The sequence below is a fragment of the Plecotus auritus genome (assembly GCF_963455305.1).
Source record: "Plecotus auritus genome assembly, chromosome: 8".
In the NCBI taxonomy this organism is placed as follows: domain Eukaryota; kingdom Metazoa; phylum Chordata; class Mammalia; order Chiroptera; family Vespertilionidae; genus Plecotus; species Plecotus auritus.
The window spans coordinates 51,497,021-52,070,198 of record NC_137782.1 but is presented as its reverse complement, the minus strand read 5'-3'; the positions used below and the strand labels follow the sequence as shown (position 1 = coordinate 52,070,198).

Genomic DNA, 573,178 nt, shown 5'->3' with positions numbered 1-573,178 from the left:
GCTGACCACTGGCCCCATTTACAGACTGTAGCCCCCGACCCTGCACCTTGTGGACCTCGTGTTGGAAATACTGTTGGTCTTCTCTGTCTCACATGAACCAGCTTCCCAGAGGACTGTCTCCTCTTTCCTTCTTCAGGTCTGCCCTTAAGTGGAACCTGGATAGTTTAGTAACAGGACAATTAGTATTTCTCAACTTGTGGACTTGGTGGTAGGCTGTCTGTACCTTTGCTTGGTGATCAGATCTGTGACCTGGCCTCGTCTTGGTAATGTCCATACTTTATTACGTCAGGCTACATGCATGTCATGCTCTTTGAAAACTGCTAAGGCCACGAAAGAAGCTAATTTCATCCCAGTAAGGGACAGTGACCAATGGACTAGACCAGTGGTCGGCAAACTCATTAGTCAACAGAGCAGCAAACTGCGGAGCCGCAGTTTGCCAACCACTGGACTAGACTGTAAATGGTTCTAGCCCAGGCTGAGCTCTCTGCTCTACACTGACAGCAAAACCGTCTTAGGCCGGCCCTCACCTGCACCTTGCCTTCCTCGGTCTTTGCCCTGCTCCAGGTGGATGGGAACAGGCTTGGGAGGCACTGAGTTTCATACCAGTGAAGACCTGGGCTGGTCTCTGAGGTCCACAGTTCTTAAACCTCCTTTGGCCGGGTTCATTGTTGCCTTAGGGGACCCAGAACATCTGTGATTTCTCTGCAACTCCCAGAGGGGTCAGCATTTGCTGCCCTGATTGTGCTCAAGGCAGCAGCAAATGGGACCATTAGGTGGAGGCCTCCCTCATTTCCTACCTTCTGTGGCTGACATGGGAGACTGGGCACAGCTTGGTGGTGCTGTTTTCCACAGCCCAACAGTTCAGTCGGTGCTTGCTTCTGTTTATTGTATCATTAAGTCGCAGTAAGCACATCTACATGTAAGGTACTATGGAGGTAAAGGACAAAACTTTGCCCTTTGGAGCTTGGAGTAAATAGGCATGTGGATAAAAAGATAACAGGAGCATGTTAAGTGGCCAAAGAGGCAGAGCCCTGCTAATAGTCTCCTTGCTCTTGCCTAGGAACCTCCCAGGCATTTTCTGACAGTTTCTTATCACTTCTTATCACGGTGGCATCCGATAATATATGTAAACTGTGAAGTGCTTACTATTTAAAGGTCCCCAAAGCCAAGGCATCTCCAGAGTGAATATGAGCCAGGGCATCTCCACCTGCTGGGAGAGGGGAAGGAAGAGGTTGGAGCAGAAGCTTTCAGAAGCTCTGAGAAGGTTTGTAGCCATGCTAGTAGACTCAGCCCCTAATTGAAGACCCTAGAAGTTGTTTGGTGTCACATCAACCACGTGTGTCCACAGAATAGTGACTTTGAAGAGGGCACTAGGATCAGTCTGGGAGCCAGGACTCCCAACCTGTCTGAGGTCCACAGTTCTTCAAGCCCCTGGTTTCTCTCAATTGCTTTTGTCACAGCACCACCTGCTGGTGAGCTTAGACTGTGGGTGGAAATGGCCTTAATGGTTGTTCCTTCTTCAATCTCTAGGTTTCCAGAAGAAACATTTATGTTACTTACTTTCCTAGACACATGAAAGCAAATCGAGCACTATTAAGGAGGTAGAAAATTCTAATTAAACTATTGTTTTTTGCACCTTTGGAAGTCTGCTTTGTAAGGCGGGACAATGGATGCGCACTGTTTTCCCATGGGAAATTGACATGCAGACATGTAAAAAGGTGTAACCGGCATCATAACATTGACCTGGAAGTCAGTATCCCCAACATTCATCCAATTCCCCATGCCCCATGGTGAAAAATCCATAAAAATCCATAATGTGCTGGCACTGCCCAGTGAACATTTCCCATTTGGTCATGTGACTACCATGCAGACACTCATAGGAGGCATTGTGAATTATCCCCAACCATCAGGAGATAGAATTCTTGTGAGGTGTGGGGGTTGTGGTATCTACCTTACCTACCTCCCAAGTGATAAACCAGGTCATGCCTTTGAGGTAATTTGTGGATAGAAGAGCCTTAATTAAGTGGAAGTATTTTTGTCATTGTTGTAAATGAAGCATTAAGGATGGCTAGAGAGAAAATAATTGGGAACACTACAAAAGTACCTTTTTAAATTAAAAACTCTTAGAGAAATAGCTATTGAATTGTTATGATGGTAGAGAAAATAGGTTTTTCTCATTTCTTGCCATTGAGTTTCATTTTTCTTTCAATTCAGCCCCAACAAAGTTTTTGTGCAAATAAATCTCTGCAAACTTTGTTCTATTTTGCTATTGTCATTCATTTGAAAGATGACTTTAAAGTGTTTTTTTTTTAAATATATTTTATTGATTTTTTACAGAGAGGAAGGGAGAAGGATAGAGAGTGAGAAACATCGATGAGAGAGAAACATCAATCAGCTGCCTCCTGCACACCCCCCACTGGGTATATACCTGCAACCAAGGTACATGCCCTTGACCCGAATCGAACCTGGGACCCCTCAGTCCACAGGCTGACGCTCTATCCACTTAGCCAAACCAGTTAGGGCAACTTTAAAGTTTTTTTATTCCCCACTACCAAAATACCAAAATTGCATCCAAGGCCTTAATTTGGAAAGCCCATTGCCTGATCACTAAATGAAAGGTCCTGAGGGTGACTGGGAGGGGGAAGAACCCTACATAATGTCCCCTGCCTTCTAGAAGACTAAGGTTGAACCCTTGACAGGAGGAGATGGGCAATGGATCCCTGAGACTGCCTTCTGTCTTCTGGGCTGTGTCATAAAGTAGGAAATAATGCCATTCCCCTGCCCTGAATTGAAGTGCCCAAAACAAGTACTGCTTTTGTGGACTCCAGTTCATTAGTGCCTTCATTTTATTCCAGACTAGAAACACAATATTCTATCCTGTTCAAAGGGGGAACAGTAGAACACTTGGAGAATTTTCTCCCATCTGCTTATGACTACAACCCCTCCCATTATCACACCTCTCTTTCTCTAAAGACGTGGCAGTAAAATGTTTCAAACTGAAAATTCAAGTACTTTCTACTCATTATGATTTCTTAGGTCTTATTCCAATGGACTTGTACTTTCCCCTAATTACTAATCTTACCTTTTGAAAGAACATTGAAATAGCAACTAAGGTAAATTTTCCAAATGTTATACCTCCAGATGTTGACTTTTCTTGAGCTCACTTGGAGGTCATTTGCTTTTCTGAGTCTAAGAAAACTGTTCCACAATTAGCATGTGGAGGTTCTTAAATCAGTAGAAATTGCCCTGCAAGCCAGGGATAGATCATGCACATGAAATATTTTGTTTTATGATCTATAATACATTTTAAGAACTGCTTAAATATTCGTTTTCCTAGAACATGTCAGTGGGTTAAAAAAGAGCTCATTGGAATCTGTGTCATGTTCCTGCTTCCCTAAGCACAACCAGCCATACATTTTCCTCAGGAGCAGTGACACTGAAACCACTGTCTCTCACAGGTAAACCCATTAGGATGTTTTTTTCCTAGAAACTTTATTAGGCATGTATTACAGTGCTGCCTGCATATCATTTGCATATAATTTTTATGTCAACATTCTGTGATGACTCCACTCTTCAAACACTCTTTAGGATATTACTTGAATTGCATTGTATTGGGGTTTGTCCTATTCTTTCTCCATCACTCTAAGGGATGAGCTGGTGTGTGTCGGGAAAAGGGGCAATGGGCAGGAATGTGAACCTACCAGTGTTACCAGAGCACTCTGCCTTTGCTGCCCCCTTAATCTAGTCTGAGCATCAGAGAGTGGAAATGACCGAGAGGTCACCGAGTGCCTGCTTCTAGATGAATCCAAGCTGTGTCACTCTGCTGAGTGGTTTTTTGTTTCTTCCTCCTGGAGCTCCAAAAATAGAGGCTCCTTGACTTCCTTCATAAACTGCCCAGCACCTGCATGAACAAGCTGAGTATCCACTCTCTGCAGAAGTGCTGGGGTGGGCAGAGTGCAGTGAGATGAAAAAAACCATATGACAATCCACCACAGAGACGCATATAACTAAGAATGTAGGGGGCTGGGGGAGGGCTCAGGGCATAGACTTGCACCCAGTCTGAGATGGCCAATGGGCCAACCCCAAGTTCAGAATTCTCTAACTCCCAGCCCTGAGTGTGGTCATTGAGAATTAGTGTTGTGTGAAGTTCTTCCTGTCACCCAGTGGCCTTCAAACTTGTCTGTCTATGACTTCCTGAGGGACAACACTGGCTTCCCACCTCCAGTGAAGACTGGCTTTCCACCGCCCATGTTGACCACTCCCCAATGCCTCCTGATCACCTCCCGTCCAGGACTCCTGCAAGCCTGACTCTGGCAGAACCTGTCATCTGTCACCAAGTCCTGTCAGTTCTGCTTCCTGAACCTTCCCAATGGAGGAGAGAAACAATGAATAAACATTTTTTAAATGAACATGATTATTTCAGGAAATAGAAGGAAGATTATGGGATCAAGAGTGATATTTAAGAAGACAGACCCTAGAGGAAGAGAATCTCAAGCAGAGGACCTGCAAGGGCACAGCCCCCCGTGGGAGGGGACATCCCTCCTCTTTCCCCTGGTTCTGAACCAATGAGGAAATAAGACAGAGATTAGCAGTAGGGGCCAAAAGGTCACCTTTATTACTTAAAGCTCACAGTGGAGAATGGTAAGTGGGCTTCCGATTATTGAACCCCATCATCAGCCAAACTCGCCCTGCAGCAAGCGCCTGAGGTAGACCTCCTTGCTCTGGAGCAGAGAGCACTCCCTGGAGGTGCAGCTGAAAACGGGTTTCTGAGAGAAAGGGAAGGTGCAAGGCTATGCAAGTGTATCCTTTCTCTCCCAGGAGAGGTTCCAGGGGCGGATCCACAGCTGGAAGGAGGGTCATCCTGCTGCAAGCTTGGCCAGCTCAGGGAGGTCTGTGTGGTAAGAGCTCAGTGGCCCCCGACAAGAGGGTGTGAGATGATGCCACAGATGTAGACCAAGGCCAGCTGGCACAGGCTGGGGCAAGGCAGGTGCTTACTAAATGGTTTTTCATGTTTCCTCTCCCCTCTGAGTCCCCTAGCCCCTGAACACACAGCTCTGTGGCTCTCACCATGACATCTGTGTCCTGTTCATTCATTTGGGGGGTGAGGGGTGGGGCTGATTGTAATCACACAATAAATGCACCATAAATGTCTACCCAACAATGTACGCAAACACCAATCCAGCCCGATTTCAAATATTTGGAAACCCTGTCTCCATAAGTCCTCTCACGCTTGTCAAACTTTGTGTCCAGGGTTTTTATACGGGGTTTATGACTGTGACAGAGGTTGGAGGAATTGTCTGTACCTGAGTTAGGACTGGCTAGGTGACTTTTGAGCAGCATATGGACTCCTGTGTTTAATGTACAGGTAGTCACTCTTCCCCAAGCTCCTGAGACTCAGGACTGTCAGCAGGGGTGGGAAGTGGTTCTTACTGGGTAGGATTATCATTGACACCTTCCAAGAGACTAACCACAGATTGGCCATACCCTGCGTCAGTCATTGTCAACTCACCCTATGAGGTGTGTGCATCTTCCACTTCCTGACCTGGACAAGGGAAAAAGGTTTTTAAGACAGGATTGAAACCAAGGCTTCCTCAGGGAGTCTTTTGACATGTGAATTCATTTCTTTATTTCCTTCCCCTCTTTCCATTTTGCAGTGGTTTTCCCAGCGAGATTATGACAAGAAATTTAAGCCAGCCATGTGCTAACTGATGTGAAGTTCTCTCTGACAGAGTAATAACCAGAGCTATTCATTTTCAAATGTCTCATATTCAACAAAATATCATTTTCCTCCCTGGAGTGATTAATAGGACTTGTTTTAATTCAGTTATTGGCAGTGGCTGAAAGACAGCAAGGAGAACTATGGTGTCATATGTCTGCAGAAATGACCTTCCCTCGCTGTTTGAGTCTTGCTGTTAGAACGCCATACAACATGGGAACAGGTAGGAGACTGAGTCATTTCCAGTTGTTGTTTAGGTAGACTAAAAATTGGTTGCATATTCACAATTTCCTATGGCTCAACTTAATAAATGTAGTTATTTGGAGCTGTGGAAAATGTCCTATTAAGCTAGCCCATCTTGTGCTCCAAGATATACTAATGACTGTGAATGACTTTGACTGTGGTTAGGCATTTCATGTATCTCTCTTTCAAATCATGTATGAGCCCTGGCTGGCATGGCTCAGTGTTTGAGCATCAACCTATGTATGAATCAGGAGGTCACAGTTCGATTCCCAGTCAAGGCATATGCCTGGATGCGATCTCAATCCTCAAGATCCTCAGTGTGACGCATGCAGGAGGCAGCTGATCAATGATTCTTTCTCATCATTGACGTTTCTCTCTCTCTCTCTCTCTCCCTCTCTCTCCCTCTCTGAAATATATATATATATATATTTAGGGTATGGGCCCCAGGACAGGCCATCATTTCATGGATTCCATGATAAATGAGTATCAAGTAAATGTGGGGTAGAAAGAGACTTTCCTCTACCTTCAAAGTGCCTTTGGCTGGTCTCATCATTACATCTGCAGGAGATTGATTGACAAGAGACTATAGCCAAATTCAATTACATACGATGATAGCAGGTGTTTAGTAAATAAAAGTTTGCCCTGCCATAGAGTTAAGTCCAAAACGGATATCTCTGATGATTCTTATTATAGGTAAGACCCCTAATTCAAGTTCTTCTAGGTAGTTGTGTGGGGGTTGGGGGTGGTTTCTTTTGAGCCCACGAGGTCTCTGTTGCCTTTAACTCAAAATCATCTGCATAGCACAAGGTACATCTTGGGTGACTCATTCTGAACCTCCCCAGAAATATCCAACAAGTGGAAAATGGGATCCAGATAAGTAGCTGATTTATGCTTTTACTGAATCTGTGCCATTGTCTCCACAGTGGCCAGGCCCCGGGAGCTCACTGCTTTCATCTCATTCTTCACGGAGCCAAAGACAAATTGGAACAGGCACCCTACAGGGGTTTTCTCTGCCAGGAGGACTCTTCTCAGCAAATGAAATGGATGTGTCCTGATGGAATGAATTTCCATGAAGACCTGCTGCAGGACCCCAGGGGAAGGTGAGTGGACAACGCTGGTGCCACCACACACAGCCTCACGCGGAGGCCCGTGCTGGCCCCTGCTGGCCCGGAGAAGTGGAGAATGCTGTGGTCTCCTGGGGTTCTGTGTTCAGCCCACAGGACACACCACAGGAGCCACAGGGTGTGGAAGGAGAACATCAGACTTCCCTTTACTTTTGTCTGCATTCTGAAAATTCTAAGAGTTACCATTTATACATGCACTGCTTTAAGTGAGTGTAAGACGCGGCCCTTAATGCTTCCTCTAGCAGTGAGTCCCTTAATCTTGACAAAGCATGGAGCTGAAGACTTATCATACTGATTGACACAAGAAAAAGCTGAGGCTCAGAGGTTTCCAATGATCAGCCCAAGGTCACTGCCAGGAGTGTCAGAGCAGGGATTTGAGCCCAGACGGGTGGCTCCAGGTCCCTTATCACCCTTTATTAATCATTCTGTGATGAGAATCTTCACATGTGGAATACGTGTGTAATGCGTTAATTCACACACCACACGCACACACACACACTGCAGATTCCAGCTTTTTTTTTTTTTCACTGAGGATAGAGGTTTGAGACCTTGGGACAGAGCCCTCCCTGAGAACAGGAACAGGTCAGTGCCAGCCCCCTGCCCGCCGCGGGTCCCTTGAGCCCTAGGACTTAGTGACCCTGGGTAGGTTATAGATCTCATGCTTCAGCACAGCCCCATGGTAGTAGATAAACCCCCTGATTAATCCTCACTCAAACAGAGTTTGAGTTTAGGGTGAATTGGCATCTAACTGCCTGTTTCACCAGCACAGGGTGCTGCAGGGATTGTCAGCACTTCAGAGAGCTTGGGACCTTTTCATTCTAGATGGATGCAATTTCCAAAATTGAGCTTAAAAGAAAGAAAGAAGGCTTTGGGATTTTGTGGCTGTTGTTTTGGCGTCTGTGTATCTAGTGCTGGTGACAGGATTGTGGTCTCGCTGCCCCTGTGAAGTCCAGAGAAGGGGAGGCTCCCAGGACCGCAAGTGTGTAGGGGTTGGTCTGTAGTTGGAGAGGAGCCTGGGTGTCACAAGCAGATTACAGCACCCTGCAGAGGCCTCATGGCTTTGGAGGAAAGACCTGTCGAGTACCATGCAATTTGTGGATAGGGAGCTGCTTTGTTTTTTTTTTTTACAGAATGAGTTAAATCTAACTCTGAGGTAAGGCTCCAGCACGAGCCATTTGGGGAACGGCCTGGCATGTTCCCTGACCTTCTGTGGAGGGAACGGGGGATTGCAGCCAGACCTTCCGAGGTAGGGGGCAGCTTTGCCAAAAAGTTGAGACCCACTTAGGTTATTACTCTTCTATAATCTACTGATTGTTTAATCCTGAGAAAGATTTAAAATGGTGGTAAGAGGGAAGTATTCATCTTTAAGGGTATGGGCCCATCCTTGTTTACACATTATTTTCTCATTTCAAGATTTTGATTTTTTTTAATTTTCAGGTTTTTTAATTTTTACTTTTTATTTTTTAACCACAAATAGACCTTACATTTATTTTTTTAACAGTGGACTAGTGAGAGTAAGATTGAATTATTCTATGTAACACAGCTTTGTTGTATCTTGTTATATTAAATGTTAATACAACCTCCTCCCCGCTGCAATCAACACACTGTTGTCCATGTCCATGAGTTCTCTTTTTTTCTTTTTTTTGCTGAATCCCCCCCCACCCCAGCCCCCACCAGAGCTGTCTGCCTTCTCTCTATGAATCTGTTTCTATTTTGCTTGGTAGTTCAGTTTGTTCATTAAATTCCACATAGATCAATGGAACAGAATACAGAGCCCAGAAATAAATCCATGCCTTTCTAATAAAGTAATATTTGACAAAGGAGGCAAAACATACAATGGACTAAGATAGTCTATTCAATAAATGGTGTTGGGAAAATTGGACAGACATGTGCAAAAAAATGAAACTAGACCACCTTCTTATACTGCACACAACAATGAACTCAAAATGGATTAGAGTCTTAAATGTTAGACTGGAAACCGTAAAATCCTAGAAGTAAACATTGGCAGCAAAATCTAGGGCATTTCTTGTAGCAATATTTTTTCTGATGTATTTCCTCAGGCAAGTAAAACAAAATAAAAAATAAACAAATGGGACTACATTGAACTAAAGAGTTTTTGCACAGCAAAGGAAACCATCAACAAAATGAAAAGACAACCCATTGAATGGGAGAACATATTTGCCAATGATCTATCAGATAAGGGGTTAATATCCAAAATTTATAAATAACTTATAAAACTCAACACCAAAAAAACAAACAACCCAATTTAAAAAAAGGACAAAAGACCTGAATAGACACTTCTCCAAAGAGGACATACGGTGGCCAATAGGCATATGAAAAGATGCTCAATGTCACTAATCATCAGAGAAATGCAAATTAAAACCACAATGAGATACTACCTGAGACCTATCAGAATAGCTATCCTATCTAATAAAAGAGTAATATGCAAATTGACCATACCTCCACTACACCCATAAGCCACGCCCACAAGCCAATCAGGAGCAAGTATGCAAATTAACCCAACCAAGATGGCTGTGGCCACGGAGCTGCAGCAAGCAGGAGGCTTGGGTTTTCCCGGCAATGGAGGAAGCCAAGCTTCCCTGCCGCCCTGGCTGGCCCAGGCCTACTCTCAAGGCTACAAAGTTTCAGTTATAGAAGATAAATAAATCCCAACAAAAATGGTGGCAGCCACAGAGTTGGAGAGAGCAAGAGGCTTGAGTTGCCCCTGGCAATGGAGGAAGCCAAGCTCCCGCAGCCCTGGCCTGCCTTGGCCTCCGCTACAAAGTTTCAATTATAGAAGATAAATAAATCCCAACAAAAATGGCTGTGGCCACAGAGTGAGCAGGAGGCTTGGCTCTGCTCAAGGCTACAAAGTTTCAGTTATAGGAGATAAATAAATCCCAGATACCAGGGCCTCTGCTTGGGTCGCCGGGGGGCATGGCCGGCCTGCAAACCACCACAGGCCTTTTGCCCAGGCCACCCCACACCCCAAGGGAACCCCCACCCTGATCTGGGACAACCTTCAGGGCAAACCAGCTGGCCCCCACCCGTGCACCAGGCCTCTATCCTATCTAATAAAAGAGTAATATGCAAACTGACCATCACTCCAACACACAATATGGCTTCCCCCATGTGGCCAAAGATGGCTGCCCCCATGTGGACACAAGATGGCCACCATAAGATGGCCAGCAGGGGAGGGCAGTTGGGAGGGACCAGGCATGCAAGGGAAGGCAGTTGGGGGTGATCAAGCCTGCAGGGGAGGGCAGTTAGGGGTGACCAGGACGGCAGAGGAGGGAAGTTGGGGGTGACCGGGCCTGCAGGGAAGGAGGTAGTTGGGGGGACCCAGGCCTGCAGGGGAGAGCAGTGGGGGGGGGGGACCAGGCCTGCAGGGGAGGGCAGTTAGGGGTGACCAGGCCTGCAGGGGAGGGCAGTTAGGGGTGACCAGGCCTGCAGGGGAGGGCAGTTAGGGGCAATCAGGCTGTCAGGGGAGTGGTTAGGGGGTGATCAGGCTGGCAGGCAGAAGCGATTAGGGGCAATCAGGAAGGCAAGCAGGCAAGCAGTTGGGAGCCAGCAGTCCTGGATTGTGAGAGGGATGTCTGACTGCCCGTTTAGGCCCGATCCTACTGGACATCCCTTGAGGGGTCCCAGATTGGAGAGGGTGCAGGCTGGGCTGAGGGACACCACCCCCCCCGTGCACGAATTTCATGCACCAGGCCCCTAGTCATCAATAAATCAACAAACAACAAGTGTTGGTGAGGATGTGGAGTAAAGGGAATCATTCCAAGATTTTAAATGGGCACATCTCATTTGGTAAGCTCCTGAAGCTTAGTGATACTGTATCTCAGGGGCTAGCCCTGTGCCTGGCACATGATAAGCTTCCAACCTATTTTTTAGATTATATAATGCATCAACTTTGTAAGCACCACAATCCTGTTGGCTTTTTAATTGGTACCATTCTTACTTAGCACTAGACATGACTGACCATCTTCACAAAGGTGCTAGACCTGGAAGAAAGCCTCCTCTTGCTCCGGAAGCCACGGACACATCCTAAAATAGACTCAGTATTGTTTTTCTGACTATAAAATAATGCACACACAAAAGCTGGAAAACAGAAACTTTAATGAAGCAAAAAGATGACCCATGATCTCATTGACACATTAACAGTCCCTTCCAGTCTTTTTTCTAAGCACCATTTTTAATACATAATTGGGATTATGCTATATTCAATATCATTTACCCCATTATGTTTTGAGCATCTTTCCTGGTTACTGAAAATTCTTAGTAAACATTTTTTAAAAGATGGTAATATTCTGTCAGGGGAATGTACCATAATGTGATAAAATAGATTGGTATGGTTTCTAGCTGTTTTCTATTGCAAATAACACTGCAGTGAAATTCTTTGCTACCATTGATTACATAATTGCAAGCATTAATTTAATCAATACAGTGATTAAAACTTATGAACAGTTGGAGCAAGAGGTAGGGAGCTAAGCGATGGGGGAGGGTGTGGCCTTGTTTCCCAGATGTGGAGCAGAAGCAGCCAGTACCCTAGCTGGTTTGGCTCAGTGGACAGAGCGTCAGCCTGCGGACTGAAAGGTCCTGGGTTCGATTCCAGGCAAGGGCACCTGCCTGGGTTGTGGGCTCGATCCCCAGTGGGGGGCATTCAGGAGGCAGCCAACCAATGATTCTCTCCCATCACTGATGTTGCTATCTTTCTCTCTCTCTTCCTTCCTCTCTGAAATCAATTTAAAAAAAAAAAAAAAAGGAAGCAGCCGGTAACAATGGTAAAGGGCCACCAGTGGGCCATGTTACCTGAGGGAGAGTGGCAGGGTCAAAGACTCAGCCACAACAGGGAAAAGTACCCTAAGTTGTTATGTTTTTTTTTTTTTTTTCTTTCTGGAAAAAGAAAAGAAGTTCAGTAAAGAAAACATTCCAATAGCGCTTTGGGCTGATTCTTAAACAGTTAAACATCTCAACTTTGAGAAAGGAAATCAAGATTTTATTTTTCCTCTCTGTGAAATATTCCTTTAAGTGGCTAGCAGTTGACAGCAGATTTCAACGGCATGTGTTTTGAATTCCTAGAGACTGAAATCCAGCACCTGTGAGTTCCTGGTCAGATTTTACATGTCAAGACTAGTTCCAGATGTGTGGTGCTTTGCAAACAAACCCAGGACACTTGGCGTTCACCAGCCTGGCATATCTTGTCCCGCAAGGACTTCACAAGCTAGTGGAGGAGAAAGTCATTGAAAAAAGAATAGGAGCAGGAGTTCTGGAGCAGACAGCCCTGAGTTCAGATCCTGTCTCTACCTCTGATCAGTGGGGTGACCTTGGCAATTTAATAGCCCAGTGCTTTAGTTACTTGGTCTGAAAAGGGGGGTTCAGAGTACACAGTCATAAGATTCCACAAGAGGATTTGGTGACGTCAGGCACTAGCTCATGAGAAGGGCGTAACTTCAAGGGTCTCGAATGCACAGCAAAGAGCAGCCACCAGGTCAGGAGAAAAGACGGTGTCACAGAGGGGCGCTTTCTGCAGTGGCCTCAGGGGATGCTTGGCCCATGGAAAAGTGGGGTGACAGCCTCCCCGCCAGGGGAACCGTGGCTTCACCTATGTCATGTTGGAGCACCAGCAAGAAGTTCAAGTTCTCTGAGCTCTGGTACTCCCTGCTTCTGCTGCAGCGTTCTCTATTTGTCCAAATCTTCTTAGATCAAGTGTTCTCTTACCTCTTTGAAATTAATGTTCTAGAAATGCATCTTCTAGAAATCATGGATCATTAGAGCATAACCAGCTTTTTCTTTTTAAAAAAATATATTTTTATTGATTTCAGAGAAGAAGGAAGAGGGAGAGAGTGAGATAGAAACAACAACAATGAGAGAGAATCATTGATTGGCTGCCTCCTGCACACCCCACACTGGGGATCAAGCCCACAATCCGGGCATTTGCCCTGACTGGGAATTGAACTATGACCTCCTGGTTTACAGGTCCACGCTCAACCACTGAGCCATGCCAGCCCAGCAAAACCAGCCTTTTCTATGCAAACAGAATGGTGTTGAATTTGGTATTGCTGTGTGAGTCGTCTGATATAAACAGGCACGCTGTTGGTGGGTTTTAGTGTCTCTCATCTACTTTAAGTACCATCTCTACTGTGACAGCCTGCTGTCTGCTGTGTATCTATATGTAGGTATTTGTTATGTGTCACAAACTCATCCCATCCACAGCAGAACTTGTGGTTTCCTACCCGAATGAATCCTAATCTCTCAGTCTTTCTCATGACAAAATGTCACAAGGGTCCCTCCAAATGCTCCAGCCAAAATGCCAGGAGTCATCCTTGATCCCTCTTCCCCTCACCACTCCACACAGCCAGTTCATCAACTGTTCTGTCCCCTTCATCCCAAACACATGCCCCAACCATCACTTAGTCCATCTCCCCTGCTTGTCCAGGTGGCCATTATCCTTCAGTTGGGCTTCTGGCGAGGTTCCACTGTGGTACCACCATCAACTTCCCATCAAAACCGTTATTTCAAAATGTAGAGGACCCCGTCAGGCCCTGGGAGAAGTCTCCCATGGGAGCTCCTTAGGGTGCATCTCCAGTTTGGTCTGACCCAAAGCCTCTCCACTCCCACCCTCATGCACACCCTCTAGTCCAGACTTCTCAACCTCAGCACCAGTGACATTTTGGTCCAGAGAATTCTTTCTTATGGGCAGCTGTTCTCTACATTGTAGGACGTGTGGAGTCATCTCTAACCATACCCGCTAGCTGCCACTAGCACCCTCCCACGCCTGTGGTAACAAAAGTGTCTCCAGACATTGCCCAGTATCCCCCAGGGGGCGAACTCACCACTATTGAGACTCACTAGTCCCATCACACTGGCTTTCTTCCCGCAGAGCAAGCCCCGTGCATCCCGATTTGGACCCGTGGCAGCAGTTGTTGCCCTGCCCAATGCTCTTTCTTAGGCGATGTCTTGTCTGCCTCCTTCTCTATTCTGTCTCTGCTCAGATGTCCCCTCCTCAGAAGGGTCTTCTTGACCACCCAAACTAAGATGGCCCTTCAAAGTCCCCGGGACTACATCCCTACAGTTTAATTTCTTCATGTCCTTTATCAGTATCTGAAATGATCTGATTTATTTCTCTGTTCACCATTCCCTCATTAGGTTTCAGCTTTATCAGAGTAGAAACCTGTCTGTCTTCATGAAGTGTTCCTGATATGACCAACAGGACCAGGCCTACAGCAGGCATGTGACCAAAGCAAGTGTCAAATGATACATAAATGACGTCCTGCTCCTTTACTGAGAGTTTTTTGAAGGTCGAGGAGCAGTGGCAGGAGAGAATTATAGTCACTTGGGACAATTCCAGGATGTAACTGAGAAAGTGTGTGGAGATGGTGTTTGGCAGCATCTTCCAGAATCAGCTTTCTCAGTGTGGGGAACTGAGTGCCGGGGTTCCAGGTGAGTGATCCCACAGATCCAGTCCTCTTGCTGAAGAGGCTCGACACAGTCTTCCTGGCTCTGACAGAGGTCACTTTGGGACAACCCCAGCATAGAAGGTCAAGGACAGTCCGGTCTCAGAGAGGTTACTGACTTAAAGGGAACCTTGACTGTTATGTCTGGGGTAGGAAGCTACTCCAGGAAAGGGAAGGCACCCTGCTGGGAGCCAAGGTGTGGGAGGCAGGGGTTGGGCACACCTCTCCACCCTAAGCAGCATGGCGCCCAACCCCATCCTCCTGACCCCGTGGTCACACAGGATGCATTTCCAGGGGCCTCCAGCCAACCTCTTGACTCTCTTCTCATTGCCAAGTACAGGGGCCAGTCTGTCTCTTCTGACCTCTCTGAAGCTGCTGATTCAGTGAATCACTTTCTATCCTCATTGTCTTCTTCACTCTTGGCAGGCTTCCTTTAAGAAGAAACAAAACTCCTTTGCAAGATTAATATTGACCACAAAGGATACGTTTCTCCACTTTTTTTTTAACATTTCATTTTTCAATTTCAATTGATTCACATGGTTGCGACTACAATACATTACAATTAAACATTAGAGGCAGGAGCTGGGGGCCAAAGGCAATACTGATGGGCTGTCTGTCGAATATTGAAGTTTTCAACATAAAAATGAATCATTTTATTTCCTATAGACATGCAACTGTTCAAAACAGCACACTCCTGGCTTGCAAAGGCATCATTTAGCACATGCCCCTAGGACTTGAGTTAACATCCAGGAGTCTGAGCCTTTTGTACCCAGCGGGGAACTCAAGCAAGAGTCTGTGGGTCTCTCTCCAATGGCATCTGTGCACAAGGCTGGGAAATCGGGTGTCTGCACTCATGGGAATATGCTATTTTATGGCTCTGTGGTAAGATAATGTTGAGGAATGCTCTGACTCCAGCTACCTTCCTACCTGGATAGATCTTGGTGACAATGCTCAAGAAATAAATCAGAAAAAGAATTAAAGAATTACTGTTTGAAGGGGAAATTCCATAGTACTCAACCAAAGGCTTATTAAACTGTCTCTCACACTCACGCTTTCCTAGGGCTGCCATAGCAAAGTACCACCAACCGGCTTGAAACAGAATTTATTCTCTCATAGTTCTGGAGCCTAAAAGTCTGAAATCAGGCGTGGGCAGGGCCACACTCTCTGTGAAAATTATGAAGGGAGAATCTCTCCTGCCTCTTCTAGCTTCTGCGGCTCCTGGCAAGTCTTGGCATTCCTTGCAGCCACATCACTCCAATCTCTGCCTCTGTTGTCACATGGCATGATCCCTGTGTGTCTGTTTCTGTGAGTCCAAATATCCCTCTTTTTATAAGGACACCTGCCCTATTGGATTTAGGGCCCATCTAATTCACTATGATCTCATCTTAATTACTTACCTCTGCAATGACCCTACTTCCATGTAAGATCACATTCTGAAGTACTGAGGGTTAGGACTTGAGCATATGAATTTGGTGGGCCATGCATTAGGCGAGTCTATTGTGCAGCTGGGGTAGACAATCCTAGCTGTTGAAGGCCAAGAGGAGAAAATGGAGAGTTCTTTTTCCACCTCTGGGTGAGGAAGGGCCCAAGTTCCCTGTTTGACACTAAACTGAAAACCAGAGCACTCGCGACTCACTGAACAAGTTCCGTCAGGTTTGTTCACCTCTGGAAGCTCCTGTGGAGAGAGGATGTCCTGGCACAGCCACATGTCACTGGGCCAGCTGGCTTGGAGGCGAGGCCACGTTACTGGTGACCAGGTCACTGGGCTCAGAGTGTCTGTCAGAGCCACAGGCAGGAAGGACAGCAGCCTGAGTGGCCCAGCCACGTCACCAGCAGGAGGACAGATTGGCCCCGGGGCAGGGTCCAGAGGTGCCCCTGGCAGGACATCACAAAGATGCCTTGGGAGGGCCCTTGGGGGTGACGTAGAGGTGAAGGCAGAGGGTGGGGTGAGCAGTCTAACAGGAGCCTTTCTCCAAGCTCAGCCCGGTGGGTGGCTGACCCCCACGGATCCCCACGAAGAGAGATCCTCTATTCATCTCCTGCTCAGAGGTAAGAAGGTGGAGGATCCTGCCAGCACTCCTCAATCCTAGGCCTGGCTCCTACTTCCAGGGCAAACATTCACCTCTCAGCCTCAGGGTGGGAAGGTGCTATGTCCCCTCCAAGGCCTCTATATCCCAGTGCCTCCAAGAAGCACCGAGGCCCCTCATCACGGTCTCCTCGCCCGCCACTTCCTTTCTGTCTGCACTCTTTCCTTTAGGCATGATTTTGTGTTCCCTTAAGTTAAATGTCAGCTCTCTGCAATGGCAGGGCCGGCCTGAATGTAGAGATGGACATTAGGAATACACTGGTGTGCTTATTCACGCTAGTTCCTCTCACCACGTTGGACGTCCAGGATGCCTGACAATAGAGGTGCTAACACTTATGCAGCGCTCTGAGGTTTACCAAGGGCTGTCACACTTATCGTCTCACCACGTCATTCAGTTCTGAAAACGGACAGACGGAGATCTGGACCTGAGCCCTCTCTGCACCACTGGCTACCCGAGGGGCTCATCTCTGATCCTCTCACCAGGAGAGACGTCTGGTGCTCAAGGACCTAATTCCTCTCAGTGGAATTCAAGTCCAAGCTGCCCTGGTATGAACGGAGACTGAGGACTAGCATTGGAGCCAGCCTGCCTCATCAGAGTCCCGGTCTGTGGCCTTGCCTTGCCCCTTGGTAGCACCGGCGTCACCTGGGAGCCATGCCAGCTCTGAGGGCCTGTGACCTGAGCAGTCCTACGGGTCCCTGTGCTCAGGACTCTGTACTTAGAAGGTCACCCGCCAGTTCAATGCTCTGCTCTTGTCATCTCAGAATACTTAATAATGTTTAAACAAGGGGCCTTGCATTTTCATTTTGTAAATTTGTAGCTGGTCATGCCTGGGGACATCTTTAAAATGCAGAATCTCAAGCCCTGCTCTGCACCCTCTAAACCAGAACCTGCATTTTAACAAGATCCCCAGTCGTTCCACAACCCGTGAGAGTGTGAGAAGCCCTCTCTATACCCCTTCAGAGTCATTTGCCTAGAAGTTAGTACCAAAGATGTTATTGAGGGGAGATAAAGTATTTTGAAAAATGCATGTAGGACAATAACAATGTTGGCAACCTACAGATTCTTTGTTTAATAGTCTTGAACTTAGCATCTTGGAATGAACAATACTGTCCCGTCGTTTCGGAAGGCTCACACCCAGCAGAGATCTTGTCAGGAATGCCAGCAGTGAGCAGGAACCCAGCCCTGTTCCAGTCCAATTCCTTCATTTGGGTATGGAGCCAAACATTCCTAGTCCACGTCCGGGCCAGAACAATAGGGGAATTCCTTAGCGGGAGGGGTGTCCATCTGTGGGCTCAGTGGATAGCACTCGCAGGTTTACTGGGGTGCTAATTCTTCTGGAGCATGGGTAAGCCACGTGCCTATGCATTCTGGAAGTGACTGCGAACACCCACATGGTCCCACCATGCTGAGGGGCACGGCTCTCCCACCAGGGGCTCTCAGCAAGAGTGATGTCCTCAGTGGCTGCTCATGGATCTTTGCAGGGAGGAAGGGCACACAGAGTCAGAAAAAGCTCCAACCAGCACTCACCCAACCAAGCATCACTGATAGAAGAGATGTCTGTGGTCAGTATATTTTGGACGTGAGATCTTTGGGCGGAGGTATCTCTTGGGGGAACAGTCCCACATAAATTAAGGCAACGAATGAATGCCCCGGCTACAGGCACAACTGTGCCCTGCCACTTGCCATTCATCAGTTCAGCGGGACTCACCCCTCATCTCAGATCTCCACACTCTGCTGTGTCATACTCTTGGACAGCTCACCCTGAACACCATCATCTGGCCATGGAAACGAAAGAGAAATTATACCCTTTTGGGATGGGTGCCCTCTCCACCCACCCACAGCAGGATTAGCACAGATTATTCCTCTGGAATTCCCATAGAAAATGATAAATATTCCTGCAAAGAAACGCTAGTGCATAAGATTAGGTACCAAAAAAGTGAACTCACTGAGATTCACTTTATTTTAAATCTTAGAATTAAACCTTAAGTAGAATGGAGGTCGCTGGGGCCTGGCGGAGAGGAACGGGGAGTTCGTTTTTAGTGGGGACAGGGTTTCAGTTGGGGAAGATGCAAAAAGTTCTGGAGATGAAGCTGATGGGTGCATAACAGTGATAATGTACTTAATGCCACTGAACTGGACCCATACAAATAGTTAAAATGCTAAGTTTTATGTCAGTGTTGATCCCCTGTAGTTAACTTGTAGTGTGAGCCTTAAAAATAAACGAAGGAAAATGAATGATGTGAAGTATGTAAAAGTTCTCTTGAAAAATGATCACGAGTAGTAAGACTTTTAAAAGTAACACATGCCCCTAGCTGGTTTGGGTCAGTGGCTGGAGCATTGGCCTGCTGATCAAAGGGTACCAGGTTTGATTCTGGTCAAGGGCACACATATCTTGGTTGCAGGCTCCTTCCTGGCCCCGGTCCTGGTCGGGCTTGTGCAGGAGGCAACCAATCAAAATGTTTCTCTCACATCGATGTTTCTCTCTGTCTTTCCCTCTCTCTTCCACTCTCCCTAAAAATTAACGGAAAACTATCCTCGGGTGAGGATTAACAACAACAAAAAAAGTAACACATGCAATGTTCCTTACACACCAGAATTTGTGAACCCAAGTGCCCCTTAGCTAGTGACAGGAGAGCTGACTTCCTGCAGGTTGGTGTGGTTTCTGGAAAGTTTCTAACGTTGAATAGTATCCTGCAGTTGTCCACTCGGGTTATAAGGTTGTAGAGGAGGCTTCCTCCTCCCTCGAGGGCCCTTCCCCTCCTTTAATCCTCAATTCCACATCACGATGAGGAGCCTGGCACCAGGGAAGGTCGCAACTGTTGATGGTTGGCCCCAGGGATGTCCCCTTACTCTTTGCTGCCAGGAAGTTCTCTGCTCTGTGGTAAAACCCTTCAGGTTGGAATTTCTCTCTGGTCAAATGATGATCCAGTCTCTTGGCAAAAAACAGGGATGGAAATAAAGTTCCCATGGCTCTAATGAGAAAAGAACGAGAGAGGCCTGGCTCGGCCACTGCAGGCATGAAGATGAGTGGGAGTGTCAGGAGGCAGCAAACTCGGCAGGAACCCATCGGACTGTGTGGTTGATGAGGGAACTGACGCAGACTTAGTGGCATAAATAATGACGTGGTTTGCATGGTCTATGGTTGGTGTTGGTCAGACCACACCGTGAGTACCACGTTCAAGTCTAGGATCCAGTTCTCTCGGGGCTCCATCACACCTGTGTTGTGGCGAGAGCTCAGGTCCAGAAGGGGCTAGGAGCCATGGCAGGGGAGGGAGGCGCTGTTCCAGGTCTGGCTGAGACTTGGAACTGAATGGCCAGGCCACATGAAGGCAGGCCTAGATCCGATTTGGTAAGCTCCAGGTGGCAGAATGCAGTGGGGGAGGCAGTGATCATTTCCCATGTTGGATCAGAGGGAGCTGTCAAGTAAGGGGTCCCAGGTGGTGGATGGCTGTCCCAGGAAGTGTCTGCACACAGGGTGGATGGCCACGATAGCGCCTTTAGGAGAATGAGAGGCCATCACTTCCTAAATTCTAGCTTCTCTCTGTGTAGGATGATGCCTCTGACTGCACACACATTTTCTAGTAAAATAATGCTTTATTCGTTTTTAGCATGGGGAACTTTGAGGTTGTGACAAGTTTAAGAAAATCTTTTTTCATGAATAATAAAAACAGCAAGAGTAGAAGCACCTAGGAAAATGGAGAAATAGGGTTCTGACAATTTGTCATGAGGCCACTAGGGGGCAGGGGAAGACAGCTATTTGGAGCCACTAAGACCCATGGCAATTCCAAACTGTTTCCCCCAGCACAAAACGCTCGAGTCAAAAAAGAAAATGTGTAGCACAAACCAACAATGGCTTTCAGGTGAGAATAGAAAGTATAAGAGGGTGATGGTCTTCAAAGAGATAACGGTTGAGATTTTTTTTTTTTAGTTAATAGAAGACATGATTCTTCAGATTCAAAGTGTAGGGTATACCGAGCAATGCAAATTAAAATAGAAGCACACCAAGACAAATGAAAATAGGGCTGCAGACCACCAGAGAGGGGAAGGGGATTAAACACCTCTGGATGAAGAAATTAGAGATTAAAACAACAACAGACAAACAGGTTACCTGCAAAACAATAGCAGCTGATCCACAGAAGCCTTCTCAGTCTCAACAAGAGAAAACAGAAGACAGTGCTCATGCCGACAGAGAAGAATTTCTGATGTTGACTTCAGACCTACCTAAACTGTCATTCAAGGACGAGGCAAAGTAAAGGCAGCTTCAGTCAAGTGACTAGGAAGAGCTTACCCCTGGCTGACCCTTCGTGGAAGAAATATTTAAACATATATCAGAGGGGGAAAAGAAGTTGAACCTAAAGGGAATGAGTGGGGTCCAGGAAGACCGCTTTCCCTGTCCATCTTCTCTATTCTGAGTCCCCTCTCTGCTGCCCCTCACCTCCCACCTCACAGTCAGGAGGGACCAGTGAGGAGGACGCCCACAGACAGTGATGGTGGGAGGACATAATGGGTCCTTCCATTCCAACACAGTCCAATATTGCATGAATCTCTGTCCACCCACACAGGTGTCCTGAATGCCTCTGGCTGGGCTTCCCTATCAGATCACCACTCTGCGACAGGAGATGGCAGCCAGAGGGACACCAAAGCTCATCAGGGGCTCCCCAAACTGTACACCATAGCTCAGGCTATAGTAGTGGCCACACACCCTGGCCAGCATGGTTCAGTGGATAGAGTGTCAGCCAGTGCACTGAAGGGTGGTGGGTTTGATTCCCTGTCAAGGCCATGTACCTGGGTTGCAGACTCAATCCCCAGCCCTAGTCGGGGCATATGGGGGAGGCAACCAATCAATATGTCTCTTTCACATCAATATTTCTCCCTCTCTCTCTCCCCCACACTTCACTCCCTTCTACTGTCTCTAAAAATCAATGGGGAAAAATCTTCGGGTGAGGATTAACAGCAACAAAATAAAGAGGTGGCCACGCTTTGCAATTTTGTGAGGGAAGCTCCCAGGTGTCCAGTAACTGTTCCCTTGCAACAGCGTCTGTTGGTCTTTGCTTGGGATCTCTCTGACAAAGAATCCAGGTAGAGCAGTTGAGTTGGGAAATGATCGTAGGAGATGCTGGCAGGGACATGGGTGGCATCAAGCTAGCTACCACCGTGGGAAGCCGAAGTTTCTCTCTGTCTGGAAAACTCCGGAAGAGTGTAGAAGACACATCTCAGAGTTACCCTGCCCAAGGGACCAGGGAGCTGGGGTGTCTGCATACCAATCCTGTCCACTGTTGTCGGGGGAGGTGCTCAAGTCCCTGGCACCTTGGCCTGCTGTCCACATGGCAAAGGGGCTTCAGGTCAAGAGAATGTCCTCAGGCCATGGAATGAGGTGCTGGCAGTGGGCATCCGAGCCTGTCAGCTGAGGGGGAAGACAAGGTGTGGGTAGGGCTCGGTCAGCACCTGCTGTAGCACCTTCATTCAATGCCTTTGGGAGAATGCATTTTTTGGGGGGGGAGGGGTGGTGAAAATTGAAAGACCCCAACAAACTGAGGACCATGACTGGCTGCCTTCCTCAGAGGTCAAAGGTCCCTTTGAACTTCCTGTGACTCATTGGCATTTTCTAAATGAACCCGGCCTCCAGCTCCCAGTTCTCTCGAAAACATTGGGAGGGGTTGTGGGCAGCCTAGAGTCTTTCGCTGTCGTCAAGGTATAGAACCTAAGCACACCCAGGTGTGCGGTTCGTCCACTGGCTTTGCTGGTGGCTTTGCTGGCAGATCGCCTGGCAGGTAGACCTGTGCTTGGAACACCGGCTGAAGGAGCAGGTCGCCCAGGATGCTTGACCTCTGGCTGAGTTCTGATACAGAAGAGGATGCACTTGTGGAGGACTGGTATTTACCAGGTTTGAGTACTATCCAAAGAACTAGAGAGGAGCTGGAAGCACCCCTCTGGCACTCCTAAAATACGTGGGATAAAAAGCTTTCTGGAGGGACAGGAAGAACGCCAGGGCATGACACACTGCAATTTAGCCTTGGCGGTCCCCTCGTGGGTGATCTGCCCCATCCCACTGAATGGCTTTAATGACCTCATTCTTTCTTTTCTTTTGTTCATTTCTATGGTGTACAACTTTATTTTAGGTGCCTGGCATTTTAAAAGGTCTCTAACAGCTCGAGCACTCATTATTTGCAAGGGGTTCAGTTAGGTGCTTCATCTGTAAGATAACAATGCTACCCTCTCTCCTCCCCCCCCCCCTTTTTATTTTCTCTTTCTAGGAGCTCTATATAATTAGAAAGACTTAGGCCTTTTTGTCATATGGATAGCAAAAACACTTTTTTTCCATTTGTCACTTTTAAAAACTTAGCATATGGTGGTTGTTTTTCCTTTCCATGCAAAAGGTTTTAAAAATATATTCATCTTTTATGCCTCTGGATTTTGAGTCATGGGCTCAAAAGTGTGGGAATAGGGACACGGTTGAGGAGAGAGTAGATCCTAGGCCTGGAGGAGCCCAGTTGCCGTGGGACCCTACGGCCTGCCCCCCAGCCGCAGGTGAGCGTGGCAGCTCCTTAGGTTAATGGCAGCATGGCTGCCTTTTCCTTTTTAGCCCCATTTCATGGGCACAGGAGCGCCAGCAGTGTCTTACAGATCCATTTAGAGAGAGCAGAGGGCACAGAATGAGGAGCGAGCTATGTCAGCAGAACGAGGTACAGGCAGGCCTCTGCATGTCTCCCCACTTTCCCCCGGTGGGTGCCGTGGGCGGCCCCACTAAGTGAGAGATGTGCTTAGATTAGGTGTGGGGCCAGAGGGGCACTCTTCCGGTGTGTTCAGACTGCACTGATGACGGCCACCCCGGCATTTATAACCACATCCAGCAGAGGCTGAGATGCTCCGACATGGCTGCCTGAGGAAGGGCCTGCGGGCAGCTGGGTTCTCACGCATCTTTGCCGTTTCCCCTCCCCCCTTCGCCCCCCTCTCCCGCCATGATGCAACATTCCAGTAGAGTCCTGGGCTGTAATTAACATGCAAAAGGGGTTCTAAGAGTTCAGCAAGGTTGAATGCTAATGTAGAGCCTCCCTCTGGGGTAGCTCTCTCAGCCCTGGAGTGTGAACAAGGAAACCCCCACCCCCAGCACTTAGGGTTCCAGGCTCTGCTCCAAGCACTTGTCCCGTGTCACCTCACTTACCTCCCAACCACCTGCCAGGTAGACACTGCTGTTACCCCTTCTCACAGCTGGAAAGCAGACAGAGTTTAACAAACTTGCCTGAGACCGCCCCGTTGTAAGTGGTAGAGTGGGGATTTGAACCTAGGGCACCTGCTCCTAACCAGTACACAGAGAGGCCTCAAACCTAAACCTAGGGAAGATAAAATATGATTTAAAGGGAAGATAGGAAAAACAGTTACAAAGAAATAGACTTGGCCCAGCGGGCAAGGCTCAGTGGTTGAGCGTCAACTTATGAACCAGGAGGACATGGTTTGATTCCTGGTCAGGGCACATGCCCAGGTTGCTGGCTCCATCCCCAATGTGGGTTGTGCAGGAGGCAACTGATCAATGATTCTCTCATCACTGATTTTTCTATCTCTCTCTCCCTATCTCTTCTTCTCTGAAGTCAATAAAAATACATCTTTAAAAAAAAAGACACAGGAGCGGGACCCCAGAGTGCCCGACTCAGCACCTCAACTTCCTCACTCTATGATCTGGGGCAAATCATTTTATTTTTATTAATTTATTTTTATTGTGATAAAATATACATAACCCTTTTTTTTCTATTTTAAACCGTACCATTCAGCGGCATTCATTATGTTATGCAACCACCGTCCATCTCCAGAACTTTCCCATCATCCCAAACAGAAACTCCAAACCCCTCGGACAGCATCTCCTCCCTTGCTCCCCGCCCCTTTCTGTCTGTATGGATTCGACTACCCTGCACGTCCTGGATGAGCCGAATCCAGCAGCATTTGTCCTTTGGTGTCCGGCTGACTTCATGCAGCGTAATGTCTTCAAGGTGCCCCCGTGTGGAGCAGGAAGGAGAAGCACACTCCCCTGTTTACGGTTCAGTAATGTTCCATTGTTCGCCTCAGCCACGTCCTGCTCCTCACGCACCTGGTGATGGACTTTTGGCCACGGTGACATTGGCTCTCCCTGGTGCTCAAGGAGACCCTCCCTGCTTTCCACATCATCTCATAACTTGTATTCCCTGGACATGCTTTTGAAATACAGAATTTCACAGCTTTATAGTTCGGGGGCCCTTTCAGCCAGTCAGCCCCAGCAGACACACACTGAGTTTAACATTAGTTCTTCCGAGTCTCCAGGCCCCCTACCCCAAACCCCAAAACTTGGTTTGCTCAGCTGCCCTAACACAACATCGCAGACTGGGTGACTTCAAAAATGGAACGTGACTCTTACGTTCCTAGAGGCTGGAGATCGGGGTCACAGCCAGTGCCTCCCGAGGCCTCTCCCCTTGGCCAGCAGCGGCGTCTTCTCTCTGTGCCCCACATGGTCTCCCTCTTGGCCTGTGTCCTGATCTCTTCTTATGAGGACCTTAGTCAGATTAGATTAAGGCCCATCCCAATCACTTCATTTTAACTTGACCAACTCTTTAAAGACCTTATTTCCAAATGTAGTCCTAGTCTGAGGTACCGGGGTTATGACTTCAAATATAGATTTGGGCGGAGCACAGTTCAGCTCATAGCAATGCAACCAGAGAGCACGTGTCTCCTCCTACCTGGGAGTATAAGCTTTCACTCCAAGTCAGAGCCATGTCCTTGACCTCTCGTGAAGGTGACTGCCCCTGGGCCTGTTCAGCTCAGTGTCTCCTAGTAAGGGGGGGATACTCTGTAGCCGCGTGGTCATGTGTAAAAGATGGTGTGTGTCTGCTTTGGCTGACTGGCTGAAAGGGCTCACCGAACTATAAAGCTGTGAAATTCTGTATTTCAAAAGCATGTCCAGGGAATACAAGTTATGAGATGATGTGGAAAGGGGTGGAGGGCCAAGAGATGGGGTGACGGGAACGGAAGCCGGACCTCAGTCCCGAACTCTGCTCATCCTGAAGTGGAAGGCCCTCACCTTAGTCCTGCTAACGAAGCTGTTGCCTCGTGTGAGAGTGACGAGCCTCCCTCCACACGATCACGTGGACCACAAAGCGTGGCTCTCTTCCTCTCCTGGAAGCATAAATTAAGTCTGTTTTGCACTCATCTGCTCGCCAGGTCTTGGCAGCCTTCTCTGGACCTTGGGGCTCTTTGAGTACTTACAGTCTTTGTTCAAATAAGCAGCCTCCCGATGGCTGGCCCAGATGTGAGGCCCACATCTGGAAACTATCCCTGGTCTTGGCCCAGGCGTTCAGGCTCAGGAGATGTGTGTGCGTCAGGTACAGCCACACCCTGCTTGGCCATCCCCACACAAGGCCCCGTGCAGGGCAGAGGTCTCGGGGGCTGATGGCCTGGCTAGGAGACAGTGTGTGTGTGAGATCCTAACAGCGGCACATCTGTGTCCCTTCCTACGGTTCTTCCTTGGGTTTCTTGGCAGGGCCCCTGTGCCAGGCCTGCCTCGAGCATCCAGCCGAGCGTGTCACTGCGTCTCACCGATGCCTCCGCTTGGCTCAGCACTCGGGTGGAAATGGTTGTCCAAGCCTGGGACTGGGTCTCCAAGTTTGGGGTTTATACCTGAGGTTTACGGTGCAGATATGAGGGTGGATTATTTCTACATCACCTAATGCCTAACTCAGGGGGGGCTCCTATTCTTAGAGAAAACGCTGTGCTGCAAATGCCGCATGACCCATTTGGACCAGTGGCGTCTACCAAGGACAGGAAAGATCTGCTCGCACCCCAAGGAGCAGTGAGCACCACTGAGAGGTCTGTGCGCATGAAGGAAGGTGACGTTTCTGGTACATCCAGAGTTTGAGCAAATGCTCATATCAGGCTCTTGTGCCCAGTGGCGGGCCGCTATCAACTGATTTGAGGTCTGACTGATCCTTCGAGCCACGAAGGATCCTCACTGATGTGCTTACCTGGCCTGACCTATTGTTTTCTAATTCCTTGAATGCATTTTAAAAATTTCTTCAGTGGATCGGAGGGAACACTTTGTAACCTATATGAATATCTATCTGCGGTGCCTTACACCCGAAACTATTATGAAATAATAAAACTTAAAAAATAATTTCTTGAGTGGAAAAATTTAAAAATACAAATAAAACAAAACAAAAAAGTTATTTCTCAAAACTCAGTATCAGAGGTAGCCACTGTTAATGCTTTGGTATATAGACCGCTGAACCTTCTCTCATGTGTACATGTAAATATTTTCTAAATAGTGAAAAGCCATCATTCTTCATACCGTTCTATCACCTGCTTGTCATCCAATATCTCATAACATTTCCAGGTCAGAAACGGACATTCCCCCCAGTGGCCTCAGGAGCGGGGCTGCTGCTCGGGAGAGACCAAAGGTCGGAGGTGCTTCTGGTTGTCACGTGCGAGGCCTGGGACAGGCTGGGTGGGAGCATGTAAGTGACATTTAAAGGCCAGGGACCAGGAAGTTAGGTGTTCTACAATGTTTAGTCTAACTCAGATTTTGAATGTCCTGATGGATATTCATGGAAGTGAAAAAGAAAAAAACCTGTTTAGAATGATTTTAGCCCAAAACCCAACTCAGCTTTACACATAAACACAAAGCTTTTTGGCATGGTTTTAGTATACACTGAGTTTTATAACAATGCAACTAATGAGTTTTGTTTTGTTTACACTCTCGACTATGAATTGTCGGCTCAACCATTTGGAAAATCTCCTCAGCCACAGCACAGCCGCTCCCAGCCACCTGGATGGTCTGCGCCGGAGCCTTGGCGCTCACAGCACATACGTGGGAACGTGTTTGTTTCCAAATGTCAGAGACAGAAAGTGTCTACAGACCTTTACTGAAACACTGTCTTACTTGTATTAAGTCCAAATTTACTTAAAAGTAGATTCAAGCATCTGGCTTCTTCAGTATATCCTCAAAGGTAGTTGTGCCTACAAATACGCAAATTGAAACTTATCTCTCAGCTTTATACACCTCTTCTAAGCCCTGCTCTCCACCTTTGGGGCTGGGAACCTCCAAGTTACAGCTTCCAGATTCCTTCCCGTTTGACTTCCCTGAGGGTGTGCCAATGGGAGGCACTGGGGAGGTTGGAAGAGGTCAGGGAGACACCATTTCCTGCTGGCTTTGGGTTATGTTGGGTGCAAAGCGTGAGGTGTGCACAGTGCATGGTGTGCAGCACTGTGTGAGGTGTGCACAGTGCATGGTGTGCACAGTGCGAGGTGTGCACAGTGCATGGTGTGCACAGTGTGAGGTGTGCAGCACTGTGTGAGGTGTGCACAGTGCATGGCGTGCACGGTGCGAGGTGTGCACAGTGTGAGGTGTGCACAGTGCGAGGTGTGCACAGTATGAGGTGTGCACGGTGCGAGGCGTGCACGGTGCGAGGCGTGCACGGTGCGAGGTGTGCACGGTGCGAGGCGTGCACGGTGCGAGGCGTGCACAGTGCATGGTGTGCACAATATGAGGTGTGCACAGTATGAGGTGTGCATGGTGCGAGGTGTGCACGGTGCGAGGCGTGCACAGTGCGTGGTGTGCACAGTGTGAGGCGTGCACAGTGCGAGGCGTGCACAGTTCGTGGCGTGCACAGTGCGAGGGGTGCACAGTGCGAGGGGTGCACAGTGTGAGGCGTGCACAGTGCGAGGCGTGCACAGTTCGTGGTGTGCACAGTGCGAGGCGTGCACAGTGCATGGTGTGCACAGTGTGAGGTGTGAGTGGAGGTATCGGCAGAAGCCTGGCCATTAGAGGTTGTTGCTTCCCTGTAGTTACTAATTCAGCCCTTCCCAGACCTTTTTAACCAATTCCTGAGATTAACTTACCTTTGTTTGAAATACCTAAGTGGTTTGTTTTCCTGATTGGGAAGGAATGGATTTTTAAAAATGCTAGAATTTTGTTCTATTAGACTTGTTTATGTAGTCAGAGCATTATATCCTTTAAAAAATATGTATTTGGAGGGTCAAAATGTACAAATGTCTGGTTATAAAATATATGTCATGGGAATGTAATGTACAGCAAGGTGACTATCCTATATAATAAAGAGGTAATATGAAAATTGACCATCACTCCAACACACAAGATGGCTGCCCCATGTGGTCAAAGATGGCCACCCCCATGTGGACACAAGATGGATGCCACAAGATGGCCTGCAAGGGAGGGCAGTTGGGGGCAATCAGGCCTGCAGGGGAGGGCAGTTGGAGGTGACTGGGCCTGCAGGGGAGGACAGTTGGGGGGAACCCAGGCCTTCAGGGGAGGGCAGTTGGGGTGACCGGGCCAGCAGGGGAGGAGAGTTAGGGGCAATTGGGCCATCAGAGGAGCAGTTAGGCATCAATCAGGCTGGCAGGGGAGTGGTTAGGGGCAATCAGGCAGGCAGGCAGGTGAGCGGTTGGGAGCAAGCAGTCCTAGATTGTGAGAGGGATGTCCGACTGCTCTGTGGGATCGGGCCTAAAGGGGCAGTCAGACATCCCTTGAGGGGTCCCAGATTGGAGATGGTGCAGGCTGGGCTGAGGGACACACACACCCCCATGCATGAATTTCGTGCACCATGCCTCTAGTAGTTAATAATGCAGTAAGTTCCCACTTAACAGCATCTATAGGTTCATGGGACTTCAGTGAAACAAAGTATAATGAAGTCAGTTTTCCCACAAGCTAATTGATATAAACAAGAGGTAAATGTCTATGGCATCTCATCGATGATATGGACAGTGGTTGGCAAACTCATTAGTCAACAGAGCCAAATATCAACAGTACAATGATTGAAATTTCTTTTGAGAGCCAAATTTTTTAAACTTAAACTTCTTCTAATGCCACTTCTTCAAAATACTCGCCCAGGCCGTGGTATTTTGTGGAAGAGCCACACTCAAGGGGCCAAAGAGCCACATGTGGCTCGTGAGCCGCAGTTTGCCGACCACGGACTAGCACAATGGTATCGAAGGAAAGTACTTTATTCAAGGATCTGCTGTATAGTATCAGATATTTGAAAGTTGCTAAGGGAGTAGATCTTTAAAGTTATCACGGAGGAGACAAAATGGCAGCAGAATAGACGGACGTGTCCTGAGCCTTGTCCCAGAGCAGATAGAGGGAGCAGCTGAAACGAGTGGAATCCAGCCTGAATTGGCGAAGGAGGCGCAGCTGGTGAGATAGTTTGCAGCTGGGAAGGGCAGAGATCCCCCGATAAAGGTAAAGTCAAAGATCTAGGTAGTAGAATCTGCTGGACCTCTGAGCCCAGGTCAGGGAGAAACTACACAGGGCCAAGCTGTGTCCCTGAGGACAGGCAAAGCGTCTGACTGAAAAATAAATAAATAAATAAATAACAAAGTTATCATCACAAGAAAAATATTTTTGTAACTATGTGTGGTGATAGCTGTTAGCTAGACTTATTGTAGTGATCATCTTCAATATATACAAATATCAGGTCATTATGTTGTACACCTGAAACTAATTTAATGTTATGTGTCAACTATGCCTCAATTTTAAAAATTATGCACTTGGGTGTATATATTATCTATAAATGTAACTTTGGGATAAAAAGGGGGTTAGTACAAAATACTTATTATTATAAAGAAGTGGTGTTGTGCATGATAGAGTTGAAAACAACTCATCTATGTAATCATTGTAGTGACCGTATCTTTCCCACATTCCCCTATTGTTTGACATTGAGAATTATTTCAGGCTTTTCATGATGACAATGCCATTCAATGAATATCTTGGTACTTGGAGTTTCTAGTGCACTTAAAAATGTCTAAGGGCAACTTTTTCTAATAAAACTCAGTTCTGTTACGGTCTCATCTCCTTCCTGGATGTGGGTTTTCATAAGAAAGACCAACAGAAATTGCACTGGCAGAATACGCCATGGCAGCTCTGAGGGCCAGGGTGCGGGTGGCAGCTGGGTGCGGTGGGAGGGACTGTGCAAGGGGTTGAGGAGGGGCAGGAAGGCCACGCACACCCGCTGTCCCTGCTCCCTGGTCCAGGCCATCTCAGCCCCCACCTCCAAGGCTGGAGTGCCGCCCAGTGCTCTGAGCAGACAGCAGGAGGCACAGCCCCACCAGCTGCGTTCGACTTCCCTGGAAAATCCCCGAGACACAGGAAAATGTGCAATGGTCAGAGTGTGCAGAAGCTGCGGCTAGGAGTAAACACAGAACCTCAACTCAAGCTCTGCTCAAGATCCTCACCTTGAAGGCAAAGAGACCTCTGAGCAAGGAGCCATAGCTTTGCTTTCAGGCTTAGGATTCAGAAGGAAGCTACTGTTTTTTAAAGGGCTTAGCACAAGTTTCTACATAGAGATATAAACTGTCTAGTTTTCATAGCAAGCCAGAGGAGATGATTATCAGTTAACTCTTCATCTTCCCACCATAGTTCATGACTCCACCTGAATAAGACATCTCGTGCAATCCTCGGATTCCCCTTTCATTCACCCACCAGAGCCTGACACTCATCAAATCCAACCGATTAGTCAGCCAGGAGTTTATGGAAGCTGTCACTTCTATCCACCCAGATGTCGCCATGACCTCTAACTCATCCCAGGGGTGACATCAACACTTTAGTTTACTTTCTTCAGTTCTTCCCTTTCAGTTCTTCAGATTCCAGCCAGAATAAGCTTTCTTGGAATCAAATGCGACCACACGAACAACAGCAAACCTTCAGGCCTCCCTAATTTTGTTTTATTTTATTTTTTTAATATATTTTATTGATTTTTTACAGAGAGGAAGGGAGAGGGATAGAGAGTTAGAAACATCGATGAGAGAGAAACATCGATCAGCTGTCTCCTGCACACCTCCTACTGGGGATATGCCCGCAACCAAGGTACATGCCCTTGACCGGAATCGAACCTGGGACATCTCAGTCTTCAGGCCGACGACACTCTATCCACTGAGCCAAACCAGTCAGGGCCCTTCCTAATTTTAAGATGAAGTCCAAAGTCCTTAAGTCTCAACTGGTCTTCATCTCTATTTTCTATCAAGTTTCTTCATTTGCCCCTCTTCCCTCCCCATTCCCCGCCCACCAATAGGTAAATGATTCCACTTGATTGATAGTAATGGTAACATCTAATTTGTGGGGGAAAGATTAGGATTAAATAATAGACATCATAGCACACAGTAGGATAGGGCATAACTGGAGTTGAAGCTTTCTAAGGTTCTCAACAGGAGCATAACGTGATTAAGTTTTCTTAAGCAAGTATGCCAGCACTAGAAAAGCCACTGAACAAAAAAAAAGGGGATATTGCACATAATTTCCAAATAAGTGGGGGGGGGGGAGAAATGAAATTACCAAAAAACAGAAAAGAAAAGAAAACATTTTAAAGAGAGAAAGAATAATAACAACAAAAAAGAAAATAGCAGAAAAAATAAAAAGCATATATTACGATGGTGGATAAAGATCCAAATATATCAGTAATTATTATAAATGTAAAAGGACTAAACTCTTCAAAGAAAGGACAAAGATTGTCAGACGGGATAAAATATAAGGCCCAAATATATGCTGTTTAAAAGGGATACTTTTTTTTTTTTTAAAAGAATCATTGCCATTTCTTTCTTTTTTAAAATATATTTTTTATTGATTTCAGAGAGGAAGGGAGAGGGAAAGAGAGATAGAAACATCAATGATGAGAGAGAATCATTGATCGGCTGCCTCCTGTATGCCCCCTACTGGGGATCGAGTCCGCAACCCGGACATGGCCCCTTGACCGAAATTGAACCCAAGACCCTTTAGTCTGCAGGCTGATGCTCTATCCGCTGAGCCAAACTGACTAGGGCATAAAAAAGATACTTCTTAAACATAAGAATACAATAAGATTAAAAGTCAAAGGATGTAAAAATTATATGCTAAGGAAATACTAACAGAGAAATCAAGTAGGAATATTAACATTAGCCTAAGTAAACTTTAAGATAAAAAGCATTACTAAAGATAAAGGTCATGACTTAATGAATTATAAAAGGTCTAATTTTCCAGAAATACATAATGGTTCTAAATTTGAATACAACTAATAGAACCTCCAACATACATAAAACGAAAATTGACAGCTCCACAGGAGAAACTGCCAAATTCACCACATCCCTGAGAAATTTTAATGTACCTATTTTGGTAACTATTTCAAAAGATTGATATTATATAGACCATAATCTTCAATCATAATTCAATTAAATTATAAATAAAAGAGATAACTAAAAAACCCCATGCATTTGGAAACATATATAAAACATTTAAAATTTATTCACATATTAAAACAAAATCACAATCAAAATGAGAAAATATTCAAAACTAAGTAGTTACTAAAAATTATGTAGCAAAATTTGTCAGCTAAAGAGGTAGAGAACAATTTTAGATTTAGGTGTTTATATTAGAAAAGAAGAAAAATCTAAAACTTCATAAGCCAACTTAAGAATTATAAAATAAATAGCATAGGTCCAAAGAAAGAAGAAAAGTAATCAAAGAAAAAGCAGAAACTAGTGAAACAGAAAATAAATGTTAAAGAGGATCGATAAAGCCAAAAGGTTTTGTTTTGCTTTGCTTTGCTTTGGGGGAAAAAATCTAGCAATATTAACTAAGAAAAAAAAAAGAAATAAATTAAAAAAACACAAATAAACAGCAATAGGAACTTAAAAGGGGATTATAACTACAGCTGCTGCAGAGGTTCAACAGATAACCAGAGGATGTAAGCAAGTGAGTGGTCATGTTGCTAATCAGTGACTTTGGATAAGTTCTCCCATGAAATGCTTAAATTAACTGATCTCAAATATCCCATTAAGCAGTGATTCTCACAAATTAATAGTGATTTCATTAAAATGAAGATTCTGACTCAGTAGGTCTGGGTGACACCCCCTAAGTGCTGTAGATGTGCTGGTCCAAATTTGAGCAGCCAAGGCCTGAAGACATTGTCATCCCATACGCTGATGTCACTTCTTTTTAGACAGAGTCTATCCTGCACTCTGAGCTCTTTTTTTTTAGCAATCACTCTCCAACTCCCCGATCCTTCCTGTGCCACCCAGATACAGTGAAGCTAAGATTCAACCAAGTCAAAACCTGAAATAATCCTTAAAGAAGCAGAAAAAAACCCCATAAAAACAACTACAAGTTGCAACTAAAAGGACATCAATTCTAAAAGAGAACATCCACAATTAAACTCCCCCTTTTTCCCCTGTTGTCTGTTTTTTGTTTTGTTCTGTTTAGATGAACCAATTTCCTCTATATTATTGGAAATGGGTGAAAAGTGCTATGTAGGTATAATGTCTACCAATAATTTACCATATGATGACATACAATTGTATAATGCATTCATTGACAATAAACAGTATAAAAATTTCTCTTTTAACTATGTAAGTGGAATTTCAGTTTGTTTTTCTGCAATGTTTTAGAGGCTTATCTTGGTTATCCCAATATCATTCGTGGTTGAATCAAAAGTCAGTTTGATGTGCACTGTGGGAGAAAAAAGTCTCCTTTGTAATGCCTTCTAAAGCATGAACTTTAACTTCAAATTCCCTTTGTGTAAGTCAAGGAGAAACTGATTAAGTCATTTTGCTTGAGTACACAAAATGAGATTTTTTTTTTAAACTTACAGTTTCTAACAATAATACGGGTTGTCAGTTTTAATATTTAAGCTCACATCTGGAGGGGAAAGATATTTATGCATATATATATATATACACACACACAACCTGGCAAATGTTAGTATGTATAACCTGTCCCCAAATACCTGGAACCAAGTAGAAATGAAAGAAAGAAAGAAAGAAAGAAAGAAAGAAAGAAAGAAAGAAAGAAAGAAAGAAAGAAAGAAAGAAAGAAAGAAAGAAAGGAAGAAAGAAAAGAAAAGAAAAGAAAGAGGGAGGGAGGGAGGGAGGGAGGGAGGGAGAGAGGAAGGAAAGAAGGAAGTTGTTCTGACTATCCCAGAAAGTGTGTAAGCTTTTCACTAAAGTGTAAAAAGCTTTTTACTGGTGTGACTGCCGCCCTGGGCATCCCTCCTTTTGTTGTTGCTTGTCAGGGCTGGGGGAGCAGGAGGAGACCTTGGATAGAGGTCAGGACCTCACTGTAACATTACAAGCAATGGGTATCATTTATGCCTTCTTCAGCTCAGTTCTAATTAGTGGCACCTCAACATAAAACTTGACCTAGACCCAAGTAGGCCATTTACCCAAGGTAAGCAGGTTATGCATGATTCTAAGACACCAAGTACTGGATAACCTGAGTGAGAGACCCATGGCTTAGACCACAAAGCCCTAGCCACTGACAGCACAGTGTTGTGGAGGCCTCCTGGTTGTTCATGGGACTATAGCACAGACCTTGGTGATCAAAGCCTGGCTACACACAGGGTAAGTGGGAAACCGTTTTCCATGGAAAAAGGGAATGAGACAAATCATTTCTCAAGACTGTGTTTTCAAAACCTTAGCACAGGTTTCAGACCCCTCAATAAGCTTTATCAAGGAAATCTAGTAGAATATTGGATAACACAGATATGTGCTTAAACATATCTGGTTTAAGAATAGTGGCCCAGCCGAAACCGGTTTGGCTCAGTGGATAGAGCGTCGGCCTGCGGACTGGAGGGTCCCGGGTTCGATTCCGGTCAAGGGCATGTACCTTGGTTGCGGGCACATCCCCAGTGGGAGGTGTGCAGGAGGCAGCTGATCGATGTTTCTCTCTCATCGATGTTTCTGGCTCTCTATCCCTCTCCCTTCCTCTCTGTAAAATATCAATAAAATATGTTTAAAAAAAAAAAAAAAAAAAAGAATAGTGGCCCAGAAAAATGGCATGTGAAAGTGTCCCCTCATGAACCTCCTGTCTCTCTGGGAGGTAGGGTTGCTCCCACCCTTTTACCAGTGAGCACCCTGAGGCCCAGATAAGTTAGGTGACAGACCACGGCCCAAGGATTGGTCAACCCCTCCATTCTCCGTGGGTCCTTCAAACTCCAGAGCTTATGACCTTTCTGCTCCACTATGCTGCCCATCTTGCACTAGTAACACAGCGACTCAGAGATGGATTTGTCCCTGATGATTGCCAGTTATCTCTGAATAAATGTCACAAAATCATACATTTAATGAACTGCTCTGGTTGACCACACCTAGGGAATAAGTCTGTTTTCACCCAGAGGTAGGTCTTTATGTGTTTAACAATCTTGTCACTGGAGCCTTTTAGACATAATCATTTGTGACTCTTTCCAAGGCCCATGAGAGGGAAGAACCTATCTTTCTTGTTCACAGCTAAATCCCATGGGCAGACAATTTCTGACACATAGTTTGTGCTCAACAGATATCTGTGATTAATTGTTTAATAAACCTGCTGGAAGTATTCATTAGTGAGTGAATAAACAGGAGTTTAGGGAAGGGCCAGAAAGGTCAGCTATGAGGTCATACAAAGGATTGGACTATGACATAAGCCTAATTCTTGGATTGCTTATTTTGAATATTTTATATAACATAGACATAATAGAATATTCATATTTAAAATTAAAATGTATAGTCCCTGGATTATTTTCCTTGGGATGTTTTAATAATGTATCACAAACTGAGTGACTTAAAGCAACAAAAATTCTTATCTCACAGTTCTTAAGGTTAGGCGTTCAAGGTCAAGGTCTTGCAGGGTGGTTTCTTCTGAGGAGCCATCAACAAATCCCATCCTTGTACACAGAGCTTCCAATCAGCTTTTTCAGGGCTCTTAATACTGAACAACCAAGGATCCTCAGACACACAAGGAGAACCCCTAACACGAAGAAGCCCAGAGTAAAGAGCTGCAAAAAGGAAACTGGAGGAAGTGGAACTAATCAGGGATGAGAGAAATTGTTTAAATAACCCCAAATAATATCATAGAAGCAAGAAAACTTTGCAGCTTTAAAGTGCTATAAAGTGGTAAGAATTAGGAATTAAGAATAATTTAAAACACACACAACAGTCAAAATTTTTAAAAAATTAACATGGGGATTAATAAAGTTGAAGAAATTAATACAAATGATAAAAAGATGGAAAATATGAAAGAAAAGAAAGACATGGAAAGTTATTCTTAAAGGTCCAACATCTGACTAATAGGAGTTTTAGGAGAGAGAACAGAGAAAATGGACAGAAAAAAAATCATTGAGCCTTTTCTAGGACTCCACATTGAAACAGTGAACCCAAATAGCCAGCACAACAACAGGAAATTATCCACACTGCTGTGGGCAACAGACATAATGGAATTTATCCCTAGAAGTTTTCCAAGGAGATGAAAAAAGCATGTCATCCGACTGCTCAGCATTGGATGCAGAAGATGGGGAAGCAGTGTCTTCTAAATCCTGAGAAAAATGAATTCAACCTAGAACTTCGCTCTCTACTAAGCTCACTCCAATGTGAGGCAAAATCGATTTCAGACATGCTAGCACTCAGAACCTCTACTTTCCATTCATTGTCAGAGGAGGAGAGTGGAGTTTATGCTCTGGAAAGATGAAGGCATAAACCAAGGAAGAGGGAGAACTTGGGATCCTGGAAAGAGTGATGTTCCAGGAAATGGGTGAAGAGATGTTTCAGAGAGACAGAAGAGTAGGGGGCTGACCTCGAGCAGGAGGACAGAGGTCCCAGGGAGAGAATGTTTTGGAAAAAAGGGGGAATACCTAGAATAGAGAAGGCAGGTCACTGAGGCAAGAAAAAAGACAGATGCATGGCAGAACTGATGGAGCATTTGAAACAAAATAAGTCATACTCACATAGTCATACTTATATGATTTAATTTAAAATAGTGATCCATCATAACAGATACTACTAGTAGATACCATTGAAAACGGATAAATCAGGAACTAGCCGGACAAGCACATCACACAGCGATGTGAAGGCTATTGCTAGAAGCAATAGCTCAGAGTTCAAAGTGATTACCTCCAGGTATTAGAACTCAAGTGTAGGGGAGGGGGCAAGGACTGCTTGATTTATTACCAGCCTTTGGGCACTATTTGATTTTTAACTCTATGTATCTATGACTTTGATAAAAAATTAAAACTAAAGGAAAACAACCACACTGTGGTAAATGCTACAGGCGTGGTGTGGAGCAGAAGATGCTCTGAGTCTTGAGTGGTATATCAGATGGAAACCTTCCTGGAAGAGGTTTGTTACACTTATGGAAGGCCAGACTTGAACCCACCTGTTTCATTCATTTGTTCACTCATCTGCCACCCTCCACACACTCTTCTAAGTCTTGGATCAGTAGTAGTGAATAAAGGGACCTGAAGAGTTCATGCCAGTGTAGTGCAGAGTATAAGTGAACTACTACACTCATGTGTTCTCTTATATCCCACATAGCATGTTAAATAATGCTGTATTGATATGGCCAATCAATCCTGCTTAAGTGAGTTAATGAATGGATGAACAATATAACCTGTAGAATCCACAGCCATGTGAATAGACAAGTAGTCATGAGGACAAAGAGCATTTTTTTGGATTTAAAGTATAAAGTAATTTCTCCTCTCATCAAATGGCAACAAGTATAAAGAAAATTTAGAAATCCAACATCCCAGACAGAAGATTCCTGGATCGTCTCTTAGCTCAGTAGCTGCATAGCCTTGGTTTCAACTTTATTTCTCAATATTACAAAAGTCTCATTTGTAAAATGGGACTAGTGATAATACCTCATCACAATGTCATAGGAACCAATAGAGCTTTGTAAACTGTAGAGCTGTATAAACAACTTACTTTATCCCGGGGATTCTGAATAGACTTAAATTACCTTTAGAATGAATGGGAACTTAAAACCTTGGAGTTTATGAGATCCTTCTTCTCACTTGATATAAGAGGAAACTGAGGCCCGGAGTGGGACAGTGGGTTACCCATGGTCACATAGCCAGGCAGTGCAGTGTTAAGTCAGGCACTCATGTTTCCTGAGTTTGTTGCTCCTTATTGTCCCTATTGGGTTCAGAGGTTTCAATTCAGAGTCTTTGGAAGTCTGTACTGTAAAAGTGAAATTCTGTCATTTAAAAAAAAGTGAAAAAAGAACTAATCAAGCATGAAAGAATTCAAGATTTTGCATATCAGAAAGTCCTAAGGCCCTAAAGAGCAAGGATAGCTCTTGAATCCAACAGAATGTTCTGTCTTATTATGTGATGTGTCCATCTCTTATTTTTTAAGAGCAGAGCTGATGGCCACTGTGTCTGCTTGATGAATTAATATAGCATTGTAAGCCTGCTACTCTGCTTTCAAGAGACTATGAACGTGGGTATATAATACCATGCTGCCTTCTTATTACATCTTATAAAGGCTTTGGAAATCCCATTGAAAGTCGTGAGTGAATTTCTATTATAGTAGAAAGTATAGCTCTTATTCATTGTGTGCTTCTTTTATGCAAGGCATTGGGCTAAATCTTACACAATAGCTCACTCAATCCCTTGAACAACCATTTTTAAAAAGGGAAGGCTAAGGCTCAAAAAGGTTAGGTGACCTTCCCAAGCCAGAGAGTAAATAAGTTGCAAGGGTGAGATTTGAATCCAGGTAATGTCGTTCTAAGGATCCTGTGTTTATCCTTAGACCATGTGGCAGAGGAGAAAGCTTTTGCTAATGCACATGACTTAGAGTTTGATAATGTAGCTGGAAGAATAACTAAGGGCGTCGGGATATTGATGGTTTAAAATCTACTAAGGGCAGACATGACTTTACTTAAAAAGGTGCTGGTTATACTTTACCTCCAATTAGATGACAGCATACATCTTTAAGAGAAAATCCTCAGTTAACAAGAAAAATGTATATTAAACAGAGTCTTGGGGTAAAGATAGAGAAGGACCTGAGAGGTTCGTTCACCGTTCTCCATGGAAAACCTGGTCATGGCTGCTGTGTTACTTGCAGGAATAATGTGCAAAGCATCCAAAGATTTAAAATCCCACCAGGATTAGGAATGGTGGCTCAAATCTCCACTGGCTCCCTTGAAACCACATGACAGAAACCCACAATCTAAAAAAAACAAAACCAAACCACAATCTAAGTGTGCCTGCTAGCTTAGAGCCTTCGCAGTGAGCTTACCAGAGCCCCACCCCTCCCCAATGTTTCTCTATATTTTAATTTTATATTTACAGTTATATTTAATATAAATTTATATACTATATAATATGTAACATATGTTCTGTATAACTCATATATACTATTCCTATTATTTTATATTTATTTTCTTATGTAGATACCTAGGAGGCACTTGGGAACCACAGCAATCTGCTTGTAGAGAATCCAGTTGGAATTGACAAAGACCATAAACCCAGGTAGCCTGTTCTCAGGGTATTTAGAAACAAAGGCCATCATCAGAGGCCCACCCTAGGTGACTTAAAAAAACTTGGATCCTTTATTCAAGTCACTTAAATAAATGATCACGTGCTTACCACAAGGGCTGGGAACTGTGCCAGGCACAGCGAGCCATTCAGAGATGCTTTGGCTCCGAGTTTCTTATAGTGGATTCAAGGGAAAGAAATTTCCGTGATGGCTCTTTCCAATGTGTTTTCTTGAACCTGCCTAAACTGGTTGTAGGTAGTAGCTGAGACCCTGGAGTTGGGGCCGCAAGCTGGAATCTATGAAACTCCAAGGGCCAGAAGATACACCAGGGCCCTGTAGGTTTTCTATAGTAGGCATGTTCAGAATTCCCTATTTTCATTTTGTTGCTAACTTTTAAAAATCTTTTTTTTTCTTTTTTGATTAAGGTATTATATATGTGTCCTTATCGCCCTATTGCCGCCCCCACTCATGCTCTCACCCCCCCCCACACACACACACTCATGCCCTTACCCCCCTGGTGTCTGTGTCCATTGGTTAGACTTATATGCATGCATACAAGTCCTTTGGTTGATCTCTCCCACCTCCCCCACCTCCCCTACCTACATCAAACCTACCCACGAGGTTTGATGGTATGATCGATGCTTCTCTGTCTCTGGATCTGTTTTTGTTCATCAGTTTATGTTATTCATTATATTCCACAAATGAGTGAGATCATGTGATATTTATCTTTCTCTGACTGGCTTATTTCACTTAGCATAATTCTCTCCATCTCCATCCATGTTGTTGCAAATAGTAAGAATTCCTTCTTTTTTACCGCAGTGTAGTATTCCATTGTGTAGATGTACCACAGTTTTTTAATCCACTCATCTGCAGATGGGCACTTAGGCTGTTTCCAAATGTTAGTTATGGTGAATTGTGCCACTATGAACATAGGGGTGCATATATCCTTTCAGATTAGTGTTTCAATGGAAGTGAATTCCGGGTCATCTAATAAGCACTTTAAAGCTAAATCCACTCCATGAGTGAGGTGCCTGCATCCATATTTATAATCTTCTTTTGTCACTGAGGAGTATGTAATCGTCCTGAGCTGTTGAGACAAGAACAGTGGGGTCTGGTAAAGGGGTTCTCACCAGGTGAAGCCCGGTGACAGCACCCAGTGACATTGCCCATGATGACTGTCTCAGTCAGTGAGTCATTCTGTGGCCCGGGAATATGGGCATGCCAACATGAAAGCAAAACAGTGCACCCCAAACCCTGCCAAACAACAGCAGCCATTTAGCTTTAGCAAACAATGCCAGCAGTTGTGCTAAAATTTTATTTATGTTGGTTTTATGGTTTATTTTTAATTTGTCAATTTGTTTTTATAATTCAATGTATAAGGACTATAAATATAAATATGGGTTAAATATGGAGTTTTGTATTTGTAAGTAAAATTACTATAGAAATAAGTTAAGCCAGCAATGGGGATCCGCACAACATTTTTCCTTTAAAAGGGTTTCAAACTTACACACACCCAGGTAGCAGAAAAGGGGGTGTTTCATCAACCCCGTGGCTCATTCGCAGAAGCACAGGGAAGGAGAGAGGAAAACTGTCCTGTGTGATGTCAAGAGGCCTGATTTTCCTGGGGCAATGATTTCAAAATTATTGCTGTAACTTATATAATAACTAGTGGCCCAGTGCACAAAATTCATGCACATTAAAAGGGAATTAATTAGAGGAAATATTTTAATATTGCCATTTGCCCTTTCTCTATAATAGAAGTGTCAGAGATGAAAGAAAATTAGTAAAATATATATGAATATCTCCCTCCTGTCAGAGTCTGGGTTGCACCGCGAGACCTGGAGTCAGGTCCCCACCCACCACCCACACGCGCTTCAAAAACGCAAGAGACCCAGACCTGGCCGGCCCAACCCCTGTCAAGCCCCTCCAGGTGGGGGGTGCAGCCTCAGGTCCCCCAGCCTGGCGCCGGGGCAGGGGGCACAGCCTGAGATCCCCGTCAAGCCCCGCTGGGTGCAGGGGCAGCCTGAGGTCCTCCGCCCCAGCGCTAGGGTGGGGGGCGCGGCCTGAGGTCTCCAGGCCAGGTGCCGGGGTGGGGGGCGCAGCCTGAGAACCCCCTCAAGCCCTGCTGGTTGGGGGGCATGGCCTGAGGTCCCCCGTCAAGCCCCATGGGGCGGGGGGCGCGGCCTGAGGTCCCTCACCCTGGCCAGGTGCCATGCAGCCTCAGGTCTCTGCTGTTCAGTTGTGATGTTACGGCGTCCTGGCTAATTTGCATACTCCTCTATTATATAGATAGATGAAAACAAAACTGGATACCCCCTCATACATTTTTTTAGTTGACATTTAAATTTTTCATTGTCAGTCACAATAGTCACATAAGATACATGTTACAATGTGCTGTAAATACTGACATTTAAAAAACAGTTACAGAATTCTTTGAAATACATATAATGAAGTCTAAATACCACGAGAGTTAGAAATGACCATTATTCACTTAAAAGATGGGAACCACTCTTGTTGAACTCTCAGAACATTTAAATCATTCCTTTTTTTTTTTTGAACACCCATTTCCATTCCACTTTTCCCACAGAATTGTATCCTAACGTTATATCTTTATGCTCGAAAATAGTAACTATCACCACCCTGCCTCCTGCCACATATTTGTGCATAGAAATTTAAAAAACAAACTTTGGCTTATAAACAATGGAGATTTGTTTCTCACAGAAATTCAAATTTTAAACTGTTTATATTTTCAGTGACCATAAGACACTAAGCATTCCTTTTTTATCCAGACTGAGTTATTGCTACAATTATTACTTGTTTGCAACTGATAAAAACAACATACATATATTGCAAATGTTGACATATAGTGATTGCACATACAAGTAAAATGTCATTTGGAATGCCTCTCTTGAAGAGATGGATTCATCGTAGGTGAACGGTGCTGATTGCTAGAGGAACAAGGCCTCTGCTTCAATTCTCTTCCTAGTTCTCATTCACATGTGTGTAAGCTCCACAAGCTCTGGTCCCAGAAATAAACAGCAGGCATTTGTTACAGTAATGGCACTCAGTTCTTTGAACTCCTTCCAAGGGATATTTCAAAAATCACATACTAATCCATCTTCAAAAATTATTTTTATTAATCTGTCAGCTGACTAACAATTAGGTCCTCCTTCAATTATATTAAAAGCCAAAAAAAAAAAAAAAAAGGGAACCGTCAGCTTTACAAAAAGATTTGTTATTCAGTCACCAGAATCATTTAGTTTTCTAATTTGGGGGAAAATATAACCAAACAAACTCTAAGATTTAGCAAATTGTAATTAAGTACATAAAATCTATCCCTTAGGCATTTTATATTGCCCTATATTGCCAGTAAGATTTAGGAAATTCTAGTAACTGTTCATTTCAATATGCCTTCCTAATAGAATGTTTTTGATAAAATGCTTTCACCTTATCAAGGGCTTTCAGTCTATTTTATCCAAGACATCAGAGCAACCATTTAGCACATCTAATGTCTGGAAAATGAACTGACAAAGGCAGTCCTCAGATTTGTCCAATCAATTGGCATTCTGTTAGGAAAAATCCACCTTCTTTCTTCAATTCAAATGAACACGTTGAGATGTGTCTCCAGGCGGACAGCTCACTTCACAGGGAGCAATGGGAGGAAGCCGCCAGGTCTCTGCGCCTCCCACCACGACCCCCACCACACCCCCACCCTGCCCCCGCCCAAGTTCCCTCCTCTAGCCAGAGCTCTGTCAGCAGTTAGAGAATAAAAGAGGGAGATGTTTAAAATAGTTGGAACAGCAAACTTGGCTAACAACCCCAGCTCTGAAGCTATGCTCCCTGTTAAAGAAATATGTGGAGACAACTAGTGTGGGATGCCTGATGAAATACGAGTGTGTCTGATCAGCCTTGGCTTGACACTCCAGTTTACATTCTGGGGCACCCTTGGACGCTCCCTTTTCTTCTGTAAATGACAGAGGGTGAGTAGTGCCAGGGCAGAGCAGTGCCAGCCAATTTCCAGAGGAAGTTAGGGACCTGGGAATATGTTTGTGTTTGCTGAGGTCTGAAATGTCTAGTGCTGCAGGGATTTCCAGGGATGGTAGGAAGACTTGGGTGAACAGAAGTACATCCCCAGGCCCCTAACTTTCTTGGGAGTCTTTCCCATACTGATCTGCCTACCAGAGTTCCTGACATCATCCAGAAAATTAGACAGTGGCCCATCTATCATCCTACTATGCTCCTGTCACCCTACTATGCTCCTGGATGAGGCCCAGGCTCTGGCCCTGCATCCTCTCCAACCACACATCGGGGCTAGGAACAATCAGGTTAGTGGTGCCTTTGAAGATCAGACTTAGAATGCACCGAGGATCGCAAGTTGGAGCCAAATGATTTTAAGTAGCTTCTGATCTGAAAGACAATGCATCTTCTGAAATAGTACTGCAAATTTTGTTCAGCCTTAAAAAAGATCAAAATAATTACTGGTCGCCCTGACCGGTTTGGTTAGTGGATAGAGCGTCGGCCTGCAGACTCAAGGGTCCCAGGTTCGATTCCAGTCAAAGGCATGTGCCCTGGTTGCGGGCACATCCCCAGTAGGGAGTGTGCAGGAGGCAGCTGATCAATGTTTCTCTCTCATCGATGTTTCTAACTCTCTTTCCCTCTCCCTTCTTCTCTGTAAAAAATCAATAAAATATATTTTAAAAAAAATAAATAATTACTGGTTGAGGATCTAATTCAAATTGTGGGGGAATCTCTTTGCTAGATTCACAGTCAGTGGTTTTGTAACTAGACAGGAAAATTCATTAATCAAGAAAAGTGAGCCCCAATGAAGTAACATTGGCTCAGTTCCCCTCCAGTCATCTTTAAAAACAGAAACAAGGAGAAGAAGGACCCACACACACACATATCTCCTAGAGGGAAGGTTAGGGCACTTCCCCTAGAAAGGCTTTGCCTGAGGTTTATTTCCGAGGCAATAAGAAGGCCCAGAAATTGTCCAGGAGTCAGCAAAGGCGACCAGGTTGTCTTGAAGTGCTTGGAGGTGGAGCTGCAGGAGGCATGGGGAATCTGTAGGAGGCAGAAAAAAAGAACGTGCTTGTCAAGTTTCCATGTCTCAGCGCTTCTGAAATAGGTGGAAATTACAGCTCAGTGCCTTCACCATGGGAACATCTGGAATAGAAGTACTTCTGTGCACATTAAGAGGACTATTTATAGTTTTCTACGAATGTTAGGGAAGGCAATTATGTAAAGTACTACTGTATTATTAGGTATTTGAAAAATCCCAGGCTTGCGATCACTATTGCAAAGCTCTAAAAGCAATTCAGACTTCCACAGATCTGTTCACGCCGGGTCAGAAAGTCCTGTTCTATTTGCAGCGACACCAGCAGACTCCAGCTAAAGTCTCTGCTGACACTGATGAATGATGTCACCGGCGTGTCCACCCTGCGGAAGCCCTGTTGGTGCTGGTTCCACACCCATGCGGAGCCAGAGGGAAATATAATCGCTCGCTTCTGGGATTATTTGGAGCACCCCCAAGCATATCCATGAGGGCTTGTATGAGGAGCTTGCCTCCGCGGGGAAGAGTCCAGCAATGGGGCTTGACCTTCACACATCGCCCTGATGCTGAAGACCTTCTGAGGGCTGTCGGGAACTTTCTGATCTTCCACGTCTGTGTTTCCTAAACCCCGGCAGGATTACCATCATGTGAGATTGTCATCTTGGGCTTCAAGGCATATCCGTGTGTTTGCCACAGCCTGCGAGCCGGGGACAGCAATACTAAAGGCATTTGTGAGAAGCCACCACGGCTTGGCTTTTTCATTGCTTCACTGGCTTTTGGGCAAACTTTTGTCATAGCATCTTCTCATGTCTCCCAAGAACTGATGGGAGGAAAGTCAGACGGGAGGTCTGCATCTGGGCCCAGTGGGGTCGCACTGCCCTTAACACTTGGTGGCTCTTCTCAGCACCTGGAGACCGGGGTTCTGGGACTGGCAGGCGCTTTCCTGCCTGGACCCCTGTCTCATCTAAAAGATTATCAGGCACATGAATGATTGGTCTAGAGTTATTCCATGCTTCACTGCAGTAGTGAGATCTGTGTGTGTGTTATGTAAATTACATTTAGTTCTTCCTAAGATAGGACGTGTATGTGAGTTAGAAAAGAAGAAATTAAATTTCCAAAGTAAAATAGTAGAGCCGTGAGAAGAGAAAAGGGCAGAGGAGAAAGGTAAGGTTGTCTTGATCCCGTTGATTTAACAATGAAATAGAAAGATGTAGGCGGGGAAGGATTACAGAGCTGAGCTTTCAGGGCATCGGTCATCAGAGTGGCAATGACACCCTGGCTGCCGATGCTGCGGAAGGACGCTAGAAACTGGACAGTCCGACCCGCAGCCTGGAGCTGGCTTACAATGCTGTCTCCTCAGAATGTTATTCAGTTTCGTCCTGAACCACCCCGTCCCCTCCTGGATATGAGGTTTCACTGACTGGCATGGTTTGTGGAATTCTTGTCTTGGTCCAGAAAGAGGAACAAAACCGCAAAGGCCAAAAGTAATTCCATCTTATGTAAATGAAAGCCACCAATTCTTAAATGGCTCTTCTTCATTTCAATGCACAACTTCATAAATACGAGACTATTACCCTCCCCAATTCTATTTCTTTGTTTTCAAAGTTGAAGGTTAAGTGACCAATCGGTTATTATTCTTTTTGCACATCAGAAATATGATTTAAAACATTTAAAATACAGTTACATCCTAAATGGCAATCAAAGGCCTTAGAGAGACAGTGTTTGACGTTCACTACGTCATAATGAAACTGAGTGCTCGGTTTCTAGTCTGGCCCTTGGGGGAATTGACATGAAGCCGGGATGATTTCACGGGGTCAAATCCTGAGGATCCAGCGTCCAGTCAGATGGTGTCTTTCACCAGTCCCTTGAATGGATAACGCCTCCTCATACCAGAAACACAAGTCCTGACTCTGCCTCCCAAACCTGGAGCCTGGACGTCCCCTTTTGGACATGTGAACAGAAGGTGACGAGAACAGACAGGAAATAGGGAGGCTTGTTGATCGCCGCATCATGAAGTCGTCTCCAAATGAGGAGACCGTTCCCCAGGAACATGTCACCCCATGGGTCCCACTTAATAGTAAATTATTGCTTTATGTATTGAACTGTACCCTAGAGACCTAAAGAAATGACCGAAAACTGCCTGGTTTAGAAAGTGGTTTACACACAGGGCTGCCATCTGTCTCAGTAAATCTGAAGTTGACTCAACAAGCCACTCCAGAGGTAGAACAAAGCATGGTGATTCCCATTGGAGAGTTACTCCTCTCCACTCCATTCAGTTTCCCTCAGCGGGTGCTGAGGGGGCTAAAATCGGGCCTCTTCAATTCATTCTGTCACATGAAGACAACTTTCTCATGTGGTATAAGAAAATGGGAAACTGTTAAAAAAAATCAACCTCCTCCTCCCCCCTGCCCCGCCCTCCCGTCTCCTCTGTCCCCCTCCCTAACCACAATCCGGAGACTCTGAGACCTGTGAATTCTCTACAAAGGACGGGAAGCGTCTTTGCCCACAAATGACAGAACCAAGCACAGCCGACTTTCAACATGACCATTCAACGTTTCCCTTTTCCCATCTTGTCCTTTGGTTCTGCAACTTGATTCATCATTGAAAGATGAATCTCAAGTTCGAGTACTAGGACAGTTTAATACCCTGAAAATGAACGTGATAGCTAAAGCAGGTTTTAAATAAGGTCTGTCTTCTGTGACTTCTTGGCTGAGTTCACCAAATTCTTTTCAAGTATAATATTTATTGAGGGCATTTCCCAAAATGCTGAAGTTGCTGCTGCCAGAAGCTGGAAATATAGTCACTTAAAAGCAGTTTTATTTATACAGCCTGAGAATATCTATGTAACTATTATTGATGGAATGCTCAGCCCATTTCCTATCAGCAGAGCATGTCCCCCAAATAAGAAGGGTCAATCAGAAGCCATGTGGACTGGAATATCCATGACATGTGGCATGACTGGTCTGGGTTTAGGAAAAGATGCTGGGAGGCTGGGCACAGCTGCCCAAACAGAGAACAACTCCTCTATCTAATCAATCATGATAAACTCCGATCAAACCCCAGATCATCAGACAATTACTGCTCTTCCTGAAAATCATTGTGTGTGTGTGAAATATTTTTTTATTGATTTCAGAGAGGAAATGAGAGGGAGAGAGAGATAGAAACATCAATGATGAGAGAGAATCATCGATTGGCTGCCTCCTGCATGCCCGCTACAAGGGATCGAGCTCGCAACTCCTGGCATGTGCCCTTGACCAGAATCAAACCCGAGACCCTTCAGTCTACAGGCTGACTCTCTATCCACTGAGCAAAACCAGCTAGGGCACATTGTGTGTTTTTTAAGTCTGAAATTTCAGCAAGGAAAGGATGCTAGTCATTTAAAAGTATATTTTAAAAATCTTCTTTCCTCCCCACCCCCAATTCTTTCTAATACAAAGATGAAACCCCAGCAAGACCGAGATGGTGAGGTAGGAGCCCTCAGCCTCTGTCCTGTGCAAAAATAATCAGTAGGACAGCTCCCCAAGGACAAGGACAAGTCTGGGGGAGCTCAGGGCTCCACTTCAGAAACTTCAGCAACACAACGCTGAGAGTAACCACACAAGATGGGAGGGAGAACAGCTTCCTGGTGCCTGTGTCATCCATCCCCAGGGGCCGCCAGTGCTCTGAGCTAGAGGAAACTCCCCACTGGAAAGAGTCCCCTCGCTGGAGCAGGGGAGTGGGTGAGGGACCAGCCTCCCCCGCCATCCAAGAAACTGCGTATATGTTCTGCTTCAGTTTCACGCCACCCGGGAACCAGCTGAGCTGACGGCAAGCATCAAGGGGACCCACAGCTTTTGTCACCGAAGAAACCATGTGTGCATAGTTGTGGAGGACCCTCTGCAGATGCCACCTGTTTTGGTCCCACAGGTGTTTGCATTTGCAGATACCTGAGTCCCTCTCTGTCCCCTTCCCACCTTGCCCTGCCTGAGCTTGGGATCAGCACCAGCAGCCGGCCCAGGCCTCTGTACTGCATGAGTTCAAGACACCAGCCTCGACCCAGCGGTTGGCCCCCATCACAGTGCGCACCGTTAGGGCTAGCCCCTCTAGCTGTGCACTGCCCCCCACCATCCCGGCCCCATCACTGGCCTCCACTGCCCTGCACACACTGTGCGAAGACCCTGTAGCCACAGGATGGCACCAGAGTCCCCACAACTTCTTGGGGACCCAGATCTGTCCCTGTCTCCTGTCACTGGCCTGCACCACTGACTCACCAGCAGCTAGCCACCCCCTCTCCCCCACTGTGCATTTGCATGTCCCTAGTCCAACCCCTGTCACTGGCATCCACCATCATGCACCGTGGGGAAGACCCTGCAGCCACAGGCATACATGCCAACAGGCAGTGTCCCCGCAGCTGTTGGTAGGCCAGCTCGGGCCTGTGTTCTGTCATTAGTCTGCATGGCTGGACCCTTCAGCGGTGTACCTGCACCATGCTGGCCTGGCTGCCAGCACCAGCCTCCACTGCTGTGCACACACCTGTGGCAACCACAGGAGGGCACGCTGACAGTCAGGGCCCTCACAGCTGCCATTGTGCCCACAGCTGGCCCTGGCCCTAGCCCCCACCACCACATGTGTGTCTGAGACCAGCCCCTGCCAGTGCACAGACACCTGCAGCTGGCCCTGCAGCCCAGTGTGTGCACGCCAACCACTTTGGCTACCACAGCTCCTGCCCTGGTCCCTAGCCACTGGACCTAGAAGCACTGCTGAGGATACCCTGCCCAGCCAGTCTTTCCTGCTGGCAGATTTGAGGGTCCTGGATGCCTAGCATAGAGTAAGCGCTTAACTTGCCCTTGGAGATGGCTCAAGGGCCACAAAACAGCCTGGGGGATGTTATCAAGAAGGGCGCCCAACGTGAAACTTATGGTCCCTGGTTCCCCTCAAGGCTTTTGCTCCTCTGAGAACCTGGTGCATAAGGTAAAAGGCTTTTCAGGGGCACCCACGTTGTCACAGGGTTCTCAAAGAAGGGGAGACACAAAATCAGAGTTTTCTGCCATTTCAGTGGCAGCAAAGATCTGTAGAGCCATTTCCAGCCCCAGAAATCACACCAGGGACAAGGGACAAGGGTCAAGTTGGGGTGATTGAGGAGTCACAACGAATTCTTCTCAAGCCCTGGGGCTGTGCCAGGTGATTTGCCCTGCTCCGGGAATGCCAAGGCAAGTGAAACTCTGTGCCAGCCACAGCTGGCTTTGGGGCAGAGGCTGCCCATTCCTCAGCTGGGGGAGTGACATTTGTTACTGTGATTTCCCAAATCTGCACAGCCTGGGCCAGGTGACCAGTGATCACCCCAGAAAGGACAGAGGCCACATTTGCTGCTTCCTGTCATTAGTAACCTGTCTCTGTTTGGAATTTGGCTTAAAAACTCACAGCCTGTGAAGCTTGGGTTTTCCTGTTTGCAAGGTATTGTTGGGTTTGGTTATGGTCTTGGTCTTGTTAGAAGGAATTCCAGATTCTATAAAAGGGAACTAATATCAGTGCACAGGTGTTGAAACACCCCAGCAATGGAGAAGGCTTGACTCTTATGGTGGAATTAAAAAGTCACAAAGCTGCTGTTCATGAAGATTGTTTTGTAAGACACAGTGGGTTTGCATGGCACCCAGAGGCAATTAGAAAACATAGTTTGTTCACTGTGCAGTTTATTAACTTTATTTTTTAAAATAAAGCGATCAAACTTGGCATCAAGACAGCCTAACATTGCCTGCTTTCTGATAAGATGCAATGAGTTCTACAGCATTCTGCCCAAAAAGGTTAATCTGAAGCTAATCACCAGACAATCTAGGATGTGGGAGAGTTGACAAGACCATTGGTGTGGACTTAGAAAAAGGCAGGGGACTTCTAAGTTAATAAGAGAAACAGGAAGCCATAGGCAGTGTCTGATGAAAAATTTTAAAACTACAAATGCCATTTAAAGTCTCTTGTGGAATTCGAGTTATGAACCCTACATTAGATATTATTAATGCTAATTTGCTTTAGTGTGATAATGGTGTTGTGGTTGAGTCAGAGGATGTCCTTGGTGGTATATGCTTGCCCAATATTAGGGTGAGTGTCATGATGTCTGAAACTTACTTTCAAATGGTTCAGCAAAGGAATCTTATATGGAATGAAAAGAATATGCTGTCCAGCGATGAGGTAAAGCAGGCTGCAGTTTTCTTATAGCATGAATTATATTCCAAGGAACTCACCTGGGCTGGGTCCTCACCTTTGGTCCTGGCCATAGAGATGAAGAATGCTTGATGGTTTGATTCATACCTGGGCATGAATTTAATGTTGCAATGCTAACAAACCAGCTAAGCAACTTTAGGTGCCAGAAGTGAATGAGCCCTCCTTGGAAATTAGAATCCTAATTGTATCTTTATGGACAAATATGCTGCTCAGTCTTGTAATTTCTCAGTCTCTAAACCGAGAGTTGGTCTTGTCTCAGAAGATGAAGACAGGTTTAGGCTGGTCAGAGTCAAGACCAATATTGGAGATGTTTGAAAATGGCCCCTGTGACTACTTCCATTTGAAAAATGTCAAGTATCTTTTTACTATTTTGAGGTGAAATCCTTCAAATTGAAGCAGGAGGAAACAATTATGTTCAGAATGGCTCTCGATTTCTCTTATGTACCGGGCAAGTTTTGGATGCTGGAGCCCAGATTATCTTTCAGGACCTATTTAATGAAAATATTCTATAATTTAATGGAATCTCAAATCTCATCCTTCAGAATCTGATGGTTAACGGTCTCTCATCTGATTGTCCCACCAGCATCTAAAGCCCTCCTATGGGTTGACCTGACCCTCCTCTTCCCTGAGTAACATTATCAATTTCTTCAAATTCAAAATGTTGACTTTTCTAGCCCGTTGTCCTCTGAATCCAGGCTCCCTCCCTCACTCCCTTCTACCTTCAAATTCTCTTCCATTATATCTGAGCCCTCCCAGGGAAGAGACCATGTTTTATGACTCTGAACAGTATTGGGCACAGAATACGTGATTTGTGCATTAAGTTGGTTGAAAAACAAGACTGTTGGGGAAGAAGAGTAAATGGATCTGGAAGGAAAGAGAGGAAATTTATCAATAATAAGGAGGCAGGAGAGATCTATGAGGTGGTTTGATATATTGAGACTAGAGGCCCAGTGCACAAAATCTGTGCACTCGGTGGGTGCCTCAGCCCAGCCTGCACCCTCTTGCAGTCCGGGAGCCCTCGGGGGATGTCTGTCTGCTGCGGAGGCGGGAGAGGTTCCTGCCACTGCAGCTGCACTCGCCAGCTGTGAGCCTGGCTTCTGGCTGAGCCGCGCTCCCCCTGTGGGAGCGCACTGACCACCGGGGGCAGCTCCTACATTGAGCGTCTGCCCTCAGGTGGTCAGTGTGCTTCATAGTGACTGTTCGGTCAATTTGCATATTAGCCTTTTATTATAAAGGATATTAATTAGTGTTTATCATCACTGTGACTTTTCTTCATCCTATTCCAAGTAGGAGCCAGCATGGCAGCTGGGAGAGTAGCAATTCCTTCAAGGCAGCCCCTTCCCAGCTTGTGTTCTTCTTGAGGGGTTGGAAGTGAGAAGCACAAGTAGAAGCTGTGAGGGAAAGAAGACAAATACCCCTGGTTTGGGAAGGGCAGAGGTTGTTGGACTGCCCAAGTTGTGGAATATTGGTCAGGACTCCTCATTGCAACTATAGAACCTAATTGAAACAGGCTGACAAGAGCTTAATGGCTCACATAATTGTGGAGCTAGCTTCAGGCATGGCCAATTGCATAGAAGGACTTGGTCTTTTTTGATCTCTTGTGGCTCCATTGCCCACTGAGCTGGCTTCATTCTCAGTCATCTCTGTGTAAGATGATCCCACTAAGTACGGAGTCTAGCAGAGCAAGATAAAGCGCAGCAGGCAGAACTCCCAGAGAGGAATCTCAGGCACTGACTTTTATTGTTTCGGATTGGCTTCACACTTAGTCAGGAGCTCAGTCAATCGCATATTCTGGTGGGGAGGGGTGCTTTCTCAAAAAGAAATTGAAGTGCTGTTTCTGGAAGAAGGAGAAATATATTGGGCAGGCAAAAACATAAGATCCCCACTTCCATACTCAGGACTTGCTATGCCTCTGAGGAAAGAGGGGTTGGAGCAGCCTATATGGACTTATGCTACTGTGAGTCTCCACCTAGGACCTGGCCAAAACATGTAACCTAACCTAGAACACCGGCTCTCTGAAGGTCACGGATGAGCATTAACATAAAATGATATTTTGCAGTTGTTAAAGATGCGAGGTCTTCTGTTCAGATAATCTCACACATCTAATTGCTGGCTGACAGGTATTTCTTATTAAAATACTACAGTCTTATTGTTGCTCTTTCTTAACTATTTTTTTTTTTTTTTTTTTAGTTTTTAAGAGATACCTTTTTTTGTAGAGCGTTTTCCTACAGACTTGGGCTGTTTTCATGAACTTCAGTTTTCTAGAGCCCTACATCTCTCCTTTTAGGATGGTGGTCTGAGGTCGCCAGAGGCAAGGTGAGCCACGGAACAGGTCACATGATTAACTGTCTGAGAGGAGGACCCAAGCCTGCTTGGACCTTGACTTTGGTCGTGGTCTTCTGTTTTCCTTTGATATGGACCTGCTGATAACTTTTGCATGCTGAATTGTGTGTGGCAGTCAACATCAAGGGCACTGGTGCCATGTAAAATGATAATGGCTAAATTTGATAAGACCAGCCATAATTTATAGCTGCTTTAACCTCTCTGTTGCTGAGGCAACCAGTATTCTGAATTCAGACTTGGGCTATTTTAGTTAAGTTTAAAAATGTATTACCTTACAACCACTCAGCCCATCGCTTTGCTCTTATCCTACTCCTCTGAGTCACACTGACCCCCTAAGAGTCGCCTCTAACTCTAAATTAACTGAGACCTGTGGCTTGGGTGCATGTGAAGAGCTGTTACAAATGCACTGTGACTCATATGCCCAGAGTAACCTGCTCGGTCTCATATGCTCAGAGTGATTTTGCTGAATCCTCCAAAGAGAATGGACCTAGGACACTCCACATTGATCTTTCGAGGAGCTGGCCTTTATTGTAGGATTGAAATTCACTGCAGGACAGTGCAGCTTAGTTCACAATAACTAGGCTGGCCCATGGTTAATTCAGTAACATGGGAGGGTGGCCAGTGCAAAGGGTTAGTGAAGACAACAAGCACACAAACAAACCTACCTCCTAAAGCCATCCTCGGGATAGGTTTTGGCTTCGTCCCCTCCCTCATGGCTTATGGAAACACTAAATCCTTTTGCTCTTTCGTCTTCTTCGTTAACTGTCCCTGCTTTGCCAGCACCTTTTTGCTAGACAACTGTGCTCACTTCTGATCTTCCTGCCTCTACCTCATCCTGGTGTGCCATTCATTCAGCCAATGTATATTCATCTTGTCCTCCAGGCTGGGGACACTGCATAGCTCACAGACCCATAGAAGACAAAGATGAACAAGCAAATAGTTGCAATGCAATTAGAACATAAGTTCCAGGGACAGGGACCATGTTGGTTGCGTTCTTTGTGCCTAGTATTTGTTCGAGTAAGTAAATCAGCAATATTTGAAAGTTATAACTAAACACATGTTCCAAGAGTTAGGGAATTCTTCAGAAGACAGGGACTGACTGAGTTGGCAAGGAAAGGGATTTGCCTGGCTGGGCCAAGTAGAGGGTAGGTGAAACTCTCTAGGAGGTGACATTGTGCCTGCAGGCTCACCTTCTCCAAAGTCTTTCCCAGCTGCTCCAGTCCTCAGGGACTCTTCCCTTCTGAACTGGGCACTTGAAAATATGTTGACACTTCATATTCTTAAGGGCATTGGTTTTTTACATGGATGTTTCATGTGTCCCTAATTCAACTACAGTGTCTTTGAGAGACTACAGTTTATTTCCTACATGCATAGGTCAGATGTTCATAACTATAGTCACTTTTTAAAATATATTTTATTGATTTTTTACAGAGAGGAAGGGAGAGGGATAGAGAGTTAGAAACATCGATGAGAGAGAAACATCGATTAGCTGCCTCTTGCACACACCCTACTGGGGATGTGCCTGCAACCAAGGTACATGCCCTTGACCAGAATCGAACCTGGGACCCTTCAGTCCGTAGGCCAACGCTCTATCCATTGAGCCAAACCGGTTAGGGCCGTGGTCGGCAAACAGTGGCTCACGAGCCACATGCGGCTCTTTGGCCCCTTGAGTGTGGCTCTTCCACAAAATACCACGGCCTGGGCGAGTCTGTTTTGAAGAAGTGGTGTTAGAAGTTTAAGTTTAAAAAATTTGGCTCTCAAAAGAAATTTCAATCGTTGTACTGTTGATATTTGGCTCTGTTGACTAATGAGTTTGCCGACCACTGGGTTAGGGCTATAGTCACTTTTAAATAGGACATATTCTACTTTGGGAACACCTTTCTGTGCATTTTATTTACTCATGGCACATAAGAGATGCTTCCCTTCAAGTCAGCTTCTCTGGACCTGTAACTGTTAATTTATAAACCTTTAGTTACTTGCTTGAGTCTGGGAAAAGGTCAGAAAGAAATTTCAAAGAGCCAAGTGTAACTATCAGTTGTGATTTAATCAGAAATGCAAATAAAGTATCTTTGGGGAAATTAAAGGAAAACCATAATTTGATTTACTTACCACTTTGATTTCAGAACTACATTGGCCCCATAAAAAAAATGTAAATAAGTTTAAATACTGGTGAATATATTACTTGTCAGTTATAGCAATAATTCATTCCAGATCCCATGAGTCTGGCATTGAAACCACTTTTGAGAATTTAACTGTCAGAAGGCTTTGTTCTAAGCATTTGTGGGTGCTCACATTTTTTTAACTGTTCTAAAAGAATTTGTTTTGGTTTGATTCTGGAATGTAATTAATTAAAGACTCAGATAACTTCATTACATGATGTTTAAAATCCAATTTAAAGGGATTTTAAAAAGTAGTCAGAAGTTGAAAGATAAGGTTTGAATCTTAAACCTTAATACTTGTCATGCCTCTATTTATAGAAGAGAGATTTTCTGTTTTTTTTTTTTGTTGTTTTTTTTTTTTCTTTCTTCATTCATCTCAGCTCAAGTAAAGTCAGTTATAGCACAAATGCAATACTGGCATCCGGTGGCTTGGCCTGTGAATGACAGGTGTGTGTCACAACTGTGGTCTAGGGGTGCTCAGAGTCAATGCAACACAGAGACACAGAACCATTGGGAGAACATGGCAATGTGAGCAGAAAATGCAACCACTAGTTATATTTTTAAGACCTAAAATCATTATCAGTGAATCTGCATGTCCTTTTAATGAAGTGCATGTATCCTTTACAATTGAATTGAACATAAAGTTGCAGAAAGTTATTTTTGTGGGATCCAATGTGGGGTTTCCCCTCTGTATTTTTATACAGAGACAATGTCATTATTTCCCTCATAATCCTAATATATAAAAACCCAGGGTCCATAACGACTGAAGGCTTGACCAATCAGAAGTCAGTCCTGCACTCAATGCTGGGTTGCCATGGCAATCCAGCACTGACTGCCGAGGGGCCTGGGGATCAGGCTCAGAGAGAGGCCTGCAGAGAGAAGCAGGGTCTGATCCGTAGCCTCTGTGGGAGCTGTTGGTCAGCCCTTGCCTCTCTCTTTCTCTCTGGGCCTCCATTGGGGCTGTTGATCAGCCCCGCTGCTCTGATCAGGCCCGGAGATGCTGACTGGCATAGAAACCGACCAATCAGAACCAAATCTGGGTGAACTGTGAGGAGCCAATGGCTGCCTAGGAGGCAGAGCTTTTGACGCTGACTGGCATAGAAACCAACCAAACAGAACCTAATCTGGGTGAACTGCGAAGGCAGAACCTAAGGGGGGGGGGGCTGAGGAGAGGTTTTAAGGGCAACAGCTGTTTGGTGTAAGGTATAAGAAAGCGGTTCAATTTTTTAATGATGGGGGGGTGTTCCTCAGCCCAGCCTGCACACTCTCCAATCTGGGACCCCTCAAGGGATGTCTGACTGCCCATTTAGGCCCAGTCCCACTGGCTCCCAACCACTCACCTGCCTGCCTGCCTGATTGCCTCTAACCGCTTCTGCCTGCCAGCCTGATCACCCCTTAACCACTCCCCAGCCAGCCTGACCGACGCCTAACTGCTCCCCTGCTGGCCTGGTCACCCCTAACTGCCCTCCCTGCCAGCCTGGTCACCCATAACTGTCCTCCCCTGCTGGCCCAGTCACCTCTAACTGCCCTCCTTTGCCAGCCTGGTTGCCCCAAACTGCCCTCCCCTGCCAGCCAGCTTGCCAGCAACTGCCTTCCCCTGCAGGCCTGGTCACCCCTAACTATCCTCCTCTGCAGGCCTGGTTGCCCCCAACTGCCCTCCCCTGCAGGTCTGGTCACCCCCAACTGCCCTCCCTTTCAGGCCTGGTCCCTCCCAACTGCCCTCCCCTGCTTGCCTGATTGCCCACAACTGCCCTCTTGTGGTGGCCATCTTGTGTTCACATGGGGGCAGCCATCTTTGACCACATGGGGGTGGCCATCTTGTGTGTTGAGGGATGGTCAATTTGCATATTTCCTCTTTATTAGATAGGATGTTATATAAATAGAATTATGCTGTTAAAATTCTATTAATTTTTGCACTCAAGAGGCAGTTAGACTCTCATAAATATTCACCTTGAGTGAAAAAATTTAATGACTAAGAATACCATAATTCTATTTATATAATTAAAAAAACACAATAGCTTTTTTTTTTATTGATTTTTTACAGAGAGCAAGGGAGAGGGATAGAGAGTTAGAAACATCAATGAGAGAGAAACATCGATCAGCTGCCTCCTGCACACCCCCTACTGGGGACGTGCCCGCAACCAAGGTACAAGCCCTTGACCGGAATCAAACCTGGGACCTTTCAGTCCGCAGGCTGACGCTCTATCCACTGAGCCAAACCGGTTTCGGCCACAATAGCTTTATTAATCAAAAGAATGTCACAGTGCACTTAGGCACAATTTCATAAGTGCTCAAATTGCTGCCTTCACTTTTTACACATTCCCATAGTCTACTTGCTATGCTGTTCTGTTTTGAGCTCACACAAATGTAAACCTGCTTTTGCTCATCCCTGTATGCATTTGAATTTCTACTTTTGAAAATTACCTGTTTTCATTTTTTTCCCTTTTCTATCAGGGTGCATCCATTCTTTTATTTGTTTATTGATTGATTTATGTTCTTTCTCCATTAAATATAAATTCCTTGATAAAACAAATATATATTTATTAAATTATTTGTTATAGATCCTACAAATATCTAAAATCCCAAAAAATTCTGTGGATATTTTGTTTGGAATTTAGTTAAATTTATAGATAATTTAAGCAGAATTGATATTTGTATGCTTTTGAGTCTTCGTACCCATTAGTCAGATCTTCTTTTATGCTCTTTAATAAGGTTTTATAATTTTTCCATAAAGCTCTTAAATGTTTTATGTGATGTATAGTTCTTAGGTTCTTTACAGATTTTGCTGCTATTGTGAACGGGCTAAATTTTTTCAATTTTATTTCCTAAATTGTTGATTTTGACATATAAGCAAAGATACATTGAGTTTTATATGTTGAGTTTATAATCAGCAACCTTGATGAATCCTGTTTATGTCGCTGCATTTTCTATGCCTAGAAAATTTTTTCATTTTCTTTCCAAACCTCACACATTTTTTCTTTCTCTCCATTTCTTTCTTTTTAATGCATTTGCTAGCATTTCCTGTGTAATGTTGAAATTGTGGCCACAATAATTGCCTCCTTGCTTTGTTCTTGCTTTTAATGGGAATATTCCAGAAGGAAGTGATATGATTGCTCCAGGTTTTTGCTAAAAATCCTTCATCTGATTTAAGTAAAAATCCTTCATTTATAAGTGAGATTATACTATAGGTTTTTTTTCTCTTATACAGTCCTTATTTCATGTTTGTATCAAGCCTGTAGTAGCTTTATAAACTAAGAGGCCTACTGTCCTTTTCTATTGTCTGTAAGTTCATAGAAGATAGAGATGATCTTTCCCTTGAAGGTTTGGTAAAATTCACTGCTAAAATCATCTAAGACTAATGTCTTTTCTGGGAGATGTTGACATTTGATTGTCAAATCAATTTTTTTAGGTATAAAATTGTTTTATTCAGCTTTTCTATATCTTCTTCAGTTTCAGAAAGTTCTAATTTTTTCAATAAAAGTAGAAATTTCATCTATATTTCAAAATTTATTGACATAAAATCATACAGCAGTTCCCTTATGATTGATTTTATTCATTTATATTGCATCTGGGATACAGCGTAATTTTCTGTTGCTAATGTACTTCATTCATTCTGATTGTTGAATAATATTCTTGTGTATGGATAGCCACAGTTTATTTATTCAATTATCAGTTGATGGATACTTGGGCTGTTTCCATTTTTTGCTATTATGAGCAATGATGCTATGAACATAAGCGTACAAGTTTTTATAGACATATGTTTTCATTTTGGGGGGCATGTACTAAGGGGTGTAGCTTCTAGTTAAACACTAAAAAGGGAGGAAATTGTTACACACTAGCAACATACAGGGAAATACTGGTGGAGATCTCAGTCTGGTTTTCTGCAGCTGGTCATGAGATTAAGGGTGGTTGAATAACTACCCAAACTACCCCACATTTCCCTTGTCTCGGTTGAGAATTTTTGCTTGATCAAGTGACCCAAACTTTTAGTCTCGAGGAGTGTGAATCCTTGGTGATTCTGCCCATGTGGAGTTGATGTAGTCCTTTGTAACCTTGACCCTGGGGCAGGCAGTACAAACAGATACCCTCAAGGGTAAGCCCCAGCTGTTCTAGGTAAGTCCACTGTTCTGGCTCCCATGGAGTAGTAGTTTCCTAGCTCTCCTGACAGTCAGCACCAACCCTCCAGCCATCACTGTGACCTCCCTTTTTCTTATTCCCTTCATGGCCTCAGGACATTGGAATGCCAAGTAGCAGTTTTAATTTCAGTTCAGGGCAATTGGTGATGAGTTCACTGGTGGGAAAGCAAGAGAATCTATGAGTATTGTTACTCCTGTGTGTGATGGTGTTGGGAAAAAATGGACATGCTCTTTCTAGCATCAAATGAGTCTTCTAATAATTCCACTCCTATATACATGCCCCAAAGAATGGAAAACAGGTGTTAAGATAAACACACACACACACACACACAAATACACACACATATGTACACACATGTTCATAGCTGCACTATTCACAATAGTCAAAATGTGGAAACAGCCCCAATTTCTATCATTGGGTGAATGGGTAAATAAATGAGGTATGGACATATAATGGAATATTATCTATACTAATCTATACTAATAAAAGGGTAATATGCTAATTAGACCAGACATCCTTCCGACAAAGCCATGGTGGTGGGGGCAGGGGAGAGCAGTTAGTGGTGATCAGGCTAGCAGGGGAGAGCAGTAAGGGGTGATCAGGCCAGCAGGGGAGGGCAGTTAGGGGCCATCAGGCTGACAGGGGAGGGAAGTTAGGGGTGATCAGGCAGCAGGCAGAGTGGTTAGGGGCAATCAGGCAAGCAGGCAGGTGAGAGGTTAGGAGCCAGCGGTCCCGGATTGCGAGAGGGATGTCTGACTGCTGGTTTGGGCCCGATCCCCCTGCAGGGTCCTGGATTGGAGAGGGTGCAGGCCGGGCTGAGGGACCCCACCCCTGAATTTCGTGCACCAGTTCTCTAGTTCAGCTATAAAAAGAAATGAAGTATTGATACTGTTGCAATGTGGATGAACCTCAAACATATTATGCTAAGTGAAAGAAGCCAGACACAAAAGGTTATTTGTTGTATGCCATTGATATGACATATCCAGAATAGGTAAGTCCACAGAAACAGAAATCAGATTTGTGGCTGCCATGGGGAGAGGACAGGAAGGATTAAGGAGCAACTGCTTAATGGCTATGGGTTTTCTTTTGGGGTAATGAAAATGTTGTGCAAATAGGCAGAGTTAGTTGCACAACATTATGAATGTACTAAATGCCAATGAATTATTCACTAAAATGGTTAATTTTCTGTTATGTGAATGTCACCTCAATAAAAACAAACAAATGAAACCTTCTAGGGTCTTCCATTCATTTGTTGCACATTTAAGAGATGGATTGACTTAGCACTCCTCTTTGATGTCATAGAAACCCATTTGAGAGAGCTACGTTTTTACTGAGAAATTAACAAAACCATTTTCTCATGTAAGTCTGATGCCCTAGAAGACATCTATACCTGTGCAGAATCACTTCACGCAGTGAATGATTTAAAGCAAAAGTAACAAACTGTGGATGGTTACTATTGGTCCATTTGAAGAGATTAAGCCCCATAGGTGGGAGTAGGCCCCCAGGAGAGCACAGGTGCCCTTTCCTTTATGAGACCCCCTTAAGGACCATAATACAGACCAATTAGGTAGAAGCAAAGCCAGACGGGCCTCAATTTGTCAGAAGCCTCGCTCTGTTTCCCCACATGGTTGGGGTCTGCTCAAATCCCATGCCCGGTTTGGCCCAGCACATTTTTCTCAGCATTTACATCCCAAGGGGAGTTTTAAGGGACATTTAATCCTCATGTTTCTGGTTCATTTTCCCTTAACTCATCAAAACCAGGTTCTGAAAGGTTGCTTTGATCTCTAACAGGACTTGTTCACGAGAGACATGAGGCCATTACTCTCGGAACAGAAAGCTGTGCTCTGCCAAGAGCTTGGGGACTTCACAGCGTGACGTTCGAGCTTCAGTCGAGGCTCGCCGACCTTTGAGACCCAGCTGGGTCCTAAACTTGGCTCAGGGAGGCCTCCCGCCCTCCAGCCTAATAAAGCCCATTAATTAACTGTCAGGCCAGCTGGGTAACAAGTGAACTTTTAGTGGCCGTGCCATTTTCTTGGTTCCAGGCCAGAAACGATAGGTATAAAACTTACACCATTAGTGAGACATTTCAGAGGGAAATTGGTATATGCATAATGAAGAGCTGCTTTCCAAAGAACATGTGCATTGCAGGACACGTAGTTTTTAAGAATTAAAATGTCAATCAATCTGTTCACAGACACTTTCTTTGGGTTCTTCCAAGTTCCATATACACTTGAGGGTGAATTACTATTAAGCGCATATTGGATTCTCTATTCTATTGCTCTAATGTTTATGGAGTTCAGTGCCCAAGGTGTAAGGTAGAGGAATGGTTTCTCTAAATATAGATAAGATTTACTTTAAAAGAAAATGTTCTCAGAGTCTCTATTATCAAATTATGACAAAAATTCTTACTTAAATGGACTTGAACTATCCTCTGGTGAGATAATGTTGTAAAAGGTATTAGACTGGGGTCATAGTTTAAGTTCTTCAATTTGCCAGGAATAGAAACCAACTCATGCCAGGTTGAAAGAAGAGAGGATTTTGTTGGAAAGCTATGGAGGCACATTGCAGCATTAAAGGATGAGCTGGATACAAGCCTTAGGATGGCCAGGAGCCAGTGCCCGGCAGCTCCGGGCCTTAGTGGCTAAGCTCCTAGTGTTCTCATTTTCAGACTGAACTAAGAACGAAAGGCAGAAATGTCATAGAGGATGAGGCCTTGGACAGGATTCTGTGAAATGTGGAGAGGACAGGCTAGGTAATCCCAGCGATTGTTCCGCCCACCCCCCTCAATGAGGTAGTTCAATATTTAAAACGACCAGAAAAAAACCTGAGAATCTGAGCTGAAAGTGTCCTTTGATGTCACCTCTTCTCCTTTAGCCTTGACCCTTGGGCATTCAGCACTTGTTTGAACACTTCCCAGGGTAGGACACTTACTACTTTAAGGACAACGTATTCCATAATGAAATATACAAAGGTCTTATGTTGAAGTGAAATCTGACTTCCACCCTTTGGTTCACTTTCTAGACTTTGGGCACGCAGAGCAAGTTTTACACAATGTACAGGCGATAATCCTTTATATGTTGAAAACAAATCGATGCTCCACCCTCTAAGAGTTTCCTCTTATTCTACGAAACAGTTGGAGCCATGAACATAATGGAATTTTCTGTCCTATCCAACCTTGTCCACACATTATTTAGTCTCAAGTGGCCCTCCTAGAAAGGAATGCATACTCCAGACATGAACTTCTGGACAATAAGCTTCTAGTAATGTGACTTTGGATTGTATCAGCATGACTGTGTTGTCAGATTTACGTGTGCTATGGCCACATGTAAATGAAATGGTTGCTGAGCCAACTCTCCCCTTGACGCTTGTGCCCTTGATTCTTTCAGTATAAATGCGGATGGGATAGGGTTCAAGTCAAAAAGGAACAATGAGAAGTCATTGTTTAGATTATTTGGATTTTTGACCCTGCCTTCCATTATATTAACTCTTCCCACCACCAATTGATAGGTATGAATTTTATCTTTACATTAAGTCATTGATTAAAAAAAAAAAAGTTGTGCTGACCAGGACCAGATCCACAGCTTTGATCTGGCCTAGAAATATCTACACAAATGGGCACTGAACAGTAGTCTTTAAGTAAAGTTCTTCAACCAACTGGGAATCAGCCCAAGTGCAGGGTTTTTCTGAATGTGTCTGGTAGGGGAATGGTTTCTCTAAATATAGGTAAGATTTACTTTAAAAGAAAATGTTCTCAGAGTCTCTATTATTGTGCCAAGTGAATCATGAAGGGCATGGAACCCTCTGTTCTGTGTGTCTGAGTGTGGAATTCCATAAAACGCTTTTGGGAAATACTGCTGGCTTCATTTTATTATCATGCAGTGTGCAAGCTTCCTGTTGTTTCTACTGAGATTCAAATGAGAGGCTTGATCAAGGGCTCCACTATAATCAAGATGCACTCTGCCCACAGCATGCCTCTGTTCTTGCCATTGGTTAGCTCTGTCAAACGAGGAAATGAGGAGAGCGAGTTAAGAGCTGAGCCAAAGGGGTGAAGAGTAAAGAAGGTGTGTGTTGACTGGGAGCCTTCAGAGACATGACACCCCAGATCTTGAAGTGGCCAAAATTTTAGGTAAATGAGAGACAAAGATAGAATCAAAGGTTGAGCCAATTTACCAGCTAAGATCCAGGAGAGCCCAAGCATTGAGGTCAGGACAGATAGTTGGTGTCGTGAGTCAAAGTCCTGTGGCATCTGGCTTCACCTTTTAGCATCAAGGTCCTGCCCAAGTAGACAGTGGTCCTGTTCCTGACAGTGGAGAGTTAAGAAGATTGTTTCTTTCTCTCTGCTACCTCTACTACTGTGATGCCGCCCAGCAGGGTCTAGCCCAGCCGTGGGCAAACTACGGCCCGCGGGCCGGATCCGGCTATTCTATCCGGTTCTCTTGCTCTCCCCTCCGCTCCTTTACTTTGAATTTATATTAGTTCACACAAACACTCCATCCATGCTTTTGTTCCGGCCCTCTGGTCCAGTTTAAGAACCCATTGTGGCCCTCGAGTCAAAAAGTTTGCCCACCCCTGGTCTAGCCTTTCTTTGTTCTTCTAAAGGAGAGACGGAAACATAAAGTCTTTTCTGTTGTCTTTGGGATATCCCACAAGCCTTGATTTCTTTTGGGCTTTAGACCTTCCTAACGTTCTTCTTCCCCTTCCTCCCTTCCTTTCCTAGTCATCCTTAGTTCTTTGTCCCACTTTTCATCTTTAATACATTTCTATAGTTTAGTCTTTTATAAGTTCTATATACTCACTAACACCAACATCTGCTCTTGGACCGTTTGCTTTAATTAAATAGCATTATCCTAAAGCTGGATTTATTGGTACATTCGCTGTATTCCTGAGAAAATAAATTTTCAGTAAATAGAATTATATTTTTAACACCCCTGGGAAGCTTGAAATTTACAGGGCCTTCCAAAGGGTCTTTTTCTGTAAAGTTGAAAAACGCTTTTGGAAGTTCCATAATCTCTGATTTGCCAATTTTGTAAGTCTGTACATTTCGTTTTCTTAAATCAGGGTTCATCTAAATCAATAAACACTGCTTTCTAAAGTTTATCAAGTAGCAAAGGATCCGGTCAGTTGACCAGAAGTAATTGATGTGATTTCATGATGGTGTTCAGCTTTATGATTTAAGGCTCACACTTAGTAAATTAAATGAGATCATTTTATAACTACTCACAGTACCAGGCTTACTCAGTGTGTGATGTACACGATGGAATAATGAATCAACATTGGCCCAGATGGTTCCTTCTGTTGTTGCCCTTCATGTCACTTATTCACTTACCAAACATTATTGCCTAGAATATTCTGGAAACTTGGAATACAAATGCCCCTGGCTTAATTCACACCAGACAATTATGTAGAGTAATTCACTGCCAGGCACCCAACCCTAAATCCAGGGGGATAGTAAGAAGGAGAATAGGTAACCTTCTATTAGAATCTGCTCCCATCGTGCCTGACACTAACCTAAGCGCTTCACACGTATTGATTCATCCAGTCCTTCCAACATCCCCATTATGTAGATTCTGTTGTCATTTCTATTGTATAAAGGAGGCCACTGAAGCACAGAGAGGCTGTTTTACCCAAGGTTGCACAGCATGGAAATGGCAGGGCTGGGGCTACCCAGGCAGTGTGACCCTGGAGCTCATGCCTTGGTGGTCACAGGACTGGAGTGGAAGCTGGTGGAAGCCTCTTGGCTCTGACGCTGCCCAAGTGAAGATATTGTTATTAGTGCCGCAAATCGCCAGCATCAGAGACACCAGATGCTCTCACTCACGCGGATGCTCTTGATTTACCCAGCAATAACGTAATCAAATGATTTATACACATCCTCTCCTGTTGGAGCAAGTCCATAGCAACCTAGTTCTGCTCTGTTAAGATCTTAAAAATCCAAATGACCTGCAGAGGAATTAGACTTCGCCTGGGATGTGGGGTGATGGCTCACTCGGGTCAGAGGGAACTGCACAGCCCCTGCTCGGAATTCTCCCCCCACTCCCACTGTTCACTCCACTATCTCCCACATCCCCATAAATCTGAGTGCCTGGTGTTGTGTCTGGATAATGAATTAGAGATGGGTATTGATGGATGAGGCCGTATGAGACAAGACCTGTAAAAAAGTGATTCATTAACCCAGGCAACCTTTTATAGCTAAAAATATCAAAGCTGGGGGTTATCTTTCCCAAACACAGGCCTAACCATGTGTCTTCTCTGCTGAAAACATTAAAGGCCCCTTGTTCCCACAGGGAGAATCCTCAACGCTGTGCTCAAGGCCCTCCAAGCATTGACCCCAGCAGGCCCTGCATGTACACATTCCAGAAAACTCCCGACACCCTCCTGCCTGGCCCTCCTTCCCTGCCCAGTGCTCCTGCTGGGGTTCCCGCTCAGCAGGCCCAGCTCAGATGTGCCGCCCAGGGAGCCCTCTCCCAGACAGAGGCTGGGCGGAGAGCAGCAGGCCCACACAGGCCACAGCTCGGGAGTCCTTGGATCCAGAACATTAGGAACAGGTGAGGGGAGCTCTGAGGGGAAGAGCCAGCTCCCTGAGGCCTTGGCCCTGGGGGGCACCTGGAGGAGGAGCCAGTGCCCCACTGTTATCTCCCAGCTCTGTGGAGCCACAGTCACATCATAGGGATGTCTCCAAACTCTGCAGAGTGGGGAAGGAAACCCCAGATCCTGCTCAAAAAATGGAGGAAGGCTCCCTGGTCCTGGAACCAAATCTGCAGAAACAGCTGGATTTAAGGCTCACACTTAGTAAATTAAATGAGATCATGGGACTGGAGAGGCAGAGGCCGACAACCCAAACTGCAGGGAACCTCTCCACCTTGGAGGAACAGAGGAACAGGGCAGGGTCGGCCTCCCCACTGACATGTCTCTGACTCCTGGTGTGGCCACCCACAGCAACAGCCCTCTGAACCATCCTTAGGAACACAGGAGATGACGGTGAATTGAAGAGGGCTGCTCCAGATCCCGGGAGGAGGGCAGCCACAGGTGGGACTTTGCTGTCTCCCCTTCCTGGGCTGGTTCTTCTCCTGGTCCCTCCTGATCTTTCAGGGTCTACCCCAGGCTCCATCTCCAGCATGAAGCATTTTCTCCTCCGGTTTCCAGCACCACCCCCTTCTCTGAATTTCTACAGCCTAAGTTACCTGTGGTATAGAATTACGTGCTTAAAGAAATTGTTGTGTGGGGTTTTTCCCCCCTCTTCTCACTACATTGGAAACTACTTGAGCCATAAGGGTTATATCTCATACTTTGTTTTATCCCCAACAATACTTAGCACAGAGTCAGTGCCCAACACATATCTGTGGTTGGTAAAAGCAAGGCAAAGGAGTTCTCTCTCTCTCTCTCTCTCTCTCTCTCTCTCTCTCTCTCTCTCTCTCTCTCTCTCTCTCCCTCTGTTCCTCCCTCCTATCCTTTCCTGCATCTCAGTAGGAGGAGCACTGACCCAGCCTGGAGTGAGCCCTTTTGGTGGCTTGTCCAGGAAAGCCCCGCTGGGGACATGCTTTGCAGGATGGCAGCAGTTTACAGATGGAGAGCAAAATCAGGCTGTGGGCTTTTAGAGGAGGCAAAATTATCATTTGCATGTCTCTGCGGAGTGAGAACTCTGTAATTTAGGATTTGCCTAATTGCTATTTAGAGTTTCAGGGACAGTTTCTCCTCAGGCAGTCCTGTGTCCTGGGAGAGGGGCACCATGAATGGCTCTGATGCTCCACGCAGCTGTGGCTCAAAGGTGAGACGACTCAGACAGGGAGCAGGTCAGTCCTGAGTTCGGCTTGTGTCTGGAGTCCTGATTGGTGCAGCAGTTGGACAGGAGCAGCGCTGGCACTGTCAGTGGTCAAGGGCACATGTCTGCAGGCAGCATCTTTGGTCTGTGGCTGCTCCAATTTCAGCTCTGAGCAGCTGGTGGCCAGAAGTGAGGGGACGCCCCAGGCAGGCACACCCGTGTTCTCTCTGCAGCTGGGTTCTCCTTGCACATGCGTGGGAGGCTGCAGCCTGGCTGTTTCTCACTCACACTGTGGATGTTTTACAAAGTTACCTACTTCCTTGGAAAATTATTATTTTTAAAAAATATTTATTGTTGAAAGTATTACATATGTCTCCCCCACTCCCCGCATTGACCTTTTCTAGCCAACCCCTGACTCCCCCACACTCAGCCCCCCTACTTCCCACCCCTGCCCCAGGACTTCATCATCCTATTGTCTGGGTCCATGGGTTATGCATATATGCATACAATTCTTTGGTTGATTTCTTCCCATCTACCCACCCTCCCCTGCCTTCCTTCAAGATTCTGCAGTCTATTCCATGCTTCTATGTCTCTGGATCTATTTTGTTCATCAGTTTATTTTGTTCATTAGATTCCACATATGAGTGAGATCATGTACTTGTCTTTCTCAGACTGGCTTATTTTGGAAAAATTATTTTTGAGTTTCCCTACATAGTAGTGAGAATGACAGGCAGCTCCCTTGAGAACCCGGGAAGGAATGGGGTGCTGCAGGCTCCCCTCTTCCTAGGACCCCCACATAGATTCAAATCAATCCTGTGCTGTCTCCCTCCATCTGAGTTTGGGGTGTCACCAGCAATCAACTTTTTTTAAAAGAAGGCACATCAAAAGAACAGAAGTTGTGGTCATCTTTATTAATCATGGGCAAACACCTTGACACATGTAAAACAAAAGCACTTTCCGTTCAGCTGTTTACAACTGGCAGCTCTTTGTGGTTGTAAGTTCAGGCCACAAATGTGAAAGTCACAGGGAGCAATGTTTCCAGGTGGGGCAGGAGCCGAGCTAAGAACATGATGTTCTCCAGCTGTCCTATCTCCAGGGCCATCGCTGGATCCAGATCCCTTCACAGCCAGCCAAACATTCTACTACGCAGATCAGCCTGGCTGAAATGAAAGTCCTGGAAGTTCTGAAAGGGGCAAAAGCACATCAGACTTGGCTGCATAACAGCACAAGGTTACACATAGAACAGTGTGTGTGTGTGTGTGTGTGTGTGTGTGTGTAGGTAGGCACTGTTGACAGGAAAGGCACTATGTTGGCAACCAGCTAGCTCACTATTGCAAAATCACGATAACAGTTACTATGTCTTGGTTGTCTTCTAAGAGCCAAATAGTTTGCATACAGAGCCTGAGTTTAATCTTCAAAGCAACTCTATCAAGTGCTACTACCCCACTTTTATAGATGAAGAAACTGAGACTCAGCTAATGTATTAGTTTGCAGGGAATGCCATAATGGCTTAAAATAGCAGAAACTTATTCTCTCACAGTCCTGGAGGCTAGTGTTCAAATTCAAGGTGATGGCAGCCCATGATCCCTCTGAGAATCTGGAGGGATCCTTCCTTGCCTCTTCCTGCTCATCAGGCGGCTGTCCACCCTTGGGGACCTTTAGTTTACAGCTCCATCAGCCCCATCTCTGCTTCTGTCCTCCCATGGCATTCTCCCTTCTCTGTGTCTTGGTGTCTGACCTCCTCCTTTGTTTATAAGAGCACCAGTTACATTGGATTAAGGTCCCACCCTACTCTAGTAAGACCTTTTCTCAACATAACTAATTACATCTCAATGATCTTTTTTCCAAATAAGGTCACATTCTGATGTACTGAGGGTTAGATCTTTAGCATATCTTTTGGGGGAACAAAATTCATTCCATAACACATAAGCAAAGTTTCTTGCCTAAAGGTAACACTGCTTGCAGGTACAGAAAAAATTTGAAGCCAGTATTGACTCCCAAACTCTTTTTTCCCCTGTATACAACTTTATGTAATTGCATTAATTGATGTGTGTGAGTTACTCAGATTCATTTTAGCTTTGTATTTTTAGCCACACCCCCATTTGACTTTCATTTCAGCCAGGCTGATCTGCATAGTAGAAGATTTGGCTGGATGGTCCCTGAGGGTCAGGGCTGGGAGCTGAGTCAGACTGAGGGATTGTGTCTCTATCAGGGGTCCAGTCAAGAATCATACTAAGTATTTCTAACAGAGAGAATTTAATACAGGAATTTGGTTATAGAAGTGTTGGAAGGACTAAAGGAACAAGATAAAAAGGTAAGGGGGTGGGGAGAGAAACTATCATAAGAACAAAAAAAGAGAAACTATGGTAGGAAATTATGCTAGACAATATGGCAGCCTAGGTCTTCGGAGAAACATTCCTTATATAACTTTACAAATGTTTGGCTAAGGTAAAGAAAAAGAAAGGGAAATCATTAAAGCCTTGAAATGATGAGAGAGAAGACCAAAGCCACCAGTCAACTCACAGGCATTCTCCATCGGTGGCCTAGACCTTGGGCTCTAAGGAGCCATGTCCCTGGAGGCAGTGGAGAGCCTATGGCCACATAGGCCAGGATGTCAGACCACAGCTACCTATCCAGAGGCAGCCTGCTAATGAGTGCCACTTTTGAACTAGAAAAACACACCAGACAGGAGCAGTAAGAACACTTGCTTATCTAAATCTTGGCTCTGGGTATAGTGAAAAACAAAAACCGAAGTCCCCATGAAAAGACTCCCCAAAATGTCTCCCATAAAAGTTCCTAACCACAAGTCTATACTCATGTGGTCTGTGGCCAGGATTTATAGTTCTCAAGAGGCCCCCCAAATCCTAAACCCATAATTTTGTAAGAAGGTTCCAGGTTGGTAGTGTCCCAGGTGGCAGGCAGGAGCAAACAGGAAACCACTATGAGGGAACACACTTCAAACCCAGATGTACCACAGGTAAAGTTCTAGGGAACATGAAGTCCCAACAGAAATCAGCAAACACACTAGGAAACAAGTCACCATAAGTGAGAGTCAACAGAAACCACAACCACAGAATAAGAGTCACAAAGACAGCAGGCGATACAGTGATTAGAGACCAAATGTGAAATTGGTGTGCTTAATGTGTTTAAGTAAATAAATATGCATTAAAATATAAAAAAGAAACAAAAGACCATCAACAATGACTAGGACTTGTCTAAGAGATTTCAAGTGTAACGGGAAAGCAGAAGTTGCCTTCAGACCCTTAGTGTTCAGAGAAACCAGAGTTTCTAGAAGGGGCTGAGTTAAAGACCAGTTTTTGGGGGGTTTTTGGGTCTGCTTCTTTGGAGAGCATAAGCAGGTAACACTACCCTATTACGAGGTATCCCCAGATGTATATGATTGGAGAGATGCTGAAAAGACAGAACATATGGGTAACGCAGAGAGAGTTGGGGAGGGGGGAGGGGGAGAGAAAACACTCCAAAATAGGGAAGGAAGCTTAGTGTGTCTTATGTGGGCAATATGGCAGCCTCCTCCAAGAGAGAGAAGTAGATCGTAATCCTTGCTCCCTGGTAGTGCCTGGTGTTGCAGAAGGACTTCTGAAGAGATGGCTTGTGGGGTACCTGATGAGGCTCAGTCTTGGACCATGGGGCTCCCAGACTTGCCAGAGATCCCTGCTCAAGCTTGACTCCAAAGCAATAGGGTTACCTGCCTTCAGGAGATCACCTTGGCTCTGGGACCTGACAGCAGTGTTGGCCATGATAAACTGGAGTCTTGGTTCCCCTCCCTTCCCAGGCAAGGACCTCTGCACTCTTCTGTCCTAGGGAAAGGGGGAACTCCACTTGCCAATCAAGAATGAAATTAAATCTTCTGCCAGCCCAGTGGAAGGCAGGTTTAGAGTCTTATTTAATTTGATTTAAATAAAATAAAGATACGTTACTTATGACATATCTGAGTGTGTGGAATGAGTGTCATATACACTACACAAGTAATTGCTATATCTCAAGGGAATTTAAAGAAGGATTTCCCCCATTTATACCAGGGGAGAAATGTGGTACTTTTCTGCCCTCCCCAAGAACTAATATTTTTTCTTGGCTCTTTCCATGCAGAAATAGGGTGTGCTTGCCCCATAGAAAGGAAATTCTAGATCTTCTATAAGTTGGCTGCTAGAGGGCCCAGCCTTCCCTTGTTTCTGGTATTTAGGGAATTGTAAAGTTGATGGGAGGAAAAGGAATAGGAAGGAAATTAATAAGATGATAAGAAGATAAAAATATCAACTGATGTGCAAATTGTAGGCTACCTGGGAACACTGCTTCCTCCACCCACCCTGGGAGTAACTCTTCCACAGGAAGCTGGAAGAGAGAGTCTGAATATTCCATTTCATGTTTAAAAACAAAAGTAGAACACAAGTAGCCTCATTTCTTTAATGTTCAATTAATTCTTGGGATATTTGAGCCAATGTCAGTGGCTTTGCTTTACCATTGTTAAGGAATCAATGGAAGAAGTAATTTAATCCAATGCAATCTTGTTTTGGCAGGATCCGTAGTTGTACCTATTCTTTTTTATCCTTCCTGACTCTTATTGCTTGAGAGACCTCTTTACTTATATGTGTTAGGAGGAAACTTTCTACCCACAAGAAAATGGGCTGCTTGCTTGGGAAAGGAAAGTTCCAGAAAACCAAAATTAAGGTGTGTGGTTTTTTTTAGCATTCCTAGGCAGGATTTTCACATTCCTATTATAAGCCTGTTTTTCTTGATGTGAAAGAGTATTAAGAGCTAACAACAACAAAGAGAAAACATAACCATTTAAAATGGAATATGTTGCCCATATATCTCTTCTTCCAATAGTTGACAAGTAGAAAAGTTGGTAAATCAGCCCCAAATTCCATGCAGCTTCTTTAACCAGTTGTTCTCTTTTGAACAGGAGAGTGAGATATAGCAAGAAGCTCTTGGCTTATGTTCAATGCCAGTGACTTATACTAAAATTTACTTTGGACATTTCAGTGATGTCTTGTGGAGCCTGAACCAAACCATAAAAAAATAAATGTTTAGCAGTATTTCCCACAAGGGGCACTAATGTACTGAAAACCAGGCATCCTTGGCAGGCAGTATGAAGTCAGACAGAGCTTCTGCCGTTAGCCCACAGTTTCAATTAATAAACCTCCTAGAGCATCATAGCTACAACCTTGGTGGTTTCCATCTCCCACCTACACTAATAAATTGATGTATTGGAAATGAACTGTGAACACAATTTTAAATTTAAATATTGTGTCACCCAGAGCGAATGTGCTTTCAGTCATGATATTAGCTCAAATGAAGGACATACTGAATTGAAGATCTGGCTATGTTGGCAGAGGCCTTTAGCCTAATCAAGAAATTTATGGGCAGACAAATCTGCTAGGGAGCCAGACATCTCCTCTAAATCGAGACATCACAAGTCATTTAGCAGCTGATCTACAGTGTCCCTGAGCTTCCTCGAGGTCAATTAGAGGACCTTATCCATTTAGTTCAGCTTTATGACTTTAACAAATGACTTGCTGGTTTTTTTGTTTTGTTTTTCTTTCTTTCTTTCTTGGTTACCAGAACTAATAAAAACTTCATGGAGATTTAAAGACACCTAATGAAATCATGAGGGTTGGATTTCATGCCTACCTGTTCTAGATCTTGTTTGGAAATACCACACGCCCAGCTTGAAAACAGAATGGAAAGCAGTCAAGGAATGGGCATATTGTTATGTAGCCTATACAGATCAAGGAGACTTTGAAAGATATGAAGAATAACATCAGAGAACGGCCAGTGCCTGCCACTCAACATGGAGCCAGTCACTCGTGGGTGTGATAACTTTCCTGGCTTCTGCCTCTAAAAACATTCAGTGAAAGTTGGTGACTTGGCTGGTGTTTCAGACAAAGAAATGAGGGCATGGATTGAAAACAGACAGGGCTTTAAGGCCTTAAGAATGGCAGCTTTATGTCAAAATTCCAACAAAAATAGTTACCAGAGATTTTTTTTTTTAAGGCAGCAGAAGAGCCTAGATCTAAAATTCAGTGTATTCCCTCTCAACTAAAGCTTTAACAACAAACAGTTCTATCGCTCAGCTTCTGTTATTCTTGGCAATTCATATCTCAGGTGGCATCAGAGGTGGCCATACATATATATATGAAGTCAGCTTATAATTAATTTCTGTTAGAATTACAAATTTAACTGCATAGGGGTTAAATATTCCCAGGAGACAGGCACTACCACCAACATGTGGATAATGGTATTGACACATATGAGACATAAGTGCTGACTTCCTTAATAAACAAAGAGCTCTTAAAGGTGAATAAAAACATAAGTCACCCAATGGAATGATGGGATCTCACATATATGACAAATATTTTCATCTGGTGTGACATTTCCTCTTTGATTTTATTACTTTTGTGATTTTCACAGGCTTGGTGTTTTATGTGGTCACATCTGTACTTTTTTTTTCTCTCTTTCTGTCACCTTTATGCTTAGTAAGGCATCCTTCATTCTGAAATGCATCTATTTGACTTTGGATTGGGGATGGCATTAATTTCTGATCCATCTGTAAAATTGGTGTGTGGTTAAAGAATAAAAATAGACTCATTTTCCTAAATAATTAGGAATAATTGTTCCAGCTTCGTTTATTGAGCTCTCCTTTCTTTTCCCACAGATGTGAAGTGTAACCTTTATCATGTATTAAGCACTTTTGTGTGCTAAAAATAAAGTGTGATTTCGGTGTGTGTGAGTGCATGAATGTCTCAGAGGTGTGTGCAGGGTGGTGTTTGCTACACGTGCGTGTCCTTCCTTTTCCCTCTGCCCTCCCCCCTTCCTCCCCAGAGACTGAGAACAGAGGGAAGGAAGCCAGGCAACATTAAACAGCTCTGCTGCTCTGGATAATGTCTGTGCAGGAAAAAAATGCGGGCTGAGGTTTTATGATTTAAAAACGATTACCCTGTGTCCAGCACCCTGCAGGGGACAGTCCCTGCCATGTCCTGGGCGCTCACTCCATGCCGGGCACTGTTCTGAGCATTTCCACTGATAAGATCACTGCATCCTTATGACCACCCACAATGTGGGTGCTGTTATCATCACCCGGATTTCAGAGATGAGGAAACGAACACCCAGAGACATCATGTCACTTCCCCCAAAGTCATTTAGAAGGACAACAACCTACACCAGCCAATCAACAAAGGTGCTGGGATAATTACCTTCCTCCACACAGTTCCCTACAGCAAAGACATCAAGTGTTAACAGACACATGGAGAAAGGTCCCGCAGGTGGGACTTGTCTGGTGGAAATGGTCCTGGGATAGAAAGTGATGGAGCCAGGTGATTATCTCATTCTGAGAAACGTGGGCCACTTTCGGTTTCCAGGTACTCATCCACTCCTGTTGTTTTCACATCCACGCTTCTTCTTCCCAGGAAAGCTAAGAAGGTCTTTTCCACTGTCTCTCCGACTCAGGAGGGCAGCATGGAACACTCAACACAAGATCATTTGGTAGCTCAGAGAATTCTGAGTCTAAACCTTTGGAAATTAGTGGTCTCTGGGTGCTTTCATTATTTATAATCAACTAGAGGCTCAGTGCGCAAAATCATGTGGCCCTGCCCACACGCGTGCACCTCATTGCGACCCCCTTGCCGCCCCACCCACCCGCTGGCCACCAGCCTCGGGCCTAAACCGGCTGTTGGACATCCCTCTCACAATCTAGGACAGGGGTCCTCAAACTTTTTAAACAGGGGGCCAGTTCACTGTTTCTCAGACCATTGGAGGGCCGGACTATAGTTTAAAAAAAAAACTATGAACAAATTCCTATGTGCACTGCGGGCCCGGGATGAGTCGGCTGCTAAGCAGGACAGGCAGCGGCACCCGGCGGGCCGGATAAATGTCCTCGGTGGGCCGCATGTGGCCCGTGGGCTATAGTTTGAGGATGCCTGATCTAGGACCACTGGCTCCTAACTGCTCACCTGCCTGCCTGCCTGCCTGATCATCCCTAACTGCCCCCCCCTACTGGCCTGGTCACCCCCAACTGGCCTCCCTGCTGGCCTGGTCACCCCCAACTGCCCCCCCCCACCAGCCTGGTCGCCCCTTACTGCCCCCAATGCCAGCCAGGTCGCCCCCAACTGCCCCCCCCCCCCCCCCCGCTGTCCTGGTGACCCCTCACTGCCCCTGCCCTGTGGGCCTGGTCACCCACACAGCCTGCTGCTCCGTCATTTGGTTGGCCCACACTAACCCCCCTGCCGTCCTAGTCACCCCACGCAGCCTGTTCAGTCATCCGTTTGGTTGCGATGTTAGCTTAGGCTTTTATATATATAGATTGTTGAGTTAACAGACTTTATTGAGTGTCTCAATGGGCCACTAAGGTGACAGGCACCGGGACGCATGGTAAGGCTGGGATGTGGCTCCCTGGCCAAGGAAGCATGGTGACTCGAGGGGTCTCTACCTTGGGGACCCACTTCTTCCTCTGAAATGGGGCTCTGTTCACATGGATTCAAGAGAACCAAGCATAGCTCTGGATCGGGCCTCAGGAGTCCTGGATCCCCACACCCTCTTTGTAACCCACCTCTTCATAACCACACCCTATTTTCGTGCTCTTCTCTAGAAGCAGGGATAGCAGCCTGGCTCTGCATTCTCTGAAGACTGTCGTGAGCATCGCACGTAGGTGAGCATTTCTTGCCATGTGCAAGTTGCTATATAATGGCAAAGTTTTACTCCTGGCAACCAGAAATATGTTTAGTTGATTTGTTTTTGTGTTTTGGTTGGTATGTGCATCTATGTTCTGTTGTTGTTGTTGTTGTTGTTTTACCACCTTTGTTTGATCAGCAACTGGTTTGGCTGATCCGGACCTGATTGGCCTGTTGGCTCCATGTCAGTCTCTGGTCTGACCCTTGCCATCACTTCAAACTCCCTGAAGAGAAATGAGCTGCCTCCTTTTTTTTCTTTTTCTTTCTTTCTTTTTTTTTTTTTTTTTGTCAGTTCAAACCACATCCTGCCCATTTCCACTTTCCAAAAGACAGCTCGTGACACCGGTGGTTTTAAGATGCGGCAGGCTTCGGGCGAAGCAACATGAGAGGCCTTTTTCACAGAAGTGAAAATAATTCACCCAGCGGTCAGCATGTCAGGTCCCCAACTTGATCCGACCCCTGATTTCGGGAGTGAATTGCTACTCAGCCTTCTCTCACTCTCTACTCATACTGCTTTCTAGATAAAAACGAAGCAGGAGGCATGGGTGATGGAGGTGCCACCGTGAAAGGGCTGCGTGGCGAAGTCAGGACTGCAGTAGCTGGAAAGGACTTCAGCGATGCTCTAATCACTTTGAAGCCTGGAATGGTAGCTGGGTCTGGCGGTTCCTGGCTCAAGTTCAATCTAAGGAGACCAGGGGCATCCATAGCTGCAGTTCAAGGACCAGTGGTGTCACTGGACTGGTGAATTTGTCCTGGTGGTGAATGGGGTCCTGGTGACTGAGGGGCACATGTCCCAGCTGGACACTGTTTGCCAAGAGCAAGAATGGAACTGACTCAGAGTTAAGCCCATCCTCGAGACGCCAAATGAAATGTTTTGAAATCATTTGATGCTTGAAGAAGAAAAGAATAAGGAGGAGGAGAAACAGCATTACTATTAATGATGAAAATATTAGAACTCTGAAATTTGTAAACTGATGGTTTGGAATCATTTTTTATCTTTCAGAACATGATGGCAGACACCACAATCTTTCCAATGCTCACAGGAAACTGGGCAAACTAAGGGAAGATCCAGGGCCTGAGGCAGGGCTGAGAGGGAGCCAGACCCAGCAGAAGGGCTCAGGGCCAGACTGCATGGCCGGTGTCCCCAGCGCGTGTGGCCCACAGCCCGCCAAGGCCCAGTGCATGCTCGGGACCTGCCCTGGTGCCTCCTTCCCGGAGGGCCTGGCTGCTCCGACCCCAGGACTCAAAGACATCTCCCCAGAGACTTCTGACCCCGGACAATGTTTCCACCAGGGTGAGGCTCTCCTTATCATTCAAGGGTCCCAGGTGGCCTGTAAACGGTTAACTTACTAACTTGGCTTTGATTCTCTCTGGGAAGCCAAGACCGAATGCCACCCTCACTCCACACATGTGGCCTCCCGTTGTGCAGTCTCTCAGGGAGCAGAGCTGGGCGGGGAAGGCGTCCCTGGTGAGCAAAGAGCCAGCACCTGGAAGGGGCCGACCCCAGACCTGCCCCAGCGCGAGTCGGAGCTAACTGTGGGCCCTGTGTGGGGACAGTTCCCCTTTGTCAGTTTAACGGACGAGAAGGCCCAGATAAGAGGTGCCGCACTGGGCTCACAGGTTGCACAATCAACCACTTTGCCAACAGGGGAGAGAGGGACCTTTTTCCACCCCTCTGGTCAAAAACGACTTTCCTTCAGGGCTGTTCTCTCCACATCTCCCCTCCAGCCCCTATTTTCAGTTTTCGAGTTGGTCTTAGCTGGGTGTGGGGTTTTGGGGGGTGGGGAGAGTGGAGGGAGATAGATATTCCTTTCCCTCCTTCCAGCTCCGGCCTGGTATCTGCCTCGCCTCCTGCTCCTTTTCCCGCCTCAAGATGCACCCGGGGCTGCTGTGCACTGTGGCCTGGGGCTGGGCGCCTGCGGGGACAAGACCTCAGGTCCCACGTGGGATGAGCTGAGGAGCTGAGCCGTGTGGCAAACAGTGACTTTGGTGCTGCGGCATGGCCAGCAGAATCACACGAAGCCTTCTGCTTGCCCAAGAAGGACATTCTCTCTGGCAGCTGCGTCCCCAAACTCACACCCAGCAGCTCGCCAGCCAGTCGGGTCCTCATGCTGCCGCGGAGAGCAAGTCGCCTTCCCTTTGATGAACTGGGCCAGCGCCCCCCGCTCCCACGCCATCTGCACAGACTCCCAGGCGATGGCTGCTCATTTGCTGCATCCCCATCACAGCCGTCTGTCTGAGCAGGTGCAAGACTTCAAGACAGAAAACGTGCGGTTTTACCTGATTATTAGCTAGTTCAGCCACGCACTCTTAGGCAACATGGGAACCTCTGGTGCTTCAGTCTTGCCGTGGAGGAACTGTATGTCCCATGGACCATCCACAGCAGGGGGGCTTTTAAAACTCAAAGGCAGGATACGTCACAGCTGCGATTGCACTGATAGGCCCTAATGCTCAAGGAAAAAGTAAAAGACTAGGAGAGGCAAACAACCCACAAAAGAGTGAGACCCAGAGAGAAAGCAGGAGAGGGAAGACGGGTGAGGGGAGTATGGGAAGTGCCACCCACAGTTTGCACAAACTTCAGCCCCAGGCTTGTTGGATCCGATGCTGCAGCAGCCCGTGTTGCAATGCAGCCAGACCCTGAGGCCAGGAGAGCCAGACTGCCAGGCACAGCGCCCCCACCGAAACCACTCCTCCTCTGGGTCCCTGCCTGGGGTGTTGCTGGCGTTGCCCCGGGACTGTGGAGAGGAATGACCAGCTCAGATGTCCCTTTGTTCCTTGATATCGGCTCCTCTGGGCTCAGGTGTGAGGGACCTACAGCCCGGCTCCCTGCCAGTAGGGCAAGGGGGACCTTGGGGCCCAAGTCCATGGTCATCTCACCTGTTCCCAGACATCAAGGGGAGGAGGCTCAGTGAAGCTCCAAGTTTCTAACAAAATGGGCTTAGACAGATCCAAGGATATTGAAGCTCCAAAGGGAATAAAGTCTGTGATGACCACACAAGGCTTTAAATCAAGCCCCATGGGGATATGCAGGTGTGAAGTAAACACTGCATTCAGACTGTCCCACTTCTCACCCAGGGGACACAGGCGAGCCAGCCAGCGACCCTGACTGCCTGGTTCTGTCTCCCCCCTCGGCTATAGGCTGTCTCCATGGATCTGATTCCTGTTCTGGGCTGGGCCTGGAGCTGGGGGGAGGGGGAGGGAAGGTCACCCTCTTCCCACGGGCTCATGTTTTACCATCGCTGAATTTGAACAGATGTGGTCAAGAATGGTGGGTCCCCAGGCTGATCCCTTCCCCCTTGTCTGTGCCTCCCCCTCGCCCCCCCCGCTCTGCCACCCATATCTAATCCTCAACCCCCACAACCCCACAGTGGATATCCTCTGGCTTCCTGTCCCCCTCCTGTGGGACCACCAGATGCTCACCAATAATTCGAAGCTATGTTTTGTGACAGAGACAATAAGTGTCGGCAGTTTACCTGCTGTGGATGATTCCAAAACTAAAGAGAACGGAAAGGTCAAGGGAGAGTGTTGATAAGGGAGAGTTCACTGCGAACCTGTGAAAGGATTCCTGGAAACCCACTCTTCACCTGGGATGGGGACAGAACCCATGCCTTCCTTAGTCTGAGTTCCTTTGTCCTCCTGGTGTCTTTTCCTTGTTGGGGTTTCTGGCTCCTCGTGGGGCACTGGGCCTCCTCTGCTTCTCGGTCTCTCATCCTCACTCCGGATGCACAGGGCACCGACAGGCACTTGCCCATCTGTGCCCACCTGGGAGGGACGGCCTCTTGTCATCGTGATGTGGGCAAGTACATGAACATCTGCAGGGGAAAAAGATCCTCCTGGGGTATGGTCGGTGGGAGGCAAAGTCTCCACATTTTAAATGAGCTCGTCCGTAATGAAGAGGCGCTGACAGATAGATAAAGAAACCCCTACCTTTTTCACCCGCATTCCTACTTAGACTGTGCCAAGTTGTCTGCACCTAGATAAAGGTGGGAAGGAGGATGGTGTCACAGATTGGAATGGGACTGGGTGGGAGACTGTGGGAGACTGTGTGTGTGTGTGTGTGTGTGTGTGTGTGTGTGTTTCTGTAGGTGTGTCTGTGTGTGCATGTGTGTATGTAGGTGTGTGCATGCATGTGTGTTTCTGTATGTGCATGTGTATGTGTGTATGAATATTCAAGGAAGAGGGGAACAGTTAAACATGATTGGCGAGGGTGGAGTAAAGTATTTCAGAAGCCCTTGGTTAGTGGTCAGGTGGAGCCAGAAGAGAAGAGAGGGGGACAAGGTCCTATTGCCGAGGTGTGGAGGGCTGAGCACAAGAAAGAAACCAGAAAACCTCTGTCTTGACTAGAACCTGGTTCAAGATGCACCTTTTGGATTCCTTAGGACCCCCATTGTGTTAGACAAGTCCTGGAAATTGGAGAAAAAAATCCTTTTGAGGGAAAAGAGAGAGAAGAATCAGGAGCTTCTCTGAGTTGGGACAAACCCAGGCCCACATCAGCACAAACAGGTGACAGCTTCTGGAGTCTGCCAGCCAGGGAAGAATGGTCTCTCCACTTCCCTTGGCGGGAGGTCCAGGGGACCCTGCAGTGATGGAAATCTTCTACTGGTCACTCCCTTTCGATATCAGCTGGGAAGCATTTTCTACTGAAACAACATGGTAAAAAGTCAGAAGACACCTGAGGTCAAGACTGGCAAAGCCAAGGAGAGTGCCTGGATTGGTGCCACCAGGAGCAGAAACCCAGTTTTCAGAAGGGAGAGCCCTGGGAGGTGAGAAATGACTTCGAGCTGTGAGCCCACGGCCTTGTCGCCCATCTCCCGAGTGTGTTCTGTGGGACGTTAGTCGGTGTCCTTCATGTAAAGGAAGCTCTCCCTTTACTAGTTGAGTTTCTGGAGCGCTGGGTTCGCCATTGTGGGACTTCTCACAGCCTTTGCAATGGGAATGTGACTCTACAAAAGGGAGATGTAACCTCTGGTCTTCCTCAAATGTATTTGACAATGGGACCCCATTTCTGCAAAGTGCCTCCTGAAGCTGGTGTTCCCCAGAACACTCTTGGGGAAACACTGCGGTGCCAGTCACTGGAAATGTGGCTAACGTGCTAACTTAGAAACTTGAGTGTAGAGCCAAGGCTGTCGTTTCACTAATCTATGAAGTTTTCTTAATCTTGCTTTGTCCCCTAGAAGCCAAGACCCCTCCCCGCTCTACCTTCCCCCTCCTGCGCCCTCCCCCCCCTGCCCCGTCTCCCCTTCCCTGGAGAGGAGCCTTAGAACAATGCATGTGCTGGTCTTGACCGGCCTGCCGGCAGGAGTGGGCCCACCTTGACGATGGCTCTCCTCTAGCTCTCCTGAGAGCAGGAGGGAGCTCAGCCCACTTGGCAATCCTGTGCCAGGCTTGGGAAGCACTCTCCCCAGCCCTCCACCACACCTGCACAGGTACACCTGGAACCCACTCTGTCTGAATAACACTCTGCCTCGGGGAAGAGCGCCAGCAGGGTCTTTAGAACAGCCGAGGGTCATGGCCAGATCATAGTAACAATAATATGACTTTGTTGCTATAGAAGAGAATTCAGAATAAGGAGGATCTTGGACGCCATCCAGATGGTATTAGTTACAAAGGAACCAGAAGCAATGCCTTAGAGGGAAGGGCTTCTCTGAGGAGGTCCTGAGCCCGAGGCACTGCAAGATGGTGAGACTTTGGGGAGTATTTAGGAAGAAGACTGGTCTGTCAGCATAGTTACTGGATGCACAGCCCCCGGTGGTGTGTCCCCCTGGGAGACAGACAATTTGGCAGGCTGGGAATCTAGAGACCAGAACATCTAACCCCAGTCCAGCCACCTATGGGCTGGCTGACCCCAGGGCAAATCACTTTGTGTGGTTTCCTCATTTGGAAAGAAAAAAATAAAAGAGATAAAATCTGATCTACCTCTCAGAGGTTTGGGTGGTTTCTGTTTTGCTTTTTTGTGAAGAGCAACTAATAAAAATGATACCAAACCCCTCTGAAAATAAATACAGTCTCCATGCATTTCTAGCAATAATAGCATGGACTCAAATTGGGATCGTGGCTCAATTTACCACGATAAAATCACTGGTAAATTTCTAAAAAGTCCTACTTTTTCCATAGAAAATGGTTTTCTGTTAGGAGAAAATTAACGGACACTCCAAGTCATTCATTGGGGGGCTTATGTATTTCTTTTCCCCAGTGGAATAGTGTCTCTCTCCGACTTTCCATTTTGGTCATATTTCAGAAATGGCTGAACTTCAGATTCTGAACTCTCACTTACTGAGAGTGAATTGAGAAAAATAATGAGATTAACAGATAAGTAAACAAACATTTTGATTGAGGCTGGAACTGTAGCTGTACTTGGGCTACAGTATGGAATTACATGTTTCCATATTCTTTGTTGGTCTGCATGAAACCCAAACCCAGAAGGTTATATTAAACATAATCACCTCACTCCTCGGGGCCCTAGAAAGAGTTTTAAATGTGGCAACTTAAAGGTGTGTGATTGTGTTGACCACAATGGCACAAATTAGTGTTTTTGTTGCTTTTGTTTCTTTCAGAAAAAAAATATTAGTTCTTGGGGAGGGCAGAAAAGTACCACATTTCAGACCCCCTCCCTGACAAAGGGAAAATACCTTGATGGACCTCACTGATCCCTTAGGAAAGGTAGGGTAGATGGAAGGAAGTCTAATGCAGGTTTCATGTCGTGAGAACCTGAAGTCTAGCCCTCAGGGGTGCTTCTAAGAGGAAACTTTACTTCATTCCATATTTTTTGTCTAGTTAGTACATATTTCCTATCTTAAAAGCTTCTGATTGATTGGCGGCTGGGAGCCAGCTCTCTTATCTAACTGGACCAGGTTCCTGTGTTCTCTCCAAAAACCCAGAACATCCAGGAACATGCAGAGGTCACTCTGTTCCTTCTCAGCTGACGTCATGTTGTTGAGGTCCTTTCTCCTTTGGATTCTAGGTGGCATGTGCTTCACTGAGGCCTGCAGCGCCCCTTGCTCACCGACAGAGGTGCTGAGAGCTCACTGTCAGCCAAGGAGCAACCTTCCATCGGAGGCTAATGGTAGACTTTGGTCACAAGGCCCACGCAGTGCAAGAACTTCAACCTCCACTGCTTCTAATTTTCCTGACATTAGGAGGGACCCTGCAGAGCTGCCTTGTCCAATACATATCCACTAGCCACATGGCTATTTACATTTAAATGAAATCAAGTTAAATAAAATTTAAAATTTAGTTCCTCGGTCCCACCAGTCACATTTCAGATACTGAAGGTGCTGAACAGTGGCAGTAGAGAACATTTCTGTCACCCAGAGAGCCCATTGGACTGTGCTGCCTCAGAGATTAGGCCCTCGTTTAAATTCACTGACTTTTAAAAAACTGAGACCCAAAAAGGTTAAATGACTTTTCCAAGGATTTTCCAGGATTTGTGAGAATATATTTCTTGGCCATTTTGGAATCCTGGAGGATGCCCTTTATTTGAATCTTAATTGTTTTAAAATAAAATTTTTATATTAAATATATGTTTGATTTTTGTAAGTGAAATCAAATAATATAGAGATGGTCTTGTAGTATAAAAACACTGATCCTTTTTGGAGATGCTCAACACTGTATAATCCATTATGTCTAAATATTTTCCTATTTTCAGTGACGTGTGAATTTCACAAGGAAGTGGAAATCTGGGTTACTTTTGGAGACCGAGACATAGTGCTGTATTGATTCTCTATCCTGGGTTGTGCTGGCAACATTGTGATGCTACTAAAGGCTCCAGGAACACTAGAATCAATGACACGAGAAGGCCAACAGGTCACCTGTGCCCCAGAGTCGCAGGACCGGTCATTGTAACATCCACAATCAGTCAATATCATTGGTCAGACCTGGGTGAAAGGACCAGGCTTACTACAGTCTGTGTGTCCCGAATATTCTTTAGAGACACTTAGCCCACTTAGAGCCAAGATAGACAATAAATGTTTCCTCCCTCAACCAGTTTCTCATGCCAGATCTCACAGGGCCAGAAGTCACAGAGGTCGGGAGGCTGAAGCCTTGCTCAATTGCAGAAATCAAATATGAAGAGCCAGAAAGCATTAACGATGGGGAATTCACAACTCAGGACTCTTGAAAAAGGTCCCCTCACTGTATGGCGCCAGGTAGGTACTTAACGTATCGGGGTGGGGAGAATAGTTTGTAAAGTATATAATTGTTTAACCACTGTGCTGTGCACCTGAAACGAATACAAAATAATATTGAATGTGAACTTTAACTGGAAAGTAAAATTTTTTAAATCTATACTGTCCAATAACTTACCAAATAAAAAATATATACTAATAAAAATAAAGAGCCCTGGCCAGGTGGTTCAGTTGGTTGGAGTGTCATCCCACACACCAAAGATGCGAGTACCCTACGTTGGGCTGCCAGTTGTGAGTGTCCCCCCCACGTCCCACGTGGTTCAGGGTTCAGGTTCAGGTTTGGGGCTCTGGAGGAGGCCGCACACAAATGAAAGAGACTAGACATGAAAGTATAAATTTGGGGATATTGGTGGCCAGGCAGGAGCCCAACTCATGGGGAAGGACTTCACCCCGCTCTGGCCTTGCTATCCCTTTTATTAAGACTATGGGATACACCCATAGCCTTTAGGCAGGCAAATCCAATAATAGCTCCATGATAGCCCATCAGCAAGGATTTACATAAAACTAAAAGGTGGAAGTTGCTTTAGCTACCATTGTCGCAACTAAACAGTGGGTGGTTGGCTCTGACCTTTCAGAGCTTCAAGGTTGACCAGCCTTCCGGGTTCCTTGTCCACACCTCTCTGCTAGTGAAGACAATGGGCAGCTTCCAACACAAAGGTTGTGGGTTTGATTCCCAGTCAGGGCACATACCTAGGTTTCATGTTCAGTCCCTGGTTGGGGCACATATGGGAGGCAACTGATCAAAGTTTCTCTCCTACATTCATGTTTCTCTCTCTCTCTCTCTCTCTCTCTCTCTCATCCCTCCCCCTAAAAATTAATAAAACATATTCTCAGGAGAGGATTACATTTAGAAAAGAGAGAGAGAGAGAGAGAGAGAGAGAGAAAGCTCCCCCCAGAGAAAGGGCCCAGAAATGTCATCTGAGAGCCGCCTTTCCTGCTAAGCTTCCTTGTATACAATTTGTCTTCATAGAGATCAAAGGAAATTCTGGGTAATTATTTTAAGTTATTAATTAAATGAAATTGATCTGCAATTATTCCAATGCTTAACTGAACCATGATATAGAAAGAAGATAACAGAAAGAATCCGGGCTCACCATGATCTTTATTAATCTCCTTGTTATAATGAATACCTCTCCTTATGTTCTTCTGAGCATGTGCAAAAAGGATATAAAAGAAAGCAATGGAGCATCTCCTCTTGGTACAGTGGGTTGTGTTTCTCTGACTCTGGGGCCTTGACTTGTGAAGAAGACACTATGAAAGGCCCATGTCCCCATGGATGTGATTTCATTGAACAGACACTGAGAATTGGGGCAGAAGTTCTGGCCAGTGCTTCAAGTGAATTCCATGATTAAAACGTGTATTCCAGAATAATAAGCCAACTTGTAAGGACCCAAAAGACAAGAGAGCAAGGTGAGGAAGACCAGATGAGGCATGGGGTATACATCAAATAGGTCGGGCCAAGTAAGGGCCAGAGCCCAGAAGAGAATTAGCAAACTCAACAGTAGTATTCTGCTCTCTTTTGTAATTCTGTCCTGTATGGCTGAGCAAGGGCTCACTGAGTTTTCCAGGAAGTGCTGAGGTGGGGCAGAAGGTGAGGCCTTGGTGGCAGTGCTAAGAGTATCTTCCTCCTCTCCAGGTGAGACCTTCTGCCACCTGGACTCTGAAGATGTGATGTGCTGTGCTGTGCCCAAAATGGGCCCTCTAGTCTATAACACCCTGACCATCCAGGTGCTGGTGTACTTCCATTTCTTGGAAATAATAATTGGTTAAACCAGATTTTTTCCTAACCCTTGACCTATTTTAAGAAGGAAATGGAGGAAGGAAGAGCTGTAAGGAAGGCCTTTTCCTTGTAGGCTTTGAGGACAGAACTAGGAAAGAATTTTAAGTGGTCCAGAGAGGGAGTGTGGTGGTGCATAGAAGACAGACAGGAAGCAAGATGAATGAAACCAAGGAAAACTGCTGAGCTGTGGCTGTGGAAGTGAAGGCTGAGTTTTAAAGAACTTGTCCCCACAGACGATGGTCTCTAGAGTTCCGGATCAGGATGTGAGGATGGCCAGGAGCTGATGGCACTGGCTGATGGCAGTGAGGACCAGTGTGCCTGGAGAAGAGCAGGGCTACAGGTTCTGCTTTACACACCGGACACTGTGCTGAGTTTGGCCTCGTGGGCAATTCTGGTGAACTCAGAAAGGGAAGTCTGAGATAGTTAGAAAACTCAAACCTCAGCTCCAGGACGATGAGCTATGAGGCTTTGTGAAAATAAATTTCTCTGAACCTCAGTTTTTTTAATCTATTGTGGCAAGTTGAATATGGTCCCCCGAAGATGTCCATGTCCTAATCGCTGGAACCGAACCGGTGAATGTGTCACCTTAAATGGTAAAATGGGCTTTTCAGATTGATTAAGTTAATGATCTTGAGATAGGAAACTATCCTGGATTGTCTCGGTGGGCTCCATGTCATCCCAAAGTTCTTATGAGAGAGATACAGGCGTGAGAGTGAGAATGAGAGAGGGGATGTGATGATGGAAGCCAAGACTGTAGTGGCGATAGGAAGACAACCAGGGAACATGGGCAGCTACAGGGGTCCTCAAACTTTTTAAACAGGGGGCCAGTTCACTGTCCCTCAGACCGTTGGAGGGCCAGACTATAGTTAAAAAAAAAAAAAAAAAAACTATGAACAAATTCCTATGCGCACTGCGGGCCCGGGACAAGTCGGCTGCTAAGCAGGACAGGCAGCGGCACCTGGCGGGCCGGATGAATGTCCTCGGTGGGCCGCATGTGGCCCGCGGGCCGTAGTTTGAGGACCCCTGCTAGAAGCTGCCACTGGTTTTAGGCCAGTGGGACTTATGAAAATTCAACAATAATGATACCCACCTGATAGGGCTTCTGTGACAGGTTAAATAAGATAAGTCTACAGCACATAACACAGTGTCAGCCAGGTAAGTGGTAGGTGGTCTTATCATGTGTTTTTAAAAATTGTATTATTAGTTCCCGGATTGGATCCCAAGTCTAACTTAAAGCCCACCCATTACTCTGCACTAAAGCCAAATTGGGGTGGTTGGAAATGGATGCAGCTCTTCTAAAGACACTCTGGTGAAGTATTTTAGAATTATCGGAACCCAAGAAGATGCTCCCAAATCCTTCATCTCAGAAAGCTTTGGGGAACCCCCGAAGTCCTGCATTCCAGCTCCTCACAGCTGTGTTCTCGGGGGCGTTCACAGGATTGCAGGCGCACTTAAGGCACACTCTCAGGTAATGTAGCAGTGAAGGCTGGAAAATGTCAGCAGGCTATGTGGCTGTGAAGTGGGTGAGAAAGACACAGAGGATGTCGTTAACAAATGGCTGGCGGCTGCCAGGGTGTTGCATAACTCTGGTGACTTCACTTGATAACTTCCTGATCACTCATGTGGATCCCTTCTAGGTTCCTGCCATCCTCACTGGCTCTGTTTTGCGCCTGAGAAACTGACTATACAAATGAACAAAGGCCAGACCATACGTAAAAATTGAACTCTGAACTGTAATCCACAGCAACCAGCTCAGGAAACCAATCCATTATCCACAATAACTAGCCCAGGAAATCAGCCTGCTCTTTATAAACCAGACCTTCAGAAGGCAGACCTCTATCTCTAGTAACAATTTAGGAAACCAAACAAGAACCACTGAAACAATCAGCCAGGGCTGGCCAGGATTCTATTAATAACTGACAGCTTCCCTGATCTTTGTCCCCACTTCCAACTTAGGATCAACCAGAGAAATATGCTCCCCAACCCATCACCTAGAATGCCTCATTTCTAGTTGGCCCTCCTATGGCTTCCCCAGTCCAATAGCCCCGAATCGGGGCACATCTGATGCCTTCCTTTTTTTTCTTTGCAAAGCTTTTCCTCTCTTCTGCCTGCCTTTGAGTCTCAGCCAAACGTAAGTGATGGTGCTGACTCCCTGCTATAAAAAGCAAGCTCTGAATAAACAGCCTTTGCTTGTTCTTATTTGGTTGGTATTCATTCATTTCCACACACCACACGTGGCCAGAGTGGATTTTTTAAAAAATATTTTTTATTGATTTTTTTTTTTTTTTATAGAGAGGAAGGGAGAGGAATAGAGAGTTAGAAACATCGAAGAGAGAGAAACATCGATCAGCTGCCTCCTGCACCCTCCCCACTGGGGATGTGCCCACAACCAAGGTACATGCCCTTGACTGGAATCGAACATGGGACCTTTTAGTCCGCAGGCCAACGCTCTATCCACTGAGCCAAACCGGTTAGGACTGAGTTCTGTTCGAACTTGAATTAGTTCTGGTACCACTGGGTAGAACATAAAGTAAGTAATTAGTGAAGGCAAATGGGAAAAGCCCAAAATAGGAATTGCGTCTTTAACTAACACTTGGGAGAGGACAATTTAGAAATGAAGACAACATATTTCCCTAATCCCCTGCACACAGATCTCATTTTACAGAAAACAATGAGAAGGTAAGTTTTAAGTGGTGTCACAGGGAATGTTAGAAGCTACCGTTGCTAATCGAAAAGCTATCAGGGCAAGGAAATATCCAGGTGGTTATGGGGTAGAGATATTGCAGAAACTCTCTGTGGACATCTCAAATTGTCGGTCTCTGAAAATAAGGTCCACGTGCAATGCTCTCTGCAGTGTCATTGTCAAGCTTGCTACTAAGTTTATAACTATGTATTATCAAGACAGATTCTCATGATATGTACCTGGCTCCAAGAACCACAGTTGATTATTATTCTGGAGGATCACCCCCACCCACTCTGTATACAAAAAAATAAAAAGTCAAGGTTTGGTAATGGTTAAGAAAATTGTTGACATTGTGGGTAATTATAGGAATTTGCTTCTTTAATTCAGTTTTTTAATTTAAATCCTTACTTTGTGTTTGTAGATATTGTGGGTTATTATTTTCTGTGGCTGCACAGCTTTTAATGGGTTGGAACAATAAATAATGTGATTTTGCCCTAGCCAGTTTGGCTCAGTGGGTAGAGCATTGGTGTGGACAGAAGGGTCCCAGGTTCGATTCCTGTCAAGGGCACATACCTCAGTTGCAGGCTTCTCCCCGACCTGGGCTCTGGTTGGGGTGTGTGCAGGAGGCAACCAATCGATGTGTCTCTCTCACATCAATATTTCTCTCTGTCTTTCCCTCTCTCTTCCACTCTCTCTAAAAATCAATGGAAAAATATCCTCAAGTTATTAAAACAAAAACAACCCCCCCACACACACACAAATAAATAAATAATAAATAAATATTGTGATTCTCCATTTTATTTTTTAATTTTTTTAATTTTTGTGATTCCCCATTTTATATGGCACTATAACATCTTCACACTCACCATTTTGATGTCCTAACACCCCTATCCCAGGAGGCTGGTGGGATAGACAGTGTACCCATTTAGCTGGTGAGAAACCTAAGCTCATCCTTTTAGCAAGCTGTGATTTGAATCCCGATCTTTTCTTAAAATTGAGAGGGAGGGAGGGAGGGAGGAAGATTGAGAGGGAGGAAGGGAGGAAGGGAGGGAGGGAGGGAGGGGGAGAGACATGAATTTGTTGTTCCATTTATTTATGCATTCATTGGTTGCTTCTTGTATGTGCCTGGACCAGGGATTGAACCAGAAACCTTGGTGTATGGGGACGATGTTCTAACCAACTGAGCTACTTGGTCAGGACATGAACCCAGATCTTTTGATATCAAGTATTCAACACACATTAACAGGGTTCCCAATACTTTCATTGAACACAATACAATTGTGTTTCCCCTTTCAAATGACAGCCAACGTTTCAAAAGTAAGAACTCTTTTGGGTAAGTCTGAATAAGAGGAGTTGAGGGAGAAGGAGGGAAAGATGTTTTGCAGCCTTAGCAAGTTAATTAGTGTGTGTGTGGCGGAGGGGGAGGTTTGAGGGGGGGCACGAGGGCAGGCAGAGGAAGTCATTTATTTTACAGACATGTTGTTTGTGTGTGAGCTGTGAAATATCGAGACACAGAGTCTAGAGCTGAGCAACCAACCAACATGGTAGCCACCAGCCACCAGCCACACGTGGCCATTGGGCGTTTGAAATGTGGTTCATTTGAACTGAAATATGCTCCACTTGTCAATTCCGCACTGATTTAAAAGACTTCCTATAAAAAAAAAGAATGGAAACTACCTCAATAATTTTATATAGATTAAATAAAATATATTATTAAAATGAATTTCATGTATTATTTTTAATTTTTAATATGTGACTCACATTTGGTGCTCACATTTTATTTCTATTGGACAGGGCTGGTCCAGAGGTTCCCCCTTTGGATGAAACAGTCACTGGGGAGGTGAAGGGAAGTGAGGCCAGGAGACTATCATTGCCTCAAACAGGACAGAGACTCTGCTCTCAGAAGGCTGGTCCACCCTGCCCTTGGGAATGGGGCCCTTATTTGCAAGACATTCAAGAAGCAGCAAGAGTCCCACGTGGCCTTTTCAATGGAAATATTTTTAAGTTCTGAAGCCTAGTTTCTTTCCTAAACTCCCCCCAGGCAAAGTGGATTATTGCTTCCTGGAAATCGAAGCAGGGGACTTGAAAGTGTTTCATATTAAAAACAGAAAAGCTCAAGGAGGAGGAAAATAATTATGTTTCTAAAAGCTTTTTAGAACAAATGCTTGCTTGTGAGAAATAATTTTCCTATAAATATTTTATTCCTCCTTCTCTTTCTTCTGTCCCCCAGCTGAGGATTTCCACATGGACACAGGAGATGATGTCCCCCTTGGGAGAGAAGATCAAAGCCCCCCCCGGCCCACTTGCTGCTGAGTTTGACTCATAGTCTTTGCAGTATCTGCTTCCACCCGCCTGCAGGGCTATGAGATGAAGTGGGCTCAGAACTTTGGAAAAACAGACAAAGAACACAGAGAAAAATTCAGAGCTACATCGCATCTGAGTCAGTTGTTTCAAACAAAAAGGTTCAAGGCTTGGCTAGAGAGAGAAACGCTTATGGTTTGTCTGTGGGATCCTGCCCATTCTGGAAGGCGTTTAGTAGTGTAAGTGCTCAATTACTCCTGATTGATGCTAAAGATAACTAAAGCAAACAAACAGCCCATTAATTGGTGTTTCCCAACCAAAGTCCAGTGTGCCCAATGCTTTGAAAGGCCAAAACTCAAAACGCCAGGGTTTGGTGTAAGGAAAGGTTTACTGATGGAGAAGGTGCCAACCAAGACGATGAGAGACCTGGTGATGCTTCAGATCCATCTTGCTTGCTGGACCAGGCCAAGGGATTTTTAAGGGGCTGGGGGAACAGGTATGCAGAAGTGGGATGAGTTTTAATTGGAGGACCTTGGAACTTGATCATTTATGTAACAGGGCATCAACACCAGATCTTCCTGGACAAAGAACCTTTGGTTTCTGAAAGGGTTCTGGTGTTGCAGTTCCGGTTCTGTCCTGGTTTGGTTCCACATGTGTGTGGGGTTGGGGAGAATGAGGCTTTGGTTCCAGGTGCAGCTGGCCTAAGTTCTCTTCTCTGCGCATGCGCCGGCTGCATGACTTGCAGTATTGGTTTGTTGTCTCTGAAGAGCAACTCACTATCTCATTAAAAAGGATAGGACTATTTTGAGCTGGTTCTGCAGGCGCAATGGGACTTGAAAAATATTTAAAGAACAGAAAACAGGGAAGGCACTAGAATAAGAGTTCCAGAGGCTAAAGACGGGGCCTGAATAATTCCTAACACCTAGAAGCCAGCTCTTTACCTGTCCTCAGAATGAAGCTCAGCAAATATTCAACCTATAAAGAGCTCTGAGTGGGAATGATGTGCCCAAGGTGTTTAACTTGGAAAACTGAGGAAATGGTGGTACCACTGATAGAAAAGGGGAAGCTAGGGAAAGACCTAATGTTAGGAGTAGATCATAACTTAGATTTGGTCGATGTGTTGAAATGATAGTAAATATCCTATTGCCCATGGACAGCAGGTAGCTGAAAAGAGGACTCAAGATTATCTTTGATGATCAGCAGCATCAAGTCTGCTCTTAACTAAGAAGCCATAATCACATTTGGTATAACCCCTTTAAAAGGATGTTGATACATAGGGTGTATACAAATGGAGGAACTAGGATGATGTAGGGCTGAGCATTGTGGCCCGGACATTCAGCTTCAAGGAGCAAAGCTTACAGAAATATATTTTTGCTGTCTTTGCATGCAAGGGCCTGACCTGCAGCAGGGGTAGACTTGTTCTGTGCTGGGAGACCATCTTCATGGGTCACCCATGTTTCTGGTCATGTTGCAATCAAGGCACTGACTGCTCTTGGTTCCAGACTGTCTTTCCAAGCATGATATATAGCAAACAGCTTTGGGAGGCAGAGGTACGGTCTCCCTCCAGAGCGAAACACAGATTTGCTTACAGCCTTGGAAGGCACACATGGTATCTTCTTTTACAGAAAATGGCAGACGTGCTTACTGCTCATTATAAAAGACTAGTGGCCCGGTGCATGAAATTCGTGCACATTAAAAGGGGATTAATTAGAGGAAATAATTTAATATTGCTGTTTGCCTTTTTTCTATAATAGAAGTGTCAGAGATGAAAGAAAATTAGTAAAATGTATATGAAAACCTTCCTCCTGTCAGAGTCTGGGGAGCACCACGGGACCCAGAGTCAAGTCCCTGCCCACCCACATGCGCCTCAAAACTGCATGAGACCCAGACCCTGCTGGCCCCTGCCCACATTGGGCTAGATCCAGACTTGGCCAGTCGCACCCATGTCAAGCCCTGCCGGACAGGGGGGTGCAGCCTCAGGTCCTCTGGCCTGGTGCTGGGGCGGGGGGCGCGGCCTGAGCTCCCCTGACCCAGCACTGGGGGTGCACCTTGAGGTCTTCTGTCAAGCCCTGCTGGGTGGGGGGCATGACCTGAGGTCCCCTGTCAAGCCCAACCAGGCAGGGGGGGCACAGCCTCAGGTCCCCTGGCCTAATGCTGGGTCAGGGGGCATGGCCTGAGGTCCCCTGTCAAGCCCCGCTGGGCAGGGGGTGGGGTCTGAGGTCCCCCAGCCTGGTGCCAGGGTGGGGGGTGCGACCTGAAGTCCCCTGTCAAGCCCCACCTGGTGGGGGACATGGCCTGAGGTCCCCCAGCCTGGCACTGGGGTAGGGGGAGCAGCTTGAGGTCCCCTAGCCCAGCATCAGGACAGGAAGCACACCTTGAGGTCCCCCGTCAAGCCCCGCTGGGTGGGGGGCATGGCCTCAGGTCCCCTGGCCTGGCGCTGGGGCGGGGGGCATGGCCTGAGGTCCCCCAGCCTGATGCCAGGACAGGGGGCATGGCCTGAGGGCCCCTGTCAAGCCCTTAGGGGGCAGGGGAGGGCGTAGCCTCAAGACCCTGCTGGTTGCTCGTTAAGGCTCCTTATGGGAACTTGGCTTCAGCTGTGGGTGAAGCCATCTTTGTGATGGAGTGATGGTCAATTAGCATATTCCCTCTTTATTAGATAGGATTCTAGTTTTCTAAGCTCTTGAACTCAGTTCTCTCCTATATCACAACCCACTTTGTGGGCAGATGTCAGCAGATCCTCTTCATGTGGGAACTGGGGCTTGGGGATCTGGCTCCAAAAATGCTGATAATCTGGCTGCTGCCATTGCTGTGAGTCTTTGTCTCTGACCCAGGAATCTCATGTTTTCAACCAGCTTCCATAAAATGATGGCAGGCTGACTTATCTCAGGCCCTTCAAAGGTTTTGAAAGTCACCCTCAGGGATTTTTATTCTGGATCTAAGGAACTGTAGGAGACCCTGAAGGGAGTCTATAATTAAAGCCAAGTCAAGGAGAGTTCTTCTCTAGGGGATGGGAAAAGAGAGAAGAAAAAAACGGGCCTCATTGCTTTTGGGCATGCCTTTCATATGGATGTGGGCTCACATATTTCAGCAGCATATATTAAGGATGGTATAGGAGCACGCGACCCAAAACACACAGACAGACCAATGACAAGTAGGATAAGGTGGGCAATGGGCTGCAGGTTTTTTTGTTTTTTGTTTTTTATAATACAAAACCAAAAGAAAAAAAAGGAATTTTAACATAAATTTTGCAACAAAAATAATACATTTAAAATTTATTAGTCTCATGGTTTTTTATTATTTTAATTTTTTGTTAAATCCTCACTGTAAGATATTCTCTCCATTGATTTTGTAGAGAGAGTTGAACAGTGGGGGAGAGGGAGAGAGGAAAGAGAGACACATCAATGTGAGAGAGCCACATCAATTGGTTGCCTCCCACATGCACCCCAACGGGGCATGAACCTGCAACCTAGATACGTGCCCCTGATCAGAATCAAACCCACTACCCTTTGGTTCGCCAGCCGACACTCTAACCATTGAGCAATGCCAGCCAGTACAATCTCTTGTGTTGTTGTTTTTTTAATAACAAAATAAGCCTATGCATTTAAATGAATTTGTGTGGCCCCAAGGCTTTACTTATTTACTCTTTTGGTCCTGGAATGAGTAATTATTACAATTATTATTACTCAATTCCCTGCTTCCTCAATGCTGACAGAAAGATTTAGTGCAATACAAAAGTGCTGCTAGGTCTTTGGGGAAAGAGTGTATCTTCTGCCCCTCCTATCGCCCCCCACCTCTCCAGCCTTCACCTAGGACCTTCTAGTAAAGTAAAGTCCAGAGGCGTGCTGAGAGGGGCATACAGGGCAGGAGTCTTCTGAAAAGTTGCCCCTAAAAAAAGATTACGTTGACATTTGAGATTAAAATTTAAGTGTAAATAGTGGCAAAGGATTTAATTTCCAATGCATTGTTAGTAGTATGAAAGAAAAAATTGTCCCAAAACTGTCGGTGGCAGGAATTTATTTTTATGATGCAATTTATAGTCCCTTCCATGAAGTAATTATGATTCTGATAAAATGCCTGAGTAATTTCCGGATAGACTTTAAGGGGATTAAGAAATCCTAAGAAGTTAGAACTCATCCATCAATCAGACTTCGGCTATTCTTTGGTTGTGGCACCATTTCTTTTTTCTTTAGAGATCTGTTCCAAGAGAGAATCCCTGAATTGCCAGTTTGAAACAAAATTTTTATATGTACTAATAACAACTTTATCTGAGAAAGTATTTTAACAATTGACACTTTAAAATAAATTTGCTACAACACTTTTAATTATAGATGATGGAATCTAAATACCATAATGACTTTATATTCAGCATCATATACATGAAAACTGTAGGAATAAAAGTTTATTTTTTGACACCTAAAAGTTTCAATTTTCCTTTTTTGCCCCTCAAATTCATATTTCTACCCTCCATTTTATCCTAATATGATATTTCTTACAACTGAAATCTTAAAATTAAACTCGCATAATTTTCTAAAACAAAAGTAAGTCTATAAATTTTTGTGACCATAAGGCTTTACTTTTTTTTCTGGATTGAGTAATTACAATTTTTGTTATTACTTAATTGATAAATGTACAAATATATTACACATTTTGATAAATAATTATTAAATATAAATTTTAAATGTTATTGGAAATACACCTCTTAATTAAATAAATAGGGCTGGTTTATTCCAACTCCCCAAGAAGGACATGTGTCCATAAATAGAAATGACCTATTACTAGGGAGAGCTAGGTTCACCATCAAGTCTATTCTTGTTTTTTTGTGTTTTTTTTTTTAAATGTTGTTCACATAAGTACATGGGAGTCGAAGGAGTTTGTTATAGTAATATTACTCAACTCGGACTTCTGAGTTACATTCTGAAATCACATTTAAAATAACATATCGGCCAGCTGTCATGACTAGGTACTCTTTCAACTTTGTTGAAAGCAAGGAATGGGAAAAATGGTTTGCAACAGCATTAGTTCCTCCTCCTACGGATTCAAATCAGACCTTTTGGTAACTGGAGGGTTTTAATACTCAAGGGCAATGCCCAGGAATGTGAAGGTAAATTGGCTCAGTGGGGGGGAAAGGGAGAGGGGGGACTTACAAAAAAAATCTCTGTCTTATAGGTTTTGCTCATATCCTTAGTGTAAATACTTCTATAACCACAGAACCAGTCTAAACTGGCCTCCTCTTATCTATCTATATATAAAAGCCTAATATGCAAATTGTCCCTTTGGGAGTTCAGCCGGGAGATCGGGAGTTCAATCGCTTGCTATGATGTGCGCTAACCACCAGGGGATGGTGTGGAATGAAGGAAGGCTCTGGCCAGCGGCCGACAGCTGTGGAAGGAAGACCCTGGCCAGCAGCTGGAAGGCCCGATCGGCCCTAATTGCCGGCCAGGCCTAGGGACCCTGTCTGTGCATGAATTTCATGCACCGGGCCTCTAGTTTCTAATAAGATACTAAGTTGTTTTTCAGAGATAACAGAACAAGGCTGAAAATCTTGAAGTTGGACAGTAGACATGTGCAATAAGGAAAATTCACCCTAGAATAACTTTTCATCGTCAAGGGCTCAAAATCCACCAGGGATGCATACTAACCACCCCCAAACTCAAATGTACGAAGTATGAAAAGCCATGATTCCCTAGCATCTGCGCATTAGGCCCCCAAGCCTGCAGTGCATGTGCACTAGGCTCTTGTTGAGAGCTCCTTTAAACACCTGATTATCCCTTGGAAAGGCTGTGCCTCAAGGCTCCCTGTGCAGCCTTTTGAAGACCACTGATTGCTCTGTGAGCTTCGTTCGCCAGATCTTGGCTCAGATCCTGCCTCCTGTAACTTGTAATGTATGAGATTGTGGGCATATTGTTTAACTTCTATAAATCTCTGTTTCCTCCTACAAAATAGGAGAAGCCTATGCGTACCTTCCAAGGAAGTAAGAATGGTGGCGGTATGTATATTGTGTTGGCATCTAGCAGATGTTCCACACATGGATGTTACTATCAGAGTCCTCTCTTATTTTCCTGTTAATCCTCACCTGAGGATATATTTTCTTTCTCTTTTTTAAATATATTTTTATTGATTTCAAAGAGGAAGGAAGAGGGAGCGAGATAGAAACAGTGAGAGAGAATCATTGATCGGCTGCCTCCTGCACGCCCCCTAGTGAGGATCAAGCCCGCAACCTGGGCATGTGCCCTTGACCGGAATCAAACCCAGGACCCTTCAGTCTGCACTCACTGATAGGGCTGAGGATGTTTTGTTCCACTGATTTTCATAGAAAGTGGAAGGGAGGGGGAGTAGGAGGGGAGAAAAGAAAGAGAAAGAAACATCTATGTGAGAGAAACTCATCAATTGGTTGCCTCTCTCATGAGTTCTAACCAGGCAGAGATAACCTGCAGCCCAGGTATATGTCCTTGATGGGGAACCTGAGATCCTTTGGTGTGTGGCCAATGTTCCAACCACTGAGCCACACCGGCCAGGGCCAGAGTCTTAATAGAGTTGAAAGGAATATACTTGAGGGTTGATGCTTGGGGTATACATGCAAGGGGGAAACATAGGGTTGGTTTTGGTGTGTTTTTTTTCCCTCTCCAAAGCAAATGACTGCTTTGGTTATCTTAAAAATGCTCACTTCAAAACAGAACTTTCAGCTTGTTTCTCTCCCTTTTATACAATCTTTTATCTTATGGATTGCAGGTAAAGGCTGGGATCGCCACTTGGTATGGACAAACACACACAAGAACAATGGCTCTCTTTGGGAGGAGAACCCAAGTCTAGTCCATCTTGGATCTAACTAACCAGGAGGTTTAGTAACCAGGAAACAGAAGGGCCTCCTTCTAAGGTGGTTTCACCTGTAAGGCAATCCATAACCAGGTCCCCCGGGGCTTCATTAGCATGAAGTTTCTGGTGGTTCTACTGGCTTGTTAAGGAGCTTTTTAAAGTCTTGTTTAATGACGATGAATGGCAGAGCAAAGTCTCGTCACCACATTATAAACAATTCTAGGGCACAACCAATATCTCACACTGTACTTTATTTTTCTTCACAATATTAACTGGACAGACAAGGAAAGTTTAATAGCAAGGTGGCTTTTTCTGATAACACAAAAAAGGCCCTTTTATTAATGCTGGTTAACTAGAGACTTACTCTAGCTTAACCATCTAAAATATGCTTAACATGTTTGTGTGTGTGTGTGTGTGTGTGTGTGTGTGTGTGTGTGTGTGTGTGTGAACTGTTACAGGATAGCAGCCACCCCTAAAAAGTATTCAGCTTAAAAGCAGTCATGGAAGATCAAAGTGGAATTTTGATAACAAAAGTTTTCAATACAAAAACAGTTTTTATACACTTATTTTATTTCAGACAAAAATAATCTCAAAACAAAAGCAAAGCTTGGTTTAAAACTTAAGAAGACAGTACATTAAACACAATCACCAACACTTCCCCGAAAGAAATTTGATTGGCTATCACTCCTTCAAATGGTACCCCAAAGGGAAAAACATAATAAAATGAGCTAGCTTGGAAGGCCCACTGCAGATTCCCCAAAAGGCTTAGGTATATGGCATTACTAAGTATCTACATCACAGTCATATTTGGTAACACACCCAGGATCTTTTGATGAAGGCTTTCTGTCTTACACAGGTGTTTTTGTTTGCTAGGCTTACATTGGTACCCAAAACAAACTCACCATCAATAGGAAATTGGCTTTAAGTTATTTTTCTGGGGTAGCATGATGAATCGGTGTAATACCATTCATACTCTATCTGGTTTTCTTCGTGTCCAGTGGGATGCATATTTCATGGTTGTCCAAGGTCTGTCCTATGAGCACAGACATGGAACAGATATGATTTTTTGGGTTAAGGACAAGGGACCTGTATTACCACTTATTCAATCGAGTTTCACATTTTTTGTTTTGTTTTTATTTTCTTTCTATATTGTGCATAATAAATACTTAGAAACAGATGTTCCTACCAATCAGAAGGTTTTCATTAAATATCCTATTGTTTAAAACTGCAAATTTATTGTTTAAGTAGCCATCAGACATACCCAGGCTTGAAATATATGCCATTGCTGGCAAATGTTTGAAAGAGTTTTGGTCCTTATGCATTGCTGTACAGAGCTGGATTTTGAGTTGTTCTGATGTCTCTAGAATCTAGACATTATCACAGAACTTTAAAATGTTTCTTGCTTGTTTTGTAAGGTCCTTCATGGAGATATGACATTGACCCCTAGCAAAAGGTCACACTTGTTTCCATTTCATACCTCACAATCCTGGCTCTTCTGAAACCTCCACACCCTGATCCAATCTTGGGAATGTTGTGCTCTTTTGAAAATTCCTCCCTCCCACCCCTGCAACAAATGTCCTTTGTCCCATAATTTAAAAAAAAAAAAAATCTCTGGAAGATCCAAATTGAATAACAATAAAGTTCTGGTTGGAACCTTCATAAGCCTGACAATGTAGAATTGTATTTTTTAAAAAGTGTGCAACCACATTTGTCTGGGAAGCAAAAGACACCACAGAATAAGATCAGAATAGAATTTCAACTGACTCCCTAATTTCCTTAGCATGGCTTGTATTTCAAGCCCTTCCTGTTTCTTTCTGATAGAGCAGGTGTACATTACGAACTATTAGTGATAAGAAAGGATAAAAACAACCACTGCCTTAGAAGTACAATTGAAATGAGAATTTAAGTTCCCATTTGTAAAGTAGTCATTTTAGCATACGTTTAATTACATGTTAGACTACTTGCAATTCTGTTCCATCGTAGAGCCTTACTATGAAAGCCAGTCATGTGTTGGGACTGCCTTATTTATGTTTCATCCTCTTGATTTATACTCGCTTCCTAATTTCCCACCCTAGGCCAGGACTAGATCTTTCCATGATGAGCAATAAATATGTACTAATGTAATGAAAGTCATATCTGAATATGCAGAGATAAGGGGGCTGGGGCAGAATATGTTTTTGTTTGTTTGTGTGAATATTGAAATGTGACTTCCTTAATTCGAAATGTGACTTTAACCCAAATCTTAAAACATACAAGATTTTTCAGCCACTGTACAAACTCAGATGAACTGTCTGCTATAGTACATGTCGACTGTGTTGATCTCTCTTCCCGAGTGCCTGTGCACTGGGGGCTTGGGAGGACCGCAGAGGTTCTTCAGAGACTTTCTCCCGTGGTTCTGTTTAGAACCCTTGCCCCCCCCACTGGGAAAGTGCATGTGTTCTAGCTAACCTCGACCCTGGCCAACAGATGCACCATGCATTCGGGTGTGAATCTCTTCTCAACAAGAAATAAGTAGGAATGGTCCTCTGGTTGAATGATCACAAAATAACTGAGACGATAAAAAAAGGAGAAGAAAAAATGACTAGTTGAAGCTTTTATATACATTCATTGCTTCTAACATGTTTTTAACAACAAGAAAAATGCAACATAACTACTCTTAGAGTGAGTGCAGCCACAATACTGTACAGTTCTGGGGGCAGGCAGCTGGGCACGTTCACCATCAAAACCAGATAACAAAACCCCACAGCAAAGGAAACCAGCCAGAGGCCAACCCCTGGGAGTTTTTTTTTTTTTTTTTTTAATATATATATACATTTTTTTGAATATTCTGCAAATCCCAGTTTGAACAATAACAAAAACAACAATAAAAGACAAACAGACTCTATATTAAAAACATCCATGTTCTTCATTGTTACTCTAAAGCAGCTTGGAGGCTGTCGCCACTTGGAGTGTACTGCAAACTGACTCCATTAAGATGATCTTGGCAGGATAGCAGCACAGGATTTGATATTCCATATTTATCACTTTTGACAATGTAAACCTTTCATAAAATAATATTTCTCTTAAAAATTAGAATCATTCAAAGGTCTGATCGTCCTGTTCCCTGAGGCCCGCCAGGGAGGTCTGGCTTCATACCATGGGGTTTCCTGCTTTCTTGGTGTGGGGCATGGGGCATAGTGCCACTGCATGTCAGGAAAAACCTGAAGGACAGCCAGGGAAAGGGCCCTGTGGAAGGAGGGCTCTGGGTGAGTCTATGTGGAAACAGGCCATGGAAAGCAATTCTCGAAAGGTCAAACCATCAGAGCCAGAATTTAATCCCCTGGTCACTTCCCATCTAGATTTTCAACTGAATGAACCTCATGGGTTTAACCAAACATGTATGCAAGCCTAAATAATGTGAGTTAAATTCTGATTTGTTCAGGGACAAGCAAACCCTCAAGGAACAAGGGCAAAGGGACAACAGGTATGTTCCTTGCAATAAACAATTATGTTGTCATGGAAGTGCACATAACTCCGTGGCCGGCATGCTCCAGGGTTTCTCCCGTAGCTGAGACCCGGGGCTTAGCTCATCTTCTCAGAAATGCTTTTAAACAATTAAGAGACAAGAATCTCAAATGGAAAAATGATCATTTTTTGCTAACAAAGAATGTAAAGGCCATAACTAAATACAATTTTTAAAAATGCTGAGATGCATGGTTTTTTTTTTAAAAAGCAGCTTTCGAAATATTAACCACAGCATTAAACATTGAACATAGTACATTCCAAAGTTAATACAGATAAATGGTATATAATGCAATAATGCCACAGTTATTCCACGTGTGTCTCAGGCTCTCTAAACTTGAAAACATATTTCCTAGTTTATCAGCTGAAGATCACTTCTTTCACTACTTCTCTAGAGCTGTCCACCACTATTTTTTTTTTCCTTTTTAATGCCCAGGATGTACAGATAAACTCCACATTCCACACCTGGAACTTTTTTTCCCCTCTGTCAGGTTTTCAAATAAAACCAAACTACAATGACAAGATAATGTTTTACATCAAAACTCCACAGACATGGGTCAATTAATCCATGACACTTCATCCCAACACTTCCTTCAGGATTTATGACCCTCCCCTAAGTCATGTAAAGCCTTGCTCTAAACTGCTCAGACGGGTGGGTGGCCGCACAGCCAACACGCATGCATGCGCAGCGGCCACACTGCACGCGGGCTGCACGCACGTGCCTCCTTTCTTTGCTGTTCCATTCCGGTGGTGGCGCTCCTGCCTTCACCACCTCCCTCTGCTAGGAAAGGCAGAGTGCCTCTGTTTCCTTCCCTGCACAGTGACAAACATCTTAGGAGCGCTGGTTCCCAGGCTCCAGGCTCCACACTCGACATGGAAAAGGGCCTCCAGCCTGGAGGGCCTGGTGTACCAGGCCCCAGCCTGCTCTTCGTTCCTGACAGTGGAATTCTGACTCCTCAGCTTCCAGACGCGGGGAGACCACAGGCCTCTGTTTGAAATCCATGGAGCAGGCCAGCGAGTGCCCAGGCTCGGTTCCAGGACCAGGCCTCCCAACTGGGACCAAGTGGGACTTCCAACTGCGGCCTCTTGCAGAAAAGCAGGCACTTGTGGCGGCCTGATGCTTCTGTAACTGCAGCCTTCCTGATGCCGAAGGAGTCACTGAGACGTTCACTTCCTCGCATTCCCAAGGATTCTGTTTCACACTCAGAGCCAGTTTTTGAAGAGGGAGCGTATCCAAAATATAAGAATATACACATCAGGGCTTAAGGTACTGGATGATTTTGTAGAAATTGCTAAAATCCTCGGCACAATTGGTATCTTAAAAAAATACTTTCCTATGGGTTAAGGGCATTTTTCCTACCACTGTCCTTCGGTGTGGAAATCTTGGCAGATACCAAGTCCATCTGAAGTTCCCAAATTTTTTTTTTTTTTTCTGCCAACCAGGCATGTACCATGTGAGCCATATGCAAAGTGTAGGTTCTTCTGGCCGGAAAAGAATGCACTTCCCTCCAAGCACCTCCCTCTATGAATATCACAGCCCCCGGGGGCAAATCAATGCAAGGAAAATGAACACCTTCTTCCAAACCTCCAGCAGCCAGCACGCTGGCTTCTGGAACAGTCATATTCTCCATCAGTTTGCCCTTCAGATGGTGAGTCAGCCCAGCTACTAACATGGAAAGCGAATCTGTTTATAGGCACAGGAGATCCAGGTGGAGCCACACCGGTGGAGCTTGGCAATGACGGGTAGTAGGCTTTCCAAGGACAGGATGCTCCATGGGACTGTCCTAAATAAATAAATCTTTTTTCCATAATGTAAAAAATAAATGGTATTTCCCTTTGGCAGTAAATAGCTGATTCGACGTGGAGCCTAAAAGCTGTTTTTGTTGTTTGTTGTTTGCTTGTGTTTAAGAGACCACAGCTCCGTTTCATGGTACATCCCAACAATGCATATATTTCTACTGCTTTCATGAACCTTTTGCATATTTGTTTGGGGCAGGCCTGTTGCCTTCACTTGTGACCCAGATAGGCACCCAGGGTGATGCAAGCTCCCACCAGGGCCAGGCTGAGCAGTGCCTTCAGAGATAGCCAGGAGAAATCGAACAGAGGCCGCATGTTGGGGCCGTACAGTTCCACAAAGGCGTCCTGCAGGGGAGAGAGGAGGGAAGAAAAAGAGAGGGTATTAGAGACAGAGAGCGGACCCACTCCTTTCACTTTCGTTCAAGAAATATTTATTGAGACCCTATTTATGTGTCAGGCACCCTAGAGAAACAGCAGTGAATGACATAGGTTGAAAGTTCCTGCCTCACAAAGCTTTTATCTAGTCAAGTGGGATGGATAATAAACAAAATAAATGTATGATATACGTGTGTTAGAGACTGGTAAGGGCGAAGGGGAAAAATAAAACAGAAAAGGCGGTTGGAAATCTGGGAGGCTTTGCAATTTTCATGAGCATGGCCATTCATAGGAATAATAAAAACCCCACGACTACAACAATACTCCTTTATTGAATGTTTGCTATATGCCAGGCACTTGTAATGAATGCCTATCATGCATTACTTTATTTATTCTACATGCCAAACTTATGGAATCGTTTTGTTTATTCCTGTTCTGTAGGGGGAAAAACACTGAGAATCACAGAGGTTAAAGGATTTGTCTAGTCAACAGTAGGGCCAGGATTTGAACCCAGATCCAAACCAGTACCCTTCATTCTGCTGATGCCCTAACAACAGCTCTGTGAGTGCTTGGTCTGCCCAGGAGGCTGATGTGGTGGACACTGCAGGGTGGCCTCTGCTGGTTGCAGGCCTAGCCTCTGAGGTCAAGGACAGGGTGCTACCTGGGAAAGGAAGCCATCCTAGGGTTTCTACTGGGAGTGGGGGTGGGAGGCGGGGGCGCGGCCAGACTGGATGACCACAACTTCACATTTAACTCAAGTTGTGAACTTTACAAGCATGTGGTCATTTATGGTCAGATTGTGTCAATGGACACACAGGTCCCTGGGCAAAGATGGCTCCTGGTTTCCCTTTGTACCGCTGCTTACAAGCCAGGCCTGCAGTGTTTGTAGCAAAGGTCTCTGGGTTGTCTTAGCTTGTTCCTTAGATTTGTTGGGGAAGATTAGGTTCCACATTTGGACCCAATTATTATTTGGACTACTCTGTAAATCTATCTAAATATATAAATCAGTAAATGAAATGCTTTTTTACATGGTGTGATTTATTTAGGCATTTCAACAACCCGGAATCGGAGCACATGATTTCATTATGGAAGACAGTAACATGCGGAAACTTCTGACATTGCTGCGCAGAGGAGGTTCTGACAACCTTCACAGTGTTTTTGTCTGTTTGGGGCAAATACTGCAGTAAAGGGACCAGGTATCATCTTTGTCTCCCAGTGCTGTGCATGGTCGTGTACATGTAGGTGCTTAATAAATGTTCAATGAATGATTCAAGTTTTCTTAATCCATTCACTGGTTTGAATTCTCTTTAACCTAATACAAGCATGTCAAACTCCAGTGCTAACATGGGCCAAATAAACGAGGCAGGCAGCCTGCGGGTGGCAGTTTGACATGCTTGGCCTTATTACGTCATCCAGATGTTTACTCTGCCTGTTTGAAAGTGTGCCTTCTAAATACAACCACCTCTGGGAATTTTGAAGTAGTCTTGGAGGTGAGAGTTTAAGACATTAGGGGAACTTCCCCCATTATTAAATAAAGATTTACACAATTATTTTTCACGACTGCCTAGTATTCCATATATATGTACATGCTGTGCTTTCTTGAGCCAATTCTTTATTTGGGTTGTTTTAAACATTTACTAAACAATATTATGCTACATCTCTTACATGAATTTTTGTGTATTTGTTCAGATGTGGGGGTTTTGTGTGTGTGTGTGTAATGTGTGTGTATTTAGACAAATTCCTAGCAGGTGAACACACTTGACTAGCCATCAAAACTGTTTACTGAACCACACCAACCGGGAGATCACGGGTCAATTCCTGGTCAGGGCACATGCCAGGTTCCATGCTCAATCCCCAGGAGGCAGTGGATCAATGATTCTCTCTTATTGTTGATGTTTCTCTATCTCCCTTCCCCTTCCTCTCTCTCTAAAATCAATAAAAATATTTTTTTTAATTGCTTACATTGCTGCGCAGAGGAGGTTCTGATTCTCTTATTGTTGATGTTTTTAATTGCTTACTTAAGTCACAAAAGGTTTCTGCGGAGTCATCCCCACCCTCTCACTAGTTGCCCTGGGACCAGTAACACCTTTTACAAAAGGCAGACAAGGGGTTAGGGCAGCGCTTCTCATTGGTCTTGAGGGTGGTCTTGCCCCACAGGAGACGTTTGGCAATATCTGGAAACATTTTTGGTAGTCATGGTTTGGGGTGAGGTCATCTGTGGGTAGAGGCCAGGGATACTGCTCAACATCCCATGATGCACAGGGTGGCCTGTGAAGAAAGGTTTTAAAGAACCTTTGTGATCATGGACCACAGAAGACCCAATGGTCTATCTAGTGTGTCAACAGCACAAGATCAGTTGGTGAGCCAGCAAGTGGGAGATCTGGACCTCAGATGTACTAGATTAACTTGTACCAGGAGAGGGCGCAAGGGTTTTCTTATTTTTTAATCTATTGTTAAAATGTTCCAAAATTGAGCCTTAGCAGAGCCAGGCTCTAACACAGTGGTGGGGAATGTCCCGCCCAAGGGCCATATAAGGCCCCAGAAATCATTTGGTCTGGCCCTGCCAAGGCATTAGATGGAGAGTTCAGTAAAAGTTTGCCCAAATATAGCAGGCTAATTTTTAAGTTGATAATTTTGTATGGCCCATGAATGATGTTATAAATATCCAAATGGCCCTTGGCAGGAAAAAGGTTCCCCATCCCTGCTCTAACAGATAATGAAATAGGTGTTTAGTGCTCTTAGCACAAAGCTGAGGTAAAAATCATGATTGCTTGTCAAGAAACATACCTTCCCTATATATAATCAGGGATAAATGGGGCAGAAAGGGGTCAGGACATATTTACAGGCAGGAGAAACTGCCCCTTGCAAAGTGCAGCCTCAGGTCCCACAGACACAGCCGGGAACATCTCTGATCCCTCCCTAAGGGGTGGGCAGTCTGGAGCCCCCAACAGTCCAGCCAAAGGACGCCCTCTGAGCACTGACAGTAGGAAAGAATGTCTGTGGCTGGACTCCACATTTCTTTAGTTACCAATGGAGTTGTCTGTGGCTGACTATGAAACAGACTAAGACTCTGGCTGTCTGACCTTTTTGGACAAGAAGCCATCCTGGGAAAGTGGAGGAAGCAGGGACACATGGGCTGGTATTCCCTCCTCATCTGCCTGGTGCACAGTCCCAGGGGGCAGAAGAAATGCATGTCTAACTACCCCTTCCTCTCCTGGGCTGGAACAACCTCCTCTCCTGACACTGTGCTCCTAATGGGCCATTGCTGATGTGCATTACAAAGAAAATGCACATCTGGGGGGATGAGCTAACATAGGATCTCTTGACCCAAAGAACAAGAGCAGAGGTGCTGACGCAGCCCCCAGGGGTCTGGGAACAGCTCTGGACTTAGAAAGTCTGGGTGAAATCCCAGCTTTGACATTTTATTGCTCATGACCTTGAACAAATTACCCAATCCTGAGCCTCATTTACTTCACCCATAAAATTGGTTATTGTGAAGATTAACGTAGGTGATTCAAAGACATTTGTCAATGTGGCCCAGAACGTGAACTAGTGGCAACATTAACTTGTTCTCTAGTCTGCTCCCTTGCAAACCTGCCCCTCCCTCCAGAGCAGTGGTTCTCAACCTTCCTAACGCCGCGGCCCTTTAATACAGTTCCTCATGTTGTGGTGACCCCCAACCATAAAATTATTTTCGTTGCTACTTCATAACTGTAATTTTGCTACTGTTATGAATCGTAATGTAAATATCTGTGTTTTCCGATGGTCTGTCGCGACCCACAGGTTGAGAACTGCTGCTGTAGAGCCTAACCATCAGAAAACACGGATATTTACATTACGATTCATTAACAGTAGCAAAATTACAGATATGAAGTAGCAATGAAAATAATTTTATGGTTGGGGGTCACCACAACATGAGGAACTGTATTAAAGGACCGCGGCGTTAGAAAGGTTGAGAACCACTGCTCCAGAGGGTCCACTGAGGGGAGGGAAGGGAAGGGCAGGTTTTCACAGTGCACTTCACAAGCTCCCTCTAAAGATGCCTGGTGATGCCTGTAGAAATTGTGAATTAAAATGCACACGTGATGTGTTCCGGTGGAAGACAGGAAGTGAAATTACAATGCCCATCTGTACTTCTTCATCAATTGGTAAGTCAGGTTGCGGGCTGAGGGGCGTCATTAACCCCTCGAGGTTGATCGGGCCTCTGAACTTTGCCCATCTATGTTCCAAAGTGCCAAGCGGACCCTGTGGGCTCAGGACTAAAGGTCCTAAAAGCTCCTTTCCTACAGTCTTCTTGCCTTTCCAAACATCCTGATTAGGGCGATTTCCGAAGTCTGTTTGAACAGTCTGTCATTATTTGTTTAAGTCTGAAAGCTGTATTAAATAAACACATGCTCATTTTATGTATTAGAAGCAACAAAGTGGGAAAAAGAAAACCTGGGCTGTTGTCATGTGACTCAGACCAAACCCTAGTCTATGTATTTGGAGGCACTGCCAGCCTGGCTCATGCCAGGACTGGCAAGGGCTCTGCCCGATTTCAGGGGTGCAAAGAGCAGGTCCCAAGGGGGGTCCTTTATCCTTTTGCTGGCCCCTCACATCACAGAGGAGACAGGCGGTGCCCCAGCTCTGGTCACTCTTTTACAGGCAGCTTCTCCACAAACCCCAAATTCAGAGGTCGCAGATGGTCTGAGTCTGAATTCCACCCTGGGCCGGCATCAATGGGACAGGAAGGCCCCACTCCCACCCCCAAACCGGTGCTGCAGGGCGGAAAGTGAGCCAGGGGTGTGTGGACCAAAACAGACCAGGCTCAGACTCCTAAGCTGGGGGGAGGGAGTCAACAGCAAAAGTGTCCTGTCTCTCCTGCAATGGGACCAGGCCTAGGACCACTGTCATCCCCTTCTCTCCCTCTCTAACCCCCCGTTCTCGCTACCCCTACATGCATACCTCCCTGGAGCCAGCCCACCCTCCAATATCTTCCTTTTCCTCTTAAGAATCCTTCTAAAAAGTTTCACTTAAACCTGATTCCAAATGAAATGAGATTGAAAGACAAACGAATCAGATGAGCAACACCGAGTTCTGCTGAAACCAATGGGGTGGAGGTGAAGGTGGGGGCCAGGTACTCTTACACAACTTCTCCTCCCTGAGGAAAGGTCAACGGAGAGACCTTTATGTATTTGGCAATGAGTATCAAAACTTTAAAAATATTGTCCTTTTGTTAGTAATTCCCCTTCTGGTTATTTATCTTGAAAAAAAGTAATTAATAAAATGCTCTGATTGTTTATAATAGTTAAAACCTGAAAACGACTTAAATGTCTGAAAACATGACTGGGTAAAGAACTTATGGCACATCCATAGGATGGAATATGGTTCAGCCATTGGAACGTGTACCCTAGATTCACTGACAAGGAAAGATGCTCCCAACTTAAGATTGAGTGACACAGGTAACAGCTAAACTAGTGTCTGCAAGTTCAAGCCCTGGTGTGGGTTCTCAGCTCTTCTTAGACGGTGGAGAAATTTAATATGGCTCAGTTGGCTATAAACACCTGAGACATTCAGCTTCATCCCACAGTCTTTGAGCTGACTGTGGATACAAGCATTATATGATCATGGAGAGCCCAAGGGGGAGAAAGCCATCTTGACCTAAAGAGCTTATGATGCAGAGAGAGATGCTGCCTCTGTGTGCACCTCTGAACTAACCAAAACCCAGGTGTGCTGCCATTTTGTATCCTGCCCAGAGCACACCTGTCGGTGGTAAGAGGGAAGTAAAAAGAAAATCAGATGGTGCCAACAGGAAATCAAACACTGCTATCAAGTGCCCTGGGTATTTTCCATTTCTCATGGCTTTATCATTTTGTCTCCATGGGAATCACCTCTCTCATGACAATCTGAGAATTAGGGAAAGAAAAAAAAGGGCAAAGATGTGCCATAGTCACACAAAACTTTGGCTGCAAGGACCCTCCAAGTAAGTTCAGATCTCCCAGATTGGTGTAATAATGCCCAAGAAAGATATTAGCTCTTTTTAAATAGGTGAGGCAAATGAAATCTAGACAGGTCAAGTATGTTACTTACAGTGGGTACTGATACTGATAAGCTGATGTGAGGTGGAGGGGAAGAGGAGAGGCCTCCTGTGCTTACTGGGTTAGAACATCTACAAGTAGTGGGTTCTTTTCTCTCCCCGGTGCCTCCTCCTTGCTTCCCTCAACGTGCTTCCTCCCATCCTGACCTTCCTCTGTGCCCCAGCCCTGACCCCATTCCACAGCAGCCTCCTCTGGCCTTCAAGTGTTGCCGAAAGAAGTCACCCAACCATGCAGACCAATTCGGCTCTGAATTCATGGCCTCCAAACTCAGTGAGTTCTTGAAACCACTTAACATACCCTTACCCTTGCTTGGATGCTTTCTCGGCTCCTTTTCATGATTATTACAAACAGCCACCACTTTTCTCACATGTTCTCCTCGCTGTTTAGCATCTGCTGTCACCTCTTTCTTCTCTGAGAAACTCGGGGTCATTGGATGGGAATTATTGCAGCTTCCTATTCTGGAGCACCCATCAGTTTACATCACTATCTGTCCTTCCCTGACCCTTTGTACCCTGCACCCACAGCCCACTGTCTCCCATTGCTTCTGGAACCTTCCTCCATCAATTGTCCCTGCTTTCAACGGCAATTTCAACCTCACCCTTCCTTTGGTCTCTTTTTTCCTGGGCATACAAACATTCAGATTTTCTCAGTAGAGAACACACGCTTCTGAGTTAATCCTTGAAGGACAAGGGAGTTGGGGGTATTTATCCACTGACGAAAAGAAAAGTAAATTCAGATTTCCTCAGAATGACTGTGCTGATGCTGTGTCCCATCCTGACCGTTATCTTCTTTCTCTTTGCCGTTTTGGACAAGTTGCTAACCCACCTTCTCAGCTGCCTTCCCACCTTCATTTTAATCTACCCAGTCTGGCTTCTTCCTCCATTGTGCCTTTGAAACCACCACCCAGAGACCAGACATACCCTCCGCATGGTTATATTCACTGGGTGCTTTACACTCTGGACCCTAAGCACTCTAGGAGAGTTTCCCCTGTCTCCATGGGCACCTCCTCCTCTGCCTGTTCTGATAGGTGCTCCATCTCCCGGGCTTGTCTGGACAGTCTTCTCTTCCTTTGGACAATCTCCTTCACTCTCGTGGTCTTAGATACCATCCCATGATGGTGCCTCTCACATCTTTATATGCAACCCCACTTGATCCTCTGACTACCAGATTCCAATCCCAGTCACTTTCTAAGAGGTGCCACTGGAAGTTACCATGCAGCCTGTCCAAAATTGGAGTTACCATCGCCTCCTCCAGCAAGTCATCTCCCTCCCTATCTTCGAAGTGTCCATGCTGTTAAGTAAACCTATACCCTGAGAGACTTCTAGATATTTTCCTCTTTCTTATCCCTCCCCCACCATTCATTCAATGGGAAATTCCATCATCTTGGGTGGGGCTCCTCCCGAAGCAGACCCCAAGACAAAGACTTGAATGTAATCAGGTTATTTGGGAGATGATGCCAGGAACCACTAGTAGGGGGTCTGGAAGGAAAGCAGCCATGAATTACCTTACCTAGCAAGTTGCTGCTGCTGGTAACTGGAACTTAATCCTGCTGAGAAACCTGGGGGCCAGTGCAGAAAATGCACCTTTTGTTATTCCAATAAGGGGCCAGAGAGCTAGGGTATTTACACACCAACTCCTTGCACTCGTTGGCTGTGGTTTGCTCCTATGGAGGCATCAATACCCCAGCAGTTATGGCCTGTCATGAGCACAGGCAAAGTGGGCTCTAGAGGCCAGAGAAAGCCCTTGGGGAAAGAGATGCAGAGGCTGTACCTCCTGTAGCTAGAGGTTAGCTAGATAGCACTGAAGTGAAGGGCAAGGGGACTGGACAGGGCAGTGTATGCACCACTGATTTCTCCATCCCCATTACCTTCTCTCCCCAGCATTTCTACTATGATTCCCCATCTGAACTCTCTGCCTCCAGTCTGTGGCCTGCCGTTCAATACCCTCTCCATAGAGCAATCAGAGTTATCCAGTCAGAATCAAAGCTGTCACTTCCATGTGTCAGTCCAAATTCTTTACTGTGCCATCCATGGATCCCAGTGCTCTGGCCTCAGCCTAGCTCGCCTGCTTGACCTCTGTCACCTGTAAATTGACTTCCGTTCACTCAGGGATTCAGTACAATCATTTTACGCAGGCAACTTTCTCCAAGCCCCCAGGTTGAATTAAATAGTCCTGGGCTGCTCCCTGTTCACTGTATTATCTGAAGAGCATCTGTTCACAAGTCTGTCCTTTCCCGATTAGCACCTGGAGGTGCAGGAGCCACATTTTGTTTATCCTTGGATCCCTGGAGCATGTGTCTGTCACATATTAGGCACTCAGCAAATGTCTGTGGATATGAAATAAACTGATACCTTTTACTATAGAACAGGTTTTCCAAACATATCTTACTAGATAATAATTTTTAAAGGGAGGTGTTCATAGGACAAATAAGTGGTGACAGGCTTAAAGAAAATGCAATGCTTTTTTTTTTTTGCAAAAGACTCTAGTCTCCCCATGAGAGGCTGATGCTCAGCCAATGCTAATGGTCAGCATCAAATTTAATTGGTCAGTGTCTGTGCCTTATTGGTTGCTACATAATTTGAATAACACCCTAGTTGAATGCCTGTGAGTCTCAAAAGGCATTTTCCAAATCCTTGGGCCATCTACCCCTCTGTCAGCGAGATTCCTGCTGGGTTTTAAAGACACCCTTGGAAAATGCTGCCTGGAGGTAAAATGCACATAGGACAGGGGAGGTGATGGAGGTCCCGAGCTGCTTCTGGATGTCCTTGGGAACACAGAGATCCCATGTAACTAGTCCTGCATGCTACTCAGGGGTGTGAGGCCTATTCCCAATGCTGTCTGTGCCGGCTCCAGCCCCCAGAGCCGAAGGACAGACACCTGCCAGGTGAGAGGGGAGAAAGAGAAAGAAGGAAGTGAGGGAAGGAGGGAAGCGAGGCACACACACTTCAGAGGAGAGGAGAGTTCCTCCTGAATCCCGGAAAGCTGCAATTCCCCAGACACTAACATGCCTGGGATTAAAAGAGGAAGCCAGCAGCCCCGCTGCTGTGAGTGGTGGCCAGCAGAGCACACGCGAGGAAGTGAGGACTCTTTCTGCCTGAATAAAGCAGCTGGTGAGGAAGTGACTCCATTTCCCGCTTATCATTGGCTGGGCAGGATTTCCTCTGCAGCCGCTTTGTGCTGAATGAGTCCTGAGGACTCCTGCAGATCAGAGCCGCTGTGGCATTGGCAAGCTTCTGTCCCCTGCTCTTCCTCTCACCCGCCTCCCTTACAACCAAAATATTGACTCCAGGTTTGGGGAAAAGGAAAGGAGAAAACAACAAGCCTCGAGCATGTAACCGAAGGACACCCAGCTGCCAGCCTGCAGAAGTGCGGTGACTAGGCCACCAGGCTCGCAAGGCCACCCGGAAGAAGCCATCTCCAGAGAATGGGGCTGGGTCTTGGCGCAGGCAGTTGGGCTAGTTGAATCACCGGCTAACGACATGAAATGAAACCTAATCTAAGTGTCATCTGGATGTAACCAGAAACCTGCTAGAGAAATGGCAGGAGATGAAAAACCCAAACAAAACAAAAAACAAAACTTGCCCGCCTACCGCAGTTAAGTCCAGGGACATTTGGGTGCATTTTGTGATGCAAATTGAGCCGAGGATGCAAATTAGGCTGGGGCCCTCAGGAACTAGGGAGGGCCCCAAATGAGAAGCCTAGATGGTTCCTTCTTTCCCTGAGCAGGGCACAATCTGAAAATAATTTGCAAAAGAGTCTGATGCTCTGGGGACTCTGAAGCCAAGGAGCTGGGTCAAAGGCCGCTTGCTGGAAGAGAGTTGAGCCCGCTCCCAGGTAGGATCACGGAGATTCTGTTAATCTAACTGCCTTCCAGTCCAGGGTAGGAGGTGCTCTCTGGAGGGAAAACCAGAGACAAATTCCCTGCTCTACTAGCCACGCAAATACTGCAGGGAGAAGGTACTCAGCCACCTGTGGGCTTAGTTCCCTCTTGCCAGGAGGTGCCAACAACCTAGTACTTCAAAGACTATAGGTGAAGCCCTGGCTCGGTGGCTCAGTTAGTTGGAGTCATGGGTTTGATTCCAGGTCAGGGCACATACTCAGGTGGTGTGTTCAATCCCCAGTTAGGGTGCATACAAAAGGCAAACTATCAATGTTTCTCTCCTTCTCCCTTCCTCTCTCTCTAAAATCAATACATGCTCTGGTGAGGATTAAAAAAAAAAGACCAAAGGTGAAAATGGGTGACAATGTATCTATAGCAAAATGTGCTAAAAATATGTTAACACTTGTGCTATTTGATTCATCGTGTTCATCTAATAGACCAAAGCAGGAGAGACTAAATGCCATATCTACACTAAACCTTGAAATCTCATCTTTCGGTCGCGTCTTCATTCAGGAACCAAACACGTTAATAAGGAGCTGAGGAAGCTTAAATCCAAATAAGACCCAGGCCCTGCCCTCTAAGAATTGCTGGGCAATATTATCCTGCATTCACAGCAGCTTTCTCAATACATTCAGAGCACTGTGTGTATGTGTGTATGTGTGTGTGTGGGGGGGGGTGCATTTATCCTGCAGGGCTCTGTGGAGGAGAGAAAAGACCCAGGCACTTGACCTCATTTTAAGGGTGCCTTCTGCTGGATCTCAGCACAGAGGCCTCAGTAACCTGGCTTGAGCGTTTGGCTTTAAAAGAAAGTTTCTCCATTTTCCTTCCTCCCCTTCCTCATTCCACTCCTCCTTTTGGCTAGAAGCCTCTGAGTGTCCTGCAGTTGCTGGCACTTGGCCTTTCCTTGCTCCGGGCTTACGTTGTTTTCACTCTTTTTGGGAAAATACCACTTTATGATATTGTGTTGGCATGAAAGTATGTGGAGTAAAGAAAGTATAATTATTACATCTCAATAATAAAATGACAAGTAGCCCAATTAAAATACAGGCAAAGATTTGAATGGACATTTAACCCAAAAAAGACACACAAATGGCCAATAAGCTCAAGAAAAGACGCTCAACATCATTAGTCATTAGGGAGACACAAACCCAAAACATGATGAGATATTACTTCACACCCACTAGCATGGCTATCATGTAAAAATGGACAATAACAAGTGTTGGCAAGGAGGAAGAGAAACTGGAGACCCCACACTCAGCTGGAGGGAATGGAAAATGGTGCAGCTATTGTGGAAAACAGTGGTGGTTTCTCAAAAATTTGAAGTTACCATACAATCCAGCAATTCCACTTCTAGATATACAACCAAGGTAACTGAAAATATATGTTCACACAAAAACTTGTACACAAACATTCACATCAGCAAAAAGTGGAAACTACTTAAATGTCATCAACTAATGAAGAGATAAACAAAACGTGGTGTATCCATACAATGGAATGTTAGTCAGCCATAAAAAGGAATGAAAAAAAAAAAAAAAAGGAATGAAGAACTCAGACCACCTGGACAAACCTTGAAAACATCATGTTCAGTGAGGGAAGCCATTGTATGATGCCATTATATGTAATTTCCAAAATAAGCAAATCCATAGGAAAGAAGTGGTTTAGTAGTTGTCAGGGGTTTGGGAGAGAGGAAAATAGAGAGTGATTTTTTAAAAGTTCTGGAAATAGATAATGATGATAATTGTAAAACCTTGTGAAATATTAAAAACCAATCACTTTAAATGGAATTTTATGGTATATCAGTTATTTTAAAAAACCAAACACAAATAACCCAATTATATTTCCCACATTACATGAAGAAGGGAACTTTGACAGCACATGGCATTCAACAGAAGGACTCACAGGTTCTGTAATTGTTGCTCACCTGTGTGGGAGACGGCTCCTTTGGTTAGAAAGTTTGTACAATTCTTATGCTCCTTTTAATGAATTTTTTAAAATGTAGGAGGAGGCATGGTGGGTGAACACTGTTCTGGATGAGAAGTTAGGAAGGCTGGGTGCCAATCTGGGCAACCAACTCACTTTATCTCCCAGGCCTTCAAGTTCCTTCATCTGAATGCTTTATAGGAAGCTCATTCCAAGGATCCTCTCTCCAATCTGCCATTCTGAGCTCCCACTGATAATGACCTTACTCTCCATCTTTTCTCCTGCATCTCTTAGGATGTGATTTGTGATATGCAGATGCATGCCAGAGACTGTCACCCCAACTACTACAAATGATTGACTGGTCTCTGTGTGGTCTGCCTCTGCCTCCTCTGGCCTCTAAGATCCTCCTGTCCCTCAAATCCACATGTGGTCTCCGTGCCTCCTGCTGTGCACTTCATCCTCCAGGCCTCAGAGAGGCTGTCCTCTCTGTAGCAATGTGGCCACGCTCCCGTGCCCTCTGACACACCTGTGTGCTTCCCATCTCCTTGTTTTTATGACCACAATCCAGGCATTTGTCCCACAGAGTGCTCTGCCCCTCACGCCAGTGATAATCAGAGCTGGTGACGTCAGTGTGGCTCGGCACAGCTTCGGGAGCAGGTGGGACGCTCTGCTTCTCCTCAGAATCAGACAGGACTCCACGTCTGGAGTGGGCACCGAATTCCTTAGGCAGATGCGGGTTTGGATTTTATCCACTGACTGTTCTTTCTTGGTTCTGGAGCCACAGGTGTAGCTCCCCTCCCTGCGCCCTCCCTGCCAGTGTCCGCACCTGCCTTAGTGTATATGAGCATGACCTTCATTCCTGCGCACCTCCCTGTAGGTCGCTGCTGGGGCCAAGCATGCATGCAGCGCTCCACTGTGCCTGCCACGTGGGCTGTGATGGCACGGCCACGGTGCTTACCCCTCTCCCTGCCGCTGCAAGAGTTAATTCATGAAGATATGCCAAAAATGGGAAATGAAAGCAGATGCTTGCTAAGTTCTGCGGCTTGGCCTAATCACTGTCATCAGGAGGGGCAGAGGGTCTTTCATTTATTAAACGTGGAGGGCCGGAGTTGGGGGCCAAATGTCTGATTCTCACTTGTTTAAATCAGCAAGTGTTGACTGAGGTGGGTAGTGGTGGTGGGGGGAATACAAAGAACCCGCATTTCCTAATAGGAACCTGCTGAAAGTGGCCTCAGACCTGGAGTGGGGGACATCAGAGTGACAAGAGCCAAGCAGAGGGAGTTTGGGATAGCAGCACCTCGCGGGCACCGCCAGCCTCCAGCCATGCCTGCTCTGACACTTGCGTTAGGACGGGCTGAGAAATCAGCACAGATGTCTTTTCTGGAAGCTCGGAATCGTGCTGGCCCCAGGGCCCTTGCCTTGATGACAGGCCTTGATGACAGGCTCAGACATCTGCCCACCACCAGATTTGCCCCCTGATGGTGCTGGTCGGGGCATTCTCAGTGTTCAGTAAATAAGCCACAAACGCTGTTTAAAACTCCCAGGCTGCTAATACCATGCTCAAAAGCATCCCAAGATATAACAAGCTTTACCCTGTTCCCAGCTCCCCAATTCTGCAGCCCAGAAGTCATTGTGTGCCCGTCAACATGACCAAGGTGATCCCCCAGGCTGCCCCAAACATGGACCGACCCTCCCAAAGAGAAGGGCAAGTGTGCGGGTTGCACTGCGGGGACCAGGGCTGAGCACTATGGGGAGTTCGCTCAGTGGGCTCCAGATGGGCGTCCTAAGAAAAATCTGCTTTCACTTTGTAGTTTATGATTTAGCTCAGTTCACCTGGAAAGACTCAACATGAATAGAAACAGATGCATGTCAAGGCGCACCACTTGGCTCTCTGACAACCCTCTTCCTTCCACAGGAGATGGTCTTCCTGTGTCCAGGAGGAGAGCAGACCGCTCCAGCACAAGGGAAATGCAGTCTCTGTCAAGGGCAGCAGCTGTGGGGGCCCAGCAAGGTCAGCACCATGGCTCTGGATTCAGGATCGTGAACACATGGATGCAGGTGTGAGGTGTGGCCTCTCGTCTGAATGGAGATGTACTGTGAAGGACTTGTGGCAGTGTGTGCTCTTGACTGCCAGAACAATACAGGACTACGCACACAAACGCACACAGAGAGAAAGACACACAGAGATGGAGATCCTGAAAGCATTCATGGATGAGCCTCAGGGAATGAGGAGACAGACAGTGAGACAGAGACAGGGAGAGAGACTCATAGAGACACAGAGAAAGGGAGAGAAGGAGAAAGAGAGAGGAAGACAGACAGAGAGGCATGGAGAGACTCACAGAGACAGAGAGATACAGAAAGAGCTAGAGAAACAGAGACAGAGAGACACAGAAATAGATGGAGAGACAGACACACAGAGAAACAGAGATGCTGAAAGCATTCATAGATGAGCCTCAAGTGAATGAGGGGCTGAAACATCTTCCAGCAGCACAGCCTCCAGGAGGCCAGTTGACAGCTGGCTGACCCGGTACAAGGACACTCCCTTACAGTGAAGCGAGCCTGCTCTGGACATCGAACATCAACAAGGTTAGAGAAAGACATGTGTGCTCTGAGCAAGGCCTGCCAGAGTGGCCGGCAGTGGGCACTTACAAGGAGAGAAGCTGTGCCCCCAGGAGCTTGACTTCCAAGGCAACTGCTCAGACACATTTGCGGAGCCTGTGCGCTCTGCCTGCAGAAAGTCCTCGATTATTTGCCGGCTGGTCCCCAATGGGATCTGAACCACCCTCTGGGGCCTTACTATACTGACTACCCTCATGCAAGGAGCAGGGCCCAAACTTCATAGGTGGACCCAGCAGATCCACGTCAGTGCCCTCACCTCTACGATTGGTCTTACAGCTCCTGCCATCACTGACACCTTAGAGAGGGTCAGCTCACATTGAATTCATGAGGCAAACATGTACTGCACCTGTTCTGTGCACAGCGCTGCACTCAGCACTCAGGGGAAACGCAGGTGACCACGGTGTCTGTATGACAGCAAGCTTCTTGTACTCAACCACAGTGCCTCACCCAGATCAAGGACTCAACAAACACTCCTCTAGTGGGACAACTCAGAGATGCGTTGTCTCATGGAAATATCGTTCACCCCTAAGGTCATAAGAAGAAGCTCCAGTTTGAGCTGGTGAAGCCTTCAGGATGGACTTGGGGTCTAGCAAATTGTTGTTTCCACTGTGGGAACTCCTTGGTCACCTACATGAATCATGGATCCATGTGTAACATGCTTTTCATAATAAAATTGGTGCAAATTTTGGAGGGCTTTTGCTAGCACCGCCTTTTATGTGTGTGTCCATGGTTGCTCTTGCTTTGATCCCTCCTTTGGACATGTCTGAATCAAGCCATCCAACCACGGTTAAATCACTTATCAAAGTACTTATTTAGTACCTACTTCTGGGATGAGGAGAGAGAACTAACTGTTGTGCCAGATCCCACATTCTAAACGTCATTATACAAGAAACTGGGGTCAGAGAGGTTCCATAGCTTGCCCAACGTCACACAGCTCACAGGGGCAAAGCTGAGATCTGACTCTAGAATGTGAGCTCCTAGGCATGCACTTTTTCAATTATACTTCACTTCTCCCGTTGGAGACAGGTCTAGGCCTTGGAGAGACAAGCAATGAATGAGAGGTTAAAGAGGAAGTCCTGAGAGTGACAGGGAAGGCCCAGTATAAATGCATGGAGAGTCTTGAAAATGGACTGGAGGGGACAGAAGGTTAGAAGTGGCTGAACCTGAAGGGCTTTGCATGGATACAGAAAAGTGGGGATGGTGTTTTAGAGCGTGGAATCAAGTGGGGGTTGGGGCCCTTTTGTGATGGGTCCTGTGTATGCAGGCCGAGCGAGCAGGATCACAGAGAAAGCACCAGTCACAAGAACCTCCCACCCCCTCTACACACCCAGGGCACCTGGGACCCTCAGCCTGTGGTTTGGTCGTGCTGAGCGACACTGCACTGGCCACCTCAAGAGTATTTAAAAATGCCACGTGGACAGAGACATGAACAATTCCTTGCAAGGGCAGCTTCCCAGGGAATTCCGGGATGTCAAGGAGAACAAAATTCCCTGTTGTCCACAAAAACAAGCCAACCTGAGGTCTCTTCAGAATATTAAAACAGGCGAACCAAGAACCTCTCCAGGGGCAATTGGATTTCGACCCATCCAATGGCTCCACTCAATGGTTCCTGATGAATCAAAAGCAACTGTGGCCCTGGCCGGAACAGAAGCAGCTCTCCCACCGCAGGCAGAGCCATTCACACTCCCCACCCGGCTCTTAGTCTGGCCAGCATCCCACGGGCCTCCTCCCGTAGGCACCAGTGGCTCCGTCTCAGGACTAGTGACAGTTTTCTCTGCTGACTTAAATTTGGAAAATTTTCATCACTTAACAAAGCTGGGGGCCTTTCAATTCCTAGGAACCTGCCCACAGAGCATTTTACAAGAAACCATCTGCTCGCTGGGTATTTAATCCTTTAATGTTCTTTGTTTCTGGAAGGCTGCAAGTGTGTGGGGGCAAGTTCTTACTGCATTACAGGCCAAACAAGTCAGGAACATTCTCCTTAAACAGTTCAGAAGTTGCAGCTGAGAGAGAATGGGTTCAGGGCAGTGCCTCCAAAACGTGGCATCAAAGACAAAGGAAGGCAGTCACCCCTTCCATCCTGCCCGGTAGGTTTACGGGGCAGTGGGGTGCAGGGGGCGGATAGAGAAGACTGGACATGAGCCAGTCCTCAGGGACCTCCCTGGTGTCCCGACCCCACTGTAACGCACACAGATGCCTCTCTTATATCCCAAATCCCTTTCCCCCTGAAATTCCTTTTCTGTTTTTCTCTCTTGTCTTTTTCTTTGCTTCCCTGTTTTCTCCTCGTCTTGCATTTTATCTGCTGAAGTTTATTCTTCAGCTCTGGTTTTGTTCTTGGTCTCCCTCTGCTTGCCCTGTTCCAGGGCAGGCTGCTCCGAGTTTTCTGGAAGATGGTGATGCCCGCCCTCTGTGATGGCTCAGTGAACAACCGAGGCCTCCGCAGTCACAGGAAGAGCTTGGCCACAGCTGTGTGGGGACCTTCCGGGAACCACATCCTGGTGACAGGACCCTGGACGTGGACGGTGATGGGAGAATCTGGGCTGGTTCTGAAACCTGCAGGAGCAGGTGCGAGGTCAGAAAGCTTGAGGTCTGCCACGGGCTCGCTCTACAAGCCTCTACTAACCCTTGCAGGTGAAACACCCCTGACACAGTGATGGGGCAAGTGGACAGGGGTGTGTGTCCGACAAATGAGCAGCTGAAAATGTATAAACATCATGTTCCTGAGGTGAGTTTTCACCTCTGCCAAGACCTTGAAGTTCTTAAGTTTTACAACTTTATGTGCCTTTCATTTCTGCCTAAGCCTGAAACATCATTTACATGTCTTCAGAGGCAATCCTGAACCTCTAAAACAACCCGAAAAACTGCAAAAACAATATTAGGGTTATCCCACATGCCCCTGGAGGGTTTTTGAGAGCTATCTGACCTTGGGCATAAATTCATGATTGATGGGGTACAGATTTGAATAGCTAAGTTTTACTAAATTGGTACATCAGTTGGAAAGGGTAATTTTATAAAGGGTAATTTTAAAGGTTAAAATATTATAATTTCACTGCCATCATATCTAAAAGAGCTTTCAATAAGAAAGTAAGAGTTCCGCCCTAACTGGTTTGGCTCGGTGGATAGAGCGTCGGCCTGCAGACTAAAGGGTCCCAGGTTCGATTCCGGTCAAGGGCATGTACCTGGGTTGCGGGCACATCCCCGGTGGGGCGCGTGCAGGAGGCAGCTGATCGATGTCTCTCTCTCATCGATGTTTCTGGCTTTCTATCCCTCTCTCTTCCTCTCTGTAAAAAATCAATAAAATATATTTAAAAAAAAAAAAAAAAAGAAAGTAAGAGTTCCAAGTTTTAATGTTTGACAATGGAACAGACCCTCTCCAAGCAGGAGTTGGAGCAGAGCTGTGCCCGGGCTCAGAGCTCATCACGCCATCCCCGACTGACACCTGTGTTCGTCTGTCTGTTCTGCTGTCCTTGTCACATCAGTGGCCAGACTGTGGCATCTAGGTGCCGACTACTCCTGCCTCAAGGGCGTCACCTCTCCAGGTTCCAAGAGCCTCATTTGTAACAAGAGGAGAAGGCCCACGTGTCCTCTGAAGGCTCTTTCTGGTTCTAAGGTTACCTAACTTGTAGATCCTGGGACTTTGTTTTTATGTTTGTGCATGAAAAGCAGGAAGGATGAAAAGGGTTAAGAAATTGGGAGTCTGGAAGAAACCTGCCACCAGGGCATTTGGGTTCTCACTGAAAGCCCCAGAGTTGTCATTCCTGCTATTCTGGGTGCAAACGGAGGTTTGAACACTAGAGCTGGTTTTATAAGCAGGAACCTGGAAGTAACTGCCTTAATAGGGAAGGCAGGAATGTGCTTGGTAGTCTAGACATCAAAAGAAAAGTGCCCAAACCTTCAAGGCACCGGAGAAGAGAACCTCAGGCAGGCTTCCGAAAGTCCTAACTATCCGTGCTTAGGAATCCACGCAACAGCCAGTTTGGACGGCAGTTCAAATAGAATAAAAGACATATTTCAATGATTTTTATGAAAAATTAAGATGATTTCATGAAAAATTAAGAGGTACCTTCCTTGGATGTGTCCTACTTATCACTCATAATCATTATTAGTGGTAAGTTTCAATGATAAGTTAATACACCAATTAAAGGAATTTTATGGTTTTCAGATAATAGAATCACATGTTACTCGGAATCACCATGTTATTCCTTTTTGGCGCCTCCAGCACTTCTTGGACCCCCTCGAACTCAAACTTTCCATCCTTAAGTCTTTTCCCAGAGTATTTTCTTCTCTCTCCCCCTCTCCCCCCACCCTCTCTGGAAATTACAGAGAAAATCCGTTCAGTCATTTTCAGGTTATCAGACTGTGAAAAATTTGTTTTTCGAGCTTCAGAAGATTGTTGAACTCTCTTTTTCTTTTTTCATTTCAGATAACTCAAAACTGGTCTGGATCCATGACATCAACCTTGGCATGTACAAAGAATCAGGAATGAGGACTTTGCCTTGTTTGGAACCAAAAGAGAAGAATATCCTCTCTCTCTCTCTCTCTTACATTTTTATTAAGACAGTATTTTTTTTCCTTTTAGCTGGATGATGTATACTTTGAACATTCTAGGAAAAAAAGTGCCAGTGATATGCAAGTCATAATAAAAGAAAATCAAAAGAAATGCAATTACAAGGAACAAGAAACTTCATCATTTTTAGTATGAAATGCCCAGAGGAAAATCTAATTTTAAAAATTACCAGCACCATATAAATGAGAGTTCATGAAGAGATTTGTTATTCTAAAAAAATTAACTCAATCTTTCATCTTTCTGGCTCCTGGGCTTTTATCCTTATTTTTAAAAGCCAAAAATGATCATTTGATGCTGGGTAAGGAGTAAACCTCACACTAATGCAGTATAATACTAGGAAGTGGCAATGGACCCTCCTGGTCTCTGGTCTGCTGCCTGGAAAGCAGTAGGACACCAAAAGAGATGCTAAATAAAGAGCAAACCATATTGAGGATGAAACAAGAGTCTTCTCTTTCCCCTGATTATAAAGGTACTTTTGTCAATGAAAGCAAATATTCACATGGCATACTATAGTTGATACAGAGCTTCTGTATTTATCAACTGGTTTGACCCTCACAACAACAGGTAAGTTATGGCTGCTGTCATCCCTACTTTACAGGTGACCAACAATAGGTAACTATTCCAAGCACAGATGGTTAATGGATGGCAGAACCAGGATTCAAACCCAGAACTCTGACATCAAATATCTTGCCTTTCCCTACTATCACACAGCTCCCAGCTAAAAGGGAATCACAGAGTCAGGGTGCTCTAAGATTGAAGATAGTGGTGACTTGCCTATTTCTAACAGCTCTGTCTCTTAGAAGAAGTTTAAACTATAAGAAAAAAAATAGGCTCATCTTATATCGTAAATGTTAGGCTGACATTAGGGGTTTTGACTTGTTTCTGACTGAGTCACTGTTCTAACCCAGAGAGATTTCACTCAACCACCCTCAGCCCATATTAAAAGAAACTGGAATCATTCATATGTTTTGTTTAGAGTGAGAGTCCAAATAATAATGCAATAACACAGCCTCCCTGTAAAAGCCTTTTCTTGATGGAATCTCCTATTTTCCTTTAAAGCGTGAAAAACAACACTGTTATTATAGTGGCCTGGCAGTGGGTGAGGGTGAGGAAGAGATACGATGCCACTAATAATATTGATTTCTAACTGTTTATCTAGTTTTGTTTGGAATCAAACACAATGCTAAACTATATCCTGCTCTCCACAGAAAAGGTTCTCCTGACCTAAAGCTGACAGATTTGGGGAGAGAGCCTTCCTTTGTCCAGATGTGATTCCCACCCGCCCCCCCTCCCCCCGACCCCGTGCCCTGTCACTTTGCTAGTGTTAGCCTGAAAATGAAAGACATGGTGATCTGGTAGAAAGATTGCAAAGATTTCTCTCTCCATCCTTCAGCATCACCTTTGCAGGAGTAGATTCTGCAGAAAGCACTCTGCCTTCCCCTTCAGCAACAGTGGTGAGCCCAGTAGGGCCCAAAGAAAACCAGGAAAACCACTTTTTTGTCTATTGGGCATTGAAATACTTTTTCTTCTTTTATTGCTATGTATACTACTCTTTTTTCCCTTCTCTTACCCCTGTTAATTTGCAATTCCCCCACTTTGTCTTGGCATTTGTTTTTGTTTCCATAATGCTTCTCTGTACCCCACAGCTGGACACAAACTCTAGAACAAGACTCTGCGCAGCCTTCTAGTGAGCTGTTTCAGTCTGATACTCCAGCCGTTGGAGGAGGGTAAAGACGAAAATTTAGGTCGGGATTCCTCAAAATGCTGATGCTTAGCAAACACATTTTGGAGATCTGGCAGTAGAAGTTCTGGGAATGTTGATTACAACATAAAACCTGACGCTCAGGAAAGAATTATCTGGGTTTGGAGTGTAGGGACGGACTTTCCTCCTCCCTAGGTGACTCCTGCCCTATTTCTCTAGTTTGATAGGAACGCTCCTCAGAGGATGAAGCTGAATCTCCACTGAGAAGCCAACTAGGGCCTCTTTTCATCCTGACTCCACAGAGCATCCTTTTAAGCTTCAACAAATGACTTGGTAAGTCATCTTGGTTTCCTCTTCTGTAATGCAATTAGGGGCACTCCCACTTCTCTTTCATCTCTCTAATTGTTCAGAGGGAATTTTCCCCTTCTAGTGCTTTTTCTATAAATTAGCCTTATAGGCTGGTCAGATTAATCTGTGCAGATTTCCCCCCAAAATTCCCTTCCCCGAACTTTCCCCTGTAGCCCATCTCCCTCCCACCATACATTCTGCCCCCTAACTGAGGTATCCTCCATCTGCATTATTTACTGGGCATCATTTATGTGACAAGCATGACCTCACCTCCAAGGGTGGACTCCAGAAAATTGCAATCATTCCTCTGCCTCTAGTTGGAGGCAAGTCTGTGGGAAGGCAGGAGGGGGCAACACAAGAGGGAACAGCCTAAGTGGCAGAACGTGTGACACGTACACGTGGGCCACAAGAGTTCTGAGACGCACAAGACAGAACAGGTCAGTTCGTGTAGGCGAGGAGGCCATAGTGGGTGTGGGGTTGGGGTAGAGGGTGACAGCCCAGGCTGGGAGTGGAGGAGGAGATGTGTGCACGGGGCATGCCTGTCCGAGTGGGTTTCAAAACAAAAATCTCATGGAAAGATAATTGAAATGAAAGTCAGAGCTTATTAAATTTCTGTAGGCCCAACCCAACTTCTCATCGTTCCCAGTCATGTGGATACATGCTAATTTCCTTGGCAGCCTTAGATAAAGCTCTTAATGTGATTTGAGTCCCTTAGAGATTAGCACTATTATAAATATAAATGTTCAAACATAAGCAAGTTGAAACCAAATGCCCGTCAAACACTGGCTTTCTGTTATGTGAAGGTTTTCAGTGGTGCATTGAACCCTTGAATAAACGAGCTAGAAAACAGAGTTAAATGGGCCCGTCGGCTAATTCTCAAGGCCAGGCTCCTTCTGGGGAAGTAACAAGCTTAGTAGCTGCTCTCTATGTATATAATCTGCAGCAGCTGGCAGGACAGCTTTGGATGACAATCTGAGAAATACTAAATCAGAACTTCAAGTAGGGGCTCGGGTAGGATGTACTGAGACCCTGATCCAAACAGACAGCCTTTGCTCAATAGCCAACCTGCAAAACATTCCCCTCATGTTCTAGCTGCTCCATATTGCTCAAGAGTCACTAACAAATAGTTATAAATAGACATCAAGGAGTTTGTTTATATAACTAAGAGAAAACGGTGTTCAGAAACATGCATTTGACACCAAACCGATGTAAATGCTTTGGGAGCAGAAATGGGGCGCTTGTACTGAGCCTGGGGTTTTTATGTGGTCATTATTCACAAGCAGTGGCAACACCTTGTGTACCTGATGTTAGGTACTTGAAATTTTAAAGACATATCTCTTTCAAGAAAATTCTCAAGTAGAAGATTCTTTTCATTACTTTGTAAACACTTTCCCCAAAGTTGATCCAAATGCCTGGGATGTCACCGTCAAGTGAAGGCAGAGGGATTGTGATGACCGAATCTATTCTTTAACCTTCTACCATTCATACAAAGGGCTTTTGCAAACTAACCAAGCAATCAATTACAGATTGCTACTCCTAAATGTTCTCACTACTAAAGAGTACTTCCTTGAGTGAGAACAATACGTTAGTATGTCCTACCTATTTGACATTGGCTCCTTCAGCAGAGAATACAAGAGCTATCACACCCATGTAACTTCAGCTCAGATTTCAGATGGTATCCAACTCGCTTGCATGAAAATCCATGGCCTCCCTTCTCTCTCTCACCTGAGAAAACACCTCACTCAGCCTCTGATTGTGCACATCCACTTCCCACCCTCCAAGAGCAAGGGCACAGACTTAGAATGAGGCAGAACTGGACTTGAATCTTGATTCTGCAAATTACGAGGTGTGTCAATGAGTTGGGTGAGTTAGTTACCTGTTTTCTTTCTTTACCTGGAATGCTTAAATCCAACTCATGTTAGATGATTTTTTAAACTCAGCCAATTTCTTGATTCATAAAACATGGAAAATAAGACTATTCTTGAGTTGTCATCAGAATAAGTGACTTCTGTGTGTAGCACAGGGACTGACATTTAGTAATTGTGATTCCCTTTCATTCGTCTCTCAACTTCCCATTTAACTGTCAGAGATCTCAATTTCCCTTTCCTGGGGACCGTTTTATTACAAGGAGTGATAGGAAATGCACATATGAAAACAGTAGTGTGAAAACTTTTAAGCTGGTGAAGCTCTTTTTGCAGGGTTTGCATGTTTTAATTTTAGAATCCGATTTCTTAACATCATTAGTCAAGGTAAGTTCTAAAAAAAAATAATAATTCAAACTAGACTTGATACCTTTGAGCTATCAGCTGCAAACCTAGAAGAAGAATTCTGAAATTAGTAGAAGCCATTTCTTTAAGACCTCAATGCAGAAAGGCCAGCCTGATCCTCATAAGGAAGGGCTTTCCAATCGAACAGGAAGAATATCTGAGCCTGTGCTAAGCCATTAGGTCCCCACCTGGAATGCTCTGTGCAGAGATGGCTATTTCAAAAGCCAATGGCAGGTCCAGAGAAAGACAGACAGCTGATAGAGAGGGGAGAGGACCTTCTGTAAGACAATGATATTTAAAACTCAGGTGTAGCCCTGGAAAGAGGAAGCCTGAAGGTGGATCCTGGGGATATTCATAAACTCTCAAAGGTACAGAAAGGATAACAATCATGTATTCATCACCTACTTAAACCTTCCAACTCTGAGCCATTCCTATCAATCCCGGGTAGGTAGTTTAAGGTCAAAGATAATGCAATACTATTCCACCAAGAGAGACAGATTTATGGAAATGGCTGTCCCCCAAGCTGTAGAGATCTCACACCCTTCCTTGAATGCAGCTACAATCTTGCTAAGGTCCTTTAGGTTGATGCTTCTTAAATCTCTTATGAGCCTTAAACCCCAGTTTGGAACCAAATATACCCATATATACATCAGGTACTTCAAAGCCCAATATACTCTAAAGGGAACTCATTAAACTTTCATCGAACCTGCCTCTAAGAGCCCAGTCTCAGGCAGAAACACAGAAAAGTGATCTTCCATGTCTCCCTTATCCCTCCCCACCATCATTGTCATCTCTATCATATGGATGGCTCCTTTTTCCAGCCACTAATGCCAGCTTCCATAGCCCCACCGCATTGCTCCTGACCTTCCTCACGGTGTTCCCTCCAGCCTGCCCTCCACATTGCTGCTAGGGGGTTCCTCTTAAAACAGAAAGCCATCCTGTCCTTCTATCTGCTCCAATACCCTGACTGGCTCCCCATCATCCATAGGGGGAACTGACTCCAACCTCACCTCTCCCCCTGCCCACCTCATACCTTCAACTCCATGTAACTGGCAGCATCAGCCCCAAACCTTATACATCCAGCTGACCCCTACTCACAGCACACTCTCATGCCTCTGAAGACTCTGCTCACACATCACTCCTCCTTGAAGATTTTCTTGACCAATGCCCATCACCTCCTCAGCACACCCACTTCTTATCCTGCCCCATCCCTGCTCACTACTGAACTCTCTGCTACTTGTCTGTCTCCTCCTCAAGGGCAGCACCTGAGTGTTACTCATCTCTGTCTTCCCAGGTTCTCAGATTGCCTGGCAGCTGGTAAAAGCTGTGTGTTTGCAAAATGAATAAATAAGTGAATAAAATTAAAAGTATTCAAAGAGCATAATCTTTAAATATGGTGCTATGCTCAAGGAAGATGGGATCATTACACATTGGTTGAAGAGTCTTGGGAAAGTCTGGACTGGGGCAGCAACAGGGTGTGTGGAAGAGTCTAGAAAGGAGTTTGAGTTTCAAGTTTACTGCTTCATAGCTTTAAGACTTTGGCCGAGACATCTAATGCCTCTGAGTCTTAGTTTACTCGTCTATAAAGATGAAAGAATGATAGCAATGGCTGCAAAGGCTGGGATGAGAATGCCGAGATGGTGCCCCTCGGAGAGGGTGCAGGGGGCAGGCAGCAGATGGCAATGTCCTCTCCATCAATCAGCAGACCTGAGCTGGACACAGACTCTGAAAGGCACTGCACTGGGCGTGGGGGAAACAGCAGGCCAGAGCATAGCTCATGCCTCAAGGGATGGACAATATCCTCACTTGAAAGGTTGAGAAACATCCAGCAAGTCAATAATATTAGATGAGTCAGAGGCCGAACTCGACCCATAACCAGGTCAACGTGGAACGTGGGGTGCACTGAGTGGGGAAGGCTCTTTGGGGGTCTGTGAGTGTGGGGAGAGAGACTGGTATAAGAGGAGGGTCTCTGAGAAGTCAGCCTGCTGAGGGAGGGGGCGTGGAGACAGGGCGCTAGGTGAGGGGGTGGTTCAGAGCTTGGCTGCATTGCTTTTAGACTCGTCTGCTGCTCTCTGCTGCCCCCTATTGGTGTGGAGAGGGTAGAGCAGATCGTGGCTGGAGATGAGAGAGGGAAGGGCCACAGGTGAGGAAGGGACAGAGAAATGAAGCAATGGGGGCAGGTGGTGGAGGTGGGGAAGACTGCTTGTCACATTGTCCCCCAAGCACCCATTTCTCTTTGCAGGTCTGAGGCTCATCCTCTGTCTCCTAGGACTCAAGTGAGGACCACTGGTGTGACCAAGGTGAGATGTAAGACCAGAAATCATTTTAGCTCTGAATAATGCCCAGTAATAGTCATAAGATTTGTTGAGAAGAAAAAAAGGGAGGGGCAAAGAGTGAAGGGAGCAAGAGTTGACACAAAGCTTCGTTCAGCAGCAAGTGGCAGTGGATTGCCCCTTGGAAGTGGGGGTGGAGAGACGGCAAATAACTTCCCATTCGCATCAGCCCAGTGCTTTCCATTTACAAAATGTGACTAGGCTGTAGGACTTTTATCAGTTAATATTTTGGGCCTGATAATTCTTTGTTGGGGAAGGCCATAGAAGGATGTTCAGCAGCATCCGTGGCCTCTATCCACTAGCAGATGTCTCCAGACGTTGCCAACTGTCCCCTGAGAGGCAAACTCGCCCCTCTCTGAGAAGCCCTGCCTGGGAATATTGGGAGGCCCAACCGAAATGCCCACAGGTGTATTTCCCCATCTTGTCCTTACCTGAACACTGCAAGAATGCTGCGTCTACCTGCCCGTCCACTTGACATTCACAGGAATGCAAACAGAGGCTTCTTTTGGAGGCCCGGGAATTGCAGGCCCCTCTCAGCTCTATAACTGCAAACCAGTGTGGACTCTGTGACCCCCAAGGGGCCTCTACGCCCAGAGTCCCTATTTCGTGGGGGTACAGAGGTCCAGGTAGAAGCATTTGCCTAAGGGGAAGCTCTGTGGTTGGAGGTGTACACCTTGGAGACTCTCCTCTCCCACTCCTCTCCCCAGTTTCTCCTCCATCTTCCCCACCCCCCAGCTGGTGCTCAGCAAGAAAGCACCAAGGCTACTCATGTGAACAGGAATCTGGGGCCACTGTCCTTTCAAATTTAGACAGCAAGTCCTAGAGCTAAGTAAGAAAGCCTTTGCACAAATAAACAGCAAGTCCTAGAGCTAAGTAAGAAAGCCTTTGCACAAATAAACAATCAATAAACAATAATTGTGGGTCTGACACTTTTATTTTTTCCTGAAAAATTAAGTACCCAAATGGGGTTAGGTTCCCAAGCTGAGCATCTGTCCAGAAAAACCAGAATGCACGAAACTGAAGGAATCAGGTCCAAGTCCCTTTCTTTTTTACGTGATGAAACGGAGTCCTGGCTAAGCGAAATGAGAGCCAGCATGGAAGGAGGGCATAGAAGGATGTTTAGCAGCATCTCTGGCCTCTATCCAGCAGGACCAGGCATTCCATGATGCCTTGTTCCAAGCAAAGTTCCCACGGCTCCCTTCCACCGAGACAGACTTTAGGAACACGCCCCCGGGAGGGCAGCCCTGGAGGGCATCCATAGAGTGTCACCACGCATGCCTGCACCTCAAGTGATAGCTTATTTCACAGAAACCCTTCGCCTGGAACTGTTTCCTAAAAACCACCCAAGAGGGAACAGGACAGAGTCCTCTAAAGGGGCACCTAGCCTGGCTCTGTGGCATTGTTTTCAGTGAAAATGAGTATCAGCTGTTTTCAGCATTAACCTTAAACTCCAGCTGGCTTTATCTTCTCTCACGTATTACAACTGTAACGCTGTGCACACTGTAAAGGTCACACCTGTGTTTATACACCATGTGCTATCATAATACCGTGAAGAGAACACTATGTGGTCTCTATCAGAAGGTCAAAGAACGATGGGGAGAGGCAGGCTTGACTCCTAACGGGCCAGGCTGGTGGCAAGGCGATGACCGTGCTTTGCTTCCAGGCCCACAGGCACTGTTTATTGACAGAGAAGCAAACAGGCACCTGTCCGGTTTCAGGATGACTAGGGAGTTTCCAACGTGGACATGAAAAAACTTTTACACTGTACCCAATCATTCTTTTTTTTTTTTTTTTAAAGCCAAAATTAGAAAGAAAACAAACATATTCAGGGCACAATGTGGCAAGAAAAGAAACTCAAAAGTCAAGACATTTCATAAGAAAGGCTCTGACTGGGTCTGAACCCACCTGGCCTAGAATTTGGGGTTCCTTTGTCTGAGGCGGGAAACAGGCTGCAAAGCCCAGAGGCCTGGGAGAAAGGCAGTCCCAGGTAGAGGTCCCTGATGTTTCCCATGCTGCAGGGATTCACGGGGAGGATGTTGGGGAGTATTTTTCTAGACTAACCGAGTGGTGCCTTGAGGTGCAATTAATAAGTAACTGCCAAGAGTAGCTTGCAGTGAAGGCATTTAGCCCACTGCCTCCCTCTGCCATCGACAAAATAACCTGATACCTGGTTATTTTACCTGGCCTCAGAGTGACCTGACCCCAGAAGGGACTTCACTAATTAGCACAGTCCCCCATCGCCCAGCCTCTGGACTGGCTGTCACACACTCTCCCACATTCCAACCACCATTCTACACTGGGCCCTCGGAGTCCCCCAGGCAGCCGGCCAGCCAGTCCCAAGACCAGCAAGATCCACCTTCCTCCAGGCAGCCCTTCTACCTGCTGGACCCGCACTGCCCTGTCCACCTGGGGCACATTGGACACAATCCTGTCCCAGCATCAGCATCCAAAGCTCATGTCCATCTCTCATGAGGCATTCCTGAAGCTGTGTGGGGGAAAAAGCTTTTTGCTTTAAAATAATCCTGCATTACACCGACTTAAAACAGGTTGGTCGGCTTCAATTTAGCCAGGCTGTAACTGGAACTGATCATGGACATTAACATGCAAAATGCCAATAAACATTTATAGAGCTGTCTGTCCACCCACCATTCAGGCAGGGGCGAGTCACTAGGTCATGGGAGAGTCTCCAGTTTATCTTTTATAAGTTAATTATTTAAAATCACGAGGATATAGATTTAGGCTCAGGTTATCTACTTTTTACAAAAATTGCTATATTGAGCACTTTTAACCTAGACAGTGTGAATCAAGTCATCCTCCATCCCACCCTCTCTAGCTCCACGCCCGAAAGAGAGCGGGGCGCATGCTTAAGGCCACCAGAGGTGTGGCTGGACAGAGAGATTTTCACCCAAATCACAAAAACACAACTGAAAAGAACTATTCTTAAGACGACTCATGTACCATAAAAGGGGAATTTCCAGAAGCCTCTGCTATTAGCAATTCACCCTACCATTCCCTTCCTCTCTAGTTTCAAGATGAGATGATGAAATAAAAGAGTGACTTGTCACCAAAAAAAACACAAAACTCTATACAAACATGGAAACTGACACAGTATAATTTGTGGGAATTTCCACACCTGTTCTTCTGATTTGCCACGAGGAGGAGGGAAGACAGAGAGAGAACAAGCAATGGTACCTTTGCCCCCGTCCACCCACATTCAGACACAATCATGAATTCATTTTCTTCCTTTAAAATAATTATCACTACTTATGAAGCACATGTTTTATTTTTCTCCTTGGGCAAAAATAATTTTTTCCAAAGTAAAAGTTCTGAAATGGGCTTTTTAGAAGCAAAGCTAGCTGGGAATTTTCTCAGTACTAGTGTAAGTATGGATGTTTCTCTTTTCACTTTCCATTTTTACATATGCCTTGAGGGCCAACATGCACTAGCTAATTTCAATAGAATGTTCCAGACTGAGGGGCAGCACTCCATCTCAGGGGATGAGTGGACATTTATTGGGCATTCACTTTTTACAGGCCTAGATATTAGGTTCTGCGGGGGAGTTGTGTTCAGGAAATAGAAGACAAAATCCAATTGAATAGGGAAATGACCCAAACAAAAATGGACATAAAGATGCAAAGAAAAAAACACACCTACAAAAACACAGACGCGTGCATATAACCAGCTGTCATTTCTATAAACGGGGCTGAATCTGCCCACCTTGCAAAGATTTCCCCGTGTGGTGGGGACTGCCACATGCATTTCTTAGTTTCTGCTGGCCAACTCAAAAGTTTCTAAATCCTTTTTACTGGGGCCATTTACAGCACGTGTACTCTTTATTTTTGCCAAACTTCAGCCACTTCATTGTTTTAAAAAATTCTCATGAAGGTAACATTGACATACTGCAAAATGAACATGTTTCCTGGGTATAGTTGGATGGATATTTACCAAAGCATATACCCCTGGAGCCCACACCCCCATCAAGATAGGGGGCATTTTCACCCTCCCAGAAAGATTGCTCGAAGCCACTTTGTTATTAAATTATTGGCATCTGAACGGCTTTGAGTGGAGATTATCAAAGCCAAATGTGTGGGCAAAGAGCCTAATCATCAATCATCCACTACAAACACAGGTAGTGAAGGCTGTGGAGACAGGGCCCGCGCCTGCACAGACGTGTCTGCAGGGATGGGCGCTTTAATTACATGCCAAGGGCCTTTTCAGGGACCGGCACATGGGCCCCTCTCGGCAGCCCTGCTGGCACTTGACCATGGAACTGAGACCAATGGGTTTATTTTCTGGTTTTGTGCTTTAGGCATCAGGCAGGGTTTAGAAAGAGGGAAGTTGGTCTGGATAGTCAAATCTACCATATTCTCAAAGGAGCTAATGTTCTCCCATGAGGAGGGTACAACCACAGCTCAGAGCACCGCTTTCCAAATTCTGTTGCAACATCGAAAGAGGAGTTCACATGACCAGGCAAATTAGAAATTTTCTTAACATTTCCTGTTTCCCAAATTTCAGAGGAGACCTTCAGGGAATGTCTGGCCCACAGTCGCACATTAAGGTTGAAGGACAATGTCTCCACTTTGGCAAAATGTTGCCCCAGAGGCCTGTCAAAGGTGGGAGGGGCAGGGCTGGGAGGAAGACCAAGGCCAAATGCACTTCCTTTGGGGCTAGGGGTGGGGACACCCCTGGTCCAGTGAACAGAAATTCTGGCAAAGGGATCAAGAACGGAAGACCAGATGGATCAGGAGCCGGCACCTCTACACTTTTGGGTGCGAGTTTCTTATGAAAAATTAAGCTACTTCATGGACGTTTGAATTGTGTGTCTTTAAAGCAAAAACAGAATAAAAAGCTAAAGTCCCAAAATATTGTGCAGGAAGTAGTATTTTTAAAAAAACATCACTTTTCCAAAATGGTACCCTGAGGTAATCCTTTCTTAAGTCTCCCAGCAATCAAAACAATGTGGTTGCAAAAGTTTACAACTTTAAAACCTTTCAAAGGTCACTTCCCTGCCTCACACCCTCTCAAATTAAGAGCATAACGGATATTTTGAGTCACATGTATTGTTCTTTGTTCATTTGCATTTGGTAAAATCCCTCCTTTGGACCAATTTGGTAAGCGGTGCCTTGGGCTTCTTTGTGACTGTCCTCTTGTCTGTTATATATATGTTTCTTCTGTCAAAATAATTTAGACTCCCAGTGGATAAAATGAAGGTGCAGACTTTGCCATTTATACTTTCTTTTTGTTCAGGTGGTTTCTCCATCTTGCTCGGGATGGCATCTCTTTTCCTTCATGAGGAACTATGCCCTTCAAGGCTCAGCTGAAGTTCAAGCTCCATGAGGCTCTTAGACCTCTCTCCTTTCCGCCCCCCTTCCTGACCTTTGGTTGCACTGGCATACTTCTTCATATTTCAGGCTCAGATGGGTTGGTCTGCACCGCTACTGCCATTGGAGGCCTTAATCAAGAGTTCTAGTGCCAAACTGAGACTGTAAGAGAAATTGGTTAGATGGAAGATTTATCCCAAGCACCCAGTGCCCTAGGGCAGGGGTTCCCATTGACAGAGATTCTCACCTCCAAATACAAAGCACAGCCAAGAACTCGCAGGTCCGGGTCCCCTTCTTCCCACCACATACACCCTGCTCGCCAGCTGTCACGGGAGGCCTGAGTGCTTTATGAGGCTGCCTGCGCACTCCCCCGGCTCCATGTGTAAGCCAATGGTGCTGGCTTTTAGAGCATATTTCTTTCGCTATGAGTAATTTAAAAGTGACTCATGCTCAGCTTCCCCAGCCGGTACATGTGACCCACAGTGCTGGTTGAGTGTATCTATAGATGTGTAAACCAAAGCAGTTCTTAGAACACAGATTTCCCCCCTCCCACGTGCTGTTTACCTCCTTTACTTCACAAGGACTGAACCATGATACGGATGAGCTGCTGGGGACTGCCTGCTCCTTACTCTGCTGCTGGGCTCACTAGAGGAAACAAACATCATCCGACAAGAGAAAATAAGAGAGACCTGAGGAGGAATGAGACAGGCAAATGACCTAATACATTTATTTTGTATTAGTAGATTATCAAGAAGTTCTAAGAAAAAGCCTTAAAAATATAACACAATGAGCATCCATATAAACAAAAACAATTCCAAGTTTTATCTCTTTCTGTCTCAGTAGAAACTTAGACCCAAAAAGTAAAGAACACACTCACACATATCACACAAACCACTATTTCTTCATTTCTAAGACAGAAGAACATTCCTGGGATCTGCTATGGTTTGACTTGCTAATTCACATATATGAACATGTTTTTTATTTCTCCAACCGTCTTTATTCCTCCATCACTGGACAATGGACACAGCCAGCAAGGACACCATCAGTGCAGGAAGGACACAGTTGGGTGACAGCTGCCGAGCCTTCTAGATAGCGTTTCCTACCTCATCCTCACTTCCTTTTTTCTATTCAACCAAATCTAAAAACTCTCTTGCGTTTTTAGTGAAGACCTCCATACTCTCACCTGTCTCACTTTATTTCCTAGCACTGTCTATGCTAACTGTGCAATTTATCCTTGGCTACGGCTGGTGTCTTCACTGCCCCTCCAATAAGCTGAGTCACTCCCACCCCAGAGTTTCACCCATTTCCTCCGAATCTCCTCCCACCAGACTCTCATCACTCTCCATCTCTTCAACCTCATGGCATCTTTTTGCCTTCACCACCTGAGTCTTATCTCAGTCCTCCAACTCAGCTCATGCCACCTGAAGACCTTCCATGAGGTCTTACCTGACCATTCAAGTGGTCTTAACATCCATGTCTCCTAAACTTCTCTTACACTTCATTATGTCTGTTCTCTAGTTTTATTTTGCTATTTGGCATGTGATAGTCAGATTTCATCAGTTTACTCCTGTATATCCTCACAGTACCTAGCCCCACAACAATGGGTGAATCGAGCTTGCAGAGGAAAAAAAAAATTGTTTTTGCCAAAAAGTGTAATATGCAAGGTCTTTCTAACTTTTAGCCCTCTGTTAAATCAGATTGCATGTCAGCTGAAAGATAAATTTTACTATTCATCCTAGTTGGAGGCTATGTGGAGAGGAATAAATGCATTGAATATTCAACAAAATGACAAATGCAGGAATAAATGTATTGAACATTCAACAAAATGACAAACACAGGCAATAGCAGGCATTTACATAGCACTGTATACAAGCATTGATGTAAGCATTTAACAAACATCAATTTATTTGAACTTCATACTGACCCAACGGAGGAGATACTATTATTACCCCCACTCCACACAGGGGGAGACAGCAGAGCAGGTACTAATAATTAGTCCAAAGTCACATAGCTAGAGAATGGCCAAGCTGCACTCAAATTCAAGCCAATGTGGCTCCAGTCTGTGCTCTTAGGTGCTATATTCCTGTCAACAGGTGTGATTTTAACTATCTGCATTCTACATGGATACCTTGTCAGTTATGTAGAGTTATTAGAACCATCATCACTCAAGTGCAATGTAAAGAGAACTGATAGATGTCATCTTTCAGGGAAATTTTAAAAAGGAGCATGGCTGTGTGGGAGCAAAATAAATAGCATCTTTTTTGAAGTGTAGGGGATAAAAGCTGCCAGTTCATCCTTAGGACCCTGCAGAATGGCACTGCCCATGCTCCACAGAAATACCAGGTTTGAACCTTGGGGCAACCTTGAGGTTGGATCCCCTTCAGCCCAATGTTACTACACACCCAAATCCTTAATTTCTGAATTTAAAGAAACCCAATAGAACCCAAATCATAGCTGCACTTAGATTTGTTGACTATCTTTTAGATATGATCTTGCAGGCCCACACACGGCATGCTTGAGAATTCCAGATTAAGTACAAGAAGAAAAACCTCATCCTGGTGGTCAAATCATGACAGGAAATGATGCCACCAGCAATTATTCATCTATTAGCAGTCACTTAAGTACCATAAGGCTTTTAAGGGAAAAGACTGCGAGGCAGTGGTTGGAAACGAAGCCCCAATATTAATGTAGTCAAGCTATTCAGCTGGATTCAATAAAATAAAAAGCCCTGCCCAGACCAGTGTCTGTAGTAGAAGATGCTAAGAGCTGTTTTTAAAAATCTGGTTTTATTGAATCCAGGCTTTATACACAGCATTCCTTCTTCCTGAATGGCTGAAAAACCATCCCAAGCCTTTTAAACCAGTGGAGAGGAAATGGACTTAAGCTGTGTCAAGAAAGCACAGTTATATTTAAGGGAGACAACTTCATAATGTTCAAAGTGATCAAAACCTAGGTAGCCCCTTGAATGTATTCTGTTGCAACATTGTCAAGCTTTTCTTGACAATATATTGGGAAATTCTCTTTTATCAATTCAGTTCAGACTCAAGACCATTACTGAAAGCCGAGGCCAGGCCCTGTGCAGGCTCCACAAGCCCCTGAGCACACCCAGATGAACAAATTGCAACCTCCTCCCCGTACCCGCCCCCCCCCCCCCTCCCGCCGCTCGTGAGGAATTTACACCCCTGGGAGGAAGCAGGAGCTCGGGGCTGGTGAGCAATGAGAGAAATGTTGTGGTTTGGATGAACATCATTTGGTTTAACTGTCTGTCTGTGAGTCTATCCCTCTCTGTTCATGTCTCTGGCTCTATCTGCATTGTTTTGGGACTACTTTGTCCCCAGGCCCCAAGCCTCAGACCTCCCTGGCTAGAAAGCCCACAAGCAACTTCTGTGTTTATCCCTCCAACCACATCCTAAGCAAACTGCTGCTCCTGTCCCACCACCCTGCCCAGCAGCTCAATTCAACTGGTCAGGAAAGCTGGGGGACCACTCTGCCCCTAATCTCCCTCATACTACTTCAGTTGCTTCTGAAAAGAAGCCACTGAGGAACTGACGCCTTGGGTGATGGCATCAGGCTGAGGCCGCACAGTAGAATAAGACAGGATTCCTGCCTTATGGAGCTCACTTCAGCCAGGGAGACCATCAGCTAACAAATTCTAATGCAACATGGTAAGATGCTACAATGGAAGTATGTGGAAAATGCTATGGCCACACAATGAAAAGTGGCATCTGTTTGCAATAGGTTTTAGAGGACTCCTCTGGCAAATGATTCTATAATAAATGTTCCTCATATGTCTCATTGCTAGGGGTTTAGCTGTCTCTCAGTCATCTATTCATATTCTCTCTAACATCTATCCATCTATCTATATCTATCTATCTATCTATCTATCTATCTATCTATCCATCCATCCATCATCTACCTATCATCTATCTATCATCATCTCATCTGTCTATTTAGAACATTTTAAACCACATAACTTTCTAAGGCAGGTTCCTCTTCTTGCTGCAGGGACAGCATAGCCACCAAAGATCGTTCTGCCAAAGTGAAAGCTGACAAAGGGGGTTTGAGTTGCTTCTTTAGAGGTCTTTAAAAACAGGATTGTTCTCATTGGCTGGGATGGTTGGGTGGTCCTGCCCGAAAGCAGTGAGGCTGACTAGAGGACTTTTCTTTTTTTTTTTTTTTTTTTTTTTTTTAAATATATTTTATTGATATTTCACAGAGAGGAAGGGAGAGGGATAGAGAGCTAGAAACATTGATGAGAGAGAAACATCGATCAGCTGCCTCCTGCACACCCCCTACTGGGGATGTGCCCGCAACCAAGGTACATGCCCTTGACCGGAATCGAACCTAGGACCCTTGAGTCCCCAGGCCGACGCTCTATCCACGGAGCCAAACCGGTTTCGGCTGACTAGAGGACTTTTCAAGGGCTCCCATAGATCCTCGTTTCACTAATCGCCAAGAACCGGTAAGTCCCCTTGGACCATGAACAACTGCTACCTTTTGAATACTGGGACCGGCTGCCCAGACCAAAAGCTGGAGTGAGGAATGGTAGCCTTGAAGGGCGCATTTCCATAATCTTAGAGGTCACCGTTGCAGCTGGCTACAGTTCTAATAGAGACTGCCAACTCTGCATGGAGAGTCACAGCAGGGTTATAATCATCCATAGCTGACATCAAGAGCCAAAAATCCATGCGATGCTTGAAGTTAGCATTTGTTATGTAGCTTGCATTTTCTAATGCCCTAAAGCTTCTGATCTGTTTCCAGCTGGAAGAAAGTGCAGACTGCTCTGTTCATTGGTAAATCTGGCCTCTGTAGCACAGAATTCCAAAGGTCCCCTCATCTTCTATTAGGTATAACGTCCTCCCAAATGTCAGGGTTTTTTAGGTAATCTGTGTGTCCATGGGAAAAGGAAAGGTAAGCCGAGGGTGATATCTAGAAACATTGTTAACTGATGGTTAGTGCCCTTGCTCTACTGGAATCCAAACTAAAGTGCCATCCACCCTCAACAGCTAAACATCAATGCCACCACGGCCTACAGACAGAATCCATGGTCATGAGTCTTTATCTTGGGTCTTAACTGTCTTTGAAAAGAGCTGCTGATTGGCCTAATCACATTGAATCCAGAGCTGATTCTCACTTTCTTGGAGAAGCTCCCGTCGCTGATGCTGCAAGTCTGACCAGGGCTCCACAGGTCTGCAGGCACAGGAGGCCCCCAATATGATCTGCTGCCTTTCATTCCATAACTGTTTCCATAGAGGACTTCTTTGGGGCTGTCAGAAGCAACCAGGCTTTGTTTTCTAAATGCATTTTGAGAGGTAGATACAGTGACCATCAACAAGGTAATTTCAATCCTATTTGGGGGATCAGAGATGATCTGTTCATAATCTTTTACATTTTTCTATGTTTTCTTTGCAATTATAACAACTAAACTAATAAAGTCAATAGCCGTATTATGGTTATAATCAGTGATCAGTACTGAAAAGGAAGCCTGATATGATGACTAAAAGCATCCTGGCTCAGCCAATTACCACTGCCTAATCTTGAGCAAGGTGCTAATTGTCTCTGTGCCGCAGTTTCTTCATCTACAAAGTGGGGATAATGACAGTACCTATCTCATTAGGTTTAAATGAGTTAGTATATGGAACATGCTTAAAGCAGTGCCAGACATGCTCTGTTAGCTACTACCATTATTATTAGGAATGAATAAATCGTGGAGCTAATTAACACCAAGCAGAAGAGGCAGCATCTAGGAAGATGGGTTCTCAACGGGATACAATAACACAGCAAAGAGCGTGGTGCATAGTACCTACACATATTACCAGCAATGAATACCTTGGGCACCTGGACCCCACTTTTATTTGTAACAAATTATATTTGAATTATTTATTTAGATGACCTTAACTTAACCTTGCAGAGTTCCACTTTGCATTTTGCTTCCTCTCTGCTATCGTTGGTATTTGGAGATGCGGAGTTGTGCTCCCATACTTGACCAGTAAGTTGGGTCCCATTGTGGAGTTCTTTCCTCTCCTTCACTGTCCTGAAGTCTTCAGATCTTGGAGCCCTCTGTACCTTTTGAAATCTTCATTTCCAATACTTCTATTTTGCACATCAGGAAACATAGGTACAATGATAACGAGCTAATCACGGAAGGTCACTGTGCTCCCATGGATGCCTGTCTCACATGTTGCTGTTGGAAGGGGCTGGGCATCAGTACAAAGAGAAATGTACCATTCCAGTGCCTTCTTCCAAAAAATTACCATCAGAGAGGACAACCCTTTCATTAGGAATTCTTGGTAGATAGACTCTTGTTGAGAACCTCAGAAAAGGATTAATTTATCCTTGAGATAATGTTAATAAAATTATATTATAAACTGAATTTCTGTAAAATATTCTCACTGTTAAAATAATGTCTTCTGTTTTGAATTCAAAGTGAACTTTTTTGTATAAATTTTAAAACCATGTTTTGCCTAGGTATTCAAAGCCACATGAGATATGTGTTGACCACTCTGCCCATGGTTAGAATTTACTGTATACTTTCCATGTTTCAGCCCCATGCCAGCTTAATGGGTTAATAAAAGAGACCACCTTAATTTCAAAGCTCTGGCCTTTTAACCTTTTAGGAAATGAAAGGATTTAAAGAGCCTGCTGATAGATTGCACAGTGTCTACTTTGCATTTCTACAAGCAGGGTGTGAATGAGCCTGATTCACTGCCAGGGTTAGGAAGGTTAAGAGATCCTGATAAATTCAGATCAAGTGTAATGAAAATGCTTAGCAACTGGGGGCCCAGCAGGGTTCAAAAGGCTTGCAAGAGAAAAGCACTTATAATCATGAGATGAGAAGGGATGTTAATGACAACAACCAACAGACTGATAACGTCATTTATTCTTGTACCAGTATAGTTAAGTGCATTCACAAAGAGCTATGCAATGCAATGGGTAAGATGAGATTGGAAAACCTTTTGGAAGAAAATGAGTCCAATACACATGCTTCAACTTATAGGAGATCAACAAAATAAATACAATGAATAGAATAGAGATTTTAACTCTAACCTATAGTTGGGATAACACATATAGGCACTGAGTATTCCAACTGACCCCCATAAGGCAGAGCACTGGGCCCATTCGTGTCTATGTAGTTAAAGCTCAATAAATGAATGAACAATTTCTAAAGATAGATGAGGCACCTCCCTGGGTAATTACTTTATTCGTCCTTTCATTCATTTACTCACACAGTGAATTCTGTTAATAACTCATGAATATTAACCCACGTTCATCTGGTAGTTGAACAGGAGCAATACAGACATTAAAGATGGTGAGATAAATCTTGCATTTTTTTAAAAACATTATTGAGTTATTTTTAGAGAGAGTGAGGAAAGGAGAGAGAGAGATTTGTTGTTCCACTTATTTATGCATTCATTGGTTGTTTCTTGTATGTGCCCTAAGCAGGGATTAACGCAGCAACCTTGGTGTATAAGTATGATGCTCTAACCAACTAAGCTACTAGGCCACGGCTTGCTTTTTAATAAAAAAAATAATTATTTTCTCATGTTGGATATTTGAAGTGTCAAGGATCATGCCTTAAGAGTAGAGATCAAATGGGAAGCAATGAGTTTTAAACCATCAATTGCATCTGAAAATTTAAAAAAACCTCCTATGAGGTCATGAAGGCAGAAAGGTCTAGTTTTATAGTGCATGAATGACTTTTTTTATTTTTTTCGGAGAGTCACCTCTTTATGGTGACTTGAGATAATGGGAACGAAGCATTCATTCCTCTTCTAGCTCATCTTTTTCTTCATTTGCACCATTACCTGCATTTCCACTGGCTCTGCATAGGATGTCTATAAATAGTTAATTAAAAACTTGGGTGGGGGGAGGTTCAAATTGCTTCTCAAAAGAAAAGTTTAATTACAATATAAAAGTTGTGATTAGTTGTTCTCTGTTTTATTCCTGAAAGAAACTGGCACATGAAGAAAAAATTCTGTTTCAGTGTATATCTTCCTGGCTCACTGTTAAAATACGCAAACACCAAAAATATCGGCTCTACCTCAACAGTTTAGGTGTTATTTGTTTAAACATGTTTGTTTTCTTAGTTAAGTTAAAAATATTTTCCCCTGGTGTTTCGAAAGGGACATATAAAAATAAAAATAAATGACATGTTTAAAAAGTTATATTCATCAGACCTGGACCAGAACACAGAAAATGAATAGAGGAATGAATTTCAGGACCTGTGTAGTACTTTTCCTGTTTCAGTTGCTCTAAATAAATGTGGAAAAACAAATTGAAATAATAAAGTACATCGCCACCCAGTACAAGTGAGAAATGAAAAAGTAGTCTTTGTATCAAGTTAAGCTTAGAAATGAATTAATATATGCCCATGTAATAATTTTTCCTGTTATTATATAGCAAACCCTGTTACTATGAACTATAGTACCCCCTTCTAAAAATTTATGGTCTGCCATTTCACCTGAGATGTCATGTTGAACCACAAATCAAAGTTAAGGGGGATCTTGACATTCGATATAAGTCTACCATACTTTGCCAAAACGCAACTTCCTCAAATTATAATCTTCATTTAAAAGGTCGACATGAGTCACCTTGTAAGGTTCAGATACAGTTCATTCCCTGGATCCTGGGGGAGCCAAACTAAGACCACTCATGAAAAAGTACTGGATAGAAATGTTTGAACCTAAACGTTGCAGTAACTCTCCTATCTTGAGCCTCAAAAGATAGATACAGGCTCCGTATGGGAGGCAACCAATCAATGTGTCTCTCTCACACCGATGTTTCTCTCTGTCTCTCCCTCTCCCTTTCACTCTTTCTAAAAATCAATGGAAAAATATCCTTAGGTGAGGATTACCAAAAACACACACAAAACAGACAAAAAAGATTTAGGCTCCAATTCAAAGATTGTTAATTTATCAACTAATAAGAAAAATGTATGTAGGGAATATATTGTTAGCTAGACGTGGAAGTGGTAACCACCCAAATGCCATAGTCCAATGGTTGGCAAACTGTGGCTCGCGAGCCACATGCGGCTCTTTGGCCCCTTGAGTGTGGCTCTTCCACAAAATACCACGGCCTGGGCGAGTCTATTTTGAAGTGGCGTTAGAAGTTTAAATTTAAAAAATTTGGCTCTCAAAAGAAATTTCAGTCGTACTATTGATATTTGGCTCTGTTGACTAATGAGTTTGCCGACCACTGCCATAGCCGAACTACCTAAGGGTATTTTGTATTGTCTAAAAACTCTTTTAAATAAATTATTTCCAGGAGCCATACTCAAAACATTGAACAAGCAGCCTGGTGTATACCCAGTCCAATCAGAACAGACTGCAGCCAGCTCTAAACACTGGTAGATTTGTGCGGGGCATCCAGGTGAACTCCAGCCCTGGTTAGTTCATTTGAGGTCCCTGTTGGTGCTAAACCTGTTTTACCAATGGGTTTAAGAAGAAACTTAAAGATGAAGAAACCCAAGTTCAGAGAAGTTAAGAGGTGGCTGGTCCAGGGTAGAGATGAGATTCAAATTCAGGTCTGAGCCCTGCTCCAGCCTCCTGCCACTACACAAGTGACCAAAAATGTTCTCCGGGAGCCTACGTTGCCTGGAGCCCCATGCCACATGGCACAGTGAAGCTACTGGGACCACTCAGGAGACAATCTGTTCAGACACATTTTTAGAGCCTGCGGGACAGGTAACCTCCACTCTTGAGCTTTCTGTGAGACTTGCACCTCTCAGATGGATGTTGAGTCAGAAGCACCAGCTCCACTGGAATCCCCGAAGCCTGAGACGGGGAGGCACTCACACCAGAGATCTGACTTGGGATAACGCAGAGGAAATTGACTTGGGGAGACAGGCAGGTGAGTGGAAGTTGTGAATGGCATTTTCAAACAAAGGTAAATCTAAAAGTGATCTCAGCTCCACCTACCGCCTCTGTCACTCAGCTCTGTCCTTTCCCAGACGAGTGTTTCAGTTTGCTCTGGTCAGCAGTCTGCATGGCCCACGGATAGGATAGTACTTTATCATACCAGAGGTGGGACTGGAAACGAGTGTTTTGAGAACTTGTGACGAAATCACCTGCAGACTAATCAGTATTCTCCATAATATTGAAACCCGGCCTGAAAACCATCTGTGTCTTGTCCTCTCTCCACATGTTTCTGACACTGGAGACCCAGTGGGCGTGAAGAGGGAGGCCCAGGAGGCCAGTGTGGGTGGTAGGGCACGGAGAGGACCAGGGTTCTAAAACCTTCCTGCCGTTGGCTCATGATAGGATGTTTGTCTGTCTAGTGGTACCTAGAGCAAAAGTGCTTGCTTGGGAAATGTTTGTTGACCAAATGAGTGAGTGGGAATAATGAATGAACGAGTTAGAGAATGAGTGAGTGAGAATGTGGGTAAGTGGCCAAGAGCAGCAATAACTCAGATTTTAGTCCATTCCTGGAACCCCTCGGGAAGAATGCAGCAAGCATGCCTTTCCTAAGGGCAAGGCCAAACATCCAGCCAGACCTTGTCATCTCTCATCCAATTCACTGGACTGAGATGCTTCTCCACAAAATGAAGACCTGGACAGAGAATACTTACAAACAAAACCGGACCCAGGGCCTCTGACTGTAGGTACAGTCCCCTCCATGATAATACGTCAGAGGGTCCCCCCGCATTTCTCTGAATGTCCACCCTGGGCCTCCCATTCTCATGCTGTCTGCTCAGCCTGAGGGCCCTTTCTTCCCTGTCACTGCTTTCCTAGAAAGCCCATCCAGGAGGCCAGACAACTTCACATCGCCCAAGGGGCCCTCCTCCCACACTCATCCTCCTCCACCTCTCCTGGTGTCAGTTGGCTGCCTTGGACTGGACTCTCTGCTTATGTTTTAAATTGGATCATGAATCCTCCAGTTGGATATTTGATGATGAATAATTAAGACATTACAAAAAGTTAGATTTTTCCCTTTAAGTATTTCAGCTTTTACATTTTCAGGGACCTGCAGGAAACAGAGCCCAGAACCCTTGGGTAAGAAGTGAGGGTGGGCTCTCAGAGAGGCCGAAAGAGCAAGGTCACAGGACGGGTCTGGGAAGTCGAGCTTCCACACCGACCTGCCCGCAGACTGATGATTCACCAGGGAAAGGCTGGGTGTGGGTTCCCCCAGTACATTCTCTACCTCCAGTACACTCACTCCTCCAAAGAAAGCGCCACGAAGCCAGCCTGCACAGGTGTGTAGCATCTGCACACCTCTCAGAAATTTTGGCCTCCAGTCACTTCCCTAAGCTCACAGTCCTGATGTGCTGTAGGTACCGGAATAGAATTGGGGCCTCTGGGGGGCCTCTGGGGTTCTATTCTGAGCAACACGGGCCTCATGATAAACCAACACAAGATGAGGGCCACGAGAGAGCTTGGTGGCATTAACTCCCACAAGTCACAGTCTATGCTACCTGGCTTAAAATGGCACTGAATAGCAGATTCTGCCAATGCTCATTCTCAGGAGAACACCCACCACCTGGACATGGCCAGCCGCTCAGTAGGAAAAAAATGTTCCAAGGTTCCAAGAGACGAAAAGGCGGAGACTGTTGTTTAGAAATGTAAATGGGCCCTAAACTAGAAGCCGAGATGGAAATGCATGGGGAGGGAGGGAAGGACACTCTGTAATCGGGCCTCCGGGTTGTTGTCCTCTCTGACGCATGAGGCGAATACGAACGGTTTATAGATGTGGGTGAAGGTTCTCAGAGTGAGAATGTCCATTCCATCAGAGATTAACATGCAATTTGGGAACACAATTACCTGCCTGGGACCCTGGGAAAGTAAAACTTCCTGGTGTGTCTGCCAGGAAGAGCGATTGTAAGACAAGGGCTGAGAATCTCACAAACAAGATTTTAGAATTTTATCCAAACAGCTGCAGTTCACCTTCAAGGAGCCCGGACTCGCTTGGGTTGGATGGATGTTGCAACACCAAGTTAGAGGTCTCCCCAGGCTGGTGCCAAGAGCTGGCCCCACGGGACAAAGAGAGAACAGTTGCTCTCTTAATGGGAGCAGAAAACAAAACTCCCTCCCCCCCACCAACCTCCCTGCTTTATTGTGAAATTGTCACTGTGCCTTTGAGGAGAGATTAAAATCCGAGCCATGTCCAATTTAAAGGGCAGGTTCCCAGGCACAGAAGGGAGAGGGGTTCGAGGAGGGGAAAAAGTCAGAGGCAGCACATTTATGGAGGATTTGAGGATCACAAAAAGTCATGGGACTTGACTCAATTAAAAATAATGGAAATCACAAGCCCACAATTTAAAAAATCATAGTAAAATAAAGCGGCGAGGACAGTCTAGCTTGCTCTCTGCTCCCATGCTCAAGCCTGCCTGGGAACCTGGGAGCAGTTTCCTGAGCACAGCATGGGTGCCGAGCGAGCAGCTGTTTTTACGCACTTTCCTGCCCTGACACACAAAGATTCTGCAGTGGAGAGTGAGAATGAATGGTCCACCCACCGCTGAACACTTCCTGAGAGCCGGAGGTGCTCAGCAAAGTGGCTGGAGTGGGGGACAGAAAAAGTATAGCATTCTCAAGGCATGGGCAGAAAAGGTGAGAGAGCCGGGAAGAGGCTGTAAGAAAGCTGTCTGGTTGGCAGCTTTGCCTGACTCTCAACATAGAGGATCCCTCCCACCCCTTCAATCCCCCGGCTTTCCAGAAGGATTTCCAGGGCCCCTGAGTCTCTCATCTGGTTCCAAATCTTTGGAAGTGACCGTGCCTGCTCTACATAGGAACCCTTCATGTGTTCTTTCCCGGGGCCACTTGTAAAGATGAGGGAAGATGGGTGATACCAAAGCAGTTCTAATCTTGTGGGTTTGTGTCCCAGAGAGCCACATGCTGGGGCCCCCAACTTGACTTTAGAGGAGGAGCACATCCTAGCAAGGGGACTGATCGTTACCTGGTCTGGATAGTACCATCTCTGGATGACACTGACATTGAAGAAATACTCCTTACTTGCTCAAGTCAAGAGATTTTTCAAGTCAGCTCATCCTCCTAAGATGAAGATAATAGAATACCTGTAACTCATAGGTTAGGGTCCCTGTGAAGATGAAACAAGTAGACATACACAGTGCTTCAAGCAGAACCTGGCACCTAGTAGATGCTCAATAGCCTCTAAGGCCAGTGTTTTCCGTTCATTCATTTAGCTTTTTGTTTCCTCAGTGAAATGTCTGTATTTTGACACAAGTCAATAAGGTACTTTGATAGGTCTTGCATATCCCCCTTCATTCCTGAAAGAACTCCAGGGTCCCCAGCTAAATGAGCTTATGGCAATCTATGCTAGTCATTTATCAATTAAGCACAATGTTTCACATGATTAAAAAAAAATATTTCTGCAACATTCCTTCCTTCCTTCCCCTTCATCTCCTTTCCAAATCTTCTAAAGACTCCTGGCAGATATTCCATTAACTACTGACAGGTTATGGAAAATGAGTTTCAGTAAAATGAAGATAGATGTCATGTATAAAGTTGCTTTTCTGAATCAAACACCAGCACCCTGGCCAAATCGTGCAGAGCAGAGGAGAAGAAAAAGAAAGGAAGGAAGGAAGGAAGGAAGGAAGGAAGGAAGGAAGGAAGGAAGGAAGGAAGGAAAGAAGGGAGAGAGGGAGGGAGGGAGGGAGGGAGGGAGGGAGGGAGGGAGGGAGGGAGGGAGGGAAGGAAAAAAGAAAAGCCTGCCACAAAACAGAGCCCTTGGTGTTGCTAGGAATTCTTACCCTGCAGCAAAACCTGCAGCAGGAATGCCCTCTCCCCTTGGTAATGAGCCACTTGTCAGGTCCCTTGCGCTTGGGGCTCCTGGGCAGCATTTACTCCCCTGGAAAGAGGGGTGGAGGCGGGCTGTCTGCCCTCCCCGGAGTCCAGGCTTCGTCTCCATGGTGTTTTCCACTTTCCCAGACCAACCAGAGCAACGTGAAGGATTTGCTGCCAGCCATTTGAGTGGCTAGGATAGGGTGAGAACTCTCCTTCCCAGATGCTACATGGGAGAGTAGGTAGGCCACCCATCTATACCTCATAGACCCCCACCACCACTTCTAGCAATGGGGCTGCAGCATCCAAGCTCCACACCTCTGAGCTCCTGGGTCCTTGGAGTAGGGCCCCAGTAGCTGCTCCTGTGGGCAGACACATCCTTTTTCCTATTGTAGTTACAGCAAAAACAATAAGCAGTAAATCCACCAAGGGTCCCTGTAGGCCCCCACAGACCGACGTTCTCACACTACCCATGGAAACTTGTCAATGCACAGACCCCGTGATTCATTGTAGTCCAAGGGGCTTCTCACACTTTACAAATAAATATTAACACTGAGAGGGTGCTTTGTTTCACTTTGACTCCCAGAGCGGGTGATCGAAATGAAACGCTCTCAGGGAGATCACGGATAAAAAGGGTGTGAAATAACTCATTTCTGCCACTGCAGTCAAAACCGAAAAAGTTTTCGCCTTGTTGGCTGGTGGTTACTAATTTGGAGGATGCCAGTTTTAGAGTTGAGCTCAGTTTGACTTGTAAATGAAAGGTGTAACCTCGCCAAAATTACCCCTCTCTGAGCCTGCCTACCCCAACACACCTCACACACTCCTCTCTTCTATGTTGGGGTGGGGTAGAAGTTCAATGAAATCATTAGAAAGTTCAGGAAACCAGGAGGTGAAAGGCAAGCAACTGAGCTTGGTGAAAATACAGATGCCGGGCCCTTCCAGGAGCCCGGGCCTCGGTCCTTTTTATGTGCCTTCCTAAGCTAACATTTCAGAACCACTGCCTTTCAGGCGAGTGGAGAGAAAGAATGGATGGGAAATGTTGGTCAGGTTTGCAGAATGCCTGGCTCAGGCCCAACTTCACCATCATTCCATCAAATCTATATCCCCACCTGCAGATGGGATTGAACCTTCCTGTTTCGTGGATGAGGACCCAGAAGCTCAGAGAGGTTCAAGGGAACTCTAGGTCTGGGGGTGCGCAGCTGCTAAGCAGTTTGTGTGAGGGAAAGACCAGATGCAAAATACCACAAGTGGATTCAGCTCTCCTGTGATTCCTCACGCTCACATCCCGGGGCTGGGCTGTGGCCCTTCTGCAGGGGAACACCATGCACGTGCTGGGCAGCTTGTCCTTTCTTCTCTTCTTCCCGATCATTCTCTCCTCCCGTCTTGCTTTGCCCTGACCCTCTCTCTTTTCTCATAGACCAGTTACTCTCAGTCTTACCAACATGGTGACTCCCTCAGGGAGTCCTGGGCCCCACCCATAGAGAGTCTGATGGAACTTGTTTAGTATGGAGCCTGGGCATCCGGACTTTTAAATATTCCTGGGGGGTTCTAACATGCAACTCAGACTGAACCAACCAGACACAGCCTGCAGAACCTGGAAACCCACCTGGACATGCTCGGGTTGAAGAGAAGGCTGACCACTGGGAGAGCCTCCAGTGACGCTCCAGCCACATTGGCTGAGAAGAAACCCGAGCACATGATGTGGAGAATCCAGCATTCAAAAGGGCAAAGGGTGCCTTGGCTGGTCTCCAAAGAGGGACTCTGGGAAAACACATGTTGGTCCCTTGGGACCAGGGGACGTCCAAGGACAGGTGACAGAAGAGCCTCCCTACAGAGAAATAGCCTGAAACAAGGAGTGGCTGTGCAAACTCGGCTCCCCATGAGATCAACCCCACAAGGTAGACCATAAACCAGGCTTCGTCAGCCCCTTCTGCAAACCAGCTCCCAGTCTACCCCTCACACAAACACCCTGTGTAGGACAGAACTTTCCACAGCCCTGCTCTGCACAGTCTCCTTAAGGAAGGCAGCAGCACGCTTCACATGTCAGCCTATAACACACCTCCTGTTCCTTCCTTGGGTGCTAGCCTGAGGACAAGAACAAGGCATGGCCAAGGGTTCCATGTATAATGCAGACTGCAGCCCACACAGGATGAGCAGAATGGACACAGAAGTCGTGGTACCCCTGCAGAAAGCATGTGTTGTATACGCAGCACGTGGCACGAAGCTGGAGTACACAGGTCAACAATGAATGAGCAAAAGCACGTAATATTGAAAGTGGGGCTTCAACCCACTGCTTGCCACAAGCAGGAAATGCTGGGGAAGGATAACAAACACGACTTTCCTCAAGGAGTCAGATCTGCTGGCAGAGCAAGCTACAGCACCTCCCGAGTGCAGGCCCCAGGGAGGCTGGAAACAGCCCTCTGGACAGCCCTCTCCTTGGCTGTGGGCCAGGATCGAGGAAGAGAAGAAGAGAAGAGATGGGGTGTCTGCTCCTCCAGCTCCCAGGTGAGCTGAATGGGGCTCCTATAGGAGCTGGTGTTGTGGGGCACGCCCTATGTCCCAAGAGGCTGCACGTTAGCTGAGCCATAGCCACAAGGGGCGTGGGGCTCAGAGATGGTCAGGGACAGAGGCTTCCCTCGCTTGGCTGGGACAGCTGCTCCTCATGAGAGACAGCTGCGGAGGGGGGCCCCACACTTGGCTGCCAGCTCAGCTGTCTGTGGGGACCTGGGAGAGCTGAAGCAGCTTCTAAATGAGAGGCGTCTCAAAGACATCAAGAATTAAAGCTACCCTGAGAAAGGTGACTAAAGACAAGGGGTGGCATTAGAATGGCTACAGGTATGGCAGGAGTTAGGAAGGGGACGTCATGACATCACCCTCTACATGGCTGTGGGGGCCTGAAAAATGTGTCTGAGAACTCGGTATGGACATCTGTAATCACGCAGTTGGAGCAGTAAACATGAGCTTGGAAAGGATCCCTTTGCTCTCTTCTCCTTTCTATCTCTGTGTACATTCAGCCTTGTAATTTATTTTAGCAAAAATAACTGCACTCTTTGCCTGTTGCTGGACTTTGAGCTTCTTCTGAAGGCAGCTGCCCTGGAGCCCCAACGCTCCACTCCACATTGTACACCGCCTGCAATGTGCCCCCACCCCACCAGCACACACTGTCTCCAGGTCCACACAGGTGCAGACACGTGGTGGCCAGGGCAGAAAAGAAAGAAGCATCTTAAAGCAACAATGGATCCAATCCTCCAATGTTTAACCACAACCTGACAGATCCAATCCTACAATGTTTAACCACAATCTGAACAGAGACTTGTCAGTTGTAATCAGTGAGCTGGGGAGGTCAACACTGGCATTGCCTACACCAACCGTGGCTCACTAACCGAAACAATCTTAGGAGCGAGTGTGTGACGCCATCATGGTGCCATTACTTGACATCAACCCAGTCTCTTAACTTCCTTTGTTCAGATTCTGTGTTCACCAAACTTCATCTGAAGCCCACCTGGTTTCCCCGAAAAAAATCAGAGAGAGCAAGGGCTAGGGCAGGAAAGCACACGTCTCGTTGCAAATGAATACCCTGGCATTCTGGTTTGAACACCTGTCTAGTGCACTGTCAATGAGAGTCAGCCCCTATGAAATGGATCTGTCCTTGGGGGTGGACAAAGCAAATCTCTGAGGTTCCATGACGAGATCCAGACCCTGGATTGGGGTGAAGTCAATAAGTCCCTTGGGGGTCATGATTAGTCATTCCCTAGTGGCAGCCCAACTGAAAGTCTTCCATGGCCACTTACTGCATTTCTACACTTCTTCATGAATGAACTCTATGGTTCAGAAATGGGCTGAGTTTGACAGGGCGTGGGTGCTGTGCATGACTGTCACGGTGTTAGGAACAGGGGGCACTTCTGTTCACTTCTTAGCTACAGGGCAAGCTTCACTGTTGACATGAAATTTTGTTTTTTGGGGGTGTTTTTGGTTGTTTTTGTAGTTATTATTGTTAATCCTCACTGGAGGATATTTTTTCTATTGCTTTTAGAGAGAGTGTAAGGGAGGAGGGGAAGAGAGACAAAGAAGCATTCATGTGAGAGAAACACATCAATTGGTTGCCTCCCATATGCTCCCCAATCAGGGTGGGGAACCTGCAACTCAGGTACGTGTTCTTGACCAGAATGGAACCCAAGACCCTTTGGTTCATGGGCTGACACTAATCACTGAGCCACGCCGGCCAGGGTGGGTTGTTGACTTCAATTTAGATCTGTTGAATCCTTCAGCCATGCCTGATTTTGATATAATCAGACTGAAAGCCAGTCAAAGGTTGACCAGAAGGTGTAAGACACCTGCTCGCAAAGAACACAGGACTTGGGGAGATGTAATATATATAAGAAATGTTCGGATATATTCAACATCACAAATAAAAATATACCCCAGACTCATAAAGGAGTGAGCCAGAATTGAGTGGAGTTCATCTGGAAAGGCCCTCTGAAAGAATTTCTAAGGAAAAGCAGCTTAGTGTCACGATAAAAGGTTGGGTTTTGAAGTCAAAGAGACTTGGGTTCCAAGGCTTGACTGTGATCTCACAAGGTACAGGCAAGACTAAGCAGGGTGGGATCAAGGTGCCTAACACGTGGGAGGTGGCCAAGAAGGGTCATGAGAAAGTATTCACGCAGAAGGGAAAAGGATGAGGATGAGGTAAGGTATGAAGAGACTTTATACTCTCTCTGCATCAGGCACTATCTAAACGCTTTATTGTATTAACTCATTTTGCTTTCACAACAACCCTGGGAAGTAGGTACTATTATTTACCCCACTGACTGGTAAGTAAAACAAGGCACAGGGAGGTTAAGTAACTTGCCCAAGGACAACACAGAGCTGGGACTTGAATCCAGGCAACCTGCACCCTGAGTTTGGAATGTTAAGCAATTTACTGCCTTTTCCCATTATGTACACCACACCGCCTTATCTTTGAACCACATTTATGAGCAGACAAAATTGTCAAAGCAGCCTGGGTTTTTAGGATGAATATGTAAAATATTATAAATCTCTTGCATGTCGGGGAGTGGTCATTTGGTACAGTTTCTGCTGATCACTCAGTCATCTATTCAAGACAGTGATGTGTATCAACTATTTTTGTCTCAGTTAACTTACAGCACCATGTAAACATGGACTCAACTGGAGTGCTGGACAATAAATTATCACCAGCCGAGTGCAAAATAGCTCTTGATTTCTCTCTGCCTGAGCATGCTATCTATTTATACTTTGCTTACTTCTGTGGAGTTCAAAGTGCTTTACACACATTTCATCAGTGCTCCACTTCTGTTGATTTATTGCCTTTATTATACCCATGTGACGAGTGTACCCTACCACCATGCTTGATATTTACTACAGGATCCTCAGTTCTCAACTACCATTTTTTATCTAAGTGATTTACTGACTGCCCTTAATTTATAATTAGTGCAAATTCGTTGACATTTAAAGGATAGCATTTTACTGCTTCTTTTAGATAAATTCATTTTGCATCTGATATGACCATTTTTGTCCCTGAATATTAACCATACATAAATTTTTATCCTTTCTTTCCAATGCCATTAATGGCTACCCTTGAACCAAAATAGATGTCATTTTACTTTATTTTTTCCTTAACCAATGACCAGTACAGTGTCAAAACCCTCCAACTTCTTTTTTTTTTAAATGTATCCTTATTGTTTAAAGGATTACAGATGTACCCTTTTTTTCCCCATTGACCCCCTCCACTCCACTCCTGCCACCTCCCCAGGTCTTCACCTCACTATTGTCTGTGTATTAAAACTATAAGTATAATTGCCTTGTTTTACTCAGTTGACTTTCTGAAGTTCATCATACGTATTTTTTTCAGGTTGATTCGTGCACTGGTACACATGAATTTCCAAATTTGTTTTTTGCCTTTTCATATTCATCGGCAAAAAATAAACTTAGATGATGAAGTAGAGTAAGGAAAGGAACTCCATGGCAAGGCTTCCTTGACTGGCTGGAGGATAGATGACAGTCCAAACTAAGGCGCACACAAGCTGGAGACTAGCTTATGCAAGGCCACGAGTTGATAGGGCATACTATTTAGAAGCAAGCCTTCATGATGCATGCATACAGAGAAAGAAGAGTTGTTATTTGATATTTCATCAGTGACAAATAAAAATAGCCCAATGCCTAGCCTCAGGCTGGGTGTTCTGTTTTCTTTTGTCCTCCCCTCACTTGAATATCCATCTTCGTTATTGAAAACAGAAACCCCAGCCTTCCCCAGCCTTTAGCATTTTTCCCTGTTTTTGCAAAAAAGATAATAGACCAACAGTCCCCTTTCAGACACTGGCAGTTATCATTTCATTCTACACAAGTCCTTAAAGTTTCACCTTGCCCAGGTGTGTCATCGGCCAGTGTGGATGCAGGAAGATGGGATAGGTATGGCCAGATATGGGAGGTCAGGGAGTCATAAAACCCACGGTATCAGTCATGGTGATGGAGGAGTGTCTAAAACAAAGTCACTTATTTGAGGAATGTTTTTGTGCCCTAGTCATGCTGATGTGATGAAGGTCAAGGACCAATCTGTAGTAAAATATCCTCATTCAAGAGAGAGGGTCAGACACGAGGAGACTCAGAGCTGTGCAGATGCCCGGAGGTTTCTTTTACCCCTGGGCTTCTGCATATTCGATTCTCTCTCCCTAAGTAACTGGGCGCCTCTATTACTTGCCTTCAGGACTCAGTTTCGTTATCATTTCCTCCAAAAAGCCTTTCCTCGTGCTGGGTGGGATGCCTATTTTGTGGCCATAGCTCTATAGGCCCACCCTACGTATCTTACTGGGCTGAAAATCCAGGATCGCCTTCAGATAAAAGACCAGGTCGCAGGAAAGAGTTGAATGAAGACTGGGTGAAGGATGGCAGGAGAGCCAGATGGGATCTGGGCGTGGAAGGGCCTTCCTATGACTGGCACTGTTACTCCTCCCTGGCCACCCTGGGTGTACCCTACAGAACTGTGGTAACCTCTTAAATCGAAACCAGGCCAAGCCTAAAATGAGTTCAGTTAATAAAAATTACATTACTTGAATGTTTTCAAAAGCAGATTTTGCCCTTTTATTTTTCTTTGTTCTTTATTTCAAGAACATAAACAATGCTATAGCATTCTCATCTGAAATCAGGCCCAACCCTGAAGGCTGGAGCAGTTTTGGAGTGGCATACGCCACTTGGCCCTGCTAACACAGGGCTGGCGTTCACACTGTGGAAATGTCAGCAGAACCAAATGGGCTTGGGAAGTTTCCATTAGCTGCATAAGTCTGTGTTCAAAGTTCAGACAGATGTGAAGCACAGGACAAAAAATAACATTGGTGAGTGGAATGTGCTAGAAAGCAGGAATAATAGCAAACAATTAAAGCATGTTTTCTGTTATAGCTCTTTTCAAAATTCTCTGTTGCAACAGCAGAACAGACTCTCTGAGAATTCATTCCACCAGCACCGTATCTCAGGCAAGGACATATGGAAACAGCACGGTCTCTGGAGTTAGACCAGTTTGGGTGCTGGCTCCCAAACCTCCTGGCTCTATGACTTTGGCAAGTTACTTAAGTTGGAAGAGCCTCCATTTCCTCATCATCTTTTCAGGATTTGTGAGATTTAGAGAAAATACAAGTGCTTAGCACATAGTGGGGGGATTGAATAAGTCATGGCTAGTGTGGTCACCATCATCTTCAACACTGTTGGAGAAATGGTAAAAGCATCAATTTGGAAATTATGAATGCCCCTAAGTTGGACAGAAGTGTAATTGCATATGTCAGGGGTGGGGATTGTCTGGCCCAAGGGCCATATAAGGTCCTCAAAATCATTTAGTCTAGCCCTGCCAAGGCAACTGCAGGCCAGACTCGAAATTCAATAAATCTAGGAGCCTTTTTTCCCCCCATAGCAACATAAATTTATATTAAGTGAATTATATTAAGTGAATGATGTTATATATATCCAAATGATCCTTGACAGAAAAAAGGTTCCCACCCCTGGTACAGGTGATGTGCATACAGGTCTGAATAAGCAAATTAGATTGCAACTAGAAAATACTTAACAAACATAAAAAGAGCAGACTTTTAAGTAATTTTAATAATACCCATTTTACTATAAAAATATGTTTATATCAACTAATCTTATTTTGTCACAATTATTAATTTTAATTTATAGTACTTATAATTATTAAATTATATTAACAAAACAGTATATTGTATATCCTTCCAGAAAATGCTATGCATATACATGCATACATATGTGTAATTAATTTTTTTTTTTCATCTATGAGACTTCAACTTTTTGACTACAGTAATCTCAGGTGTCTTCCTAAGTGAGTGCATATATATGTTGTGTTCTTTATCAAATGCATTTTATTTCATAGTGTCAATTTACCATTATTTAGCTTGTCCCCTACATAGCTATTTCTCCCCTCCCCTAGGCTGTTTGTTGTGTGGTTTTGTTTTGTTTTGTTTTTTTGCTTTTACTGCAAAAATAAAATAAATAATGCTACAATGGATGTCCTTACATATATGTAGGGACCCTCCATCCCCCGAAATGAAACTGCCATGTCAAAGGGTATGTAAACTTTCAAAATTAAGGTCAAATTATCTTCCAAAATTTTTATTAGAATATATCCTCCTCTTTTTCATACTTGTTTCTCCTAATTCTCTTTCTAGACTTGTCCCAGAGAAGAAGGTATAATAGTAACTGATTTAAATATTTACCCTTAATTTATGATCATTTCTCATAGTTCTCATCTGCAGATGCTTCTCATAAAAATATAAACAATGCTGGGGGTAAGAAAGTTCCTGCCTGTCCCCACATCAGTATACGGAGTTCCTCCAGCCAAAAGGGAGACATAGGAAGAGCTCCCCAACCCCACAAAGGAAAAAGCAACAATAAACCACACCAATCAGAGATAAACTCATTGAATTGACTTTGCATGTACTCAAGATTTCTCTCTGTTAGGCTCAGCACTAGATACTTTACAGACCTTATCTCACTTCAGGGTCTGTGTATTTGTGAGTATTTATAAGCCCAATAAAAGCCTCACAGATTGCCTGATGAGACCTGGGAAAATAAGAACTGGCCTTCACCTCTGATGAACAGTGGAGATGATATCAACCCCTCCCCCTCCCCCATCTTCCCTCCCCCCCCTCCCCCACCTCCCCACCCCCCGCCCCCCGCCCCGGGGCCAGGAAATCAAGTGCAGCTTTCGACCAGCAGTTACAGGCCAGCCTTCTATTCGCCCCCAATCCCTACTAACGGCCACTTCCGAGATAACTGATGTTCTTCTTAATGACCCCAGCTTGGTGAGGTCCTTGAATATCTTCTGAATCATTAAAAGAGACATACATGTGTCTGGTATAGATTTGGTGTTTGGTATGTTTTGTTATACTTGAATTCGATGGAAATAGGTCAGAGAGAGCAGTGTGTTGGTACCTCTAGACCTCTAGGTTAAACATAATGTTGAATTAATGGGAACCCCTCACTCTTCTTCTAGCTAACTGAAGAATTTACTGTACTTAAGATAAAGTGGCATTTACTATATTACTCACCCCTGATCTCACCATCAAAAGTTCTTACTCTGTACTTCCCTCCTACTGTCAAACTGAGCAAAAGAACGGATACCTCCCTACCCCCCCCCAAAAAAAAAAACGCCAAAAAACCCAAAACAGCTAGTTCCCATCATCCCCCCTTGTCAGAATTCAACGTAACTGTTAAACCACCCTTAATAAAGATGCCCAGTTAACAGCTACATCACTGAATTAGAAGTAATTGGCCTGGACTGCAAACCTTGGCCAAATGACTCTATGCCACAGTATAGTCTCTGTGATTTGCTGATATAGAGGTAGCCCCTAATTTATATTTTAAAATTTTTTCTAAAACTTTTTCAACTTGATCTACATTTCCTCCCCAAATTAATAAGGTTACACCCCCAAGTACAAAGTCATGTTCCCTAAAGTATCAGAAGCCGGACACCAACAGTGCTGTGGGACTTAAGCTTCCACCTACCGGAGTCCATGTCTCACCTGGAGATGGAAGAGCCACAACCACTGCCTGACCCCTGCAAGGGAGTAAGGCCCCATTGCAGCTCCCCCCACCCCCAACCTCTAAAAGGCCGAGCCCTGGAAGCCATGGGCTGCCTCAGCAAATGAAGCCACTTCCAGAATCTTTACTTTAGTCTCTATAAATCCCCTTGCTCTGTCTATGACAGGCCTGTCTTGACTGAATTCCACTTCTTAGCCAGAAAAATTTTCGTAAAGTTCCAGTGTATTCAGGAACAGGTCATCTCTGTTCAATAGTGTCAATCACCTACTCAAATGAAAAAGTGCATTTTGTGTGTGTGTGAAACACATCAGACTTGAAATGCCAGAGGCAGGGTCCTGTGGAATTACTCACTGTGAGTCTCTGTGCAGACAAGCTGCTCAGTGAAGAAGTGAAACTGACCTTGCAGTTCAGGATACGCCCTGATGGTTTCTGAGGCACCAAGAGGGGATTCCGAAGTCGATGTCAGAGAGTAGGAAGGCTTTAGCACACTGATACTCTCTGGAATATGGCTTTGTACTACAGGGTGGAACCTTATTAATTTGGGTAGAAAATGTACATTGAGTATCAAAAAATCTAAATCTTTTGCAAAACTTTTAGAAAACATTTTAAAGTATAAATTGGACTAAAGTATAAATTAGAGAATCACAGAGCACATACTGTGGCATGAAACCATTCAGGCAAGCTTTACATTTGTGTTTGCAAAGTTTAAAAGAGCAGTGCATTTGGGTCCCCTTAGGACAGGCTGTGGTATGTGATGAATTAATCACTGACCAATCGGAGACTTGAAAGGCAAAAAGGAGTGGCCTTGGGATAATTAGGAGGAGTGCAATCCAAGCAGAGGTCACAGGTAGCACAAGGCCCCAAGAGGGGACAAGCTTGCTATGTTGGAGGATCAGGAATTCAGCCCACGTGGCCTGTGAGCAATGGGCATGTGGTAAGAGAGGAGGCTTGAACTGTGAGGGAATCAGGCAGTGGAAGACTACATCAGACCGAGGCATTTGGATATTATCTGAAGAGTGACGGGAAGTATTGGGGTGATGAGGCAAACTGAACACAACCCCTCTGCAGAGTCCAAACTAGAGAGATGACCAAAGTGAGTGGGGAGAAGGGACAGCTGAAGTGTACCTATCTCCTGATGCCCTTCACTTAATCAGTGGGCTCTGGGAAGTGCAGATGGCAGCTGGGTTCCTAGAATAACATCAGGTGTGACACCACTGTATCATACATGCCATTACATCAGAAAGACCAAAGTCAGCAAAAGACCTTCTCCCTTGACCCTGCCCCAGGTCCCAGACTTAATCCAGCATCTTGCTCCTCCCCAGAAATACTGCCCCAGTCTACTCTCTGTGCTTAGATGTGCCACAGGGTTTGGGGCCCCCAGCACTGGCAGATTCCATACTTTTCCTATTAACCACTTTTGGGGACAAAAATACAGGGAACTATCTCTGAAATTCTTAATGCACTTCCTCAAAGAAACAGGGTTAATCAATTCTGCAGCCATACTTGGGCATGTTTCATGATATGAAGAGGAAAACTCCTGAATATCAGCACCCCAAGGCAAAAGTGATACTCAACCATTAAAGACCTATTTTTAGCAAAGTTAACCACTAAGTGCCAAGCCGAATGAAAGGTCATGTGTTATCTGAGAAGCACGTGTTACTGTGGTCATCAAACAGCTAATCTGAGTGAAGGGTTCCATGGAAGATGCTTGTTATGAAAGTAGAGCATCCTATAGTGATTACTTCTCTTCAGAAAGTTAAATAAATTGGCATAAATGGCAAAGGGAACATAGACTGAATAACTAAATTTTAAGTGGCATTTCAGAGTCGAATGAAATGACATTACCTGCTATTTATTATTAACATTGGCAAAAATGTACCCTAAGGTTTCTCAGCTTATTTTTCCATGGTAGTGGTGACCACACATCAAATACATGGTACATCAAGTACATGGTTCAACAGAAGTGATAGCATCTAGCACGGTATTGAAAAGACCTATGTATTCCTTACTAGCATGACCTTGAGCAAGATACATTCTTTTTTAAAAAATGAATATATTGGAGTGACATTGGCTAATAAAATTAGACAGGTTTCAGGTGTACAATTCTATAATACATCACTTGTTTATTGTATTATGCGTTTACTACCCCAAGTCTAGTCTCCTTCCATCACCATTTATCCCTCCTTAAATCCTCTTCTACCTCCTCCCTTCCCCCTTTCCCTCTGATATCCATCATGCTGTTGTCTGTGTCTATGAATTTGCTTGTATTTTGCTTTAATCCCTTCACCTTTTTCACCCAGCCCCACAAACCACCTCCCTTTGGGCAGCTATCAGTCTGCTCTCTATCCATAAGTCTGTTTCTATTTCGCTTGTTAGTTTATTTTGTTCATTAGATTATGCATACGAGTGAAATCATATGGTACTTGTCTTTCTTTGACTGACTTATTTCACTTAGCATAATGCTCTCCAGGTCCATCCATGCTGTCTCAAAGGATACGATTTCCTTCTTTTTTTTTTTTTTTTACAGCTGAATAGTACTCCATTGTGTAAGAACAAGATATATTCCTAAACCTTGTTTCTTCACCTGTAAAAGATAAAGATCATCATATTCATCTTTCATAGGGTTGTTGTGATAATTAAATAAGATGATATACTCAACACAGCACATGGCAAAGTTGCAGACATCCAATAAACATCAGTTCACTTTCCTTTAACTTTCTACTTCTTACAGTACCCCATATTTTTAGCAAACTAAGAGTTTTCATTTTTTTTTTGTACAAATTTTAACACCATCCAATGGCATATAAGCAAAAGGGCTGATTATAGTAGGTGCTCAATAAATAGTCACTGAATGGATGAATGGGAGGCTACAGTGACATAAGGTTGAATTTGAAGGTGAATTATCTCGAGAACTGAATTGTCTGATATGTTTTTGATGGAAGAAATATATTCTGAGAGTGCATTCAGATAACCAACTTGCAACTGCAGCCAACTTACAAAATAAATTATCAAAATCCTATGTACAGTGGTTCAACTATATATATGATACTTCCACCTCAAATAACGCATTAATGAGAACATTCTGGTCCCAAGTGTTCTAGGATCAGCAGGAAATCAATGATCCCCATGAAAGTAGGAACCAGCATATATAAGATGTGTCTTGAACTCACTTCAACCTAGCTGAGGGTCAGCCTGCACGGGCACCTCTCCAGTCCTCACCTCTCCAGGGCTTGGGCTGCCTCAACATCCGAGCAGTTGGGAATTAATCAGACAGACCCCAGAACAGAAGAAAAGAGGCTAGGGCAAAGAAACCCATCTCAGTCAAAAAACTGAGGATCAGGAAATGGCTCTGCCACCAAGAAGCTGTGTAGTTTGGGGCAAGTCATTTAATGTATGGTCAAGTAGGCCTTGGTTTCATTGTGCTCAAATGTCCAACAATAGTGTATTTTATCTCTACAAGTTGAAAAATCCCATGCGTGGACCATGGTGGCCCCATGGCCTTGCTGTTAAAGGACATGTATAGAAACCACAGATGATAACAGGGGGAGTAAATAAGAAAGAAAAAGTCACTCCTTCACCCTTTTTTTCAAGAACTACTGCTCACGATAGTTCACATCTGGCATGCCCCAATGGTAATCATTTGCAAGGTTCAAAAACCTTGAACCTTGAAAGTGGAATAAGGAGCTTTATCTTCAAAAGGAAAATTAAAGGCCTGGAGCAGACCACTGGGGACCTTTTTATTACACCTGGATAATGGCAGGTATTACTACTCTATCCAGCAGTATGTTTTTATGAATAGGCTAACACATACCCTTAGGCTATAAAATCATGCTTTAGGATATAACATGTTGATTCAGAAACAAAATAAAATACTGTTTGCATGGTAGGTTTTTAATGAAAAGTCTAAAAATGCATCTATTTAACAAACCTCTTATTTTTATGGAGCCGGCCTAAAAAAAAAAAGCCTGCTTTTAAAAAGAAAAAAAAAATCTAACTATGGTGGTCTCACACCTAAAAGTGGTACAAGAATCCTTTGTCAGACCATGTGTCTTAATTTTGGGTATGGAAAATGTGGTCACCGTAATTATAAGCCAGAGAAAGTAAAGAGTTTTAAAAATTCTGTGCAGGAGGGGAGTAATAATTCGTTAGCATTCAATAAAACTGTAATTTAACCAGCTTTTAGGTATGTAATAATCAACATTAAAATTATAGCACTTGACAATTTTCTGTTTTACCTTATGGCTATTTTTCAAAGTGTCTTAGTTTCTCAACAAGACTTAGGCTCCTTGAGAACAAATGCAGTGTTTCCCATGTCCCCATACCTTCTACTCAACCCAATATATAGTATGTTTTTTGTGTTCAATGAACCACAAAGAATGTTTCAGGAAAATCAGGCGAGAAATAATTCAGGGTAAGAGGAAATCAATGTGTAACTTGTCTCAAAGCTCTTCTCTGAGGCTTAAAGACATTTCATATACATACTTTCAAAGGTTCAGGTATGGAAAAAGTTCATTGGTGAGGGTTCTGAAATGGGATTGAGCCCAGAAAAGACTCAATACTAATTAACTATTGATAAAGGAGGTAGGGGAACGTTTCATTGGAACTTTGTCATCTGGTTACGAAAACCGGTCTCATGATCGAAAGGCATAGGGAGGGTCTACACCGTGATCCGGCTCTCTCTACAGGGTTTTGGGGGCCTTGAAATGAAAAGATCAAAGCCCAATGTGGAAAATTAATAAGAGCTGAGCATTGCATGCAGTTAATATGCTTAGTTAACTCGGGCAGCAAGAAAGAACTAAGGGGCCTTATCACATGGGATAAGGTACCAACGCAGTTCCAGAAGGCTGGGCGGAGACTGCCGAGTCTCCTACCCTTGGAAGCATTATAGCAATGGATTCCTCTAGGCTAGGATTTACTCCGTTTCTTGGATTTCTTAAATTGCACATTGCAACCTTCTTTTCCTCTTAACCATTAACATTATACATGTAATTATGCATATAAATCCCAATTTTAGCATATAAACTCCATCTCTCAGCCTATACCTCACAACCAGAAGTGGCAAAAAACAATTATTTGTATCTTTCCATTTCTTGGAACAGAAAATAGGATGATTATAAATACAGGTGAGAAAAAGTTTCCTGAAATAGGTCAGGTAATTATGGCTTAGTGGCACGTGGCTGCCAAACGCCTTCAGGTTGAAAGTGATTTTACAGTGTCTTGGGTTCGAAGGGCTGGGCTTCTTCTAGGGAGGCTGCAGTGGCCAAGGGCATGGCAGGTGACTCCAACCTGGGCTCAAGCCCCACCCTGTCCCTTCAGCGCTGTGCCACTATCAACTGATCATTCACTCTTTCTGAGCTTCGGCTTCCTCCCCTGGGGATGAGGAAAGGGTTTGTACCTGCCAGTGGTTTTCAGGACTGAGACAGTGAGTGCAAGGCAAGCACTCAGCCTGGTGTCTGGCATGTGGTGAGGGCTCTCTACCTAGAGGCTATTTCTGTCACCATGGTCTGCTGCTGTCTGTCCTGCTGGGCCGGTACAGGATGCAATGGCCTGCCCACCTGTGCCTGCGTTTTCTGTGACATTTCCGGGGGAGGGAGCTGCCTGGGAGGAATAGTGACTGGGAGGTGAGGGTCAGCTGCCAGGAGAAGGGAGAAGGAAGGGGGAGAAGGGAGGAGAGCTTTCATAAGATAATGTCATATTCAACCTCTCATCCCCATCCTTCTCCAATCATCACCAAATATTTTAATTTCAAATAAAAACCATAATCAGCAGATATGGAGAGGTGAAATGTGCAGTTGGAGAGAGGCAGTCTCCTGTTGGCCAGTGCGGGCAGGGGGTAAAAATGAAGTACAAACAGGCAAAAGACTCCAGTTAAATTGGCCTGTCTTCTTCGGTCTGCTGTGGGATTTTCTCCTCAGAAAACTTCTGTTTTTCAATATTGGGCCAAAAGTGGATTTTATTTGAGCTCTTCAGGTTATTCGGTCTTTATTTGGTAAGAAAGCAGTTATGTTTGCTTTAACAACAAAGCAAAGTAGTTTCAGGTTAAGGAAAGGAGAGCTGAGATGCTAAAGGAAGAAGGCTCAACTTGGCAATGATGTGTACCTGCACCGCGCCAACCCATGCACAGACACAGACACCGAAGATTCGCCCATACACACACACAAAGACACACTGATAGACAAAGACACACACAGATACATGCACAGACACACACAGGTAGATACACAGTTACAGATGCACACACACAGACACACTCAGACACACATGCACATACACATAGACACAGGCACACATGGGTAGACCCATACACACACAGGCACACACACATAGACACAGACACACATGTATACACACACATCCTATCCAGGTTTGGCCCACCTATCCTATGATGTGGGTGGCAGAGTCTTACCTTCCCTCCCCTTTTTATCCAGAAAATCCAGACATTTCCAACCACACACGGGGTAAATATGATAGTAGAACCAAAACCAAAACAATAACACCATCAAAAAGATAAGAAGCATCTTTTCAAGCAAACAGGTCTCCAATGACATTTTTCAAGGACCAATTCAAAACCTTCACTACTCCAGAGCACACATCTCACTGTCTCGGCCATGCTCCCGTGTTGTTTGTTTGGGTTTATTTTCACCTCTGCTATGCAGGGCCTCGCAGATGTGACACGGTGATTTAATTCTGCACAGACCTCGCCTCCCTCTCAGTTCTTAGAATGTAGGTAGATACCACTACCGGTATTCTTAGAGCTACACAGCCTCCCACACCCAATATAGCGAAGAGAACCCACATTTCATTGGAATCCCTACTTTTAGTTATTTGCAGTTTTTTCTTTACAACACAGGAAACCAAATATGAGGCACTGCTGTAGATACTGATAAATGGGCTTCTAAAATGTTCTCTGTGGCTGGCCAAACAAAAACTGATTCCTATCCAAAAAGGGACATCATGGTTTCCCCCGTACACCTTGCAGAGGAGAGTAAGAGTCTAGACAGTGTTGTCAGGTGTCAGAACTTACACAGGACAACAGATGCAGTTAAAGGCACCTGTGAAAGGACTCGCAGGTTTCTTCCTACCATCCCAGGTGGCAAGACAGTCAAGAACCAAAGAGGAGAAAGACCTGACAGTGGGCCACGTGATGGATGGAAAATTAAGCTGTGAAGGGAGGGGTGGCATTCACACCAAGGGGCTGCACCTGCTGAGTCCTGAGCCCCCTCAGCAGGGTGTTCAGAGTAAGTTAGGCACCTGTCACGTGCAGTGGGTGGTGAGCAGGCAGTGCTTTGGGGCAGCAAGGAAAGGTGCAGACCTCCTCCTCAGTGATGTCTGCTCTGATATCCAAGTCACAGAGGGAAGGGAAGCCTCTCGGACTCGGGCTGACTTTCCCAACCAGGCTATCTGCACCTTGACCTTGAGTGTATAACAAATAAGAAAAGTCCTTTTTTTTTTCATCTAAGGCTGACACTTAACACTTTCCACAAGATGGCCAAAGTGTCTTGAAGCCCAGATTCCTGAAAGTCTTTCAAAAGATACTAACCATAATTCATCCTTATAAATCCCGCTTTCCCCTCCACCCCAACACAGGGTAGCTGGGTGATCTCCTGAGATTTATAGGAAAGAAAGTGGGTGATTCTGTGTGACTTCTCTAAATGAGCGGGTTTTGAAATAAGCTTCTTTCAAAAGGAAGTTCATTATTCATTCATTCACTTAATGTTGGCAGCACAATTCTATGGCAAAGAACTTGACTAAGATTTCGAAGACCTGATTCTGTCGCTAACCAGGAAAACAACCTGAAGCCACTTACCTAACTTCCCTAACCTTCCTGTGTCTCAGTTTACTGATCTCTAAAATGGTCAGGTCTGGATAAGATGGTTTCTCAGGTTTCAGCCTTAGCACTTTGGGACAACAAGTTTATGTGGATTTTACTCTATGAAAGACACCACGCTCAATGCCACGAAGAAGCAAAACATGCAAAGACATGGATGCGACCTCATCCTGTTTACAGTGTCACTGCTTGGGTGTGTTTCCAAATGTCCATCATAGGTTATGTTGACTAGGCATCAAATTTCTGACTTTCTTTAAACGTATGCCTCTCTTTGATGTTGAGAGATTTTCAGTCAAATGGGCCCACTCTGATCTGCACAGGCGGGGCCCAGCATCCCCACATTCACCTGGCTCCCCATTTCCTCCGCAGCCTGGATTTCCTGGCACCAACACCACCAGGAGCTCTCTCTCCAAGGGCTACATGGGCCTGAGCTGCCAGGTTGGGGGATTCTAGAAGGCGGGGTGATTCCTGAGCCTTGCTCCCCAAAGTGGATCCTCCCTCCTCCCTCAAGAACAAGCGTCCTGGCCAGCAGTCTGCAGCTCGGAGATGAGAAACTTGTTTTAAAATCTGTGCATGTCGGCCCTGTCACCATGCGGGCTCAGGCAAACAGGCTGCCCTTGGGCAGAACAGCTTTGCTAATCAATCATGCTTCAGGGAAGCGGGTGGTGTGTCCGCGGGCCCACCTTGCCGTGACCAAGCCCGTATGACAACGTCTGAGTGTGAATGAAAAAACAACAGTCTGCCTTCCATGTCCACTGCAGGAGGGCCAAGACACGGTTTTATTTAAAAATAAATCCTCTTTCCCGGGCACTGAAAGCAAGCCTAGGACATCAAGAGAATCCCTCTTTCAAGATTTACTAGTGACTGAGATCAGGAAACAGAGCTCTCAACTTGAACAGTGATGTTGCACAAAGAACAAGATAAAACTTGAGGGATGTGCTGCAAGTATTCAGAAATAAATGAACTATTTCTAATGGTTAAAAAAGAGCCTCCTGAGAAAATATCACACGGGATTGTGCTGTCTGAATGTGGCAACTAGCAAGTAGAGCAAATTAATGTCATTTGAAGCTAAGATGTAAGACACAAGTCCCTACTAATGAAATGCAGTTATGGAAAGAGGTCAAGTTTGTTGTCACAGGCTGGGTGCGCATCCTGGCTCTAACCTGCTGGTTGGGGAAAATTATGAAACTTCTCTAAGTCTTAAAAAAATACACACACACACACACACACACACACACACACACTTCATATATATAAATAAAGTGGGGCCAATATACCTTCAATGTATAGAACTGTTGTGAGAATTAAGTGACACACTATACATAAACTGTTTCTATGCTGTAAAAATGATAGAAATGTAAAGATTTCTATTGTAGACATATTTATTCAAATGCATGTCACTTTATTCAAAATGATTTGATTTCTAATATTTTGTCTTTTGGGTTATTTTAGGGATAAGTTTCTAATGAAATCAATTTAGATGCATTTCTTATCTAAACTATTTACACATTTTCAAAGCTCCTACAAAAGTGACAGAAGAACACAAGCTTAAAATAACCAGAGAAGTGGCACCACAGAAATAGACGAGATAGATCATTTTGAAAGTATTTACCCTTTGCCCCAGCAGCACACTTCTGGTCACTTATCCTTCTTATAAGTGAACTGACTACTGAACAAGGTTGTCCATTGGGGCATTATCTGTAATATCAAAAGATTGGAAATAACCAGGTAGCCATCAACAGGGTGGTTAATGTGTAGAAGATAGTTTTGTAGTGACCTCTGGTGAATGGCTCCTCCCACAATTCACTCCCTCATGAAGGTCCTTCCCACACTGATGCTGAGCCTAGCTCTGTGACCCAATTTAGTTATGAAACATTAGCCAAGCAGAAGCTCCACTGCCCTTCAGGATTGGGGCATAATCCCTGTCTGCTTCTGGAATCCAGTCACCATGTGAGGAAACTTGGGCTAGTCTCCTGGAGCTACAAATTCCAGCTGGCAGCCAGAATCTACGACTGACAAGTGAATGATGCCATGGTGGGCCACCTAGCCCCAGCCAAGCTGCCAAATGGCCTCATTCATGAGCAAATCCATGCAAAACGACTCAGCTGACCCTGTCCAAAGAGCTCACCCCAGGCGTGTGAATAAATAAAATCACTGTTGTTTAAGACGCTAAGTTATGAAGCAGTTTGTTGTGCAGCAATAGATAAACATGGTATCCTACCTCTGAAGAAAGGAAAAGGATTCACTCTATGTACTCCCATGCTAAGGTCTCCAAGATAAAATGTCAAATTAATAGGCTAAGTGAAGAGCAAGACCAGTAGTATACTGCCTTTTGTTTAAAAAACAACAACAAAAAAACATATAACATATATATTTTTTGTGTGAAGAAACACTGGATATACTCAGAAAATTAACATACATAGTTACTTGTTTCAGTGGACAATGGGGTAGTGAATTGGGTAGATGGGGACACAGGTGGAAGAGAGAGTTATCAATATATATCTTTCTAAATTGTTTCAGTATATGAACCATTTGAATATATTATCTATTCAGAAATAATAATTTATTTAAAAGTGAAAAACCAGGCTAAGCCAAGATAGAAATGACAAAGCTTGAATAAGTTGAATTTCACATTGATTATTATCATCCTACCATGATGCCATCCTTCCTAATTGTCTTCCTTTGAACCCGAATAACCCTTCCTTTGCAATACGTATGGTTATTTGCACACACCTTTTACTTTCTCTGATAGATTGTAAGTGCTCTGCAAGCAGAGACCACATCTCATGCATTTTTTTGTGCCTTCTGCAACTGATAAGCATAGTGCAGGTACAGTAAGTGCTCAGTAAAGAAGTGGTTGTTGAGTCAAAGAAATAAATAACATTCTGTCACCACTAAATGTCTCCATTGTTAATGCTGGTGAGTTATATGAAATTTTCAATAGCCTAACTTCTTCCATCTGTTCACACACTCCACATACCATCTTTGAGGGAAATGGTAAGCATTTAGTATGAATTAGGTCTTGCATCTCTCACATATATACTTAGATCTGCTGGGCACAGCACATACAAAAGCTAAATTTGAATGCCACGAAAGGGGGAAAAAGCTAAGCAAACCCCCATTTAGAAAGACAACAACACCCATTTGACTAGAGGAAGTCTAGAAAAAGAAAGATCTTTTATTATTTCTCATAAGTAACAAATTTCACTTCTGTAGTTGAGTAACCAACAGCCTGTAAACTCTGCAAAGCAAGCTGGGGATCCAGATAAGTGGGGCTGTGGGAATGGAGAGCTGGAGGCTCCCTGTCCGACCCTCAGGGCCCTGGAGAACTCAGCACTCAGGCCATGGTGTAGTTTTTCTGTTGTGACTTCAGCATTTCTACGAAAGAGGAGACCACAGCTTTCTCTGTAACCCATTTCGGGTTTTGACAATTCTCGCTGGAAATCATCACTTACTTTGAACCTGTACCCTTCTCACTGTGCCCTACCCGCTTCCCCTTCTATAATAGTTCACTGTCTCCAAGTCTGATCCCTGAGGAAGCGTAACCTCTTCGAGGAGGAAGTCTGAGTCACCTCTCCCTCCCTCCAGGATGTGCTGGGCCAGTGTGCAGAGCCATCCCAACCCTTGTGCATCCTGGACTGAGCCACCGGGCAGCATCACAGTCTTGGCACTCTGTCGGGGCTCCATGAACACAACACCATGGGCGATGACGAGGTAGGAAGTAAAGTACTTATTATTAAAGGACATGTATGAATAAGGGTTGAAACTAAGGGTGTGGACACAATTGTCTCGACAGAGGCAGGGCATCTCCCCCCTATAAGCTCCCACCATCTTAGTCAAATCATTCCTATTCCTTACCTTCCCAGATTTCATTTCACAGTTTGTTTTATCTGCTGCACTATTCTCTGCAATGCTGCTCTCCTACCCCCCAATAGCTATGGCAGTGGAGCCTCTGTCATTGCTGAGGTTCTGCAAGGGAAAGAAAGGTAGGAGGAAAGCTTGGGTTGACAATGTAAAATCTAGGCACGCTTTTGCAACACAGATCAACAAGCATTGGCTATAGGCCTTCTATGTGCAGAGCTGGTTAGATGCTGTCTAACTTGGAAGATAAAAGAGTAAGACATCACCTGTGCCGCTTAGCAAGGGGGACATCCATAAGATGGGATTTAAAGAAGAGAATGTTGGCCTGGATCTGCAGAGCTCACTGGAAGGGTAAGGCAGGTGTGCAGCCATCAGGACCAGGTAGAATGGAGACTGTGCGAGTGGTGGAGGAGGGAGCCCATGAGCAGGTGAAGGAAGCCTGAATGCTGATTCCTGGACACAGAGAAGAAAGGGGAAGATGACCCAGGAGAAAAGGAAAATGGCACCACTCCTGTCAGAGGTAGAGAGCACTCACTGGGAGCCGGTTGGCTCACTCACGGGACATGTTGAATGTTGGAGAACACGAGAGAAAATTGAGTACTAAACAGATAAGAAAATAGGACTTGGGATATAGTTTTATCATCGAATCCATGAAGAAACATAGCCTTTTTGAAGAAGCAAGGGCATAGAGGAGAAGAGGACAAAGGAATGGCTCCGGTCCCTCCTCTCAGATGGCCCTCTCAGCTCTGAGGGCTCAGCATGACAGTGGAGGAGGGAGAGGCGGTGATGTCAGCATGGGAGGAGGCAGGGTCCCCTAAAGGGCAGGGCCTGTCCCATTCATCTTTGTATAAATCAATGCAACTGAGCACCCAGCAGGTGCTACATAAATGCTTTCTGATTAAGTGTTTGTAGGTGACATGGAAATGCAGTCCTCAGAGAAGTGGGGAGAAAACAGCGGCAGAACCACACCTCACACATCAAAGGAGAATTCAGATGATGAGGGGCTAATGCTGTGGGGAGAATGACAAGATCTGGAAGCCAAGGGTCACAGTGAGGGCTCCAGCCGTGGGGTCACCAGAGTGCTGGGCGGGTGACCAGTCACAGGAGCTCTGCCTAGACATAGTGTCTGCACACACCACCAGGGTGATGTTGCCCTATTTAGTGTGAAATAAATCCCCAGGATTTATCACATTTTCAATTTAATTTCAAATGTGAGATCTGGAAACTTCGAATACCAGTCTGAAAGGAAACTTGAAATATTCAACCTTGCACAAACTTCATTGACACTGTTTGGTTATTCTAATCTCGACTTTGGAAAAAGGAGAAACTGATATGGGAATTACCTTAAAAAAAGATTCGAAGACACTGACAGTTTATTTCACATGGAGCAAAGGTACTCGATTAGAGGGATTCTCCACAAGGAGAACTGAAGATCTAAGTCAATATCCCCACCGGCTCCTGGTCCCGCCACCGGGCCATTATGCCTTCTGCTCTGCCGCCAGGCATCCGCCAGGCAATTCTGCCTTATTTGTGCAAGTTGAGAGGCCACCTGTCATGGAATAGACTCACGCATTAAACAAAGTGAGCAGTTCTTGTTTCTCTGCTCCCCATATGATTTTTTTTTTTTTTAACACAAAGCACTCACTTTCACCTTGAGCAGGTTTACAAAATGCTGACTCGGAAGAACCGGTGCAAACAAGGCTATCTTTTGTTTATGAAGATTGTTAACAGCCCACTCCTCGAAGGACCCCCTCTTTTCCCCCAAGACTGGTGAATTAATCCACCCACACTTTTCTGCTCATTTCCCTGGCTATTCGGAGCTGAAGTGGAGAAAAATGGTTTTACAAGGGGACAATGTATATTTGTGCTAAAAACAGGCACCATGCAACTCCAGAGAAGGAGCCAAAAACAAATACCAGGTGCAGGAAACAGCGTGAGCAAAGGCAAAGTCGAGGAGAAGGAAAGCATGCCATTTCGGAGGACTCTGTCTCGGGGTGAGGAGGGTACAGGGTAGAGAACTCGGACTGAAGACTTGCAGCCAAGAAGGCTGGGGAGAGGGGAAGGTCTTTGTGGAGTATGTGAATGGAAGGGCTTGGGCAGGCCGGCCTCTTCCTGAGAACTGGGACCAGGGAATACAAAGGTTGCAGAGAGAGGACAGCAGCCCGCAGGAGGCCCCAGCAGCAGGGCACGGCCAGCCCCATCGGCTTGCACAGAGTGTCGCGGGAATGGACCCACAGTGGAGCTAAAACTCCAGATAACCTCCATAAGTCCCTGTTCTGCCTGGGGGCCCACAGTGATGTTTGGTCTCGGAATTAGTGTCAGTTCAGTCCAGTAATCCCTGAAAGGTCTGTTTCCCTCTTCCCCAGTGTACATCACCCTGGTGAAAGGCTGGGAGAAAGATTAACAGCATGAATGTCAACAGTGTAACAGGGTCCTCCCTCAAGGGGACCTGGCCTTCCCCCTCATTCAAGGTGTTTTGGATCTGTAAATTGACTCAGGTCTGGGAATTGATGAGGGACCCATGACTTTCTGTCTTTATGATCCAAGTTAGGCTTATGTTCACTTGGTTTAGAACTCTTCTAATTATTCAGATCAAGTAAGAATTTAGTAGACTGATCATCTATTTCAGTTGCCCATCTATTTCATCAGGAGCACAGAATTTGAGTAGAAGAAAATGTGGTATTTGTGTTTGGATATAAAAAAAAAGTAAGCCTGGGCAGGTAGCTCAGTTGGTTAGAGCATTGTCCCCATATGCCAAGGTTGCAGATTCAATTCCCAGTCAGAGCACATACAAGAATCAACCAATGAGAGCATAAATAAGTGAAACAACAAATCAGTGTGTAATCTCTCTCTCTATCTCTCTCAAATCAATTTTAAAAAACTTTTTTTAAAAAAAGAAGAAAAATGAGAAGATGGAACCCAACATGACTGAGATGTGGGAACCAGGATGAGGTGTCCACATTACCAGATTCTAGGAGGGCTTGGTTTGGGGGAGGAAGAGGCAGAGCCAAGTTCAACCTGGTGGTGGATTATCACATGGATGTGACTGCAGGGGGTTGGGAATATGCGATGGAAATAGGAGAGCTCTCAGGTATGGAGTTGAGGGTTTTGGAACAACCTGCATACAAGTAAAAAAGGTTTAGAGGAAGTCGATGAGGTTCCCCAGGAGAGAGAAAAGAGATAGATGAGCATTAGGCTTGTGTGGGAACAGATGTCTGGACTGACCCCAGTGGGAACAGAAAGAAAAGCTGGTGTGTTGGACAGAGATGGGCTGGTTGGCAAGATCAGAGGCAGAATCAGGCTTGTGTAATAGAAGCGAGAAGGCCTAGTGTTTAAAGAGAGACGTTGCCCCCAGGTTCCAACTGCTTCAGAAGAGGAAAACAGCATGGCTCTGGAGGTCCTCGGAAATTGGTGTGTAATCCCCTATAAAACAGCTGTTTTATTAGACGACAGAAACAGAAGGCCCCTGGCGGGGTAGGGGAGGGAGGGGCGTGAAGAAGCGGGTTAGAGAGAGATCACCAGCTTTTAAGAAGCTTAAAAACATGAGGAGGAGACATGAAGGCCGTCCAAAGGGGCAGCAGAATTAAAGGCAATTTCCCCCCAGGATTTCAGAGCCTTATGTACACTTGTGGGAGTGAAGGTTCTAGATCTAGAAGGCTGGGGACCCCTGGAAGGACCTGGATTACTCCAACAAGAGGACAAGAGGGAGAGGTGGTTCATGGAGGCCTTAGCAGGGGAAGGCTTCAGGCCCAAGGAAGAATAATCTTTTATTCCTTACAAAATAGTCACTGTAAGATTAGCACCGAGTCTTTATTATTTTTATCGCTGGCTTAAAATTTCATTCCCATGTCATGCATTCCAAGTATGTCTGCTTAAAACTTCCTTAATTTATAACATCCTCATCAGCAATGAGTTTCCAGCCACAATTCTATGAGCAAATATATTCATTTAAATGTCTATTGCTCTTTTGTGAATGAATTACGAAGAAACTGAACTCCTAATGAAAAGACACAGGATTACAAGATAATTATTTTATCTGGGTTTCAGTTCAGTCATATGTCTCCGAATGAGCTTATCTTGCCCATAAGGCTTCTATTTTCCTTTCAGTTCATTCCCCCACCCCCGCGCGCGCGCGCGCGCGCGCGCACACACACACACACACACACACGCACCCCGTGCCATTCATACAGTGGGTCAAGTTTTTTATTTTCTTGCCATTCACTTCTTCAGGACTCCGCTAAAGAAATCCATGGCTTCCCACAAATCTTTGAAGATTTGGCCCCTCCTGTCACTGCTCAGAGCCCACAGGCTCCATCTTACCCATGATCTCATTGTTTCTGACCCAGTTCCCAATCTCCAGCCCTCTCTTGACTTCATTCACCTGGCCCCAAATATCAAGTTTTACGTTCAAACGTTGCTCTGTTCTCCCTGTGTCCCTTCGTCATTTTGTGGCCTCTTTCTTCGAGTCTTTCCCAAAGCTTTTTAGAAAACTGCCTCTCGAGAGTGACTGCTCTTGTTTTCTTTTGACTCAAACCTGCATCTTGACTCATGCCCACAGGAATCTCTGTGTGGCATCCTTTATTTCCAGTTTTAAGCCATCTCTGTTTTTTAAGTGGTCACTGTTAACCTTTAACTAAACTTCCCTTTGATGGAGCACTGCAGTTTTAAGTAACCCCTACTTTCTACATTTTATTTTAGGGCGTCTGGCCTCACTTGAGTCCTTCAGACATGTACAGTGAAATAGGAACTTCACAGCGTGGCTTCTGGCCTTGTTCTCACTTAGTTGTCATCTCTGTCTTTACATAGCTAATGGCCCACTCAACAGAGCCTGCTATGCCAAGGCCCTCTGACAGCGGCACCAGGGGAAGCTCTCCGATCACGAAAATCAGGGGATGCATCTCCTGTGACTATCCTGTCCTCACCACAAGTTTTATCCCAATGCAATCAGGTTTTACCAAAAATGTAATCTGTTTGCTTTGATGGTGATGGGGCGGGGGGCGGGGGGGGTGTAATGAATACGCTGGTAGAATATGGCATTTCTAGTTGCTCTCTACTGTTAGGGACAACTCCTAAGTGGCCCTAAAAGTAGTGCACTTAATAGTTTTGAAAATTCTGAGTTATTCCAAAAGAAAGGAAGAAATGAAGGAAGGTGAGATGTTTGGAATGGCCACATGAAGTAGGGTGTCCCATTTTGGGGATCAGAAAGCCCAGGCTAGACAATGACTCTCCTGGTAATAAGTGGCCATGAGCCACACCTGGGACCCAGGTACGTATCTGGATTCCAAAGTTTATCAAATGTATGTCATTACATTATGTGAAAAAGTATGGAAAGGAATTGTAGGAAGGGGCTGTGAGAGAGAAACAACATATGGAAATTTCAAATCTGTTAAGATTCATGTCCCCTCATTTATACATTGCTCTTGAGTAGGACTAAGCTGTCAGATTCTTACAAGCCGTGAAAAGAAAAAGCAGGTAAACAGATCCATGCTGACTGTATATGTTACTTTCCCTCCCCAAACTGTAAAGGTTGGTTTCAGATTCTTAAATAAAAATATGTCAAAACAGTAAAACAGGCCAATCTCTCACTCTTACAGCGAGTCACAGCGGCTAGGGGTGCTTTCCTTGGCAAATATTCAAATATCACACGCCAGCATCACATGTTTAATACTATTTTAGTCAATATGACTTGTGTTAAAGTCACCTGAATCGGGCGATTGTTTGATGTTATTATCACCAACAGGTCCTCACACAACACCCCTCACTGCCAATGAACTCACGAGAACGGCTTTAGTTTAGGAAACTAGTGTTTTCTTAGAAAAGGAAAAAAAAAATAAAAGCAGTTCTCAGTAAAAGGTAAACCACAGAGCTACTGCGTTCAGACAAGTTGTACATATTAAACCACATACAAACTGTATCAAACAATGTTTAGGCTCTGCCTGATCCACAAATACGTGTCAGTTCAGAATTCAAGGAGTTAAGGCCAGGATCCTACCCATGACTTTCCCTGACATTGAGGATATATTGAAAAATTATGAAACTATATTCCAAATGACCTCACTTGCTCTCCATACAGATCTGACAACCTATAATAACCCAGAAGTTCTTTCCTTGGTGGACAGCACAGCCAGCATTCCTTCGGAGAGCAGGCCGTCAGAGCTCTCAGAGATGCAATCCATTTCCATTTCCAAGTACAGGGAAGCCTCAGGCTCTCGGGGACTCAAGGTCCCAACATGATGTCAGATAAAAAAATTAGAGGGGGGCCCGGGAGAAGCATGCCTGTCCAGTGGAGAGCCTATCAACAGGAAAGTTAGGGATGAAAATAGCTAAGCCAGCCCAGCCGGCGTTGCTCAGTGGTTGAGCGTTGACCTAGGAACCAGGAGGTCACGGTTCAATTCCCGGTCAGGGCATATGCCCAGGTTGTGGGCTCAATCCCCAGTGTGGGGCATGCAGGAGGCAGCCAATCAATGATTCTCTCTCATCGTTTATGTTTCTATCTCTCTCTCCCTTTCCCTTCTTCTCTGAAATCAATAAAAAAAATATTTTTTAAAAAATAGCTAAGATAGGCCAACAACCTTGAGATTGTATACATTATAGCATGGGAGATGGGCTTGCTGGCCCCACAATGCAATCTCAATGGCTCCAAAGGCAAGCAAGCCTCTCTGTGGAAAGCTGAGTAATATGGAGAAATGAAAGGGAGGGGCAGAAGGGACAAAGAAGAGAGAAAGCGAGGACAACAAGCGGTGGCAGATATTAGCAGCCAGGATGCAGGCAGAAAGCCCCAGAGGGCCCTGAGACTTAGGGAACAGGACTGTGCTGCCATCTCAGAGGAGAGGGGGTGAAACAAACACCCCTGCATCAGGAGATGGTGTGCAAGATCCAACCCTTCCTCCTGTTTCTGAACTTTGAACTCCACATCAACAGGTATTTTAAAAGCATCTAAAGTATAAACCATGCTCATGGGAACTCTCAGTCAGATCTCAGCTTGACATCCATCCATCTGCGTAGTTTCAAGGTTGACTCAAATGTTCAGAGATTGTGTGTGATGTGTTTTACTGAGTTCTGACAAAAACTGTAAAGAAGCAAATTAAAGCCAAAAGGGAAATTTCTAGCTGCCACGCTAACCAAATAATGTCAGGTAAAAAAAAAATCATCCTAAAAATAAAATAACACTTCAGGCCAAGGGTTCATTTCTATAAATACTACTTCCCCAGAACCCAACTCTAGCAAAGCATGATCTCCTCTTAATGAATTATCATATATACTATATACTAGTATATATGTATATATTTATGTGTGTGTGTGTATATATATATATATACACATACATATAAATACACACACACACACACACACACATATATATACACACACACACACATATGTATGTGTGTGTGTGTGTGTGTGTATAACCATGATGGTCTAATTATGGCCCCATATCTCTTTTGAAGTTTGGGGTTTTCAAAGGGACCTGCTCCCATGCTCCCCTAAAATTTAGAACCACTGGTCCTTGGCTGTGACAATGCCACAGCCACAAAGCAGGACACCAAGAAAGGTTCTTTTATACACTGCTGGTAAGTACAGAAATTGCTGCCCCCACAATCTGGAAATATCTATTCAAATTTAAAAATATCACCATTGATCAAGCCATCTCATGCCCATATGAGCACAGGGATATTCACTATTGTTTATAGTAAAATCATGTACTAAACTATGCTAGTCAACCAAGAAATAGTACACAGGCATGAAAAGGAAAATGCAGGAATTTCAACAATGAATCACCAAGTGAGAAAAAAGGAAGATGCAGATAGGGATCTATGGTCTAATTGTTTTATAAAACAATGACAAAACACATTTATGTGAATAGCTGTATCTATGTCTATGTATCTAAATGTTTGATACAATTATTTGAACGTGTATTAAGCATGGAAGGGTATACAAGGTTGATAACACTGGCATCATGGGGAGAGGGATTAGGGTGGAGGGAAAGAAGGGAGCAGGAGGAAAGAAATAAGTGAAAATGAAAGAACATGTCAACCATAAAAACCACATGGACACTATGATCTCACTTATCGGAAATTATGTGTGTTTACTTAGGCACATGTATATAAACAGATGATGACAGGATGGTCTACAAAATGTCAATGGTTTTTATTTCAGGGTGTTGAGATGTTTTTAAACATAATTTTCACTTTATTCCTGATATGTATTTTTAAAATATTTACAACCACATGTATTATTTCTATAATTAAAAAAAAATTCATTGAGGGGGAAAAGATGAAAAGCCCTATGCAAGGCATTCCAGGTCCCAGAGAGAAAGCAAGCAGAGAGACTGGACTTGTAAAGCCAGGCTGGGACCAGAGTGGGGAGATTCTCAGTGCCCAGCAGGGACAGGCAGGGATGGACAGGGACAGGCAGACAACTTGCAGGCTGTGTATCAACTCATTAACAACAGGTTGGGCTTTTTTTTCTGGTGGTGAATTATGAATGATTTCTTCTTCTTTCCTTTTTTTGTGCCTTTTTATTGAATTTATTGGAGTTAACAAAATTATACAGGTTTCTGGTGCACAATTCTACAACACATCACCTGTACACTGTATTGTGTGTTCACCACCCTAAGTCAAGTCTTCGTCCATCACCATTTGTCCCCCCTAACCCTCCTCCACTTTACACTACCCCCCTCTTCTATTTTATTTTCTCTATTTTCTAGATATTATGCAAAAAATTACCTTGTTTTTGTAATCAGAACAACAGTATTGTTTTAAAAATTATGCTATGAAGGCTCCTAAGTGGGAGGGGGTAGTCATCAAGGTGGCATTTTAGGAGATTAAAAACCATTTATGAAGCAATGGTGTCAATGGGAGTTGATAATGGCCCTAAACAATGAGGGCCTGGTAGAAATGGAAGGAATGGGTGGACCTCAGGTGTTTGCTAACTAAAGGGATGAGTGAGTGAAACATTGCTGAAGAAGAGTTGCTAACTCTCAGTGGCCCTTGTAAGGTTTATAAATTTCAAAGTCAGTTGATTTGACCCCAAGATTACAGAGAGCTGTACTTGTTTTAGAATCTGGCCCATTTTCACTATCGAACCTCAAAATGCAGCCACCTCTGGGAAGCCATATTCGGGAAAGCTGCAGCACTGGAGGAGAAAGACAAAAGCAGGGGAAACCACTGAAGATGAAGAGAAATTATGTGATAAGATGAGGTAAAAAGCTTCCCTACACACAAAAAGGACATACATCCTTGACTAGCATTGAATCTCACACACACACACACACACGTACACACACACACACACACACACACGTACACACACACACACACACACACACACACACACTGGGATTTTGCAGATCAAAGAAAAACATTCCCAGGTAACTTCTGGCTTGCATTCATTTTCTACTGCAGCCAACAGAGCAAGCTTATGATCAGTGTAGAGCAAGCTTATGATCAGTGTTAGGAGAAATTAAACGTTTCTATTTAATTGTGGTTTGCCTTTTTCTGAAAGCTGTCACATTCTGAGAACTCCCCTTCATTAGAAGTATTCAGGAAGAGGATGGGTGGCTCTGAGTTGAAGGAGGGGGCCATAGAGGCTTCCAAAGACCTTCCCGGCTTCAAGAGTCTCTGATTCAAGATGGGACGGGATGCTAACTGCCAGATTTTACGCCTCCCCCCTCTCAGAGGCTCCAACAGAGGTAGTTTACTAAATAAGCTGTGTTTATGTGTTCTGGCATTCCTGGAGCAGATGTAATGCAACTGAAGGCAAACAATTTTAGTAATGCAATTCATGCATTGCCATCTAAACACCGCGTAATCACGAAACTGAGATGTTTACCCAATAATCAAAGACTTAGCAAAGCAAGCAAAAGGCATTTTGTAAGACAAAGTACTGGCCAGTACCTCCAACAAAAGGATTTATTGAGTGTTTTCCTGAAATGGCTCCTCAGAAAAAGTCATCATGACTTGGTTTCTTAATCACACAAAGGTCAGAAAAACTTCAGGAGGAACTGTGTTGGAAACAGGGTTCTCCTGATGAAGTTTCAGGATATGCTTGTCAGAAAATAAGCAACACCCTCCTCCAGATGCCCCGCTTTGCCTCTCATGACATTTCTCCACATGCAAATCTACATCCAAGGTCATCGGCATCCCTCTTGTTCCCTATGTGCTGGCTTCTGCCCTCTTTCCTTCTCCATTGCTAGGCCCCCTGACTCAGTATGGCCTCTTCATCGCCCAATTCTGTCTTCCTCCAAGCTTGGCTCAAAACTCTCCTCTGTTTGACACCAACAAATTCTGGCCTTACATTCTTTCTGGGTCCTCTCCTGACTTGTGCACATGATTAACATGAAATAATTAGCAAGTATGTTGACAGAAATAGCCCCAGTGAATGACTTCCACCTGATCCCCTAAAACCCTAACGATCTCCCCCGTCATGGCACAGTGTGTTCAGAGCAAAAGCTGCTCGCTCCCTTTCTTTTCTTCCTTCTTTCAATTTAGTGTTTATTGAACACCAACTTTATATTTATTTTTTAAATAAATCTTTATTGTTCAGATCATTACAATTGTTCCTCTTCCCCCTACCCCCATAGCTCCCCTCCACTCGGTTCCCTCCCCACCCTCTGCCCTTACCTCCCCCCCCCCCCTGCACTGTCCTCATCCATAGTTGTACGCTTTTTGTCCAGTCTCTTCCCGCACCCCCTACACCCCTTCCCCTGCCCCCGAGAACTGTCAGTCCACTCCCTTTCTATGACCCTGATTCTATTATATTCACCAGTTTATTCTGTTCATCAGATTTTTTATTCACTTGATTTTTAGATTCACTTGTTGATAGACATGTATTTGTTGTTCATACTTTTTATCTTTACCTTTTTCTTCTTCTTCCTCTTCTTAAAGAATACCTTTCAGCATTTCATATAATACTGGTTTGGTGGTGATGAACTCCTTCAGCTTTTTCTTATCTGTGAAGCTCTTTATCTGACCTTCGATTCTAAATGATAGCTTTGCTGGGTAGAGTAATCTTGGTTGTAGGTTCTTGCTATTCATCACTATGAATATTTCTTGCCACTCCTGTCTGGCCTGCATAGTTTCTGTTGAGAAATCAGCTGACAATCGTATGGGTGCTCCCTTGTAGGTAATTAACTGTTTTTCTCTTGCTGCTTTTAATATTCTCTCTTTGTCTTTTGCTCTTGGCATTTTAATTATGATGTGTCTTGGTGTGGTCCTCTTTGGATTCCTTTTGTTTGGGGTTCTGTGTGCTTCCTGGACTTGTAAGTCTATTTCTTTCACCAGGTGGGGGAAGTTTTCAGTCATTATTTCTTCAAATAGGTTTTCAGTATCTTGCTCTCTCTCTTCTTCTGGCACCCCCATAATTTGGATGTTGGTACGCTTGAGGTTGTCCCAGAGGCTCCTTACACTATCTTCAAATTTTTGGATTCTTTTTGCTTTTTGCTTTTCCGGTTGAGTGTTTTTTGCTTCTTTGTATTTCAAATCTTTGACTTGATTCTTGCGTTCTTCTAGTCTGCTGCTGGGTCTCTGTATAATATTTTTTATTTCAGTCAGTGTATGTTTAATTTCTAGTTGGTCCTTTTTCATATCCTTGACGGTCTTGCTAAATTTATCGGCCTTTTCTAGGAAATTCTTGAAAAACCTTATAACCGCGGTTTTGAACTCTATATCCAGTCATTTGCTTTCCTCCATTTATTTCATTTGTGATCTTTTTCTTTGTCTCCGCATTTTTGCTGCTTCCCTGAGTTGGTAGAGTAGCTTTGTGTGGTAGGTGTCCTTTAGGGCACAGTGGCTCAGCCTCCCCAGTTACCTGAGGTAGACACTCTTGGTGCACCCCTTTGTGAACTGTGTGCTCAGCCTTGTTGTAGTTAAGTCTTGATTGTTGTTGGTATCACTGGGAGGAATTGAACTACAGGCCAATTGACTGTGAGGATCAGCTATGTCTACACTGTGAGAACTTCTGTGCTGGAGACAGCCTTATGAGACAAGACTTGCAAAACTGCAAAAGCCTCTGTGCTCAGCTTGGATGAAGCGGAGTTTCAGGGCGGAGCAGACAGCCTTGGCTTCCCGTCAGCCCTGCCCTATGAGGCCCCTGGGTTTCAGTGTCCCGCGGTAATCGCTGCAAGCACCTCTGAAAGAAAGCCACCCTCGAGTTTTGCCCACTGACAGACAGTCCAGTTTCTCCTCGAATGAGTCTGGGTTCCCAATAACTGCCCGGAGCTGGAGTTCAGCGCAGTCGGGAGCTTCCGTCTCCCTCCCGCTTTAGAAAGCCAGCCACACCCTCAGCCATCCCGTGCATAAGCAGTCAGTCCTCTCTGCGTGCGCGCGCCTCTGGACCTCTGCCTTCCGCAGCTCCTGAGTCTCAGTGTGCTTTCTCTTTTCCTGACAGTCCAGATTCCCCCCGAATGAGTCTGGTTTCCCAGAGTCTCACCCGGGACTGGAGTTCAGCGCAGTCGGGAGCTTCCGTCTCCCTTCCGCTTTAGAAAGCCAGCTGCGCACTGAGCTCCTGTGCATTCAGCCGCCTGGCCTCTGTGCGCGCGCGTGTCTGTACCTCAGCCTTTTGCAGCTCCTCTGAGTCTCAATGTGCTTTCCTCTTTCCTTCTAGTTGTAGAATTTCCACTCAGCCAGCTTTCCTGTGGTTCTGGATGGTGTCCATTTTGTCTTTTAGTTGTAGTTTTGATATTGTTGTGCGAGGCAGCAGTTTAGGTGTTTACCTATGTCGCCATCTTGGTTTTCCCTTCTGAACACCAACTTTAGGCAAAACACTGTTCAAGGTTTTTCTCCTCACATTTTTCACTCAATTGCTTCACACACCTCCCTAGATATCAAGAGTGGCCCTTGTGATAAGATGAGGTAGAAAACTTTCCTGCCCGTTGAATTCTGCTCCTCTCCTGCTTTCTAGGTTATTTTTGCAGTGTCACCATTTACTCAGCTTCTTGGTGTCATGCTTGGTTCTTCCCTCCTCCTCAACCCTTCCTCCAAGCAACTGCCAATACTGCATCTCATGTCCAGCTCCTCCTTTTTATCCCTCTGTCTTCATATCCTCTTTACAGTTGGCCTCTGCTGTGAGAGTATCTTCTAACACGTGAGTTGGTTGATATCACTGTACACACCCAAAACTTCATGTGATCCCTGTTGTCTACACAATATAACTCGAGTTCCCTAGTTTGACATTAAAAGACTTCCTCCTTTCCCATCCATCACCTATTGAAGCTTATCTTCCATTCCAAACACACAGGACTTCTGGTTCCCCAAACACACCAAGCATCTGTTAGAGGTTTTGTTTGAGCAGGTTCCCACTGTATGTAGGGGCCTCCCCCGACCTCTGTCCTAGAGTGAAATCCTACTTTTCGAAGCTTGCTCAAATGCCAGCGAACTCCCCCTCCCTGTCAAAACTGATTGTTCTTTCTTCTTCATTTGTCAGATTTTGTTGTTTACAGCTCTGACGCTGCCTCTAGATCATAAAATCCTGGAGGGTAGAGATCCTATCTGCTTCTCTTTGCACTCTAACATCATGCCCCAACCACGGTAGTACTCTCTAAGCATAAGCTGAAATGAAGTTTACTAGCACTGGTAAGTGAATTTACTAGCAACCATCGTCTTCCAACAAACATTTATATGTCTAATAGGTACAGACCACTCTGCTAGGAGCTGCAGAAGGAAGCCAGCTCGTGAGCTGTGTGCTTAGATGCATCCTTTTAAAGACCTACCTCACCTGACTATGCTAAGCCACCAAGCACAGCATTATATGAAGACATCCAGTCTCGTGGATCAGCAATCATTCCCAGATCTTCCCTCTGTCACTGGACATCCTAGCAGCAAGATCCCTGTTTCAGAAAGCACCAAGAAAAGAAGGCCCAGGCTCTGGAAATGAGGGCTGTGCTTTCCTTCCAGAACAGAGCGGGGTTGATGTGGAAAATAAAGGCGTTCGCCTCTTAGCAGTACGAAGTCTCAACCTCATAATTTACTTTAACTTCAGTTATCATGAGCATTTAAAACCATGAGAGTAGCCGAGGAAATTCGAATGTCTGGGAAAACGAAACGTTTGATTGCTGGTAAATAAAAACTTTTGGAAGAGATAGTAACTTTTTTTTTGTTTAAAGGTTGGTATTTGGATAACAGCTGTGCAAATTTTTCTGAAGAGCTCAAGGTGATGTATGACATAAGGTGACCACATGTCCTGGCTTGTCATGGGAGAGCCCCAGTTTACACCTGTTGTCCTGGCCACATTATTAATAGTGCCCTCTTCACTCTCATAACTGCCCCGGTTTGAGTGATAAATTACATGACCACTCTATCCATGTGTAGTGTCCGACTCCACTGCCCATCCATGCGAGGGAAGACCCTGTGCTCAAATCCACCAGGGAGCCAGGGCTGAGAAACGCAGCAGAATCCAGGCTTCCTGACACCAAGCACAGGCTCTATCTCAAAGAACATATTTCCTCTAAGTTGTTTCCTCATCAATTAATCAAGAAAAACACTTTGGGAAATGGTCTAGATGGCATCAGCATGGTTTCTGCAAACTGGCACTTACAGCGTAGCCGGGGAGCTAAACCACTTACACATTCAATCATTAAACAGGGTCAGCTATAGTCATAATACAAGGCCAGTTACGTGGTTAAGTGACCATTTCAAAAGGAGTTAGAGAAGGAGAAAAGCCTTTATGGGCTCAGGCTTCAGGGAAGCTTTCTGGAAAATGATGGAACCTCAACTGAGCCTTAAAGGAAGAAAAAGAAAGAAATAAGAGGGAAAGGTATTTTTCTTTGAAAAAATGAAAGCAGAAAACAAAGAACACTGGGATAGGAATAAACACCACTTAAGTGATTCTACAAGCATTATTGCTTTATATGCCAGAAGATAAAAACAAGACAGAATAAACACAAATGGTCTGTGTGGCTTTCCCCAAATCTCGCAGGGACTGAAGGCACAACAGTCAGCAGGTTGAGGTGTTTACAACCAGACAGGTGCCAGCTGCCAGGTGACAGCGCTCGACCCTGTGACGTGGTGAGAAAAAAGGGGCCATGTTTTGAGCTCTAACCCAGATTTTCACTAATGGGCCACGTGTCTGTAGGCAAGTGGCTTCATCAGTGTTGAGCCTCAGTTTCCTTATATACAACGCTGGGTGAAGTGATCTCTGAGAACCTTTCATCTCTGGCAATCCCCAACCCTTTACAGTCACGTCCAGGTTTGGTTTAGCATGTTCTTGGCTTAGCTCAGTAGTGGATGTGAGTGTTCATCTCCAGCAAAATGGCAAACATGGGGCTGATCCTATGAGTCTCTTCACTACAAAGATGTGAAATGCTTAAGACAACTCACAGAGCTAAGCTAGGAAGGGAAGGAGAGAGGCATGGGCCTCAGGAGGAAAGATAAAACTGAAGGCAGAGCTTTGACCAAATGTTGATTCCATGGTACCCGAGGGAGTTCAGACCTACAAAAATGCCCCTGGGGATCTGAGGGTGGTGATTAAATTCTAATGCCCTGAACAGACATGCATGAGGGGGGGGGGGGGGAGAGGGCGTAACTGAACCCTTTTCATAAATCTCAAAGCCTTAAAAAGTCACCCTACCCTTGAAAAGAGGACTAAAAATACTCTGCCCGCTGGCTCAGAGATGAAGAGCAGCAAATTGCCTTATATCCAAAGCTCAGGATACAAAATCTAAACAACAGCCACATTCAGCTATAGGATCAGAATTTACATTATTTGTGTATTTGGGTGTGGGAGTTCCATGACAAGAAGTGAACAAAAACAATTCTAGGATAATTGAAACTCCTTAGATTCCCAGATACAACAAATATGTGGCCACTATGTAGAAATAATTTCACAAGTCAGGACTCACAAGATTCCCATAGAAAATAAATATCTGTGAAGATGAACTTGCCAAAACACACACTGTGTGCAAGCACATGCACATGCACATACACACAGGGGAATAAAGTACCAGGGGAGACAGTGGCAAGGGGCATTTTTAAAAATTAAAATCCTAAGAACTGAAAAGATAAAAAAGAAAAGTAGATTTGAACAAGAACAAAATAAAACTCCTGAAATTAGCACAGTGGAAAAGTGAGACAACAGAGTAACACAAATATAGAACTGGAAAAACAGATTTGAGGAAATCAACCAAAATGTAACATAAGAGTTCCAAGTAAAAATGAAGGCTTGAATACCTCATATCTAACATTGGTCTTTCCTGGAACTAGGACAAGTGACCACTTAAAAAAAAAAATTAAGGAGGAAAAGGAGAACAGGTGAAGAGATAATAGTAATAAGATTTAGGAGCCAGAAAATAGGTGGACAAGTAGTAACAGAACTAACAGACCAAAGGAAGCTGAATCCCAAATTGGGATTAAGAAAGTTAGGAACCAACCAGCAGATGCTCCACAGGTGCAGGGACAGACAACACTAGTTACCTATACGGAGAGAGGTGGAGTGACTAAAATACGGAGAATGAAAGCTGATCAAGAACCAGTTATATCCCTAGACCCCATGTCTCCTCCACAACTTCACCCCACTGGGCAGCAGCTTCTATCCCAACTGGCAAAACCAGAGGTTTGGTCTCTGGAGACAGGGTTCTTGGATTGGGAGATGTCATACACCAAACAAAATAGAAAATTGCATACTGAATGCTGACCCCTCCAGTCTTATTCCTCACCTCAGCTCTCAGCACTGAAACACACAGACCTTCACCCTCCAGGGGTGAGTTTGGATGAGTGTTCCCTGGAGAATCTCCAGTTCCCCAGTGGGAGACTTTAGGGGTTGACATGAGGAGTTCCCCAACAAATGGCATGAACATATTATTCTACAGCAATGCTCGAAGTCGACAAGCCCCTCACACATCCTCAGTGCTTTCAATAAGCTTATTAGTTCTTCACTCTTAAATATGAGCAGACAGCCAAAGATTAGTAGACATGCAAGGAAGGTCTCTACAGGAAAGACAGGGCTCAAAACAAAGAAAAAGGCAGCATGAGGAAACAGAGATCACAAAGGGAGAAGAAAATTTCAAGAGAATAAAATTTATTTTTCAGAAAGTGAAGAAAATGTCACACACATGAAAACAGAACAGAATGCTTTGTAAAACAAAAGAAAACTATTTATAGATAAAAAGAGGAAAATTAAAATAATAACAAAGGAAAACTCAATAGACAGGTTGGAAATTAAAGTTGAAGAAATTGCCTGAAAAGACAGCAAAAGAATAAAGAGGTGGAAAACAGGAGAGAAAATCTAAGGAAATTAGAGCGCTGGTCTAGAAATAACAACACCCAAATAATAGGAGATCTGGGAAGAAAAACTGGCACTAACAGAGAAAAGCAAATATTGGCCGATTGAAAGGACATAACGATTGCTCAGTACTATAGATGAAAACGAACACACGGAAAAATTGCCATGAAATTTAGAATCCTGGGAAAAAGAAAAGGTTCTCCAAGTTCCAGGGAGCAAGAAAGAAAGAAAAAAGGTTAGGTACAAAACATCAAGAAGAATTTTTAGCCTTCTAACAGCAATGCTGGAAGATAGCATAAAATAGAGCAATGTCTTCAAACTTCTGAAGAAAATTGTTTTTGACCTAGATTCTCTTCGTGCAAGGCATCAAGTGAGAAGGGAGGATAAAGACCTCTACAGATACTCAGTGTGCATGCATTTCTCATGGATCCATTTTTCCTAGGCTACTGCAAGCTGAGAGCCACAAAAAATGAGTGAGTGACAAAAAGAGGGAATTGTATGTGATCCCACACAGGACTAGAGCAGAGGGATGGTGTGGTGAAGTGAACTGACAACTGGGCCCTAGGCACACAGACCAGTCCTTCCAGGTGGGACAAGCCTGGCTGGTGTGGCTCAGTAGCTGAGCGTTGACCTATGAACCAGGAGATCACGGTTAGATTCCCGATCAGGGCACATGCCCGGGTTGCAAGCTCAATCCCCAAGGCGGGTGTGCAGGAGGCAGCCAATCAATGATTCTCTCTCATCACTGATGTTTCTCTCTCTCTCCCTCTCCCTTCCTCTCTGAAATCAATAAAAATATTTTTTAAAATAGAGAAGGATATAGTGAAGGCCACCACTGCCTCAGGTTTTCACTCTGATAGACTGTTGGAACTGTACTCCCTCAAACAGTGGAGTAAATCAAGAAAGGAGATCCAACTCAGAAGAAAGGCAAAGGAAAGTTCTAGAAATTCCAACATGACAGGTGTGCACCAGGCCTAGAGAAAAGTCCAGATAAAAAGGAAATGGAAGTCACCAGGAGGGATATCACCAAGAAGAGTGGTTGAACGAACAGGTTACAGATGCCATCAGCCTTGTGGAAAGAGCACCGTGAGTCTATAAAAGACACAGGGGAATCTGTAGGAAGTCCAAAGAACACTAAGGAAATGAGAAACAAGACTGATATTAACTTCATAAAATTAAAAAGTTCAGCTGTTCATACAATTTACATAGGGAAAATACTAACAACTGATGTAACCAAAAATTGCAATAAAATTATATTGGGCGAAAGGGGGAGTGGAAGCAGTGGTATAGTTATGTAAGAAAGCTGAATCTTTATCTATTTTAATAGGAAGTTAAGACATCATGAATAAAATTGATAAAACAAAAGATAATAGCATGCACATTATTTAGAAATGTGGAGATGTATATATGCCAAAAGAAAAAGCTAAACTATAAAAAATGATTTCTTTGGGAAGCGGGACTGAGGAAGTAGGGTGGGTAGAATTTGTTCCCACAGAAACTAAGAAACCAGCACACAAGTAAATATGTACAAGGATGTTTTTGTCTGCAGTGTTTGTAGAGACACAAAACTGAAAATAACCTAAATGTTCACTAATATGGCTGAATAAATTATAGTACAGCCATACCATGGAATTTACTTAGCTAGTTTTTTAAAAATGAGTTAAACTGACATCTACTTATCTTGAAGGATATCCTTAATGTACTATTAAAAGAGAAAGACAAGTTGTAAAGTAATGCATATGGTATGTTTGAATTTTTTTGCAAACAATAAGACACTGTTATTTAACTAATATGAATACACATGTACATGTATTTATATAAACTTGGAGAAACATTTTGCATATGAGATGCTAACATTGTTCACCTTAGAGGGTTACGAATGAAAAGGATAAGGGAAATCAAGAAAAAAAAATAGACCACAGAAAAATAGAGACATGGGTGATTACAAAGGTTAAGAGATATGAAGAAGAGAATCACAAGATCTACTATACATATAACAGAGGACTGAGGAAGACAAAATAAAGAGAGCCAGGGAGAGATAATATTCAGAGTCTACAACTGAGAATTTTTCAGAATTGATGAATACTGGGAATCCTCAGATTCAAGAGGCATACTGAATCCCAAACAAGATTGTGGTGAAACTACAGATCATCAAAGACAAAAATAAAGATAAAAAAAATATTTAAAGTAATTAGAGAGAAAAATCATATATACCTCTAAATGAATGACAGACTGACACTAACAATACCTCATAATAGGCATCAGAAGGCAATGAAATAAAACTTTCAAATTCCCAGGAAAAAAATATCTAGGTAAAATTCTATACCTAGAAAATGATTACTCAACACTGAGGGTGAATTAAAGATATTTTCAGAGGGAGACAGAGAGAAATCATTTAAGACCCCCAAATCCTTGATGAAATAACTCCTCAAGGATGCACTTCTGTAAGAAGGAATCTGAACTAAGAAGGGAGGAGCAGAACCCAAGAAGCCACATCATAGCATTTATTGAGGGCTTACCCTGTACTTGACTGCACAGCAGCACCATTCTAAGTGATTTACAACTAAAATGGGATTCAATAAAATAGGTGCAATTTTATTTGCATTGTGGTTGAGAGTATGAAATCAAGAACCAAAGGAAGGCAGTTTGGTTCTTGATTTCATACTCTCAACCACAATGCAAATAAAATTGCATCTATTTTGAAACACTTAAAAAAGTAGATTTGTTAAAAAAATTGTATGGGAATAAAAAAGAAACAAAATGATAGATGATAAAATATTCAATAGTGTTAGCTCAAGAGAGAAAAGCTAGGTTAAAGTGTTCTAAGCAGTCTGCATTATTTTGTTTGGGTAGCAAACAGAGAACAGATAAACTTAATTTTGGACTTTGTTATTCAAATATAATTTTTAAGAATTAAGGGTAACAGCTACAATAACAGAACAAAACATACATTGCAAAGCAAGTGGAAAACATTAATAGATTTTTAAACAGTATGACTATATTTGTTGTGCCTGGGAGGCAAGGTGAGGGAGAAACCTTAGCAGGAAGAAGGTGGAGGAAAGTCTGGAGTCCCTGAAAAGAGGCAAGAAGGTCCTGTAGAACCCATCACAGAATGAGAGACAGTTCTCAATACATCATTCCCTTTAATTCTCCCCTGGGATTCTTGAGCTTCTCAAGGTTCTTCAGGATGATGTCATACAACACAGCACAAGTGTTGCAGATATACATGGCCATTGGCAAAGGTCCTGGAACCTCTGCCTCACCCAGCTTGCACACCAGCTTTTGATAATTGTGCACATGGGGCTACTTGGCCACATAGCCCCGCTCAGGGGAATCCTTGGAGATTTGAGTGTGGAAGCCTTCCAGCTTGGTGTGAAGGGTGGTCTTCAGCTCAAACATTCACCTGGAGAATCCCTCCAAGATTGTTCCCATCCTCAATACAAGGTAGCTGGAACTGCAGCCATGTGGTGACCACGGTGACCACTCAATGACATCGCTGGTCCTAGCTGCAGGTGCTGCCAGAGGACCATGATCTCCTTGCCATTCAGTGGGCCACCAGGAGAACCTGTGCCTTCATTTTTCCCTTTGTCTTTTCATCCTCGTTTTCATTTTTCTATTTCTTCCGCTCCTCCTTCTCTTTCTCCTGGGGTGGGTCAGGCACCAGGACTTCAGGTTGCTCAGGTTGGCTTCATTGAGATCTAGCTCCTTTAAAAGCATCCAACTCAGAAAACTTGGGGAAATAGCTCCCAACCAGGTTCTCTGTCTTTTACACAGCTCTTTACCAAACACATTCACTTGGGCTTTTGGGTTTCAGGCTGGACCCTGAGTGTGGCCATGGCCAGGGGGCCTGGTGCCACAGAAGCAAAGAGTGGGCACCAGGAAGGGTAAGTGAAATCAGCAGGAAAACTCAAGTAATCTAACAGAACACAGAATAGGAAGAAAAATATAAGTGCAGAGAAAGAATGGCACATATAAAACATTTGGATTCCTAGTGAATTCCAAACATAGACTAATCATAATAAATGTAAATGGCTTAAACTAATCTGTTAAAAGAAGTCCTCAGATTGAATTTTGTACAATTCCTGGTGCTTAAAAGAAAGAAGCCTAAAACATGTCACAACAAGGATACACATAAAATAGTGTATTCAAATAATGTGTCCCTATAAGTAATAAATGTTCAATAAATATTTGTTTTAACTGAATGAATAAATGAGTCTAGTAAAATGGACTTTACAGCCAAAAGTATTTGGGGGGATAAAAAGGATCATTGCTTAATGAGAAAAAGATACATTCACCAGGAATCATTCTGTATTTCTACCAATAAAGTGTCATATATATATACTTAATTATATGAAAGTAACAAATTCAAAAACTAATGAGATTTTAATACACATCTCTAAGAAATCAATAGACCAAGCTAAGAAAATAAGACAAAAAATAGATTTAAATAATGCATATTACAAACTTCATCTAATTGATATAAAAAGAGAATCCTCTACCCAATAAATAAAGAATACACATGAAATGTTTATAGAAATTGATCAGGTTCTAAGCCACAGAGCAAGTCTCAACAATTTCCAAAGAACTACTAACATTCAGACCACATTCATCGACCAAAAGACAATATAAGTTGAAATCGATAAGAAAGCTACAAACCTGGTATATTTTGAAATTTCAACAGCACACTAAGATGTTAATATGAAATCAAAATGAAAGTAACAAAGCATTTAGAACTGAACAATAATTAAAACCCTAGATTTCAGTAGAAGGAATGTTTAGCATTAAATACAATATCTGAAAACAAGAAAAATGTTAAATTAAGAAGATAAAGAGCAATAAAGTAAACTCAAAAACAACAGAAAAAATCTTTTCCCACAAATAGGTAATAAAGTTAACAACAAATCAGTAAGATAAAAACAAAGAACATAAAATAGGAACAAAATAAAGGTTGAGTCTTTCAAAAGACTAATAAATTAAGTAGATATTCAACAAGAATGAGAAGGAGAAATAAAAGAAAGCACAAATAAACACCATTAGGCATGAAAAGGGACCGTAACTATGAATATAGTAAAGGGTTTTGTTTTTTTTTAAGTATGAGTATTCTCTACTTTAAAGCAATAAATCTAAAAACAGATATGGAAAATCTCCTAGAAAAATGTTACCGAAATTGACACACAAAAATAGAAAAAAGATACAAAAACTCCTGAATGTATTTTAATAAATTCAGTCTAAAGCTAGATTCTAGCAATATGGTCATGCACTGCACAATGATGTTTTGGTCAATGGCAGACCACATACTATAATGGAGCTGAAAAATTCCTATTGCCTAGTGACATCGTAACCATAGTAAAAGTCATAGCACAACACATTACTCACGTGTTTGTAGTGATGTAAGTATAAACAAACCTACTGCCCTGTTAGTTGTGTAAAGGTACAGTGTACACAATTATGAATAGTACATAACACTTGATATATTAATAAATGACTATGTTACTTGTTTATGTATTTACAACACTATACTATTTAATCAATATTTTAGAATATATTCTTCCTACTTATAAAAAAAAGATTTTACTGGAAAACAGTATGCCATGTTACACCAGCAGGAGCCTCATACTTCTCATGTTTACCTCATCTCTTCATTACATCATTTTCTCTAGTGCTTGATTTATCTCATGTTGGGTTTTTTTTGTTAATTCTCACCCAAGGATATCTTTTCCATTTTTTTTTAAAAATATATTTTATTGATATTTTACAGAGAGGAAGGGAGAGGGATAGAGAGCTAGAAACATCGATGAGAGAGAAACATCGATCAGCTGCCTCCTGCACACCTCCCACTGGGGATGTGCCTGCAACCAAGGTACATGCCCTTGACCGGAATCGAACCCGGGACCCTTCAGTCCGCAAGCCGACGCTCTATCCATTGAGCCAAACCGGTTTCGGCATCTTTTCCATTTTTTAGAGAGAGTGGAAGGGAGCCAGGGGAAGAATGAGAGAGAGAGAGAGAGAGAGAGAGAGAGAGAGAGAGAGAGAGAGGAGAAACATCAATTGGTTGCTTCCTGCATGCCCCGGACTGGGGCGGGGTTCGCACTTGCAACCCAGGTATGTGCCCTTCACGGGGAATAAAACCCATGACTCTTTGGTGCACTGGCTGGTGCTCTAATCACTGAGCAACACTGGCCAGGGCTCTCATGATTTTTTGTACAGTGACATGCTAATAGGTTTGTAGCACAGAAACAATAGGCTAGACCAGTGGTCGGCAAACTCATTAGTCAACAGAGCCAAATATCAACAGTACAACAATTGAAATTTCTTTTGAGAGCCAAATTTTTTAAACTTAAACTTCTTCTAACGCCACTTCTTCAAAATAGACTCACCCAGGCCATGGTATTTTGTGGAAGAGCCACACTCAAAGGGCCAAAGAGCCACATGTGGCTCGCGAGCCACCGTTTGCCGACCACGGGGCTAGACCACTGGTCCGCAAACTCATTAGTCAACAGAGCGGCAAACGGCAGCTCGCGAGCCACGGTTTGCCGACCACTGGGCTAGACCATAGAGCCTAGGTGAGTAGTAGGCCACATGTGTGCAAAGAACATGTGCACATTGTAGCATTGTCCGTAATGTCAAAAAGTTAGAAGACAACTTCACTGTCTTTCACTTGATAGAATACTACATAGCACAGAACTTGAATGAAGCAGTGTACAGATACATCTTACATATAAAATGTAGAACACAAACCCAATGACATTATGAAGATGATGTTTTAAAACATTTCCAAATATAGCACATATTATCTGTGGATACTATGAAATCCATGCATGGTAAGAACAAGCATCAAATTTAAACTGATCCTATGAAGCTTGGAGATGGGGCAATGGACCTGGGGTGCAAAGATCTGAAGCAAACATGGCATGAAGACATGACAAGGTGATGGTAGGACACACATGGGCTTGCTACCTTATTCCCTATATTTCCTTGAAATATTTCATGATTTAAAAAAATCACTGCATTTTGCACATTTTTAAGATGTCAGTGGATACTACCCTTTGTTTTTCAGAGCCCCCGAGGCAGGTAGGGCAAGAGTTATTATTATCACTTGACGGATGGAAGTGAGGAAGGTGCAGGCACTTGAGCACATGGTTTATTGTCCAAGGGCTTAAGGCCTCATCATGGGATTGTGATGCTCACCCCACTCATTCAGTAATTTTTGTAACAGGAAATGGGATCTTGATGCAACTTAGGGTAGGCGGGGGTGGAGGGGTGGAGACAACCTCTTCCCTTCTGGAGCAAACCACAGCCGAGGAAGAGCAATGACATAACTGGATAAAAAGGGAAGAAGCCAGGCTGCCCCGGTCATCTGACCGCTTCTCAATGAAGCTGTCACTTACTCGCCGAGAAGCTGACTATTCACTGTGCACCTGCTGAGGAGGAAGAAGTGGCCGGAGGAAGTGAGAAAAGTGACCTCACTTCCAGCATCATTTCGCCTTCAGAACACAGCCTTCTATGAAGGAGGGACAGGCTGCTGGGGGCGTGGGATCTGCGATCCAGCCTGCGGGTCGGTCCCTCACACACTCTGGTGTTTAGGTCTTTTTATTGAAATCTGAGGAGGCGGACAACAATCTCAAGGCCACTGAAATTCTAGGATCTATTTCCTTTTTGTTTTTTGTTTTTTTTTCAGGTTTCTTTTCTCTTTTAAAACTCAAAAGAGGCGCATCAGCATTTAATATTGACATGTGGTTTGAGGTTCAGCCCCTGGACATGTCACAGCTACATTCTTTCCCCTGGTGATATACACAAAATGCCTAGTCCTTGCACCTGGTACCTGGACATTGAAATAAATGCTACTCCTCTGCCCAACTCCCCAGCACTGTTCCCACTCTTGGAGTCCGCTGACTGTTAGCCACCAAGGTCAAAGTGATTGTAGATTTAACTAAGCATGTACCATGCTCCATCCCACCCTGGGAGTAATACACAGTGCGGGGAGCTGGGGCGGTCCTGATCAATAACATATCCCCCAAAACAGCACTCCATGCATAGTGTAGGCTGCAAATAAGGACCTCCTGCCTGTCGGAATTGCCAAATAATAGGGTGGGTAACCAAGGGAGGCTCTGGAATCTGCTCTAGAGATCTTTAAAAGCCTTATACAAGCTCTCATATCTGAGATGATTTTTTGCAATCCCTAGTACAGACAGACAGACCTGGTGCCTATCCTCCAGGCATCGGTCCTGCCTCTAGCGTTCCTCCACTCTTCTTCTTATTATACTATATGCCTCCTGCACATTTTCTTCCCCTTACTGCGGCCCCACAGGCTTGTTTTCACCCGATTCCTGCCTCCTTACACCTTTCCTGTTGTTCTATGAAAAGCTGGTCAAAGGTCAGAGTTGCCCAATTACCCACACATAGTTTGCTGGTAGCATCAGATACCCAGGCAAAACACGCCCCTGTTCCTATTCCAGCCTCAACTCCAAAGCTGGATGGAAATGCAGAAAATTAGCTGTTGCTAACAATCCGTTGTAAATGAAAATATGATCCCAGTAATTGATTTTAAATAGATTTTTTAAAGAATCCTTGGCCGTATTTCATCAAGAATACAGAGTTTCAAAAGCGTTCGTTCCAGGGATGGATTCGTCCCCGCCCGCCGCCCCCCCTCCCACCCCCATTCTTCTGGCTTAAACCCCAAATGGCCAGGATCCGAGTCTGAATAAACAGTGTGGGTGGTGACTGTTCCGTGAGGCCCAGCAGAGGATGCAATCACTTTCTTCCTCGGTTCAGCATTAAATCATGTGAAACTCGCCTGATTACTCCACGTACGTTTTCTCCGGTCATGGAGGGCAACAGAACATGTACTCTCTCTCTGCTTCTCAGGGAGGAACAAAATGAATTCTCCTAACTGCGAATGTTTAATTATGTATAAAGTTCATTGACCTCACAGGCGGTTGTCAGATGATCCAGTGGAGGCCTGTGAAAGGCATCCCAGGAATGCAGTGATGTGGGCAGAAATGGAGTGGATTCCTGCCACTGAACGCTTCCAACAGGATGGAACCGCAGGGTCCAGAGCCTCCAGTGCAAACACACAGCATAGTCGCTCACTTCATCGCACCTGAGGGTTCTCAGGCCTTCCAAAGGGATCCTCGTAAATGAGAAACTTGGGAAAAGTCCTGTGGGGATGGGGCCTGGTGGCAGGGCGCAGTGTGGAATTCTGTCTGCTGGTGACTGCCCGGCTGCTGCAAATGGACACATTCACAATGTCCTTTCCCCATGTTAGGGGTGATGCTCTCTCACTTCCCTGCTACTGGCATGAAAAGACAAGGATGAAGCAAGCTCATTCATAAATACACGTGGGGCTGGAAGGAGACAGCGGAGGTTGTGTTTATGGAGACAGTTTTGATGTAATACAGCACACACGTGTATGCAGGGACTCCACCTATTTGTCAGTAAAAAAGTGTATTCTTCATGCACGAGGGCTGGGTTTTCCTCTTCGGGCAGAGGGAGGGAAGGGGACGAGCAAGGTGAGCTTCCAGAACACGTCTCCCTTATGGAGTCTCTCTATGGGGCAGCCCCAGAGGATGGTGAAAGCACAGCAGTAAGGAAGCATTTGAAAACAGGCTGATTTGGGCTTCTTCCTAACAGGAGGCCAGAGCCCCAGGGCACACAGTCCTCACTTCCAGGCCTCTCCTACTCAGAAGGCGAAACTGTGAAATATTTGGGCTTTGTGCTTCCTAAGATATGAAAATGACCTGTGGGGGAGGGTCCAATCTTATTTTCTTTTGATAGCTTTCTCACCAAACACATGCACTTTATCAGTCAAAATATTACACTTTCAGTGGGTAAAACATCACAAGGCCATTTTCTAAAACCAAACTAAGCTGCGTTGGCTCCGGCATGTTATCATTAGGAAGATAGGGAAGGGGCGGCTGGAATTTGGCCAACACTTTTGATCCTCTGATGGGAGCAGAATGAAAAGAGTCTCACTTGTTTCATTTTAGACAAACCTGAAAATCTGAAGGGTCTTTACCAAAACCAGCCACCTAGACTTTCAATGCACAGTATCTGCCTGCATTCAATCCTTGTTACTTCAAGGAATATTTAGAAAACACAAATAATGAAGTAGGCGCTATGGGCGATACAGAAATCCAAAGGGCATGAACCCTGCCCTCCAGCAGGTCATGAACAACTAGGCGGACATGAATCCCAACTGGAGGATTCCAGAAGGCTTCCTGCATGGACTCGCCCCAGGGGGAGGTGACATTTGACCTGAACCTTCACTAAAAGCTCCATGCATACTGTACACTGCAGCATTCTGGACAGGAAAGAGCTAGAACTGTCACTGAGCCGTGCTTCTTCGTGGCTGGGGTGCTATGTCCAGATTCCTTTTTTGAGACCTCAACCATTGTCAACATAAGAAACATCCAAACGTGTGTAAGAGTTTATTTGAGCCAAACTGATGATATATATGCCGAGGAGCAAGATCTCAAATGCTCCTGAGAATAACAATTTTGCAGTTTCTTTTATGCATTTTAAATTAAGGAGGGAATGTAAGAAGATTACATGAAAGTGGAAGAGAAAAGCAAAGCAGGAATTAGATTACAGGATAGTTGGCAAGATTATGTATTCTTTTGAGGGTGGTCATGCTTTAGAAGGAGGGGTTTGAAAAAGAGGCATTTAAAATGTATGAACCTAGATGTACAGAAACAATGGACAGAACTTGCTTGAGGTAAGGATATACCTTTTACTAAAAAAGTTACACCATGACCTACCCAATTTGGAATTTATGATCTGATCAACCCTGTGAAGTTACTTTCCTTCAAACACTTTTTTCCCATCCACAATATTTAATATCACTCTGTTCAGTGAACAGTCGGTAAAAAGAAAAGGAATTCCCTGTCTTTCCCACCCTGAAGTAGGAAGGCTTCCTTCAAACCTTTAAAATTTCTCTAGAAATATGATTATCCCCATAGTTACAGGGGAAATAAGCTTCCAGATAAAGAAATTTGGATGCTAAGTAATATCCTCAATCACTTCCACCCTTTGGGTACTACAATTTATAAAATTCCGCGAAGGAAATGACTCTCATTTCTCATGAAGTTCCCACCGGGAAATCACCGTGAGCCACAGTTATGAAAGTGATATCCTTTTGCTTAACCCAAATCCTCCCCTTTGTCAAGGGCCTTTGCCATCTCTGCACAACAAGTCAGTTCTTTCTCGTCTGGAATACGTGTTGCAGGCCAGGTGGCAATGTGAGCACACGACTTGTCTCTGTTACATTCTAAGTTCTTGGACACTAGGGACTTCTTTATTCAACTTGATATCCCCCAGAGTGCCATTAAAAGAATAAATAAATGAGTGAGTAAATAAATATTATGGGGATATCTATGACAAAAGATCAGAAACTTCTGAGTAAAGATCTGGATAGTAAATATTTTAAGGTATACAGTCTTTATCATAAATTCCTCAACTCTGCTGTTGTAATCGGAAAACAGCCACAGACAATCCATAAACAAATGGGCATGGCTGTATTGCAATAAAACTTTACTTACAAATATAAGTGACAAGGCAGATTTGGTCCACAGGCCATAGTTCTCTGACCCCTGATCTATGGTGCTTATTTTTGCCATAAATCTCAGTATATTCTCTAAATTTTCATATGGCACCTGTGCTTTTCAATAATTAGATAAAGTGCAGAGTATGTAAACATTCAAGAGTTTTTTTGGAACTCCACATGAATGAATTCACTAACATACACACACACAACAGGAAAACACCTACAGAAATTAGCTATTACTGTAAGTGTATATCACAGTCACTTATTTTGTACATCATATTCCTTTAAATGGAACAATTCTTATCCTCAAAAATGAGGATAGTTGTTTTGCCATTTACATCATCATTATTAAATAAACTTGATACAAGATCTCAGAGCTATTGGGGGAAGAAAGGGTTTTGGGCTGGGGCCCTTTCCTGGAAAGAGGGAATGAACACCCCACTCCCACCACACACATGCTGTCTACCAGATCATTTGGTCTCTGACTTTACTGCTAAGTTCTTTCCAAAGGTTATTAATGCAGAGCAGGGTACTCCTTTCTCTTGATGACCCTTTGGAAAACATCCAGCTACAGAAAACACAACAGAATCTCAAAAGCCCAGCAAACACACAGAGAAGTAAAGGGCAGCTACAAGAATTTGATGAAAACAAGATGTCCCAGCCTGTCACCCTGGGCTGATTAAAGAGTGCCCCACCCATCATTACTAGTCCCCTCACTATCAGACTACCTTTTGTTTAAACTATAGTTTTTTTAAAAGGGGTTAGATTTGAATTGTGGTGAAAACACAAAGGATGCAAAGTCCTAAGGTTAATTGCTTGATTTGGGAAAATTTAACTTGTCCTTTCAGGTATGAGGAAATGCACAGCAATCGATACACAGATGAGCTAGTCTTAGGTAAAGATCTTCAAACTGTGTCAGTTGTCCCCAGGGAGTCATGCAAGAGTTCTAGAGATTTCTTGTAAAAAAGGTAAAAAATGAACTTTGAGCATTTCCAATTTGGCAACTTCTCCTCAACACCGTGACGAGGTACAAAAAAACAAGAAGGCTTCTGTGCCTTAAGAAAACAAGAAACCATTGAAGGTACCATTGGGTAATCAAAAGGCAAGAGTTCAGATCTACCACATTCAACTTACAGGACTTGAGGCATATCATCAGACTTTATTGTAACCTGTCCTCATTTTTAACACAGGGCTAGCATACACACATTGTGGAGAAATCTGGAAATCAGAGTACATACAATGGCCCAATTTATTTCTACAAATGTTCAGAGCCCATCATGTGTCAGCGCTGGACAGTGGGACATGGAGATGCCACAGATTCTGAGCACTAAGAGCATGTGATCATCAGGGACAGCTCCTCCCTCCCCCTCCCCTCCCCCGCCAAACACTCTAGTGCCCAACTGTCCTCAGTCCCTCTCTTCTGTTTATTGAATTTTCTCCCCTTTGCCTTGTCACAATCCCTTATCATCAGTCACTCCTCATTGCAACATTCCCTCCTCCTCATTGTTCAGAACAGCCCTAGCAAACAGGCACCATGTACATGAAGCGATGATTGACACCAATTTAATTCATATTTGATAAACTTCCAAATGGCTTAAAACACGTGGCAATAGAGCATAAGAATCTTACTGAAATCTTGGGTTGGGGTAAGACATATAAAAATAAAGACAGGAGTTAAAAAGAGGAATAGACAATGAAAGGAAAAGTATAAAGCTAGAGAGTAAAATTTCCAGAAAGGCTGTCCACTTCCTCCACCTCAGTCTTCAGGCAACATGAATTGGATCATTTACGAGCTTCAAGGGAAAAATCACTGTGAAGTACACATGTGTCAGCATCCCCCTGGGAAGTCTAGGTGAGGAGGTATCAAGAAACAGCATATCCGTGGAGAATACCTGATCTCTATTTTCTTTAGCCTTGTACCTACAGGATACAAACCTGAAAAATGACTCACGAGAAAAAATAATGCACAAATCAAGAGACTTATTCAACACATTTTAAGTTGAATCTATCTTGACAAAGATGCCCTGCATCACTTCTGAGACTTCATGAGACCATTATCTGCTCCTTCTTTCTGGTTTCCAGCTTCTTTAATACCAAAAACTGCTACTCAAAATACATAATCTTTGAAGAGTCCGCCTTAAGATTTCCAGAGGTTTTGTGGAGCAAAGTTAATGGGCTCATCTGAACCCATGTGTCTGGAACAATACCAACAAAATGCCTTTTAAATCAGCCATTCTAAAGTTAGCGTCTACGGAATGCTACTTCAGCATCAAGGAACGGGACCCTCTGCGCTTATTTCATCAGTCCCTGGCAGCATTCTGGGCACAACGAACAGAAAATCGCGAGGAAAGAAAACTTTCAGAGCCTGCTTTGGGCCCCTTCGCATTCCTTTTTTAAGCATTACAAGACCAATCCTGGGCCCCAGATGCAGCTTTTGGATGTCAGATGCCGCAGGCAGATGTTTTTCCTTAAACCCGCTGTCTCTCTCAATCTGTTTATAGCTGTTTCCCTTTTACTTGCACCTCAAGTTCTTCCTGCTCACTGCACGTCCTAAAGGTTTCTTCCCTCCACATGCGCAGGGGCATTTTTCTATCATTTGTTCTCCTTTCTATAAGGCATGCATGCACCCACTCATCGTGTAACCTGTCCACCCATCACTGAGGTGTTTTCTTCCTCGGCTATCTTCAAGAAGTATTGTAGTAGAAGTCCCTTATAGATTAAGTCCCCAGCCCTAGCCAGTTTGGCTCAGTGGATAGAGGGTCGACCTGTGGACTGAAGGGTCCCAGGTTCGATTCAGGTCAAGGCACATGCCCGGGTTGCAGGCTTGATCCCCAGTAGGGGGCGTGCAGGAGGCAGCCAATCAATGATTCCCTCTCATCACTGATGTTTCTATCTCTCTCTCTCCCTCTCTCTCTTTCTCTCTGAAATCAATAAAAATATATTTTTAGATTAAGTCCCCAAAGGTAGTGGCAACAGAAAGTGTTTGGTTTTTCTAAGAAGGAAATACTGAGGTCACATGACTTGTATTAGCCTCTTAAATCAACTGGGTATCAATTGTTGGGTTCCCATGATGAGGTCGGAGCTCTTTATTCACACCTGCATGTCTTTGTTCTGGGCTTGGGGGTGCTCCTCAAACAAGTCGGACTAAGGATCTTCATTGTAAGTCAATTACACACTCCATGGCAGCCAAACCAAGCAGTAGATGTAAGACACTTATCCAACTGCACTATGGAATCAAACAGAATATGATCTAGATGAGAAACAGGATGACAGGGGTGGCTATTTCTCATCCACAAAGGTGCCAGGGGACTGAGGAGTTTCCTGGTGGTGATGAAATAGTTCTGTATCCTGGTGGCAGATTTTGCTCATCAAAAATCATTCCCAAAATCATCTCTCATGGCTTCTCCTTATCTTATAGATCTGGGAGCAAAGCAACATCTCCTGCGACACTCTGGTTGCAATTCCTATGCCCCCTCCCCTGTTAGCAGACATCACCCTCTGGTCTTTCACCACCTTACTTCCTGGCTTACTTATTTATCATCTGTGTCTCTGCATTCAAATATGAGCTCCATGAGCAGCTTGTCCCTGCTTACCAGTGTGTCCCCAACACTGAGGACAGTGCAGTATTTGTTCACTGGATGACTGAAGAGATGAGTGAAACATGTCCAAAGCAATGGCCTGTTTTCAGACTAGGCAATTCTCAAACACATAGATCACTATGAAATGATGCAGATCATTATGAAATGACAAGTGTATCAAGATCATCTTATGTTTGGCTAAGGGAACACACATGACAAAAATTTGAGTGGTGTCTTAAATGCTAACAAGAGTTATGAGAATCCCAATGAAAAGGGAATTCTTATTGAATTTTCTGAGGTAGAAAGACCAGCAGGTAAGTGGATAGCTGGGAAGATAGGAACAAACGTAGACATCCAAATACACATACCCATTTCCTCATCTCCAAAGATGTAATGGGATCTTGGTAGTACTTCCTGTACTCTAGTAAGTCATCCTGCAATGAATGGGAGTCCTCTATGAGGACAGAGGCAGAAAAGCATCAGGGAGACAGGGAGGGCAGACACAGGTAAGCAGAGAGAAGAAAGAGCCCCTGTGTGACACTGACAGGGTCTGGAATGATGTCATCACCTTCACCATGCGGTTTCACAAGGGCTGTGAGAGGTCAGAGTGAGGGCTGCCCTTTCCACCAAGTCACCAGACTAGACCTCGCCTCCAGGCTGCTGAGACCTGACAGTCCTCTGACCTATTCTTGAACCCATTGCTTCATGGTACCATAGACCCCCAGAAGGTCAGGTCTGGAAGTGTTCTTAGAAATAATCCTACAGTAAAGGTCAGCCCTGAAATGGGGTCTGTCTTCCCTGAAACAAGTCACATCACCTTTCAAAACAGGCGAGGTTTCGGACAACCCACCAGACATCAGAAGGAAATTCTTAGCGGGCTGTGCTTTCAGATGTGGTGAAATGTTTTAAATAAATGGCTAACCTTACATGTATCTGCTTTAGGGAGGGGGGGAAAAACTCCCCCAAAAGACCTCTTAAAATCCCGGGAATAAGAACAAGGATGCCAGTGACCCCCTGACTCTGAAAGTATACTTGGAGCCAAGCAGCCTGAAGTGAGTCTTCTGATACCAAAGTCAGCCGTGTTCCCTGACTCCCCTTCATTTCACGCTTCTCTTAAAAGAAAACAGGCCGGACTATTTCAGTAAATAACAAAAGGTCAGAGAAATGCTACTCACAACATGAGCAAAATAACGGCACAACCTGCCAAGACGTTTCCTAAGGCCTAACAGACGGAAAAAGCCAGCGGTGCAACAGTGCACAGATCTGACTGATGAGGAGAAAGGTTCGTCCCCATAATATCTGCCCTAAGCAAAACCTGCTCATATTTCATCAATAAGAAATTCAAATATAGATTCCACCAGCAGGTTCAACCAGCACTTCACTATCACGCCCCTCATAAAGAAGCAGGGTGCCTACGTGTGTGGTTTGTTGTTTTAGGCTCCTCTCCTTAGGTTATATTTTGACTGTAGAGCTGAGTGTCAGAGGGGTGGAGAAACAATGATGTCCTCAGAGCTCAAGCTCAGTCAATTTTGTAAAATCTCCTCCTGGATGAAAGGTCCAGCTCATTTCACTCCAACCACCTGACGGTGGGCCCTGCATGTGTGTGTCACCTTCAGAATTTCTCTGAGGTGAACAGGATGCAAATAGCATGGTAAGAGCTTGAGCGAGAAGAAGAGAAAAAACAAAACAAAACAAAACAAAAAAACACATCCAGGGCAGAAACCAGCTCTCTTCACCATAGGATACTGCCCCAGCTGATGCTGCTGGATGTTATCTCCCTGGGCATCCCTGTTCTTAGCCGCACAGACAATGCCCCACACGAAGCCTCGTGGGCAGACTTGTTGCAATGACTGCTCTTATTCATCTCTGGCTTGACGGGGCCTTACAAGTAGTCGGCGCCCAGCACCTTCAGTGGGTTGATTCAATGGCATCCATATTGTACCACATTCCTGGTTTAAAACTAAGGGGCAGCATTTTTGCAAATTAACTCCCAGGAAATACTAGCCTGGCAAGATGTTACTTGGGTGCAACATAATTCTGATTCCATGATGAAATGCACTCGGGAAATGCTTCATACAATTACTAGATCCCCCCACTTCGGAATCGTAATGCATATGACTGTAGGAGAGATTCCGAGGCTTGCAGGAAAGAAAGCTGTTGAAGTTAGCATTTCCCAAGTGATTTCAGAAACCTTTTATCAATGAATACCTATCAGCATCCTAAGGAACTAGTGTTTGGTAGAGGACACAGTTAGAAAAGCTACCTTAGAGTAATTGCATATACATGGCTAATCATATGTACTCTGTCCTTTTAAGTCCAATTCATTCTTTCTTCATGCTATGTCTTTGTGGTCGGTACTGCCCACATAATACCCTATTATTAGTTTCTTATTCTTTAACTTATTGCTTCGTAATATCACAGACTCCCAGAATATCAGATCTGGAAGTGCTCTTAGAGATAATGACAAGGTAAAGGTCAACCCTGAATTTAACAGAATTGTTAACCAAAGCCCCCTCGATGAAGGGACTGGCCTAGGATGTCACAATACAATATATTTGGCTCCCTAATGGCAAGAGTGTTTTTCAAGCTCCTATGCTCTGTCTCCCCACCCACACTGTAGATAGGGGTTACAGCAGTGGGTCCCCAGTGATCAAGAGAAGGGACAGGATGAGAAGAGAAGCCACTTGAACGCCCACTGATGGCCATGCACTTGCACCCCCATCCTCTCACTTAATTCTTACACAACTCCGTGGGTTGGTATTTGAAAGATGAGGAAGCTCAAGGCCACACAGTAAGCAAGTAGCCAGGATTTGAGCCAAGAATAGTTTGACTCCAAAACATACTCCTGCTAGTATATGAAACTCCTTCCACAAAGAGGCACTCAATAAAAGCACGTTGAATTACATATTAAACCAGGAATTTGCATATCTGAAATTAGAGGCAGAGACTCTTGCAGCTAAGGCTGCAAGGACACACATAAAGCGAGCCTTTGTTCTCTATCAAAATCTTCTATTATCTGTGAATATAAAGAAGATAGGGCATTTTTTAATTCACTGGTAATGAAGTGAAAGTTTTTAATTAATGAAAGTTGAATCGAGTTAATCAAGTAATGAGAACAAAATTCTGGTGTTATTGAATATCACAAATAATATGATCATTTAATGTTAGAATTTATTGACTTCTTTCAAGTGTCAAATCACTTGGTTATGGTTCACGAAATCTGTGATGGGCACAAGTCCAGTTAATATGATGATGGTGGTGAGTGGTATATTTTCATTTTATATACAAAAAACATATACTATCTAAAATTGCTGTGGTCCTAATAGAAAAAGGAAATTTTCTCCAGATTTAATCAACTTATGAACCCTGAGAGTGTTCTTTTTCATATTCATCTCATATTTATTTAAATTCAAATTTAAAAATTCAAACCCCTTTATTTTAATTTTTTTAAATAAATCTTTATTCAGATTATTACAATTGTTTCTCCTTTTTCCCCCCATAGCTCCCCTCCACCCAGTTCCCACCCCACCTTCTGCCCTTACCTCCCCCACACTGTCCTCATCCATAGGTGTATGATTTTTGTCCAGTCACTTCATGAACCCCCCCATACCCCTTTCCCCCTGAGAATTATCAGTCCACTCCCTTTCTATGCCCCTGATTCTATTATATTCACCAGATTATTCTGTTCCTCAGGTTTTTAATTCACTTGATTTTTAGGTTCACTTGTTGATAGATATGTATTTGTTGTTCATAATTTTTATCTTTACTTTTTTCTTCTTCCTCTTCTTTAAGAATACCTTTCAGCATTTCATATAATACTGGTTTGGTGGTGATGAACTCCTTCAGCTTTTTCTTATCTGTGAAGCTCTTTATCTGCCCTTCAATTCTGAATGATAGCTTTGCTGGGTAGAGTAATCTTGGTTGTAGGTTCTTGCTATTCATCACATTGAAAATTTCTTGCCACTCCCGTCTGGCCTGCATAGTTTCTGTTGAGAAATCAGCTGACAGTCATATGGGTGCTCCCTTGTAGGTAATTAACTGTTTTTCTCTTGCTGCTTTTAATATTCTCTCTCTGTCTTTTGCTTTTGGCATTTTAATTATGATGTGTCTTGGTGTGGTCCTCTTTGGATTCCTTTTGTTTGGGGTTCTGTGCGCTTCCTGGACTTGTAAGTCTATTTCTTTCACCAGGTGGGGGAAGTTTTCAGTCATTATTTCTTCAAATAGGTTTTCAGTATCTTGCTCTCTCTCTTCTTCTGGCACCCCCATAATTCTGATGTTGGTATGCTTGAAGTTGTCCCAGAGTCTTCTTACACTATCTTCAACTTTTTGGATTTTTTTTTTGCTTTTTGCTTTTTCGGTTGAGTGTTTTTTGCTTCTTTGTATTTCAACTCTTTGACTTGATTTTTGTGTTCCTCTTGTCTGTTTTTGGTTCTCTGTATAATAGTTTTTATTTCAGTCAGTGTATGTTTAATTTCTAGTTGGTCCTTTTTCATATCTTCGAGGGTCTCGTTATATTTATCGGCCTTTTCTAGGATATTCTTAAAAAGCCTTATAACCGTGGTTTTGAATTCTATATCCAGTCGTTTGTTTTCCTCCATTTCTTTCGTTTGTGATCTGATTCTTTGACGCTGCATTTTCACTGCTTCCCTGAGTTGGTAAGGTAGATTTGTGTGCTAGGTTTCCAATATGGCCCAGTGGGTCTGCCTCCCCAGTTAACCTGAGGTGGACAATCTTGGTGCACCCCTTTGTGGACTGTGTGTACAGCCTTGTTGTAATTAAGTCTTGATTGTTGTTGGTATCACTGGGAAGAATTGACCTCCAGGCCAGTTGGCTGTAAGGATCAGCTGTGTCTATGCTGGGAGAAGTTCTGTGCTGGAGACAGCCTTATAGGATTAGACTTGCCAAATTGCAATAGCCTCTGTGCTTAGCTTGGATGGGGTGGAGTCTCAGTCTTGGCTTCCTGTCAGCTTTACCCTTGCGCGCACATGCGCGCCTTCAGACCTCCACCTTCCCTGGCTCCTGAGTCTCCACCCGAGAGTCCAGACTCCCCCCATAAGAGCGTGGGTCCCCAGGGGCTCGCCTGGAACCGGGGTTCAGTGCAGTCAGAACTGGGGCCCAGTGCAGTCAGGAACCTCCGACTCCCTTCCACTAGGGAAAGCCTGTGGCAACCTTCGCAGCCTTTGTGTGCACTGGCACGCACGCGCTTTCAGTCCTCTGCCTTCCCCGGCTCCCGAGTCTCCGCCCGAGAGTCCAGACTCCCCCCATAAGAGCGTGGGTCCCCAGGGGCTCGCCCGGAACTGGGGTTCAGTGCAGTCAGAACTGGGGTTCAGTGCGGTCGGGAGCTTCCTTCCCCCTTCCGCCAGAGAAAGTCAGCCAGGCTCTCAGCTGCCCTTCCTCTCTTTGCGCACAAAGACCCTTTGCCATACCTCCAGTTCTCTGTGAGCTTTTCTCTTTCCTTCTAGTTGTAGAATTTCCACTCAGCCAGCTTTCCTGTGGTTCTGGATGGTGTCCGTTCTGTCTTTTAGTTGTAGTTTTGAAATTGTTGTGCGAGGCAGCAGTTTAGGTGCTTACCTATGCCGCCATCTTGGTTTCTCCTTTATTTTAATTTTTGATGTATTTTGAACATTAGTTAAGTGATTTATTCTACTTACTGGTAGATTAACTGTCTTTTGAAGAATTTCTGAAGCAACATGTGGTCCACACATCCAAGTAAAATATTAAAATATCAAAAATGACAAACAATAAACCAACAACAAGTAATAGTAGTCACAACTCCATGAGTAATCAATTTTTTTTAAAAAAAACTGGTTTGGGAAGATTTATAGTACTCTTTAAAATAATTAATGTGCAATGCAGCTTGGATACCATAGACTTTCAATATTGGCAGAAGGGGATTTTTAACCTTAGTATTTAAAAGTCAACCATGATTATGTAACCTTAAGAGAAAGAATGACCAAGGATGCCATTCTAAATTTGAATGTCACATTATATTTGAATGTCATTTTTCAGTCAGTGTTAGGTAGTGAATTTTAGCAATATTTTTACATCGGGAAATTAAAAACAAAAACAAGTTACAAGGGTAAATTTATGTCTCTATCAACATTTTTTTTCCTGAAATCGGAATAATGCCAATTTTCCTAATACTTCAAAAAAATCAATAACATCTTTGTTCACTAAGATTATTAGATACAATGACGTGAAAGTTCACGAGGAAACAGAGCTTATTAAACCTTGATCATCAGTGTCATGGTTTATCAACAGAAAATTTACTTTCAAGTGAACTGACAACTGCTACTTGACAGGCTCACTTGCTTCATGAACATCCCCAAATCCCTTTATTCGCTCCCTTTCTGCATATGTCCTCATGTCTTAGTGGAGGAGCTCCTATAAGAAATAGCATTTGCTGTGTGGCTCAATGTTTAAGCATCGACCTATGAACCAGGAGGTTATGGTTCAATTCCTGGTAGGGGCATATGTCCGGGTTGCAGGCTTGATCCCCAGTGTGGGGCATGCAGGAGGCAGCCAGTTGGTGATTCTCTCTCATCATTGATGTTTCTATCTCTCTCTCCCTTTCTCTCTGAAATAAAAGAATATTTTAAAAAATTATAAAAAAAAGAAATAGTCTTTCAATTCCTCCCATATCCAAGTAAACTGACAGGGTCAGCTCTGCACAGGTTCTGTGGAGAAAAAGCCATCAAATCTATACCTGGGATAGAATAAGAAGCAGCAGAAATTAATAAGGAAACAGAAAAGGCAAGTAATTAGCTTCCTAGCACCTGCTACTCCAGATCTGATTTTTCAAAGTGAATGTACAGACAACAGATACCACCTCCATAAACAAAAACCTATTTTAACAGTGAATGGAACGATTCCTGCAATGAACAGTCTGAATTTCCTCCTCGTTTTCCAAAATAATAACTGCCGCTTACAGAGTCTGTAGTGCATGCCAGGTACTGTTCTACGAACTTGGTTCATGTTAACTCATGACAACACTTATGAGGAAGGTGCTTTGTAATATGCACCTTGCAGATGAGCAAGAGGAAGCATCGAGAACCAGGGAGGAAAGGGCAGAGATGACGTCTGAATCCAGAACGCCTGGTTTGGGTCCATGCTGCTAAGACCTGACACTCTACTGACCGATTAGGAAGTTCATTGGGTTTACTATTCTGACACGTTTAGATAAGAGGCATGGTCAAGGCAGTTAATAGCAGATTCCCATATAAGAAAATATTTCAATACTCAGAAAAGGGTTAAAATAGTCTGTGATTCTGCCACTGGAGCGCAGAACCAGAGAGACCTCCCCAGGAGCTGTCTGTGGGCTATTTCAAAACATCAGTGGCCAGGGTGAACCCCTCCTTCAGCACATGATCCATTTACAGTGTCAACTGGGGAAGAAAACCATTTGAGGTGGACATTAGAGCCCTCTACGATTCTTTCTTTCACATTCCAGATACGAATAATTTAATTGCTAGAGTTAAAGACTTGTCTGTGTTTTAGGAAAATGAGATTTTTATTTGGGATTCCCCAGTATATTAGAAAGATGATTCTTAGTATAATTGTGGGCAAGAAGGAAATAATATACATATTTGTGGCTATGAGCAGCTAACCAGAAAAAAAAAAAAAAAAAAAAAGGAAAGAAACTGTCTGGACTTGCACAGCTCCAAAAACGACTGGATGTTTGCTTTTTTTCCACACGAGTAAGCACTTCTTTCTTATCGGGGAGGATTCGTTTCCCACCTGTGTCTTTGACGTTCATGAAATGCATATAAAGTGACTGTTTATTTTCCACCCACGGAAAGCTGAAGTTATTCTTTCTCTGGGCTTTAGTTTTAGGACTCACAATTTGTTTGGCAAGCTTCGGCGTGAGAGAAAGCTTCCTTTTATGTACAGCAGACTCCCGACGACTTAGAATGTTTGTTTGGGAGTTAAAGGGATGCCTGGTGTTTTTCTGTTTTATAACAATTACCATGTACAACATGACCGGACAAAAACCAAAATGTGCTCCAACTGAATTCCATCTTCCTCATGAGTACTCCTCCCCATGGGCACCATGATCATCGACGCCTGATTTTTTTTTTTTTAAGTTCAACGTGATTGCTTATATTATCAATTAATACATATATTCCAAATATGGGTTCTGGAAAACATGCCATCTGTGGCAGTCTGAACCTTTGAGTTGTGCTGTCCTTATACTTCACACTGAGTGTTAGATTTCAACTCAAGTGAAGATTGGATCTTCAAGAGGACTGCCACAGGCACCATCCTGATGGCACAGGAGTGGCACATTCCCTGTATCAGCGCAAAAACCACTGGATGGGAACAAAGACAGCAAGGCAAGAGGCCTTCCGAAGGTCAAGGGGAACCAGGACAGAGATGAATGGAGAAGGGGCAGGATGCCAAGCTAAAGAACACGGGCCCTGCCTGGAAGTGCGTAGACCTAAGGAGCCTAGGGCTGCAAGTCTGATTCCTTGGAAGAGCACCTAGAAGAATCAAGCACTGGCAAGGTCTGGTCTGATCCCCTGCATTCAGCAGTCAAGATCATTTTCCCCATTTTACTGATAACACAGCTGAGGTCCAAGAGAGCTAAATGATGCAGAGCTAGAGCAGTATAAGGCCAGTGCCTTTTCCAGCTCCAGAAATGAGAGCCGGGGCTTTTCTGGGTCTCGTGTTATGAATCACCAATGAAACGGGAGGGCACTGTGGACAGCTCCATCCAGAGCATTACTTCTTATAACCAGAGCAAACTCTGCAGTGCTGCGGGTTCAGAGCCCCTTCCTCCTCCACCGAAACTGGGCTGTGCCCAGGAGCAGGACAGACACCTACCTCCATGGCTTGGAGCACAGAGACCTCGAGGGATACAACTCTCTGTGCTTCTATAGGAAAGCCAGGTTTGATTCATTGGACCATTCAGTTCTTCAAAACCTGACGTGGCCTACTATGAATCCTGAAAGTCGAGAAGGTGGATCCAGATAGAGGCCACTTACTAGCCAGGATAGGTGCCGTCTCTAAGAAACTGGGCTTCCTTTTCTCACTTTGCAACTCACTTGCTGAGTAAACTTGGGCTACTCGCTTCTTAGCCTTGGATTCCCCCTGCATAAAAAAGCGGGAAAACAAAGTCTAACGATCTTTCAGGGGTAGTATGAAGATGGCCCAATTGATGTTTTAAACCGCATGGTCCTAGGACAGCACGTGTGCTCTACAGGATCTTCCATTAAAAATGTCTGTGGTTGGACACACACACCAATATTTCTTACCAAGAAAAGAAAAAGGGCAAGGAATTAATTCTGTTTTTGTTTGGGGGTAATTTCACAAAATGTCATATTAAAACATTAACATTCTGAAGCCTAAATTCCATTGAATGTAGCAAAGGAACATAATAAAACTTGATAACGGCAATATCCCAATCTGCAAGTTCCTTAATGAGATGAATAAATTAACCAGATGGTTAATTAATCAAGTATATTTGATGGGACAAATACAGTCACTCATCTCATTCTGTTTTAAATTTAGTTTGAGAATACTGTAAAAAAATGCTGCCATCCTGCATCTGTTGAATGCTAAGTTTGCCAGTTTTTACCGTACCTCAGTTACAGAATATATATGGGCAGTTACTGTTTTGTGATCACATTATTTAACTTTAAGATATCAAGACAGGGTTAAGTGGTGACTTAATCAAAGGCTACATATGCAAAGATGATAAATCTTAAATTTCTCTCCTGCCCAATACCCCGAATTTGTGAACTGGCTAGTTAGCCTGGAGTAGAGGTACACAGTTGGGGGACAGGGTCTATTATAGCTAGGGGCCACAAAAAAAGGTGATAAACCTTTCTACCACACACAGGGCCTGCCCTCTGGTCTTGAGCATCTTCCATCCCAAGCTTTAATGAATCCACTTAACCAGCCACAAGATAAGTGGCATAATTAACCATTGTGCTCAACATCCATTAAAACCAAGCACATGTCCACTGGACAGGGCTGACCCAGGACAACCTTCCTTCAGACTATTTTCACCAGTCTACCCAAAATGGGAAAAGTTAGAGAAAATAAGTGAAGTTTTTTTAAGATGAAATTCATTCAATTTTAAAATATATAGTGTAATTTTTATTCTGAGGTTATGTCCTTCCTAGTTTTTGGTGTTCAATGTTCTTTTTTTAAAATATATTTTTATTGTTGATAGTATTACAGATATCTCCCATTTCCTCCTATTCACCCCTCTCTTCCTCAATGTTCTTTATTTTACCAGTGAAAGTAAGTAGTAGGTAATTTCTGAATATCCCAATGTGGCAAAGTAAGAAGTTAGCATCTCTATGTTGGCCCTTAAATTAAAAGAAAAAACAAACAAAAGTTTGATGATCACTGCCTTAGAATAAGTCACCTGCTGTTAACTACTCATAAAGAACAGAGACCCAAGTGGGTATTTTTTCATGTGATCGAATATTTAATCCTAGTAAGACACAAAGCTCCATTTCAATATGTAATGCAAAAGGATTTCAAAAGCTGTACTAAAAAAAGGGATTTCCAAACTGAACTAAAAAAAGTGTGCTGCCATCTAAAGTCAAACACTAAACGTACTATACAAACATACATTACACTGTCCTTCCTCATATGGTACAAAACATTTTAATTAAAACCCACAGGGCATACAAAGGCAATATAATCCAGCAGACATCACCATAATAATAAAGAATGAAAACACTGTTGACGGGTTTGCCACCTGTAGATACCCTCTATGGAAGCTGTAGACAAATATCGGTTCTGCATCTGAGGACAGATGGCAGAGGATTTAAACATGCAACCAACCCAAAGGAACCCAGGTGTTATCAATCTTGGAACTAGTTGACAGACGCTAGGAGGTGGGAAAGGGAGGGAGTCCGAAGAGCTCATGTTTTCATTTTTTCAATAAGTAATTAAGTGATGCTCTCTATGGTTAATAGAATAAGAAATGAAGCTGCAAAAATTTGTTTGAAATGTAAACAATGTCCTTTAAGGGGAAGGGCTAGGAAAGGTGACACATACCATGGAGAGCAGCAGCTCAGGGAAGAGATGGGGCTGAATAATGGAGAGAAACCTCATCTATTCTAGAAGGAACTCAACAAAGCCAAATGCTTCTGAACTGGGAAAGAGTGGGGTGATGGGTTGAGTTGCATCCCCCCAAAAGATATATCCACGTCCCAACCCTGGTACCTGTGAATTCAACCTTTATGGATAAATAGGGTCATTGGGGTGGGCTCTCATCCAATAAATGGTGTCCTCATAAGAGGAGGAAAACACCATGTGACAATAGACACAGAGAGAGAACAGTTTGTGGCAACAGAGACAGAGACTGGAGAGCCACAGCTATGAGCCAAGAACTAAGGATGGACGGCCACCACCAGAAGTGGAAGAGACCAGACAGGGCCCTTCCCCGGAGCCTTTGCAGGCAGTGTGGCCCTGCCCACACCTGGATTTGGGACTTCCAGGCTCCAGGACTGTGGGAAAATACATTTCTACTGCTTTTAGCCCCCTAGTTTGCAGACACTAGTATGAATGGTATACATATATTATTTAAAGATAGGAAGGCAATCACCAAAAGAACTTTAAAAAAGAGTGGGAGGGTGCAAAGGATATTGTCTGTGGAAAGTGGGTCTGAGGGAGGAGTGGAGAATACGGAGGCCATTATATTTTATTAATAAATGCCTTCCGGACTCTTTGATTTTTAAACCACACAGGTATTCCTTTGATCTTAAAAATGTGTAGATAAAATATCGCTGGGATGTCCCGGTCAGCTTTCTCCATGTCCTCCTGGCCTGGTCCCTACCCTCCAGTGGACACTCCCTGGACAAGGTCCCCAGCTGTCTTCAGGGAGGGCTGGAGCCGAGCAGGGAGGGAGGGAGCCAGGAGGCAGTGTCTGAATGTGCTCACACGCCTGCTGTGCACATCTCGAAATCAAACACAAAGTATTTTGGGACTTTCTGTGGGTTTGTATCATCGATGATGGTAATTTTCCCTATTGACTAGGGTGATAAAGAATCAACTATAATGAAAACAGAGAGAACATCAGAGAGCTTGTCACTAGCTTCCTTTGTAGATTATCATGCAAAACAATGCCTGACAAAGATTTCAGTGATGAGGTTATGCACTATCAGGAAAACCTCACAATGGGCCTTCGTCACAAATGTTTGCTCATCAAATTGTATTTAACCCACAAAAGCAATGTTCAGTGCTCCCCCGTGGCCTGGATCTTCGATCTGTGCTGTGGGTTGTGAGTGTCCCGGCCCTAAGAAGTCCCATGCCCTTTGCTCACTCTGAGAAGAAAGCTCACATTGAACCCAGTAGCCTGTACTGTTGTGACAAGCTATGTTGTCACCTCCCCCATGAACAAGCCTATTGATGACTGTGGGACCTAGAGCGAGAGCACCAGCCCCCTTTGCAGAAAGAGCAGGAGGCGTGTCAGTGTTCCTAGCACACCCTGGAGAGAGGAAGAGGACGCAGAGGACAAACACACTGTGTGGGCACGGGGCCTCTGCACAGGTCTATGTGCACGCGGCTACCTGAGGGCAGCTGGAGAGCACCTTGCCATTTGTTGGCTGGAAACAATGAGATGTCTAACAGCTATCACATGGATGAACATGTGGGAGGCGGAACAAAGGGGCGGTGTTTTATCAGGAGCAACATCCTAATTGCAGTTAATACACTGCCCAAGGGGAAACAGTTTGCTTTCACCGTCAGCCCAGCCTTCGGTTTCCGTGGGTAACATCTCCCAGCCACCCAGGGGGGTACCTTCCCTATCCACTAGGCTATCACACATCCACACTCAGCAAGTCTTCCCTTCTGGGTTGCAGATGCCAAGATGAGCCAGGATGGGCTTTCCATGAGAAAACAAGTCACAACCCACAAAGCCACTGCACATGTGCATCAGTATTGGACACAATGCATAGAATGGCTCCGTTTTCATAATGTGACCTCTCATAGAGCTCTCCCTCTAGCCCCGCAAAGGGAAGGGGCTATGTATACACCTAGAACTGATACCTTCAAGTGCACACATCTGCTTACAAATTGTTTCGGGTACTGTTCTCCATAGTTGGTCTCTTCTCCTTTCTTGCTTTAAATCATCACCTCTCAACACACCATGATGAAGATCAAACCCTTAGACTCAGATGTTCCAAAAACCTGATCTATTAGATGTGCTTTGATCACATCTGGCTACTTCTCATCTGCTTTGCTCTTGGTCACATTAATGCTGCCGTAAACACATTCTATCATTCAGGTTATGCTGTAAGCCTAACCAGTCTTTGCTAGTACATAACAATGGACTATCTCACTTTCCTCATTCCGCACATACACACGCATGCACGCACATGCACACACACAGCCATGTATCATCTGAGGACACAGGCTGAGTTCCCTAGCAACATCACTGAAAGCAGGCCAATACCCTGTCGATTTCCAAGTCCTGGGTTTATGATGTAAATTAAGAGGCACATGATGACGGCTTCACAAACTCATTTTACCAAGAAGAGATTTTAGTAGCTACTATTCTGTGGAACTTTCTGACATGACAGGGCACATCTGTATGGAGCAGCCCCGTTCCTGAGCCGGGCTCACCTTGGCCAGCAGGGGTAGATGATGGCATAGACCCCCAAAGGGACATCCAGATCAGGACGGTCGCTCAATCCTTAAGAATGAACATGAAACAGCTCCTTAGAGGTCAGATTTAGAACTAATGAGGCTCCATCCACATTATGTAACAAACTCGCTAGGGAAAAGGTGGCTATTTCTAATTGATTTTAAAGGGGGGTGGGAGAGGGGAAAGCCTGGACCAAGTGTCCCCATCTCTTCCCATTCTCCTGGCAGAAGAAGATGAGGATTGACCAAGTGGGAAGAATATGAGGAACAATAACTGTATAAACAAGAAGAAATAAAATGAAAAAGAAAAATAAACATGAGCTGGATCGGGGGGGGGGGGGGAAAAGGCAAAACAAGCAGAAATGATCTTTTGATAAGAACGGTATTACATAATACGGTGCCTACAACATGTAAAGTCACTTTGCCCGACAAGTCGCTTTTCTACAAAGAATGAAGAGAGCAGAATGAACGCAAAAATCAATTAAGGTCCAGAGAAGGGCTCCAGCTCCCTCGAGGGGCTTCTTATCCAAACACTGACTTCCTAATGCAGGTACTGTCGGGCTGTCTACTGGAGGGTATTTTTTATTATCACTTGAGCTTGTCTGTTCGGAGAGTCCATTTCCCGTTTTAGTGCGCAAGAAAAGGTTAAGTAGGAGAAGCAGAACGTTCATCCACTTAGGAAATGATCCAATGCACCCCAGCGCCAAAGGCTCGCAGGCCTCCTGTGGCGCATCGGCTTCCAAGGAGCTCTCCTGGCTGCACCCAGCACCCAACAGTGCCCCTCCCTCCAAGGGAGACCACAGCACCCCCATTCCAGTCACTCCCATCAGGGACAAGGCAGACACAGAGCAAACCAGCACAGAGCTTGGCCCACAGGAAGCACGAAATACATTTTCACTAAAGAAACTAGGAGCAAGAAACGGATGTCTGACCCAAAAGGATTGTTGAACGCCAGAGCGCACATGCTCCTGGTATGAGCCACGCAGGGCAGCCCGGCCTCACGCAGGACAACTCAACATGCATATGTCCAATGAATGAGACAAAGGGAGAGCTTTGAAACTTATGCAGAAATATAAAGATACTTGGGGAGGAATTTTTATAATATGGGGTTTGCCTAAAGATGAGAGCATATATACTAATTTTGAAAAAGTACACATACTCTGTACAAGCACAACATAAAGGAGGATGATCCGAGGAGCCTGAAGGTGAAGGGTGTTTTACCAATTAGGATGTGCAAATGGGGTGGGTGGTGAAAATAAAACACTGGAGGTAGGGAACTCACGCCAGGGTCACAGCTCAGTGTCCTGTTCAGAGTAAGTACGGGTTTTTGTTTTTTGTTTTTTACCAAATTTGGCCTTCTTAGACCTCCAGGGCAGCCCTTCTGCATTTCCAGGAAGGAGGTGGATAAGTGGCTATTTTGGTCTGTCTGCCCATCTGGTCTCTTTGTAGCTGGCTAGCTCAGGCACTCAGCTCACCGTCAGGCCAGCCAGTTAAGTGCCTTTGCTGACCATTTGGCCATCCCACCATGACATGGGACACTCAGTAGAGACAGCAGATGCCCAACAAGAAAGTCCCAGGGGGTGGGTACCCGCTCCTCCCCCTTCACAGTGCAATTCCAGACTGTGGGTCAGCAGCATCCTTGACACTGAGGAAGGGAAAAGCACATCAGAACCTGACCGTATTGTCCCCAAATAAAGAACTCACATCAACAGGGAGTATAAAAATGTTATTTAGAACTTCTGTTCTCAGATGTATAATACAAAGGAGAGCTTGTTGTGCCAGGGAACAAAGTGATCCAATATTCACAAAGCAGGAATTCTCCCACTGCACATTTTGTTTCCAAAACACTTAGGAATACAGCAAGATTTCAAGTTGGGGTAAAGAAGCTCCTTTTGGAAGCGAGAGAGGAGATAAGTGAAATCTTTCACAGACGGGATGAAATTCTTCCAAGAAAGCTGTTCGCCTGCCGTGAATGTCAGCATTTAGGGGCACCCCAGTGTGGATGGTGAGAGGCTCTGGCCCCGGTTACGTGGCATGGGTATGGGTGAGAGGGGAAAGAGGGCTGAGAGTTTTTAAAGCTACAGAATATTCTGGCAACATATCATGGGAATGCAGGAACCTCAAGCATTTTTTTTTAAATTAACCTCTTAGGCCTAGGGTTCCAGGCAGACCAGGTAGTTTTGCTTCCCCTGGGATTGCTGCCAGAAAGGAACAAGCAGTGCTTCTTTATTACATATTTTAGAAACCTGTTTTGTTACCTGCAGGCGAGTCAGGTGGTAAGGAGATTTCTTTTATCAAGCTGGGGGCTGGGGGAGCAGGCCGGCTGGGGAGCGACCTTTCTCTCCTGAACGTTCACTGCACAATAGAGCTCAGAGCCAAAACCCCAACCAGAAAGAAAACTCGGGGGAATCCATATGTTCCTCTTATTTTGATGTTATTAGTGTTACTTTCCCACTGCAAACAGTCACCCTCTCCCCTCGGCTGGAGTTAGTTCCTGGAAGGTGATGCAATTTGGCCAAGGAGCCTGGGCTTTGAAACCAGGTTCACCACCTCGACCCCAGCTCCTCCATCACTATGGGACCGACGTCAGGTTACTCAACTTCTCTTCAACTCAACTCCCTTACGCATAAAACTGGAATAAAGATGCCCCTCTGATAGGATTGCTGCAAATATCAAATGTAAAAATGGAAGTCAGGAGCTCAGCACGCAGTGGGCCCTGCCTCTGAGTGCAGGGACTGTGACTGACTCATCTTTGTGTCCCCTATACCACATGTCCCTCAGTAGGGCTCCTGTTAAATTGAACAAAATAGTTAGATGTATTATTTCCCCTGTTCTTTTCTCTCATAATCTGTCCTTTGCCCTTGCCCTTAAACTCACTGACTGCACACGCTTCAGACCAGCTGTGATTGACATTTGATCCACTCCACTGTAAAGTCAGACACTTGTGCTCCAAGCATTATTTTATTGATGGCAAGGCTAGTGGCAAAATTGAATAGAAGACAATCTGACTGCTTCGAAGCATCTCCTACCACTGGAATGTCAAGGGGCCACTGATAGCACTGAAGATACAAAGGAAATACTGAAAGAGGCAGACAAGGATTAAAGGGAGTGAGAGATGAGAGTCAGGAAATTCAAGCCAAACTCCCAAATCTGACACCAAACTACTGGTATCTTTGAACAGCCTGCATATTATTAAACATTCTTAAGGAATGTATTAATACAAGTAAACATCTATGACATCTATGACAAGTAAAATTGTGTCAATGTTAACAGAAGCTGACATCATGGAAATTTTCAAGGTGATTATCTACTAAAAATTGTATTATCCCCCTTTGTATGTGGTCGATGGGAATGGAGATCTAGTCAAGTGACTTATGGCTCTTACCATCAATACCTACACCCCATGCCTCTCACTTCTCCCACTCGTCTGGCCACAGTATTTACAACACCTGCCGCGTGGACTATAGTACTCTGTTTCAGGTCCCCTCAGATGGGAATGAGAACCAGGAAAGGCATCATCCCACAGAGATTCAGCAACAAGAGATGAGGTGACAGAGGAAGAATGTCCATAGAGTAGAAGGCATGGAGGCAAGGGGACCCTACAGGGCAGGTGGCTGCACGGCAGTCAAAAGGAAGAATACAAACTCTCATGGATTACTCAGGAAAAGAAATAAAACTTCAAGGTCCTGCAAAGTACCAGGGTCCTTGAGGGGCTGGAGGAACGGATGCGTGACAAGTAAGGACTCTGGAGAAGCATGTGGCCCTCCAGGTGGCTCCAGCCAAAACTCCAGGCTTCTCCCTCTCAAATCCACATTATCAGTGAAGCAATCAAAATGACCAGTCATGTGCTTCCAGAAGAGCCCGTGCTAAGGTGGGAGAAGGCTGGGAGGGGCCGAGCATGATGGCAAGAGGAATGCAAATGAAAGAGAAGAATAGACTTCTGTCCTCATGCAACTATTATTGCATATATAGAGGAATAACAAAACAATAAAGGCAGCCATAGGTAATTAAACACAAGACACTTCCCTATGGTGTACCATTTAATCTTCCTAGTAACCCTAGGATAGAGATACTAATAACCCATTTAAACATTTCATCCAAGATTACAGAACTCAATAGAGATGAAGCCAGGGCTAAAAGTGAAGTCGGTCTGACTCCAGAATCTGTTTTCCAAGCTCTTCCACTCTACAGATCCTCTCTGAAACAACTTCACACCCACACACATGTACACGGAGGAGGATTTTATAATCTAGGCATAAGGGCAGGCCCATCGCATTATGACTCAAACCCCACAGGCTGTAAAGGAATAAAACTGATAAATGTGATTACATGAAAATAAAAATATTCTGCTGGGGGGGGGAACCATAAACAAAGATAAATGACAAAGAAGAGAAATATTTGGAACATAAATCATAGACAAAAGGCTCATTTCATTAATACATAAGGAATGCCTATAAATCAATAAGATCCAACAAAGCCAAATGGACTGGTCAGCTAATATAAAAGAGAAATCAAAAGAGTTCACAAACACATTAAAAGATACTAAACTTGACTCACATAAGAGTCAGACTAAATGTATTAGGATTGGTGAACATCAAAACATTTTCTTGTAATGCACTGGTGAGGGTATGAGAACAGAGGCGCTCTCATAAATTACTAATGAGAGAATAAATGGATACATCCGCTCTGAAGACAATCTGGCACTATCCATCACAATTATAAATGTACTTAGCCTCTGACCCCAAATTCCAATTCCAGAATTTTATCCTGCAGATAAAACTCATATGTGTGCAAAATGATGACTGTAGGAAGCCAATCTTTGTAGCAATGTTTGTACTAGAAAAAGTTGCAGAATAATTTAAATACCCAACAAAAGGAGAACAATTAAATAAATTATGGCATCTCCCTGGAATGGCCTATTATTTAGCCACAAAAGGGAAGAGGAAGCTCTTCATGTATTGATATGAAACAAGCCCCAAGGAATACTTCTAAGCAAACAAAGCAAATTAAAAATGGCAAGCAGAATATATTACCACAAATGTAAGAACTAATGGTACAGTGTTTACTTATATATTTATATGTAGCCCCAGGAAAGATATACAAGAGACTGGCAGCAACAGTAGCTTCCAGAGAAAAATGGGGGAGATGCAAGATTGGGAGAAAAACTTCCTAACCTTGGTCTTTTGAATCTAAATACTATATGTGTATGTTACCTACTCAAAAAATGAATTACATATTTTATATGTGTATATTTATAAATATATATGTATATGAGTATACATAATTTATTTTTAATAGACTACATATACACACATAGAAAACATCTGCATAGATATATGCCACATACAAATTATATATTACACATATACCCATTCAAATTGCATATATACACACACATATACTAGTATATGTATAGATATAAGCCCCAGACAACAAGATGCCAAACAGTGGCCAAAGCTTCTCTGGCCCAGCCTTGCAGCCAGTGGGTCAGCAAGAGAAGCTACAAAAGAGCATCCAGGGCCGCCCCCCACCCCGAAACCAGCCCGGCCGAGGGGTTAGAACATAGATTCCAGAGGGAGCTCCCCTACTCACAGTGGTGTGACCTTGGGCAAGTACAGCACCACTCAAACAAGGTCTCAGTTTCCTCATCTCTAAAATGGGGATAACCCTTCCCTCCTGCTGAGGTTTTGGAGAGCAATGAATGAATATATATAAAGCCCTGAGACTAGCGCCTGGCACTCTGTAAAAGTATGCGTGTATTTGTTAAATTAAGTTTACTTGGTTGGTCAGGGATGATGTCTCTGAAAAGTACCATCTAAACTGTGATCAGAAAGATCAGCAAGGAAAAGGGAAGCAGAATGGGCCACTTAGAAGGAATAGGAAAAGCACTGAAGCCCCCAAGGAAACAGGTGTAGATTATGAGGATGGGCCTACTGGCTAAAGGAGCAAGCATGAGCCAGTAGGGACAGCTTCTCTGTGGGAGGACGGCTGCAAATGGAGCATTTCAGGCAGGGGGATCCCATGGTTGGACAGCCTTTCCTAGAGAGAGTAATCTGGCTACTGTTACGAATACAGTCGGGGAGAGGCAAAAACTGGGTGGCAGAGAGGCCACCTGGGGATTGTTACAGCAACTCAAGAAGAAATGATGAGGCTGTGAACTAAGAAGAGGCAGTAAGTACAAGAGGAGGGAATTGATTGACAACACCGAGGTGGAATACGTGGGGCTTGTTGACCGGGAAGGAGTGGGGTCAGGGGGGCGATGGAACCAGGGATAATTCCCATAGATATGACTCGGCCAATTTGGAGGACTGTGATGCAACTCAATGAAATAAGGAGTTCAGACAAAGGAACTGGTTGGGGAGGAGGTAAGATGGCAGGTTAAGTCCTATATTTATTGAGGTTCAAGTGTGTCATAGGTAATCCTCAGTTAGCTATAGGTGTCGGAACTTCAGATGAAGGACTGGCGTTGGAAATACAGCTTTGGGAGGTACCGGACCATTTTTAACACTTAAGAGCTCTGGACTATGGCTAAGACAGCTGCCACAAAATGGCAATGGTTACTTTGGTCCAAGAGACTTCTGAGAAGGTACATTACCTGTGATGCAGATAAGACTCACGCCCCCTTTCTCCTTCTCTATCTCCCTTCTTACTTCTGCTTCTCTCTCTTTTTCTTTCTTCCCCCGTCTTTCCTCCTTCCTAAACACATAATAATAGTTCTCATAAAAGGAAGTTTCCTTAAATGCTTCACATAAAGCAATCCATTTATGAACAGTACCGGCTTATTAGTGGTGATGCCTTTATTTTTCCCCCCAATATTCCTGCTGTGAACCCTGAGGGCTAACTGGGCTCAAATGAAAAAAACAACAACAAGCAAACAGACAAACAGAATACAAAAAAAAACAGAGCCTAGCAGCCATTTCTGCACAGGAGCCTCTCACACAAACTGCACTTCCACAGAAATGTGCTAACCTGCTGGCCTCCGCACTGAACTGCCTGTCTGTACTGTGTTTCTGCCATCTGAGCCTGTCCTTATAAAGGAGTCCTGGAGTCCTATTTCAACCAATAGGACTGAGGCATTCCCCATCCTAGTAGAGCTGTGCAGCTTCGACCAATCAGAGCAGCTCTATTCTGCCGAATTCAGGGACCAGGGGCAGGGACTTCTGTCTACACAAGCTAGCTTCTATCAGGCTTTGGGTGCATTTCCCACAGAGAACTGAAGGTTGTGTTTCCCTTGCAGAGCAGAGCTACCCATTGAGCTGTTTTCCCCGTACTCCAAATTGGAGATTTGAACTGGTGCAAATGACCATCAATTGACATTGCTCTCCTTTTGTTTGCCTCTTCACACATAGCAGAAGTCACAGAAAGTTGTCCTTGCCCTGTAGATGCATGCCTACAACACAGGGAGAATCCCTGAAGACCTTATTTTCCCTTATACCTGTCTTAACAGGCACACTATCTAGGCTTTTCTTAGAAAGGGCAGCCTTTGGTTCTCTCCAGCTGTGGGTGTTCAGCAAAATCATCCTCCCCCCTAACAGTCCACCTACTCAGGGTTTTGCCAAGCGACCTTAGAGCTGACTTCTCAAAGAGCATGCATTTTTCTAGTTTAAAAAAAATCATGTTTAAGCAAGATTTCTGGAACAATTCAGCCAGGTGAATGAAGTCTGGGGCCAGGATTCAAGAGTGCCAGTTCTGTTACTCACAGAGATGATCCTAACCTCTCACTTTTGGCTTCCTTACCTGTAAAACTTGGATTTGCTGCTGGGTCACCTCCAGTCTCCTCCTGGCTCTAAAGTTTTATGAGTCCAGATTTGAGGGAAGACTGAAATTGGTTTCATGACAGGAATATTTCAACAATTCAAAACTGCCATTAAACATTCAAGGTAACTTGAAATTTTTTTTAAATCCTCACCCAATGATTTCTTTTTTAGAGAGAGTGAATGGGAAGTAGGAAGAGGGGAAAGAAAGAGAACCATCAATGAGAAAGAGATACATCGATTGGTTGCCTCCTGCACGAACCCTGGTCTGGGGCCGGGGATTGAGCCTGCAACCAAGATACATGACCTTAACCAGGAACTGAACCCAAGACCCTTCAGTCCATGGACCAACACTCTAACCACTGAGCAAACTGGCCAGAGTGAGGCAACTTCATTTTTGAAGACTGCTTGACTTCCTAACTGGGCAATAGAAATATTCCCATTTATTATTCACAAAGTTTGTGCAACAGCCATTATATTTATCCCAAAGGGAAACCCCTACTATGATAACACAGCAGGTGCTCAGTTTTGAAATGTCATACTTGCCAAAGAAGCCATCTCTTTTCATGGCCTGGAGAATCCACGGCTGGGACCCGTAGGAGGGTAAATGGTTTTCACACCATGGAATTATTATTCCGTCTGTAACCGTGTAAACGATTGGCTTACCTTTTTAAAATAGAAAATAGAAAGTTCAGTCTACCAAGAAATGGACAATGTCTTTTCCTATTTGTAGATATTTATGTGACTTGTGAGAGAGCAAAGAAGAAGCATGGACCAGCAGACCTAACGCTAATAACAATCCTGACTTCCCTCTCTCAGAGGTCACGGGAGCAGCTAGATGAATTCAGTTATGATAGCAAGGCAACTGCCATCACAGTCAGGGGGGATTTTCACCCAAAGCTCAGCACAAAGGAAAATATCAAAGAGGAGATAGCCATTTTTTATCTTTAAAAAAGAAAAGCATTTTTTTTCATCATGTCTTTCAAAATGTGATTTCCCTAGAATCTGGGTACTTTTAGTAAAAAGCAACATATGTCAGAGCTTAATTGACTTAAAATATTGTATCTTAAAAGACATTGTGTAATGTACCCTCACAAACCGAAGCCAGATTAGATTAGTTTGAAATACATTATTCTTAAAATTTTCCGTTGAAATTTGATTTCAGCAATATGCTTTTGGTAATTACATAAAGAAGAATATTAGGTATCTTCCCACAGTTATAGCATATGTACTGTTAATAACACAGCAACATGGAAATTAGATATCTAATTTACTAGACACCAGATATCATTTACTGGTGTTTTGAGGGGGTGGAGGGGGGAAGTGGAGAAATAGGCTTCTACATTTGAAATATATATGTAGCCTGACTGTTGTGGCTAACAAATTTCACTTTAAATTGTTCATTATAAGAGAAAGGACAAATTAAACCAGAAACCAAGATAGCTTTTTCACCTGTTATTTTCACAAATGCGCAAAAAAATAAAAATAAAAATAGGCTGCTGACTATTCACGCTGCTGGGGGGCTGTAACTTCTAAAGGGCAGTTTGACAGAATCAGGCACAATAACAGGCATGCTCACTCTGGGTGGCAGCAATTCCGTTTCTAGGATTTCTTTCCTGTAGACGCACAAAATAATGTAATACAAAGCTATTCCCTGCATCATTGTCTATCCCAGAAAAATGAGAAACAGCCTAAATACCTATTAATAAGGGACTAGTTAATCAGCCATAGTACTTTGATCCAATGTAGCTTTACCAAAGAAAGAGAAAGCTGGCTCCTAACATTGACGTGCACTGAATTCCAAAATGTATTTAAGTGAGAAGCACATGTGCAGAACATGTTTGCCTCCCTCTGTATAAAAAGGCGGAAATGAATATATACACATATATAGTTTGAATTTTGAGTCCTGTGAACATGTTACCTATTCAGAAATAAATTAACAAGTATAAATAATAACAAATTGCTCACTGCAAAGCAATAAATACACACTCCTATGTATTTCTGCTTAACAAGAACGGAAGGAACACATATTTTAAACACCAAAACATTGAGGCCAAGACTGATTTTTAAAAGAGCTATATGATTAAAGCTATAAAGAATAAAAATGAGGTGCTCTTTCTCTTTCCATTCCTATAAAATAATAAATGACATGTAACAGTTTGGAGGAAAACTAATTAAAGGGACATAAATCATCATTAACCCCTTCCCCAGATGAATGACAGAGAGACACATGTCCTAATTAACACTGAGTAACATTGTGTTAAGAGCAGTTTGCAATGGAAATGAACAGATGGCAAACAAGCATATGAGGTATTGGGGTGTCAGAAAGAAAACTTGATCTGACACTGAAAACTGCAGCCCCAGAAGAAATCATACCTGAATGAAAAGTGCTCTAAAAATAGGGATGCGATCCCCTATCCCACTTTCTCTAGTTTTTAGGCCCATCCGGTTTTGCTGCTGTGCTCGGTCCCCACGAGACAAGTGATATTCCACTTTCACATACGAAAACACTCCCACATACTGACCAACCAGCCACCTTTTTACAACAGAAAGATTTCCTATCCCCAGGCCATGAATGGCTCAGTTATTTCAAACCAATCTAGCATTGCAGTTCAACAAAAGGTTTTGGACATCATCGTGGTGTTTGATGTAATGAGATCTGACCTGGAGGTTTATGCTTTAACAACCTTCTCTTTTCTTCCCTTTGAAACAGATTTATGACAGGAGGCAGAGAAAGGGACAAAGATCTCAGGGTTGAGGAAACCCTCCTGGGACCCACAGAGCAGAGACCCAGGGGGTGGTGCTTCTGACTTCTTGTTGCTCAAGTGCAGAGGAAGGCAGCATCTCCTCCTGACTTCAAGTTCAACCCATTTTTATCGACTTTTCTCTAGGAAACAAGGTTGCCAGGAGCTGAGGCAGTTTCATTAGCTGAACATTCAGCAAAGAACCAGTGACTGACCCCACACGTGGGAGACTTCAGCACAGCTAACAGATACTCCTTCTCTCAGTCCCCACTGACTCAGGCTGGGAGACAGCACATTTCAGACAGGATGCCCTCCCAAAGGCGTGATGCAACCCTGCGAAAAAAAATCAGTTCATGATCTGGTGTCTGCCAACTCAGGACAGAGACCAGTGGCTAAAACTGTTGCTACAGAAGGTACATTGAATTTACACATAGTTAACATCAACCAACACTTCATAGTCTTGTGTCTTTGGTTGTTTTACATATGTATCGTGTTTTAAATGCACATTCTGCAGTGAACAACAGCTGGATAAAAAAAAAAAACATACATGCTGGAGAAAACCTCAGATACAGTTCTTGCTCTCCTTGCAAAAAGCAGAAACGTTTTTGGTTCGATTGATTTTGGAACTCCAAATAACAACTCAAAGGGGAAAAAAAGGCAGATAGTGGGATAATCAGATTATCCTTAGCTATATCAATGACATTTAAGGCTAAGACTTATAAATACAAACAATTTGTGCAATCTAAATTTTTGTACTTAAACTGACACCTTAATTCAAGTGTTTGAGAGGAATATACATATTATGTATTTATACAGGTACACAACAGATTTATGTATACATTTTATACAAAGCAGACAGTTTCCACTGAACTATTATTTGAAGTACTGGGATCCAAACTCAGTTCCATTCTCTGAGACAACAGACTCCTCTGGTTTGAGGGTATTTTTAAATATAAAAACGAATTACTCCATCTCACTGCCTATAAATTCAATTTCTATTTCTGAGGCTGCTTCTGTTATACATCTCTTGGTAGCTCCTTTGCCTGATGGCTTGTTTACAACCTAGTCTCAAATCACAGGAAAGACTGGGATCAAATAAAAATAAGCTTCCTAACCTTTCAGGAGGGTTTGGTAATGCACCAACATTTCCATAATGCTATATATAGATAAAAGATCAAGTCCATTTTCCATAAAAGGATAGTCCTTTTTACCTGGCAAATTTTATGGACAAAAAGCAGAGAGTATAAATTGAATGCATGAGGAATACAGCTAATGCCAGTGCCAGAACGCTTCCTCTCGTTTAGGTTTTTCTTTTTTTTTAATTTCTTTATTGATTAAAGTGTTACATATGTGTCCTTATTCCCCCATTACCCTCCCCGCTATTCCCTCCACTCATGCTTGTTTAGGTTTTTCCACAAAACCAACCAACCAATGCACATGGAGGATGCATCATGCAATCTTTGCAGACCGGAGCCCCGGTTTTGCATCAAGTTAACCTACTAAGAACTTCCAAGGCCATTCTCATTGACCACAGAGTACAGGTACAATGTGCAACAAACACTCTCCCTTCTAAATCCTACCAATTCCTTAAAAAGAGAGTCCTTCACAAAGAGGTCAAGGAAAGCAAATGAACAACTAGTTTATGCCTACCAGCAGCGGTGGTGAAGGTCAAAAGCAAACCAAAGTAAATTGACAATGATAAAGAATTAAAACAGGGAGAAACCAAGATGGCAGCATAGGTGAACACCTAAACTGCTGCCTCGCACAACAATTTCAAAACTACAGCTAAAAGACAGAACAGACATCATTCAGAACCACAGGAAAGCTGGCTGAGTGGAAATTCTACAACTGGAAGGAAAGAGAGGGGCACACGAAGACTCAGAGGAGCTTCAAAAGGCTGAGGTACGGAGACATGCGCGCGGAGAGGCGGGCGGCTGAGTGCTTGGCTAGCTTTCTCTAGCAGGAGAGAGACAGAAGCTCCCAACTGCACTGAACCCCAGTTCTGACTGCACTGAACCCCAGTTCCAGGTGAGACCCTGGGGACCCAGACTCATATGGGGGGAGTCTGGACTGTCGGGAAAAGAGAGGAGCGCATGGAAACTCAGGGGAGCCGCGAAAGGCACAGTTCTGGAGGTGCGCGCGCAAGTGCGCGAAGAGAGGACTGACTGCTGAGTGTGCCGCTGGCTTTCTCTAGCAGGAGGAAGATGGAAGCTCCCTACTGCGCTGAACTCCAGTTCCAGGAGAGACTCTGGGAATCCAGATTCATTGGGGGAGAAACTGGACTGTCTGGCAGCGTGCGAAACTCAAGGGCGGCTTTCTCTCGAGGTGCTTGCAGTGATTACCGAGGGACACTGAAACCCAGGGGCCTCATAGGGCAGGGATGACGGGAAGCCAAGGCTGTCTGCTCAGCCCTGAGACTCCACCCCATCCAAGCTAAACACAGGCTTTTGCAATTTTGCAAGTCTGATCCTATAAGGCTGTCTCCAGCACCGAACTTCTCCCAGCATAGACACAGCTGATCCTCACAGCCAACTGGTCTGGAGGTCAATTCCTCCCAGTGATACCAACAACAATCAAGACTTAACTACAACAAGGCTGTACACACAGCCCACAAAGGGGTGCACCAAGAGTGTCCACCTCAGGTAACTGGGGAGGCTGAGTCACTGGGCCATATAGGGCACCTAGCACACAAAGCTACTCTACCAACTCAGGGAAGCAGCGAAAATGCAGAGACAAAGAAACAGATCACAAACGAAAGAAATGGAGGAAAGCAAACGACTGGATATAGAGTTCAAAACCACGGTTATAAGGTTTTTCAAGAATTTTCTAGAAAAGGCTGATAAATTTAGCAAGACCCTTGAGGATATGAAAAAGGACCAAATAGAAATTAAACATACACTGACTGAAATAAAAAATATTATACAGAGATCTAATAGCAGACTAGACGACCGCAAGAATCAAGTCAAAGATTTGAAATACAAAGAAGCAAAAAACACTCAACCGGAAAAGCAAAAGGAAAAAAGAATCCAAAAATATGAAGATAGTGTAAGGAGTCTCTGGGACAACTTCAAGCGTACCAACATCAGAATTATGGGGGTGCCAGAAGAGAGAGAACAAGATACTGAAAACCTATTTGAAGAAATAATGACTGAAAACTTCCCCCACCTGGTGAAAGAAATAGACTTACAAGTCCAGGAAGCGCACAGAACCCCAAACAAAAGGAATCCAAAGAGGACCACACCAAGACACATCATAATTAAAATGCCAAGAGCAAAAGACAAAGAGAGAATATTAAAAGCAGCAAGAGAAAAACAGTTAATTACCTACAAGGGAGTACCCATACGACTGTCAGCTGATTTCTCAACAGAAACTATGCAGGCCAGACGGGAGTGGCAAGAAGTATTCAATGTGATGAATAGCAAGAACCTACAACCAAGATTACTCTACCCAGCAAAGCTATCATTCAGAATTGAAGGGCAGATAAAGAGCTTCACAGATAAGAAAAAGCTAAAGGAGTTCATCACCACCAAACCAGTATTATATGAAATGCTGAAAGGTATTCTTAAAGAAGAGGAAGAAGAAAAAAGTAAAGAGAAAAATTATGAACAACAAATACATATCTATCAACAAGTGAACCTAAAAATCAAGTGAATTAAAAACCTGAGGAACAGAATAATCTGGTGAATATAATAGAATCAGGGGCATAGAAAGGGAGTGGACTGATAATTCTCAGGGGAAAGGCGTATGGGGGGTTCATGAAGAGACTGGACAAAAATCATACACCTATGGATGAGGACAGTGGGGGGGAGGTAAGGACAGAAGGTGGGGTGGGAACTGGGTGGAGGGGAGCTATGGGGGGAAAAAGAAGAAACAATTGTAATAATCTGAATAAAGATTTATTAAAATTAAAAAAAAAAAAGAATCAAGTCAAAGATTTGAAATACAAAGAAGCAAAAAACACTCAACCGGAAAAGCAAAAAGAAAAAAGAATCCAAAAATATGAAGATAGTGTAAGGAGCCTCTGGGACAACTTCAAGCGTACCAACATCAGAATTATGGGGGTGCCAGAAGAGAGAGAGCAAGATACTGAAAACCTATTTGAAGAAATAATGACTGAAAACTTCCCCCACCTGGTGAAAGAAATAGACTTACAAGTCCAGGAAGCGCACAGAACCCCAAACAAAAGGAATCCAAAGAGGACCACACCAAGACACATCATAATTAAAATGCCAAGAGCAAAAGACAAAGAGAGAATATTAAAAGCAGCAAGAGAAAAACAGTTAATTACCTACAAGGGAGCACCCATACGATTGTCAGCTGATTTCTCAACAGAAACTATGCAGGCCAGACGGGATTGGCAAGAAATATTCAAAGTGATGAATAGCAAGAACCTACAACCAAGATTACTCTACCCAGCAAAGCTATCATTCAGAATTGAAGGTCAGATAAAGAGCTTCACAGATAAGAAAAAAGCTAAAGGAGTTCATCAACATCAAACCAGTATTATATGAAATGCTGAAAGGTACTCTTTAAGAAGAGGAAGAAGAAGAAAAAGGTAAAGATAAAAATTATGAACAACAAATACATATCTATCAACAAGTGAATCTAAAAATCAAGTGAATAGCCCTAACCGGTTTGGCTCAGTGGATAGAGCGTCAGCCTGCGGACTGAAGGGTCCCAGGTTCGATTCCGGTCAAGGGCATGTACCTGGGTTGCGGGCACATCCCCAGTAGGGGGCGTGCAGGAGGCAGCTGATCGATGTCTCTCTCTCATCGATGTTTCTAACTCTCTATCCCTCTCTCTTCCTCTCTGTAAAAAATCAATAAAATATATTTAAAAAAAAAAAAAAAAAAAAAAAAAAAAATAAAAATCAAGTGAATAAAAAATCTGATGAACAGAATAAACTGGTGAATATAATAGAATCAGGGGCATAGAAAGGGGGTGGACTGACAATTCTCGGGGGGGAAGGGGTGTGGGGGGTGCAGGAAGAGACTGGACAAAAAGCGTACACCTATGGATGAGGACAGTGCAGGGGAGGTAAGGGCAGAGGGTGGGGTGGGAACCGGGTGGAGGGGAGCTATGGGTGAAAAAAGAGGAACAATTGTAATAATCTGAACAATAAAGATTTATTAAATTTTTTTAAAAAAGAATTAAAACAGCCTTTGGTTATAAAAATTAAAAAGTCCTTCAGGTCTTTTCTGTTCTCTCAGTGTCAGGTATGTGAGCCTATCTGAAAAAATCCAGGAAGTCCCTCCGCAGAAATCTGCCCTTAGATTCTTAGCTCAGCCACCAATTAGCTGTTCAACCTCTGGAAGTCTCTCTCACTCTCTCTCTCTCTCTCTCTCTCTCTCTCTCTCTCTCTCTCTCTCTCTCTCGACCTTCTTTTTCTTATCTATGCAATGAGGGAGTTGAACAAGGTGACTCTGAGCTTCCTTTCAGCTCTAACTGTCCATGGTTTATGATCAAAGGCTGTGGCCACCCTCTCTAACTGACTCCCCCGAAGCTCTGCCTGACTCATCTCTCCTAAGCTCTGTCTACACTGTGTTTTCGGGACCCAGCAGGCGATGGTATTGAACAAAGATGAGCTCTTTTATAGACCTTCCTGGTAAGATGCTTTCTGTTTCTCGGTTTTATAAGCATCTCACATCAAATGAATAGTAAGAAGATAAAAGGATGAACTAAGATTATTGAGATGATAATCAAAAATCTCTTTTCTCAAAAAGAAAGAAAATTTGCCAGGAGGAACAAGCCTCCTCACAATTTTGGAGACTCTCTGGAGTTCTTTTTTTCAAGAAGGGATCTAGAGAAAGCCATTTGCATACTTTATTCCCTCTGTCCCCATTCCTGAAGCGCTGATTCTTATTTTCTCATCTCCCTCAAGATCAGGTAAGATGAAAAGGTATGTCCTCTGCCTTTGATTTGGCCAAATTTGGATCATTCCTTCATGCCTAGAATTCCATAGCCTGGTTTCTAAGATCCTGATCTACCTTGATCAAGGCCCATCTACCATGGGAGCTGAACTTTTGTAAAGGTACTTGAAATAACACTTCCCCACACTGGATATCCACAAAGGTCAATATTTGAATTCCTCCCACCCTTATTTTTGAAGCAATAAAGTTTTCTTCAACCTGCCGCACAACAGCAAAGGCACTGTGCGGGGAGCCTTCCACAAGCCCCACCTTCCTCCAAAGGAAGAGCCTTTCAGGCACTTGGCTGAATCCAGGTATTTGTCAACCTGTTTAATGAACCTAAATAAAAGCTTAATTTTTCAAACAGAAAATTTAAGTCCGCCTATGCCCTAGATGTAAAGAATACAGTCCTGCTATTATTACATTCTAGGATGCAAACCTTTGTTCATCAACACACTTAAGAACAGATAGATTCTGCCTTCGTAATTCCATGTGTGGTCCCTAGGGAAGCATTTATTTGGCTACTATAGTATACACATTCACTACTTCACTCCAATATCCTGTTATGTCCAGAAATCTGGAAACAGTTTTTGATGGCCAAAATTTGGGTGAACTGCAGACCACTGAGTTATTGAGACTATGCTAAATAATGTTATATGTCATTAAAACACACACAACATTGCCCAGCTGGTGCGGCTAAGTGGTTGAGCATCAACACATGAACCAAGAGGTTGCTGGTTTGATTCCCAGTCAGGGCACATGTCCGGGTTGAGGGCTCAATCCCCAGTAGGCAGAGGCATTCAATTGATGAGTTACGCTCTCATCAATGTTTCTATCTCTCTATCCCTCTCCCTTCCTCCTTCTCTAAAAATCAATTAAAATATTTTTAAAAAACACAAAACACATAAACAAGAAAAACACACACACATCAATAATACCTTTCACTCCTGCCACACCTGCTCCCAGGCACAACAGGTTACAAGTGACATTGCCCATATTATCCGCTCCTGGACAACCTTGAACCCCTCGGGAGCCATGGGAAGGCAGAGAACTTGGGCCTGTCTTTCCATTCTGGTGCAAAGCGTGATCTAGCCCCAATCCTTCTCTTAAGCAAACTCTGAGAGCGGCAGTAGTTCCACCACTAAAGTAGTTTCGTTGTTGTTGGAAAATAAAGGACTTGCTTAAGTAGTTTCAAGTGTAAACAGCCCAGCTCCAGTAGTGTGCCCACTCCATTATGTGGCGTTTTTCTTCTTTATTGTTTGCAGTTTCCAGTTTAGGCTTTATCCAATTATCTATCTATTGTCTGGCAGGCCTGCGCGGGGCATTGGAGTTACAGAAAATGCTCCTGTGATCGCAGGCCCAAAGCAAACCCCGGAGCAGATGGCGCCATATCCACAAGGGGTGGGTGTGCGCCAGAGGCTGGCTCCGAGGGAGAGGCTGCCTGGCAAAACAACCTGGTGTGAAGTTCAACTACAAAGCTACTTCTGACCACTTTGCTTGGATCTGTTGTTTACTGTAGGAAGGGGAGTAAGAACAGATTAGGGGTGAGTATAAGGGTGGGGGAGTGACGCTGTTGAAACCTGTCTGGGTGACAGCCTGCACCTGCTCTTGTAAACGGTTTGGGGTGCAAAGGGCACCATGGGGGTGCCACGCTGCAGTGGACAGCATGGTTCTGCTGAGATGCTCACAGAGGCCCTCCGAGGGGTGACTGGACAGCTCTGGGGCAGACAGGCTACTGGGCAGGACTGTCAGCTCAGCACCTCTGCAGCTCTCTCTGGGGAACAGTCCTGTCTGAGAGACACAAAAACCTCGGTCCCATTTCATTCCAATCATCACTGTCCACTGGCTTCCCATCGCACACAAAACAAAATCCAGACTCTCTGCAGGAGTCCACGGGACCCCACTGACGTTCTCGATGGGAACAGGACTGCCCCGGGGCATTGGGGAAAACCTCGAGGACCATAAATCATGAGATAACTGGGGGGTCATTAGTGGCATTTAGAGGGTGGACAACCTGAAATGCATGGGATGGTCCAGCATAACTGAGAAATGTCCCAGGTCCCCCATGACTATCCAAAGCCCACTGGACGCTCCTTCAGGTGAAAAATTTTACACCATTTACAGGTCAACACAAAGCATTTCCTCTGTGATTGTCATAAACTCCAAATTCCTAGGAACTCAGTAGGGAATGATGAACTTTGCTTGGTGTAGAACACTGCTAAGTAGTCACCCTTCAGAACTGTCACATCACTAAAGGTGCCACTGATTGTCATCAAGTTGCCAATATAACACATCCACAGCCATCTGCCTTCTTTGTGGCCATGTCTTCAGCGATCGTACCTGGGGATGCAAAACATGACCATATCGCTATGACTGCCAGGATCAACACTGGTATGTTCACATACTCACTTTATTATAACTGGCTCTATTTTTGTAGTATTTTTTTTTACAGGACAGTTAAGGCATTATAGCGATGATTTGTAATGATGTGGGTAGGTAGGTTGTATTTTCTACAGATTTTGTTGCAGGAGAGTAAAAGGTATGTTTCCCCTCCCTCTCGGCTAGCCTGTGAAACAGCCCAGCTCCTGCTCCTATCTCTCAGACTCCACATGGCCACCTCTTCCTTCCCTTTCACTGTCCCCTTTCCCTCTTTTATCTTTCTATAGCATTTACCATCCCGACATTACATTTTTAAATTAATTTTCTTAAATGTACTGGAGTGACATTGGTTAATAAGATTATATCAGTTTCAATTGGACAATTCTATAATACAGCATCTGTATATTGCATTGTGTGCCCACAATCCAAAGTCAAGTCTCTTTCCGTCACCGCCCCCCATCCCACTTTACCCATTTCTACCTCCCCCCACCGCCCTTCCCCTCTGGTAGTGACCATTGTCTTCCCCAGAGTTGTCTACTAGTATGTTTATAAGTTTTTTGTTTGTTTTCTCAACATTAAATTTTATATTTAATTGTTTATTGACTTTCTCTGCTACTAGAGTTAAGCTCTATGAGACCAAGGAATTGTCTGTCTTGTTCCCTAGCACCAGGAAGTATGCCCAACACATAAAAGGCACTATTAACATTTGCTGACAAACAGACAAACTGAAGTTTGATCCTAAAGGGCTCAGTTTCCCTGGGAACCAACAAGTCCTCCCATAACCGCTGCTGGAAAGTGTGCCCTTTCTCCCACCCATCGTATTTCTCACACTGCCCCCTCGCCTGGTGAGAGAGCCATAAGAGGGAAAGGAGCCCGTGGAGAGGAGGAGGGTGACTGGTTTTACATACCCATCTTTTCAGGACAAGGTATTTTTGTGGAACTTGATCAACTGACCCAAAAGGGAAGCCCAAAAGGCCAACTATAGCCAGGATACACCTCAAGAAAAGAAGGGGAGGCAAAGAACTTATTCTACTGGATGTCAAGACCTCTATAGCTATAAAAAGTAAAACCAAGTGTCACAGGCACAAGTGTAGGCAAACAGACCAAAGGGATAGAATAGAGAGCCCATAATCAGACCCCACATATACAGAACCTACTTCTTGAAAGTTCTAACTGCAGGATATCAGGAAAAAGATGTTTCCCCCCAGTAAATTGGGCCGAGTTGATTGGACATCCATATGAGAAAAAATAAAACTTAACATTCATGTAAGTCAATTCCAGGTGCAATATATAAATGTCAATGTGAATGGCAAAATAATAAGACTCTCAGAAGTTAATATTCGAGAAAATCTTCATGACTTTGGGATAGGAGAGATTTTTCAAGCAGGATACCATAAGCACTAACCATAAAGGAAGAGTGATAAATAAGGCTACATTAAAATTAAGAACTTCTTGCCATTAAGAGACTGAAAAGGCATGTCACAGAGGAAGTGGAGATATCTGCAACACATATGACGAGTGAAGAGTTCAGTCCAGGAAATATAAGAATTCCTACAACTCCAAAAGGAAAAGATAGGCAATACAGTTGAAAAATGGGCAAAAAACTTGAATGGGCATGTCACAAAAGAGGATGATCATTAAATATATGAAAAGCAATAGTAATCAGTAATTGGTAATGAGAGAAATGCAAATAAAAACAAAACCCTCAATGTGATACCATTATGAACACATCGGAATGGCTAAAATAAAGAGACTGAAAAGCCTAAGTTTGGAGTTTATGCAAAATATCAAGAACTCTCATGTACACCTGGTGGGAGTGTAAATTTATCCAACCATTTTGGAAAACCAATTGGCATTATATCTAGAACAACTCCACTGCTTGGAATGAACCCAAACAGTATATACATGCAATGGAACATTAGTCAGCTTTACAAAGGAAATGTGGGCACTACAACATAGATCAACCTTGAAGGCATTATGCTAAGTGAAATAAGCCAGCCACAAATAGGATTCCACTTACATGAGGTCCCTAGAATAGTCAAATTTACAGAGACAGAAAGTAGAATGGCCGTTGCCAGGAGCTAGGGAGGGAAGCCTGGTGACTTTGTGTCTGATAGGTACAAAGTGTCTGTTTGGGAAAATGAAAAATGTTCTGGAGACAGGGGATTATGATGATTGTACAACTATGTGAATATACTTAATGTGATTAAACTGACATTTAAAATGGTTAAAATAGTAAAATTTATGTTTCTGTATGTGTATATATATAGCACATACTAGTAATTTTTAAAATGACCACAAGTTTTAAAACTACCTTCAAATAAAAGTAAATAAATGACAGCAATTATTACTGTAAGGCACACCCACAAACCAGAGAGGTTCATATTAACGCTCAGAAGAACGAAGACAGTACATCCACCATAGGTCAGCATTGTTTATCTGGCTGTTGGGAGTTGTAATTTTTTTTATCACCCTATGCAACAGTCAGTTAACCATTTCCCTAAGCTATTTCATTTTTCAACATAAATACCAACAAGAATGTCTAACAGCAAAGAGTGAACTCAAATTAGTCAATAGCAGTAATTAATGGTATCAGATTTACTATCAATATTAACCAAGTATACTATTTGTCGTTTGATGTAGTCCACAGCCCTCATTAGGTAAGATGAGCTTAATGCTGAGCAGGTAAATTAAAGATTAGAGTTGATTAAAAGTACATTAATAGTACCTGACAATTCATTTCACGTAAGACTGTTCTCCTAAGTTCTTGACATGTATAATTAAGGAAGTTAAGCTACGGGTCACTCTTTGATGAAGTTTAAGGTGAAATTCTGATTATCTTTAAGCTGAAATTCCAATCCATAAACTGCAACTAGTAGTTATTTGCCTCATTTGCCAAAGGATCAAAAGTTTATCAAAATTGCTTCCAATCTACAGAAACCCAGATAGGCATAAAACAGCTTACTGTGACCTTGGCAATGATAGGCCCAAATACCCACGTTAGCCCATGATTTAAGCAATAAGAAACTTGACTTCCTTCATTAACTTTTCCTTTTCCCTCCCAAATGGAGGTCCAATTTGTAAAGCATGTGAATGGAATGGAATCTTATTTTCAAGGTCAGCTTCAGCATACATCTAAATAACATTTCAAATGTCACTAAAGAAACACCGAGTCGGCATTATGTCCCTTCCATAATCTACTAATGACTCCCACGAAAGGCACTGAATCTTTGTAATCATCAAAAGTAAGATCATGAATGTCAAAACACAGGCCCTGGCTCACAGAAAAATGCTTAATAAATGGCAGTAAAACATACAATAACAGCAAGAGTTGAACGTGCATGGTGCATGTAATCTAAATGTATTTTAGCTGAGCAGATTTTAGAACCGTCAATGATTCCATTCCGTTTTGTAAATTACTGAGCTGCACCAATTCAAAAATTCTTCTGAAACTCAATTCCCAGGCATTTGGCTTTTGTTCCTGGGATTTCCACTGCTTTAGAGGATCCAGCTTTAATGGGCTCTTTCTGAGAAATCCTCCATTGGTTCTGAGAAGTACTTTTATTGAACGCTCTATTTAACTTCATTTTGCAATTAATGAAACTTTCAAGTCTTATTTCCCCTCCCCATTTTTTTTAATTCCAGTTCTTTTTTTCTTGCCTTTGGGTAATTAGGAGCAGAAAACTACTCCCACTAAGAACTAAAGGCAATAAATATGACAACAAAAACACCAAATGCCAAAACAAATGTAATTTGCAGAGTTCAGAAAAGCCCATCTCTCCGAATTAAAAACATTCTGTGTCACTGCTAGAGGTCTCTGGTCGCTAGCTATCAAACGGATCTCTTTCTGATTTCAGTGACATTCAACCAATAGTAGAGCTTTTCAAGTCTTTAGTCTTCCTTGACCAGAATGCTTAACCTTTTCCAGTCTGGGAGTTAGACTCCTGCCTGCGCAACTCAACCTGTTTCGTAATAAAACAAACCACCAACTTCGTTGTTTATTTTCTAAGCTTAAAAATGTTTGCGTGGCTAACTGGGTACAAATGTACTGACCTGCTCTTCTTCTTTTTAAGTTTTAAACAAATAATCCCTGGATAGGGCCAGCCAGGAATAATCTCCTGCTGGTAAGATGCACATCCCAACCCAGAAACACCACAGACAAGGGTGCCATTTACAAAGACTTGTGGTCTCTCCAAGTCACTTTTCACTGCGTGGCAAAGAAAAAAAAAAGTGTTTCAATCACTGTCACAGTCACCCAATGCACGGCCCCAGAATTTCCAGTTCAATCCTATTCCTAGGAAGTCTCAGGGCCCCTTTGGTAATGGGTCAAACCATAAGGCTTGGTTCTGAGGAAGCAAAGATGCATTCAAATGTGAGAATAAAGTGCTCCCACGGGAGTCTTTACACTTCCTAGTTCTAGGTAGATCAAGAGCTTCTAAAATAAACTTGGCCTTTGTTTCCTACTCCAATGGAAAATCTGACTCCAGGCTCTGCAGTAAGAGAAAAGAAGCCCTACTTTTCTGGGCAACCAGAATCCAGCTTTTGTCCCCGTCACCACAGCAGGACAACAAAAGGGGTACCAATGTGCCGTTGAATGCTCGGAAATGCGATGTTGGCAGCCTTGGCCAGGGAGCACCTGGGGAGCTTTAATTCCGAGTTCCACCCTCCACTCCCATATGTTCTGATTAAATTGGTCTGAGATGTGGCCTGGGCACTGGGACTTTTAAATGTTCTCTGGGTGATTTCAATGTGTGGCCGGAGTCGAGAACCCCTGTGTCATAGTCTGCTCGGCTGCTGGAACAAAATCTCATAGGCTGGATGGCTTATAAACAGCACTTTGTCACAGCTCTGAGGCCGGGGAGTCCAAGGTCAGGGAGCCACAGGTTTGATATCTGGGTTCCCAGACAGCCTTTCTCTTTGTCTTCAACCCTGGAGCTGTTATAAGGGTACTAACCCCATTCATGAGGGCTCCACCTTCATGACCTAATCACCTCCCAAAGGCCCCACCTCCTAATACCATCACATGGCTGGGATGAGGGGAGGGTGATGGTGGTGGTTAGGATTTAACGTATGAATTTTGTGGAGACATAAACAGTCTTAGCAACCAAAAAGTTGGTCAAGATGCCCCTATTCCTTTTTAAGGTAAGGGCCTCGGGGGCTGCCTGTGGGTGTGGCGCTCACTGAGGCTACGAGGGAGATGAACGAAGTCAGGATGAGCTGAGGGTACAGGTGCTCCTAGAAAGGAGCCCAAGCATCAGCCACAGGCCCCTCCCTACTGGGAAGCCTAAGAATCCCCCAAACTAAGAATTCTGCAGGGACCCAAATGTCACACTGATCACAGTCTCCCCTATTTGGGGACCCCAGAAGTAAATATCCCCAGGATCTGAGATGTCCCAAAGGTGCCCAGACTATTCACAAGGGTCATGCTCAACAGGAGGCTTTTGCCAGGAGGCCCAGGGCCAGCTGCTCCAGTGGGAGGACCAGGGGCCTGGCCACACCAGGCTCCCAACACTCAATGGAGACTTTGAACGAGTTCATTATTTTGAAATTTTAAGTCCAAGAAAGGTACCTTCACATCCATGACTCAAGAGCACAAAATTTCAGAGCAGAGATCTCTGCTTCCCTAGTAGGTGGAGCATCTTATTGTCAAGCAGCCTGGGGACATCTTGACAAAATTTTTGGTTGCAATGAATTCTGGGATGAGGGTGGGAGAAATGTGGGGTTTTTACTCAAAACCATCCGCCCCTGGCCCCAAGGCAGGCTGAGGCAGCTCCAGCTCCAGACTATGAGAATCGGGAAGGCCACAGGGCTGGCTCCACTCCAGCGAGTGCAGACACCAGGAAAGGGGGAAAAGGTATTGCTGGCAACTGGCTGCAGAGGAGCAGGGGTCGCACAAGCCAGGCTCCCACCTCGCTCTCTCAGTGCTGACCAGCCCGCTCAACTGCAGTGACACCACCCACGGGGCCCAGGAGGGCGCATGGGCAGCAGCTGGAGGGCAGAGGCCGGACTGAGGATTCTTTACAAATGGAAAAACCAAGACCACTAAGGGAACCTTTCACTCCTCCAGGAGCTGTGCACACTCTGCTTCCCTGGCAAGGAGTGAAGGTTGTAGTTCCCTGCTGAAGACCGCTGCCCTGGAGATGGCTGGTGGGAAGAGAAACGTCGGTGGGGCCCTGTCCTTGCTGTGTCCTCTCTCCAGCTGACCTCTGGAACCGAGCCCCAGGGGTGGTGGGGCCCTTGCGAGTCTCCTGACATGGCCCCTAGGATGTACGGCCTTATGTGGAGCTGTAGCTGGGCAGGGAGGTAGCACCCTCACCACAATATGGGGGAGGGGGGACACGTGCAAATACAAGACGGGGGATTGATGGTGAGGTGCTGGACAGAAGTAGTCTTTTCTTACATATTTTTTTATCGAGTTCAGAGAGGAAGGGAGAGGGAGGGAGAGAAAGAAACATCAGTGATGAGAAAGAATCACTGAACGGTTGCCTCCTACACGCTCCACATTGGGGATTGAGCCCACAACCCGGGCATGTGCCCTGCCTGGGAATTGAATTGTGACCTCCTGGCTCATAGGTTGATGTTCAACCACTGGGCCTCGCCGGCGGGCAAGATGTATTCTTGAGACTTATGTGGGCCACAAACTGAACCCACATCAGCGATGTGCTGTGGATCTTACAAAGGAACAGAGTTCTGAGCTTGGATTTTGGAAACAGACTCATCGTGCAGGGCAGGGATCAGGATGTGAAGGTGGTGAGGGTTCATGTGTATGGCAAACCTGGGGAGGGGAGAGGCTGCATCTCAGCCTAGGTTTGGAGGAAGATACTAGAAGTGCACTAACTGAACTTTATTAAGCAAGTACGTCTTTGTGGTCCCTGCCTTCTCTGGCAATGTAAATCTGACAGCACGCAAAGTATTTGACGGGTATGTGGGGTGGTGCAAGGGCGGCGGGGAGCCTGGCTTTGTCGGGGAAGGGATGCCTGTCTACTCTGGATATATCTGGACTGTGTCCTAAAAGGGTCACCTGAGGAGCTCGGACCATATGACAGCTGTTTGAGAACAGAAACCTGGAAGAGGAAAACCTGCCCCATAGCAGGCAGGCTACCTGATATAAAAGTGAGAGCACAATGTAGAAGACATGCCTGCTGTCATTACTGAGGAATTAATTTCATTTAACCAGATACTAATTGAGAACCTTTTACACAGCTCCCGGGGGATGCCAGAGACACAGATGAATAATTATGGCACAAACCTATTGTGCTTTATATAAACAGAAAGCGAATGTAAACAACGGAGAGGTTGATTCTGATGGAAGGGGAAACAGGATTCAACAGAGCAGAGTTGAACGCAGCTGGAGCCCGAGATGGGGGCAGAGGGGATAGAGAGGGGTCAGGAAGTGGACAGGACAGAGAGAGAGAGGTGAGCTTGGTGCCAGCCCAGAGGTCCCTGCATACCAAGTTAAAGAGTGAGGATTTGCTGACATCAGGCCCAGATGGACTGATCAACTCCCCCCACCCTAGCACTGACCAATTAGTAGAGGCCACGGCCCTCACTGGACTCCAACTCCTCAAGTCACCATGATTATGATTCTTCCCCTTTATAATCCATCCCCTGGAAGCCACTGGGGAGCAGGTCTTCCAGCATTAGCTCACCTGTCTCCGGGCATGGGTCACTTCCTAAAACTAACCCTTACTTTCTTTGCTGGGGGAAAAAGGTTAGGATTTGAGGCAATTTGGGAGAGAGGGGTGGAATGTGAAAGGAGAGGTTGGAGATGGCACAGAACCACGGGAAGAAGGTCACCATGTCCTTAGTCCCAAACTCTGCCAGGCCAGTGTACCTCATGAAACCTTCGTGATAACCCCATCAAGTAGAGGTTATTATTCCCACTGTGGATCTGGGCCTCCTGACCCCTTTTCAATGTGGAAACCCATTCAAAAATAACCCTCTCTAGCTCTAAGGGGGGTGAAGGAATGCAAGTCCCTAATGCAGGGTTCCTGAGGGTACCTTCCACAGCTACTCTCCTGCTAAGCCTCCTCTGCAAACACTTCTTCCCCCAATTCTTTCTTCCTAATGGTGGCTGTTCTCATCTCTCCCTCTCTTCTTTCTCTCCTACCCCAACAGTTCCAGGGCACCATTTCTCACTCACTGCAACTTACTGCTTCTCTGGTTTCCCCATCAATCATTCCAATTAGCAAGACAAAAGGTCCTCTTCAGGAACCACCCTTCTTAGAAAGTATTAGAATTCTTTAGGCTAATAATTTTATAGTCTTGCCCAGCCATATATTAACAAGGAAATGGAAGCTCAGAGAAAGTAAGGATTAGAACAGGTAGATATTATGGCACTGACAAAGAAAATGGAAGGGTTGGGAACCGGTGCTCGAAGAGAAGGAAACCAATTATAAGACATCTCTTCACCATGGATGGAGAAGAGCCAGAGGTTGCCAGGAGCTAGAAACTGTTTCTGTGTCCTGATTACAGCGGTGGTTATGTGCCAGGACTGACCGGCAGACCCTGAGCAACCGATGAATGGAGTACTCTGACACATGTTTCTGTGAAAGAGAGGGCTAAGGGACTGCTTCCCTATAGCAACCAAACAGCCCCCCTCCTTGGGCTTTTATTGTAACAAAGTTGATTTTAGCTTGAACTAAAATCAACTATTAGATACTATCAGCAGGGTAAGCATCCTTGAGAAGACACATGCTTCTACAAGGTCGGGTCTAAAGACTAAACATAGAGATTCCAGTAAAACACCCAGAGGCTCAGAACTTATTTGGAAAAGTCAAGGCAGGGGCTGCCACCTTCGGCAAGGTCCCCCTAGAGGCCCTCGGCCTTTTGGAGATTCCTTCTTACAGACTTTCCAACCAAGTCCCCTGCTTCCCCACAGTTATATTTCTAAGCATTTGTCAAAACTCACCAAATGGTAAACAGTAAGTGACTTTTACTGTATGTCAATTTAAAAATAAATTTCAAAAAAAAAATGACAGGGAGACTGCCTGTGAGAGTATAGAATAGTCAAGAAGTAAGAAGAAGTTGAGTTACAGCAGTAGTAAGATTAAAAAAAAAAAAAAAAGAAGGGGACCTAGGTGAGAGAAATTTCAGAGGTAAGATTCAGATGTGTGGGGAATATGTGTGAAGAAGGAATCACAGAAGATAGACTATGGATTTTTAGAGTTGGAAAGGCTCTTAAGAGATCATGCAGAAAAGTTCTGTCTCACAGATGAATTCAAAATGATTTCAGGGTTTGGGCTCTGTCTGGGTGGATGGTGATATCATTAACCAGACAGAACAGGCACGGAACAGCCGGCTTAGGGAGGAAGTTGATGAGTTCACTTTTGGATATTTTGAATTTGGAACATTTATGTCACCAAGATTTCTTTTTTTAGATTTCAGGAATTTGAAAACAAAATGGTTAGGTTTTGGCATGAAAAGCAGTATCTTTCCCCAAATACTGTTTCACTGCAGCTACAATAAAAAAGAACTCGTGGCTGTGGAGTCCTGCATGAAGATGGCACGTGAGAACATTCTGAGTTTGTGTACGTGTGACCAACAGTCATTGAAAATCACAAGTAAAGAAGGCTACTGATCCAGTAAAGATTTCAGGCACATGCTTCATTAATGTGTTTGCCATTAACACGACCATATGTTCATGTATCAATACACCTGAGTTTGTTCTTCCTTATCCATAACATACAGACCAAACACTGAAAACCAGTTGTTTCCCATTCTTATTGATGCCAGGATGTAATTTACTGCTGGTTTGTTTGTGCTTTTGTTTTATCACAGGTAGCAAATAACCAAAGGAAGAGGAGCATTAACTGACTACTAGTCAACCAACAGCAGCCTAGCAAAGTGTCAGTGCTACAGACAGGACTGGAATCAAGCAGACTTTTGTCACTATTTCAGAGCAATTTGCAAAATGATTTGATGTAACAGTCAGGCAGGGGAAAGAAGTACTCAACACCCGCACAGCCCCTGGGATATGTAACCAATGTTAAAAACCAGATCCTCAAAGTTACAAGCCAACTAGAAGGCATAGAGTTTTTGGCTGTAACATTCAGTCACAGAATAACAAAATATAAAGTTAAAAACATTTAAAATAACTGTTTCCTGTTTTTTCAAGAGCTGAGTAGGGTGAAGGCAAAGATGTGAGTCTTAGGTAGAAGCTAGAATTTAAGCACCTTGAAGCAAAAATCTTTGCTTCCTTCAATGATGTATCTAATGCTTAGCACTGTAGCAGGCTTTCCATGTGTAATTGTTGAATGAATGAATGAATGAATGAATGAATGAATGAATGAAGCTAGGAGAGACATGAACAAGTCAAAGTGAGAGATGGCAAAGCCACTATACTTCATGCATTCATTCATTCATTCTTCAAATATCATTGAGCACTTAAATAGTGCCAGACCGTTTTCAGGCATGGTGGTGGATATACAAATGCAGAAGACAAGGTTCTGGGCCTCAGTAAGTTTATAACTTAGGAAAGGAAGGGAAAAAAAAGGGTAGCAAACATGTGTATACCAACACAATATCAGAGAGCATGCCAGGAAGCTTGGAAGGGAGGCACATAAAAGGCGGAAAGGGTGGTAGAGATTTAGAGGTCACTGGGGTCCCACCCAACAGGGACACCTTCATCCAGGAGGTCTGAACCTTAAGGGATGAAGAATTTTGTAAGCCTTGGACAGAAGCAGAGCATTGTGATGTAAAAATAGCAGGGGGGGGGGGGCAGAGGGGATATCCCAGAGCAGAGAAGACAAGATGGGTTTAAGGAATAGTAAATCTTGCTAAGGAGTACCACTGGATGCTGAAAATTCTCAGCCTGAGAGGAACTTGAGCATCAGTCTCCTTTGTCTTACAGGGGAGGATAAGCCTTTTTTATTTTTTTATTTTTAACCAGGGAAGAATTTTAATCAAATCTGTTACAAAGCACAGGTAAACTGGAGTGAGGAGAAACTGGAGCTGGTTACTGAAATCACCTGGGCAAGAATTAGCAAGGGTGGTGGCAGCAAGATTAGGGAGGAATGGAGAAATGACAGGGCCCTTATCTCCCTGCATAGGGAGTGAACAGAAACACAGTAAAAATGCATCCTGAGTTTTGAGCAGGAGTGATCAGGAGAATGGTGGGGATGTGAAGAGACACTGTTGAGTCCAAGAAATGTTTTGGAGGAATAATAAGTTTAGTCCTGAATTAAATGTTTTGATTGTATGTTACATTTGAGCTGCCAGAAGGAAATCCAGGTGGAAAGGTAGGGTAGTATAGAAGCAGGACAGCAGTTTGTAGAAAATACCCATTTGAGAATCAGCTGCATATAGGTGATATTGAGGCTGTGAGGATGGAGAAGGAGAGAGAGTAAACAGTAAGTATTAAAGGACCCACCAAACCATTTACTCAACATATTCCCTCAGAACATGTTTTTCAAAGCAAAAGAGAATTCCTAAAACTGGTTTTTAACTTAAAGAAAACACTTCATTCATAAGAAGGGGAGATCGACTTGTTGGAATTCTACTGGAGAGAGAGAGAGCGTGCAAGAGGAGGGAATACACCCATTGCTTCAGACAGCTCTCCTCTCCCAGGCTTAACTCAAGTTTTACTCCGTGGGAATAAAATAATAGAGGACTCATATAAATACTTCTATTTGGTAGAAGGCAATGGAAACGAATAACCTAGCTCAGTTAACCTTCAGTTACCACAGCTACAAAAACAAGAAGAGATATGAGCACCGAGTAGGATGAATGTTTCTTTCTTACTCCCACCCTCATCCCGCCCGTCTCTCCTTCCCAGGTCTTTATCAACACATTTCAAACGCCTCGGAGATGTTGATAAGGCAGCACCACAGCTGCGAACTCCTCCACAGAAGAGAGAGGCGTCTCGAGACCAAACCTTCCCACCTTTGCGTGGAACCAAAGCCTGACTTCTACCCTCAGCACCCACAGCTGTTTTCCACAAAGAGAAAGAACTCTGCCGACTCAACCGCCTCTTTGAAGGTCGCTGTCCTTTTCCTGTGGCCTAATTTAGCTGCAGATTGAAAAGTGCCACAAAAGCAACAAGTGGATACGGTTTTCAAGAGTTCCTTAGTAAGATGAAGCTGATTTTCTTCTAATATCACATTCTTGGTTTCCATTCTTCTTTATTTGTTGAAAGAATCTCTAAATAATTCCCAATATGTATAATTATTATTTGGACTGGAAGTTCATGGTTGTAAAAAATTATTCTACATTTTTCAAAAAAAGTCATCACTCTTCTTATCAAAGACTCATAAGATGGTGTTGACGGGAACATGGACAGCTATTGTCACCTACAGCTAGATGCTCTTCTACAGATCATTGCTCGCATGGAAACCAAGACTCACCAGGCGTCTACAGCCCTGCACAGGTATCACTTACAGACAGTAAAACAGACAGAGCTCCCACCCTCTTGGCGTTTGCAATGTAAACCAAAGAAGCCTATCCCAACCCCTGACAGCCCTGGAAACAGCACAGTCTGCAGCACGGAGGTGAGCTAAGAACCTCTGAGTAACTCAGTTCATTGGAAACCCTTCGGTCACACTATCAAACAAGGCAGTCATGTGTATTTTCTTTTTCAACAATTTTTTTAAAATGCTGAAGGACACATTTAGATGCATCTCTTTCTCATGTAGGAAAGATAGAAGGCAACCTTACTGAGACAGACGCAGAATCTAGCTAATATCTCTTCATCCTATTATTAAGAATCCTAAACAAAGAAATGAATTTCTAAAAGAGAAGAATCCCATGGGAAGGAAGTTCGGTTAGAGCCCAAGAAGGCTGGAAGACATTTTAAATCAGTGCAGAGCTCACGGAGAGCGATGCAGTGAGAAAATGCAATGTGGGTGCATCATGAGGGTGGAAACGCAGTGTCTGGCTAAGACCTAAGGAAAGACTAGACAGGGCAATTAGAGTGGTTCCAGTGCATGTGTTCGGAGGGCGGTTTACAATGACACAGGCACCTACAAAAAGCTTATTTGGTTTTCACAAAAATGCGAGGACGCAGTACAAAACCAAAAATTAATCATGATCATGCCCAATCCCTAAAAAGATAAGACGCATCTGTCCAGGATTACTACCATAGGGGCCAGCTTGCCTGGGACCATCCCGTTTACCCTGCTGGCTCCGTGTAATAATTAGGAACGCCGCTTTTCACTCTCACAAGTATCCCAGGCTGGATGATAAATTTTATGTTCATCCTAGATACAAAAGAATGGCAAGCTAATAAACTACGGTGAACACTGAAACAAGATACAACATTTTAGAAAGGCTTTCCTTCTGAATTGTGCAATATACTTAATAACTAACCCAGACTTTCTGTATTGCACTCACATTCCCAATTCTAGGTTGGGAGTTGCCTTCCGACACTAAAGCATGGGGCTCGCCCTGAGGGGAGGGTTACTGTGTGGGCCCAGGCAGTTGCCCTGTAAACCAGCAGATGAAAAGGTCTTCGAGAGAAGGCCAACACAGACGATTTTCACCAAGCGACACTTCAGCCACAAGATAGGACACTGAGGAAAGGCTCGCAGTTCTCTTTGATTCTGTGGGTGCAACAGGTGTGTGTGTAGGTGGGCGGAGGGAACATCAGCAAAGGCTTCTGCTGCAGGAATTTTCACAGAGTGAGTGAAGCGTTCTCTAACCACACAAAGTGAATTCTCTAGTGCATGCCGTGGGAAACCAGGCCTAAAGACAGATTTTCATGACCTGCGCATCTTCCTCCTGTTGCAGGCGACAGGTAATATCACTGATAGCTCTTGCCTCACCTGGGTTGGAGGTGTGCTCTGACGGGGGAAGCCCAGAAGGTCAAGCTGGGCTCTACACCACCTGTGAACAGGACATGTGCATCGGACGACCCCAGGTCCTGGTGGACCCAGCCCTCCTTCCTGCAGGGACAAGCCAGGCTCTCAGCAACTGCTCTCCCAACTACCCACCCCATAAGAGGAAATGGGGACAGGAGGTTTAATCACATGAAATCAAAACACTTCTCCAGGGGCACTGCCCGGAATGAAATGCTCTCTGATCGACTAAACATTTTAAACCAAAACATACTCAAACCCTGAACACGAGCCATGTTTATACTTCTCTTTTTTGGGGGCTGTGAAGGGAGGGTGAGGTGCTACCCCGAATAACAATGTTCAGCCCAGGAAAACCCCCAACACACAGGCAAACACCTGCTTCAGGCACAATCCGCCCAACCTAGTGAGGTCATCACCAACAGTTCTTGATGAAATGTCCTCCCCAGGTTCAGAGAGGCGAGTGACCAGGAAGAAAATGTGCATGTGTTAAGGTGGTGTGTGTGAGAGTGGGTTGTGAAGGGAGTGTATTCCTGGGGAAGGAACAACAGGCTCAAAGGAAGGACTGCACGGGACAGCCGGACAGCAGGGGATAGCACGGCTGCATGGCATGTCTGGAGGACCCTGGATATGTGGAATAGTCATGAACGTGTGTTTGTTCACGGCCAGAGGGAGAATAAGTACATACAGAAATCACCACCTTTTCTCTAGTCCACACACCAAGGAAAATGGGATCACACTGTAGCCGGCAACTTCTAAAGTCCCATTCCAAAATTTAAAGTACTATTTCAAAATGGAAAATGCTTTGACAGGACATGCACATTTATGGATACACTTCCTCACCTGCTCCTGGTCATCTACAGGTACCAATGATGAAACAGCCCATCCTTAGATCTTTGTTAAGAACAAGCTGCCTACCAGACATCTTCACTTCTCACTTCTACACTTTTTTTTTTTTTTCAAATCTAGCATCTCCTTTCCATGTGATGCCACGATGCTATGAGTTGGCAGAGCAAAAGCCTGTCATTCTTGAAACATGAAGAAAATAATTTGGCACCTTTTTCCTGATCTCAGAGAATGCAATTAATACTCCGGCTGCCTTGGTATGTAGACCAAACCTTCTGCCACAGTGTTTTACAGTACTATTGTCTAGGGCAGCTCTGCCAACCTTTTCATTCCAACAGAAACGGTGCCAAGTTTCTCAGAGCTCATCAAGGTATAATGAAGCTGAAGAGGTGGCTGCATCCCTTCGTGAGGGAATGAATGTGTTCCTGGGTGCTTCTCTATAAAACACAAAGCTATCTCAAGATCCTGGGGGTTCTGTCTCCCCCACACCCACTCAAAGCAATAAAAATACAGACTTTACAAAGGAAAAGTAATTATAATTGTATATCACTCATCTATGGCTTTTTAATTTTTAGGAAGAATAAGGCAGAGAAAATAATCATGGACAGCAGTGATTTACGAAATCTGATCAATGTGGGGGAATTACTGCCTGCATAACATTAGATTCTCAAAATATAAAAAAGACATAATTATAACAAGGAAGTATAGGGATAAGGACAGCAGAGAGCGACAAGAAAGACCAAGTCTAAATGTGTTTAGATATTACACTACAATACCTATGTATTGGCTCAGCTGTAAGATAATCCTAGACCCAACCCCTGTCTCAACCAGGGCCATGTGAATGGTCCAGACCAATGATGGTATTTACCATGAATCTCACTGCCCCAAGTGTATTAGAAGAAAGAACAGCAGTAAGAACCAAACCCCGTGCTGTAACCGATAGCTTGGTAATACTATTCTTGCTGACTCTGTGGCCTTCAAAACTCACAGAATCACAAATTTTTTCTCATGAGAGACTACCCTAACCCAACTCCTTTGCTTGCAGATGAAGAAACTGAGGCTCAGAAGTGTGTGATGTGCACCAAACATCAAATTCCTGGGAGTGCTAGAAGAATACAAATCAAGCCCTTGACCCTAAGTGCCCAAAATACTATGCTGATCTCACCTGTCATGCCCAACTCCTATTCTTGATCTTGACAGCTTTTCTCTTCTTCCCTAGAAAAATAGCTCCCCATCCTCTGTCCGTATTGGGTTTGATATTAGGATATAATAAGAAATATATATATCTGGTTCTCATCTCTGATCTGGGCACAGAGCTGCTAAAAACCCTTGTCATTTCCTGAGTGACAGGGGTGAGAGGAGCATTTTTTGTTATATTTGGTCTTGGTTCCCAGTTTCTAACATAAGAGCTTCTAGGACTGTTGGATGCTCCAGAGTGATGGGTGTCTTTTGTATGCTAATGAGATGACTGGTGGCCTGCATTCCTAGTTAGCTTCAGGATGGGGGCTGGTCACCAGAAAGACCAAGGCATGATGAGAGGGTTGGAACTTTCGGCCCCACACCCCACCTCCCCACCTCCAGGGAGAGATGAGGGACTGGAGATCTGGTTAATCATCATTGGCCAGTGTCTTGATCAATTGTGCCTACCTTATGAAACCTCCATTAAAACCCCTGATCTATGGGTGAACAGGTCAAGGTGATGAGAAGATAATGAGTTCCACACCCCTTCTTCCAGTGCATCTCTTCCATTTTGCTATTTCTGATTTGTATCCTTTATAACAAACCAGTCATAGTAAGTAAAGTATTTTCCTGGGTCCTGTGAACCATTCTAACATGAGGAGGGGGTCATGGAAACCTGGGATTTATAGCGGGTCAGTCAGAAGTATGAGTGGCCCAGACTTCTGACTGGTTTCTAAAGTCTTGTAGGACTGAGCCCTTCACTTGTGGAATCTGACGCTAATCCCAGGTAGTGTCAAAATCGAATTAAATTACAGGACACCCCATTGATATCCAGAGAGTTGGAGAACTGGCTGTTGGTGTAACACCTCTGGTGTTAGAAGTATTGTAAATAAAATAACTCAGTGGTGACTTCCTGGATCCGATCCCTTGCTTCTTTGGTCCAGGGTACCTGCCTTATCCGTCCATCCAGTGGGGGACTAACCTCAATCTCAGGCCTTTCTGACAGGTGAGATCCACCAACCTTGCTTCATGATGCCAGGAATTTTACATGACAATAGCTGGCTCCCAACAGAAGAAACATCCTTGTCATGGCAACATGCCTACCACCCAAGCCTGACCTTGACCTGATGGTTCTAAAATTTCAACATGAGTCCAACCTTTTCATTGAAAATCAGCTACAGTTTTTGATGAATGTGTCACATTAGCCAGCTGCAGGACATGCTTGTGTCCATTTAATACATAAACACATATAAATATTTACTTCTAAAAGGGACTCTGTCCTATTATCTTTGGTACAGAAACACAAACAAATATTTCCATGTGTAATTATTAGTATATTTCTAACAGAAGTTGGACTAGAAGTCAAAACTCTGAAATTCTACTCCCGGCTCTAACTCATAGAGCAGGTGGGCAAGCTCCCTTCTAATACCTCAGCATATCACCTGCACATGTGTGGCCAGCCCTTCCCTGTCTACCTCACTGGACCAACAATGGCATCAACAAGAACCTGGAAGTGAATGACACGATGCCATGAAACTGTCTTAACTCTACCCCATCTATGCAAAAAAGAAAGGTCTTTCTACCCTCTTATTATATCTAAATATGGGAATAAAAAGGTGACCACACTGCAAAAAATGGTTAGCAGTCTAAACCAGTGCTGCCCAACAGAAATATCATGTGAGCCACAGATGTAATTTTAAATTTTCAGGTGGCCGCATTTATTTTATTTAAACCAATATATTGAAAATATCATTTCCACATGCAATTAACAAAAATTACTAATAAAATATTTGCATTCATCTTTTCATATTAAGTCTTTGAAACCTGGTGTGTATTTTACATTCCAATCACACTCCACTGGACTAGCCATATATCATGTGCCCCATAGCCACACGTGGCTACTGGCTACCATACTGGACAGTACAGATTTTAGACACAGCATACGGATGATGCATGAGCCCTTCTTCCATGCCTAGCACAGTGCCCTATAATGAGTCAATGCCCAATCGATGTGTGGGATGCTTAGGTGTTCAGAGATAGCCTTGTACCATGGAACATCTTTGGGACAAGAGGAGGAATAAAGAACTGAGAAAAACATCAGGTCTCTCTCTGTTGACCTTTTTCTGTTTTCAAAACACAGAAGTCTTGACTGGCAGGCTGCTGAAAGGCAAGCTGCTGGTCATGATGAAATTCTAAGCGTGGAGTCTGCTGATGGAATGACCATTCTTCACCAAACCGTCTTTAACCTGCCTTACTGTGGACTTGTCCTGGCCTCTACCGTGGCCACTGTCAAAAGCCCAGGGAGGCTGCTGGAAACAGATGAGCACTTGTCCCTGGGTCCCCGTACTACTGTGAAATCATCTGCATGCTGTTCAGTGAATTTGCATAAAATTGGAGCCAAAAGATCTTGGCTGGGTTTCCAGGCCCCACTCCTTCTCCTCGCTGCTATGGCCACCACTATTTATCACCATTTACGAGGGGGTAGAGCAAGACAGACCCCCAATTAGAATCAGCATAAAAATGGAATCCCTTCCCCACACTGACATGAAAATCAGAGTCCTCAGGGGCAAACTCAGATGTAATCTGGCAGCCGCATCCTTTGTTATGACAAGAGTTTATTTTATATGACTCTGACCTGTGACATGAAAACATAGCTTTGGTTGGGCTGTAATGATCCATGACGGCACACACACCTGAACGCCTTGGAGCTCGATGCTGGCCCATGGGCCACCTGGGAAACCAACTCACCACCCTTCATTCCAGAAAGCCACAGGCCTCCACCCCAAACGCAATGCTTACCCTAAAGGACCCTTCTCCTCCTAGCCAGCCAGGTATGTCGAGGGGCAGACCCAGGGTGAAGTGTATCTGCCTCTGGGTGCACACACACCTCTCTCTTCCTTTGTGATCCAGTGGTCCAATCTACAGATGGCAAGTGCACCAAGTAAAGGACACAACAGAGAAGGTGAGTGTGGAAGAAAAAACACAGAGAACACGATGTGCTACAGCTTACATTTTGTTATTTTACCTCAACTGCCTATCTCTTTCTAGGACTATTTCCCAGAGAAATTCCATTTTCATTACAAAACAGGTTTCTTATGCCAGGGTAAAGACTGCGGTGCTGTTATTATGGCCATTGTTATTCCTCCGAGGTCATCTCAGATGGTATGCCTATGTCAGATAAATGGTTTCCTAAACAGGCTTTTCTGCATCCTGCCGCTGCTCATGTCTGCCCGAGTCATTGCTTTTGGAACCTCGATCGAAGCGGCTTCCTGCAAGCTCCAGAAGAAGACACGGGCGACAGAGTATTGTGACTAAGAGCACCAAGTACCCTGTGGACGCCTGAGTTCAAATCCCAGCTCAACCACTGAAGCAGCTATAACCAGTCACATCTCCAAGCCTCATCTTCAAGACAGTAAAACCATGCCAACCTCCCAGGACTGCTGTAAGACGCAAATGCATTAATGTAGACAGAATGTTTAGACAGTATCTGGCACGGAGCGCACACCTATGAACATCTGTATGAACATCTGCTTTACCACCAGGAGAGCCTCAGTGCCCCTCGAATGCTGCCAGCACCACCCGTAACTCATGCAGAAGTATAGCAAAATGACTGTCCATGCATTCAGTCAATCGGTCAACATTTATTGGGCACCTCCTATGTGCTTGCACTGCGCTAAGCACTAAGGATCCAGTCATGATCCAATCATGTCCATATTCCTCAACTCCAGTGAACAACTTTACTGATTCTACCATTGAAACATCCTTTCCAGTCTTCACCCCAGTGGGGCAGGTGCCCAGGTGCAGCTGCTCAGCCCATTCCAAGATGGACACCTGCCCCATCTAGCTTCCTGCTGCCCTCTCAGCCAACAACAAAAACCACTACCCTGCTGGACAGCTTAACTGCTCTCCAATGCACGAAAGATTGAATCCAAGTTCCTTGAGGAGACACACAGGACCCTGGGGAGTCAGCCTCGGCTAAGCCCCCAGCTTCACCCCCCAGCTTCACCTCATTCTTTTCTACACCATATCCCCTGTATTCTGGTTGCACTGACCTTGGTATCATTCTTGTCAGACCCTTCTGTTGCACTGTTTATTTGCACGTGGCACCCTTTCCTACTCTCCATGGGGGAGCCTCCTACTTATCCTTCTCGACCCAGCCCAAGTGGCACCTCCTCTGGGAAGCCACCCTTCACTTCCACAGGAAAAACTCACTGGGTTGCAATATTTCTGTTTATGTGTGCGTGTGTCCCCAGGAGGTTGCCCTCTGCAAGGCCAGAGAACACGTCCAGGAAACCCTGCAGGCACAGGGATTGCTGAAGGAACACATGAGCACATTTTCTTGTACCAAAGTTTCAGATTGAAGCCATGAGGCAGATGTTCAGAGTTAGGGGGGTGCAGGGCAGCTCCTACGCATCCCGCAGCTGGAGAGGCCTGCTATTCTAAATATGCGAACAATGCAGCCCTGCACAGGAAGGGTCATTTAGATGCAGCAATACGGCAAAAACTCCCCCAGAAATAACAACATCCATAGTGAGCGAGTCACGTTCCTGTGAATTCCCTACTCGAAAAAGAAGTGAGGGAGGGAAAGAAATGGAACAGGTAAACAGGTGCCTTTCAAAGTCTCTTTGCCTCTGTTTTATTTCATTTTTTACACTGTGATTGCTTTGCTTCTTCTCTTTCACTATATTCTGGAATGAATCATTTCACATAAGTGGATTTTTCAGATGACTGAAGCCGAACCTTTTTAAAAATTTTAAGCATTTGGAATGGAGATATTTCTGAAACGATAACTCTGCCTCCCTGAACTCTTCAACTCTTCCTATGGAAAGTCACCCCATCTTGAAGACCCAGCAGCATCATTAGGACTAAGGAAGACGGTCCCGTGCCACAAGCCAGGGATGACCTCAAGGGCTGGTGACATCTCCATTATTACTGTCTGCCTCACAGCAGGGAGCCTCTGACAGCTGTGTTTCTTAGTTCCTGAACCAGTTTATTTTGTGTGTGTGTGTGTGTGTGTGTGTGTGTGTATAATTGTTTTTTTTTTTAACAAATTGGGTGGAAAGTTATTCAGCCTTAAAAGAAACGAAATTCTGACACATGCTACAACATGGATAACCCTTGGGTATATTATGCTCATTGAAATAAGCCAGACACAAAGGATAAATACTGTATGATTCCACTTCTATGAGGCACAGAGAGAAGTCATATTCTGAAAGACAGAAAGTAGAATAGTTGTTACCAGGGGCTGGGAGGAGGAGGGAATGGGGAGTTACTGTTTAATGGGTACAGAGCTTTCCATGAGGAGTGATCAAGAAATTCTGGAGGTAGATGGTGGTCATGGTTGCACAACTATGTGAATGTGCTTAATGCCACTGAACTATGCAATTAAAAATAGTTAACAGGTAAACTTTATGTTATGTGTATTTACCACTATATACATATATATATATATATATATATATATATATATATATATATATATATATATATATATATAAATAATCTTTTTAAAAAGCAAACCTGTTAAGAATGATGTGCAAGCTCTTATGAGTAATTGGTGTGACCTTTCGCATGTGAACTTTCCTGATATCTCTCTGCAGAGCAGGGGCTGAAATTACTTCCTGGTTCCATCACAACTGCTAAACAGAGGTCTGCTAGGTGTTCATGGACTCTGCAGCCATAAAGGCCTTTACTTCACAAATTACAATAGAGGTGACAGGCGGGTGCTCTTCGCTTCCACGTGGACATGATAAATACTCCCAGGGAGAACGGGGGCAGAGAAGGGGCATTGCTTTCTCCTCTTTGCACTGGAAACCACTGAGCCTGTTCTGGGCACGGAATCCTGGGCACAGAATCTACACCTCCCCTTCTGTCCTGAGATCAGACCCTATAACCAAGAGGTCCCATCTAAAGCCCTTCAAGAACAAAGATCCTAATTATCTGAAGTCATTAGGATTTTAAGGATTTCTAAAAATACATAAAGCAGTCTTTTAAATAGTATACTGTTGAGTTACAGAGTATAAATTAGACATTTCAGATTCTATTGGACCAACATTTTTAAAGCAGTCTGATCCATAAAAGAGAGAGGAAATGGCTGGGGGCGTGTTCAGTTCCACTAACGCAGAGCCCAGAGTTTGGGGAACCTGGTGTTGAACTCTGTCTCGCTTAATGAAAGGTTACTATTGTCCCTCTGCCTGAATAATAATTTCCCTTCCTTTTTTGCTTCCTTACGAAATACCATAAAGTTCTACTCTAAAAGTCATAACATCTTGTGCCTGGGAGAAGTGTTTAATTGATTTATTTTTATTTATACATGCTTTATTAAACAAAGCCCTTAAAATAGTTCTTTTTCTTCTGAATTTGAGTTCGTTATTCAGCACATGAACTTCAAATTCGTTAAATATTCAATCCATACCTGTATACTGGCACAGAGAGATACCTAAATTAATGAGAAAACAGAAAAAAGAAGAGAGAGGTTTCATAAGGAGCCTCGCAAGACTTTCCTATCTTGTCAGAAGTTCATGTTTAAGTTTCTTTAAGAAAGTAGTTTCCTGGCCCATGGTGAAACTCCCTGAGCCCTGCAAATCAACAGAGCAGCATCCTGTGGAAATGTTATTATGGAAACACTGCACTGTTCTAAGCCAAACTATCCAAATTAAACCGAGGGGATGGAAATAACTCTCCCCTGGTACGCCCATGTTGCTGAAGGTGGCCTTGTTTATGAGTAGAATAAAATTTACAGCCAAATATAAAAACAGATACATCATCATCTTGTGAACTTGAGTAACATGTCATTCCACTTCTGGACTCGGGGAAAAAAACACGAAGGCCATGCCTAAAATAAGAACGGCCAAGGCTGAGGATCACACCCCAGGTAAAACCGCAGACTTCCCACCTTCTGATTAAGGCAGGAGGCTTGTTACAATTGGACAGTGAGATCATTTCTCTGGAACCAGGAGTGCCCTGTGGATGTCTTCTTCCAACACACACACACACACACACACACACACACACACACACACACACTGACCCCTGGAGAGCTTCTGAACCAGGTGTCTGGTCTTGGTATGAAGCAATTTTTACTACTTATTTTTCAAAGGCTATTTATGCAGACGCTTGGAGCCAAAGAGGAGAGACAGAAACAGTGTTTCTCTCTCTTCTTTTAAACTAGGAAAGTTTTAAAAATCCATCTCCTACTCCCCAAAATAAAGATAGCTAATTGGCTTTCTAAAGAGACCCCAAAGTTATGTGCCTCAAATTGTTATATTTGATAGGTTTCTGTCTTAAATGTTTAAAAATTTCTTTAAGTTGCAGAGGACATCAGTTACCACTCTGGTTGCCTAAAAAACTTATGAGGCCAAGTTACTTGACTTTGCAGAACCTCTGTTTCCTCATCTATAATTCCACTTCCTACCTCCAAGAGAGGTTATCAGGGTTAAATAATCTCCAATCCATAAAAGTGTTACACCCAGAGTCTGGCACATATTGGGGTTCAAACATGCTAGTTTCCTTCCTTCCTCCCGACTCTCAGTGACTGTGGCCAATGACCAATGTTGTGATAAATGAAAATGGGGAAAATGACAGGATCAGTAGGGATCAGGGAAAAGTGCTCCAAACATTTTAGCCAAAAGCAGGTCTCTAATTCTATACTGTGCATGGTAACCCATTTTAAACTAATGTGCAGGCTGCATTATACTAATACATACATGAATTTTAAGGTAGAACACTATGTTTTCAGCTGTTAATTTAAAAAAGCGATTCAACCTACTCACATAGCCACATGACCTTTAGACTCTAGAAATCCTACTGATCGAGGTTTTCCCTTTTCTAAATTCAATAGGCACTTCACTAGCCAAATTTATGTTGGTTACCTAGAGAGAAGCCCAATTTTAAAAGTCAGTGAAAGCCCGGCCACTGTGGCTCAATGGTTGAACACCGACCCATGCACCAAGAGGTTGCCGGCCTGATTCCCAGTCAGGGTACATGCCTGGGTTACGGGTTTGATCCCCCATGAGGTGTGCAGGAGGAAGATGATCGATGCTTCCCCTCTCATTGATGTTTCCACCCCCTCCCTTCCTCTCTATAAAAATCAATTAAGAAATCTTTAAAATCATTGAAAATGTGGGTTGCTAGTTAGATGCCAACCATCATGTTGAAAGGGGCTGTTTTCCAGAGCTCCGGCGTCGAGTTTTAGAGACGCTCACATCCATCACACTGCTGTCCCCTAAGGAGGCATTACACGGTCAAGTCCACCGCCCACCTCAAATGCACACCCATGGGCTCTTGAGTGAATGTGTGGGGATGAAATGACAAGCAGGTGGGGGCCCCTCTGCAGTAAACATAAGACACACTTCAAAAGCTAAATCAAAGAAGGAAAACTAGCCTGAAAGAAAAGACTACATTTTAATTTTCTGAAAAATTTTAGATAAAACTTCAGGGGATGATACATTTTTTAAGATTAGATATACTCGATTCAGTTTCTATGGAGGAATCTGGTGTCCTTGTGATAACACACCCCAACAGGCAGCACAGTGTAAAGAAATAGCTACAGACTCCAGTCTGGGAATGAATACCAGCTCTTCTTGACTTACAGGCTCTCACATAGCTTTGTTAGGCAAAGTTTTCTCTTGGGGGGGGGGGGGGGCGAGGCATGGGGAAGGAGATAAACAAATAACAATAAGGGTGTGGGGAGAGGAAGGCAGAGACAAGTGGGACTATAATAGCTGCCTTGCCTAGGGTTTGTTCTGAAAATCAAATAGGCCAGTAGATATGAAATTTCTTTGGAAACTTGAAAATCCTCCATGAGGGCAAGAAACCATAGTTGCAAAATTTTCACCTGGAAGAAAATTCTATGAACTCTGCTTTTCATAATTGAATTTATTCTTCAAATACACTTTTATTAACTGGTTGTTAATGAGGATTTATTAATGTGAATTCTAACAAAATAAAGTTTTTCAACCAGACAGTGTTAATTTAAGAGAATGGGAAATAAGGATAAAACCCCCTCACATAGAACCATAATAAGGACCACATTTCATACAAAGGATTGTAGAAGAAGATTACTGACATTGAAGAAGAAATGAGCAATGTTTTGAAGCATTTGGTCAATCACTAGGTCTTCCCCAAAATCCCTCTACTCTGGTAGTAATCATTTCCCAAAGCTATCGATTTCTTGCTGTCCCCACTCCAATCCTCTAGGTCAGGCCCCAGGTCTTACTTAGCTGACCTCCTATCTGCCAGTAATCTCTCCCCAGTCTCATTAACTGGATGAAGTGGAGCCAGAATGACCTTTCTGGAGTGCAGCCCTCCATGGCAGTACATCTCCAGACCATCTTTGTGATCTGGCCTCCTCACTCAGGCCAGGCCGGCCCTCAATTCCTGCAGCTTACCACCTGCTCTCTCGCCTCTGGCCTTTGTTCTCAGGGTTCTGTCTGCTGGCCACACTCTGGTCCTCCTTCCTACTCTTCCAGGCTAATTGCAGCCCATCCTTCAACCCTCTTTCCTGGGAAGACTTCCTTGACTCTAACAAATACCTTACCGTGGTTGCATTTCTTCTCTCCCAGCTCTACCCTTGCTTGACTGTACCACCTGCTTAATGGTCCTCATGCCCCAGCTTGTAAGCCACATCTAACCTGTTTCCACTTCCCACTGACCCAGGGTCTGGCCTACAGCACACTTTAAAAAACAAAGAAAGTGTGGGATAAATGAATAACCGATCTCCTATTCTGTCTGCTTTAAATGTATGATCTAGTCCACCCAAAACAATTATTCTCCAGAAAACAGAGATGCAAGTGGGTCCTTCCTAAGAAGAAGGAGGACATCCTTTTTAATTTTATGCTGACCTAAACAGGTAAAGATGTTTGAAGGCAAAGAAGTGTCTCAACTCCTATTAAATTTCCCCAAAGTCTCCACATTTTCAAACCACTAATTTACTCATTGGTCATGCCCTTTTGATATTTTTTCCAAAAGGTATTTTCAAATTCCATTTGACATGTACTTTCATCAGTTAATTTTTAATTGAGCTAAATATTAAATGCTCACATTAACCAGACAAAGCATGTTTAGCTCCCGATCTGCAGTGACAGCCTGTGTTATTCTCACACACAGGCCAAGCATGAAATAGAAAACTAATAACCCCTTAAGTGTATTCTCAAAGTATCATTTATGGGAAAGAAAACTACATTCAAAGGAAACTTGTGCAATGGCTGTCATTTTTTTTCCCAGAGCCGCAAGCTGTTACAAAGCAGGGAAGCTCATTTTCTCACGGATACGGACAAGCTCAAAAATCCCACTGTCACTGGATGTGTTCATTAAGGAGGAATCTGGCAGCAGCACAGGGGACAGATACTTTGGAAAACAGGCCAATTATCTGGGTGTCCTTTATAATTTGAAGTTTCTGAATTCACTCCTAGATAAGCCACTTGAAGACGGCCTGGCAATGGTACCATACCGCGCAGATGGTCACTGAAGAAACGACTGGGAGGAAGGGAGGAAGGGGGAGAAGAGAAAATTTGCTTGTGGTTTCATTCATGGGACAAATCTGAAAGCTGACACATCCCTCTTTTTAAAAAGTCCCTAGAGCAGTACGGTCAAGCTTCATTACAAGTAAACAAATCATACCATCTTTCTCAAACAGATGACAAATGGTGAATAATAATGCTTTGAGTTTGCTTCATGCCAGGGAATGAGGACTCTCAAAATACAAATTCCACCAGTTGGTAAAACCACCAAGAGGCTGTGATGCTCACATCAGTGAGAACAGAGGACTTGGCCCGAAGCTCCCTGGCCAGTGGTTTTATCCATCATACCCCTGCTGGTCCTCTTGCTGGTCAATGTCTGGGGAAGTGAAATCCTAGGTTCTCTCACCTCTGGGAACACTGGGCTGTACTGACTTCCACCTCCAATTGGCTGCTTGTTTTCATAGGAACTGGAGGGCCATTTAGCCCCATGATTCTCATGCTGTAGTTCTTTTATATTTGAGCTTCAGGACCAGAGGAAAAGCCCACCTTGTTTGCACTGAGAGAACCTTGGACAAGCCCTGATTTCTTTAATAATAAGGTGATGAATAATCTCAGATGCCAAGACTTTCCCAGTCTGGACAGGGCCTGAGATATGAAACATGAAGATATGAGATATGAAGCCTGAGAGCACTGCTGCACATGTATATGGATTGTATGTATGTATTCTTTGTGTAAACAAGATATAATGTGACAATGAATAGGCTGGTGTCTAACGTTAGCATTAAGGACTAATAAAAGTTGAATGTTTAATATAAAGCAAAATCTGACTATTTCTCTTCAGGTATAAATGACATTCTTTTTCAATTCAATGATGAAGGATGAAATCGAAAGAGTTAGTAGGTATTTTTCTTTTTTTAATTTCTATTAAATATTAACAGGTCTGTGGGATGGGACATTTGGAACACACACACTATAATAAGGGGAGTGGGAAAATATCATTTGGGTTAGGATGAGTTAAAAGCCCCAAATGCCTCTAAAATAATCATTAGTAATTCATTAATTCAATAAACAATCCATGTGTGCACCGCTACCAATTATGCTAGGTACCCAGGTAAATTTAATAGGATAAATATTTTATCATATGAGGAAGTCCAGCCCTCCTCAAACGGAGGATGCTACTCAATTAAAACTCCTAGCATAAAGCTCTGCACATAGTAGGTTCTCAATAAATGGTTTTTCAGTAAAAAAAAAAAAAAAAAGTTAATGTGCATGTTATCTCAAATATTATCTGTACAACTCTTTCCATTTCCATCACTGCCCTGGTGACTAAGACCTCGGGGTTAAGTTTTGCTTCTTTTCCTTAATTAAGACTTCTTCAAATTGTTTTCTTCTTCTACTGTCACATTTATATTAATAAGTGGCTCTACCTCACTGGACTTATCATTATATGCTGGCCAGAATTCATCATGGAAATGGCTCAGAGACAGTCTTAAAATTTTAGATTCAGAAGTGCCAACTGGCATCCTTTATGAACTTCCTTTTCTCCCAAAGAGATAAAAAATCAATATCTAAAGCTGATGATATAATTTGTAATTAATTTTATTTATATCCTAATTGTAAGAAGGTAATATATGTTGCAAATAGGCATTGAATGAACAGCACTAAATACTTGTCCCATATTCTCTTAGAACATTCTAATGCAGCTGAGTGGAATGTTTGGCTACAATTCAATTTCAGAGTTAATACATAGAAATAACATTCATCATGTTATAAAGAAGAAGAAATCTTAGTATTGCTTAAGAAGAGTTGGAAAAGGTCAAGAAAAGTCAACTGGTAACATCAATCCCTTGTTCGGTGCTCCAAGTATTCACTCTCCATTCTCTTATGAAGCTTAAGAAAAGACAGTTAAAAATAGAGATATATAGAGCCCTGACCAGGTAGTTCAGCTGGTTAGAGCATCATCCCAATATGCCAAGGTTTTGATCAGGTTCAATCCCCGGTCAGGGCACATACAAGAATCAATCAATAAATGCATTAATAAATGCAACAATAAATCAATGTTCTTTCTCTCTCTCTCTCTCTCTCTCTCAAATTAATGAATTAAAAAATAGAGAAATATAGTAATTGGAACTGTCACAACAAACAGGTGTTGTTTTCAATGGTAAAATCTCTCCTGAAAATTTGAAGCTTCACTCGACACAGTGGGTCTTGGGTATTTTCAGAAGACAGAGTCAAGAGGAGAATGAAGTCAGTCATAAACGTCTGTTATTATGGTAAAGCCCAGATAGTTGGTGACCTGGATATTAACTACAAACGAAATATGGCTCTATTACTGACATTCTGAAGGCAAAACCAGAAGCATGGAAATACCATTTTTTCCAAATGAAGGGGTTTCCCCATGAAGTGTGTACTCCGCGTGCAGCCTGTCAGAGAGGTAACTTCTACAGTGAACCTTCTATAGAATCCGTCAGTCGCGCAAGCAAGCCACCCAAGTATCTCTTAGCATATTGCTACAAATGGCCACCCCAGCATGGCAGGGAGAGTCCCTTTCTCACACACTGAAGAGGGTGTTTGGGGAAGTGCCTTTAATATAGGCTATTTTAGTTGCGTTAGTAAGTCAAAACTTATCTCACATGGCAGAGATCAGAGCAAGGAAAAATTCCACCAGCAGATTCTAGCTTTTCCCTCCATAGGGATGGAATTTATGGCCTCTGGAGGGAATGCATCATCTCTGTGGACAGAAATTTTCCTTGTCTACTACTTCTAGTAAGATTGGAGTGAGGGTTAATACTAGCTTTGGTGAGACCCCTTTTTTTGCTGCCTCTTGCTGGTTTCCACGCATAATGCTCTTTCTTCAGGTGAAGCCTACCTTTCATGTGTTGGGATGTAACAAGGAACCACACCTAGGATCTCTCTGTGTGGTGGGATCATGGACAGGTAGAGGACAGTCAAGGGAGATGGGGTGAGGTCCCTATGAGAAAGCCCAAATGGCTTTGGAGAGAAAGAAATAATCCCTCAACCATCATTCTCACTGAAGGACATCTGGCTCTATGTTTTGGCGATTAAAGAGCAGAGAAATAATGTTAGCACTACAGAATTGAGCATAGATCAGAAAAAGAGGCAACCAACAAAAATACTTCTAAAAATGCAAATGGCTTTGTTGTAATTCCAAAAGTTTTACAATCTCCACTTAAAGAGAGAGGACCATGCCTGCTGGCCTTGGCTCAGTGGTTGAGCTTCAACCTATGAACGAGGAGGTCACAGACTGATTCCCAGTCAGCTCACATGCCCGGGTTGCGGGCTCGATCCCCAGTGTGGGGCATGCAGGAGGCAGCCGATCAATGATTCTCTCTCATTGTTGATATTTCTATCACTCTCTCCCTCTCCCTTCCTCTCTGAAATCAATAAAAATATTTTTTCAAAAAAATAAAGAGAGAGGACCATGAGGCCAAGAAGTTAGATGGTGAACACCTGCTCTTTAGGAGCATGTTACAGAGGACTGGGAATTTCTGCAAACAGCATTTTGGAAGAGGAGCCTCTTGATAAACAGAACAGTAGTATACCCTAAAAGCAAAACAAAACAAAAGCTTTTTTTTTCTTCTTGTAAAGGAAGAAGCTTCTTTCTGGTTCAAAATCAACTTGTATTTTTCTGCATGCAAGAACGGTTTAAGGAAGACAGTTCTTCAAATGAAGCTGTTCTAATCATCCTAATCAGAGCCTTGATTGTCTTTTACTTAAAAGAACTAATGAAATGCTTTAAGAATGGCAGACTAGTGTTTATTAAGTCTCCTTAATGTGTAAAAAAAGAGCGCTTAATGGGTAAATATTTAACAAGGGAACTCCCCCTACCTTTCAGTTATCTTAAGCTTAGGACTGTGTTATACAGAATTTCAAAATGTATCTATATTTCTCCTCCAATTTAAATCAGGCCTAATGCACACATGAACAGCCATATGGTTAGAAATTACTCTCTTAGACAAAGACTGATGTGTATCCAAAATAACATATACTTAGTTTTCTTCTTTGCCCTCTAAAGTCTAGGATCATGCCCATCCAGCTGCGTGGTAACTTAGACACCTAGCACTAGCCTGTGAGGTCGCCCAGGAGATGGGTAAAGCTTTCCTTCTTGTACCCCCAAACTAACCCAGGGCACATAGAAGACATGTGATCATATCTGGAATAACTGTCTCAGTCCCTGGCTGATTTTCATGGTCAATTCCATTTAGACATCAAATATTAATTTTGTTTGAATCAAACCAAAAGGGATAAAAGAGGAGCTTCACAGTGAAGTAAGTTCACTGAGTGGTCTCTGTATGGAGCTGGGGAAAGGGTGACCAGATTTCGAGGTTACTGCTATACCTGAATAAGGTGATATTAGATTACCTTAAAAAGGTTTAACAAAACCTTTGAACCTCAAATACAATATATCTCAGGCTGGGAAGCGGGGGGAACCTTTCTGCCTGTACTCTACAAAGACAGTGTTGTTTTTCCAGCACGAATGCACTGCTGTTGAAATCCTGCTTTGATAAACTATAGCGAAGACACCATGAGGGTCCTCAGGTGTGCTGGGTGGGAAAGACCACTCTTAATAAGACACTCACACTTTGTGAGTGGTTAATCTTTCCCCCAAAAAACTGACTAGGACTGGGAGTAGAGATAAGGAAAAACTATAAGAGTTTGGCTTGAAAATATAGCTATGGCTTTCTGTTTCCTGGTGCGCTCTGTGGCCTAATGACATTTAAGCAATCTGAAATGTACCAGTTTGATCAAGGATTGCTGAAAAGATCAATCAGCTCTCACTAGAAAGCACAGCTAAAAGTAACAGGAGGCGTCAAAGAAAGCCATGTTTTTAACGGACACAAAATAGCAACCAAGGCCCTAAAACAGAAAAGAGAACTGAGTGAACTATCAAATTGTACAAAGGTCCAGAAATATAATTACTCAAGAGCACATGACTGCAAACTCTAGGAGCAATAATGTACTTTTTTCCCCTACAAATGAGTTATTGAAAGGGGTCATGTGGTTCTTAGCAGGCAGAAAGATGCACTTTCCCAAGGAAAGTTCACCATTAAATACATCATTTAAGACTGGATCATCTTCAGGCTATTTTTAATCTTATCATTTTGCTGCCAAAATTGGCCATTAGCTGCTGATACTCAGCCTCTGGAAAACTGATGCTTTTTCATGTATTTTGTACACAGGCAGAGAATAGCATTGCTTTCCAGTTAATCAAATGTTTTGGTAGACATAGAATAGATACAGAAAAGAGAAACTGCTTGTTGACCAGCTAATAAAAAGGAAGCTACCTCTACTGGATGTGGAGAAGTAAGTTTCTGTTTTCCTAAACCACAAAGACCAAAAGGCATTTTTAAAAAAAGAAGAAGAAAAGAAAAAGAAAGGCGCGCCACCATCTCAGCAACAGAATGAAGCCAGTCTCCTGTTAAGCCATCGCATTCTTTTAGTGGTCCACATCTCACTCTCTTCGAAGACATGAATCTAAATATCACATTTCTCAGTTTGGAGGGTGCTATCAATTTTCATTCACCATCAACTTGCGGATCTCAACCCTTTTGCTTGCAAGAGCCCCTAAACCCATCTACAGAATTTAAACTGTGTTACAAGGGAATACAATAATAACTAATGCAGCTATTAAAAGAGCTAACTCTGCCTTTCATTGGAGCAGAAAAGCTATCTTACTTTAATGGGCGATGCCAATACAAACTGCAGAGCTACCATGAAAAACATCTTGGAGAAGACCGAGCTTATCATAATTTATCTCCTATCTCTTTCATTTCAACCTACTTCTCCCAAGGGTTAGATCAGTCTAGTGGACATCTGGGAAATACTCAGTATTCTAGGTAATACTATACACCTGTGAAGCCACTGGACCGGGACACTGGAGGATACAACCTAGACTGTCAATCTTCGCAAGAGGTGTCCCCAGGAATGGTAGATGATGATAGCCAGCATTTCTAACTTTACTGTGTGCACAAATACCTGTAGATCATGTGAACCCCGTATTCTGACTCCGCAGCTCTGGGGTGGGACCTGAGCTTCTGAATCTCTGCGAAGCCCATGCTGCTGGTCTGTGAATCACACTCTGACCAGCAGGGTCTCAGACATTCCTTAGAACCGCTGCTGTCGCTCTGCTCCCTCTGTCCTGCCCCTCTCTGGATGGAACACAATGCCTTATTAGATTTGGGAATAAAGCAATGTCCCACTCTGCACCCAACTTCTTCTTTAGTCTTTAATTTGAGGATTCTGGGACCATCTCTCAACCAACTCTCATTCCAAGGCCCTGCTTCCTCCAAGTTATGGAACATGGAAAGCAAACAGTTTTCTTGGCCTCAAGAGGTTCTGACTTCGAATCAGCAGCAGCAACAAAAAGCAGTGACTTCGAATCTGAAGCCCCCATTAATATATATTCAGTAGACAAGCTGATCCATTGAGTCTTGGATCCAGTGCAAGTCACAGTCAAATGTCAAAAGAATGTGCCAGCTTTCTTCTGAAACTTTATTATCGTTATTAAGAGTACTTTTCTCTGTAAGATGCAACATATTATTAGAGACGGAACCCTGACAGATACAAATTTGGAGGAAAATCTGTCTGTATGCCAGAAGCCTAAAACAAACATTTAGATTAAGAATGCACATTTGAAAGGATGGGTAAATCATCTCTACCACTTTTATTCCAATGTGTCCACTTATGGTTGCATTTCCTGACATATACTTTTTTGCCAAATTCCTTTGTTTTCCTATATCCCCTATATGTTGTTCTGAAAACTACACATTTTACCATCAACCATCTGTGCTTCTCTCTGATTTATTCTTACTATAAGAGGTTTTGTCAAAAAAAAAAATGTTATCATTTTCTATGGTATGTCGTTGTGGTTTGGCATCATAAAATATAGCCTCTACATTTATTAACCTCAGATACCTGTTGACCACAAAGATGGGCTCTACAACAAAAACTCTATTTTAACTGGAGGAAAAGTGAGCCTTCACTTAAAAAGAGCATGAGATTACTACAACTCAACAACAAAGATCAAGGTTCTATCTTAATTTTGATCATAACCATATGTCTCTGTTTCCCATCTTTTTTATTAAATTACTTGATAGATGACAGTTACCACCTTGGCTTTCTTTCGACTAGAAAGAACATTTTTAGATATTTTATTGTTAATAAAAATATGAATTAGAAAAGCTGTTAAATCAGTTTAACTTTGGCCTTAAAATGATCCTTTTGGAGTCTGAGGGTCCCTACCTCTTTGATTATGGTGGTTAACAATCAAACCACCTACTTAATCAAACAGTTAACAAAAATATTCTTTCCACCATTTGGTGAATTCTTCCAGAATTACTGAATATTTAATAATATAGAATCTAAAAAAACAATTTACAAGGAGCATTTAAACTGTAGAGATTTAAATGCAGGGATCATTTTAGTCGATTTTACTTTTAAACAATGAAAAGTGTCATCAGTATTTTGTCAACTTTGGCCAAGTAGGATCAGATGTTCATGTCAGCCATAGATTTTTCTTGGCCTTTTCTCCTTTTGGCCCCTTAATAGCATACTATGCAAACTGTAGTAAAATATGTAACATGCTTCTTGAAATCAAATCCACTGGTAATCATTTCTAGGCTTTTTGCTCCTGTTAGGTCCTATAAAACAATAACATTAGTAATTCTCCCTAGAGACTATAAAAGGAAGCACTGAATTGATTCCTTTTTCAAAGGTAATTCTTCAGATTAAAACAAAAAGTTCGAAAAAACATCAAACAAGAATTAGTCCTCTTTTTGCTTTTTCATGAATTAGTAATTTTAGATGTAAGGTGTAGCTCTCAATTGCAATTCTTCTCTTCCTCCTCCACAACCCCCCCAAAAAAATCTCACACACAAAAAGAACTTTATGGTAACATGATAGCAGCTCTATCTAACACTGTACCAGAAAAAAAAAAAAAATCTCACAGATGTTCTTCAAAACTATAGGCATCGATCACTTCGACTAAAGTCAGAGCATGAGAGAATTCAGAATCAATTCTATGCTTCATGTAAACACTGTAGACGCACGTTTGCTCAGTAGAGGAACCAAGTGATGTGGATTCTAGGTGGTGAAAACTAAAAGATACTAAAATTCCAGCAAACTTTAAAATTGTACACCAGTTATAGAAGTAGAACACAAAGTTCCAAGCCCATGCAAATTCTGTCACTGATGAGACAAAGTAAAGCATCCACAGCTGAACGTTTTTCAAGTCACTCGGTCACGCCCACTGGCCTTTTGGAAATTCAGCTTACCTCTTCACAAACACAGCTAAGCTTTCCAGGGATAGGGGCTGCATTGGTGTTCCTCTTTGGGTAGATTTTACCAAGTGAATCAGATAAGGCTTGCCCCTTGGTCCGCTGGTGCAGTCTGTTCTCCTAATTAGGTGGTTCTCAAATTTTAGTACGAAGAGGAAACCCCCAGGGGAGTCTGTATAAGATGCAGATTGCCACAGCCCAACCTGGGGTCTCCCATCTGAACAAGCTACGTAGGCCAGGTAATTGTGGTGCTGGGTATCCTTGGACCCCCAGTTTGAGGAACCCTGGAGGGATACCACTTATCCCAAGATCTTACTGGATAGGAAATGCTGGATCTTTGAACCACAACAGCTTGCAAGCAAGGGAAACACTTTGGGTAGGAAGGAATGATCACAGTAGGCTTGGCACGGCGAGTTTTGTACAAGTGAAGAGGGTGGGAAGCAACAAACCTGGTTTTATTTCACTGGCTCATCAGCCAGTCCTTGGCCCAGGAGCCCACCCACACTCCAATCACCGTGTCTCAGACCTGAGACTTCCATCCCAGACTCACATTTAACCAGACAAGACATGCACCTACCCAGCCTCCGTTATCCTGGATCCAGGTGTGCAGGTGCCGGTTCAGGTACTCTGTCATCCACAGAGCGATGTTGTCCACCAGGGGCGACATCTCCCGGTTGACGCTCTCCACACACATGACTCCACCGAACTCAAAGAAGGCCACAATCCTTCCCCAGTTCACTCCATCCCTGAAGAGCTCCTCCACCACCGTGGCAAAGCGTCCCCTCGCGGTGAAGGGCGTCAGGTGCAGCTGGCTGGACATCTCTGCGAAGTCGCGGCGGTAGCGACGGGAGAAGTCATCGCCCGCCTGGCGCAGGGTCAGGTGGACCACAGGTGGCACGGGGCTGAGCGCTGGCCCCGCGGCGGCCGCGGGGGTGGCTGGGGGTGGCGGCGAGGTCCTGGCGGGCGCTGGGGGACGCCCGGGCTGGGAGGAGAAGATGCCCGACGCCGGGGTGGCCCCTGGGGGCGCGGCGCCCGCATCTCCGGCATCCCATTCGTAGCCCCTCTGAGACAGCTTATAGTGGATGTACTTCATCACTATCTCCCGGTTATCATACCCTGTTCTCCCGGCGTGCGCCATCCTTCCCCCGAGAAAAAGCAGAGAAAAGCAGCCGGGTACCAATAGCACCTCTCGCCCCCGCCCCCGCCCCACGTCCCCGCAAGAAAAAAAGAATAGTTATAATCCAGCTATTTTATTGGATGTGCTGTGCATTCTTGGATGAGGGGGTGTCTTCAGTCACGCGGAACATTTGATTCTGGTGTTTCCCTCTTGGCATGAGGTGCAGGAAATTTTCATTTAAATTCCTTTCGGATCTTTATTTCATGAGGCACATTATTATTAATTATTGTCAATAGCAGTCTACTTCCTCCGTGATCCTGAGAGGTTAAAAAAAAAATTCGAAACACTGATAAGTCAAAATCAGGTGCATTTTTCTTACACTGGATAAAAGCAGGGCTATACACACTACAATCACACGGCTAAAAGAATGTTAATTAAACTGCAAATTAAACTTAGTCGAATACACTTAAAAGTTAAAATCTCAAATGTTTCTATTAAAAGTTACATTAAACCAATTTCCTGTGCAAAGAACTTACTTGTATTTTTTAAGGACGGCATGATCTTCTGTCAAGTTTCCTTTTTTGTGAAGACAAAACAAATGCGTAAGGCAAAGACCCCATCGATCTTCAGAACTCCCGGTGATAGCTGCTATGAAACTTCCAAATGAATCTGGAGGTGGGGGAGTGGTGTAAATGAGCAGAATTGGCAGATGGATTCTCAGACTTATCCTTCACAGAAATGTCAGTCCGTAGGAATCCCAACTGGAGATCTCAAGAGCACGAGAGGGAGAAAAAAAAAAGGCAGCGGCGGCAGATGAATTACAATTTTCAGTCCAGTATTTGCATAAGTCCTGTGATTTCCCCCCTCTCGGCAATATACACGCGCGCACACATGCGCGGGCACAGACATGGACCCCTATCCGCGGGACCGCTTCAAGCCTCCCCGGGGGAGAGACAGGGATCAGGGGCCGGTGGACGCGCCGGGTACAGGGGCAGGAATCCGCTTCTGATTAAACTCCGAACGGCAAATGCATTTTCCGAAAAGCTGCTTGATAAATGAAGGCAGGACGCGCCCGGCCCGCCGGTGCAGAGCCGAGAAGCCCGCGCTGTGTGTGGTGCGGCGAGGGGTGGGGAGAAGGAGATGGTGGGGGAGGGTTTTATTTTTTCCCTCTTTTCCTAAAAAGGATGACTGCTAAGAAGTTCTCCCCCCTGGACCCCCTCTTCCGCTGCACCCACCGGCGCACCCCGCCTCCGGGCTGCGCACCCTTTCTCCTCCTCCTGCTCCTGCGCGGCGGCGCTGGCGGCGGCCGTCTCCCCGCGCTCCAGCCGCGCGCCCGCTCGGGGTGATGACGGCCGCGCCGGCGGGGAGGGCCCGGCGCCCGGCACCTTCGCTGGCAGAGGCGGCGGCGGCGGATCGGCGGGGAAACCGAGAGCGGAGGGCGGGCGGGCGGGCCGGCGGCGCGGGCGGGCGGGCGGGGGAGGGGGCGGGGAGGACGGGGGCGGGTGGGGGGGGGGGCTGGCCTCTTACTTCATTCTCCGCTCGAACCGACTGGTTTCCTGTAGTACGTCACGGTTCATTCAAAAAAAGAAGAAAGAAAGAGCCCTCCTCTGAGCGGCCCCGCCGCCCCCTCCGTCCCGCTCCTTTTCCAGGGTTAAAGGAACCGCAGTCGGGCCGGGAGCAGCGCGCTCCTCCGTGGACACAAGGCGCGCTGGGCCGAGGCCGGGGAGGGCGCGCCTGAGACGGCCCCCGCCCGCCCTCCGGGCCCACTCCTCCCGCTCCGCCCGGCCGGTGGGTGGCGCGGCCGGCACAGGCCTCCCGCGCGGCCACGGCGCGGTGGGTGTGCGAGGGCCTCCTCTGGCCTGCGGCGCGCTCGGGGCCCGCGAGGGGCCGGGGCGCCTGGGGAATTGCACGCGGGCCGGCGGCTGGGTGAGTGGGCTGGTGCGCCAAGAAAACAAGTGCTGGGAAGGCGCGGGGGGTATCGCTGCGACCCTTCCCAGTCGTGTCGTGTGGTGTGTACACCCATCTTGTTACCAGCGCTGGTGGCCGATCTGACCTCAGCGCTGCCCTCCGGTAAAGAGAGGCGTCGCTGCACTTTCATTAGAGTCTTGTTTATTTTCAAGTTGCTTCCTAGGTATACACGCAGAACACACTCTGGAGACACCATCCATGACCAAGGCCAGACAGTTCTCAGCAGACTGGCCGAGGGGCCAGTGGAGGATATCAGGGGCTTTGAAATGGTTCCCCCTTGGGTTAGGGCTGCGCTCTGAGAACGTCTAGTGACTTTCAGGCCTACAGTCTCAACACCCGGTTGGGTGGGTTTCTAAAGGCCTCCACGGTCGCCTAGCAGCCAATCCCAGATGGCCACACCTTAAGTTAGCTCCACATGCACATACATTTTTAAATTCATCAGCATGAATAGCCCCTTGGAGAAAAGCCCAAGACGGCCATCACGTTGCACGTGCTTAACTATTTTTATCTCTAAGAGTCTGACAAATAAAGCTCCCAAGGGGGGGGAAATGTTTACTAAAAGCACACAGCAGCTTACTTATTAGGGCTCAAGTACACATATGTAGGGACACTGGATTAATGTGGCCATAGAAACATGACAAATAAGCACTGCACTTCGTATGAATTTGTTCAGACACTATCTTTATTTTGTCTTGTTCCTGGTCTAAAATCAAAGCATGTATTCTTAAGCAAAATACAAGCACAGCAAATTATGTTCCTTTCTTTTATCATTCCAATCAGCCAACATGCCGGAAAATGGGTGCCTGCTCCAGGAAAATGGGTGCCTGCTCCAAACTTCGTGTCCAGGCAAGAGGGAAGGAAGATGCTCAGCTCTGTCTTCTGATGGCTATGACAGAGTCCCCTTTAACCCATGGCAATGACAGGAAAGTGTTCCCGCCTGGAGATGAACACTGGGTATAGATGGACCTGAGACATACATTCCTACAGAACTAGTAGAAACCCACCTAATGCCACAGCATATTGGTTTGGGGATCTTCTCAGAACCTTGTAAAGCTCCAGAATTACTTAAGAGGAATTGAAAGCCTTGATGCTTCTGAGACCCTGCATGTGAGTTGAGGAAATGAGAGGACAGAGCTGGAAAAGAGATTGTACTTCTGCAAAGGGGCAGCCAGAACGAAACATAACCCCATTCCCAGAGAAAGAAAAGCTTCCTTATTCTTCCCTCCTTTGCTGCAGAGCCTCACTTTACAGATATCCTCAAACTGATTCCTTGGGTGGCATATTGACCATAACCAAGCATTCTCAGGACAGGTCTGCATGACAGTCCTTAACTGAGGATTATATTCCCTGCGACTTTGAATGGAAAGAGTGAAACCCTTCCTCCATTTGGATGCCAAGTTTCTTAAGACTCCACTTTAAAGAGTGAGGTCAAGTATTCCTCAGAAATGTGTGCATTAACTCTTTGTCTTTGGGCATTGATGAGGTGGCAGAGGGACCATTGGCCTGAGTCAGGAGTCCTGGGTTTGAATTTGAGATCTGTGTTGGAGACTTTCCAACAACCTTCCAAATGTATGCACTACGGACTTTTCATTTCCCAAGATGTCTTCCGCTTTTAGGAATCAATGGATGAGCCTTTTGCCAGCTTTGCCTGGCTGGGTTCTAGAAGGAGGGTAGCACCAGGAAGAGAAAAGAACAAGACGCAGGGAGTGGAGGCTGTATCCAGAGTCTGAAAGGCCTGTGTTTTCCTTCTTTATTCTCGTTTGCCAAACAAAAAGCTTTTTATTGCCAGTTTTCGCCACCTACTGGTTGATGTTTAACGATATCATTCAGAAAGTTCTCTTCATCCACCACCAATATAAATATTTCCAAAGTTTATGAAATTCAAAAAGAACTAGTCTAATCTGGAAATTCTATACTCATGTTTAATATAGGTAAGATGAAAGAGCTAAAATATAAAACATGACCCCAAACCATTCAGGCAAATGGAAGTAAAAATAAATCCATACACAAAACAAACTGACTAGAGAGAGTAAAATCAAGTAGTCCCCATAGTCTTCACAAAGGAAAAAATAAACTGCTTAAAAAATAACATTTCACAGACCTAGATAAACAATCTAAAACATTAATTTCCAATTTTGAATATCTTCTAAATTATTGTTTCCAGATTTATTGAAATATAGTTGGCATAGTATTTTATACATTATAAATTCTTATGCTAAATAGTGCCACACTCTTTCAGATAGTTTGCATGCTTTGTTGGCAAAAATTATGTAATAATGTTACTAATTACTAATATAAATACTAACAGTAATATTCTTCCCAATTCACCTATGCTCCAGTGTCTTCTGCTGTAAGAGTGATCACATCTGAGTTGTCTGCTCCGTGCTCTCAAACCATCCCTGTCATCATCAGGAAACACTTGCCAAATCTAAACCAACAAGCTTTGGTTTAACCTAGAAACCCACCTGGCTAATTTATAATGGGTCCTAAACCTCAAAATATGTTTGCAATAATTAAGCAACAACCTTTGAAACTAGGCAACGAACAGCAGATCAATCATTTTTTGTGCAAGTTTCATAGCAGGCAAATGATGCTTACTTTTGGTTTACAAAGGAAAGCACCGGAAATTCACTTGTGGTAATTTTTTCCTTTCAAATTAATGACTGCTTTTAAAGTGAAGTAAAAGAAGAGGAGAAACTTACACTTTGCAAATGCCTACTGCTCTCATTGGATTGAAACTGCACTAACAGAACCAAACAATATGAAACACCATGGAAGTGAGGGGGTTAACAAGTAATTTACATTCTTAATGTGCAAAAAACAAATGTTATTCTCTTTGCTAGTAGGCACAGAGCACAGCATCTCAAAGATATTAATTCCTGATGAACAAGGGTACTTACTGTGTTTGATTCCTAAGGCTGGCATGACAAAATACCACAACCTGGGGACTTAAAACAGAAATGTATTCTCCAACCATTCTGGAGGCCTAAAATCCAAAATCAAGGTGTGGGCAAGGCCATGTTGCCTCCTAAGGCTCCAGGAGAAAGGCCTGCCTTGCCTCTTCCAGCTTCTGGTGGTGGCTGGCAGACCTTGGCTTGTGGCTGCATCACTTGTCTCTGCCTCTGTGGCCACAGGGCGTTCTGCCTGTGTGTCTCTGTTTTCCCCTATTGTAAGCTCACCAGTCATAGTGGATTAGGACCCTAATAAACTCATCTTAACTTGGTTATTTCTGTAAAGACACTATATCCAAATAAGGCCATATCTGCAGGTAGTGGGGGTTAGGACATCAACTTGTTTTGAGGGCACACAACTGAACCCATAATATGCATCCAGTATGATACCTTTCCAACAAACCTGGGTTGTTTATTTTAAGGCCCAAGGACTCAGCAAACTTTGAATTTCAAGAGGAAACCATGATCTTTCTAAAGCTGAAATCTGGCCATTTCATGTTTCTGCTTAAAGTTGTTCAGAGACTACAATTTCAGCTCCTTTGCATAATGTGGCCCAAGCCCCCACCTGGGCACCCTTCCACTTTTCTTTCTTCTTGCAGCTATATTACCTTTGTGTACTTCCTGGAATATGCCAAGATCTCTCACGTCTTTTGCCTCTGCACCTCTGCTTGTCTCCCTGAAATACACCCAACCTCATGGCAAATTCATACTCATTCTTCAATTTTCATCTCCCCTGGAAGACCACCCCTGACTTCCCTGGGGAGCCTGATTTCACTTGTACCACTAGAAGAGATTTTGTACAGAGGATGGGAACTTAGAAGTCAGAAAAAAGGGACTTTAATCCTTGCTCCTTCGCTCAGTGTTTCTCAACCTTTCTAATGCCGCGACCCTTTAATATAGTTCCTCATGTTGTGGTGACCCCTAACCATAAAATTATTTTCGTTGCTACTTCATAACTGTAATTTTGCTACTGTTAATGCATCGTAATGTAAATATCTATGTTTTCCGATGGTCTTAGGCAACCCTGCTAGCGGTTCTCAACCTGTGGTTCTCAGGTTAGAATATGATTCAAATGAGTTCAACATCAAGTGCTCACAACAGTGACTGGTACTGGTTATGTTTTCAACCTTAGATATTTACATCTTAATCATAACTACTGTCCGGTCCACAATGTTAATTTCTGGCATATTTTATCCTCTAGATTATATACCATTTGAGAGCAGGGACCCTTTTTCCTCTGAGCATTCCAAGCCTAGAATAGTGTCTGGTATTCAGTATTTGTGGCATACATTTCAGAGACCCCAAGCCAAAGCAAGAATGGGGAGTGGTCCTCTTTCTCCAGGAAGACTTGTAAGAGCCCTCAGAGGGGAGGGACACTTGGTTTGTGCAGAGTTATATCCCCCTGTGCCCGGATACTGAGCTCATTGTAGCCACTCAACAAATATATGTGAATGAGAGAAAATGGAAGTTATAAAATCCGAGATTTAGAAGTGGAACAGAAGACATTTTTTTTTCTTTTTAAAGGTCCAAAAATAAAAATTATAGAAGTGATACTGTATGCTATGTATATAAATTGCTCAAATTTAAAGAAAGTGAAGTTTGCAAACCAAGATATCCAAGTAATCTCATTGTGACCCAAATTTTTCTATTAAAGGACTGAGAAAATATGAAGGCATGTTCTTTTACATATCAGTATTTTATGCCTTCAGAGTCTAGGAGATATTTCATTATTGGAATATGAAGGTTTAAAGTATGGGAAATCAATTTATCTATATATATATAAAAGCCTGAGTGCCCGGACAACCGGACGGTAGCTATGACGTGCACTGACCACCAGGGGGCAGACATTCACCACAGGAGCTGCCCCCTGGTGGTCAGTGTGCTCCTACAGCTGGAGTGCCACTCAACTGACAGATGGGCGCCAGATGCTGGGCTCACAGCTGACGAGCACAGCTGGGGTGGTGCAAGCCTCTTCCGCAGACACTCCCCCTGCACACCCAGCGGTGGCGGTGGCAGGCACAGCAGGCCGGGATGAGTGGGAGCATCACGGTGTCCAGCCCGGGCTCGGGCTCCTCCCCAGCAGCCTGCCACTTCACGTACTACTTCGTGCTGTGCAGGATTGACGAGGAGAGAGGGCTGGAGCCCAATGATCTGGCAGGTAAGGCCGGGCTGCGGCAGCGCGGAGGTGCACTGAGCCCCGCAGGCCAGGCTGAGGGACCCCACCGGTGCACGAATCCGTGCACCAGGCCTCTAGTTTTTTACATAAAACATAATTACTTAAGAAATTTGACTAAATTCCACATTTCTTACAGTTTTACTCATATATCCCATATCGGAGTTACATAAACACACAACATATTTGAAACAAGAGCTCGTTATATCAAGTACTTAAGTCTGAAAAATCACCTCCTAAAAATGATAAAAATCAAGCTTTGTCAAGTGTTTAAAATGCAAAGTTAGGAAACCTTATGGAAGAGGTTTGTGTTTTGCTTAAGTGTCTTTTTGAAAACGCAAATTTCTAGCAAAGTAAGTTTTTAAATCTGAAAATTCACCATTTATTTTTTGTTGGGATTCAGAAATACAAGGTATGAAAATTAGGTTACAGTCCTGCCGCAAAAACTTCCAAAGTAGCAAATACAAGATCTTGGATGTTTCAAAACAGCCCTGTGCACTCTTGAGTCATTAGAGTCCTGGCGGGAGGTTCAGCTGGAGAAACATCATCCCACACACTGAAGGATTGCAGGTTCGATCCCCGATTGGGGTGTGTGCGGGAAGCAACTGATCAATGTTTCTCTCTCCCCCTCAAGTCAATAAAAACATACCCTCAGTTGAGGATTTTACAAATAAAAATAGAGAAATAAAAAAAGTATTTAGAGTTGTGACATCAAAATGGCTATTATCTTCCCTACAACATATCAAATCTTCCATGACTGCACTGAACTAAAAGAGATTTAGTCTAGAAAATGGAAGGTTATAATTAGTAGGTACTTTTTAAAGCTGAGTTAGTAAGAACTAAAATAAATAAAAAAGATACAAAGTATCTTACATCAAAAAGTATGAATATCTAAGTGTCCTCTAGTGAGTAAGACAAGTTTAAAATAGAATATGATGTAATAAAATTAAATCTGTTGATGATATAGTTCAGTAAAAAAAAAAATCACTGTAGTTTCGCCTTCCTCTAGAAAAATGACATACAATTCTTTGAATCTTGAATCGAAGCAAAACTGCTACCAAAATGCTTTTGTCATCTGAATATTGGAAGCAGTCTCTCAAAGTTTCACTTTGATATATGGTTTAACAGAATCAAATAAAGATCTATAACTCAACATGAGTTTACAACTATCACTGTAAAGAGGCCATCATTAACATTTTTTTCTTCTCTTTTCAGCTATGAAAATTAAATTTAAAAGTAGAGAAAAGAACAATTTACTTCACTTTTGTTTTTGTAAAAAAAAAAAAAAAGGGGGGGGGTGCTCTCCCTCCAGGGAGCACGCCCATGCCTTTTCCTTTCTCTCCCCTCAACTCCTCACCCAGGCACCGTACCATTAGCTTCCTCACTCCCAAGCTCCAGGAGCCCTTCTTTTACCTCTATAACTTCTTTCCTAAGAGGAATTACTTTTTCTACCTCAGTAATTTACCCAATAAATATTTTCTTACAGTTTGAAAAAATAAAAAGAGTATTTTTTATGCCTTTTTCAGTTATGAAGGGCCCTTGAACACATTTTTAGAATTTCTATGGCTGAATGATATTAAACATTTAAAAATACATATACTTGTAAATACTATAATAAAACCACAGAGGCAGGCACTTCAGTACTGAAACTCACATAATGAGCTGGTGCTGGTCAGAGAGAACCAACATTTCAACAGAATTATAATTAAAGTCCTGCCAGAGATAAAACTTATCCACTTCTAGGTACAGTAGAAAGCGCTGAGTCAATGTGATCCTTTAAAAAAAAAAAAAAAAAAAAAAGGCTGTGTAAAAAAAAGTTGTACAAGAATTGAGCCAAAAAGATTTAAAAAAATAGAATTTGCTTTGTGATATTTTCATGTTTTAGGTGAAGTCAGACCTTTGCTATGATGCTGCTTAAATGTCCACAGTCCTTTCAAATCCCTTCAAGCCAGATGTGTTTCAGAATTCACAATTCTTCGCATTGTGAACAGGTAAGACAGGGAATATGCTGGATGTTATGAAATATTTGCACAGAATCTAGGGCAATCCCTTTAATCAAACCCATGGTCATTCTTTAGGCAAAATTAAGGAAGTCCATGAAGTGGTATGAATAAAAATTATAGTAATCTCACGTCGGTTCACATTAGGTTTTACTATCAAATGAATTATGGCACCAAATTGAGAAAGGTAAGAAAAGCACCTTCATTTTCAAAGCTTTTTGGATAAGGACTGTGGACCTGTGACGTCTCTGGCATCGTGATCTCCACATCTCTGCTCTCGTGCCTGAGCTTCACCGGGCTGGGACATCATCTCCCACCACTACAGGGGCTTACATAGTCCAGGCGGTGGATCACCTGCAGTCACAGTACTGTCTATGAGGACACCTTGAGAAATGAATACTGAAATAATGACTATTATTTACTTTTATTAAATGAGGTACCATCTTGGGCTAGATTTCCACATAGACCAGCAGAAGGTGTCAACATGTGAGGAACATTTATGAGAAAAGAATAAAATTGAGAAAAAAATGTAGATCTGAATGTAACTGTTTTCTTCACATTAGGAAAATCCAGCTCTTACTCCACTTCAGAGTCTGTACAATATGACTCCACAGTTTGCAAACGATGGATACTTAAGACTGGAAGATTCCTGACCCCACTGGGGCAACCAACCCCCATCAACTGCACTAAAATCATCCCAAGCAACATATCCATTAAACAGTAATTCCTTCTGTCTTCTCACATTTTGATTAATAAGACCCCATGGATTAGAGCCATTAAACATGTTACTTTTTTAAAAAATCCTCACCTGAGGACATGTTTAGAGAGAGGAAAGAGATCAAACCCACAACCCAGGCATGTGCCCTGACTGGGAATTGAACCAGCAACTTTTCGATGCACAGGGCAGGCCGACGCCCAACCAACTGAGCCACTCTGGCCAGGCAAACATCTTACTTTTTAAAAATCAAGTCAAGAGGTTTAAAATCTCAAGAGCAAAAAAAGGCTTTGCTATTATTTTTAGGTCTTTAATCTTTTTCAGAGTTTTTGTGTGTGTGTTTTTTAACAATAAAAAAGCTTTCCTCGTCAAAAGCAGTGGTCTGCTCTCACCCAAATGAGCTGGAATGTGCTCTGAAGACGCATACTGTGCGAGGAGGGAGCGTCACAACACGATGAAGGTGACTGTCCTTCATCACAGGAGCACAGTGACAGGATGAAGCAGGTCACGCTGGCTAAGACTCCTCATAGGCACTTACTGTGGACATCCACTGAATGAACAACACACCCGTGGTCTGGAAACAGCATTCACGGGGCACGAGTCTCCAGAGCTGAACCGTGCGAGTGGTGACGGCACTTCCTGAACATGTCCTTCCAAGAGAATGTCCTCAGGGTCGGCGCTGGTCCCAGAAAAAACGGGGTGGACATTTTATTTCAAAAACAAGTACCTTCAAAATCAGCTTTGTTGTCCAACTTTTTTTTTCTTAATGAGTAAAATTTAAATATGCTATCACCAGCCTTTCCTAAAAGCTACATATATACTACAAGACAAATGCCACACATTGTTTTTGTTTTCATTAATTCATGAATGAATTGAAAAAGTCAAGTCAAAAAATTTTAACAGGTCTTTTTTTTTTTTTTTTTACAAAAATATTAGAGGAGTATAAGCAAAACTGGAAAGGAAGAGATAAGCAGAATAAACTACAATGGAATGAAACTTCACTCATCATGGCTAGTGAAAAAAAATTGTAAACATTTAAGCTTCTAAGATTTTATTTCTCTTCAAAAAACATTTTAGGAAGCTGCCTTTCCCCATGAGTGAAAAATGAGAAGCGCCTGAAGCATCTGAATCTAAAGAAGACAAGAAAGCATTATTTTTCCTACTGGAAAATGCCTGTCTCCTTCCCTTCTCTTCCCTTCCCTGCCCTCTCTCATCCCCCTTGGAGTTTCACAGGATCAAAGAGCGAGAGAATCCACGAGGGTCCACCAGCAAGCAGTGCGGTGAGTCAGGGACATGATTATGCATTCAGACTCACCAGCAACGTGTAAAACTCATCTTGAATAAAATACACTAAATTAAAGAGGAAAAAAAAAAAAGCCCCAGAAACCCATAACTTGCCTTTCATGGAAGGTTTAAAAAGTCCTCACAGCATCTTACATGTCATGAAGTACATTCCTGGACTTGATCTCCATGGGAGAGAAAATAACTAGAAAAAATATAAATGGCCACCTCTGGAATCCTGATCTCCACCCAGCTCACACCTATTACTTCCCATATGGTCATCACCTCTCCACCCAGGAATCAGATGCTCTGCAATCCCAGGCCTGCATAGTATTAATCATATCATATGGAGTTGAACCTCTACCCCCTCACTTGCAGTCAGGTTGCCTAAGTCAGCTGGTCCCATCTGCCATATTCAAAAGCCATACACAAGTGTCCATGGGCCAAACACAGGGTCTCATCCAGCAGCAAGCTGCTCACATTATTTAGAAATACTCTTTTCCCAAGGTTTAGGCAGTTTTGTCTGCAGTTCCATATTTGGCTCTTTCTATCATGCAGCGACGAATTATGTTGTCGAAACTTCCAAGGTAAAACAAAGAGATCATACGGAAAAGGCCCATGGTGACCACCTGTAAGATAAAGGCAGACCCGTGAGCTCCACCAACAGTACCATACAACAGCTTGTTTCAACAGATTTTAGGACATGTCTCTAATAAATAGTTTCTGAGCCCCATCTTCTAATCTGCTGCAAAGATAAGGATAACGAACACTTTGTTAAGTGCCGGTAAAACACGGACAGAAGCTGTCTGCTCTGCATCACTGGATACGCAGGGCCTGCCAGGTAAGTAACAACAGACTATATGTCCAAGTAGCAAATTCAAATTAAACAAAGAACAAAATAGTTTTTCCCAGTAGTTTTGGGGTTCCAGTAGCTAGGGAAAATTCAGTTTAGCATCTCAGATACCCAAACTGCAATCAAGGGTTTTCAGTTGAAGATGTATGTTCTGATCAAAAGCCAGACCCTGTGCAGGTGCTGAGAACAAACACAGGCCTGCCCTCTGGAAGCTTACTCCCCAGTCGGAAAGATGGTCAGTTAGAGAAAGACAATTACTGTTTCAGGGTTAAGATGGTAAATAACCACATCTGCTAACTTTCACTTTTTATTCTAAAAGACTCACTACCATCCCCTCAAAATGGAATTCTTGAAAGGCATAAACTTGCAAAGAGAAACATTTTCAAACACACAAGGTCTCAAACAATTTGCCTCCCACACTCCTTTTTTTCAGGAAGCTACTAGAACAAGTGAACAGCCAACATGAGAGGACAACAAAGAAAGGCAAAGTCATGTGATACAAGAGGCGCGACCCCATACAAAAGAGAGGCAGAGGGGTTCCCAGGGTGACTGTAAAGTGGGGGGGAGGAGTCAGCTATGCAGACATGGGGGGCAACCAGTCCTGATGGCAGGTTCCAGAAGGAATTCCTTCCAGAAGGTGAAACTGACAGGGTATCTGATATTTCTGAGCAAAGATAAAAATTGTCATTATTAATAACACATAAAAATCATAGATTAAAAAGATCCATAACAGTTTCAGGGAAAACAAAAGGCTATACAAGAAAGGGAAATTAATTATGTATATATTACATAGGTTGGCTGTGAACAGCATTTAAAAAGCCATAAAAATGATGATCCTAATGCAGATGTAATATCACAGTCCAGGGAAAAGAAATGTATCCAGGAGTGGATTTCAGGATAAATACAGGCTAAAGCTTTGGATCTGACATCACTTGTATAGACATGGGAGGATGGACAGGACGGCCCACAGAGGACAAGCAGAATTCACGTATGGGATCCACCCAGGCATTCTCAAGTCCCTGCTCCGTGCCAGGCACAGGCTGCGAGGGAGGCAATGTCCCAAAACACAAGTGCACGAGCACATCCTCAGAGAGCTTCCTTCTAACAGAGTACCTCCGTCTGAGAGGGAATCACAACATCGTGAGTGTATTATAGAGAAGAGAAGGACGAGGAAAATCAACAGCTACGTCATCTGGACTTTTAATCTGGACGTGGTCTACTGCACCTAATTTAGTCCCTTGTTATAAACTATGCATCGGTGTGGGCAGCCCCGGCCCAGGCTGCCTTCCCACCCTCTCCTTGTCCTCCATTCACCTGCCATCATCCACGGCGTTGTTTTCCATGCTTGCTTTACACTATAGTAGCCTCACTGTACCTGTCAGTCTCTCCCAACAGACTGTAAGTCCCCTGGAGTTTACACCTGATTCTCCAGCAGCAAACGCAGTGCTGAGCACATCAAGGAGCAGTTGACTGTTTGCATCCTGAATGAACGATAGCATCTGTTCGGGTGGGGATTGTGTTGAATCCTTAACTTGCATCTCCCTAAGCTACCTATGGCCTGACTCATGTAGAAAAGGAGTTCTAGCCCAGCTGGCATGACTCAGTGGTTGAGTGTTGACCTATTCCCGGTCAGGGCACATGCCTGGGCTGCACGCTTGATCCACAACGGAGGGGGGGTGGGGGGGCGTGCAGAAGGCAGCCGATCAATGATCCTCTCATCAATGATCTCTCTCTCTCTCTCTCTCTCTCTCTCTCTCTCTCTCTCTCTCTCTCTCCCTTTCTCTCTCCCTCTCCCTTCCTCTCTAAAATCAATAAAAATATATTTAAAAAAAAAGAAAAGGAGTTCTAGACTAATACCCCAATACTGTCAGGCAAGACCATCCCTAAACTACTCTAGAGAGAGGAGAATTCCATTTTCCAAACACTTCAGATCAGAGAACCCGGATTCACTCCTCCACAGTGGAGACAGCGTTTTCTCTGTATCTGCAGAGCCCAGCACAAAAGACTTCTTCCCAGTCTAAATTCCCCCAGTTAAATCTTTAACCTATTTCCCAATGACTTATCCCTGGCAGAGGAAGGGAAAAGGCTGATACTTTAAGAAAATTTTTTCACATGCTCAGATCAAGTTGATAAGTCTTCCTTTATTTAGCCTTTACTCATTGAGATTTAATGAGAGGTGCTGTCTGTCTGTCCATCTGTCTGCTGGCAAAGGCACAGCTTACCTGCTGGAGCCCTTCGGTAATTGAAGTGACTGGAGACATTCCGCAGGTCAGGGACGAGAGCATGTACCCATCTGAGCCAACGGAACTGTTAAAATTCCCTTGCTGAACAGAAGGAAGAGAAAAGAAAGAGGCAACAGTAGTTACTAATCAACATGTCAGGAGCAGGGAAGTGTGTCCGTTTACTTTCCGTGGGATGAGAGGGTAACAAACCATGTGTTGCAGCTCAGAAACGAACGTGGCCTTGGCAGTGGGACTGAATGGCTAGATGGGAGTTTCTCAAAATGTGGGTCAGTCCATGGGCCATGGGTGTCCATGGCGGGGGGAAGGGGGTGGTTGTCCAGGACAAAATGATTGTCATAATAATACCAGAGTGTTAATGGCCTTTTCCACTGAGTGACATCTGCAAAATGCTGGCTCATTAGCAGAAACCATATTAATAGTGGTGTCTCTACACCACCACACATACTGGCCATAATAAATCCACAAAGAAAATAGAAATTTTGAAAAATCTTGTAAAATGTTGAAATGTCAGTTTTACTTCAAAATGGCCTTGATAAGGCAGGAAAATGAACTGTTTTATTAAATTCCAACCCTTGAGGAAATGTCTTCTTGATACCCTATGTAACAAAAAGGGAAGTATGTGCACAGCTGTGTGCTGCCCTGAAATATAGGGCTTAAGTCATGAAACTTGCTTTTTTCATGGAATACCATTTTTACATGAAAGAACCATTATCAGACCACCTGTGGTTATTCAAGCTCAGTCTTTGGAAGATATTTTGTGGAAAATTCATGATATGGGCAGTTTTTGTTGCCAATGTTAAAATCTGAGATTTCCATTAAACTGTCAGCTTCCTGGTATGTGAACTTTCACTACATAAGATCACCAGCGACATTAAAGGATGTAATTTCTTGGATAACGCAGGGAACCCATATTTTCCAAATGACTAATGCATGACATTCCCAAATCATGAATGGGTACAAAGCATTCAAAGTGCAGAGACCAATGGGTTTTAATGCAACAGAGAACAAAAAGTTCATTAATCGAGTTTCCAATTCCACACTGCAACTAAACTTTAAAAAAACTACTATTCATCCAGTTTGAGTGTAATATTAAAAAAGAATGTCCGCCATGATCAGAAAAACCTATAAAATGCCCCTCCATTTCTAACTTCACATGTGTGTAAGGCCAGATTTTCTTTATATCCTTCATTCAAAACCACATATGACAACAGATTGAATGTAGAGCAGCTCTGAGAACCCAGCTGTCTTCTAGGAACACAGACATTGAAGGGACTACCAAGGTGTAAAACAAAGTCTCTCGTCTCACCAAAGGTTTGTTCTGAGAAATAATTATGGATGTAAAGATGTTATATTAAAATGTAACAGGCTTATTACTGGTTATTTTAAATGAATTACTAAATAAATATTTTAAAAATTATAGTTTCCACTTCTAATATGGCAAATACAACCGATGTAAACCAAAGTTCTCTGAAGTTGTCAACCAGTTAGAGGGTAAAGTGGTTAAGAGGTGAAGAAGGTTGAACACTCTCGGACGAAATGAATCCTGCCAAGATACAAAGAGTGTTTGAGATCATTAAGATCATTAAAAACATGGAGTGTGTTTGCTCTGACTTGAGATAAGCAGGAAAAACAGAGTGCGCGGTGTTCTCTTTCTATGCCTCTGAGCACAGCAGGGCAAAGTTCTCCCAACGTCTGCATGTGTTTTAATAGAGTTTGAGATTTCCCGTATTCTGCTCAGGTCGGCCCAGACATGGCGTCCTGACACATCTCATTCCAGTGGTCCCCAAATTTCCTAAACTCAGTGTGGGTCTCAGGTTTACAGACATCCCTCATAATTGGCTGTTTTTCGGCATTAGGGTCACAGAAACGTTGTCAAAAGCCTGCAGCACATGCACTGGTCTACAAATCAGCCTGTGGTTTCTGAAGATACATTTTGTTTTAACTTCAAATAAACTTAGTAGCCCAGACGCAATTCCGCTGGGTTAACGGGGATGGCCCAGGAGCTGGCTGCACTTTCTTATTAGTGAACATTTGGGAAAAGGATTCTGGGAAGCAGGAAGGTGAAAGAAAAAGAGTCTGGCAATAAGATACCTAAAATAATCTGGAACTAACAGTGCTGTGGGAAAGAAGAAAGAAGGCAGCATGCCATGTGCAGTATAGGGAACATGTTGACACATCACAGAAGAGCCTTGTTTTCTTGTTAAAGAATCAACATTCCCAGACACCCATCCTGATCAGTCTGTCCTTAAGTTAAGATATGTAATTCATTTCCAGAAGTCTACTTATTAACATGGAATCGATAACGTGTCTCAGGGAAGAAAAGCAGAGTCCCATATTAGATGTGATGAATCTGACTGACCCAAAAGACACAATAGTTTATATTCTGAAATAGGCCTTGGGACAAATATCTTTTCAGAAGCACAGAAGCTATTAATAAAGAAAACCAGGACAACTTACTATGGCATCTTTAACAATCTGTTTGGCCACTTGCTCTGGTGTGCAAATAGACGTGGTCTCTGAAATAAGACGGGTTTCCAAAGGCTAAAGTGGAAAAATAGACACATCAATACCATTAATTTAAAAAAATCAGTCATTCTTACACAGCCCCCCTCCCCTGGTTTATAAATAATTCCAGTTTTCTACCTTTGAGTAGAATCCTATTTTGAGAATTAGGTCCATCTGGATCCTAAGTCAGTTTCTACCTGGTCATTGTGTAAAATTCAGCCAGTAGCTGAACCCAGACAAGGAGGCCCTGGCCACACTCTCTGTGGGATGTGGGGTCTCAGCTCCAATGGAGACCATCAAAGCTTGAATGAGAACAAATCACAGAAGCAAGACCAGAAACACCCCCTCCTTGAATCCTCGCTGCTGGCCAGACCGCTGACAGATGGTATTTGTGCAGAGCCTACACTGGGTACCCTGAGTGAGTTCGCTCTAATGACCTCATCTCTGTTCTCCCAGGCCAGTGGAGGGCTGGCACCTGGGCAGAGCTGAGGTCCTTAGCAGAGACAGCAGCAGCTCTGTCCAACACCGCAGCTATTTCTCAAAGGACCTGCAGAGGAGGCAAGGAGGAGACTGGAAGATAAAATATTGTGTGCTCGTTACTGGGTAAGCGCATCAGAACCCCAAATCTTAGCTTTTTGTGAAAGGTTCAGTCACCAAGGTCAAAAAGCCTTTCCTGAACCCTTAAGTGGCAATAATTTCTCTTCTCATCTTTGAACATATCTGCCTTAATATATATTATAGCTACTTGTATATTTACAACTTACTTCCTAAGTTCTTTGTGGATGGAGTCTTTCCCCACCTCACCCCTCATCCCCCTCCCCTTTTTTTTTTTTGGTCTTCTTTGTGGCATACACACACTCAAAAATTCTTTAAAGGGGAATTTCAGAAGTTTCAAAACTGAAGCCTTAAAATGCATGAAACTGTAAACTTTATTTACCATGCAGGCTTAAAAGAATTAAAATTAAAACTAAAATATATATTCTTAAAATATAAAGGCACCGCACTTCATAAAAGGACAGCACTGAATTAAGAGAAAGACCCTTTTGAAGCTGTCATCATTCTCATTCGTTCTTCCAGACCATCAGGCTGGGAAAACCACATGTGGCTAGATACATATTAGATTTAAAAGCACTATGGCACCCCCTAAAGGGCTCACGGACCATCACAGAATTTGATTTTCCCCAAGAAGTTGGCCCAATATTTATTTTAGTGGAGGGGGAGAAAAAACCAACTTACTAGTAACATCAAAATAAAGTCTTCACAGGGAAATCACCTGTCAGCGTTGGCTTCACACTAAAAGACTGCTTAGCAAATGCTGCAAATCTGCTTAGCAGACTCCCTGCTTATTCTAAAACAGACATTTGGCTTAAATTTACTTCTTTGAAATAGTCACTTTAAAAGAGGCAGAGCCGAAGAGAAATGAAAAAAGCTTCTAAATCATAAACACCTTTTAGCAAATACTAGTATACGGTCTATGGAGCATAAGTGCCCATTTTTATGCCCTGGAGATTCACAGTAATCATTAACAGAAAAGGGAAGAAAAACAAGCCAGGCCAGTTCAAGGCGATAAGTTCTGATTGATTCCTTTCTTCTCCACTTGACTCATTTGCTCAGTGACTACTATGTGTCAAGGCACAGAGGAAGCTCCTTTGAACAAAATGCAAAGATCATATTCAGCTCAGGGTATGATCCTATATATACTGAGAGTCCTATATATACTGTAAAAGCCCAGTGGTGACAAGCACCACGAAGGAATAACAAAGCCAGAGGATGCTGGCAGAGACGCAGAAGACAGAGAAGTGACCTCTGTACAGGGAAGGGAAGGAATAAAGGAGCCGGCCTTTCAAACATCCAGAGGGACAGCAAGAGCGAAGCCCGCAGGTGACGACAGGCCCGGCAAGCTCACTGAACTGAACTGAAGAGGAGGAGAAAATGCTGTGGCAGCCAGATGGCGGGGTCCAGACACTGTGGGCCTTTATTAGCATCAAGGCCTTTGGAGTCTGTTCCAGGTATAGTGGGAGCCACCGGAGCCATACTCTCCAGTACGTAGCCACTACCAACATGCAATGTTTAATGTTAACTTTGAATTAGTTAAAATTAAATAAAACTAAAAATTCAAACTTTCAATCCCACTTGCCACATTTTGGATGCTCAAGAGCCATCATGTGACTACCATATTAGAGAGTGCAATGCAGAACATTTCTGTCATTCTAGAACATTCTATCGGACTGTGTTACCTAAGAGGTGTTTGGTCTTTTGATTTTTGTGTGGTGTTTTTTGTTTTTTGTTTTTTGCACAAGAAGATTTAAAGCAGGGAAGTGACAAGACCCAACTTAAGCTTTAAAAAGGTCACTAGCGACTTCATGAAGAACAGACCCCAAAGAAGACCAGTCTGAAGGCAAAAATATCAGTGGCTGCCACTGCTAGAATGGTAGTGACATATGCAGTTAAAAAAAAAATCAGGTCAGATTCTGGATATGTTCTGACCGTGGAACCAAGAGGGAGAATCAAGCTGGCATCTCATCTCCACCTGAGCAGCCGGGTGAGCGGTGGGCGCCTGGTAATGAAATGAAAATAATGAGGGGGAATGAGAGGGAATCAAAAGGTCCGTTTGGAAGTGTTATGTCTGAGATGCCCATTAGACCTCCACAGGGACACAATGGATCAGCAATCAGGTCTTTAAGTTCAACGGAGAGAATATGGTTTTTAAAGAATATCATCTCATTAGTTAAAAATACAGGCTGTACTCTCCTTCATACAGAAAAAACCTTATTAACTCAATAAGGCTTCAAAGATTATTAGCAAAACTCATGGCTTTTGAAAATATGGCTGCATTGTCCAAGATTTGGAATGGAGGTTCCAGAAAGTTCAGAGGCCTCTCTAGCTAGCACATAAATTGAAAGGAACTCAATTTTCTGACTGATGAAAATGGCCTGCGGGCTAAAGTGTGAAAAGAAAAAAATCAGAAAAGAGGTTTCCAGCGTTAAAGACTCGCATACTTACCTTTGTTTTGTTTTCTTCTGCAAACCCAGGTGTATCTGTGTCAGGCGGGTAGGCGACGGTGACATAGACATTGTATGGCTTCACCTGCATTTCAGAAACAACCATTGTTCCTTCAATAAACAAGACACACTTTCACGTCCACCTCGCCAGCTTGCATTGGGTGCCAGGCATACATACAAAATTAATACTGCCCTGATTTTCTCAAAGGTGGCCAAGACCAACAGGAGGTTCTGCAAGAGCAGAACCACTACCCACTGAGTCAGGAAATGTTTAGAAATAAAGATAAAAAGCTCATCCTAACCTCCACTCCAGAACACAGCTGGTCCCAAGGTATGGCCATTCACCTCCTTTGTCTCTTCCCTCCCACTGCTGTCAGTGACAAACAGACAATGCTAAAAGGAGACCCCTTGGTCTCCCCACCCTCCGCCATCAGAATGCAAATCTGTTTTCCTTCATGCTGCTTTTGAAACTCTTGCTGATTTCATCAACCAAATATGTTGAGGTCATTCAGATCCCTTCCACTGTCCTTCTAAGTGATACCCAGATGCAGGTCTAGAACTACATGCACCTGAGAAGTTTGCTTCTTCAGGGCTCCCTGTGCAGCCAGCCCTACCTGGAAGGGGCTCAGAAGTCACTTCCTCCTTCACAGAACTGGCCAATAGGAATCTTCCTTCAGGTGGAATCCCTCCCCCCTTTCCCCCCAAGCCCAGCCAAGCACCACCACTGCGGACAGACTCATCCCTCATTTACACATAGAAACCCTTCCAGCTTCTCTTCATAGCTCCCTCCCCTACCTGGAATTCCACCTGCTCCTGGATGGTGTAGAACACATTCTTAGGCTTGTTGACCTGACCACCATACCTCCACACTTAAACCTCCCCAACTCATTAACATGCCCCAACAATTCCAGAAAGTTCTCCTGCTGGTCAGGTGGGATACACCCTTCCCAAAGCCCTGCTCCACCCTAATTCCTAATGACTCTAAGGTTCATACCATCAAAATCTCTGCATGACTTGTTTGCCATTGGCTCAGTGTTTGGTCCCCATGAGTTGGAAGTGGGCAGGCAGCTGGTAGTAAGGTCGGCCACTGTGTCTTAAGGATGCTGAATAAACACAACAGGTCTGCCTAAAGCAACAGCCTCCGAGAGCACCCCAGGGTCCTTCTGTTCATAGAGCCCTTTTTCTCCCTAGATGCCTCGGGGAGCACAGTTCTGAAGTCTGTGGGAGAAGCTGTAAGGGCCCAGAGAAACCTGCAGACAGAAGGCCTGGCCAGCCAGCCTGGAAAGTGCAATAGCAGAGGTGACATCTCTGTTGTTTGGGCTTCGGTGCACCTAGACCAGTGGTTGGCAAACTCATTAGTCAACAGAGCCAAATAGCAACAGTACAGAAACAACCATTGTTTCTGTACACAACGATTGAAACAACGATTGAAATTTCTTTTGAGAGCCAAATTTTTTAAACTTAAACTTCTTCTAACGTCACTTCTTCAAAATAGACTCGCCCAGGCCGTGGTATTTTGTGGAAAAGCTACCCTCAAGGGGCCAAAGAGCCGCATGTGGCTCGCGAGCCACAGTTTGCCAACCACGGACCTAGGGCATAAGAGCTCCTTCACTCAGCGCGGGCAGGGCATGTAGCTTCAAGGCCAAGCTACCTCATAAACAGCTCTGGATCTGGGCCAGGTGGTGAGGTTGATGAGCAAGCAAGTTCTCTTCCACTTGTTTTTAAGACTTTCACTTATTTTGAAAAACTCTCCCAAGGCCTTACCCTCTGCTGTGCACAGACCAGAGAACACATATGTGGGATATAAAACTGAAAGCAACAAACAAGACAAACAAACAAGCAAACAAAAATGCATAGACACAGACAACAGTGTGATGGTTACCAGAGAGAAGGGGGAAGGGTAGCAAAGGGGAAAAAGGGGTCAAACGTATGGTGATGGAAGAAGGTTGAGTTTGGGTGGGGAGCACACAATGATATAGACGATGTATCATAAACTGTACACTTGAAACCTATATAATTTTATTAATCAATGTCACCCCAATAAATTTAATAAAAAAAGAAAAACTTAAAAAAGCCAATATGTGGTCATTAGCCGCTATAAAGGCTGATGCTTATGGTTCAAATGTGGTCACTTCTGTGTTGCCCGTCTCCCCAACAGTAAGGATGGTGGCACATAAGCCAATGTAAGGCAACATTTCAAAGCAGTGTTTCTCAGACTCAAGTTCATGGCTATGCTCCCAAATAATTAAAACAGTGTTTCAAAACAGTGTTTCAAAATGTGGGAAGAGGTGAGTCAGAGGGACTGAGTAGGGTCAGAACAAGAGATGGAAAGGAGAGCCCCTACTTTTCTTTTATTTAGTCTCTGCTTTCCCTAAAAATTAACTTAAAAAAATTTATTAATGATGTATTTGTACCTGAGACTGATTTTTTAAAAAGATAAACAAAACAAACTTTCAAAGATTACTCATTGTACATAAAACATTTCTAAGGCCCGACTTTAGTTTTGGTGGAGTGGACAGGAAGACTTAAGAGTTAAACTAAAAAGGATTATCCAAAGTACATAGTGTAATGTTTGAGCAATTCTATAAGGTCTGTTTCATTCATAGAAAACACCGCCACCTTGGCCACATAGTTTCAATTTTCCAGGTTTTAAAAACACAACACCGGAAGTTTGCAGGGAAATATTTGTTTTGAGGTATGTTCTACTATGAATAAACTTCTAGATTTGGATTATTGAACTTATTTCCCCCAAAACCTATTCTTCATGGTATAGGTTTACTTCATTTTAGATTCTGTTTACATGAGGACATTTTTAATGGAATCCAAATACGGACAGAAGTCAAGCCGACTGGCAGGTGGAGGCCAGCTACTTGCAGAGTATGAATCACTCTTGTCACAAAGAGGCTGCAGGGACTCTGCACCTGCTACTGACGTTGTCCCTCTTATTCATGAACATCTCTGTTCTACTGGAAGTGAAACCAGGCCACCCACATTATACACTTTGCCCTAAATTAGTGAATCCTGAGGTGGCTCCACAAGACACCACGTAGGGATGAAAAGCCCTAATGAGCACATCTGTCATTTCCAAAATATCCCTCTGTCCAGGACTGAGGCCGCCAGCCAGATGAATCAGGCCCCTTCTGATCTGAATTATAGACACATCTTCCGCTGCTGGACAGAAGCAAAGGCGGTGCCAAAGCATGGTCTTTGTTACTATTTCGGTACAAAGTCACATGTGGCTTTGAGCAACTCCATGAACTTCTTGAAACTCAGATTTCTGATCTATATGGTAACATCATCTGCCTCACATATTTCACAAAACTGTCATAAAAGTAAAATAGTGATTCACAAAGGAACTTTTCAAAGTAAAAATTGCAAAAGAAATGCCAGTATTCTTGTTTAAAATTTCAGTCATATATGTTGTCCTCTTGGCTAATCATATTATAATGACCTATTCTTTTTTTTGTTATTATTAATCCTCACCCAAGGATATTTTTTTTCCATTGATTTTTCAGAGAAAATGGAAGGGAGGGAGAGAGAGACAGAGAAACATCAATGTGAGAGTGACACATTGATTGACTGCCTCCAACATGTGCCGCAACTGACTGGGGACCAGGCCTGCAATGAAGGTACACACCCATGACTGGAATAGAACCTTTGACCCTTCAGTCCGTGGGCCAGCACTCTATCCACTAAGCCAGTGGTCGGCAAACTCATTAGTCAACAGAGCCAAATAGCAACAGTACAACGATTGAAATTTCTTTTGAGAGCCAAATTTTTTAAACTTAAACTTCTTCTAACGCCACTTCTTCAAAATAGACTCGCCCAGGCCGTGGTATTTTGTGGAAGAGCCACACTCAAGGGGCCAAAGAGCCGCATGTGGCTCGCGAGCCGCAGTTTACCGACCACAGCACTAAGGCAAACCATCTAGGGCAACTTGCTTAATACTCTTAATCAAGAATAGGTCAGTATGGCCCTATTAAGAGTATTAAGCAAGTTGATGAAAGTGAAATTTGGGGCTGGTTCCTTTGAGAGAAGAACAGCACAGTCTATGGGTCCCTAAGTGGCACCTCAGGATTGTCACTGACCAGACAACTCACCTACCACAATGCTCATCCAATATCTAGGCAGTGTGGCTCTCTGTCACATGCCATTGAGGACTCTTGTAGGAATTTCCTAAATCGGGGATGAGCAAGCTTGGTCTGATGACCAAATCTGGCCCTTCACCTATTTTTATAAATAAAGTTTTATTGGAACACAGCAACACCCATTCATTTATGCATTGCACATGGCTGTTTTCCTGCTATCAAAGGAGACTTGAGTAGTTAGTTATGACAGATACCGCCTAATTCTCGAAGGCTAAAATTACGAAATGGCCAATTACGAAAAAACTTTCCTTCCCCTGATCTAAGTCATTAAATGGGATTCTCAAATCACACTATTACTAGGAGAGGGTTAGCCACAATGAATTCTCTTCTGGGTTTTAACATTATGATGTGTTATGTTTCTGCATATATGGCAATAGTGAAATTTTACCTTGCCTTTTTCAGTATGTGACTTAGATAGACATGTGTGTGAGTTTCTAAGCATTCCCAGGTGACAGGAATGCAGAAGTCTACTTCACATGGCTAAGGTGTGAGGCTGTCACTCATGATAAGCACTTACTCTGATACTAACCCTAGACTCACCTTCTTCCACAAAATGTGCCATTAACTGTGAAAACGAAAAGCAATCACTTTGATCAATAGTTCTTTGAGAAATTAAAATGTAAGTATTAGGCGAGCCAAGTGATTTTTTTTTTTTTTTTAGTCCAACCTTCTCATTTTGTAGATAAGTAAACTGAGACCACGTTAAATGATTTATCTAAAAGCTGAGAGCTGGCCAGCTTCAGCTCTCCCCTCAAACACATGCTGATTTTATTATCCAGTTACAAAGAACAGATCTTTTTGTCACAGAAACATCTCTAGAGAATAAAATATCTCTAACCCTGTTACACATACTCATACAGTATTAGACCAATAATACAATGAAGACATTAGAAGTACTTTGTGTATTAAATTAAGCAAGCAAAAACCTCACGACCATTTTTCTCGTCACAACTACAATCATTTTATGCAATGAAAATGTTAACTTTTTAATAGTAAAATTCAGGCATTGAGCCAATTCTCTTTCACTAATGTCAAATCTACAAATCTGTAATTCCATATAACAACATGTGTAAAGAAGCTACAAAATAAAGAGGAGCATTTGCTGAGCTGCGAGGAATAAATATAAAACCGAATACAGCATTTACCTCCATCTGCAGAGCTTCAGCCAAACCCTTGATGGCGAACTTGGACGAAGAGTAGGCAGTGAAACCATACAGTCCCACCTGTCCCGCCTGGGACGACAAAAAGACAATCCTGCCCACACGGCGCTCCTTCATGGTGGTGATTACAGCTCGGCTGGGGTATACGCTGCCCAGGTAGTTAATGCTCATCAGTTTCTGCAGGGAGCAAAGAGGCCAAGAGGAATGAGAAAGGTTGAAGACACAAGGCTGCGCTCCCAGGAATTCAATGTGCTCTCCAGATTGCAGTTCTTCAATGGAGCCCAACTGACTGGGAACTCAGTGGATTTGATGAATGAACGAATGATTAAATGACCCTGTCAATGAGCCATGATGCTCAGGATCTACTATTTGAAGTTTGTTTCAATCTGGTCTTGCCTTCTCACCATGACCACAGTTACGTCTTTGTTAAAAATGGGTTAAAACTAGTTTTCTCCTTGCAGGTAATATTTTTTGAAAAACAGTTTTAGGCGTAAGCTTCCAAATATGTCCAGCCTGTTAGTTCCAAGCTAAAGAAAGACCACAAAGAGCCTAGGACAATGGTTAACAGCATAGATTATGGTTTGAAGACTGGGCTCTTCCATTTACTATCTACTTGATGATAAGTAAGAAAGTCAAACACTCTACTTATTTCTGCAGCTGAAAGCTGGGTTAAGAACGGTATTATCTCATAGCCCTTGCAAGGATTACAAGAGGAAACACAAGTTGGGTGCTAGCACGGGCCCTGATCTACAATAACTACTCAAATGTTGGCTCTTATTTGTGATGGGTAAGATCTTACATAAGTATCAACAGTATATTTCCCTCCCCTCATCCTGGGAACTCTAAAAAACCTTACATTTTAACTTGAAAATCTAAGACTACTTGCATTAAAATGTTTTTATGTTAAAAGTCTTGTACAAATATTAAATCTATCACCATATAAAACCACTGGGGGAACTCTGAGTCAATCATGAGATGTTAACTCAATAGAATGTTAGATAACTTTTAGAAATAATGACCAGAAACACTAGGAGGAAGAATATTATTCTGTAAGTTCAGAAAAAGCCAAGGGCAGACTGGATTTACACTGACTATAAAGATTTCAAATCCTATATAATAAAAGGGTAATATGCAAATTGACCCTAATGGCAGAATGACCAGAACAACCGCTGGACCAGTCACTATGAGACGCACTGACCACCTCTTGGTCCCTTCCCCTGGCCTGCAGGCTCCGATGGATTGCCAGATGGCCACCCGCGGCGGGGGCGGGGCCGGCAAGCTGGCAGGGTCTGTGAGCGGGCGGAAACAGCCGACCTCTCAGTCCCTTCCCCCGGTCATCAGGCACCGATCACCCAATGGCTAATGGGGAACTGGGGGTGGGTGGTGGCGCAGGCGGGGCCAGCTGCGGGCAGCTGAGAAAGATGGCCCTGATTGCAGGCCACGCCTAGGGACCGTACCCACACACAAATTTTGTGTGCCAGGCCTCTAGTAGTAAATAAAAGCACATGTGCATAGGTATAAAACCAAGGAAATACACCAAAGAACTGACTTATATGCATATATGTCTAACCCATAGACACAGACAATAGTGTGGTGAAAGCCAGGGGGTTGGGGGTGACGATGAGGGGGTCGGGGTCTTTTGGGGGGAAAAGGGACATCTATAATACTTTCAACAATAAAGATAAATTAAAAGCAAACAAATAAGGAAATACAGAAAATTATATGTGATTGTGTTAGGATCTCAGATTTCCATTTTCCCCCAAATGCCTTTTTATATCATTACTAGAGGCCCGGTGCATGAAATTCGTGCGGGGGGTGGGGGGGTGGTTAACCCTCAGCCCAGCCTGCACCCTCTCCAATCTGGGACCCCAAAAGGGATGTCCGACTGCCCTCTCACAATCCAGGACTGCTGGCTCCCAACCACTCGCCTACCTGCCTGCCTGATTGCCCCTAACCACTTCTGCCTGCCAGCCTGATCACCCCCTAGTCACTCCCCTGCCAGCCTGTTCGATGCCTAACTGCTCCCCTGCTAGCCCAATTGCCCCTAACTGTCCTCCCCTGCAGGCCTGGTTCCCCCGAACTGCCCTCCCCTGCAGGCCTAGTCATCCCTAACTGCCCTCCCCTCCTGGCCTGATCGCCCCAACCACCTCTGCCTTGGCCCTGCCACCATGGCTTTGTCCGGAAAGACGTCCAGAAGGTCTCCTGGTCTAATTAGCATATTACCCTTTTATTAGTATAGATCAGATGTCCTCAAACTACAGCCCACAGGCCACATGTGGCCTGCCGAGGACATTTATCCAGCCCGGCCTGTCCTGCTTAGCAGCCAACTTGTCCTGGGCCCGCAGTGCGCATAGGAATTTGTTCATAGTGTTTTTTTTAAACTATAGTCCGGCCCTCCAACAGTCTGAGGGACAGTGAACTGGCCCCCTGTTTAAAAAGTTTGAGGACCCCTGGTATAGATGCTCAAGACTGAATGTTTTCTCCTAAGATTGAGGACAAGACAAAAATGTCTGCTCTCACCACTGTGCTGGAAGTTCCAGTCAGTGCAATAAGGGTGTCCAGAAGGCAATGTTAGAAGTAAAACTGTTGCAGATGATGGGATCTTCGATGTAAAAATTCAATGAGTACTAGAATTCCTAACTGAGTTCAGCAACATTATAAGATCAATATCCAAAAAATCAACTGTCTTTTTCTACATTAGCAATGAACACTCAGAAACTGAAATTTTAAAAAATACTATTTTTACTACATCAAAAAATATGAAATACTGAAAAGTGATGTGTAAGACCCAAACACTGAAAACTATAAAACCTTGCTGAAAGAAATTAAAGAAAACCTAAGTGGAGATATAGACCATGTCCATGGGTTAAAGACAATATTATTAAGATGTCAATTCTCCCCAAGTGGATCTATGGAGTCAATGTAATCCTAAGCAGAACCGTAAAATAACTCTCATTAATATCCACAGGTAGAGAAAACAAGACACAGCTCCCAAAACCACAAAGAGAGGCATTAAAAAGGAAAATGAAGAGAAGTATGCTGGAGGTCCCCAAGTCCACCTCCAGTTTTGTGATTCACGGGAAGACCTCACATGACTCTGCACAGAGTTGAGCTCGTAACTATGATTTATTACGGTGACGGGCACAGAGCAAAATCAGCAAGGGCAAAAGGCACCCAGGGCAGAGTTCAGAGGACACCAGGTGCAGGTCTCCAGGCGTCCACTGCCTGGAGGCACAAAGGGCATTCTCACTCTCCTTGGCAATGAGTTGTGACAACACATGCAGTAGTGTGCACAGGCATCATATGTGCGTGTGAACATCAGTAAAATTAAAACTAAAAACAAGAAGCCAAACAAAAGAAGTAACTGAGAATTTATTTTGAATAAAAATGAACTCAGCTTCAGAAAATGCACCAAAAGTGGTTCTAACCAGGCTCACTGATGATAAGCCCATATTTTTATCAGAACAAGGCAAGTCACTGAGCCCCAGATGGCAGGGGCCGAGTAGCCTTGGAAGGTGACAGTCCACTGCTGCCTCCATTCAGGGCAAGCAGGGGAGGGACTTTTGTAGGGAGACTAAGGACAGAGAGAGCCTCCTGGTGTGAGGCCCAATCACTGGAATAGAGGCCCCAGGTTTTGTGTTGACAGTCCTTCCTTTTTAGAAGGCCAGTTCTCACATCCAACACCCCTAACAGCGCTTGAATCTTTGTGCTGAATTGTCACCGCCTCCTGCTAGCCCACACTCCATGGCTGCCCAATACTCTACCCCCATCCACTTCCCAACTCACCATTTCTTCACTTAGTGACCCCAAAAGCTCCTAAAAGTTGCCCTGTACAGCGGGAGATCCTTTAAAAATGCAGATCCCACCACTGCTTGGCCTAACTTAAAACTCTTGAGACATTTGAGACTAAAACCCTCAAGGCCCCAGCAGACCTGGCCCATGCCCCACTCTGCCCATCTCTGGGGATGCTCAATCCACACAGGCCTGCCAGTCCATCCTTGGGTTTGCCAAGCTCCTCCCACCTGGGGCTCTGGCAGCTACTGGCTCTTCCCTGGTCCCTTTGTCCCCATTCTCCAGGTCTCAGACTCCAGCCCCCAGGCTGGGTCTCCGTCCACACCACCTCACAGAGCCCCTCAGCCCCTGTTCCTTTCCCCACAGCACATACCCCAGTCTGAAATCACACAGCTATCTGCTTGCTCCTGTGGGGTCTGTATCACCTCAGCAGGGCCCAGACTCTATTTTCTTGCTCAGCACACATCCCCAGTACCCAGAACAATGCTGGACGCACGAGAGGCTTTCTCTCGAGTACTTGTGAGTTGAATGAATACCAGAGAAAGGACATTAGTGTTTGTAAGCAACTACCATGGGCTAAGCGCCACGCACAGATTAGGTTACTTAGTCCTCACGGCTCTGGGAGCTGTCTATCCACTTCAGGGAGATGGCAGCTGGGACTGGAAGAGAAAGGCTGATCTGCCTAAGATCACACAGCTGGCAAATGGTCAGACTAGAAACCATCAGACCCAATACCTCAAACTGGTTCAGCCTGATGCCAAAGTCCACCTTTCTCTCTGCTGTGCCTGCTGCGGAACAGAGAGCAACAAAGTCATGTGGTGGCTGCCAGTGTGGAAAGAAGCAACAAATTGTGATTGAGTTATTTTTTAAACAAAAGAGAGGGGTGAGGGGAAGAAGAGGAAGGAAGGAAGGAAGGAAGGAAGGAAGGAAGGAAGGAAGGAAGGAAGGAAGGAAGGAAAGAAGGGAAAACAGTGTGAATGGGAGACTGAAGGTTGAGAGCAAAGTGAATTTTTTAAAAAGATTAGAATTGTACATTTTTTTCTTTCACAAGCTTCATATTACAGCATTGTTATTTTCCTTCTCTCTTCATCTCACATCTTTCTCACTGTCTGCTTGCCATGGGTACCCAATACAGGCATTCCCCTGGTAGTGTACATAGTTTCTTTTACTCTTGCTCACAGTTACATACCCCACAATACGTTCACTCAGTTATCTTCCTACTTCCATCAGACACACAAATGTAAACCATCCTGACTCCCTTTATCCCCGAGCAGGCACCCCCGCTTCCTGAGGTCCCAGCTTTACAACAGTGCCTTCATTTATTACAACCCTGCAACCTATTCTACCTCAATCCTCTCTACCCTCTACACTCTGTCAAGGGGAGTCCACTGACTGTCCCTCCATATCATCTTACACACACATACACACACACACACACACACACACACACACACACACACACCCTATTCCTATTGTGCTGGCCACCTCTGAACTCCCTTATCATTTCATGCCAAGATAACTACTACAACTATTTCCCTCAATTGATTCTTTACACTGCTATGAAATAATCTTTAAACCCCCCTTTGATTACCCACAGATAAAGGTATACTGGTCAACTATCATTACCTAGTTGATAAAGGAGCCTTAAGACTGTCCAGCCCCGGGTAAGGCACCATTCTGCTAATATTACATCTGGATTCTCCCAACTTGACTTTAAATCAGAGTGCCCGGTGCTTTCCCACAGTCCCCCGGGAGCAAGATAGCTAAACTGCTGCTCCAACAGTCTCCTTTCCTACAGCAGATGCAACTTCACTTCACTGACAAAAGCATTCAAAACCCATGACCTCGATGAAGCTCAACAGAATATTAAGAAAAGATGGCAGATGCAATGTCAACTAAAAAACCGTTTCCCATTTAAAGATTTCAGATCTGATGTCCATTTGTTTAGAGTTGAAATAAATGACAAGGAGAGGCTGCATGTCAAACCTGTTTTAAAAATGCAATCATAAATATGACACGTTATCTCTTTATTCTGATTTGAAAACAGAGTCTGCTCCTCAACTTTTTGTTTTTTCTGTTAAAAATACGGACACTTGACATGAAAATCTAGAATCTCTTGGTTTACAAAGAGTTCTATGTTACCTCAGGGATTTGTCACAGTCATCTGTGTTGGAACGAGGGTCTATTCTCATTTTACAACTGGGGAACCGAGGTTGAGAGACTTGTCTGGATCCTTAAGGCTAGACGGTCGTGGCACTGGGACCAAAAGCTTGTGTCACCTTCCTCTAGTCTCTCCAGGCTTCCAGGAAATCTGGACACACTTTATCTATTTCGTTTGTAAAGCCTTGCTCTGCTTTTAGTGTACGGGCTATCTCCACGATCAAAAAACTAATTTTTACTTACTTCGAAAGTACTAACATCAAGATCTTCAAATTTTCCTGAAACTGACATTCCTGCACAGTTTATAAGCATGTCCACTGGGCCCAGTTTCTCCTGTGCCTGGAAAAATGCATCAGAGCAGACATTAAGGAAGACAAAAGAAGAGTCATTCAGGAGCAAATCAATGCCAACAAATAAAATCTATAAAACTATTAGACCTCTTAGGAAGGTTTACCAATTTCAAACCACACAGCAAAATGGTAAGAACCAAACAAAAGGCATATGAAATAATTCCAATTAGCCCGGCCTCTTACTTGTTTTATGACATTCTCCACTTGGCTATAGTCTTGGGATACATCAACTGATATACAAAGCACCACCTGTTAGAAAGAGAAAGTAATGATTAAAGCTATGCAGGTATCTGAAAGTATTTTTAAAAGTTTTGGTGGGATTATTTTTTAGTTTTATTTATTTATTTATTTATTTATTTACTTATTTTTAATTAAAGGCAGTTCTTTCCACAAGGTAAGGAGTCCAATATTGGATGTACCAATTGCACTGTTTGAAATCTGTTGGCAATGCAATTAGCAGAGTCTAATTTTCTTGGCAGTTTTTATAGAAAGTTGTTTCGAGCAAACTCAAAATCTGTTGACAATGCAATTAGCAGAGTCTAATTTTCTTAGCAGCTTTTGTAGACAACTGTTTTGAACAAACACAAATGTTGGTCAAAGGGTACAAACTTTCAGGTATAAAATGAATAAGTTCTGTGGATCTAATGTAGAGCATGAAGGCTGTCATTATTAATATTGACCTACTCTGTATACTTGACATTTGCTAAGAGAATAGAGCTTAAGTATTCTCACCACACACAAAATAGCTATGTGAAATCATGGATGTGTTAATTGATCATGGTAATATTTCACAATGTAAACATATATTAAATCATCACATGTTGTACACCTTAAATATATATACAATTTTTATTTGTCAATTATACCTCAATGCGGCTGGAAATAGAAAAAAAAATGCTCCTCTTAAAATGCCACTCATCTGCAATGACAGAATCAGGTCATCGACCACCTGCAGCCAGGAGGGGAGGCAGGAATGGCCTGCAAGAGACGAGGGCCAACTCTGGGGGGTGCTGGAAATGTTCTGTCTCTGCATCACATGTATGTACACCTTTAAATGGGTGTGGTTTAATGCACATAAATTCTACCTCAAGTTGTTATTAAAAAGACTACATACATTAAAGAATACATAAATCACATCTCAGGTTGTTAAGATCTTAAGTTGCTAAAAAGAATAACAATAAATCTAACAAATAGGTTTAAAGGATGACTTTCCTTGGAGCAATATCAGAGCTGTGATTGCCCTGTTGGGATTGAATACTAGCTGGTGGAATAAAGAGATAAGCAAACAATATCTACTAGCAGAAGCCACCTCAGCCTGGGCTCCTGCTCAGAGGCCGAGCCACGGGACATTATGTAGGAGACGAAGGGTCAATCTGGGCCTGCAGGAGCTGAGCAGGGAGCCAAGTCACATCTGGTTCCTTCTGAGATTTGCTTGAGATCCCTGCCTCTGGAATGACTGGCCACTCAACTGATTCTCTAGGCAAGGGGGCCACTGAGCCCAGCCCCAGAGCCTACCAGGTATAAACCAGCCATGCCCGGGGGTGTGCAGCCCAGAGGAATGGCGGGAAGCGCTCAGCCTGTGCTTTACTTCGGAAAACAAGTCCATTTAGTCTTTGAAAGGGAACAGAGTGAAGGAGAAAAGGGGGAGAAAGCATATATTCTGTGCTTACTTTGATAGAAATTTATGAGACAGAAATGAAGGATACTAATAGGGACAAACAATGAGCTTTTGTTTAATTTTCCTTTTTGGGTAATGTTTCCAAAGCAGAGCTTAGGTCACTGACATAGGAATTTCTATGTTCTCAGGGAGGTAACAGAGATAAGTAGGAAGGTGTCCTTGGTTTCTCAGTCTTTCCATGAATTCTCCCGTGTTGACATTGGCCATCATGCTGAGGTGCAGACAGAGTATGTATGTGGGTGGGCACATAAGTACATCAATGATATGCACCCACGTGTAGTTGTGGGTACGAGGCGGTAGAAAGAACGTGCATGCACTGGGGAAGCCTGAGTTCCAATCCTGTCCCTTTATCAACTTCCGAGCTTCCTGGGAAGGCTGCAGTGACCTCATCTACGCAATAAGGGTGTCAGACACACAATGACCAAGATCCCTCCCAGCTCTAAGAAACCACGTGTGAAAAATGAAGCTGTGACATGGGAGGTCAAAGAGATGAATAAAAAGAGACCAATGGCTGTAGGGTTTTTAGGCAGAAAGTTTTACTTACTGCAAGGAACCCCATCCAAATGATATAAATTCCTAAGGAAAGGAAACACCCCCTTCGAAAATGTGCCCTAGCATATTTCAGACTCAAGGAATCACCCTGGACTTTATCTCTGAATCATCACACAGAAAACAATTGTTTAAAAAGGGAGTAGAAATCATGGGATTAATTTTTAAACATGCCTTTTTATGCAGTATTGGATCATTTACTATAAGTAAAACCTATACCAAAGACAAGTGAAATTTTTTAAATGTTAATAAAAATTATACATATACATATATTAAGTGGCCAGATTATTATGATCTCTGAACACATAATAATCTGGCCACTCAGTGTATATCTTACCTAATAATAGACAAACATATAAATTGACCGTACCTCCGCTACACCCATAGCCAATCAGAGAGAGTATGCAAATTAACCCAACAAAGATGACGGTTAATTTGCATACATAGGCGCCCAGCGACTGGGTCCCGGGAACATCCTGGCACCCAGGTCACTCTGAGGTAAGCCCCGTGGGGGCCCTGAGCAGCCTGGGAAGGGCCTGAGCCAGGGGGCTCCTGGGCAGGGCAAGGCTGCGATCAGAGCTGAGGGGTCAGGGACGGAGTCAGCGATCGGAGGGAGCTGGGGGGCCCCTGCCCAGGCCTAAAGCCTCAGCCAGAGGCTTTCGGCCTGGGCAGGGGCGGAGCCGGTGATCAGAGGGAGCTGGGGGTCCCCTGCCCAGGCCTAAAGCTTCAGCCAGAGGCTTTAGGCCTGGGCAGAGCCCAGCCGGCGATTGGTGTGAATTACAGAGGAAACACCTTTTCTGACTGCTCATTGGCTAAGCTTCCTGTTTGCCACTGGTAATATTCTTAGTAACTTGGGTAATAAGAATCCAAAAAGGTGATCTAGGATTTTTCCACCACACTTCTGGAGAAAAAAACGAAGGTCTGCTGCTGGAGGGCTAAGAAATGTCATATCCTGCCCTAGCCGGTTTGGCTCAGTGGATAATGCCTCCGCCTGCCCGCCGCAGGGTCTAGGTTCAATTCTGATCAAGGGCATGTACCTAGGTTGCAGGCTCCTCCCTGGCTGGGGCCCAGGTCAGGGCTCATGCAGGAGGCAACCAATCAAAGTGTTCCTCTCACTTTGATGTTTCTGTCTTTCCCTTTCTCTTCCACATTCTCTAAAAGTCAATGAAAACATATCCTCAGGTGAGGATAAAAAAAAAAAGAAAGAAATGTCATATCCTATGAAAGACACATCTTGAAAATGCCTAAAGAAAGTTGTCATTTTTTCATGGTGAAGGGACTGGAGTCCATGTTGATGAAAACACCTTGGTGGCTGTGGTGACTGGCAGTGGCAGCAGCAGCAGAATGATGGGGCTCGTGCCTTCCCCTGATCAGCCTGGTTGCCTCCCACAAAGAAAGGCCAGACTGCGGCTTAGGCCCGCTCCTCACGGGGAGCGGGCCTAAGCCGTCAGTAGGACATCCCCTGAGGGCTCCCAGTATGTGAGAGGGGGCAGGTTGGGCTGAGGGACCCTCACCCCCAGTTCACAAATTTCGTGCACTGGGCCCCTAGTCCTATATAATAAAAGGCTAATATTCAAATTGTCCCCTCCACCAGGAGTTCGACCAGCAGGCAGGCCGGCCAACCGTCCATGTCCCCTCCCCCTGGCCAGGCTGGCCGGACCCCACCCATGCACGAATTCATGCACCAGGCCTGATTCAGAGATCATAATAATCTGGCCACTCAGTGTATATAGACTCCATTTTATCTATCAAACAATTCCATAACCCAAAAATATTTTTAAATGCCCCCTCCCCCTTAAGTGTTGGTATCAAGTTGATTTAAATAAATAATTGAAAGAAAATAATTTTCCAACAAAGCATTTTGTTATTTTGATGGTTTGTCTGTGTGTGTATATGTGTTATATAGTCTATATGTTTTTGTCATAATCTGGAATTCCAGACAATTCAAGCAGTTTCACCTTTTTCACAACAGTCTAGTATTATTTTAATTAGAAAACTCTCACATCTTCCAGGAAACTATTCAGAGTTGAAGAATCCCTTTTTTCCCTTTATGCATCTGTGTTGATTCATACAGGAAAGGCATCACACAGACAGTGATTTTACCTGTTTGTCATTAATAGAGTGCTTTTCAATTTCTTTCTTTGCCTGCAGCAGCCTCTCCTGAAAGCAAGAAAGAACTATTAGTTCTGGTGATTGTCTATTCGTCTGCTTGTTTGTTTAAAAGGAGAGGAAAAGTAATTATTTGTGCAAGTACTCATTAAATTCTAGAAAACACAAAAGACAGCACCTATGTTACGCAGCGATGGGCCACCATCAACGAAAAAAATAAGCTGTAGCATACGCTAAGCTATGGCTAAGTAATAGCAAGTTGTTAAATTCATTGTATAGAAAGATAATAGAAAAATAAATGAACTTCAAAATCTCAACTGATAGTATTAATTGTTGATGGGCACCCTATCAGTTCTAATCAATGTTTTGATCTGACATTTGATATAAACAAGAACAATCATGTGAATATGCAATTAGGGTACATGTGATTCCATGTCGAGAGATCACCCAACATTTCCCTCCTCTGCTATAAAAGCAAATATAGAAAAATCACTTTCCGGATGGACGAAGTAAATTCATGCCTGGTTACTCTCACAATTACTCTTTAGACCAGCAAAGCTGTCCATGAGACAATAATTCTTCCAATATCTCATTTTGCTTGTTTCACTCATTTTCAAGAAGACAAATACCTGTCTACAGTGTCTTACTTTGCTCTAAAAGATGTAATTTAAATACGTCATTACAGCAGAAAAGCACAAAAGGAAAGGCAATCCTTTCGAAAGACACACCTGTTTTCTAAACATGAATGCGTCTATAATAAGATAATATTGTTCTGTGAATAAATATATGCACAACTCAACTTTGTGAAAATCAGAATAAAATATTACATCAGAAAATAAAGGACTTCTGGAGGCCAGAAGGCCCGTCTGCTCGTTCACCTCCAGCCACACAAGGACCACACAATGAGCTTCTGAGCACCCAAAATGCGGGCCTCCCTTGCACCCCTTTCCATCTGCCTCGAGTCAAATACGGGCAATGTTTAAACCTCACAAAATGCCTTTTTATTAAAATCGTGTTTCATTCCTGTAAGGCGCATCAATGCCAAAGCAAATTCACTGTTAGAGAAGTCAGCAGTACACATAAAAGGTAACTAATCCTGCCTTTCTTGATTTTAAAAAGAAACAATGGATGTCCAAGCCTAATTCTGTGTCACTGTTTGAACGTTTCCCCCAGAGGCCCCTATGGCCAGCCACTCCCACTGAGGCCTGCTCACCTGTGCACCCCCTACCTGAGCAGTCACGGTACTCCTGCTCTCCCTTTGCACTGGGATGCCCAGCACTGATGCCACTCGGACGTTCCCATTCCCTCTACCACCCCTTCCTGTCTTCACTCAACAGCGATGTCTGAGCACCCACTGTGAGCCAGCTATGCCGGGCACAGAACAAGAGCAGTGGACAAAACAACCCTGGTCACTTCCCCACCCCCTGGAGCAAGGGGACTCCTACTGTTTGTGTGAATAGAGTGGCACTGCTTCACAGGGCATGGAAGCAACTTTGGCAAGAACAACAGACCTTATATCAACTGAACACAGAAAAACAGGTGTTTTGCTCAATTGCTGGGGAGGAGTGAGATTCCTCAGTGGGGTATGGGTTTCACTAGAGATGTGAATCATGTCATAAGCAAATCAGAAACATCTACATATCCTATCAGTGCCACCAACGCTTCTGCCGGCACCCCCAGTGGGCAGAGGGCCCTCCAGGCTCCCTGTGGCCAGGTGTGCTGCCTAACTTCCTCTTGGCCTATCCCATGCCAAAATCAGCAGCGTCTATGGTGTTGCCTAATCGCTGCTGGCACTAAATATATATTTGTGGAGCTGGTCTGACTTTAACCAAGAAATTGCCCTGAATATGAGAAATAACCATGGTTCAGGAAGCGTACCTCAAACTGGAGATTTCCAGTGCAGGTGTCGACACCAGGACGTTGGTACAACCTCTTAGATTAATTTAAAGTTGAATGAGTTACTAATAACATACCTAGAAGACTTACCTCATTTCGTGCAACCAGAGTTATGAATGCACCTTGTTTGTAGCACTCGATAGCAATACACTTTCCAATGCCACTGGAGCCTCCTGTGACCTAAAAGTAAAAAAAAAAAAAGTCTTCTTAGCATTTGGCATTTCCCTTCTGTTGAAAGTTCATCTAAAATAATTATGATGGGCTCTAAAATCCAATAGAAGAACTAAATTTTAGCTAATCTTGCCTCTTCATCCCAGACTTCATGAGTCCAAACATGGAAGATTGTACCATCAGCAGAGCCTGCTGTCATTGTCCCCAGCGCTGAACTATAGATACAGTGCACACCTATACATTTTCCTGAGTTCACTAGAGGGAAAGTGTCCTATAAATCTAGCTAATAAATAATACATTAGTCCCAAGTGCCTATCAATAGATGAGTGGATAAAGATGTGGTACATGTATACAATGGAATATTACTCAGCCTTAAAAAAGAATGACATCTTCCCATTTGTGACAGCATGGATAGATGTAGGGGTATTATGCTAAGTGAAGTAAGTTAGAGAAAGACAAATACCATGTGAAAGAGCATTATATAAAAATAAAATAATATAAATGATATAGAGAACAAACTCATGGTTGTCAGCTGGGAGGAGGGTTGGGAGACTGGGTGAAAAAAGTTTAGGAATTGAGAAGTACAGATTGGTAATTATAAAATAGTCACAGGAATGTAAAGTACAGAATAAGGAATATAGAAAATAATATTGTAATAACTATGTATGGTGCTAGTAGGTACTAGAATTATTGGGGCATCACTTGGTAAATTATATAAATATCTAACCACTATGCTATATAGCTGAAACTAATCTATATATATAAAAGGCTAAGTGACAAATGTTACATCCCTCCGACCATACATCCCTCTAACCATAAGTCCGACCAACCAGCCGGTACATATGACACGCACTGGCAATTTAAAAATAAATGTTGACTCGTGCATGTGCGATACATATAAAGCTCTCACTGGCACCAATCTAGACAGAGTAGGAATATTTCTACCTGAACCTGTTTTTGGACATGGTCAGTTATATGTTGCTTTCTCTCAAGTTTGAAGAGTGTGTGAAGTTAAAGTTAAAGTTGTAAATACTTCATCACAAGGGAAATTAGTCAAGCATTCTGAAAGTGTTTTTACTCTTAATGTGGTATATAGGGAGATATTAGAATGAGTTTAATCAATTTATGAGTCATTGTTTTTATCAATGTTGTTTTTATAAAATGTTTTTGTTGTTTTTATATCATGCTTTTATATAATGTCTTTGTTGTTGTTATATCATGTTGTTATTTCTTCTAATTAATTTCCTTTCAATGTGCATGAATTCGTGCACCGGGCCACTAGTATAAAATAATACTAAATGTCAACTGAAATTGAAAAATAAAAATACTACTACTAATAATAAATACTAGTCGGTCTTTGAGTCCAATTCCAAGTGAATCTTATTTCCTCACTGCATACCTCCTATGTATGACCAGTTCTACAAAACATGAAAAGAATGGTCACCTGCATATGTCCTGTGACATTTTCAGTGACTGCTTATTATAAAGTAATGTATGATCTCATGGAAATCCTGAAAAGTACAGCTTTTCCTCCTCACTATTCTGCCCTCACCATCTACAGCTCAGTCACCCTGGCTGTCTTTCATTTTTATGCTCTCACTGACTGCACAACAGGACTCTGCACAGCCTATGTCCCCACCAGAGAGGCTCTCCTGCCCTCTGTTCATCTGGCTGGCACCTACTCACCCATCTCAGCTCAAACATCGCTTCCTCAGGAAAGCCTTCCCTAACTGCCCAGCATCTCCTCCACCCACTTTTCAGCACTGCATCCTTTTCTCCCTTTAGTTTATGGCACTCACAGAATCAAATAGCCATGGGTTGATTTGCGTGATTATTTAATTCACAACCATCTCTCCTATCACCACCCCATAAACTCCATTAAAAATACCAACTCTAGCCCTAACTGGTTTGGCTCAGTGGACAGAGCGTCGGCCTGCAGACTGAAGGATCCCAGGTTCGATTCCGGTCAAGGGCATGTACCTTGGTTGCGGGCACATCCCCAATAGGGGGTGTGCAGGAGGCAGCTGATCGATGTTTCTCTCATCGATGTTTCTAACTCTCTATCCCTCTCCCTTCCTCTCTATAAAAAATCAATAAAATATATATTTAAAAAAAAAATACCAACTCTATTTTTGCTCCTCACCATATTCCTAGCACTTAGCACAGTGCCTGGCATATAAGAAGGACTTGATGTATATTTAACTTAGTAAGATAAATTTTCTTCCTAGTCATTTTCCCTATGTAGATTCTATAACATGGGCCAGGGAAGTGGGGGGTGAGGGGGCGCCTCGGGCTGTCAGGTGAAGGGGAAGGGAAGTGTTGGAATGCATCTGACCTAAGAGGATATTGTATCCTACTTGAAACTAAAAGGCTTCGGGGAGAAACCAAGATGGCGGCATAGGTAAACACCTAAACTGCTGCCTCGCACAACCATTTCAAAACTACAACTAAAAGACAAAATGGACATCATCCAGAACCACAGGAAAGCTGGCTGAGTGGAAATCCTACAACTAGAAGGAAAGAGAAAAGCACATGGAGACTCAGAGGAGCTGCAAAAGGCTGAGGTACGGAGACGCGCTCGTGGAGAGGACTGGCGGCTGAGTGCGTGGCTGGCTTTCTCAAGCGGGAGGGAGACGGAAGCTCCCGACCGCGCTCAACTCCAGTTCAGGGCAAGACCCTGGGGACCCAGACTCATACGGGGGGAATCTGGACTGTCAGGAAAAGAGAAAAGCACACTGAGACTCAGGGGAGCTGCGAAAGACAGAGGTCTGGAGGCACGCACGTGCGTGATAGGACTGACTACTGAGTGCATGGCTGGCTTTCTCAAGCGGGAGAGAGACAAAAAGCTCCCAACTGCGCTGAACTCCAGTTCCGGGAGAGACTCTGGGAACCCAGACCATTCTGGGAGAAACTGGACTGTCTGGCAGCGGGCGAAACTCAAGGGTGGCTTTCTCTCAGAGGTGCTTGCAGCGATTACCAAGGGACACTGAGATCCAGAGGCCTCAGAGGGCAGGGCTGACGGGAAGCCAAGGCTGTCTGCTCTGCCCTGAGACTCCGCCCCATCCAAGCTGATCACAGAGGCTTTTGTAATTTTGCAAGTCTTGTCTCATAAGGGTATCTCCAGCACAGAAGTTCTCCCAGTGTAGACACAGCTGATCCTCACAGCCAACTGGCCTGGAGGTCAATTCCTCCCAGTGATACCAACAACAATCAAGACTTAACTACAGGGACTCTTCTCCCCCTCCCTACGTGTGAGTCTGTACTTGTTCTTCAATAAATCTCCACCTTTGCTGTAAAAAAAAAAAAAAAAAAAAAAAAAAGGACTTAACTACAACAAGGCTGTGCACACAGTCCACAAAGGGGTGCACCAAGAGTGTCTACCTCAGGTAACTGGGGAGGCTGAGCCACTGGGCCCTATAGGACACCTAGCACACAAAGCTACTCTACCAACTCAGGAAGCAGCAAAAATGCGGAGACAAAGAAACAGATCACAAATGAAAGAAATGGAGGAAAGCAAATGACTGGATATAGAGTTCAAAACAGTGGTTATAAGGTTTTTCAAGAATTTCCTAGAAAAGGCCGATAAATTTAGCAAGACCCTCGAGGATATGAAAAAGGACCAACTAGAAATTAAACATACACTGACTGAAATAAAAAATATTGTACAGAGATCTAACAGCAGACTAGAGGACCGCAAGAATCAAGTCAAAGATTTGAAATACAAAGAAGCAAAAAACACTCAACCGGAAAAGCAAACAGAAAAAAGAATCCAAAAAGTTGAAGATAGTGTAAGAAGACTCTGGGACAACTTCAAGCGTACCAACATCAGAATTATGGGGGTGCCAGAAGAAGAGAGAGATCAAGATACTGAAAACCTATTTGAAGAAATAATGACTGAAAACTTCCCCCACCTGGTGAAAGAAATAGACTTACAAGTCCAGGAAGCGCACAGAACCCCAAACAAAAGGAATCCAAAGAGGACCACACCAAGACACATCATAATTAAAATGCCAAGAGCAAAAGACAAAGAGAGAATATTAAAAGCAGCAAGAGAAAAACAGTTAGTTACCTACAAGGGAACTCCCATATGACTGTCAGCTGATTTCTCAACAGAAACTATGCAGGCCAGACAGGAGTGGCAAGAAATATTCAAAGTGATGAATAGCAAGAACCTACAACCAAGATTACTCTACCCAGAAAAGCTATCATTCAGAATTGAAGGTCAGATAAAGAGCTTCACAGATAAGAAAAAGCTAAAGGAGTTCATCACCACCAAACCAGTATTATATGAAATGCTGAAAGGTATTCTTTAAGAAGAGGAAGAAGAAGAAAAAGGTAAAGACAAAAATTATGAACAACAAATACATATCTATCAACAAGTGAATCTAAAAATCAAGTGAATAAAAAATCTGATGAACAGAATAAACTGGTGAATATAATAGAATCAGGGGCATAGAAAGAGAGTGGACTGACAATTCTCGGGGGGAAAGGGGTGTGGGGGGTGCGGGAAGAGACTTGACAAAGGTCGTACACCTATGGATGAGGACAGTGGTGGGGAGGTTAAGGGCAGAGGGTGGGGTGGGAACCGGGTGGAGGGGAGCTATGGAGGGTGGGGGAAAAGAGGAACAATTGTAATAATCTGAACAATAAAAATTTATTAAATTAAAAAAATAAATAAAACTAAAAGGCTTCACAATATTGCATTCACAGCTCTATCAAAACCATTAGTTAACCATTTCCCTATAGTCAGACAATTGGATTATTTAGAATGTTTTACTGTTAGTCCTGCTGTAATGAACATCTTTGATCCCATCCCATGGTTTTAAATCCTCATGAAGCCCCACCTACACAATGTATTCATCTTCATGTGACTCCTAGGCATCCCCTCCTTCTCTTTAGCCTCATCTTTCCACCATTGATGGGGTTTCTTTGGCAGATCATTAACCAATTACCTACAGAAGGTTACTGTAAAAACATACCTGTTGCCTAGGTGAGCAGTCACCTCTGAGGAGGTCTCTACTATGGAGCTATTTCACAGATGGTTTCCGTTTATTAATTTGCACCAGACATTCCAATTCCATAGCAATTAACAGGACCCCTACAAATGTCCCGGCTGTTTTATGATGCTCCTGCTGCCTGAATGTCCCTCCATCCAATATCCCACACACACCTACATTTCCAAATCCTGCCTACCCTGCAGGGGCCAGTTCCAATTTCACTTCCTCCAATCAGCTCTTCCTGTCACTCAGTCCCATCCTTTACCTGTCACTTCTATCTTGGGCACAGTTACTTATTACATGTCTTAGTTCCCCTGCCAGACTGTAAGTCCCTTGAGGACAAGTACCCACTCCAGTTTACCTCCCTCATTCCTAGGCACAGTGCAAAGCATAAGCAATTTCAAAATAAACACTTCCTACATTCATTTGCAGAATGGTGTATTGTGCCATTTCTATGAAAGATACAATGACAAGAACACTTGTAAGTAAAATTTCCTATTTGCATTCAATGAATGAATGAAAGTTATGAAGAAAATGTATATGCTGTAAAGTGCCATGTTGAAATTAGCTGTTGTTATTACTGCTGTGTTTTTCTAGATAGACTGTAATAAGTAAGTTAGCTGTGTGAAATTACTGCACAGCACAGACCTGTTCGACCTGATCACTTCTAAGATTTTCCCATAAGAACAAGAGTAAGACTTCAACTTTTGGGTCATGCTTCATGGGAAACTAAACCCCCAAGCAAGCCAGCTAATTCTTAAACGGTACCTAAGAATAAGCCATTTCTAGGCTATATTATTCTGAAAGTTATAAGCAAATATAAGAGATCTTCAAGATGGCCGAGAAAAATGGTAACAATTGGTAAACTGAGCCCAGATGTGGGACACTAAAGATAAGTTTAATTTCCTTCCTTTATCATTCCCTCTTACTATTCATTGGAAATTCTATTTAAATATTACTAACTTTAGTCACACCCCACCCCTTTTATTGAAGGCAAGAGGGGGGAAAGTGTTACAAGGAAAGTTGCTCCCAGCCATCTCCAAAAAAGGAAAACTTGATTTTCCAGTACACAAGTCAATTAAACAGAGTGAATTATTCATGTCACCCTCACATCACTTGTAAGGGCCTTTTAAAACTAGTCAGTGAAAATAAGAAACTCCTCTTGGTCTCTCCCAGACTTGTCTGTCACCTTCCCTACCAGCGGCCCTTAGCATCATGGGGTGGAAGGAGCAGAGTCCAGGCTAAGGGAAACTCTCAAAGACACTGACTCAAATTTTTCATCAATGCATTTGGCTTTACCTTTTTCCAAGTTATGCTCTGCAAACCTAAGTTCTGAAAGAATCCAACCTTTAAAGCCATGCGATCGTGGCAGAAGTTATCGTGCGGATGGATGTGACACCTTCAGGATTTGGCATGACTGTAAAGTTTTGCTCCTCTCTCTCTTCCTTGCTCTCTCTCAAAGAATTTACACTCACCTCCTCATCTATCTTCCACATAGGGAAGAGCACGAGTTGGAAACTGACGAATTGTTTTACAAAAGAGAACTTAAAGAAAACACCTTTTCTCATTCACGAAGCTGGTCCAGACTTAAAGCACACTACAAGAAATGACCATCCTGTCCTATCGCACACAGCTCAGTGGGGAGACTCGAGGATGTCACCTCGGGCACCAGGAGGATTTGTGCCACCAGCTTAGTCCTTACCCATAACCTCCCGCCTCAGTGTGGACCCCGGGGTGGGGAAATTCAAAGCCACCGCAAAAAGCGAGGTGCTGGGCGCAGGGAAGGTGGCATTCTCAGTTTAAAAGAAGTGCTACACCTGCAGAAAGGGAATCTTTGAAGACACGAGCTTCCGGAAAGAAACAAACCAAACCCATCCACAGCCCTTTCACTCCTAAACACCGCCAGGTGGATCGGACTCCGATGCTGGCACAGGGTCGCCCTGGAACCGCCATCAGCCGACCCCAGGCTGAGCTCCCAGAGAAACTAGCCGTGTAGACAGGGCAGAAGCGTCCCAGCACCTCCCTCCGGCCAGGGTGCCGGCCCACTGGGCTCGGCCAATTTCCCCCAAGTGAGTCACCCCCTAGATGCCTTCAGCAACTGCTCGGTCCGCCTCTTACACAGGCCAGCTCCCAGCTCCCAGCGCCTCGGCCCCTCCTGGCGGCAGGGACTCCCTTCCCCGCCTTTCCCCCCCCCGCCCTTTGCCCCCCCCCCCCCCCCCACGGTGTCCTTGACAAAGTTTCTCAGCCTCTCCGTTGACTGACTCGTCGGGAAAACTGAGGACAAAAACAACCCCATCCCAGGGATGCGCAGGGGTCACCCAGCGGCTCCGGCCCCCGGAGCACCGGGAGGAGCCAGCTGCGGCGAGGCCGGTCCCCGAGGGCCTCCGCGCGGCCGGCGCCAGGTGCACGGCGGCAGGGGACCCTCGGCTGGGAGAAGGGGCGGGCCGAGCCGGCCGAGCGGGCCGGGAGGTGGCGGCGCAGCCCCGGGAGGCCACTCACCACCACATGCGCGCCGGGCAGGGCGAGGGGCTTGGGGCTGATGAGCGGAGACAGCATGTAGAGCAGCAGCACGAACGCCACGAGGCAGGTGCCCACAAGCAGCAGCATCATCGCTCGGCCGGCCGGGTCGGGGGCGGGCGGCGCCGGGATCACGCGCGGCCGCGCTGCAGGCGCCTCTGTTTGGGTCCCGGGCGGGCGGCGGCCGAGGGGAAGAGGCGGAGCCGGCCGAGGGCGCGACCGCGGCGGGGCGGCGCCACCGGCGGAGACGCGGGAGCCGGTGCGCTGTGCCCGTGGCGTAGGCCGGCCCGCAGCCTCCTCCCGGCCCCCCGGCCCCAGTCCCCGCGGCGCCCCCTGAGCGCCTCTGCGCGGGCGTGGTGACCGCGCTGGTTTGGGTCGCGAGTGCCCCTTAGGACCGCGGAGAGCTGGTGTCCCCACCTTCCCGGTGTCGCGCCGGGGCATTGGGCCGCTCGGGGCGTGGGTTCCGCCACGTCGCCGAGTGTCGCCCAGCCCCGCGCCCCGCCTGGCAGGAGCCATCCAGGCTCGAGCTGTGGAGCCCGACCCTGCTGGCGCCTGGAAGCCCGGGATCAAGCTCTGAAATCCCGGCCTCCATTTCACAGGTTCTGTGCGTTCCTAGAAAATGGTCACAACCCATTGTCCCTTTTCAGAGGAACGGGAAGACCTGAATATGGCCTTTAAAAAAGCCACTCAGATGGTTCCATTTCGTTGAGCTGAGTTCATCTTTTTTTTTTTTTTTTTTTTTTTACCAAAGCAAGATTTAAATTAAAAAATAATAATAAATAAAAAGGTTGGGATCTAATTCACATCCCGATTTAAAGTGTAAAATAAATGTGTTTACTGTACTCAAGAGCTATGCAACCTCTACACCTCCCTCACCCCCAAAATATCCTGTGCCCATCAGCAGTCAGTGCCCATTAGGCAATCACCAGTTTTTGTCTCCATAGGATTGCTTATTTCAGATATATAAATGCAATCATACACTAGGTAGCCTGTTGTGTCCAGCTTCTTTCACTTGGCATGTTTTCAAGTTCCATCCATGTTGTAGCATGTATCAGCATTTTATCGTTTTTATCAACAAATTGTATTCCATTGTGTGGACAGACCACATTTCATTTATCCAGTCATTAATTGAGGGCATTCAGGTTGCTTCCACTTTAGGGCTTTTGGGGTTTTGTTGTTGTTGTTTTTAAATATATATTTTTATTGATTTTTAAGGAGAGAGGAAGGGAAAAGGGTAGAGAGATGGAAACATCGATGAGAGAAAGAGAAACATCATCAATAGGCCGCCTCCTCCACGCTCCCCACAGGGGATTGAGCCCGCACCAGGGCATGTGCCCAGACCTGGAATCCAACCAGTGACCTCTTCGTTCCATGCTCAACTGCTGAGCTACACTTTGGGGCTTTTGTGAATTATGCTGCTGTGAATGTTCACAACCAAGTTTTTGTGAGGACACATGTTTCCCTTTATCTGGGGTATAGACCTAAAAGTATAATTGCTGGCTCTTATGAACGGTAAAGGGGTTCTACATAAAGTAACCTCACAGGGTGATCTGATCATAAATTTCTAAATGGGCAGGTCATGGTGGGTAGGCACGTCCCAAGAACTTCTTTAGTAAAAGGCTTACTTTGCCTTAAGCAAGCCCTGTCTGTGCACCTAGGTTTACACACCTTTGAAATGATGTTTTTAGACCCCTCCTTCTAAAGCATGACCTCAAGAGAACACATAATCTTGTTAATTATGCTGTAACCCAATCCCCCACCTTGCTTTCTCCCACCTTCAGGTGATCTGCTTACTTCTTTCTTTAATTCTAAGTGCACACTGTCATTTCTTGGAAGCGTTTATCTCAGTGTGTTGCGATCTGGCTTCCAAGCTTATCCTCTGTTTGGCTCAAATAAATTTTTATAAAAATTGTCTACAGGTTTGACCATTCTCACATCGACAATCTTATAACTGTTTCACCAGAACTGCCAGACTGCCAAAGCAGCTGAACCATTTTATATTCCCAGCAACAGGGTGTGAGGATTCCAATTTCCCTATATCCTCAGCAACACTTACCATCTTTTTAATTACAGCCTTCCTAGTGGGTGTGAAGTGACATTTCATTGTGATTTTGACTTGCATAAGGCACTTATTTTTGTTTGATTGCTTGCCTTTCCTTTTTGTTGTTATTTTTAGGAATACTAAGGAGCTCAGGAGCAAAGGATCTGAGTTTTTCTTCATTATTCACTTATGCCCGGAATTAGCCAAATTACAGGGTTTGAGGGCACAGGCCCGATGACTTCTGACACCAATTGCAAGTTTGGGCAATTCCTAAACCACCTTCTGTTTTGATAAGTCTCTAGAAGGGCTCACAGAACTCACTGCGAACTGTTATATTCATGGCGATCGGTGGTTTACGACAAAGTCAGCTAAGGAAAAATGTGCATGGGGCAAAGTATGGAGGGCTCTAAATGCACAGCTTCTGTTGTCCTCCCATGGAGTCAGGATGTGTGACACTCTCAGCACCTGTGTGTGACAATATGCATCAAACTCATCTGGTGTCCAGAGATTTTTATTGAGGCTTCCTTATGTAGGAGTGATTGATTGCCCATATAGCTAAACTCAATCTCCAGGTCAAATGATATTGCATGATACAAAGCTTATGACATGATCGATCTTTCTGGCATGGCCAGCCCCCACCTTAAAATCCAGTTTAGCTAGCCCTCATCTAAACAAAGACACTTCTGTCAGGTATGACATACATCACTTCCCAGAAGCCAAAGACAAAGGCCAGACTTTCTCTTTGGGCAAGGCCAAATTCTTTACCACACAGGCCACCACCTGGTCTTTGTTCAAAGCTCTCCTACAAATAAACACATGCCTAATATCTGTAGAAGGCTCTTAACTCAATTTCCCTATGGATTTGGCCATGAATAGCAGCACTGTAATCTCACTAAGACAAAGACAATTCACCTTGAACCAGTTGTAACACTGTATTGCTGTACCAGGTAGAAAAAAAGAAAGTTGAGGTGATAGGAGAAAAGAGAAAAGTGTAGTCACAAGAACTATATAGTCATGCTAGCATCCTCCCCTACACCTTCTCCTCCAGCTCCCCACAAAAAGTGGAGGAATCTAGTGGGGACCCTCGGTTGGTCCCCCTCCTGCTGAGTATGAGTGCACATTCAGCAAGACCTGTGAGTCAGCCCTATGACCTTTACCTTCCCTTCCTCCATTCAACTGCCTGTTTCAATTCTCTATTAGACCTTTACTCTGAGGATGATATGCAACATATGACCATTACATATGCTTGCTACCTCTTTGACCACTGTTGGACTCTATGGGCTATAAAATGTGCTTCTAGGTCCGAAGTAACATAATTCAGTCTGAACTGGTACAATATCTTCTGGTTCAGGCCTTTTATAGCATTTTGAGCATTGCATCTACCCCTGGGCATGCAAAACCCAGTCCAATCTGTCTACTCAGGTCAAAATCTACCTGTAACCTTCCAGAGCTAAAAGCATCCATCTGCCGCCAACTCTGTGTCACACCTTCCCTCTGGGGAATCTTCCCCATAGTCATTGGCAGCCTCTGTCATTTAAAAAAAATATTTTTGATATCAGAGAGGAAGGGAGAGGGAGGGCGAGATAGAAACATCAATGATGATAGAGAATCATTGATTAGCTGCCTACTGCAGGCCCCACACTGGGGATCAAGCACGCAACCTAGGCATGTGCCCTGACCAGGAATTGAACCATGACCTCCTGGTTCATAGGTCGACACTCAGCCACTGAGCCATGCCAGCCAGGCAGGGTCTGTCATTTTTGTTGGCACAGAGAAGTTATTGATATTTGGTGACCCAGAGGGAACAAGAGGACTAGATTCATCCCAGCTCTGAATTGCTGTGGCCCCACATGCATTCATTTCATGACCCAGGTGGCCACCTCAAGTGAGTACACCAGAATATCCACTTGTTGGTTCTGATCGCCTTCCAATCTTTAGGAGGCTCTTCTAATGACCAGTGACAGGCCCTACTTTAATGTACCCCTTGAGTTTCCATAGTGGTTTCCATACAGCCATGCCACTTACAGGCATCCCAGTTTCCCATCACCCTTATACCTAACCATATGGCCAGGCCATTAGCTAGTGCCCAAGAGTTGTTTCAACACTCAAACATAGGGACTAACAGTATGTAATCCAGCCAACTGAGCCGGTTTGTTTTTACCTTCTTCAGAGTGGCAGCCTTCCAAATAGGGTGCTGTCCACTCATGCACCTTGAACCCTTCACCCATAAACCACACAGTTCTTCTTTTGTTTGACAAAGAACAAGGCATAGGACACGGCCCAAGTGGCCAAAGTGGCTACAGGCCCAGCAATTCCTCAGGTGGCTCCAAAATTAGCCCAGGAGTCTATCTGCTATGAACACAGTTCACCTCTTTGCATTTCCTCATAGCATGTTGCTGCAAAACCGGTTCCATTTTATTATGAAACTCTTCTGGGCACTGCCTTCCCCATTAGAGTGTTTCTCTAACATCACCAAAGATGATGTATCTCCAACTGGTTCTGTCTCTCTGGGGAACTCTGACTAATACAGGAGGGATCATGGGCTTAAATGCAAAACTATGAAACCTTTAGAAAACACATTGGATTTTAAAAGAATGAAGACTTTGGTCAGTCAGGGGGACAAAATAAAAACCAGGTCACTTATTTACAAAAGAAATCAGGCTAGTTTCAGATTTCTCCACAGTAACATTCAACATGAGAGAATCATAATCCTATATAATCTTACCTAATGAAAGAGAAACATGCAAATTAACCATCACTCGGCTATGCCCACAGCCAATCAGAGTGAGTATGCAAGTTAACCCAACAAAGATGGAGGTTAATTTGCATATGCAGATGCAGAACAGTGTGAAGCCTGCTATGAGGGGAAGGGGAGCGGTGGAGGGAGCTACTGGAGTGGTACTCCAGATAGAAATGAGGACTTGCCAGCTCTGGGCAGCCTGGGAGCAGGGACTTGCAGGCTCCCGGCGGGAGCGGGGATGTGCCTGCTCCTGGGCGGCCGGGGAGCGGGGACGTGCTGGCTCTCAGGCGGCTGGGGAGCAGGGACTTGCTGGCTCCCGGGCAGCTGCGAGTGAAGCCAGGGGCCTATTCTTGCACGAATATTGTGCAACGGGCCTCTAGTCATTATAATAAAAGGCTAATATGCAAATGGTCATCACACCGTCAGGCTGATCAGTAGGGACTGGGGCAGGGGACCTGAAGCTGCGCCACCCCCCCGCCCCGGGGCCGGGGGACCTGAGGCCATGCCCTCCACCCAGTGCCGGGCTGGGTGACCTGAGGCTGCGCCCCCCGCCCTCCGGGGCTTGATGGGGGTGGGGCTGGCCGGGTCTGGGTCTCATGCAATTTCGAGGCACGAGCGTGGGCAGGGACTTGACACTGGGTCCTGCGGCATGCCCCAGACTCTGACAGGAGGGAGGTTTTCATATGCATTTTACTGATTTTCTTTCATCTCTGACACTTCTATTATAGAGAAAGGGCAAATAGCAATATTAAAATATTTCCTCTAATTAATTCCCTTTTAATGTGCATGAATTTCATGCACCGGGCCACTAGTCTATATAATAAAGAGCTAATGTGCAAATGGTCATCACACCCTCATGCCGTCATGGCTCAGACACTCAACACTGGGGAGAGAGGAATACGGATCAGCCAGGCTGCGGCCCGGGAAAGGGACAAGCCACCTGCTCCGCGGTCCCGGGTGCCTGTGGCTGCAGCCCGAGAGAGGGACAAGCCACCTGCTCCGCGGTCCCGGGTGCCTGCGGCTGTGGCCCTGGCAAAGCCACCCACCCACGGTCCCCTGCGGCAGTGGAAGGCCCAGGCGAAGCTGGCCCGGGTCCTAGGTGCCTGCGGCTGGCCAGAGGGAGGGAATCCTGGGTCCCGGGTGTGGGGCAAGGCAGAGGCAGTTAGGGGCGATCAGGCCAGCAGGAGAGCAGTTAGGGGCGATCAGGCTGGTAGGGGAGCAGTTAGGGGTGATCAGGCAGGCAGGCAGGCAGGCAGGCGAGTGGTTAGGAGCCAGTGGTCCTGGATTGCGAGAGGGTGCAGGCCAGGCTGAGGGACCGCCCCCCACCGGTGCACGAATTTCGTAGACCGGGCCTCTAGTACATCTATAAGAGTCTCAAGGAAAGAATGGTGAGCCAAGCAGGTTTTATATCCAGCTGATCTGTATTTCACCCATTGAACATGGAATAATTAAGGAAATATTTTTCCCATGAGCCCTTGTTGAGGAAAGTATTAAGGCTGTTGTCTTAGTCCATTTGGGCTGCTGTAACAGAACACCTTAGATGGGGTGGCTTATAAACAATAGAAATTTCTCAGTTCTGGTGGCTGGAAAGTCCAAAATCAAGATACTGGCAGATGTGGAGATGTAGCAAGAAGGAAGTTTCTGAAAGCCAGAAACAGAGCTCTCAGCAGAAACTGAATCTGCTGGCACCTGGATCTTGGACTTCCAGCCTCCAGAACTGTAAGAAATGTCTGTTGTTTAAGCCACCCAGTCTATGGCATTTTGTTACAGCTAGCTGCCCTAGCTAAGATCATGCCATTAAATAATTTCAAATTTAAGTCATAAACATTACAGAATCCACACACATTACTACTTCACTAAGCCTATTTTTCATAACAAGGAGGAAGCAATGCATTGATTGACAGTCGGGCACAAACTTCCTATCAAGGTAACTACTCGTATTTCAAATAAAATGAGTACAAATATTTTGGTGTTCATTTTTTCATAATCACTCCATTATCATCCTTAGGTACCATTTGCCACATTCAGGATGGTGTTTTGTGTTACACAAAAAAGTTCAGTTAAATTAGTATTATCTCATAAATTAAGTTTAAAAAATATCCCTGGCTGATGTGGCTCAGTTGGTTGAGCACCATCCCATACACCAAGGGGTCACTGGTTCAATTCCTGGTCTGGGAACATACCCAGGTTGTGGGTTTGATCCCGTTGGGGTGCGTACGGGAGGCAAACCAATCGATGTTTCTCTCTCATATCAATGTTTCTCCATCTCTCTCTCTCTCAAATTAATGAAAAACATAGTTTAAAAAGATTAAAATAATGCAGACTTTACTTCCGCAGTTTAGCTTATAATGTAAAACTCAAAATAAAAAACAGGGTTGAAACTGGGAAAGGACAACTCTTACTTAGAGAACTTAAATTAATAAATGTAACATTTATTAATGTAAGGAATGAAACTGAAAATCACCATAGAACACCAAATAATAATTGCTGCTATAGGCAAGATTAACAGTGAGTGGGTAAAAAATTACGGAGAAACAGAATAATGCATACTCTCAGTGGATCTTCCCCCAAATAGTTATTAAATACTGTGTAATTTTAACATATACCCACAAATTCTTCATTCTCTCCCTCCAGAAGGGAAGCTTAATTTCCTTTTCCTTTCTCGAAGGCAAGACTTGGCAACTAGCTTCTGAAGGACAGTGTGTGGAAAGGAAAAATTTGATACGCTAGTAGGGCACATCACTTATATGGTGTTATTCTCCCAAATCCCCAACCTTAGTCTAATTAAGAGAAGACATCAAACAAACCTAAATTGAGGGGCATTTTTCAAAATATCTAGTTAAAACTCTTCCAGTGTCTCAAGATAAAAAATAAATACATAAAAATAAAGAAAACACCTAAAGTTCCTGAGAGGAAAGACTGAGGGAACATCACTGAGGGAAGGAGACTAGGATATATGACGACTAAATGCCATCCTGGGTTGGATCCAGAAACAGAAAAAGGACATTAGTTGAAAAACTGGTAAAATCAAAATAAAGCAGTAGTGTGGTTGATGGGATTGTGCTAACATTAATTTCTTGGTTTGATTATACATTAGGGAAAGCTTGTAAAAATTACACAGGAATGCTCTACATAACTTCCTCTTCTGCCCAGTTCTGTTCCCTCCCCTTTCTGTTCACAGGTGTTGATCTGTAGTAAACATCCTGACCCCAGACTCCCCTTTGTTGGCTCCTGGAGAATCCAACTTGTAACAACACATATTGCCCAACACATTCCCTTCTTAGGTATTATAAATTCCAGATGTAGTTTGTACTTTCCTCAAATTCTTCGCATTTTATTTACACAAAAGGTAAAATAAACCTGGTTAGATTTTAGACCCAACTACAAAAAAGCTTATTTCTGGTATAAGTCGAGAATCATTTAGGATACCCCTAATGATGACTTTGTTGCTATTTGTACTAACCAGCCCTGCCTTGCCCATCAGCAGGAGCTCTTTGCTCAAAGGCTGGAAAGTAAAATATGTGTGGCAATTAATTTGATAGATTTAGCAAAAAAGAGCCCTAGCTAAGTAAACATGACCTTATTTCTTGTAACTCCAACTGTGCTTTCATCTATAAATACTGCAGGATGAGACGAGGGTGAAGGGATTGAGGCACTTACTCAGGCACAAAGTTTAAGGAGAGGCCAAACAATTCAGTAATTAAGATAAAAAATATTTTCAAAAAATTAAAATTAATGCCAAAAAAATCCACGATGAGAAAAACATCAAAATTGTAAAAGGCTGTCATAATATGACTGAATGAATAGCAGAAGTTGGTAATGGGGTTACATCCCCACTATTACCCTCATTGTTGGATTATATTTTTTCCTAATTTAAAAAAATGACAAATATATATCACACCCATTAAGGTGGCTAATATAAAAAACAAACAAACAAAATGAAACAAAAATGAGCAATAACAAGAGTTGGTGGGTATGTGGGGAAACTGGAACCCTTGTGTTTCCTGGTAGAGATGTAAATTGGTGCCGTCACTGTGGAAAACACTTCGGTGGATCCTCAAAAGTTCAACACAGAATTACCACATGATCCAGCGGTTCTCCTAGGTGTAGACTCAAAAGAATGGAAAGCAGAAACTCAAACAGATGTAATAATTTTAAATTATGTTTTGTATCTAATCAATGTATAATATTTTCTCCTATACAGAAGACCCCAAAATAAAGAAGCGTACACAGAATACAGACAATACTAGGTTATATCAATTTACTTCACATAAGAACATGTTTCAGGCCTATGATTTCCATTTAATATCAACAAAAACAACCTGTACAGAAAATCCTAAGGCAACCATTTAGCATAATATGTAAATGTGCAAATATACTTTAAGAGACAAGTCATTCCATAGTATTTGCAAGATAGAGCTTTATAGTAATAAAGGAATCTACCTCATTTTAGCTAAACGTAATAATCCTTTGCATGTATAGCCAATGCAAATGTACAAGGCACAACTTAGTGTTGATGCTAAAGTGGGCAATACACACCCTCAGATTTTTTATTTGAAAATATTAAAATAACATAGATCATGTTTGTATTTTATTATTGAATGAGACATCAGATCATTTCTAAAGCTTCATGAAGCATCACACACTGACAACATATGTGGAGCCAGGACACACTGTTCCCTGAACTTAAAAAAGGTAAAAGATCCTTGCTACCCTATATTAAAAAATTATATATACGTATGTACACAGGCACACCAACATTCCACACTTCCCATAATCCAAATGAAGGCCATTCCTTTTAGGACTGGTTCCCATAACAGTATTTTATGACAGAATTATTTTAAAAGGACATATTTATTTACTACTGGTTTGGGTCAATCTTGCTACAAAAAGACACAATTGAAATAGAGAATTTTCTCCTTCAAGACAAAGACAATGCCTAATTTAGAAAGTCTCTTGAGAATGCACAGTGAAAGGTATTATTCAGTTAAATATAAAAGTTTGCTTGCCCCGCCAGTGTGGTTCAGTGGTTGAGCATTGACCCACGAACCTGGAAGTCATGGTTCGATTCCCAGTCAGGGCACATGCCCAAGTTGCAGGCTCAATCCCCAGTAGGCAGCGTGCAGGAGGCAGCCAATAGATGATTCTCATCATTGATATTCCTCTCTCTCTCACCCTTTCCCTTCCTCTCTCTGAAATCAATAAAAACATATTTTTTAAAAAAAGCTTGCAGATTTAAAAGAAATTATTTAAATCTACACAAAGAAAAACATCAACCTATCAAAAAAATTTAATGAGCCTTGGCTAGAACACAATTCAAAATCTTTCAAGCCCAATCAGTCTCTTTGCTGTTTTATCACCCATCCCTGAGAGTAAAGATTCTATCATTTTTAAGTTTTAATAAAGTAAATAAATTTACAATGTGAAAAAGATGTTTAAGAATTTTTATAAAATATGATCTAAGCCCCATTTCATTTTAGTAAAAAAGAAAGATAAATTTTTTACAAAGACCACCACTCATAACAATTTTAAAAATTTGTATCTCAAGCTATTGTAATCCTCTTTTTACTGGGTAATTTCTTTCTTTTTTTTTTTTTTGCCATTCATGTAGCACTCATTTCTTCAAAGCCCATCATTTTATAATTTTTGTTAATAAGAGCATTTAATTGGTAACAGAGCAAAAATACATATAAAACGTAGAGGAATGCAAAATGAGATCTATGTTTCCCTGTGGTAAAAGTGTTTTACTGGAAATAACCTGAATGCCATCCAAGAAAGGCAAAAATTCCTCCACAGAAAGAACACACGTGGTAAACATCTTCCTCATGTCTTTGGTTTAGCCTTCTTGGCCAAAATCTTCAGAAAACTTCTTTAATTTCAGCAAGTCATGTTCATTGACTGTGGGTTTTGTGCTAGACAGTGATCGTAACATATCACCCTGTGAGGGAAAGGAGAGGGGAGTATTAGCAATAGATTTAATCACTGATTTATCATCACAATTACTGACTTTCAACTAAGGTCAAACCTGAATACCATAAACTACTGACAATAAACTCTTATTCTTCTAAAGTACAGCTTTGACCATGTTATTCCTTTGCATAGAAACTTTCAATTGCTTGCCTTATCCTAATCACAACCTTTCAATAGCTACTCATTGTCCATCAGAAATAGTCAGTCCTCTAAGCCTGAGGATCAAGACCCTCAAAAACATGCCTCCATCTCTCTTCTAGCCTTAACTGTTTTTTTTTTTCCCCCTTTAACAAGAGGGGGGTTTTCCAAGTGCAACTCAAAAAAATAGTCTCAGTCACTTATACTTATGTGAAACAGAATACTATTTGATCAAAATCAATAAATCAGAATTAACTATTACTTAAAATTAAAATAAAAATGGTAAGAAAATAGGCTAATATTAGAGATTTGTTAAAAAATTAAGTCCTAGGCTATCACTTTGTGTCCTGTAAGAATGAAAATGATCAAAAGAATCAGGACTAATAAATAAATCAAGGATTGAAAGAAATAAAGGATTTATGAATAACTTCTCAGATATGCATTATGATTAACACAAATATGGGTATGTGGGTACACACACACACACACTCACACATAAATATTTATATACATGTTCACATATATCTTTATATTTATGTCTACATATCATGTAAAAGTTTCTCTCCTGGAAGTTACTATTCATTCTACCATAAAGCTCTTTGAATATCTATAATGGAAGCAAAAGATTTAAAAATCTGAGTGTTTATTGAGAAGAAAACATAAACATAACAAATTAACCTTTTCAATCATAGTAAGTTCCTTAAGAAATGATATGCCTTACAAAATCAAGCTTTATGAATTATTTTAACTCCTTCAATATAAATAGGAATGTAATTTTTTAAATAAAATTATTTCAGAATTCTTTTTAGCACTACACTATTTAAACTTTCTATAAAGCCTTGAGAAATAAAATAGAAAAACACTACTATGAATATTATGATTCCTACATTACGGTTTCTGGATATTTTACCAAATGTGAGATTCAGGGAAAATTTTTTCACCAGCTCTACTTTTTAGTTAAGGCTTGACAATAATTTATGCAATATATATGAACATTTTGGTAATAATATCTCAACTATAAGACCTATAAGGTCAGAAGCCTGTGTTTTTTTAACAAATAGCTCATTCATTGATAATTAAGATTTTTCTCAAAGCCTAAGATAACATTTTAAAGATGATTATTTCTTCTTTTAAGTTACTTTCTATAACTTTTAAAGTGAGTAGAGTATATTTAATAAACATGCCTGATTATGTTAACATTTTCTAGCTAATCTTACGTAACTGAAAATTTTTACAGTTGACAAATTACAAAGTATAATGTTTAAAATTTTTGCCAAAAATGAAACAAAATGTCAAACCATGGAAACAATTGGCTCCAAAAGTTTATCCCCAGGGACGTCCACCCACGTCATCTCAATGGCACCAGGGTCCCCAGGAGAACAGGGCATTAAGAGATCATCCACTATGTTGTTAGGATCAGCTCGGGAAGGTCCTCGAACCTGGAATAAAGAGTAATTGAGAATATTTATTTGGATAAGTTAAATAAATATTAGATTTAGGCCATTATCAGGAATTTTGAAAATATACTATTATTTCATGTTTCATTAAAACATTTACTTTTGAAAATAAATAGAATAATCCTATATAATAAAAGGCTAATATGCAAATTGACCAAACGGCAGAATGACCGGTCGCTATGATGCACTGACCACCAGGGGGCAGATGCTCAATGCAGGAGCTTCCCCCTGGTGGTCAGGGCACTCCCACAGGGGGAGCACTGCTCAGCCAGAAGCCGGGCTCATGGCTGGCGAGCACAGTGGCGGTGGTTTGAGTCTCTCCCAACTCCGCAGCAGCGCTAAGGATGTCCGACTGCTGGCTTAGGCCTGCTCCCGCTCTCCAAAGGCTCCCGGACTGCAAGAGGGCCTGGACTGCAAGAGGGCACAGGCCGGGCTGAGGCACCTCTCCCCCTGAGTGTACGAATTTCATGCACCGGGCCTCTAGTATACAATAAAAAGTGATTATCTCTGGGTGATGGGATAAATCTTGCTTGATTTTATGTTTTTCTTGATGCTTTTCTGTATTTTGAAATTTCTTACAATGATCACAGGGAGAAAATGAGTTAAGATAAAAAAAAAAACATACACATGTACACACACACACACACACACACACACACACACACACACACAGTGTTATTGCTGGTTAAGATGTTTTATTTAAAACCTTATGAAGGGCAGATAAAAATCCCTTACCTTTTTAAAGTGAGTGGCCGACTGTACTTTTCTAATAGGCTGCATAAGTGCGTCACGCACAATGACACTTATGTCTGCCCCTGAGTAACCCTCGGTTTTCTTCCCGAGCTCTCGGAAGTCTGTTTCTGTTAGACTGTTCTGAGTGGTCCCCAAGTGCAGTTTAAACATTGCAGCTCGGGCATGGGCCTCAGGCAGAGGAATATAAATTCGTTTCTCAAATCTTAAAATGAAAAACATTACATTAAGAATATTACTATGTATATTTCATTTCAATTGAAAATTAGAATATTTTCAAGAAACAAGATATTTAGATATTTTCATTTGTGCAAAGTTAAGCTGAATAAGTTAAATGGGCCCATATGTGTTAGAGTTAAACATGTATTTAGGTTAAACAAAGGTAAAATGCCCACAACACAAAACAAATAAAACCAGAATAGCCAGGGAACCAACTGGAATTGGTTAGTCTTTCTCACAAGATTTTTGGGTTATCTTGCCATAATGTTTATATGCCTGGAATTCATGACATGACATGTCCTCCAGGATTACAGTTTCCCATAGAATTATACTCTGACTGATCAAAAGATTAATATAATTAACAACATGAAACAAGAGGTGACAAAATAATTCTCTAAATTCAAAACTGGAAACGTACTCAAAATCTTTTAGAATAGACATATTTATCACACAAAATGTCCACTTTATTATAACAGGTATCCAGAACAAATAATTCTACTATATCATAATTAAACACCATGCTTTATTAACAATAATTTTGCTTGCCTTCTTAGAATTTCAGTATTTGGATATGGGAAGAAAGCAATGAGGAAAGGTTTAAGTGGTCTGTGAAGATGTTTTTTTCTTTTCTTTAGATAATGTTCTGTGGCAATAAGAAGAATCTAAAAGTTCTCTCTCTCTCTCTCTCTCTCTCTCTCTCTCTCTCTCATGCTCCTCCCTGGCCTGGGCCCTGGTTGGGGCTCGTGCAGGAGGCAACCAGTTGATGTGTTTCTCTCACATCGATGTTTCACGTCATGAATTCCTTTCCCTCTCTCTCCCACTCTTCCTAATAGTCAATGGAAAAATATCCCTGGATGAGGATTAACAACAAAAAAATAAAGATATTTAAAAAAATAACCAGCACATTTCCTTTCTTGGTACCAGGATCTAGCACCCTGGGAAACCATCAAGTGGATGGGATAAGAGTGGCAAAAAGTAAAATGGTAATTTTTACCATGTAAAAGTAAATGAATGAAACAGGGAATTACGAAGCAGTAAAAAATTGTCAGAGAGATATCTTTCCTGCAGCTCAAGTTTCATATGCAATTTAAAAATTACAGACATATTTTTTAACTGAAAATATATCTGTTATAATTCTTCAACTTGTATTATTGTCATTTTGCTAAAGTTTTATATGAAGGTTCTTCACTGGAATATCAAACTATATTTGTAAATTTTTGAAGCATCAGTGCCTTAATCAAAACTAAAGGTAAATATTAGGTATTATCTTTCCCAATGTGAAAGATTCCAGTATGTGAAAATCTCGTATCTTCAATATAGCAAACAAATAAAGCAAACAAACAGATGCCTGCCTCCCTTTCCCCAAGGTAACAGGGTTAGGGAACATTAAAAAAGATTCTGCAAACTTATCAGAATGATTCCTCACTGGACAGAATGGGAATTCTTATTCACTTGTTACCTCTGTAGTTAGATATATTTACTGTCACATCATACCTTCGCCTAATGGCAGAATCCAGAACCCAGGGTATATTTGTAGCTCCCAGAACCAAAATTCCCTCATTGTCCACACCAACACCTGCATCAAAATAGGCAATATTTTAAATAATTTGACGTTTCACTGTTCGTTAAAACTCATCTCTCTGTCCAGTTAACAATGTGATGCATTAACATCAAAGTACCTCATCCTGAGAGTCTCTCTCTGAAAAAAACTATATTGAATCAAATATCAAATTACTAAAATATGATGCAAATATCCCCAAGACTCAAATCTCCTAGACTCTGGACAAATACTATTAATATTCTTTTCAAAATATTTCTTGAGAGATTTCATTTGAAGTCTAAATATTCCTTTTACTGATACTGCTTCTGGTATAAGCGAATATATAGATCTCTTTACTATTTATACCAGCAAGTCCCACAAGATGATTACAACTGGATGAAAGACAGAATGAAACAAGGCATAATGAAACAGTCAGTTAGAATGAACAAATTCTGCTTGAATTTTACATTACTGTTATAATAATGATTGTAGAATAAATAGAAACTATTTTAGAAATCAGTGACACCACCTTGCATTTGAACTAGGAACTCCGTCTTAATTCTACGTGCAGCCTCGCTTTCATTTTCACTTCTTGAACCACACAGAGAATCGATTTCATCAATGAAGATAATGGAAGGTTTATTCTCTCTGGCAAGTTGGAATAAGTTCTTAACTAGCCTAAAAATAAATAAAAGCTTTCAGTTTCTGGAAAATAGTAGACAACACATGGCTTAATGAAAAGAGGAAAACAAAACAATATACAATATTATAGGAACTCTATAAATTAAAAAGCCTAATCATGTTTTGGTCCAGAAAACAAGAATGCTACATTTGGATAATCCACTTTACAATTTACTAAACTATACATATATGTTTATCTTTCTCCTATGAAATAAATTCCAAAGTAGGGACTGATTTGACAGAGAAAAGAATACCTATATTATGTCAATTCTCTGAATGTCTATTAATGATGTAAGAATTTATTATTTTATAGAGTGAAATAGTGACTAGCAGGTAAAGAAGAAATTTAAAAAAACAATTTCTTACTTACTTTTCACTTTCACCTAACCACTTGGAAACAAGGTGGGAGGAATGTACTGAAAAGAATGTTGAGTTGTTTGCTTCTGTGGCTACAGCTTTGGCTAAATAGGACTTTCCTGTTCCAGGTGGTCCAAATAAGAGGATTCCCCTCCAAGGTGTTCTCTTGCCTAAAATTTGTGTAAGAAATATAACATGAGAATTTCAAGACTTGATTTCAGTTACCAGAGACATCATCCATGCTGTGAGGAGGTTTTCACTTTAAAGCTATCAATAGAATAAAAAAATTTTAAAGTAAATCATAGATAAATCTTAAATATATTTTATTTGCTCTTTTTAGAGACCACTTTGTCAAAAGTGAATTTACATGAATATGATCCTTCTAACAGGAAGTTCATTTGCTTGCCCACTCATTCATTCAACCACTATGCATAGAAACCACAATGTGCAGATAGAGAACTATGAATGCCAAAGAATCTTTGCCCTCCACAGGCTCAGTCTAGTGTGGAAAAAGAGCTCAGTTAAAAGGCACTTCTGACCAAATACTGTGTGCACTGCTTGATATCAGAATATTGTCAGAGAGCCCTGGCCAAGTAGTTCACTTGGTTAGAACATTGTCCCCACACGCCAAGGCTATGGGTTCGATTCCAGGTCAGGGGATATATAAGAATCAATCAATGAATGCATAAATAAGTGGACAACAAATTGATGTCTCTTTCTCTCTCAAATCAATCAATTAAAAAAAATATTGTTGAAGAAACTATATCCACAGGGAAAAAGTAGCTGGAAATATTTTCTTTTTTTTCATTCCTTTGGAGGAATGAAATTAACACATTTGGTTGACCCCTTGTGAAATTCTGCTCAATTCCTAATCCCACCAGGAAGCACAGGTTATTATAGGTTACATACCCATATTCAAATAATTGGGCAATGATAAGGGGACGTTACCTTAAACCCTAGTTTTCCTAAAATAAAACGTAAACAAATCAACTCTTTGTATCTCAGTTTTGCTAATGAGAAATTATAATGCTGCCTAAAATAAATCAGGCTAGGCTATACCTGGAAATCAAATATCAAATATACATTGAAAAATTGCTCAGAGCAAATTGTGGATGGGTACATAGTGTCTGCAAAAAGATGATATACAGATGACCATTGGCAAAACTAAATATTGTTATGTTTATTGTTTCAAAAGCCTCAACTGTTACTTAATTCTGTTTTCCTATTTTAAATGTCTGCAATTATAAGTCAGTGTTCCTTAAATGTGGTACACATACCACTGGTGGCATTTAAAATGCTTTTAGGTGATATACAAATACTTTTTATTTAAATGATTATCTTAAAAATATTTTTAAATGTTTTTATTGATTATTTTAGAGAGAGAGAGGAAGGGAGAGGGATAGACAGAAACATCAATGAGAGGAATATCAATCAGTTGCCTCCTGCACGTCCCCTGCTGGGATCGAGCCTACAACCTGGGCATGTGCCCTATCCGAGAATCGAACCAGTGATCTCTTGGTTCATGGGTCAACACTCAACCACTGAGCCACATTGGCCAGGCTAAATGATTATCTTCTTAATGTGTATTAGACAAACACTAATTTTTCCATTTGTAGTAAACACAAAGCAGTCTTTTAAAATAAAGTTACTAAGTAAAATAAGTGAGATGATTTAAAAGTTCAAAAGTGGGCAAAACAATCTATGGTGTTCAGAGTTGAGAGTGATTATCACTGGGGAGCAAAGAGGCAGAGGGACTTCCAGATTACCGGTAGTACTTTTTGATCCGGTTGATGATTATGCAGGTGTATTTACTCTGTGATAAATTTATGAAGCTGACCACTTATGGGTTTCTGCATGTCTCTGTATATTTATGCTGTGTTTAAATAAAGATCTGATCTAAAAGTGAGCTATTTAAAGAAAAATATTTTTTACCTAATGATACACATGTATGAAAAAATTCATGAAGATGACCCATAAATGACTCATGTTTGAGAAACACTGGTCTAAGTAATATAAAATGAAGTCAACTCAACTGTACTTGTACCTTTATAGGATTATGATGCCAACTTTTATACTGTTAGTTTCATATTCCTGAAGTCAGGTTGTAAGTCATACCTCGAGCTAGGTGGACAACAGGTGGACAGGTGTTCTTTGTTCTTCATCACTGCTCTATACGACATCACTGTCCAGACCTGTTCAGTTTGAGGCCAACACCACAGATTTGCTCTCTACATAAACCAGCTTGTTTTTAAAAGAAAAAAAACCTCTGTGTCACTGTCAGATGATGGGTATAGCCAAATCACAAACATAGGCTAGCAGTCATGAAAAGGACAATGAGAAGGAATGGTCTGGCACAGACAAATCAATCACTGCTGGAGCTGTAACTTCAATTTTACCCAGGTGGCAGGTTAGCAACATTCTCCTCCGCCGCTAGGGGATACACACTTCATCTGAAAATGGTAAATAATTCTTACTTCTCTTTTTAAAAAAATGGAAATACTCCTATAAAACTAGTACATGTCCATTACAAACCATTTCAGATGAAAGTAAAAAAAAAACCCAAAACTAAAAATCATCCATCTTATTATATCACTCTGTCTACACCTACTTCTTAACACATGCATTTATTTAAACAAACATGGAATCATACTACACATATTTTATAACTTGCTTTTTGATCTTTATAATATGCGTGGACATTTTCCAACATTAATTAGATATAGATGTTCACTCTATTTGATGAGTTTGCAGCGTTCCACTGCATGCTGGCGATTTACACTGTGCCCTACTGGCTGACATTCAGATTGTTTTGCAGTATGTATATTAAACATATATGTATGTATATGAAATAAATATCTTTGTATAAAAGCATAACACTGCCTTAGAATTTATTTAAGGTAATAAATCATGACATGGTGACAAGAATTCACTATGCTCTACTTCAGTCATCAATGTGGTTTTGAAAAATCATCCAAAAAAATTATTGAAAAGCCATCTCACCCGTAAAAAGATGAGGAAATTTAATAGGCAATATCACAGCCTCCTTAAGTGCTTCTTTGGCTCCTTCAAGACCAGCAACATCACTCCATTTCACATTAGGTCGCTCCATAATAATGGCACCTACAAAAAATGATATCATCTTTAAATTAAGGAGGACTATTTCATCAAATTTAGATGACAACATGAAATAATGTTAAATAAATGTATTATAAAATTGTCTGGAAAAAATTGATGTATTAAAAACCTTTTTGAAAGAGTGTGATGAGGAACTAGTTGGGAGTAGGGAGCAGTCAGGAACCTGGAATAAGTCACTTTCCTATGACTGCTTCCTCATTGTGAAGTAAAAATACTACGTCTGCCCAAGGTACTCGGACAGGTTGGTGTTAAGAGTCAAATGACATAGTAACTATTAGAGTACTTGGAAAAGCACCAAACATTACATTACAGCACAAACTCAGGAGTATTGAAAGTGCTCATTCAATGGGGGTTGATTTACTATTTCTCCTCTTAACCAAACACCCCAAAAAGTGATCTAATACTCTCCTTTAACCACAGAAAGAAAATACACTTAACAAATTTAACTGAAGACAGACAGATAGATGGATAGATGGATAGAAGGGATGGGAAGGGGAAGGAAATAAGAGAAGGGGATAATGGAGGCAAGAGAGAAAATGTACTCTTGTAGATTTGCAATAGTACCCCGAGATTTGCTAAACAGAAGCCAAACCATTCAAAAACCATATATTCAAAAGCTATAGCAACTGTCATAAGAAAAGTCTTTTAATATAACTATTGCCAAAACTTTCTAGTTTATCTTTCATCAAAAGCTTTTCTAATTTCCAGTACTGTATATAGAAATTGCTCAACTACAAACCACTAAGCAGTTTGTTCCAAGATGATGTGTAATTGTATGACAGAACACTACCACTTACACAATCTACTGCTACCTATGAAATTGGTTTTATGGGTTATTTCTTCTCATTAGGAAATATCACCTATTATTCTAAGAGTAGTTATTCTCTGAAACTTGCCTAAATTATGAAAATCGTTAACTATAGATTAAAATTAAATAAAACCATAAACACTTTTTGCACTCTAAAAGTTCAGACTAAATATGAATTGAGAAAGCCAATTCACTTTTTCTTTTCTATGTTCCATTCAGTTTAGTAACCCTACATAAGGAAATAATTTACATCATCAGATAGGATTTGTGTTAGTTAACAAAAGTAAATTTACTTTATAAGTAAGCAAACCTCGTCAACTAAAGTTTTTTGCTATGAATATTCTAAACATGCCGTAATCAATCTTCACATTTAATCTAATACATTATTTTCTTAAAGTTTAAAGGGGACTTTGGAATGTTTAGTGATAAAAGATTACTTAAATAAAAGTAATATTAATTACTAGACACTGCTTAATGGTTTGTAAAATGAAAAAGGGGAAAGGATTATTAGAAAATAAAGGTCAGCCATACCCAGTTTGACTCAGTGGATAGAGTGTCAGCCTCTGGACCAAAGGGTCCTGGGTTTGATTCCAGTCAAGGGCATGTACCTCAGTTGCAGGTTCCTCCCAGGCCTGCACCCTGGGTCGGGGCTTGTGTAGAAGCAACTAATTGATATGTTTCTCTCCATCAATATTTCTCTCTGTCTTTCCCTCTCTCTTCCATTCTCTGTAAAAATCAATGGAAAGCCCTAGCTGGTTTGGCTCAGTGGATGGAGCGCTGGCCTGCGGACTGAAGGGTCCCTGGTTCGGTTCCGGTCAAGGGCACGTGCCTGGGTTGTGGGCTCGATCCTCAGTAGGGGCGTGCAGGAGGCAGCCGATCAATGATTCTGTCTCATCGCTGATGTTTCTATCTCTCTCTCTCTCTCTCTCCCCCTCTCCTTCCCATCTGTAATCAATAAAAATATTTTTTAAAAAAATCAATGGAAAAATATCCTCAGGTGAGGATTAAAAAATGTCAAATAATTTGACTGTTTCCAATTATATAAATTTATCCAGTCTTTCATTGTACTACTTATTATACAATTTGTTGTTTAATATTTACTGCACAGAATAGATAGAAGAAAGCTTTTTGCCTTACAACTGAAATAAGGACACTCGGCACAGGACCACTGGGTTGCTCAACCAAACTTACTGAGTGCAAAGTGTGTGTCCCCATTGCCTCAGGCAGTGGAAACTTAGTTCTGTCCTTGGACTACATCCACCATTGAAGTTCTAGGAATATAAAATGTCCTCACTAACTGTAGTGTTTTTAAGGTATTGCCCTTATAGTATCCTCCTATACCTCCCAGTGGAGTTGGCGAGACGAGACAGATATTACAAAATGAAGAGACTATTCATCATTCACGAACCAAAGTGAGCCTATATCATGGAAATCTGTCCCAGTTATGCATTCTATTTGGCAAGATTCAAATGAACAAAATACATAAAATTCAACCTGAAAAAGCATAGTTAACATATTAAAAAACAATCCAATCTCAATAACTAAAGAAGCCAGCAATTATATAGATCACTATATACAGAGCTACCACTTATTGAGTTTGTTAACTATAATAGTAAGCAGTTTTTACATTGTCAGAAATCTTTTACTAGCCCTGAAACAAAAATATTATTAATTTCTATTTTAGAGCTGGGACTCAGACTCTGAGATATTAGGGAACTTGCTCAAGATTTAAGTGGCCGACCTGGGATGGAATCCAAATCTGAGTGGAGCCAAAATTTATGCTCCTTCCATCATGCCACTATAGTCGAGGAGAATGAAAGAGTTTTCTTCTGTGTGGAAGGTAAAAAGTGGAAAGAGAGAAATATAAAGGGCAGTGCTGAAATAGAATAAAAAAGGCAGATGAGGAAACATGAGCAGGTTGGAAACATGAAATAAATCATCAATAAATAAGCTATAGCAATAACAATAAAAGCCAGGTGTAAGTACTAATTCATTCTGTTCCTGACAGGTTATTTTGATAACCTCAGATTTGGTAGTGTGTTATTAGTCTAAATGTTACCTTCCCTAACAGGGGAAAAATAAGACAAAATAAAAGAGCTAAATAAGCCCACTGTCAGGCTTTTTAACAACATTTTTACTTCACGGGAAAAAAACCCAACCCATTAGAGACCCTAAGGAGAAAATCCTATGACAACCAGCATGTGACCACTAGAAAACAAAGCCAATTCTTGAACCTATTTAAATACAAGGGGGGAAGCAATTCAAACAGACAATTCACTATTGAGTTTTTAAAAATAAGATAGTAAATTTAAAAATGAAATCTAAAGCAACCTTGAAGTTGATTCTGTAGTTTCTTTGCTTCAGGATCATCTGATTCTCCTTCCCCATCACTGTCATTCCTAATAAAAAGAATTTAATATATTCAAATGATCACTCCTTGCTATCAAAAATAAGGCAAAAATGAAGGAAAGATTAGCTTGAAATATTGTAAGTGGCAAAATGAGACATTCACATAAAAAGTTATGCTTATTTCATTACTTTTAAGAATATATTAAGCAAATTATTAAGCAGGAATATTATCCATCAATATGGAATCATGAACAGGAAAGGGGCAAAAAGACCAGAATGAAATCAGGAATTAGCTCCAAGTTCCCATGACACACCAATATATGTGCTAATTCATAAATGCATACCCCATACCTCATCCCACAAAAGATTTAAGATGAATTACAGAAGAGCTGTAAACAACAACAATGAAAACACCAGAACCAGGCAAACTATATATTAGAACAAGACATAACTAGGAGGAAAAAAAAACAATATTCATTATTTAAGGCACAAAGGTCTATAACCCTTAGTCTAGGGCAGTGGTTCTCAACCTTTCTAATGCCGCGACCCTTTAATACAGTTCCTCATGTTGTGGTGACCCCAACCATAAAATTATTTTCGTTGCTACTTCATAACTGTAATTTTGCTACTGTTATGAATCGTAATGTAAATATCTGGGTTTTCCGATGGTCTTAGGCGACCCTGCTAGACCACTATGGTTGGGGGTCACCACAACATGAGGAACTGTATTAAAGGGTCGTGGCATTAGAAAGGTTGAGAACCACTGGTCTAGGGCTTCCAAAGAATAAATGAAGCTTCTGATGAAAATGAACTGAGCCCAAGGAACAAGAAGATCAACCCAGATATTTCATAACAACGAATTTATTCTGAGGAAATAACTTAGATGAGTTCAAGGATTTGACTACAAGATTAATCATGCCCACACTGTTCACAACAGGGGAAAAAGAATAATGTATGTTCAATTAGTTATAGGGATTAGCATATGATAGAATACATTGCAATCCTGATAAAAATGTAGAAATGGTTTATTGAAAGGTTGAGTGAAAAAGTAATAAAGCAAAATATAGAACATTACGTAATTTTTCAAATATAAGATATAAAGGCAGATAAAACATCTGACAGGTTTTATTCCAAAATAGGAATGCCTTGTTTTTCACAGGATGGTGGGTCTATGAGCAAGGTAGAGACTGCAAAGTGATTCACTTGACACTCAGGCCAACCTCCTTCTACCATGCATTCTTTATTTTATTTTATTTTATTTTTTTATTGATTTTTTACAGAGAGGAAGGAAGAGTGATAGATAGTCAGAAACATCGATGAGAGAGAAACATCGATCAGCTGCCTCTTGCACACCCCCTACTGGGGATGTGCCAGCAACCAAGTTACATGCCCTTGACCGGAATCGAACCTGGGACCTTTCAGTCCGCAGGCTGACGCTCTTCCACTGAGCCAAACCGGTTTTGGCTACCATGCATTCTTGGTACAATAAAGACTAAACTGATAAACATTGCCCTTCCTAGGCTCCCTTTCAGCTAGGGCTCCACATAAGACCAAAGTTTCTCCAAGAAGGAAGCAAGCAACTGAGATGGGGTCTGCATGTAAGGGCATGCCTGTGGGTGAAAGCATTGGCTTTGCTGAGGGAGCTATACCCCATTCCCTGGCATCAGAAGTGCTTGGTGGGGGAGTTGGCAGCAGTGGGTCTCTGCCAGAACGAACCTGGTGGAGCTGGGCATTTCTTCTAGCAATATGGAACCCAAGCTGGATTCTCTGGCCCCCAGATTCTGTAAGGTAATACACTTAATAAATCCCCTTTACTTAAATTAGCCAAAGTAGGTCCTGCAGTTCAATTCAGAACTGGCATCCCTTTGCTAGGTAGCCATCTCAGCAGAGTGCATTATAGCATTAAGTAAGACCAGAAGAGCTTCAACTCTCAAGGAGGAAAGGGCATTTTTGCTGGCAAGGGAGTTTCAGGGAGAGTTGGAGGTTCAGGCTCTCAAAGTTAACTGAATTCCTCACAATAGTTTCACTTCAAGTTTGAAGACTCAGTCTTCCAATAAATGCCCTACTTTTATATAAGAAACCTGGTGAAGTTGAATGTCTGTAGGAATTCAGTAATCCACAAGATCAGTTGGCGTCTGATTTTTGTATGTCAATGCTATTAGCTGCAGAAGGTAAAATATTCTTCAGTGTCACAAAAAATCCCTGGTTCCCTGACCATGTCTTGAACAGAAAATATAAGGCTTATAATTTTCTTCAAAATCTCCCACGTAGTTTGGAGCAGCTAGTTAACTCTAGTTCTCATATTGCTCATGTCCTTCAAATTGGCCTATGGTAGTAGCCCCCAGTCTCCCAAAACACTGCCTTCAAAGATCTCCATTCCTGGTGACCACAGGGGACTGGCTAAGTAGCTTGTGCCACTGCATTCCATGAACCACGAGTATTGTATCCTCTAAAGCTAACCAGAACCTCTGCCTTCAAACCCAAATAACCCCACCCCAGAATCTCATCTTCTTAAGAGTGTGTTGTCATCTAGAACCACTTCCGGCACCAATGAACAGAATGGTCAGAGGACCTGCATAGAGTATGTTCCCACTGCTCAGCACAGAACTTGGCACAAACATACTGAATAACAAACTTTGCATCTGTTAACGATTTATCTTCCACCTGGGAAGACATTCCAAAATTGAGTTTAGATAAGTGGTTCCCAACCATTTTTTGGCCATGCCCCACCTAAGCATCTCTAAAATCCTGATGCCCACCCTGTGACATATAATTCTTATTCAAAAAGTGAATTCCTATTCACATGGAGGAAACCTAAAAGGCCATTTTAACTTGGTCTAAACAAGTTTCCAAAGAACATGGCATCCATGAAAGAGAAAAATAAAAGAACGAAAGGACAGATGAAGTACTGAGGAAGAAATCACTAAGGAATTATTTAAAAAAATAATAATATGAAGTGACATGAAAAAACAGCAAATAAAGTTTCTGTTTCATAATAGAAAACTGAAATGCATAAATATGTCACAATATATATTTATATACTGTATATGAGGTGCCTAGAACCATAAAAAATGCAAAAAAATTATTGTTAATAACTCATTCTTGAATTGTCCCTCTTAAAAATCAAATTGCCCCTCTGTGGGGCGTGTGCCCAATGTTGGGAACCACTGGTTTAGATGTTAATAAGTAATGCTGTGTTGATTTCTTCACAATGACAAAATAAAAGCAAATATAAAGCAAATTCATATAAAAAAAATTCACATAAGATATCCAAAAAATTATTCATATTATTGGAGTCATTTTTCTTTTTGTCCATGTGGATAGTACTAAGAGTCAATACTACTACTAATCAAAAATTTAATTCACAGATCATTCCTATAATTTCAAACTTCAATGTTATATAATGGCCAGAGGGTAAAGAACTGAGTACCATTCCTACAAATGTTTTTTCCTACCACTACCAAGTGGTCGTGGAGGGTCAGTTGAGGTATATTGTCCCCCAAGGGGTTGGGAAACTTCCTCTGTAAAGGACCAGACAGTAAATATTTTAGGTTTTGTGGGTCAGTTTCTGTTGCAATTATTCAATCTTGTTGGTACACCACAAAAACAGCCATAGACAATAGGTAAATGGATGGCTAAGGCTCTGCTCCAATAAAATTTTATTTACAAAAACAGTCTGCAGGTCAGATTTGGCCCATGAGCCATTGTTTGCCAACACCTAGTTTAAATGAAAGAAATTTATTTCACAAATACAATTTAATTTTCTCTTTTAATTGATACAATAAAATCTAACACTCTAGAATACACACCCCTTCTCAAAACAGATATACAATCCCAGGAAGCGCAGAGAGTCCCAAACAAGATGAACCCAAAGAGGCCCACACTAATACACACTTTAATTAAAATGCAAAAGGTTAAAGACAAACAGAGAATCTTAAAAGCAACAAGAGAAAACCAGTTAGTTACCTACAAGGGAGCTCCCATAAGACTGTCAGTAGATTTCTCAACAGAAACTTTGCAGGCCAGAAGGAGTTGCAAGAAATATCCAAAACAGTAAAAAGCAATGACCTACAACCTAGATTACTCTACCCCTAAAAGCTATCATTTAGAATAGAAAGATAAAGAGCTTTCCAGACAAGAAAAAGCTAAAGGAGTTCATCACTACCAAACCAGTATTATGTGAAATGTTTAAGATAAAAAAATATAAACAATAAAATGGCAGTAAGTAGATATCTATCAACAATCAAATCTACAAACAAAATGAACAAGCAGAACAGAAAACATAGATACAGAGAACTTTTTGTTGGTTGCCAGATGGGAGGAGGGTTAGTTGAAAAAAGATGAAGGGATTAAGAAGTACAAATTGGTTGTTACAGAATAGTCATGGGGATATAAAGTACAGCATAGGGAATATAGTCAGTAATTTGTAATAACTAGGCATGGTGCTGGATGGGTGCGGGATTTATTGGGATGATCACATATTAAATTATGTAATGTCTGGTCACAAAAAATAAATAAATAAAAGAAAAAAATGCATACCCCTTCTCATCAGCTGGACTTGGTTGCCCTTCTTTCACCGGCTTCTGTGGTTTTTTCTCTTTCTTTTTCAGGTATTCCTTTAGTTTTTCTGCTCTATCAAGATATTCTGTACACTTTGCCCTGATACTTTGCTTGGCTTTATCACCCTGTGCTTCATCTATTAAAGGAAAATGAGAGAGATTTTTCCATTAATATTCTATCCAGATATTTTTAAGCTCTTAGATATACTTTTTTTTTTGTGTTGGTTAATCTTCACCCGGGGATATTTTTTCCGTTGAATATTTTAGAGAGATGCCACACAAGAGAGTGGATGGGAGAGAAGGAGGAAGTGGGAGGGAGAGAGGGAAGAAGAGACAAAACATCGAGGTGAGATACATTGATTGGTTGCCTCCCGCATGCGCCTCAAACCTGCAACCCAGTTACATGGCCTTGACTGGCAATCAAATGTGAGACCCTTTGGTCCATGGGCCAATGCTCTAACCCAGCCGTGGGCAAACTACGGCCCGCGGGCCGGATCCGGCCCGTTCGGCTGTTCTATCCGGCCCGCGGAGCCGAAAGAGCGGAGGGTTCTCTTGCTCTCCCCTGCACTCCTTTACTTTGAATTTATATTAGTTCACACAAACACTCCATCCATGCTTTTGTTCCGGCCCTCTGGTCCAGTTTAAGAACCCATTGTGGCCCTTGAGTCAAAAAGTTTGCCCACCCCTGCTCTAACCACTGCAACACTTTTCAGGACCTTAGACATACTTTTAAACAAGGAAAATCCATTTTTCGGGAGGAAGATTATCTTTAGCTCATCCTAACCAAGGATTGTCAATCTTTATTATTCCTTCTCAGCAAGTTCAGAGGCCAACAGTAGGTTTGAGTCAGAAATAGATCTGAGCAAGGCACTAGGATATTTTAATACTAGAGGCCTGGTGCACGAAATTCATGCACGGAGGGGGGATTCCCTCAACTCAGCCTGCACCCTCTCCAATTGGGGAACCCTTGCGGGATGTCTGACTGCCATTTTAGGCCCAATCCTAAAGCCCCTTCCCAAGCCTAAAGCCCCTGGCCCTCTGATGGCTGGCTGGGAGTGACCTGGGTGCCAAGGAGGTTCCCAGGACCCAGGTATGTATGCAAATTAACCGCCATCTTTGTTGGGTTAATTTGTATACTCTGATTGGCTGTGGGCATAGCGGAGGTATGGTCAATTTACATGTTTCTCTATTATTTGGTAAGATTGGATAGTAAGAAATTATTTAATATTCTATTCTCTTCCCTTACATTTTATATAGATAGTTGAAAGCTGCTTATCTCATACAAAACCAGTAAGACAAATAGATATAAAGCAACATTAACAATTTCAATTAATGTCTACATAAGCTTTATTTCAGAGTATAAACAGTGATAGAAATCCCATATATTATGTGTGCCACCAATACAGTAATTTTACTACATATGGGCAGGCCTCTGTGAGAGCTACCTGAAAAGTAGACTTCAGCAATATACGCAGTGCATAGGATTAGCCCCACATTTTGCATGTTACAATTCATTCTTAGTTTCACTTTAATTTGACAGAAAAATCTCAAAAGTTAAATGAGAAACTCAAAAGAAAATGCTAAATTATCCAACTGCTAAAATTTTTTATTTAGAAAAAACTTAAAGTTTACCAGAAAGACGTCTTTTCTAACATCTTATTTCACCCATGTTTAGCGTTAGACTTAAGATACATGAAGGCAGGAGATTTTTCCCATTTTTCCATCACTTTGGGATCCCCATGCCTGGAACAGTGCCTAACACATGGGGAACATCCAATATTCAAAAAATACATGGGGAAAAAAAAGGTTCCCAACCTTTTTTAAAACAGTATTTTCAAAGAGATGCTTAGAAGATGAGAAGGTTCAGATTACATAAGTTGGGTACAATAAAATAAAAACTTATTTCTACTGATTATATGTTCAGGTATGCAAAGTAACAACTATAATAGTCGTGCAGATTTATTAGCTGAGTACCCAAAACCTGTCTAGATGCTAGAAAGCTAATGGGATATATTTATATTTGCAAATTGATATTATATATATTTCATATGTATTTATAAATATGCAAATTGATAGTTTAGAATTTTCTGGCATTGTATTGCAATATTCATAAATGAAACAGATTAAATAAAAATTTCTTTTGGTGTTTTTAAATAAAGAAACAAACTATGATCTTACATTTAACTACGTGGAGAAAATACTGGACAGCATGTTGATAGAGTTGAAGGGCTTCCTCATAGTTCCCAGCCTTGTCTTCCTGGGCTGCTTTGCTAGCAAGATCTATTGCTTTCTGTTTGAGGAGAAGCAAAATCATACCATCAAAATCAAACCATCAAAATCAAAGCATAAGTGTAAGTTTGAAGTAAATAATCATATGGAAAGTCGTTTTTTAAAAATACAACCTTAAAACAAATCCATGTTTTTCTAAATCACAATAACATCCTATATAATAAAACCCTAATATGCAAATTGACCGAACAGTAGAATGACCAGCCGAACGATTGGTCACTATGACGCACACTGACCACCAGGGGGCAGACGCTCAACGGAGGAGCTGTCCCCTAGTGGTCAGTGTGCTCCCACAGGGGGAGCACCACTCACCCAGAAGCCAGGCTCACAGCTGGAGAGCACAGAGAGGGTGGCGGGAGCCTCTCCTGCCTCCGCTGCAGGTGAGTGGTAAGGAGCAAGGGGCCCCAGATTGCGAGAGGGATGTCTGACTGCTGGCTTAGGCCCAAAACATTTGTAGTAACATGAAGTCTATATATATAAAAGGCTAAGCGACCATCGCATCCGAAACAACCGAATGGACGACCGAACAGGCTGTGTGGGGCGACGAGGCCGGCAGGGGGGTTAGCGAGGGACGACCAAACGACCGAGCAGCAGGCTGTGTGGGGCAACCAGGCTGGCAGGGGGGTTAGTGAGGGGCCACCAAACGACCGAGCAGCAGGCTGTGTGGGGTGACCAGGCTGACAGGGGGGTTAGTGAGGGACGACCAAACGACTGAGCAGCAGGCTGCCTGGGGCTACTAGGCCTGCAGGAGGGGCAGTTGGGGGTGACCAGACCGGTGGGGGGGGGACACTGAGGAGCGACCAGGTTGGTAGAGGGGGGGGGCAGTTGGGGGCAACCACGCCGGGAGGGGGTGCAGTAAGGGGTGACCAGGCTGGTGGGGGGGGGGGGCAGTTCGGAGCAACCACTCCAGGAGGGGGTTCAGTAAGGGGCGACCAGGCCGCGGGGGGGGGGGGCAGTTGGGAGCGACTACATCTGCGGGGGGGGGGGGGCAGTTGGGGGTGACCAGGCCAGCAGGGGGGGCAGTTAGGTGTGATCAGGCAGGCAGGCAGGCGAGCAGTTAGGAGCCAGTGGTCCCGGATTATGAGAGGGATGTCCAACTACCGGTTTAGGCCCGATCCTGCAGTCGGACATTCCCTGAGGGGTCCCGGATTGGAGAGGGTGAAGGCTGGGCTGAGGGGACCCCCCCCCACCCCTCCATGCACAAATTTTGTGCACTGGGCCTCTAGTATATTTATAATTAAAGTTTTTGGAAAGAAACAATTTTTACGCGTAGCACAAGTTCAACTATTTGAAACAACAGGTAAAAAAAAAAAAGCACAGGAAAAGGATGGGGAGGAAATTTAACAGAACTTATCTTTGATAAGACTTTAATTTTTTCATTTTCTACTTCCACATCTTCTAAAAACTTCCATAATGCACACAGACTACTTTTGAAGTACTTTTTGTTAAAAAAAATTCCCCAAAATAAATTACGTCCAACTGAATGACAATGCAAAAGCAAGTAAATGGCAGAAAAATAGAATTTTCAATAAATGGTATAAGAGTAACTGGATATCCATAAGCAAAGAGAGAACTTGAACTTCAACCTAAACCCCACACTTTGTATACAAATTAACTCAAAATGGACTATGGACTTAAATATAAAATATAAAATTATAAAATCTTAGTTCTTAGACTTGATTCCAAAAAGCACAATATATAAAAGGAAAAAACATATTTTTTCATCAAACTTAAAAAGTTTTGGTCTGTAAGAGGTTCTGTTAAAAGGACAAGCTATAGACTGGGAGAGATATTTGTAAACCGCATGCCCAGCAAAAGAGTAGTATTTGGACCCAACCAGCGTGGCTCAACGGTTGAGCACTGACCTATGAAACAGGAGGTGGAATATATAAAGAACTTGCAAAACTCAACAGTTATAAAAAGAATCTAAGGAGAAAATGGGCTAAAGACATGAAGAGACATTTCACCAAAGAGGATATACAAATATAAGCACATGAAAAGATGTTCAACATCATTAGCCATTAGGGAAATGCAAATTAAAACCACAATGAGATGTCACTACACATCTATCAGAATGGCTAAAATAAAAAACAGTGACAATATCAAATAGTGGTGAGGATACAGAAAAATTGACCACTCATATACTACAGGTAGGATGTAAAATGATACAACCACTCTGGGAAACTGGTTTGTTACAAATATAAACATGCAACTACCATATGAACCAGCAACTGCACTACTGGGCATTTATTCCAGAGAAACCAAGACCTATGTTCACGCAGAAACTTGTACATGAATGTACCAGATGTCCGTCAACGATTGCATGATAAATTGTGGTACATCCCTTCCATGGAGTATTACTCAGTGCCAAAAAGAAACTACTGATACAGAGATGGTAGGGAATGGGGGGTAGGGGGGAGTGCAGGGGGAGTTAGGTCACTGTGGTTATAAAAGGTCAGGAGGGATCCCTATGGATAGAACTATTCTATATCATGATGGTAGTGATGGATACCTGAACCTACCCCTGACAGAACCCTACACACACTCAAATACACACTAGTACAAGTGAAAGTGGGGAAATCTGAACAGGATTGGTGGAATGGATCAGTGTGCCCATCCTGGTTGTGATACTGTACTACAATTTTACAAGATGCCACCATGTGAGGCAAAGGGATAAAGAGTACACAGGATCTCTGTATTATTTCTTCACAACTGCATGTGAATTTATAATTACGTCAAAGTAAAATTTTCTTTAAGAAACTACCTTTAATTTTTAAAAATATACATACAAGTAAAAAACAAGCATGGTTTATTTAAATATCCCAACTGGATTAATTTAGGTCATAAAACTGTATGCAACAGAAATAAGAGCCTGAAGGGGGGAAAAAAATATGGTCATGATTATACCATATTAAAAGTAAGCATATAACTCAGATAAGAAAAAATTATTCAAACAACCCCCAAACCAATCACATGTATGAATATTGTATTTTCAAGCAGACTGCAGAAAAAGAATGAAAGCTGTAAATGGGAGAAGAGAGATTCATTGGGGCGTCATGCACCCGTGTTGTAGCAGCAGGGAAGAACAGAAGTCATATGCTTTCGAGTTGACAAAAGTAGAAGTTACTTGTTTCACATCTCAACTAGCCTGAACTTAAAGCTAAATTTTCGAAAGTTTGGTAAACTAGGCAAAATATAAAGGTCTCAGAGTTGTAGCATGTGGTCACCTGGTGGGTTATGTGCCTGGTCATATAAAAATGTATCAGGAAGGCTCAGTGGCTAAGCCATGTGCAGAAATAAGTTCTTTCTTATTCTGGCTGTAATTTTCTTGTCATATTATTTTTACTCACTGTGCCACTCACCACGCAGTCCCCTCATTCGAGGCCAGCCCTCTTTTAGGCACTACACTGACCTTTGTTAAAGTAAAATGCTTACAACCAGTATTTAATAATCTATCTCCAAATACAGTACCCTGACTTTAAACCAACCCTTCTCTCATGATGGACATGTATCTACACCATCCAATATAGGAACCACTGGCCACGACTTATGCGCACTTTCGGTTAGTGTGCTTGAGGAGTGAGTTTTAAATTTCCTTTAAGCAAAATTTAAACAGCCACATGTTGCTACTGTACTGATAACACATGTTAAACCTTTAATCAAGGATGATAATTTTCCCTGCTGAATGCCCCACTTCACCCTTGTTTCTGTTAGCATTTAACTGTGTCTTGCTGTGGTTTGGGAGTGCTAGTAATTCTTTTAGGATACAAACTGACCATCTTCCTAGCTTCCGCCCTGGTTAAATCCACTATCACATTTGTCAATACTAGTGCCCAGTCTCCTCGGTGGTCAGCCTGCTTCCGCACTTGCCACCCTACAGGAGCCAGTGCAGGGCACCCATAGATTCCTACTGCAAACAAGAAAACCCAAGTGCTCGAGGCCAAGTCACATACTGAAGCCCCAGATCCATTCTGAGGATGGGAGACACTTTCAGAACTTTCTCAATGTCCGCTCCACAGAGGTCTAACGATTAAGTCTAAAATTTTAGGATTCCTTGATTGGTGTACAAAATACCATGCTCACTGCGGTGGAGTGGGGAAGTGGAGCCACACGTAATGAAAAAACATCTCCTGATCTTATACACTACATTCTGGGAGCCATAGAAGAGTGCACACAAACGCATATACTCAATGAACCCACGGATTCTTCGGAGTCCAAGACTGTTCTCACGTTTCTATTCACTTGACAGCTCGAATGGAAGGGCTCTGCTGTACCAGCCTGAGGAACTAAGCGCCAACTACGGACCACCTTACTTTCAACTGGTCCAGAGCAGTGCTTTACAAACATTTCGTGCTTTCCACTCTCTCTGACACAGATTGAAGCGCCTGCTCACAGCGCTGCCCAGTTCGGTTCAAATGCGGCTGGTTTGAAGGAAAAAGTCTCAACGTAAGTCAAGAGTCTCAAAAGCCAGTGGGAGACCCCGGAAGCGAGCGGAAAGCACCGGACTCCCCGACCTGCGGCTGGACACCGCCCTCCTCCTCCCTCTTCCCCGCCCTCCGGCCCCCGCCCCGCGCCTCCAGCCCTCCAGGGGGGTGGGAAAACAGTAATACCTGGAGGTTGCTCGAGGTGGATGCCATGGCGGAGATCCGAGGCGGTTCCCTGGGGAAGAACGAGGGCACAGGACCAAGAGCGGCGACGTCGAGTTGCGCCTGGAGTAGCCCCAAACGAGAACAGGTTGGGGACTCTCGGACCCCTAGCAGCGGTCTTCCTTCTGGAATTTGTTCCGAAACCACACGGAACTCCAAGAGCCCCCTACCCTCCTCACAAAACTTCCGCAATCCGGAGCCCCTCCGGGCTCTTGTCCCACCTCTGGCCCCAGAACTTCCGCTTTCGTCATCAGATCGCGCACTACTCAGTTCTCAGTCATCCAGGTCTCTCCTTAGCCTGGGGCATCGCGAGACTAGCAGAGGCTTCCCGGGAACCTGCCGAGGTTTGACGCAAGTCAGGCTGGGCGCGGTCGCACTACGGCTCCGTCCTAGGGACCTGGCAGGGACAATTCCTTTTTCTTCTTTTCCGGAAGTCTTATAGTTAAGATGGGTTACTGACTCTGGCTCCTTTCACTCCACATCATGGAGCATGCTCTGTCTCTCTGCAGCTTTTGAGTTGGAAAATGCCGTCCTGCTCCAAGACCCACCGGTTGTGGACTTTGGTTCCCTTACCTGCCTCATTTAGTCTGTCGCCTCCTGGGTAAACTGGGGCTGACTGTAGTGCCTACCTCGGGGTTGTGAAGAATGCTAGTCCTGCTCAATACGGCGCAGAGCGCAGTGACTGGCGAGCATTAAGATCCGAGTGCGTGTTATTGCTCACACTTCACATCATCCAGCAAGCATTTTTCAAATGGCTATTGCCATGGCTCCAGAGGCCTTGAGGTCATTAGTATAGGTATGGTCACTGCCCTCAGGAACCTGCATTAAGATCATGTGTGTTTACATACCAAGTTTAATAGGTTGAGAGGTTAAGTGCTTTGTATGAGATCACATAAGTGAGGGGCTATTGTTTGCAGTCCTAATCCTCTTTTTCTTCTTTCATAGTTAAGTGTGGGGGTTCAGAACAAGTCACCCAAAGATGTGTCTCTGTGGTGTGAAGATTGAGTTAAAGGCAACTTTAGTCGCAGGCTCAAGAAAAACCTGTGCCCTTCCCTTAACTATTTGGAGGAAGCTGGATTAGCGGCCTGGCCCATAATAAGCAACTATTAGAGATAACATCTTTTGACCTATCTATAAGGCAGGGAAAACTTCTTTTTACTAAATATCTGCTGTTCTTCCCATTGAAGCGCCTCATCCCTAGCTCTGAATGTCATGTATATCCATGTTCCCTTTCTATCTCTGAACCTCGGTGCATGGGGGGTGGGGGGGGGGGGAGTTGTCTCTGATTCTCTCATGTATGCAGGGTTCCCATACGTATGTATGTATTAAATTTGGTTATTTTCTCTTGCTAATAGGCCTCATATCTATTTGGTTATTAGACCAGTCAGAAGAACCTTGAGGGCATAAGCTCAAAGGAAAGGGAATAAATGTCTAATTACTTCATTTTATTTCCCACTCACTCCCCAATTCTTTCCAATCATCTGCCATCTCCTAAGTAATTAAAGCACTCTCCTCCCCCTTAATATTTGATAATGTCAACTACCTAATTTAGAAATCTCACTTGTATAACATTCTATATTCCTTTTCTATCTCCTTCACTGTCTCCCTTTCATACTCCTCTCTACCTGCAAAATTTCCTCAAGTCTGATGTGTCTTCTCCCTTACTACTGTATCTCTCTCTGCTTACCTTATCCTCTTCCTGGTCTTCAGGTATCAACAGCATAGAAATGGCTTCTGTACCCATCCTGTCCTATGTCCTGCATTTGCTACTAATTCCAACAATCTCCAAAAACCATGGGGTTTTCCCACAAATTCCAGGCAAATTAATTATCTTCCACCCCACTTTCTCTGGTCTCTCATCAGAATGAGTTCACTAAATTTCCATCATCCAGATTCAAAGCTTAAAGCTCTCTCTTTCTTTGTCTCTACCCACCAGTGCTCCTTTTCACCCCTCCGTCCCCTTCCAAAAACATAAAATTCTGACTCCAGCCTTTAGAGTGTTAATGTGTGATAGTCACTTAATAAATATTAAACCATTTAACTGAGCTGTTTAAAATAAGTTCCTGGTTTCTTACTGACTATGAAATAAACTTGATTTTGCCTGGAGATGCAGACTCCAATTTACCTTTCTTTTTTTTTTTGTTTTGTTCTTTTTTTCTTTTTTTTTGTTAATCCTCATCTGAATATTTTTTTCATTGTTTTTGTTTTTCTTTTTTAGAGAGAGAGTGGAAGGGAGGTAGGAAGAGAGACAGAAAAAGAGAGGAGAGAGAGAAACATTGATGTGAGAGAGATATATTGATTGGTTGCCTCCCACACATGCCCCAACTAGGTCTAGGAGTCAAACCTGCAACCCAGGTACATGCTCTTGATTAGGAATTGAACCGGACCCTTTGGTCCATGGGTGATGCTCTAATCTCTGAGCCAAACAAGCCAGGGTTCCAGTTTACCTTTCAATTCAATCCCTAAACATTCACAGAACACCCTCTAGACACAAGTCTACTAGGCATTAATAAAACTATGAAAATGGCCCTGGCCAATTTGACTCAGTCGTTAGAGTGTTGGCCTGCAAACTGTAGGGTTTTGGTTCCATTCTAGTCAAGGGCAAGTACCTCGGTTGCAGGCTCGATCCCCAGTCCAGGCGTGTGTGGGAGGCAACCAGTCGATGAGTCTCTCTCACATCAATAGTTCTCTCTGTCTCTCCTCCTCCCTTCCATTCTCTCTAAAAAAGTCAATGGGAAAAAATATCCTTGGGTAAGGATTAACAAAAAACAAAACAAAAAAAACTATGGAGATTAATAAGATGCTATTTATGAGTTTACAATTTAGTGGAAGACACTGACACATACTAGTAAATAGAGAGTTCATTGAGATATTGAATACCGCCACGTGCCAGGCTGTTTTAAATGCCAAAAATGAACAAAACAATAAAAAACTCCTTTTTTATCAGCAATAGTAAGTCATACTGATATCATGCACCTCCTAACATACAATGAAAAGAATCAGTAGGCTGATAGGTGCCTCTGTGGGTTTAGTTTGCAACAGGGTCTCCTATCCAGCCCGTCCAGGACCAAATCCATCTCACTCAGACCATTTTGAAGGAAATGCATAATATGAAAGCCCTCAGAGCATGCCAGCCACTTGTTGAATCACTAGCTCTGACCTGGAACACAACCAGGAGGAAGGCGACACTCTGACAGTGCTGGTCATGTGAAGGACGTGACTCAGGCTGTTCTCAGCAGGAAACCTGTTCTCCATATGAGGTAGCATACCTTTCTGAACATGCTCAGTAATCTTGGAGGCCCAGCCCTTTCTCCCTGATTGCTGTTTGTTTATTCCTTTGAAGCCACAGAGAGCTTCTGGACTGATAAGTGGGTTCGAGAATTGACCCATCAGACATCAGCCCATGTGATGGAAGGTGTGTTAACCAAAATAGCCCCTGTCTCTGTTGATGACCTCCAGGCAAATGTGACATACATCATTAGCATGGAAGAAAAAGATGAGGACTCTGCCCTCAGCCTAACCCCATGGTCCCCCCAGACTGTGGATACCAGGAACACGATAATGCACTTACAAAAGTCAATTTTAAATACCTTCCCCCACTCCTGCTCAAACCAAGTTTTTTCTTTTTAGATGCATAGACTTACATCTGCAAACATTTTCAAAAAGGTATTGTGTCAGGAAAAAAAGTTGGTTGTAGTTTTGTGTAGAACGCATCATTTAATTACTAGCTACATGTCTAGTGAATGGCACTATAGCACATTTCTGAGTAATGAATGAGGCTAAGAATCTGGGAGAGAGGGTTGTGGGGACAGGACCTGGGAGCCCTGAGTAAAAGGTCAACCTGTCCACCTTAAGATTGGGTATCAGCTGGCAACTTTCTTATTTTGATTTATCAGTTTCCCTATCTAGTATTTAAAAACAGAATTGAAAATGATATATTTTGATGGTGAAATGAAAAACCAAAAATTGCCAAACCTAAAAAATGTTTCATGGGAATCTGCTGTTTCAATGCCCCTTAAGGTCAATCTTTTAACTAGAAAAGACATTTAATACTCCCAGTCCTACTCTATTTGTTGGACTTTGTAATCAAAGCATGAGGAATGGAATTCTGTTTTTATGGTCTAAAGTTTTACATATGTCTCCTTTTTCCCCTGATTGACTCCTTCCCCACCCCCCGCTCCCCAGCCATTCCCATCCTGGGCAAGTCCCCACCATCCAGTGTCTATGGCCATTGGTTATGCTAATATGCATGCATACAAGTCCTTTGGTTGCTCTTTAATGCCCCCCGCCCCACCACCTCCCCTGCCATTTGTCTCTGAATCTATTTTTGTTCATCAGTTTATGTTGATCATTATATCCCACATATGAGTGAGATCATATGATATTTATCTTTCTTCCATTGGCTTATTTCACTTAGCATAATGCCCTCCAGTTCCATCCATACTGTTGCAAATGGTAAACGTTCCTTCTTTTTAATAGTGGCACAGTATTCCATTGTGTAGATGTACCACAGTTTTCTAATCCACTCATCTGTTGATGGACACTTAGGCTGTTTCCAAATCTTAGCTATTGTAAATTGTGCTCCTATGAACATAGGGGTGCATATATCCTTTCTGATGGGTGTTTCTGGTTTCTTGGGATTACTGGGTCAAATGGGAGTTCCATTTTTAACTTTTTGAGGAAACTCCATAAAAATGGGACTACATCAAAATAAAAAGCTTCTGGCCCTGACTGGTTTGGCTCAGTGGATAGAGCGTTGGCCTGTGTACTGAAGGGTCCCAGATTCAGGGATTCCAGTCAAGGGCATGTACCTTGGTTGTGGGCACATCCCCAGTAGGGGGTGTGCAGGAGGCAGCTGATCGATGTTTCTGACTCTCTATCCCTCTCCCTTCCTCTCAGTAAAAAATCAATAAAATATATTTAAAAAATAAAAAGCTTCTGCATAGCAAAAGAAACCATTAGCAAAACAATAAGAAAACTCACTGCATGGGTGAACATATTTGCCAGTGCTATTTCAGATAAGGTTTTCATCTCCAAAATTTACAGAGAACTCATACAACTTAACAAAAGGAAGATAAACAACCCAATCAAAAAATGGGCAAAGGACCTAAATAGACACTTTTTGAAAGAGGACATACAGAAGGCTGAGAGACATGTGAAAACATGCTCAAAGTCACTAATCATCTGAGGGATGCAAATCAAAACAAGGAGATACCATCTCACACCTGTCAGAATGGCTATCATCAACAAATCAACAAATGACAAGTGCTGGTGAGGATGCGGAGAAAAAGGAACCCTCCTCACTGCTGGTGGGAATGCAGACTGGTGCAGCCACTGTGAAATGGAATTTTTATTTATATGTGTAAATAGATGTAAACCCTGGGACTCTAAGAAGACACAATAGAATTGATGACACACTTACACTTGAACTAATCAATACAGGCATACCTCGTTTTTATTTTTTGTTTTTTAAGTATATTTTTATTGATTTCAGAGAAGAAAGGAAAGGGAGAGATAGGAACATCAATGATGAGAGAGAATCATTGATCTGCTGCCTCCTGCATGCCCTCTACTGGGGGGAATTGAGCCCACAACCCGGGCATGTGCCCTTGGCCGGAATCGAACCCGGGACCTTTTGGTCCACAGGGCAATGCTCTAACCACTGAGCAATTGGCCAGGGTAGCATACCTCATTTTATTGTATTTCACGGTTGTCTTTTTTACAAACTGAAAACAAGACCTTCCACCTGCAAAAAAGATTACGTCTTGAGTTATTGCAACACTCCATTGCAGTGGTCTAGAACCGAACCCGCAGTATCTCTGAAGCTTGCCTGTCATGCTTTTCCATCCTGTAACCAACTGGTGCTGATTGAGCTCCTGTGAGGTAGGTAACCCCTGACTCTGAAGTTTATATGTAGCCAAATGAGAAATCAAACACATTCTCTCCAAGAACTTCTAATATAGTTGCAAAAATAAAGCAGTTACAAACAGAAAGCAGTTTTCACTGTAAACATGAATGATAAATACACTGTATGTCTTTTGAGTTAAAAACAGTTGGTGTGAAATGTTGGCAATGTGGAAAAGGTTGGGGTTGCATTCTATCTAGAAAGGAAACTTCAGATACAGTGGAGGAACTTCCATGTGTTCATGTAAAGACACTCTGTGCTACTTTGTGCATATTATTCAAATTATAATTACAAAATGGAAGTCTTGAAAGCTCAAGCGTGTATTCATAACCTTGGCCAAAGTGCACCTCTGAAGATGGAGGATCGGCTAAAAACCACATTCAATTCAATGATTTAATTTCACTGTATTAAAGCTCAAGGTTGCCAAATGATCTCATCACCAAATTGTATTCTAAGGTCATGCTGGGAGAATAGGATGTTCTATGCCAGGCCAGCTACTCCCAAGGGCAACTTCTGGCCAATTATATTTTTGAAGTTGTAAAATAAGCTGCGTTTTTCATTGGAAAATTCCATCCTCCAACCCTGATAGTCTTGGAGAGCTCCCTGGCTTACCTAACCTAGTGCAACAGAGCATTGGGCCAAACATTTATCATGTAAAAAGATGCTTAGTAATGTGTGAACGACAACTAGTAGCAGTCTCAAAAGCAATTTTGTAATAAATTTTATCAAGAGGCAACCTGAGTCTAACAAAGTCACATGGAGAAGGCAGCAAATTGTGGTGTTAAGGACAAGTGCCTTCCACGTATCATTATGATCAGGTGTGTTCACAGGCAGTTAAAACACTATAACAAGAGGTGTCATGCTTGGGGAGATTATAAATAAAGATGTGAAAAGACTGAGATGCTCAGCTTTCATTCTTCATATTTCAGGGCCTATTTTTAAAATGGTAGAACTTTGTAGAAGTAAAAGATTCAAGTTCCCTGTTAAAAAAGAAAGTATACTACCCCCATCAAGGCAAGGAATACCCCCAAAGAAAGTGGTTTTATTGTGCGAGTGAGAAATTCCAGGAAAGGGATATTATAAAAGCCCCTAAGGGGTAGATTTAGGCCAGGGGAAATATATACCTTGGAGAGAGATGGAGACATTAACTTATTTAGAAGTTGGCTCTCTTCAAAGACCCCAGACTGTAAAGCACCGTGTAATTGATCCAAGTGGACAATGTGTCAATTAACAAATCTAAATTGAGTTGACTATTATGTGAAAGGCATCTAACCTTCCAAGCTCCTTCTAAATTTCCCCGAATGAAAAAGGCCAGCATTGTGCATTCATTGTCTAACTAAGGGGTATTACAACACAAATATATTTTAGAAGTGCCAACAGGGATGTTGTAATCTTACTCTCCGTGTCTGCACGTTGTGATGCGGTGGGGAGAGCTCTCTCTGGGCTTGGAGTCTTGACGTCCCAGGTTCTAATCCTGACTCTCCCGCTCAAGAGTTTCATGAACCTTCTTACAGAGTTAAGAGAAGAGTTTAGATAAAATGCTGTGTGACTTAATCAGAAGACCCCAGTTCTATTCTCCAGCTATGCAGCTGCCATGTTTTTGACCTCAGGAAGGTCATTAGCTGCTTTTATCTTTAGTTTGTTTGTCTGGGCAGGGGATGAGCTAAGGCACCTCTGAAATCTCTTGCTGCTTTAAACCAACGCCTTGCAGAAAAGCATAATTACATTATTTGAATTTACTGTGGATGCTTAAGTACCAAACGTAGTAGATATGTATATTTCCATTTCTGTTTTTATGCCAGATTGTCGAGGCACTACTGTAGAGCAGAAAGCATTAGAGATGTTGAAATGAGACCCAAGAACAGGCACTTAACTGCTCTGAAACACTTTTATCTTTAAAACTGGACGAATAATTCCTGCTTTACAAGGTTACTGCAAAGATGAGAGATAGTGAACTATGATGTCTGGCCCATAGTGGACATTCAATAAATGGTGGAGCTTTTTATTTTTACCCCTATGAACCATTTGATGCCAAGGTGTAGCATTATTCCTCAGGGAAAATAAAAGAGACTTCATAACAATCTACAGTTTCTAAGGCATCGCCATGGCAGACACAGCATAATGCCATCTTTTGTAATGCAGATGGCGATCAGGTCTGAAATTTTAGGAAAACTTACTAATGGACTCTAGCGGGAGTCCATTACTCTACAAAGGTATTGGGTGTTACCTTTGCAATGCCTTGTACTCCGATCTTACAGTTACTCTGACACTTAATGCCTACGGTTTGCGAAGGTGGTCAGGGCAGCTCTGCAGACCCCACGTCAACTGGAGGGGCAGAAATATGGACTGGATGAAGCCGCTTCTCAGCTTGGCATTGTCTTCACCCATTCTTTTTAGGCTCCATTCTTATTTACCAATCAGTTCATAAGTTTGTCTCTGCTGTGGACATCCTTCAGAGCCTTACATAGGAAAGAAAAGTGGGTGTCTTGAACTGGATGCATGAACTTGGCTAGATCACATGTCCACAATTAATTCTAGTTACCATCTTTTCAGCACCATCCCTGGCATGTGGCATCCCCACTGCCCCCCACTTCTGCATTTTTGCCACATCTGGATACTCTTGGGTGGTTCCTCTTTCTCTCAGGCAAACCCAGACCAGCATGCAGGTTTCTGCCAGCCTCGGCCACTTCCTTCCCTTCATCGTTTGCACCAACAGGGACCGCCATAAGGGGCAAAATTAGAAACCCTTTAAATTATACACTATAATGCTTGATTTTGGAATCAACTTCGAATTAATCACTTTTTCCCATTCACTGTTCTTGGACCTGAGACTTCCTGTTGGTGTCACAAGTGAGCATCAATCTGCAGTGTGTCCAGCTTCGTGGTCCTTCTTAGAGAGTTAAGAGAGGGGCTCAGATGAAACACTGTGTGATTTAATTCGAATGCCCCAGTTCCACACTCGCCATGCGGTTGGTTTCCTTGTTTTTGGACCCCAGGAAGGTCTTTAGCTGTTCTTGCCTTTAGTTCTCTTGTCCAGAAAAGGGGATGAACTAGGTCATCTCTGAAATTTCTTGCTGCTTTAAGACAAAAAAATGCTTTGACGATTTGGCTGGTAGCTGCCTGAATAAGGCACGAGCCCTGATCTCAAAGAGTGTATAATCCTTTCCCATGCCTAGAGAGGAGCAGAGAGGAGCAGTGGTCGTCCTGGGAGACAGTGTGAGCTGAGTGTTCCAGGTGGCAGGTGCTGCAGGAAGAAGACATTGCTGTGGGCTGGGCCGGGCTGGCTACTAAGAGGAAGGACTGCTGAGGTGGCAGGAGAGAGACAGGGGGCCAGGTGAGGGGCAGGATGCTGCCCACCTTGTACTTTGTGCAGATTCTTCTGTGGAGAAGTTTCATGGACCATTCTCATTTCCCAGTCAGTTCATAAGCTTATCTCTGCTGTGGACATACTTCATAACCTTACATAGGGAAGAAAACTAGGTGTCTTGAACTGGATGCATGAACTTGGCTAGACCACATTAATTTCAGTTACGGCCAATTTCAAGGGTTACTGTGACAATGGGAACCCATGTTATTGGGAGGGAGCAGCCCCTTGAGAAATGTGCAATACCACCTCTCCATCTGTTCTGTACATATGCAGGGTGTCCCCCCAAAATGTATACACACTTTGAATAATTATTAATTCCAATGGGTTAAATCTGAAAAGAAAGAAACATCAGTTGAGCTATCAGCTGTTAAAGTGTGTATACATCTTTTTGGGACATCCTGTATATATGACAGATGGGATGGGGTCATATTTATCTTTACAGTTTATTGATTTTATAGAATAATTTATTCACAAATTAATTCACACACTTGGGTGATTAAGACCAAATGTCGTAGAGATGTATATTTCCTAATTCTTTGTTATTTCTGAAGTATTTCCATGATGGATTTAAAGACTGAAAAAAGATAATTTTAAATAAATCTTGTCAAATGTATCAACACAAATAGCACAAGATTGTGTCTGGGGTGTCTGGTGGTCTAGCTCCCAAACCCCCCTTTCTTGTTTAGGGGACCGGGTGTTTCTGTTTCCTGGGGCTGCTGTGACAAGCCTCACAAACTTGTCAAGCCCCAAAGTCTGAAGGCTGGATGTCTCCAGTTGGCATTGGCAGGCCCATGCTCCCTCTGAAGGCTCTAGGGGGGATCCTTCCTTGCCTCGCCTCACTTCTGCTGGTTGCTGTAATCCTGGCGTTCCTGGGTTTGTAGGCAGATGACTCCAGTTTCCTTCTCTGTTATCACATTGTGTTCTCATGTCTAGAGTCTCTGTGCACAATTTTCCCTGTTCTTATATGGATACCAGCCATCTTGGCTTCAGGGCCCACCCAAATCCAATACAATTTCATCTTAATTTTATTTTCATCCAGATATAATTGACACATAACATGATATTAGTTTCAGGTGTGCACATAATAATTCGCTATGTGTATATGTTGTGAAATGATCACCACAGTAAAATAATTAACATACATCACCACACACAGTTACACTTTTTTTTTCTTGTATACCTCATCTTGATTCAGTTACATTTGCAAAGACCCTATTTCCAAATAAGGTCCTATTCATGGGCACTGGCGGTTAGGACTTGGACATGTCTATTTTGGGAGGACACGATTCAACCACAGAACCCAGATTGTCCAAGTACAGGAGGGAGGCAGGACCCTCCGTGTGGAGGCTGGGGTGGGCGGGCGTCTCCCTGAGCACAGAGCATGAACTCACAGCCTCAGCTCGGGTGTTCTTGTCTGAGCTTCTGGATACTGAGAAAGTGGCCCAAAGTTTTAGGGAGAGCCTGGTTGGACCCCATAACCTGGCCCTGTGAGTGGCAGGGACATGTGGGTGGCTGAGTGGGGGAGATTTCTGCCCTCCTTTGGTTCCTGCTTGATTCCTGAACTTGATTCTCTGGCCTTCCCTTCAGTTCTATCATTGTCCTAATATCCTTTCAATTAATTCCCTTTCCTTGGTTTAAATTAGACCAAGTCAGGTTTTCCTGTTTGCAAGCAAAAACTTTGAATAATGCCAATATCAAATTAAACTAATTTGTTATACACATATTACCAGAACTTTCCAAATTGCAGCAGAACCTGGGACCATTAGCTTCAGAAGAGTAACTGCCATTAAGGATGACAGAACATTAATTATGACAGAACATTAAATATTGACTATCAAGTCACCCTTTTGTTGTAAATATCTTATCTATTTTTAATATATTTTTATTGATTTCAGAGAGGAAAGGAGAGGAAAAGAGAGATAGAAACATTAGCGTGAGAGAGAATCATTGATTGGCTGACTCCTGCACACCTCCTTCTGAGGATGGAGTCCACTATCCTGGCATGTGTCCCTGACTGGAATGGAACTTAGGACCCTTTAGTCCACAGGTCGATGCTCTATCCACTGAGCCAAACCAGCTAGGGCTGTTATAAATATTTTAAATAACAAAAGATAAGGCTCCTTTATAAATAAAGTAGTTAGTTACATCAGGAAATTTTTGAAATTTTACTCTTTAGTGTCTAAGGGCACAAAAGGGGAATTCAAATTATTATTATTATTTTTAAAACATATTTCATTGATTGTTTACAGAGAGGAAGGGAGAGGGATAGAAACATTGGTCAGCTGCTTCCTGCACACACCCTACTGGGTAAGTGCCTGCAACCAAGGTACATGCCTTGACTGAAATCGAACCTGGGACCCTTGAGTCCGCAGGCCGATGCTCTATCCACTGAGCCAAATCGGTTAGGGCTCAAATTATTTTTAAAATTTTTAATTAAATGAGTTTTAGGGGAAAAAATTAAAAGAGGAGGACTTCAAATATTATTTTTCCTTTTCAATATTTTTTGGCTAGTAAAGCAGATCCACTTGCTAATTTTAAGGTAATTATTCCACTCAATATGAAGTAATTTTCTCAGTTCATTCAATCTATCTGTTAATCAATTAACAATGTTACAAAGAATCTATATTCCACAATATGAACTATTTTTCAGTCCTAAGTGTGATAAGGACTCCCTCTCCTGGCTAATTATAGAAACTACAGTTCTTTACCAATGCAGCTGCCTCTCTGGGATTGGAAAACAAGCAGTTAATCTTTGGTCTGTCCCCCACCCCCTTGAAAATTGTCAGGGGCAGTAGTAACCTCAGGGCAGGAGCAAGAAGAGACACAGATTAGGAAACCAGCTGTGAAGTAAATATTGGCCTACAGCTTTCTAGAATAAAGCTCTTTATAGAAAAATGCTTCTCTATAGAATAATGCTGTAATAATAATAATAATAATACACCCTGGCCGAGTGGCTCAGTTCGTTGGAGCATTGTCCCATACACCAAAATGTTGTGGGTTCAATCCTGATCAATGTTTCTCTCTCTCCCTTTCTCACTCTCTAAACTTAATAATAATAGTAAAAAATAATGCAAGGCACAAGTGTGAGCCACAGATGTAATTTCAAATTCCCCAGTGCCCACATTAAAACAAATAAAACAAAACAAGCAAAATTATTTTAAGTATCTTTAACTCAATATATCCAACATATCACGTCAGCATTAAATCACAATAAAAACATTAGTGAGCTATTTTACATTCCTTTCTTGCACCAAGCCTTTGAAATCCAGGGTGTACTTTCTACTTGTATCACCTCCCAATTCGACCAGTCACATTTCAGGTGCTCGATGACCTCTCAGTGCAAGCAGGTGTTAATTAAATAGTGTGGGATTAGAGAAACTCGAACAGCGAGGACAGGAACACAAGAGACATGTCATTAGCTATTTCGTAATTTACAATTCATACCATCTCACAATGGTATAAAATCCATTTGGAAAAGGACCATTAAACATGAATAAGTTGGCTTGCAGGAGCCTAGAGGTTCATTTTTTTTGAATCATTGTTGGTGGAGCATAACTTTGTACAGGCTTTTGGAAAGTGGTTTGATGTTCGGTACCCAGAGCTTTCAAACGCTCAGACCTTCTGTACCAGAGTTACACTTATGGGAATGGTAGCAGGGAAATCTAAGCACAAGTCTGGCTTTGGATGCCAAGCTCCTGTTGGACAGTTGATAATGGCCTTTTGTCTCTCCACCCAATTCTGGCAAATCTCTGTCTGCTCTCAGAATGGCTGCAGCCCTCAGCTGAGGAGCCAAACCCAGGGCCCATGGCTTTAGCCAAAGGTGATGGGTAGCTGCTTTGTCCTGGGCCCAGGAGCTGACACACCTTGATACTGGTGGTCATACACTTGGCTGGCTTTCCTTCCCCTTCCTGTGGGGTCTGAGGCCGGGGTTGGCTGGTTAAACAAAAGACGCACACATAAAATTAAACTAATGAATGAACATGTATAATTTAACTAAATAAAGTAAGTATGTAATTAAAAGGATTAAATTTATTATTGATTTTGAAGGGCTTTGTCCTCCAGGGCATTTTAATTGGGTCTCATTAGAAGGAGTCATGAATTATGATGGAAGGGATGGCCCTTCTAACAGAGTCCACTGGCTTCTGCTCCAGAATGGAAACCTATCCCTCGAGAGATGCAGATCAAGATCCATGGATGGAGCTGCTCAATGTGGCTGTTTTATTAGGGAAAAATAGAAACAACTTAAACATTCAACAATAGGAAATTGCGTAGCAATATGACATCTCCGTAGGATGGCTAACACAGAGCTTTTTTTTTTTTTTTTTATCACTCAGCTTTTGAAGTAGGGTTTCAATGAATATTTCTCCTTCTTATTTTCAGTTTTTGGTTTTGTCAAAGAAACCCAAGAGTTTTACATGGTTTGTTATGGGAAGCATCATCCCCCCTTCCCTTTCATTTTTCCTCTTCCCAGAGGCCCCCCTCTTTTGAACCAGTCATTTTAGAATTGACTTCCAAATTCTCCAAAGAGCACAGATGTATTTCTACTTCTGAGTTTCTTAGCTTTAGTCATTATCTACTGGCTTTTCATTCTGAAAGGTGAGGACTTATCTCTTTTCTTTCCCATCCACCCCTAATGCCCAGCCTTCCCTTCACAACCCTTCTTCCACTCGGAGAATGTCCTGTGCTCCTCGGACTATGTCATTGGTCTCAGTTTACCCCATGCACTGCTCCACCTGTGACTGGTCCCCCTTTGGATTGTAATTATTCACTTACTGGTACTTGTTTCATCACTTGACCAGGAATCTTGAGGATATGGTCTATGCCTTTCTACTCTGTGTCTTGGGTGTATGATACATTCCAAACAATGTTTGAGAAAGATATAATTAAACCTGTCAAGTGGCAGTCCATAGGCTGCTGCTTTAAGAAGGGTATGGAACACCAGCGGCAATTAAAGCCACCCTGCAAGGAATTCATTAGGCAAGAGATTTCCAATTCTCCACACCTGTTACCATACCTTAACCAGCATCCCACCCACCCTCCCAAGACTTCGCTTCCATCTTGATGAAACTCTTAATTTCTCCCTCCCTATATTGGTCAACTTTGTCTCCAAGTCTGCCCAGGATGGGTGAAAACTAAAATAAAAGTTTCAAGGTCTCATGGAACTAGCCCAAGTGGAACTGGGTTTTATTTTTGTTAATCCTCACCTGAGAATATTTTTCCATTGATCTTTTAGAGAGAGTGGAAGAGAGAGGGAAAGACAGAGAGAAACATCAATGTGAGAGAAACACATTGATTGGTTGTCTCCTGCACGAGCCCTGAACAGGGCCCGGGCCGGGGAGAAGCCTTCAACCAAGTTATGTACCCTTGACTGGGATCGAACCTGGGACCCTTTGCTCTATCCACTGAGCGAAACTGGCTAGAGTTGGAACTGAGTTTTCTTATGAATAAGATATAAAATTTTGAAAGTTTTAAATTGGACATTGAAGATCAGGTAAGACACCAACAGATGGAGATGGGGTTTCTTTGCAGGAGCATGTCCCACCCAAGTGGTTGCACTTTGAGACAGAGTGGAATGGGCCACCCATGTACTTTAGCTATAAAGAACTATATTTGCAATGGAGATTAGATTATGATATTGTTAGTGATTAGATTTGATTCAGCCTTGTCTTCCAGAGAAGCTCGTATATATCTGTGAAGTTTGTGAGGTGCAAGTTTGTCTGTAGAGTATCTACCAGATTCTATTGAATGCCTACTATAGGACAGGCACCTGAGGATGGATGCAGAAAAAAGATGGATCGCCCTGGCCGGTGTGGCTCAGTTGATTGGATGTCTTCCCACTGAAAGTTTACTGGTTCAATTCCTAGTAGGGTTGTGGACTCAATCTCTGGTGGGGGGCGTGCAGAAGGCAGCCGATTGATATCTTGCTCTCACGTCAGTTTCTTTCTCTGCGTTCCTCTCTCTCTCTCTCTCAAAGTCAATAAGAGAGAGAGAGAGAGAGAGAGATGGATTGTATAGTCCAGTTGGTGAGATAACCACAATACTGAATAATAATAGTGAATAAATAGTAAAATAGATAATTATAAGTACAATAAGTAGTCTGAGGAGAATGTGCTGTGGGAATGTTTGAGACAGGAGTGGGGAGGTCGTAGCAGTCTTCCACAAGGGAGAACTGACTGAACTCACCTTCCACTGGAGAAGATTGGAAGGCGTGTGGTGTCATTGGGGGAAAAAAGATCAAATGAAATGTATGGAGATTGAACAGGCATACAAGGAAATGTTGGATGATATAAGGCAAATCAGGCATGCCATGTGACAAACTTTCAAAAATAGGACATACAAAATGTGTCTCTTTTGTTAACTGAATTTAGTATTAATATGGAGAAAGCAAACAGTCTGGTTATTTATAAGTCAACTCAGCCATGTTCAGTAATTTGGAGAGGGTGTAACTAATTTAAAACTTAGTCACACTCAGAACAAACTCAGTCATGTTCAGGGTTATCATTCTGAGCACTATTCCTTTCTCAGGAGAGATGTTAGGAGGTGATGGTTTTGCATCCCTGCCACATGAGTCCCCTGGAAGGAGGTGGTGGCAGTATGTTCTGCTGCCCCTCTCTCCCCCGTCCAGGGCCTACACGTTCTCAGATTGCCATTTCCCCTGTAGGGTTGCCCCAACCTGGTAGCCCTGGGGAGAACCTGTCTGTGGGCCTTGCTGTCTTCCTGGGTCTCCTCCAAACTTGAGGCTCAGGCCCTGACGGCTCTTGAATTTGGAAACTTATAAAGGGCTTTATCATGTGCTCTTAGTTCTCATTTCACCTCCTCCCAGATTTGCCAAGGGACAGGCAGATTGTGTGACTCCCACTTCCTTTCCATCCCAAAGGAGAGGGTCTGTTATTTCACTGGCGTGGGAATGGGGTCTAGGGGAGCCAGGTCTGCTCGACCACTCCTCCTTTCTCATTCTTTCTGCTTTACTCTTCAACATGTTTGTTCACTAATTCTGGTCATGCTGGGGCTGGTAGGAAGTGTTAATGAGAGAAATATATGGAGGGTGGGAGCCACCTGCAACATCTCACAGGACACCCTCTATATTCCCAAGAGAACAAGGATCTAAGGTGGCCCAGTGTGGATGGTGGTGGATGGGGGTGATGTGGAAATCAGGGGCGCATAACTTCATCAGGACAGAGAAGCAGGCCTGGAAGGAAATAGGATCACAGGTTTGCACCAGGAATTAGTGAAGGTAGGAATTGGAACTGAGGGGAATTGAGTCAGGGGAGTGTCATGGTAGCAGAGGGGAAGGAATTCAGAGGAGATAGACCTTAACCTACATTCTAGGAACCATTCATACCATGGTTATAAAAAAAAGCTCATATTATCTTTTTAATTTATTTGTTGTGATTGGAAACAAGATTGCTTATTTTATTTCTTAGGCACTAAAACTTATATTTTTTGACCTTGAGTAAATGCCTAGACGTTTGAAAATGCAATAAATTAAAAGCATGTGGTAGCTTATATAAATATTACTCTCCTCCCTCCTCCCAACACACCCAGGGTATCTGAGTGGGTCAAGCTGAGTGTCTTTTCAAAATGTGCTGAGTGAAGCAGCGAGGATGGCACTCTTTGGCAGTGAACTCCAAGGGGATGACAGGAAGTTAGAACAGGTCCCCAGGGAAGCAGTTTGCTCTGCTTCTGGTTTCTTCAGAAACATAGGTGTGTGATTTTCTATCACACATAAAAATCCATCCCTGAGGCAGAAGGAATGTGATGGGTTGGTGTACTCAGCATTCATTTCTCAAAGTTTCAGGAGCCCATTCCTGGGGTGACTGAGAGCCTAAAATGTGATGCTTTTTTAAAAACTGTTCCCCAAAATTCCTTCCCTGACCTTCCTCATAGTGAGTTCACTGTGTTGAGCCAAGATTTGGTAAAGACAGGGCTTGCCCCACACCCTGATGAACTGTTCTTTTTGAGTGTGTAATAGAAATACATTCATTTCTAGAAACTGGAATGCGGTGACTGTCTTGTAGGGGCCTGTTTGGGCGTTTCTCTGCTGGAACAAACCCTACTGGAACTGTGCCCAGACCTTGGGCAGAGAACCTACCCAATCACATTCACATCCTAAAGCCACATATCTTTTCTTCTGAGGAAACGAGTGAGTTCTGCTAGATGTTTTATGGCAGTAGAGGGGTAGGTTTAACAGAGGTGAGAGAGAGGAAGGAAGGCATGGACAAGAGAGGAGTAGACCCTGAATATTTGAGAATGGTTTAGTATTAGGAAAAATTTGAATTTGTATAGAAAAAATTCAGAATTATGGAATACTTGAAACATAATATATTATTTAAAAATATCTATAATAATAAAAGCATAATATGCAAATCGACCAAATAGCTGAACAGTGGAATGACCATCTGGATGACCTTCCAGATGAAGATGGGGCTGCAAGGGCAAAGGCAGCCAGGGCTCTGAGGGCTGAGCCCCTTGCACAAATTTTGTGCATCGGGCCTCTAGTCTATACTAATAAAAGGGTAATATGCTAATTAGACTGGGAGACCTTCCGGGAGACCCGTGGTCGGCAAACTGCGGCTCGCGAGCCACATGCGGGTCTTTGGCCCCTTGAGTGTGGCTCTTCCACAAAATACCACGGCCTGGGTGAGTCTATTTTGAAGAAGTGGCATTAGAAGAAGTTTAAGTTTAAAAAATTGGGCTCTCAAAAGAAATTTCAATCATTGTCCTGTTGATATTTGGCTCTGTTGACTAATGAGTTTGCTGACCACTGCAGGAGACCTTCCGGATGTCCTTCCAGACAAAGCCATGGTGGTGGGGCTGAGGCAGAGGCGGTTAGGGGCAAGCAGGCCAGCAGGGGTGCGCAGTTGGGGGCGAGCAGACTGGCAGAGGGGGGCGTGGTTGGGGGCGAGTAGGCTGGTGAGGGGGCAGTTGGGAGCAATTAGGCCAGCAGGGGGGGCAGTTGGGGGCTAGCATGCTGGCGGGGGGGGGTGCAGTTGGGGGTGAGCAGGCTGGCGGGGGGGGGGGGCATTTGGGGTATATCAGGCCAGCAGGCAGAGTGGTTAGGAGTGATCAGGCAGGCAGGTAGGTGAGCAGTTAGGAACCAGCGGTCCTGGATTGTGAGAGGGATGTCTGACTGCCAGTTTAGGCCCGATCCCCCAAGGGGTCCCAGATTGGAGAGGGTGCAGGCTGGGCTGAGGGACACGACCCTGTGCATGAATTTCGTGCACAGGGCCACTAGTTATATATAATAAACTAAAATGCTTATGGTTATTAGTCAGTTATATGGAAGGTATAACTTTTAGTCCTATATTATATATTATATAATAATATATAATAAAGGTTGAGGAAACTTGGGGGCTCAACAAGGACTGAGTCACATATGTAATCTCCTGTTGGATTGGCTGATAGGCACTTCCCCAAACCTGAATAGGATGATTATTTGCTGCTAGACAGCTCAGGGCATCTTAATCTACATGTTATTGCCTCCTGTTAGCCAAACACCTGAACAGCTGTATGCTATTCCCCAATCTGACAATGCTTCTGTAAACCCTACCCTTTGAAGTTAATGTATCCATCTTGCCTTAGGACAAATTGTATTAATAAAAAGCAAGGGTCCTGAGACAAGGAGAATCTTTAACTCCTTTAGCTGAAGCTCCTCTGACCCCCAATGCCTTTCAAAATTATCTTTCGTCTCTGGACTCTTTCTTCCTTTCTTTTTTTTATTGTTTAAAGTATTACATATAGTAGTACATATATCTCATTTTTTTTCCCCCATTGACCTTCCCCCAGCCTCGCCTACACTCTGCCTGGACTCTTTCTTAATCTATGCACAGCCTTTCTCCAGATTGCTGAACCCTTCTTAATGCTGGGACAAGAACCCCGGCATAGAGGCCCAATGCAAGAAATTCGTGCAAGAGTAGGCCTTCGCAGCCCTGGCTTCATCCGGAAGGTCGTCCGGACGGTCATTCTGCTGTTCAGCTATTTGGTCAATTTGCATATTATGCTTTTATTATTATAGATATATATAAAAAAGCTGTTATTTTGAACTTTTAAGCAAATACAAATCACAGTACTATGTATGCATGAGAATGCATTTCAAATTAATGAAGTAAAAAATCAATGGATCCCTGGCTGGCATGCTCAGTGGTTAGAGCATCAGCCCACCCACTGAAGGATTAAGGGTTTGATTCCCAATCAAGGGCATGTACCTGGCTTGCAGGTTTGATCCCTGGTCCTGCGGGGGAAGGAGGGAGGGACAACCAATCAATGTAAAGATTAGTTATCTCTGTCTTTCTCCTCCCTTCCTTCCATTCTCTCTGAAAAGCAATGGGAAAAATATCCTCGGGTGAGGATTAATAATAATAAAAAAAAATCATTGGAGATAATGGACTTATTACTGACATTAAAGTAATTATTGCTTAATCATTAAAATGAGAACTGCTCTAAGGTCTCTAAAAGGTCATTTGAAGGGTGTTACCCTTTGCAATGAACTACTTGGATTCAAAGATCTGTCAGGATATATTCTGTTGATATCAGACTGAGTTTGGTCTGGAGATGGACTTGTGCCCTGGGCCAGGACAACCAGGACACTTCCCTGGGGATTTCCTGAGTGGAGTTGGCAGGAAAGAGCCTGTGTTCTCTGGTGATGACATTAGTACATGTGGCTGAAGTGACTGGGGCCTGTGTCCCCTCTGCCTGGAGAAACCCCATCTGCAGCAGGAGGTGAGGCCAACAGGCAGCGAGAGCAGAGATGAGCTGCATGAGTAAAAGTTCTGAAGAGCTTAAATCCTAGTCCATTCCAGCCCTACCCACCACTTTGTTAAATGGGCCTGTACTGTCTGCTTTTTCATTTAGTTTTTAGGCAAATTTGCTCTTCTGTCACTTGCTGCCAAAGAACTGGCCCAATCTAATAATACTCATTGGCATTACCTCACTGGTGAAGAGAGGGGAAATGAAATATTCCAAGTGCACCAGCAGCAATGGCACAAAAGCAAAAAAAAAAAAAAAAAAAAAAAAAAGGTTTATTCAGGGAGCAGGGCATTCCCTTTGATCAGAATAGGGATTCTAGGTCAACTTGCTGAAAGACAATTTACTGCAGGATCAATTCACTGAAAAAACATTCTTCAATAAATTCAATGTATACATAGATATGTGTGTGCATATTTGTGTGTGTATATATGTATGTAATTGTGTGTGTGTATATATGTATACATGTAATTTTAATGGCTATATTAATGAATATATTCTTCTTGAATAAATATAACATATTTAGGTCTTTTCTCTCCTTGAGCTGGAGATTGGAAGAAGTTCAAAAGAGATAAGGAAAGGTGGGGAATCCCAACATATCTCTAACTCACATTCCTTCCTAATTGAATAGGTATCTGTGACTCCTACATACTCTTTCATGTTGAAATGTGATAGTTGGTTTAGGAATGTCCTCATCCTGAATACAAATTTTGGGTCAACTATCATACATTTACATCTGAATGATAGACTTGGTGGAAGTCTAGATGAGTGACCTGCAAACTTCAGACTCTTGAAGAGATATAAAAAAAAAGATAATCTTTTCTGGAGGTGGGGCTCAGATAACTCTTTTCAACCAGATTCAGGAAGCATTAGTTACACCCCCCTCTCTTGGTCTTGAATTTTAGTATACATTCTAATTATCTGGGAAAGGTGTTAAAAATGGAGATTTTGGGGGCTCCTCCCAGAAATTCTGGCCCAATAGGCATAGGGAGGGGCCCTGCCCTAGAATTCTCATTTTACAATCAACATTGGTGATTCAGTTGAAACTGATTCCTAGATCACAATTGGAGAACACACCTATCCAGTGATTCTCAACCCTGGTTGCTATGTAGAATTGCCCTAGAGCATTTAAAAAATACTGATGCCTGGGCCCCACCCCAGATCCATTACAATTAAATTTCTGGGGGTAGAGCTTGGGAACTGTCTTTGTTAACTGCTCCCAGGCAACTCTGACATGTAGCTTGAGCGAGGAGAATCCTTGGTAGACAACTGACTGTCTAGCAGCCGTGGGCAAACTACGGCCCGCGGACCGGATCCGGCCCGTTGGGCTGTTCTATCCGGCCCGCGGAGCTGAAAGAGTGGAGGGTTCTCTTGCTCTCCCCTCCGCTCCTTTACTTTGAATTTATATTAGTTCACACAAACACTCCATCCATGCTTTTGTTCTGGCCCCCTGGTCCAGTTTAAGAACCCATTGTGGCCCTTGAGTCAAAAAGTTTGCCCACCCCTAGGGCGAAGTTGGCATTTGGTTGCACACATGGGCAATAGGTTTTACTTACAATTTAAGGTGTTCATTTAAGCCTCACACCAATTCTAAGAGTTTGGTATAATTATCCCCATTTTATAGATTAAGAAACTGAGGCTCAGAAAAGTTGTACAATTAATCCGAGGTCATATATTTTATGTATGTTGGAACCAGCATTAGATTCTGGGGCCAAAGACCTAATATATCTTGCTGTCTCCTTCCACAGATAATTGTTATGGAAAAAATAAAAACAAATTGGATACAATTTTGGAATTCAAATGAACTGATGATTGGAATGCCTTTATATAAGACATATATAATATTTTTTAAGCTTAGATAGGTCATATGCATGTAATGGGATGAATGATGAACCAATCGGACACAACCTTGTCAGTTTCTGACTTACAGGAGTCTTGGTCATGAGAAAAAGAATGATGTTTCATTTTCCTCATATATACCAGTGATTCCACTTACTGTGACCGTAGAGCCCTTCCACAAAAGTTGATTAGTTCCTCTCAAACAGGGCTGTCTCTTGTTCTCTCAGTTTAATAGTTGTTTTGAATCTGAATGGACCATTAATTCACATATAAAAATGGAAAGGAAATACTTCATCTCTCATCCCTTCATTTGCAATGTTTCACGGCTGGTCTGACACAACAATAAATAAATAAATATCTCTAAAACAGATATGGTGAGATTTGGGGTATGATTCATCCTGAGACAAAATGTGGTCAATGGAGGGGCGTGACCACAGCAGTGATCTGTCTTTTCTACCTCCCTGAGAGGTCACCAGCTGCCAGACTAATGGGCGTGGCCTAGACTTTGGCAGATTTTTGCTTACTCACCAAGAGAGAGCTCCCAGCAGCCTGGGGCTGTTTGGACATTGCCATTAGCTGCCCCACCCATTCCTCTATTAATTCGTATGTTAAGGGAGGGGCTCTCTTCAACTAAATATAGGAATCCCATAGGTTTTCTGCATCCAGAAGGTTTGATTAGGTGCATTTTTCTCAACACAAAAACTTTGATTTTGAAGGTAGACTGTGAGTCTAAAAGATGGACTAATACTCTAAGTTTTAGATTTTTTAGGAGTACTCAGGAATGATAACTAGAATGCTACTGAGAAGTCTTACTGATGTATAATGTGTAATTGCAAAACAAAGCATCCCCCAAGGTATTTACACGGACCCCTTTAGTATGTCCAGTAACACAACCTGAGGGCTGAATGGCTGTTCCTGCTGCTTATTCACTCCACCCATTCCATCTTCCTGCACTGTCTCCAGCAGCCCCTTATACCACTTCCTAACTTCTCCCCAGAGCCTCTAGAGCAGTCCCCATTCTATCAAGAAGTGTTCAGAAAAGCATGATTTTCTTCTAACCTGCAGCCAGCTGACTACTAGCAGTGATGTGTCACTCTGATTTAAATAACAGCATTATTGAGATATAACTTACATGCCATAAAATTCACTCTCTTAAAGTATACAATTCAGTATATTTTTTAAAAGTGTATTCACAGAGTTGTGTTACCTTTACTTCTACCTAATTTTAGACACTTTCATTATCCCTAAAATAAACCCTGTACCTATTAACCGTCAGTCCCCCTAAACTCCCCTCTCCCTGTCCCAGGAAACCACTAATCTGTGTTCTGCCTCTACAAATTTGCTTTTTCTGGGCATTTCATATACATACAATATGTGATCCTTTGTGTCTGGCTTCTTTCACCGAGCATAATGTTTTCAAGGTTCATCCATGTTGTGGCATGTATCAGTACTATGTTTCTTTTTATGGATCAATAATATCCATTGTATGACTATACTGCATTTTTATTTATCTATTCATCAGCTAATGGACATTTGAGTTGTTTTCATTTTTTGCTATTATGAATAATGCTGCCATGGACATTCACGTACACATATGTTTTCATTTTGGAGGACATATGCTGAGGGGTAAAATTACGGGGTCATGTGTTTATCATTTTGAAGAACTGCCAGACTGTTTTCCAAAGCAGCTGTAGCATTTTACATTCCAACCAGAAATGCACAAGGGTTCTAATTTCTCTACATCTTCAATGCTTGTTATTGTCTTGTCTTTTTAAATTACTTCCCTCTTAGTGGGTGTGAAGTAGGATCTCGTGGTTTTTATTTGCATTTCCCTAGTAATGTTGATCATTTTTCCATATGTTTATTGACTGTTAGTTTACCTTCCTTGGAAAGATATCTATTCAAATCCTCAACCCATTTAAAATGGATCCTTTGCTTTTTTATTGTTGAGAGATAAGAATTCTTTATATATTCTGGATCCAAGTCCTTTTTTGATTCACACATGTTTACTCTCATTCTGTGGAGTAAATATATATATATATATATATATATATATATATATATATATATATGTCTTTTCACTTTCTTGTCTTTTGCATCATAAAAGTTTTAATTGTGATGAAGTCTAATTTATCTGTTATTTTATTGTTGTTGTTGTTTGTGTTTTGACTTCATTTCTAAGAAACCATTGTTTAATCCAAGGTTACAAAGACTGACTCCTATGCTTTCTTCTAAGAGTTTAATACTCTAATATATGGGTCAACGAGTCATCTTGAGTTAATTTTTGTATATGGTGTGAGGTAGGGGTCCCAGTTTATTCTTTTGCATGTGGATATTCAGCTTCCCCAGCACCATTTGTTAAAAATACTATTTTCCCCCCTTCCACTGAATTGTCTTAGTACCTGTATTAGCTTGGGCTGCTATAACAAATTATTGTACAGTGTGTGATTTAAGCAACAGAAATGTGTATCTCACAGTTCTGGAGGCTGGGAAATCTAAGATAAGGTGCTGATCAATTTGGTTCCTGGTAAAAGTTCTCTTCCTGACTTTTAGGCAGATGCCTTTTTGCTATGTCAGAAAGAGAGAGAGAGAGAGAGAGAGAGAGAGAGAGAGAGAGAGAGAGAGAGAGAGAGAGCTTTCACATATGAATTTGGGGGAATCACAAACATTCAGTCCATATTATTCTTCTCTTAGTCCCTCAAAATTCATGTTATTCATACATGCAAATTATATTCATTCCATCCCCATAGCTCCAAAAATCTTAACTTGTTCTAGACTCAACTCTAAAGTCCAAAGTTTCATCTAAATATCATCTAAAACAGCTCAACAGAGATGGCTCAGTGGTTGAGCATCGACCTATGAACCAGAAGGTCATGGTTGAATTCCGGTCAGGGCATATGCCTAGGCTGTGGGCTTAATCCCAGTCTTGCAGGAGGTAGCCATTCAATGGTTCTCTCACATCATTGATGTTTCTATCTCTCTCTCCCTCTCCCTTTCTCTCTGAAATCAATAAAAATATATTTAAAAATAAATAAATAAATAAATAAATAAATAAATAATCTTCTAAAGCAGATATGGTGAGATTTAAGGTATAATTCCTCCTGAGATAAAATTTATCTCCAGCTGTGTCTGTGAAATAAGATGAATTACTAGTATGTGCTTTCCAAAATATAGCAAACAAGCATAGGATAGACATTCTCATTCCAAAAGAAAGAAAAAGGAAAGAAGAAAAGGTGATGGGTTCCAAACAAACTCAAAATCTAGTAAGGTGAATTTCATCAGATTTTAAGGCTTAAACTCTAAATAACAAATAACAAAAAGTTAATATCACTGTTCTGGCGTCTGGAAGTTCAAGACCAAGGCACCTGTAGATTCAGTGTCTGGTGAGGGCCTGCTTTCTGGTTCATAAATGGCTGTCTTTTGACTGTGTCTTCACATGGTGGAAGGGGCTAGGGAGCTCTCTGGGATCTCTTTTATAAAGCAGTCATTCTATTCATGAGGGCTCCACACTCATGACCTAAGCACCTCCCAAAGTCCCCACCTCCTAATACCATCCCATTGGGCATTAGGTTTCAACATACCTATTGGGGGAGGGAGACATTTATATTCAGTCCAGAGCAACTGGTTAACTCAAAGTTCTCTGTGTGTGACATTCTGATATGTACAATGTTCTTCATCATTCTAGGACTTTCTTTCACACTTGAATATTTTCTAGTGCTAAAAATTGCTGTACATTTTGGCTATAGGTAAGATTATCCAAAGGCACCACACCCCTCAGGTTAAAATCACAGCTTACACAAAGAAGATTTTTGGGTGTTGCCAAACATGATCAGGAGAGATACTGAGAATCTTCGAGTAATCACCTACAGCTGCCTACTCCTCTCTTACACGTGCTTACAATTGATTTATGACATCATTGTTTCACATCTGTTTGACATTCTAACCTAGCACTGTAAAAGTTGAGACCTAGATTTTGTTTTACGTTTGTATTCAACTCAATATAGAATCATTTGTATTTGTCTCAGAGAATTCTGAAAAAACTTATTTCCATGTGCATAAATGATTACTGTAAGCCCGTGTTTTAGCTTTATATCATTTAAAAAATTTTCATAACACATTTAGGTATTATTTTTATCAAAATCATAATAAGTAATTACAATACAGAAGTTTTTTTTTTAATCTAGAATAGCTCTTGAAAGGCAAAAGTATTAGTTTCCCTTCTTGTCACTTGTATAATGGAGTCTTAAAAATTACAAAACTATATATGTTAATTGAAGTACATTTGGAAATATAAGAAAATGAAGAGAAAACAGAAATAGTCTATAAAGACCTTCCTAAAATTACAGTGCTTTGGTTACTGTTATCCGTATAATCACAGCCAGGTTCCAGAGCTTCCCTTCGACACTTCTGTGGGGTAAGAAGAGCAGAGATGGGAGGTTGGAGAAAGAAGCTGAATTCCTTCAGAGGTAGACTTTGAATGGAAATGACCAACCTCTGAGTTTGCCACGCTTCACTTTTGTTCATTGAAGTTCTTCAGACTCTGATCACTAGACCTTCCTGGTTTTTGCTTGCCTAGGTGGAACCACTTAATTCTTTCTAGACCAGTTATGGAGTTCTGCTTATTTGACTATTTTATATTTAAATTTTATATTATCAGGTTTGGATATTCTATATTCTCAGGTTTAAAATGTTTGATTTGATGTTCCCAATACAACTGCATTACTGGTCATAACTAAAGTTTTAAAATTCTACCTTCTCTAAAGGTGCTCAAATTGGTTGTTTTTTTCTTAACTTTTCAGACTTACAGAAAAATTACAATAAAAGGACAAATAATTCCATTGTATTCTTTACCCAAATTTTCCAAATGTTACCATTTTATCTGATTGCTCTCTCTCTTTCTCTTTATCACTTCAGAATAATTACAGACATGCTGCCTCATTATCTCTCAATATTTCAACATGCATTTCCTCAAAACAAGGACATTTTCTTATATATTCATAGTACAAATATAAACATCAGGGAATTACCACTGTTATAATACTGATATTGAATCCACATACCTCTTTTCAATTTTTTCCAGTTGTCCCAATGACTTAATAATGTTGATAGAGCTAAAGAAGAATTTTTTCCCCTCCTTCCTTCTTTCTTTCCTTCTTTCCTCCCTCCCTCCCTCCCTTCCTTCCTTCCTTCCTTCCTTCCTTCCTTCCTTCCTTCCTTTTTCCTTTTCTTCCTTCCTTCCCTCCCCCTTCTTTCTTTTCTGATTCAGGATCCGATACAGAATCACACATCCATTTAGTTAGCTGACTGAATTTTGATAAATTCACTTAATTGAAGTATAATGTACATATAATAAAATTTACACACTCTAAGTGAAGTTTTAAGCTTTAATTGTATAAGTTTTGACAAATGCATGCTCTCATGTATTCAATAAATATATGGAATATTTCCATCACCCCAAAAGGCTCCCTTTGCTTCTTCCCAGTCAATCCCCAACTCCTGGTTCCTGGCAACCCTTGATCTCTGTCATTATAGATTTGACTTACCTTTTGTGTAGTTTTGTGCAAATGAAATACTGCAATACATACACCTTTGTATCCAGCTCAGTATGTTTTGAGTTTCATGAGAGAGGGAGTGAGAGAGTCATCAATGTGAGAGAGACACATTGATTGGTTCCTGCACGATCCTTGAGTGGGGCCAAGGATCAAACCTGCAGCCTAGGAACATGCCCTTGGCTGGGAATTGAACCTGAGAACCTTCAGTTTGAGGGTAGATGCTCTAACCACTGAACAAACTGGCCAGGGCTGATTTGCTTTTGAAACCTGTAAATCATGATGTCAACTTTCATCATGCATATACAATATGATAAGCTAAGTTTGAGCACTTGTATTAATTCATTTCATTTTCGCAACAGCCCTGAGATAGGTACTACTATCATTCCTATCTTACAGATGAGAAAACCGAGGCACTGGGAGGCTAAACAATTAGCCTAAGCTCACATATCTAAGAAGTGTGAAGCTAGTCTTTAAACCCAAGCTGGACAATATGGTAATTACCAGAGGGGAAGCGGGGTGGGTGGAGGGAGGCAGAAAAAGGTATAGGGGGTCAAATACTGTATATGGTCTATCTTCAAAATTAATTCATTATATCTAGCAGCCTCCCTGACTTCTTGTATCAAGAGACTATATACTTCCTCCTCTTTTTAATTTTTAAGTTATCTCTCTTTCTTTTTAAAGTTTCATATATTTACAATATACTCTGAAATAGAGGAAATATAATAAACAGTCATTTTATCTGTAAAAATATTAGTAGATATCTCTGATTGAGGAGTATTTAAAAAATTGTAGCTCTGATATTAGAATCACACCTGAAAAATTACATTAATTTCTTAATATCATCAAAATTTAGTGTTCAAATCTCCTGGATTTTGTCATCATTATTTTTATTTACAATGTGTGTGAAGCATGATCCATATAATCGAAATAATTTGATGTCTCATAAATGTCATTGAATTTATAGGTTCTCCTTGGAACTCTTTTTGTTTCTGCAGGTTAATTGTTGAAGAAAATAGGTCATGTGACTGTAGAGTTTTCTGTATTCTGGATTTTGCTGACCAAATCTCTATGGTATAATTTAAAGTTCTCTATTCCTTATACTTCCTGAAATTTGTAATTAAATCTTGAAGCTTTATTATATTCAGGTCTGATTTTTTTTTGTTTTTTTTTGTTAGACTACACCAAAGGTGATGTTGTAAAACTTCCATCAAAAAAGTACACAATGCCTGATTGTGGCTCTTTTTGTGATAGTATCAGCCATTGATGATCATAGCCGAGATGAGTTCATTTATTAGGGGTTGTAAAATGGTGTTCTATTCCATCATTTCTTCTTTGCTTATTAGCCAGAATACATCTATACAGAGAAAACTGTTATGAACTATTTGGTCACCTGAGATTTTTATAGGAAAGAAAACAATTAATGTTGGCTTCTTTCCCTTTGACACTCATTTTCAAAACAGTAAGTTGGTTATGAGAGGAGAAGATTGCAATTATAGACTATGTTGGCTCATTTGCCAAGAATTAACTATACAAACTCTCTTAGTACAGTCTCATCTTAGGTTTTCCTGAAGAACATGCCAAGGCAAATGGAAAATTTGGCAACTTTTGCCAGACAATGAACATAAAAAGTAATGGGGCATTTTCATCTTCAAAGCATTCCAGGGCTAATTATTTCGCCCATCTCCCCAAGAAGTAGGTGTTATTAACCTCATTTCAAAGATAAGAAAATGGATACTTGAAGCAGCTATGAGAGCAACTTGCCCCAGGCTAAGAGGGTGTCACCATGTAAGATGAGAATATAATTTATGTATGGCTCAATTTTAAATTTCAAGCTGAGGAAGAGAGATACAGGGAGAGCCAGAGAAAAATAGGGTTCAAGTCCACTAACTCAACTCTAACACCATGGGTTGTGCAGTGTGCTGAAATTAGAGGATGCTCTGTGCCTCTGGGGGTTATCAATGAAGTATTTGATATTGTAATGCCTGACACGTGGTAAGTGTGAGCACATGCTTGTTGGCTGACCTAAAATAATGTGCCCCATTTTGCTACTGCAGACATCTATACAGTGTGACAAGGACAGAAAACTTTCCACTAGATGCAGACTCTTCATTTATTGAAAGCAGTTGGAAGATGATGGCCATTTTTTTCTCTAAGTTAGAACTACAGTGTGTGCGGATTACTTCCTGTGTAAAGTGGAGGTAGTATTTGTGTTCAAGTTGGAACATATTTAGTTCATGCTGACAAATCACATGCAATTGTGAACCTGATTCAAATAGGAGATGATATAGTTCTTGGGACTCAGTCTTCTCAACACCGGGGTTGGCGCTGGCATTTTCCATTGGAGAGATGTTGAAGTTAAAAATAATCCCAACACTTGGGAGCTGGAATTTACGACGTTTAGGTTCTCCACCCAGACTAACTGCCCCAACAGCCTCTAATTGCTTGGAGGTTGGCAAAGCTCGCTTCCTCAGCACAAACGCTGCTGCTGTCAGGGTGCAGCAGCTGTCAGGGTGCGAGAGTGAGTGGAGAAGCAAGTTAGCATAAGTGATTTTCAAAAGGAGGAAACCCAGAAGCCCTTTAAAACAAAACAAAACAAAACAAAAAAAACAACAACAAACACGTTAGATTTGTCTTATTATTTACCTAACAACACTCCTAACCTAACCCTATCTGGTGAGCCTCATGATGACTTGGTGATTTAGCTCCTCCTTGAAAAGAACTGCGGATCCCTTCCACATACTGTAGACTTCTAATTCAGAAATTAAAGGCTACATGTTTTAGTTTTTGGTGAGACATTGTGTAATTTGTACCCAGGTTTCTTCTTTCTATTAAATTCTCAACTCATGTGCCAATAAGCCTATTTATTGACTTTTTTTTCTTTAAGAAACTGCATACCTTTTTAGCTTTTCTCCTTCCTAACTTAGAGCTAGCTTTGCAGTTCCGGGTGTCAGCTATTTAAAGGCATGCTGTAATCTCTTGGCTAGGTAAAGAGAAAGGAGGAGGGATCTTGCTGTTCTCACACATCTTCCTCCTACTTAAAGACTTGCTCCACTTTCCTCCAGCTCCTCCTTTTCTGGCTAATGATATCTATCTCCCTGTGAAGTCATGACTAGTATCCGTAGGTAAACACTAGTTTGCTTATCAAATCCTGGAACACAAAGATGTTGGAAAAGTAGGTTGAAGACTGATATCAAAGAGGCCTATTTTTTTTTCGTAATTCCTTTTTTATTACAATATTTAAAAAACTGAGTATACAAGTTTAGGAGGTCTCAAGACCCCTAAACTTCAACTATAGGAATGTGCCATCTCAAGATAGTATATTTAAACTATAAAGAAGTTCAAATATAAAGAAAAAAGAATACATAAACATTCTATGTGTCTTTTACTACCAATTACATATCCTTCTGTACACCCTGAAAAACTTCCCTGTAAATTATAATACATAAAGCAAATTATAATACATATATTATATATATACACACATATACATAAAAAAATACATATGTGTATATTGTGTGTGTGTATAAAGTGTTGGTAGCTCCCCTTCCCCAAAGATAAGCTGTTTTCTTTAATCATCTGTATTAGTGTCAACAAATGGCTACAGATACCTATTACTTTGAGAATTGAATACATTATTGTGAATTTAAACAAGCCAAAGGGCAAGAGGAAAAAGCACTATGTGGATGACACATCTGGGGGTAAATTACCCAAACATCAAAGAGGCCTAATTTTATGCAATAGGGATGATTACATCGTCTTTGTAATACTAACAAGTGTTGGAGCTGACAATATAATTTGGTTTAGGGTGTGCAAAAATCATGGGTTTATAGCAGAAGGACTAGTGGGAGACTCCATCATAGAGAGCAGCCAGGACTGCCAACTGCCGGCTGCTCAGGAGGTGGGGCGAAGCTTGTGTCTAACCAAGTGAGTCAGGATAGTGGTTCTGCTTTGTGGTGGTGGTGAGGGGGAAGGGTCTTGGGGCTTTCCCCTCAAAATCTCCCTTGAATAGAAAACTGATCATTAATGCCAAGGGAATTATGTTTGATTCATTTGTTTTCTTCCATTCTTGAACTATATATAGGACTCCATAATTATTTGTTAACTTTAAAATTTTGTATTTCATTTATTTGTTAAGCAGTGGAAAGTGGGATGCTATTTGTACAGGCTCAGAGTTTGGAGTCTGAGTTCTGGGTGTGAGCTTGACTCCATCTCTTCTTAGCAATTCCTTACATTTCTAATGTCACTTTCCTCATTTGTGAAATTAGAATCACAATACATAACTGACTTGAAAGAGATAATCTATATATATAAAAGGCTGAGTGACTGACTGTATGTCCGTCCGACCGTCCAACTGACTGGTAAGCGTTGAGTTGCGCATGCGCAATACATATAAAGCTCGCCCAGGTGTCAATTGCACTCGTGTGTTTCGATCTGTCATTGCCAATCGTGAATTTGGTTGTTTTTGTTGACATTCTGAAGCTGAAAGAAAGCGGCAGAATATGTAGGTGCAATCATCATGCTATTGAGAAATCTTAATAGTAAATGGGGTCTTTGTAATGATACTAGATTTATTATCAAAAGATTGCAACCTGACATAATCAAAGCTGAAGTATTAACAGAATCTGCGGAAGGAGAGGTTGTTCTGATTCCAAGAATTGATTTGTCCCATCTGACACTGGCCTCCCATTTAAATTAATTCGAAGACGGTTTCCTGTGATGCCAGCATTTGCGATGATTATTAATAAATCACAAGGACAAACTCTAGACAGAGTAAGAATAGTCCTACCTGAACCCGTTTTCGGACATGGTCAGTTATATGTTACTTTCTCTCGAGTTTGAAGAGTGTGTGACGTTCAAGTTAAAGTTGTAAATACTTCATCACAAGGGAAATTAGTCAAACACTCTGAAAGTGTTTTTACTCTTAATTTGGTATCTTGGAAGCTTCTTGAAAATTTCCTCCCTTCCCAAGTGAAGCCAGTTGACTTCATATCTGAGATGTTTACATTCTTACACACTCTCTCTCATACGTCCTGTCAACACGTAGAACTGATGCTTTTTAGCGGGGGGGGGGGGGGGGGAGTCCTTCTCATATTCCACTCAATATATTTCATCATCCACATCAAACGGATAAGTTTAATCTCAGATTAACCACACAGTATGGTGTTGGATACAAGAGTAAAGAGGATTTATTACAAGCACTGCCTGGATTTAAATATGGAATCTGCTTTCCCCTTTATCAACCTAACCTGGGGGAAGCCACGAACTAGCCTGGTGCCTCTGTAGTTATTTCCCTTTCATTTATAAAATAGAATAAATCTAGAACTTCTGTAAAATGGTTATTACAAGTCATGTGGTTAAAGGTCTTACATCACTTTTAAAAATGTGCACACAAGGCGCTGGCTGGGGGCTCAAGTTTCACTGTTTGGAAACAAGGGGTTTGGACTTGGCCAAGCTTCCTTTAGAGCTGAGCTTAGGCTTCTCCTGGACTCTGAGCGCTGTAGTTGCATCATGTAGTCAGGCAGAGATCCAGGCCACCACCAAGTCAGCAAGGGACTGGTCCTGTGGAGGAGGAGGGAGGAAGGGTCAGGCCTGTTCTCGCCTGTACCTCCTCCTGGGGCGGGGATCCTTCTGGAAGGGCTCCTGTCCTCCTTGGCCTGGTTCATCTCAGTGGGGTGGAGGACCGGGCTGGTTGCTGTCTGGGTTATGACCCCAGCTTCTGCTGGGCCACTTTGAGCTCCTAGACCTCACTGAGGGACACTCTGGAATTTCTACTTCTTAACAGACATAACTTAAAAAAAAAGTTATGTTGCCCTTTATTAGCAACTAAACTAGCAGGTATAACTGACTACAACTGGAGACTTATTATGCCAAGGGTCAGTAGTGGCAGACAGCTTTTTGAAAGTAACTTGTCAAGAAACAGAACTTTCTAATAATAAGAAATAATATATGATGACTATAGAAAATTTAGAAGACACAGGGCACTACAGAAAAAAAAAATTAAAATCACCTTAATTTCACCAGCCAGAAATAACTATTGTTAAAATTATTTTATGCTTTTTCTTTACGTCTTCTAAGTATGCACACACATATGTAATTTTTAATGCCAAAAATCAAGGAACCCTTAAGTGCATTACAGTAAGAAGCCGAAGTCCCTAAATATACACATACATTTATATATTTTTTAACCTACTGGGACACAACTAATCTTGTGAGCACGACTCTTTCCTTATTGTTTGTTTAGTTGTCTTGGTGTTTTATTTTCACCTTAAGTTTGTTTCTTAGCAGAAAATTACATGTAAATTATTTTCCATAAGAGGTGAACATTTACTATAAAATTTCTTCTAGACAGATGGCTTTTTAAACACTAGAAGCTGATGAGACCAAGAGCATGACAGAATGTTAGGCTGCTGGGTTCTTGAAATGGATGTAATTAGGGTAAAGGATTATAAATCTGAGGTTTTGAAACTTTTTTTTTCCTGCCTCAGAAATGCTAAGGCATACCTTGTCTTATCTTTCCTGACTCAGTTTCTCCACATGTGAAGAAGAGATAATAGCTCTCAGTAGCTGGATAGAAGCCTTTATTGTATCATTTCTGTGAATTGCTAGACATGTGCAAGGTTCTTATCATTCCTCTGCTGTATGGGGAGATGCCATACTAGTATACATTGGAGGCACTCATACTTGTTAATGGGGTGAAAAACACTTTACTATTTGTAGGTATCTGAGGAGGGTGCTCAGTAATTTGTGACTAAAATTTATCTTCTGAGATAGAGCGAGAGAGAGAGAGAGAGAGAGAGAGAGAGAGAGAGAGAGAGAAGAGAAGAGGAGAGGAGAGGAGAGGAGAGAGGAGGAGAGGGAGAATATGAATGATTCTAAGCATGCTATAACAAAGCTCCTTTGAGTTGTTCCTGGGAGTGGCTGGGTGTGTCAAGCTATTCCTCAGCCCGAATGCTGAATAATCAAATTATAATGTTTGTAGTGTTTCAACCTTTAGGTAAGAAAAAGCCCTGACAGAAGAGTCTCCTAGGTTATTAAATATTTGGGCTGATGATTACTTTCGTTGAACTACAGGAAATTATTGTTTGATAAATTTGTATGACAGATGAATGGATAATTCATTCTTTAAGCTATATGTTTTCCCTTCAAAAGAAAACAACTACTCTTTTTAATACACAGTAATAACTTAGTTTTTGTGGCAAATAAAAAAGAAGAAACTTATATATTATTTTTGGAATTATAGAGCAAATGCTTCTTCCTACAAACAGGCATATCATTTCCAACTGGATATTTTAAAAGAAACATTTATTTCCAACAGTCAGAATGAAGTTTGCGCTTCCTTCGGTATTGCAGAATTCCTGTCGCTGGAAGTGTTTCTGTCTGGGTTAGACAAGCACTGAACAGGAGTGTGACAGAGGGAATCTAGCCATCAAAAAGGAGAATGGACAAAGCTCTCCAATTTAAGTGCAAGTCTCTTAATGTCTTTGGGTCACAGTAGCAAGCATGCAGCAGGTATTCAACAAATGATTCTAGTGACTTCGATGTGTGAATACCCTGCACTGGCCTTTTGGCCATTTTGACATTCCCTGCGGCTGTGCCTGTCTGAGGAATAGTGGAAGTGGTGATAACCACCACCATTATTAGGGAACACATGCTATGTGCTGGGCACTCACATGGATTGTCTCTTCATGTGTTTCATTTTACAGATGAGCAAGTTGAGCCTTGATAGGATCAGTACTTTGTCTAAGATTTATCAAGTGGTGAGTGGTAGAGTCAGTGTCCAAGTTTATGACTTGGCCCTCACACCCACTTTCCCCACTATAGCTGGATAGTGAGATTTTTGAGAGGAATCCGTGTCCACATCACTGACCTTCTTTCCTCCACTTGCTCCACTGATACCCAAATTCTACTGTTGGAGTTTAACTCATTGCGTTTATGACTTTGATGCTGGTTAATAATAAAATACCTAGGGCCTGGGGGGAAGGAAATCTATTAGTCAATCGTAGTTCAGCAAAATGAGTTCCTGTTATTCCTTTAGTCAACAAGCATTTATTGACTCCATACTATCTATCAAGTTGATACCAAGTGCTGGTGTTACAAAAAGAAATGAGGCTTGGTCTTTACCTTTAAGATGCATGTATTCAGATAGAGGAGAACATAAAAGACATAGATTATTTTAAAACAATGTGGTAAGTGAACAGTGGGGAATTAGGTGAGCACAGCAGAGAAGGAATTGGCTCATTTTGAGGTCCTTTCCTGAGTAGATTCGGTAGGAAGAGAGGAGGTCCCACTGCATGATGGATCTTCAAGAAGTCAGGACAACTGGCATAGACACAAAGAGCGGGCTCCACAGAGAGATTTCAGGGCAGAGCTCTGTAAACCAAATCACCATATTTTATTGGTAACTCCATCAAGCAATTTCTCTTATCAATTTGGTACTATTTATTTTGCTAAATATAATTTATTTGCTATATCCTCTTCTTTCTTTTGTGACCACCTTTTTGTTTAATAGGTTGCTAGCTCTTTGGCATCTAACAGAATGAGCTACTGTAATTTACATGGAAAGGATGGGGGTTAGGGTGCTTTTTGTGGCACAGACATATTTGAGAAGTATGAATCATTTACAACCATCACGTGTGCCTTCTCTTTCATACAATAGTTCACCTTCCGATTCCTCATGGGTTACTAGGATTGCTCTTATGTATGTATTAGGCCAAGGCAGGATTTATTGCAGCCCCTTCCTGCCTGAGCATGTAGGAGCCTTTGGAAGCTGTGCAGGCAACAGCAGCTTCAGCCTGAATAATTTCTTCAATCTTGGAGAAGCTGCCAGGAGACATGAGTAAGAGCTGAGCATGCAGAAGTGGGAGGGACGAGAGTACAGGTGGGGCGTGGCCTCAGCGGGAGTGGCCAGGGTTCAGGTGAGCTAGCCGGCTGCTCTGACCACAGAATTGCTTCCACAGCGAGGTCCTTCTGAGCCTCGCTTTCCTTCCCCCTTGCCGTGGTGTGTTTTCCAGGGTAACTGCAACTCCAGGTAAGCAAAGTGGGGGTGGCAGGGCTGGTGAGTTCCCTTTTCAGGGCAATTCTTAAAACAAAAGAGGTGTTAGAGCTGATTCTAGATAGTGAACAAAATCGACATAATGGGTTATTTTCAAGGCTAGCCAGTGGGCTTGGGGACTGTTGCCCATCATGCTCCACACAGGCAGCATCTCCAGCTCTCAGTCCTTTGGGAACCAGGAAGCCACACAGGGAGAGAAATCACTTAGCCATACAAGGTAAGAATCTGAAGAAATAACATGGCTGGGAGGATTTGGTGGTGGTGGTGGGGGGGTGGGTTGGCATGGGCCCAGCAGTGATTGATTGAAAAGGAAGTATTTCCGAGCACACTTTTAGGCCTACCTTGGAATTAAGAATGAATTTTGAAATGCTTATTTCAGAAAGGGCCTGATACTAAAAACCTGGAGAAAGTGACAACAGATTTGAATGTCTGACTCAGCTTCCTGGTTGGTTTTGTGTGCTTTAAGATTCAGACTTCAAAACTGCTCTTCTTTTTGGCATTTTTAAGCACCTGGTCAGTGTTCACTTACTTGAAACCGCCTTCTTCTAAGCAGAAAGTATTCCCCCTCCCTGTTTCTGGGTTCTAGGATACTTGAAACAAAGTTATAGATTTCAAATATGGATTCTTGGGCAACAGGTTGCCTCATTCTTTTTCAAACAGGTTGCCTCATCGTTTCTTTTTTACAGTGGCTGCTGTTTTTATGGCTTCGTTTAAGAGTATCAGATTGAAGATCAACTTAACGTGCCAGGCTGTTCCGTAGACTCAGATTCAAAGCCGAGGGGTCTTAGACGTATTTCATCTCAGTCCTTCATTCTGTAGATGAGGAGCGTGACTCACAGAGGTGACGATGTGGTGTTCTAAGTCACACAGCTTTTAAGTGGCACGATCAGTGGAATTCACGTCTTCAAACTCACAGCTTGTGGACGTTTCCATGACACCATGGGTATTCTTAACAGCCTGTCATCCCCTACATCACTCAAAAGGTTTGATAGAATTAGGTGGGTCTCAAAACTCAGTCCCCATCAGTAGGTGAAAGAATTGGCTGAGTTTCTTGATTGGGGGAGAGAGAGATGGAAGCCAGCCTGAAGAAAGTCCCAGAAAATGACTCAGGTCTACATCTTTGCTTCTTAACACCTTGAATTCTGCCTCTTCAATCCCTCTGCGTTGTGGGTTGACTTTGAGGGTTGCAACCTCAGCAATCTTGGTCACCCTGGCGTGGCCAGTCTGGCTCTAGTTTGCTGTTAGGCAGCAGTGGGATTGCTCAGTGGTCAAGATCAGGCTTCTGAAGAAACAGGAGGAGATAGGACATCTCACAATATCAGAGCAAAGCAGAGGCGTTCTTGCCATAGAAAATTAGGCCCTGACCTTATTACTAATAGCAGCTTTGTCCTTTCCTGCTAACAAAGGTCTTCCCATATATGTTTATTCCTTTCGTCACTTCCTTTAATCCTGACAGTCTCTCACACTTCAGAAGCTCCAAGGTCTCCTATTTTCTTAACCTGGTTCTGTTTTTTTCCCCCCTCCTGAAATTGGAATACGGACAGCAGAGGCTGTGTTTTTAGGCATCTGGTGATAGTTACTCTAATAGGCAAGATTCCTTAAGGCCATTGCTTAAGGACTGGCTACACCAAATACTTAAGATTATTTTTTCTCCGCATTTTTCTTCATTTGTCACCTGAAGCAGGTTAGCATGAATGACAACCACAATCACCTGACACAGTGAAAAGAATTTTAAGTAATGAGAAAGCTGTGCACCTGGCTGTGTGTGTGCATGCATGCACACGTGTATAGAGAAGATTGTGGTGGGTGGTCTGTAGGGAGGTTGAACGTTACACTGAGTGGCCAGATTATTATGATCTCTCAATGCATAATAATCTGGCCACTCAGTGTATATCCTATATAATAAAAGGCTAATATGTAAATTGTCCCCTCAACCAGGAGTTCAACCAGCAGGCAGGCCAGCCAACCGCCCATGTCCCCTCCCCCTGGCCAGGCTGGCCGGACTCCACCTATGCACGAATTCATGCATCAGGCCTCTAATATATATATGAATGTGTATATATATTGAGTGGCCAGATTATTATGCATTCAGAGATCATAATAATCTGGCCACTCAGTGTATTGTTCAGTACACAACATGACTGAGAATGAAAGGGGCATGTCAGAACAGCAAACATTAGCCAGGACTGTCCCAGGCAGTGGGATATATGGTCAACCTGTCCATAGAGCATTTATCTCATGCAAATGGTCTACCGACAAGTTTGAGGACCATTGACTTAGATGCACTAAAGACTTTGGTAATCTTTGTGCATGGGCTGTAAGTCTAGAGAAGTGAGCACGCCTGACCCTGCTCATGTTCTAGTGCACGCCCCTCCATTCATTTGGGATTGCTTGCAGTCTTTTTGGCCCACGTTTTTTTCATAGCTAATTCCCACTTGTCTTTAGGACTCACCTTTAGTGTGACTTACTTAATGGCACTATCTCTCAGGAAACCTCACTGAGATTTCTATGATAAGTGAGCTCTCTCTCTCTCTCTCTCTCTCCTAAGGGTTCCCATGACAACCTGTGCTCCCCAAGAAAATGCCCAGGACTCATTACACACATCATGGCATTAGGCTGACAGCTGCTTGAAGGCAGGACCCGTGCTGGGTTCACCTTTGATTTCTTAACACTTAACTTAGTGCCTGACATGCATTTGGTACTCAGTTAATACTTTTTAAATGAAAGCAATATAACATTAATCATTGGCAACATAAATGGCGGAAGAGAACAAGAGATTCTCCAGGGAGAAAATGAGAGAAAAAAAGTTTGTGTTGATTAAAAAAAAGAAGCAAAGTATCTTGGTATCCCTAAAGGGTAATTCAGGACATGTAGGAGTTTTGGAACTCTAAAGACTTGTGAGAGAAAAAACGTCAGCCAAGACACAGTTACCGACGGTGGGGTGTGGTATGGTTGGATGCACCAGGCTGAGTGCTGGGAGAAGTGAATGCTGGGGCTGGTTTTACCGCTCTCACTCCCTTCGTGGGTGGCCTGGAGAATCCCTTCATCTTTGTCTGCCTCACTTTTCTCATCTGTAAAAGGAAGAAATGGAGCCAGACTAGATCCATGCCAAAATCTTGTCCCACTCTAAAGGTTTATGATTTTAGGACATATTGCAAAAACCAGCAAACTTAGTGATAAATTCTTACAGCTCTTGTTCATTTGTTGCATTTGAATTATTACTTAAATTTCCATTTCACTCTTTTAAACTTCGAAGTGACAAAAACATGCAGTATTTTCTACATTGGAACTGTAACTAAAATTATCTTTGTTATACTCATTTGAAGGTTTTTATGAAGACCAAAGAAGTTATCTCTGTAAGAAAGTGATAATAAAACAAAAAAAGCCTGTGGCAATTTTAGCACTCTGAGCAGAAGTCATTAGAAATGTAAATTTACTCTGCAGGTCTTGCTCATCTCTACTCTTAGACCCATAATTTTTATAGTATTTGCTACCAAAATGGTCCACGTTGAACCTGATGCTTTTTCCTGTGTGTGTAGCACACATTGCTAAGATCTGCTTAAATGCTTTGACTGCCTTGCAGCATGGGGAGGTGGCCACTCACTGTGGCCCAATCATCCCTTGAACTACCTTAGCCTAGATCAGCTCTGCAGTGTTTTTGGGTCACTTGGGACCAATCACTGAACAACTGATCATATTTATCTGACAATATCTGATTGAGGACTTAGCTGGTGATTGTTTGCTTCTATAGCAATTCCCATGTCCAGACCTTTTTTTTTCTTTTCTTTTTTCTTTTCTTTTCTTTTCTTTTCTTTTCTTTTCTTTTCTTTTCTTTTCTTTTCTTTTCTTTCCTTTTCTCTTTTCTTTTCTTTTCTTTTCTTTTCTTTTCTTTTCTTTTCTTTTCTTTTCTTTTCTTTTCTTTCTTTCCTTTCCTTTCCTTTCCTTTCCTTTCCTTTCCTTTCCTTTCCTTTCCTTTCCTTTCTTTTCTTTTTGTTTCTTCCTTCCCCCCCCCTCCCTCGCAGTGCTTTAAATCTTTATTGTTGAAAGTATTTGTCCAGACCTTTTCTGATACCTTTGTCAAGCATCAACAACGTTGTTGTCACTGGGATCTCAGCTGCTAAGGGCTGCATAAACTTCCTCAACCTGAAGGAGAATTTTCTGACAAAGGACATAGTACACGGATGGCAGGCAGGCTTGTTGGACTCATGCACTGAGGATTCTCATGCAAAGGAAGGGACTCTGGAAGGAGGTCTGCACCCATGAGAAAGCCTCAGATGTCAGGCGTGCTCTGATTAACATTCTCCAACAGCCACTTGAATCTGTATCTTGAATTGCAACACAGGTTAACTATGTTGTGTAATTAACTGTACTAAAAGCCACCAGAAGCTTGTACTGAGACAGAACTACTGAGACTAAGTGTATCTCAAAATGTTATAGTGAATAATAGAATAAGCTTCGATGGGACAAAATGGTAACACGAACATTTCCTTACTTTTTTGGTACACTTTGAGGTGTTTGTAGTCAAACTCCCTCAGCAGAGTACTCCCAGGTCTTAAACACAGGTTTTCTACACAAAGGAAGTCAAATGTTAAAAGTAAAGTTTGTTATTGATTATGCAAAATTATTGGAATTGCTCTCCTTGAGGGTAGTGAATGCATTCTGGGAAGAACTATTTGTGTTTGTTGAAGCACAATTGGTATGTTTCAGATTATTATTAATGTGATTAGGCCTCAGTTGTTGAAGCTTTGAGAAGTTTACAGGGATCTGGTTAGAAACTTCTATATTTGGTGAAAAAACAGCTCATTCAAGCTTCTCAATTTGGTTGAGAAATAGCTCATGTTGACAAACTCAGCATTATCAATGTTAAATTTGCTCCTGGAGAAAGGACTCCCTCAAATCTTTTGTGAATTTTCTTTTTATTTCCTCATGATGGACACACTGGTCCAAATACTCTGCATGCTCCCATTTCTGTCTCATTGCCCTCTGTACACCTCATGCTGGTCCCTGTGACTGGGGGTGTGCAGAGTATTCGGCCCCTGACCCCACCCCAGAAGAAAGAATAAGGCTGTGGACCTTAAAAAAGTGTGAGCTATCCACCCTGACTTTAGATGACCTTGAGATAGGTTTGCAATGAGAACACTGATCTGAGTTTACTTAGCTGTGCTTGCCAGGGACATAAAGTAAAGGAGGAAGAAGTCTTTGGAAGTGACCAGTGGGAGGCCAGAAGTCTGAAATAAAGGTCTCAGCAGGGCCACGTTCCCACTGCAAGCCCTAGAGGAGACTATTCCTCACCTCTCTCTTGGCTTCTGGGTTGCCAGCCATCCTTGGTGTTCCTTGGCTTGTAAAAGTATCACTCCAATTTCTGCCTGTTGTCATATTGGTGTCTTCACATCATCTTCTCTCTGTGCCTGCCTGTCTCTGTCTTTCCTCCTGTTCTTTCTGATGAGGACACCAGTCATATTGGATTAGGACCTCAACTTGATTAAATCTACAAAGACCCTATTTTCAAATAAGTTCACATTCACTGGTACCCAGGGGTGGGACTCCAACATATCTTTTGGGGGAACACAAATTCAACCCATAACACCTACTAACTATTAAACTGAATCATGCAAAATTGCTGTGATTTGACTGTTTTTGATGTACAAAAATGCCAGTTTTGTATGCGTTAACCTCAATCCTAATTGAAACAATATGGATAAATAAAACCAACTGATTCTGTTCAGTGCCGTCAACTGCTCTGACCACTTGCTGAGGAAGAGGTGTGGTTACCAGGCTCCTGACAGTGGCCATTGTGGCTGAGTATGCTTGAATTTGAAGATTTCAGACAGAGCTGCTCACACTGAGGAACTCGAATGCTGGGCCATTCAGACCTTAGGGCATTTGCCCAGAACTTTCTTGCTCACTGGCTTTTTAAATTGCACTTAGTGCAAAGTTCCTTCCTCTCTTCTATCCAAGACCATTACTTTGTTTAGATGATTTTTTAAAGGATTTTTAAATTGATTTTTGGAGAGAGAGAAAGGGAGAGGGAGAGAGAGAAAAAAACCATAGATGTGACAATGAAACATTGATTGGCTTCACTCCAGAACACTACCCCCTCTCCCCCCAGGGATTGAGCCCATAGCCCAGGCATGTGCCCTGACCTAGAGTTGAACCAGCAACCATTTGGTGCATGGGACAATGCCCAAGCAACTGAGCCACACCAGCAGGGTTGTTTAGATGGCATACTTATTGGGTTGGCAGAATTCAGGTGAGAAGGCTTTAAAGACCCTTATCCTTTGTTTCAGGCCCGCGATGGATGCCCTGCAACTGGCAAACTCTGCTTTTGCAGTTGACCTGTTCAAAAAACTTTGTGAAAAGGAGCCAGCAGGCAATGTCCTCTTCTCTCCAATCTGTCTCTCCACCTCCCTGTCACTTGTTCAAGTAGGAGCCAAAGGTGACACAGCCAATGAAATTGGACAGGTAAGCCCCACACCTTGTTTCTACTTAGAGCAAGACTAGAATTATTAGAACCCACGGGCAGTGCCTAAGGAAGGATGAATGGGGCTCTGTGGTCAGAGATGCTCAGGATTGAGAGTTGTGCCACTACTAACACTCTCTTAATCTATTCTCAAATGTGAAAGAAAGCTTACTTATTTGTCCTGCAACCCTGGCACCATGTGTGATGGAGAACCTGGGGATGTTCTAGGTAATCACAAGTTTTCCACTAATGAGTGGCCTTTGGCAAGTCACCCAAAATCTTTCTACGTGTTATACTGTAAGAATCAATCAAGGTGGTGTTTATAAAATGTTCCACTGCAAAATCCCAACCAGAAATAGTAGAAATCTATATCCACGTGTTATGCACAACATTTATTTACAGCATAATCTTTATTATTTTTTTACTGAGGTATAATAGACATTCAACATTATGTTAGTTTCAGATATCAATGATGATTGATATTTGTATATATTGCAAAATGATAATCACAGTAAGTCTAGTTAACATCATACATAGTTATAGAATTTCTTTTTTTTGTGATGAGAAATTTTAAGATCTCTCTTAACTTTCAAATATGCAACACAGTATTATTAACTATTGACACCATGCTGTATATTACATCTCCATGCCCTATTTTATAACTGAAGCTTGTATCTTTTTATCCCCTTCACCCATTCCTCTCACCCCCACCCCCATTTACTTTTAGATAGTAGGCGAACACCCCTCTAATTCCATTCCATAATTATCCTTATGTTGATTATCTTAGGTTCAACAGACTCTTTCCATGAACTCATAGCATTTAAAAAGGGAACATCTTGTATCTACAAATGCCCAGAGTATGACCCATGAAGTCTTCTTTGGGTCATGATAATTGAAGAATTTACACTTGAAATTGTGTGCACTTGAAAAAGAACCTTCAACTGTGGGAAGAGGAGCTGTCTTTTCACCTGTCCTGCTCTCTCACCTCCCCCACCCCTTCCAAAATCTGTACCCTATCTCCAATTCCTCATTTTTCATCTCCCACTAGAGGGGGAACAGAAGAGACAACTTCCTGGGAGAAGGTCTGTTCCTCAGTAATAATGATAGGGTGATGTACATGCAGTCGTTCCTCCAGCAGTAGTTACCTCATTTTAAAATTTTCTGGTCCTTTTACCTGTCAGCAGGCATGAGAGTTATGCACGGCCTTGGACTAGCCAATGTGACCTTGCAATAGTGGGGCTGTGTTACTCATTGGTGCCATGTGCCCATTTAGTGACCTTACCTGAGGTGTGGCCTCCAGGCACAGTTATGAGTTAGGAGTGAGGAGAGAATCGCCTTGGGCTGACATCACGTTTTGAGGCACCGTGAGACAGAGGAGATACTGGGCTATTGATTGGGACAAAAGAAAAGTTAGGAACAAATGAAAAAAATTTAAGCTCTCCAGAAGATGACATCCTAGTTGTTAATGGCTTAGAAAGAACATTTTGAATTGATATACTTTAGGTGTTTTAAGTATAATATCTGTAATCCTCATAACAACTCAGAAAAGTAGGTATTCCTAGTCCAGTTTACAGAGGGAAGAGTGAAGCTGGGCAGAGCTGGGCTAGATTATATTTTGAGTAGATATAGGCTGGGACTCAAAGGCCAGGTTGTCTGACTTTTGCCCACCCAGGGCAGCCTACCGTTGATGGTAAATGACACATCAGCCCATTTGGCACTTGTCAGAGGAACTAAAGGGACTAGATAGAACCTGGCTAGAGACTCCTCTACCCTGGAATCTGATACCCGCCTAATGATAGTCTCTTTTGCTATAATCTTTCTCTTCTTGTCTAAATTACATGGAAATTGTAACCCAGTTTCATTCTTTTCCTTCCAAGTTTGGGGAGCCTCTGTGTGAGCATTAGAGGCATCATTTTGAAGAAAGGGTGAAATTTCACAATAGTTAAATCCAGAGAAAAATATCTTCATGGCAGAGTTTCTCAATGGGGACAATTTGGCCCTCCCCCACCTCCGGGGATATTTGGCAGTGTCTAGAGACATTTTTGGTTGTCACAAATGGTATCTAGTAGGACAGAGATACAATACCCAGATACTTAGGACAGTCCCCAAATCCCCTCACCTGGCAACAGAGAATATCCTGCCTGGAATGTCAGCAGGGCCAAGGTTGAGAAGCCTTGTTTCATGGGACAATGGAGTAGGGAGACACTGCATCCCCCACGGAGGAGGGCAGTCACCATGTCCCCTGCAGCAGCAAGACACATGCTTCATGGGTCATGGACTTTTCTTCTCTTCACAGGTCCTTCATTTTGAAAATGTCAAAGATGTGCCCTTTGGATTTCAAACAGTAACGTCAGATGTAAACAAACTTAGTTCCTTCTATTCGCTGAAACTAATCAAACGGCTCTATGTAGACAAATCTCTGAATCCATCTACAGTAAGTAGTTCGATGCTATTAACAAGATTTAAGTTTTTCCCAGGATTGGCATTGTCACAAGGTCAGACTCACAGCTTTTTTTTTTTTTTTCCTCCAGCAAAACTCACCTCTAGGATGCTTATTTATGATTAGAGGCTGATTGAAATAACTCAGTCCTAGTGGAGAGGTTGAATATAGCGGGACTCAATTATAGTCACATCTTCTAGCTCAAAATACAGAGAAGCTCACAGGCTTCTCTGGTCCCTCTCAAACACTCATATATCCTCCCCTTCCTCTTAGCTTCCTCATTTGGAGAAATGGAGAATGGAATCACTAATAATGTATCTCCATGGATGCAACACAGCTCAGGGTTCACACCTTTCTTCTTAAATTGCAGGGCACAAGGCCTCATTGTTTATGCACACAATGTTCTGATTTTCTCAAAATCAGTATGAAAAATAATAACTATGAGTCAACAGTTTTCATCAGTCACACATTGTGTTTGTTTGTTTTCCTAGGCTGGTCATGAGAGGGTCTAAACAGGTAGTTCTGGGTATTTAATCCCAGCCATTTCTTGAAGGGTACTGTGGTACCCTTAACTTTGATCCCAGAGTATGACATAATATTTTAAAAATCTGTACTTGAAACATATAGCCAACATCTTAGACTACAAAGAAGTTCATTCTCTATGTTAGTAATATAGAGTTGATTTAATTTGTGCTTGGATGGACAGAATTTTAAGCCTTCAAAAATCTAAAAGGTAGACTACCAGTTAAATATTTTACCATTTACTTTCTGCAGTAGCTGTTTGAGGACAATGGTCACTAGACATTTATTTTTGTTGTTTGAAGTCACACATACACAGCCATTTTTTTCTTTCAACATCACCCAGAGAACTGAAATAAAATATTGAGATGTGAGTTGGGACCTAAGTGGATAAATAATTTAAAAGCTCCTTAGAGAGTCCTTAAGGAGATGTTTAATACATGTTGTGGCTGGCAGTGAGGACTGTGGAGGTCATTAATCTTGCTGAGGCTCCGATGTTCTTGTGTGGTCCCCGTTCTCTCAAGTCAAGGGCAACACAATCCCAAGGTTGGGTTGCAATGAACAGAATCAATTTGGCTAAGGCTATAACTGCTCTGAAGAAATTGAAGGACCCCGTGTTAGGACATTTAATCAGCTATGTTCAGTTTGGTTGAACTTCTATTCAACGTTTTGAATTATTTCAACCAAATCAGGAATTGCAAGGAATTTTATTTTAAGACTGCTTTCCATGGCTCCTGTTTGTTGTATAGCACCTGAAAATTCACTCGTGATAGTACAAACAGGTGTGGTATCAGGAGGGCCACCTGCAGCAGAACTACCTGGGTGTTAAAAGTGCAAGCTCCTGGTCTCAGAGCACTTGAATCAAACTCAATAGGGATGGGATTTAGGATTTTGTATTTCAACAAGCATTAGAATTAGAATCACTGCTATGTTCTCTATTGCACTGTTTCAGACTTAATGTGATCTTGATAAAATGCATGCTTTGATTCTGTAGGTCTGAGATTCTGCATTCCAAGTGAGGTTGAAGCTTTGGTACTTGGACCACACTTTGAGTAGCAAGAGCCTATAGAATATTTATTCCAGTAAGAGTAAGAGTTTTCTGCTCATAAAGTTCTCTTTTCTGTACATTTCTTCTATTCTAAGACACATAAATGTATGTACATTTTAATGTTTCTGAAGTCATATTATAACTGCTACATACATTCAACATGGTGTTTCTTTTCCAACCAAAGCTGCTACTACATTGATAAATGCATTTAATAATTAATATTGTCTTAGAATTGAAGGAATGAAGCATTCAATACAAAGAAAAGTCATTGATTCTTCCATGAGGTTTCAATTTACTGAATAGTGCAGATTTTGAAAGTGTATTCATATTAGTAGACACATAAAAGTTCTTTTGTTAGAGCCTTGTAAAAATGTGATGGTTTGACCACAGACTGCAAGTACTTTGTGATTTTATGAACTGAATGCTTTTCAGGAGTTCATCAGCTCTACAAAGAGACCCTATGCAAAGGAGATGGAAACTGTTGACTTCAAAGATAAATTGGAAGAAACGAAAGGTCAGATCAACAACTCAATTAAGGATCTCACAGATGGCAAGTATTTTTATCTACTCTGCTTATGTACTTATTCTCATGAATCTTTCTGCTAAGCAAAAAGCTGAACAACTGGGGGATTCCTGAGGTGTTTTTAGTACAGAAGCTAAATTCTGGCCCATAGAGCCATTTCAACAACATAGATTTCTGGACCTTTCCTCCATCACCTTATCACTTGGTAGGAATTCCTGGTGCTTTGGTTTTATTTAGGCAAGTAGACCCCGCACCCTCCGGGAGCCTCAGCTGTGCCTCTAACAAGTCTGGCTTTGGGCAAGTCATGAGTCCAGTTTTTCACTGTGGACCTGAAGAGCTTGGACTATAACTTGATGGTCCTTGAGGACACTTTTAGCTCAAACATTCTACAGGTTTTTTAAGGAGAAAGGGATAGAGAGTCTTAAGCAATCAAATATACATATAGCAAAAGTAAAACAAAGCTAACCATAGTGGATGGAAATGTGTCCTCAGTCCCATAGCTCCCCGACCCAGTTGGCCCTCTGATAGCCACTGGCTCTTACCTGCAGCATCTATCTGGTCCTGCCTCTGGCTCAGCACTTCCCTCAATCTCTCCTTTTCCTGAATCCCCCCTCCATTAAAATTCTGTGAATCTTCCTTGATGGAAAAGAGTTATAAGTAAGATGATTTTGAGTGCAGGTCAGTGTCCACATCCCCGTTCCAGGCACACATTTATATTTACACAGGGAGGGACCTGTTGGGACACAGCACCTCATTGTGAGGGCATGAACAGTAGTGATGGGTTTTTCAGGTACCGCTGCAGTCTGGTGAGTGATAGGCTTCTGGGGCAGGGACACATGCTTCCTGTATGAATGGCCAGAGCCACCCTATGGCTATGAGGGCTCAGGAATGATAGAATCCATGCCATAGCTTCAGAGTGAGGACATGGAAAAACATTGGCCTTGTAATCTTCAAGTCCTCAGATTCAAATCTAGACACTGCCACTTACTAACTGAAGTGTTTGGATTCAGAGCCTCAGTTTACTGAACTGTAAAATGGGGTATATGTTATATAATTGAATTTTTACATGTTTTTTGTTTTGTGAGGATGAACTTAGGTAATATGTGCTAATCAATAATGTGTGGTAGCCAAGATGGTAGCCATAGATCTGGATGCACACACACAAATGTATGCATGCATATATATTTGTTATTGAAATGAAGTCCCTATACCTTTATATGTAGAGAGAAAACTGGTATAACATCAGGTTAAACACAGTTATAAGTAAAAAGCAGCTCCTATTTAAATTGTTGTGTAACGGTTTTGCTTTTAGAATTTTTAAATAATAGTATTTTCCCTCTTTGGACCATTGTCTTAAAATCTTCATAAATTTAAGGTTTTTACTGGAGAAGGTAGTTCAGTGAAAAGGCCTCTGCATTTGGAATCTGGAGCTCTAGGTTTCAGTTGAAGCCACTTCCCAGCTCCCCCACTTCTCTGGCCTTCGAGTTTCCTCAATGACACTATTACATGTCCGACAAGTCTCATAGCATTGGCAGCAATGGTGACATAATGTGCAAGTCAAAGTGAAACTGCAGGGTCCTTTATTTAAAAATGTATTAATTTTAAGATGGTGACAGCAGAGCATTAATTAGTGAAGGGACCTTCAGATGCAGGTCACAGGCCTGTGCTGTGGGCCCAGAGGTTAGGTAAATGGAAATCACTTGCAAAAAACACCAGTCCCATTCAAATAGGAGGACTTAATTTCATTAGGGGGTTATCACCACTGAACTGTTCTGCTGTTGTGACTATGGTGACTACTGTTGTGATGGAGCTTGCTGACCTTGGTGCCAACTGGCTGCCACGTGGGGAGAGGTGGGGAACTGTGGGTGCAGAGCAGAGTGCTGTCCTGGTTCTGACCTGCTTTCCAGCTGAGCAAACTAGAAAGCTACTTGGCCTCTCTGAGCCTCAGTTTTCTCAACTGTAAGATGGGGATAATGATCCTTGCCTTGTGGGATCACTGTGAGAGACATGAGCTGATACATGTGTCATCTTGGGCATGACTTTTCACCAAGTCGCTGCTTCCTGGTCTGTAAAAAGGGGAGGAATACACAATAGCGTGTATACACATGTCTAGCATGTGGCCTGGCTCAGGATGAGTGTTTGGTAGCTTGTGTCTTTCTTCTTCCTCTGCTTTGGTTCTTTTTCCTCCTTTCCCCTTCATTCTCCTCTTTAGGTGTCTTTGGTAAGTCCAGGTGTGGGGAAATGCAAAGAGAGAAAGGAGTCCTTCTGAAATGATGTGTTCTGTCTCTCAGACCCTCCCTGGTGTGGCTCTGGCAGGTGTTAAATACCCAGTGAGTGGACAGGCATGTGCATAGTAGGTGTAGTTGGGAAGAATAACCCTGTGAAATTTGTGGTTTCTACAATTGTTTGCAGGCCACTTTGAGAACATTTTATCCAACAACAATGTAAATGACCAGACCAAAATCCTTGTGGTTAATGCCGCCTACTTCATTGGAAAGTGGATGAAGAAATTTCCTGAATCGGAAACCAAAGAATGTCCTTTCCGAGTCAACAAGGTATGTGGGCAGCGTGTCAATGGGTCCCAACTATAGATTTGAAAATTACAGCCACAGAGGGACCGTAGGAGTTCACCCCAGTGAGGGAAATGAAGGCACAGGGGTGGCGTGCCTTCGCTGCTAGAAAAAGAACCATAACCCAGAGACTCTCTCTTCTCCAGAATGTTCTCAGAGTCTGAGCTGAGTGAGGGCTTATAAAACTCACAGCCCAGTGGGTAAAGTTAAATCACCCACTGGAAAATGCCTACAAATATTTGGGATGATTAGCAAGAAAGGCGAAGAAACAAAATAAATCCTAACCTCAGAGGCCTTTGAATCATCCTGAAACCTGGGTCATTTGAGGATCTTGGTCCAGGTCAATACATTCCTCTGCTCTGTTTCTCATCTGTTCATAGTGAAGTCAATGGTTATGATATTTTAATGTATGAGGTGCTTTGAGGCAGTGTTGGCTGTGAGAAACCTGTTTTGCAGGAAAGTCTCATTAATACTCCTGGGTGAATAATGAGTCCATATCCCATGTGAAAAAGAATTAATGTGAATAGGTAAAGTGCTTCTCTAGAAAGGAATTCAGAGAACTCAGACTGGAAAATTGACCTATTTCATTCAAGGACCTAGGGCCAACTGGCTGCCACGTGGGGAGAGGTGGGGAACTGTGGGTGCAGAGCAGAGTGCTGTCCTGGTTCTGACCTGCTTTCCAGCTGAGCAAACTAGAAAGCTACTTGGCCTCTCTGAGCCTCAGTTTCCTCAACTATAAGATGGGAATAATGATCCTTTCCTTGTGAGATCACTGTGAGAGACATGAGCTGACACATGTGTCATCTTGGGCATGACTTTTCACCAAGTCACTGCTTCCTCGTCTGCAAAAACACCAACCCAGGAATCTACATGATGATAATGTGATTTGGTCTCATTTAATGAGATATGACTATGTTAAGAATGCAGACTGACTCCCAGGTAGCATAATACCTGAAGGGAGTGTGTTTACTTGGTAGCTCCCATACATTCATTCTAGTTTACAAGTTTCTCCCAGCACCTTGAGTACCTAGTGTTAATCACTTTTGTTTTTGCCAAATATTATAACAGCACCTTTTTAACACTAGAACCCAGGAAGAAAAGACCTTCAAGATACAATTTATACCTAAGTTAGCTGAACTGGCATTTGGTAATTTTTCTTTGTACCCACAAAATTTTATTTTCATTCCCACCTCAAGTGGGCTTTCCAGAGTGAAATAGAATTATATACTTACTTTATTTACATCTCTCTTGAGTGCATGGACTTTGTAAAGGTAGAGATAATGCATAATTCATCTCGGTTTCTAACTCCTGGCCCAGGCCCTGGTACATTAGCAGGTGCGCAGCAAATGTCAAATGAATGACCAATCTCTATGGGTCAGTTTGAATAAACAGTCAATAGCAGACCAAACCTGATTGGCCTTTGCGGCCACCATGGGTCCCTATACAAAATCTATTTGGCATTTCCATTGGGAGGGGACAATCAAAGCTAAGAGGGCTACCTACCTCCTCAAAAAACCCAGACATCCTAGGATGGGAGCCCGGCCTTCCCTCCATTTCCTCTTCCTAACTCACCTGTACAGTGGCCCTCTCAAAGCTGCCTGCAGGGCAGGATTGACCCTGCACATAGACGCCAGGCACAAGACATTTGACCCTTTAGACTGTATTTTTCACATACAGGTTCTTGGGTCTTAAACATGGCTTTGAAATGTCATTGATCTCTCAGTGTTTCACCTAATAAAACATTAAAACAGGACTCAAAGCTGCGTGGGGACACTCCCTCCTTTATAGTCCAGAGGTCATTACTTTTCCTTTGTTTCCTTTGACTTGCTTTTGTCAGCCCCTGAACTTTCTGAGTAACTATACTGAGCTTCTCCTCATGTCTTGTGGTGTCTCCTTTAAGGACTAGACTAAATCGATGATGTCATAGTATTAAAAGTTTAGGGTAGTGTTTATTCTAACAAAGGTGGATGTGGGAACCCCTTTCATGTCCCGCGTGATTCAGGGTTCCGGTTCAGGGTTTGGGTTCTGGAGAAGGCCGCACACAAATGAAAAAAAGACTAGAAGAATATTAATTTGGGAAATGGGGGCCAGGCGGAAGCCCACCTCTAGTGGGAGGACTACACTTTGCTTTGGCCTTGCCATCCCTTTTATTCAGGTTTGGGATACACCCATTGCCCTTAGGCAGGTAATTCCAGTAACAGGCAGATTATCTTATCAGTAAGGATTTACATGATTATTTGGTGGGGAAGTTGCTTCTGCTACCATTGTCTCAATTAGATAGGAAGTGGTTGGCTCTGACCTTTCAGAGCTTCAAGGTTGATCAGCCTTCCAGGTTCCTTGTCCACATCTTTCTATTAGTGAGGCAATGATCGGTTTCCGGCAGGTGGATACACACACACACACACACACACACACACACACACACACACACATTTTTGTATTACTAACCTAAGAATAAAAAGGCCTAATTAGTTTAATTTCCCCCTCTAACAAAAAGAGAGAACAAATATTTGATGTGTTTTATGGAATTATAACAAGAACAAAATGCATATATACTAGTGTGTGTGTGCATAGATATGTGTCTATATATGTGTGTGATGTGTTTATATGTAACTGTACATATAAAAGCATAAGTCATTGTCTTTTATGGAGGAAAATAAAATATATATCTCTATATATACATGTGTGAATGAAAAAGCAAGCAGCCCAGGTTTCTTCTCCTCTTCCAGACGGACACCAAGCCAGTGCAAATGATGAGTCTGGAAGCCATGTTCTGCATGGGCAACATTGACAGTATCAACTGTAAGGTCATAGAGCTCCCCTTTCAAAACAAGCACCTCAGCATGCTCATCCTGCTGCCCAAGGACGCGGAGGATGAGTCCATGGGCCTGGAGAAGGTGAGGAAGGAGGTGGGTGGGCAGCACCAAGGTGCCCTCTGCCTTGGCAGAGCTGCATGGCCAGCTCGTGTGGGGCTGTCTGCCTTATGCCTCACCTGCTCTATCATTTCCAAGGGTTTGCGGTCCTTTCTGGGCCTTTCTCTTTAATGTTCAAACAGCCAACATTTATTTGGCACTTACAATGTGTCCAGAACTATAAATTCCCTGTGTGCACTACCTCCTTTAACTCTCACAACAGGCCTAGGAATTAGAAACTATCACCACAGCCATTCCCAGTGAGGGAATTGAGGCACAGAAGGGTAGGTAACTGGTCCATGGTAGGTAACATGATATGGTCATCAGTGGTTTGTAGAATCAGATTTGAGCCCAAGAAGTTGGAATCCATGTTCTTAACTCTAGACTAGAGTTTCTTATCATTAGCATCTTGCATCAACAGAACACATTTGTTAAACAATTGATGAGCTAATATTAATACAGGATTATTTACTAAAGTTCACAGTTTATATTAGGGTTCACTCTGTGATGTGCAGTCTATGAGATTTTTGTTGTTGTTGTTGTTCTTGTTAATCCTCACCTGAGGATATTTTTCCATTGATTTTTAGAGAGAGTGGAAGGGAGGGGGAGAGACTCAGAGAGAGAAACATCAATGTGGGAGAGACACATGATTGGTTGCCTCCCGTACATGCCCGGACCAGGGCGAGGATTGAGCTTGTAACCCTGGGACGTGCTCTTGACTGGAATCCCACATGGGATCCTTCAGTTCTCAGGCCAACACTCTATCCTCTGAGCCAAACTGGCTAAGACACATTCTACGAGTTTTGAAAAGTTCTTTTCATCCATACACACATATATGAGATTTTATTATGCTTCATATTTCATACAGGTTATCAGAGGCACAATATTGAAACATGGTAGAAGTTTTACCTGCTTGTGAAGGACATAGTTTCCCCTCTGCTGGTCAGCTGGTCCTGTGGCCCACTGTTATCCCTCACTCCCCGCCAGCTTCCTAGCTTCCCTCCACCTGGGCCTGCCCCAGCCAGGGAGAAGGAGGGAATCTTTGAGAAACCCAGGAGTCATCTGCTGTATTTTCAGTCATGCCTCAGTGACTCCTTCACTTTTTAAGGTTGATCTAACTTAGTCACATCTTATCTGTTACTTCAGCTATCATTATGCTTGCTCTACCATTTGTTCATTGAATTCTAAGTCCATCTCCATTCTTTTTTTTACTCACTAGTCTCTCTCTTTCACTCCACTTCATGCCTTCCTCTCATTTTCTCCATCAGCTATTATTCAGCTGTCTCCCACTTTACTTACTTAAAATATCCACAGAGGTTTTTTTTTTTATATGATAGAATGAAAGGAGCAAGTTAAGATGTGCTCAATGAACTTAAAAAAATTGTTTATATTGATTTTTACAGAGAGAAAGGGAGGGGGAGAGAGAAATAGAAACATCAATGATGGGAGAGAATTGTTGATTGGCCACCCCTTGCACACCCCCTACTGGTGTTGGAGCCCACAACCTGGGCATGTGCCCTGACCAAGAACTGATCCATGACCTCTTGGCTCCTGGGTCATAGCTCAACCACTGAGTTACACTGACTGGGCTCAATGAACAATTTTAAGATGAAACCATTTTATGTTTTATTTCATATCTCTCATTACAAAATATTGTAATAAAATATTTTGTTGAATCCAATATTTCCAAAATACTATCATGTCAACATGCAATTGCTATAAAGTTATTAACAAGATATTTTACACATTTTGTCTGTATTAAGTCTTGGAAATCTGCAGTGTATTTTACACATATAGCATTTCTCAGTTCTTACTGATCACATTTTAAGTGCTTTTCATAGCCACGTATTAGCCACTGTATTGGACAGTATAAATATGGAGGTTTCCTGTTAGGACAGATGAATATTTAGCTTTTATGCAGATTAAGAACATAACCTGTCATTTTTTCAGATTTATTGAGGTATAATGAAACAAAATTGTAAGATACTTAAAAACCTGTGAGCCCAGTTTAGTGTATAGCAGGATGATTTGATAAATGATAAATTGTAAAAGTTTATTAACACACCAATTACTTCATATATATATCTTTTTATCTCTTAAAAAATAACCAACTGAAATGGATGCATTCATTGCCTACTCTCTTAAAGAATGATCATAAACAGTTCAAATTTTCATTCTAAAAAGAATTTACCTTAGCTTTAATTTGAGTTATTAAATTTGATGTCAAGCAGAGTACATGATTGTTCTGGATTTCCTAGTAGTGAAATAAAAATAAGCATTTGAGAAATCCTATATAATAAAAGGCTACTATGCAAATTGTCCCCTCAACAGGGAGTTCAACCAGGGAGTTTGACCGGGGTATGGGGCCAGCCAGCCAACTGCGTGGATCCCTCCCCATCCACCAGGCCCAATCAGGGCCGATTGGGATGGGCCTGACTGGACCCCACCCGTGCATGAATTGGTGCACCAGGCCTCTAGTATTATATATGAAAACACTTCTGATTTTGTATTTGTTTCACTATTACTTATGCAACACAATCCATGCATTTGTTTCTATAAAGCTACTCTACAGCTTAAAAGAACTGCCCTCATAAATTGCAGTTTACAGGGACCACAGTTGTAGGGTGGGGTAGAGACCAATGTTAGGCGGAGGACCTTTTAAAAGAGAAGCTAGTCACACACCCAAACTGCAGTGCTGATTCCATTTTTGATGGTCCCTCTGTATTACTTCGAAACTGGACTCACATGTTTTTCATCAAGCAGGGTCTTTTACCATAGGAAGTAAAAACAATAATTTCCTCTCCTTTTTGTCCTTCAGGTTGAAAAACAACTCAACTCAGAGATGCTCTTGCAGTGGACCAATCCCAGCACCATGGCCAATACCAAAGTCAAACTATCCATTCCAAAATTTAAGGTGGAAAAGATGATTGATCCCAAGGCTAGTCTGGAAAACCTAGGGCTGAAAAGTACCTTTGATGAGAGTACATCTGATTTCTCTGGAATGTCAGAGACCAAGGGAGTGGCGCTCTCCAATGTTATTCACAGAGTGTGCTTAGAGATAAGCGAAGATGGTGGGGATTCCATAGAGGTGCCAGGATCAAGAATCCTGCAACACAAAGATGAATTCAGGGCCGACCACCCATTTATTTACATTGTCAGGCACAACAAAACTCGAAACATTGTTTTCTTTGGCAAGTTCTGTTCTCCTTAAGTGGCAAAGCCGAGGTTAAGTCCCATCTGACTTTTCTGTAAACTCTACATCCAGAGAATCCCTTTCTAAATATGATAACTTGTTAATATTGCTGGAGGAGGAATGCCTCCTTGTCCTATGTAGCCCTCACACTAATAGGCCTTTCTCTCCCAATCTTTTCTTTTATGCCCATTTTCTACCCATCAAAGACAATACTTTGAATGAAAAGAAAATGTGTATTCATTATTTGTCACACTATCTAGGGTTATGGGCAGAAATACAGTCGTTCACAAAGAAAATTCCTATAAGGAGCTTTGCATTCCTTCATTGGGATACAGAATGTTCCAGACGTTCTCACTTCCCTGAAAGGCTAAAGAAACTGTGGTTTATGGGATCTGACAAACTTTCCTATTTCCAGTGAAATGTGAGCACATAGTTAGGCTACAGTAGGTCCACAGCTCCTTATGCTAAACCCTGAGGGACAAATGTATTTTTCAGGCTCTGATTTTGGGGCGTTTAGAAAGATAGTATGTTGCACAAACTGTATGTTATGGAAGTCTATTGAAAGAGTCTGAAACAACACCCTATATAGAAGTCATTACCTTGATATTCCTGCCATAAAATGTATAATATTGACACAGAACGGATAAAGGTTTTGCTGACAAGTGGGATATGACATTAGCTCGTGAACAGGCTTTATTTTCAGAATGTTTTGAGACTTTGGAATGTTGGCTAAGGAACTGCAGACCTAGCATAGCTGACATGCAGCCCCTCAAAGGAAGGTCAGATCTAATTCATTTTCACTTTTGATAGAATGACCACCTGGTCATTTGGTTGGGGACAGACTGATGGCTGGGGCTTCTGACTCAGCAAGGTTTTGGATGTTTGACAGGGCCTTAAAAAGAGCAGGGTCCCCCACGGTAGCCAATAAAAGAGTTTTATGAGTGTTGAAGGAACTTGCCTCTTTGTCTAATGTGATAGTGGGGAAGGGAATAAAACTTACACCTTTAGAAAATATAACTAAAGCTATTGAAGTGCTCACACTGCTTTGACATACTTTTTCTAAGACTGTGGTTTTAGTTACTATAGATAGTCAGTCCCTTGCATTAATAGTAATTTTAAAAATTGATCTGGTAAGTTATCTATATTACAAGTTCACATATTAATTTACCATCAAAAGAGCACATTTACTGAAGATTTTGTGACAATACATTCTCATATCTTCCTTGTAAATAGGTTCCACTTTCTTCTTGCTCCAAAGGATCCATATAAAATTTCTTTTATGCTATTGCCAATAAAATATTATTAAACTACATGTCTTGTTTTTTTCTCCATAAAGTTAGATTTATTATTTTGAAATAGAACCATGCCATCTATTTATAAAAGCATTCCTTTACATAAATAATTTTTTGAGGGATTGACATAGAATAAAAATAATTACTGCCCCTGTTCCCCTGTCTTCCTTTCTCTCTGCCCACCAGCTTCCTCCTCCCATCCTCTTTCATCCTGGGGTCAAGACCTAGGGGAATCTAAAAGGACTTTCAGCTACATACAAGTATATCATGAAATGGAGGCCTTTGGGCCCAGCCTCAAAATATAATTTTATCAAGTAAGCTGTATATACTTAAAATGTTTTCTTATTAAGTACATTTTCCTCAATGCCATGTATATTTGCTTTAAATTACTTATAGTTTCCCTGAATCTAATATTCAACATAGTCATTTTCCTGTCCCCAAAGTTTGCCCAAATAGAATGTGTCCTCCCTTGCAATAAATGTTGAGTACCAAAAGTGACAAATGCCCCACATTCTGACAAGAAAAGACCATTTGTGCATGATGGCTGGGAGTGGCCCAAACTACTCTTGGCTCCTTCTCCCCCTTCTCTAGGCTATGAAACAGGAAGTAGTGGGGACTGAAAAGCTTAGTGAATATTTAGAGGGGAGATTAGTGTTTCTTTTTTTTAAATATATATTTTATTGATTTTTTTACAGAGAGGAAGGGAGAGGGATAGAGAGCTAGAAACTTCGATGAGAGAGAAACATCGATCAGCTGCCTCCTGCACACCCCCCACTGGGGATCTGCCCGCAACCAAGGTACATGCCCTTGACCGGAATCGAACCCGGGACCCTTCAGTCCACAGGCCGACACTCTATCCACTGAGCCAAACCGGTTTCGGCGAGATTAGTGTTTCTTTAAGTCAAGTGTTCATGGAGCATAAAGTCTCTCTTAGAACTTAAAAGCATGAAAATTTTTTAATTAACTCTTGCTTGGGATAGTCTAATCCAGTGATTTTCAACCAAGGCCAATTCTGCTCCGTAGGGGACATTTGGCAATGTCCAGGGACCTTTTTGTAACAACTAGGGGGAGGGTGCTACAGGCATCTAGTGGGTAGAAGCCAAGAATTTTGCTAAACATCCTACAATACCTGTAACAGGAATAATCACACAACACCAATAGTGGACAGTTGAGAGACCTAGGACTCTACTGACCTAAAGGACAGATGCTGGCTGGAGGGGACCCTAAAGCAGAGCAAGGAGAACAGCCTGGAGAAGGAGTGGAAGCAGGTCCCCTGCTTGCTTCACTACACTGAGATGTGGAGGCAGCCAGGCTTGGTGATTCTGAAACTCTGCCCTGGAAGGGTGTGGGGTCTCCAAGGCCTCCACAAGAACACCCCATGAAGAAGTTAATGTTTGGTGCCTCTGACACAGGATACTGGATTCCAACTGTTAAGGAAGGTCCTTACCCCTCACCTCTCCTTCCTTCCCTGGCTCCACAAGTCGGGCCCTGTGGAAGAAGGAGCAAGGTGCATAAATGACGAGGAAGCCACTTCCACTTCTGTTCCCCTGTGGGGTAGTGAGCCCAAACCAGCTGTGGTGGGTGGAGACGCTCTCAATCAAAAGGACGTTCTTCCCGACCGAGTGGCTCAGTGGTTGAGTGTCGACCTATGAACCAGGAGGTCACGGTTCAGTTCCAGGTCAGGGCACATGCTCAGGTTGTGGGCTCTATCCCTAGTAGGGGGCATGCAGGAGGTAGCCAATCAACAATTCTCCCTCATCATTGATGTTTCTATCTCTCTCTCCCCCTCCCTCTCTGAAAAAAAAATAAAGAAAAAAAAAAGAAAAAAAGAATGACATTCTGATTTAAAAGAATTCTGGGCTTTTTCACTTCTGAAAATGTCTTTGTTGATATATGAAAGTGACTGGAGGGCATTTATTTAAGGGGATTTGGTCCAGGATATGGGGAGGCAATGCAGCAGAATGGGTCTGGAAGGCCCTGGAAACAAAGACTTTAGCTGCATTTCCCTAGCACTCTGCCAGTCCAGTCTACCAACAAACTGGCTGCAAGTACATTGTCTCATTTACTTATCACAACACATATATGAGGAGGAAACCCTGACCCTTATAAGTGAGGATACTAAGACACAAAATAGCTGTAAAATCAGCTCAAGGTCATAGAGCCAATGGAAGCTGATGGCTAGGTTTGATGTCTAGCCGACTGAGCCCAGAGCTGTAGCTCTGACCTCCGTATTTGATGCCCCCATTTTCCAGCTGGCACTCTCCCTTGACAGATGGCCACTGAATGTACCTGGAAGAATTCCTCTCTCCTCTATGCCTTCTCTAGTTTGGAATTCTCAAAGATCCATCTCATTCTGGTAGTCCTTTTCTGTCAACCAAAACATCTACAGATGTAACTGCCTGATTAGGTCCATTTGTAGAGCCTCTTTTGAGGGCCAGGTGTTGTACGTGAAGGTGCTTTATGGATGTTACTCCGTTTGCTCATTTTCACAATAACCTGTTAGGGGCTAGTTCATCTATTCTTCTATTTCATGAGGAAATATGGGCTCAAAGGAGTTGATAAAGGACCAAATTGGTAAACAGCAGGATTCGGCTGCATCTCTGTCTGACCCCAAAGTCCACACTCCTTGAACTATGACTTACGGTCTTTGGATCACACATTGGGGCAGGCTCCTCTGGATGGCTTTGCTTAAAGTCTTGTATCACATGGGCCCCCTGGCTACCCATTGTTGCCAAAATAATCAGTGTGTCCCTGTCCTTCAGGAAAAAAAAATAGAAGACAAACACCTTGGCCCCGTGCTCCTCCCCAGCAGGCCATCAGGAGCAGTAGGTCCTCTTTCCTTCCCTGAGAGCCCAGGCTACCTGGCGGCCACTGGCAGATAGCAGACTTCTGCCTCAGATGGCTGGGCCCAGAAAGCACTGAGGAGGAAGTGGGATTTTGGAAGGGCCTGGAGCCTCAGTCCCATGTGGACGGACAGAGAGGGGGAAGGGAGCCCACAAGGGAGAGACGTATGCTCATTGGTTATGGAAGGAAAACAAAATGATTCACATGAGGCTCAGAGTGGTTGTGGAATCTGAAGGAAAAAGCAGGAGTTCAGATTGAAATTGTGACTGTGTGATGGGCACTGGTGTCCAAGAGGTCTGATGATGGCAGTGGCCAAGGCTGAGGTGTCAATGTCAGAGCTGCCTTGCAATGGTCCTAACAAAACTGGAGCTATAAAAATATTACCTCTATCTATCTATCTGCACACACACACACACACACACACACACACACACACACACACACACCCCTACTTCAGAATGGGATTACTGAGTCATACATGGTACAAATATTCAGTTTTGGTAGAAACTGCCAAAGAGTTTTCCAAAGTGGTTTTCCTTGATTATTATGATTAATGGTTACTATTATTTCTATTTCTCATGGATTGTTATTTATTGTTTTATCTTTTATTATTATTAAATAATAATTATTGATTTTAAAAAATAATATTATCTTAAAATAATTATTATTAATGATTGCTTTTCCAACTAGGAATCTTCTCAACCCTACTGCCAGCATGATATGTTACAAATTCAGCTTCCACAACAGGCCCATGAGGACCTGTTTGAGGCGGAGGGTACTGAGAGGAGAAACACGAAGAAACTTGCTAAGCACACATGGCTGAGTTGTGTGGTTAGGATTTAACCTCCGACTCTGATTCCAGAGCCCACACTTTTAATCTCTATGTATTTGATTACATTAAAACTTTTTACTTGGTGAATTAAACCATTTACCTACAAGGGCAGATTTACTTCTGTTTATGTTAAAAATGAAATATTAGGTTAAATACAAGACAATGAATGTAGATAAAGATAAATCTCAGCTAAATATTTATAGAATAAGCAAACTTTCGAGGAGTGTTTACTTTTCAAACATTTCTGGTTCAGCCTAATACGTTTTCTGCAATTCTGAGCTTTTCCCTCAGGGGTCATATTCAGTCAACTGTATGGCATTTGCTATTCCCAACAGATTTGTAAGGCTTCCTTTTTTTAGTTTTAGGTCTTTGAACTGGTTTCTACAACATTCTTGCCTTCCACCCACCCCACTGATGTGAAAGATTGAATAGATGGGCATTTCCCTGTTCAATGGCTTCCTCCCTGTCTCTGTCCTCCACCTGGACAATAGCAGCTGCCCCAATTTGTGAGGGCTTTCAAGTGAGGAGATCAAAGTGTCCTACTGACAGTAAACCACTCTTCTTGACCCAAGTCCCAGGACAGAAAAATTAGATGGCCTCATTCTCCGCTAGGGATAAGATACTTGTAGGCATGTCCCTTGCAATACCTGTGTAGCCTGGACAGAGCCTCCTCATTTGTCCCATAAATGGCAGTTGCCAGGGGCAGGGAGGTGGAGGAAATGGGGAGTTGTTCAATGTATATAAAGTTTCAGTTATACAAGATGAGTATGGTGTTGATATCTGCCGTACAACATTGTGCCTCTTCTTAATAAGATGGTATTGTGCACTGAAAAATTTGTTAAGAGGGTAGATCTTACGTTAAGATTTCTTACCACAGTTAAAAAAGAAATACAGCTTGGCTGGTGTGGCTCAGTGGTTGAGCATTGACCTATGTATGACCCAGGAGGTCACGGTTCAATTCCTGATCGGGGCACATACCTAGGTTGTGGGCTTGATCCCCAGTAGGGGGCGTGCAGGAGACAGCTGATCAATGATTCACTCTCAACATTGATGTTTCCATTTCTCTTTTCCTCTCCCTTCCTTTCTGAAATCAATTCATACATATATGAAGTAGATAGTCCTGGTTGGTGCTCAGTGGTTAGAGCATCTGCACCGGTCAAGGGCGTGTACCTGGGTTTCCGGTTCAATCCCCCTTCCCAGTCAGGGCTCGTGCAGAAGGCAACCAACCAACTGATGTGTCTCTCTCATGTCAATGTTTCTCAGTCTCTCTTTTCCTCCCCTCTTCCACTCTCAAGGGCATGTACTTGGCTTGCAGGTTTGATCCTTGGCCCTGGGGTGTGTGTGTATGGGGCGGGGGCAAATGAGCAAATGAGAAATAGTCACGCTTATGAAGACATAACTACCTAGGGAGTGGGCTAGTGTGCAGGGAAATCTCTGAAAGTATGCTGAGCACCTGTAACAGCTGGGACTGTTGCAGTGAGCATCATGCTTGCTGTGATGACGAGTTGAGACCTAACTTGATTCTTTGGTTTTACCCTTGCCTCCTCCTCAGTCAACTCACAGTCCAAAAGGGGTCATTCCCACACCATCTCTAGTTCTATCACTTATTATTTTTTAAAATATATTTTTATTGAGTTCAAAGAGGGAGGGAGATAGAAACATCAATGATGAGAGGGAATCATTGATTGACTGCCTCCTGCACACCCCCTAATGGGGATCAAGCCTGCAACCTGGACATGTGCCCTTGACCAGAATCGATCCCGGGACCCTTCAGTCCACAGGTTGACACTCTATCCACTGAGCCAAACTGGCTAGGACTCTATCACTTCTTAAGGAGGGCACATGGATGAAGGGAGTTTATGCCTAAGGACCAAAGCTTGGACATGATGGGAGCTGGATACTTTGCACCCTGCACCTGAATAAACAGGCATTCTTTCCTTTTTCAAGAGGCTGGTGTTGATTGCAAAGTTTGACCAAACATGAAGGCAGGTTGTGGGGCACTGGGATGACCTGTTTTCTCTGCCCTTAATTATTTTTCTCTGCTGACTTAGGGGAAAGCAGGAACTAAATGGGCAGGGTAATTAGGTCAATGGCTTTCCAGGTGGAGAACAGGTTTCCCCATCCTTGCGGAGGCACTGTTTCCAAGTTGCTGGCTAGAGTCAGCTTTTCCGAGCTGGCAAATGTGAGCCCATTCCAAGCATGATTCTCTTTGCCTTAACATTCCTCCAAGTGGGAACACAAGCACCAATAATGGAGTTTTCAATCATCTTAAGCACTTCAGGTTCAATAACGGATTATTTATTCATTAAATAAAATTATATAGGACACCCAATAGGCAAAGCTGTTTGCCTACCTAACTATTTCCTGTCTCCATTTTGTCCACAAAGTTGTCAAGACAATTTTCATTAACTGAATCTTTCATTTATTCATTAATTCATTAGATAAACATTAATTGTGTTAGACAATGGCCAAAATGTGGGGAATGAAAAACATGAATTAGACACAGAGGTCACGGTCACTCAGCAAATGAGCAGAAATGAGGTATGAGGAGGTAATCAGAGTGCATGGAGGGAGGGTCCTTAGCTCACTCGGAGGGATACTCCAGGATTTGGCCTGAATCTTAAAGGAGGGCAGGCACTAATTAATGAAGAAACAAGGAGAGCACAGTGTAGGCAAAGCAGAGGAGCTTATGTTAGGCCTCGTTGTTAGGTGGAATGTGTATGAGGGATTTGTGAGACTGGAAGCTGCTTATTTCACTTTAGTGCAATGCCCTCCAAGTCCATCCATGTCGCAAAAGGCAGGGTTTCCTTTTTTATGGCTAATAATATTCCACTGTATCCACAGCTGATTATATATATACATATATCTATATATGTATATATATATATGTATATCACATTGAGAAGGGACTGTTATGCATCACTCTGGAAAGTGTCATTTTTCATTCAGATATAATGTGACTGTTTTTCTAAATTAATTAGTTTTCAATTCTAAGTTTTTCATGCACAGAGGTCAAGCGGAGCAATAGCTATAGATGTGTTGTTCCAATAGAAGAAGAATGCCCCGAACTGTTGAGAATGTCAGCTATATATCACTGTCATGAACTGTTTCAAATGGAAAATAATTTATGTTAATTTTAATAATGGTTCCCTTTTTTTTTTGTCTGGTTCATAAAGCTTTTGGAATTTTAGTCCATCAAATGAAAAACATCTGGCATTATTATGAATTCAATAGTAAATTTAGTTAAAAGGTTCAACATTAAAGATAAAATTATTAATTTTTATAGTGATAACATAAATAGAAACTTTAGTAACTTCAGTGTTATAATAAAAATAATTTTCTTTGCTAAATAAAAACTTATGAAAAAACAATAGACTTAGAAAAGATGGTGGTATTCATAAAACTCATAATTGTGTCCAAATATATTGTGTTACTCTGCCAAAATCAAAGTTGCAGTTGCAAACATTCATACATTTTTAAATGTACACACAGAGTAACCACAGAGTGTTTGTTAGGCCATCATACTGTGGATTTTAGAAATGCTTGAATCTTCAAAGAATTATGTTGTAAACCAACTCATATCCTACATTAGTCTTAAAGTTCTGTTTTAAGGTGATAGGAGAAGATTTGACTTTGGGTGATGGACACACAGTGCAATATACAGATCTTGTAACATAGAAACCCACACCTGAAACCTATATGTTCATGTTGAACAATGTCACCCCAATCAATTTAATTAAAAAAAAAAAAAAAAAGGTTCTGCTCTTGTTTTGGGTAAACGAGTCCTTTACCGTTCAGTTACATTTTGTTCACTATCAATTGAAAGTCCCCAATCAAAGCATTTAAGGAACAGAGCACCATAAAACCTTAGCTTTTGATGCTTTTAGCTATTTACAACTATTGAAAACAAAACTCATAGACAGGAAGACATTTTAAATTGATTACTGAAAAAGAAAGGAGAAAACAGAACAAATTTAGGAATGAGAGTTGCTTAAATGTGCACAAGATTTAAACTTGAAATTCTATAACTGCGCTTTAGAATATCTCAACTTGTGGAAAGAATCTTCTGATAGAAATTGCTTTTTTAAATTGAATGCATTTATAATTCTTGACCAGAATAGAACAAATCTGAGGCATTCCCTTTTGCATAATCTAAATATGGTGAAATGTTCCAAAGTTTCATGAATAGAGAGAACTATTTAACAAGATGTGGCTTGAAGAAATGGTCTCTAAATAGAGGTAAAGAGACTATACCCGTGACACTGTTGAAACTGGATTCTTTAAGTATTGAAATACAGGAATTTTGAATCAAGAATAACGCTCATGCGGCAGAATTTACCCTCAGCTTCACCCAGTATTTCAGCACCTCTAGAGAGACTATTTTCTTAATAATTTCAACTTCATTAATCATAAAATGCAACTTTGAAGACAATTTCTGGCAGTTCTATGAAAGAATTAAAATCAATACATCATACCCGGCTGGTATGCCTCAGAGGATTGAGCTTTGTTCCATGCACCAAAAGGTCACAGGTTCAATTCCTGGCCAGGGCACATGCCAGGGTTGCTGGCTTGATCCCCAGTAGAGGGTATATAGGAGGCAGGTGATTGTTTCTCTCATGGATGTTTCTATCTCTCTCTTCCTCTTCCTTCTTCTCTAAAATAAGTAAAAACATATTTAAAGAAATAAAAAATAATAATACATTATATTGCAACATTCTTCAGAAAAATGCTAGTGACACAGATTTAGAGACCAGTACTAAAACTGTTTAAATTACCCATCTATAATTATTCTGCTCATGTCTGTTATATTTTAATTTATTTTTTATTTTATTTTATTTTTAATTTAATAAATCTTTATTGTTCAGATTATTACAATTGTTTCTCCTTTTCCCCCCCATAGCTCCCCTCCACCCGGTTACCACCCCACCCTCTGCCCTTACCTCCCTGCCACTGTCCTCATCCATAGGTGTACGATTTTTGTCCTGTCTCTTCCTGCACCCCCCATACCCCTTTCCCCCTGAGAATTATCAGTCCACTCCCTTTCTATGCCCCTGATTCTATTATATTCACCAGTTTATTCTGTTCCTCAGATTTTTAATTCACTTGATTTTTAGGTTCACGTGTTGATAGATATGTATTTGTTGTTCATAATTTTTATCTTTACTATTTTCTTCTTCCTCTTCTTAAAGAATACCTTTCAGCATTTCATATATACTGGTTTGGTGGTGATGAACTCCTTTAGCTTTTTCTTATCTGTGAAGCTCTTTATCTGACCTTCTATTCTGAATGATAACTTTGCTGGGTAGAGTAATCTTGGTTGTAGGTTCTTGCTATTCATCACTTTCAATATTTCTTGCCACTCCCGTCTGGCCTGCATAGTTTCTGTTGAGAAATCAGCTGACAATCGTATGGGTGCTCCCTTGTAGGTAATTAACTGTTTTTCTCTTGCTGCTTTTAATATTCTCTCTTTGTCTTTTGCTCTTGGCATTTTAATTATGATGCGTCTTGGTGTGGTCCTCTTTGGATTCCTTTTGTTTGGGGTTCTGTGTGCTTCCTGGACTTGTAAGTCTATTTCTTTCACCAGGTGGGGGAAGTTTTCAGTCATTATTTCTTCAAATAGGTTTTCAGTATCTTGCTCTCTCTCTTCTTCTGGCACCCCCTAATTCTGATGTTGGTATGCTTGAGGTTGTCCCAGAGGCTTCTTACACTATCTTCAAATTTTTGGATTCTTTTTCTTTTTGCTTTTCCGGTTGAGTGTTTTTTGCTTCTTTGTATTTCAAATCTTTGACTTGATTCTTGCATTCCTCTAGTCTGCTGTTGGGTCTCTGTATAATATTTTTTATTTCAGTCAGTGTATGTTTAATTTCTAGTTGGTCCTTTTTCATATCTTCGAGGGTCTTGTTATATTTATCGGCCTTTTCTAGGATATTCTTGAAAAGCCTTATAATCGTGGTTTTGAATTCTATATCCAGTTGTTTGTTTTCCTCCATTTCTTTCGTTTGTGATCTGTTTCTTTGTCTCCGCATTTTTGCTGCTTTCCTGAGTTGGTAGGGTAGCTTTGTGTGTGCTAGGTTTCCTATATGGCTCAGTGGGTCGGCCTTTCCAGTTAACCTGAGGTGGACACTCTTGGTGCACCCCTTTGTGGACTGTGTGTACAGCCTTGTTGTAGTTAAGTCTTGATTGTTGTTGGTATCACTGGGAGGAATTGACCTCCAGACCAGTTGGCTGTGAGGATCAGCTGTGTCTATGCTGGGAGAAGTTCGGTGCTGGAGACAGCCTTATAGGATCAGATTTGCAAAATTGCAAAAGCCTCTGTGCTCAGCTTGGATGGGGTGGAGTCTCAGGGCGGAGCAGACAGTCTTGGCTTCCCGTCAGCCCTGCCCTTGTGTGCGCGCCTCCAGACCTCTGCCTTCCGCGGCTCCCCTGAGTTTCCACCTGATAGTCCAGATTCCCCCTGTAAGAGCATGGGTCCCCAGGGGCTCGCCTGGAACTGGGGTTCAGTGCAGTCAGGAGCTTCCGTCTCCCTTCTGCTAGGGAAAGCCTGTGGCAACCTCTGCATTCAGTCTTCTCTGCAAGCACTTGCATGCATGCGCGCGTGCCTCCAGACCCGCTGCGGCTCCCCCGGGTCTCCCAGTCTCCGTGTGCCTTTCTCTCTACCTGACAGTCCAGACTCCCCCTGTATGAGCCTGGGTCCACAGGGTTTCTCCCAGAACTGGGGTTCAGTGCAGTTGGAACTGGGGTTCAGTGCAGTCGGGGGCTTCCTTCCCCCTCCCTCCAGAGAAAGTCAGCCAGGCACTCAGCCGCCCTTCCTCTCTATGCGCGTGTCTCCGTACCTCAGCCCTTTGCCGCTCCTCTGATTCTTTGTGAGCTTTTCTCTTTCCTTCTAGTTGTAGAATTTCCACTCAGCCAGCCTTCCTGCGGTTCTGGATGATGTCTGTTCTGTCTTTTAGTTGTAGTTTTGAAATTGTTGTGCGAGGCAGCAGTTTAGGTGCTTACCTATGCTGCTATCTTGGTTTCCTCTGTTATATTTTTAATGTTTAATCAATTCAAGGAAGTTTTTTCCTTTCTCACATTTTACTTAGTGTGCACAGATACATGCTATTTTAAAGAGAATTTTATTTTTTGAAAATAGTTTTTGTATAGGACTATTTTAAAGGTCTTTCAATGAAATAAAACCAATTTATTAATCAAGTAAAGATTTCATATAACTATATCATCCATATCTATATCTATACCCATTTATATCATCTATATCTACACATTTAATTATTTTTGGTGCCCTTTTCATTTTTTTAAAAATATATTTTATTGATATTTTACAGAGAGGAAGGGAGAGGGATAAAGAGTTAGAAACATCGATGAGAGAGAAACATCGATCAGCTGCCTCCTGCACACCTCCTACTGGGGATGTGCCCGCAACCAAGGTACGTGCCCTTGACCAGAATCGAACCTGGGACCTTTCAGTCCGCAGGCTGATGCTCTATCCACTGAGCCAAACCGGTTTTGGCTGCCCTTTTCATTTTCAAAAGTGTCCTGGTTTGGAAGATTAATTATATGGTCATACTCTTTATAAAAGACAATGTGAAAAAACGGTTTTCTCCCTGAAATTGTTAGAGAAGAAGGGGAAGAGAAGAGAAACCCATGTGATATGGTGGAATAGTTAAAACACTGTTGGGAAAAGAACTTGGTGATGTCCAATTCTCCTTCACCTCCACGTCGGCCTCAGGTGAAATGTTCTTGATCTCAACTCTGGAACCACAGAGGTTTGTTCCATGTTTGGGTTGATGCCAAGGCTGAGATAAAAACCTGCATTAAAAAATAGAATTGTGGATGGGGATTCACTGGAGGAAGATTCGGGAACCAGAGGTGTCTGGGAGTTCACAGAGGCCTTGGGAAGGTGTTGGATACCCTCAGGACAGGGAACAGGGATCTCACCAAAACCCTGAGCAAGCCCTAAAGAGCAGGGAGACCCCAGGGACACTTCAGTTACAAGTTCCTTAGGGTCTGAGTGCTTTCTATGACCTATAGTCCCCTGGGTGGGCAGTACAGCGTAATGAGGCTTGGGAGCTGACTAGCCAGGTACTAGTCTAGCTCTCTCAGTAGAGAACTGACATGACTTAGACATAGTGGGGAAATCAGACTTAGTCTTAGTGGCCTATGCTTCTTCCGTAAAATATTATCTCTGAGGTTCACCTCACCTCCAACTCAAGGTTATTATCAATCAAGAATATCGGTCTTCTCTTGTCTATTCATCTACTGTCCACTAGATGGCGCTGTTTGTCACACTACAGCAGTGGGGCTCCGGGTCCCCAACTTTTAAGACACAAAATTCAGCAGTGCCCTAGACCTCTTGACCCTGCTTTTCTGAAGACGTTGTTAAAGTGCTTTGTCCCCAGCTGCCAAGACACAACATTCTGCAACTTTCCCTCTGCCTGCCCTTTAAATATTAACATTCCTTAAAGTTCTATGCTGGGGCCCCTTCTGTGATTGATACAATTCCCTGGTTTCAGTGACTGCTAGCTCGATGTTGACCTTTCTCAAGTTTTTATGTCCCAAGTCTCCCTTCTGTGTTCCAGCTACATAGCCAACTGCCTAGTGGACACCTATATATGACACAGACACCTTAAGCTGAACTCACCTGCTCCTCTTTTCCTGTTCTCATTTTTTGTATATGGCCACACCATCCGCCCAGAGGTCCAAACTAGACTCACATAATTTTCCACAATAGTTTCCCTTCTTCACCCCACACAATATACTGATATCCCGCAAAGTCACCCACTTCTCTGTTCTACTATCCTGATCTAAACTCCATGGTCTCTTTTCTGGACAATGAAAACAGTCTCCCAAATTGCCTCCTGAGTTTTCCTCCAACCATTCTCACATTGTAGACACACATGCGCATGATATGCATACACATGTGCGTATATGTATACATATATATTCTTGTATAAAGAGATATTTATAAGGAAAGTATATATACTGAGTGGCCAGATTATTATGATCTCTGAACGCATAATAATCTGGCCACTCAGTGTATATCCTATATAATAAAAGTCTAATATGCAAATTGTCCCCTCGACCAGGAGTTTGACCAGCAGGCAGGCTGGCCAACCGCCCATATCCCCTCCCCCTGGCCAGGCTGGCCGGACCCCACCCATGCACGAATTCATGCACTGGGCCTCTAATATATACATGTATATACACTGAGTGGCCAGATTATTATGACCACCTGACGTTTGTAGGCAAATTAGCTGTACACTGCATCATATGGGATACGGAAGCCGAAGGCCTGTTCGAACACCTTTGCTGTCTGCAGTTACCAAGATAAAACGTCTCCAATTCGCACAGGAACACAAGGATTGGACAGTCAAGCATTGGAAAAAAGTCATGTGGTCTGATGAATCACGTTTCCAGTTGCATCATGCAGATGGCAGAGTGAGAATTTCATGGAAATGCATGAAAACATGCACCCCCACATGCATGAGTACAACCCTTCAAGCTGGTGGGGGCAGTGTTATGGTTTGGGGCATGTTTTCCTGGCATGATTTGGGCCCTTTAATTTGTGTGGAACAACATCTGAATAGCACAACATACCTAAGTATCGTTGCTGATCGAGCTCATCCTATCATGTTGATGGCATATCCCAATGGAGATGGCTTCTTCCAACAAGACAATGCACCATGCCATGGTGCTCGTATTGTGCAGGAGTGGTTTCAAGAACATGAGGGAGACTTTACCTTGCTTAGGTGGCCCCCACAATCACCAGATCTCAATCCAATTGAGCATTTGTGAGACGAAGTTAAAAGAGCCATCAGGCAGCTGGTTCCACAACCATCAAATCTCACAGAACTGGACAGTGCTATTCATCAGGCATGGTGTCAGATTCCTTGCATCACCTTTCAACATCTCGTGGAGTCAATGCTAAGAAGAATAGCCTCAGTATTGAAGGCAAAAGGTGGCCCAACGAAGTACTGATGGGGTGGTCATAATAATCTGGCCACTCAGTGTACATATACTTGTTTATATACTGTCTGCTCCTCACCCCATTGTAATGTCCATGAGGGCAGAGGTCCTGTCCCTTCTGTTGTGTGCGGAATCTCCAGTGCCCTCAACAGCACCTGAAGCATAGTGCTCAGTAAGTATTTGTGGAAGGGGTGAATTCACTGTTGAACTAATAATCATGGCTGGAGGAATACTGTATAGTGGTTATACTAGATATTGATTGTTTATGCTACTTAGTGGAGGTTTGGGGGTGCTCTGAGAGACATCATCAAATGTTACTTAGCACCCTCCTCACTTTGATAACAAACGTGAGATGTGTTTTCTGGGCTAATGTTATATGTGGGTGTGTTGGGCATTCATCCAGGAGTGATCCAACAGGTGAATTGAGGACTCAGAGTCTTTTTATCTTCCAAATCTTTTTTTCTGGCACTGTTCCTTGCATTCCAATAATTGTACCACTCCTCATGGCACTGCTGTTAAGTTATTTTAAAGCTTTATCTAATGAGAGAGGCAACCCATTAGCTAGAAGATACATAAGCCTGGGCTAGTTTATCGATCATTTCATTATCATTCTAATGTCTTGAAGATGCTGGTTTGAATGAGGGTGTGTGTATAATGAACTTGAATAGGCTTGGGACAGTGTGGGAAAGCTGGCATTTGGAAATTTGTCAGGATCCTTGAAAATAAGAAAGTCATTTCTAAGAATAGACGGGTCAGAGAAGAAAACCTTATATTTTGATTGGGTTGTTTCTGCTTATAAAATAATGCTTTCAGAATCTGTGGATTTATGTATTTTATCAGTTCTAGGAATTTCTCAGCTACTGTTTCTTTTCTCTCATTCATTTTCTGTATTTTCTGCTTTTGAGACTTAAAATAGACATTTAGCTTCTTATTCTATCTTTCATATCTATTAATCTTTCTATTTCCTTATATCTCTACACCTCATTCTCAGCTACTTCTTTGTATCTATCTTTTATCTAACTAATTCTTTCTTTCACGGTGTCTAATTTGTTTATCCTTCTATTCAATTTTTAATTTCAATAATTACATATTTAATCTCTAAAATTTCTGTTTGGTTCCTTTTCAAGAATGCCTGGTCATATATGATGGTCTTACTATTTGTTCATTTTTGGGACTCAAACTTAAAAAAAACACACATTTCACACATGATTATTTTATATGCTGTATATCATGATTCCAATAGCTGAAAATCTTGGGTTCTAAATCTGTTGTTTTGGTTTCTGCAGGCCTTTTTGCATGATGGCTCATTTCCTTGTATGTCTAGTGATAATTTTTAGTTGGTTGATAATAATCTGGGAGAATACTGGAGGCATTTATTCTCAAATGATTTGCATTTTCCTTTGCTGAGAGCCAGGGGGTGCTACTGATCTGTAATTGGTCCATAATCCTTTCAGAGCTTTATGTGAATGCCTAGGAATGAGATTTTCCACATTTTGAGTTTGATTAGCCTTTAAAGCTCATATTTCAGCTCACAAGTTATTTTTAAAAATAGATTCTGAAGCTGTGTTGTCCAGTATGATAGCCACCAGCCATATGCGCTTAGTGAAATTAAGCATTTTCAGGGTCCAGCTTGTAGCTAGTGGCAACTGCATTGAGCAGCAGAGATGTAGAATGTTATCATCACTGCAGACATTTCTGTTGAACAATGCTGCTCTTGAACACCACCTGTTTTTTTTATTTTTGAAATCTATTTTTATTGATTTCAGAGAGGAAGGGAGAGGGAGAGATAGAAACATTAATGATGACAGGGAATCATTGATTGGCTGCCTCTTGCACGTCCCCCACTGGGGATCGAGCCCACAACCCGGGCATGTGCCTTTGACTGGAATCGAACCCGGGACCCTTCAGTCCGCAGGCCGACGCTCTGTGCACTGAGCCAAACCAGCTAGGGCTTGAACACCACCTTTTTATCATGGGAGTCCAACAATACATTCAAAAACATGCTTTATAGAAATGAGCTGTTTCATAGAAGAAGGGACCTTCTGGCCAGAGATGTAAGACAAGGATCTCATGCATCTTCCTCTGACACCAATGCTATAAATAATGGAGAACACAGTGGGGCTTTTTAATAGGAGATGGGGTATGGTCATCCTGCTTATTAAGAAGAATTACTAAGACAGCACCAGGGCAAATATACCAGAGAGGAGGAAGATTAGAAGCAGGAAATACAGCCAGGAGGGTATTGCAGTGTTCTTGGTGAGAAATGCTGAAGACTTGAACTCAGTCAGTGAGAATGGAGATGGGGAGCAGAAAAGAACCATAATATTTAAATGAGGGTTCCCATTTTGAGGATATTTGGGATAGAAGAGAAAGAGGAAGAGGAGAGTGGAACATGAGTAAGGTTTCTGGTTGAGTCAGTAGCCAGATGGTGATGCCATTAATCAGAGAAGGCACTGCTGGAGAAGGAACAAATTTAGGGGAGAAGGTGAGCTCAGTTTGGGACATATTGTGTTCAAGGTGCTCAGCCTCGCACAGTGGTGTTCGAGGTACTCTTGGATCACCTAGAAAGACCTACAGGTCAGCCTGTGCTGAGCCAAAGGGAGCCCCAGCCACCAAGGAGTGCAGATGAGGAGGGGATTGAAAACCTACTTTGACTCTTCCCCCTGTCCTGTGATATTTAAGCCCCTTGGCACTGAGGAAAGTGGGAGACAGCTCCAGGACCCATCCTGTGATGAACACCATCATCTCTTGCTTCTAAGTATATTCATCTTGGATTTCACAGGTTCATCTTTTTTAGTATTTCTAGACCTCATGTTGCATTCTGTTACTCTGATTTACCCCCATAGTTCGGGGTGTGGACACAAGAATATTTGGTAGAGTGGCTTGCAATGGTCAGGGCAATGGGTTTTAGCAAGTAGGAGCAATGCTCTGCCCAAGAGCACCCCCATCTGCGTGAGCATCTTCTACAGGTGAGACCAGTGAGCTCCACCCATTTACCTGACATAGCTCTTTCAGCACCAGATGTGTGGGTTGGGATGGTGCCCATCTTGATGGAGCTTCTTTAGAACCTTCTCCAGGTTCAGCAAAATGCACATGAAGGAAAACTCAGTGGACACAATCCTGAGACAGTTGACATCTGTTGAGAATCTACTGTTTATCCTGTTTACCAGGTGCGTGTCAGGTGCCTCCTTCTGTGTTTATCTGCAGCACAGATAGGGACTATCAGGTAGGGACTGGTACCTTGATCCTCACTTTGCTTCTTGGACTTTTGTTAATTTAATTGCTCTTTGCTTCCTCCTCACCCCCATCCCTGCCATCTTTTCCGCTTGTCATACCAAATGACTGCCTTCCTAGCTTTGTGCCCCAGATTTCAGCACCATTTGCCACATCATCACAACCCACTGATGACAATCATAAGTCTTTTATGTCAGTGGACTGCATGGTCTGGGCAGAATCCCGAGAAAAGCTGGATGAGGGTTGTCCTGTCTTAAGTTGCTATCACGAGATGCCTTATCACTCATTCTAACAATTCTAGATGCCTCTTGTGCATGAGAATCTCCTGAGAGCCTTGTTAAAGTCAGATTCTGAGGCCCCATCTCTCTAGGTTCTGATTTATTATCTAAGGCAGGGCTCAAGAATAAGCATTTTGAAACAAGCACCTCAGGTGATTCTGAAGCAGTTTTCTAGGCTCCGACATTGAGAAGCTGTGTTAGCCCCACAGGACAGTGCATCTTCACAGACCTCTTGTGTAGGCCCTCAGCTTCCCTGCTCCCTGCCCATCTCTAAGATAGGTACTCTACACCAAGCCCACCACCAGGAGGCTGTCTCTTAGCCCCTGTGGACCTTCTGTCATCCAGACCAACGTCTTTCCAATTCAGCTCTGCTTTCAAGCTCCAGGCTCTAGCTAGCTCCTTCTCAGAGAGCAATGCTATGATAACCCTCACCTCTCAGGTGAGACCCATCCCTGCATGTGGGGGAGGGCTCAGCCTCACCTGCAGTGCAGGCTCTGGAGTGGCAGAAGCCTTCATTGTGGAGCAATCACACCAGAGTCACCAGGATGGGACAATAGGGACAGAAGGGCACTCCCTTCTAGCCCCTGAGGATGACTGGGGTTTCTCAGGCAGCATCATGGTGGGGTGGAAGGTATTTCTGGCTTAGGAAAGCAAGACTAGTGAAAGGGCCAGGTGTGTCTGGGACACAGGGAATCACTTGTGTGTGGAAGGGTGTGGAATGAGGCCACAGACCAGGGGTGGTCCTGGACAGCCACTGGCTAGTGAGGGAGGTGCTTGTGCAGATCAGCATGCTGAGCAAAAGGGGGAGACAGACTGAAATGGGGGCGGGGAGCAGTAAGACACAGAAGCGCTGTTGCAATAGTACAGAAGGAAGATGCTAAGGCTCAGACCAGTGGAAGGAAAACCAGTGTGGAGGAAATCTTTGAATTAAGTTTTGGATGTAGACAGTTGTCTTCTGGCCAGATGTCAGCTCTGTAACATGCAATTATATAGGGAAACATTTTTTCATAAGAGTAAACAACCAAGTGCTGTGTGTGTGGAGGAGGCTTGGGCTGGAAGGTGAAGTCCAAATCAGTGAAGGCACAGACAATTAAAATGTAAAATAATTTATCGTTCTGAAACTTGGGTCTTTTCATCAATGTGGGGCACACAATTAGGATACTTTTTTCTTTCTCTATATAAATTAAAGGACTTTGTTGTTAGTCAACTTACTTATTAGTTGGATGTCTTTCTTCCCTTCTTCAAACACTCCCTCCCATGATCATTTAAAAAACCTGCAGGATGTTTAATAATCATTGCTGATTACTGTACTATTGAGGGGAAAAATGAAAAAGGCAGCTAAGCCTGTAGAGGAGCCCCATTTCATCACTATGACCATTAGCCCTTTGGAAATACAGATGTCTTGGGTGCCTAATGCTGTAGGTGACCTGGGCATGGAAAACACCAGCCAGGTTACTCTGCGGGATAGGTTATCCCTGTCCACTGAAGCAAAGATCTTTGGTGACCTACGCCTGCAGCTATCACTGTGTGTGACAGGGTTTTGGGGATTGGGTGGCAGATGTCTTTGCCCCATTATTCTTCTCAGTTGTGTTGACCACACCAGCACAGGTCTTGACTCTCTTCAGTTACATTGCCATTCTGTGGCCATTGTTGGTGCTTGTCAATTTACATACGCTCACAGCCATTTTTCTAAGGGATGCCATAGGATAGTCAGGTCTGGACCTGCCCTTTCTCCCAAACTTCCATGTCTCAGCCTTTGAAGCAGAGGATGACCATTCTTTCATTGGATTTAGGGCTTGGTTTTGTTTCATATCTCCACTCAAGTTGTCAGACATCAATCCAAACAATGTTGGTGAAAATCAGAAATTGCTGGCACACTGCAGCCCTCCAAGTATGTCTTCCCTCCAAAGAATTGCCCTCAGTGCTTGGTGCTGAGTTCTATCAGTTGACATAACTAGTCAGCAAGTACTTCTCTGGCTACAGATTATGTAACCCCTGGTGCTCAGGGACTCAGGCCCACCCACCCGCAAGGATTCACAGGTGACAGGTGTGTAATTAAGTGAAGAATGTCCTCAGAAGGGCAATAATTAGAATGATATTTTTAAATGGGAGGAGTGGGTTAGAGAGAGAGTGAATGAGATGGTAAAGCCTTAATGAGGAGGTAGTTTCTGAACAACTCAGAAATTCAGATCATCCTATATAATAAAAGGGTAACATGCAAATAGACCAAACGGTAGAACAACTGAACAACCAATCAAAGTGTAGTATGCTAATGATATGCTAAGGCTGCTCAACTGCTCGCTATGATGTGCACTGACCACCAAGGGGCAGACAGTCAATTGGTCGACCAGTTGCTATGATGTGCACTGACCACTAGAGGGCAGATGCTCCAACTGGTAGGTTAGCTTGCTGCTGAGGTCAGGCCTATCGGGACTGAGCGAGATGGGCAAGACACGCCCTGGAGCCCTCCTGCAACCTTTCCCCAGCCCGATTGTGCACCAGTGGGGTCCTTCAGCCTGTCCTGCACCCTCTCGCAATCCGGGACCCCTCAGGGGATGTTGGAGAGCTGGTTTCAGCCCGATCCCGCAGGCCACTCCCCTTGGGAGGGCGCCAGACGCAGGGCTCATGGCTGGCAAGTGCTGCTGCGGCAGCACAAGCCTCTCCTGATTGGGACTGATTGTGCGCAAGCTCATGGCAGGCACATTGGGGTCAGGATGAGCGGGAGCAGCAGGTAGGAGCTGCAGGTGGCATTGGACTTCGGGTTTTGGCCTGATCCCTGCAGGCCACCCAGAGGGACCCCACCTGTGCATGAATTCGTGCACCGGGCCTCTAGTATTTAATAAACATGTACTGCTAAGAGCCTGTCACTTCCCCATACATTATTTTTGTTGTAAGAAATAGAATTCATACTTAGGTACATGCTGCATGGCAGGGAGAAACAATAATTCTTTAAAATCAATAGGGTTCCCCAAGGTACTATAACCCTAAGTTTTCCACTACAAAATTGTAGCCTAAAGAGCATACATGCTTGCCCCAATGTGTGAAGGTCTGCCAGGGTGGCAGCTGGGGTTTGCCAAACCCCAATTTTTCGGAGAGTTCTATCAGTGATTGTTGATAATAGATCCATGCACACAAAGAGTTTTTTTTTTTTTAATATATTTTATTGATATTTCACAGAGAGGAAGGGAGAGGGATAGAGAGCTAGAAACATCGATGAGAGAGAAACATCGATCAGCTGCCTCCTGCACAACTCCCACTGAGGATGTGCCCGCAACCAAGGTACATGCCCTTGACCGGAATCGAACCCGGGACCTCTCAGTCCGAAGGCCGACGCTCTATCCACTGAGCCAAACCGGTTTCGGCCACACAAAGAGTTTAAGAGTGTTTCCTTGAGGCCTTTAATTTTTTCCTGGCCTCCTCTCAAATCCTGGGATCTTTAAGCTCAAATTCCTGAAGACTTTCTTAAATTCTAGTCAACACATGGGTTAATAATTTGGGCCAACTTCACAGGAGGGAGGACAAACCTGCCAGAGATACAAGCCAAGATTGTGGTTTTCCAACTTGTTCAGGAATGGACCACCATACTGTTTGCGCAATCAAAATAAAATAATTTTGCCTAACCGGTTTGGCTCAGTGGATAGAGCGATGGCCTAGAGACCGAAGGATCCCTGTTCGATTCCAGTCAAGGGTATGTACCTTGGTTGTGAGCACCTCCCCAGTAGAGGGTGTGCAAGAGGCAGCTGATCAATGTTTCTCTCTCATCGATGTTTCTAACTCTCTATCCCTCTACCTTCCTCTCTGTAAAAATCAATAAAATATATTTTAAAAAATAAAATCAAATAATTTTGTTTGTTTTTGGACACAAAACACAGGCATTTAGTTTTGGAGGCAACACAGATTTCAGAGTTAGAAAGATATGGGTTTGATCATATTTAGAGTTCAGTGACTTTAGGCAAGTCACTAACCTGTAGCATAGGTATAATGTTCCTTATCTCCAATTGAGCATCAGGTGAGATAAACTAATAAAATACCCAGTTTAATGCCTAATTTAATATGTATTTATTACTTATGCTTTTTTCATTCTCCGACATCTTGTACCTATTTCTAATATAAATAACTTGGAACAAATGTCAAAGGTTTAAGAAATTATTTAAGTTGAAACAATTCTATCTGTGACTATTTCATTTCTGTGGCCCAGAGAAATGTTATTTAATTGTAGTTGAGCATTTTGATCCAAATGTGGCACCCAGGATATTGAGAACCTGCAGTTGGTGTGATTTAGGAATGATGCTGTTCCAGATGACATGGTTGCCATGTAATAATCTCTTAACTCCCATTGATGTAAAAGGTTATTTTCCAGATCTTGGGAATAGTATCATTGTAATTAGTACAAGTCCATCATATAGTTCTCAAGGCCAATGGGACTTTAGCACATACCTTTGCCCTTTTATTCCTTATATTTCTCTGGGTAAGACAGAAAATATCCTAAGGACTCCACCATACCTTTTATTTTTTATTTTTTTAAGTAAAATTATCTTTATTTACAGGTGACATCGTTGTCTATGTGGAAAATCCAAGGGAATCTTTATTTAAAAGGCTACTAGAACTAAGAAGGTATGTAGAAAGGTCATAGGATTGAAGGTCAATATACAAAGATCAATTGTATGCCTATATACTAGCAACAACCAACAAAAAATAGAAATACTATAAAACACAGTACTATTCAGTGCAAATCTGATAAAAACCCCAGCAAGATTTTTGCAGAAATTGACAAGCAGATTTTAAAAAAAAATCATGCCTTTTAGTTAGAGACTCAGGGGCTGCTTATTTCCAGGCTTTACTTACAAGTTTGCCAAAGCCCTGCTGCCTCTTTCACAGATTTGAAAATACTCCCCACTGATAAGTTAATGCACTCATCAAGGTGGGCTTGGGAGTGTGGGGGTGTGAGGAAAGGGAGGTGGGGGTATCTAGAGAAGGCCACATATACTGTAGGAAAGATTCCACTTGGCACAACTTTATCATTCGAACCAGCTGAGGTACCTTTCACTGCAAAAGGAATGATGAAAAGAAAAAAAAAGAAATGATAAAAAGGTTCATTTCTCTTTGGGTCCTGAATGTTGGGCGTTCATCGGTAAGAGAATGCTGATTAAGAAAAGTGGTATTACCAGGTAGAGTCCTGGGCTGTGTGTCCCAGGAGCAATGGCGATTTGGGAGGTGGAAAGGAAAAGTCTTGGATGAAGTTTGCCTCTTCTACAGTTTTTTCTTTCACCCCTCCCTGTACTAATCCTGGAGATTAGGGTTGTTTGAGATTAAAAAGATTGTCTCCACAATAAATGGAAATGATCTTAAGCCCAGTATGAAAGAATTTGCTAAAGTGTTGCTATTATGAATAACACTGTGTACCTCTAAGGGCGTGTCTGCAAATCAGGTGGTATAAGTGTTGGCTTCTAGGTGATGTTTGAAAATGAGGATGATTGAAAAAAACCAGGAAAATCACAATGGCAACAACAGCAGCAACAGTAAACCCATCACCCTTCTTGCTTGTTAGGGACCAGGTTATATTTGTAGTGTTTCCGTAAACCTTCTTGAGCCGACCTTGGGAGTAATAGAACCTCCTTATAACATAAACCTTTGGAATATAGTAAGCACTCAGTGCATGCTTATTAACTGAATGAATTAAAATCTAAATCCTCATGGTTAGGGGGGGTGAAAGGTTGCATCATGAATATGGCATTTAATGAGGTCTTTCAACCTTGACATCTTGGTTAAGTCACCGGTCAATTCAATTGTCCTCCCACTCAATTATCATGTGAACAAATATGGCAGCCTATTATGTCTCACACCAAGCCTGCCATTACAGAATGTCAGAACCGAGAGTTCCTTTTGTCCAGCCCTTAATTCTCACAGGTAATGAAACAGAGGTATAGTTTTAATCCTTTGGAAAACATGTTAATCCAGATTCCCTCGTGACTTTAATGAATAGGTGCTGATCTTCACTGCTGACCCAGAGCTGGGGTTTTAGGGATTAGTTTGCACAACTCCATCTATAATGGTGTATTTGTAACTTTGGTAGTCTCCCACGGCCCCTTTCGGTGAACCCTCCCAACTTTTGAATTTCCATGGCCAAACAAATATATCTACAAGGATAGAATTATAGAAATCTGTACAGGTCTGTGGGAAATATACACATGTGGAAGAGGGGTTTCTGATATATTTCTAGGTCTAAACTTTTATGGCCTTTTGAAATTTTGGGGCTATGCATTAGGCTTACATAAAGAGAGTACTACAGCCTGAATGAGAATGGATTGGAGTCCTCAACAATTTCTCCCCTGTATATCACCTCCAGAGAAAAAGTCTGTGGGCTGAGGTAGTGGTGGGATGCATAGGGAGAATGTTGTGTTCAGAGTTTGGAATCACATTGACACAGGTTATGGCTTCCAGTCTTGCTTGTCATGGACTGGATTCCATTTTCACTTTACTGCATATTTTAAGAACATCCCTGCTCACTAAACTCTTGAAAAAGTCTTCGCCAGTATCTTAAAATTAATATGTCTTCACCCACATTCTCAATATCCAAGTGGTGAACAATATCCAATAAAATGGCCCAATTATGCTTTATCCAGCTGTTAGCTTAAAAAAATGGGCTTACCTTAGTCACTACATCAGTTGTTTATGTACTGAACATGTTAAAATCTGTTTTTTGATGGAGATACTTTTCCAGCCCCTTGTTGATCCTCAAATAGATTTGGCCATATCTTCAGCTCATGGCTTACCACAGTTTTTTCTATTATGTGAGTTTCACCTAACAATTGATTTTGAAATTGACCTCTATGGAATCTCTAAGGAGTCTTTTATTACTTACTTACTTGATAGTATTTATATTAAAAATTAAAAATTAAAGTTAAGACTCAGGTTGATTAGAAAAATTCTAAAGACTTTCCTTTGAAATGAGATGACTAAATTTTAAATGTCTTTGTAGGCTGATGGTTTTAAGCATTTGAAGTACATTTATGCATCTTCTGACATATGTGTTTGTTTGTTTTTTCACAAAAGGAACATCAAGTTTCAAGATTATTTGCATTTATATAATGAAAACTTATTTTTAAAGATAAGCTTCCAAGTACAGCTTCAGATTTACCACTCTGCTTTCCTCTCCTCTGCTTGTGGTCAAGTTCGCTGTAGAGAACACCAGAGACTGCAACCTATCAACCATGACTGCCCATAATTTTTACATTCTTTGAGTTGTGTTTTCACACATTCAGAGCTTCTGTTTTAAGTTAAGCTTTCGCTTTAAACTTCCATGTCTTAACCATTTATCTAAATTCTGATGCAAAATTTTAAACATCAAAGCATTTTGTTTCCAAAATCTATTTGAAAAATGATGCTAAAGTTGCAAAAATTATGTTTTAAAAAATGTTTTGCTATATTTGAGAAACTCACTGTAGAAGGAAGAGATATTAAACTAAAGACCCATTGGATAGAACATAATTTTGGTGGGAAGATCAACTGATTTGTAGGAGTTTATGATTTTTGGTGTCAATAAAAGCAACTTAAAATTAATAGTAATTGATACTCTACTTTTGAAAGAGACAACTCACTGAAAAAAAAAAAAAAACTGAACAAAATCCAGAACTATCTGTGGAGACCTGTATGGTCTTATTGAAGGGAGAGGGCCTTGCTTTTGTATACTATGTCCTTCCTGTATATAGCAGAATCAATTACATAAAAGGATCGGATTTTCCAAATTAATTACTACTCACAACATTCTTTGTTCTGTGAGCCTTCATGAGCAAGCACTGAGTTAGCTAGCACATAAAAGATAGACTTGGCTGATTTTGATTCCACACTTGTGTTCTGCAGGTTAAATCTAATGGAGCATGGACAGATCTTGGAATTCACACAAGTTTTAAAAAAAATTTGGTCTCTTTTCCCCTGTGGAATAAAATAGATGTTTATAAGAAATTCAGCCAAGAAAAATCCCCAGTTAATTTGTACTCATTTGTATTTTAATATAATGTCTCTGTACATTAGTCTTCAGTACCTGCTTTTGAATCGCTTTTCCAGTGGTGGTAAGAGTTTGCAACAGTTGCTTTGTTCTTAATGGCTTCTTCTGGTACGTGGGACACTCTTAGATTTGAACAGAGCCAATGTCTCAGAAAACAACCAACTTTCTCTTAGAAAAATTCAGATAAGAGGTTGAAAGAAAAATAATCTATGCTCAATAGTGTTTTTTTCCTCATGATTTACCAGTTTTAATAATGGCTTTTGAGAATATCAACTAATAAATATAAATGGGATACTGATTAGAAAATCATTGTTTTGAAACAGTTATTGAAATAATGATCCAAGCAAGAATCATTAATGGGTGCTAAATTTGAAAATGCTTGATAAAGGCAAGAATATTTACAGTCTCAAAATATCTTTACAATGGATAAGCCTGGAGGACACCACCCCACTGTTAGTGGTGAAAAAACAGCACCAGGCATTAGCAATGATTTAGGTTGGATGTCAGTTCAGCAACCTTTGTACTTGAGTTCGGCTTGAAAGCAATGTCTCTAATTCTTAAAAAACACACCCAGCTTTATTGGGATAAAAATCACATGAGATAAAATTCACCCTTTTAAAGTTTATGATTTAGTAGTTTTTTTTAGTCTATTCACAGAGTTGTGCAACCATCATCATGATTAATTTAGAACAGTTTTTTATCACCCTTAAAAGAAACTGTACACATTATCGATCAATCCCATTCTCCCCGCCCCCTTATCCTGGCATCCACTAATCTACCCTCTGTCTCTATGAATTTATCTATTCCAGAATTTCATGTAAGTGGACTGATACAATATGTAGCCTTTTGTGACTTGCTTCTTTCATTTAGCATAATGTTTTCAAGGTTCATACATGCTGTAATATGGATAGATATTTCATCAAGAACTATCTGTGGACACCTTTAGGGACTTCATTATATGAACAGACTATATTTTGCTATCTAATTATTGGCTAATAGACATCTGGATTGCTTATACTTTTTGCCTATTAGGAATAATACCTCTACAGACATTTTTATACAAGGTTTTGTGTGGTCATGTTTTCATTTTTCTTGAGTATATTCCTAGGAGTGAAATTGCTGGTCATATGGTAACTCTATGCTTAGCATTTTGGGGAACTGCCAGACTACTTCCAAAGAAGTTGCATCAATTTATATTTCCACCTACTATGTATCAGGGTTCAATTTTTCCAACACTTGTTATTGTCTCTGATTTTGATTATAGCCATCCTAGTGGGTGTGAAGTGGTGTTTGTAATTATATAATCATTGTGATTGTGATTTGCATTTCCCTAATGACTAGCTATGTTGAATATATTTTAATGTGATCATTGACCAACTGTATCTCTTTTAGAGAACTTTCTATTGAAATCATTTTCCCTCTTTAAAATTGGGTTATTTTTTTATAGTTGAGTAGTAATATGTATTCTGAATACAAACACCTTTTCAGATAAATGATTTGGAAGTATCTTTTCCCACTTTGTGGGTTGTCTTCAATTTCTTGATGGTGTCCTTTGCTGCACAAAAGTTTTTAATTTTGATGAATTCCAAATTAGCTATTTTTTCTTTTGGTGCTGTATTTTAGTGTCATATCTAAGAAACCATTGCCTAACTCAAGGTCACAAATATTTATTTCTATGTTTTCTTATAAGAATATATTTTTTTAGCTTTTACATTTATGTCATTGATCAAATTTGTTTATTTTCATGTATGGTGATAGGCATGTCCTATGTGTAATCAAGACAGTGAGGTACTGACATCACAATAGGTAGATAGATCAATGAAATAGAATTAAGACCCCAGAATAAACTCATATTTATGGTCAATTGATTTCTGTTGAGGTATCAAGAAAATTCAATGGGAAAAGAATAATTTATTAACAAAGAGTGCTGGGACAACTGATATATTTTTTATTGTCCTTGAGGATACATTAACATTTTAGGTAGATAAACTCTGTAAGGGACAAATCTTAATGTTATCATTGCATGGGATATAGAAATGAGTTAATGTTAATGTAATAAATAAATAGGTAAAAGAAGGAGAATCAATACTCTGGGTGTAATTTTAACTAATAATAATGATCTAATTGGTACGATGGAAGCCATAGAAATTAGAGGACAAAAGTTAGAGTTCAAAGGTGAGGATTGCAAGGACTATTGAAGTATATACCTTAGATTATATATATATATATATATATATTCCTTTGATCTGTGACATTAAGATAAATTATGCTCAAAAGGACTAAAAATAAAATTTGGACTTTATAATAACCAGGGGATCCAGATGAGAGGAAAAATAACACAATATTTAAAGGAACATGAACAGCTACAAAACGGCTTGCTCATCAGCTCAGATTTTAAAACATCACATGCAACAGACAGAAGGCAGCTTATAAGAAAAATTCCAAGAAGTCTAATGTTAGAATGAAGTAGAGCTTGAAGACATGAGATAAGAATGAAGCTGAGGTGCATTCCCACAAAAAGTACAGAAAAATTATAAGGTAGTTTGTTTGCCTTTAGGAAAGAAAGCAGTGGGCCATTGAGTCACCAGTTTTCCAAGAACAAGTCAGGCCTAATATATAAAGAGGTGGGAGGATACTTTTGGAAGTGAGAGAGATATTGGTGGAATAGATTGTGGTGATGGTTCGGTGAGTGTCTACTTATCTCCATGAAACTTATTTCAATAAGTTGTTCACATAAACATGTACAGCTTGTATGTCAATCATACATCAGCATGCTGTTTTTCTTGGGAGCATGCCCATGCCTTTTCCTTCCACCATTCCTTCCCCCAGGTGCGTCATCCTCGTCTTTCTCTTTCCTAAGCCCCAAGGGCCCTTATGCTGTCTCTAAAGCTTGTTTCCTGAGCCTAGGCAACCCAGCTGGCTCACTTCTACTACTTCTATGACTTTCTAAATAAATTTTCTCTCTAAAAAAAAAAATCATACCTCAATAAAGTGGTTGGAAAACAAACAAAGAACAACAGTGACAAAAAGAATAAGTCAGTTAAAAAACAATCAGATTTCTTATCATAACCATATTTTTTGATTTATTGAGTAGAAGGTGAATGTATCTTGATATCAGAAAGGCAATTGGTCAAGTCTCTCATGAAACCATGAGAAAAACAAAGAGAAATGGCCTTCCCCATTCCCTTTGCCACCAACTGTGATTTGTTGCCTTCTTCTTTGCCACCCTAAGTTCTGTTAGTCCCCTTCTTTTCATGGTGCCAGAATTTGAAGCTGAAATATAACTGTGCACTTTAAAAATTATCTGGTCTTGAAGAAACCAGAAGGCTCAGTAAGTTTTGGTTAAGAAATTGAGACTCAATAAGTTTTATTGACTAGGTCAATGTTGTACAATAAAGAAATCTATCAGAAAATTTTCTGCAAAAATCCTGAATCTTCCCTTATGTTTGAGCATAATTCTTATTCTGAATATATATATATATATATATATATATATATATATATATATATATATATATATTGGGGTTTTATGCACAACCATATGCCCTTAAATTAATGGGATATTGCTTGTGGTTCTCACACTATCTGAAATAAGGACATTCACTGGAGACAAATAAAATTAGGCAAATCCCCTGACTTGGCACACAGTTCTTTGTTTTTTCCTCAATAGTCCTGGTAGCTGAATTAAATTTCATAGGAATTGCTTCTCCTTGAAAATTTCCCCTTTATTATTGGCCAGTGTTTAAACCATGGGCACCCACCCGGGATGACTGGGGCTACCAGTTCTCTTTGTAGGGAAAAAGAACCAAGGTTCCACACCTACCAGTCATTTTTTTCTCAATCCTAGCTTTATTTCCTCTTTAAAAGCATGGCCCTTCTCAAGGACTCCAGTCATTGTCATCAGCAGCCATCGCCAAAGCCATTCCAAAGGCCCAATCAGAGTTGATAAGGGTAGAGACAAGAACTCAAGTTCTCTTACTTCCAATGCCATTTTCCAATAAACCTAAAAATGCTCTAAAAAGGTAAAATCTATTAAAAAAGAAAAAGAAAACAAAGGATGCACAAAATGTTCATACTTCTTCAACATAGCTGAGTAAGCACTAGGAAGCACTACCTGTCACAGTGTGTTTATCACTAACATTCCCAGAAATAGGGAGAGAGGTGCTCTGGGCTGTGGGAGAATAGAGGTTTACAGGAAGAGATGTGCAAGGACCACAGAGACTCTTTTTTCTTGCCTGGCTGTGTCAAGGAGCTACTCTCTGTCCTCTCCATCTTTCCCTCCCCTCACAAGGTCCTCCTCCCTCCACTTTCCAAAAAGTCACCAGTCAAAGCCTATCATTCTGCTTAGGTATTCACACCGATGCCTGGTGTAAAGTTTTTCTAAAGTTCATTATATACCCCAAGCACACCAATACACAGATGATGGTGGAGTGATTGCTGTCCCAGGAACCCTCATGGTAGAAGGGACAACCAGCTGGGCATTAGTCAGAGGAAACTTGCCACACGGGTGACCTCCATGTGCACTGTTTTATTTTAGTCTAATTTGTATGACAGATAAAAGAACTTTCCGAGGCTTGGCTTCTAAGTTTTGCAATGGCATCTCCTACATAAGTCGTTGCTGGGTGCCAATGGAGAAACTCCATGCTGGGATGTAGAGAATTGCATCAGGATGAGAGAGCCACAGGGAAAAATACAAGAAAGGTAGGCTGCAACTTGTCCTTGGTGTTCCCATAAGAAAACTAATAGAATTAGGGGGTCACACCCTGTCCCCACCCTGTGGTGAGAGACTAGTTGAAGGATGTCCAAAACCTGACTTGAAAAAAACATAGACAGTTCAAGTTGTGCAAAGTAGTGATTTATGTTGGAGGAATTGTAAAGAATGCTGATCTTTTTCATTCCTGTTTCTTTGGAGAGAGGTTTAGTTTCCAGGTTTTAGGAGAGGAAAACTCTTAGTAAATAACAGTGGAAAGACAGGCCCTTCTATGCATTACTGGTAGGATTGCTCTGGAGTATATTTGACATGATGTAGTCAAGCATGAAAACGTTCATTCATTTTATCCATTAACTCAGCACCTAGATATCTGTGCTAAGGAGACCACCTGAGATTCAGATAAAAAGGCTGAATACAAAGATTTTTAAAATTTATTTTTATTTAAAAATATTTTTATTGATTTCAGAAAGGGAGGGAGAGGGAGAGAGAAATAGAAACATCAATGATGAGTGGGGATCATTGATTGGCTGCCCCCTAATACACCCCCTTCCTCCCCTTGGGAATCCAGTGGCAATTTACTGGCATAGCTTTGCTGTAAGGCTGCAAAATGAACAAAATGACTTTTACATATCTCAAAAATTCTCAAGGATGTGTTATTTTCCTTAACAAAATATGAAGCCTTTTCTGAAAAGAAGCCAATGTTGTTCTATGATAAGGCAAATCTTGTGAGTTTTACATGTGAATTAATTTCTCTGAAATAGCTTTGAGAGAGAGAGAGAGAAAGACAAGAGAGGGGGAAATGAGTGGGGTGGAACGACATGATAGGAAACGAGGAGATGAGAAGACAGAGATAAAGAGAAGAACCAGGGAGAAAGGGCAAGAGGGGAGAGAATTTGTTCATTTGTTAGGTTTTGTATAAGATGGCAGAAGAAAAAGTAGTAACTGGTGAGGACACTGAGTGAACTGTCCTAGAAGCCCTGGAGTTGTAGTTTTGATTGAGTCAGTAGATAATAGAGGCGTAGAGACAATAGGTTGCAATACCTGCCATCTTCTCTCTCAGCTATATTGTGTTTCGCACTTGGCTCTGACCCTACAGCACTTAATCCATTTGCTGGGAGTGGATTGGGACACACTGAAAAGAATTCCTCTTGGGTTTTGTGTATTTCACTTACAAACTATGACTCATGGGGTTTCACAGTGCTGAAAGGGTTCTGTAAGTCGTTTAGGGGGAATCAGGAACAGAGAAAGGAAATCTGGCCTTTCTAGCAGTCCTTTATAAAGGCCTCCTCTATGACCTGCTTTACAAGCAAGCTGTGGAACAGCTTCTAAAGAGAGGCTGTATCTAGTATAAAAGAGATAACCCAGACTTAGAGACAATTAATTTAAAATTTGAGTTAGTGACCATAAATATATCTCTTTCCCCCTCTCTTATGGGTTAATTTTCTGATTCATGGCCATTATTTGAAAAGCCACAGAATTTCTTGCTCAATATCTATCCTTACCAGTTTCCACAGGCTATCTAGTATATAAGACTCAGCTGTTCCCTTCTCTGCGAGATATTGAATTGACTTCATCAGAGCACAGACCTTAACTGGGGACAGTCCTCATCCGCTTTCAGGTATGTGTGGGGAGGTGGACAGGCTGCTGTTGGTGAAGGTGCCTTTGGGGGCCAGTTGTGCTGGCATGAAGCTCTCTGTGTTGCAGGTCGTTTTCTTGGGAGCTGTAATGTGATCCTCCTGATGCTCTCTAGCATCGTGACTGAACAACTGAGCTGTCTGAGTCCTATTTTTCTCATTTGTCATGTTGGGATACTAATGTGTTCCTCCCTGACTTGTTGGAGGGACTGGATGAGATAATGGGTGTGGAAGAGCCTGTTATATATTAGGCCCACCATATATGTTTATTATATCTGGATGCTGGGCAAGATCCTACTATGCTAGGTGTCATGAATGCAGGGATAATCCCACTCTTGTTCATTGTATAACCAGTGCCTGGCACACAGTAGGTACTCAATAGTCATCAAATGAATGTCTGGGCTATTATTTTACTGCAATTCTCAAGAGGCTTAGAGTTTTGTCTGGGGTTAATATCAAACAAAAAATGCATATTTTTAATTTAAGAGACTTTCTTGTAAGTGTATTTTAACATTTGTTTTATGAAAGGAGAAGTTATATGGCAAAGGCTGTATAAACTTCGTAGGCTTTAAGCATTGTTATGTTTTATCATTTGAAGCAAGAATAAGCAAACTTTTCAGTAAATATGAAAGGGATTAAGAAGTCTAAATTGCCAGTTATAAAAACATTCATGAGATGTAATGTACAGCATAGGGAATAGAGTCAATATATTGTAATAATTGTGCATGGTGTCAGATTGATACTAGACTTACTGGGATAATCACTTCGTAATTTATATAAATGTCTAATCATTATATTACACACCTGGAACTAATATAATCTGTCAACTATAATTGAAAAATAAATTAAAAATAAAAATTATTATGTTTTATTATTTAAAGCAAGGATCAGCAAACTTTCAGTAAAAGACCAGACAGTAAATATTTTTTGGCGTTGCAGTCATATAGTCTCTTCACAACTACTCAGACTCTGACATTGTAGAGTGAAAGCAGCCATAGACAGCAGTAAGTGAATGGGCATGGCTGTGTATCAATGAGACTTTATTTACAAAAACAGGCATTGGTCTAGATTTGGCCCACAGGCTATAGTTTGTGAACCCTGATTTGAAGGATGACACTTACAGAAGAAATAGGTATATGTCTATAGATTTAAGAAATGAAAAAAAGTTTATGAAGTACTAATTCCATGGAATTACAATAATAATGCTGATATTTGTATTACACATTAGAGCATGCCAACACATGTTACTACTCCTTTTTTTTTTATAGGAGCAAGTTCAAGAGGAATTTGCTCCAGGTCTCAGGCCAGTAAGATTCATACCAGGATCTGGGTCCTCTGATTGCAAGCGTACTGCTTTTTCTGCAGTGTGTTCTTGGCCACCTCCTAGCTATGCCCATCTTGGTCCCTGTGCCTCAGTCACACTGGGATAGGCAGTTGGCTTCCTTTCTAATCCTGAAGGCTTCGGTTTTGGATCTGCGAGAACTGAGGGCTTTTATGGAAAGGGTAATTGCTATCTCAAGGGTGATTGCAAGTTTTAAAACAAGTTTATTGTGCTTTAGTCTTTATTATTGTTGTTTTTTGTTATTTTAATGGCATTTTTTATTTTCTTCGGTTTCATGCATTGTTACCCAGGCTTCTAAGTTTGGAGGATAAAATGGTAAATATCAGGTCAACTGTCTCTTTTAGAAGATCAATAGATCAAAAGTCTCCCTGCGGATATTTTCCCCACAAACATTTTGTTCCCTCACTATTGTGATTTAAAACTAACTGAAAAAGAGCCTCTTAACAGTATCTCAAAAATACTGCCTTTATCATGCAGGAGAATTTTAATCACACTGTTTAGCTTCACCAGCTAGCAAAGACTTTGCATCACACTCTAGTATCCTGAATTTTCATTCCAGCAAGAAAAAAGACTAGTTGCTAACAGGCTAAATGTTTGGCTCATAACTCACTCAGGGTGAGTTGTAACATGCCTAGGAGGGGTCATCTAACTCTGCACTTGATGAAACCCTATTTTCACAGCCTGTTGACACAAAAACCTTGAAGAGCACTGTCAGGTTAGTGACCCCCAGAATTCCTTGCAACTCTAGTGTAATTCTCTGATGCTTTAAGTCTCTGATATTAGACTGACTTTTTTCAGCCCCTCAGATGAGGTGATGAGATTATGTACGCAAAGTCCCAAATGGTGCTCAACACATAGTACTCGGTGCTCCATGAATTCTCATGCCCTCTTATGGTCTATCTAGTTCCTTTAATGTTTACCTACACTTAGTGGTGATTTCATCATTACTGATTGAACAACCACACTACACGAGAGTTTTAGGCTTGTAAGGCACAGTCATGCGTTGTCATATCCTTGTTGAATTACTTGACAGGCTAAACAGATGCAATCCTAGATAAAAGATATCCAAACAAGCTTTGGATCTGCTCAGGCACCCAGAAGCCCAAGGCAATGTGACTATCACCAGCCAACAATGAACAAACATGACAGACAGAAACCCAGGAAGCCAGGGGAAAATTTATCCTGTTCTAAATGTACATAGTACCCTTTCTGAAAGGTGGTGATGCATGGTAACTGCTCGAAGTAGTTACAGATCAAGTGGAATGAAGTGTTAATTGACTCAAGTGTTAAAATTTTCCCAACCTCTTGTAAATCATAAGCAATGACCAGACTCAGCTGAAAAATGATGGCTTTTAGAATTTCGTGGAGGCGTTTAGAGAAAACAAAAAACAAACAACCACCCCATAAGCATTTTTCAAATGAAAAAGTGAGGTAAATTAACAGCAGAATTATTTTCTATGTTTACTGTTGAGAATTGAAAGACCCCCCTGGACACCCATCTACTAATTTCTGCTGGTTGATTTCTTACCTTATAAAAATGATTTTACTTGTTTCATTTCTACACTAGCTGCATAAATAGCTTATATTCTCCATATAAGTAAACATATACTAGACTATATATGAGCAACTTATATGCTCCATAAAGGCAAAACTTTACAAAGTTTTCTTGTGAATTTCCCTATGTCTAACATAATCCTATTTGTGGGGGTGGAGCTGAGATTGTATGGTTATCAGACAAGTTAGAGAAGGAAAAGGGGTAAAAAAGGGAAGCAGGCCAGAGAGGATCCTCATTTTGTCCCTAAGTCATGTCGATTGCCAACGTTTTTACTCTTCCAGTTACAACCGCTGTGCCCTATTCACTCACCCCTGTGTTTATGGTCATAAATGAATCAGGATCATAGACTATTAGAGCTAAAAGGAACATCAAAAGTTACTTGGCTCAGTTTTAAAATTTATTTTTTCTGTTGTAAAATACATTTGTTCTATGTAATTTTTATCAGAAGCCTGATAAGAAAGAAAAAGGGGAAGGAAGGAAGGAAGGTAGGAAGGGAAAGGGAAGGAGAAAGAAAGGAAGAACGAACAAAAAATGAAGACTTGCGGGTGTCTGGGTCTCTAAAAAATCCTTTCAGAAGATACACAGGTGAGCAGGTCACAGCAAGAAAGCTAAATTAGGCAAACTTTCTGGAGGTATTGGACAGAGTTGATTAGATTTCCAGCTCCTAGCAAAGCAGTTTTCTTCCAGAAATTCCCTCCCTCCTCCTCTCTGTCTCTCTTAATAATTTTAATTTTGTGATTGGTATTCAGCTATTGTAGTTAATAAATTAAATACTAATCTCTACTCACATCCCAAGCTATTGAAATGGGCTTAAAGCTAATTTTAAAAAGTTTAGAATAAAATAGAAATTCAAGTATAAGAGAACGTCCAAAACAATGTGCAAACAATCCTATGCTTCTCTATTTATCTAGCATGGGGAACTGGGTTGAAGGGTATGGCTCAATGTTATTATGAGGGCTCCATAAAGAGACCCAATTAGAAAGAGCAAAGAATATATAAATATAGTAAGTTATTTAATTTAGTTGAAAGCATAGAGTGTATTTGTTTAAAATATATATGCCATACATTGCTCCCCCCTCCCCCCAGCCTCCTTGGGCTTTAATCAATCAATAATAATTTGACTCTAACTTCCAAAATAGCAGTTGGGAAGGTGCCACTGTGGGAGGGGCCAAGTTCATATATTTCCATTCCTGACAGGGTACAGATTGAAACTTACCTGGCCAGCTGTTAGCAGCAACTCTGAAGGCAAGAAGGTAAATGTTAGCGTTGCCTAGTATTATTTTTAACAACAAACCACTGCATGGGAAAATTGTTTTAAGTAACGCAGAGTAGATTGGATTGAAACTAAAAGATATGCTGTTTTTAGTTAGGCAACTGTCTTTTAAAAATGAGTAATTTGTTTTATGATGTTTTGAAGTTATGGTAAATGTGGCAATACCTATTAGGAAACAGCCATCATCTGTCACCTCCCTCAGCCCCCCAGCACCTGGTCACATGTCAGATATGTCTGGTTGATTTATTAAAAATGAGGATGTTTGAATAATTTTTAAAAATCTTTACATACTTGGCAGATTGTATACTATGTTTTCACTAATTTCTGAAATATAAAATGGTATAATATTTAGAATATCGGTATTTTAGATAATATGAGTTTACATTTCTCTTTGGCAATCTGAGATGGAAATGCTTTGATTAAATCTTTCACAAGTATTCTTTGTTTTTAGATATTGCTTATCCTTTAGTTATTTATAATTAGGTTTGAAAATCATTTCCAGCAGAATTGTGTCTATCTGTGTAAAGCTGAAATTTTATTCTTAGCTTATTAATAGCTTTGTAAAAATGGTGGAAATTTTTAGACATGAAATATTTTTGGGATATGAAATTCACACTTAGAATAGTTTGGGCTGTTAGAAAATCTACCACGTCTAACCTTTTACATTGTTACAATAAAGGAAATCATATTTTAGTAACTAAACTATTTATAATAGAGTAGAAAATCAATCTAAAGTTGATCCCACTATGTAACATCTCTATTAATCACAGCTACCTGCAGAATGTATAGAGTCAATGTGAAATATGAATTATCACCTACTGTTTCAAATACTAGAATTCTTTATACTGAAAAAAGGGCAGATGATAGTAAATAAATCCATAAATATTAAGTATTCTTATGCACCACTGTTTATATTCTTTACTAATGGGATATAAAGATGAATAAAAATCATGGAACTTTCCCCCAAAAGAATTATGGTTTGGAAGGAAAGACAGAAATATCAAAAACAATCACCTTATAGACAGAATCATAAGGGAAATAGAAATATGAACATTTGTCTTTCATATACAGACAAATGAACGTATATATGAATATAGATGCTATGATTGCAAGATGAGAAAGCACATGGAAAAATGAAGGCAATGGACTTGTCAATATTGTGAGAGCAAAATTCAAATTTATTGTTCAGGTGGCCAACCTCATTACTGATATTTGCCATCTGTACAATAAGTTTGCATTTGAGAATCAAAATCCTTCTTCTACCTTACTAGAGTTTAAATAATAAATCAATTGGGAAGCAGTACAGGCAAAAATATAACATTTTTCTTAATATCAATGTGAGTTTTCATTTCTTTTTTTCTGAATGAAATTGTTCCTTAATGTCTTTCTGTATAGTATGGTCGGTAGGAGGTGGCATTGGGGACTGTGAATGCTTTATCTGCTCCAGATGGCAGCATGCTGTAGGAGGAGGAAGGGTGGCTTGGCAATCAGATTGAATGGACTGATTTGCACACCAGCTAACACACATCATAGTGGAATATAAAATAAAGATAGTTTCTGACTCATAGGATTGTTCAAGAATTAGAGACAATATTTGTGAAATTCCAGGCACATTGTAGGCTCAAATTAAATGGTAGCTGTTATTATAAAGGTATTTATAATTGGGTTTTATTGATTCCTTGAGTTGAATAGATTTTTGAGGGACTTTACTATTTTGAAAGATTATTTCAAATCTGTTGGAAAATAATGATTACTGGAGTCATTGTATACATGTTTTTCAGGCTGTAGCTTATTAAGAGACAGCCTCCCTCAATAATCAGCATTTAGACTTAGCCAAAGAGTGACTTCTTTGTTTGGAGGATATTTTCCAGTGTACAGTAAAGACACATGTGGCACATTTTCTTAAAAGGTACCTAATGTCTTTTTGAATTAAGTTTAATAGACTAAAAAAATCTATTAAAGTGGGAAATGTTAAAACCACTGTACTAGTATACTGTTGAATTTAAAGCAATAACTATTTTTTCTTCTTGAGAGAGTGAGAGAGGAAGGGAGAAAGAGACACACACACACGGAGAGAGAGAGAGAGAGAGAGAGAGAGAGAGAGAGAGAGAGAGAGAGAGAGAGAGAGAGAGATGGAGTTGTTGTTCCACTTATTTATGCATTCATTGCTTCTTGTATGTGCTCTGACCTGGTATTGAACCTACAACCCTGGCTTATCGAGACAATACTGTAATCAATTGAACTACCTGACCAGGGCCAAAGCAATAACTATTTCTTAATACTTGTTATGTGTCATATGTCTGATGATAAAAACTAAAATAAAGGGGCTTACATTTCCATCTTAAAAATATACAATATCCATAGGCAAAAGACAAAAGACATTTTATTTGAGGGGGATAGGTCCAAAGTGAGATCTACTAGTATGTAAAGTTGTCTTGATACTTATGGAATAGATTATTGGGATGGGGCTGGGTCAAGGGCTGTCCTAAGGGAAGTCATTCCCTTACTTTGGTTCCATTACTTATGGTTCTACATTGTCAAGAGAAACCAAATGACTTCTAAACTCTCAGCATCTTTCAACCCTCTATTACCTCTTGGACAATATCAAGGGCTGATTAAAGTGCTTCAAGTCCTATAGGTTTCATATGTAATGAATCAAAATGAGGTGAAAATGTTAGCAAAGGACATGACCCATGACAATTTTTTGGGCATATATTCTGCCATAGAAAATTCATGGACAGTCCAGACAAATGTCTTAAGCAGAACCAAGAGAAGGGGTGGATTGAAGCTTTCTTGGTTGCTAACTTGACCATGGGGACATAGCAGCCTTTGACTTGATTTTACCTGATTAAAGGAAGTTCCACCATGAAGTGGGTAGAATTTTGCCCTCCAAAAGATGTGTTTAAGTCCCAATCCCCAGTAATAGTGAATGTGATCTTATTTGGAAATAGGGTCTTTGCAGATGTGGTCAACTTAAGATGAAGTCAAACTCTTGGGTTAAGGTGGGCCTTAATCCAATGACTTATAGGAAAAGGGATATTTGGGTGTACACACAGAAGACACAGGGAAAGACATATGTGAAGATGGAGGCAGAGATGATGACTCTACAAACCAAGGCGTGCCAAGGATTGCTGGCAACCACCAGCAGCTTAGGGAGAGGCATGAAGCAGATTTTCTCTGAGAGCCTCCAGAATGAACCAATCCTGCCAACACCTTGATTATGGATATCTGTCCTCCAGAACTGAGGAAGAATAAGTTCCTGTTGTTTAAGTCACCTGGTTTGTGGTATTTTTTTTTATGGCAGCCTTAGCAAAAGAATCCATATCACTGAATACAAATAGATCTCTATCTGTATTATTATAAATATTGACATCAATATCTATAGACCAGATGATGGTGACTTTATCTTCCAGTTTTTAATAGTTTACTGAATAACTGTATATGATTATATCTTGAGTATTTAAAATGAGAACTGTCTACTTATTTTTCTCTGATAAATATTTTCTCTCTGTTTGTTTGTTTTAGGCTGTCATCGGTTTCACTATGGAATCTCTCATTGCAGCAAACTCCAAATTTTGCTTTGATCTTTTTCAAGAGATAAGCAAAAATGATGGTGCTAAGAACATTTTCTTCTGTCCTCTGAGCCTCTCAGCTGCCCTTGGCATGGTCCGTCTGGGGGCCAGAAGTGAGAGTGCACATCAGATCGACCGGGTATGGATGCAGTAACTCTAGGTCCACTCTCAATGCCAGACCCTAATCCCATTTTGGCAAGTCAAGCTGCTCACTGAACCCTGGGCTTGCTCAGAGTCTTCATTTATATCCTTGCCTTGCTTTCTCTTGAATCCCACTATTCTTGGAGGCTCAATGAATCCTCAATATCCTTTATGGTATCTCTCCAACCTTCCCAGTCTGACAGCTTTTCTGATTCACCTTCTCCTGTCTATCTGTCTGCATGTCCGTTGCTCTTTCTCTCTATAATTATTGATACCAATATTGCTAGTAATCTTTAATGTGTATGTGTTTTCTCTTTCATTCATTTTATTAAGTAAATATTTAGTAGGCACCAGTTTCATGTCCAGTGGCTAAAGATCCCAGAGTCCTTCTTGACTCTCTCTCTTTCTCACTTCACATCAAATTTGTCAGAAAATGCAGGCTTTTCTTTGGAGATCTACACAGAACCAAGTACCTCCCACCACCTCCCGGAGGTCTCTTCTAACCTGGATACAATTTCCTCAGGAATTTCCTGCTTCCACTGACAGTATTCTCCATTCAGCTTCCAGGAAGGTCTTTCGAACACCTAAGTCAGACCCGATTTCTTATCTGCTTAAAACCCCCCTTTTTAATTTCACTAATGATAGAAGCCAGAATCCTTACAATGGCCCATGAAGGTCTGGGGATCTGAATTCCAGGTAACTGGTGATACCATTTCTCCCCATCCCCCCCCCCCCCCCCCCATCTTTCTCTCTCCAGCCAGGCTGGCCTCCTCACTTCTTGGAAAGCCCAACCCTCTGCTGCCTTAGGGCCTGATGCATTCCCTTTGCTTGCCACAGATAACTGATCTATAACTTTCTTTCTCCTCCAGGACTTTGAGCAGTGTTTACCTATTTTGATCTCTCAATCTAACATTGCATCCTGGCCCCAATCCCTAAAGATTACCTCTTATGGCTTTGCCATCGGTGCATGACATTTTCATTTTCTAACATACTGCATACAGTAATTACTCACTACATGTATTGCTTTAAAAAATATATTTTTATTGATTTCAGAGAGGAAGAGAGAGGGAGAAAGAAATAGAAACATCAATGATAAGAATCATTGATTGGCTGCCTCCTGCATGCCCCTATTGGGAATCGAGCCGACAACCCGGGCCGACAACCCGGGCATGTGCCCTTGACCGGAATCTCAAACCCGGGATCCTCCAGTCTGCAGGCTGACACTCTATCCACTGACCCAAGCTTGCTAGGGCTGTATTGCTTTTTGAATGTCTTCCCCACTAGAATATAATGTCCTAGAGGGCAGACATCTTTGTCCTAGAACAACGCTTGGCTTATGGTAGCCACCCAATACTGATATGTAGAATGAATGAATGAAAGCAGCAAGAACAACTTCTCAGGTTGCTGTCCCACCTTCTTGCCCCCGCGGACCCGCGACCAGCGACCACTACCGAACAATCTGTCCCGCACTCGCGTGAATCATGTCTGCTTCCTCCAGCGGCACTGCTATGAAGAAAGTGGTTCAACAGCTCCGGCTGGAGGCTGGGCTCACCCGCGTGAAGGTTTCCCAGGCAGCTGCAGACTGGAAACAATTCTGTCTGCAGAATGCTCAACATGACCCTCTGCTGACTGGAGTACCTTCAAGTACCAATCCCTTCAGACCCCAGAAAGTTTGTTCCTTTTTGTAGTAAAATGAAATTTGAAAGTGTTCTAAACCACTTTTCTTGAACTGGTGAATATTCAAAGAGAGCTAAATCTGAAGGCTGTACAAAAAGCTTATCCTATAACATGTGCCACACTATACAAACTTCTGTTTTTGTCAGTCCTTAATACCTACCTTTCTGAATTTTCATGAATTTCTATTTCACAAGAATGATTATTTTATATATACTGGCAGCATACAAATAAAATACTTAGTATAAAAAGAAAAAAAAAAGAACAACTCCCCAAATAAACTACAGGCTCCTGAGGTTGGTCTTATACTTCCCTTGATCTGAACCCCACTACTGTCCCTAATACAAAGGAGTGAATTCTTGGATTAAGGCAGAATGAGTTTAGGGTCATACTACTTTATTCACTTACTTTGATTTGGTATTATTTCTTTAGCAAAACTTAGCTTTAGAGTGTGATTGGCATCATCCAGGTCAGGTTTCAGGTGTTTTTTCTCCAGGCACTTGGGTGTCACCTGCCAGCAAACCTGGCCTCCTAACTGTCTGCGAATGCTCTGGACAACATGTTTTCTCCTGTCCTCCCTCACTTGATTGATTTGAAACTGTAGATCAGCACCATCTAACATAGATAGAATTTGAGCCATATATGTAATTTAAAAATCTTCAGTAGCCATACTAAAAAAATAAAAGGAAATAGGTGAGACTAATCTTAATACATTTTATTTAACTCAATGCATCCGAAATATTATCATATCAACATGTAATCAATTAAAAATTTAAATGAGATATTTTACCTTCTTATTTTTTTTCATACCAAGTCTTCAAAATGCAGTGTGTGTTTTCAAAGTTAATTCAGACTGGTCAATAGCCACAGGTGACAGTCTTAGGAATACCTGATACTCTTAATTTAGTCACGGTCATTCCTACATGTCCTAAGGGAGTATGGGTAGCATTCAGTTGACCTCCCCTCCATCCCACCTCACATCCCAAATGAAAAGAAATGTCCACATTTCTTTAAACTGTTGTTGATTGTTTTGTTGGACTATGTAATCATTGTCATAGTCACATCATTAAAATGTTTCTGAAGCTCTTCAGACTTCGAGCTGTTCCTATTGTCTGAAAGGCCCCATGCCATTATCACGCAGGTACTCCACTTTGATGAACTTTCCCAGGAGAAAACCAAAGCACTGGATCCCTGTCTGAAATACAAAGAGCAGGAGGCACTGGCTGACAGCCCTCCGGAAGGGCAGAAAGGAATGACCAAACCTCTGACTCCACAGGTGAGCCACCCGTAAACTGCTGCTTCTTGTCTTTACAAACCGTTCATGCTGACTGTCCTGTGGTGCTGATGGTTGTTTATCCCCACACATTATGTCCTGGCCATCATCCACAGCTCCAATAACAGCAATAACTCCACATGACCCACAATTCCTATCTGTTTATGTGTCTTAAACATTCTTGGCTGTAAGCCACTTTCCTAAAGAGTAGAATCTAGTATTGTCTGTTCAAAGCCATTCTACTCACCTACTTTTACAGACCACAGCTCCCCAGGATGGAGCCTGGTTGAGGATGAAGGGCAGTAAGGGGAGGAGGGATTAGCTGTGGGATTTTTCCTCTTCCCCTCCCCCTTTTGCCTGTTTTATTTCCAGCTGAAATCTGTACTAACACACACAATTTTTATTGGTTGTCCCATAACCAGGAGCAGGAATTACATATCCCTCCACCTTAAAAAGCTTAAGAGGCAGGTGCAGAGAAGATTGTCTCCAGATGTATTTTTCAAGGATAATTTTCCACTGGGACTCTCTGCTCTCCTTCTTCCTCTCTTCATCTCATCTTGCTCCCCTACATGCTAACAAAGCCAATTTGCTTTGAACTGGCTATGACCACATTTTGTTTCTTTTGTTAGGTGGAGTCTTCAAAGGATGGGAATGAACTTCTCAGTTGCTACTTTGGGCAGCTTCTCTCCAAACTAGATAGGATCAAATCTGATTACACCCTGAGTATTGCTAACAGGCTTTATGGAGAGCAGGAATTTCCAATCTGTCCGGTGAGTTGGGCAAGAATGGTGTTTAGAGCTATCATGGAACTTACTATTTACAAATCACCCGCCATCCGGAACACAGATCTCGTTGACAGGTTGTGCACTGTGGACTGGTGGGATGTCCAGGACCCACCTCCTCTCCCATGGCTGCTATGGCCCTCCTCCCAGTTCTCAACTTGAGCCGTTTACGAGGCTTCTTGTGAGTGGGCTAGGGTGGATGGAAAGAGGGTCATAGGACTAATAGCCTTCAGAGCATGTGTGAGCTTGATAATGCTGTTTTTTCTTGTGACCTCTTTCTTAATCAAGGTGCCTGGTAGCTGCACTTGGTAGCTCCTTCTTCTGTTGTCCCTCCTATCCCTGTCTTCCAAGGCACTTCCCTAAAATCACCTTTGGTGCCATCATCAAGCCACCCCGCCTCCCCCCCCGACCCCCTGCCCCGAGAAATTGTACTCACTTAAGGAGCAGAGTAGGGTAGCAGAAGAATACTGTATTTGGAGTCAAAAGGCACCTGTGTTGTCTCTGTGGCTACACTGCTTTGTCCCTAGAACTAGTTTCATCTGAATCTGGGCTTCAGTTTCCTCTGTCACCACTAGAGGGAGCTATATACATGGCACTAAACATGAGGGGAGTGACCAATGGCAAATGTGCCACATAGCCTAGGGCTGGCCTAGAAAGGGAGAGGCAGCCTACTTGGACCAAAATAAGTAGTTTTTTCACAATGGAAATGAGATTCTACATGCTGTTTTATTAAAAATCTGGCTTTATTGAGATATAAATTCATATATCATATAATTACTAATAAAATGTACAAATTGATGATTTTGGCATATTACATTATTAATTTAAAAATTGTATATCTATAACAAAAAATTCCACTTTAATAATTTTAAATATACAATTCAATGGAATTAATTATATTCACAATGTTGCATAATCATCACCCTATTTCTAAAACTTCTTTTATCATTTCAAACAAAAACTTTGTAACAATTCAGCAGTTTAATTTTTTTGAAATAGAAGCATTTTACAGCTAAGTTGCTCAAGATACTTGATATTTATCTTGTGATGTCTTCACAAATGAAATGTCCAAATACAAGGCTATCTGGTAGGAAAGCCTGTGCCATTATAACTATGGACTGCCCCATAACCAAGCATTCTAGGTTTGAAACTGTCACTGCAGCAGCTGAAATGTCTGGCTTATCAAGACTGGGGGTAGACAGAGACTGACACACATCCAGTTTGAGTGCTGAGGCCCATGACTGCTTCACTTCTAACTATTAGCATAATGATATGATTTCCATTTGTTTTAATTTAACAGGCGTACTTAGATGGTGTGATTCAATTTTATCACACAACGATCGAAAGTATTGACTTCCGGAAAGACACTGAAAAGTCCAGACAAAAGATTAATTTCTGGGTTGAATCTCAATCCCAAGGTAAGAAAGACCAAACGTGTTGTAGCTGGTATTCCTTCCATTTAAAAGCAAAGAGCTCAGCCCAGCTTTTCACATTGCTCATCTGCCAGGGACCGGATGCTTACAGGTGTGGACTGGGTCCAAAGCTTCTTTTGAGTGCATCAAGCAGTTAAAATGCACAGGTACTATAGTTACTGTCGCTTCTCTACTCCCATCATAAAGGTGATGTGTCTTTCAGCCCAGTATAGGGTCAGCAGGACATTAACTCTTTCCATTTCTTTTAAAAGGTCAGTAAAAAGATTGTGAAGAGAATCTAGTTATTCATAAAGACATGGAAATAATAAAATCCTTCTTCTTATCAACTTTTCACTAGAAATATGTGTTCTGTGTGAAGGGGGATTTTCAGATAGTGATGAGTGGTAAACATTTGAGTTCAACATAGATAGCATTATTTTTTAATATGAAACTCCCTTTCCAACTTCATCCAGCTCCCAGCAAAATGGAAATTTCTGAATGGACTGTATAAACACGGGACTCTCAAAGCAGTGCCCCCGCTCCCAACCCCCATCATATTTAAATACAATCGGTCTCCCTGCCTTGCTTGCTGGCAGCCCAGTCGTCAAACCATGATCTTCAGCCATGACCCCTCTGAGCACTAATCTCCATCTACCCTCTATTCTTTATTGTCCTCCTTCTAATGTTTTCTTCAATGTAAGCCATTTCTATGGCTGTTCCAAAAGACATAAATTGTACTACTTTGGAATAGTATCAGTCATTGTGTATTGCCCATCTCTTACACCTGTGCTTAACTTGGCAGAGTACAGGGTTCTTCACTGCTGTGATGTTTGCATTAAAGCAAAACAGAAACTGCACAAAACTGGGGCTGATTGCAGTTCAATTGCTCAAATGACCTTGGTGTTGATGACCTTTCTGGTTCTCAGTAGCCACATCTGTAAAATAATGGAGTAGGAATGAGAAGACGTCTTACCTCCATAAAATTTCATAATTTGTATTTTCTTTAGTAAATGGAACCCACAATTTCACACTCTAAATAATTTCTCCTCATAGGTTCGGTTTCTTGTTTCAATATTTATAATGCTGTAAATGCTTTCATTATAATTTAGTGTTTTCTTTGATACTGTTGATCATTCTAATTTTTTGAACCTCACCAGTGTTTTTAGCACTAAATGTTCATTTGCCTATAGAATCAAAACTCATCTTCCCTCTAAAATATCCACTGATATTGGAGTTTGTCTGTCATATTAGAAATATTTGGGACCCCATTACAATACCTAGTTTACAACAAAATAATTTAGCATATTTAAAAACTATTCTTTAATTGAGCTGTAGGGAGTTTCAAATATGCAATAGCTATTTTAGTGTGTTATATTTATTTATAATTAATATACAAAGTAACATTGCCTTAATAAGAACCCTCCCAAGTGTAGAAATTTTCAGAATTGATTTACATGATGAACTAAGAACAAAAGAAAGCTAGAGAAGGTTTAAGACAGGGAGTGTGTCTTTTATTTTTTTTTAAATGTTTTTATTTATTTTAGAGAGAGGAAGGGAGAGGGAGAGAGAGAAACATCGATGTGAGAGAGAAACATCAGTTGATTGTCTCCTGCATGCCCCATACTGGAGATTGAGCCCAAAACCTGGGCATGTGCCCTGACTGGGAATCAAACTGGTGGACCTCTCCAAGAATGTGGGATGTTCAACCAACTGAGCCATACCAGTCAGGGCAGGGAATGTATCTTTTAAAAGACATCTCTGATTATAGGCTGGAGAACAGTTTAGAAGTAGACTAGAGTGGAGATGGTGAGAGGTGGATGAATTTGAGAGATATTAAGATATAGACCAGAAGGATTTTACCAAATACTTGGATAGATGATGGATTGTTTAATGAGAGTTAGAGGCATCAGGAATGACCCTTAACACTAACATGAAATTGTAATTTCTCAAAGTGAAAAGCAGAGTCTATGAGCCCAAATAAAGAAATCACCTTTCTGACATGCCATTCATGTCACCTTATAACAGATGTCAAATATTTTAATTTACTTTTTCAGGTAAAGATTTTCCTACCTGGGAATATGCCCTATCCTCTCCCTATCTCCAGTCTTCTTCACATTGGCTTAGGGCTTGGGTGCTCCTGCCTGGCCTTTCCTTGAGGGGAATAACCAAACTCCAAAATTATTTGTCTTCACTTCTTTCACAGCCCATAAAAAATTTCCCATGCCTTTAAGGTTCCATTTAGTTGCCAAGAGGAAAAACTTTAGATTAAGGTATGAATGTCTAGTTTTTCTTTAGTTACTTAACTCTCCCAGAGTATTTTAAATATATATGGTGACAAAATAATGTATTATTATGAGATTTAAGTGGAAATCTTCTTAAGGTGCTCAGGCCTAGGCATGCATTCCAGTAATGGTACTGTTGATTTGCTATTTTGAGGTAGAAAAGGATGTGTACTGAAAATGAACTATTGCCTGATAGCATGGGCTTTTCTGGTCTGCCTTAGGGCTGTGCTATTGTGGAAGGAGGTCCAGCACTGAACCAAGAATGGGAAGGTCCTGGGGACTGATCTCAGTCAGCTTCCCTGCTTTTTGGCTGTGTGGCCTCAGTCCTCATGAGCTATAGTTTATTATCCTATAGAGAAAGGATAACAATATCTACTTCTCATTGGTGATGTAGGATGGAATGAGGGAGGGCATGTGAAAGTCTCTAAAAGATAGGTTTTATATCATTGATGCGTACATTTATGTGCATTTTTGTTTATGCATAAGCATATGTATGCTGCTGTGATGAGTGCTTGAGACAGGAAGTTTATACAAGAGCCCTTTTTCTCAAGGATGTGATAATATAATCAGGCAGCAGGATCTCTACTCTGAAGGAGAAATCAGGGTGTAAGATGTCTGTTGCCAATTTCCCACCACAGTGATAGAACCAGAAAACCGCCCTCAGTTACACAGCTCTGAATTAGATGCTCCTCCCACTGCTCCCAACCTTACCTCTACTCCTTCCCCACCCAGGACTCTGAGTGGTTTAATTTTCTTGGGTTAGTTCTTGAATGAGACACTCTCTTGCCCTGGGCATGTTAAGCTGCATTAAGAAACAAATCTGTCTATGAATACTTTTGATACAATTCATATTTAAAATATTCTCTGGAATTTTTTTTTTTTTAGGTAAAATCAAGGAACTCTTCAGCAAGAATACCATTAACAATGGGACTGTCCTGGTGCTGGTGAATGCTGTTTACTTCAAGGCTAAATGGGAAAAATACTTTGAAGTTGGAAACACAGTTGATGCACCTTTCTCTTTAAGCGAGGTACTATATTAGAGCATGCGTGTAGTTTCTAATGATTCCACTCACCGTTTCCACTAAGAATGGTTTGTAGTATGTATACTCAAATCTAAAGCTTAGACCCCTGGGTTATAGCTTACATTTATAATAAGAACACATTTGCTGTTAACAAAAATCAATATGTGGAGTTTATTGGGCCTTCTCTCTCTCTCTCTCTCTCTCTCTCTCTCTCTCTCTCTCTCTCTCTCTCTCTCTCTTTCTCTGGTGTCAGACACTGCACTGAGCATTTTCCATTTATTATTTCATTTGTTCCCTAAAATCACCTTATGAAAATAGGTGATATTATTATTATTCCCACTAAGGAGCTGAGGGGAAAAACCACAAAGGTTAAGTTACGTAGCCAAATCCATGCGTTAGGATTCCCATTTGTGTTTGCCTGAAAAACCTATGTTCTAAACCACTAGGCTGTAGAATAGGAGGAAAGGGAAAAGTCAGACCCAGCCCAACACTTGTAAGCTGGATCACTGTCAAGGGCTTCATGTCCTCATCTGTAAATTGCTAGTCCTCCCACCCGCATACTGTAAGCTTATCTGAAGTTTGAGGTGTCTGGGGCTGTGCCCTTGCCTCTGATGGAAGTACATGGAACAGGTACTGTTATTTACTATGTAGGTGACTATCATTTAACCAAGGTTCCCACTGGCCCTGCAGTGGGGTCATTCAGTCCAGCTCAGACAGGGGATCGAGTGAGGCCATGAGGCTGGGGTAGCTGAGGTATAAAAGATATAGAGAGCTGTAAGGATTGTTTCTGCCGGCTAGGCTGTGAGTAGGTGCCTGGATAGATAAGCTACCAATAAATGGTTTTAGGAGCTGAATAATCCCTTAAAAACCACAGGAGGAAAACGTGTTGGCAAAGTAAGGGCCTGTGGGCAGATGACTCTTAGGTTGGGTCACTGGTGTGGCTCAGAACTTCTGGGGAAGACCCTGCTCAACTTAATGGACCCCTGTTTTCACAGAAGTTGGGGACCAGGTGAGTTTGTAAGCTTATCATGGCAGTCCTGACCTTCTACCTTGTTCATTCGCTGCAGAATGAGAAGAAGACTGTGAAGATGATGAATCAAGAGGGTATGTTTAAAATGGGCTTCATAGAGGAGGTGAATGCACAGATCCTTGAAATGCCGTATACCAAGGGCAAGCTCAGCATGTTCGTCCTCCTGCCGTCTCCCTCTGCAAATAACCTGAAGGGCCTACAGGAGGTAAAGCTTCATTTTCCTATCTCTTCAAAATGTTTTATTATGGATCTTTGGAGAGCAGCACCATCTACCATTTACCTCCTGAGGCAGGGTGGTATCTGAGCTGTCTGAGATAAGCAAATAATATATAAGAATCTGAATTCGCTGAGCTATTTATTCATTATTTGTTGTTTAGAAAAGAACAAATGCCAAACATGTAAGCTAGGGCTTTCCTCTCTAATCCCATTTTGCTCTCTGGAATCGTATTTTTCCAGATCACCGAATCTGAATGGGGAGTAACTTGAGAATTGCTACAGATAAGCTAGTGCTTCCTTTTCCCTGAACATCCTGACTGCTGGCCTCTCAGTCAGACTATTTTGCTATAGCTCAGTTAAAGACATTTTAGCTGAATCCTGCTTTGGGATGCCTGTACTTGGACAGCAGTGGGGATGCTGATACTGGAATAGGTTGTGTGTGAGGTGGGAATTAATAAAAGCTTGGGAGCTCAACTACACATCCTGTAGGGTAAAGAGATACAGAGGGAGAGAGAAACAGAGAGAAACACTGGATAGTAATTATTATAATGACCATTATTCAAAATGTATTATGTGTCTGCACTAAGTTAAGTATTTTAAATACATTATTTTGTTTAATCCTTGAGGAACTTGATGGTATTATCTCTGTTTTATAGAAGAGATTGAACTTCCAATGTCAAGGCTTGGTCATGCTCACCCAACTTAATCAACTGAGCTTTGAATACTTGTCTGTCAGACCCCAAAAAACCCTGGAACTCAAGTTGTTCTGCAACTTCTTGTCCCAAGTAGATCACAGGAAAGGATCTGGGGTGTTTATCTAAGGCGTCCCTTGAGATAAACTTTAACCGTGCAGGTATGGGACATTCAAGTAGTTGCTAGCAAAGAGGCTACTCTATGGAAGCAGGACCAAGGGGCAGGCTTAGGACCAAAAAAGACCAGAAGCTTTAATTTAAATTCTAAGCGTATGCAAATTAATTCAATTAACTGGCAGAGGAATTACACCACATGAAATATATGCAGTTGCAAATCACACAGCACTTTATTACTCACACAATTCCTGGTGCTACGGGTACAGGCTTAAATGAGATCCCGGTGGTGCTGTCTCCTCTGGGTTCCAGCAGCTGGGCTGGTCTTGTCCGGATGCAAGGGGCCGGTGTTCCTCACCTGAGAGCTTGGTCACGTCTCAATTGGGAGTTACTAGCCGTTCTTCTGTCAGCTGGCAGGAAGAGGAACGTGGAGCAGCATCACTTGCCAGACTGACAAAAGGACGTGACTTTGTGGCTGTCTTGACAGGCGAGCACTGGGCTGGTCAGGATCCCCATTTTTAAAGCCTGCACCCCATTTGCAGCAGTCCAGGTGGCTATCAATGAACTACGTCAATGCACACATGTTTATCTCAAACAGGGCGAGAGGCTACATGTGGTTATCTAGGGAGAGTACATCACTCACTCAAGAGGTTATCTTGACAAGTCACTCTGAGTTATTTACTGAAGTTCAAATCCTTATCTATGAGGTACACACGCTTCAGGGCAGTGGGGAATGTGTTCTTAATATCACACTTTAAGTTTCAAGGAAAGTTAATTTAAACATTTTAAAACCTTCTTAATATTTTTTAGGCATTTAAAAAGCATTTTTAAACATTTCTATATATTACTATGACACTTCTAAAGAGAAAAGAAATTTGCTTGGAAGAGTTTTAAATGAAATCAGAGTAGTTTGAGGTGTAGGAAAAGAACTTGAAGATTGTTACTATCGTTGAGTAGAATCAGGCCCTGAGAAGTAATTGGGGTATTCTTTGCAGGCTCATAATCTGACCCTTAATATTGTTTTCTTCATCTTGCAGCTTGAAAGGAACATCACTTATGAAAAAATAGTGGCCTGGAGCAGTCCAGAATATATGTCAGAAAAAAGAGTAGCTGTCTCCTTTCCCCAATTCACCCTGGAAGACAGCTATGATCTCAACTCTATTCTCCAAGACATGGGCATCACGGATGTCTTTGATGAAAAGAAGGCTGATCTTACTGGAATCTCTCCACATTCCAGTTTGTACTTGTCGAAAGTTGTCCATAAAACCTTTGTGGAGGTGGATGAAAATGGCACCCAGGCAGTCGGAGCCAGTGGGGCTGTGGGCAATGTAATGTCTGCACCATCCTGGGAGACCTTTAATGCTGATCACCCTTTTCTCTTTTTCATCAGACACAACAAAAACCAAACCATTTTCTTCTATGGCAGGGTCTGCTCTCCTTGAAAAGGGCACAGTGTCTAGTACCTGGAAGCTGGAAGAAAACAGCAATGTAATCTTCCCATAGCATAACGTGGGCATTTTTTGCTAATATCTAAAGCCGATGGAATTTCATCACAGTGTCATGTCCCCTTCATTCCAGCTTTTGGCCTGGCCTTGTCCTGCTCTTTTTCTCAACCTGTAGTTGATTTTCGTCTAAGTCCCTTAATATTGAAGGACCCTTGCTACCTCTCTTACCTCTCACCACCCTGAGTTTTCAAGCATATAAAAAAATTCAACCTTTGGATCTTAAGGTCAACATCATTGAGAATGATATTGACTTTAAGTTACCTACTTCCGTTTGAGGGAATCATGAAAGTTCAAATCATTAGACCACTTCTAGGAAATGACAAACTCAGAAACCACTTTAATATGGGTGACAAGAGAAAATGTTTATATGGAATGTATTTTGGATACTCAGCTCTGTTTCTATGGCAGTTAAAATTTCGGTGCAATGGGCAAGATGCATCTTCCTCTTCCATCTTCTATTGCCCAAAGATGTCCTGTAAAGGGCTTCTCACTTAGGAGGAAACAGGGGTTGGGGGTTGGATTTCAGCGAGAGATCAAAGTTGTAAAAGGATATCAACCAGCATTCATTTTGCACAGAGAATTTGTCTTGTGAATTTGACATTGACCCAGGAGAGTGGCAAGTGAATTTAAGAGAGATTAGTCTCAGTTTTCCTCATTGAGTCTCTGAGGCTATCATCATGAAGCACTGCCCTGTGTCTCTTCTGTACCCTCTTCCCTTACTCAGAGAGCATTCTTCTTAATAGCCATCATGAGGTGGGGGAGGGGAGCACTTTTCACTGTGGAAAGCTGGTTTCCTCCATCCCCCTCTCCATACTCTGCTCACATGAACTTATTTGTCCTCCCAAAGGTCTCAGGCCTGGGCCTGGGCATGATGCATGTGAAATCTCTTGTCAGGAAGGCCACTGGCTCCATATCCAGCTCCAATCTACTGAAAGCCCAATGCCTGAGTGTTTGACTACAGGACCCGGGAGCTTTGTTCTCTGATGTGTCAGTTTGAGTTATTGATCTCTGCCTTAGCTGAACGCTCTGGAATGACCCTGACATGCCTCAGTATTTTTTCTGTGAAGGTGAACTTCTGGTCTTGGTGTGACCCCACTTCCCTGCCTTGCCTTATATTCATCTTCTTCCCAGTTGCCACCGCGTTGGTTACGTGTGGTGGTAGCAGCTTTTGCAGGTGAAGGTAGGTTAACTTCACATGCTTTCATGCTGCCCCACCCACCCAAATTTTCTTCCACACTGGCAATTTCTTTGTGCTGTGAGAGTCAAGTTCCATGTTTTTCATGCAGGCTGCAGAGCTCTTGCAAGTTCTTTATCTATAATTCATATCCATGGATCAAATTTATCTCAGATAATCAAATACTTAGTGTTTCCTGTGGTTCTTTTTGGGATGATGATCTTGAGGGCTGATTCCACACTGACCTGCATCATCGCTGGACAATGAGCTGGATAATCATAACCTATACAGAGGGTTGGAATTATCTGGCATTGTTTACATTCTTACCTTCTTTGGTGAAAAAATCTTCCTATTTGTATTGTGATTTCTCAAAATTTTAATCCCAAGGGGAAAATATATCTGTTTACAAAAATGAGAAAGAGTGAGACTCTTAAATCTTTCTGTAAATCAGTAAATGCATTCTTTATGCAACTTTGATTGATTAAAATGTTTCTTCTGAATGAATAAAAGCACTTTTGTCATTAAAATATGTACAGTGTATTACCAACTGACTTTTTAGTGATATAAATCTAACTTAATTTTTTTTCATTAAAAATATAGAAATACATAATCTTTAAAACTAACAATTCACGTATTACGTAAGAAAGATATATCTTGTTCCATACAAATTCTTACAACTTTACACCATAATTACACATGGAAGCATACAAAAACAGATGAAAACTCACAATTCTGAAACCTAAGAGATAGCCCTAGCCAGTATGGCTCAGTTGGTTGAGTGTCGTTCCATGCACTAAGAGGTCAATAGTTGATTCCCAATGAGGGCACATGCCCAGGTTATGGGCTAGATCCCCAGTGGGGGTGCACAGGATGCACATCTTTCACCAATGTATTCTCTATACTTAATATTTAATTGAAATATCCTCATACTTTCTCTCTCCCTCCCACTTTCTCTCCCTCTCAAATCAATAAAAATATATTTAAAAATAAAAATAAAACCTAAGAATCAATGAACAATCAAAATGTGATAGAAATTTTTGCTGACTACAAATTAATGGGGTAGACGGAAAGGTCTAATTGAGGGGCTACCTGTGTGACAATCTATCTTGTGTTCCTACCACGACTGCCTTCCCAAATTCCGAAACACAAGAACTCGGCCAATCAAATTCTGGAATCCATCTCTCTGCTTTGCATTTGCTGCTATTTCCTAGCCTCTGTCTTTCTTAGCAGTTTTTTTTTTTTTTTTAAGTATGACTCAGAGGAAGGTGAAGACAGTCATTGGTACTTTCCCCTCTAGGCACTTTAGTCATCACAAGTAATTTATTTATTTATTTATTTATTTATTTATTTATTTATTTATTTATTTATTTATTTTTTGTGGGCTAAAGACAGAAAGAACTCTGGAGGTAATATTTGGGTTTGTATATTTCATCCACTCTCTTTGTTTGGAATGTCAGGGTCAGGCCATACATGGAGAAATGCATTCTAGCAGTCCAACAGAACTACTCCAGATGGGAGACCATGGGACTGTGGAAATTATGCTCAAAAATGACTCTGCAATCTTTTCACACCAACAAGATTGACACTCCAGTAAGGCAGGCAGAAGCAGGAGATCACACAAATCAGTAGGCTATTGCAAGAAAACCAACTGGAGCATGAAACTCCGGGGAGTGAACTCCTCCATGACTACTGCAAAGTTCCTTCCATCCAGCAATGTTGCAGGACAAGCCAGGCAACGTAGAGTTCAAACAATTGATTTATGCCAACTAGCCAACAGGTTCTCTACTACTCTTTAATTCATAGGCCCAGGACATTCTGTTTTATTTTAACCCAAGTCCTCCTTATGATTTCATACATCATCTAATGCATGCCTGTCTCCCTTTCCTACTCCTCCCCAGTTTGTCCTGGAGTTGGGATAAGCCAGAACACTTATTGCATCATCCCTGATGCTGTTTACTTCTTTTGCATGTCCAGTATTGTTTTATTACATTGTCATTAACCTGTGCAGAGGTCCTATAATTGGGGCAACAGGATGAGGAAGATGTGCAGTCGCCTCAGTGGGTTCCTTTGTTCCACAGTTGAATGCCAACTTCGTCCACATTACTCACGTTGTATTCTTGTTTTCCCCAATCCACTGTCTTATTCTTTTCTTTTACTCAATAAAACAACACTAAATTTATCCCACATACGCACACTGTTCACCAGTGTATTCTCTATACTCAATATACAGTATAATTTAAATATCCTCATACTCTAATACCCATTTCCATTCTAAATAATGTTGTCCATGATATGTATCAAACAATGTTTTAGCTACAGCTGAGTGAGAAGGATTTAAGAAGGAAGGACAGAAAGAACCCTGGAGCAGTGTTTGGATTTGTATATTTTATCTACTCTCTTTGTAAAATAAATACACAACAGTGGGGCTGACAGAAACCCACACACGCCCTTTGTTGACACACATAGTTTTTGAATACATTAATCCATATCCAAGGTTAAATAAATGGGTAAAAACTTTAGGGTTGTGAAAAAAATAGTGTCAAATAAGGAAGGGATACATAATGGTATAGAAAAAAGTGAGATTTCAGGAAAAGATTTATGGCAAGAATTAGAAGGTCAGTAAGATTTAAAATGCAACTGCAAAATTTAAATAGATTTTAGAGGCAATAAAGCAGCAAAACTGATGCACTGGAAAATTTAGTTATTGCTGAGCAGGGTGTCTTTGAGGGTCTCTCTTAAAATGTGTAGGGAATAATAGGAGGGCAATTGTAGATACAAAGAGAAAACACAAAGTAAATCCAAGAATTATGGTGTTTCTGAGAAAGGAAGCAGATTAATTGGCATGAAATCAATAATCAAAGATATAATTTAAAAAAATTTCTTAACTTGTATAGTCACCTGATTACACTGATTTCCAAGAAATATAAGCAAAAATAGACATCCTAGAAACTTTAAAAAATAAAAGATTGAAAAAATAATTCTATTAACATTTGGGCAAAAAGAGAATTTACTTAAAAGGTTAAACAATTAACCCAGCTGTGTGGCTCAGTTGGTTGTGCATCATCCCATATACCCGTGATCGGCAAACTGCGGCTCGCGAGCCACATGCGGCTCTTTGGCCCCTTGAGGGTGGCTCTTCCACAAAATACTACGGCCTGGGCGAGTCTATTTTGAAGAAGTGGCATTGGAAGAAGTTTAAAAAATTTGGCTCTCAAAAGAAATTTCAATCATAGTACTGTTGATATTTGGCTCTGTTGACTAATGAGTTTGCCGACCACTGCCATATACCAAGAGGTTGCTGGTTCAATTCCAAGTTAGGGCACTTGGTAGGGTTTCAGGCTTTATCTCCAGTGTGGGGTGTGTAGAAAGCAGCCAATCAATGATAGTCTCTCATCATTGATGTTTCTATCTCTCTCTCCCCCACTCCTTTCTTCGTTGAAATCAATAAAAATATATTTTAAAAAATAAATAAAAACATTTAAAAAAGGATAAACAATCAGATGTGTCTCTGATATTTGTGTTAAATTTCTGGAGAAAATAAAGCCTACTGTACAAGTTTGAGGGGTAAATATATGATTAAAGAATTTCATGCTGAGTCAAGTTGTAAATGCAACAGAAAGTCCTCTGCTCCATTTTTGCACTTGTGAGTGTAATGTGTTTAATCCCCAGCACTTGTGCTGTAAAAATATATATATATATGTAAAAAATATATATATATATATATATATGTAAAAAATATATATATATATGCTAAAGAGAAAAGTCACACAATTTGGGGACATCATTAAAACTCAAAATTAAGAACTTTTCTTCTTCCTTTGATGGTCAATTGAAATCATATTTTCACTGAAGAAATTGCTTTACTAACTTTTTGGAATCTTTGATTGCATTGGATTCTGCTCAAAACAAGAATTTAATTTCAGTTCCTATGATTTATATAAAATAAAATATATTTTAAAATATATATATATATATATTTTAAAATATATTTTATTGATCTTTTACAGAGAGGAAGGGAGAGGGATAGAAAGTCAGAAACATCAATGAGAGAGAAACATCGATCAGCTGCCTCCTGCACACCTCCCACTGGGGATGTGCCCGCAACCAAGGTACATGCCCTCGACCGGAATCGAACCCGGGACCTTTCAGTCCGCAGGCCAACGCTCTATCCACTGAGCCAAACTGGTCAGGGCTATATATATATATATTTTTTTACATTGGGAACAGGCAGGGGGTGAGTCTCAACATCCAGAATAAGATTGCAGCCATGGAATCTCTGAATTGGAACAATAATAATACCTAATATTTATTGAATACTTATTGTGAGCTGGTATTGATCAAAGACCTTGATGTGTGTCAGCCCATTTAATCTTCTTAATCATCCTGAACCGTTAGTTATTATTAGCCACTTTAACAGATGAGGAAACTGAGGCACAGAGAGATGAAGTCCTTTGTGTACAGTTGAACAAGGATTTGAACAGGCTTTCTGGCTGGATATTATACAGTGGATTTCTAAACACAGCTCTATCTACCCTTCCAAGTAGAAATAAAGAATACAGGAGATCATTTATATCCATTTCTTTATTTTGCACATGTGAACTTTGAGAGTCAAAGGTTCCTCAAGATCAAGTTTTAGGTGGCCAATAGAGTTGAGAGTGCCAGTGTTCTTTGTTTGAAGGTGAAAAATTCAGGTAGGAGGAGGAGTTATGAGGCAGGCAACCATCGTGGGGACAGGTTCAGTAGGAGCAGCCTGGTAGGTGTGCGTTTTCCTTTTCCTGCCTTATGCGAAGTGGTGAGTGACAGACAGAGGTCTTTGCCCCCAGGTTGGAGCAGTAGGTGTATCTGCTTGAGCCATAGAGGCACAGCGGAGCCCCAGGTGTCTCCCATTGACAAAGAGGACAGTTCCCACTTAATGGTTATAAGCTACTGGTACCCTTGCCTAGAAGCACATGGGCCCCTCCTAAATTGCCAAGGTAGGCTGTGGTAACTGCAAAACAGCCTTCATACAGGCTAATATCAAATACAGAGATAAGCATATAACCTACATTACCAAATATTTAAAGGAAACAACACTTGAAAGAAAGAAGTCAATCTCAACAGAGTTAATAAGAGACATTAAAAATCTATCATAATAAAAGTGTAATATGCAAATTAGACTGGACACCCTTCCGGACAAAGCTGGGGCTGTGAGAGGAAGCCTGGGTCCGGGTGCCAGAGGGAAGCTGGTGCTGGCAGCCGGGGGAAAGAAAGCCTACTCTTGCACGAATTTCATGCATCGGGCCTCTAGTATAAAATAAGAACAGAGAATTATTAAATATTTATTTAAAGTTCTTGGAAATAATCTTAATTTTTACAAAAAGGTCAGTAAATTGACTAAAGTGGCTGAAAAGTCAGCTGGAAGATTGAACATGGGGTTCTAGAAAACGTAGAAAAAAATAAATAGAAAGTATTTAAAAATGTTAAGAAGTATGCAAAGTAGTTTAAGAAGTTCCAACATTTACCAAGGAAGATTTCAGGAACAAAGTTCTGAGGGGTTGGAGAGGAAGTACTCAAAGATATAAGAAAAGAAAAATGTACAGAATTGAAAATATGGTCATACAGATTGAGAGGATCATTAAGAACCTACACTTCCACACAAAATTATTTATCAATGGAAAAAAGAGTGTTCTCAAAGCTTTGTGAGGAAGAGAAATATAATTCATACAATGGAATGAGGATCAGATTGTTTTTAGGCTTTTCTTTGATCCAACAAGAAGACACAGAACAATATTTGCAGTTCTGAGAGAGGAAAAGAAACTAAAACTTGTATCCATATAAACTATTACTCAAGTGTGACAGCAAAATGCATGAGCAAGGACTCTAAGTGTAGCATCTGCACATTTCAACCTGAAAGAATGCCTTAAAGTTCTACTCTAAAAGAATTTAAAAGATGAATTGAAGAAGAAAATGTGGGATATGTGTAGCAGTGATGCCTCCAAAATAAAAAAAAAGATCAAGACATGATTTAAGTTTAAATTAGAATAAATAATTTAAAAATTAAGATTCAGATGATTTCAACATGAGAGGTGGGTGATGGTGGGGTTGAGGAGTGAAGAGGGAATTAGAAATAAAACCCATTGTTATATTTCAGGGGATGCAAGGGAGAATGGAGTAACCCTTCACATTAATGGAAAATTATGTCTGGATATTTGTATTAACCTAAGGACAACCAGTTGAAGAACTGAGAGAGAATGCATAATTTAAAACATTAGGGGAAAATAATGAAAAACTCTTGCTCAATTCAAAGATATGTAAAAAAGAAGAAAAACAAACAAACAAGAAAGCATGGCATATATAAAATTTAAAACAAAATGGTGAATAAGTTGAAATATGACTAGTCCCAAGAAGTATGGATGATTTAACTTGGACAATTAAAAGACAGACTGAATTAAAAAGAAAAATTTTCAATTTGTTTTTTTATTTTTTTAAACATTTTTTAATATATATTTTATTGATTCTTTACAGAGAGGAAGAAAGAGGGATAGAAAGTTAGAAACATTGATGAGAGAGAAACATTGATCAGCTGCCTCCTGCACACCACCTACTGGGGATGTGCCCGCAACCAAGATACATGCCCTTGACGGGAATCGAACCTGGGACCCTTCAGTCTACAGGCTGACGTTCTACCCACTGAGCCAAACCAGTTAGGGCTCAATTTGTCTTTTTAAATTTATAATTTTAGATTATATTTATAGGAGACAACAACAACAATAGGAAAATTAAAATAATGATAGAGAAATTGAGGTACAAGAGAAATATTAACAGGAGGGAAGTGAGAATCACAATAATATCAGCTAAAAAATCAAGTCAAAGTCCAAAACAGAGATAGAGAAAAAGATAAATATTTCATTTTGATAAAAGATGCCATCTAAAAAGAAAAAAATAGTATCACTTAATAGCATAATTTTTAAACACAAGGAGGAAGTTGAAAAATCTACAAAAATAGTAAATAACTTTAATATATCTTTTCTAGATTCCAAAAATTCAAGCAAGAAAAAGATCATTTTGCTTTGTTATTGCTTATTAATTATCATTTTTTTTCCCTCTGGCCAAACCCCTCCAAAACACTGAAGTTATTTTTTGAGTTTTCATAAGCTGAATTGATCAATCTTTTATTGCTTCTAGATTTTAAATCAGTCTTTTCTCATGTCCAGGTTGTAAAATAATTTACCCATTTCCCTCCTATTACCTGTATGATTTCATATTTAAAATTTTAGATCTATGATCAAAATGGAATTTGTTCTGGCTTATATGTGAAATATAGTTCCAATTTTTATCTTTTTCCAAATGGTTATCCATTTGTTCAATAATACTTATTAAGATATCTCTCTGTACCTCGGAAATTTGAGATACCACATCCTCTCTATATATAAAATGCTAAGCAACCGTCAGATCATTCAACTGTCTGACTGGTAGATACAATGCGCACTGACAACCAGGGGGCAGAATCTCAATGCAGGAGCTGCTGAGCTGCAGTGACTTGGCAGCTGTAGTTCTCGGGTGACAAACCCAGAACCAGAGAGTAGGGAGCCCGATTCCTGATTCCCAGGTGTGTCACCCAAGAACTGCCCTCTCACAATACAGGACTCCTCAGGAGATGTAGGAGAACCGGTTTTGGCCCGATCCTCGCAGGCCAGGTCGAGGGACCCCACCAGTGCACCCAGCCTCTAGTTTATGATATTTATGGACCATTTATCTTTTTTCATTGGTCTGTCTACTCATATGCCAATATCGCAATGTTTTATTTATTTATTAAATATATTATTATTTATTTTAGAGAGGAAGGGAGAGGGAGAGAGAGAAAGAAACATCAATGATGAGAGAGAACATTGATATGCTGCCTCCTGTAGGCCCCCCCACTGGGATTGAGCCCTCAACCTGGGCATGTGCCCTGACTGGGAATTGAACTGTGACCTCCTGGCTCATAGGTCAAGGCTCAACCACTGAGCACGTTGGACAGTCTATTAATGAAAACTTTTAATGTTTATGTAGCCAGTAATAATAATTAATAGTAATCTTTACTATTAATGTCAACACTTTTGCATATTTCATTTAGCTCTGCAGTTCATTTAAAGTTGATATTTTGAATATGGTATGAGGCAGTAGTCAAGATTTATTTTTACTTGTATGGATATACAGTGGACTCAGCATAATGTATTGAAAACACCACTTTTTCCACTTCGCTGCAGCGACATTTCTCAAAACAGTCCTGTGTTGCCCTTGCCTGTTTGGCTCAGTGGATAGAGCATCAGCCCTTGGACTGAAGGGTCCCGCACTGAAGGGTCCCGGGTTCGATCCTGGTCAAGGGCAAGTACCTTGGTTGCAGGCACATCCCCAATAGGAGGTGTGCAGGAGGCAGCTGATCAATATTTCTCTCTCATCAATGTTTCTAACTTTCTATCCCTCTTCCTTTTGTGCTAAGAGGGACCCTCTTCTCACAATCCAATTGCCCTCAACTGTTGCCTGAGCTTTCTGTTCATGCTGAGCTTGAAGCCTCGTGGTGGCTGGTACCATGGATCTGTCTCTCACCCAGTGGGGTGAGCTGGGCCCTCCCCAGAGAAGAAACCTGGGTTCCCCAAGATATGTGATCAGTGCCGGGGGCCCCGCCAGCAGGTGAGGAGATCCCAAGGCAGGTGCTGGGCGTGGAGGCCACGGGGGCATAGGCCACCAAGGAGACAGAACTGAACCTCACATCACCCTGCTTGGCCCCGGAGGATGGCTGGTTAGCCAGAGATGGGTAAGATTCCTCAGGGAAGGAACAACCTAAGACAGGCACAGTTGTAGAGGGGCCATCAGGAGAGAACTTGAGAGTCAACAGAGGTGGGGAACAGACCCTCACCCCCCCCCAACTTTGCAGGGGCCTGAACCCTCACCTCTTCTGAGGGAGGTCTCCTGCCCCCATGGCTGCTTCGCTTCCCATGCCCAGCTCAAATCGGGACCCAGGTAACAGACAGAGACTTGGCCGACAGCAGCTGCCCTCTCACTGCAACAAGACTTGTTTGAGTTGTCTTGTACCCATGGTGTGGGGAAGTGGATTTTTGATATCTAAATCCAGCCTAGCACCGGGAATGCTCAGGGCCTACTCAAGAAGGCAAATAATCCTTCCCAATAATATTTACAGGGTAAAATACTATTGTTGATAGAGTATTAAATTTGACAGTAAAATAGTAGTCAAGTTCTCAGACTAATTTAAATTGGCTAATTGAAATAAGCAAATATTCTAGAAAAATTAATGGTACTGGACAAAAAGCTGTTCCTAAGGTGTTAACTAAAATTTTTACTGGTAGTTCATCTCATGGTAAAATTGCGTAACATGTAATGAACCTAGAGCAGTTATATTTTAGTGCAAAAAATTAAAATTTAAAAGCTATCAAGACTACATTATAAAATTTCCAAAAGCCTCCTAATATTTAAATAAAAAAGGGGGGACACTAGAAGAATATCATGTAAGGAAAAATATCCTGTAAGTAAATTACATCTAGAAAATTTTTACTTTTGAAAATTAACTTTCATTTGTAATGCTAACAGCAAGACACCCATGAAAAACACACATGGTGTCAAAACAAGCCAAAGGAAAACCCTTTGGGCAAAAAAATGAAAAAGGATCCCAAGTCAAATTTATAGAAAAGATTCCTTTATTAACTTTTGGTCGAGAATATGTTTGTATATTTTCAGAAAACAACTCCAAGACCATGTGGATTTCTGCAACAGAGAGGAATTGCTCCAGCCATGAAGACAGAAGAGAAACAGTCCAGAGATGGAAGATGCTGATGATGCCTTGCCATACTAGCAGTCAGCAGCTGTGCGTCGCTGCAGGTTGCCCAGGACCAAACCAGAGAGGGTCGGACCTGCATTACCACCATTTGTCCACCATCCAGAACTGAAATATCATCGCTGACATGTACACATAAGGAACTGTTTGACATTGAAATTGGGACTCAAAAGAACTGTTGGCCCAGAAAGAAACTCACTACAGACTGATTCATTTGCCTCTCAGCATAAACATTATTGCTTGTCCCATTTTCGGTTCTTATAAGTGTATTTCTAGTATCACATGATCTCATTCATCTAGGGGAAATAATGAACAACATAAACTGATGAACAAAAACAGACCCGGAGACAGGGAAGCATTGATCAGACTGTCAAACCTCAGGGAAGGTAGGGGAGGGTGGGGGTAAGGGGAAGAAATCAACCAAAGGACTTGTATGCATGCATATAAGCCTAACCAGTGGTCACGGACAACAGGGGGGTGGGGGCATGGTGGGGAGTGGTTTGGGATGGGAATGGGGGGATGAGGACAAATATGTGATACCTTAATAAATAAAGAAATTAAAAAACAACAACAACAACAACAAAACCAATTCTATGATACACCATCTGTATATTGCATTGGGTGTTTACCACCCAAAGTCAAGTCTTCTTCTGTCACCATTTGTTTGACCCCTTTACTACCCAACTTCCTTTTGGTAATGTGTCCATGAGTTTTTGTTTGTTTTTTCATTTCATTGGCATCCAGGGTTGACTCCATAACTAAGTGCTAATTCTTTCCAAACCTTCCTCAGTTTGCACATTTATCAGAGAGAGTTAGAAAGCAAAGTTAATTATATGCAGCTTTGAGTTTGCTTAAAGAGGTGTAATCAAAATATTTAAAAAAAAAAAGCAAACTGTGAGTATTGAGATTGGCACAGGCATCAGCCAGCCCTTAGAAGCTGTATCACTGAGATAAGTTGCTTCCTTAAGCAGACATTCACGTGAGAGGGAAGAGCTTAGATATCCTTCTAGGATTCGCTGCTTGGTAATGTGATGAACCTCCACGCCCTCAGTCCAAGCACTGCGTCCTTTAATGAACTAGTAGAGCCAGTAAGGGTGCCCCAGGATTGGTAGGAAACACTGGAATTTGGAGGTAGAACTTCCTGTTGAGGTTTTTTTTTAGTAGTGTTGTTTTCCTGAGATCAGTGAGCTTGTTGGGTGTTTATGAATTATTGATGCTTAGCCCAATGTCTGCTACACAATAGATTCTCAATAAATGTTTATTGAATGAATTGAAATGAGAGACATCATAATTAATAAACAGAATACTTGAGAACAAGAGCTAGTGTGTGTGTGTGTGTGTGTGTGTGTGTGTGTGTGTGTGTGTGTTTGGCTGCCTGCCCAAACTTTTCTCATGACTTTTTCTCATTACATTTCTAGCAAGATAGTTTTTTTTTCCATTTTTTTCTTTTCATTTGGCATCCCCCACATAATGCAACCGCAAATTTAACTTAATTACAGAGACTGGGCTTGTCAGGACATAGCTCTGTACATCTGTGGTAAATAAGTATGCATTGATTCAGAGCTTCCTGTGGCCATAAACCACTGGTTCCCAACCTCAGCTGCACATTAAGTCACCTGGGGTGATAAAAATTCTGATGCGTGGTTCCCACCCCAGCGATGCTGACTCAGTTGCGTGGGGTTTGGGCATAGATATTTTTTCCCCTTTTAAGTTCTCCAGGAGATTTTAATGAGTACCCAAGGTGGAGAACCAGTTCTTCTCAAAGGATCCCTGATATCATTAGGGTTAAAGGCCCTCTCAAAATCTCCCCTTGCTTGGGTAATAATTCATTTAACTTGGCTGTTCTAATGCTGTGTGCGGTCCTGGGTTGAGCTCCTGCGTTTGGTTTAATTTTGTTTTCTGGTTAATTTAGATCTCTTTATACTTGGATCCCCAAAAAAATTTCTAAGAGATTTGGAGAAGTGAGAAATTACAGCTCTCTTTCTCTAAGTCTAATGTGTATCGTATCTGAGCTACAGTTCACAATGCAATTACTGACAACTTCAAGTGCATAACTTCATGGCCATGCAGGAAACGGAAAATGCAATCCTCAATTTTGTCATAAACCTTGCATGCTAATTTTATGAAGGGCATTATCATTGAGAAACCAAAGGTTGTTTCACTGGAAATGCAAAAATGCTAATGACTAGGGAGAGGCAGAGGGAGAGATATAAATTAAAGATCTAAATTACTCATGTTACACGTGCTTCCCAGGTCCATGCTCAGACACCTCTGTCTCTCCAGAAGCCAGGTAAGTTCTCTCTTCAGCTCCCACTGAAGACATTTTGTGTTTTGAGAATGTTTGTTGATTTGAAAGAAGAATTTTTATAGTGGATAACTTTCCTTGGGGTGGTTTTATTTACTTTAGTGCCTACATAGCCATGAGACAGTTTCTTCTTCGTGTTGTTTGACAGCAGGTTAATTCATTGTATTTCTGGGTTAACCTGCAAGGAATCCCTGTGAGGAGGTCCAGGGGTGAAATGGAAGTTTGAACAGCAGATGTCAGATATCTTAGCTAGGATTGTGGGTCCTTGGTTGCAAAGAACCCCCCAAAGTGTAGGCTGTCAAAACAATTTATTCTGCCTTAATCTCATTCTTATTTTAGGATTTTTTTTTTCTTAAAGCCTTTATTAACTAATTATAACATACCTAGCTGGAGATGAAGAAAATATAAAATGTATTTTATTTTTGGTAAATATTAATTGTTCTTAAAATTTTGTTTGATGAGATAAAAGTAATGTGAATTTACTATATAAACTTGAAAAAATGTAGAAAATTAAAATAAAAGAAAATTATAAAAAGGAAACTCTTTCACTTTCACTTAATAATCCATGGCTAGAGATATGTCATTGCTGTTGAGGAAAAGTTGAGCCCACAATCAAGTTTTCATGCAGTTAGGGGTTGGGTTTAAGAGAATTAATGTATCATCTCTGCACAGGATTTTGAATCAATCGAGAAAGTATTAGAGAAGGATACACGCTTGGCTTTATTGTTGTTATGGCTGGACCAGAGAACACAGCTTGGATCCAAGGCCACATGTTTCCTCTGGCTTCCCCTTGCCTGGTCGTGGGTGCAGCATCTGGGCAAGCCAGACAAGGAGGGCAGGCACAGGGCCTGCAGGGAGCTTACCTCAGGGAGGAGGCAGTGGGCAGGCAGATGCAGGCAGGTTCTGACAGAGAGCAAGAGAGAATCAAAACAAGGCAGTCACTTAGCTCCCTGGGGCAGTGGTCGGCAAACTGCGGCTCGCGAGCCGCGGTTTGCCGCTCTGTTGACTAATGAGTTTGTCGACCACTGACCTAGACTCTCGATTCCAATAATTACAGGCTGTTGTTGTTCCTTGTGATTAAGCCCCTGGGGAAATGAGAATTGAGAAGCACCAGATGGTGCCCAGCTGATGCACATCTCCGGTCAAGAGAAGGCTATGCTAAGGGGTGAGAAGCAGGCCACAGGGACTTTTCCATCTTTTTTTTCTTTAAAGAAAACACTGTATTGAGGTATAATGGATATGCACAAAGCTTACATATTTAATGTATACAACTTAATCACTGTGATCAAGACCATAAACATATATATCACCTTCAGAAGGGTTTGTAGCTATTATCGTTGTCAGAGGAAGTACTGTCTCAGAGTTCTGCAGCTCAAATCCAGGCCTATCTCAGTATCTGAATTTAATTTGTTTATTGAAATATTCCATAGCCCCTCTTTTCTGGATCAATGCAGGAAGAGAAGCAAGAAGGGTTCCCATGATCTAAAGCAATTCCAACAAGTGCTCATTTGTTTTTTCTTAAAAAAAATATTTTTCAATTACAGTTCACATTCAGTATTATTTTGTATTAGTTTTGCTTGTTGTTGCTATTCTAGATCTCACTAGAATCATCATGGAATCACTTGGCACAGTGACCTTTGGCTTTAATCTTTTCAAAGAGCTGAATAGAGAAAACAATGGCAACATCTTCTTTTCCCCTGCGAGCATCTTAGCGGCTGTCGGCATGCTCCTCCTGCGGACCCGGGGAGCCACCGCGGCCCAGCTGCAGAAGGTAGGTAGGGTGGCAGCCATGGCTTTTCAGGCAGCCTCTTTTCTGGGATGAGACTTTGGAAATTGCCCCGAAAACATGATCTTTTTGACCCATGAGCCAGGAAACAAATTAAGCGTGTGAGGACATGAAGTAGTTTTAGGTTTATCTCTTTCCTCTCCAAATTCCACCCTGCCATCTGCTCCCTGGTGCATGAAATTCCTCCAGGTGAGGGCTGGGTGAGGCCCTGTCCAAAGACACTAACCTGATAATTAAAGACAGAACCATGCTGACTGGGAAAAGTTGCATAATCCCCACTGGGGTATACATGACACATCAAAGATGAATACATGCATGGGTGAACCAATTTAAGTTCCTCTGAAGACAGCCAGAGCTTTTCATGATTTTGCAAGGAGACAAATCTTCCTGTGTGACACTGAGGAGTCTTTAGCAAATGTCCACTTCCCCTGGTTGATTCTGTGTGGAGTTTCCTCTGCTCTGATCCCAACCATGATATTTTCTGTCTTTTCCAGGTGCCTCTCTCTGAAAAAGACACAGATAGCTCAAGAATCAAAGCTGAAGAAAAAGAGGTGGGAGACATGTCTTACCAACTTCAATAAAGGTGGCTTAGTAGATGTGGGCTCTCTGGGGAAATGCGTAGAAGAGGTACTACTTCATGCTTATTTAAAAAAAAATCTTTATTGTTGAAAGTATTACATATGTCCCCATTTTCCCCCAATTGACCCCTTCTAGCCCACCCCCAACCCTAACCCCACCCCAGGCCTCCACCACCCTATTGTCTGCATTCATGGGTTATGCATGTATGCATACAAGTTCTTTGGTTGATCTCTTCCCCTCCACTCACCCACCCCCACCTCCCCTCTTAGATTCAACAGTCTCTTCCATGCTTCTATAGCAGTAATAATCACAGCAGTGCAATAGTGTTACTAGGGTTATCTATACTAATAAAAGGGTAATATGCTAATTAGACTGGACATCTTCAGGACGTCCTTCTGGATAAAGCCACGATGGCAGGGGCCAAGGCAGAGGCGGTTAGGGGCAATCAGGCTGGCAGGGGAAGGCAGTTAGGGGGTGATCAGGCCAGCAGAGGAGCAGTTAGAGGGTGATCAGGCCGGCAGGGAAGCAGTTAGGGGGTGATCAGGCCTGCAGGGGAGAGCAGTTAGGGGCATTAGGTCAGCAGGCAGAGGCGGTTAGGGGCGATCAGGCAGACAGCAGGTGAGCAGTTAGGAGCCAGTGGTCCTGGATTGTGAGAGGGATGTCCAACTGCCAGTTTAGGCCGTCGGACATTTCCCGTGGGGTCCCAGATTGGAGAGGGTGAAGGCTGGGCTGAGGGACACCCCCACCCCCATGCACGAATTTTGTGCACCAGGCCTCTAGTATAGTTATAATAAACCATTAGTGTTAAGAGAACTTAACTGGAATACACACTAACCACTATGATAGATCCTGGTAAAGGCTAACAGACTGAGAAGTCCCTATAGCAGAGTGGATGGGTTTGGAGTGAAACAGATTTAGGTTCAAATCCTGGGCTAGTCAATTAACAGCTGTGCTACTTTGGGCAAGTTATTCCTCTTCTTTGGGCCTTTATAAATGTAGTGGACTGTCTGGCACACTGGCGATTTGCCTAGTGGTATTCATGGTAGTAGTAAGTGATGGTATGACTACACTAGAGGCCCGGTGCACAAAATTTGTTCACAGGGGAGGGGTGTCCCTCAGCCCGGCCTGCACCCTCTCTAATCTGGGACCCCTTGGGAAATGTCCGACTGCTGGCCTGGACATGCCTCTCGCAATCTGGGACTGCTGGCTCCTAACTGCTCACCTGGCTGCCTGCCTGCCTGATCGCCCCTAACCGCCTCTGCCTGCCAGCCTGATGCCCCTAACTGATCTCCCCTGCAGGCTTGATCACCCCTTAACTGCCCTCCCCTGCCAGCCTGATCGCCCCTAACTGCTCTCCCCTGCTGGCCTGATCACCCCTATCCGCCTCTGCCTCAGCCCCTGCCACCGTGACTTTGTCTGGAAGGACATCTGGAAGATGTCTGGTCTAATTAGCATATTGCCCTTTTATTAGTACAGATTGTATTTTTATTTTAAGTCCCTTCATGCCTGCTCTGATGTTTTATTAAAAGAATTAGCATAGGATTAATGTCTTCTTGGGGTCTCTTTCAGCTATAGGGTTGTAATATTCCTCCCCTGAAATACAGAGTGTGCAAACATAGGAGAGATGTTAAGTCCATAGGTTGGGGTTGGCATTTGGAGATGGTTAGAGCTCTCAGGAAAGGCACATCTGCCTTGACAGTAGTCATAGCTCTGCCCCAGACCCTTATAAAATCAGGAGTCAAGTCACCCAGCAATATGGACAATTCATTTTACATCCCACATGTCCAGGTTGTCTGGTTTCCTCATGTGTATATAGAGAGTCAGGCTTCCTTCTAGGTTTTGTACAACAGAGTTGGGGCAGATAACTGCTCTACTGTCCACTCAGTCAAGAAGCAGAGTTGTTTGACAGTACTTTCCCTCCCAAATAGAATCTTTGTGTTAATTGGAAAAAAAAGAACAGAGATACTAGAAAATTCAAGATAGTATGTGGCTCACATTTGTTGTTCTTATTTCATTTCTATGAGACTGCACGAGTGTATAGCATATATTTGGGTGGTAGGGTGGGTGCATGTTCTACTTTATTAAGTATTTAATGTTGCCTGGCCGGTGTGGCTCAGTGGTTTAGTATTGACCTATGAACCAGGAGGTCATGGTTCGATTCCTGGTGTGGGTACATACAGGGTTGTGGGATGTAGGGGGTGTACAAAAGGCAGCCCATCAATAATTCTCTCTCATCATTGATGTTTCTATTTCTCTTTCCCTCTCCCTTCCTCTCTGAAATCAATAATATATATATATTACCTAATGTTTGCCAAAAGAATGATACCAACATCTATTCCTCTCAGCAGTGTATATAGGCCCATTCCATATAGTTGTAAAGAGATAGTTGCCACCAGCCTTACAATTCTCAGCCACCCATTTTCATCCAACCAGTCTTCCATACACATATACATATGTATATTTTTTTCCATTTCTATTGGTAATCAATAATTTTTTCTTTTGTTAACTGAGTGAATTATATTACTAGAATTGCTAATGTTAAGTCATTTTTGCATTTGTGGGATAATCATCTTCGGATTGCTTATATTTTGTTATGCGTTTTTAAAAAATTATGTTATAAACGTGATCAATCTGTAATATTTTGCTTTATCCTGTCCTGTTCTAATTTTGATACCAAAGTTTCACTAGTCTAGTAGGTGTGAAATGTTTCCTCTTTTTTTTATTTTCTGAGTTTGTATAAATTCAGAAACACACCTAATATTCTGTTCTGAATTTGGATTTACAGCTGCCTGGGCCTGGTGATTGATTGATTAATTGGTAATGATTGTGACTACGTTAGATACTTCATATGAGTGGAAGCATACAGTATCTGTGTGTATGTGTGTGTGTGTGTGTGTGTGTGTGCGCACGTGAATGGCTTATTTTGTTTGCATATGTCTTTGAGATTTATCCATGTTGACACATATGACAACATTTCCTTCTTTTTAAAGGCTGCATGATATTCCTTTGTATTTATATACCACAATTTCTTTATCTATTCATCTGTTGATGAACATTTGGGCTGCTTCTACCACTTGGATATTGTGAATAGTACTGAAAAAATATTTTTATTGATTTCAGAGAGGAAGGGAGAGGGAGAGAGAGAGATAGAAATATCAATGATGAGAGAGAATGATTGATGGGCTGCCTCTTGCATGCCCCCTACTGGGGATCGATCCCACAACCTGGGCATGTGCTTTGATTGGGAATTGAACTGTGACCTCCTGGTTCATAGGTTGATACTCAACCACTGAGCTACACTGGCTGGGCTCACTGTGGTTTTGATAGTTGCGTTCTTCTTATGATTAGTGGTGTTGGGCATCTTTTCAGATGCTGTTGGCCATTTGTATGTTTTCTTTGGGGAACTGTCCATTCACGTTCTTTGCCCATATTTTTCATTGGGTTATTTTTGTTGTTGAGTTGTAGAAGTTAATTATAGAGTCTGGACATTAACCCCTCATCAAATATATAATTTGCAAGTATTTCTTCTCATTATGCAGGTTGCCTTTTCACTCTGTTGATTGTTTGATGAGCAGAAGTTTTTTAGTTTGACTTAATTCCATTTAATTCAATTTGTCTGTTTTTGTCTTTGTTGCCTGTGCTTTTAATGTCATGCTCAAGAAATCATTACCAAATCCAGTGTCCTAAAGTTTTCCCCTTATGTCTTCTTCTAGTAGTGCTGTAGTGTACCCCAAATCTCACAAAGGACACCTCAAAAAGTCAAATTATGGAGTCATTTATTCAAAGGCCAGCGGCTATGAGAGGCCACAGCGCTCCAAATCTCACAGCCCCGAAATGCTCACCACATCTAACTTATATAAGCAGAATATCACAAAGGTATCGATTTCCTCTTTGGATTTGGAATGAGGAACCTGGTTTGCACAAAGCAGTTACAGAAGAGAAATTGAGCAAGTTAGTTATCTATAAAGATTAAGTATAGGTTTGGGTCTACGGATCACTAAATCAACAGAAACACATTATCTGGAGCCACTGAGGCAATTTAGAATAATTGTGCTGTCCTGGTCTTGGGACCACTGAGTCAACCGGAACACATTATCTGTAGCCACTGAGGCAATTTAGGGTAATTGTGCTGTCCTGGTCTCGAGACCACTGAGTCAACCGAAATGCATTATCTGTAGCTACTGAGACAATTTAGGGTAATTGTGCTGTCCTGGTTCCCAGGTACAGAAGAATGTGCTTCGATAACCAGTAAGATCACAGTCAATGGGATATTCAAACCACCATCCATGGAGTATTCAGTCGATTGGGATAGCATACATAAATTCAGAAAATCAAAATAACTTTTCTATTGTTTTGGCAAGCAAATAAGTACAGAACTCGAAACAGCAGGGTTAAAGTTAAAACTGCAGTTTCTACCTGAGATGATTGCTACCATACTTCAGTAGTTTTATAGTTGTAGGTATTATTGCAAGTCTTTAACCTATTTTGAGTCATTTGTTGTTGTTGTTATTTTTTTTGTATATGGTGTAAGGCAGTGGTTGGCAAACTGCGGCTTGCAAGCCACATGCGGCTCGTGACCCGCGGTTTGCCACTCCGTTGACTAATGAGTTTGCCGACCACTGGTGTAAGGTAAGGGTCCAACTTCATGCTTTTGCAAGTAGATATTCAGTTTTCCCAGCACCTTGTTTTGAATAGACTGTCCTTTTCTCATTGTGTGGTCTTGGCACCCTTGTTGAAAATTAGTTGGCCATTGAAGCAAGGGTTTATTTCTGGACTATATATTATTTCTGTTGGTCCATATATCTTTCTTTACGCTAGTACCACACCATTTTGCTTACTGATGCTTTGTAGCATATTTTCAAATAAGGAAGTGTGAAGCCTCCAACTTTGCTCTTTATTTTCTAGGTTTCTCTGGTTACTCAGGGTCCCTTGAGATTCCATATGAATTTTAGTTTTTTTCCCATTAAAAAAAGTTACTTGGATTTTGATAGGGATTGTATTGAATCTATACATCACTTTAGGTAATAGAAATATTTCAATTATATTACATCCTTCAATCATTAGCATGGAATGTCTTTCCATTTATTTGTATTTTCTTTAATTTTTTAAGCAATATTTTGTAGTTTTCAGTGAACAGTCTTTTACCTTCTTAGTTAAGTAATTAATCCTTTTTGATATTACAGTATATGGGATTATTTTCTTAATTACTTTTTTTTGCATTGGTCAATGTTAGTGTATAGAAATATAACTGATTTTTGAATGTAGATTTTGTGTTCTGCAATTCGCTGAATTAATTTATTAGTTGTAACGAGTGTTTTTTTTTTTGTCTGTGTGGAATCTTTAAGGCTTTCTACATGTAAGATCATGACTTTTGTGAGCAGACATAATTTTAATTCTTTTATTTTTGATTTGCATTCCTCTTATTTTATTTTATTCTCTAGTTTCTATGGGTAGGATGCCCAGTACTATGTTGACTATGTTAAATAGCTGTGGTGAGAGTGGGCATCTTTGCCAGATCTTAGAAGAAAAGCTTTCATTTCACCACTGAGTGTAATATTAGCTGTGGGCTTTACTATGGCTTTTACTATGTTGAAGTTGATTTCTTCTATTTTTAATTTGTTGGTTTTCTTTTTTTTTTTATCATGAAAGGATATTGAATTTCATCTAATGCTTTTTTTTTTTTTACATCAATTGAAACAATCATGTGGGTTTTGTTTTTCAGTGTTAATGTGTTGTATTACATTATTTAAGTTTCTTGTGTTAAATCATCCTTACATTCCAGGTATAAATCCTGCTTGGTTATGGTGTATAATCCTTTTTTTAAAATATTTTTTTATTGTTTAAAGTATTACATATATTAGCACATATATCTCCTTTCTTTTCTTCATTGACCTTCCCCCAGTCTCCCCTACCTCCTGTCGCATACCTTCATTCCACCCCCACTCAGTGTCTTGTGTCCATTGGTGTGCTTATATGCGTGCATACAAGTCCTTTGGTTGATCTATTTCCCCCTCTCCCCAACACTCCCCAGCCTTCCCGCTGTAATTTGACAGTCCGTTCGGTGCTTTATTGCCTCTGTATCTATCTTTTTATCCATCAGGTTATAATGTTCTTTATTTTCCATAAATGAGTGAGATCATGTGGTATTTTTTTTTTTCCATTGTCTGGCTTATTTCACTTAACATAATGCTCTCCAGGTCCATCCATGCTGCTGCAAATGGTAAGAATTCCTTCTTTTTTATAGCAGAGTAGTATTCCAGTGTGTAGATGTACCATAGTTTTCTAATCCACTCATCTGCTGATGGGCATTTAGGCTGTTTCCAAATTTTAGCTATGGTGAATTGTGCTGCTATGAACATAGGGGTGCATATATCCTTTCTGACTGGTGTTTCTAGTTTCTTGGGATATATTCCTAGAAGTGGGATCATTGGGTCAAATGGGAGCTCCATTTTTAGTTTTTTGAGGAAACTCCATACTGTTCTCCACAGTGGCTGCACCAGTCTGCATTCCCACCAGCAGTGCACGAGGGTTCCTTTTTCTCTGCATCCTCGCCAGCACTTGTCGTTTGTTGATTTGTTGATGGTTGCCATTCTGACAGGAGTGAGATGGTACCGCATTGTCATTTTCATTTGCATCTCTCTCGGAAAATTAGTGACTTTGAGCATGTTTTCATATGTCTCTTGGCCTTCCTTCTGTCTTCTTTCGAAAAGATTCTATTTAGGTCCATTGCCCATTTTTTTATTGGATCATTTATCTTCCTGTTATTAAGTTGTATAAGCTGCCTGTAGATATTGGAGATTAAACCTTTATCAGTGATAACATTTGCAAATATGTTCTCCCATGCAGTGGACTTCCTTGTTGTTTTGTTGATGGTTTCTTTTGCTGTGCAAAAGCTTTTAATTTTGATGTAGTCCCATTTGTTTATTTTCTCTTTAGCTTCCATTGCCCAAGGAGTGGAATCGGTGAAGAAATTGCTTCGGCATATGTCTGAGATTTCTCTGCCTGTGGATTCCTCTAGTATTTTTATGGTTTCCTGTCTTATGTTTAAGTCCTGTACCCATTTTGAGTTTATTTTTGTGTATGGTGTAAGTTGGTGGTCTAGTTTCATTTTTTGCATGTATCTATCCAATTTTCCCAATACCATTTATTGAAAAGACTGTCTTGACTCCATTGTATGTTCATGCCTCCTTTGTCAAATATTAATTGAGCATAGTGGTTTGGGTCGATATCTGGATTCTCTGTTCTATTCCACTGGTCTATATGTCTGCTCGTGTGCCAGTACCAGTCTGTTTTGAGAACAGTGGCTTTGTAATACAGCTTGAAATCTGGTATTGAGATCCCACCTACTTTGTTCTTCTTTCTCAGGATTGCTGTGACTATTCGGGGTCTTTTTTTATTCCAGATGAATTTTTGGAGAGTTCTTTCTAGGTCTGTGAAATATGCCGTTGGTATTTTAATGGGGAGTGCATTGAATCTATAGATTGCTTTGGGCAGTATGGACATTTTAATGATGTTGATTCTACCAATACATGAACATGGTATGTTCTTCCATCTGTTTGTATCTTCCTCTATCTCTTTTTTGCAGTGTCCTGTAGGTCTTTTACCTCCTTAGTTAAGTTTATTCCTAGGTATCTTAATTTTTTTGGTGCGATGGTAAATGGGATTGCTTTTTTAGTCTCTCTTTCTGTAAGTTCACTATTGGTGTATAGAAATGCCATAAATTTCTTGGCATTAATTTTGTATCCTGCTACATTGCCGAATTCATTTATTAAGTCTATTAGTTTTTTATGGAGTCTTTTGGTTTTTTATGTACAATATCATGTCATCTGTAAATAACGACAGCTTTACTTCTTCTTTTCCAATTTGGATGCCTTTTATTTCTTCTTCTTGTCTAATTGCAATGGCTAATACTTCCAGTTCTATGTCGAACAGGAGTGGTGAGAGTGGGCATCCCTGTCTTGTTCCTGTTCTTAGGGGAAATGGTTTTAGTTTTTGCCCATTGAATATGATGTTAGCTGTGGGTTTATCATATATGGCTTTTATTATGTTGAGGTATGATCCCTCTATTCCCACCTTGTTGAGAGTTTTTATCAAGAAAAAGTGTTGGATTTTGTCAAATGCTTTTTCTGTATCAATTGATATGACTATGTGATTTTTATCTCTCAATTTGTTTATGTGATGTATCACGTTCATTGATTTGTGGATATTGTACCATCCTTGCATTCCTGGGATAAATCCTACTTGGTCATGGTGTATGATCTTTCTGATGTTGTGCTGGATCCGATTTGCTAGAATTTTGTTGAGGATTTTGGCATCTATGTTCATGAGGGATATTGGTCTGTAATTCTCTTTCATTGTGTTGTCTTTATCTGGTTTTGGTATTAAGGTGATGCTGGCTTCACAGAATGAGTTTGGAAGTGTTCTTTCCTCTTGAATTTTTGGGAATAGTCTGAGGAGGATAGGTTTTAGTTCTTTCTTGAATGTTTGGTAAAACTTCCCTGTGAAGCCATCTGGTCCTGGGCTTTTGTTTGCTGGAAGCTTTTTGATGACTGCTTCAATTTCTTCCATAGTTATTGGCCTATTGAGATGTTTAGATTCTTCCTGGTTGAGTTTTGGAAGGTTATATTTTTCTAGGAATATGTCCATTTCCTCTAGGTTGTCCAGTTTGTTGGAATAGAGTTTTGTTCATAGTATTTTTTAACAATCCTTTGTATTTCAGTGGGGTCTGTTGTTATTTCACCTCTTTCATTTCTGATTTTGTTTTTTGGGTCCTTTCTCTTTGCTTCTTGATGAGCCTGGCTAGAGGTTCATCAATCTTGTTTATCCTTTCAAAGACCCAGCTCTTGGTTTTGTTGATCTTTTGTATTGTTTTTTTTGGTCTCAATGTCATTTATCTCCACTCTGATCTTTATTATTTCCTTCCTTCTGCTTACACTGGGCTTTTCTTGTTGCTCTCTTTCTAACTCTTTGAGTTGTAGGGTTCAGTAATTTATTTCCATTGTTTCTTGTTTTTTGCAGTGGGCTTGTAGAGCTATGAACTTCCCTCTCAAGACTGCTTTCACTGTGTCCCATAGATTTTGGATTGTTGTGTTTTCATTGTCATTTGTTGCCATGATGTTTTTTATTTCTTCTTTGATCTCTCTGGTAACCCAGTCATTGTTTAATAGCATGCTGTTTAGTCTCCATGTGTTTGATTTTTTTGGATTGTTTTTATTGTAGTTGATTTCCAGTTTTATGACACTGTGATCTGAGAAGATGCTTGATATGATTTCTATCTTCTTGAATTTGAAGAGACTTTACCTATGACCCAACATATGGTCTATCTTTGAAAATGACCCATGTGCACTTGAGAAGAATGTATATTCTGTGGCTTTGGGGTGAAATGTTCTGAAGATGTCAATTAATTCCATCTGGTCTAGTGAGTCATTTAGGATTGATGTTTCTTTGCTGATTTTTTGTTTAGAGGATTTGTCCAATGGTGGTAGTGGGCTATTAAAGTCTACTATGATTGTATTGCTGTCAATATCTCCCTTGATATCCTCCAGAAGTTTTTTTTATGTATTTGGGTGCTCCTGTATTGGGTGCATATATGTTTACCAGAGTTATTTCTTCTTCTTTTTTTTAAAATAAATCTTTATTGTTTAGGTTATCACATATGTTCCTCTTTTTTCCCCCATAGCTCCCCTCCACCTGATTCCCCACCCCACCCCATGCCCTTACCTCCCGCCACTGTCTTCATCCATAGGTGTAAGATTTTTGTCCAGTCGCTTCCTGCACCCTTCACATCCCCTTTCCCCGAAGAATTGTCAGTCCACTCCCTTTCTATGCCCCTGATTCTATTAAACTCATCAGTTTATTCTGTTCATCAGATTTTTTATTCACTTGATTTTTAGATTCACTTGTTGATAGGTATGTATTTGTTGTCATTTTGTTGTTCATAATTTTTATCTTTATCTTTTTCTTCCTCTTCCTCTTCTTAAAGAATACCCTTCAGCATTTCATATAATCCTGGTTTGGTGGTGATGAACTCCTTTAGCTTTTTCTTGTCTGTGAAGCTCTTTATCTGACCTTCAATTCTGAATGGTAGCTTTGCTGGGTAGAGTAATCTTGGTTGTAGGTTCTTGCTGTTCATCACTTTGAATATTTCTTGCCACTCCCTTCTGGCTTGCATAGTTTCTGTTGAGAAATCAGCTGACAGTCGTATGGGTACTCCCTTGTAGGTAACTAACTGTTTTTCTCTTGCTGCTTTCAAGATTCTCTCTTTGTCTTTTGCCTTTGGCATTTTAATTATGATGTGTCTTGGTGTGGTCCTCTTTGGATTCCTCTTGTTTGGGGTTCTCTGTGCTTCCTGGACTTGTAAGTCTATTTCTTTCACCAGGTAGGGAAAGTTTTCTGTCATTATTTCTTCTAATAGGTTTTCAATATTTTGCTCTCTCTCTTCTTCTGGCACCCCAATAATTCGGATGTTGGTACGCTTAAAGTTGTCCCAGAGGCTCCTTACACTATCTTCATATTTTTGGATTCTTTTTTCTTTTTGTTTTTCTGGTTGGGTGTTTTTTGTTTCCTCATGTTTCAAATCTTTGGCTTTTTTCTTGGGGTCCTTTGATCTACTGTTGAATTTCTGTATATTCTTTATTTCAGACAGTGTATGCTTAATTTCTGTCTGGTCCTTTTCCATTTTTTTTTTTTTGGCATTATCGTTAAGATCTTTAAAGGTCTCACTAAATTCCTCAGAGGTTTTTAGAAGATTCTTGAGTAACTTTATAAATGTGGTTCTGAACTCTATGTCTTCCAGTAGTTTGCTTTCCTCCATTTCTTTCATTTGTGACATGTTTTTTTTGTCTCCACATTGTGGCTGCTTCCCTATGTTGATGGAGTGGCTTTGTGTGGTAGGTGACCTATAGGGCCCAGTGGTTCAGCCTCCCCAATCACCTGAGGTGGATACTCTTGGTGCACCCCGTTGTAGGCTGAGTGCACAGTCTTGTTGTAGTTAAGCCTTGATTGCGGTTGGTATACTGGGAGGAATTTACCTCCAGGCCAATTGGCTGTGAGGACCCACTGTGTTTATAATGGAAGAACTGCTGTGCTGGAGACACCCTTATGGGGCAGGACTTGTTTCAGTGGGGATTTGGTGCTCACTGAGTCTGCCTTTTGAATGTGTCACTTATGGATGTGAGAAGTTGAAATCTGGTGTCATCTCACACTGACCACTAGGTACACTGGCTTCTGGATCTCCAGTGGCGTGAAGGTCAGCTACTGTCTGAGGCCACCCAGCAGGAGCTACAGCGAGGTCTGCAGATTTCTCCTGGTCTGTCCAGAGCTGCAGTTTGTTAGGTTAAGCTGGGATAGGGCAGGCCATTTATATGCAAAAGCCACTGCGCATAGTTTGGGTGGGTTTGTAGATTGTGTGGGGCGGTGTCTCAGGGAGTCACTAGGGCATAGCAAACAGCAATGACTGCCAGTCAGCCGTTTCTGCGTCTCCACATTTCCATATCCCCGCGCCCCGCGCCCCAGTGCAGTAAACAATGATTCCTGCATGCAGCTCTGCAAAAAAGCCACCCTCACTTTCTGATCTGATGGCAATCAGTCCAACTTCTCCCTGTAGGGGTCTGGGTCCCCAGAGTCTCGCCAGAAACTGGAGTTCAGAGTAATGGGAAGCTATGTCTCCCTTTGGGTTGAAAGAAACAGCGCACCCAGTCGCCAACTGCCAGCATGATTCGTGTGCCTGTGTACCTCAGCTTTTCTGTGCTTGTGCACGTCTCAATGCTCTTTTCTCTTTCCTTCTAGTTGTAGAACTTCTACTCAGCCATCTTTTCTGTGCTTCTGGGTGATAGACGTTTTGTCTTTTAGTTGTAGTTTTGGTGTGGTTGTGAGAGGCAGCATGTACAGATGTATGCCTTATGCCGCCATCTTGGTTTCTCCAGTTATTTCTTCTTGTTGGATTGCTCCCTTTAGTATTATGAAGTGGCCTTCCTTATCTCTTGTTATGTCCTTCACTTTGAGATCTCATTTGTCAGATATAAGTATTGCTATCCCAGCTTTTTTTATTTTTTATTTCCATTGGCCTGAAAAACCTTTTTCCATCCCTTCACCCTCAGTCTATGTGCGTCTTTTTTTATGAGGTGGGTTTCCTGTAGACAGCAGATATATGGGTCATGTTTTATTATCCAATCCGTTACCCTAAGTCTTTTGATTGGGTCATTTAATCCATTTACATTTAAAGTTATTATTGATAGGTATTTATTTGTTGCCATTTTTATTCTTTACCCCTGTGTCCATTCTTCGTTTTCTATTTCTTTTTTTTTTTTTACAGCAGACCCTTTAGCATTTCTTGCATCGCTAGTTTGATGGTAATAAATTCCCTTAATCCTTTTTTGTCTGTGAAGCTCCTGATTTCACCTTCAATTTTGATTGATAGCCTTGCTGGGTACAGTATTCTTAGATTCAGACCCTTCCGTTGCATGACTTTGTATATTTCATCCCATTCCCTTCTGGCCTGATGAGTTTCTGTTGAGAAATCAGTCGCTAGTCTGATTGGGGTTCCTTTGTAGGTAACTTTCTGTCTCTCTCCGGCCGCTTTTTTTTTTTTTTAATATATTTTATTGATATTTCATAGAGAGGAAGGGAGAGGGATAGAGAGCTAGAAACATCGATGAGAGAGAAACATTGATCAGCTGCCTCCTGCACACCTCCCACTGAGGATATGCCCGCAACCAAGGTACACGCCCTGGACCGGAATCGAACCCGGGACCTTTCAGTCCGCAGGCCGACACTCTATCCACTGAGCCAAACCGGTTTCGGCTCTGGCCGCTTTTAAGATTCTTACTTTGTTGTTGGTGTTTGCCAATTTAATTATAATGTGCCTTGGCGTCGGTCTTTTGGGGTTCATTTTGCTTGGGACTCTGTGAGTTTCTTGGATTTGTGTGGGTTTTTTCTTCCCTATATCAGGGAAGTTTACTGTCATTATTTCTTCAAACAGGTTTTCTATTCCTTGCTCAGTTTCCTCTCCTTCTGGAACCCCTATTATTCAGATGTTGTTTTGTTTCGTGTTGTCTCAAAGTTCCCTTAGGCCAGCCGTGGGCAAACTACGGCCCGCGGGCCGGATCTGGCCCGTTTGGCTGCTCTATCCGGCCCGCAGAGCCGAAAGAGCAGAGGGTTCTCTTGCTCTCCCCTCTGCTCCTTCACCAGCAGCAGTGTTAACTTGGCAACGTCGGGAAACACGGCTGCAGCTCCTTCTTCTGAGTGGGCGGATTTATATCCACCCATTTAGTAGAAGGAACAACCTCTCAATCTTCCAGAGGCTCCTTGTAATGCCCGCGGACACGTCCCCCGACATCACCCTGGGAATGCGTAGACACATTATCGTGGTGATGTAGGGAGACACGCCCCTGGAGAGCACAGTATCAGAGCATTAGCTAAAAAGGAGACCAACAACACTGTTCCCACTGAAGTTGATGTTTTTTTTTTAAATTTTTTTTTAAAATATATTTTATTGACTTTTTACAGAGAGGAAGGAAGAGGGATAGAGAGTTAGAAACATCGATGAGAGAGAAACATCGATCAGCTGCCTCTTGCACGCCCCCTACTGGGGATGTGCCCACAACCAAGGTACATGCCCTTGACCGGAATCGAACCCGGGACCCTTGAGTCCGCAGGCTGACGCTCTATCCACTGAGCCAAACCGGCTTTGGCTGAAATTGATGTTTTAAAGACCAAAAACCTTTCAACCCAGTCTACATTGCCATCTACATCTACGTCCCAGGCATAATTTGGAAGTTGCACTAAAGAAAATGTTTAATTTACTGTTTACACATTTTGTTCTTTTCTATTTGTTTTAGTTTTAAATTATTTTATTATATTTAAGTTTAATTTGAAAGGCTTTTGTACCTTTCCTTTGTTAGGCAATTTTATTTTGCCTTTGCCATCTTCAATATAAGGTATGTTATTGTGCTATGATTCCTCCATTTTTTGAAGTTTCAAATGATAATAATTAGTGTTTACATTCTTCTTGTTAAAATGTTTGAAATGAATAAAACTATTGAAATAAAAAAAAAAGACCCTTTTATGTAATGATGTTTACTTTGAATTTATATTAGTTCACACAAATACTCCATCCATGCTTTTGTTCCGGCCCTCCAGTCCAGTTTAAGAACCCATTGTGGCCCTCAAGTCAAAAAGTTTGCCCACCCCTCCCTTAGGCTCTCCTCCTGCTTTTTAATTTTTTTTTCTAGAAGCTGCTCTACTTGGGTATTTTTTCCTACCTTGTCTTCTAGCTCACTGATGCGGTCCTCTGCTTCTTGTAGTCTACTCTTGATGCTTTCTATTGAGTTCTTTACAGCAGCGATGTCATTTTTCATTTCTTCTTGGTTCTTCTTCATTTCCTCTTGGTTCTTACTCATATTGTCGAATTTGTCTTCCATTCTTTTCAGCCACCTTATGACCATTTCTCTGAATTCTTTCTCTGACAGGTTGCTTGCCTCCATTTCGTTTACTTCCTTTTCTGGTGATGCCTGCTTTTCTTTCATATGCGGACTGTTTCTTTGTCTCCCCAGGGTCTCTCTTTTCAGGGTGTCTGGTTATGTAGTTCCCTCTCTCCTTTCTGTGGTGGAGTGTAGAGCTCCTCTGAATCCATGTGTTTGCGCCAGTTGGGGACCAGTGTTCTGGGGTTCTCAGCTGTTCGGTGGGTGCCATAGTTGTAGATTTTCAGGCTTCCAATAACATCCACCTTCCCCTTCAAGATGGCGCAGTGTCCGTGTCTGAGCTGGTTGCTCCGGGAAGGAACCCAGCAGTAATGGGGCCTGCCTGGTCTGGGGAGGCCTGTCCACCAGTCTCCCACCATCTCCTGGAGTATAGCTGTTCCTGAACTCACCAATAAACACTCCCCGTGCGACCCTCAGCTGTTCTTTCTATCTGCTCTGGGAGAAGGCTCGGGACACGTCTGTCTATTCTGCTGCCATTTTTTTGATGGTGTATAATCCTTTTAATGTGCTGTTGAATTTGGTTTTCTAGTATTCTGTTGAGGATTTTTGAATCAATATTCATCAGGCTTATTATTAGACTAGAGACCCGATGCACAAAATTCGTGGAAGAGTAGGCCTTTGCAGCCATGTGGGTTGCCTGGATCCCTCCCTCACAACCGTGGGCAGCTGCCTCTATACCATGGCTGCAGTCCCAGCTTCGTCCTGGAAGGACATCTGGTCTAATTAGCATATTACACTTTTATTATTATAGATAGTTTTCTTCTCTTATGTCTTTGTCTGGTTTTGGCATCAGGGTAATGCTAGCCACAGAGAATGAGTTTAACAATGGTCCCTCTTCTTTAAGTTTTTGGAAGACTTTACAAAAGATTGCTATTAATTCTTCCTTAAATATTTGGTAGAATTCTCTAATGAAATTATCTTTCTTTATTTGAGGTTTTTTTTTTTTTTTTTACTATAGATTCAGTCTTCTTACTAGTTATGTCTGTTCACATTTTTATTTCTTCATCATTCAGTCTTGGTTGGTTGTATATTTCTAGAAATTTATCTATTTCTTCTAGGCTATTCATTACTTTGATATATATACTTGTGCATAGTAGTTCCTTATAGTCCTTTTAATTTCCAGACATTTCTAATTTTACTTATTGGAGTCTTCTGTTATTTTCTTAGTCTAGCTAAGGATTTGTCAATTTTCTTGATCTTCTTAAAAAATCTCAGACTCTCTTGCTTTTGTTGATTTTTCTTTTGTTTTTCTACTCTCTATTTTGTTTATTTCTGCTTTAAATGTAACTCTAACTTTTGGTTTAGTTTGTTCTTTTCCTAGTCCCTTGAGATGTTTCCTTGTTTCTTTGCATGCTTGTTATCTTTTGTTGGGACTTTGGCATTTGGAAACCCAACCTTACAGGAAGAAGTTTTAAAAAAAAGTTTTTGTTTACTTGAGAGAGGAAAGGAGAGGGAGAGAGAGATAGAAATATCAATGATGAGAGAGAATCATTGTTTGGCTGCCTCCTACACACCTCACTCTGGGGATCGAGCTCACAACCTGGGCATATGCCATGACAGGTAATCGAACCGTGACCTCCTGGCTCATAGGTCGACACTCAAGCATTGAACCACACCAGCAGGGCAGGAAAAACTTTTTAAAACCAGGCTGACTAGAGATTCTGGAGACTTGTAAACCTTTTCTGGGGCTGCATTCTCTCTGGGCTGGTGCTGTGATGTTGCAATTGAAGTTTGCCAGTTTCTACGCAGGAGCTCCCCCTGGTTTCTATCTGGGGTATTGCCTTTGTTCTTAGTGGCTATCCTGGTGCCGAATTTCTGTCAGCACTTATGTTCAGGCAAGACAAAAACCAAGCCCTCAGGCAGCTTCTGGAAAGGTCAGAATGTTAGTTATACATCGCACTCTTCTGTTTCTCTCCCCAGGGAGCTATGAATTTTTTTTTTTTTTTAAACTAGGCTTCAATGTGGTTGGTTTCACACTCAGTGGAATACAGAAACCTCTTAACTGATTTCCTGATTCCTTACAAAGGTATTTGTTTCTTGTATTATTGTTAAGTCAGTATCTCTAGTTTGGGACTTTCTATTCTCAATCTCGATGACATCACTCCTGGGAAGTGTCTTTAGTAAAGAGTTGCGAGTAGTAGATGCTATCACGTTGCATTGATCTTTGTTTGCTCTTGAATGAATGTTAAACTATGTGTTGCATTGTAGGTTGAGATTTTCTCTCAACTCTTTGAAGACAGCATTCTCTCTGTGTCTAATGTTGCTGTTAAGAAGTTGGTTTATTTGGCAATCTTTAGTAGGTGATCTCTCTCTGGCTGCATTTAAGTTTTGCTGTCTGTTTTTATTGTTTATGAATTTTACTGCAATGTGTCTAGATGTGGAGTTATTAATTTACCAAGACAGATTTACTGTGCTTTCTCAATATGAAGATTCATACTTTTTATCAATTCTGAAAAAGTCTCAGTCAACTAATATTTTGAATAATGCATGTACTCCAGTCTTTATTGCCTGTTGGAAGGATGCTATAATTTGTATTCTATCTTCTAGATTTCTTTATCTGTCATACATATATTCATCACTTTTTGTTTTTATGTTTCATTCTGAGAAAATTATTCAGATCAACCTAGTCTATCAATGTAGCAGTGCCTAATTGGCTATTAAACCCATCTATTGAGCGTTTAAATTTCAAAGCTTATTGAGCACGTAGGAATTCTAGTTGATTATAAAATGAACCTGGAACTTGATAACAGTCTCCACCATATTTTCAATATCTTTTTTTCAAAATACGGCTTTTTAAGTGTGATATCTGATAATATCAACACCTGAAGTCATTGAGAATCCAATATGGCTGTTTGCTTTTTTTTTTTTTTTTTATCATTTCTTGATGTGGGACTTATTTTTTTGTGATTTATAGTTTTGGAATATGAGCGAATATTTGGTTGGTAATTTATGGTTGTTCAGCAAAACCTGAGATGTAGTTACCTTTCTAATACAGGTAATTTTTTTTTCTGGAATAAGATCCTGGGATGTTATCAACCCAGGGCCACTTTAAGTTAATTTCTTAGTTTGGGGTTTCCCCATCCACAGAGATAGTATAATTTCAAACCTCAAACCTGTTTGACAGTAGGCCCTTACTCCCTTTCTCCATTTCTCAAGTCAACTTAGTCACAACTGTCCCACTGGAGAAATACTCCCTCTACATCCTTCTCTTTATATCGATCCATTATTCCCCATAGGTTCAATACCTTGATCTGCTCACATCACATATCAGTCAACCTGAGCAGTCATGAAAGATCACTGGACTTAAAGGCTCACAGTAACAAGGAGGGAGCCAAAGGTCAAATTCAGCCTCAGATACTTTGTTAGAGTAGCATGTATTTCCATCTGAATGTCTTCCAATGTTCATTAGTTCATTAGCATAAAAATTAACTGAGTGTCTTTTAAGTGCCAGATACTACTCTGGGCATTGAGTAGTCAGTCATGAAATAAAAAAGATAAAGCAAGAAAACAAACAAAAGACCCATGGGATTTATATTCTAGAGAAAGAAAGCCTTTCCGTTCTCAGTGCAATCAGAGATAAGATTTTCAGTTCAAAATTTAAATGACTCTCCCTGAAATCCAGCGTGAATGGTGGATAGAGGTAGCCAGACATCACTTAACAGGCAGGGGGCAGTGTTCCTCTCTGTTTTAGGGACATAAGCTCTGTCATCTGGCCTTGCCATGAAGCACTCACTCAGCCTTCAATCAGAAAACTGATGGATTCTACAAAAAATGTCTAGAAAAGCTTTTTTACTCCCCCACCTCCCCGAGATAAGGAAAAAATATCAGTTCAGTCCAGTATATAACTAACAAAGGGCTGCTTACACCATCAGGATTTACTTTTCTTGTCCATTGTCTGGAACAGATATGGCCAAGTTTAAGTGGGTAAGAGTCATCTGAGAAATCATTTACTTCCCCCAGTTGCTTAGTATTGTAGGAAGCTAAAAGTAAGCACATGAACCACTTTAGTGGGCAATTACATTTGAGATGAAAAATGCAACCTAAGCCAGAAAAGCTAGATCTGTGGTATTGGGCCAAAGAGCAAGCTTCTTTGTGGAGCTGAGATTGGTTGTGACTTACATTAGTGATTTGTGTAAAAGCCAGCTGACATCCAGGGGCCACACCAAATTCACAGGCCATCCTCAAGGCTGCCAAGCTGAGGGAGAGACCCAGCAGCCATGTCCTCCTGGGGTAGAAGCTAGGCTTGCTTTTGCTAAGATAACTCATTGAGTTTTTGTTTTGTTTTGAAGATTGAGAAGACCAAAGAGATACACCATCAATTCCAAACATTTTTGAGTGAAATAAGCCAACCCAATAATAATTATGAGCTGAAAATAGCCAACAGGCTATTTGGAGAGAAGACATACCTTTTCCTTCAAGTAAGTTTTGCTGTGTCCACCACTTCTGTGAGTGGTATTCATGAACGGCCAATGGCTCTGTTAGGACTCTGGGTCTTGGTGGCATGCTGCCTTCATTGACTGCCTGGCTTGGCCCAGATCACTTGGCATCCCTTTGCTTGTTTTTCAGACATCCTGGCCCCTTGAGAGCTCCTTTGTAATCTTGGCAGTTTAAATCTGATTTTTTGCTTTAACCCTATTGCACATGCATAAAAGGTGCATGGAAGTAGTCAAAGTGATTTGCCCCAAAACCCTGTTTAGAATATTAGTGATCTTGAACTGATTTAGAGATGTTGGCAATAGATAAATTGAATTTCAACCTTTTTCTATTCCTTCCCTGTTTCCCTTAAAGAAATACTTAGATTATGTTGAAAAATATTATCATGCTTCTCTGGAACCTGTTGATTTTCTAAATGCAGCAGATGAAAGTCGAAAGAAGATTAATTCCTGGGTTGAAAGCCAAACACATGGTAGAGTATGGATGGGTCGTTCATCATAAAAACGCTCCTTGAGTGCCCACTGTGAGTGAAGCCCTGTGGTTAGCACTGTGTGGGGGACCAGGGTAAACAAGCTTTGGGAGGGGACTTGGTATGGGTTTTACAGGGTTGGAAAGGCAGGCCTGAGCATGAGGGGTGGGAGGAGGCACTGCAAATTGTAGAGAAAGCCAAGGAGAATCAGAGGGGATCACAGAGCCAACTTCATGGAAACACTTAGTGGAGAATTATTTACACCTGGTTGTGGTTCATTATATCTCTGAGGGTCCTGAAACTGGGTCATGTCTGCATTGGGTTCACATTCTTTCCTTTTTATCAGAGCCTTTCTGAGTCTGGGTCTTTGAGTGGAAATATAGGGGTTTCCTTTCTCATTATCAAGTGAGAAACATTCAGCTCTTCCATTAAGACCTGCTTTTGTGTCCAGCCATGTGGCTCAGTTGGTTGGAGCATCATCCCATACACCAAAGTGGTTTAAGGTTTGATTAGTATTCAGGGCACCTATCTAGGTTGTGGGTTCGATTCATGGTTGGGGCACATACAGGAGGCAACAGATTGATGTCTCTCTCTCTCTCCCTTCTTCTCTGTCTAAAATCCGTAAACATATCCTCTGGTGGTAACTAGATCAAGTGGGTAAAAATAATAATAGCTAATATTTACTGAGTTCTTATTGTGAGCCAGACAGTGATCTAAGTGATGTACACACACTAGATCATTTACTCCTTTCAGCAACCCTATGAAGCAGTTTCATTCCTGTTTTACTCATTTGGAAACCGAGGCACAGAGAGCTTAATTAACTTGCCCGTAATTCCTTAACTGGTAAGAGGCACAACTGGATGCTCACAGAGGCAATCTGATCCCAGAGCCTAAACTCTTTAGCTTTCACACCTCAATCCATCCAATGGGATAAAAGGCGGGGGACAGTGAGAACTTCCAGTGAACCCGTTGTCCTTGTCGGCAGAGCCTGCAGGTGCTGACCAGGCTGAAGTTTTTATTGTTTGTTTTTGTTAATCCTCACCAGAGGATATTTTTTCCATTAATTTTTCTAGAGAGAGTAGAAATGAGGGGAAAGACAGAGTGAGAGAAACATCAAAGTGAGAGAGACACATTGATTGGTTGCCTCTGGTATGTGCCCTGAGGGGGAGAGGGACGGGGATTGAGCCTGCAACTGAGGTATGTGCCCTTGACTGGGAATTGAACCTGAGACCCTTCAGTGCACCAATGTGAGCTGATGCTCTCACCACTGAGTCAAACCAGCTAGGGCCTGGCTGAGGTTTTTAGTGACCAGTCAAGTCCACCTGCATCATATCTGCCAGGCATATCACTTATAATTTCAAAGATGGGCCAAGTTTGTTGTTTGTTTGCAGAAAAAATCAAGAATCTGTTTCCAGATGCCACTCTAAGCAGCACCACGAAGCTGGTGCTGGTGAACATCGTGCATTTTAAAGGGCAATGGGACAGGGAGTTTAAGAAAGAACATACCAAGGAGGAGGAATTTTGGCTGGATAAGGTATGATTCTTTAACTATTGATGTGCTTACACATGGAATGTACATTCTGAAGTCATATTTCCATCAATGTACAGGGTGGACAGACAATGCTGATTTGGAGGGTCTGAGCGTTAGCACTATTTTAGGTTGAGAGTGTCATTTCAGTGAGCTCCCCTCATCATCTCATGCCTCTTTGGACACTGGGCGCTCTGTGAATTTGTTGCAGAACACAAGTAAACCTGTGCAGATGATGACCCAGCGTGACTCCTTCAGCTTCACTCTCCTGAAGGACCTGCAGGCCCAAATTCTGGGGATTCCATATAAAAACAGTGACCTAAGCATGTTCGTGTTGCTGCCCAATGACATTGATGGTCTGGAGAAGGTAAAACTTTGCATCTCCCCATTCTTGCTCTCATTTCTGGAGGCTCTGCATTTCAGAACTCATTCTGGGTGAGACTGGAAGCGGGCTTCTGAATGGGAGCTGGGGTCTGGCGGTGCCCAGTGGAAACTATTTCAACTTCTGCGCAGGATGTCTAATGTGGAGTGATAGATGACATCAGGTTTATTGAGAATGGACAACACGAAAATATTTGGGAATGAGCTAAAATAAACATTTAAGGGATTGTAAAGATCACCCAGTATTCTGAGAAATGGTTGATTATCTAGGCACCTCTTTTCCAGAAAAAAAATCACATGTGCACATATCCAGCAAATTTTGCATGCATTCAGACCTTCTGAATTTTTTTTTAGACCTTCAATTTTTAAAGACGTTTAGGTTTACAACAAATTGAGAAAAAATTACAGAGGTTTTTCACACACCTCCTGTCCCACACATGCGTACCTCCCACATAATCAATACCACTTTTCAGAAAAAATGGTTCTTTTTTTAAACCAAGGATTATCCTAGTGCACAAATTTTGAGCACCAGGCCTCTAGTATTAATTATAATTTGCTTATTATATAATTTACTAGAGGCCTGGTGCACGAAATTTGTGCACGGTGGGGGGTGTCCCTCAGCCCAGCCTGAACACTCTCCAATCTGGGAACCCTCCAGGGATGTCTGACTGCCCGTTTAGGCCCGATCCCGATAGGGCAGTCAGACATCCCTCTCACAATTCAGGACTGCTGGTTCTCAACTGCTCGCCTGCCTGCCTTCCTGATTGCCCCTAACTGCTTCTGCCTGCCAGCCTGATCACCCCCTAACCACTCCCCTGCCAGCCTGATTAATGCCTAACTGCTCCCCTGCCAGCCTGATTGCCCCTAACTGCCCTCCCCTGAAGGCCTGGTCACCCCTAACTTCCCTCCCCTGCAGGCCTGGTCAGCCTTAACTTCCCTCCCCTGCAGGCCTGGTCCTCCCCAACTGCCCTCCCTTGCAGGCCTGGTCACCCATAACTGCCCTCCCCTGCAGGCTTGATCACCCACAACTGCCCTCCTTTGTAGGCCTGGTCCCTCCCAACTGCCCTCCCCTGCTGGCCATCTTGTGGCGGCCATCTTGTGTCCACATGGGACAGCCATCTTTGACCACATGGGGGCAACCATCTTGTGTGTTGGAGTGATGGTCAATTTGCATATTACTCTTTTATTAGATAGGATAGAGGCCTGGTGCACGGGTGGGGGCTGGCTGGTTTGCCTTGAAGGGTGTCCCGGATCAGGGTGGGAGTTCCCTTGGGGTGTGGGGTGGCCTGGGTGAGGGACCTGTGGTGGTTTGCAGGCCGGCCATGCCCCCCTGGCGACCCAAGTGGAGGCCCTGGTATCTGGGATTTATTTATCTTCTATAATTGAAACTTTGTAGCCTTGAGCGGAGGTCAGGGCTGGCCAGGGCGGGAAGCTTGGCTTCCTCCATCGCCAGGGGCAACCCAAGCTCTCTTCAGCTTCATGGCTGCTGCCATTTTTGTTGGGATTTATTTATCTTCTATAATTGAAACTTTGTAGCCTTGAGCGGAGGCCAGGGCAGGCCAGGGCAGGTGGAAAGCTTGGCTTCCTCCATCGTCAGGGGCAACCCAAGCCTCCTGCTCTCTCCAGCTCTGTGGCCGCCACCATATTTGTTGGGTTAATTTGCATTCTCACTCCTGATTGGCTGGTGGGCGTGGCTTGTGGGCGTAGCAGAGGTACGGTCAATTTGCATGTTTCTCTTTTATTAGATAGGATATAAACATATTTTATCTTTAAAATTATATATAATATATATGCATACAAAGGCACTAGGGAAATAGTAAGAAATTGCATTTCTCATCTTTAAAAATTCACTAAACGCTATTGACTTTTCATATATGCACAAAAAATTTAAATAGAGAAATATAAGACAAGTGCCAGCTATATAAAGACAACAGTCTAACAAAATGAAATTTCTACTTTTGTTACTAAAATTAATGATTTCTGACTGATACAAATGAGTTTTAAACTGTTTCAAACATTTATAGATGATCATGCCATTCTTCCCCTCCCCTTTTTTTCTTAATAGATTATAAATGAAGTAAGTCCTGAGAAATTAGTAGAGTGGACTAACCCAGGGCAGATGAAGGAAAGGACTGTGGATCTGCACTTGCCCCGGTTTGAAGTGGAAGATAGTTACGATCTGGAGGCGGCACTGGGCACCATGGGGCTGGGGGATGCCTTCAGTGAGCTGGAGGCTGACTATTCAGGGATGTCCCCACGTTCAGGGCTGCATGCCCAGAAGTTTCTGCATGGGTCCTTTGTGGTGGTGACCGAGGAAGGTACCGAGGCTGCAGCAGGCACTGGAATGGGCTTTGCAGTCACATCAGTGCCCAATTATGAAACTTTTCACTGCAATCATCCCTTCCTGTTCTTCATCCGGCACAACGAGTCCAACAGCGTCCTCTTCTTTGGCAAATTTTCCTCTCCTTAGGCCAGTCATTGGCTTGGCAGAAAACCAGTGTTGGAGTATTAATACGACTATGGTAGTAGCCCATTCTTTGAAGAAATTTGATTTTCTTGCTTGCATTTCAATCCAACCCTCAAAATGTATGATTTAGTGACTGCACTGGGTGTGTATGTTTATAATTTTCTTTAAAAGTGAAATGTTCTTTTGTGTCATCTATAAAGTGAGTTAAATCAAGGCTTATAAATATGCTGTTGATTTCTTCTAAAAGAAAATTAATGACTTGTTGTTTTATGCACTAATGAAAGAAACTGTCTTGTCAGTAAAGACTACGAATTAAAGATTTTGGGAGTCCCTCCAGTTCTAATATTTTGAAAGATTATAATAAAAAGTGAAATACTCAATTCATGTGCTACTTTTCTCTTTCTCAGCAGTTAGTGTGGCAAACTGCATATAGGAAAGAGAATTTAGAAACACATCAGCCAAACATAAATTAAAACTCAAAAGCCAGGTCGAAACCGGTTTGGCTCAGTGGATAGAGCGTCGGCCTGCAGACTCAAGGGTCCCGGGTTCAATTCCAGTCAAGGGCATGTACCTGGGTTGCGGGCACATCCCCAGTGGGAGGTGTGCAGGAGGCAACTGATCCATGTTTCTCTCTCATCGATGTTTCTAGCTCTCTATCCCTCTTCCTTCCTCTCTGTAAAATATCAATAAAATATATTTTTAAAAAAACAACTCAAAAGCCAGGATAAAATGAAACAATATACTAGGCAGAGAGGATGCCCATATTTTCACCCTCTATTCTAACAGAGCATATTATTCATTGTCAATTGCATAAACATCTTGATATTGTAAATAAAGTCAATGTGGTCATAAAATAAGATAGATTCATTTTAATCCTAGAACTTGATGTTTGATAAATGTGTACACCTGTGCAAACACCACCACACCCAACATACAGGACATTTCCATCAGTCCCCAAGGTTCCCTTGTTCTGTTTCCCTGTCAACCACCCCATACAGCCCCAGCTCACACAACTGCTGGCCTGCCTGTCTTAAATCATTACAGGGTATATTTGTCATTTCTAGGGTTTCATTCAAGTGGATTCATATCATACGTTCTCTTTTGTGTTTGGTTTCTTTTGCTGAGCACTGAGATAATCCATGTTGTTGGAATATCAGTAGTTCATTACTTCTTATTGACAAATAGTATTCCATTCTATGGGTAAATCCAAGTTTTGTTTACCTATTTACCCACTAGGCACTTACGTTGCTTCCAGTGTTTAGCTACTATGTATAATGCTAGGATGCACATTTGTGTGCATAAATCTTTGTGTGGACATATACTTTCATTTTTCTTGGGTAGACACCTGTGAGTGAAAATGCTGAGACAAATAGTATATACAATATATGTTTAAATTTATAAGAAATTGCCAAAATGTTCTCCAAAGTGGTTGTACCATTTTCCACTCTTAGGAGCAATGTTTGAGCATTCCAGTTGCTCTGCATCCTCACCAGTGGTTGGAGTGGTCAGCGTTCTTCATTATACCCATTCTAGTGAAGGTGGCATCTCGTTGTGGTTTTAATTTATGCATTTCCCTTGTGACTGATGATGTTGAGAATCTTTTCATGTGCATGTTGGCCATATGCATATCTTCTTTTGTAAAATGTCTATTCAATTTTTTTGCCCATTTTTATTAAATTGTTTTCTTATTGTTGACTTGTAATTGCTTTTTTAAAAAATATATTTTATTGACATTTTACAGAGAGGCAGGGAGAAGGATAGAGAGTTAGAAACATCGACGAGAGAGAAACATTGATCAGCTGCCCTCTGCACACCTCTCACTGGGGATGTGCCCACAACCAAGGTACATGCCCTTGACTGGAATCGAACCTGGGACCCTTCAATCTGCAGGCCGACGCTCTATCCACTGAGCCAAACTGGTCAGGGCTTGTAATTGCTTTTGATATATTCTGAAAAAAACAACACACACACCTGTCAGCTATATGAATTTAATTTTGCTGTCATTGATGGTGTCATTGAGCAACTTAAATTTTTCATGGAGTCCAACTCATTAATTTTTTTCACTTATGGTTTCTGTTTTTCTGTCTTATTTAAGATATTTTTGCATATCTCAAGTTTGCTAAGACTTTCTTCTATGCTTTCTTTTAGAATTTTTATGGCATTTGCCTTTACATTTAGACCTCTGATTTACTTTCAATTATTGTGAAGTAAGGCTTGGGGCTCATTGTTTCTCATGTGGTCTTTCAGTTGTTCCAGCACCATTTGTTGAAAAGATTGTCCTTACCTCAATGATTTAATTACCCTTAAACTTTATGTCACATGCATGTGTGGGTTTTTTTCTGATCCTCTGTTCTTCTACTAATCTAAATGTTTATCATATGTCAATATCTCCCCATCCCTGAACACATTCCTTCCTGAGATTTGATTTGTCTAATAATATAACCACTCAGACTTCCATATGACTAGTATTGGCATGGTATGCTTTTTTCTATCCTTCCATTTTAATTTAGATGTGTCCTTATACTTGAAGTGAATTTTAATTTTTAAATTAAATTGATTGGGGTGCCATTGAGTAATAAGATTATATATATTTCAAGTGTACAATTTTATGACAGATCATCTGAATATTGCATTAAAAACAGACATCATATAGTGGCATGTTGTGATTATCCCATGGAGATAGAATGGAGTTCCCCTATTCCCACACAAAAAAATTGGTTGAACATTGAGACTGATAATATCACACATGCACCAAGAAAGTATGAAGAGATTGATTACTTATGTAATGAGGCTTTCTGGGGAGAGCATTGCAGGGTCCCTGGCTTGTGAGACCCAGGAGGGCTTTTATAGTGATTAGGATTTGGGTTTGGGTGAGGGTTCCTGTGACTGGTTAAGATGTGCTTGGTTTGCACCTCCTGCAGGTGCCAAGGGAGGGAGCTCAAGAGTTTTCTTGCCAGCTGTCCTAAAGAGGTTCTCTTGAACACCCTAGAACCTGTGTGGTGAAGACTGGGTATAAATTCCATCTGTATCTGAGGCTCCCAGGGGTTCTATACCCTGGTGCTACACAGACTTAGCCTTCAGCACTTGTCTGGAGCCCTGTCTTCCTCCCATGTTCTGCCCTAGGCAAGTCAGTGCTGGTGTCCTGTGTCTTCTTGAAGGCACTTGTCTTTCCTTAGATTTCAGACTGGATGGTGGCCTTACAACTTTCTGATGAGCTTAAGAATTTGTGTATTATCTAGATTTTTATCTTTTCTCTACCCCCGTCCCCCGCATCCAGTCAGCTTTCTCCATCACAGCAGAAACTGGAAGACTGTAATTATGGGTGATTCATGTTTTCTGGGCTCCTGAGTCAGGTCAGGCCCAGGAAGCTTCCTGTTGCTAACCCAGAGTGCCCGGCCCCATGCCAATTATTTCCAGATAAATCGTGCTATTTTCTGTATTGAGGGAGAGGCTCTTTCCTGTGAGAAATGTATTTTCACTGAGACTCTCTGAAATCTGCTGCTTCTGAGCCCTCTTACCAATGTCTTTGCCTTTCTCCCTACTTCCTCCAGGGCCTCCTGCTCAACCTCAGCTGTTTTCACCTTTGGCAGTTGTCAGGGAGGAACAAATCTTCCTCTGCCCTCAAGGTTCTTATAGCTGGTCTAATAATCAAATAGACATGAGGCAGATTAGCAAATAACCAAATTTGATACATACATACCTATAGGATCCCTTTATATGCAAGTCAGAGACCCCGCATGCAGGAGAGGTTCAGAGAAAGAAAGGGAGCATTAGTGTATAAGACATCCTGAGCAAGGGTTGAGGTGGAGTGACTTGGGGGCTTTAAAGAGTCATTATAGAATGATAAGAACAGATGCTTAGTAAATAAAAAATTGTCCTGTTCTATAGACAGGTCAAAGATGCTAACTGATAATCTCCCATTATGAGCAAGGCTCCGAATCCAAATTCTTCCAGGTAGTCAAGGGAGGGCAGAAGTTTCTCCTGAGCCTGCAGTTAATGTTGCCCTTAGCTCATAACAATACACATATCACAAAAGAACATTTTGGAGTGACTATCTCTGAACCCCCACACAGCCTTTATATGAATTATGAGACCAGAAATTATACCTACCTCCTAACTTAACTGAGAAAGAAATTTACAAAGACCTCCTTCTCCTTCTCCTTCTCCTTCTCCTTCTCCTTCTCCTTCTCCTTCTCCTTCTCCTTCTCCTTCTCCTTCTCCTTCTCCTTCTCCTTCTCCTTCTCCTTCTCCTTCTCCTTCTCCTTCTCCTTCTCCTTCTCCTTCTCCTTCTCCTTCTCCTTCTCCTCCTCCTCCTCCTCCTCCTCCTCCTCCTCCTCCTCCTCCTCCTCCTCCTCCTCCTCCTCCTCCTCCATTTCATCTTCTTGCTTATAGAGGAAGAAAAGGGGAAAGATACTGATATACAGAGCCATTTTCATGCTGGAAATCTCATTTTAATTTTTTCTTTTCCTTCATTGAACAAGCAGGTTTTTCATGTACAACTTGATTTGTGAACTTAAACAACAGGAAGGAGTTCTCAGGTACTAGTAGACATAATTTATGGCATGATTCCTTTTATGAATCAATACATTGACATCCTGAATTTGAAATATGTAAATTAGACACTTCTGGGTTTGTGACATTTTCTGCCCCTCCCAAACTATCCCATCAAATGCAGTCTTCCCAGAATGAGATTTGTTCACACTTCTAACTATTGTATCTATGTTTTCTGTCTCACCACTCACTGCAGTCATCTTTGGACACTCAGCATCTAGATCAATGTCTGAAAATGGAAGTGCTCAAAAATCTGACTAGTTTAATGTTCTTGCACATTATAGGCAATGTTCTATCCACCAACTTATTGGAGGAGCAAGGAATCAGCATCTAACAACAAGTTATCAATGAAGAATATGAAAGTGGAAATGTTTAATGCCCATGTATCTGTTAGGCATGAACTTCAGTGTAGTCAGTACTGGGCTTGTTGATGGCAGGCAAGGGTGAGTGTGTCTGGGAATGGATACCCCCCAGGCCTGTGCTGTCAATGCTCTGGGAGGATAACAGATGAGTGTCTGAGTGGCAATGTGATATGTAACATTAAGTTTATCAACCCATGCTGGGAAAGAAGCAAAGTGAAGAGTAACAGGTCTGGCCCTAACCAGTTTTGCTCAGTGGATAGAGCACTGGCCCTTGGACTGAAGGGTCCTGGGTTAGATTCCATTCAAGGGCACGTACCTCGGTTGTGTGCTCAATGCCCAGTGGGGGCATGCAGGAGGCAGCTGTTCCATGATTCTCTCTCATCATTGATGTTTCTCTCTCTCTCCCTTCCTCTCTGTAAAATCAATAAAAATGTATTAAAAAAAAAGAGTGACAGGTCTGGAGTCAGGAAGCTAGAGTATCTATCCCAGCTCTGCCCTGACCTAACTGTGATCTCAAGGATGGCAATTAATTTTGTTGCAATTATTTTTATTTTATTGCTTAAATATAGAGAATTGTAAAAGGATCTCTACTAACACTTCTAACATTACATTGGTGACTACTCCTTATGAAATAGTCCACTATATCTAATTTTAATGGAAAATAATCCAGACATACAGAGGGAATTAAGGTCAACCACTTTAGCAACAAAAGCAAATTTTGTTCATGTCCATTTCTAAATCCTCCTCCTATGTGCCAGCTTCAGGGTCAGACAAACAGAATATAAATCTGGGCTTTGGAAATAGTTTTATGGGGTACGGTAGTTAAGTTCACCTTTCTAAGCTTCCATTTCTTCATTTTAAAAATTGGTTTTATAAGAGTTTCTACTTTATTGAGCTGTTGTGAGGATAAATAGACTATGTGCTTATTAAAGAAACTGTAACAGGGTATGTACCCAGTTGATGTTGCCTGCCATTTTCCTTGCCATTACCATCACATCACCACTATCACTACCCTCATCATTATCATTATCAACATCACCAGCAGCAATAATAGCATCCTTTAACTTCGCTTGGAAACCAAATCATGGCCATCCTGTCCTTAGCCACCATATTAAAATCTGAGGTCTTATTTCATTAGTTCTAAAATATTAGTGGATTCCAGGTTAGAGAGGCATTTTTCTCAATGTTTGATTTATACTTCCATGTCAGTATTTGGAAGCCAGTGTACTAGGAAGCTGTACACCAATGTGTCTATTAAGCCCATCAAGCATGCTCAAAAGTTCTGACTCACTAAGCTTACTCCAACTAATCCCTGGATTTTGACAGTGTTTAGTTCTCATCCTATATTTGTTATGCATTTTGCATCTCCAAGCAAATTTTATCTCATTGCCACACCCTAAACTTTTCACTGCAAGAGGTGTGGGCAGAATAACTGGTTCTAAAATTAACATACTTTCCATGCCTTTCTCTGGGGGTCAGCATAAAGTCCCAGTACCTCTGAGCACTGGTCTAAATGCTGTATTTATGCAGATGCGTATTTGGAGGGTGAGGTATTGAGATAGAAAGGGTGACCTTCTTGGTAACACCATTTGTACAATCCGGGACATGCTCTGGAGAACAAGAGTTCAATGCTGTGATGGGCTTCATCAGCCCTGGGTTGCAGAGCGCCAGGTTCCTCCGCAGTAGCTGCCTTGGTATTGCTTTCAAGGTCATTGATGTGCAACCCCTGGAATAAACATGACTGCAGGGAGTTGAAATGCAGACATCTCTCTACTTGTCATGTGTAATTTATCTTGAATGAACTTCACTTGAGTCTGATCACTAACTTAGAGTATATTAAAAAAATACAAGCTTTTAAAAAATTATTCTTAGACATAAAATATAGGTTAAAAAGTCCTTGTTAGAAAGGAAACAAATGCATTCTTAGTCCCCAATGAAGCATGAATCTTCTTAGGCAATTTTTTGGAGTATGAATGTTTTTGGTTTCCAACCATAAGGGTACATAATTATCAGGAACAGAGACTATACAGCCTTAGATGTTAATATTCTAAAAGGCTAGGGCTTGGCCCTGGGTTTCTATGCTCTGGGATGGCCCTACCCTCTGAGGAATGACACACAGCCACTTGGGAGGGCAGAACCTTTAGTGAGTTCTGGTTTCTGGGTCTACTACAAAATGTCTTCCTGAATTTCTGAGTTTGCCTCATTTATGAGATCCTTAGGTTTTGTGGATTTCTAGTTTTCTGACTGCCCACTAGCTATTTTCTGACTGATTTTAGGTGCTTACATGTGTATATTACATTCATACTGTTACTGTATTTTCAGACCTTGAATGTACCCTTGACCATCAACATTAGGGCATTTTGTTCCAAATGTTGGCCTGCTTGTGTGCTGAATTTGGTTCCTCTATTCTGGCCATCAGGATGCTAGATTTGTTTATTTATTTTTGTCATATCTGAGAACATGCTGCCTTAGCCAGCATGGGACATAGCAGGTGCAGAATAATTGTTAAATGACTTTATACTACACTACTCAGAGTGAGGCAATCTTGGATTTTTATAATGTCCTTTATAATATAAATACAAATGAGTTCTTCTTTTTTTTTTAAATAAATCTTTATTCAGATTATTACAATTATTTCTCCTTTTCCCCTCCATAGCTCCCCTCCACCCATTTCCCACCCCACCTTCTGCCCTTACCTCCCCCCCACTGTCCTCATCCATAGGTGTATGATTTTTGTCCATTCTCTTCATGAACCCCCCATACCCCTTTCCCCCTGAGAATTATCAGTCCACTCCCTTTCTATGCCCCTGATTCTATTATATTCACCAGATTATTCTGTTCCTCGGGTTTTTAATTCACTTGATTTTTAGGTTCGCTTGTTGATAGATATGTATTTGTTGTTCATAATTTTTCTCTTTACTTTTTTCTTCTTCCTCTTCTTTAAGAATACCTTTCAGCATTTCATATAATACTGGTTTGGTGGTGATGAACTCCTTCAGCTTTTTCTTATCTGTGAAGCTCTTTATCTGCCCTTCAATTCTGAATGATAGCTTTGCTGGGTAGAGTAATCTTGGTTGTAGGTTCTTGCTATTCATCACATTGAAAATTTCTTGCCACTCCCGTCTGGCCTGCATAGTTTCTGTTGAGAAGTCAGCTGACAGTCGTATGGGTGCTCCCTTGTAGGTAATTAACTGTTTTTCTCTTGCTGCTTTTAATATTCTCTCTTTGTCTTTTGCTCTTGGCATTTTAATTATGATGTGTCTTGGTGTGGTCCTCTTTGGATTCCTTTTGTTTGGGGTTCTGTGGGCTTCCTGGACTTGTAAGTCTATTTCTTTCACCAGGTGGGGGAAGTTTTCGGTCATTATTTCTTCAAATAGGTTTTCAGTATCTTGCTCTCTCTCTTCTTCTGGCACCCCCATAATTCTGATGTTGGTACGCTTGAAGTTGTCCCAGAGTCTTCTTACATTATCTTCAACTTTTTGGATTTTTTTTTTTGCTTTTTGCTTTTTCGGTTGAGTGTTTTTTGCTTCTTTGTATTTCAATTCTTTGACTTGATTCTTGTGTTCCTCTATTCTGTTTTTGGGTCTCTGTATAATATTTTTTATTTCAGTCAGTGTATGTTTAATTTCTAGTTGGTCCTTTTTCATATCTTCGAGGGTCTCGTTATATTTATCGGCCTTTTCTAGGATATTCTTAAAAAGCCTTATAACTGTGGTTTTGAATTCTATATCCAGTCGTTTGTTTTCCTCCATTTCTTTCGTTTGTGATCTGATTCTTTGACCCCGCATTTTCACTGATTCCCTGAGTTGGTAAGGTAGATATTTGTGCTAGGTTTCCAATATGGCCCAGTGGGTCTGCTTCCCCAGTTAACCTGAGGTGGACACTCTTGGTGTACCCCTTTGTGGACTGTGTGTACAGCCTTGTTGTAATTAAGTCTTTATTGTTGTTGGTATCACTGGGAAGAATTGACCTCCGGGCCAGTTGGCTGTAAGGATCAGCTGTGTCTATGCTGGGAGAAGTTCGGTGCTGGAGACAGCCTTATAGGATTAGACTTGCCAAATTGCAATAGCCTCTGTGCTCAGCTTGGATGGGGTGGAGTCTCAGTCTTGGCTTCCTGTCAGCCTTGCCCTTGCGCGCATGTGCGCTTTCAGTCCTCCGCCTTCCCCGGCTCCCGAGTCTCCGCCCGAGAGTCCAGACTCCCCCCACAAGAGCGTGAGTCCCCAGGGGCTCGCCTGGAACTGGGGTTCACTGCAGTCAGAACTGGGGCTCAGTGCAGTCAGAATCCTCTGACTCCCTTCCACTAGGGAAAGCCTGTGGCAACCTCCGCAGCCTTTGTGCACACTGGCCCGCGTGCGCCTTCAGACTTCTGCCTTTCCCAGCTCGAGTCTCCGCCCAAGAGTCCAGACTCCCCCCGTAAGAGCGTGGGTCCCCGGGGGTTCGCCTGGAACTGGGGTTCAGTGCAGTCAGAACTGAGGTTCAGTGCGGTCGGAGGCTTCCTTCCCCCTTCCGCCAGAGAAAGTCAGCCAGGCTCTCAGCTGCCCTTCCTCTCTGCGTGCACAAAGCCCCTTTGCCATACCTCCAATTCTCTGTGAGCTTTCCTCTTTCCTTCTAGTTGTAGAATTTTCACTCAGCCAGCTTTCCTGTGGTTCTGGATGGTGTCCGTTCTGTCTTTTAGTTGTAGTTTTGAAATTGTTGTGCGAGGCAGCAGTTTAGGTGTTTACCTATGCCGCCATCTTGGTTTTCCCTCCAAATGAGTTCCTATAGAAGAAATATTAGGCTCCTGAGTGACTTAAAGGGATTGAGTCAATCATTCATTCATTTGTCACTTAGTTGCTGACCCCTGTGTGTGCTCCAGGTGTACAACATAGATAATTCTGACAGAGCCCCATTCTGATGGAGCCGACAAGATTAAACAAAAGAGGATAATCTCGTTTCATAAGGGAAGAAGGTATGTATCCTTTCATTTCAACATCGGCAGTTTGTGAGACTTGGCTTTCATCTTTGACTAAGGAAAAGCAACAAGTAATATGAACAAATCACCATTTTATTGATAATGTATTCCATAAAATAAAAAAAATGTAGACATGTAAGGAAAAATAACACATGATATAATTCTTAGTAGACAATGAACACAATTTAATATTGGATTGAAATGTTACAGCAGATGAAAATAAATTTCAATGAATGTAGGTGTAAGGCTAATACATTTGAATAGTAGATATAATTTTTGAAGTAGCAAATGTGGTATTTCACATTTAGATGGTAGAATGTTGAAATATCCTCTTACCTTTCCTTGACTATTTTATCTCAAAGGTAGAATTATCATGGGGAAATAATCTACATGTGTTTGTAGAAAGAGAGAGACAAACATACTCTTTCGCCCATTACATTCTTAGTGATGACTATGAGATTGGAAAGGAAAGCTAAAGAGAACCCATTTCTTGCAAAGTATTGGAACAACTCAGTCACCCTCCCCTTAATGCAGCAGCATGCTAATTGCATCTAAGGGGATGAGACTCTGCCAAAGAAGAGAATGCTGTTGGTCTTGTTGTGCTTGATGAGGAACAGGAAGGGATGATCACAATGGAACATTTCATAAATTGGTGCTGATGTGACAGAAATTACTGCACCGGTAGCAGCTGCAGCCTCTGTACCCTCCTCTGTCACCTCCACAAAGGACTTGTGTAGGACTTTAGATAGCACGAGACCCCGGCTCCCTGTCATGCCTGAGAAGTCGGCATCCTGTGGACTGAAGGCATCCACCATCCCCAGGGCTGTCATCGTGTCCTGGAGGTCATAGCTCTCTTCCACTTTGAACTGAGGTAGGTGCACATGCACATGTCTCATGCTCATATTCCGTGAGCTCGTCCACTCTATTAATTTCTCTGCGGTGAGTTTGTCTTCAAGCTATAACAATGGGAAAAATAACAAATGACATGATTCTCAGTGGACATTGAACACAATTGTACATTGAATTAAAATGTTCCAGCAAATATAAATACAGGAGATTCAGTTATATATATTTTATAATATATAGTAATACATAAGTACATATTACATATAATAAACCAAATCTTCAGTATTATATATAAAACAATAGAACCATTAAATAAAATTTTGTAAAAGATGAATTATATATCTCCATTCTTAACTGCCTGTCCACTGCATGATTACATTTTAAATAGTTCTCTTCTAGTAAATGTTTTTTTGTACATAATTTTTTACAATTTATAGCATCCAACTTATTTTTACACTTTTTTGTTGCTCGATCTATTTATAAACATTTCCATATAGCTATATATTTCTTTAATCAAGTTTAAATTGTTATATACTGCCATTAAATTGATAGTCAATGTATATATCTTTTCATAATTAACATTTTTAAAGTATTTACTGTCTGTTAGCCCCTAAGCTAAACTATTGGCAATACAAAGCTGCACCATTGTTCCTTGTTTTGAAATGTTCATTACTTTTAGCCACTTTGGTCCAAAAGCTTTTGCCTTGCTTAGATTGATTAGCAGAGGATAAATTCCAGGACTAGGGCTCCTAATGTCATTGATAAAGAGGACTGCTGAGTGGGAGGAAAGAGATAGTAAAGGCTATCCACATATCCCACCAGACTACTTCCCTGGAGGACTTCCCTGCCAGTGTTGCCACAGTATACATTTTTATTGTGGTAAGCTCACTGGAACTCCAGCAGCATCCTTGACTATTATAGGAATTGCAGATGCCATTTTTGGAATGTCCTCAATATGTCAGGTATTGTTACTGATATTTTTTACACTTTATTTTTAATCATTATAACAATGCTAAGAGGAAATTTTCTCTTTTTTTCTCTCTCACAGGAATGAGAGTCCAAATGACTTTGAGCTCTTAGGGATAGACTACTTCTAAACTGAAAAGTGAAAATCAAGATAAATCTATTTGTCTACTGTCCACAAACCCACTGTGGGTCAGTATGCAAAATGGTACCTATTGGTACTTCAATTTGCTTGCTTGTGTTTATGGGTGAACCTGCATATGTTTTTCCATGTATCATCTACGTCAAAATCTTAGTTTTTTGGTCTTCAAGTGAATAAACTGGAATATATCTGAGGTTCCTATGGTTGCAAAATAGTCCATGTGTGTGCCAAGGTATATATATTTTCCCTGAACTGACATTCATGGTTTTATCAGAATGTTAATGGGACCTGTGATCTTAAAAACTTCTATATATTTTTCCATATCACTCACACATGATACTTAAGATATTATTTATTTTTTGGAACATGACAGAATGCTAGATTCTCCTTAACACCTCTCCTTCAGGCTATATGCAGAGAAGAGACAAAGTATCTATTCTTGAACCCCTTCAGACATCACCCATGGGCTGTGAGCACCACTTCCATAAATAGCCCACACAAGCATTGTACTACAAGGAAATTGGACAATAGAAAGAAGAATTGGAGATACAAGGTTTTACCTGCTGAAGACCATCTATTTCATTTGGCAGCAACAACACCATGCTCAGATCTCTGCCTTTGTATGGTATTTCAAGGATCTTGGCTTGCATGTCCTCCAGTGAGGTGAACTTGAACATATTGCTTTGTTTCATCATCTGCACAAATTTGCTTGTATCCTGCAGTAAATTAGTGTGGCAAACAAATGCCCAGGGAGGCATAAATTTTAAAAAATAATAAAAAATAATATTATTGAGATAGCAAGCACATCCTCTTTCTAAGAGATACTCTGGGACATTTGTGAATTAGAGAGAAGACTTTCTTTAAGGGTTCCTAACTAAATAAAGTAAAAAATAAAATAAGAAAGTGCAGCTGTGAGAAATTCTATTCTCTACCTGCAGTTGTACATTAATCAAACATGTGTTGAAATGGAACATTCTATGTCTAGCTACATTGCATTATATAAGTAAATAATAGACAATACCTTGTTCAGCCAAAATTCCTCCTGCTTAGTTCTTTTTGGATCAAATCTTTCATCCCACTGCCCCTTGAAATAGATGGCATTCACCAGAACCAGAATGGTGGTGCTGTCAAGAGAGCCTTCAGGAAAGAGATTCTTGATTTTTTCTGCAAAAGAAAGAAAAACAAAGGTCTGTCATGAAAGGTACAAGTGGTTTGTCTGGAAGATGCTTTGAAAATTAAAGTGATCATTAGATATTCGTACAAGTCACCACTTTAGTGATTCCATGACTAAATAGTTGACAAGGTGCAACCTTTCTCATAGCACCAGCCTGATGGAGTTACCCCCATGGAAAAGTCACCCCTTCTTATGATTAGGAAGGTGCTCAGGTTCTCTGAGGGTGACTTCAGTCATCTCACACTGAATACTGATGAAATGATTTCATCTACTCTTTCAACAAATGCATTTCCTCCCTCTGTGCCTCCCTCCCTCCTGGCCTTCCCTCCTTCTTCCCTCCCTCTGTTCTTTCCTCCAACTTTCCTTTTTTCCTTCCTTCCTTCCTTCCTTCCTTCCTTCCTTCCTTCCTTCCTTCCTTCCTTCCTTCCTTCCTTCCTTCCTCTCTCTCTCTCTCTCTCTCTCTCTCTCTCTCTCTCTCTCTCTCTCTCTCCCCTCCATTCTTTCTTCCTTTCTTTTTCTTTTCTTTCAAATTTAGGCTCATGACTCAGGGGAAATAGGGCCTGAATGTTCTTTAGAGCCAATGTCACGAGCTCTATAATCTGAAGCACAAGCTCTATGTGGTCAGCTGCCATTCCCTGGGGTGTCCTCCTCTTCATTCCACACTTTGAATTGCTGTTGGTTTAGTCTGGACTGCAGCGGGGAGGGAGAATATGGCTCATAGGATGGAGACTTTGTTGAACTCTGTGCTGTGGTGGGGGAAGAAGCTGTGGGGATGGCCAAGTGGGGCGGGCAGGTGGCAAGAAGGGGGGATTTACAGGAAAATTGTTTGTTTCCCAGTTAACAAAAGTTAAGGGATCACTTTCTCATCTTTTCTCTTAGGGATCATAATCCAGAAGTTAAGTCTCTGATTTAAAGTAAAAGATGTGAACCCAAGATGGGGTCTGAGCAGAGAGTTGGGGTCCACAAAGATGACATCAATCTCCAGCTGTGTTTTCATGATCCCTCTTGGGCTCCCCTTGTTTCTGTCCACATTTACTTGGACCATGCCACCACCTGCAGTGCCCTCCCCAGACTCTCTTTGGACTCCTCTCACTCCATTATCCTGTTACCTCATGCAGTGTTAGCACAGGTTCATGCACAGCGGGGACTCAGGGTGATTTTTCATGGGTGACCCTCTCATACTGTACCATTCGTTTGGCTTTCCACCCAGGAATTAATCATCTTTCGGTTTTCTTCTGCAGCATTTACAAAATCAGCAGATTCCACACTGGCTAGGTAGAATTTCTTAACATTATCCAGGTATTCCTTTGATGTGGGAAGCAAGAAAGGAGGAATTAAGAGTAAGTTATCAGTAACTATGTATTCCCAAGTTAAATTATGTTTTATCATGACCAAATATAGTACATTAGCTCATCCCTAAACCCACAATTTATTGGTGGGTTGTCAGGCTCAGAGACACTCCAGTGGACAGAACTGTGGTGAGGGATCCTGACTGACATACCATGAATAAATGATCCCCAGGTGGGTCAGCCAAACTCTTGTGACTCACTTTCCCCAATTTGGTCACTGAGGATAGAGGACCCAGGAGGCAGGCGACAGGTGTGGCAGACCTGTGAAACTCACCTGAAGAAATTGAAACTTCTTTTCTCCATAGAGCCTGTTGGCAAGGCTTAGCTTATAGGCATCAGTGGGTTTATTTAGCTCAGTCAGAAGCTTTTGAAATTGCTGGTGCACGTTTCCCGACTTTTCAACCTTCAAACATCAAAAGTGAGCTCGCTGAATTCTCTGTCATGTAAATACTAAATCATGTACTTAAGACTGTTAGATCTATATGTAACATTTGACAACTCCATAGATGACTTTTGTTGTTATTCTCTAATATTTGGTGTATTTTACCTCAAATATCCTTCATAATCCTTCCATTGAATCTTCCAGAATTTTTTTTCTTTCTGCTCTAACATACTCCAGTCTTTTCTCTTGTGAACTACAGGGGCAGCACCATTTCATTATTGGGCCGTCTTTTGATTGGTTCAGTGGTTAAGCTTAGCTCTCCAGCTAAACTTAAGCTCCTTAAGGACTAGACTGTATGTCATTTCTAACAGCCACCAATGGTATGAGAATGTTGAACTTGTATGTTTTAATATTCTGTGACACAAAACCCTGTTATACTCCTTGGCAGTATTATTCCTAAGACCCATGGTCTGTGATCTATGCTTTTTACTCATAATGGTCATGCTTGAATAGTGTGAACAGTGTGTGCCTAGTACTTTACTAAGGGCTTTACATCCGTATCTCTAAGTCTTTAGTTTAATTCAAATGAAAATAAGAGGCTCAGAGAGTTAAACAACTCCCCCAAGTAGACAATGTCACAGAGCGAATTTTTGAAACTAGGCCTGCCTGATTCAGAGCCTTCCACTTGCTAGCTCAGAGTTTTGGACTATTAAGGCTATAAACCCTATATCTCATACAATCATTTCCCAAAATATACTTAGATGTATGTTTATTTTTCTTAATTCATTTGTGAGTTAATTAAAATTATATGATTTAGCAATGTTATTAAGATTACTAGAATTATTATTATTCTATAATAGTAATAACACATTATTTTTATCAAGGTTCCAGTAATCCAGGCACTGTTGCAATGTTTTGAATATATAATCATGAATGGAGGCAGATCTTTTATTGCCCCTAGTTTATAGGGATTAGGTCACTGTGGCTCAGAGCAGTTGTATTTTGCCCACGGTCACAATGTGTGAATAGGAGAGCAGAAATTTGAAGCTAGCTTTTTGGTTCTAGTACCCATGCTCTTACTCACAATGCTGATCTCCTCTCAGGAAAACAAAAATATGAAATAAATAAGTATGTAATAAATAAAAAACAACTGTTTGTCTAATCTATTTTGCCTAAGACTTCCCTAAAAAATGGACTTTTCACAGTTTATGTGAAATTCTCAGTTCACAAGGACCCTCTTGGATTTCTTGTGCTCCTTCTAGACCCAAGTGCTGTGTGACTCACCTGAGCTGTTGTGGCTCCTCCTTTTGTGTTCTCTATGACTTCATTAAAGTGAAGAGCCTAGAAGAGACAGGAAGTGGAACAAGAAAACTTTACTCAAAATATCTGTCTACAGCAGAGGAAATTAAGAGAAAAACACACACACACACACAAAAAGAACAGAAGGACAAAAATAAACCTAATACCCCCTCCAAACAAAACAAAATAAAACAAAACAAAAAAACCCCAAACCAAAGCAAAACAAAGAAAAAAGAATAAAGAACACTTTAGTAAGAGTTTGCTCCTTGAGAAAACATAGCCAAGCTGGGTTGTAACCAACCACTTCAAAGAATCCAATTCATATTCATTCATTGCTGAGAACACATGTGATAATGTTTCCCATGGATTTAAGTCAATGCATCACTTCTACCAATAATTCTCCATTTAAGCCTCTGGTTGGTGGGCAATGGTAAGGGTTCATTCCAGCTCCTAGAGGAAGTCTAGGCATATGGAAGCAGTTGGGCCAGTCATGTGAATACTTGCTTCTCCTGTGTTACCCATGGGGACAGCCATCTGTGATCATCTGCATACACACCAACAAAGGGATCAGCCCAAACTAGTCAAAGTAAAGAAAGCTGAGACCTACCTTCTGAATTTCTGATGCAGTGTGTTTTTGGGACCCCAAGTAAGTCATGGCTAAGGCTGATGTGATACTAAGTGGGGAATAGAAGATATTTTCCTTCGTTGATTTTCTGAACAGTTGGAACAGATCATATCCAAAGCGGGTATTTGCTTCACTGAGTGAATTCATGGTGTCGTTGGTATGATCTGGAACTCCTGGAAAAGCAGCAGATTCATTATATAATGACTTTAACAAACAGAAGGTTACTGTATAATCAATTTTTCTTAAAGAAACAACTTGTATTTGGGTTTTAGGATTCTGGCAACTCAGGTGTTTGTTTTTTACTTTTCAAGCCTTCTATAGAGTATATGTATTAATTTCATAATTAGACGACAAGTACAATTATTATTTTAAGAGTTTTATGAGAAAGTAAGAGAACATCTTTATCTTTTCTTTGTAACTGGCTGGACTAGGTCTGTGTAGAAAAGACTTTATAACAGATGCCAAGACCATGGTCCATGTGGATAACATCCAGCCAGCTCTCCTGAGGCATCTCTGCCTTTTCCTTCAAGGCTATGTAGTTGCTTCTCCCCACAAGTGCTCCTAAGAGAGTTGTTCTTTACTGGGAAATAAATTTGATAAAGGAAAAATCAAGATGAAGAAGTATTTGAATTTTGCCCTGACAGAATAAGTAAAATCCCTTCATACAGAAAACAATGCATGCATGATAGAAAACACATAATTGCTATTATTACCCAAAGGATTCATGTTGTTAAGTGGGAGCAGCTGAATCACTTACCTGTGTTCCTGGAGGAAGCAGGTGGTCAGAGAGCCTGTGAGTCTATGTGTGGTGAATGGTGAGATCCTAAATATATACCTCTCCTGCCCCGCCTTCCTATAGTTGCAACTTCAAGTAATTCAACATTTGATTTCTCAACCCTTACCCGTAGGGTCATGAAATATTTATTGGTAAAGACATGAAAGCTGCCATATTACTCTACTTTTTCCCCCTTTACTGCAATTGTGGCCATAGGGCATGCATGCAGTTGCCTTACTAATATCAATGAGAATAAAGTTAAAATGTAAGATTCCTCACATTCCTCCAGATACAACCACCCACAACTAACACTTGAAAAAATATTTCTCCTCTTGACAGTGAATTGTCTTTCAGGTCCACTTCAAACACCAAGGAACCAAAAACTTACATTTGCAAATTGAAGTTGTGAAAGGGCTTGTGCATCCTACCACTTCCCTTAGTGGTTATATTACATAACCAGGAAACAGGTTGACTTCTGACCAGGTGTTGAACAATATGGGGAGGACAGGAATCCTCAACAATTGATATAAATGACCATTTGCATGGCAGCATTTTGCGTGGCAGCATTCTAACTATGAAATAAAAATAAATCGTTTGAGCAGCCAGGATCATGACACTTCTCTGTCACTCTGCCCTTTAGTATGCCAGCTTCAGATCATGGGCTGGAGAATAGAGTTAATGGCCTGTAAGAAAAACTGAGAAAAAGGTGTTCATTGAATGCCATGGTTAATTTTAGTACCTTAGTGTGCATGGTGTTCCTTGAGGCAGAATAGTATTAAAACGTGTTGATGTTTATGAGCTGGGATATATATTTGCTCACTTATGATTTTAATAACCTATTGAGGCAGATCTCTTTGTTATATCCATTTCACAGAAGATAGAACTGAGGCATGGAGCAGCTGAACAGAAGCCCAGGTTTTCATAGGTGATGACCTGCACAGGTGAGATATCCAGACAGATAACCTGGCTCAGGAACTGTACGTTTATCCACTATCCACACTATAGTAGGCAGACTCTGGGCTAAAACAAGGCATGTCCTTGTCTTTCAATGAAGAGAACTCTTTTCTTCAGCACTCACAATAGAGAAAATAACTTCACACAGAATCCAAAGGGGCAGACAGGGGTCGAATACTAAGCCCCCAACCTTTCATCTGGGCCTGGTAGTCACCAGGAGAGGAGGCAGGGCTTTCAGTCACCTTTTTAGGGCTCCATCCAGAGGTAACCATGAACAATATGTGGGGACTGGAATGGGGTAACCTCTGAGCTCAGAGAGAGAATCAAACCATGCCTAACCCTCCCATCCCTCAAACAACTCTGTCCAGCTGGGGTTTAGTAGGAATGAATGACCTTGAGAGGGAAGGAAACTGAAAATGAGATGTTTTTCCCCAGAGTACACTGTACCTGAGCCATGGCTGTGGCCAGGGAGAGAGCTGGCATTCCAGGTTTGTAGCTCCTATCCCACAGGGGTAGGAGTATTTGTCCTGTAGACCGACTTTTTAATTGAGATATAATTAATATACCATAAGGTTCACCTTTAAAATATGTACAAGTCACTGTTTTTTAGTATATTCACAAGGTTGTACAACCAACACCATAATGTAATTCCAGATAGATTTTATCACTTTTCAAAGAAACCCCATACTCAGTTCTTCTCCCTTCTTCCCAAATCTGAGTGGGGAGAAAGGGGGTTGTAGATAGCGAAGTTTTGATTAACTAAGGCATAAGTCCAATTCTATATAGTATAGGGCTAACATGCAAATTGTCCCCTCCACCGGGAGTTCGAATGGGAGTTCAACTGGGAGTTTGGCCAGGGGGCAGGGCCGACCAGCCAACTGCCCGAGGCCCCTCCCCACAGCTGGCCTGGCCTGATCTGCCCTGATTGGGGTGGGCCGGCAGACCCCACCCATGCATGAATTTGTGCACAGGGCTTCTAGTGATAGAAGAAAACAACTAGAAATAAGACCCAGGATGAAAAAAATTACAAACATGAGGAATAAGAGTTCTCAGTCAAGGTTGTATCATAGACCATTGTCACCAGATAAGGCAGAAATTCCTGGAGCAGGAGAAGGATGGGTTTATTTGGGCTCAAAAAGAAATCGACCTGACTCCCATAGGACAGAAGCAAGTAGCTCAGCCTGGACATGGAAGAAGAAATAGTGTGATGAGGTAGGATGAATTGGCCTTACAGGGAACTTCTGAGGCTGAATTCTGAGACTAAGCTACCAAGATCCCTCATGCAGAAGTTGGGTTTGAGGAAAAGGCAGTAATTGATAAGAACCAGCAGTTTGCTTAAATATAGAGTTTGGGTTAGCTCAAATAAGCAGACATTTCATACTCTTTCCCCGCCCCCCAATAGACAGGATTATGACATCTTGATCATAGTGTCACTGAAGACTCAGCAATTCTCAGAAGTTTTTGCATATGAATACTTGTCAACTTATGTCTTTGGGTATTTTCTGAATATACACTGACATCATTGGTTCCAGGAATCCAGGAACCCAATGAAACACAAGAGGAAATTAAGTTTCAAGAACCATCCTTCTATTACTAGTGTCTTTACAGGTTGGTTAAGAAATATTTCCTAGTTTATCCTGAACCTCACTTCCCTGTGAAGGGCATGATGATTTGACAGCATTGTTAAGTTATAAATTACAGGGGACATTCTCTTTCTTTTTTTTTTTTTTAACCAAGAATGTGGTTGTACCTGTTTACAGGACAACTGGTTAGTGGAGAAGGTTCTTCAAGCTTAGAATAATAGAATGTCTGGTTAGCACAGTGCCAGAGCAGGGGCTTATTGGCAAGGGAGGTTTGCAAGGTTGCTTAATTTTTGGGAAGCCAAGTTTCCTAGTCCATTCAATCATCATATACTTCCCATCTTATTACATCTGAAACCAGCCTCTGTATTCCTGGAAATAATCCTGAGTGGGAACCCCTTTCACGTCCCGCGTGGTTCAGGGTTCCGGTTCAGGGTTCGGGTTGTTCGGGTTCTGGAGAAGGCTGCACACAAATGAAAAGAGACTTGGAAAAGTATTAATTTGGGAATATTGGGGGCCAGGCGGGAGCCCACCTCTAGTGGGAGGACTACACACTGCTCTGGCCTTGCAATCCCTTTTATTGAGACTATGGGATAAACCCATAACCTTTAGGCAGGAAACTCCAATAACAGAAATTTACATAAGACAAACAGAGGTGGAGGCTGCTTCAGCTAACAATGTTTCAACTAAACAGTGAGCAAACTAGCTCTGACCTTTCAGAGCAATGAAGGTTGTTGACCAGCCTTCCCTGTTCCCTGTCCATATCTTTCTAATTAGTGAGACAATGATCAGTTTCCAGCAATCCTGCCCTTAATTTGCATCTCCCAGACTTGCAGAAGAAGTTATCACTTCCTTGAGTCTTCCGGTGACCCAAGTCCAATAACATCTACTCCCACACATACTAGTAATGATCCGTTATTGCAAGAGAAACTCCTATTTTTGAAATCGTCCCAGTGATGTCTTCTTTACGCTATGAGGGTTACTTGAGAAAACATGGTAACTAATTGTACTCTATTTAAAAATTGTTCTTGAAATTTAGGGCATTAAATTGAATACTTGGTCAATACTCATTTTGATTTACAATATCATTCTTATGATGCTTATCTTTTAAAAAGTATTTTAAAAAAATTTCTGAAATACTAGATTCCTGCCAAAGTAGTTAAGATAGTTCAGAAATGTGGATAGGAAAGTGTGAGAAGGGACTCTGCCTCCACTCTCAACTAGGACTGCTGTCATAAGGTACACAGATGGGCTTACTATGACTGAAATTTATTCTCTCACACTTCTGGAAGTTAGATGTCTAAAATCAAGGTGTGCTTAGGCCCACATTACCTCTGAAGGCTCTGGGGAAACCCTTCCTTGTGTCTTCCAACTTCTGGAGGTTCTTAGTGTTCCTTAGCTTGTGCATTTAGCCTCTGTCGCTGTCTTCACATGACATTTCTGTGTGTCTCTTCTCTTCTTACAAGGGTAATAGTCATTGGATTAGGACCCACCCTGATCCAGTGCGACCATATCTTAACTAATTATGCCTATGACCTATTTCCAATAAGGTCACACTTTGAGATCCTGCATTTTTGAGAGATACTATTCAACCCACTATAATCAGCATTCCCATTGACCAAACTAATCACTTTAAACAGTTTCAGGAGAAACCATCCAGCTATTTATTATTAAATAAGATATATATTTGTATCCATATGATCATGAATAAGCCTGAATAGCCCAGACACTGGGAGATCCATGAACATCAGAATGTACTTCTTCATGTTTATCTATTGAGGGTGATGGGGACAAGATGGTCAGTATTAGCACTGCCAATCATCCTGGGGCAGCACATGGGCAGACCATGACACTTGCAGTAGGTGGAACATTCCGTGGCATGGTATAGATACAGCCATGGGCAAACTACGGCCTGCGGGCCGAATTCGGCCCCCAGAGCCGAAAGAGCAGAGGGTTCTCTTGCTCTCCCCTCCGCTCCTTTACTTTGAATTTATATTAGTTCACACAAACACTCCATCCATGCTTTTGTTCCGGCCCTCCGGTCCAGTTTAAGAACCCATTGTGGCCTCGAGTCAAAAAATTTGCCCACCCCTGGTAGAGTGACTGAGGTAATGTCTCCTCTGTTGTTTATCCACTCTAGACCTCATGAAATGAGCTCAGAGTAAGCTGCACCCTAGTTTCTCCATTGTTTTTTGGGAGGGTAGGGTAGAGGGTGGTCACTTCTGGTAGCAGCAGTTGAGAGACCATAGAAGTAAAGTCCTAGTTTCAAAGGCAAAGATTAAAAGAACAATATATGAAATTGGCATATAGCCCTTCCCAAGACCTTAAAGGAGGACTAGTTCCAAAGGCAAGATGTGCTTAACTTCTGACCCAGCCCCCTCAGTCAGATGGTGTGTGTGTGTGTGCGTGTGTGTGTGTGTGTGTGTGTGTGTGTGTGTGATGAGAGAGAGAGAGAGAAAGAGAGAGAGAGAGAGAGAGAGAGAGAGAGAGAGAGAGAGAGAGAGAGAGAGAGAGGTTAGGCAGAAAGCGAGGGAGGTGGGGGAGAAAAACAATGAGAGTGGGGAGTCAGGGAGGAAAAGAAACACAGAGAGGGAAATAAGGAGAGAAGGAGAGAGGGAAACAGAGCGAGAAAGAGAGACTGCGAGACAGCATAGAAGGAAGACAGAGACAGGGAGACAGAGAAAGAGAGGATGATGCCACTGAAGTGGATGGCATGCCATGGAATCACTACAGCTGACTGTATCTGGGAGTGGAGAGACTTGCTCTAACCCAAATGCCTTCTAAAAAGTGGTCTTCAAATTAGAGTAATCCTAAAGGTGTCCACAGAAGCTCTTCTGTTGTATGAAAATTTCTAAATATCAAAGGCATGTGTTCTCTTCTCCAAAATTTATCTGCCTGAAAATGTCCTGTGTTCACAGTAGTCAGTTTCCCAATTCTCCCACATTTCACAAAAGAAAGGCAAACTTGTCACCTGCCTTAAATCTCACACCAGTGAGATGCCCAGGAGTAACAGGCAAAATCTCATTGGGTCAATCAAGATGCTCTATGCCTTAGGACTTCTTGCTTTCCTATTTTATAGGCAATCCTGGAAACTGAAGAATGGAATATCAGAGGAAAGTATTTCAGTGCAGATTGACTTGTTCTGAATAAGAATATATAAAAATTAAGGCAGCAGTGGTTGGAGTAAAGACAAATTTTCAATAACAACACAGTGTCTTTGAAGCTTAGATGACTGTCGAGATTATGTTCTTTTGAAGACAGAGCAGAAAAACATCTATAAGAGCTACTAAACACTAAATATGATTTTTCTACCCATGAATTTACACGTGAGGAAATTTTTTCTGCCATTCCTAATAGTTATTGCAGGCACAAGAAAATGCAATACTAACTGGCATGTTTTACTGGGTTATATATTTTCAAGATACATTTGATAAAATCTATGGATAAAACCTATGAAATTTATTTCAGATTTTCCATGCATTCATCAATTAAAACTTAAAGTTGATTTCATCAAATCTCATCATGAATATTTTTTCCTATGAAAGTTACTTTTCATTTTATTTCATCTCTCAAAATAAAGAATGGTTCAATCTTCTATAAACCAAGTCCAAGATTCTGTGTTAGATAAAGAACCCATGAATTTTTAGCAGTATAAATTTTTATCTTAAATTAAAAAGCAGAGAAAAATTTTTAATGATTACTCTCATTAAGAGATGTTGCTCCAATAAAACATTAGCTTTTATGCTTAATAATTGTCAAAATTTTAATGTATTTATTATATTTTTCAATTTTATACTAACAATAAATGTAGCAATAACTCAATTTAAAAGAGACCATTTAAACATTTAGAGCAATATGTTCATGAAAAATACAAACATTTCCTATTTTAAATTTATATACATCTTTTCATTGGTGAGAAGGATGATAAAGTTATCAGTAAGAGATTTTAAAATCTAAAAATATTTAACTAGAATAAAATTCTTTGAAGAAAGTGGAATGGAGATATAATTTCCATGTAAAAAGGAATGATGTAAAATATTCAAAAGTAAAAGGGATTATTCATGTATTTTAAAAATGGATGATATCATTCACAATATATGTAAAGTGAATCATCATGCTGTATGCCTTAAATGTATACAGTGATGTAGGTCAATTAAAACTGGAAAAACGTTTTGAAAAGGATGATAGTGGGTATCATATGGGCGGACTCCATTGGATGCTTTTAAAAGAGTTATGTAACAGTTTTATTTTAAAAGAGCAATGTTCATAACAGGACATAAATAGTATCCTTTCCAACTATTTATATCATTTAGATGTCATTAAAATATATGTCAGGGTTTAATAAGAAGTTATGAGTTGTTTTTGAGCAAAGGGTTTGCAGGGCCCAGACCCCGGCCATGGTGGAGCTGTGTGCTAACAAGTTCAGCACATTCCAGGCCAAACCTCTGGTGACATCATGCGGCAATGGCTGCAACAGCAACTCGTTAGTACACGCTTCATAGGGACAAAATCCATTTCTGGCTTTTTCTCTTTAAAACAAGGGCTGACCATTTCTTGTCACACACCAACTGGATAAACACCCTGGGTTCTGAAAGTTATTAAGGGAGGGAGGATCCAGGCAGAGAGAATGACATCATTATAGACAGGACGTGGCTGGATGACATTTCATCGGATTATGAACCGGAATGTGATATTTCTACCAACAAACAAGAACCCTGGCCCAAATGGCTTCACTGGTGAATTCTACTGGATTAAAAGTTTAACATCAATTGTTCTGAAACTTTTCCAAAAAATTGAAGAGGAAGGAGCATTTCCTAATTCATTCTATGAATGCAGTATTACCCTGTTATAAAAGCCAGATAGACACTATAAAAAGAAAACGACAAAAAATGCCTCTTATAAATATTAATACAGAAGTCCTCATAAAATACTAGCAAACTGAATTTAGCAGCATGCTAAGGGGACTGTATATCCTGACCAATTAAGATTTATTTCTGGAATGTAAGGTTAGATCAACGTACGAAAATCAGTTAGTCAATGTACTAAAAAGTTAAGGAATTAAGAGTAATTTATTAACTATGCATTACCAAATTAAATTATCTTCAATCATGACCAAAAATAGTACAGATTCCAGATCCTAAAGGAATCTATTTTTTCTTGCCCATGTGTGTTTTTGTACAGGCGCCAGAGGTTGTGACTGGCCTGGCCCTTGTAGTTCTTATTATGACTGAATGGTGCACTTCAGGAAAAAGTATCAGGGAACTTTGATAAATAAGATTCTCAAAAGTATTGGACTTTACCCAGCATGCCTGAGGGGTACATATGAAGAGAGAGAAAGAGGGAGAGGGAGAAGGAGTGAGAAAGGGAGAGGGAGAGGGAGAGAGAACCTCAGGTTAAGTGATCAGGTACCAATCATGAGTCAAGGGTGTCACCTGTGCTTCTCCACGGTTTCAGGTAAGAAATTTGCTGTCATTAAAATGAGTGTTTTTTATGCTTACTCTGTGCCAGTTTTGTCCTAGGTTCTATAAAAGAGAAAAAGTAAAATGAGACCGATTCTACCTTCATGTTGCTCAGCCACTCATTGGCAATATCTACCAATAAGTACACATTAAATAGAGTAAATAAGTAACTTGAGAGGCTAAGATGTAGAATATGATGAAACTCCATGGGCAAGACAGCAACAGGAAGTCTCTGTGCAGCTGCCTAGGAAATCTGGGACCATTGTTTTAACACAATACATCTTAAAGCCTTAGCTCTTTTTGCACAGTCTGCACCCCAGGAGCAAGCTCCAGTGATTCTTCAAGCTTTGTTCTTTAATAAATTAAGCAAACATGAACCACAGGGGCTGTTACCTTGTCTCTATTCATTGTGCTGTGTAATTGGGAAACTCAACGCTAGTTTGGCTCTTCCGGTGAAAAAACCAGTTAGGCAACAGAGCAGTGTCCTGACATTCATGCAGTGGTGCTTTGAGGGGTGGGGATGGAGGTGGGGGGTGAGGGTAGGAGGTGGGGGTATGGTTATAGAATCCCCAGATTCAATACTTTATGGGTTTTCCTTGGCTAAGGGCACAGGATCTCATTTTTTTGAGGCTGTGGGCTGGTACTATAACCTCGGAGAAGAACATAACCAAATAGCCCTTGGTTTCAGAATCCTAGACTTGAAACTAAAAAGGACCTTCGAAGCAAAATCAGCAGCAAACGTAAATGACAATAATATACTTAAAGGGTGACACATATACAAGCAAAATAAACATTTAGCAAAACAAACAGCAGCATGAGTGTTTTGGTAGGTCGGCTGAGCTGTGGCACTGGGGGGAGGGGGTGGGGGGCTAGCTTCAGGCCTCAGAGATGGGGTGGGTGAGACCCAGAAAGGACTCCAGAAAATCATTTGTTTCAATTGCCTGATTTATAACTGCAAAAAATGGGGCCCAAAGGATTTTCTCAAGATTGCCAAGGAAAGAGGACTAGTAATTTGGCCTCAGTCAGAGGGGACGGACCTAAGGGGCATGGTCCCTACTCCCAGAACCCTTCTGGAGCTTTGGGATAACCAATGCCTTCTTCTTCTTCTCCAGTTCTCAAAGCTTCTTCCTTCTCCTCCTGCATCCCCTTTATTCCGCCACTTAGATCCCTCCACATTGAACTTAACTCTTTCCACCCTTTTCTTGTCTGGCATGCTATAGAAATTTTTAGTATTCTTATACTGATTAAATCAAGTATTCTGAGTTGAATCTTTTAAAAATGTTACAAATGGATATATCAAATATTTTATATTTATTTCTCTAAAAATTAGTACATTAATTAAATTGCTTGGTGACCCTGCATTCACTCTGATTTGAGTATCTCTCCTTCCTACTCCCAAAGCTCTCTCTTGGGTCCCAGTCCTAGAAAAGTTTCTTTTCTTTTTTAACTCTCCAAATGAAACTCAATAATATACATAAACCTCAGATAATAGTAGCACATAAAATTTACTATTTCCTGCTTTCAGCACTACTCAGTACCTAGGTTGGAAATCTAAAAATAACAAGGCAACAGTAGAGTAACTCCCAGCTGTCAACCTGTGTGCTCTCTGGGCAAGCCTTTCTTTGGGAAACTGAACTTTGCCTCCCTATCCCACCAATACAAACACTGGAATGCAGTCTCCAAGGAACCTGGAAACTGAGAAGGTGGTGCCAGGCTGGGGTGGAGGGCTGAGGATTTTTTGAGAGATCGAGAAACCCAGAAAGCAAATCAGCTTGTTAGTCAAACCAGTGAGAATGTTTTAAAATTCAGGCTTGTAGCTATCAGAGGAGGGGTTTAATGGGGTTCCAAAGACCCCAAGGTTTGGTACCATGGATATTCCATTATATTTTGGACCCACTCTTCCACTGCTCTCGCCAAGATATAGGCAGAAGGGCAGCTGAATGAGAGACTGTAGCTCTAAGACAGAAGCTATAGGGTCTTAGATGGCAGTTAAGACAGGAGAAAATATTTGGGATCTAGAGTAGGTGAAGAGTTCTTAGGCTTGACAAAACACACACAATCCATAAAAAGAAAATTCAATAAATTAGACTCCTCAAAATTAGAAACTTTTGCTCTGTGAACACCTTGTGAAGAAGATGAAAAGATACATTATCCAACACAGTACTAGTACCTAGAATAATAAAGACTTCTCAAAACTCAACATTAAAAAAAATAAGCAATCCAACTAGGAAATGGGCAAAGTCATGAAGAAACATTTCAAGGAAGAGAGTATACAGATAGCAAATAAGCAGATGAAAAGATGTTATGTATCATTAAATGCTAGGGAAATGAAAAATGCCACTCCACACCTACCAGTATCAGAGTGGCTAAAATAAAAAAATAGTGACACCACCAAATGCCTAAGAAGAGAACTAGATCACTATGCATTGCTGGTAGAGTGCAGCATGGTACAACCACACTTGAAAAACAGTTTGTCAGTTTCTTAAAAACACACACATAAAACCCCCAAGAGTGAACTGCACATGAAATTACCATATCACACCCGAATTGACCATTTACCCAGAGAAATGAAAACGTACATAAAAGCTTGTACATAAATAATTATAGCAGCTTTATTTGTAATATCTTCAAATTGTGAACAACCCAGATGTTCTTCAGCTGGTGAATGGTTAAGCATTATGGTGGTACATTCACACCATGGACACTGCTCAGAAATAAAAAAGGAATGAACTATTGATAAACATAGCAACTTGGTGAAACTCCAGAGAGATAATCTGAGTGAAAAATGGCAATCCCAAAAGATTATGTACTATGCAATTCTGTTTATATGACACTACTGAAATGACAAAACTATCAAAATGGGGAACAGAGTAGTTGCCAGGGTTTAAGGATGAGACTAAGGAGGAGTGAGTGTGATTTTAAAAGAAGAACATAAGGAATCCTTTTGGTGGTATCTTGACTTTGATAATGTCGATATTCTGGTTGTGACATCATGCGATAGTTCTGCAAGTTATTATCATTGTGAGAAACTCAGCAAAGGATACTTAGGATCTATCTGTATTACTTCTTACAACTGCATGTGAGTGAACATACAATTATCTCAAAATAGAAAGTTTAATTTAAAATAAAACACTACTATTGATGTATAATTTACATATAGCAAAATGCTCATATCAGCCAGTTTAATCAGTTTCACCAATGTGTGTACTCACTTAACCCATAACCTTATCAAGAAATGGAACATTTCTAGCGCTCCAGAAAGTTGCCTTCTCCAAGAGAAATAACCACTGCTTCCATTTTTGTTACCATATGTACTTGCCTGTGTAGTTATTGATCTTATTTATTATTTTTTGGCCCATCTTCATTGACTCAGCATGATGCTTTTCAGATCAACCCAGTGTTGTCATGTGTTTTAGCAGTTTGTTCATTGTTAATGCTGTGTAGTGTTCCGATGTATGGGTGCACCATAGTTTGTTTACACTTTCTCCTCCTGATGGACATCTAGTGGTTAGCTCTTATGTGTAAAACTACTATCAACATTCTTGTACAAGGCTTATTGTGGAAATATGTTTTCACTTCTCTTGGATAAATACTTTGCAGAGGACTTGTTAGGTCACAGGGTAGTTGCATATTTAACTTTTTAAGAGGCTGGCACTTGCCCCAGTGGTTGTAATATTTTGCATTCCCACCAGCAGTGTAGGAGAGGCCTGGTTGCTCCTTACATTGGTCAACACTTGGTGTAGTCAATCTTTCTTATTTACTCATTCTAGTGGGTGTGATGTGGTATGTCTTTGTGTTTTAATTTGCATTTCTCTGATGACTAATCCTGCTGAGCACCTTGTTATGTTCTTGCTGGCCATTCATACATAATCTTCAGTGAAGTGCCTGTACAAATATTTTGTCCATTTATTTATTTTATTATTATTATTTTTTAATCCTCACCTGAGGATATTTTTTTCCATTGCTTTTTAGAGAGGTTGGAAGGGACAGAGGGGGAAGAGAGGGAGAGAGAGAGAAACATTGATGTGAGAGAGACACATTGATTGGTTGTCTCCAGCACAACCCCTAACTGGGGCTGGGGATTTAACCTGCAACCCAGGTACATGTTCTTGACTGGGAATTGAACCTGAGACTCTTTGGTGGTTGGGTAGATGCTCTAACTGCTGAGCAACACTGGCCATGGATTGTCTATTTATTTATCTCTAGCTTGTGGAGTTGTAGTTCTTTGTGTATTCTATATACAAACACTTTTGCAGGTATATGCATTGTGAATATTTCCCCCAAACTGTGGCTCACCTAGTTTCTTAATTGTGGCTTTTGATGAGACATACAGAATTTTTCAAAGACAAGTTTCAGGTAGTGAATTCCTTTTGACTTATTTGAGGAAATACTCCAAGTGGACAGACTAAAGTATCAAGACCTATCCAAGGCTTGAAGTATCCATCTTTGTAATCCTTAAGGTTGCTTATTATGGTTGAAAGGCACTTTCTGTGCCTCCTAGAAAATAAAACAGTAACATAGTTGATTATTTTTCTTGGGTCTGTGCTTCACACTCCATTTTGTTACAACTGGGTCTTTGTCAAGTGCTAACTAAGTACAAAGTTTTCTAAGTGTTGTTTTCAAAACTCTTGATTTTCACATGGCATGACTTCTTTTGAAACAATTGCTATCTGTAATGGAAAATAAGAGTTATAGGGACTCACTGAAAAAAGTCCCACCGTTTTGAAAATATCCTATCAGAAAATGGATGTTTTGCAAGCTGGTTGTGGGGATTGCATCCCTAGGATTTGGGAAGCCCAGGAGGTACAAACCATAGCAAAATTACTTGTTGAAATATCATTCTTACTTTATATTACTGATCATGTGTGGATCCTCTTCAACTGGCAGTCAGTGAGGAAGCCTTTGGTGTGTTCCTGACCAGGCTACCCTCCAATTTTCCAAATAGCCAATTCCAAACCTTCGTCTCTTGCCTTACCATAACCTGAACTGCATCACTTTCCCTTCCCCTGAATAAAAAGATGGCCAGTTTAGTTTAACACATGGTTATTGAGTGCTTACTACATGTTGGACATTTAGCAAAAACATATTTCCTGTCCATGAGGAATCAACAGTCTAGACAAAACTTTTAACCGTTATATGTGCAAATTTATTTAAATGCATATTCATCCTTCTCTGCTCTTGTGTTTGGGAAGGGCCATATGTCATTGTGTAAAGTTGGTTCTTCCTCCCACATTGTGTCTTACCCCTTACGTCTCTTGAATAGCTTTCCCCATCGATTGTTCTCTCTCTTTCCTCTAACAACAGCCACTTGGTGGCCATTTTATTTTTCCCTTCATTACAAAAATTTAGTAGCCAGCTTCACCTCAAGCTGCCTTGTGGACCTTTCTTAATTCTGTATCTAATTCAAACAAATGTCAGTAAATATATATATTTACCACAGTCTCTCAAGAAAATGCCAAATAGGTGGGGCAAGCACTATTCACACAATGTCTTAGGACACCATTTATGCAATGTCTTCTAAGATCACTTATGCCCTCCTAGTTCTCCTACTTACCTCCAGGTTTTTCTTCTCCTTTAACTCCTGATGAAATCCAGCAAGTACAGGCGGTGCTACTGGTGACCTGGGTGAGCTTAGGGAGTAGCTGGGGGCAGAAATCCAGCCTGCACTTCACTCTCCAGCCCATGCTCACTGGGCTATGAGACCCAGTAAAGAACACTTCTTACCTCACTCAAATCCTGAAAAATTTTGAGAGAAAGTGAATTCAGGTGGATGGAGAACAAAATATTTATGACAGATAAAGATAGGTTGAAACAAGATTAGATATGAGCCTACAATGGGTTTTCTAATTCTGGTTCTTAGAGTTAGACATACATCCAACCTAGTCACAGAGATTACTGGGCTGTCAATGGAGGGTGCTGCCCTGGAAAACCTAGGGCAGAAAGAATAGACCAGAATGTGCACTTCCTTAGGACAGCTAGCACCCACATCAGGAAACTGGAGGGAAGCTCCTCTCCCAGAACCACCAGCAGGCTATGGCATGGATGAGATATGTTGGCTACCTCTTCTGAGACACTTCAAATTCTGTCACCCCACCTCCTAATCTAGCTGCTAGTAGGAATACCAGTTCTGCACAAGCTCTAAATAATTTTGTGCATTTCAACTTGATAGCACCTCCCCTCACATCTCATTTCCAGCTCCAGAGCTTTTCTGATGCCTTGGTGTGGGTTGCACATGCTTGGTACGCATACAAGTGCAACCTGAGTTCTTAGGTCAATGGGATGAAAGCCAATAGGATGAAAGCCAATAGACAAAGGCTTCCCTCAATCTTCCACTGAGAGGGCAGTTTCAAGATACTGTCTAAGGTTCTTTTGAAGGTCTATGGGATCAGATACCAGTGGCCAACTTCTAACAATTATTGCATAACTTTTCCTGTTTCTTCTTTTTCTATTTCCTGATATAATTTCCAAAGTAGATTACATGCATGCAAGATTTTGTCTAAGACTAAAATACTAGGAGTGAATGAGAGAGTAAAGAGAGGCAAACAGTGCTCTATAATGGATGTTCTTCCACCTGGAAAAAAAATCAAATGAGCCCAAGAGCCCTAGCTGGTTAGGCTCAGTGGATAGAACTTCTGCCTGCAGACTGAAGGGTCCCGGGTTCGATTCTGATCAAGGGCACATGTCTGGATTGTGGGCTTGATCCCCAGTAGGGACGTGCAGGAGGCAGCCAATCAATGATTCTCTCTCATCATTGATGTTTCTATTTCTCTCTCCCTCTTCCTTCCTCTCTAAAATCAATAAAAATATAATAAAAAAATATGAGCTCAAGAGCTTCCCCTCTGATAGGGAAAATAACAGGAGTACAGTATAGACCAAGGATGAAAAAGACCTCTTTTGATCAGCCCTTCTTAGTTAGCAAGGAAGCTAAGAAAATCAGTACTTTTTTAAATTAGACCTCAAGGGAGATGAAAATAAGATGAAGAGGTGCAGGATTGGCCTTAAGCATGAATATGAGGTTTCCAAGCCATGGAAACCTCCGGCTGGAATTGGCTCACATCAAAAAACCCTTGCTCTGAGCACAGAAAGACTGGACAGATTCTGGACTCCTTTTAGTTCTATGGTTGGTTGCATACAGCTATTTTTATGGGCATAGTGGCTATTAGGGCCATCATTTTAAACCTAACTTTTCTAGTTCTCATGTCTAGTAGAGTGGTTTCCTTTTGTCCAGGGAGGACACCTTGCATGCTGAGGATGAAGAAAGAAGTCACCAGCCATGAGGGCTTTTTCATAACCTAAGTGCAGTGCACTCAGCCATCAGAGCTTACCTTTGGGCAGTGGAATTAACCCAGGAGGCTGGGCTGTGGGTGATGTGGACAAGAATGGTCTTTGGTAAGCTGGGCTTGTCACATAGTGCAGATTCTGGCTACTGCATACCAAAGCCATTTTTTTTTGTCTCCAGCTTTCTTCCCTACCCTTAATCTATAATCTCTTTTACATAGTCTTGAATCATACTTCTGAACTCTAAGTATGGTTGGCTTGTTGCTTCTACCAAGCTTTTAAACTGAAACCACAGAATAACTCTTGCTGGAGCTCATTCTTCTGTTCTTTTTATGGGACAGGAATTACCTGCCAGCAGATTGCTGAAGCTCCACGTAAAAACCTATGCTTCATGGAAGAGTGCACAAAAGATCTAGGGACGAATGTGCCTTGGGCCAGGAGGTGTCCATCACGGCCAGAATCTTTCCCATTTGAGTAGCTCTGTGCCTGCACGTGAACATAGGCAATCCCGGGGATGTGGAATATGGCACCACCAACTTGAATGTGTACATGTTACTCCTCTTAAACAGCTGGCTTATTTTCTTGAATAGAGGTTAGTTTGCCAATGTTTTCCCTTTAGCAGAGCAGAGAATGTTCAAGAACTGGGAGCTTCTCCAGAAAACACTGGCCATCCTGAGAATCTCAGGGACTCAAAGCAGCTCTGATGACATTTAAGGAGCCTTCCTCTAAGGGCTGAACTTACTTCCCAGCAAGTGTAGAGCTGAATCACTAAGGACACAAACGGAAAGGGAGGGGCAAAAAGTGAAGGCTTTATATTTCCTCTTCAGGGACGCAGCTCCAATCTCACCTACCAAACTGTCCACTTCACCACCAGAAAGCAACAAAGGTAAAGAGCTTCAGCTGTGCTTGTTGTCAAAGGGGAACAGATCAGAGTATCAAAATATGGCATTTGGACAGGGTTGTAGTGAACCAAATGAGGGGCAGCTTGTTCTTTAATCAAGTGTGGCTTTTGTTGACACTTTATCATACCTGTATATCCTAGTGTTAATTCGATTAAAATTTCTTCTTTCCATAGATGTTTAGTGAGTGGCTAGCCAGGGCTGGTCTAGATAGTGAAATAAAGCATAAAAAACAAAGTCTTTGTTTTAATGGAGGTTGTTGTACTCTAGAGGAAGGGGGTTTCAGACAATAAATACATGTATAATATATAACATACACTATAATATATGCATGTATATATAGTTTATTTATATTTTATAAATATATACATATATAATATATAAGGCAAATAAATAAGTACACTATGCATATATAATATATAGGGCGAATAAGTAAAACTATATATATATATATATACACACACACACACACACACACACACACACACACATATACATATATACTATGGTAATGGACTGAAAGATAACTGGAGAAATGTGGCCAGTGAAAGCCTTATTGATGGTGTTATCTAAGCAGAGAAAGAAATGAACTGCTGGAGTGAGCCATTTGGATAATTTTTGGAAGAGCATCCTAGCAGAGGAATAGAACATGCAAAAGCCTTGAGGTGGAATCTGCTTGGCATGTTGAAGGGATACAGGGTGGTGATATGACTAGAACAGAGAGAGCTGGTGGGGAGGTTGGTAGCAGATGAGACTGAGGGTTGTAAGGGCCAGGTCATGAAGGAGTCTGGCCTCTGCTCTGAGAGAAAGGGAAGCCACTAGGGTTTTTGAGCAAAGGCCATAAACAGTTCTGCCGTTAGTGCATAACCAACTGGTATTTAAAAATATCACTCTATCTTCTCTAGAAAATATAATGGAGGAGGGTCAGGATTAAAGTAGGAAAATGAATTGGGAGATTACTTCAATAATCCATGAGGGGGAAGATGATAGCTTTGACCAGGGTGGTAGCTGGAGAGTGTGAAAAATGGGTCGATGGTGAGTATTTCTGAAGACAGAGAAAATGGGATTTTTTGATAGATGGAATGTTATGTGAATGAGAAAGTGTTTAAGGATGATCCCACAGTTTTTAGTCTTAGTAAATGAAGAAATGGAACTGCCATTTACAAAGATCAAGATGGCTGCTAGGGGTGTAGGCTGGAGAGAGGTTCAGGAAGTCACGAGTTTGCTGTTCGACATGTTAAATTTGAGATTCATATTAGACACTCAAGTAGAGATGTTGAGTAGGTAGTTAGATACATGAATCTGGAATTCAGGGGCAATATCAGTTTGGTAGATGAAAGCATATCAGTGACAATTAAAGCTTGAAATTGGGTGAGATCACCTGTCTGAGTGTAAACGGAGGAGAGGACTAAGATTTGAGATTCTGCAAATGAGACCAAGAAGGAGTGGCCCTGTGAGGCAGATGGTGAACCAAAAAAAAGCAGTGACCTAGAGGTTAAAGGAAGAAAGTGTTTGATGTTAATGGAAGTTTTTGGAGAATGACACCTCCCCAAGGGCAAGAACTGTGCTCAATAAGTTTTGTATCTACAATCCCTTACAGTTAGGGTTGCTCATTAAGTGTTTATGGAACTGAATAAAACAAACTCTTCCTTCCTGACAAACCATTGTCCTTAGATAACACATTCCAGAATTATATTTTTCTCTCAGATTTTCTTTTTCCAGTCCCCCATTTTCATTGACATCATGGCTGCGGCCCAGGGCTGAGGGCTTTGGGCACCTTCTCATAGCATGACCTGTTTGCTAGTATTGCATTACTTTCATGGAGGAAATGAGCAGAGAAGGTTGCCTGAGTTTGTCTTATTGATTCTCACCTTGTTTGTTCATGAATGACCAGGATGCAAGTGTTCTCCCCTTGTGACAGTGGACAGCCTAGTGGGAAAGTACCTCATTTAGCTGAGTCTATGTAACTCAAGAATTTTTCTGTACAAATTCCAAGGTGGGGAGTGTTGTTAAACATAAAAATTCAGAGCACAAAGATCTAATTCCTTCTGCTCTTTTGCTCCAGAACAATCACAGTTCACTTTTAGGTGTTCACAAAAGATAGCTTTGAAGTATTGGTTGAAAAGAATAGTAAATCTTCTATTCATTAGAAGAGTTTATTTTATTCAGTTCCATAAACACTTATTGAGCAACCCTAACTATAAGGGATTGTAGATACAAAACTTATTGAGCACAGTTCTTGCCCTTGGGGAGGTGTCATTCTCCAAAAACCTCCATTGCCATCAAACACTTTCTTCCTTTAACCTCTATTCACACTACTGTGAATTCGTCTCTCTAGCATTTTCTAATTTCTGAAGCAGTGTGCTCAGCCTTTTTAATTCATGAAATGTAATAACTAAATTCCATGTATTATCTATATCTCCAGGTAATATTCTGAGCTGTTTTCCCTTCTGTTCTCAGGAAGTGCTGGTCCTAAAATGGATTCTCTCAGCACAGCAAATGTTGAATTTTGCCTTGATGTCTTCAAAGAGCTGAACAATAACCATGCGGAAGATAATATCTTCTTTTCCCCACTGAGTTTGCTTTATGCTCTAAGTATGATACTCCTTGGTGCCAGAGGAAACAGTGCAGAACAGATGGAAAAGGTATTGAATGCACCAAAGATGTCCCCAGAGTCTGGAAGTTTTACCTGTTCCCCCTATGGGTCAGCCAAATTGCTTACATCTTTACACCAAGAAAACTGCCATCTTGTGAAAGAACACACTTGGGCAAATCGTATTTCTTAAAAGTGGATAATGGCTTAAATACTGTAATACATTATAATGACAATAATGCAATACATGTATACACAGTCTTTTCCTCACCATCAGTGGTTTCACACATACATTTCCACAATTTTAGAGTTCTTCCTTTCAATGATTTAAACATAACAGAAAGTACATATACAATACTATTCTTGCCCTCTAGAAGTTTAATTTGTAATACAATTTAATGTCACTTTAAGAATTATTGAATTTTTAAAAATATTCAGTAATGTATTTGAATGTCATAACAACCCTGTGTGGCAAGTAGCTACTGTTATCCCTATTTCATTGTTGGGGAAACTGAGGCTAAGAGAGAAAGGGTGACTTTTCAGGTTACACAGGCTGATATACAGTGATTTTTCATTATGTATATAGTTTATTGATGTGAAAAGCCTAAGAATGTCATTTAACAACTTTCAGGGTACTTGCTCATTCCATTATTATTTGTCTTTTATTTCTTTATTCCATATTTTGATGTACTTTCATGATTTATTTTTGCATTTAAAATAGGTATTGTGCTGGAAAACCATGTAATGTTTTATGTGGCCCTGAATGGGCTCTGTCATAGTGAATAGAGTGAGAAAGAAAGGAGAGGGGAGAAGAGTCTAGTGAATAACAACTCAATCCCTGGGCCCTCACAGACAATGGTCCCAGGCATGTCACTTAATCTCTCTTTGGCTCAATTTCTCTAACAAAAAATGGGGATAAAAATATCTACTTATAAAGTTGCTGTGAGAGTTAAGTAAGATATGTAAACGCTTAGTTCAGGACTTGGAATATAACATCTTTAAATGTTAGCTATTGCATTGGCCTTTATTTGAAATGGAAAAACAGGTACTTGTAACTGTTAACCTTTATAGACTATATACTGCTTTTGATGCCAATTGATTCTTCTTTCATCTTCTAGGTGCTTCACTTTAATCATATTGCAGAATCATTAAAGCCAGAGTTTAAGGACTCAGCTAAGGTATGACTGCTGAGCTGTCAAGCGCTCTTTGTGAGAGCACCAAGAGATAATGGTGCAGGGGTTGAGTAGCAGAGCCCCTTCTTGTTCCTTAAGGAGGCTTACAATGTCCTCCTTGGTATCCTCCTTCAATCTTCCTGATAATTGCTATAGCCTACAGAGTTAACATAATGATAATGACAACAATAATAAAGTCCCCAGATTTTATCATATGACTTACTGTCATCCTTTCTCAAACTTTTCTGTTCTTTTACAAACTGTGTGCCATGTTGAGCCTGCCATGAGCAGTGTTACATTTTCAGACTAGCGAGGGGACTGAGAAAAGACATGGAGCCTTTGTCACATAATTATACACCAGGAAAACAGGGCTCGATGCTGCCCAGCCCACCTGTTCTCAGTTCCTTCCGGTAAGAGGATTTCTTTAGAAATGAAATTTATATGGAACTCCCACATGACAATAGTTGGGTGTTGATTGTGACCAACAGAAAGCATATAAACGTGTATAGATTCACAGAATACTTGTCTTACAGAACCTAATTTATTGTTAGAGAATCTTTGCTTTATGAAATATAGGCATAACCCCTCTACTGTCCATGAATTCCGATGCATCAAAGCTGCATGCTTAACCAGATTCCTCCTGTGAGGGATAGATGGGCGTGGAAAGTCAGTTCAGGGAGGAGCTGAAGAATTCTAATAAGTGATCACAGAAATGGAGACATTGAAAGGAGTGTGAGAGAAAAGAGAAATGATTCTATAGGTACAAAGGCAGAAAAAAACGCACAGAACACTTGGATTATTGCCCTAAATATCCAATTAGGCTCTCTTTATTTATGATAATTTGAGTTTTGAATTAAAACATTGGGGCTGGAAGTGCATGTGCTTTTGCAATAGCTTACAGTTCTGCACACACTCTGTAACCAGGGTCACAGAGAGCTGAGATTATTGTGCCAGAGGAAATTAGAGAAGAAAAATGCTTTCAACTTTCTTTGTTGTTTTCATGTTATTTATAACTCTTCTATATATCAAGCAATTTAATCTAGCAACTTAATACTACATTCTTTGTTTACTGTGCTTTAGTGCAGCCAAACTGGAAGGATTCACTCAGAGTTTGGAGCCCTATTCTCTCAAATCAACCAGCCAGACTCTAACTATACCCTGAGCATCGCTAACAGACTCTACGGGACACAGATGATGACATTCTATCAGGTAAGTCCATTTGGAATGGTGGTCAACAGCTTTCTTGGCATCCTCTGAATTTCACACCATAAGATAAATCACAAATGAAAAGAGTCACATTTATATTTAAGAGATTAAATTTGAACCAGTTAGAGTTTCAATGAAATGGTTTCACCAACCACCCATTTAAGGTTATGAAATATCACATAAAAAACATTACTTCTGCAATATCACCAAAGTTGTCAAAGAACCAATGTTAAGGATGAAGCACAAAACAAAGCAGGTAAGAATTAACCCTTATGGACCAGAAAAAAATCAAAAATCCATTTCTCATCTATTCTTCAAAGGTCCTAAAAGGCAGATTATCAAGAATTAGTGGAAAGTACACTGGACTGGGAGCCAAGAGATCTGAGTTCTCTTCTCTTTTGGACATATGACTTTGAGCAAGTCATTTCTACATTTAAAATGAGAGGATCAGACCAAGCTTTTTTTTTTTTTTCCTTTTGCTACAAAATTCTAACACTATTTATGCCATTTCCCAATAGCATTGGAATATGGAGTTTTATTGAGTATTTACTATGTGTCAATCACTCTACTACATACATTATAGACATTATCTTATATAATCCTTATATAGTCCTAAGATGTAGGTACAAGATTGTCATTAATACCACAATTGTGAAGCAAATAATGAAAAGTCAAGTTGAGAAAGGTCACAGAGATAATTAAATGGCAAAGCCAGAATTTGATCCCTGTCCAAATCCATATTCCTGTTTTTCATTGCTACGTCATCCTGCTGTGATTGAGGTGATCTGCTGGCTTTAGTGTCTTAGCTTTTGTTTGACCAGTGTGATTTTATATAAAGTTGAAAAAAATGTCAATGTCTACATCAGAGAATACTATTATTATTTTTACTTGTGGTGGCTTATGCGGAGGTTGAAATATACCATGTGGAGACCTAACCTTTTGTTAGATCTCAAACAAGGAACCATTTAATCACTCTGGTTCTCAATTTTCCTATGTGAACATTAGAGCAGTAACTCCCATTTGTTTGTGTCCTTTGAAGAGGAAATTGGAGGGATAGAGTGAAAAGATAGGCGCTCTACTGCAATTTGTCATTTTGCTTTGAACATTTTAAAGCTAAGAATGCCCACGAGATGACAGAAATAGCAATAAAAAATTCCTGAACATTTCTTTGGGAAAGTTCTTTGATTTGATTAAATGTCTTTGTATGGATTCTGCTTCCTTTCCGACATATATACACAAACTGCTTTTGTCTGTTATGATTTTAGGATACATCGAACTGGAGGTATTTGTTTTTCTTCCATTGTTTTTTGTGTTCTTATGCAGTTATCCTTTCTTTTACAGCAATATTTAAGTTGTTCTGAGAAACTGTATCAAGCCAGGCTTCAAGCTGTTGATTTTCAAAAGTCTACGGAAGAAACCAGGCAAACTATTAATGCTTGGGTTGAAAGCAAAACTAATGGTAAGGATAAGTCACATGTATGTCTCCAAACTTGATTTGTGCTGGTAAACTCCCTGAGTCAGTGTTAACAAGGAAGCAGGGTGAGGTCCAGAAACAGACACAACAAACTAACAGTGGAGGAAGTGGGGGAATATTTTGGAAAATCTCTAATATCCATTGTCCTCAATGATCTAGCCGAGTGACTCTGAGAATGAAAAGAACACTGTTTCTACATTAGAAAGGTGTTGTCATACATTCTGCCAGTAAGTTTAATTAAATTTAAATCTACCTTTCCCAGTTTTAAAACAAACCCTATATGTATTGTTAAATATTTCTTTTTTTAAAATGGAACATTAAAAGTTCATATCAAAGATGTGTTCATTTCTTTTAAAAAATCTAGGTAAGGAAAAATTTAAAGAAAAAAGAGAAACTAGAAGGAATCCTTATTCATCCATCACTCAGCTGCAATGCTTATTACTTAAGCCAATATTATTTAGTATAGCCATGCCCTTTTCCCACCACCTCTTTCAGATTATTTGGGAGCCAATCCCAATATCTTTTTTTTTCTCTATCTGTTTCAGTTTGTGCCTGTCAAAAATATAGGTTTTTTAAAAATATGAACACTATACCATTATTACACCTAGAAAATTAAAAAATCATTTAATATTAACAAATATTTAATGAGTTTTTGTATTCCCCCAGTTGCCTCTTTTTTTTTTGTTTGAATCAGAATCCAAATAATGTTTGCACATTGCAATTGGTTAATATGTTCCTTAGAGCTTGAGTTTTTAAATAAACTTTTTGATTGAAATATATGTATATTTAGAAAAGTATATATATGATGTATTTGCTGCTCAGTGAATTATCACAATGATGAATACTCTGGTGTACCACCAACCCAGGTCAGGAAAACAAAATATTATTTACTGGGAAGGGCACTCCAGGGTCACCCTCTTGTCTTCTCCCAGAAACTAACCCACCCCATTCCCAGACCTTAAGAGTTCTCTGACTTTTATTGCTAACATATTTGTATCTATTATATCATTTAACAGCAGTGATCTCTCAAAAGTATCTTGTCAGTTGATGGATGTTATTCAAATTCAGTAATAGGTGACCAGATTAAAATATGCATCAATTCAGGTCTTTGTACTATTAGAAAATGCATGGAAAATTCTACACATTTTTTTTGACATGTTAATTTACTTAGAACAGTAGAGGATAATATGTTTTATCTCATATGCCAGCTCTGATCCACTGCTAGTGGCTGCCTGGGAACTCTGTGGTGAGAAAGAGTCTGAGACTTAAACTAAAGTTACCTGAAAAAGCCCACAATGGAGTCACTAGGATGTTAAGGATGGTAGGGATTTTTGTTTGTTTAGTTTAGTGTTCTAGACTCAGTTTATTGCTCTAGTGCCTAGAACAGTGCCTGGCACACAGAAGTCTCTTAAAATATTTTTAGCATAAATGAATAGATTAATTAATGTTATCTGCCATGGGTGTACATTAGGGATCCACATGCTGGGTATTTATTTAGAGTATTGCTTTTATTTAATAATTCATTTATATATTTATCAATTTAAAAATATATATGCATATATATATATATATACACATATCACTTAATGTTAGCTGTTGTGACTATTTAACTATTATCAATAAGTTTAAATCCAAATCTATTATCTATTCTTTTTCTTATTACAAGGAAAAATTACAAACCTCTTTGGAAAGGGCACAATCGACCCTTCTTCTGTGATGGTCCTGGTGAATGCCATATATTTCAAAGGACAATGGAAAAATAAATTTCAGGAAAGAGAGACGATTAAAACCCCTTTTCAGCTAAGTGAGGTATGTGTTTCATTTTCAGATCGATGATACATTTTGGAGACTGCAATAATTTTTATGGACAAGTTAGGAAGTTTTAGTGGAAATACTCATCTAGATCTCTGTAGGTACCTTTAACTGTGTAGTCTATGAATTTCATTATCATTTTTCCCTGTGAAGTGACAATAACCTTTCTCAGAGGCACCTGAGAGGAGGCTTTGGACATTGGGGTGTCCTGGAAGAGGAGAAAGCCTGTTCTCTTCTGGCTGTTCTCCTACCTGAGTGTTCTCTCCATATATGCTGTGGCTATTTGCTCTAGCGGCACAACACAACTATTATTTTTCTCCTAAAAAATATCCAATTGAATTAAAAAGGAAATGATCCTATGATATCATTTTCCTATATAACTCATTTTATCGGGAGACCCTGGCTTTTTTGGGGAAACATCTATATTATTGTTTTTATTACTATATTCATTATTCGAACAATTTGGCTCTCACCAGGACTTATATTGGAATACAAAATCATAACCTTTTCAAAGGAAAGCAATAAGTGTGTGTTTTGTAGTTGATATTTTACCCGCGTGTTTAGAGTGTTAGTGTAGATATTAGTCATGCAAGAAAATCAGTGCACATGCATGTGCACACACATGTTTAACTATTGTCTAATTACAGTCTTTCAAAAACATAGGGTAAGAGCGTAATTGTGGAAATGATGTATCAAGCGGGAAGGTTTAAACTGGCCTTCATAAAGGAGCCGCAGATGCAAGTGCTTGAGCTGCCCTACGTGCAGGACAAACTAAGCATGATCATCCTGCTTCCCGTGGGCACGGTGGCTCTAGAACAGGTATGTTACAGGAATGCTGACAGCAGAAAAAGCACGCGTGCACATGCACCACACACACACACACTCCCTCCACACTGTGTGTATCCCACAATATCAGTGCAGCCAGCACTAATTCGATCAAGAGCTGGTTTAGCAGCATTGCCCCAAGGACTGTGAGAGGAAAGGGGGGATTCCTGGCCCCTGCCTTCAGGATAATGTATTTAGGGAAAACAACCTGGTGTTATATTTAAAAAGGCATCTGGTAGCAAAAGGGCCATGCTGTACACACATATTGATCATTTGACACTGAGGAAACACCTTCGTAATGAAATCATAATGCAGGTTGGGCTCCCAGTCCGTGGAAATCTAATGAAGTCATCTTCCTCTCAGGAGCAGTACTGCTGATCCAAAAGTTGCATGCTTTTGTGGGCCAACCACCATGTTTAGCATCTTGCTTTTGAGGGGAACTGAGAGCCACAGCCACTGAGAAGAGGTCAGGGTGGTGGTGCGAGTTTGAGTCTGACCCCTCTCCCTGGCTGCTGTCAGAGTTGCCTGGCACAGAGCCGCAAGACACTACTATGGAGTGACCACAGCACCTCCCAGCCTTGCTGGGACCATCCAGTGCTCTGCCAGCATGACTGTTGCCTAGGAGACCAGTTGAGCTTCTGGGCCCTTGCAGTAGCTCATGTACACACATGGGTGCTGTTCTAACCAGAGCAAAGAGCACCTGCCAAGGCCTTAGAAGCATGAGGCAGCAAAATGACTTTGTGTCATGAAGTTGTGGTAACTTGGATCAGGGCACAAAAAGACAAAAGGAAAAGACAGAAAGCGAAACCACTGATCTGATATTGTCGGGATGGTGAGGTGACCCAAAAGTCTTCAACTCTTGTAGCAGAAGAATGATGGGGTTTGACATGCTAGTTTGGAGCTGTGGGGAGGGCTGTAGAGAGTTTCAAATGTCCAAGGACAGAAGTGTGAAGAGTTTACAAAAACGTCTGGAACTGGGTGGAGAATTAGTCAGAGTTGTGAGGCTGCTTTGGGAAATCTGAGCAGGGATGTGGGAGTTGACTTGCTAAGCGTAGGCACCCAGAGGTCAGCTTCAAGAGTGGGGACAGGAGGAGATTAAAGTGGAGTGGGATAAGAGGTCCCCATGTCACAGAAGCCAAATGACAAACAAGTTCATAATGGAGATTGCTATTAAATGTTTCTGATATGAGAACCAAGAAGAAGTACTTGAGTTCTTCCAGGAAATGAGAACACAATTGCAGAGGCATTAGAGAGAGTTTAGGTAAAGCCTATACACTGAGGGAATGAATTAACGCACATTGGATAAGTTTAATTATGAAATATCGATGAGAAGTAGACAATAGAAAATGGAAGATGTGGATGAATGCAGGATTCTTTTCTTTTTCAGATAAAACTTGAGCACAGTCGCAGGCGTCCTCAAACTATGGCCCACGGGCCACATGCGGCCTGCTGAGGACATTTATCCGGCCCGCCGGGTGCCGCTGCCTGTCCTGCTTAGCAGCCGACTCATCTGGGGCCCGCAGTGCGCATAGGAATTTGTTCATAGTTTTTTTTTGTTTTTTTTTAAACTATAGTCTGGCCCTCCAACGGTCTGAGGGACAGTGAACTGGCCCCCTGTTTAAAAAGTTTGAGGACCCCTGGTTTAAAGGTAGAAAAGAAGTCAGTGGAATTGAGTAATTCACTCTGAGAATTATAAAACAGACAGCAGTTAACTCAGAGGTGTGTGCTTGGCTCCTGTGGGTCCATCTGTGTTTTCTCTTAGATAGAGAAGAGGCTGAATGTGAAGACATTTCACAAGTGGACCAGCTCCTCCAACATGATGGAAAGGGATGTCGAAGTCCATTTGCCCCGATTCAAACTGGAGGTCAAGTATGAGCTGAATTCCCTACTAAAATCCCTCGGGATGACAGATGTCTTCCACCAGAGTAAAGCTGATCTGTCTGGAATGTCACCAGCTAAGGGCCTGTATGTATCAAAGGTCATCCACAAGTCATATGTGGATGTCAACGAAGAGGGCACGGAGGCAGCAGCAGCCACTGGGGACAACTTTGTCATTAAACGACTCCCCATCCGAGTTCAGTTCATGGCGAACCATCCTTTCCTGTTCTTCATAAGGCACACTGGCACCAACACCATTCTCTTCTGTGGCAAGCTTGCCTCTCCCTAAGCAAATGGGGTTGAGCAAGGCTCAGAGTCACAGAGGAGCTGCAGGGATAAACCCATGACTCAGAGAAGTTCCCACCTATCACACCTTTTTGCCTCAATTTGCTTGTCTGAAAAATGGGTCTAGGATCTCTCCCAACTTATTCCATGAGTTACTGAACCCTAAGATTATGATAACCATGGAAGAATGTATATTTACAGAAAATGGCTTTCTGGCTCTCTTCTCTTTGGGGCCTCAGTTTAGTACTGTCTGGTGACATAATCAAGTCATTGAGGGAAATTTTAAACAATTACATTTTCTTGACTTGTGTATTTCAGTGAGTTCTTGAATAAGTGACCACTCCACCTCTAGAAAACCAATCAAAGGGTTCCCACTTTGGTTGGATTTTAAAATATTGTCATTTTCCTTGCATTTGTAAATGTAACATCCTGAATTTTAGTTCAAACTTCTGTATTGACTATAATAAATACATGAAATGTCTTATGTTCTTTGAAGCCATTTTAGTGGAATTTTTGGCCAAATTTTTGTCAGACCCTAAATTGAATAATAGACTCTCTTTTGATCTCTTTCCACTGGTGGCACGTGTTTCCTCTTTGTGTCAATAGAGAAAGCAGAGCTCAGTGAGGCATTCAGCTCAGCATAGCCAGACCCCAAAAGACACATATACCTCCAGCCAAACACCAGATTTGCTTCCCCAGTGTGATGGCTTTAAAAGATTCTGGTCCTTTCATTATTCATTTTCTAAGTTCCAGCACCATATTAAGCCAAATACATACATACTAGAGGCCCAGTGCACGAAATTTGTGCACGGGGCGGGGGGGTGGGGGGGGTGTCCCTCAGCCCAGACTGCACCCTCTCCAATCTGGGACCCCTCAAGGGATGTCCGACTCTCACAATCCAGGACTGCTGGCTCCCAACTGCTCGCCTGCCTGCCTTCCTGATTGCCCCTAACCGCTTCTGCCTGCCAGCCTGATCACCCCCTAACCACTCCCTGCCAGCCTGATTGATGCCTAACTGCTCCCCTGCCAGCCTGATTGCCCCTAACTGCCCTCCCCTGCAGGCCTGGTATCCCCCAACAGCTCTCCCCTGCAGGCCTGCCCCCCCCCCCCAAACTGCCCTTCCCTGCAGGCCCGGTCACCCCCCAACTTCCCTCCTCTGCTGGCCTGGTCACCCCTAACCCCCCTTTCCTGCAGGCTTGATCGCCCCCAACTGCCCTCCTTTGCAGGCCTGGTCCCTCCCAACTGCCCTCCCCTGCTGGCCTGATCACCCACAACTGCCCTCCCCTGCAGACCTGGCCCCTCCCAACTGCTCTCCCCTGCTGGCCATCTTGTGGTGGCCATCTTGTGTTCACATGGGGGCAGGATCTTTGACAACATGGGGGCAGCCATCTTGTGTGTTGGAGTGATGGTCAATTGCATATTACTCTTTTATTAGATAGGATAGAGGCCTGGTGCATGGGTGGGGGCCAGCTGGTTTGTCCTGTATCAAAATGGGGGTTCCCTTGGGGTGTGGGGCGGCCTGGGTGAGGGGCCTGTGGTGGTTTGCAGGGTGGCCACCTGCCCTGGCGACCCAAGCAGAGGCCCTGGTATCTGGGATTTATTTATCTTCTACAATTGAAACTTTGTAGCCTGGAGCGGAGCCAATCCTTCTGCTCGCTCCGTGGTGGCAGCCATTTCTGTTGGGATTTATTTATCTTCTATAATTGAAACTTTGTAGCCTTAAGCCGAGGCCAAGGCAGGCCAGGCCTGCAGAACCTTGTCTTCCTCCATCGCCGGGGGCAACCCAAGCCTCCTGTTCTCTCCAGCTCCGTGGCTGCCGCCATTTTTGTTGGGATTTATTTATCTTCTATAATTGAAACTTTGTAGCCTGGAGTGGAGGCTTGGGCCCGCCAGGGTTTGAGAAAAGCTTGGCTTTCTCCATCGCCAGGGAAACACAAGTCTTCCTCCTGCTCTCTCTGTGGCTGTAGCCATCTTGGTTGGGTTAATTTGCATACTCGCCCCTGATTGGCTGGTGGGCGTAGCTTGTGGGTGTAATGGAGTGATGGTTAATTTGCACATTACTCTTTTATTATATAGGATTCTATCTAATAAAAGAGTAATATGCAAATTGACCATCCCTCCAACACACAAGATGGCCGCCCGCCCCCCCTGTGGTTAAAGGTGGCTGCCCCCATGTGGATACAAGATGGCCACCACAAGATGGCTGGCAGGGGAGGTCAGTTGTGGGCGATCATGCCAGCAGAGGAAGGCAGTTGGGAGGGACCAGGCCTGAAAGGGAGGGCAGTTGGGGGTGATCAGGCCTGGAGGGAGGGCAGTTAGGGGTGACCAGGCCTGCAGGAGATGGCAGTTGGGGGAGACCAGGCCTGTAGGGGAGGACAGTTAGGGGCAACCAGGCTGGCAGGGGAGGGCAGTTAGGGGCAATCGGGCCAGCAGGGGAGCAGTTAGGCATGAATCAGGCTGGCAGGGGAATGGTTAGGGGGTGATCAGGCTGGCAGGCAGAAGCGGTTAGGGGCAATCAGGTAGGCAGGTAGGCGAGCAGTTGGGAGCCAGCAGTCCTGAATTGTGAAGGGATGTCTGACTGCCCGTTTAGGCCCGATCCCAGTTAGGGATCGGGCCTAAACGGGCAGTTGGACATCCCTCAAGGGGTCCCAGATTGGAGAGGGTGCAGACTGGGCTGAGGGACACAACACCCCCTCCCCCCATGCACAAATTTCATGCACTGGGCCTCTAATACACACACACACACACACACACACACACACTGAGTGGCCAGATTATTATGATCTCTGAACGTATAATAATCTGGGCACTCAGTATGTGTGTATGTGTGTGTGTGTGTGTGTGTGTGTGTATATATATATATATATATATATATATATATATATATATATATATATATATATTAGAGGCCGGTGCATGAATTTGTGCATGGGTGGGGTCTGGCCAGCCTGGCCAGGGGGAGGGGACATGGGTGGTTGGCCGGCCTGTCCCCTTGTTGAACTCCTGGTCAAGGGGACAATTTGCATATTAACCTTTTATTATATAGGATATATACTGAGTGGCCAGATTATTATGCATTCAGAGATCATAATAATCTGGCCACTTAGTGTATATATGGCCTCAGTCTTTGTCTTCATAAGCTAATATGAAGAGAAGACAGAGAAGGCAGACTATAGAATAATAATGACAATGGGTGATGGCTGCTGTGAGAAGACTGTTCTCAGTAAGCCAGGAGGATGGAATGATGTGGTGGGAGGGGGGATTCCTTTAAGTGATGACCCCTGAAAGGCATTTCAGGGAGTGAGGGCTCTTTTCTGAGGAAAGTGACTTGATCAGATTCGCATTCTAGAAAGATCACTTGGGTTTCCAAATGGCCATCTTCATGATGGGAAAGAGGCATTATAAACTGCATGGATTAAATCACAGAAGAGCATTTTCCATGTCAATAATCACTTTTGTAGGACTGGGGCAGTTTCGCAGCCAGCTCATGGTTTATTTTGGTTACACGTTGATAGCATCTTTGACAATTTAGGTGTGACAGTGAAAGGCGCCACTGGAATGCTTAATTGGGTGATGGAATTGTCCAGTAATATGGACATGAGTCAGAGTCAGCCACAACAACTCTGACATTTATGCCAAGAATTCCCCAGTCTGGTCCCCAAGCACCTTCAGCATCACGTTGAAAAGATCCTTTGTTAAGACATAATAAAGCTGTTGGCTGACATTTACCAGACTGAGATTTGGCAGGGTTTCCGAATTCCATATGCAATCTACAGTTTTATTTTTTTAAATACTGCTTTCTGTTAATTAAATCTTTGTATGACTTTGTATACCCTGTGTCTCTCAGACTACATGAAACTAAGTCTCTTTATTGAATCTCACTGAATAATGTGGGTCCTTCAGAGTCTCATGCCTCACTTCCCTAGTTCCCCAAATCCTGTTTGGGATTCCCCGCTTTTCCCCAATTCATGGTTGGCTTAGTGTGGAATCTACGCCCTTCCTGCTAGTGCCACAAACCTGTGGGGAAGCCTATGACTTCACCAATAAGTCCACAAAGGTGCCACCATCTGTTGGTGCTACGTCCAGAACTGCATTAGGCCAAGACTCCCTGAGTTCCTGGAGCTGCTGTTCCTGCCCAAAGGGCCCATGAGGCGTTTCAGTGCTTGAAGTGGAAGCTGGGATAGGAAAACTCTCTCATCTATGGATATTGGCTATCCCATCCCATAGTTTCCAATCAGGTCTCTGGCCTTATTCAAGGAGAGGCTACTTGAACTGTCCCATGGGGGCTTTTCTCCCTGGGACTTAGGCTCAAGCACACAGGTGGGTTGCTTGCACAGTTGCCCTTTGTCTCCAAAAGTGAATCACTATCCTTGGGTCATGGACACCCTGAATTTCCTCCTGAGCACAATTTTTTTCTAGGATGCAAATAGGCTCCTGTGGGCTTCCTCAACACCTCTTCATGCATGCCTGAATTTCTGCATGACTTTTCCCTGTTTTACTTTTCTCATTAGCACTTGTTGCTCTCATTACACATTTTACTTATTTATTTTGTGTATGGAGAATCTCTTCCCATTATTATGTGAACATGATGAGGTCAGGGTTAAAAAAAAAAACTTTTTGTGTGTTGTTGACCTAGTGCAAACAATGCCTGGAGCCTAGTAAGTAGTCAATAAATATCAGTTGAATGAATTAAGGAATTCATCCCTTTAATGCTTCAATGTTTTGAGTGCCTACTATGTTCTAGAGTTGGAAAGTGAAGATCATCAGTTTAAATAAAATAGGCTTGCCTGGCCAGCATGGCTCAGAGGTTGAGCATTGACCTATGAACCAGGAGTTTTCGGTACAATTTCCGGTCAGGGCACATGCCCGATGTGGGCTCGATCTCCAGTGTGGGGAGTGTAAGAGGCAGCTGATCAATGAGTCTCTCTCATCATGGATGTTTCTATCTCTATCTCCCTCTCCATTCCTCTCTGAAATCAATAAAAATATATTTAAAAAATAAATCACTCAGATAGGCTTAAGATAATTCAATGAACTTGACCAGTGGTAGAGTTCAGCAGACAATTCTAATAGGATTGTTCTATAATTAAATTAAAAGGGTCCCAGGCTGCACAGTGGACAAATGTTTTGTTTCTACATGGTCTTTTCTGATAAAGGAGATGAAAGAGCCTGTATACTCCCACATACCTCAGATGGTTTATGGTACACCTTGTGTTGAACTGGGTTCCCCAGAACATCTAAGTTACAGTTTAAGAGAGTCAATGACCACTGTGATCAGCTGACTCACTGCAACAATTGTCACAAGTGCCAGGGGAATTTCAGCCTGTCTAACTGAGTGAAAGGTGTTGATAACAGGGAGCTGAGCTGTTTAGTGGTTGCTGGTTTGTTAGGACACCATTCAAATCAAGTAAAATTGCTATGGATGGTCAAGAGTTAAACCTCATTGCATTAAATAATGTAACCGATTTGTCCAGTTATTCAGCTAAATTTTATGCAGCTTTTACACTCAAGGTACAACCTATGTGTCAATCGGTGTGTCATGAGCTCCTCCTAGTGGGTGAGACAACAATATGAGATGTATATAAGATATATCTGTGCTGTGGGAAGACCATGAGGATGACATCAATGACAACTACCATTTATTGAAGTATTAGAGGCCCGGTGCATGAAATTCGTGCATGGGGGGGGGGGTCCCCCACAGCTCAGCCTGCACCCTCTCCAATCCAGGACCTCTTGGGGGACATCCCTCTCACAAGCCTGGACCACTGGCTCCAAATTGCTCACCTGCCTGCCTGCCTGGTCACCCCCCCGCTGGCCTGATTGCCCCTAACTGCCTCTGCATGCCAGCCTGATCACCCCTAACTGCCCCCCCTGCTGGTCTGGTTGCCCCTAACTGGCCCCTCTGCCAGCCTGGCCGCCCCCAACTGCACCCCCCTGCCAGACACATCACCCCCAACTGCTCCCCCTGCTGGCCTGGTTGCCCCCAACTGCTCCCCCCCCCCCCCCCCCGCTGGCCTGGTTGCCCCTCATGGCCCCACTGCCAGCCTGGTCGCCCCATGCAGCCTGCTTGTTCAGTTGTTTGGTCATCCCTCACTAACCCCCCTGCGGGCCTGGTTTTAAGAAGCCATCTTGTGAGGACGTGAGGGTTAATTTGCATATTATCTCTTTATTATATAGGATTACTACATGCCAGGAACCATTTTAAGTATTTTATCAATTTGATCCCCATAACTGTATGTGATGTCACCTGGTCACTCTGACCTAGAATGTCAATAACATGTCTAATGTCACACTGTTAGTTGTAGAGCCAAGATTTGAGTCCATGCTTTACCCTATGTGCTATTGCTTATGTTACTCAGTACCTTTGTGGAATTTGGAGGAGAGGTTAGAGTATCAATTTAGAGACTGCTTCTGCCACAGCTCCTCTTAAAATCCTGTAATCCCTAAACATTTTTTAGCTTACTCATTAATTTAGAGGTTGTAGATATATTCTTGTAGTTCCCCATCCTATCACTAGATGGCAGGCTTGCTGGCAGGGGAAACAGGGTGAGGTAAATATCTGGTATGTAATTTGTAAATCTCATCAGGAATCCTGGTAAAATAGGTCATGGGCTATTTCAATCAGGCATTATAATATTTATTAAATTTATACTTATTAAATTTCTTTCACTTTGTATTTAACAGCTCAATTTTTCCTTTTTATTTGTTCAATATTTGCAAAGGGAGTATAAATCAGATAGTGGGGAATTTGACTCATTCATGACTATGTCTAGAACAGTTTCTAGCCTATAGCAGGGACTCAAAAAGTATTTGATAACTCCTTTTCTTTCTTTCATGTTCTAAGCACCTAATTCCAAAAATTTATTTTATTTTGATCCAATTTTGGTCTTACAGAAAAGTTGCAAACATAGTAAAAAATAATTTATATCTCTCACCCCATTTCTGGTAATGTTAACATCTTACATAAGCATAGTACAGTTATCAAGAATAAAAATAATTAACATTGACATAGTCTTATTAATTAAACTACAAACTTATTTTGAATTTTACTCATTCCCCGCTCCCCCCCACCCATGTCCTCATTCTCTTCTGGGATCAGACCCAGGGATTCATGTTGCATTTAGTTATTATTTATACTTAGCCTATAAAAGTCCCTTGGTCTTTCCTAGTGTTCTGTGACCTTGAAAGTTTTGAAGAGTATCTATTATTTTATAGGATGTCCATCAATCTGGATTTGTGTGATGCATTCCAGTTGGAGGGAGATGGTGCACTTTGGGAAAGAAAACCAGAAGAATAATGCTGTGTCCTTCTCAGTTCACTATATCAGTGATGTTTACCTTGATCACTTGGATAATTTAGTGATTGCTAGGTTTCTCCACTGTCAGGTTACCTTTTTATCCTACTTTATAGTTAATAAATACTTTGAAGAAGATTTTTTTAAGATTATGCAAATCCTGTATCTCCTCCAACTTCTGTCCACAAACTTTAGCATATATTGTACATCCATCACCTGTTGAACATTTTCAGATAAATATGTTTTACAGGTGTGTAATTATAATCCCTCAACTGGACATCTCTTCAAATATTTTTAAAGTGAGAAGCCATGTTCTATAAAAATATTGGAAGAAAATATCAGCAATTGGTATTAGATCTAGCCTCTTAAATCCATTAAAAATATAAAGAGACTTGGTGTTTATAAAAATTTACCCAGGAGTATAATCATTAGAAATTATAGGCGATCATAAAGGATAAACTCATTACTAATTCTTCTCTTAACTCTAACCTTGTTAAAATTATGCCGATATCCTTCCAGAATTTTTCTATGTATATATGTGTATATACATATATTTAAATTTATATTTTGAAAAAGATCATATTGCATATACCATGTTACACTTCATTTTTGTACTTAATATAAAAGATCATATTGCATGTACCATGTTACACTTTATTTTTGTATTTAATATATTTTGGAAATATTTCTGTGTCTATAAACATTCTCTACAAAACCATTTTTAAGAGCAGCACAGTATTCATTTACAGGATGCAGCAGGATTTATATAAATAATTTATTATTATATATTTTTTCCAGTTAGTTTACTTTAAAAATTTAAATGTATCAGATGATAATTTAAGATAATAGTTGCGGGGTTACTTTCCCCCTTGATTCCTCACACCCACCTTCCAGACTTTCTATGCACCCACCTTCATGAGAAAAGACTATACATGTAGGACAAAGACATTGCTCAGGTTTCTCAATAGATTTTCTAGACAATATCCTTGAATGTCAAACTTTCACTTGCATATACCTGAATTTGAAAGAGGCTAGGCTCTTTGAATTTGCAGAATGTGGCACTAAATATGCAGAGTGGGAACCATGAGAGGAGCAGAATCTGTGGTTAATTTGGTACACATTTCTGTGGAGTATGTGTTTAGAGGACTAAAACAGCTTCAGCACAGACTTAAGATCAGCTTTAGTAGACAGTGCCAAAGACTGTTATCCCAAAGTGGGTTTTCCAATGTATACTTCCACCAGCAATGCATGAGAATTTCCTGTTCAAATCTTTTGCACATATTTCTATTGGGTTGTCTTTCCTTTTATTACTGATTTGTAGGACTACTTTATTCATTCAGGATGACAGATCTTTGTCACAAATATTTTCTACCATTTGGTGGTATGTCTTTTCTGTCTCTTGAAGGTGTCTCTTTGATAACCAGAAGTTCTTAATTTTAATTAAGTCAATTTACTGATCTTTTTAACCCATGCTTTCTGTGAGCTGTTCAAGAAATTTTTGTCTATACCAAGTTAACAAAGATATTCTATCACCTAGAAATTTTGGGGTTAGTTTTCCATAAGACCTGCAATTCATCTAGAATTTGTTTTTGCACATGCTGTGAAGTATCGTTTAAACTTCATTTTTAAAGAAAAGTATGGATATTCAGTTGGTCCAGAGCCATTTGTTGAAAAGACATCTCTCCTCCACTTCCTCCTCTACTTAATGGTATTTTTGTTTTAAGTGAAGCTCAAATTGGTTGATATGTTCATGGCTTCTTTCTTCTGTATTATTGGTCTGTTTGTCTATCCTTGCACTCCTATCATTCTTTTAATTACTGTAGCTTTAAAATTTGTCACCTGCTATTGTGAGGTTGCAACTTTGTTTTTATACTTCAAGATTGTCCTCTTTATTTTAAAGTAAATTTTAGAATCAGCATGTCATTTTACAAATACATACAAATAAAAGAACTTTGTTTAGAATAACAAAAACAAATCTATGGAAAAATTTGAGGGAGTTGACATATTTACAACATTTAGTTTTTCAACACATAGACATGATATATTCTACCATTTAAGTTTTCTTTTACTTTTCTCAATTTTATTCTTCAACCTTCTATGAAGAGATCTTGCGCATACTTTGTTTTTTGGATCCCTTTATAGATACTGTAGATACTTCTATTTGCTAAGTTAGCAGTGCAAATGTCAGGGCAGAAGATGAGATTCAGAGTCATGGACAGGTCTGGTGGGGAGAACTCATTTCTGTGCAGTCACGTCTGTTTTGATATGTTTGTTTTGCTTTTGTCTTGTCATATTTGTTGTTTTCCAAAGCCTTGAGGTTGGTTCAGGACACTCTGTGCCCAGATCCAATCCATTTTTGACAAAGCTACTTTGAGAATTCACTCTTCTAAAACGTTGTCAATGATGTATAGCTGGTATATCTTCTAGTACCTTTAGTTTTCAACACCATTTGTTGTCAGGCAACTACTGACTCTAAAGAGATGGCTTGCCATCTCAGGAAATCCCCTCTTTAGGGGTTTCCTGCTCTTATATTTAAACGAATTTCTAGGTTCCATGCTGCCACAATCTGCAGCGACAGAGGAGAATAATAGAAAGCCACTCTGGGTTGGTCTTGCTGCCTCATCATTTTCCCTCTACTTTTGTCCTCTTTTCTCATGTCTAGATGTAGAGTGTAGGGACTCCATCACTTACTGCCTCAAGGTCACTGCTCATGTGATTGATGGGTATTTGCAAGTGAATTATTAGTAGTTAAGTTTTCAGGGAGGCAAAAGTTATATGTGGATATTTGAGTACATTGCATCAGTGCCCCTAATCCCTTCAATGTTCAAGGTCAACTGTATACACTAAGTACTTTATACATGTTACCTATAACCATTTCAACCATAACTTCACTACAATTCTCTCCATATTTTCAAATGAGGAAAGCAAGACATAGAGAGGCTGAACAGCTTGCCGAAGGTCACCCAGGTACAAGATGAGAAGATGGAGTTTTCCCACTACACCACACCTTCTGAGTTCTGCCAGCAAAAGTGCACTTTCTGGAAGACCCATCCTGGTGTTTGATCGGAGTAGATGGTTTCTGCTGCATATGTGGGCTGTCAGCCTTTCTCCAGAGTTGCGCATTGTCATGTGTTATTGACAAAACCATCTGTATGTTGCAAGCTTATCATGAGATCTGGACTTGAGTCACTTCATCTTTCAGGGACACCATTTGAACCCTAGATAATGACTATCCTGGGAGTGGATAAAACCTAGGCATTAGACCTCTGTCCTGGGTGGAGCACAGGATTGGCTAAGTTCTTTACCTGCTGCTTGGCTCATCTTGACTCTGGCTCACTCTCATGTTTACCTTTTCTCTGTGTTCTATGCTGCTAGCTCTGATTCCTGACTCTTAACCTATAATTTTCCCTAAGTCCAGGTACATACAGTGTAGATTAGAATGTGAAAGGAGAGTCTTTCGAATGTTTTGCTTCTGTGGTTTATTGGGTTTGCTTCTTCATGAATGAGTAGTTGGATGAATAACATGTACCATGGCCCTGCTCTCTGCTTCCAGCTGAGAAGGGAGATGCCATGAGCCTTCCTGAGCTGGACAAGGAAGCCCATCAGATATCTCTTCTCTGATTTCCCTCTGAGTACAGTCTGGGAGAGGGGAGGGACTTCTCACAAATTATTGTCACTGCTATGGCTGCTGTTACCAACCTCTCCCTTGGGGTTGAGCCAATGGGACATCTGGGACATTTTCCCTGAACCTTGGCAGAGGTGAGATGGGAGGGGTGAGGAGTCTTAGGAGAGAGGAGGCAGGAGGAACTGGAGCCAGCAGTGAAGGCCTCCGAAGTGCAGTGGGAGGAGGTAAGTGGCATTCTTACACATGCTCGGTGATTCTTATGCATTCTAAGCTTCTAAGTATTATCAGGCTCCCTAAAATTAATGGACAGTCCTGGAGCTGTCTGTGGGAACATTCATCTACCTTCAGTTACAGCTTTTCCACTAACTGCATGGATACAACCCCCACCTTCCCTTCAGCCTCTGCACCTCTTTCTCCTCGTAGCTCTTGGGTGAGGAAAGGCGGGATCTTGACAGTAAGACATTCCCTTGCCTGGTAAAACCATAGCTTCCTGAACTTCCTTGAAGGAATCATAAGCTCCCCTATCCAATCTCTGTTCTCTACACAGTTGTTGTAGAGTGATCTTTGAGATCACCGGAGGGCAGCATTTATAATGTTGACCAACATGTTGGATATAGGGAAACCAGCATTATTCTTTCCCTTATGTGAAATATGCCTACTGATTGCTGAACAAATCCTGATTCTTATAAAAGATAACTTGCTCTGAATATATTTAATGCTTATGTCTGGGATTTCTATCCCAGGGAGTCACAGCAATGCTGAATAGGCATGTGTTAATGAATGAAATGAATGAATATTTACAAGCTAATATTTTCTATTTTTTATAGCAAACAATCTAGCCTAGGGACAAGTTACATGTCAACTCCCAAGCCAAGAACAAAAGCTAGAGACCACAATGTAATGTAATAGTTCCCCCAAAATTCTGCTGGCAGGAGATATTCCCTATTGATTATATTTCCATTATTATCAATGATATTTGCTACTTTAGTGGCAATGGTGAGAGGCCTGAGTTTGCTGTCATTGGTTTTAGTAATATTAGGCAATTTGAGTACTTGGTAAGCGTATTCAGAATCAAAGGTTCTCTAAAAAATGCAAAGCAGTGTATGGCTGAGCTTTGGGATATCTCTGTGCTGTAACTGTCTTTTTCTACAATTCATAGCCTGGATATCTCTGCTTGTGTTTTTGTACTAATAACAGTGAACTGGAGAGTGGGCTTCTAATGAGACCCTCTCATAAGGTGTGACCCTCTCATAAGGTGTGACACAGAGGAGAGGGAGGAGGACTTTTTCTATTTGTGGGGCCCTAATATCTGTGGTCATTAGGGGAAAAATGGTAACAACAGGAAACCTTGCGTTTAATCACAGTTTTACCTGGAAGATTTTGATCCAGGCTGTTAAATGCTAACACATGAGTAGAGAAGGTTCTATTTATCCTGATTTTTTTAAAAAAAATCACATTGATTCATCTGAAGGGATTAAGTAAAACGATTCTGAAAGGTTTTCTTAGAAAAAGGTGTAAAGTCTCTCATTTGTCTGAAAGGTGTGTTAGAGATGTGGGTAGGGTGGAATGAAAAACGAAGTTTCATCGCAGGGAAGTGTGCTGTTTTATTCATGATTAATGAGTGAAGAGCGGGTGTTTGGGTTTGCTGCCTAGCAAACAAGGATTTGCTCTCTTATTCTTTGAAAACTGATCAGATTATGTGTTTCTGTCTGAACTTGGTTGTGTTGCCACAGGTGATGCTGACTAGAAAACCAGTAAAGAGATAACAGCTTCACAAATGACATTTGCAGGCACCAGCCCTGTGGTCTTAGATGATTCTCCGAGGAGAGAAGACAGTTGTCAGGGTTAATGCTGGTCGTTGGGCAGTCAGAGAGAAACCAGTGCCCTAGTTGGTTTGTGCATAGAACGTCAGCCTGCGGACTGAAGGGTCTCGGGTTCAATTCCAGTCAAGGGCACATGCCTGGGTTGTGGGCTCCATCCCCAGTAGGGGGCGTGCAGGAGGCAGCCGATCGATAATTATCTCTCATCATAGATGTTTCTATTTCTCTGTCCCTCTCTCTTCCTGTCTGAAATCAACAAAAATATTTTTTTTAAAGAAGAGAGAGACCGAGCTAGGACAATGACAGTCCTGTGAATCTCTACTCCTGAGTCCTCCTTCCAGCCCAGTCTACCTCCCTGAATTGTGCCCTTCCTTCTGCCAGAGGAGTTTGAGCATCATCTCCACTCAAAAGCTTTCTGTAACCCCTCCACCTTCCTAAAGTACTTTCTGATCATCTTTAGCCATCACAGCCATCACATTGTAGTCCAATGTTCTAATTTACTTTCAGGTCATGGATTCCTGGGGATGGAGTGGGGAAAATGTCTCAATTTCTGAGTGCCCTCGGTGTTTAAACTAAGGTGTTGGATTGAAGGTGCTGTTTCAGGCCATAGTTAGAAGCTTTCAGTTTTTCCCCTACTTCTTCTGAAATAATGAACCCCCCTTTTTTTACTGCCCCTTTTCTTCTCATTTTTTCACTTGTTTTCAAATTTTCTTTTCCTATGAGAAGTGATGAGAAATTTTTGGATTGGAGGAGGCATGGATAAAAATGAAAATTAAGGATAAAATGAGAATGATTCTAGAGTCTTCCTACTCGTCCCTTTGGTATATAATTAGCCTGTTTTAATGGCAGACACAGGAGTTTGCAGGTGAGCTAAGAAAAACTCACTTGCAATAACATCTCTTAGAAAGGTGAGTAGGAGAGGCAAACAATACTCAATAGATCTGCATTTTGAAAAACTTTTACAATCCTTATTCGACTATTGGAATGAATTGCATCACTTCACAAATAAAAAAAAGTATCAAGTTCTCTCTATAAGGTCATTATAATGGCTTACCAATATGTTATTACCTATCACCCAAGGCGGACACAAATAGTAACAGTATTTAGTGAGATAAAAGTTAGTGATTTACATATGAACCTTTGAAGTTGAAAAGCAGAGGGATGCTTTTTTTTTTTAACATCAGTGCACAGGGATGTTATGTAATGGGAGTGCATCATAGGGGATGCAAAGTACAGACAGAGATATTTTCTCACTCATGTTGGTACCTGCTTCAGTCTCAAGTATGAACTCCACTGTGTAGTAGGTCCCATAAAACCATTATGCTGTGGCTGAGTGGGATGTTTCAGCAAGCTGGTTAGGAATGCATATTTGTTAAAATTAATTTTTAGAGAGAAAGGAAGGAGAGAGAGAGAGAGAGAGAGAGAGAGAGAGAGAGAGAGAGAGAGGAGAAACATTGATTGGTTGTCTGCCTCCCATAGGTGACATGACTGGGGATCGAACCCACAATGTTTTGGTGCACAGGAGGATGCTCCAACTAACTGAGCCACCCAGCCAGGGCAGGAATTCATTGTGTGTGTGTGTGTGTGTGTGTGTGTGTGTAGCATATCTTGAGTGGTTTGTCCCTAGACTCACCTGCAGAACCCACAGAGGGATCCAGTGACATCACTGAGATATAACTAAGCTCATCTGCTGGTCTGTTAAGGGTATTTCGAGCCATGCAGCTGTTCATTCTTCCATGATGTAGTGGGGCCCAGCTTCCTCTCTGTCCCAGTTGGAGTCAGGGTGGAAGATAATGAGAGACTCCTGCCTCCACCCTGGACATTTCTTGAGGAGTTGGGAAAGACATTCTGTGAGATTAGAAGGCATCGATTATTTAGGGCAGTTAGGCCTGGCACTGTATTTTCCTCCCAGACTCTTGTCTTACATTCTAGATTTTGCTGGCAGAGTCCAAGGGGGGACTCTGTGTGTGTGTGTGTGTGTGTGTGTGTGTGTGTGTGTGTGTGTGTATGTGTGAGAGAGAGAGAGAGAGAGAGAGAGAGAGAGAGAGAGAGAAAGAGAGAGAGAGAGAGAGAAAAGAAAAACTTACAAGGACCTTCATTTCTTTGTAGCTGGCATTCTAGTGAATTACAAGCCTTCTTTTTCTCAAATTCTCTACCTCTTCCCACATTAGTATGCATCACCATTTTGAAAGTTTCCAATGTCACCCCAGTAAATTTAATAAAAAAGTAAAATAAATAAAATTCAAGATGTACTAAATTTATTAAGAAAAAAAGAATTAGTGATCTTGCTTGTCTAGGAAATTCAGTTAGTCACCTGCAACTTGAAAATTTAGATTCTGGATTTTCTGATTCTTATAAAATGAGTTATTAAGCTCTCTGGGAATACTCATTTTTTCTTTCACAACTGATTATTTTCAAATCCTGATTTTCTTTTTATTACCTAGCTTTTCTCTTTTCTTATTTTTTCCCATTGACTTTTTGATTTCTCTTTTTCCTGACTTTGACCAGCTCTGTTGGTCACTTGAAGGACCACCATGTTCTCTACCCCCTGAAAGCTTGCCTGTGTGGCTCTTGCTGACCAATTCCAACTTATCTGATGGGTCTAAATTTCTCTGCTCCCTCTAGTGGTCAATGAACTCTGTTTCTTGGTTGTTCAGACATCACATCACCCCTGTGGCACATTTCACGCTGACTTGTAATTGCTCATAAACTGTCTCCTAGCTCAAACTAGGGGCCCATTGAATGAAGAGACTGTGTCTTCCTTAACGTAGTATCCCTCCAGTATGGCACAGGACCCAGCACTTCGTCAACCCTTGGTAAAGGCTGTTGAATCAGTGAGTGGATGAATGTTGAATCGATGAATGGTGAAAAGATGGATTTGAATGGACAACTTTATTAAAATAAGTTCTATTATAGTCAACACTTTTCTTTGGCTTTGTTCACAATGCCAAGATGTCCATGGAATTTCCCTCTGAAGTAAGATTGTGATGTTTTCCTTTTCTCTCTGGGGACATAGTTTTTGTATCCTGATTCAGATCTCATCTGCCCAAGATATGCCTCTATTATTGAGTCTGACTTATAGAATGTTATGTACATCAGTGTGTATATCAGGTCTAGGAGACATGGTGGCCTCCTCCTTAAGAAGGAATCATATATGCTAAGGATCCCAGCTTCAGGCCATTCATGTGCCAAGGATTTGATTTGCATGATTTTCCTTGGCATGGCTTTGAACTGTGTATTGTGGCTGTCTCAGCCAGTGCACCTGGTAGTAAGCACATGCAAGCAAAAATCCACCTTGTTCTCCAGTAGATAAAATATCAAAGAGGAGGTTTTTTTTTTTCTTATAATGGCATTTTAATTTCAAATGTCATACTGATTTAATTGGATTAGTGTATATCTATGGAATATAATTTATTGTATCAACATTTTATAAATTTAACTTTAACACAAAGTTGATGGAATTCAGCTAACTCAACATGGGACATGCCACTTCTCAGAATACTCACCAACAAAAGGAGGTCCTTTTGTCCCCTTTCATCTCTGTAATTTCATTTATTGAACAACTATTTTTAGTATCTACTCTACTAGGATAGAGGTGATCTTAGTGGCATAAAAAGATACAGACATTGCCTTCATGAAGCCTAGTGTGTAAAGGACAGACAACCATTCAATAGATAAGTAGATACAAGTAAGGTCATATTCATGTGTACTAGGGAGTAAGAGTTAAATACATATTTTGGGGGGAATATAATTCAACCCATTATAGGAATTAGGAGGGAGGAAACCATTGCAACAGTTGAGAGATGATAAATGGACAGTTCTGAGATGTGGTTTGGAGGAGGAATCAGTAGCATTTGGCGATGGATTGCATAAGTATGGGGGAAATGGAGAAATCAAAGATCACTATCAAATTTTATACTTGGACAGAGCCTGGCCGGTGTGGTTCAGTGGATGAGCATTTACCCATGAACTAGAAGGTCACGGTTCAATTCCTGGTCAAGGCACATGCCCAGAGTTCCGGGCTCAGTCCCGAGTGTGTGTGTGTGTGTGTGCGCGCGCACAGGACGCCAATCAAAGATTCTCTCTCATCATTGATGTTTCTATCTCTTTCTTCCTCTCCCTTTCTCTCTCTAAAATCAATACAAAAAACATATTTAAAAAAATGTATATTTGGACAATTGGGCTGATGGAAGTTCCCTTTAGTGATATGGGGAAGTCTGGAGAGAAAGAGCAGGTTTAGGGAAAGACCATGAGGACAGATGTGAAGGTGAGAATCTGGAGATGGTCTTGAAATATCAAGTAGGCTTTGGAATATAGAATTAAAGGAGATATTAGATTTGGAGATACAAATTTGGTGGGTGGTCTTAGAAGTGATGGGAAGAGTGAGAACTCATAGAGTAAGACTGAGGAGAGTAAAGGGAACAATATTTAGAGCGTAAGGGGAACAGGAAGAGCCAGCAAAGAGACTAAGAGGATATGGTATAAGCTCTGTCTGACTTTTATCCACCTCAGAGGAAAACATCTGTGGACATTGGCAAGTGCAGGAAACTAAGTGTCAGAATGACAGAGTTTTGTTGATACACCTAACACTCACCTGGTCTGTGGTTTTGACCATTTTTTCTCTTTACAACTAAGTGCTATGAACACTGAGACTTTTTAAATAGGCATGTCAAATATGGATTTTATTAATCTTTGCCTTTTCATGTGCAAAAAAAGAGTTGTTTCATGTGATGACATATTTCACTACATTCAAACAACACATTCTAGATTGATATTTATTTCTCAATTATCATGTATTTGGTCAATACAAGAGTTATATAAATACAACAAGAGGACATTTTTAATTCAACATTGACTTACACTTTTGCCTATAACATAAGAAGATACTTGTGAATGAACAGGTTGATGAGATTTGTTGGAGGTTAGGTCATATCCTTATTTTTAGATAGCATCAGAAAAACAATGGAGCAGGGAGGATCCAGCAATTGTGGTCTAGTGTTAAAATTATTCCATCACCTTGGTATTTGGGTAGATTGTGGTTAGTCACAGACTCACTTCGTAATTGTTTGTGAAAAGGAATGGAATTATGGATGAAAATCCTGCTTTAGAAAGAGACTGAGCAATCTAACCAATAATGCATAAACTTCTACTTTTCATTCTCAAAATGTCGACATAATTTTTTTCTGAGATTCTTCACAGAGTTGTTGAAAATTTGTCACCTTCATTAACTTTGTGCTTCAAACTTTCCTGCTACTAATTCATTTTTAAACAAGAGTAAATAGTATTCTAACAAGTAGAAAAAACTGAGACACCTCTCAGAAAGAAATTTGCTCACTAGAATAAACTGTTCCATAGTGTTTCTGTTGTTATTACTTAAAAATTTAAACATTTTCAACCTAAAATGATTTTATGGTTGAGCTGGTCTAACTTTTAATATTTAAAAAATTGGAAAAGAATCCATTTTAAATTTGTGAAAAATCCACTTTAAATAAAATAAGCTTTTATTATCCTATATAATAAAAGGCTAATATGCAAATTGTCCCCATGGGCAGGAGTTCAACCTACCAGGAGTTAGACATGAGCTGACCACCAGGTGGCAGCGTGGAACATGGCAGGCGGGTGCTAAGGGAGGCCCCAGCCAGCAGCTGGCAGCCACTAGGGACACTACCCATGCATTAATTTCATGCACGGGGCCTCTAGATTTAAAATAATCCTGGTGCAGTCACAGTCAGAAGCTAAATTCATCCAATGCTTGACCTAAAGGATAATTGCTAGTCAAAATGTAAGCAGCTGATGTTAAGGTGTTTTGGGAATATAAAGCATTTATGAAGAGTATTTTAAAAAACAGAAAGTCAGGGAAGAAGATTAGGGGCTAAGGAACCATAACGTAGGTGAGTTTTGAGTTTGGTTGAGTGGGGTAGAAATTACTGACTGTAGGCAAAAATTACTGTAGCTATTTTTCTTTGTTAAAGATCATGTCCTTTGAATATACACTCGCTAACATACTAAATTAAGGACTAATTTTTGATAGCTTAAATCCTAACATCTCACCATGCCATGCTTTGAAAATTCCATGACTTGGGAGCATATTCCAGGCCATGGAAGCCAGAAAAGAACAAGTTTGACCTGTGTTTCTAAATGGGTCACTATAGAGAATTGCATTATAATACAATTACAATTGAGTAGTACTTCCTAAGTTATGAAAACAGAAACTCTGCATGCCATTTATATGCTTAGAACCGAACTGAAGGCAGGTCCCAAAGTGAAACTTACCCAACTTTCAGCGTAAAAGAGTTTCTCCCAAGACTCAAACTCTATGAGGCCTGGCTGATCATGTCATTTATATGCTTAGAACCGAACTGAAGGCAGGTCCCAAAGTGAAACTTACCCAACTTTCAGCGTAAAAGAGTTTCTCCCAAGACTCAAACTCTATGAGGCCTGGCTGATCATGTCCTTCTCAATTACTTACAGCCTTGGTTACCTAATCTAAGAAGCTGGTACGTCTATACTCTTTTCTAGCTTGTATGTTTCAAGTCCTCTATGTTTGAGGTTTCAAAGCCAAATGTGTCTTCTCTCTGATTCATATTCAAGTAAATATTGAGTGATTGGTTTGGCCCTTTCTTAAAGTCAGGTCTGTGCTTGTTTGAGTCTGGCTGTCCCTATTTGTGTCTACATCTGTACAGTTTCCTGCTCCTCCCAGGCCATGACTGCGTTGTCCTGAGGAACCAGATCCTAGTATTGCTTCCAAGAGGTGCTGTCCTAGAGCACCGAGGCTATTCTCCTTAAAGTGACATGTGACTCGGTATGCTTTTAAAATCACAGAAATCAATGTCACTCTGTACTGGGATATTTTTCTTGAAGAATAAGTCTAAAACTCCTGTGGAAAATTAAATAAATAAAAATAATCAAGAATGTTTTGAAAACAAGAAGCAATTTAAAAAAAATCTTTATTGTTGAAAGTATTACATCGGTTTTCCTTTTCCCTCCATTAACCTCTTCCAGCCCACTCCTGTCCCCACCCCCAGGCCCTCAGACCATCTGTGTCCATGGGTTATGCACATATGCATAGAAGTTCATTGGTTAATTTCTTCCCACTCACCTTCCCCTGCCTTCCCTCTGAGGTTCAACAGTCTGCTTAACAAGAAGCAATTTTGAGGGACTTGTTCTATCGAATGCTGAAATATAGTATTATTAAACAGTTTTAATTAATAAAAAAGTGGAAAGATTAATGGAACAGAATATAGCACAGAAATTTACATGGTTAAAATTGAACTTGTGATGAATGGGAATCATACACATTTGGGAGAAAGAGTTTAAAGAAATAATAGTAGAATAATTAGTTATTGTTATAATTACATATATAGATTTTCATTTCATAGCAAAAAATTGTACCAGGAAACAAAAATGAAACAAACCAAACTAGTAGAAGACATGGGTAATCAGGTACTGAATCTCAGAGAAGAGAAGTTCTAAACATAAGAGCAGAAGAAGAAATAATATATTTTTAACTACAAAGAAATATAAAATAGGAGTGAGGAGGGCGAAGAGTGACTTGGTGGAGCACAGAGGACATTCAGGTCAGTGAAACCATTCTGTATGATACTATATTGGTGGATACATGCCACCTGTTTGTCCAAACCCCTACACAGTACAACACCAAGAGTGAATCCTAATGGAAACTCTGGACTGTGGGTGTTAATGATGTGTCAGTGAGGTTCATCAGTTGTAACAAATGTATCACTCTGGGAGGGGGCATTGATTATGTGAAGGCTAATGCATGTAAGGAGCAGGGAGTATTGGGGAAATCTCTTTACTTTCTGCTCAATTTTTCTGTGAACCTAAAACTGCTCTAAGAAATAAAGTTTATTTAAAACTAAACAATTTTTTTGTGAGCTGTCTGTTTATGTCTTTTTTTTTTCCTTTTTTTTTTTTTTCCTATCCACTTTTTGGTATGCTGTGCTCCTCATGTTTAAGAGTTTTTCTACATATTAGAGACATAAGACTTTGTGGTAAGTGTTATGAATATTTTCTCCAGTTTGGCTTGGTTTTGGTGTTTTCTGGCATACACAAGTTTTATTTTACATTATTTTTTATTTTGTAATTTCTTTCAATTACAGTTTATATTCAACATTATTTTGTATTAGTTTCAGGTGTACAACATAGTAGTTAGACAATCATATACTTTACAAAGTGTTTCCCCTGATATTTTTAGTACCCAACTGGCACCATACATAGTTATTACAATATTATTGACTACACTAGAGGCCTAGTGCACAAATTCGTGCACGGGTGGGGTCCCTTGGCCTGGCCGGCGATTGAGGCCTATCAGGGGGCTGGTTGATGAGGGGGAGGGACCACGGGAGGTTGGCCAGCCCAGAGGAGGAACTGCAGGAGGTTGGCCAGCCAGCCCCTCCAATTGGAGCTGATGCGGGGGCCGGCCGGAGGTGGGCCACGGGAGGTTGGTTGGCCGGCCCCTCCATCAGGGCTGATCAGGGTGCCAGCTGGGGGTGGGAGGGACTGCGGGAGGTTGGCTGGCTGGCAGAGGGGTGAGGGGCCACAGGAGGTCAGCTGTGGGAGCTCACTGACCACCAGGGGACAGTTCTTGCGTTGAGCATCTGCCCCCTGGTGGTCAGTGCACATGATAGCGACTGGCTGACCAGTCATTTCGGTTGTTCAGTTGTAATGATCTCTTAGGCTTTTATATATATAGATTTCTTATGCTGTACTTTACATCCCCATGACTATTCTGTAACTACCAATCTGTACTTCTCAATCCCTTTGAATTTTTTACCCAATCCCCAACCACCTCCCCTCTGGCAACCATCAGTCTGTTCTCTGCATTTATGAATCTGCTTCTGTTTTGTTTGTTCATTTTGTTCTTTATATTCCACATATAAGTGAAATCATATGGTATTTGCCTGACATACACAAGTTTTAATTATTATTTTATAGTCAAATTTATCAGTCTTGTCTTTTTCTGGATTTTGAGTCATAGTTAGAAAGCCTTTTCCACAAAAGTTAAAGAGAAATTGACATATATATTTACTAGAGGCCCAGTGCACAAAATTCGTATACGGGGCGGGGGGGTCCCTCAGCCCAGCCTGCATCCTCTCTAACCTGTGATCCCTCTCACAATCCAGGACCTCTGACTCCTAATCGCTCACTTGCCTGCCTGACTGATCTCCCCTAACTGCCCTCCCCTGCCAGCCTGATTGCCCCGAATCGCCTCTGCCTTGGCCCCTGCCACCGTGGCTTTGTCCAGAAGGAGGACTGGATGACTGGAAGATGTCTGGTCGACCCGGTTTAATTAGCATATTACCCTTTTATTGGTATAGACTAGAGGTCCAGTGCAAGAAATTCTTACACTTGGGGGGGCGGTTCCCTCAGCCTGGCCTGTGCCTTCTCAGTCCAGGAGCCTGTGGGATGCGGGCCTAAGCCATTAGTCAAACATCCTTAGCACTGCTGCAGAGGCAAGAGAGACTCCCGCCACTGCTGCTGTGCCTGTCAGCCATGAGCTTGGCTTTTGGCTGAGCGGTGCTCCCCCTGTGGGAGCACACTGATCACCAGGGGCCAGCTCCTGCATTGAGTGGGATTGAGCCAAAACCGGCTCTCTGACATCTCCTGAGGGCTCTCGGATTGCGAGAGGGCACAGGCCAGGCTGAGAGACCCCACTGGTGCACGATCAGGGACAGCACGCGAGAGGTTGGCCAGCTGGGGAGGGACCGCATGAGGGCTCCAGGGCCTGTCCAACTTGTGTAGCTCAGTCCAGATCGGCTGGACCCCAGAAGCAAGCTAACCTACCGGTTGGAGCATCTGCCCCCTGGTGGTCAGTGCATGTCATAGCAACTGGTTGACTGGTCGACTGTCTGCTCCTTGGTGGTAAGTGCACGTCATAGCGAGCAGTTGAGCAGCCTTAGCATATCATTAGCATATTGCTCTTTGATTGTTTGAATGGCTGACCAGACACTTAGCATATTATGTGTTTATTATATAGGATTCTAGTACATCTATGGTTTTATTTGATCCCTAATTCATTTGGAGTTTATTACTAGGTATGAGATGGGATGTAGATATAATTTTATCTTTTTCTAAATGATTATCCAGTTGTCCCAGAGTTGTTTATTTAAATATCCATTTTTTATCCAATTGATTTGAGATGTTGCCTTTATCACATTCTAACTTGCTGTAAGTATTTGACTATAACTCTGGACTTTCTACTGATTTTTGTAGATTAATTTTATACCTGTTACTTCACTGGATTCTTTTATTGTTTGACTTGCTTTTAAAAATATATTTTTTTTTATTGATTTCAGAGAGGAAGGGAGAGGGAGAGAGATATAGAAACATCAATGATGAGAGAGAATCATTGATGGGTTGCCTCCTGCACACCCCACACTGGGGATGTGGCCTGAATGGGAATTGAACCTTGACCTCCTGGTTCATAGGTCAAAATGTTCAACTGCTGAGCCATTCTTATCATTAATTATATATGGTTTTCCAAGTACACTCTTACAATATCTATAAATAATTTGACTTATTTTTGACCCCACTCTTATTCTTTGATTGACTTGCTAATTCAGTCAGTGTGATGCTCAGTAGTAGCAAAGATAGTAGGCATATTTTTCTTTTCTTAAGTGTTTTTAAAATGTTCTTATGATGAATGGGTATTGGATTGTGTCAATGGCTTTTTCATCCTATGCTGAGATAATCATATAAAGCAGTTCCAGCTTCCTATTTGAAAAAGCACAAGCTTTCTGAATCCTAGTTTTTTTGTATTATAAAATGGGAGATTTAGACTTAAATGATCTCTAAATTTCCTTTCACTGATTACATGCCTATCTATTCATAAAGAAAGAATTGGATTTATGTTTACCTCCCAGGTCACTGAATTTCTAGAATTAATTAACATTTATGTTGAGATTTAAAAATAACACTGCAAGTAGAAGAATATAGATAGAATATAGTTTTAAAGCAGCCAGTGAGAAGCAGAACAATGATTTTAAAGGATAAGAAAGTAAAAGCTAATGGAAAAATAAATACATTGTTTATATTTAACTTTGCCACTGGAACTGTTCAAGGGTAAAACTCAATAAATCTGGAGATTCAAAATATTTACTTTTTATGAAAGATAATGATACTCAAGATGAGGTGAAAAAATAGTTCAGTAAATCAAATGGGACCAATTATTGCATTTATTTGGGAAGTAGAAATTCTGTGGTGGAAAAGGAACTCTAATTTGCTTGTTAAGAAATTAGAGTTGGATTTTTTTAGGGAAACCTCCTGCCTGTGTGTTCATAAATATCATAAAAATGAAAGAGTTAAAATAAAAAAAGGTCACGAATGGGCAATAGTGATGACTAAATCTTTTGGGAATTTACCATTCATTATTCTGCTGTGATCATGACATTGTGATAAAATGACATGGCACAAATAAGTGAAACCACTCAGACCTCCAGTAGTTGTAATTCTGATGGGAAGAGATCCTAGAAAGTTCCAAAGATTGTGTTCATTTAAATGTCCAAGGGAAATACTATATAATAGTATTTATGGCCAACTGAAAGCTAAGTTTATTCATTTCAAACGTAAAAGAGAAGAAGAAAGTGGAGAAGGTAGAGAGAGAAGAGAGGGTAAATATTTACATGTAAATAGGAGATGTAGACTAATTGAATTCTTTTGTGCTCTGCTCAGAGTGAACCAACAAAGAATACCTCAAGAAGTAAAAATAGACCTAACATTCAAAGCATTTACAATGAATTATCCATGACACAACATGCAATTAAGTCATGGAACTTGCTACTACAGGATTTTATTCAAATAGATAACTTAGATTAGAAGGATTAGATATAGTAAATACAGTTTATAACAAAATGTCAATCTCTGCAGTTCAGAACAAATAAAACACCAAACACACAAATAAAACACAAGTGACTTTAGCTTTTAGAGAATATTTGAATATATTTTAGGATGTGAAGGAAATTGCTCTTGACTGATGTTTTATTGTTATTTTATTGATGGATTTTAATAATTACCCCCCAAAATAGTGTTTCTGAATAAAAGGCAGAAGTGATGTAGTATGAAATTCATTGCTTTTCAAAGAAGAAGGTCAAGAAGTAGCCATAAATGTATTATAACAATTAATTTCCCCATCTCAATTGTGCAAAGAGAAACTTCAGGGAAGAAAAGTGAAAAAAAATCTTATGTCAATGAATATAAGACAGTTTAGTGTATTGAGAAGAATAAGAATTTTAGAGGCCTGCAGATCTTCATTCCAATTTCCCTAAACTTCTCTCACCTTTGCTTCTGCCTCTTCACACCCTTGTTATGCCTAGTCTTTAAATGTAGGAACTTCCCAAGAAGTCTTCCCAATGAGTTGTTCTTCTTACTCTGGACTCTGTGACTGAGAATCTCATTCATGGTTTTAATTATAACCTATGTGTAGAAGGCACCCAAATTAGTATCTCTATCACCAACCACTTTTATATACGGACCTGAATTTCTACCGTAGCTACTTTTCCAACTGGATGTCATATGGGCATCTCAAGTTTAATATATCCAAAGCAGAGCTTATTATTTCTTCTCCCTCTGTCATGCATAGTCATACTCCAGAATTTTCTGTCTCTGTTAATGACATCCTCATTCATCCAGGCAACAGAGCCTGAAGTTCCACTACCCTTTGCCATTGCCTTGCTAAGTATTTGCTAGCTATTTCCAGAACACATCATGTACATAAACTCCCATGAGTCTTTACTCATGCTAGTCTCCCTGGCATGCTTCTCATCTTTATTTTCCAAGTTCCAGTTAAAATGCTTGCTCATTGGTGAGGCCCACTTCCAATGAATTATGCCTTCATCAGTGCTTTCATTGGTTTGCCTTCCTGTCATAACACTTATTCTACTCTAGGTCATTTTATTCATTCAATAACATTTATTAAGGCTGATACTATCATATACATGGGGAAAGAAAGGAAAATAAGTCTTGGTTTCTTGCCTGAAGGAATCTTCTAGTATCTAGAATATATACAACATATAGCCTTACAATGGTGGGCATACCCATGTTAAAACTTTATTAAATAATTTTTAATCTTCAAAAAGTGTTGTTCAGGTAGCTGGAGAACCACCACAAATAAAAACTTACTGAGATGGGCAGTCATGACATCAAAACTATATGGCAAGACATCCCTTTCCTGTGGAGTTAGTATGAGAATGACTATGAGAAAGCAGTGTTTGCATCACAGACACTGGGGTTTCTCCTAATTACTTACTAAATTACTCCCTACTTAGATAGGACATACACAATTTGAAGCAGAAAATGACTTTGGGTCTAGATAGACCATTTTTGTTTTATTTCCTGGCCTTCTGTTAGGAAAGGTGAATATTTTTATTCACTTTATACCATGCCTTTAAAGAGAAAATATGGCTAGTGGTTTCAGATGAAACCTTCATATAAACTGTTAAAGATGGAAAATTCATTAATAGGAAAGAAAATGGGTTATATGATGGTTTAGTAGTTCCCCAAAATGCCTATTTGTAATTGTTCACTTAATTGAGGCAAGAACCTACAAGAAGAATGTTTATGCATGGGCATCTGTGGGTACAGTGGGTGAATGAAGAAACACAGAAGAATCTCTGTTATTCACCTGGCCCCAAGGATAAGCCTCAGCCAAAGAAACTGTGGAGACAATAAGCTCTGGAAGATGTAGGTGCAGTAAGCATTCCTGCTAGATTCTGGCAATAAGGTGTAAGAGAGAGGAAGCAACCTTCTTCTGATTTCTTAATGCAACCAAATGAAGGTTCTGACCCCCTACTTGGGGGTCTGTAAGGGCACCAGGAAGTAGTATTCTTAGCAGGGACACTGGTGCTCTCTCAATGAGTACCAGAAACAGTGACAAAGGTGAGGAATCCTAAAAAATCCTAGAGATTGAGGATGCTGATGAGAGTGCCTGAACAGAAGAGAAATAAGGAAGACCTATGTGATGGCTATAGGTGATGAGCAAAACTTCAAACTTCATAGCAAGCTTCAGTTCTGGGTAAATAAGTGAGGACAAGAGACAGCCAAATTTAGGTTATTAAAATTCATGTGACCTTATCTGTACTCAGGAACTGGTCAGGCCCATGGAAATTTGGGTTATCACTGTACAGCAAGGGAGAAGAATGTATATGACATGCTAGTTCCCATGGCTGAGTTTCCTTCTCAGACTTATGTCACTTTGGGATTGGTTAGTTGGGAGTAAACACAGTAGTAGGAGGGTTGTCTGGATTAAAGTGGGGGAGAAAACAATGGTGAGAAGAGCTTTAATTATGGGTGACTGGTAATTCCAGGAGGATTAGCCATTTTGTGTGTCACTCAGGTATCTTGCCTTTTACCTACTAGCCATTTCACCACTTGGAAGTCCTTTATCCCTACAATAGGTAGATAATAGAAAGATGTGGCTTTAAAAATATTTCCGTTCATTCTGGTCAATGATCACTGTAATCAGAATACAGAGAACAGAAAAATCCATTTGTAAGCATGTATTTTTCATATTAACAACAATTTTCTCCATCAGAAAATTTACTGCAACCACTAAATCAAGATTAATTTTTAGGCATTATTTGTGACTTTATTTTTGTCTGTTATATTACTCATAAACTATCATGGAAGTAAGCAATAGCTGCTCTATTTGATTTTGGAGAAGCTCCAGGATACCCTTCATCCTGGAAAAGAGGCAAAACTAGATGAAATTGAGAAGCAACTCTAAGATGATGGTCCCTGCAGATTACAATAGGTTTTCAAAATAGAGGACCCAGTCATCTGGGTAAGCAGTGGCTATGATTTAGAAAACATTCATCCAGAAGAACCAGGCTTGCTGTTCCTCCTGTGCATAGCAGATGCAGGTGGGTGCAACTTCTAGCTCAACGATGTGATCCTGGTGCCAAGACTGGCATGCATTCCTCTCTGTGGCATGTTCTAATGGCAAAGGTCCTAGCCTACCTCTGCCTAGACCTGACCACTTTTCAAAGGGAAAACCCAGATGTGACTTTCCATTGCTAGGTCAGAAGGGTGGAGAAGAGGCTGGCAGTGTAACAAGAATGAACTAACACCCCATTTCAGCTCCTATCTGAAGCTGCTCAGTGCAGGTAAGCGTCCAGGTGAGATTACTAACCTGACAGATAGGTCTCTGGAAAATTCCAAGTCAGAGAAAACTGGGAAGAAGAGTGTGTCGGGGAAGGATGGAGAATATTACAAAGAGAAGCCACAGCCAAAATAGTTTGGGGTCCAAATGAACATCTGAGTTTGAGGAATGATGAAAATATTGTATTAAATTCAATTTTAGGTCTCTATGCCAAAAATCTTTACCAAGGATAGGCTTGGAAGAAATTGGACTATAAGAGCTCAATGACACATTGCAATAACATTGTACACTAAACTCCCAGAGTCACTGCTGTGTTGCTTTAGTCAAGTGATGCTCCCTCTCACAAGCAGAGGTATGTGCTGACACAGGCTGATAAACACTGTGGACCCTGACATTCATTGGTTTGGCTACATTAAATGCATCGACATTGGAAAAACAGAGATGGACAAGTTATCTCTTAAATCTGATTCTCACACAAACTGAATGAACCTCATAGTGACCTCCTTAGAATCAGGGGTGGGCAAACTTTTTGACTCGAGGGCCACAATGGGTTCTTAAACTGGACCGGAGGGCCGGAACAAAAGCATGGATGGAGTGTTTGTGTGAACTAATATAAATTCAAAGTAAAGGAGCGGAGGGGAGAGAAAGAGAACCGGATAGAACAGCCGGATCCGGTCTGCGGGCCGTAGTTTGCCCATGGCTGCCTTAAATACTAGTTTGAAACCTGGTGCAATGGCTAAATGTTTATAAGCTTCTTTAGGGACAGCACTTACTCTGACACAGGGAAACCATCTGAGAAGCTAGAACTACACATCAACAAACAGGTGTTTGGGCAGGGCGTAGATTGTACCTAAGGACAGCTTTTAAAACCCAATTCTAAGGATTTTAGAAAAAAATATCAGTTTCAAGGTGCTTTCTTGGTTTCATTAGATAGTAGTTAATCAGACTACCACCCAGGTCTTCATTGTCACCTTCTTAAGTGCGTGGGGAAAATGTTTACCTGTGAGCAAGAACAGACCACTTTGGGGAAGGAGATCTGATTCTCATCATTGTTTCTACCAGATGCAGTGTGCACACACTCTTGATTTGCATATTCAAATAGGCTGCTCCCATCTCTGCTGCCTTAGGTGAGAGATAAGCTCACTACCGAATCTCGAGAAAAAAAGAAAATGGCCAATGATCACATTCAGAAGCCTGAAATCTCTCCAGGTGGCTCCTCTGGAGGGATTGCTCTTCTGGGGAGGCAGCCTGTGTCACTGCCAGGAATTCTTGTTAGATTTTGGGGTTGCCAGAGGGAGTACCGTGAGCCCTGGTTTCTGTCATGTGTCATGTCTGTCAGTCTTCCTGGTTTTATTTGGCGGGTTTTTTTGGCAAGTTATTCTTTACTTCACTGCTACTCTGCTTATTCTTGGCTCAGGGTCCCAGCCCATCCTCCATCAAAACCTGCTCTCAGGAGATCTATTACTAGTTACATATAAGCGCTGTGATCCTATCTCAGAGACATCTTATTTCTTTATATTTTTTGATAGACTTTTAGAAATTATAAAATACAACTTGGACACATCAAAGTGCATTCAATATAGGCCTGCAGCTTAACAAATAGAACATTGCCAGCTCTTTCCCCCATCCTTTTACCAATAAAATTCTCCCTTCCCATTAGAGGCAAGTAGAGGCAATCATGTCCTTAACTAGCCTGCCCATCCATGTAAGCATCTTTAAAAATACAATTTTGCTTGGCTTGATCTTTTCATAGAGGGGACCCTGCTGTGTATTCTTTTGTTCCTGACTTGGTTCCTAAGCCTGACTTCTAACTGTAGCGTGGGACCCCACATATCTCCTTTCATAGTGATTTTGAGTATCAGTGAGCAGATATGAACATATTTTGGGGTGTCAGGAATACATTCAGTGTGTCTCAGGACATGAGAATGGAATGACCGTGTGATGGCGTGGAGCATAGATTTGGGTGCCCCAGGTAAGCGATGGTCTGGGGAAAACCCTGGAAACTGTGGCAGACAGGAGGGAACCATCCCAGTGGGAACTTCACCAAGACTGGAAGGTTTCCAGGATGTGGGACTTTTGGTGCTAAAACCAGGGAAGTCTCAGGCAAATGAAGTCATGTTCATCACCTTGTCCTTCCCTCCACATATCAACCTCCATGCTGTCAGCATTGCCTCTCCCTGCTCTTGACTCTGAGCTTTCACTCACAATTGTCCTCGACTCCTAAAAGCTCTCCCCACTCCTGTAATGAAAATTTTTCTGATGAAGCAAGTGTATTATCTGCCTCGGATAGAACTATAACACTGAGGGGTAGTAGCAGTAAAACCCAGATTCTGGGAGGTAAATGCTATAAAAATGGCTGAAGTGATCCAACTTTGTATGTTGTAGGGTAATAACCTATAGTACAATACAAATGCTGGCCAAGTGGGCATAGAGGGCAGGTGGGAAGGATGAAAATTATTGAAGGTCTATCCTGTACCAAACGCCATGCTGGTGATTATGTACTTACATGCACATGTATGAAATATGTACAAAGATGCATTTAAAATGAAAATATAATATAATTGATTTGAATTCTTATTTTCTGGATGAGAAAATGGGGGCTCCGAGAAATGAAGTTACTTGCTCCAGGTCACACAGCTACAAGAGCTGCTGAGTTGGGATTTAACCTCCACCTAGTATTTTATCCTTCATCTATGACAAGCTTATATATTATCTAAGGAGTCCAAATGAGACTGAAAAGCTTACGTAAAACAGCAGCTACCTCCCCTCCCCTTCCCACTCTGCCTCCCTCTTAACAGGAGCAGCAACTCTCAACTGCCTTTTTTTAAAAAACAACAAC

General features: G+C 42.4%; 8 protein-coding genes and 1 long non-coding RNA gene across 15 annotated transcripts; 5 read left to right on the top strand and 4 right to left on the bottom strand.

Moving 5' to 3' along the window:
• The first annotated feature begins 83,869 nt into the window (after window positions 1-83,869).
• On the top strand, window positions 83,870-87,011 carry LOC308256541. Its single transcript, XR_013961469.1, has 3 exons — window positions 83,870-84,324; window positions 85,659-85,773; window positions 86,000-87,011. It is a non-coding gene; the product is annotated as an uncharacterized lncRNA (long non-coding RNA).
• Window positions 87,012-100,739: 13,728 nt separating this feature from the next.
• On the bottom strand, window positions 100,740-272,321 carry BCL2 (BCL2 apoptosis regulator). Its single transcript, XM_080685625.1, has 4 exons — window positions 272,070-272,321; window positions 271,079-271,211; window positions 270,003-270,859; window positions 100,740-103,583 (listed from the first exon to the last, which is right to left on the bottom strand). Exons 3-4 carry the CDS (start codon window positions 270,561-270,563, stop codon window positions 103,449-103,451), a joined length of 696 nt encoding a protein of 231 aa, XP_080541751.1. The 5' UTR covers window positions 270,564-270,859; window positions 271,079-271,211; window positions 272,070-272,321; the 3' UTR covers window positions 100,740-103,448.
• Window positions 272,322-277,997: 5,676 nt separating this feature from the next.
• On the bottom strand, window positions 277,998-316,183 carry KDSR (3-ketodihydrosphingosine reductase). Of its 5 annotated transcripts, XR_013961384.1 has the most exons (12): window positions 315,743-315,995; window positions 308,166-308,255; window positions 306,174-306,230; window positions 302,027-302,092; window positions 301,737-301,832; window positions 295,527-295,718; window positions 290,235-290,318; window positions 287,184-287,267; window positions 284,706-284,807; window positions 282,111-282,259; window positions 281,748-281,835; window positions 281,387-281,479 (listed from the first exon to the last, which is right to left on the bottom strand). XR_013961384.1 is itself a non-coding variant. In XM_080683643.1 (11 exons), the coding sequence occupies exons 1-10, from the start codon at window positions 315,851-315,853 to the stop codon at window positions 282,140-282,142; spliced, it is 1,002 nt and encodes a 333-aa protein (XP_080539769.1). In that variant the 5' UTR covers window positions 315,854-316,183; the 3' UTR covers window positions 277,998-281,028; window positions 282,111-282,139. The 5 variants fall into 5 exon arrangements, 4 of the variants coding, with proteins under 4 accessions (XP_080539769.1, XP_080539768.1, XP_080539771.1 ...); XM_080683643.1 differs by lacking the exons at window positions 281,387-281,479; window positions 281,748-281,835 and adding an exon at window positions 277,998-281,028 and having other exon boundaries at window positions 315,743-316,183; XM_080683645.1 differs by having other exon boundaries at window positions 281,387-281,835.
• Window positions 316,184-324,677: 8,494 nt separating this feature from the next.
• On the bottom strand, window positions 324,678-349,830 carry VPS4B (vacuolar protein sorting 4 homolog B). Its single transcript, XM_080684751.1, has 11 exons — window positions 349,404-349,830; window positions 344,683-344,794; window positions 342,485-342,641; window positions 337,928-337,995; window positions 334,654-334,773; window positions 331,667-331,823; window positions 331,145-331,293; window positions 330,570-330,651; window positions 328,842-329,061; window positions 327,948-328,088; window positions 324,678-326,479 (listed from the first exon to the last, which is right to left on the bottom strand). The coding sequence occupies exons 1-11, from the start codon at window positions 349,428-349,430 to the stop codon at window positions 326,378-326,380; spliced, it is 1,335 nt and encodes a 444-aa protein (XP_080540877.1). The 5' UTR covers window positions 349,431-349,830; the 3' UTR covers window positions 324,678-326,377.
• Window positions 349,831-392,188: 42,358 nt separating this feature from the next.
• On the top strand, window positions 392,189-405,580 carry SERPINB5 (serpin family B member 5; the record flags this gene model as incomplete). Its single annotated transcript, XM_080684592.1, has 6 exons — window positions 392,189-392,359; window positions 394,654-394,791; window positions 396,797-396,914; window positions 399,300-399,442; window positions 402,187-402,354; window positions 405,188-405,580. The coding sequence occupies exons 1-6, from the start codon at window positions 392,192-392,194 to the stop codon at window positions 405,578-405,580; spliced, it is 1,128 nt and encodes a 375-aa protein (XP_080540718.1). The 5' UTR covers window positions 392,189-392,191.
• A 36,883-nt stretch (window positions 405,581-442,463) lies between these two features.
• SERPINB12 (serpin family B member 12) lies at window positions 442,464-458,177 on the top strand (the record flags this gene model as incomplete). Of its 3 annotated transcripts, none has more annotated exons than XM_080686753.1 (8): window positions 442,464-442,505; window positions 446,051-446,236; window positions 449,054-449,188; window positions 449,815-449,955; window positions 451,268-451,385; window positions 454,547-454,689; window positions 455,751-455,918; window positions 457,773-458,177. In XM_080686753.1, the coding sequence occupies 7 exons, from the start codon at window positions 446,069-446,071 to the stop codon at window positions 458,175-458,177; spliced, it is 1,278 nt and encodes a 425-aa protein (XP_080542879.1). The 3 variants fall into 3 exon arrangements, with proteins under 3 accessions (XP_080542879.1, XP_080542877.1, XP_080542878.1); XM_080686751.1 differs by lacking the exon at window positions 442,464-442,505 and adding an exon at window positions 443,973-444,062; XM_080686752.1 differs by lacking the exon at window positions 442,464-442,505 and having other exon boundaries at window positions 446,069-446,236; window positions 449,054-449,128.
• LOC308257331 (guanine nucleotide-binding protein G(I)/G(S)/G(O) subunit gamma-5-like) lies at window positions 447,693-447,926 on the top strand (the record flags this gene model as incomplete). The annotated part of the gene is made up of 1 exon (XM_080686755.1): window positions 447,693-447,926. The coding sequence occupies exon 1, from the start codon at window positions 447,720-447,722 to the stop codon at window positions 447,924-447,926; it is 207 nt and encodes a 68-aa protein (XP_080542881.1). The 5' UTR covers window positions 447,693-447,719.
• Window positions 458,178-490,244: 32,067 nt separating the features above from the next.
• Window positions 490,245-542,977, top strand: SERPINB11 (serpin family B member 11). The gene is made up of 8 exons (XM_080686750.1): window positions 490,245-490,401; window positions 533,704-533,888; window positions 534,955-535,014; window positions 536,089-536,217; window positions 537,556-537,673; window positions 539,355-539,497; window positions 540,164-540,319; window positions 542,088-542,977. The coding sequence occupies exons 1-8, from the start codon at window positions 490,335-490,337 to the stop codon at window positions 542,490-542,492; spliced, it is 1,263 nt and encodes a 420-aa protein (XP_080542876.1). The 5' UTR covers window positions 490,245-490,334; the 3' UTR covers window positions 542,493-542,977.
• LOC308257330 (serpin B3-like) lies at window positions 507,597-514,445 on the bottom strand (the record flags this gene model as incomplete). Its single annotated transcript, XM_080686754.1, has 7 exons — window positions 507,597-508,474; window positions 510,030-510,185; window positions 510,491-510,633; window positions 511,831-511,948; window positions 512,267-512,395; window positions 513,659-513,715; window positions 514,281-514,445. 7 exons carry the CDS (start codon window positions 514,443-514,445, stop codon window positions 508,070-508,072), a joined length of 1,173 nt encoding a protein of 390 aa, XP_080542880.1. The 3' UTR covers window positions 507,597-508,069.
• Window positions 542,978-573,178: the final 30,201 nt, after the last annotated feature.

Excerpts from the sequence above, each read along its gene's own strand:
- BCL2 (XM_080685625.1), bottom strand. The coding sequence starts at position 270,563 with ATGGCGCACGCCGGGAGAACAGGGTATGATAACCGGGAGATAGTGATG. Across the intron at positions 103,584-270,002 it reads TCCAGGATAACGGAGGCTGG|GACGCCTTTGTGGAACTGTA; the intron begins GTAGGTGCATGT and ends TCTCCCCTGCAG.
- KDSR (XM_080683643.1), bottom strand. The coding sequence starts at position 315,853 with ATGATGCTGCTGCTTGTGGGCACCTGCCTCGTGGCGTTCGTGCTGCTG. Across the intron at positions 302,093-306,173 it reads ACTCTATTAATGACAAACAG|GTGGTGCTTTGTATATCAGT; the intron begins GTAAAATCACTG and ends TCTTTCTAACAG. Across the intron at positions 287,268-290,234 it reads CAGAAGAAAACAAAACAAAG|CCTTTGGAAACCCGTCTTAT; the intron begins GTAAGTATGCGA and ends TTTCCACTTTAG.
- VPS4B (XM_080684751.1), bottom strand. The coding sequence starts at position 349,430 with ATGGCATCCACCTCGAGCAACCTCCAG. Across the intron at positions 330,652-331,144 it reads GTTCCTAGTTCAAATGCAAG|GTGTTGGTGTGGACAATGAG; the intron begins GTGGTGTCACTG and ends ATTTTGATGCAG. Across the intron at positions 329,062-330,569 it reads GATTCTGCCATTAGGCGAAG|ATTTGAGAAACGAATTTATA; the intron begins GTATGATGTGAC and ends TTTCATTTTAAG.
- SERPINB11 (XM_080686750.1), top strand. The coding sequence starts at position 490,335 with ATGTGGTTGGTTTCACACTCAGTGGAATACAGAAACCTCTTAACTGAT. Across the intron at positions 533,889-534,954 it reads GTGCAGAACAGATGGAAAAG|GTGCTTCACTTTAATCATAT; the intron begins GTATTGAATGCA and ends TTCATCTTCTAG. Across the intron at positions 535,015-536,088 it reads AGTTTAAGGACTCAGCTAAG|TGCAGCCAAACTGGAAGGAT; the intron begins GTATGACTGCTG and ends ACTGTGCTTTAG.